At 44.9% G+C, this 555165-nt stretch overlaps 51 protein-coding genes across 103 annotated transcripts in view; 24 read left to right on the top strand and 27 right to left on the bottom strand.

Moving 5' to 3' along the window:
- si:dkey-160o24.3 (N-acetyllactosaminide beta-1,3-N-acetylglucosaminyltransferase 2) overlaps positions 1-1416 on the top strand; it is a 3577-nt gene extending 2161 nt beyond the window's left edge. Inside the window, exon 2 of the mRNA XM_047024483.1 lies at positions 27-1416. Within this exon, the coding sequence (XP_046880439.1) occupies positions 31-1416 (1386 nt within the window). The 5' untranslated portion in view covers positions 27-30. The remainder of the gene's footprint in view (positions 1-26) is intronic.
- On the bottom strand, positions 1268-3626 carry eif1ad (eukaryotic translation initiation factor 1A domain containing). Of its 3 annotated transcripts, XM_047048106.1 has the most exons (6): positions 3475-3625; positions 3034-3152; positions 2667-2775; positions 2401-2509; positions 2043-2290; positions 1268-1356 (listed from the first exon to the last, which is right to left on the bottom strand). In XM_047048106.1, exons 1-5 carry the CDS (start codon positions 3584-3586, stop codon positions 2050-2052), a joined length of 690 nt encoding a protein of 229 aa, XP_046904062.1. In that variant the 5' UTR covers positions 3587-3625; the 3' UTR covers positions 1268-1356; positions 2043-2049. The 3 variants fall into 3 exon arrangements, with proteins under 3 accessions (XP_046904062.1, XP_046904149.1, XP_046904235.1); XM_047048193.1 differs by lacking the exon at positions 1268-1356 and having other exon boundaries at positions 1904-2290; positions 3475-3626; XM_047048279.1 differs by lacking the exon at positions 1268-1356 and having other exon boundaries at positions 1904-2290; positions 3515-3625.
- A 100-nt stretch (positions 3627-3726) lies between these two features.
- On the bottom strand, positions 3727-9165 carry ctsf (cathepsin F). The gene is made up of 13 exons (XM_047047668.1): positions 8738-9165; positions 7952-8062; positions 7130-7211; positions 6720-6854; positions 6309-6422; positions 5943-6091; positions 5767-5863; positions 5569-5649; positions 5303-5422; positions 5085-5149; positions 4838-4928; positions 4672-4730; positions 3727-4540 (listed from the first exon to the last, which is right to left on the bottom strand). The coding sequence occupies exons 1-13, from the start codon at positions 8978-8980 to the stop codon at positions 4466-4468; spliced, it is 1422 nt and encodes a 473-aa protein (XP_046903624.1). The 5' UTR covers positions 8981-9165; the 3' UTR covers positions 3727-4465.
- Positions 9166-9227: 62 nt separating this feature from the next.
- LOC124485877 (seipin-like) lies at positions 9228-14643 on the top strand. Of its 7 annotated transcripts, none has more exons than XM_047047971.1 (10): positions 9228-9856; positions 10401-10719; positions 10898-10976; positions 11055-11198; positions 11467-11502; positions 11737-11871; positions 12725-12822; positions 13043-13172; positions 13460-13561; positions 13641-14643. In XM_047047971.1, the coding sequence occupies exons 2-9, from the start codon at positions 10442-10444 to the stop codon at positions 13514-13516; spliced, it is 957 nt and encodes a 318-aa protein (XP_046903927.1). In that variant the 5' UTR covers positions 9228-9856; positions 10401-10441; the 3' UTR covers positions 13517-13561; positions 13641-14643. The 7 variants fall into 7 exon arrangements, with proteins under 7 accessions (XP_046903927.1, XP_046903898.1, XP_046903889.1 ...); XM_047047942.1 differs by having other exon boundaries at positions 9237-9856; positions 10439-10719; positions 13456-13561; XM_047047933.1 differs by having other exon boundaries at positions 9237-9856; positions 10419-10719; positions 13456-13561.
- Positions 14643-19278, top strand: si:ch73-22a13.3 (inositol-trisphosphate 3-kinase A). 2 transcript variants are annotated; one of them, XM_047047462.1, is made up of 8 exons: positions 14643-14890; positions 15016-15832; positions 16364-16448; positions 16692-16905; positions 17340-17544; positions 17714-17815; positions 17971-18042; positions 18622-19278. In XM_047047462.1, the coding sequence occupies exons 2-8, from the start codon at positions 15194-15196 to the stop codon at positions 18946-18948; spliced, it is 1644 nt and encodes a 547-aa protein (XP_046903418.1). In that variant the 5' UTR covers positions 14643-14890; positions 15016-15193; the 3' UTR covers positions 18949-19278. The 2 variants fall into 2 exon arrangements, with proteins under 2 accessions (XP_046903418.1, XP_046903496.1); XM_047047540.1 differs by having other exon boundaries at positions 14643-15832.
- Positions 19279-20305: 1027 nt separating this feature from the next.
- On the top strand, positions 20306-29402 carry nxf1a (nuclear RNA export factor 1a). 2 transcript variants are annotated; one of them, XM_047047022.1, is made up of 22 exons: positions 20306-20677; positions 21274-21330; positions 21831-22038; positions 22476-22638; positions 22748-22831; positions 22926-23030; positions 23156-23236; positions 23348-23417; positions 23695-23783; positions 23920-24027; positions 24257-24366; positions 26684-26720; positions 27030-27098; positions 27221-27276; positions 27378-27485; positions 27588-27646; positions 27762-27877; positions 28003-28045; positions 28164-28236; positions 28532-28714; positions 28809-28869; positions 29013-29402. In XM_047047022.1, exons 1-22 carry the CDS (start codon positions 20620-20622, stop codon positions 29049-29051), a joined length of 1977 nt encoding a protein of 658 aa, XP_046902978.1. In that variant the 5' UTR covers positions 20306-20619; the 3' UTR covers positions 29052-29402. The 2 variants fall into 2 exon arrangements, with proteins under 2 accessions (XP_046902978.1, XP_046903059.1); XM_047047103.1 differs by lacking the exons at positions 20306-20677; positions 21274-21330 and adding an exon at positions 20721-21211.
- A 116-nt stretch (positions 29403-29518) lies between these two features.
- On the top strand, positions 29519-32062 carry LOC124485518 (autophagy-related protein 2 homolog A-like). The gene is made up of 6 exons (XM_047047227.1): positions 29519-30054; positions 30468-30630; positions 30938-31087; positions 31257-31359; positions 31608-31724; positions 32020-32062. Exons 1-6 carry the CDS (start codon positions 29884-29886, stop codon positions 32045-32047), a joined length of 732 nt encoding a protein of 243 aa, XP_046903183.1. The 5' UTR covers positions 29519-29883; the 3' UTR covers positions 32048-32062.
- A 5-nt stretch (positions 32063-32067) lies between these two features.
- Positions 32068-43268, top strand: atg2a (autophagy related 2A). The gene is made up of 37 exons (XM_047024471.1): positions 32068-32085; positions 32145-32237; positions 32442-32541; positions 32742-32915; positions 33108-33247; positions 33407-33485; positions 33623-33872; positions 34001-34142; positions 34315-34413; positions 34510-34665; positions 35034-35328; positions 35480-35552; positions 35762-35930; positions 36085-36227; positions 36369-36496; positions 36627-36781; positions 37029-37161; positions 37372-37556; positions 37662-37742; positions 37835-37941; positions 38062-38225; positions 38428-38504; positions 38741-38818; positions 38929-39055; positions 39197-39426; positions 39526-39755; positions 39908-40043; positions 40183-40395; positions 40753-40854; positions 41025-41109; positions 41294-41447; positions 41593-41662; positions 41740-41822; positions 41967-42088; positions 42232-42386; positions 42687-42845; positions 43032-43268. Exons 1-37 carry the CDS (start codon positions 32068-32070, stop codon positions 43266-43268), a joined length of 5142 nt encoding a protein of 1713 aa, XP_046880427.1.
- Positions 43269-45069: 1801 nt separating this feature from the next.
- trmt112 (tRNA methyltransferase activator subunit 11-2) lies at positions 45070-46553 on the top strand. Its single transcript, XM_047047344.1, has 4 exons — positions 45070-45321; positions 45454-45555; positions 45690-45782; positions 46077-46553. Exons 1-4 carry the CDS (start codon positions 45109-45111, stop codon positions 46176-46178), a joined length of 510 nt encoding a protein of 169 aa, XP_046903300.1. The 5' UTR covers positions 45070-45108; the 3' UTR covers positions 46179-46553.
- Positions 46554-48522: 1969 nt separating this feature from the next.
- Positions 48523-53138, top strand: tgfb5 (transforming growth factor, beta 5). The gene is made up of 7 exons (XM_047018944.1): positions 48523-49771; positions 50099-50262; positions 50595-50727; positions 51004-51114; positions 51450-51630; positions 51960-52113; positions 52562-53138. The coding sequence occupies exons 1-7, from the start codon at positions 49381-49383 to the stop codon at positions 52718-52720; spliced, it is 1293 nt and encodes a 430-aa protein (XP_046874900.1). The 5' UTR covers positions 48523-49380; the 3' UTR covers positions 52721-53138.
- Positions 53139-55617: 2479 nt separating this feature from the next.
- Positions 55618-60355, bottom strand: kcnk4a (potassium channel, subfamily K, member 4a). The gene is made up of 9 exons (XM_047024460.1): positions 60204-60355; positions 58937-59131; positions 58480-58754; positions 57971-58088; positions 57699-57859; positions 57388-57574; positions 57102-57235; positions 56428-56961; positions 55618-56208 (listed from the first exon to the last, which is right to left on the bottom strand). The coding sequence occupies exons 3-9, from the start codon at positions 58666-58668 to the stop codon at positions 55618-55620; spliced, it is 1914 nt and encodes a 637-aa protein (XP_046880416.1). The 5' UTR covers positions 58669-58754; positions 58937-59131; positions 60204-60355.
- A 531-nt stretch (positions 60356-60886) lies between these two features.
- On the bottom strand, positions 60887-65489 carry si:dkeyp-115e12.6 (centromere protein F). The gene is made up of 5 exons (XM_047022783.1): positions 64836-65489; positions 64389-64663; positions 63133-64190; positions 62489-62649; positions 60887-62341 (listed from the first exon to the last, which is right to left on the bottom strand). Exons 1-4 carry the CDS (start codon positions 65427-65429, stop codon positions 62513-62515), a joined length of 2064 nt encoding a protein of 687 aa, XP_046878739.1. The 5' UTR covers positions 65430-65489; the 3' UTR covers positions 60887-62341; positions 62489-62512.
- A 10507-nt stretch (positions 65490-75996) lies between these two features.
- zgc:162144 (RD3 domain-containing protein) lies at positions 75997-77320 on the top strand. The gene is made up of 3 exons (XM_047023885.1): positions 75997-76033; positions 76377-76678; positions 76954-77320. The coding sequence occupies exons 2-3, from the start codon at positions 76377-76379 to the stop codon at positions 77318-77320; spliced, it is 669 nt and encodes a 222-aa protein (XP_046879841.1). The 5' UTR covers positions 75997-76033.
- A 493-nt stretch (positions 77321-77813) lies between these two features.
- stx5a (syntaxin 5A) lies at positions 77814-82110 on the bottom strand. The gene is made up of 10 exons (XM_047018630.1): positions 82003-82110; positions 81202-81452; positions 80991-81061; positions 80767-80822; positions 80608-80678; positions 80275-80448; positions 80020-80101; positions 79654-79757; positions 79368-79489; positions 77814-79167 (listed from the first exon to the last, which is right to left on the bottom strand). Exons 2-10 carry the CDS (start codon positions 81262-81264, stop codon positions 79008-79010), a joined length of 903 nt encoding a protein of 300 aa, XP_046874586.1. The 5' UTR covers positions 81265-81452; positions 82003-82110; the 3' UTR covers positions 77814-79007.
- Positions 82111-85833: 3723 nt separating this feature from the next.
- On the bottom strand, positions 85834-93130 carry vegfba (vascular endothelial growth factor Ba). Of its 3 annotated transcripts, XM_047021724.1 has the most exons (8): positions 91592-93126; positions 90024-90069; positions 89577-89773; positions 89419-89492; positions 89281-89313; positions 88411-88482; positions 87315-87518; positions 85834-87220 (listed from the first exon to the last, which is right to left on the bottom strand). In XM_047021724.1, the coding sequence occupies exons 1-8, from the start codon at positions 91667-91669 to the stop codon at positions 87199-87201; spliced, it is 726 nt and encodes a 241-aa protein (XP_046877680.1). In that variant the 5' UTR covers positions 91670-93126; the 3' UTR covers positions 85834-87198. The 3 variants fall into 3 exon arrangements, with proteins under 3 accessions (XP_046877680.1, XP_046877688.1, XP_046877670.1); XM_047021732.1 differs by lacking the exon at positions 87315-87518; XM_047021714.1 differs by lacking the exon at positions 85834-87220 and having other exon boundaries at positions 87458-88482; positions 91592-93130.
- Positions 93131-93407: 277 nt separating this feature from the next.
- dnajc4 (DnaJ (Hsp40) homolog, subfamily C, member 4) lies at positions 93408-98415 on the bottom strand. 2 transcript variants are annotated; one of them, XM_047024150.1, is made up of 8 exons: positions 97984-98415; positions 97412-97485; positions 96580-96697; positions 96277-96367; positions 95789-95967; positions 95384-95545; positions 94740-94826; positions 93408-94441 (listed from the first exon to the last, which is right to left on the bottom strand). In XM_047024150.1, the coding sequence occupies exons 3-8, from the start codon at positions 96669-96671 to the stop codon at positions 94345-94347; spliced, it is 708 nt and encodes a 235-aa protein (XP_046880106.1). In that variant the 5' UTR covers positions 96672-96697; positions 97412-97485; positions 97984-98415; the 3' UTR covers positions 93408-94344. The 2 variants fall into 2 exon arrangements, with proteins under 2 accessions (XP_046880106.1, XP_046880112.1); XM_047024156.1 differs by lacking the exon at positions 97984-98415 and adding an exon at positions 97588-97950.
- Positions 98416-98639: 224 nt separating this feature from the next.
- On the top strand, positions 98640-101613 carry nudt22 (nudix (nucleoside diphosphate linked moiety X)-type motif 22). Of its 3 annotated transcripts, XM_047013800.1 has the most exons (7): positions 98640-99251; positions 99347-99531; positions 99766-100109; positions 100254-100436; positions 100582-100679; positions 100946-101039; positions 101232-101613. In XM_047013800.1, the coding sequence occupies exons 1-7, from the start codon at positions 99166-99168 to the stop codon at positions 101379-101381; spliced, it is 1140 nt and encodes a 379-aa protein (XP_046869756.1). In that variant the 5' UTR covers positions 98640-99165; the 3' UTR covers positions 101382-101613. The 3 variants fall into 3 exon arrangements, with proteins under 3 accessions (XP_046869756.1, XP_046908021.1, XP_046869673.1); XM_047052065.1 differs by having other exon boundaries at positions 99347-100109; XM_047013717.1 differs by having other exon boundaries at positions 98641-99251; positions 99347-100109; positions 100317-100436.
- zgc:153018 (Transmembrane protein 179-like) lies at positions 101543-104147 on the bottom strand. Its single transcript, XM_047013924.1, has 4 exons — positions 103635-104147; positions 103301-103438; positions 103101-103179; positions 101543-102881 (listed from the first exon to the last, which is right to left on the bottom strand). Exons 1-4 carry the CDS (start codon positions 103955-103957, stop codon positions 102687-102689), a joined length of 735 nt encoding a protein of 244 aa, XP_046869880.1. The 5' UTR covers positions 103958-104147; the 3' UTR covers positions 101543-102686.
- Positions 104148-105034: 887 nt separating this feature from the next.
- Positions 105035-106977, top strand: ttc9c (tetratricopeptide repeat domain 9C). Its single transcript, XM_047013966.1, has 4 exons — positions 105035-105166; positions 105538-105892; positions 106042-106224; positions 106358-106977. The coding sequence occupies exons 1-4, from the start codon at positions 105155-105157 to the stop codon at positions 106507-106509; spliced, it is 702 nt and encodes a 233-aa protein (XP_046869922.1). The 5' UTR covers positions 105035-105154; the 3' UTR covers positions 106510-106977.
- Positions 106978-107074: 97 nt separating this feature from the next.
- Positions 107075-114335, bottom strand: si:ch211-168f7.5 (proline-rich protein 36). Its single transcript, XM_047052006.1, has 4 exons — positions 113683-114335; positions 110722-110935; positions 110143-110388; positions 107075-109992 (listed from the first exon to the last, which is right to left on the bottom strand). The coding sequence occupies exons 1-4, from the start codon at positions 113926-113928 to the stop codon at positions 107417-107419; spliced, it is 3282 nt and encodes a 1093-aa protein (XP_046907962.1). The 5' UTR covers positions 113929-114335; the 3' UTR covers positions 107075-107416.
- Positions 114336-116365: 2030 nt separating this feature from the next.
- On the top strand, positions 116366-118079 carry map1lc3cl (microtubule-associated protein 1 light chain 3 gamma, like). The gene is made up of 4 exons (XM_047021109.1): positions 116366-116540; positions 116685-116740; positions 116885-116991; positions 117119-118079. Exons 1-4 carry the CDS (start codon positions 116483-116485, stop codon positions 117303-117305), a joined length of 408 nt encoding a protein of 135 aa, XP_046877065.1. The 5' UTR covers positions 116366-116482; the 3' UTR covers positions 117306-118079.
- Positions 118080-120117: 2038 nt separating this feature from the next.
- ehd1a (EH-domain containing 1a) lies at positions 120118-130607 on the bottom strand. The gene is made up of 6 exons (XM_047022180.1): positions 129904-130607; positions 125017-125114; positions 122596-122837; positions 122097-122267; positions 121621-121785; positions 120118-121035 (listed from the first exon to the last, which is right to left on the bottom strand). The coding sequence occupies exons 1-6, from the start codon at positions 130299-130301 to the stop codon at positions 120505-120507; spliced, it is 1605 nt and encodes a 534-aa protein (XP_046878136.1). The 5' UTR covers positions 130302-130607; the 3' UTR covers positions 120118-120504.
- A 2323-nt stretch (positions 130608-132930) lies between these two features.
- ubxn1 (UBX domain protein 1) lies at positions 132931-136652 on the top strand. The gene is made up of 10 exons (XM_047020907.1): positions 132931-133034; positions 133429-133491; positions 133582-133635; positions 133744-133865; positions 134057-134150; positions 134357-134548; positions 134646-134697; positions 134796-134915; positions 135083-135266; positions 135497-136652. Exons 1-10 carry the CDS (start codon positions 132934-132936, stop codon positions 135535-135537), a joined length of 1023 nt encoding a protein of 340 aa, XP_046876863.1. The 5' UTR covers positions 132931-132933; the 3' UTR covers positions 135538-136652.
- On the bottom strand, positions 136206-141898 carry si:ch211-114c17.1 (pre-mRNA-processing factor 39). Of its 2 annotated transcripts, none has more exons than XM_047020888.1 (14): positions 141827-141898; positions 141103-141347; positions 140700-140825; positions 140489-140622; positions 140110-140277; positions 139803-139998; positions 139558-139662; positions 139182-139424; positions 138896-139022; positions 138511-138782; positions 138005-138189; positions 137776-137847; positions 137460-137628; positions 136206-137331 (listed from the first exon to the last, which is right to left on the bottom strand). In XM_047020888.1, the coding sequence occupies exons 1-14, from the start codon at positions 141882-141884 to the stop codon at positions 137260-137262; spliced, it is 2172 nt and encodes a 723-aa protein (XP_046876844.1). In that variant the 5' UTR covers positions 141885-141898; the 3' UTR covers positions 136206-137259. The 2 variants fall into 2 exon arrangements, with proteins under 2 accessions (XP_046876844.1, XP_046876852.1); XM_047020896.1 differs by having other exon boundaries at positions 140489-140607.
- A 180-nt stretch (positions 141899-142078) lies between these two features.
- ganabb (glucosidase II alpha subunit b) lies at positions 142079-152119 on the bottom strand. Of its 3 annotated transcripts, XM_047024060.1 has the most exons (25): positions 152027-152118; positions 151855-151932; positions 150836-150937; positions 150626-150734; positions 150362-150489; positions 149923-150102; positions 148974-149037; positions 148719-148800; positions 148520-148616; positions 148170-148350; positions 147821-147974; positions 147418-147653; positions 147129-147255; positions 146927-147006; positions 146657-146797; positions 146115-146211; positions 145941-146042; positions 145554-145797; positions 145398-145462; positions 145184-145260; positions 144949-145023; positions 144734-144847; positions 144460-144569; positions 144168-144268; positions 142079-143574 (listed from the first exon to the last, which is right to left on the bottom strand). In XM_047024060.1, the coding sequence occupies exons 2-25, from the start codon at positions 151872-151874 to the stop codon at positions 143465-143467; spliced, it is 2796 nt and encodes a 931-aa protein (XP_046880016.1). In that variant the 5' UTR covers positions 151875-151932; positions 152027-152118; the 3' UTR covers positions 142079-143464. The 3 variants fall into 3 exon arrangements, with proteins under 3 accessions (XP_046880016.1, XP_046880005.1, XP_046880024.1); XM_047024049.1 differs by having other exon boundaries at positions 151855-152119; XM_047024068.1 differs by lacking the exons at positions 151855-151932; positions 152027-152118 and adding an exon at positions 151272-151357.
- A 287-nt stretch (positions 152120-152406) lies between these two features.
- Positions 152407-156128, bottom strand: ints5 (integrator complex subunit 5). The gene is made up of 2 exons (XM_047024037.1): positions 155889-156128; positions 152407-155660 (listed from the first exon to the last, which is right to left on the bottom strand). Exons 1-2 carry the CDS (start codon positions 155960-155962, stop codon positions 152702-152704), a joined length of 3033 nt encoding a protein of 1010 aa, XP_046879993.1. The 5' UTR covers positions 155963-156128; the 3' UTR covers positions 152407-152701.
- A 240-nt stretch (positions 156129-156368) lies between these two features.
- LOC124470295 (phospholipase A and acyltransferase 4-like) lies at positions 156369-158731 on the top strand. Its single transcript, XM_047024116.1, has 5 exons — positions 156369-156483; positions 157029-157098; positions 157234-157342; positions 157483-157751; positions 157962-158731. Exons 2-5 carry the CDS (start codon positions 157084-157086, stop codon positions 158082-158084), a joined length of 516 nt encoding a protein of 171 aa, XP_046880072.1. The 5' UTR covers positions 156369-156483; positions 157029-157083; the 3' UTR covers positions 158085-158731.
- Positions 158732-158958: 227 nt separating this feature from the next.
- LOC124470300 (phospholipase A and acyltransferase 4-like) lies at positions 158959-161203 on the top strand. 2 transcript variants are annotated; one of them, XM_047024136.1, is made up of 5 exons: positions 158959-159087; positions 159736-159785; positions 159899-160007; positions 160190-160458; positions 160685-161203. In XM_047024136.1, exons 2-5 carry the CDS (start codon positions 159771-159773, stop codon positions 160802-160804), a joined length of 513 nt encoding a protein of 170 aa, XP_046880092.1. In that variant the 5' UTR covers positions 158959-159087; positions 159736-159770; the 3' UTR covers positions 160805-161203. The 2 variants fall into 2 exon arrangements, with proteins under 2 accessions (XP_046880092.1, XP_046880083.1); XM_047024127.1 differs by having other exon boundaries at positions 158970-159087; positions 159724-159785.
- Positions 161204-161364: 161 nt separating this feature from the next.
- On the bottom strand, positions 161365-169377 carry scyl1 (SCY1-like, kinase-like 1). Of its 4 annotated transcripts, none has more exons than XM_047024079.1 (18): positions 169134-169377; positions 168225-168365; positions 167497-167619; positions 167147-167370; positions 166880-166970; positions 166507-166662; positions 166196-166354; positions 165722-165829; positions 165362-165475; positions 165029-165184; positions 164711-164899; positions 164464-164539; positions 164101-164304; positions 163641-163801; positions 163431-163523; positions 163008-163304; positions 162831-162912; positions 161365-162713 (listed from the first exon to the last, which is right to left on the bottom strand). In XM_047024079.1, the coding sequence occupies exons 1-18, from the start codon at positions 169239-169241 to the stop codon at positions 162589-162591; spliced, it is 2607 nt and encodes an 868-aa protein (XP_046880035.1). In that variant the 5' UTR covers positions 169242-169377; the 3' UTR covers positions 161365-162588. The 4 variants fall into 4 exon arrangements, with proteins under 4 accessions (XP_046880035.1, XP_046880043.1, XP_046880049.1 ...); XM_047024087.1 differs by having other exon boundaries at positions 162831-162909; XM_047024093.1 differs by having other exon boundaries at positions 163653-163801.
- A 16007-nt stretch (positions 169378-185384) lies between these two features.
- rom1b (retinal outer segment membrane protein 1b) lies at positions 185385-189652 on the top strand. The gene is made up of 7 exons (XM_047021816.1): positions 185385-185422; positions 185613-186060; positions 187324-187566; positions 187891-188078; positions 188315-188561; positions 189101-189265; positions 189534-189652. The coding sequence occupies exons 2-7, from the start codon at positions 185911-185913 to the stop codon at positions 189597-189599; spliced, it is 1059 nt and encodes a 352-aa protein (XP_046877772.1). The 5' UTR covers positions 185385-185422; positions 185613-185910; the 3' UTR covers positions 189600-189652.
- Positions 189653-191237: 1585 nt separating this feature from the next.
- Positions 191238-206621, top strand: ccdc88b (coiled-coil domain containing 88B). 4 transcript variants are annotated; one of them, XM_047020515.1, is made up of 29 exons: positions 191263-191338; positions 191447-191493; positions 192144-192295; positions 192432-192540; positions 193800-193869; positions 194209-194267; positions 194398-194481; positions 194653-194793; positions 194939-195084; positions 195877-195958; positions 196132-196290; positions 196986-197132; positions 197246-197450; positions 197565-197680; positions 197923-197994; positions 198100-198858; positions 199168-199347; positions 199636-199976; positions 200531-200690; positions 200778-201146; positions 201496-201657; positions 201852-202129; positions 202521-202664; positions 203211-203397; positions 203778-203923; positions 204114-204218; positions 204422-204570; positions 205041-205391; positions 205559-206621. In XM_047020515.1, exons 1-29 carry the CDS (start codon positions 191323-191325, stop codon positions 205591-205593), a joined length of 4971 nt encoding a protein of 1656 aa, XP_046876471.1. In that variant the 5' UTR covers positions 191263-191322; the 3' UTR covers positions 205594-206621. The 4 variants fall into 4 exon arrangements, with proteins under 4 accessions (XP_046876495.1, XP_046876479.1, XP_046876471.1 ...); XM_047020531.1 differs by having other exon boundaries at positions 191265-191338; positions 197246-197438; XM_047020539.1 differs by having other exon boundaries at positions 191238-191493; positions 197246-197438.
- A 3643-nt stretch (positions 206622-210264) lies between these two features.
- On the bottom strand, positions 210265-252698 carry macrod1 (mono-ADP ribosylhydrolase 1). Of its 2 annotated transcripts, XM_047045536.1 has the most exons (11): positions 251966-252698; positions 251596-251691; positions 250887-250997; positions 227195-227224; positions 221814-221930; positions 214107-214228; positions 213863-213893; positions 212990-213063; positions 211731-211812; positions 211484-211518; positions 210265-210652 (listed from the first exon to the last, which is right to left on the bottom strand). In XM_047045536.1, the coding sequence occupies exons 1-10, from the start codon at positions 252369-252371 to the stop codon at positions 211511-211513; spliced, it is 1077 nt and encodes a 358-aa protein (XP_046901492.1). In that variant the 5' UTR covers positions 252372-252698; the 3' UTR covers positions 210265-210652; positions 211484-211510. The 2 variants fall into 2 exon arrangements, with proteins under 2 accessions (XP_046901492.1, XP_046901412.1); XM_047045456.1 differs by lacking the exon at positions 211484-211518 and having other exon boundaries at positions 251966-252696.
- On the top strand, positions 229021-245166 carry flrt1b (fibronectin leucine rich transmembrane protein 1b). 5 transcript variants are annotated; one of them, XM_047044732.1, is made up of 3 exons: positions 229021-229152; positions 236614-237180; positions 240152-245166. In XM_047044732.1, the coding sequence occupies exon 3, from the start codon at positions 240156-240158 to the stop codon at positions 242310-242312; it is 2157 nt and encodes a 718-aa protein (XP_046900688.1). In that variant the 5' UTR covers positions 229021-229152; positions 236614-237180; positions 240152-240155; the 3' UTR covers positions 242313-245166. The 5 variants fall into 5 exon arrangements, with proteins under 5 accessions (XP_046900688.1, XP_046900532.1, XP_046900458.1 ...); XM_047044576.1 differs by having other exon boundaries at positions 229021-230446; XM_047044502.1 differs by having other exon boundaries at positions 229021-230680.
- A 684-nt stretch (positions 252699-253382) lies between the features above and the next one.
- Positions 253383-258983, top strand: fermt3b (FERM domain containing kindlin 3b). Its single transcript, XM_047044944.1, has 15 exons — positions 253383-253597; positions 254261-254382; positions 254532-254765; positions 254982-255098; positions 255430-255598; positions 255686-255788; positions 256103-256210; positions 256438-256569; positions 256863-256909; positions 257000-257124; positions 257356-257462; positions 257625-257840; positions 257922-258046; positions 258297-258438; positions 258568-258983. Exons 2-15 carry the CDS (start codon positions 254262-254264, stop codon positions 258745-258747), a joined length of 1926 nt encoding a protein of 641 aa, XP_046900900.1. The 5' UTR covers positions 253383-253597; position 254261; the 3' UTR covers positions 258748-258983.
- A 405-nt stretch (positions 258984-259388) lies between these two features.
- Positions 259389-261810, bottom strand: trpt1 (tRNA phosphotransferase 1). Its single transcript, XM_047046065.1, has 7 exons — positions 261577-261810; positions 261393-261474; positions 261030-261199; positions 260581-260746; positions 260208-260264; positions 259980-260090; positions 259389-259888 (listed from the first exon to the last, which is right to left on the bottom strand). Exons 1-7 carry the CDS (start codon positions 261637-261639, stop codon positions 259866-259868), a joined length of 672 nt encoding a protein of 223 aa, XP_046902021.1. The 5' UTR covers positions 261640-261810; the 3' UTR covers positions 259389-259865.
- Positions 261811-261813: 3 nt separating this feature from the next.
- On the top strand, positions 261814-266895 carry LOC124484403 (zinc finger protein ubi-d4-like). Its single transcript, XM_047045344.1, has 10 exons — positions 261814-261898; positions 262433-262593; positions 262695-262996; positions 263220-263312; positions 264114-264198; positions 264333-264467; positions 264603-264734; positions 265024-265136; positions 265282-265363; positions 265558-266895. Exons 1-10 carry the CDS (start codon positions 261867-261869, stop codon positions 265641-265643), a joined length of 1221 nt encoding a protein of 406 aa, XP_046901300.1. The 5' UTR covers positions 261814-261866; the 3' UTR covers positions 265644-266895.
- A 46-nt stretch (positions 266896-266941) lies between these two features.
- Positions 266942-274390, bottom strand: slc24a6a (solute carrier family 24 member 6a). The gene is made up of 17 exons (XM_047046335.1): positions 273745-274390; positions 273401-273493; positions 272563-272639; positions 272231-272305; positions 272025-272109; positions 271575-271678; positions 271395-271469; positions 271243-271268; positions 271110-271163; positions 270814-270953; positions 270313-270476; positions 269468-269729; positions 269081-269247; positions 268632-268746; positions 268362-268474; positions 268057-268122; positions 266942-267715 (listed from the first exon to the last, which is right to left on the bottom strand). The coding sequence occupies exons 1-17, from the start codon at positions 273851-273853 to the stop codon at positions 267605-267607; spliced, it is 1836 nt and encodes a 611-aa protein (XP_046902291.1). The 5' UTR covers positions 273854-274390; the 3' UTR covers positions 266942-267604.
- Positions 274391-274491: 101 nt separating this feature from the next.
- zdhhc24 (zinc finger DHHC-type containing 24) lies at positions 274492-276914 on the bottom strand. Of its 5 annotated transcripts, XM_047045813.1 has the most exons (5): positions 276328-276913; positions 275816-276093; positions 275305-275593; positions 275125-275180; positions 274808-274890 (listed from the first exon to the last, which is right to left on the bottom strand). In XM_047045813.1, exons 1-4 carry the CDS (start codon positions 276630-276632, stop codon positions 275147-275149), a joined length of 906 nt encoding a protein of 301 aa, XP_046901769.1. In that variant the 5' UTR covers positions 276633-276913; the 3' UTR covers positions 274808-274890; positions 275125-275146. The 5 variants fall into 5 exon arrangements, with proteins under 5 accessions (XP_046901609.1, XP_046901695.1, XP_046901842.1 ...); XM_047045653.1 differs by lacking the exon at positions 275125-275180 and having other exon boundaries at positions 274492-274890; positions 276328-276914; XM_047045739.1 differs by having other exon boundaries at positions 274492-275180.
- A 109-nt stretch (positions 276915-277023) lies between these two features.
- LOC124483745 (cyclic nucleotide-gated cation channel beta-1-like) lies at positions 277024-281578 on the top strand. 2 transcript variants are annotated; one of them, XM_047044320.1, is made up of 12 exons: positions 277024-277093; positions 277458-277559; positions 277982-278041; positions 278123-278279; positions 278499-278582; positions 278686-278770; positions 278895-279422; positions 279568-279721; positions 279871-280731; positions 280840-281043; positions 281131-281168; positions 281262-281578. In XM_047044320.1, the coding sequence occupies exons 2-12, from the start codon at positions 277483-277485 to the stop codon at positions 281378-281380; spliced, it is 2367 nt and encodes a 788-aa protein (XP_046900276.1). In that variant the 5' UTR covers positions 277024-277093; positions 277458-277482; the 3' UTR covers positions 281381-281578. The 2 variants fall into 2 exon arrangements, with proteins under 2 accessions (XP_046900276.1, XP_046900338.1); XM_047044382.1 differs by lacking the exons at positions 277024-277093; positions 277458-277559 and adding an exon at positions 277564-277651.
- Positions 281579-281634: 56 nt separating this feature from the next.
- On the top strand, positions 281635-283420 carry rnaseh2c (ribonuclease H2, subunit C). The gene is made up of 5 exons (XM_047046197.1): positions 281635-281744; positions 281940-282098; positions 282229-282341; positions 282636-282755; positions 283123-283420. The coding sequence occupies exons 2-5, from the start codon at positions 281945-281947 to the stop codon at positions 283144-283146; spliced, it is 411 nt and encodes a 136-aa protein (XP_046902153.1). The 5' UTR covers positions 281635-281744; positions 281940-281944; the 3' UTR covers positions 283147-283420.
- Positions 283421-283579: 159 nt separating this feature from the next.
- zbtb3 (zinc finger and BTB domain containing 3) lies at positions 283580-286518 on the bottom strand. Of its 3 annotated transcripts, none has more exons than XM_047045229.1 (3): positions 286432-286518; positions 285943-286110; positions 283580-285807 (listed from the first exon to the last, which is right to left on the bottom strand). In XM_047045229.1, exon 3 carries the CDS (start codon positions 285803-285805, stop codon positions 283973-283975), a length of 1833 nt encoding a protein of 610 aa, XP_046901185.1. In that variant the 5' UTR covers positions 285806-285807; positions 285943-286110; positions 286432-286518; the 3' UTR covers positions 283580-283972. The 3 variants fall into 3 exon arrangements, with proteins under 3 accessions (XP_046901185.1, XP_046901108.1, XP_046901028.1); XM_047045152.1 differs by having other exon boundaries at positions 285943-286226; positions 286432-286450; XM_047045072.1 differs by having other exon boundaries at positions 285943-286483.
- A 64-nt stretch (positions 286519-286582) lies between these two features.
- Positions 286583-291353, bottom strand: pola2 (polymerase (DNA directed), alpha 2). The gene is made up of 18 exons (XM_047019621.1): positions 290943-291353; positions 290714-290838; positions 290485-290573; positions 290316-290373; positions 290117-290226; positions 289788-289984; positions 289603-289691; positions 289277-289429; positions 289119-289181; positions 288973-289024; positions 288538-288662; positions 288356-288394; positions 288147-288220; positions 287920-288028; positions 287669-287775; positions 287475-287531; positions 287233-287359; positions 286583-286962 (listed from the first exon to the last, which is right to left on the bottom strand). Exons 1-18 carry the CDS (start codon positions 291025-291027, stop codon positions 286810-286812), a joined length of 1812 nt encoding a protein of 603 aa, XP_046875577.1. The 5' UTR covers positions 291028-291353; the 3' UTR covers positions 286583-286809.
- A 247-nt stretch (positions 291354-291600) lies between these two features.
- zgc:195212 (DUF4554 domain-containing protein) lies at positions 291601-296370 on the bottom strand. Of its 5 annotated transcripts, XM_047023260.1 has the most exons (18): positions 296331-296369; positions 295834-295933; positions 295613-295747; positions 295344-295434; positions 295081-295129; positions 294693-294822; positions 294550-294603; positions 294338-294450; positions 294043-294126; positions 293811-293866; positions 293652-293720; positions 293315-293510; positions 293007-293148; positions 292512-292664; positions 292286-292407; positions 292019-292129; positions 291834-291932; positions 291601-291736 (listed from the first exon to the last, which is right to left on the bottom strand). In XM_047023260.1, exons 5-18 carry the CDS (start codon positions 295102-295104, stop codon positions 291698-291700), a joined length of 1392 nt encoding a protein of 463 aa, XP_046879216.1. In that variant the 5' UTR covers positions 295105-295129; positions 295344-295434; positions 295613-295747; positions 295834-295933; positions 296331-296369; the 3' UTR covers positions 291601-291697. The 5 variants fall into 5 exon arrangements, with proteins under 5 accessions (XP_046879216.1, XP_046879233.1, XP_046879228.1 ...); XM_047023277.1 differs by having other exon boundaries at positions 291834-291884; positions 295081-295434; positions 296331-296370; XM_047023272.1 differs by lacking the exon at positions 295081-295129.
- A 22-nt stretch (positions 296371-296392) lies between these two features.
- tstd1 (thiosulfate sulfurtransferase like domain containing 1) lies at positions 296393-298775 on the bottom strand. The gene is made up of 5 exons (XM_047023296.1): positions 298688-298775; positions 298192-298276; positions 297332-297451; positions 296754-296916; positions 296393-296609 (listed from the first exon to the last, which is right to left on the bottom strand). The coding sequence occupies exons 2-5, from the start codon at positions 298202-298204 to the stop codon at positions 296555-296557; spliced, it is 351 nt and encodes a 116-aa protein (XP_046879252.1). The 5' UTR covers positions 298205-298276; positions 298688-298775; the 3' UTR covers positions 296393-296554.
- On the bottom strand, positions 298491-300646 carry si:ch1073-303k11.2 (LRRN4 C-terminal-like protein). Its single transcript, XM_047023285.1, has 2 exons — positions 300438-300646; positions 298491-299576 (listed from the first exon to the last, which is right to left on the bottom strand). The coding sequence occupies exon 2, from the start codon at positions 299574-299576 to the stop codon at positions 298797-298799; it is 780 nt and encodes a 259-aa protein (XP_046879241.1). The 5' UTR covers positions 300438-300646; the 3' UTR covers positions 298491-298796.
- A 2556-nt stretch (positions 300647-303202) lies between these two features.
- On the top strand, positions 303203-318633 carry slc16a2 (solute carrier family 16 member 2). Of its 4 annotated transcripts, none has more exons than XM_047020327.1 (8): positions 303203-304347; positions 304815-305336; positions 310901-311045; positions 311234-311720; positions 312832-312975; positions 313261-313489; positions 316546-316800; positions 316933-318633. In XM_047020327.1, the coding sequence occupies exons 2-7, from the start codon at positions 304919-304921 to the stop codon at positions 316782-316784; spliced, it is 1662 nt and encodes a 553-aa protein (XP_046876283.1). In that variant the 5' UTR covers positions 303203-304347; positions 304815-304918; the 3' UTR covers positions 316785-316800; positions 316933-318633. The 4 variants fall into 4 exon arrangements, with proteins under 4 accessions (XP_046876283.1, XP_046876275.1, XP_046876268.1 ...); XM_047020319.1 differs by having other exon boundaries at positions 303203-304538; XM_047020312.1 differs by having other exon boundaries at positions 303203-304574.
- Positions 318634-323133: 4500 nt separating this feature from the next.
- On the bottom strand, positions 323134-334893 carry f8 (coagulation factor VIII, procoagulant component). 2 transcript variants are annotated; one of them, XM_047018745.1, is made up of 26 exons: positions 334581-334893; positions 334317-334417; positions 334050-334172; positions 333503-333715; positions 332894-333076; positions 332561-332664; positions 331956-332076; positions 331425-331716; positions 330998-331163; positions 330775-330862; positions 330392-330609; positions 329962-330112; positions 329563-329772; positions 328258-329329; positions 327735-327900; positions 327236-327439; positions 326870-327098; positions 326433-326615; positions 326176-326292; positions 326004-326075; positions 325821-325906; positions 325520-325681; positions 325243-325387; positions 324887-325038; positions 323724-323906; positions 323134-323449 (listed from the first exon to the last, which is right to left on the bottom strand). In XM_047018745.1, exons 1-26 carry the CDS (start codon positions 334727-334729, stop codon positions 323294-323296), a joined length of 5046 nt encoding a protein of 1681 aa, XP_046874701.1. In that variant the 5' UTR covers positions 334730-334893; the 3' UTR covers positions 323134-323293. The 2 variants fall into 2 exon arrangements, with proteins under 2 accessions (XP_046874701.1, XP_046874710.1); XM_047018754.1 differs by lacking the exons at positions 334317-334417; positions 334581-334893 and having other exon boundaries at positions 333643-333715; positions 334050-334138.
- Positions 334894-334997: 104 nt separating this feature from the next.
- Positions 334998-343762, bottom strand: zgc:152774 (uncharacterized protein LOC553526 homolog). Of its 4 annotated transcripts, none has more exons than XM_047018776.1 (16): positions 343640-343762; positions 343422-343515; positions 342571-342703; positions 341458-341678; positions 340697-340844; positions 340403-340559; positions 339419-339547; positions 339072-339191; positions 338756-338859; positions 338463-338603; positions 338206-338322; positions 337935-338012; positions 336823-336862; positions 336468-336652; positions 335758-336327; positions 334998-335575 (listed from the first exon to the last, which is right to left on the bottom strand). In XM_047018776.1, the coding sequence occupies exons 1-16, from the start codon at positions 343676-343678 to the stop codon at positions 335419-335421; spliced, it is 2433 nt and encodes an 810-aa protein (XP_046874732.1). In that variant the 5' UTR covers positions 343679-343762; the 3' UTR covers positions 334998-335418. The 4 variants fall into 4 exon arrangements, with proteins under 4 accessions (XP_046874732.1, XP_046874723.1, XP_046874740.1 ...); XM_047018767.1 differs by having other exon boundaries at positions 335758-336330; positions 343640-343761; XM_047018784.1 differs by having other exon boundaries at positions 335758-336330; positions 343422-343494; positions 343640-343761.
- An 806-nt stretch (positions 343763-344568) lies between these two features.
- pmt (phosphoethanolamine methyltransferase) lies at positions 344569-349892 on the bottom strand. The gene is made up of 12 exons (XM_047020563.1): positions 349786-349892; positions 348920-349091; positions 348530-348685; positions 348029-348165; positions 347641-347798; positions 347257-347445; positions 346948-347037; positions 346694-346783; positions 346337-346459; positions 345939-346070; positions 345194-345310; positions 344569-345097 (listed from the first exon to the last, which is right to left on the bottom strand). The coding sequence occupies exons 1-12, from the start codon at positions 349793-349795 to the stop codon at positions 344987-344989; spliced, it is 1485 nt and encodes a 494-aa protein (XP_046876519.1). The 5' UTR covers positions 349796-349892; the 3' UTR covers positions 344569-344986.
- A 13277-nt stretch (positions 349893-363169) lies between these two features.
- Positions 363170-450800, bottom strand: mid2 (midline 2). 4 transcript variants are annotated; one of them, XM_047038978.1, is made up of 11 exons: positions 450482-450800; positions 407722-408533; positions 391520-391585; positions 390016-390111; positions 386145-386252; positions 382883-383031; positions 381758-381885; positions 381270-381413; positions 375672-375833; positions 367135-367342; positions 363170-366552 (listed from the first exon to the last, which is right to left on the bottom strand). In XM_047038978.1, exons 2-11 carry the CDS (start codon positions 408475-408477, stop codon positions 366150-366152), a joined length of 2220 nt encoding a protein of 739 aa, XP_046894934.1. In that variant the 5' UTR covers positions 408478-408533; positions 450482-450800; the 3' UTR covers positions 363170-366149. The 4 variants fall into 4 exon arrangements, with proteins under 4 accessions (XP_046894934.1, XP_046895005.1, XP_046894850.1 ...); XM_047039049.1 differs by lacking the exon at positions 450482-450800 and adding an exon at positions 426820-426930; XM_047038894.1 differs by lacking the exon at positions 450482-450800 and adding an exon at positions 422632-422918.
- Positions 450801-465642: 14842 nt separating this feature from the next.
- tsc22d3 (TSC22 domain family, member 3) lies at positions 465643-493563 on the top strand. 2 transcript variants are annotated; one of them, XM_047022249.1, is made up of 3 exons: positions 465643-466417; positions 491239-491290; positions 491869-493563. In XM_047022249.1, exons 1-3 carry the CDS (start codon positions 466110-466112, stop codon positions 492142-492144), a joined length of 636 nt encoding a protein of 211 aa, XP_046878205.1. In that variant the 5' UTR covers positions 465643-466109; the 3' UTR covers positions 492145-493563. The 2 variants fall into 2 exon arrangements, with proteins under 2 accessions (XP_046878205.1, XP_046878213.1); XM_047022257.1 differs by lacking the exon at positions 465643-466417 and adding an exon at positions 490343-490660.
- The last annotated feature ends 61602 nt before the right edge of the window (positions 493564-555165 follow it).

Raw genomic sequence — 555165 nt, 5'->3', positions numbered from 1 at the left:
AACTCTTCCTCTATCCCCTCCTCTAGCTGAATGGCATATTGCTATTACCGGTGGCGTCGGGTGCTCCTGTGCCTGTGTATGCCCTGCATCTTGCTGGCGTTGCTGATTATCTACATTGCTTTGATGGTGTGCTTCAACATGACCTCCACCACCAGCAGTATCTTAGGCGCATTGGACACCCACTTTATTGCCCCTGGTAGCTTTAGAAATGATGGTAATGCCCCTATACCCACCAATACTTTTTGGGCCCTCCAGCCAAACAAGGACGCTCTCTGGAACCAGCTCCAGCGGCTCATTGACCGCCAGTACAACCCTATCCTGAGGTCCCACTCCACTGTGGGAGCCAGGAAAAGCAGCGTTGTAAACGACACATCAGAGGGGTCCCACTTCTCATTGAGCAGAGTGTCCTCTCAAATGGCCGATTTTGAAAAGCTGCCGAACCACGTGAGAGATTTTGTGCGTTACATGCACCAGAGGGAGTACCCCGTCCTCAGAGAGCCTACCAGGAGCTGTGAAAAAGGGGGAAGGGCAGAGGGCAATCCGCAGACCCCTCTTCTCTTACTGGCCATAAAATCACAGGAAGAAAACTTTGCTAATCGCCAGGCCATCCGGCAGACGTGGGGCCAGACGGGCTGGGTGTTGGGGAAGCGGGGGAAGGGTGGGTTAGTCCAGCGGGTGTTTCTACTGGGGAAAAATCGGGCAAAGGCAGCATTAAATGTGTTGCCACTGTTAGAGCTGGAAAGCCAGCAGTACCAGGACATCCTCCAGTGGGGCTTCCACGACTCGTTCTTCAACCTCACTCTGAAAGATGTGCTTTTCTGGGACTGGTTCTCCCACTTTTGCCCCCACACCCAGTTTGTTTTCAAAGGGGACGATGACGTTTTGGTTCAAACTCCAGCCTTGCTGGACTACCTTCAGGAGCAAATGAGCCAGGCAAGAGGGATCAGGGGCCTGAGGAGCTTAATAGTGGGGGACGTCATTGGTGCAGCCAGCCCTATCAGGGATGAGTCTCTGAAGTACTTCATTCCAGGCAGCCTCTATAAGGGTTTGTACCCTGCATATGCCGGTGGGGGAGGTGTACTCTACTCTGGCTTGCTGGCCAGGCGTCTGAACCAGGTGTCCCGCAGAGTCCACCTCTTCCCAATAGATGACGTTTACGTGGGCATGTGCCTTCAGAGGCTTAACGTCAATCCCATCCATCACCCTGCATTCCTCACTTTTGACTTTTCCAAAAAGGAAGCGGAGCAACCATGCAGGTACCATTCCATCCTTGTTGTCCATAAGCGAAGCCCAGCCCAGATAACACAGATTTGGATGGATCTCATGGCGACAAAGTCTCAGTGCAGCAACGCCACACTGAGAGTGGAGGAGAGTGATGGGAAAGGGGTTACAACGAAATCTGCCATAAAATATTAAATTTTTCACATTTAGACATTCCATAATAATAAATGATCCATATATTTATGATGCTTAATATCACCACTATCATTATCTGCATTATGTGTTTAAGTATTTTCGTTCTCAGCACAGTATTTCAGCCTTTTTACCTCAACTCTTTATTTATATTGCTTTTTTACAATAGGTTTGGGTTTGTGGTCGTTCAGGCTATTAATTCTCGATTTACAGGCACGAGGACCAATATTTGATCATCCGAGAAAGTATATTCAAATAAACTATTTAAACTTTAATATCTACTTGCTCTTCATTAGAATCATGAACTGATTCATTATAAACACCAAGATAAAAATGTATACACTAGTCCTTAATGTGAACATCCTAGGAAAATAAACTACTAGAAAGGTTAACAGAAAGTAATGCTAGTGAGGTTGTGTTCGGTAACAGTATCATATCTCCACAATCATTGTGGTAGTCTCAACAGGAAAAATGTTATGACTAATTCAAAGACCATAAAAATTAATTTATTACACAGTATGTACACATAACAAACATCCTCAGTTACTCTATCAGGAATGTCTGAAACTGACTTTTTCCACAAAATGTACTTCTCGGTCAGAGTAGGGACAGTAATTCTTCTGTCTTACTTCTGTCTTAAATTCCCACTACGAGCTGTTCTGGTCTGTCCTCCTTCCCGTCCTCCTCATCCTCCGTCTCGTCCTCGCTCTCGCTGTACTGGTAAGTGCAGCGGTTGGTGTTGACAAACAGATCGCTCTCATCGTCATCAGACTCGCTGCCATGACCACTACCCTCCTCTTCTCCTGTACCCTCCTCCTTCCGCTGCTGTCCTCCTCTCCTCTCCTCTGTCAATGTCTCTACTGTGAACCCCTCCGGCCTACAAAATGGTACGATCCATGTCACCATAATGAGAGCGAGTAGAATACAGGGATAACAATTTGGTGTTCCTGTGGTGTGAATCTGAATGCCCTGGTGCGTGTTACTCACCACAGCTGCTGTTTCTGAAGATGCTGAATGTTGTCCCTGTAGAGTATGAAGCTGATCTCAGCCTTCACCTTCTCTCCCTCTTCTATGGGATCCACAATCACATAATCACCTGTGGAGAGCCAGATACAGATTGAGCAGCCATACAGAACTGGGCATGTCATCAATGTGCTTAAACATGTCAGATATTTTAATTGAGATTGTACTGGGGCGTTGGTTTTATTGTTGACCTGACTGTGCAACCATGTAGTAGAATTTAACGAGATTACCTCTCTTGATCCAGAGGTTTTTACGGAACTTGGTAGGCATGCTAACCAGAAAGTTCTCGCCTTGGGCTGTGACAGCCTCGTGCAGGTTGTTTCCACGGCTTCCCATAACCTGATGAAGAATGTTTCAGAATGCAAAAAGACTTGACTTACAAGACAAACTAGGACGGCAACTGAGAGCATGTGGGACTTGAAAAGTGGGTGGGTTTCTCAGTGAGGAAGGAATGATGTTAGTTTGTCTGATGCCCTGTCAAGTCACATTGTGTTCTAATGACGTACCGTGACTGTTTTGAAAGGTGAGGGGGACAAAAACAAAATTCGATGTGGGGAAATACTACACCCCACCCGAGAGTTTTGACTGCAGACTTACCTTTACAATCTGTTGGTTATCAGCTGGAGTGACAAAATCTCCTAGAACCTCTTTGACGACGTGTTTGCGTTTGGTAGCTTGAGACATAGCTGAGTGTTCGACTTGGTATGCTTCGCCAGCTGTGAAAAGAGTACAGTAACGTTGGAATAAGAGGCTAGCTATGTAGTTAGGGTACCTCTTCTACAGGGATGGGGGTTTAAAAAACTATTGTGCTAATGACTAGTTGGCGTTTGTGACGATCATGTTGGCCAATTAAAATAACCTACACGTATTCAATTATGTTGATATGACACGTATAAAGAGCATGTAGCATTAAGATTAACATGTTTGCTACGTCGTTAGCTAACATGCATTCTACTACGTACTGCTTAGCTAGCAGGCTAACACAGAACGTCACCACGCAAATTATTTGAATGGATGATAAAGCACTCCCAAAGATACCTTGAAAGTAAAGTAAGTAGTTTCTTTGACGGAGACTCACGCTTCTGTGGATTCTTAAATGAAGTCGAATTTCAAAAATCACGTTTGGATTATTTGTAAGCAAAAAAGGCATGTATGTTGCTGCTGTCTGACATTAATGACGTAATTTGGGCTTTATGGGAGGTGTAGTCCGTTTGGTGTTTTGTGTTACGTTCAAGAACTGCATTCTTAAAGGCAGCCTTGAAAAATGGCACTATACGGTGAATAAATAAGTCATTTAATTCCCAACTTTTATTTAATCGTATGCACTGCAATAACAATTCATACATGTTTCATACTTCATCAATTCCAATCCATGCAATCCTTTTTTACTATTTCATGTTTATCAGTTACCACAGGGGACGAATTTACACGGTATTGCACATAATATTAAGGGAAAGGGACAAGGAAATCTTGCACAGATGTATAAACATTAGTAATCCAGCTATTCCAGATTATTCCACAGCATCAGCATGAACTGCAGCAACAGCTAGGGACACTCATAACATAGGCAAGTAGACCCTATCTAAGCATAGAGTCTACCATCATGTGTAGGCTAATGCTTGATCAGTTTACATTAAAGGTAGATCATGGAAATGATCTGCCTAAAAGTTATGACCTTCTTCTTCAATACTATTAAATCAAATATATTTACAAACAAACCAAAATGTAATCTTAATTCATATTAAATATTAAAAAACTACATAATGAAGATTTTATGTTAAAGATTAGATGTGAGGTGAGTGGAACAAAATTCAGCCATTGTTGTTAAGACAGGATCAGAAGGACAGTTCCAGATTCATCCTGACTCTTAGTAGAGTACATAGCGGGGTGGGGAGGTGAAAAGGGTGACAAGCCGGAGGAGTTTTCTTGTTTTTTTATCTATTTTAAATTTGTGTATGAGAGTATTATCGATGGAAGCCCAAACATCATTTGGATGGCATGAATGTGTGTGGGTGTAAGTCATTTTGTTCTAGTTGACCACAGCAGAAGAGCACATCTTGTTGATACCACAGAGTTTGGATCCTTTGTACAGATAGTAGTAACCCTGCATAAACAACAAAACAGGATCTCAATACCAACATGTGTGACAACACTCATTTCCACACACTGTCACATGACATGACCCATCCTAAACATATTGAGGCAGACGTTTAGAAAATACAATCTTCCTATCACCTGTTCTCCATAGTCCTCTCCCCAGCTGTTCTTGATCGCCCAGAACGGAGTGCCATTACCTAAGGGAGCAGGAAAGCAATAAGCAATAAATAAAAATAAAAATAACGTTTTTTTAACAACTGAACAGAAGAGAGTGTGTCAAGCTTAAATGTACGGTTAGTCTTACGTTCTCCGTATCCCACTAGCAGCACTGCATGGTCGATCATCCAGGGGTTGCAGAATATCTTCAAAGGGTGAGACACACCCTTTCTGTAGAACTGGGATTGGAGGGATAGAGATTGGAGTCAGACAATATATTAGAAACTTCACAAGTACGTAAGCACATGTCAACACAGACACTGCTATTTGCATCATACACTTGAATGTCAACATGAGGACAGTGAAGCATACAGCAGTAGTGTTGAATCTGTTACCTGCATGGCGAAAGCGTTTAGGGCCACAGAGACAGGTCCATTTTCAGCCAGCCAAGCAGCAATTTCTAAATCGGAAAAGAGATGAAAATCAGGACCAATCCTTAAAAGTATACAACTCACATCAACCAACACATCCATGTTTCCATCCATGTTTCTATTCTTTCTTGACCCTTCTCTCCCCCCCCCCCCTCTCCAGCTCTCCATCTCCTCCCACTCACCATTCTCATCCTTGGAAAGTTCCACAGAGCTGTTGATGTAGGCGGCCACCTTGCCCGTGGTGAAGTCACAGCTCTGCTTCTTCCCTGTGTAGTTGTAGTCTGTCTCTGTTTCCAGGCCTCCTAGAGACAACAACAACCAGGGAAAACATACAATAATGACATTTTACAATATTGAATCGTTAGGAGTGATAGGTTATAAAATCATAGTATGAGTCAGGATGACATGCAAATCCCTTCCAGAGTGGTTCACCACCACCAGTCCTCACCCAGCTTCTCAATGGCCTCATAAGCATTTGATGGCAGCCCACCCCCGCACGCCTGGTCCAGCCTATCACAGTCCACCAGCTCTGTAAATGACAGATCATTCAACCAACAAATCAAATGTGTTTTACAAAAACCCAGCTACAAAAGGTTAGCGTTAAGGATGGCTGTGTAAATGTTGGATCTATGGGTGAATGTTTGACCTTGTTCAGAGAGTGACAGCAGACTTCCTCTCTTGATGAACCACTGACCCTCGATGTTACCAGTCACTGAGAATGCCCAGCAGGACCCACACATACCCTGAAACACACACATACTATTAGCTTCGTGTTCTCAGATTTTTCATGTGCTTCCCAGGACCATATGTGAGGCCACATACCTGATTCTTGACAGGATTGACAGCTCCATGCTCTCTCCAATCCCAGCTGGGAGGAGCGGGACCACGAGGGCGAGCTGCTGGCTTCATTGGTTTGTGGAGGGTCCACTGGCTCAAGAGGGGATTCAGGTACAGAGACCGAAACTCCTCCTCTGGATTTAGAAAGGGGGAGAGCAGGAAAGAGGGACAGTCATAGAGGGAGTTGATATGGAGACAGACAGGGAGTGAGAAGACAATGGGGTAGACAAAATGGGGCACAAATACAGGTGAGGAACAAAATGATTTTTCATATTTACAACATTAAAATTGATCAAATAGCAACTTCAAAAGATGAGATATTGTGTGTTTAGTCATGTTGTATACACATACCTGTGAGGTCGCTGAACTTGGTGACCCCATACTCTGCTGAGCCCTGGTCCAGAGACTGCAGCTTCTCTGCCATCTTGAGGTTTTGGTGGAAGATACGCAGGCGTCGATCAGCCTCTGTGGAGTCAACGGACACATTGAAAATGAATCATGACATCATCCCAGTGTCAGGGAGGCAATGACACATAAAACGAAGAATAATCAAAGAGCACATTGTAGATTCAAGTCAGCCTGTGTGAGAACGGACTCAGCCCTGAGCTTCTGATGAAATCAACTCACTATCACACACAACATTGTAAGACAGCATTGTTGCCAGAAGCAGTAGTCATAAAAGTAGTGCCTTCAATTTTTTCAAGTGATCATTAATTTAAATAATATCTATTGTAATGCATTTAGTCTTATTCTGTCTCTCACCCTCTTGGCTCCGGTAGGTGCGGTTGTATTTGACCACAAAGTCTTTGAACTGGCCCAAGAGCTCCACAGAGGCTTCTGCAGGCTTGCTGGTGGCCAGAGGTAGGAGGTCTACCTGGTTGGTCTCCTTGGACTCCACTAGACCAGACAAACATTGTAAGAAGCAATGTATATAATCATAATCGTAACAGTTATTTGACAGTACAGTAAAATAATATGTCAAAGTAAGACGGTAAATTTAAATCCCAAATTAATCCTACACTGGACCAAAAATGCTCTCAATGAAGTAACTTAACCTATGTCCAGTAAATACATGCCAGTCGTACACAATGCCATCTCCAAATGATAAATAAACCCTTTGACAGCATCACTGTGACCTTGTTTCCAGAGCTGGATGTCCAGATTCCACTGACCTGCTGGTTTGCATTTCTGTTTGAGCAGGGTGGAGGTGCTCTGCCATGGAATGTCCCAAACCTCAAACACACACACTTCCGTCTGACCGTAGGGACACAAGGCTCAACATTAGAGGACAATCTACGTTTATGTTTCTCATACAATCCTAATTGTTATTAGGTTACTAGTTATTGACAGTGCAGTAAAATATTATGAGAGTATGACGGATGCTGTAAAAAGATGCCGTTCTATGAGTAATTATGTGTAGGATTGTATATTCAATTATATATGTACACTGCACAAATGTATTTGTATACTGTACAAATACACAGAACGATCCATGGATAACAATATAAATTGTACAGCTGAGCTTCATCTAAAAAACAGTTCTCTAAACCTCAAGAGACAATACTAATCACATTTTGGCTGAGTCATGACATGACACAAAGAGTCCCTGGGACAAATAGTAGACAGCAAACAGTATGATAGCAGGTGAACAACAGAGAGGGTAACTGGGAGCCAAATCCAAGTCATGAGGCGGTAGTGATCATCACAAGGTCTTGGTCACATGACCAATTGTGGGTGTAGAAAAGGCAGCTGGTTTAATTATCAAAACACACACAAACATATGCACCTTGCACAAATACTGTAGGTCTTAGAAGGGTTGCTAAGCTTCTCTTTTTTGTATTAATTAATGTTGGCCAGTGTTCACATTTGCAGAGCTGTTGAACAATATTTATTAATATAGTCCAAGCACACAGTCCAAATTAAGTTCAAGTTTATGACATAGTTTACCAGCAGACTTATAAGTATTGGAGGTATAGGGTTCTGTGTAACTTCACCTTCAGTTTGTGAAGCTCAGGGTAGAAATCACAGGTCCTCAACACAGCAGACTTCTTACACTGGGTATTACTCAGCTCCACTGTGATGGTGTAACGAATTCCCTTCACCAACTGAAATATAGACACATTCAAAGTTAACACATAGTTATGTTCAGTCAGGTCATCTATATTTTATAAAGAACGTATGGTTGTTTTTACCGATAAGACCACTATCATAACACATACAAAAGGGTACAAGGGTACCAAGGAATGGACTCAATATCTTCATCTTGATATTATAACGAGGGCCAACAATTATTTCAAAACTCATCAGTTCACCTGGTAGTCTACAAAAGTTACAAAATGAATGTAGAATACCTTTATTAATATTATTATTGATTCTGTAATCTTACTATTATTTTCACCCTATTAATTAATATACCGTATGTTTACACAGTTGTACATGTATTTATTCATTGGTGTATTTATTTGTTTAATTATTCAGTTATTCACACCTTTATGCGTTAACAGATTGTTGTTGCTTGATCAACAGACTACACTGCACCGGTTTCAAGCAGGTTAGACGCACAGGACCATGTGACACAATTTGCCCATTTAAACGGAGCAGCCGCATAATACCCTGGGTTGTTTACAACACAAAATACGTAATCTACAAACCCAAAACGTACATTGTCGACAACCGTGCATTTATATAGCCTACCTAAATCCTCAAAATGCATTATTTTTGGCAAACGATGTGGTAGACATTTTTTATTACGTTGTCTATTTAAACAAAAATATTCTCACCTGTTTGCTGGCAGAGAGGATTTTACTAACTCTGCGAACGTGCATTGCATTAGACCCCATGTTATAACGCTCCTCGGCAAACTTGACAGCCTTTTTTAGACCTGGGTCCGAGTCCGATAAACGGACTGCAGACCCGGGCGCCCCGATTAATGGTTTGTCAAAATCCCAATCCGAGCCTAGAACCGAACCCATTAAGGCCAGTGTCAGGCAGATGACCGGACAACGTAGAAATCCAACGTCCATGGTGACCTGCCGATGGATACGAATAAAAACTGCGCACAATGGACGCTAAATTATAAAACAGGACGTTTGTCTCCCCTATTCGACTATGCAACGTTGTTACAACATTCGAAGCTTCCCAACCTGAAAGGATTACACAATGGATTCAATGTTGTCGTTTTCCAGAAACAACTAGGCCACAGCACTGTGCATGAGGTGGGAGGAGCTACGAATAATGTACTTGCGGGGGGTATGTTCAAGATACAGTGGTGCTGCTGGGTCTAACTATATAAATGTAGGGCGTTGTAGTTGTTAATATAGTATGTCTATAACATCTGTACATTCACAATGTACAAAATAGAATATGCTGAAAAGAAGAGAATACAGTATGGAATAATAAATGAGTATGGGGTGTGTGATTTCTCACAACAAAGAAAGCACACTGAAGGAGTTGTGTGCTGAAGTTGAAGTATTTCAACATCCACCCTATTTCCTAACACTGTCTAGATTCCAGTGAAATATGGATACTCCTCGTCTTGACTCCTCGTCGCAAGATCTTTCAAGGTTTATAGAATATAACAATCCAATTGATTTGTGTGAATAAATTAGCTCCACAAACCTTTCACTTTTGTCAATAATGTAATGTTTTAGAGTGGTCTGAAGCTGTTTTTCTGTATGCTTTATATGTGTGGGAAGGGCTAGGCTTCTATCCAAAACAGTGTTTCTCAAAAAAGCCAATTGGAAAGCTTGTTGGTAAGGTCACAGAAGAGTGTGTGAGATTGTATTGTCCACACTGTGATACAAACTGTGAAAGCGCAAGGGGACAGCGAGGGAAACACACCAAGGAAAGATTTTTGATACATGAAGTAAATTCCCTAGATCTGCCCTGAGGTCACTGAGGTGAGTGTGAAGGGGAGTTAGGGTGAGTTTGTATAAAGTAGTCCTATATGTTTGACATATTCAAGCAAGGATCTCTTTCTTTTTTTAACCTTTAATTTAATTTCATACCATCACACAAGGACAAAGCTAGATTGAAATGTGATTTTTGCAATATTGTTGTTGTGCCATTTTGTGCCTGATTTATTTGACTTTCATGACAAGTTATATAGCAACCACACCAGTAAGTTTTAACCTGCCTTGTTATTGTTGTTTAGGTACTTCTAACCAATTGTAAATTGTCAAATGGACAGTTGTAACAGTAGCATGATTGTCTGTCTGCATTGAGACAAGATTTTCCTCATCATCTGATGCAGTCTGTTCAGTGTTCACACTCGACTGAGATTGGTCTCAGTGGTTTCAAATGACTGGGCCATATCATTGCAGTTTCTGGGTTTCCAGCTAACCTTCCCATAATCCCTCAAAAGCTTAGATAAGTCACATATCCCCATCCAGATACTTTACAATGTGTGTGTTCATAGCAAACCTCATGTGATCCCGGGTACAGTTTCCAACTTGTGATCAGATCTCATCAAAACACTCCAGAAGATGGACCAGGAAGACAATCTCATGGATGGAGAAGGTCATCAGGAAACTGGCAACCCAGTCATAGGTGAAACAGAAGATCCGATTGGACTAGCACTCCTTTGGCTCCATGACCGGGTTGCCATGGCAATGCTGCAGACACGTCAGAGGGTGTTACAGGCGGGGGTGATGCTGATTTTCGTGACTCTGCTACTGTGGATCTCCAGTTTCCTCTACGGCACCTTTTACTATTCCTACATGCCTCTGGCCACCTACAGCACACCTGTGCACTACTTCCACAGGTGGGGGGGTGGCATTATTTTGATTTTTTTCGATCCATCTATTTTAATCTCTTACTTTGTTTCACACACATATACACACACCTCCAAAACTCAGTGTTACAGATGTTAACAATGACATACTGTTACCCAATACTTTTAAGCTAAACACTAATACCTAATAAGTGCTGACCCCATACAGGGTGGGCTGTGAATCCTCTACCTCCGTCTGCTCCTTCCCCATTGCCAACGTCTCTCTGCTGAGGCACGGCAAGCACCAGGTGACCACCCCTCCACACTTACACCCAACTGATCTCCATCCATCCAACCATCCATGACTCAAACCCTCCCCCTCATAGGTAATGACATATGGCCTGCCCTATCGGATTTGTCTTGAGCTGCAGATGCCAGAGTCACCAGCTAATCAGGAGCTAGGCATGTTTATGGTTTCCATGAACTGTTACTCCAGAGGCGGTCAGACTGTTAGCTCCTCGATTCGCTCAGTAAGTGGTCTAAACATGCCTCTCTCTCTCTCTTTCTCTGTCTCACACTATATTTATGTATTTCATTCTCTCTGTCTGTCCTATTCTGTCTCTCTCTCTATTTGTCTCTCTCACCCAAACACACAAGAAATATTAATGGACTGTCATTCCGAAGACACACACCACACACACACACACAGAGACACACAGTCACCTGTAACTAAGGTTTCACAGTCCTACAGTGGTAAGTGAAAGCACCCCTCAGGTGACTCTTGCCTCTCTGTCTCAGACCAGCCAGTCCCGCTCTGCCTCCAGCTCTCGCTTTGTGAGTATGCCTCTGCCACATGCTGACACCCCACGCAACCGAATATGCATGCTACGCCTTCACTGTTCTCTCCTAAGGCTAAAACAGTGTTACGTGATCCTTCAAGATATCACAAGATAGACCAGATGTCAGAATGCTATAAAACGCTATTGAACATAAACAGCAAGGAAATGACACGGCAGCTTTGCTGTCTTTCACCCACCACCATGCCTCGTCTTCCCGCAATCTGGCCAGACCATGCTGCATTACCGGTCGGGCCTGCTGAGGAGTCTGGGAACCCTGCTCTTCCTGCCAGCGTACCTCAGCGGAGCAGCGGAGCAGAGGCAGCTGGTGGAGGTGGAGCTGTACTCAGACTATGTCGATAACTCTGTGAGTACTGGGTGTGTTAGTGTGTTCTTTCATCCAACTGGTCACCTGAAGTACATGAGAGAAGGAGAAAGGGGTGTGTGACATATACTGTGGCTTCAGAAATTATTCACACCCCTTTACTTTTAGCACATTTTATTTTGTTGTATGGATCAAATGGACCATTTTCCCCTTTACTCTACACTCAATTACCTCTAATGACAAAGTAAAAAACACATTTTAAGACTTCAGCCTTAAAGGTTTTAGTCTGGACTTTAGTAAGACTCCAAGTAGACTGTCATAAACCTTTTACCCTAGAGTGGCTTCCATCAGCCTCTCCCTGAACCAAGGCCTTACTAAGTGTGGATAGACAGCGACATCTACGAAGAGTCGTGGTGGTTCCAGGAATGAACTTTATCATTTCACAATCCTTGAGTACACTGTGCTTCTGGGAAAGCTTTAGAAATGCTTTTCTACCTTTACCCTGATCTGTGCTTACCGCAGTTGTATCGCAGAGAGTTCCTAGAACTTAATTGCTTGGATCTTGTCCTGACATGTAGTTTGAATTCTGGGACCTGATAAATACAGGTGTGTGCCTTTGTTAACTTGTCCAACCAATTCAATTTGACTTCAAATGTGATTCAATTTGGTATTAGTTTTAGATCCTGAATTTGCAAAAAAACTAAACATTTTTTTTTATAATAATTTACTGGGTAATTCATTGTAGATTCCTGGGCAAAAGTGGCAATGGTATCTATCTTACTATTAAATCTACAACCCAATAAAAAGTGCTGAAAGTGATTGGGTGCAAATGGTTTTTGAAGACCCTGTATCTTATGTCCGGGCTCTTACAGTCATGTGCTTTCCCCCTGGGCAGTGCTTCCCTTCTATAGGGGCAGTCATTGAGATTCACTCCCACAGGGTGCAGATCTACTCAGCCCACCTCTACATACATGCCCACTACACGGGCATCAGGTTAGTGCCCCCACAGGCTCCTCCAAAGTAAATGTCACATCCAGATACAGTCATACATGTCATACATTTCATAGACATATAGTTGTTGATATACGCTGTGATATGAATTAAATCTGAAAACAACTCATGGAAATACAGCAGGCTTACAATATCATCCATGCAAGCTATTGTGATGATTTAGAACTGTGTTCAATTTAGTTGCTCATCCTTTCCTCTCCAGATACCTGTTATTCAACTTTCCACTGGTGTCAGCGTTTGTGGGTGTGGCCAGCAACTTTGCCTTCCTCAGTATCATCCTGTTGTCTGGTTACCTGCGCATGTTCTGGGGTCAGCTCTGGACACCCAAACAGGTGAGAGGGCAACGGGCCATTTAAACAGTAGAATGCCTTACAAGTAGGGTATCTTTCCTTTTTTCTGAAACACCTATTAGCTTGTTGACTTCTATTTACACGTCTTACATTTAGCAGACGCTCTTATCCAGAGCGACTTACAGTAAGGCAAGTAGGGTAAAGTGCCTTGCCAAAGGACACTACGTAATTTTGGCATAGAAATCAAACCGGCAACCTTCAGATTACTAGCCAAATTCCCTAACCGCTCAGCCACCTGACACATATCGGTGTGCTTCTGCATTAGGCAGGGTTTTGGGCTCACCTTCAACAGGGGTCTCCTGGACTCCAGTCACAAAGGAGACTAAGTGAAAAAACAGACCATTCAGAAGATGACCAGGATAACATTGCAGGTACACACATACCCACACACATACACCTTCCTCATGTTTTGTAAATCCTCAGTATTGACATCGATTTGCTTTCTGTCAGAAATCTCAGCGGATCCTCAGACCTATGAAGAACCACAGATTGAATCCAGTCTGAAACGAGAGGACCAGTCCAGTCTCCACACAGCTGGGGGAGGCATGGAGGTCAAACACAGAAGAATCCAGAGTGACACCCTGGTAGAGACCATTCTTGAAGGGGGGGCGATGAGTAGGGGAATGTCCACTGACTCAGACCTGGAGGGGGTTCCTGATAGCACTCCTGCCACACACATAGGATCCTGTGTGATCTCTTGAGGAGGGTCAGGCATGCCCAGTGAATGTTTGGGATGCCCACCCAAAATTGTTTCCAACTTCTGCAAATAATTATCAATGGTTCTTAATGTGGAAGGTGCACAGTGGCGTCAAGGCCAGCAGGGGGTGCCAAAGTATGTGATGAGACCCACCACGTTTGTTGATTTAAAACTAGAGAAGAATTGTTGTCTTGTATTGCCTATGCTTATCATGCACATGTACAATTTAGGTGAAGCAAAGTATGTTGCAATATTTTGAATCAAAAGAACTTACATTTCACAAGTAGAATAAGGGTCACTATCTGTCTATCTGTGTGTCTGTCTGTCAGCCTATCTATCTCCATATAACTGTCTATGTCTATCTGTATTTCTCCTCCCAATGTCCATATATTACTTGCATATCATGATCGTTCATGTATGTCTGCAAATTATCATTGCTAAGGCCTACTGTAAATTATGTTACATTTAAAAGTATATGTTGCCCTTCAATGTATGAAACATTGCCAAATGCCAATTACCTTACAGACCACTTAGTCATTTTATGACCTTCAGCAGACAACTCTACATTTAAAAAAAAAAGTTCATTCAAATGCAGATTATTTTCATTAAATGGAGATAACATAAATCAACATAGCAAAACTCGATTTGGACGGCATTAATACAGAAAATGCAAACATTTTTGAGATAGAGAGAGAGATAGAGAGAGAAAGAGATATAGAGGGAGAGAGAGAGAGAGAGAGAGAGAGAGAGAGAGAGAGAGAGAGAGAGAGAGAGAGAGAGAGAGAGAGAGAGAGAAGGAGAGAAGGAGAGAGAGAGAGAGCGACAGAAAATGTTCTTAATACAATCGAGCCTGCAGGTTCCTGGTCACACAAGGGTGTTTTGTAAACTTGCATGCAAAATATGTATAACACGGGAAGAGAGAGCAGCTAAAACAACCACTGGCAGTTAGACACGACAACACTTTTACATGAACCTGTCAAGGGGGTGTTGCCATGCTGAGAAGGTAGGATACATGTACATGTGGGATTTGTATCAATATTTTAGTTTTGGTCAAAAACTTGGTCTTGTGTTGGAAACTATGTGGAAAGTTCATGGATGTCTTTTCGCTGATCTCTTTTGATTCCATAGCTTTGGAGGAAGGGCTGAAGCAGGGGTCGGATCAGTATAATTCATACATGTGATGCCACACCAGACATATGTGATATCTTAAAGGATATATTACTCTCGGAATAGACTTACACTTATCTTTGAAAATAAACTGTCTAATTGCATGACGTTTATCTGTGTGAGATAATGTTTCACTAAAATGGAGACAAACTCCCCACTACTCCCTACCATGGAGGACAAGAGGGATGGAGAGAACGAATGCAAAGAATCAGCGGATGTTTCAATGGAAGGACACTTGTCTAATGGAGCTGTTGGAGAGGACTGTAAAGTTGGACCTATGAAGGACGTCAGCCAAGGTTTGACAATCAGAGGCAGTTTGTCTGGTGCCACGGGTAAGCTGAGGGAGAGATGTCGAGAGAAGAAGCGAGAGAAGTTGGGAGGGAGCATGGGGAACGAAAGAGAAGCAGGAGAGAGAAAATTTAGTAAAATGACAAGGAGCAAACTGGGCAAAAGGCTGGAGAGACAGAGGACGGGCGAAGAAATACTCGAAGAGGAGGAGAGAGAAAGAGACAAAGTTACAGATGGAGCAACGGAGGGGAGATGCACAACAGATTCAGGGATGGAGGTAGAGAGAGAAGGAGATGTAGGGATGGAGGGAGAACAGGACGAAAGGAGGAATCCCTGGAAGCCTTCACCCCATCCCATTCTCTCCAGGATGCTCTTGCACTCTTCCACTGCCTCATCCACCACTTCATCCTTCAATGCGTCCTCCGCAGAGAGTGACGAGGTGTTCAGCGAGGACGAGGACGTAGCAGCCAGGAGGAACACCATAAGGAAGGTGAGAACAGAGAAATGTTTTGTTATGATCTTTAACCAATTTCAGAATGTAAAAATATACTATAAGCTATAGTATCTGACTAAATTCTTGTTTACTGAATAGGTTGCCTTTCACGCCCCCCTCCCCCCCACAAACACCAAAAACATTTGTATTTTCATTCCCAACTCTTGTCTGTCCAACTCCAACTGAAAATTTGCATGTGTTGAAAGTAAGCCTTGACAGAAGTCACTTTGAATAGTATTTGCATAGGCTATCCACTGATGAACATGAGAGATAGTGGTATTCTCTGAACTCTCACACATTTTCTGTTAAGGTTTAAAGCAACGGTTTGTCCGCCAAGCAATTATATTAGGCTTCATGGTTTTTTTATATGATTTCTTCTCAGCTCCTCTAGAATTAACCACTTGGGTTGTGAAAAAGTGTGTTTGGTGGAACCTCTATTATTTACGTGGCCAGTTCTAAAGCCCTATATAAATAAGGGTCAGAGAACTTGTTCTGCTTGTTCAATGGCAGTTCTCTTTGTTGTTGTAGTGCCGCTCCTGGAGGACTTTCCTGACCATGATGCATTGGTCCATCCGTCGACAGAGCTCTTGGGTCCAGCTGGCTGGTCATCAAGGCATGTATCCTCAAAACCTACAACTTATTTATTCACTCTGAACCTGTACCCTACCTCTTTATCCATTATTGCACATTGCTGTGCTTAGCAATTTGTATGAGTGTGTGGGTGTATGTTTGCTTGTTCAGTCTCAACTCCCAAATACCACTGCTGCAAATAAAAACAAGTTGAACAAAGTTGTGAAAAGACCTGGTCAATTATTGATCATCACCCTTCCTTGCTGTTTCCATGTTGTGCTGCCAGGTAACTTTCAGCTGGGTGAGGGAGGTGAGGTGCTGAAGCTGTTTAGTGAAGTGGAGGCTACCTGTCTGCAGGCCCTGATGGCCGATCCCCTGCGCCTGTTTGTGCCACAGTACCACGGTGTGATCACCAGAGCGGGACTCAGGTATCTTCGCCTGGAGGATCTGCTGACTGGCCTCAAGAACCCTGTCATCATGGACTGCAAGATGGGTGTGAGGTAAAAGCTACTTCTGTTGTGTCCTCCACAGGAACTGCTCTTGAGAAAATGTCAATGTAATTGTGCCCCCCGAGGTTTATATCAGATTTTCAACCCTGGGACAGGGCTCTGCCCTTTCTAAACTAGCTAACAATTAGCTAACTGTGGGGATACGGAAGTCAGGTGGCTGAGCGGTTAGGGAATCGGGCTATTAATCAGAAGGTTACCGGTTAGATTCCCGGCCCTGTCAAATGACGTTGTGTCCTTGGGCAAGGCACTTCACCCTACTTGCCTCAGGGGGGAATGTCCCTGCACTGACTAAATGTAAATGTGATACTTGCTGATGGTCAATTCTGAAGAAGACTGGATAAAAAAAAAACGTTTAAATCAATAAAAGTTTCAATACAACAAAACAATCAAATATGTTAAACTATTAAAGTAAGTTTCTTCCTCAGGACTTACCAGGTAGAGGAGTTGCATAAAGCACGCACCATGCCTACTTTACGGACTGATATGTACCAGAAAATTGTGAAAGTAGACCCCACAGCACTCTCAGCGGAAGAACATGAGCAACAAGGTGTGACAAAGTGGCATTACTTGCAGTGGAGGGATGCTACCAGCTCCTCATCCACTCTAGGCTTCAGGATTGAGGGCATTATGGTAGGACCAATACATGTTCCCCCAAATTAAAAGAAAAAACGTACAATATGAAAATACATAAGATGACATGTTATACTATACATCAAGACTTCTTTAAAGCGGAACTCTCCAAGTCCCTCATTCTTGTCCTTTCTCTTAAAATCTCCTTTCTCCTTATCTTACTGGTCAGATGGAGAATGGCAAAGTACAGAGGGACTTCAGGAGGAAGATGTCATCTGCTCAGGTCACTGAGGCCCTCCTCTCTTTCACCAAGAGCCAGCAGGACATCCTGGTCAGATCAACTTCCTGATTCATGTCTAGCAGATTACTAATCTACTACATTCATACATAACTAGACTCATCACTACAGTGGGTTTTTGTTCTAAATCCCCCTCTCTCTACCCCCTGATGCTTCCCTCCTTTCTTTCCATCTTCGCTCCTCCTCAGAGAGCCTACTACTCCAGACTCCAGGCCCTGGCTGAAACCCTGAGGGAGTCGCCATTCTTCAAAACTCATGAGGTCAGTATTCATCCCTTGGCTCAGACCTTTTTCAAACAGGCTTCCTATTGACAGTTTTTCATTTAAGAAATAAGCCCCAAGAGGCCGTGGTTTACGCTGATTTTAGAACAGGTAAGGGGAGTTGTTAGGCACAACGCGAAGCGGAGTGCCGAAAACCCCCTTACCTGTTCTAAAATCTTCTAGTTCTTCTAAAACTGTTACTTCAAATATTTTATATGGTTTCATCAATAAAAACAATTAGAAACAAAATAGTTTCATAATAAACCGTCATTCTTCCGCTACTGCAAAGTATAGTTCCTACATAAATCGTTGCCACGCAACAGCCAGATGGACATCTTTGCCGTCTTTTTCAATTTGAAATTTTCGATGCGCAGTAATATGGAATGTTAAAGAATGTTATGAGGACAACCTGTGAGGTTATGCTGGATTTTACAACGGCATGGAACACAATATAGCCAATCACAATCAAGGATGGGAACAACCAGTTTTAGAAACAACTGTATCTTTCCTAGAGGTGTTAAGAGTCTGCAAGACAAACATATTTGGGAGCAAACCATTTTAATTTTGCCTTTCTCACAGGTCATTGGCAGTTCCCTCCTTTTTGTTCATGACAACAGTGGCAAGGCCAGTATCTGGATGATTGACTTTGGCAAAACCACCCCAGTGCCCAGTGGCCACCATCTCACACACAATGTCCCATGGGCCGAGGGGAACCGGGAGGACGGGTACCTTATCGGGCTAGCCACCCTCACATCCTCACTGGGCCAGGCCATCACCCAGGCCTGCCCTGAAGAGGTGGAGCATAGCAGTGGGGGGATGGATACATGCATTCATCTGCAGGAACACTCAGAGGAGCAGGAACACAGAGATGAGCACCTTTACATTCAGGAGCACAATCCCAATTAAATCTGCAACTGAGCAGAGTCCAAGCAGTGTTTGATACTTGACTGTTCAGAGTCCTTACATTGGATTTGCACTCAGACTGTGTAACTGGAGTTGATGGCTAATAATGTGAGAATTATGACGTTATCATTATAGTTTATTACTACCTCAATATTTTTTTATTGACATACTATGTTCTCAATTCATTTACAGTCAACATTCTTTTTCACTTCTATGATTGGGACCAAGGTCATAGCCATGGAATCAACATTGGGGGGACTAATATTTTTTTTAATGATAATTCCGAACAGCGTGCGTGGTTGCCTGTCGTAGCGTAGCACATTTATATTTCTATATTAAAATATTGGGGGGGACATTTTGACCAGATTTGAATATTGGGGGGGATGTGTCCCCTCCCAATATGTATTATGATTACGGCCTTGATTGGGACCCAACCCTGGATCTCCCATGGAGAAATTGGTTGCTTTCCTCATTAGGTGAATTATGAGAGTAATATGTAATATGTGCTTAATTAAACATTAAACTTTGAAAGTGGTACTTTGAAAGAGGTGGCAGCTTGAAATGAAAGACTTTGTAGTTGTTGTTTATTGCCCTGCCCATATATCTGCAGTCACTTCTTAAAGAAAGCACCCATTACACACTGTGGAATCTGTTTTTTACTGTTCTTGTTTGCAGATGTTGGTAAATATTCTTTCTTTTTAACTTCTTAGTCCTCAACTGAACCTGTGGGCCTAGATGTAAAATATTTTGTTACATTTTGTTCTTGATTTTGCTCACAAGGAAATCACACGCCATGTTCAGAAGGACAAAGAGTTTGACTAACTGGCTGTATGGTTTTTGAGTTGTTGCTGTGATGTCATTAATTATTTGAAGTGTCATCATCAAATCACTAATTCCTTACAAAGTTGAACAGTACTTTAGCAGTTTGTCAATATTTATCTTCAGATTCAGGATTCCACCCATGTTGTATTCATTTGAAAACTTTGACAAATGGCCTGGATGCTCATCAAGAAAGTAATTGTGTATGTGCCTGATTAATTAGTAAAAACCTAACCCTAATCAGAGACCTGCAATTTCGTTTCCTCAGGTTTCTTAAGGCGTATAACCAAATCAGCATGCCATATGTGTGACCTGGCTGGTGACTTGGCATTGGGCCTCGCATCTTCCTTTTCTAAGACAAATCATGTTTCCACTTGATCGAGTTACCAAAAGCAGACTTAACTATTTCAAAATGTTAAACTATTTCAAATATTTCACTTCGGAATTGTATGCTCCTAATATAATGTGTAGCTTGTCCAACACCTTTTTCAGCGACGGTGTTTAAAATGAGACTGTCCTACTCGTAACGCTCACTAGGGGGCACGCATTGCAATACCATACAAAGTTGAAGAAGCAACATTTTTCCAAAGGCAAGGACATTTTTTGTTTTGCAGGGACAAGCTATACAATTGCCGTCTAATTTAGTTTTAAGTTGCCTACTACTAAAATATATTAGCAATTAGCAGAGTCAAGCATTTTAGCTCAAATGCAGGCGTTGTAAATTGGAAGATGTCCACGTCCGCGCACACATTCTTCACACACGCTCTGCTCACCTTGCTAGCTAAAAGTTTGTTTCTTCAAATCAGTTATTAACGTTTTTTAATGTAATAGTAAATAACGCAGAGACGATACAAGATGACCCTCTATCGCGAATGGTACCCAAACTTGGCAGTGGTCGCACGTGTCTCCCAAGGTAAACACGGTCACCAGTGACTAACTAAAGTATGGTTCTGGTTTTAGCATGCAGTGTTAGCTTCTACAGTTCTTCACAGATGGCATTTATTTAAAGTTAGCTAGATTTTTCCAACATGTTGTTGAAATGCCCAAGAGCCACGCTATGGCAGAATGAATAATTGAGTGTAGAACTGGTATTATTTAATGTGAAACGTCACCGGTGGACATTCACTGACATCGTTGACTCGAGCTTAGAAGCCTCAATTTGAGAATTGCGCGTTCCCGGAAGGGAAGGTCTTGGATATTGTAGTTTTAACCAGTAAACAGCAGTGTTTTTATCCCTGTGCTCAAGCGTTGACCATACATCTGCGACAGTGCGACACTTATTGTGTCTTATAGCGCTATGTTGTGATAATGTTTTGAACGTCTATATGTAACAATATTTTGACTCGTTTGGAACTGCAGGCTCTTATGTATTGCAAGAGTCTAGGAATTGTATTTTCTAAGTGACACAGTACAGCGAATATGGCGGACGGTGGTCGCTATTACAGCGGTAAGTTGTCCTAGTGCTGGCTATTGTATGTATTTCACCCCAGTTTTTCCACCCTTCCATAGATGAAAAGGGTATTCTCGTGGACAGAGAGGTCATAAGCAATGGCATGCTACCAAGAGGTAAAATGTGCTTATTGTTTTTACACGGTTCCAATGTTACATTGGCGATGGCGACGGTCACTCAGTGTTTACATCGCAATAGATGGCTGTCCTGTTAAGTTGACCGCCCATTCTGAAGCCTATGCCACAAAACATGTTTATAAACTAAATTTCTGCAATACTAGTGAATAGTGAACATGTCTGATAATCGGTGAGCTAGAACTATATAAAAAACGCTGCATTTTAATCCTTTAATAGTCTCAATACACTGTGGTTGTGTTATCATAGAAAGCATAGTAAGACCTGGATGTGGAACATGTTGAAACCCTTAGTCTAATCAGGGATGTTTTAAAATAGTATTAAGGATGAAGACTGGTATAAACGTGTGAACTATAGGCTAAATGCCAGTATTGCGCTCCTCTGGATTATGGTGTGAGTATGGCGATGATAAATATTGCACATGTGACATAATATCTGGAACTTTCTAATGGAGTGTGTTTCTTTCCTCCCTTTTCCACCAGAGCATGATGACAGAATTGGTGCCCCCCAGTTCCGTAACCGCAGGGGCCGGGGATCCTACAGGGGGGGGCGGCCATACAGTGATGGACCCAGGCCACGTCATCGAGGAGGGTTTGGGGGCCCGGGGCCACGGGCACGCTTTGGAGATGACGATGGAGATGTTGCAATGAATGATGGGAACTCTCAGGATGGTGGCCCTCAGCGTAGATTGTGAGTGTGACTGACCTTTTATGTTACTGTTAAACTGTGTATGTTCACACTTGAAATTGAATTACGGATTTGTAATTCATGCATTTAAAGGTGCTAAATTCGTTTTTCATGTAAGTACAGACAGTTCTGTTAAGATCTTAGAAGTAAATATTTTTCATGTGGAATTTGTCTTTTGTTTCATGGATTACATTATATTATTCATTTAGCAGACACTCTTATCCAGAGCGACTTACAGTAAGTACAGGGACATTCCCCCAAGGCAAGTTGGGTGAAGTGCCTTGCCCAAGCACACAACATAATTTCGCACGGCCGGAATAGAACCGACAACCTTTTGATTACTAGCCCAATTCCCTAACCGCTCAGCCACCTGACTCCCTAGGATGAGAGTCAAGTATATTTTCATGCCGTATTTAATAACACAGCCTTTGTTTCCTCAGCAACCCATATGGACGGCCATATCGGAGAGGCGATGGGCGGTTTGACAGAGACAGAGGTGGAAGAGGAAGAGGAGGTGGAGGCGAGGGTTACAGAGGCTTTGGGAGAGGTGGAGGCGGAGGCGGGGGTGGAAGCGGAAGGAACAGAAGTTGGTTTAAAATTACGGTCAGTGCACAAATAGAAACATGAGTACAGTAAATGTACTGTACCCTGCCCATGTACACATATGAGATGATCTCTTTCAAAATGACATTTATAGTGCTCTCTCTACCAGGTGCCCCATGGCAAGAAATACGACAAGAAATGGCTGCTCACTGCCCTACAGAACCTGTGCTCCATACCCTTCTCTGCTGTACAGGTTGGGAACCTTCAAACACGTACACTGATCAAATACCATCTCATTCCCACTTTCTCATACCTTTTTATTATTTCTCTCTCCTCGCTCTCTTCAGTACCACACGGACGGCAACAAGGTGCAGTTCTATGTGGACGACTCAGCCACAGCTAAAGCTCTTCACGGGTGTTCACACAAGATCACAGACAATGACGGTTACAAGGTACACCTCCTGCCCATTAACAAGCATTTGCTACTTTTCTATCCATCCAAATTCGTCTTTGCTGTCGCTAACTGGAAGCAGTGCTACCATGACCTAGCAAGACTTTGTCTTCTTCCTCCCCAAAGGTGATATTGCATATAAACGCCTGCCCTCCTCCTTCTTTCGTTCTCACCGACCTAAAACCAGAAGACCTGGAACACCTGAAGGTGAGAGAGCCGGAGCAAGAAAGTGGGATGAAAGAGGGATAAAGGGCCACAATACCAAGATGGAGATAACTGTCGTTTGGGTGTCGTTGATCAGTTACTTTTCCCTCACAGCAATGCATGGCCAAGCGCTTTGATGGCTCCCAACAGGCACTGGACTTGAACAACATCCGAACCGATCCAGGTAACATCAGCCTTGGTGTTCTTCTTTGTTTACCAAGAAATCAGACTTTTATTCCTTCTCATCATCCCTATGACTCTTCTAGTCTGCTTATAGAAAATAAGGTACAGGTAGTTTGGAACAGAAAACAAGGATCTTTACCCTGATATCTGAGAGTATGGAACAGACAGAATGAATGCATACATGTAAGATTAGGAATCTTGAGAGTCCGCCATGTTGTTGGTGTTCCTAACACCAATACTGGACTATTTGTCTGAGAAATATATTTTCCCTGTTTCAGACCTGGTGTCTCAGAACATTGAGGTGATCCTCAATAGAAAGACCTGTATGGAGGCTGTGGTCAAGATCATCGAGGAAAACATCCCTGAGGTAATGTCATCTCACACACACACATGCAATGCTCTCCATCCATGAGTAGGGCAGCAGGCACGTTTATGTCTGTCTCAGAGATGACAAATGAAGTAACGTTCAGATTCATGTCACTCTCCGCCTTTGCTGTATTAAGCTGGTTTGTCTGAATCTGAGCAACAATCGTCTGCATAAACTGGATGAAGTGGCAGAGCTGGTCAGCAAGGCACCAAACCTGAAGACACTGAATCTGTCTCACAATGAGGTGGGTGTGAACCCTGGCCCCTGCGGTTTCAACACAAACTGCTCTTTCATTCAACAATTAACCACCAACTTCACTGCTTTTTTTATTTTATCTTCTATCTGTCAATCTCGTTTTACAAGCACACATGCTTCACTGTTGGTTATAGTTTCTCACATACTAATGGCTTTGATCTACCATACCTCTGTTTTGTATTTTGTCTTTGTCTCTCTTCTTATTTTTGTCTTTGTAGTTGAAGTCTGAGCGGGAACTAGACCGGTTGAAAGGGTTAAAGTTGGTGGAGCTGTGGTTGGACCGTAACCCCCTGTGTGACCTCTTCAAGGACCAGGCCTCCTACATCAGGTCAGTGTATGGTTGCAGGGGTTAGGTTGGAGCTTGTGCATAGTAGATGTAGCAAAACCAATGAACCTTGCTAATGGATCCCTAAATGGATGGAATATTTGTATGCACAATAGCGATACTGAACCCTGACAATGAAAAACCACCCCACTGACCTTCATAACTGGAAATACTGTGTTAGATATGCACATGAACAATCACTTTTACATAAAGGGATCTTTTCCTTGCCAAAGCCCATACGATGGGCATTTGGGAGACTAAGCTTAATAGAGTTGTGCTGACTTAAGATAAGAACATGATCGTCAATCATAAGATGATTGAGTTGTTGCACATAAGGCTGTGTCTGTCAGCTGTGTAGAGCTGTGTGTGTTTATGCATAATTTCCAGAAAGGGAGTTGGAAAACCATTAGTTAAAATGACTCATTTGACTTTCCTGTCCAGGTACAGCACTTTATTCTCTTCTTGTTCTCAGATGGACGTCCAGGTTGGGGCACTCCTGTCCTGACGGATCTCGCTCTCTCATTCCTACAAATGATCTTTTATTATGTCAGTGCCTTTGCTGGATATTATCCTTGTCCAGGCAGTGATATTGTTCTCACCTCCCCCCCTTCTCATAGCAACCAAGAGTCTTCCTTATGTCTGTACAAATTGGTCTATAAGCTTAACACATCTAACTACTTTGCATAATTGAGCTGTTAGGTACCGCTTGTGAGAAAATGAAAAACGAGGCAGTATTTTTAGGCTGACCATGTGAAAAACATTCACAATATAGTTGCTTGATGTTGGAGGTGATATAATCCTTTTCTCTGAAATTGACAAGAGTTTGGACCTAGCTCTTAAGAAGACAAATGATGGTCTTCCCCCTCACTTTACCATAATCCTCATCCAATAGGCATCCTGCATTTGGCCAGTAAGGAAGGCTGGTTAGCCAATGACGGGTAAGATCCCACCTTGAAGTTACCGGGACAACCTAAGGCAGGCACAGTCACGATTACTGGCCCAACTGCCAATGGCGAGAAAACAATGCACCACAGAAGACAGCAGAGAAAGCCATTGGTTTGAGTGGAAGAGGGGAAAGCGCCATTGACAAACCAGATCCTGAACAGACAAAAAAAAGATGTAAACGTCCCAAAAGGGCCTCCTGTCAAGTGGTCCTTCCTTGACTGTTATGAAGCCTGTGGCGGCTCTCTGGCTTAACACGAGAGAGCAGGATTTGTGGGCACTTCCCTCCGAGGATGGAAACATATCATTTAAAAATGGAAGACCGAAAGCATTCACTGTGAAATCAATGATCACAACTCAAAAGGGAAGACAGGAACATGCCTTTTCTCAGCATGATTGTGTAAAATTCCCATTGGTTAGGTGTTCAGAGGTGTGAAACCCATCTGTTCCTCTGCTGAGGATAGGCCAATCGACAAACAAAACAAGAACAGAGGTGACAACATAGAGAAAGGCAATCTTAGGTTTCTTAGGCCATCCCTGGTTTCTCTGTTTCCAGAGACTGGGATCCAAACTGAATCTACAGTTGTAGTCACATAGGAAGCTGACTGGCTACCACAGGATGGAGATTAGCCAATGGTTTGAGGACTCTCCTTGGAGATGATAAAGATTATGGCTAGCACCCAATTAGTCTACTCAGCTCATAGAGAGCCGGGAAACTGCTCTGGTGGTCTATAAGTGGGGTTGGTGAGTCCAACCTGCTGGTCTTTCTATCCACTTTCTTCCATTTCTTAGAACTTTTGCAGTGTACTTTGGAGGACGTTTTGAAACAAACTTTTTCCCCCCCTTGATAACATAAGACCTCTAAACCCATCTAAAACTAGGGGGCGGGCGTTCTGCAGGCGTGTGTGCGTGTGTGTGTGATTTGGGGAGGAAAGCTAAATGTGTGTTTTGCACACGTTGGTTAAAATGTCAGAAGGTCCCTGTGTGTGAATCTATATATTTCTGCAGGGGCTAGCTGGTGAGTATACTTAGCATGACAAGGTAAGTCCACTCTGAGCTGGGACAGGGCTTACTGAGAGAGGAGCAGCATGGAACTGTGGAATCGTGTTTGAGAAGCCCATTCAATGATGTGTTGCAATGCGCTTTTAGCACTATACTGGCACTACACAACAAAATAGTTTGCTAATTTATTGGATAATATTCTGGTATCATTTCAGTAGACTTGTTAGGTCAAAAAGGAGTCAGAAAACAGAGTTGTGATTACAAACACAGAAGTCTGAACTATTTAAACAGTGTAACAGTCAGTAATATTACAGTTTGTTTGTGTGTAGGGTTATTTGGTGGTGATTTGACCTTCTTGTTTTCTGTCTTGTACCAGTGCCATAAGAGAGAGATTCCCCAGACTGCTCAAACTGGTAAGAGTAGCTTTTCAAGTCTATTAACATTACAACACATCACTCATCTGTCTCTTATTTTGCGCTTTACTTATTACCTACTATCCATTTCACATTTTCAACCTGAGTCTTTTTTCATCTCTTAAATTTTTTGCCGGTAGTATTCTGACCAAATATTGTTCTCTAACTGCCTAAATACTGTTAGAACTATGCTGCTATTATACTTGATTATCTGCTATCAATGTTATTTTGGATGACTGTCTGCTAAATGAATTAAATGTAAATTAATTCAAATAAATTCTAAATATGTTTATCTTTGCTGCTCCATAGGATGGTAATGACCTTCCCCCGCCAATAGGCTTCGATGTAGAGACGGCCACCACAATCCCACCCTGCAAGGTGACCCCCCCCCCCCCCTCGCTGCATGAGCTGGTGACGTTGTCTCACCTTGTAGTCTGTTGTTTGGTTTTCTTCTCCTTAAGCAGTTCCATGACAAACACTTTGTCCTCTGAACAACCTAGGGCAGCTGGTTTGGTTCTGATGAAATCAAGGGCCTCATCTTGCGGTTCCTGCAACAGTGAGTGCATTTCTTTATCATGTCAACAAATTTAAAGGTACATTTGTTTGTTTTTAATCGAACGTTGATTGTGTCAAAGTTACTTGACCTCTCCATTTTAGATATTACAGCATCTATGACTCGGGGGACAGACAACCTCTCCTAGATGCCTACCACGATGGCGCCTCCTTCTCTCTGAGCACGCCCTATTCCAACCAGAACCCGTCCAGGTATACACACAGGCTTTCAGGGATCAGAGGTAACAGTACAGCACACACACTGGTCTCTGCATTCTTCTTATCTGCGCCATCTTTGGTTCTCTTGGTTTACAGGTGCAGTTTGGGAGAGTACCAAAAAGACAGTAGGAACCTCAAGAGACTGAAAGATCCCTGTGAGTATCCCAGACTTGATTCCAAGCTACTAACTCTGGAAAGGCTTCTATCAATAGTGGTATCCTCTTCTTTGCTGCATGCACCCTTTCAATGTGTCACTCTAAAACCCCTCAGCCATGCGGTTCCGCCTGCTGAAACACACGCGCCTTAACGTAGTGGCGTTTCTTAATGAGCTTCCGAAAACCCAGCATGACACTGCATCGTTCAACGTGGATGTGAACACGTACACGGTACCCCTTCATATTTGATCAAACGTATTTATGGAGAAGTTATGCATTCCCACACGTACAATGTTAGTTTGACCGCTTTATATAATTTAAAGGTTTAAAATCTTTTGTCTTTTCTTTATTTTCAGAGCATGTTGTTGTCGTTCACAGTTAGTGGTGTGTTCAAAGAAGGTGGGAAATGATTAGAACTACTACAAAAGTATACAGAGAGCAGCTACTAAGATACATTCATTTGATCACTTTGTGTTTGTTGTCAATAATGTCTTCTTTGTCTCACTTTCTCCTCTAGTTGATGGTAAATATCGAGACTCTGTCAGGGCCTTCTCTCGGGTCTTCATCACTGTGCCTGCCGGGAACTCTGGGTAAGGCTAATGAGTTCCCTAGTTCCTCTCCATGTCAAATACATGTCCCTAAAGGGTCTGTTTCTCTGTATGTACAAATAGTTGTTCCGCCTTCTGCTCTCATCAAGAGTCAACCATTTATATTATTATAAACTGTAAGTCTTTCTGCATATTCGAGCTGTCCAGATCCCCCTTGAGAAGCAGATATGATGAACAAAGCTTAAATAACAGTTTGCTGAGGGACATGACAAAACGTGTACCTAAACCATAAGGTTGGAACTGTTGTCATGTTTGTCTCCTGTGTCCTTCCATACAGCTTGTGCATAGTGAACGACGAGCTGTTTGTGCGCAACTCCACCACGGAGGAGATCCGGCGAGCATTTGTGGCCCCTGCTCCCACCCCCTCCAGTAGTCCCGTGCCCACCCTCACCGCCCCGCAGCAGGAGATGCTCTCTGCCTTCTCCCTCAAGTCTGGCATGAATCTGGAATGGTCCCAGAAGTAAGATGTGTGTGCACGCACAAGCATGTAAGGGAACATATAGACGTTTTTGTCATTTCTTAGTCGATGATTCCTTTTTGGTTGTTGTTTTCAGGTGTCTACAGGACAACGAGTGGGATTTCAACAGAGCTGCACAGATCTTTACAGAACTTAAGGTAACATTGGTCTACTCAGATTCTGTACTGTTTTGATTAATACTGGTTAATGTTGATATCAGCTGTAGTTGAATATCGCTGTCACATTTGTACACCATTTCAAGTCTTCAATTTGATCGAACAGTCTTCTTTCTTCTCCTCAGACTGATGGAAAGATCCCAGATGTCGCTTTCATAAAGTGAAGAGTTTAACACTACTTATTATGGAATAGTAATTTTAGATTTTCTGTGAAAAATTGTATTTATATTTTCTATGGACTTTTGTTTTGGTTTAACTGTTATTCTTTGTTTTTCTTTTTGCTAAAGTAGGATGGTATGCTATGACAAGTCACCAAATTCTTGTTTTAACACTGTCGCAGTTGACGAATTGAATACCTCAAAATCTTGTTTATTGTACTCTTAGTTTTAAGTAATTTTCTAGTGTTGTTCATGTTTTCATAGAAATAAAGCCAGTGACTGTGGGCTGTATTTGTGTTAGACTATTTGGTGGTTTAGGTTGTACAGATAAATATATATTTTTTTCTCTAAAAAGTTTACAGCTTGTATTATTGTAGTTTTATTATGAAACAGCAATCGTAGTTGACCTTCTGAACATGGCGTCTTTTTTAATCCAAGTTCCGGGAGCGATGACGCAATGACGTTGCGCCGTCCCTTCCATACCATCAGTTTGCGTATGAAAACAATAAACAACCCTAAAACGAGAGCAATGAGAAAGGAACGTCGCTCGGTTTCAAGACAAATGTAGCAAAATGATTTATTGAAACAGCCAAAGACCATAAGAATAACGTCTCCCGAAGTGATATTGGACCCTCATTGGTCCTGACACGAAGAATTTTCGAGTTATTGTGTCTAGGAGAGAAACCGTTTCGGTTTACCCTTTCCTTAGCTAGCTTTGTAGCTTGTCGTTCCTTACAGTACACTTTGTTTTGTTTGTTATGCAGTTGCCAGTGGACTGTTTTTGCACTAGTTCTCCTACATCACCTCTTCGCTCCCTCACCCCAAACTATCTGGCCTTATGTCTCGGTGGCTATTTCCCTGGTCAGGCTCAATCAAGAAGCGGGCCTGTCGGTACCTTTTACAACACTACCTCGGCCACTTCTTGCAAGAAAGACTGAGTTTGGAACAGCTGAGTCTGGACTTGTACAATGGCAGTGGTGTAATAAAAGAAATTAACCTCGATGTGTGGGTAAGTTCTTGCAAACGGCGTATCAAGGAGTAGTCCGTTTCTGTTGCCTCGTGCACGCTTAACTATTTCGCAATTTTGGATATGAGAATAACAACAAACCTTAACGTCATGTCCTACTTGCCAGACGGCTCACCACTAATTCGGGGAACAGCAGTTAGAAGAAAAACATGACACAATGTCTCTGAATAAACCACTTCAAGGGGGGTCACTTCAGGAAAAGGGTGACATGATTAAACGACATTGCAGCCGTGCATATTAAACGAACTCAATGCCCCCTGGTCCCTTAACTAGTACATTTCAGGAAGTTGTTGAACTAGGATACCTCCACTTACAGTAACTACCAAATCCTAAAACTGTCACACCCAGTTGTTTTTCTCATGATGTGTATATTGCCAATTTGCTTCACCCCCAAGGCGGTCAACGAGCTTTTGGAATCCATCGGGGCTCCGCTCGAGATTGTGGATGGATTTGTGAGCAGTATAGCAGTGACGATTCCCTGGGCAGCGCTGGTGACTGACCACTGCACCCTTGTCATTTCTGGCCTTCAGATAACATGTCGACCCAAGTACCGGACCAGTGAGTTCACTAGAAATAACAGCGTGTCAGAGAGACTGGGAACTGACACTTCCTTTGTTACTCAGTTCTTGTTTTCTCCATTGGTGTTTGTAGTAGGCAATACAACTATTGAAAATATTTACAATGGCTTTAGAGTTCTCTTTAGCTTAAGCTCAGCAATGATGAACTGAAGTTCCCAAGGAATAACATCCCAAATGGGTTTCACGTGATTGTGTTAAATTATATGAATTTGCAGTCAATTAGATTGTATGAGTCATTGATTTGACTTGTGTGAACCACATTAGACTAAACTGTTTACCATGTTTAGGTGGGGGTTGGGATTCCCAAGGCTGGTCTTCCTGCATGACGTCCAGCATGCAGCTGGCCCAGGAATGCCTGAAGGACCCCCCTGAGGCGTCCGAAGAGCCGCCTGCCCCATTAGAGGGGCTGGAGATGTTTGCACAAACCATCGAGACAGGTGGGTCGTAATAGATTGCCTTTTCTCTGTTTTTTTGTCAGCGTAGCATTGAAAATGCTGTCCTGCAAAACCATATCCTCATCTATACTTCTGCATTCGGTAATCTTTTGAGTCTCTTGCTCATGAAAAGCATTGTAATGTGGCCTGTTGTTGTTCATTATTTGGGCAGTCCTGCGTCGGATCAAAGTCACCTTTGTAGACACAATCGTCCGCATCGAGCACCAACCCTTGGATCTGGACACGGGCATCGCCTTAGAGATGCACATCAAACGGTAGGCCGCTAACCAAACACGGGCATCCCAGCAGCCCCCTCCTTCAACGCACACAGACAGTGGCCCCTCATCCATCTCTTGTGTCCTTAATCTAGGATCTCTCCTTTCACACTGTCAGCCTTTGATTGGGCCTCCTTGACTAACTCCGTACAGCTGCTAAGCAGTGCCTTTATTACAGCGTACACATCACACTGCTCCTAGATTAGGTTGTGAATAGAATGTGAGTGTAACTGTGCACACGGCCCCAGACTGGAGTACTGTGACGAGGCCGTGCGAGACCCCGGCAGCAGCCAGACGGTGCCTGTAGACATCCACCAGCCTCCGGCCTTCCTGCACAAGATCCTGCAGCTCAGTGCCGTGCAGCTCCTGTACGAGAGCACAGGCGGCCCTCAGGTAGATCACATGCGCACGCTTAGGGCTTTCGTCCACACGCTGACACGTCCACACCTCCAGAAGCACACCGTGTGGCACAAAACCAACACATCCGGTCGTGACTGCTCCAGTCTGTCAGGCTTTCCCTTCACTCACACCCTCCTGTGGAGACCAGACTGGATACGAGCCACGGTCCTGTCATATCTAAGCCGTGTGATTGGTGTTCACCTCAGGGCACTCAGGAAAGGGATACTCCATGCTCAGCCGCAGCCAGCGGGGGGGAAGAGGAAGAAGAGGAGGAGGTGGAGGAAAGTGATGAGGAGGAGGAGGAGGAAGATGAGGAGGATGAAGATGGTGTGGAGGAGGACATCCCCCCAGCTGCCTCGCCCTCCCCCTCCCCCTCGCCCCCCAAGGCCACCCAGCAGCCCCTGCTCATAGGCAGCTGCTCCGGCTTCATGGAGACCACCGTCAAGATCAAGCAGAACGACATGCTTCCCGGACCTAAGGTGTGTTTGTGCGGGTGTGAGAGACGCTGATCCTCATTGATCCTGAGTGAGCCACATGTTTCTCACCCCCCCCCTCTCTCTCTGTCTGTCTCTCTCTCTGTCTGTCTGTTTCTCTCTCTCTCTGTCTGTCTCTCTCTCTCTCTCTCTCTCTCTCTCTCTCTCTCTCTGTCTCTCTCTCTTTCCTGCACACTCTCAATCCTTCAGTTGGAGCTGGATGGGAAGGTGGGCTGTCTCCACCTGCTGCTCTCACCTGACCAGATCACACACCTGAAGGACCTTCTGTCCGCCCTTTGCATCGACACAGGTACGCTGCGACCACGCACACCAAATCCCCCCACCCCACACACACACACACAGAATCACCCATGCACACATTCACACACTCTGCCGACCCACTCACCAACACACACTCAAGGCCTCTTCAGTCAAACCCATCCTGGTGGACAGCATATACACCAACCACATGTCTGACCCGCCCACCTCCTCCTCCTCCTTGTGCTCCAGAACCAGAGGATAAGAGTGGCGTCCACAGCCGGCCCCTGGACTCAGACGACCTGCGTCTGATAGAGGACGACCTGAGCAAGCAGCTGGGCTCCAGCCCCAAGGACAGAGACCCGGACTGGGACTCGGAACCTGACCTGGACCCCTACCTCACCGGCATGGAAAACGGAGGTCCAGGTACGGGGGAAGTTTGTCTAGAGGTTCATGCGGAGATGTTTTATGATGGAATACTATAGGCTGTGTTTCAACGTGTTGGTCTATGCGTGTGTTTAACGCCACTGCACAATTCCTTTCTGGGACTGGGAGGGTTCTTAAGCGTGTCGTTGTGCATTTCCAGTGTGTGACTGTGTGTATGTTCTCATCTGGCAGAGATGTTCTACTCCATGGGTCCAGGGATGACCAGCAGTGTGATGTCAGCGCGTTCAGGCAGCGAGCTCTCCGACAGTGACATGGAGTCGTCCACACACAGCCAGTCCAGCCTCTCACAGGGACTACCACTGTCTGGACAGGTGTGTGTATGATAGAGAGAGATACAAAAGCAAAGGGAAAAAGAGAGAGAAAGTGATTTAGACTGACAATGCATGTCTGAGTCATCTGGTGTATTTGCCGTCTCGTAGTCGTACATCTGTTTCCTCTGACTGACATCCATGGTCCTCTGTGCTCCCCAGGGCCTTGCCAACTGTCCCAGGCGCTATCCTGGACCAGGATCCCTGTCCAGTCTTCCCCAGTGTAGCCGCAGAACCAGAGGTACAGTCATGGAACACACACACACGTGTATACTAGACATACACAGGAAACGTCAAATCATAGAGATGACACACGCACACAGGTGACAGCTGGCCTGTTTTTCCTGATCTTTATCCTGCAAACTCCTCCTCCTCTAGTGAGCTCCCACAGTAGCCAATCAGAGCCCCTGAAGCCTGACGCTTTGCTCCGCCTCACGCTGGGCGGGCTGACACTGACCCTCCTGGAACAGGACCCGCCCTCCGACCCCGATGGAGCACCTTCATTGGCCAATGTGTCTCAGGTGTTCTTTCGGGAGCTGGGTTTCTTCAAGGACAGCATGTTCAGCGAGAGAGACTTCCACCATCTGAGAGCCAACTTCACTAAAGCCTGCCCTCACTCCCACCTCAGGTACCTGTAGACACAAACACACACACACTGTCTCTCCTACTCCTTCCACCTCAGGTACCCACACTCCCACCGCAGTCCTGCCTCAATAGGCTCACCTCGACTCCTCCACAACTTCTCTCCCCTCGCAGACTGACAGGGGCGGCAGTGCAGGTGGCGTGCGAGATGCGTAGTGGCGGGCGCCATGCCCGGGCCGTGACCTCCGACCTCTCCTTCAGCCGCTTGGAGGTCCTGGAGTGTCTGTGGGAGCCGGATGCACCCACCTACACAGAGGTAGGGCGGGCAGGGGGCAGCACGCGCTTTCCTTTTGTCCTTCAGTCTCCTCTCTGTCTCTCTTTTCCCCCCTCTCTCTTCCTATCTCCTCGCTCTGTCTCTCTCTCAATTACCCCCCTCCTCTCCCCCTCCCTCTTTCATCTCATTCTTCTTCTCTTCCTTCCCTCTGTAGTTGCTCCAGTTCCAGAGGGCAGGTCTGTTTACAGTCGGAGCCACAGCCCGACCCTGCGCCCAGCTGCACTATGGCCTCACAGAGAAACACCTGCGCAAGGTAAACACGCACTGAAAGAGCTCGTATGCCTGTTATTGTCTCTGGGCTTTGGCTGTGTTTGCTGAGTTGCAGGCCGCTATTAACTGTGTGTTGCAGGGGAAGCAGCGCGTGGTGCGCAGGGACAGTGTGCTAAAGGTGGACCTGGGGGAGCTGAGCGCCGAGTTGGACCTGGACATCCTGAGCCGTCTGGGACACCTGAGCCGAGCTTTCAGCTTCTGTCCCACTGAGACAGGAGGGCCTTTACACACACAGGTAGAGTACACACACACACACACACACACAAGTACTCCAATTTTCGGTCTATAAGGCGCACCGTTATATAAGCGGCAGCAGCTAAATTGAGTGATGTGTACATATATAAGCCGCACTGGACTATAAGCCACAGGTGTTTTAATGTTTAATTACCATTTCGTGCACAGAGGGGATTGTCGGGAAAGAGATGGCTGCTTGAGGAAGCGCCCATTTATTAGCCGTTAGCTGTAAAAATCCATAGATTAGCCGCACCGTTATATAAGCCACAGGGTCGGAAAAAGGGACAAAAGGAGCGGCTTATAGTCCGAAAATTAAGGGACACACACGCGCACAGATTGGAGCCGTCAGCCTCTCGTGTCCTCCCTCAGACCCAGAGCAGCGAGCTGCGCTCCTCTCTCTCCGTCCTCTCGCCCCACGCCGTCCTCCGGCTCCGCTTCCCCGTCCCCGACCTGCGCCCGCCGTCGCTACGCCGCCCGCCCTCCCAGAGGGCCGTGCGGCAGGAGACCCTGGTGCTGGAGCTGTGCAACCTGGAGGTGAAGCACCGCGAGGGGCCCGACCTCCAGGCGGAGCCCCCCTCCTCCTCCCTCCATCAGCACCCTCCCGGAGCGGCCCCCTCCACCCCCCTCACACAGCTGCTGGAGGCCTCCTTCAGCGATTTACACGGTAAGAGAAACACACACACACAGCTGCTTAAGGTCCCTTGAAGTTGTCTGTGTAGTGAGGAATTGGAACACACATGCACGCACACACAGACAGACAGACAGACAGACAGAGGTACAGCCTCAGGTCATTGTTGTCCCCACACCCTCACCAGGGCTGTATGAAGGCTGGGAGGGCGGCTCCTTCCCCTGCATCAGAGTGCAGAAGAGCAAAGACTCCATGCCAAGGTAGGTGACTGAATAATCACCACCAGCACTGTTAGGATCACTCACAACAACTCAACAGTTTGGCGAGGCGTGTGACTGCCCCTCTAACATTTAGTTTTCCTTTCTCTTTCCTTTGTGACCGTTTTCTTTTTCTACTTTCTACTTGCCCTCCCTCGCCCCTCCCCGTCTTCGTTCTCCTCTCTGCCTCTCGATCACCTCTCCGGGCCCAGGTTGACTGTGCGGGTGAACGGGGGTGAGGGTCTGGGGTCCAGTCTCGGGGGCGTGGGGCTGGGTCTGATGAGGGACTTGGGCGCCATGTCGTTTGAGAACCCGTGTGAGCTCCGGGAGAAGACCAGCTCCCCCTTCTCTTCCAACCGCACCATGTTTGAGACGGAGGAGGTAACAACCTGTCTCTCTCTTCTCCCTCCCTCTTCTCTCTCTCTTCTCCCTCTCTCTCTAAACCTTTTTGTTACACATCATTGTTTCTCAAAACCAACTCAACTTCCTGAAACGGATTCTCCCACTCCTTTTCTCCCTTTGCCTCTCCATCCAGATGGTAATCCCTGCCGACCCAGAGGAGATGCAGCAGTTCCAGGCCCAGTGTGTGGCTCAGTGTCAGTGTGTGGTGGACATCTCTCTACCCCTGGCCTGCATCCTGCTGCCCAGCAAACAGGCCTTCCAGAGCCTCTACAACAGGTGTGTCCATGTGTCTCTGTGTACAGCATGTGTGTGTTGGTTTTCCTTACAGCCTTTTTAATTCATTGTGTTTGTCTCTTTTGAGGGAATCGAACCTCCAACCCATGCTCTCGCCCTCCACCTATCTCCTTGTCTCGGCAGGATCAACAATGACCTGTTGATGTGGGAGCCTCCTCCGCCCACCGCCTCCCCCAGCACCCACAGTCCCCAGCCCAACCGCCGCCATCACGACGACGAGTTCCAGCTCTGCAAGTCGGCCTTCAGGCTGGGTGAGACCGCAACCTCGTCTCTCTCTCTTTCTCTATCTCTCTCACTCACTCACACACACACACACACACACACACACACACACACACTTGTCTGAGTGTATAAGCATGATTGCCACACTCTCTCTCTCAGAGTCTGACTCGGAGGAAGACGAGCCTCAGTTTCACTCGGCCAAGGAGTCGGCCAGGAAGCGCCAGTCCGAGTCCCGCTCCAACCACTCCCTCAGCCTGCTCTCCCTTACCGTGGTCATTGGCAAGGGCCGCCTTCAAGCCATGACGGACAGCAAAGTGAGCCAACCGTCCCACCAATCACATTGTCTTTTTACAAGGGTAGAGATTTAAGTATGGCCAAGCACAACTTCTTAACAAAAGCCGTCTAGACAAAGGACACTTCTAAGGATTTTGATGAACTGGACAAATGCCAGCGTTTAGGCATCATGATCTTGCTTCTACATGAGTCCTCCTGTGGAGGTCCACACCTGTACAGATGGAAGAGTGGGTGTTTATGTTCTCTCACTTTCTCTTCGTCATTCAGGAGGACCAGAATCATGGGGAGATTCTCTTGGATCTGGAAGGGGGGAAGATTTTCAGTGTTGCGCAGCACCAGAACAACCCACACCTTAACTTCCTGTGCCTGGAAAGCAACAGGGTGGAGCTATACCACAGAGGTGGGCTTAGTCCGCTTTTTTTCTAAAATACATAATCATCCTTATCACTAATGTACCATCGCTCAGTTTGTTTCTACCTACACATACCGACAACTAGCTTATAACATAGCTAGTACAGTTCCAGAACCATCCTCCATCTTAGCTGATGAGGTCCTGTCTTGTAGTGCGGCCAAGATCCTAATCCATCATCCATTTCCATCCTGTTTGCAGCGGTAGTAAAAGACTCCCCCATCCCGAGCCGGTTGGAGATGCCCTGCTTCACTCCCCCAGTGCATCTGGACCCTACCATCTACCCTACTGAGGTGGGGGTGAGCAGTGTGAGTGGCAGGGAGGCCGAGGTCCAGATGCTGTCCACGGCCATCAAGGTCACCCTGGAGCCTCAGAGGAATGTCAAGGTGAGCCTTTTCACTCCACGTCTGCCTGTTCAAGACTGCTGGTTGCTGTTGTGGATGTTGTGTGGGTGGTGTCATACATAAAGTCTTTGCATGTGTGTGTTATAGGAGTTCTTAGTCGCCCTCCGTCTCCAAGGTGCTACCATGCGACATCACATGACCCAGACCAATCAGAGTTGGCACGAACAGGTATGAAGTAATGCACCTAGAGAACCCCTCCCTGGTCTGCTGTGTGGGATTCTGTCGGCTACTCATTTGAATTGTTGTTTTTGGCGCGGCAGCTGCTTGACTTCCTGGACGTCATCGATGACCCCATCCTCGGGTACTCACCTCCTGCTGTTATCACGGTCCTGCACACTCACCTGGGCACCTGTGCCGTGGATTACAGGTAACACACTCATACTCATGAACTTGTACAGGCAAAGGAGATTAAGCACATATTACTGAGTGTTAAAAGTCAATCAAATGACGTGTAGCCTTTGATCCTGTCTGTCCCTCCCCCCCCCAGGCCCCTCTATCTTCCTGTGCGGGCCTTGTTCACGGCCGAGTCCTTCTCTCTGTCCAGCAACATCATCGTGGACACAGCCACTTTCCACCTGCGCTTCATCCTGGACGACTCAGCCCTTTACCTCTCTGACAAGTGCGACAGCGACACGGTGGATCTCCGACGAGGTACAGCAAACAGACCTGTGTGTGTGTGTGTGTGTGTGTGTGTGTGTGTGTGTGTGTGTGTGTGTGTGTGTGTGTGTGTGTGTGTGTGTGTGTGTGTGTGTGTGTGTGTGTGTGTGTGTGTGTGTGTGTGTGTGTGTGTGTGTGTGTGTGTGTGAGAGAGAGAGAGAGTTATGACATCACACGTTTCCCTTCTGTCTTTCAGACTATGTTTGTGTCCTGGATATTGATCTACTAGAGTTGGCCATCACAACATGGAAGGGCAGTAACACAGGGAAACTGGTAAGGCTCTCACATACTTCCTGACTGTGTTTGTGGTCACAGCAGATGTCTGGACATGTAGGTGTGTGTGTGTTCTCAGACCAACTGATTTTAAATCATTATTTTGAAACCTCTCTCTCTCTCTCTCTCTCTCTCTCTCTCAGACCCAGCCCCTGTTTGAGCTGCGTTGTTCTAATAACGTGGTTCATCTTCACACTTGTGCCGACTCATGTGCTGCCCTCGTCAATCTGCTGCAGTACCTGGTCTCCCAGGGCGACTTGCACCCGCCCCCTCGCCACACGTCGCCCACTGAGATCGCCGGACAGAAACTTCCGGTAAGAGAATGAGTCAAAACTAGTGAGCTACTATCAATTGCTAGTTTATTTGGATACAGTTTATCATTTTGTGCGATGACCCAGTCATTGTGGATATGGGTGTGTTCTAGCTATCAGAAAGTCCCGCCTCCTTGCCACCCTGCCCTCCAGCTGAGACCGCCGAGATCAACCAATACGATCTGGCCGACGCTTTGATTGACACAGAAAGGAGCCATCGAGAAGAGGATATGGACTCCGGTAGGGCAGGCCTAAGTCACTAAGGGAATGACACAGCAATTCAAGCCCACAGTGGCTATATCCTTTCTGACTCGTTTCATTTCCCAAGGGAATATGTGTGGAATGTTGGTTCTATTCCTGACGGGATGTGTCTGTTCTCAGTGTCTCCCACGGTTCCCAGGGGCTCACCAGTCTCTGTCTACCTGTTCCCTGGGGAGGCGCGCAAACTCCTCCCCCCCTCTGTCCCGAAGGAGGGGGAGGAGTCTGAGCTGGACGGACTGGTGGCCACGGCCACAGAGGTCCAGGCGGACGCCGTGTCTGAGGAAGGCTCCGAGGGTTCCACCGACAACGATGACTTCTGTATCCTGGAGGCTCCTGGGATGGGCATACCTGTGAGTCTCCTCCTCCTCCTTTGTATCCTTGTCTGCTCTGACCCTGTTCCTCAATCTCTCTGCTCACCCATTACCCCCCCGCCCCTTCTCTCTCTCCAGCCCAGAGACGGGGAGCCCCTGGTCACGGTGCTGGCCCAGGGTCCTATCAGGGTGAAGGAGGGCCACTTCTCCAGGCCGCGGGGCAGCTCTGACCTGCTGCGCGCCCCCGGCCGCTTCCCTGTGCCCCAGAGCAGGGTGATCCTCCGGGAGGTGTCTGTCGTCTGGCACCTGTACGGGGGCAAAGACTTTGGCGGCAAGCCCCTGTCGGTGCACACCCCCCACGGAAGCAGGTGATTTAAACACACGTTCACTCAACCACGCCATGGCCAGCAGGTGTAAATACACACACACACAGACATACACACACACACACATACCAAAACAGCACACTTTTGTAATCTGTTGACCAAAGATATCTTACATGCTGCGTCTCTCTCCCCAGGGGTCGCTCTGCTCCCGCTGGCATCCGTGGTTCCCCCTCCCGTTCCGTGGCCCCCTCGCGGCCTCAGAACTCCTGGCGCTGGGCTGGAGGGAGCGGGCGGCAGCACACCATGCTCATGGAGATCCAGCTGAGCAAGGTCAGCGGCGTGGACCTACACACACACACACACACACTGGTGTGCTTCTGTCTGCATACGCTCTGGTCTCTCTTCACAATGCAAGAAAGCCACCGTTAAGCATATGCCCATCTCATTGGCTCAATCTCATTGGTTGCAGGTGAGCTTCCAGCATGAGACCTACGCGGCGGTGCTGCTCGGCCCGGGCCAGGACGTCGAGGGGGCGGGGCCTGGCGGGGAGCAGCCCCTCTCTCGGCAGGTGTTCATCGTCCAGGAGCTGGAGGTGCGAGACCGCCTGGCCTCCTCCCAGATCAACAAGTTCCTCTACCTGTACACCAGCGAGAGCATGCCCCGACGAGCCCACTCCAACATGGTGAGGGGGAGGGAGGGAGGGAGGGAGGGGGGGAGGGGGGGAGGGAGGGAGGGAGGGAGGGAGGGAGGGAGGGAGGGAGGGAGGGAGGGAGGGAGGGAGGGAGGGAGGGAAGGAAGGAAGGAGGGAAGGAGGGAAGGAGGGAAGGAGGGAAGGAGGGAAGGAGGGAAGGAGGGAGGCAAGAAGGAGATAGGGAGGTCAAAATGAGACAGGGGATGGAGGAGTGTAAGATGAAGGGAGGAGGATGTGGTGAGGAAGATTGAGAGTGGAGAAGGGGGCCTGTACTAACCAGCAGTAGAGAACACTCACTCCAGGACAGTGCATGGCCGTTCTTAACCCGGTCTTGTTTGTGTGTACCAGTTGACGGTGAAGGCTCTGCAGGTGTGTCCAGAGTCCGGCCTGGGTGGTCCAGAGTGTTGTCTCCGGATCAGTCTCCTTCCACTCCGCCTCAACATCGACCAGGTAGGCCCTTACTGCACACATTCAAGATCCAGTCTGCCACTATAGAAGCAGAGACCACAGTGACTGATACGTCCGTCTCATCAGTACGGTCGGCGTTCGTGGTCGTCAGGTGTCGACCCTTAAACCTCTTCTTCCTTTCTTCTCTTCTCCTTCTTGTTTCCCTCTTCCAGGACGCTCTGTTCTTCCTGAAGGACTTCTTCAGTAGCCTGGCTGCCGGAGTTAACCCCTACCTGCCCGTGGACCTCGCAGCTGAGGGTAACAACTACACTCTCACTGTCCTCACTGCAGGATTATGAAACTCACTGAAACCGCTTACATTTGTAGATTAGATATTCTGTATCGTTGTAGAACGGATGATTTTCTGTAACTAGGATCAACATTTACACAGGTCCCACAGCTTGATCCCTCCTCTTTAATGGGGCTCTTTTCCCATCTGTAGTGAGGCCAGACCCTTCCCAGAAGTCAGCTGAGGAGGCGGAGTCAGGCAGCACTCTAGGGCCTGACCTCACAGCTTCCGTGGAAACGACCTATAGCGAGCAGAGCGCCTCCTCGGCCGGCTCCTCCTCTTCCACCGACCAGCCAATCTACTTCCGGTGAGGAAGCATGAAAGAGTCAACTGTCAAAGATCCCAATGACAAAACACATTGTTACATAAACTGATACTTGATACTGACTGATATCTCTCTGTATCTCTCTCTCTCTCCTTCCCTCTTTCTCTCTCTTCATTTTATTCAATAGGGAATTCCGTTTCACCTCTGAAGTGCCCATCTGGCTGGACTATCAGGGCAAACATGTTGTCATAGAGCAGGTGAGACCATCACCTTCACCTCAGACCCAGTCTCTATGATGCAGGAATCACCTCTGACATGTGACCTGGTTTCCTAGGGAACGTTTGCTGGGATCCTGATTGGTCTGGCCCAGTTGAACTGCTCCGAGCTGAAGCTGAAGAGGCTCTGTTGCAGACACGGGTCTGACTTTATCCTTTCACTCTCCTTTCATATGCTCTCTTCCTCTCTCTTCCTCTCCTAGTCTCTCTTCCTCTCTATTTTCCTCTCTTTGTCTCTCAGTGTTGTGTTCTGGAGTTCACACTCTCACCACTCTGGTTTCCTTAGGCTCCTGGGAGTGGACAAGGTGATCCAGTACGCAGTCACCGAGTGGCTCACCGACATTAGGAAGAATCAGCTGCCAGGCATTCTGGGAGGTGTAGGCCCCATGCACTCTGTAGTTCAGCTGTGTAAGTAAAGTCTGCCATGATGCTTGTGTGGCTCAGTTCCCACTTTATAAAGCTTAAACCCCTCACCCTATCTTACCCCTTCCCTCTTTTGTCTTTCTGCCCCAATCCCATATACCTCTTTCTCTCCGATTCCCTCCCTCCAGTTCATGGGGTTAGGGACCTGTTCTGGATGCCCATAGAACAGTACCGGAGAGATGGGCGCATTATCCGGGGTCTCCAGCGGGGGGCAGCATCCTTTGGCACTTCCACTGCCTCTGCTGCCCTGGAGCTTAGCAACAGGCTGGTGCAGGCCATCCAGGTAACTCCCCTGGAGAAGAGACACTCTGTGTGTGTACCTGTCTGACACTTTGATACATACGAGACATAAATCTTAAAGTAAGAAACCACCGGAACGATATGTCATGTGTTCATTTAGGCTCTCTGGGAACATTGACTACTGTGTCTTTGGTGTTGACAGACTGGATATCGGGATCTCAATGTTCTACCAAGATTTTGGCCACCGTGTGGCGCTGTTCCTCACTGACCCACTCTGACTCTCTGTGCCCCCACACACACACACACACACACACACACGCTACTCCACACCTTATCGTCCTAGGCTACAGCGGAGACAGTCTACGACATCCTGTCCCCCACACCACCGCTCAACCGCTACGCCATCACCGAGGGCCGGCCCGCCTCCTCCCGCCCACGACGAGCCCCCCAGCCCGCCGACCTCCGAGAGGGCGTGGCCAAGGCCTATGACACCGTCAGAGAGGTAGGTGTCGGGTGGCTATAACCAGTCTGTCAATTCATCGATTCAGAGTTTCATGTGAAGTAATGTTTTAAGAAACTGTTACGCCTTACACTAAAAGAATAAGCCCCAGCACACACCTGAACTCTTTCCTTTACTTATGCACACACCACACACACAAACGCAAAGCTTTCTCTTCTTCTCTCCCAGGGGGTGATCGACACGGCTCAGACACTGTGCGACGTGGCGTCCCGCGGGCACGAGCAGAAGGGTCTGCCTGGAGCTGTGGGCGGAGTCCTGCGGCAGATCCCGCCCACCGTGGTCCGTCCCTTAATAGTGGCCTCTGAGGCCACGTCCAACCTGCTGGGGGGCATGCGGAACCAAATCAAGCCAGACGCGCGGAAGGAGGACTTCTTAAAATGGCGCACTGAAGATGGCCAGGAGTGATCCTCGGGGTGGACATGTATTTTAGGGGTGAAGCGATAAAAGGGAGTGAAAGTCGACGGGATGAACGAATGGATGATTGTGAGCGTGAAAGAGCGAGAGACCCAAGTGTGTTTTAATGCAAAAAAAACAAAAACAAAAACCTACAAAAATCTAACTACTGCAGAGCAATGGAGTATTTGAACCTAGCTCCAGATACCTGGAGATCTTCTCTTTCAATCTTTACCCAGTGCAATCAGTCTGCACCTGCCCCCCACATCTCTACCGTCTTAGTATGCAAACATATCACCATCATTCTTTGTTGACTGCATGGTTTGTTTAGTCATTACTGAACAAAGGCTCACTGTCAGGCAACAGAGCTGTTGTTGCATGATAGATGTTGAACATGTGTAACTAACTGCACATCTTCAATTGTGGAATGTCAAAAGGAGTTTGTCAACCACAGTCTGCAGTTTAAAGGGTCAAACTGTGACCCTTTCCAGACCCTGTGCTAACCCTACACATATATATCGAATCAGAGGTTTGGTGTAAGCATGGGCTCTTACACCAATCCTTTAGCCAGAAATCCTATAAAAGACAGTAGGTAAGTGGACACTTAAGGGAAAAAGATGCAGAGCTGATCTAGCGGGGACTGACTGGTGATGCAGAGCTAGAATGATGTGGCCTTTGCTGGGTTCCTTACAGAGGTTGACCTCTAACCCTAACCCTTACAGAGGTTGGGGTGTCATGTTTCTTTGACTTGGAGTGGCGAGACATCTTCCAGGCCCTCCCCTTCTCCTGGATGTGTTATTTGTGCCATAAAGCTTGATGGGTGCCCTCTTTTCCTGTTAGTCCACTAGCTTAGTTGTTTTGCCTTCTTCTGTCTTTAAACATGTTTGTATGCATATTCCTTCTTTATTTCTGGCTGATACAATCGACCAGTGGCATTGACCATGTGGTTCTACATGTACAGTTGTCTCTATGGAGACCATGTGGTTCTACATGTACAGTTGTCTCTATGGAGAGTGTTGATGTATGTGTATCAGTCAAATGGGGAAAACGAATGTAGTCTAAAAGGAAGAGGAATGGGAGTCTTCCTTCTCTCTCCACGTCATGTGTCTCTTCTTGGCATTACAGCTCAGTAGTGCTTGGACCCCCGATTTTTTTAGCTTTATTTTTGGAGTTAGTGAAGTAAGAGAACTTCCATACCTGCAATAGTCAGGCTCCTGTCAACAGAACTCGCTTGGCTGGTCTTAGTTGCCTTCCTGTTCTTTTTGTATTTGTTATTTTCTAATTATGTTAAACGCATTATAGTATTAATTATCATATTAATTTTTCAGTAACTTACTGTCAAGGTGTGAGGATTTGGAGGTAAAAAAAAAAAAAAGGAAGATGTTTTGTTGTTAAAAGTTTTACATTTTTATCTTTTGTTCATTAAGTTTAAGGGATGTGTGTTAAGGTATGTTTGTGAGCGAGAGTGTGAGCGTGAGGTTGTGTTATGCATGTTTGTGGGTCAGTGGTATTTTGAAAGTGACAGAAGTTTGTCACGCCTCTGTGTGTAATTACTATTTACTATATCGTAAGCTGTACGAATGATCTGTATAATACTAAGACAATGAGTACACAAAAATTAATACAAAAAATTAAACTTCATTATATAAACCTGAACATTTATATTCCTTATTACCTAATCATTTTCATTATTTATTAAATAACTTATAAAATATCTTCTGTCAACAATCTCAATGCAAGCATCTCAACCTGTCGCTGGAGTTCCTGAATGTATTTCATGCCGAGCCGGAACGTTGGTTGAGGTAGTGCGGGGAAACTATGAACTGGTGTACCATCAAAACTTCCGGTCCGCATGGTTTTTGCATCGATCTCGTTGAAAAAGACATCTGACATATTCTCAAATATTGGAAAGAATAATTTTCATCTGAAGTCTGAAACAAAAAGATCCTGGTTTTGCTTACTACATAAAATATACGTTGCCACTTTTAAAATGAAACTACTGACGCACAATATGTTGACATCGCACGTGAAGGGGGTAACCAAAGGATACCCCCTTCTCATCAAGGTAAACAATATATCCGGTGTAAAGCAGTACATCAGATGTTACTATATTTCTGTTAAATGTTGCATTTATAACATTACATATGATATTACAATCCGGTTTGTTGTTATGAGTGCTTGTTTTATCAACCTGTAGGCGACGGAGGTTAAAGTCAGCGAGGTGGAATTCAACCCTAATTTTGTGAGCCGTATGATCCCGAAACTGGAGTGGAGCGCTTTCATTCAGGCAGCTGAGGGGGTGAGCACGACCTGTTTGAACAGTTTTATGTCCATTTTCTGTCTACGAACTCAGATTTCTTTCTGACAACTTTTGGAGTATCATTTGGAACTAATTTCTAATCTAAATTGAAATGAATATCTGTGCCTCTGCAGCTTGGCCACCTGCAGGATCTACCCAATGAGCTGATAAATGACTTTGAGAAGAATGAAGAGTTCTTGAAAAAAGTTCACAGGGTTCTTTTGGAGGTACACCTAAGTAGCAAATACCACATGCTTGCCTCATGACTTTGCATTTATCTCATGTCCTGTGAATTGAAATACCTATTTTAAGGTTGAAACTAGATCATTCAGTGGTGCTATTAAAAGTACCCTACTATATATCTCTTGGCCACAACAGATGTTTCCCAGTCTCCCTGGCATTTAGTTGTCAAAGAAAGTAAAAGCAGAACTATTAGACTGGACTTTTTTTTACCAGGGTAATTCACTAATGCACTAGCACACAACCACAGTGGGCATGACCAGTCTGTTTTGTATTTCCAGGTGGAGGTGATCGAGGGCTGTCTGCAGTGTCCTGAGTCTGGTCGAGAGTTTCCAATCACCCGAGGTGTCCCCAACATGCTTCTGAATGAGGACGAATCATAGAGCGCTAAGGGGAAGGAGTGCCCCAGCCTTCCACCCTGAGCCCCCCAGTATAGATATGAGGAATACATCTTCTTGTAAAGTATGGTGACCCCCATCCCTGCCCTCTCAACTTAAGCCTAACCCTTTATGTGTATTAGAACCGGTTGGCATTGAGAATTAATCAAAGCTGGACTTGCTGGAGATTTGGGTGACAACGTACCACCATGGGCGGTGTTTTGATCAGTGAAGTACTTCAGAGGCTTTCAACAGGACTATGGTTCAGAAAAGTCCCTTGTATTCTTGCACAAGAGAGGTGATTCAGTTTTATTTATTTTTCTAAACGTTTGGGTTCATGTTTTTGCAATAAAAGTACAAATCTTTGGTTCCTTAGGTAAACCAGTCTATCTTTTTCCCTTTCTTTATATATTAGCATCAAGATATTGAGATGTATTAGACCTGAAGACATCTCCAAATATGGAATTTTTGGAAAAAAAAACTAAACTAACTTGATTTCTAAACATGGTTTGAAACAGAACTATCTTGAATGTGATCAATCTCTTAACTACACACCTTCAGCTCCTTATTCAGGGTTCCCATGGGGTGTTAAAAAGTCTACAATTCGGAACTTTCAATGGAAGGCCTTAAAACATCTTAAAAACTGACAGATTTTCATCTGAGGTCTGAAATGTCATTTAGTCAGGTCTAAAAAACGTTTTACCCTTGTTCATTTCTAGAAACGATGGCCGCAGAAAGTTATTACAAAGTAGCAAAAACCTATTGAGTTGAAGCCTACAAAGCGTAGCTCTAGAGTCCAGGGTTCTAATTACGGGGGGACTTAGTGGGGGTTTGACCCCTCTAATTAAGACTTGCACCTTCCTTAAAAGAGGTAAAAACAACAGGTCGGGGGGGCCCATACATTTATAGATCATTCTTACCTGTAATCGTAAATATTACTTCACGCCCTGTAGAAGCTGACAAGCTCACGTGACCATAATGTGACTTAAGTTCAAACATGATAATATTGTAAATTGATGTGAATCGCTAGAAGACTGAATCGCAATTCATGTGAATTGATTTTTCCCCCACCTCTAGTACTTAGTGTTGAATGAAATTAGGTTACTAATGTGATTGCTATATCTGTAAATTAAATTAATGCTTTTTCAATGACTGAATTCATAGAAAAACATTTTTAATTTTTTCAGAATTTCTTTGATTTCAATATTTTTGGGGGTAATGTGTCGTGTAGGTCTTACATTTCAATGTTTATGGTCTTAAAATGTCTTAAAAAGGTCTTATATTTGACTTAGTGAAACCTGCAGGAACCCTGCTTATAGTAGGGTTGAAAAACTCCTGAGTCAGAGTGGGCTGACGTGGCAGTGACGTGACTATATTTTACTTTGAGGAAAAAGCCAGCAGAAGGAAACGGGAAAAAGTTGTTATTGAGGATGTGTATTTTTTAGCCACATATTGTAATTCCACAACCAACCACCAGGGTTGCTTTGATCTGAACACAACAGGTCAGGCATTGGATGTCCAAACCACCAATCCACGTAGACGTTTTGCTTTTGAGCAGCTAGGGAGACAGGGTGGGAAGGAGAGAGAGAACTTCGAAGGGATGGATTGAGGGAAAGGAACAAATGTGTTTGTGTAGGGGGGGTTCACTGTCTGAGAAGCAATATTAACAGGCGTGCCAAAACAAGAGCCTGTTTGTTCCCAGGGGCAAAGGCATAGTAGCTTTATCATTTTTAGAAACGTTTGCCAGGGAAAAAAGAGAGAGGGAGAAAAAGAAACGGGCCAGACCACGAGCCTTTGGCTGCCTGTGCCTTGCCTCTCCCTCTGTTCTACCTTTCCCTTCCACTTACTGCAATTACCGCACTGCTGCACAGACTATAATAACGGCAATAATAGGATGGCAAGAAAGCAGCAATAAAAGCCCTCCCTGACAGATTCATGGTCTCAGAACTCCTGAGCTGTAATTAACAATGAGACGGGGAAAAAGAGAAGAAAGAGTGTGAAAGAAAGAGCATGAGAGAGGGACAAAGAAACTGTGGGGAGACTATCAGGGACATTTATATCATGGGAAATTGTTCATGTGAAAACACAAAGCCATTCTAGGTTGGAGGGGAAATGGTTGGGGGATTGGTAGGGCTGTAGCCCAAAAATTACAGCTTTTAGTTATCTCCCAACCAAAGCTTTGTGACATGTTGACAGATCACTGACAGATTCAGCGTTGCCAGTTATTCTGATATGTCCCAACAAGATATAAACTGCAGTTACCTGTGAAGAATACAAACATTTTTGTGGAGAGAAGAAAGTGACTCCAAATATTTCACAGATAGATCGGCGGGGGGTGTGTGTGCCTGCATGCTCTGATGAGAGGGAGATACCTACGTAATGACACCCATCACTTTGGTGGTGGCACCCCACCCGCATGTCTCAGATCCACTCATCTCTCTCTCTCTCTCCTACCCACCCACACCCTTTGCCTGATAGTTTGGAGTTGCAGACTTAAGTTACAGGTTGATTTTCGCATCCGAAGGAAAGGAATGACCACAGACTGAATTATTTTCCTCGATGTCTGCAACAGACGATACGGCATGCTACGTCTTCATCAGAAATTATTACACATCTAGGGGAGCTCTTTTTATTGTTTCATGTGTATTGGACATTAGTACTGCATTCGTAATGGATTTTTAGGATATTCGCATGGCTTTTTGGACCAATTTTAGCTCTTTTTTATTTCCTTTTTTATATCACTTAATGTATTGACCTATATGGTGTAAAAGTTCATCTTAAATTGGGTTTCACTTTTGCCCTATCTTACCAATAAATCACAGGGGAATGCACTTGAAAATATTTTTGCCTTCTGCCACGAAGATGGATATCCGAGACAAATCAGAGAACAAGTCTCTGCTTTGGCAATTTTACTTTTCTTTACCCTGAAATGGGTTACGAGATGGGCTGAGCATCCCAATTCAAGTGTTCTCTAAAGTTTTTATCTTATTTTTATGACATAATGTGTTTTGTGACATTTTAGAAGTTTGAAACATCTTAAACTTCACAGTTTAAATCGTCTTCAACTGTCAGAAAAAAAACGTTTTAAAACGGCCATAGAGTTTACACTGAGATTTGTTAGAAATTCCTCTGTGGCGAACTGGCAGTGCCACAAGGACGCTGCGCGCAGCGGACAGAACTACAAGAGTAGGCTACTCTCAAATTTCGCATGGAGCCGAGGGATACCTTTCTCCCTTTTCATCACTGGATGATGTGGCTCACACACCTCACGTTCGTTCTGCTCCGAATGGCCATATCCGCGGAGGGACTTTCCACGTGCCATTCCGTTAGCCTGGACGACCAGAAGTCCAAACGCATCGAAGCTGTCCGCGGCCAGATTCTGAGCAAGCTCCGCATCCGCACCCCACCGGAGCCCGTCGTGACCCCGCCGCCCGAGACCGTGCCAGCCGAGGTCATGTTACTCTATAACAGCACGCGAGAGCTGTTGAAGGAGCGTGCGCGCCAAGCCGAGTCCGCTTGCGACCGAGAGAGCAGTGAGGAGGATTATTACGCGAAAGAAGTTCAGCGTATAGATATGCTTCCGCCGCGCACGGACACTAGTGAGTGTTGACCAACATCCAATTCCATGATATACATATTATATATTTTTATTCATACTTCAAAATAATTTAAAAAAAATTGTTGGTCATCATGCCTAATGCTCTCAAAACGCTTTACCAGATTGATGTGCCTCCTATACCCCATGTTATTTATGCCAATATTTAATTCTAACTCTTGGGATTCTAGAAACAAGTCATATTCCTGATTATAGTGATTTAAATAGTAGTTACTCAGCCTGTCTCCATGTGCAGACGCTGTATTGTCTAACATGTGTTCTTATGTTTATTAGCAAACTGACCTTGTGTATTCCCCCCCCCCACCACAAGATGTTGTTGGCCCCGTGGCCTCCAGCCCTTACTACAGAGTGGTCGAGTTTGACGTGAGTGGGGTGGACATTAACTCGAGCACGCTGGTCAAAGCCGAGTTCAGGATCTATAGAGCTCCCAATCCTCAGGCACGCACAACGGAGCAGAGAGTGGAAATCTACCAGGTACCAGTATCACTTTTCCATCCTAGACAGATATCTACTCTATGTGCAAATAACACAGTGTCACCATTGTAACATAGTATCACAGTGTCAAACCATTTGGTCTGATTGGATTGTGAGGAACTTTCAAACGGTTTAAATCCTCTCTCTCTGTTTATCTCTCTCTCTCCCCCTCTCTCTCTCTCTCTCTCTCTCTCTCTCTCTCTCTCTCTCTCTCTCTCTCTCTCTCTCTCTCTCTCTCTCTCTCTCTCTCTCTCTCTCTCTCTCTCTCTCTCTCTCTCTCTCTGTCTCTCTGTCTCTCTTTCTCTCTTTCTCTCTTTTGTTCTCTCTCTAAGCTGTTGAAACCTGAAGAAGTGACCAGCCCAACGCAGCGCTACATCGACTCTCGAAACGTTCGTCCCCGGACCAAGGGGGCATGGCTGTCTGTCGATGTAACAGAGACTGTGAAGGACTGGTTGGCTGATACAGGTCAGGTGATGAGATATACTCTGGCTAGATTGATGTTCATGACACTCAACATTTAACCAATATCTACCTATGGTATATTATTTTTATGTAATAAAAATAAAGGGTCTCACCCACTTGATTTCCCCTCCCCCTACATAATGACACCCATCACTGCCATCACTCTCTCTCTCTCTCTCTCTCTCTCTTGCTCTCTCTTGCTCTCTCTTGCTCTCTCTCTCTCTCTTTATATATATATTTTTTTTCTTTCTTGTCCCTTTCATCTTTATTATCTCTCAGAAAGCAACCTGGGTTTGAAGCTGGGGGTCCACTGTCCTTGTTGCACCTTTGTTCCCTCCACCAACAACATCGTACCCAACAAGAGTGAGGAGCTGGAGGCTCGCTTTGCAGGTTAGGGGTCGCTCATCGCAACTTCTCATCCACCTATATTTTCCACCAAAATCACAGATTAAAACAAATAAAAAAGAAATGTTATAAAATTGTTTAGAGGTTTAATGTGCACCAGGGTCCCTGCAACATGTTATAACAGGCAATTAATCCAGCTGAAGCCTACAGTTGCGAAACAAGAAACCGTTTCAGTTAAGAAACCAGGATCAGTTTTAATCAGTCTGGGAACACGTAAGATCCATAATAACTGGTTCTTCATCTGTGTAAACACTAAACACAACAGCCCACACCTCGCTCTTTATCCCCCCTAAATCCCTCCCCTTTCCCCAACACACCAGGTGTTGATGACGAGCTGCTCCGTCAGGCAAAGAAGCCGGGGCTGGTGAAGGGCCAGGTGGAGTTTAGCACCAAGACACCTCACCTCATTGTCACCATGCTGCCCAGCGACAGGCTGGACAACCCGGGCAAGAAGACGCGCAAGAGGAGGGCGGCTGCCGCGGACACCGCCACCTGCTCCAGGTGGGCGGAGTCAGCTCGTTAGCATCACCTGAGTCAGCGTTGTTTACTGGCTTGATGAATGACAACACTTGGCATTTTTGTATAAGCATTTTGTACTGTATTTCATGTAGTGTAGCTCGCTTCTAGAACTTTCTGTAGGGTGTTTTCGAGTGCACTGATGTGTTTATCTCTCAATCATGGTCTGGGGATACAGAACTTTACTATTTCTTGTTGCTGTAGGACTTGCATGCTACATGCTACATAGAGATTGGTAGGCACACATTAGGGAATTGTTTGGGGTTTTACATCTGTGGTTGCACTCCATCACGTGTTTTGTCATGCGTTGACAGGAATTCAGACCCCGGCTGCTGCCTTCGTTCCCTCTATATCGACTTCCGACGCGACCTCAACTGGAAGTGGATTCATGAACCTAAGGGTTACCGTGCCAACTTTTGTTCCGGAAGCTGCCCTTACATCTGGAGCGCAGACAACCACTACAACATGGTGGGTTACTATCGGTTACACCCCGCTTCTTGTCTTTCCTTCTTCTTGAAGACACACATACGTCCTATTATATGTCCTACAAACAAATTGAATGCCTTGTTAACAGAGATGGCAAAAGTACACACATCCTTCACTCAAGAAAAAGTACAGATACCCCCCCGTATCTTTTTTCATACACACACACACACACACACATACATTGACATATCACTCACTCCTCTCCCCCTCAGATCCTGCCCATGTATAACAAGTTAAATATCTTCATTCAAACACCACACCACACCACAATCCCCCTACCTTCCCCTCACACACACCCACATCAACATTTAATAAATCCTCCCCCCCAAATCCTTCCCCCGTGTAGCAAGTTGAATATCTGTATTCATAAACCAGACCCTACCTCCACCCCCTCTACACACATTCATATATGATGCCCCCTCCCCCCTAGATCCTGCCCCTGTATAACAAGCTGAACCCGGAGGCCTCGGCCTCGCCCTGCTGCGTGCCCCAGGACCTGGAGCCCCTCACCATCGTCTACTTCATGGGCCGCACACCGCGCGTCGAACAGCTCTCCAACATGGTGGTCAAGTCTTGCAAGTGTCGCTGACACTCCAGACGAGAAGGAAGAGGAGGAAGAGGAGGAAGAGGAGGAAGAGGAGGAGGGAAACAGGCGGCTTGAGGGAGGGATTTGGACCCAAAGCGACAAAGAACCCATAGTTCTCCTGGAAAGAGGACAGACTGAACTTTCCTTTGTATATTCAGACTTCAGACCTTTTGTTGTATCGTTCTTTGTATACTTGCATAACTGTGTTAACAGTTCACACTCGGGTTAAGGATACAGTATATTCCACAATAACACAAGCATGACACACTTGAATCTCAGTTCTGACAGTTTTCTTCTCAATGTATTCGTAGAGATACCTACGCTGGAAAATAATATACCACAATAGAAAATGTAAATATCACACTTAACATAGCTGTCTAACGAAAGATCCCTTTTTCAAAATAAAAATCTAAAAAATGTCTGCTTGCAGTGACTTCTACCAAACTGCTGACATCTGTAATTCCATCTATGGCTTGCTCTTCTGAGGTTAAAGGTGTTTATTTACCAAGGCAATATGATATTTACCTTCACTTTAACAGAGAACTGTTGAGGCTGGTTCAGGCTGAAAGAGAGGGACGGATGGAAATGAGAGAAGGAGATAGAAAGATGGATGGCAGAATTGAGGGAAAGAGAGCAAGAGACTGTCCAGGCCAGAGCCTTGCCAGCACACTGTGGTCGAGGGCTGAAATCTGCTGGCGTAAACAGGATGTGAGAGATTTCCAGGCGTCGACCACTCACGAAACGCCAGATTTAAACGCCCCGGGGTTCTTGGTTTTGTGGCGGGAGGGGAGGGGAGCAAAAAAAGAGGTTTTGAAAAGAAACGTAGTATGATAGGGGATGGATTTGGAAGCCATTTGCTCCTGATGTAGTAAGTTTGCAGCCTTAGCAAATTTGTAATCTTGAATCTGGTCTGATGAGAAGCATTATTCACTTTTAGTCCCTTTCAATGGAATACGTGTGCTATAGTTGTTCTCATGTGATCTGTGGTAGGGGATAATGTTTCAGTAGATGGAACTTTTTCAGACTTTGATGTTGTTTACATAGCACATGAGTCAAATTGATCTTGTGCACACACACATTCCCACATCGACTAAATTTGATTGAATGTCTTAAAGCTCCAAATATACATCCCAAGGCATGCGTTAAATATAGTCCCTCTGGTATTTCAGTGGTTTGTGTGTGTGTGTTTGTGTGTGTGTGTGTGAGAGAGAGAGAGAGAGAGGGCGCAAGAGAGAGAGAGAGAGAGAGAGAGAGAGAGAGAGAGAGAGAGAGAGAGAGAGAGAGAGAGAGAGAGAGAGAGAAAGAGAGAGAGAGAGAGAGAGAGAGAGAGAGAGAGAGGAGAAAGAGAGGACGAGATAAAGCTCTATGTGTGTGTGTGTGAGTGTATGTTTGTAATGGATGTTGATCTTGGTGTTTATGTGGGCAACTGATCGCTGCCCAGGACAGGCACTCTCTGTCAGACACCAAGTCAGTGGACAAACCTAAACAACCAAGGTGATGAAAATGTGGGCCAAGCACTGGGTGAGTCATTCCAAGCCGCGTAGGCCCACTGTATATTTGCAAGGCCGAATCTCTCTAAACAGGTCTGGGAAGGAGGCCCGTGTTTAAGATGTGAGGCTACACAGTGAATGCTATAGTATAGTATGCTTTCCCCATAAACATGTATGAAAACAAACTGTCTGAAGGTAGACTGTGGTTACACCCCCCCCCCCCCCCAAAAAATATGGACTCACCCGCCAGACCCAGTAGCCTGTGTGTGTGTGTGTGTGGGGGGGGGGGTGCTAGTGTGTGTAGGGGCAGAGGCGAGGTCCCTTCCCGCTTTAAACCAGTTCCAGCATCTGTTAGTCTTTTCCACTTAACTACCCCTTGCTATATTCAACCTGTACTTATCCCACTCTTCAGAGTGTCTGAATGTGTGTTGCAGTGTCCTTGAGAGGGTGCAGAGTGTACACTACTACGTGTGTGCTTGCTTAAAAGTCCTCGCTGCCCCAACACACATAGTCACACAGTCCCTATAAAGGCTTCCATGTGCTTTTGGGTGTTAGTGTATTGGGCTGACAGTAGGCATGTGTGTCTCCCCATACACACTACCTCCCCACATACTTTTGTGTTTTGATGTTGGAGAGCGTGTATGCATGTGTGTATGTGTGTGTGTGAAATGTCCCCACAACTACTGCCTGTGCACGAATGACCAGAGTGCTTATGTAACCCACCCACCTGTGAACACCAATCCAGGATCCATAACCTATAATCCCAATCCCACACATTGTAGGTTTGGACAGGCCTCCTCTTTATTTAGACATTCACAGCCATGTTACTCAAAGTTGTATTCAGGGAAACAAAACAACATTAAGACATAAGTTATACAACCAGACAGGCACTAAAAGTCACATGGCCCCAGTGATTGAAGAACATTTGAATAAATACGAGATATGGATTTGTAAGGGGAAGAAGGTGACTGCAAACTGACTGGAAAATATGTTTCAGTCCATTGACCATAAATCAATCAAGATGGAATAAATTTAGCAAGGGTTTGAGAGATTGCCAGAGACTGACTGCTTGCAAAGAAAAACCAGACGAGGGCGCCATTTCTTCCTCAAAGAGGTCCTTCACACAGAATTCAATTGAGTATGGAAATTAGTAGTAGTGGGTTCTAATCTAAGCTTAATGCCAGTCCATACAACTAGGCTTCAGTCAGTAATACTGGTTCAGCCAAGGCCACAAAGTGTCAACATATTAATCGACAGGGACATCAATGCAGATAAATAACTTCAAAGCAACATTCGCCACTAAATTATATAAAAACACAGTGGCACCTTTGGTAAAAAGGTTTGATATCGTCCTCGTGCTACCCTCCCACCCCCAGCCCCCCCCCCCTTCCTCCCCTTCATATGTGTCTGTCAGCGTCCGAGGGAGGAGAGAGGAGGCGGGGTCGGGGGGTTGGAAGGGGGCTGCAGCTCGCTGCTCCTCCTCCAACTGTCCTCCAGGGGGCTCCTGTGAGGGAGTTGCCTCCTCATGCTCTGCCTCTGGGGCTTGTGAGGCTTTGCTCTCTTTCCACCATTGCTGCCACCATCGCTGGGCTGGAAGCGATCGCTGAGCGTGTCAGAGGACTCGTCGATGTACGCCAGGTTCTCCCCGAAGAAGTCCAGAAGGGGGCAGTTTGGCGGGGTGTTGGTGGGGGTGGAGAGTGAGGGAGGCAAGGAGTGGGGGAGAGGGGGTGGTACAACGTACGGGCTGTCGTCGTCCATAAACACGGGTATCTCTTCGTCCCAGTCCCCTCTGTGCTCTGACCAATCCCCCCTCCCCCCTCCCCAGCTCCCTCGATTCTTTCCCCAGCTCTCATGCTTTTCTCCTAAAATTCCTCTCTCTTTTCTCTGGTTCCCTCTCATCTCCACCATGGTTACCATGTCCACATCACAATTCCCTCTCTCTTCTCTCCCTCTGTCATCTTTCAGACTCCCTCTTTCATCTCGCCCTCTCTCCTCTCTCAGACTCCCCCTCTCCTCTCTCAGACTCCCTCTCTCCTCTCTCAGACTCCCTCTCTCCTCTCTCAGACTCCCTCTCTCCTCTCTCAGACTCCCCCTCTCCTCTCTCAGACTCCCCCTCTCCTCTCTCAGACTCCCCCTCTCCTCTCTCAGACTCCCTCGCTCACCTCTCCAGATTCCTGTTTCTTCTCTCCAGCTCCCTCTCTCCTCTCTCCTTCTCTGCACTTTCACACTCTGCCCTCCCTGCCCCCTCCGCCCCCCCTGACTCCTCCTCGCCACCTGGTAATCCTGGTAGGATTGGGAATCAGAAGAGGAGATGTCCGACCTCGAGTCGGACTCGACGGACTCGGAATCTCGTGACCTCCTGGGCTTTAGCTCTGACACGGACCTCGCCGCGGGCAGCGACATGGACCGGGCCAGCAACCTCGCCAGTGACCTCTCCTCTGGCTTCAGGAGGAGCCGCCTTGGAACAGGGCTGAGTCTGGGCCCCTCCAGGGGTTGCACCTCCAGCCGGCTCATGGAGCATGAGCGGCTGACCCAGCTTTTGGGCAGGTGGCCGTTCTCCAGGCATCCCCGGGCACGGTATCCCAGGGTGACCTGGGCGCAGCGGCGGACACGGCGACGCGTGCTGCGTTTCCAGCGGCGCCGCTGAAGCAGGAAGGGGTCATTAAGGTCCAGAGGGTTGGGGATCCTGAAGTCCATGGACATGTTCTGGATGTTCTGGGTCCAGTCTGTGGCGTGAGCCCTCAGTTCCTCCATCTGTAAAAGAAAAAGAAAAAAACAGGTTGAAAAGTTGAGATGGGGAAGAATAGATAGGAATGGAAGAGATGGAGTGAGATGCAACAGTGACAGAGACTTGGTGTGGTGTAAATACAGTGTCTGTTTTGTCTCTCATTCACCTCGGCGCGTGTTCTCTTGGACAACACGCGGAACCAGTTGGCTATCATGGTGAGGATGGACGCAAAGTAGGCTAGGCCGAACACTATCCAGAGCCACACCAGGGGCTTAAACAGGTCGCTGTTTTGACGATTGCCTACACACACACACACACAGCCTGAGTATATCTATCTTGTGTGGTGTGACAAGACAAGTGTGTTGTTTGAAATGAGGTGTGTGGTCAGTGTACATCATTTGTATAAAATAGTGTGTGCCTCTTTGTGGATATACAGTATGTTTCTGATTTACCAGCAACATAGTCTCCAAAGCCCACAGTAGTGAGGGTGATGACCACAAAGTAGAGTGACTCAAGGAAGGACCATCCTTCCACTTTATGAAACACTACTGTTGGCACAGCGAGGAATATCAGACAGCCAATCAGGATAGACAGAACAGCAGAGATGATACGCACAATGGTGGGACTGACCCGTCGTTTCTGAGAGAAGGGTTCAGATAAAAAGAGAAACGAGAAGGATGGAGAGAAAATGTTCACTGAGAGTATGGTCAATTCGTCCATCGACGCGTCCATGTTAGCTTAAAATTCATACGAGAGCTCTTACCAGGAAGAGGGTCTCGATGTTGGCCACAGCCTTCCTTAGGCCTGTGCCCATGTGATCACCCACGCCCGCCAGCAGGATGCCGAACATGGGGATGCCCACCAGGGCATAGCACAAGCAGAAAAGCTGCCCATGTCCTGTCTTAGGGGAAAGGTTCCCAAAACCTGGGGAGAGAGGGAAGGAGGAAGGGAGTGAGAGCAACAGAGAAGGGGAGAGAGGGATGTGAGGAGGGAGAGTGAGGGGGGACAATAAGGGAGGGAGCCAAGGATACCCACCTATGGTGGTAATGATGGTTCCACAGAAGAAGAAAGCACTGGACAAGTCCCATCTACTGGTGAAGTTGGGAGAAGTACTGGTCGCATCCAGCCCTGCGTCCACCGCCTCCACCACATTCTGTGGGAACAGGGCATGCATGCTGAACTGTGTGGCCTTATCTGTGTCAGTTCAGATACAGACACTATCTGAATCCATCAAAACCTCCACTGCTTAAAAAGCCCTTCTACAGGGACATGACACTGACTGAGGGTGTGTTTACATTTACATTTAGTCATTTAGCAGACACTCTTATCCAGAGCGACCTACAGTAAGTACAGGGACATTCTCCCCAAGGCAAGTAGGGTGAAGTGCCTTTCCCAAGGACACAATGTCATTTGCCAAATAACATTGGCCATGCCAAATGGCCATGAGCTATTAATCATGTCTGATTAATAGCTCGACTCCCTAACCGCTTAGCCTTCTGACATCATTGGTGTGTCCAATGTATTTGTGTGTGAGTTGGACCTACGTTAATGAGCTGTCCGAGGTCCTCCTCAGTGACACAGGTGTGATTGTGGAGGAAGGTTCTCCTGTTTCTTCTCAGGTTCTCGTAATCACTGCTCTCTTTGGGAGCCTCCAGCCAGCGGAACACCAGGGCGCCCATCACCAGGTACAGCATGACCCCCGCAAGGAGGGCCATGAGGGTGGGGCAACGCATCCTCCACTCTGCCCCCCCCCCCCCCCTACTGGGGTCAGGGGGTCAGGGTTCACGGGTCAATCGTCAGGATCCTCTAGGGGACGTCTCTGTTGGAACACATTGAAACACAGCTGTGAATCATCAGGTGTGTGTTTATGTTTGTGTGCCACATGCAGACGACAGAAAGCTGTTCAAATCGGGAACGCCATTGCCACTGACTGTGAAAGAAAGATGCAGAAACTCATGAACAGCGTGGTATAGTGTTTGATAAATAACAATAAGGTCATACCTTAAGACACATCACTTGTATCACATCAGCTTGTCCATTCCTCCTCCATCCCGGTAATCTGGTGACGATGAGGAATCTGTCCTTTCTCTCTTCCCTTCTTCAGTCTTTAGGACTGTAGAGTTCTACTATCCCCCTCTCTCCCTCTCTGCAGGAGACAGTTGTAGAAAGTCGCTCAGTCTTCAGGGGCCACGAGAGCTGTGTGGAGAAGGTGAGTGGGAGAATGGCACAGATGAGTGTTCACATCATGCCCCTGTCATAATAAAGCTGAGGCTCACGACACACACCAGACTCCAGCCCACGTCATCCCACCAAAGCATTCAAAACCATTAGCCTCTGCCAAACTACCAAACATACGTCTTGCAGTTAATCGAAAATATGTTTGGGTACTTATCCTTGTTAAATGGTTTGTTTTCTTTGAATGATGTTTACCCATGAGCTTGGACACTGATGTTATGTCATTAGAACTGAGCTTCAAAAGAATCCAATCAGAGAAGAGAACCAGAGCTCTGGTATAAACTTGGTACCGTCCCTTGTGTTCTAAAGGAACCTTGACAACGTTCTGATATTTCCCAGAGTTCTGTGTTAGCATTCTGATCTAATGGAACACACTGGTTTGCTATGGAAGCACCACCCCCATGCCCAGACGAAAAGGTAGTATTTGTTATCGTTGTCTAAACGTCTCCTGGCATATTTTTGTAAGATATGAGTGAGCACACCCCAAAACACCCAGGCATTTGATGTGTTGTGGTCAACCACGGCTAATCGGTCTGACACCAGGCTAAATACATCATCAAGTTTCAAGGAGATTATAGTTGGAAAAGGAGTCAGGGAAAGTGGCCAGTGTCAATTTTGTAACTAGATAACCAAGTTATCTGGCAGGTTCCTTCACTTTAAAATCTACTTCTAAGGTCATTGTTAGGATAACCTTAATGACATCTGTGACCAGAAAATCTGAGAAAAACAACAAGGTCTTGAAAAGGCTCCCATAATGTACATTATACAAAAAGTGTTCTTTGAAAAGATAAGTTTAGTCTAGTATAACTTGAATTCTTGTTTTTTGTCTTGCAAAACGGATGGATGATAGATCCATACAGTGAGTGTAGACACCCTCAAATTCATGGTAGAAAAATACATTTTAGGTTTATTTAACAGATGGAAATGGACATTGCTACATAACATCACCAAGCAAAGAAGAGGACTACAGATTAGAACAAAACAGGATCAACTGACAGCCTGCTGATTAAGGTGGTAAATGAGACTTTCCTACCTGGCTGTAGAGATAAAGGGATGTGCAGTGTGTGTGCATCTCAACACACAGGCTTCTCTCACCAGCCAATTCTCAGTCAGAAGACAAACTGTATGTGTGTTCCCAGCTGAAGAAACTGAAGGAGTGTGTGTGTGTGTGTGTGTTTGCCTCAAAAGGTGTTTCCCCACTCTCAGAGCCCTACATTACTCTGACGAGAGGGGTTCTGAGGAGGGAGGGGATGAAAAAGGAGGTGAGATTGAGGAGGGAGGGAGGAGGAAAGAGAGAGATCTGGACAAAGAACAGAACACCAGAGTGTTTCCTGAGGGTTTAGTATTCTAAATCCTTGGGCCTGACTGGGGAAGGTGCTAAACAGGGTCCTCAAAGTAAATGTAGCCATCAATTATCCAGAATGACAGTCATTGTCACAATCTTTGTTCTTTGTCTCCTTAAAATGACAGAAGAGTCCAGTCAAGTTTAGGTGACACCTGACATGAAAGGACAGATTCACAGACACAGATTTTTAAATTTCCTGTGTTTGACAAAGTTTTATCTTTATTCAACTGGTACATACAATTTGACATGCAGAGTGTATTAAGAGGAAACCGAATAAGAGGGAAAATAACTATGGTTTCATCTGACACAAATGTCAACTCTCTGGCCAGAGGTGGAAAAACAAACACTTAAAAAAGCAAGACACCAGAGACTGAGATAAACTATTTTAATGTGCAAGTATCAACACAGATACATTCACATAAAAGTGTCAAACAGAAGAAGAAACTCAGTGTTGCTCGAACTGAAAGCTCTTACCAAAATATGAACATTTCCCTGTCAATTTCAGAAAGTATTAAATATTAAATCAGAAGCAAAAGGACCTGTTCTAACACTGAAAACACGAATCCTTCCTTTCCATGTCCCTGGGTTTTAAGTTCCGATTTACCCTGGGGAGTCACCTGGGGATGGTAAAAGCAACATCTACAGGATATTTAAACAGACCCCAGTAACAGTCCAGAGTTCAAAGAAAGCAGATATTTACTTCAAAATGAAAGTGAATGAAATAAAAGTCACCGTTAAGGGATTTGTGTTTACATTTCAATCAACTTCCCCCCTAAACATTTACATGGACATTTCCTTGTCCAGGGTGTCAATTTGTTTGAAAAAGGAGTTATTCTACAAGTTTAAACAAAACATTCAAAACCGACTTCAAGTATGCTCAACTATGAATCACTAGTAGTAAAAAGAGTAGCTTTAAAATTAAACCAGCTAATCACATTGGTCAGAAAGTTATCTGTAAAACATAAAAACTAATGGAAAACTAGTCTATGAAATCAACTTAACATTTATTTATAGCACAAAAACATGCGCAACAAAAAACGAAGTTATAAAAATAGTTTCATCAATCAATAAATTAAATGCAATTTAATCTACAAAACAAAATAGGCACTAAACACACTAAATATCGGTACATTGCAGCAACAAAAAAAAGAAAATCCCACAAGAACTTGTGTTTTTCCTGTCATTTCAAAGCAGTTGAGTATTAAAGCATTATGTCAAGAGAGTGTGAGAGAGCAAAAAAGAGAGAGAGAGCGCTCACACTTAATGACCATACATGGAGCGGAAACAAACTCAGGTTAGGCTTAGTCATGGACACGTGCATGCGCACACACACATTAAGAAAACAGTGAGGACACACAACACATGCGCCGGCTCGCATTCGTACACATTGGATGTCAAATCTGACGCAAATGTACACATTCTCATACCCAGCTGTACAGACTTGGGCTTATAGAGTCATAGACAAACACATTCTCGTGTCAATAAATAAGGCAATGGCACAAACATTCAAGTTTTCAGGGACTTTAACGTCAAACCGCAACTAACACAAGATAAATCACTAAACCTAAGCAGGTGGATATTAAAATGGTGGGTGGGTGTGTGTGGAGAGGGGGCTGTCAAAGCACAATTCTAGCAGCTAGTGAAAAGTAGAGGCAGTCGTTTCACATGATACCATGTGAAGTATCGTCTATATTCATTCATTCTTTCTTCAATTCATCCATCCATCCACCATCCATCCATCCATCCATCCAACCATTTATCCTCACACTCCAGGCAGTGATGATGATCAGGAAACCAGAGTTTTTCTTCTGGAAATTTGTGTTGAGCTAAAGCACAAAAACCAACCATAAACAAATATGATGTTAATGAGAGCTCAGCTCCAATAAAAATGATTTACATCATAAAGTGAATAAAAAAACAACAACAGAAGATTCAGTGATTATATTGATGTTGAATACTTGTGCGAGTCTTACCTGTGCCTGTGTTGTGTGAGTGTGTTAAGGCTGCTTGGGCCTCCCCCTGCCCCCCTCTTTAGGCCCTGGCTCTTTTGGAGGGAGGGGCACTGCTGGTGTACCTAGAAGCCCCCTCCTCACAATGTAGGGACAGGCAGGCCCACTGGGGATGTCGGCAAACCCTGGAGAGCCGGACGGAGGAAGGGGAGAGGAGGGGGTAGAAGAAGAAAAAGATGAAGAGATGTAGGAATGTTGGGGGGGGGTTATATAACCGAGAGAGAGGATGAAAGGTAGGGGAGTGAGAGATGGGTAAATGTTTCATGCTTGTTGAGTCAGTGCTGTACAGTATGTAGATTCAATAGATGTGGCTTCATCGTGAAGTTGAATGGAATGTCCAAAATAGTTTGTCCCAAATCTAACAACTGGATAGGTGAGTGGGTACGTCTTTGTACAACTTATCAACTCATGTTTCATTTGTGATGAAACAATGTTTCCTTGTTGATTCTAAAGTGATTAACATTTTGACTTTGTCCCTTAAGCACAAGCCACTGTAACACAAATGTGGCTTAGTATATTTATGCATTGACATGTTTCAAATGTACTTAATAGATAAATATAAGGTACAATGAAAACTTGACATTCAACACCCCCCCCCACACACTGACCTTTCATGACGACCTCAGGCAGGCCGTAGGGTTCGTACTCTGTGTCGTCGTACGCCGCTGACATCTGGCTCCGGCTGCGGCGGATGCGTTCGGCCAGGCGGGCGGGGTCAGAGGGGATGGGGAAGGAACCAGAGAACAGCAGTCGGTCACAGCCTTCAGCCGGTGTGATGGGAGACAGAGGAGGGGAGTCCACCAGCTCTTCCTCATCCTCCTCTTCCTCGGTCTGTGTGGAGGTGTGGTGTAGTTCATGTGGGGTGGGGGTGGTGGCAGAGCCCTCCTCGGTCTGTGAGGAAGTGTGGTGTAGTTCATGTGGGGTGGGGGCAGAGCCCTCCTCGGTCTGTGAGGAAGTGTGGTGTAGTTCATGTGGGGTGGGGGTGGGGGCAGAGCCCTCCTCAGTCTGAATGGCAGTGCTTCTCACCTCCATTTGGCTTACTTTTTCTAAAGCATCTGACTTTTTGGCAGCCTTTGTGAACTTCGACCCCTGACCTCCCTCACCCTCTGCTGGATATTTCTCGCCAGACATTCCTGAGGGAAAAACTGAAGTAGAGATCTGGGGTGTGATCCCTCTGCTCAATTCAGAACTTTGACCCTCCAAATGCACCTGCTCCACTGTAGTTTGGCTTTCTAAGGTGGAGACCATGGTAGTTGTAGTTTGAAGGAGTTTGCCGTGACTTGAGGAGAGGTGGTTGACATCAACAACTAAATCGGACACTGATATTGTCTCCTGCTGCTTAGTGTTACATTGGTCAGGTGCAGTTTGGTTCTCCAGGGACAGTGATTGGGTTGAATGGGCCTCCATGTCACAAGCAGGGTGAGACACATTCTCTCTGGGTTCAACTTCTTTGGTCTGGCTTCTGGGTCTTGATTCATCTGTGTCTGCAAGCCCTAAAGCTTTAACCTGGTGGCCTGAGCTGGAGCGAGCTTCTTTGGGAACAGCCGTGGTGTGATTTGCTTCATCTTCATCAGGACTCTGATGCATTTGTCCCTGAGGTCCAGTGGAGCTCGTTCTGGGAGAGGACTGGAGGGGACTGTGTTCAGGGGAAGTGCAGTGCTGTATTCTGGAGGATGGATCAAGAGGAGGGGTGTCACTATACTGGGTAAGAATGCGTACCACATGGACTAAGGCCTTTCCGCACCGGCCTGGGTTTGATTCCTGCATGTCAACCCATCTCTTCCCCCCCTCCCTTTCCTGTCAATCTAAAACTGTCACTATAAAAAATGTGATATACGCCAAAGGTGTTGTCCCAGAGTATTACCTTGAGCCCAGGGTCCGCCCATACAGTCTGCTGGAAGTGCAGGAGAGGAGCAGCTCATCCTCTCTGATCACCGTCACAGAGCTGGGGGAGCCTCCCAGGAGCAGCTGACCCTCCTGGCCCAGACAGGGGGCCTGTTCCTGGGTCTGGTCCTGGCTCAGCCAGGGCATCTGTACCTGAGTCAGCTCATTGGTGGTCAGCCTCCACAGAGCCAGCTCCTCCGCCTGCTTCTGGTGCTCCTCAGAGAGGATCTGCAGATGGGCCTGCAGTGCCACCACCTGGAGAGGGGGAGATACAGGACTTGTTTCATAAACAAGATATGTAGTACATATGCAGCAACTACATAGTAACAAATTAGTATAATATCTAGTGTTGAAATGCATACACACTTCTAAGCTATTAAGTATACATTGTGCATTCTTAATACTACTTCAGTCAAAATAAGCCTACCTGTTGTTGTAGGCAGTTGATCTGAGGTCGAGTCATCATGTCTGAATGACTCTCTTCTTCAGACTCCGTCTCCCCCTGAATCTTCCTGTCCTCTCTCATCTCGTCCTTTGGTTTCTCTTCATCCTGCAGCGCAGACTTCAGGCTGGGAGTGATGTCACTGACTCCTTCGATGAGTCGTTCTCCCTTGAGTTCCATGGGATAGGAAGTGAGGTCATTTTCTGCCCTCTCCTCTACTGGTGTCCTGTCAGGATCTTCAATAGAGTCAGGCGGTGTTTTCTCGCTAACAGAACTCCTCGTTTCTCCATCCGAAGCTTCCAGAGCTTGAAGTCTCATTTTCAGTTGATGGTTCTCTTGTTTTAGAGTTAGTAGTTCTTTAGCAAAGGCTTCTTCTCCGCCATCTCGTCTCTGAGGGTCCTCAGTCCTGGTGAGACGCGCATTTCCCTTGGATACAGACTGTTCTTGTGTAGCAGTAGGGAGATCAGCAGACTTGATTGCATGTTCTTGTGTAGCAGTAGGGAGATCAGCAGACTTGATTGCATGTTTGTCAGGAGGGTTGGGTTGGAGGTGAATTATATTCTCATTGTCCAATTTCATATCTTGCTTCTGATTTTCAACTTCTCCACCCTCCTCCTCCTCCTCCTCCTCCTCCTCCTCCTCCTCCTCCTCCTCCTCCTCCTCCTCCCTCATCATCCTCCTTCTCCTCCTCTGGTGTCTCTGGGTTTTTCTCTCCCTCCTCTCGTTTCTTCGCGTCTTTCTCCTCCTGCTCCTTCTGTCTCGGTGTCGTGAGCGAGGCCAGCTCCTCCCTACAGCGCTGCAGTTCCCCTCCCTGGCTGAAGAGGGCGCCCTCCTTCAGCTGCAGCTCTGCTAGCAGGTCCACTATGTGTTGGCTCTGCTTGTCAAAGGCCAGGGTGAGCTGCTGGGTCTGGCAGGTCACCTGGGTCTGCAGGGCCTCCAGTTTAGCCTGCGTCTGCCTCGCTTGCGCCGCCTCTCTGGCATTCTCCCCACGCAGACGCTCCACCTCCTGCGCTAGCTCCGAAGCACATATCCCCTCCAATGGATCCTTGGTATTCTCCTCCAAGTCTGTGTTAGACTCCACTTGGGGCTCTACAGCAGTCTCTGCTAGGTCTGGCTGGTTGAAAGATTCTCCCCTCAGAGCTTCACAAGTGGTTTCTTCCAGGTTTGAAGTGGACAACCCCTTCTTGGCTACCAAAGTGGTTTGTGCCACAATCGTTGGTATTGAGAGTTCTGGAAGTTTGGTCAGATGTGCGTCTTCCTGGATGAGATCTGTGGCTGCTGTTGCCAGGGAGACAGCCATATTCTGTTGATTAGAGGACTCGCAGAAAAGGCGGTGCTGGTCCGGCGAAGGGAGAAGCTTAGTGTCGCTGATGATGTTGGAGTTGGAGTTGATGTCGCTCTGGAGCGTGAGATATGTCAGGGGACTGTTCCTCTCGTTACTGTTCTTCCCTTTGACACTTCCTCGATTTTTCAGTTCTTCCAACTCTGTGAGTTTGAGAGTCAGGTCCCCCGTTCCTTCCATCCCTTTCTTTTTCATCCTCTTCCTCTCCTCCTCCTTCTCCCTCTCCTCCCGTTCGTACGCGAGCAGCGTCTTCACCTCCGCCAATTGCTTCTTGAGCTGGATGTTCAGCTCGATGCACTCGCTCTCCCTGTCCTCGTGGTCCCTCTCCCTCTCCCGGTCCCTCTCCTTCCTCACCATCTCCTCCCTCTCCCTCTTGACCTTGGCCTCCAGGGCGACCACAGCCTGCTTCAAGCTCTCCTTCTCGGCCCTCTCCTCCTCCAGCTCCCTCTTCCTCTCCCTGTCCTGCTCCTCCCTCTCTCGCCCGTGCTCCGCCTGGGCGGCGTGTTTGCGGCTCAGCTGTTTGAGGCGGGTCCTGGTCTCGGCCTCCGCCCTGCGCTGGCTCTCCAGGTCCTCCAGCCGCTTGGCGAGCTCCTCCTTCACGTCCCGCAGCTCCGAGCGCAGCGCTGCGTTCTCCCGCCGCGGGTCGTCCAAGCCGGGGTGGCTGTCGGATGGGGAACGGGAGGGGCTCTCGGGGTCTGGGTGAGCCGTGTGGACACGATGAGGCGCGTCTTGGGCTTCTCTTCTGAGGGCATCCTCAACCAGTGTCTCTGGGCTTGGTTCTCCCCTCTGCCTCTCCTCCTGCCCCGCCCTCTCTCCCGCCCTCTCTCCCGCCCTCTCTCCCGCCCTCTCTCCCGCCCTCTCTCCCGCCCTCTCTCCCGCCCTCTCTCCCGCCCTCTCTCCCGCCCTCTCTCCCGCCCTCTCTCCTGCCCTCTCTCCTGCCCTCTCTCCTGCCCTCCTGGGTTCTTCGATGCCGGCCGAGCCGAAGGAGGAGATGTGCTCTGCGTCGATGCCCTCGCCCGGCTCTCTCTCTGAGGGGTAACTGGCTTCGGGGTAACTGGCTTTCCAGCTAGCGTCCCCCCTGTCCCCCAGATCCTCCTCGCCCTCCCTCCCTCGCTCCGCTCTGGCAAGTTTCTTGAGGGTGTGTGAGGATAATCGAGCGTGGTGCGGAGATGACAGGGGGGCAAAGCTTTGCCCTGAGGGGCTGAAGTGGACTGGGGTAACGGGGACGACCGAGGCAGTCTGCTGGTCTGGGGTTGGAAAAGGACAGATTCAATGTTCATTTGAGGTGAGTAGAGTGATCAAAACAATCAGAAATTAACTGATTGACTGACATTCGGCCAATTCAATTCAATTCAATACATTTTATCACACACAGTAATTATGGCACAGTGACATCTAACCAGTTCATAAAGTCAGTAAGTAGTGTCAGTAAACTGCCAGTAGGAGGCAGCAGTCCACAGCAAGACTGGACTCCTCAGGCGGAGCCACATCAACATCTACTCCTTCACTTTCTCTTCCTTCCATCCGTCCCCCATCCCCCCATCCATCCTTTACCACATCCTCCCTTCTTTATTCCCTCCTTCCTTTCCTCTGTCCTGCCATCCTCCTCACCCTGTAGTTCCTTCAGGAGCCTGAGGGCGTCGGCCAGGTCCTGGGTCAGCCTCTTCACCTCCTCCTCCAGGCCTTTCTCCTTCCTCCTGCTCTGCTCCAGAGTCACGCTCAGCCCCTCGGCCTCACGCTGCGCCTCCTACAGGACAGGGCAGGAAACGTAGGCGCATCACTTCCCATCACTGCTGTACCCAACCTGGCTGGACTACACCACCATGTAACAACTGTGGAAGCTACAGATGAACTAGAGATTTACTGTAAACTTGTCAAACCTGAACCTATGGCATATGTCATATGCAGAGACTTTTCAATAATTCAGCGACTGCTTAGCTAATGAATAATAGATTGACATGTCTAGACAGGGTAGTCCATTTATTTCATGTAGTTAATTTGACCTGTAGCCTATAGAGTGTTGTTTTTTTGCGGTGTGTATGTGTACCGTCAGTTTGGCCTGGGTCTGGGCCTCCATCTTCTTGCTGTCCTTCAGTTCTCCCTCTGTCCATCTGAGCTTCTCTTTCAGCCCCTCCACCTCTCTCTCCACCGCCTGCTTCTGGAGAGACAGCTGGAGCGAGGGAGGCCGAAGGCGGGCGTTATGACCAGTGTCAGATACAGGAGGCAGGGAGGTGAGAGAGGGTAATGGAAGACAAAGATGGAAGGTAGGAGGGAAACAGGTAGGGAGGGATGCAGAGATTAGCAAAAGGTAAAAACACTGCAGTGCTCACCGAATTTACTATAAGAAAATAAATAACAAGGCAAAGGTTCTGAGGGATAATCAAGAGAGGATCAAAGGAATAAAGTAGAGGGGCTAGGCTAGCCATACACTAGGGGAGGTACAACAGGTCAACTACCTAGATCTACCAACACTGCATTCTTCTCTTCAGAATCCTTCCACGTGAAAAGGCTCAACACACCACATGCCATGGATTAAAACATGCCATGGATTCTGATCATACAGATGGATGGAAATGACCAATTTGCAAAATACCACCACTTTATAGACACACAGGTAAAAAATCTAAATAAATTAATCATAATTGGTCACATTTAAACCACAGACCCGTTAGCATGTTACCAAGTGTTATCAGCAATATTTGCTTTGCCTGTGTAAACTAGCGTCAATTAGATTTTAAAAGATAGCAACGGTATGTGTAGTTGTGTTGAATGCGTACTTGTAGAAAAAAGATCTTATCAATCTTATTAGTGGTAACCTGAGAAGGCCCTGTATGCTCAGTGGTGCGAAGAGTGGCTGTGGAAACTGAACACTATATGGGAGGGCTCATTTGAACTGAGGGTCAATGGAGCTAGGTAGGTAGTAGGACTATCTGAACTGTGGGTTAGAAACAACACACACACACACACACACACACAACCTCCTATTTAGATGCACAGTAAAACCAAACAAAAGCATTATTTCATGCACTTTCTCCCTCTATCTATACATCCATCTTTTCTTCCTTTTCCGGTTCACACATCTTCTCCCTCCTCCCCCCTCCAGATCTACCTCTCTCCCTCATTCCTTCATCTCCCAGTTTACACTGGTAACCCCTCCCCCTCCTCCTCCTCCAAACTTTCATCCACCATCCTTCTCCCCTCCTTCCACCTAAACCCAAACAGCCAGCATGCCCCCAGGTCAACAAGTGACGAGAGTCCTGACTATCTAACATCTGGATTTACAGATAGAGGACAGCAACACGTTGAAGAGGACTCTGTGCATACACATTCACACACAAAATAGTTGCAGGAGTATTACCTTCCCAGTTCAACTTTCCACTGTGAGAAACCAAGGAGAGGGGGGGGGGGGGGTAAGAAAGCAAGAGTGAGACAGAGGAGGAAAAGAGAGAGGCTGAGGCAGAGGGAGAAGAAGCAACATTAATCAATAAACCTGAGCAGAAGAACTCCCTTGGGATAGACAGAAGGAAAGAGGAGAGGAGAAAGGAAACAAGGAGGCAGGAAACAGCCAGATAAGGCAAGACAAAGAATTGTATTTAACTCAGAAGATCAGTTGCTAACTATGTGTGTGTGTGCGTGTGCACCTTCTCAAACTGGGCCTGCAGGGCGTTGTGGAGCGTCCTAGCCTGCTGGATCTCCTGGTTGAGCTTGTTGACCTCCTGCTGATGCTGCTTCTCCAGGGACTGACGGTCTTTCTGCAGCTCCAACACGTCCTGGAACAATCACACACACGTCATCATAATGTTTCAACATGTGGGAGTTTCACATCAAACAAAAACGCAATTATTATAAATTATGCTTAATAAGTCTCCAGCACAAACCATTCGTTCTCTTTCGATCCATCTGGACATCCTTTGTCTCTAACATGCACATCCTGGGCACTGACACACACACACACACACACACACACACAGTCCCACTCCAGCCCCCCCCCTCACCCTCTGATGTTGTTTCTCCAGGTCCCGGGTGCGTTGCTGGGCGTGGACCCGGCTGGTCTCTGTGTTCTGTCTCTGACACTTCAGCTCTTCCTGCAGCTGCTTCTGCCTCTGCTCTGCTGAGGACACCTACACACACACACACACACACTTCACTGTCTGTGTCTTTAAATTATGAATGCTGAATGAATGTGAGGTGCAAGTGTGTGTGTGTGTGTGTGTGCACACGTGTTTACTGCTCACCCGGTCGCTCTCCTGCGAGATGCGTGTGTGTGCGAGGCTGAGTTCGTCGCGGGCCTTCTGCAGGCTGTGCTCTCTGGAGCCCAGGTCTCTCCTGGTCTGGGTCAGCTGGTCCTGGGTCTGCCTCAACCGCTCTGCCTCCGCACACAGCTCCGCTTCCAAAACACGCACTCGGCTCTGCAGCTCCGACACGCAACCTGACACACAGACAGACAGACAGTCAGTCAGAATAACTGACTCATAAACCAACAAAGGGTTGAAATAAATGAACGGATGACAAAATAGGATCTATACAAACTAACAGAGTAGAGAGTCGATAGGGTCACGGGGGTTCACAGAAGTAGGCCTAGATGTTGCCTTTTAACCCAGTTTAGGATCTCAAACTGTGGTGCGAGGACCTTTCTTTTGAAATAATCTTTGTTGCTTGTCTATTTTGGTTTGGATCAGTCTCATTTCTCTGTGAGAAGGGCCAGTAGAAACAGAGGCCACATTGCTGAGAGTGTGTGGAGCTAAATGAGATGACACAATACCGATTACACTAGCCAAGCTCACAATGGGGGGCATTCAGGAGGAACACACTGCACACTACAACACACACACACACACACAGTCTCTTGCCAACTCATACACCTAAAGCAAACAGCACTGCTCCTGCTTGTCAAAGGACCCTTGGTGGATATTCCTGGTATTACCAAGCACTTGCTGCTTTGACAAAACACACTCAGTAGCTGGACTCACAGCCTAAACAACTACATCCACTGCACTACCATGCAGTATAATATTGCAGTTCTATTCAGTAGAGTGAAATACAACAATATTTATTTTTTCCCCCAACTTTTGGAAAACCAACTGTTGTTGTTATGTACATGTTATCCGCTAAAATACTAAACAGGTATTCTAATCTAGATGTTGTATGGGGACGACGAGTAATGATGGTACTTGTGACACTCACTTTTGTCCAGTTTATCCTCTTTTCCATAATCCCCTGAGTCCTGGCCTCGTCTGATGACATCAGCAGAGGGTGCTGCGGGAGAGGAGGGAGCGGTGGACCTCCCCCTCTCAGCAGCCTGTTGGTCACCCCGTTCCCACGGAAACACAGAGGAGACAGCGGAGGAGTCCAAGTGGTGAGAGGGGTGCCGATGGGGCGTGCTCTTGGGCAGTTGTCGAGGGAACGAGGGCAAAGGTTTGGGACTGTCGGAGAATTGCAGCTGTTGCTAAAAGGACGGACAAAAAGGATTTTAAAGAGGATTAAAGCACAATAATCTCGCGTTTTTTGGGGCAGGACAAGAGTGAGTTAACGGCATTGTCAGCCATGTGTGACTCACTCGGACATGGAGAGCTTTGCTGTCCCCCTCTCCTCTGTGACCAGGCCTGTCCTCATGCTTCCCTTCTACAAACACACACACACAGAAGGCTAGGCTTGAACAGCTCATTAGCTATACAACATACACAGTTTTACAGCTGCAGTGACTTAAGTCATGAAGAGAGAATGTCCCAGGAGGAGATGTGGGGGAGGGAGAGAGAATGAAGGGGGGGGGGGGGGGGGGGGGGGGGGGGGGGGGGCAGTAAGCCATGGAGATGGGAAGAGGAGTGTACCATTATGGTCCCATGGGGAGTTCATGTTCCAGCACGGGGTAGAAAACAATATGGAGTCTCCAGAGCTGCTGCTGTTTTGAAGCTTCTCAAGCTCTGCCTCCAACCTGAGAGAGAGAGGAAGACAGAGACAGAGAGATGGACATAGAGAGACAGAGAAGAAATGAAAGAGAAGGAGAAACAGATTGTAAGAGAGATACCGGGAGAGACAGGTTGAGAGTGAGAAGGAATAACACAGAAGTAGATAGAGGCAAAAGTAAGGTGCTATTCCAAACTATAAAAAAGTAGTACACAGAGCATTTTCCCACAATGGTTTCAAATTCTCTGACAAATGTCTTTGTAAACACACATTCTGTCTACGACATAACCACATGACGACAAGAACCCAAGCACAGGTCCATACGCTGCAGGGGTGCTGACCTTTTGACTTCCTGCGCGAGGGTGTGTGCATGGGCGCGGGAGGAGTCCAGCTGGCCCTCCAGGGAGCACACCTGGGCCTGCTTCACCTGCAGCTCCTGAAGGAGACGCTCCCGCGTGCCTGCCCCGGCCTGCGCCTGCTCCCAGGCCACCTGGAGATCCCTCTGCACGCTCAGCAGCTCCCCGCGCACCTCCTCATGCTGCCAGGGGAGGGGCAGGACGTGAGAGGGATGACATGCTAGACTTGGACATTTTAAGCACTCAATGTCCCCCTTATCAGGTATTACTATATATAAAAAAAATTGTTTTAATCCAAACTAGAAGGAGGAGATGGGAGTCAGGCAGGTGGGGGGTTGAAGTGTGGCGGCGTGGACGGCCTACCATGACGGTCTGCTTGTGCAGGGCTGTCTGGGTGCTGTCCAGCTGCAGCTGCTTCTGCTGCTTCTCCCTCTGCAGCCTCTCCTGCTGCACCTGCAGCTCCTTCACCTTCCGCAGGGCCAGGCCCGACAGGCCCACCGTCCAGTCCTCCTCCGCCCAGCTCATCTCTCACAGGGCTGCAGGGTCACCAGAGGAGCAACCCAGAACACCGCCCCCCCCCCCCCCCCCCAAACCGGCCTATTAGGCCTGGGACGAGCGCTCTCTGAAGTGGGGCCAACTCACGGAGGGAGAATGACACTGCCAGACAGCTGACTGGAACAGGAAGGGAAAAGCTTTTGCTCAATGCGGTGTGCGGGTGTGTCAGTGTAAGAGAATGGATATCAGCCTGAACATGCTGAACTGTCTCATTAAGGCAGTCTGCCTTTTGAACTGTGTAACTAAGGTCGGATATCCAATGTGACTCGGGTAGATAACATTATGTGTGTATATGAGTGTCTGTTTATGGATGTGTCCGTGTAGTGTGTTTGTGTGAGTCACTGTTTTCCTTTGAGACATTTCACCAGTTTCCAAGTGCACATTAACAACTAAATACAGGCACAGAAATAGACAAGACATGCTAAAAGAAACAAGCAGATGCGGTTCCAGAGAAAAAGGTTGTGGACGACTCTTCCAACCTTATGCATTTGCCCTGGCACAACCAACACACAGAGGGTTAGTCAAGAGCAGAGGAATGAAGAAAATCCTGATTGAGTATCATGATCTAGCAGCTAGATTCTAGCTTACCAAACACTCCAATCCTCCTTATAAAGACATGTACTGACGACTCTCACTACCTCAGGCTTTATACAGATTGTCAGGACATCCAGAGCCCTTGTTATTTCCCGGTATCAAAGATAGTTGTTGCGTTTAAGAAGAGAGCAACTGGAATGCCATGTCGTAAAGTATGCCCAGTTTGACAAACGAGAATAGAATGACGACGGTTACCTGAGCACTGAACTGACAACGAAAATAATGGTAGTAGCTTATGGTGCGGTTTAAGGGACAGCTCTTTTGCATCACACATCCTTCAGATACAAATTAGATAGTCACGTTGACAACATCGCAAATTAGGCTTGGTGAGTTGACACTGATTGCTTCGATTTATTGCTAAACTTTTATAGTCTACAAAACAACGCCCGCCTTTAACCAGTCTTTTCGAACTACACAGTCCATGCCCATCCATGGAATTTATTGATGAGAAATGTTGTCACACGTCTAAGTATAGAAAAAACTTACAACCACGTTGCTTTCTGACTAGCAGAAATAGATAATTCAGAAAATAAAACTAGCAAACCATATACATAGATATATAAGCGGGTAGTCAGGTGGTAATTTACTACTTAACAATTCGCTTGTTAGCTGACCAAAGAGGACTGTGAATCAGTTTAGCTACTGTAGCTAGTCTAGCTAGCAAGTTAGCTAGATTGCTTTCTCGACTTACCATTCAGTGTTTGGGATGAAACTAAACCCCAAAGTTTCCAACAATACGCTTTGATTTATTGATCAACAAGTGGCAAATTATATTGGCTGGTTCTCTGTTCTATAACGTATTCAGTAGCCGGTGTAACTGTTTTTAAATACACTTTTTCTATCACAACAGTAATGCTAAACCCGCAAATCTCGTGCCGCCTGACAATCCAACAAAAAACATCGTATTGACATGAGGCGGGTTTAAGTGGGGCGGGGGTAAGTGACGTAGTGACATGAGAGGGGAGAAAAAGGTTTGGGGAATACTCAGGGGGAACCTCTTTATTGACACCTAGCGACGACAGGCCATTTACATTTATGTTCAGTTACAAATTGTGCACATTCCAAATGTGCTGTTTTTATACACCTTCACAGAAACTGTTCAATATCCACACATCATTGTCCCATTTTGGTCGCTTATACTTTGTTCCCAAATCTATTTAAGTAAGAAACAGATTATTTAAGACTAGCAAGGACACCACTATTGATTTGTGACCAAATCCCTATGTTCCAGACATTGGCCATGATGACATGTCAGTGACAACGCGATAAAATGGTAAAGCAGTAAACATCGATTGGTCGTTTGTAGCCTACGTCCTAAAATAAGAACAACAGAAATAGCAGATTTGAATTGGTCATCATAACAATTCCAGGTACGGTCTGGATTTGTGTATAATCTGAGATTATTAATAGAGCAAAGCCGCATTATTGCTGAGTGGTACGGAAACCTAGCGGCAAGGCCACCGCAGATATTTTCTGACGGACACATGCTGAATAATCCATAATCTCACCAATCCATGTACATTTTGTCCAAAAGTACACATATAATAATTAACACATTTACTCATAGATTATAGATATTTATAGACCCTTTAAAAAGTGAAAACACATTAGTCCACTGCTTGGTTTCTGTATGTAGCCTAAATGTAACCTATTTAAACAAGTAAAATATGAAATCAAAGTTTCCACACGAAACTGTCATATCATGTTAGTTGTGTTCAATTGTTCATGTCAATTGCCTTCAGCAGCACTATGGCCTATTTGAGTAGCCCATTGATCTTGGAGTTGTTCATACAATATCACTTGCTGGGAGGTCTATGAGACTCCAAGATAGCCCAGTAGGGGCTTCTCATAATCAAACGTGAAATCAAGCCATAACTCCACCAGTGTTGTTGTTTTGGTAGTTGCACTAGGCCTATATGATAATTGGAATATAAAAGAGTTTATGTAGGCCGACTATAAAGTCAGTGTTGATTCGCCAGTTCCAAACGGAGGAGGGGTGTTTATTATAACAGTGCAGTCCTGTAGGCTGTTACTCTATATTTGTTTAAAAAGCCCCAGGCCCCCTGCTGTGAGTATACTGTAGCCATTGAGACAAGGTCCACACAGAAAGACACATGGATGGATAAGACAAAACAGCTCCAGGTGTGCTTATGAGTAATACCTGTCACTCTCGATTAATACAGGATTACATTCATTCTCAATCACACACATACACTCACATACCGTCTACTGTGGACCTACATGGTAGCAAGGTAGTCAGGTAGTGGTGTATGTAAGAGGGAGCTTTATAAGACTTCTCTGGAATTTCAGTTTTGCCTATGGAAGTTTATTTCTCATATGTTCAGTGTTAATGATGCTGCATTCCCCTTCTTCTTAAAAGAAGACTTCTATTTGGCAAGATTATCCAAAGGTGTCAATCAGACTTTTTAAAGGTAAGCAATCAGTTTAGCTAACCTGTACATTTGGATCCACAGTTTGCATGCCATAAACTTTATCTTGCAAACATTTATGATATTTGCCATAACTGTGATCCATACTAAATGTTTTTATGAAATGAATTAGTTAGTTGTCAACACATGCATTGCATTTGTATCTGTGGAAATTACCTTGGAATAATCCTCCCAACATTTTCAAACGACATCAGCAAGACTATCCAACCTCTTTCTCCTCTGTCTCCCTTTTCCCCTACACCCACTTCTTTCTTTGACCAACCCTTATCATCTCCCTTTACCCCCTTCCTCACACCTCCCTCACCTCTACCCCTTTCTTCTTCAGATGTTCCCTTGGTCAGCAGTGTTCTCCCTGGAACCCAAGGTCCCCGGACAGCGAACAGCAGAGGAGCTGGTGACCAACACGCTGATGCTAGAGCTGGGGGCCATGGTGAAGCGCACTGAGCGCATCCGCCTGGAGAGGGCGACAGAGGGCCGGCGCCGCCGGAGCTCATCCTCTGCAGACTACAGCTGGCTGGCGGCCCCGCCTGCCATCCAGCCCTATGAGCTGACCCCCCGCGACCTGCTGGAGCTGCAGGACCTGTGTGCCAAGGTCCCCCCGCCGGAGTGTGGCCCTGTTATCGCCAGGTGAGAAGAGAACCGAAACAGCCGTCTAGTCTAGTGATCCTCTTAGGCCCCAGCTAAACACACTGCTCCCCTGCTTCCTAGCCACTGGCATCCCAAATGCTATTTCCAAAACCTATATCAAGTTTCATTGAAGGCTACAGGTGCAGCTGTTCATCCCACTTTACAACCATCATATTCAATCCAACATATCGACATAGAAATGTTTCTTTTTTCATTTCACAGAAAGATTTTATTCTTTAAATCACACTTTATCTTTGACCATTCGTTCCTGTCAGGTTCAGAAAGCTGGTGACTGAGATGGAGCCGGACGTCCATGAGGTTCCGCGCCTCTTCCGGACAGTTCTGCTGGACACTGTGGAGGGGACAGACACAGATGAGAACCTGAGGCTGCAGGCAGCACGCTTCGACAAGCAGCGCAGCAAGAGCCTCTCTTTCGTCTCCTTCCGCTCCAAGTTCCGCACCATCCCTTTCAGGGGCGGGGCCCTGGGCGGTTCCCGTGGAAACCTCCAGGAGGAGGCCTCTTGGTACGAGGAAGACGAGGTGGATGAGGAAGAAGAGGTCAATGCAGCGAGGGGAGCCAAGAGGGGCAGGAGTCGGAGCATGCCTGACATCACACCCATAGAACAGAGTGCACAAGGCTGAGGGAGGGAGAGGCTGCTTGGGTGAAAGGAAGAGACAGATAGAGAGGGGAGGGGTGGGGTGTAGATGGTAAGATCAGAGGGTAGATGGATGGACGTTTTTTATTTTGTTAATATTCTGAATGTCGTGTAAAAATAAATAATTATATATATATATAACAAATGAGAATGTGAATAAACCGTTGTTTTAAAAATGATAAGATATTCTTATATTTGGTGCCAACAACAACAAAGTAACTCATGTGCATGGAACCTACACTTGACCAATAAGCTTGGCCTGAGAACTAAAACTTATAACATCAACTAATGTGAGTCATATATTTAGCAGCCCCTTCATCCAGAGCGATGTAGAATACCAGGGATTTAAACCTGCAACCTCTTGATCTGCAGTTAAGTGTTCTAACCACTGAGCTTATAAACATCCCTATAATCTTTCATAAGCTTTTACTCAGGCACAATCTAAGGGAGAATAAAACAAGAGCCCCCTTAGACAATATTCCCATTATTCTTTTAATATGCACTTCTTTCATTACATTATCACTATTTGCACTTTATACACTGAAGTCAAGGCATTTGGCTAGAAAAAAAGGGAAAAATAGCTTTTTCTTAAAAAGTTCTGGTCATTAAATAACAGGCTGTACATAGACTGTCTGCCCTCAGAAAGAGAGAGCAATATAGAGATAGACCATCTTAAAGGTCCAAACTGACAGCTGTAGAGAAGATAAAGGAGATTTGTGGAGTGTCACTTCACCAGAGTATGCTTTCAAGTCTACATTGTCTGGTCATAATCAGCATGCTACATCTGGTCACACCACCTGCCCCAAGTTGCCAACCTGACAAATCAACACAACCCGTTGACATGGGAACCGGGCCAGCAGCAATGTGTTCCGTCAAGAGAAATCCGACTGTCCCCATTAATGACCAGGTGCACATTGTTATGACTAGAATTTGCAGGGAGAAAGCTCCCTTCAGTCAAACCCACATTGTACACTGTACCTTCACACGGCAAGCTGTTAAGACCATGACAGAAAATCACATTTCTTTATAGTACTCATTTGGCAAATGTAACACCCCCCACCCCCCCTTTCAAACTGTGATTGTGAACAATAGATGATAGTCTCTCCAATAAAAAGAGAATAACAAAGTAGAACATAAACCCTAAAGATTAGAATTTGAGAATGACATATGTGTGCCCCTTTTTTCACAGACAGGAAATGGAATAAGCACTTCCTGTTACAACCAACCAATCGTCTGTGACGAAGGGGGGAGGGGGGTAATCAAAACCAAATAAAAAAACTAGTTTGCAGAATCAAACCATTAAATAATATCAATTTTTGATTAAATGTTTATGGTCAGTTAGTCTAAGATAACATACAGAGCAGAGTGTATTCTGCTAATCCTATTCAAAGTGGGTTTAGATAATTTATCCAGTCATTAAGGTTATTACAGTCTCTTCAGGTAGAGAATAGGTCAGTCGAACCAAAGGTGTGAGAGAACCTCTCTCTTCACTCTCTTCACTTAGAGATGGCAGACTACTGGAATTTCTTCATTTGTGTCTTGGACCATCCATTACCTCTTCCTGTCAGTGCCTTATGTGGCTATGGTAACAACCCCTTCCTCTCAGCCATTGTTTGCACTCGCACCCCCCCTCCCCCTCCAATCGTCCTGGTCCATCAGTCGCCTGCCGCCTCTCAGGCGAAGAAGACCACAAAGACGATGAAGAACACAACGAGGACAAGGAAGATCTTGATCATGAGCCAGCGGTTGGAGGAGACCGACTGGAAGTATTTGAGGATTTCCGTGTGGGCCGCCTCCACATTTAACTGGGTGTCCTCCACATTGGCATCAATCCTGGATGGGGGGGACAAGGGGGTTAGATCTTATGCTACTGCTCTCAATTCAGATGAGTGACATGGTAGACTTGGGTTGGGTGATGATGAGTTTCAAAACATGGTCACCCCTCCCCTGTCTTAACTTTGTCATTATTTTCTCGCCCTCTTTCTCCGTCTCTCTTTTATCACCCCCTTGTCCACTTCTCCTCCTATCCTCACCTGGTGATGGTTTCCTCTTGCTCCTTCACCATGTGAGCCAGCTGTTGGAAGATTGAGCCCAGCTCCACGATGGTGCTCTCAATGTTCTGCATGGTGTCAGCCCGGCTCTGGATATACGAGTCCTGTGGCACACACACATACAAACGAGATCCCGATGAAACACACAAAGCGTGACACGTGAACGCACAAGCAGGAAAACACAAGCAGGCGTCGTGCACGGTGGAACAGGCTACCGTCACAGTAATACAGGATTGCCGTGAAAGAGTTCATCCAAGTGTGTGTGTACCTGCTCGTCGATGAGCTGGAGCTGCAGCGGGTTGGCCTGGGAGTCCATGTCGATGGCCACCTCGCCGTGACTCCGGGACTCATCCTGCATTAACACTGAGCTCTCTGAGAGGAGCACAGAACACGCAGTTCATTGCACAGCAAAAACATCTTACTTGATATAGGATCCATTTTAATTATAGCATGTAAAGCTCTCTTTTGGAAGTTGCTTTTGGATAAAATGCATACATTTAATAGTATGTTTAGAGCCAAGACATGCTTTCCAAGCAAGGACGTTACTAATAGACCTGGGTAATGGGAGATTTTTTACACTAAATGGTGAAAAGTGCAGAATTCCATGAGTGTGCTAGGAGGCGTGTTGACTTACTGAAGTTGTTGGCGAGGAGAGTAGATGAGGAGACGGGAGGCTGAGAGAACTGCTCTCTCCTGCTACGCTGCTGCTTTAGGTTCTGTAGGAAAGAAGAGCAAGCGAGGAGTGAAAGAAGGAATTTCTATGTGGTGGAACACTTAAGAGTTATATTCAATAAGATCTACCATAACCTGATAAAACATGAGTGCAGTTGCCTCAAAAAGTAGCTCAACGCATGCAGAAAATATCAAAAGTCTTTGGGAACAATCTTACCTCAGTTCGTACTTCTAGAACCGACTTGAAGTCGTTGGACATGCAGGCCAGTTTGGACTGCAGGGAGACCACGATGGTGTTGGAGTGGGTCTGGATGTGGCGCCCCCCCGGGGCCCCCCGCGACCGCACCAGGTCCTGCAGCTGGGCTATCTGCTTGTTCAGGCTGTTTATGTCCTGGGGGACACACACGGCGGGGTAAGGGAAGAGTGAAAACAGACCAAGACATGAGGAAAAGACCACAGGCCATAAACCGAGAGAAAAGTTGTATTTCATTGTTTAAGGAGCAATAATTATATTACTATATAGGTCCAGGGCTACACCATGATACTTTACCTGTTTGATGATGTAAGTTAACTCCTCAATCTCCACAGCCTTGTCGTCAAACAGAGATTTTCTTTTAGCCACTGAAATGTGAAGACAAATGTGTTCATGCTTTTCATATGGTTTGTAGATACATTCACAAATGCTGAAATGGCACGAGGAGAGGCTTACATATGGTGAGTTTCTCCAGTTTAGCAAATGTGTTACTCAAGTCTCTCCCAATTCTCCTGGAAGAGAGGAATGCAGGATGCCGCTTGAATAAATTAATAATGCCTACATTCTGTCTGTGTTGGTGGCATGTTGTAATGGTAGAAGTGGAAAATCGTATTTAAAAAGGTTACAATATTTTATTTATAAAGTTAATAATGTTAATCAGTAAGAGATTAGATACTCACTTGGCCATGACTGTGAAGTCACTACGCTGTTTGAGAGCACTGAGGGCCGGTTTACTGGGTTGAACACCATTCTATAGAGAGAGTATAGGTAAAAGAGAAACAGGGTTTATCAGCAAAATATAGTGGAGAAGCGGTAGTCTGTTTCCTAGGTGCATGCAATGCTTGCTCTCATCACCTGATAATCATATCAGCGTCACACTATTCCACGTACCTGTCTTCCTTGAAGGGATTTGCAGGCCGACTGAAATTCGATAGTCCTATCCCGGCACGTCATTCTGCCACTGCAGATGACTCACCAAAGCACTAGACTGGGACGGTTAGCTACTGTGGATGATGAACAACTGTGGTATATTGTACAGAGTGGTTGGTTATCCTCGTCAGTAGTCTCCGTTAGGCCACAGCGTTGGACTACTTTCAGATCTGAAGCAGAGACCCGTGGCGATTGACGCTCCGATACATGTTCTGTGGTAAAACAATGATAACAAAACAAATTGTTAGCTAGTCTAACTAGCGATCTGACACAATGTTTGGCAAGATTTTGAAAGAGTCTGACTGACGAGTTATCTAACGTTACATCGATCGTCTAAACCACATAAATAGTGCTAACAACAACGATGCAGCCAACTAGCTAGTAGCTAGAGAGCTAGCATCAATACACCGAACTAATGTCGACAGTCGAAACACAGCCTTTTCAGTTACATTTTCAGTCTTTGTTGTGGAATCAAGATAGCCAGCTAGTTTGCAGGGTTGATTGTCGTTGACATTGCCCGACAATAATCAAACTGTCATTCTGCCATGGAATGGGCCGAGCTAGTTAAAGAGTCAACCATCCTCCATCAGTCGCATTCACAGCTGATTATGTGCGGCGGAAAGCTAGATAGCTAACAGCTAATTGCTAAATCGGCCGTCGTTTGTCCATTTACAGGTGAAACTATTCGACCCAAATCAGGAATGAATATAATTCAACGACCGCATCTAACGCCAATTTCAAAATCTTATTGTTTTTACTTACTTTAACTGGTTATTCTTCAATACGACTTCATAAACCTCTAGATGTTTCCAACAAGCCGACTCCTAGTTAACTTGGAATCCGGGTTATTTCCGGATCGTGACGTCACTGCCACGTCCACCAGTCCTTCTTTTAGCTTGTTAAAACTAGCATTGTCCACGTGGTGTCGCTACAATGCATGTTATTAAAGACAGTTTCTGATTTTTGTCAATCGAATGATTAAAATTGACTGTTGATAGTTCACAAAACACGTAAGACCCTGATTAAGTTAGTGTTGGAGCATTTACATGTTACAATAAGAAGCCAAATGCAAACGTTCACCAAAGTAAAAAGGGGCATACACAGTTTTAGGGAGTAAGAATAAAAGGCTGTGAGAGACAGGCTCAGCTGGTGATACAGCTACAGAAAGAAAACAGACAGTGATAACATCCAGAGCTTGCTCTGATCTCTTACACCTGCTGGTACCCGTACCCTTACCCAAACATGAGCTAGCATGTAGAGACCACAACTATGCCCTTACCTATGTTCTACCCCTCTCACCTTTCTTCTCCTCCAGCTCACCTTATCTCCCAACCTTCACCCCTTTCTTTCATTCTTTACTGTTGTTCCGTTTTTTGTTGTCTAATTACCTCTCCCTGATTTAGCTAAGAACCGACTCAGGCTACAATGAACAATAAGAGGTATATAAAAAGATATTGGGCACAGGGAGGGTAGGCTTATTACAAGTCAGCCTATCTTCCTGTTGACTCAATTATTCATTAGCTCCGGTATCCTTCGGTTTACAAAGACTGATGAGTCAAAGCAGAACATGGGGATGCATGTTTCTGAAGCTGATAACAGTGTTTTTGTTTTTTTCATTTGTTCTCTGAAATCTGACAGGACTTTACACAACATTCACTTTCCCGTCAGATCAAGACTGGCCGCAGTCAACATACACAGAATACGCACACATTACACTTGTTTTCTCTCTCTCTCTCTCTCTCTCTCTCTCTTTCTCTCTCTCTCTCTCTCTCTCTCTCTCTCTCTCTCTCTCTCTCTCTCTCTCTCTCTCTCTCTCTGTCTCTCTCTATCTCTATCTCTATCTCTCTCTCTCACACACACTCACACACACACACACACACACACACACACACAGATACAATCTAAATACACACCAACTTACAGTCAGATACCGTCCAGTACCTGCTTCAACACAGCTGCTGCTACAAAAGCAAAGGAAAACATGCCTGGCGTTTTTATCATTACAAAAACATGACTCCACACACACACAGAGAAAGGTGGAAAAATACAGGAAACTGTGGTCACCAATGGTAGTGAAGAGAAAGAGGGAGAGCTAAAGAGAGAGACAAACACAGACAGGGCCACACTCCACATATCATGACATCTCTGCAGGGTCAGTGCCAAGATGGCAGTAGAGCTGTGTGTCTCCACCATTGTTTATCACCAACATCAGAGGCCTCTGGCAGAAATGTACCAATGTCTTTAGAAAGGTTTAGGAACAGAGATTTAGGGATGAAAAGGCATCTCGGTCTCCTGATGGATGAGTCACTCCCTCTCTCCCTCCCTCTGTCTCCCTAATCTGCAGGCTGCTATATTTAGTTACTGGCTGGCCGCCCTCTCTGACAGGTAGGCCTGCATCAGCCTTGAGCTCTCTCTCTCTTTTTCTTTTGCGCTTTCTCAGGGTAGGGAGGGCCCAAAACACCAGCCGCATCCATCACACTCTCCCTCATGCACGCATGCACACACATGGTATGTGGAGATGGGAATGGCAATATTCAAAGTGTATAATCAGACTCTGAGGCCATTCGTAACTAATCATTATATCCTGTTCTCTACAGCAATAATTCATTTGAGTAGACCGTTATAAAGTATAATCTTCAACAAAACCCAATACCAAATTCACAGGTTTGATCAACATAAATACCAATATCAGCTAAATAAACACAGACACAGACATACATAAGTGACTGGCCCCCTCCCGTCCTGATACACACACACATGCACACTCACAAACACACACACATAACGCACAGTCAGTAATTCTGTAGTCCCTGACTCAGCACAGTTCAGGTGGGGAGGAGGAGAGAGACAATATTATTTCTCATATCATCACGTCACTCAAACTCACACTCTGTCCCAAACTCCCAGGGTGCAACTGTAATCATCAGTCTGTTTATCTTTCATTACAGACAATAGCGATAAAAAAAGAGAGGTGGAGAGGAGGGAAGGAGAGAGGTGAATTGGAAAAGGGAAATTCAATCTAAAACATTAAAGGGAGGTATTGGATCCAAACAAGACATTGTTAGACTACCAGAGGAAGAAAATAATTCTACATTCTACAAAAAATAAGACATTTCCTTTAATAACTGCTGTAACATTGCATCATGAACGTTTCTAACATTTCCTGGTAGTATCAACATTTTTAACAGCACATCACACATGTTTACACGGACATTAAATGATGATTCATCAAAATACACTGTGACGCAACACAGCCTTGGTTTGTAGTACACATATGTACACACACATTCACTCACTCACACATCCAATAGGGCACAAATGGTGTAGCAGCAGTAATAGCAGTATAATCATCATCACAAATATTACAACTGTGGAATAGACTGTGGCACCTGAATGGTATGTATGACGGACAGAATGGATGCTATAGGTGGTACACAACATCACAGTGGATTATAAGACGTTATAAGATCATTAACATAGCTAGTTAAGTGATGATCTACTTGTCACAACAGTACTAAGACACTGGGTGCTAGGGCTACATGTCGAGTATACAGCACGTGTGTTGACAAGAACAGCGGCTACCACATTGATATTGGGTACTAATGAACAATATTGTTATTGACATGCCATTTGCTTTATATCATACTGCTGAATGAATATGAAAGGCTAGGTCCCCTATGGTTTTTCAGCACAGTGTCATGAGTCTCTTGTCATGGGTACATCATGCAGAGCAACAAGCTAACTAGAGCAACAAGTGGCTAGACAAGAGGTGCTGGCAGGAAACCTATAGTTACCCACAGAGTGTGCATTGGTGTTCAATAACCAATGTCAAACTATTACAAGACTGTCTGGGTTTGCAGTCCTGAGCACAAAGCTGTTCAATGGAACTCAAAAACCTGTGAATAGCCGGATGAACCATCCAGGAAATAGCTTAATATGTTGTGAGTGGATCCAACTGATGGACATTAAAGTACAATTCTGCTACATCTGGGCCAATGTTTCAGGTCACAGAGTTTGTGACCGTGTGGGGTAAATCTGGGTCATTGAACACAGGATAGACAGCAGGAGAGCAATAACAGATAACAAACAAGTAGGTAGAAAAGGATTTATGAGTCAGGATAGTGGGTTTCCATAGGTAGTAATACGAGGTAGTGAAAGGGGACTTGAGTGATTCTTTTAAGGGACAACATTAGTTCATTTAATGGCATGTCTAGAGTGCCTGCCTCTGTCTCTCAAAGGGCCCAACACTATTTCTTAGTGATGGTCTCTCTAAGACACACAGACCTGTGGCTGATTGACAGAGCCAATCTCTGGTAGCATCAGCCAGGGGAGGTGAGGCCATGTGATTCTACCAGATACATAAATATGTTCTGTTTCACATGACTAGCAATCTCATCCCGGCGACACACATCAACAAAAAACGAAAATACTGTTTTGCCAATGTTTCCATTGTACAGCACTGGGAACCAGTTTATGCTTGGATTCTGTGTGATTATTTGAGTTACACATTTTAATGTATCATGTCCAGTTTTTTAAGCCAATGCGAGCTTTCTGTTTAAATTCAACATGGCAGAACACATGTTTAGATGCCTCGTGTGTACATAGCCGGCCACCCGGTGGGACTCTTTATGTCGACGGATTAGGGACAAACACAAAAAAACACATTCCCACAATAAACGTCTACAACATCTTTCAAAATACATAAGAAAATATAACATAAAATACTGTATACAAATAGAATATGGTAGCAAAAACAACCCGAAATATATACATTTCTGAACATTTATTTTCCAAACAAGCTTATACTTACCTGCAGAAAACTGAAATTTTGAGCAAATCCATTAGTGGACACCATAGATGTGTATCTGTATGTTTGCAAAGTATATAGTGTATGCATGTATGTACAAACATACAGTATGTGTGTATGTGTGCACTTGTATCAACCTGTGGACGGCCGCCAGGCCTCATTATTGTCATTCCCCTCACTACCCTGCCTGAATGAAGAGCTCTTTCACTCAGGGAGGAGTGTGTGTGTGTGTGTGTGTGGGGGGGGGGGGTGGACACAAAAAGATAATCAAACAAATGGCAGAATAGGCCCTCAGTGATCCAGCCTGCGGTCATATGCTGAGGGTGAATGACAGAGTGGGACGAAGGCATGGTAACCCATCTGTGCCATTTACGGCGTGGACCACACAGGCTCAGCCTATCCAGCCATTCAACACACTTAGCTACACAACCACGAGGCTGCATGCTGACCCTTGTATGTAAATGACATACTGTATGGCCGCTGTCTGTGTTTGTGTGTTGGTTTGTGTGTGTTTACTACAAAGGGGCATTGCGGTCCTTCTTTCAAAAGTCCATCCATGTTGCCTTTTGCTTGACCCTGACTTCAAACTCCTGATGAAGTTTGTATTTACAAGTCAGTAGGGTTCCCCAAAAGAGCAGTTATATCAGGTACTCCATTGCCATCGCTGTAGCCTTGAACATTTCCTTGGTGAGTTCATCTGTTGCTTACAGGCAAAGACAACACAGGCCCACCGTCAAAACTGATCTGGGACCAGGCTTTGAAGTTCTGTTGTCACATGAGTCTGGGCATTGTGAGCCGTGAATGCTGGGAAGATGCGTCCCAGTTCGAGTGACCAATCCACATCTTAATTTTGCCAGAATAACATGTTACCTGTAAACCGTGTCCCCATCTGGCCCCTTCTCTTAGGGTGATATGGGTGGCACATGCAGATGACAGAGAAGCCGTTAAGTGCCCAGCTAGTCATTTGATGACAAGATACACAACAGATACACAAACACAGATATACTCTACTGCAAAAATGGTATGTGAACATTTACATTTGTGGATATTGGAGAGGGCCTGTTAGAGGTCATAAAAGAGAGAGATAGTAAGAGACAGAAAAAGATGGAGAGGAGGAGAGCAAGAAAGAAAGAGAGACAAAGATGAAGAAATCATCGCCTCCTGGCATCACATCTAAAAAGAAAAAGTGAAAAAGAGAATCAGATTCTGATAGTACATGATGTATTGAAGGGTTTTCCTTAAAGGTTGTGGTCATGTGACAGCTAACCTGCAGAGTTGTAGGTTGAGTCTCCTGCCTTTCTGAATGCAGTTCTCTGAAGTGACTGTACAATGGCACTGACATGATTGTAAGTCAACAACCCACTTCCTCCCCGGGCAGGGTGGGCATGGGGAGGCAGGGGTGGAGGGAGGAGAAGGGGGCGGAGGAGGGGTAGAGGGAGGATTAGGGCGAGGACCAGGAGTAAAAGGGGTTCTATGGATAAAATAAATTAAAATGTTTTGGTTGAACCATGGGTTGATGATACAAATTCTCTGCAATTCCCACAGTAGATTGAACGTCGAAAATAGCTATGAGAGTCAGAGAGTCTCTCTCTGTCTCTCTCTGTCTCTCTCTGTCTCTCTGTCTCTCTGTCTCTCTCTCTCTCTCTCTCTCTCTCTCTCTCTCTCTGTCTCTCTTTCTCTCTCTTGGTTCTATGGTTTTTGTCCATACCACCGACACCACTTGTCACCTACATATTTGACTCTGTATCGTTCTATTCTCTATGGTCCTTTTCACCCATATGAACGGCTCTGTGAGTCTCCCTCGGTCCCTCCTGTCTCCCAGGCTGCATCTTGAGAGACGCCTGTGGGTACCAGACTATCTGGGGCGGGGTTAACCGACCCTCGCCCTCGTCTGGGAGGCTTCACCAACTTCATATAGTGACTTTAATGAAATGGCAGAAGCCATCTTTGTTTGGGCCTGGGATGGCTTGCCCCAGAGAAAAGAAGAAATGGTTTGTGCCAGATTTATGCCAATTAGCCAGATTTCACACCTGCCATCGTATGAATGAAGCCAAAGCAGAGTGATGGATGGGCAGAGGAGACATAAAGTCCAGACGAGGTGACATTTGACCCTACTGGGCGGAAGTAACTGACAGGCTAACGGTAAAGGGAGCGAGATAAAAAAAGGAAAACAAAGGCTGAATTCGCTCCCTTTCAACCTTTGTGGATGAGGGTCTTGGTGGTTAAGTCCTACGTGCATGCAGGTACACATGTACATACATGCATTCAAGCATCCACACATGAACATGTGCACACACAGTGTCACACACACACAATAATTGTGCATGAGGTACATGCAGAGGTTAACATATGGAGGTTCAAACCTTCCAGTTTTCTTTCGTTTGGGTTTTCCTCTCTCCTTTTTCCGGCTTTTCCTGTTTGACCTGGGATCCTGTCTGTAGAAGACAACACACACATGTGACACACATAAGCAGACCACAGATACATCATAGTGCAAATACACAACACATTTTCAGCATTTCAACACCATTTGTGAACTTCCATATGGTCCCCTGGCCCAACTAGTCAAAAGAATGACTGCACCTCCATTTCCTGCTCTTAGCAACTCTCTCTCTTTCTCTCTCTCTTTCTCTCTCTCTCTCCCTTCACTCTACCCCCTCCCCCCAACCCCCTCTCTTCCATCCCCCCTTTCTCTCCAGGCAGCAGGCACTGACTACTGCCCAGCTTCAGAGGTCTGTGTCCTGCCAGAGAGTGACTTTCTCAGAGGGTCAGAGGTGGTAGGTAGGAATGGGGGGACCATGTGATGCAGCACAGACCCTTACTAGCACCCCATACTCCCCACCCGGCCTCCACCACATCACACCATACCCACCGGAAACTCACAGGCAACAACAAAACCCTATTTTCAATTTGCCACTTTGCACAGCTGACAATTACATTCTGTCCCAAATAAGCTTCAGATAACTCCATAATCGTGTAGTTACAAGGGCAATCTGTTAATTTTGGTTCAGGACAAAACAGACATTGTTTTTCAGCAATGCATGTTTCTTACTGAGTTTTATATGGGGGGGTGCATTAATTAATTATCAAATTAAGAGCACCTGGAGGTTGAGGTAATGCGTCTCTATGGAGACAGTGGGATGTGTCTTGTGGGTTATTGGAAGTCACACAGATGCCTACTCACCAAGGGGTACAGAGAGGTAAACACAAACACATTCACTGCAGTGTAGTACCTTTCAGGAGTTGAGTGGAGCTCCTCTTTCAATCTAAACAAAAAGAAAGCATTACGTGAAACCAATCACACACTGAGTGAAAACGTATATTTACATATATGTGTATGTGTGGGTGAGTGTGTGTGCATGTGGGCTCACCTGCACTCACACTGGCTATGCTCAATAAAGGGCAGCTGGATGAGTTCATGGTTGACAAAGGAGGTCTTCATGAGCTGCAGAGGTCAAACACACAAAGCTGGTTAAATGTGCAGAGTTTGCAAGTTTGTGTGTGTGTGTGTGTGTGTGTATGTGTTTACCTCCATTGTGACTGTGTGTGTGAGCGAGGGCACACACTCCAGGGCCTCGTCAGAGCAGCAGCCGCCACAGCGGCGCACCGACACACACGAGGGGACGAAGAGGCTGTGTGTCTCCCCTGGCAACTCCCGCCACACCTCTACCAGTGTGTCCCTGGGCTCACAACCACTCCGGGAGTAGACCTCCAACCACCTCCTCACTGATGGTGGTGGTGGGGAGTGTGTGTGTGTGGGTGGGTGGGGGGGGGGTGACATATATAGGGAGGAAGGGAGTGAGAAGATTTACACAAATTGAGAGAGAGAAAAACGGACCTTTCGCGTACCTACTGTATCGCAGGTCACACCCCACCACATACCGACTCACAACACTGTATAAATTGTATATACCTCTCATTCCAGCACACACACTTCATATGCGTGCCTGGTTGAAAGTAAGGGAAAGGCATGTACCTTCTCTGGATTTGGGGGAGTCTGCAGCTGGTCGCCAGTGAGCTAGCTGGGTGGGAGGGTTGAGAGAGAAAAAGACAAGGAGAGGAAGAGCGATAGGGAGAAAGAGACAGGGATGAGAAAAGCAAGGGAGAGAGAAAGCGACAGGGAGAGGTGAGAAATCCACTTGCACAGTTTACATCGCACTTGTTCTCATGACCTAATGTATGGGACTGCCCCTAGACCCATGACCCGTGGTCAAAGACCTGGGTAACACCACATACCTTGACAAGGAAACAAACACCCCCACAGAGGCTCACACACAGACAGCATGCCATTATTGAGCCTAGCGTGTAGACCAAGGCCACTGCTGAGAGAATGTAGACTTTGCCCAATTGCCCCCTTTTAACCGCCTTGTCCCCCCTACACCTCCCTCCCCCCTCCCCACACCCAGCGCTCTCTCTCCTAGTTGCTAGTTTGCCCCAGATTGATTACAAGTGTGTGGCCATTTTGTGTGCACTCACAGTTAAAAGTACAAGAAGAGTAATGCCTGAAAGCAAATTTTGAGTTTTGTAGTATGTGAGCAATGACACATACTGTACAGTCCGATTACATTACACTCTCCTGCCAATAAGGACAAAGGTTGGAAATGACACACCAAACACACACACACACTGCGTAATAACAGTGGCATGAAGCTCATGGTGCAGGGGCAGTCTGTCTGTCTCTCACACACTCACACAAGTCAGATGCTCCCTGGAGAACAGACTGAGATGGATAGAGGCATTGAGCTGTGGGGTCCACTGAGTGTGTGTGTGTGTGTGTGTGTGTGTGTGTGTGTGTGTGTGTGTGTAAGAGAGAGTGTGTGTGTGTGTGTGTGTGTGTGGACAGAGAGAGAGAAGGGAGCCCAACATCCATCTAACAGGATCCATCTGTCAAATTAGATACCATGCCATGCTAAATGTCTGTGTCCTAAATGTGCAAAATGAGTATTAACACCTGGTAAACTACTAAATGCTAATTTACATAAACAATCCATGAAGATGTGTATTTATTGACTTATTTCATGTAGCGTCTAGAACCCTCGACTGGGATCTTGACAGGATTAACATATCACAATGCCAGGAGCTGATCCCACGCAGCTTTGGGGCACAGCTTGTTCTTGATATAAAGACGCTAGACAAAAATACAACCGTCACTCTGACACATGAAGGGGTGCATGTCAGTGAGAAAGAAGAGTAAATCGACTAAACTGTCTTGGACTGATGTTTTTCATTGTCCAGTAACTCCAATAGGCCCATAGCTGCCTGGAGAAAGTATATGCTTTCTGCTGTCTGACATGCTGTCTGGCAATGATGGTAGGCCTATAGTGCCAAGGGGGGGCCACTTTACGGATATGTAGAAAACAAATTATAGACACAAAACTAACAAAAAAAACTACTTGAAACATAAAAAATGCATCCCAAAGACATTTCTAAGTTATTTTTTTCAATTACTTATTAATGCAAAGACATGGGCCTTAACTGAAAAACTATCCCTCCTCCGTTACCCCTCCCAATAGCCTACCACCCATGTGGCAAAACTATACATACCTTGGCATGGGACGAGGATATTCTGGTGAGCAGGAGGAATTGAAACATTCCTAGAATAACTTGAAGTATAATCCCCATTGTGCTGTTGCCTACTCCAAGAGGCACGCAATTTTTTTTAGGTCCAATCAAATTAGTTATTTTTTCCTTGTCCTTTCCTTCTCTTACCACTTGAATAAAAGCTTATATTCCACTTGTAGTTAACAGTCAAACATTGACAGCAGTGCCATCGCTGTCCCTTTGCACATGGAATAAAAATCCCAATCAAACTGATGAATATCTATATCTTCCAGTCTATAGATTACTTAGGAGGAGGATATATAGACTGATATGACTTGGACTACTAGAAAACACGTAAAGCCTATGCAATCTAATTCAATAGCCTTGTCTATTACGCGCAATAACGCACCAATATGAATTCAATAAGCACTATTAGAACAATTAAAGCGCTGCATTTGAGACAAATTTCTGTCTCATTAGATCAAATTTCACTTGATTCATAAGAACTTTGAATAATGTCCCTTAATACTCTACTTCCTCTGGAATGGGTAAGACAAAAGCCGGTAACGTAATTCCATTGGTCGGCTCCCATTGAAATGGCCCGGTAAGCGTCAGGGGTGGCGTGATTTACAGGTCCATTTTCAGTCCCGAAGAAAATGTTTGGTGCGAACGTATCCTTATCACGTGAAACTACCCAACAGCACATATATACATTACCCTTTTATAAACTGGCCTCACAATATATTAGGATATATTATTTCCGTTTATTCCTGCGGCAGCTTCAGTGTGCCTGTCTTCAATCATGTTGGCGACAGTGCCGCACACTTCCATGTCACACTGTTGGCAGAGTGAATCCACCGCTTTTTGGTAAAATGACGTTTCGTTCACAGCGCATCAAACCACGACTTGTCCTTCATCAAATCTTGTACAGAAGGTTGGAGTCTGAGGTGCACTATCGGTTTACAAACAGAGAGGGTCTGGAGAGTGAGTCTGCGTTTGTTATGATCGCTCTCCTCATATCCTTTGCCCTTCAGAGCATAATTTTAAGACGCACTCGGCGCAACTCTGGATTCCGCGTAACCGTTGCACTGCCAACTTTTTCCAAATGGGACGAACGCACCCGCGCACGGCAGACAGGTGAACCACCCCCTGTTATTCGTCATTCAGCCTGCAAATCATTTACCAGGGCACCACTTCACTATCAATACCTCCATAAATACCCATTAGAACAATTATAGAAGACAGGAGTGGAAAATGTCTTCTACTCCCATTTTAACTGTATTTTAACTGTGCTCTCATCCTCTCCCATACCCCTGCTCCACCAGCCTTTTTCTTTCAGTAACACTTACATGCTCCCTCTCACTGCCTAAAGCACAAAGGTTAATATATATACATTTTAATTAGAAATGAATCAATCCACTATTTTATAGAACTGAACTATTTCAGACCTTCACAACCTGGAGAGAGCAGCCTGATCATTTCTGTCTTCCCTCAGCCTGTCTCTCAGCCCACACTGGAGTCTCTGTCAGTGAGGGGTGTTTGGGTTATGAGGGGGCAATCACACGCCACATGAGGGAAGGCAGTATGCGGGGGTTCTTATCTAGGCTTCTGTGGTTTCAGAGAAGGGCCTGGAGAGTGCAAGGGAAAAAGCCCTTGCAGCCAAGACCATGGACTTCATGTTGTCTGTTTCGGATATCGGCAAGATCCTTCATCAGCCAAAATCAGAGCCTGATGAGACAGGCGAGGAAGAGACAAATTGGTCTACACTCTACTGGAACAATGAAAAAGAAAAAAGAATAAACAATGACTGTAGGTTGAGTCCATAAATTAAACATTTTAATCATCATTCCATAACAGAACAGCTAAAGAAATTGATGAGGCGGTCATTAAAATCACTCTGAATAAAAACATCTGTTACTATAAACAAAAAGGCATTGCAGTTAATGCAGTTGGCTGTCTTCCACTCTGAAATAATACATGATCCATATCTTACTTTTTTAGAGGATGAGTCTGACTCTCCAAAAGTACCTTTTAATCATGTCCATAACCATTTTTAATGATTCATTACTGTCATTCCGGTGTCAATATAACAAAAGTTATATTCCCTTTTTAAAGTCATCACCGGACTAAATATAACTGCTAAATTCGACTTCATTCCAGTAAGAAAAAGATTAATCGCAATAGAATCGTTTTTTTATTACTTGTTATGAGTTCCATAAGAGACACTTAACAGAGGTACAATAACTTCAACTCACTCTCTTGGTGGGGTGTTCACAGCCTAAAACCATTTGTAATAGTTCTAGACTGAATGTTTCACTTTTCTCTTGGCCTATCGACTATGCTTTTCTTGACACAAACCCTGTGCAACGAAACTGGGTCTTCTATATTTGGAAGAATGCCCTGTTTGCAGCCGTTCCCTTCACAGACGTATGAGAGTTCATTCTTTCTGCCTGTGAATGGGAGAGGGTGGCTGGGGGCATTAGCATGTCACTGTGACTTAATTAGCAACAGGCTCACAATGTTTACGGTTCAACCTCACAGAATCGTGTACCCACGTTTCAACTTAGTCCCATTTCACCCGTGTTCAATGTTTAAACTCATTCAGCTCGGTATCTGACCATCAGGCAAACAAGTGTGTTTATTCATAAAAAAGCTAACAATTTAAAAATTCTACGAAGGTTGAATACCTTCACCTTTCTCCTCCATTGTCCTGTAGTTCACTAATGCAAACTCAGGCAAACTGTTTGCTTGTTGTCCTACTTGTCATCTCTGTCACCACTGATCTTGTATTTCTCCAAAAACTCGGCGTGCTTCTGTCTGAGGATCTCCGTCTGCTTCTTAAAGCCATTCACTCTGCCAATCACAACGACGATGCGATGGATCAGGTGTACATATCAAACATACGGCATTAGAGACTTGGGTCATTTTGAAAACACTGTGAAATACATGAGTATGTTTGAATCACGTGTGTACTTGTCACAACATTTGCAATCAAAGAGCCAACTGTTATGAAAACAAACCTTAGTTACATAGAGTACCTTTACTTTTTCAAAGTAACTAACCCAACTCTCCTTTATTACAGAAAACACTCTAAAACAGATGTGTGTGTGAGCATAAGTGTCCATGTGTGTGTATCAGTCCTTTTACACACCTTGCCCGCTCTTTGGATTCGTTGTAGATCTCCAAGATCGCTCTGTCCTTTTCATCCATGAAGGTATTATGGACCTCTTCCAACTTCCTGTTGAACAGGAAGTGACAACATGACCCCAAACACACTCTCCAAACAGAGGAATATCATCACAGCAAATACAAATATTCATCCTGTGTCCATTTGTGATTTACTGTCCGTGCTTGTCACACAATAATAGTAATGTGCAGATCAGAGAGAGTGGCATCACTGAAAACAGGGGTTGTATTGCCAAGTCCATGTGTGAAAACACAGATTAGCAGAGGCATGATGGTATATTCTGGGTGGGAGCCAGGGGCACCTGTGTCCACACACACCCTGGCCCCATTCAGAAGCTCTTAAATGCAACAGAAAAATTCACACATTTAAGAAAAGGTTTTTGAGATACTTGACGTAACGTGTGTTTGCCTATCAGTTGGCTCATTGATAACCATGGGTACAGCCGGGTGAAACTAATCTAAATGCACAACTAAATTGGGGATAAGAATGTGTACACAGAATACAAAAATGAGTACTCATAAATCAAAAGCCTGTTGACTGTCCACCAGTGTTTATGTCGTAGGCCCAAATGTTTTTTTCTTTCTTCGATTCGTCCCCGTTGGTGGTACCTGAAGAAAAGAACATGTGCTCCAATGCTGACCACCATGGTGATGAGGCAGTAGCCCACCAGCCTGAAGTTTCTTTTCCTCTTCTTCTCCCACTGTTCTGCTTTGCTTTCCTGCGACGGGCGAAACTGCTCCCAGTAACGCATGCTCTCCTGGGCATCCGCTCTGGCAGACAAGGAGAAGGAGCGAGCATGAGACAAGAGACAGTACAACTGGTAGGTTTGCATGTCAGAGTCAACAAGTGATTCAGAGAGAGCAATGCATGCATCCTTCAAGGACAAAAAAATCAAGCAAGGGCGTGTAAGAGAGACATGGAAACGCGTGTGTGTCTCAACAAGAAAAAGAGACCAATGGTGTGTTTGGAAAAGCCCAAGTATGTGCGCCATTATGGAAGAGATGATTTCCTACCTGGGGTTATACGAGTAGCTGGAGGTGGATCTGAAAGCCTGACCTCCAGCGTAGGGCTGGCGGATACGTAGGTCATACTCCTTCCGGGTGAGATCTTTGCTCAGCACCCTGTAGGCCTCGTTCAGCTCCACAAACTGACTGTGGAGCCCTGGGTTAGACGGGTCACTGTCTGGGTGACACTGACAAACATACAGGACAGTTAACATTTGTAAAAATCTGGTTATGCAAGCACAAATACGCACAAATACACACACACACGTGCACAAGCATAGGGAAATTCCCTGACTACCCACACACAAAACAAATATATAGAGGCACATACACATCCTTGTTAACACGCTTATCGGTACATCGTCATAACAAACCGTCTTTCACATACATGCACATAGCACACCGTGGGAATGTTTTGATTAAAGGTTAGAATTTGGTATTTGGTGAAGGAGCACCCTCTTGTGGATGCACATCCACTGTAAATGAACCCTTCCTACCTTTTTGGATTTGTCAAAAAAAGCATTCTTTATTTCCTCAATGGAGGCATTAGACTTCACTCCCAGAAGTTCATAGTAGTTAACAGCCGTTCTGCAATGCCAGAAAAAAAGAAAATTTGCATGTGAGAGGGTGCATGTCATTTTGCATGTGAGCATGCTCATTTCTTGGCTTCACGCCTGCAGTGGAAATTCTCGTCAATTCCCTTTCATACGCCTTCAACACATTCTCTTTCTCACATGCACACCCACAGACAAAAGCACACGCACCTAGTATGTAAAGTGAGGGTAAGTGTGCGTGTTTACTTGTGTGCAGAGCTCTGGGACAGCATACGCAGGCCAGTTTTGCACCACCACAGGCAGCTGTGACACAGACGAAGCGGGGCTTCCAGCTGCATGATGGGAAACTGTGTCTGTTTTAGACCTGAGAAGGAGAAGATAAACAAACCAAAAGACTGAGGGTGTGAGCATTGACTTCCTCCACGGTCTCAAGACGCTCCTCTTCCAATTTCCCTTCAACTAATTTCTGGGTTCACTCGACCCAAGGGCACCGAAAGCAGCACTTAGCAAATCATCACTTCTTGTAATACCTGCAACTTTGTCCCTTCCCTGCACTTTGTATTTGTGATCCTGTTGTTACACTGTCTGACAAGCAAATGCAGCTGAGTAGTTGGTATTGCACTGGAGATATATTGTTGATTCTGCTGCACTGTAAAAGGCGCTTAAATATTAGGCACTACTGTATTCATTATGTAATTGTTAGACTGTAGTTCAGTAATTAAGATGTTATTATTGAACTGTAGTATTATACTTTTGGTGCACCATACATTAATCAGCTAGATACTCTAATCCATGTTATTGTTGCTATCAATTTAGTTCTTATTTTTGCACTGTGATGTGGTTACTTTGCATTGTGGCTAGTAAATATAGGGTTAAACACTATTCTTTAACCACCGAAATACTGTAGAAGTAAATCTATACACATCCGATCCTTGATCTTCTACTTTTCTTTCTATATGAACTTTTGTGTGTTGCTTTAGATAGAATTGTCTGCTAAATGAATTAAATATAGCCTAATGATTTAACTGAATAGGAAAACCATTCGTTTCCCCACTTGCTAGAGCTTTGCCCTACATACCGTTCAAAAAGATTCCATTGGAAAGTCAGGTCAGCAGATAAACAAAAGGGAATGTCCAAGGGCATGTGATGCCACTGTGAACACAAGAGGATGTCAAACATTGATGCGAAATATTGCAGGGACAACTGTTGTCATGTATTGTTATAATACAACATTTTATTATTAGGTTATATTACCATATATTAAGTCAAGCTGGCAGGGCCAAGTGGGAGAACTCAAAACTGATAACAAATAGTACACAATGTACTTTTTATACAGGACTAATAATCTGAGGGTACAGAGCTAGCTACACACTTCTTTTTGATCTGGAGCACGAATTTAACGACCTATTCTGGTGTGAAGATAGCTGATACCAAAAGCAGTATAAAAGCATATTGTATCAGTCCATGCTTAAAAATTACTGTAGAACTAGAACAAAGCTAAGTGCTTGGCTAACTAGGATGTTCTAGCTTCAACTGACCCAAAGATTATTGACTTTTCTGTTGATCTGTGCATGAGTTATCTACAAAGCACACCCGCAAGAATAAAACATTTAACAGAACTGACAATAAAACTTGAAAAGACAAACATACCAATCGTTACATTGCAGTTAGGCTAGCTAGAGCTAGCTAACATCCGTTTCATAACAAACATAGCTGCACTGCACTGAGGCTACTTGCGTAAGTCGTGTCTTCTTTCAAGGCAAGCACCGCTGTCAGTGAATGTCCTACATACACCAGTACACTATTATGTTCTGTTATCTAACCCTTTCGTGCATGGTGTGGATAGCATCCATAATGTTCCATAGAAACGTAGGCTACAATCTATTTATGCACATTTTAGACTACTGTTTAACCGCAAATAGGATCTTAAGGTACAATACAGGTAGGCTGAAAGACAGCTTTCAGCTAGAGGCTTTTAGTATGTAAAACATTGTGAAACAAACGAATTGGCGAGCTCGTGTTTATTTGTTATTTGTCTGGTGAGCAAGTTTACTAGCCTATACTAGGCGTACTGATTGTATCAACAAGAGTCCAGATTTTCAGTGGGCGGTAGCTACTTGCTCTACTAGTACTGTACAACTTCCTTTCTTTCTTTTAAACCAAGAGGAATAAATGATATAATGTTGTTTTATTTATTTTATTAAAATGAGTTCTGAATATTAAAATAAAATTTAATTCAGAAATATAATATAGGGCTTTTGAACATGTTGTCTTTTTGTCTTTTGAACATGTTGATGTTTAGGCTATTAAAACAACTTCCGTATTGTTCAAAAACTTTTGCCGCTGACATGGTGGTCGGGGATCTCTGTCGGGTCCCAATGTTCTTGAGTAGAAAGCTTGAGCTCAGGGTTAAGTAAGCAAACGGTATGATCCGTCATTTTCTTACATTAGAACTGGCAGTAGGTAGCAGACTAGAGACAGGTTTTAGGCTAACTAGCTAGTATGTAACTAGCTAGCTGATTGAGATTAAGCAAGCTAGTGCTAAAGCTATTAGTGCTCATGTTAAACCTCCTGCCACAGATTGCCAGTACAGTAATGTAGCTAGGCGAATGAATTCGGTTTACGTTAGCTGTTCCGTGCGTTGTGATTGACACATCCCTCGAATTTTTGCATACTTCTGTCATTTTCTCACATCAAAACACACAATGGTCAAGTTGCAGCTTGGTTGCTAAGTTCTGCTCAGATCACTCTTTTCCTGGTTGTCACGTGGTCTAAAATGAATCGAATACGATTTTAGTGGACTGAAGGCAAGGCAGGCAACCACTATACACAATGGATCCTGAGGTGTCCGTGCTGCTTCACTGCGCAGATTGGAGAGGACTTGTAAAGTCCCAGGTGCACGTGGAGCTCTCTGAAAGGTACGGTCAAAAGTAATTTATTTTTAGTGATGCCCATAGTCTGCCTGGGAGACTAACTATATTTACATGTCTCTATCCCGTTGCCTTCTAAATAGATTTAATCGTCAGACAGACCCAGTTCTAGAGCAACACATAGATGAGTTGTGGAAGGAGAGAATAATCAACGAACCATGGCTTTTCAACGGGGCCAAATTCCGACTGCACTCTTTTACCCTGACACCGCCTGCTTCTCTTTTACCCCAAGCAACGCCCCCCACTGCACCTCAAACTCTTTGCAAAGGTAGATGTGGAGACGCAGGTGGTGGAGATTCTCCAACTTGGATGAAAAAAGGCTGCTTGTGTGACAAAGACAGATGTTTGCCTGCAATTTCTGCTTTTGATGCCCAACTAAACTCAAACTGTGGTAGAGTAAGAGACCACATTGACCAGTCAGGACACAGAGACAGAGGTCCAAGCTGTGGGGTGAATGAAATAGAAGCACGAACCTCCACTCTAACCACAGATTTCAATGCAGGAGAACCAGGAGTATGCAACATGTTTGGGACTAAGCTCCAGCCCCAACTTCAACCCGGCCCAGAGAGAGACACATGCAGAAGGAACAAGGCTCTACTGACACTGAGGTTGGGGCTGACCTGCTACAAGGACTTCCTGGGCACCAACTGGTCTCAAGAGGCAGGGGAACTGCGCCGGCGTGGGGAGACCGAGTTTGGGGATCCGCTGGCTCTATTGGCTCAACCGCTGGGGGTGGGTGGAGTTTTGCGCACCCGTGACGGACAGGTGGTGCTGATCAGACGAAGCCAGAGAGTGGCAGAGGCAGGAGGGCTCCTGGACATTCCTGGGGGGCACCCCGAACCAAAGGTAAGAGAGAGGGAGGTGGACACGGAGCGAGTGAGGGCGGGAGGTAGAAGAAACAAAGCTGCTTTTGTATGATGCAAAATCATGGCTGACAAGACATGGCCTCAATTATTGAAACGGTGTTGTGTGTCATTCATTCATTGACAGGAATGTTTTGTAAGGTTGTGTAATGGTAAGTACCATCATCTTTCCCTGCTATTCATTGCCCAGGCAGTGTGTGAGGGTGTGTGTGTGCGAGAGGACAAGATCAGTGTGGAGCTGCTGCAGAAGAGAGAGGAGGCGGTGGTCACGGAGCTGTTTTCTTCCGTGTGCACAGAGATCAGAGATGAGGTGGGCCACACCACATGGATCGGGGCCATCATCTTTGTGGAATGGACAGATACAAATACACACTATTTCCAAGTTTAATCTTTGAAAACCTGTTTCTGTCTCATCTCCTTTTTTTTCCATTTCTCTTTTCCTCACCCCTGGGCAGGTGAATGTTCCCATGGGATCTTTAGGAGAACCAGTGCTCATGGGTGTGGCTCTGAACCATACTAGCTCTGGAAGACCCAGTGCAGAATTCTACATAAGGTATGGTAACACTTCAGCACAGGAAGAGATATCCTTAAATGCCAGAGGTCACCTTACTAGAAAACACATTGGATAAGAGTGCAAGTAAACATTGTAGCAACAGCCATTTAGAAGGGCTATCTACAACTGTAACTACTGCTTTTGAATGAAAAGACGTCAACAGCTACTGCCTATATGAGGACAAGCCCTTAGCGAGTGTGAATAAGATGTGGAAAGGTCAAAAACAATTGGGGTGGATTAGTTATGATATTCTGTGTTTCTTTTAGATGTTCACTAAGCTCAGCAGAGATCCGAGAGCTGTACTGGCAGGGAGGGGCTGAGGCCCATGAGTCTACAGACATTGTTTTCCTGAGCCAAATGGTAAGCAGCTACACTCACTCACCATTTACAGAACCACCAAGGGACTGGAAAAGTACTGGGACAGTAGTGTGTTTGGGGAATATGCTGACGAGATGTTTTAGAAGAAAATAATAACATGACTTACAATTGATACTACACGGCCAATGTTATATGATTTAGAGGTGTTTATCCTTTTTCGCTCTGATTTTGAAGGATCTTCTACAGTTGGACAAGAGCTCTCCCCTCTGGTCAGAGTTGTGTCCATCAGCCAAGGGTGCAGTGGTGCTCTATCAATTGGTGCTGCCTGACCATGAATCAGACAGCACTAAACCAACACAGAATCCATCTAGTTCAACAAGCTAGCAAGATGACTGAAAACAAATATTCCTTGCCAATTTATGGGGGTATACCAAAGCTTGTTTTTAAAAGGTGGTCATATGAAGACCGACCACTAATGTTTTAACCAAAGGGTAACATTGTTACAGTGAATATTTTTTTAATGTGTGGCAGATATTTATTCAAAAGACAATAAAACTATGTTTATTGGATAATACAAACGGGGTGCAAACAAATATGTCAATAAACAATATGAAACAAAATGGTTCGACAATCAACATTTCATCTCATCACTTCAGGTTCTTTGTTCCGCTTGATATGTGTTTCATTACAATTACTTGACTCAAGGTTCAGAGTTTGAAGCTCAGGATAACAATCACTTAGTAACATTTTCTTTTTGAGCTCTGTGAAGTGATAGATATCTATCCTTTTCCCCCCTGGCACTCATCCTTTAGATCACACATACAAACTTCAACTTTGATACCTCAAAGCCAAGTTGGCATTACATCTGCAGGATAACTTCAGTGCTACAGATTCCCTGCAAGCAGTTGCATCCACACAAACAGCATCATAAATAGAACCCTCATTAGAGGAAGAGAATTTTGTATCTGTTACAATAGCACATTCACATGCAGCTGCTCACACAGTGAGCCTGTTTTCAGATGGCTCCTTGCACATGGATGACATGCTTCCCAATGAAGGCCTTCTCAGTACATGTCAAAATCAACAAAGTAGTAAACAATGTTTTAACTCTTTACCTGTAAACAAACATGCATATTTATATGTGAGGTGTCCTATTATTGGACACAGCAGATTTGAATATGCGTAATGAACTTTAGCTTATCGGTTGCTGTTATGTTAAGAAAGTCATTTGTTTTGAAAGCCATAACACCGGGATGCTTTTTCAACATAGTGAAATAACTGTAATGAAATATAGATTAAAATAAATGTTTTGGGTATTCTTATATTAAGAAATCATATCATCTTATTAAAAAGCTCAATATTGCACACTTTATAACGGTGTTTTGCTTTCCTTTTTTGGTATAACTGGATCCTTTTACCTAATAGTCAAATAGGTGCCCTAAATTAATACACTACACTACAATTGGTAAAATGTTCACTGAGGATGATCATCCAAATGGTTAACAAGAGTTAGTCAGTCTTGGATTTCCATATTCTTTACATCTGTATAAGGTCAAATTGAGGTTTGGTTTGGTCTGATTTCACTTGTGCTTTTGAGAAGTTGGTAAAAGTGGTTAGATTAGGATTCTAATGGCGACAAGTATTAAACATGCAGCTGCAAGGTGGGGGGCACACAGTCAGACTTTGGGATCAGACGAAAATGGTGGGTGTCGCTGGGGGGTGTGGAGGTGTGGGGGAGCCGTCTGACGATGTGTATCCCAGGAGCAGCTCTTTCTCCCTGGGGAGACAGGGCCCAGTGATGTGCTGGCTGTGGGAATGATAGAGACGCATGAAGGAGAGGATGGAGTGTGTCAGCCACAAGGCCGTCACACACCACAGTGACACCTGGAGAGGAGGTGAGAAAGAAGAGAGCGTTCTTAGGTGAGACTGTTCTTAGGCTCTAACCTCTTGATTATCTGCTTTATAAGCACTATTGGTATGTGGCTTTTAAAAAAAGCTTCTGATAAATACATTTAAAAAAAAATGTATAGCCTATGGATCATGTAACAATATTGAAAGAATAATTTGATGAGTTCAGTAACTGGCATGGACTTTAGAGCTTACCTCTGCACAGGTCAGCTCTGTGTAGAAGGATGACGTCTGCACGTCCAAGTACATGGGCACCGACTGAGAATCAGCACAGCTACAAACACACACACACACATCAAAAACGTGGTAACAGTCCGATGATGAGCTACATTTCCCTGTACACACACAACGTTCTTGAAGACGTACCTCTACGCCCCATGAAGTTAGTAGCCTACCTGTAGGGTCGGGTGTTGTCATCTGTGACAGTGTCACACCAGGATGCGAAGCCTAGGGATAAAGTGACGCTGGCCCCCCCGGACAGGAACAACACACACAGGCTCAGCAGCAGCGTGAGGAAGGAAGAGAAGAGGGTGCTGCGTAAGGAAAAAAATCATCAATTCGCAATATGACTATATAGGCTACTCTGCTTGAAATGTTATATCCATGCATTTGCTTGGTCAAAAAAATCAACGTTATAATCATCAGTATTACAGAACTTTGGCATTTGTCAGCGTCATCATGATGTGCCAGAGGCCGATATATTTTGAGAAAAATAGAAAGTAAGCTCACTCGTCATGCCGCCCATGAAGATAAAATATACTTCGCCAGCCTTGCGCAGCACCGTACAGTACAGTAAAAACGCCGACGAAAGTGGCAAATTGGCATGCCGCCGGTGGACCCCATTGTTGAACCACTAAATGTGATATCTCGCCCTGTTCCCCGGTGATTTCGGTATGGTTTTCTGTCTTCCAGTAGCCAGTGGAAAAAAGCGCACAACGCCCTTTGAAAGCTGAGCCGTTGAGCGCAAGTGGGACAACCACCAAGAGGCCTGCCAGAACCGAGAGGGTGTGTGCGGTACAGTGAGCCAGCAACAGTCGCCTATCAAGCTCCATGTCGGAAGTTTAGACTAAAGGTAAACACTTCTCTAGCCTATCTCTCACACTCTTCGACTAGGTTGAACGAGCATAATCGTAGATCAGTTGCCCATATAAATCCGACACAGCACGGATATTGAGAACCCACCGATCCGTTATACAACAACACTGCCTTGACTTGATAGACAGTTACAAATATGCCAACAGTGACGTACACGCATTCGACACCACACATGACACCAGTGGAACAAATAGAAAATCATTTGCTGGTGAGGTTCCATGAAATTACAGAAACCCTATATCTGTTGTAGGCTATACACTATAATGTAGGCTAATGATGGGTGTACATGAGGGAAATGTTTTTAATCAATTCCACAATGTGGCTACTATGACAAAAAACGACAACGCACCTCTGATGCATTTCAGATGTCTACAGCCGACTTTCTATATGCACTATTTGTATGTCGCTTTTGTATAAAAGCGAATACAATTTTAAATGTTACATATTATGTAGAACGGGGTCGAAAGGGGCGTGGTATTGAGTTTTTAAATAGCGAAGTAATTGTGAAGTTACTTTCATAAGCAATATTCAACATTCGTCTCACATTGGGAAACGCTACTAGTTTGCAGCGTCACGTTAGGGACCGTGTTTTGAAACATTTGGAAATATATTATATTTTTATGAATATGAAACCTCAAACAGACACCAGAGTATTCTAACAATGACTGGTATACTTCTACAGCCTTTACTTTTTCAATTACGTTTCAAACAAAATGATAGAAAATCGCTATGAAAATAGTTTAATCCTCGCAAATCATAACAACTTTTTCAAACTTGTGTCAAAAATCTCAAATATACATCAGATTATTCTAATAAAGTCTGACTTACTTTGGCCTAATAATTGATAACAATTTTCTCATAACAAATGTAGGACAGTGAGAGAGAGAGAGATCAATATTGTTCCGTTAACATGCACAAAGCAGAGAATGTCTAATAAAGAAACATAATTAAACAGGCTCTGCACAAAGCTTCCATTTTTGACTAATTTCAGTGTAACGTTATTGTTTGCCAGTAGGTGGCAGTAAGAAAAAGCATACAGTAGCGTGTAAGACGCTTACCATAGAATAAGAAGGAAGTGCTGCAACTAATGAGGGGTTGCATATTGGTCGATTGTCCGGTTGAACTAATTGTCTGTGTTTTAAATTGACACATCAATGGATTGTAAGGTAGGTACCATACACACTACTTGTAAACATAAATTAAGGGGTCATTCTTTTGTCTTTCTGAAACGTATCTGCCCGGCTCTCGAGACAACACAGCTAGGCTAAACGTTAGCCTACAGTACATGCAGGTGGGGATTCAGTTGCTAAGGGGAACGGCGAAGAGCCTCAATTAAAATGCTTTAGGCTAGCTATGTCTAGCAATAGTCTTCAGTTCATAGCCAGACAATATTAGCAGTGCAGTGACCTATTTATTGGGTTTCAGGCAGAATAAGTTAAGCTTAACAACAACAAGTAGGCGTAGACAAAGCATTATAATCTGCCATTAGTTTTTTTCTCTCCATTTATTTCATGTTATTTTTCTGTTTTTCATTCAGCCATTGAGCTCTAAGGCCAGTGTGGAAGAGCCAGGACAGGACCGCTCAGAGCTCGAGACCAGGGCAGCATCCGCCAGCTGGTCGGGGTCATTCAAATCGGGTCCGCCTGGTGCCACAGTTGACTCCCAGCTCAAAGAGGCAGTGCGCTTAAAAACTGAAGGGAACACTTTCTACCGGGAAAAGAACTTTAGATCTGCTATAGGGCGATATCACCGCTCCCTACTTGTACTGCGGAGTTTAGATGCAAATGTGATGGCGGCGGTTAAAGGATTTGGTCCCGAAGCGCCAGTACTTACTGCAGAGCAAGAGGAAATACTGAGGAGCACCCAGGTTGACTGCTACAACAACCTAGCAGGTAACAGATGCTGTGCTCTCCCAAGCCTTGGTACCATGTACAGATGACAGATGTAATCTTTCTTGAATTTAGAATTGATAACTAGTGGACTCATTATTGTTAAGTTTCAGTAATCTTGCTTTCCCTATTTAACTCCATCTTTCTACCAGCCTGCCTGCTACAGAGACAGCGTGTGAACTACGCCCGCGTGCAGGAGTACAGTTTGCGTGTGCTGCAGTGGCGTCCTGCTGACATCAAAGCCTTGTACAGAGCGGGAGTTGCCACTCTCGAGCTGGGAGACGCACAGACCGCCCGCCTGTACCTCACTCAGGCCAGCAGAGGTCAGCCTAACGGTAAGGACTGACAAACTAGAAAGTATTTCAACAAGGCCAGATCATTTGTATCCTGAAGTCTATAAACAGAAGAAACGTCTTCAATGAAGATTTCAATAACTTTATTTGTTGTTGTTCCATCAATCCCTGCTAGATGCAAATGTGAAGAAGCACCTGCAGCGAGCAGAGGAGAGGCTGAGTAGCGAGTACCAGAAGGAGAAGGCCCTGTACCAAGGCATGTTCACCAGCCAGGGGGGCCAGAGGAATGGCTCTGGGGAAAGCACAGGCCAGGTCACCCCTAAGTAACTCTGACCTCAAAAAGGAGCCACACACACCTGAGGTGTGCACTTTCCCTGCTCCCCGATAGAGGATCATAGGCACAGCGTTGGTGTGAGCTTGGATCTGAAACCAATCAAAAGCCTTGAAATCTATGTCGAGGAGTGGATAGGTTTCACACATGTAGATGAGACTAGGGGGTGCTGGAAAAGGAAGATGAAGACAGGAAAGGAGTCATGCAGAATTAATGCGTTGCCTGGCAACAGGAGAGGGATATTTTGGGATTGAACAGAGAGGTCAAAAGTTTAATGATACAAAATTAAATTTTCTGAATCTGAACACTGTTGGAAAGTTCTGTTATGCCTTTCACATTGTGATTGTGTTTGATTTCACAATCAATTGTGCTTGTGTTTTTGTGTACGTGTTTTCATTCAGTTATATAAATATTTTTGCAAGTACAAAAATGTCCAAAGATTAAATAAATATTCAGAGGCCACATTTTATGTAATTATAAGACTTCTTTATTAATTATAAGCCATGTTACACAATTTGTAAATACTCTTGTATAATTCATTTATTGATATCTATTTTGAAATCCTGAGCACTATATCAATTTATAGAGTATTTGCTTGGTTTTGGTCAATATGATTGTACTTCAAAGGCAACAACAAATAGTAAAGGAAGCTCACATTCTTACAATGGCCATCACAGCGCATATAGATAGTCACAGTACGGCATGCAGAGAGCTAGGGTATTCATACACACAAACCGTCTTTCTCACACGCACACACACACAAACCCACTGGCTGAGAGTCAAGTTAAACAAAATCAAGTTTAGAATGGGGAATTCCCTTAAATACCAAAATACAATGAACTGTCACTAGAACTTTTGATTGTAAAACAGGAAGAAAACACTGTGTTCATCATCATACTTTTCTCATTTCTTTTGTGTCTTGTGTTTCAAACTGAGCGATCGCACCGAGCCAAACACTCTTCGGCCCAAGTCCCTCAGCGAGCGAGAGCGCGTGAGAGGCGCCCGCGGAGGAGGGGAAGGAGAGAACGAGGGGGAGGAGAGGGGAGGAGAGAGGGAATGGCAGCTTCCCTCCAGGCTTTGAGAGCGAGACAGGTGAAAGAGACTGGCGGTGGATGAGAGGCGTTTGTCCTCCCTCTTTCTCCCCCCTAACCCTCTTCCTCGTCCCCCTTCCACACTGTAATCCAGGCCCCCCATGGTCACGTCTAAAGAGGAGGCCCACTGTGCCCCCTGAAAGGACTCCTCTGGCTGGGATTGGGGCTCCAGCCTGCCCTGGGACTCACTGCGGAACAGGGCCCTTCTGGAGAGTCGCAGACTGGAGCTGCGCTTGTCCCAACCTCCTTTACCCTTTTTCTTGATCCAGGAGGTCTCCTTCGGTCTTGCCTTCACCTTTTGGTAGTCTTTCCTCCTGCTCCCTTCGCCATCTCTCCTCCAGACCCCCTCCTCCGTCATCTCCTCTTCTTCCTCCTTGCCCATGAAATATCCCTCAAAGCCCTTGCAGAATCTTGCTGTCCTTTTAGGCATCTGTACTGCCCCCTCATCGCTCCTCCCCCAGCTGCTGCCATAGCTCTCTTGCCGGGCAAAGCTGCTCACCGTCGATGCCCTCACCAGCTCCCGGGAGATGTGTTTTCCCTGATACAGTCCCTCCCCCTCCACTCTCCTCCATCCACCCCCAATCCCTCCTCCTCCTCCAGCCCCTCCTCCTCCAGCCTGCCGTAGAGAGCCTCCCCTGGGCCTGAGACCGCCCCCTACTGGCGAGTCGCCTGCAATGACACGTGGCAAGGAACACTGGAACGGCGCATCGCGACGGAACACGGACAGAGGGGTGGGGCCAAGCGGGGAGGGCTGAAGGGGGCGGGGCGGGGAGCGCACCCTGTTTTGACGGGAGGCAGGGGAGGAGGCAGTGGAGGAGGAAGGAGGGTCAGAGGGGGCGTGGTGTTGGTAGTGTGAGGAGAAAGAGTGGGGTGTGTGGTGCGTATGTGTTGGGGTGGACTGGTACGGGTGGTGAGGGCTGCTGGAGTGGGACTGGGGGGAGTGGGAGAGGGAACGTGGGGGGGTCAGGCTTGGGTGAGATTGGGGAGAGTGGGCGAGGGGGGGAGTGAGACCAGAATGAGACTGGGGGGAGTGGGATACACTGAGGGAGAGCTGGATAGGCCTGGGTGGGTTCAAGTCTGTATCACCACCAGTAGTGGCATGAAGGTGAAGGCTGGGATATTGAGAGGGTTCAGTCTGCCCCACTGACCGGGAGTAGGAGCCTGGGGCTTTGACCCCTGTGACCTCTAACCCTGGACCCTTCCTATCCGCATCGCTCTGGAAACAGTCCACGTCTAGCTCCACCCCCTGCTCCATCAGGCCAATCACAACAGCCCGAGGCAAACCTGAGAGTCGGGAGATCTCTGCTACCATGGCCGAGTCCTCGCACAGCTTGGTGCTGGGCTCTGAAGCCAGGCCGGGACTAGAACCCAAACCACAACTAGAACTGGGAACGGACATTGGTCGTGGTGACGCACTGCTCCAGTCCAGTGAGCGAGAGAAAGCCAGGGACCCCATCCCTGCTCCTGAACCCGTGACCTCCAAGGAGCTGCGATGGCTGAGGGACGAAGGGCAGGTGGAGATCCGAGGACGGGGTCTCATGGCTGGGGTGGGGGTAGAAGTGGAGAGGGAAGAGGAGGAGGAAGTGGGGGTAACAAAGTCGCCTTTCAAGGCCCCAACTGATCCAGACCCTTCCCTGGAGTGTTTTGGATCCATCCCTGGTTTGGTGTTGAGGGCTGGGTTGAGGTTGAGATTAAGGTTGAGGTGGAGGCTGATGTTCAGATCCTCTCCGGTCACGGAGGGCAGGTGCCCCAGGTTGATAGAGTTCCTGCTGGCTTTCCGTCCAATGTTGCTGAGGCTCACCCGCCCGGAGTTCCCTAGCAGGGACTTACAGGGTGTCATGCTGCCCCCTGGGTGGCTGGAGGGGGTACAGCGGTTCTCAAAGGCTGATAAGGACTGCGTGGAGCCGTGGCGCGGGGTCCTCGGGACCCGCTGGCCCCCAGGACCAGGAGTGGCAGAGGGGGTGAGGTTGCAGGCAACCCGGCTCTGGTACTGGTGGGCCAGTCTGGCGATGTACTGCTCCAGCTGGGTCAGGGAGGGGGACGGGGGGGGTTGGGGTGGCTCAAGGACCAGGGCAGGGTGAGAGGGTGATGGTTGTTCTCCAGGCTGGGTTCCATCGGAGCTGGGGGAGAGGCGGGGAGGTGGTAAGGGGTCCTGGCTGGAGGTGAAGAGGGGGCTCTGGAGGGCAACAGCGTGCAGAGGGCTGGGGTAGGGGTACACCTCCTTGGTCCGACGGGACACCAGGTCTGAGCAGAAACGGGTGTCCAGCTGGGGGCGGATGTAAGAGGAAGTGAGGTCAGAGAGGGGGAGGATGAGGGGGCCGGCCTGCGGGTCTCCCAGGCTGGAGCAGAGGTCTGTTAAGAACATCAGGCCATTAAGGTCCAGATCACCTGTGGAGAGACAATGAGAAAGAAGGACAGCATCAGACTCTTTGGCTCTATAGTTTCCCTATGAATCCATATAATATAATACAGTATGTGTTTGTGTGTATATATATATATATATATATATATATAGGTTTGTGTGTTTGTCATTCAGACCTGTGGACACAGGCCTCCTGTCAGCCACCCCTGAAGTTTCCTCTGTGCTATGAGCTGTTGGCTGCTTCTGTGCTGCTGCCTCCGGCCACTGGGTGTCACTGTGGTCTGCAGAGAGAGGACGCTGCTCCCACAGCCTGGAGCTCCCCCCAGACAGGGGAGCGAGCCTCCCCAGCCCCCCCTGGGCAGCCTCACTGGACACAGAGTAGCAGGAGTCAGACAGGGAGCTGCCACTGACCGAGTAAAAACCTGGAGAGAGACAGAGACAGGAGGGGGTAGGCATGTAGTGGAAAATGAATGGTGAGTAAACCAATCCAAAGTGAATGAGTTTTGGGAATGAGGGGTGAACGCGATAGGAAGGTTGAAAGAGGGACATACCAGGAGATGGGTAAATACAAGGAACGGAGAGAAGAAAAGGAGGTAGAGTTAATGTTTAATCAAGACTTAGTGGTTTGCCCCACACCCTACACACGGTCAGCTATTAAAGCTGGAAGGGCGAGAAATGTTGTTGACATTATAGGTCTGTCATATAGGTCACACATAGGACAGCCCATCACACACACACGATCCACAGTATAGTACCTGAGCTGGGCCTAGAGTCAAAGTCCAAATGGCCCCCACTATCTGGTTCTGGAGTTGGAGGAGAGAGCAGGTCTGAGGGGGTATCCCAAGACAGAGTGGACCATCGTGAGTTTCCCTCACTGCCTCTGGAATGGACCGGACCCTCTCCGGAGTTCCCTCCACTGTCCAACGTGGTACTCTGGGCGGGTGATACCACTTCTGAAGGAGAGGGAACCTAAGAGAAACAAACCGGGTTTTTCAAGATCCAACATGTTTGCTGGTTGATGATCACAGGCTTGTTTGACACAGGGTCTGACATCTGGGAGGTTCACATTCCTTTCCCCCACCCTGGTGATGATCTCACCAACCTTACTGGAAGTCTAACCTCAAAGCAACAGGCATGTCAAACCAACAACCAATTCATCCATCTGTTAGATTGATGTCAGAGTAGTGACCAATGAGAAGCCCCCTACATTAGAAAGATGGGGAAGGACAACAGGGTCTTTGTGTTGCTGGTCAGGCCTGATCAATCCAGTTCACTGAAGAGATCAGAAAAGACAATACAGGTGACTCACACAGCTAGAGAGAAGGGAGGAGAGGGGCTTAGAGGAGTTAAAGAGAAAGACAGATGACGTAACAAAGAACAGAGGAGCAGGAAGGAGAGGGGGAGTGTAAGGAGCAGGAGGGATAAGACGGGGGAGGAGGAGAAAAAGGGGTTTGAAACTTTGTCCCGTTTAAGCTGCTGCTTCTGCTTCTTATCAGCTTAATGGAGTCAAATATTTTGGCTTCCTGTTGTGTAACATTTTTGTTCTGGATTTCAAGAAACATTGGAGAAAAGGAGGCATGGATAGGGGGGGGAAAGAGAGAGGGCGGTAGTGAGGGAGAGGAAGGTTGCGGGGGAGGGGGTTGCCTGGTGAGAGAGAAGGGCATCTTTAAGGACCCCTCCTCACCCCTCTTTAACAAACCCCCCAATTCTATAATATCCTAGACACCACCTCTTCACCATAGTTACAGCTGCTCTTTCCTGCGCTCTCCACCCACACAACAAACCTAGCAGAATATTTAACTCATACTGAGCTGAGCAATGTAAAAACAAACAAATCAAATGCTATCTTTTTGTCAAGTTCTCTCACTCACCCAAAAACAATCTGACACACATAGACCTTGACCAACAACATTTTTAACAATGTTACCACCAGCTAATGTTACATTTAGATGAGTGTGATTGAATCATACAGAGAGCAGGCAGGTGGAAGTTAGCTCAATGACCAGGACTAAAAGCCCTGTAATATGATCTGCCTCAGTGTTAGACAGAGGCACAGCCATTTTACCTAAAGGAGCAAACTGTCCAGACTGCACACACTATAAGACTACCAAAACAACTTATAAAAGCACATTACCCTCATGTTATGTATTTCTATGCTAAAACATGTGAGTATGTATTTATGGTGCTTTCCAATCATGTAATCATTGGTTTTGTGTGTTGCATACAACATAATGTGTTGTGCATAATTTATGCATTATTCATGCATAATGTTTAACTAGAAAGCAGGGCAACTTCTGTCTTGTGTTTTGAGGCTAAATAACATCTAGCCTTAGTGACGTATTGATGTGGTTTGTCATGAAAAATGAACAAGAGAAGAGCAAACATGAATAAACAAATTCACAATTTGGTTCCAAAGGCTTAAAAAAATAACAAACAAAAAATCTACCAATGAGTCACTCTAACCTTATTCCTGTCTCCCCTCTCCCTAGCGGACGGCGTTAAAGAGGTGATACAGTCAGTCACGTTGGCAACCACAACTACACAACAACATCACCTACTCATTTCCAATCGTTGTCTATGCAAATGATGGGGGCGCTTGCGTCGGCGAGAGGGCAGCCGGCCAGCCCGGCAACAGCAAGGCGCCGGCTCCCATGCGAGATGACTAATGCTTGTTCGCCTCACCATAGCGTGCCTCAAAACCACAGGAATACAGGAGAGCCTATATTAGTGTTGCTGTGCGACCGAATGTATGTCATTACTCACTCACTGTGATAGGTTTCAAGGTCCTGCTCCATCTCTAAATCTCAGCCTTGTGGGTTTTCTCATACAACCTCCTCTTGTCAGTGTGTATGTGTATGAGAGTTGTCCTGCTGTTGTTCAGTTACTGGTGTTCAAAGCACTGTGGGCATTTAAGATATAAGGAATCCAGAAGCAGGAGTTTATAGGCTACCGTATAGTCCCTTTTGTGGATGTCAAAGGGGGTCACAGTCCTCTGAAACATGAATGAAGCAGTGTGGAAATGACACTCTCCCTTGGTTTCTCTCTCTTTCTTACTCTCTTTCCATATGCCCTCAGGCTCCAGTTCTACAAGGAGACCTGTTTAGGTAGGGTTGTGTGGGTGAGGGTTTGAGCTAGACGTAGTCCTAGTGTTTTGGTGTGTTGTGTTCTGTGGCATCAACTTGCACAATCTTACTCTGTGGATGAATTAAGGTCATTCATAAAGACAGATAGAAAGAAAATAACTGATACGTGTAGGAGGTGACTGTGTCTCAATTCAGGCTGTGTAGATCAATGACACAGATTCCATGTCATATTTCATGCCCTGTGGGAAAATGCCTTTGAAAAGATGAGAACATTGTGGACACCACCTGAATATAATTACTACTGCAAAAAAAGCTGATTTTGAAGAGAGTAATTTACAGTTAATATAACAAACATTTCCGTCTCATTAACCTTGACTTCATCTGACCGCTACACACAACTAGTTGTACAGGCATAATTTGGCATGCTGTCATTTCTATTTCGATAGGTCAAACACATTGTGTAATCCTTGGCTTGGTGATAGGATTGCATGTCCTTTCAAGCCATGTAAGAGGTAGGCTACTGGTGCAGCGCATCTAAATCAGGCTGCTGCTACAGAGAACGGCAGATTGGTGTATCATCATCGTTAGCATTCATTTTTCATAATTCCTCTTCTGTCCAACTGACTGACTGACCTGTTGCCGCCGGGATGTCGCAGAGCCGTCGGAGGCTGCGCTCTCGAGATGTGGCCCCTCTTGATCGATGCCAGTCCGGTTGTTGGTGTCTTTATCGACCAGAGCAGCATCGACCATCTCCAGATGTTTTCCCCTGAGAAGGTCTAGTTCGAAGATGCCCGCCAAGGTCGCTTTCAGACGCTCGCTGATTCGGACCCGCTCGGTACCAGACCAAAGCGAATTCACACAGCTCCGGCGCCCTGCCATATTTAAGGCAGAACCAACGCTTGAGCTTTTGCTTTTCGGCTACAATGACAATGGCTAGGCTAAGGTCCAGCACGAGCCAGTTCAACATATGTCCTCACGATCGACAATGGCAACATTGTATCCGATCAACTACGCTAGCCCAAATCCAATAATTGCCTCGTTTGCAAAATACCAAATAGTTGCCATAGGCTTGCATTCAGTTTTGCTGACTGGCAAGATGTAGCCTTAATTAATGCTCATGCATTGAAGAGATTATCAAACCATTTTCTATTTTAATCCGATCCTAATCATGTTAACAATTTTTTCGATTCAGGGATCCACCTTGTCCATCGTGCGCCTTATGTGCCAGTTATTGATACGGCCGAATGAAACAATGCGAGAAATAACGTTACATGTGGGATAGACAAAAAAAGTGTGTAGAGGGTGGAGCGTACGGATCTAAACTCGAACGTGATTGGCCAGAGAAGTTTCGAAAGGACGCCTTGAAAATCCCTAGAGTATACAATTTCCAGTTCACCTAAAATTAAAGATAGCCTTGGTAGGCCCAATAATCTTTCAGTCAAAAAAATGAAAAGTTCTCACTATAATCATGTTGTGTAAGCTAATGAGGCCATTTGAACGTTGTTTACCAACACAGACAGCTCAGTACCAGACCAAATGAATATTTCAGTTTTTTGGAGCACCACAACTTTCCAAACTATTGTTCCAGAAATCATATTCAAGCCAATCGCCTTTGGCAAGGAGGACTCATCCTTGTCTTGAGGAAGTTCAAACAGGGATTGAGGCTGTTTCTCATAATGTTTATAGATTTTTGAAGGTTTAGAACGAGTGTGCAACATTACTAGATTAGTTTGTTACACACTTATAACGTGTTTTTGTCAATTTGATATTTTTGGAAGGTATGTAGCCTACAATACTAGACTATATATGCAGGCCTATATCTAAACTTCAAACAACTTAGGCGAACATTTGCATCTATCTTACATGTGACAGATAATGCTAAAATGTATAGCTTAAAAAAGACTACATATAGCCTAATTATAGTATAATTTAATAGGCTTTTTGGAGTACCTATATTTAGATTCACCACTCGGAGTATGCGTAAACGACACGTCCACCTTGAAATCTCAAACATCTGCAATGTCAATCGTTAACCAGCAGAGAGCGACCTCTGCCTGTGAAAAGGGGGTTGACCTGCTCTAACAACAGACAGGCATGTTGGTAACGTCGTTACCCTGAGAAGATTGTTTTCATTTAATTCAATCAAAGAGCCGAGTTGGTCCACAGTTCCTTTTTACACAGGTTAGAATAGACCTGGAAATGTGAATGCTTTGCGAATAAGTAGACAGTTGGCTGAGTGTTCAGATCCAGTAGTGGCCTAAATTCGCACTCTCCCAAGACTTCAGGCCATCGCTTACACTAATTGTAGAAGTGGAGCAACTCAGCATTTTCCTGGACAGCATTCTCCCCCAATCTTACCCAACTAATTTCTTCCGGTGCTTAAAGTGCTGCAATAGCCAAATAACCAAACACGCGTTTAGAACCGTTGCATGGGCAATAGTCTGGTCAGCTGGATATTTACGGGTAAACATGTAAAGGTGTGTGCAAGTGTGTGTTTTCCTCTATTGTGTGGTGTGTGTGTGTGTGTGTGTGTGCGTGTGTGTGTGTGTGTGTGTGCAGTGGCAGTTGTAGACTAATTTTACTGGGGGGGCCAAGGGGGGCCAGTGTTTAATCAGAGGGGCACATTAAAAAACGGAAACAAATGATATATAAACATTAAATACTTAAATTTGCTTTACATTAAAATCATACAAAATGCTCTGGCTCTCCCTCTTCCAGCTTCTCAGCTCTCTCAATACCTTCATATGTTTCTCTAACTTCTTTATTTACTGGGGGGAAAAAAGCTGCAATGTCCCTTCCTCGGTTCATGATGACTACTAGAAGAAGAAAAACGTGTTAAAAAAAACGTTTTATTTTTATTTATTATTCACTCAGCTCAGGGGGGCCACAGGGGGGGCACTGCCCTCTGTAGGCCCCCGTGTAGAAATGCCCCTGTGTGTGTGTGTGTGTGTGTGTGGGGGGGGTCTCCTTAACATAGAAAGAGAAAGTGCATTTGAAAGGGCCATGTAAAAGCAAAAATATATCTACAAATAGAATTATAAGAATTATAAGAAACAAATACAGTAATGCCTTACTAAACTCTTCTTTAAAAGCGTGTGCATACAATGTCTGAGATAGGTGTCAGAGGCGCCTCTGAGATAACTTGTATGTGTGAAACAAATTTAAACCAATGATGAGAGCAGGCCTAATTCAAAACTGCTCATCAAGACGAGGAGCGTGGCTCTGTTTGTCCATGTAAGCATATTTACATAAGACAGTCACATTTCGACCCCTCCCAGACATTGACCCTATATAAGCCAACGGTGCGTGCTGCTTCAGTGTAGTTTGTACTGACTTCCACCCGAGGGGACTACCGTCAGCCCGGGAAAGACTGTCACCGGCGCAATCCGTTGCACCGCTACCATAGGTCTAAGTAAACTACCACAGAAGAATCATGCCTCCTTTTGAGAAATCTATGGAATTGATGCCTTTCAAGCAAAGGAAATGCCTTGGTGAGTTTTTATTGTGTTCTTATATTGTCACGTAGATGAAAAATATAATGTAGCATATACTGTGTAAAGCTGCATGATACTAATCTATCTTAAAATCTATCCTACTGTACAATGTATGATGAAACATTTGTTGTGCATTTCTAGCAACAAGACAAGATGAAGTGTGCAGTATCCGCTCTAAATTCCCAAATAAGTTGCCTGTGAGTTATTTTACTTTTTTGAACACTTTTTTGCCTGTTAGTTTCTTAAACTTTAAATACAATATGTAGCCAAATGGTAGGCTTCCTCCTTTACAAATGCAGGTGTTTTCATTAGTCATATGTTTGTGTGCTGTGGATGAGCAGGTAATCGTGGAGCGATACATCCGTGAAAAGACCCTTCCCCTTTTGGACAAAACCAAATTCTTAGTTCCCTTCGAGCTTACCCTGGGTCAGTTCCTCTGTCTTCTCAGGTGAGAACCCATGAGTGGAAGTGTTGAGAAAGAGACGTTTGTTATGGATAACCTGTGACTAACCATGAATGGTTTTAATGTGAATTCTCTTTGATCTCCCCTACTCCTTCCCTTCCCCCCTCCTTAGGAGTAAGATCGACCTGGAGGCCACCGAGGCTCTCTACCTGCTCGTGTCTGAGAGGAGCATGTCATGCATGTCCTCCAGCATGGGAGAGGTATATTCCCAGCACAGCGACCCCGATGGCTTCCTCTACATCACCTACGCCTCACAGGAGATGTTCGGAGGGGACCCGTCTACAGCTCCACCCTGCTGATCCCAACCCCCTGCCACCACGTCCCGGCCCCCTGGCCCGGGTCCCTGTATCTTGCAGCCCTAACTAGAACTACCTCAAGGCCCTCCACAAACCCTTGTGATTTGCTGTACCTTAAGCTGTAACAGCACTTGGTGTGTCTCCCAGGTGGTTTATCTACTTGAGCCTGACCAAGATTGGGCAGGGAAGACTCTTCCTGACACAGCTTAATGGATTGATTACATGATGAATTTTGATTGCTCAATTGATTGATTTAGTAGGCTTAGGGGATAGTTTGGGACAGGAAAAAAGAAAGACTAAGCCGGATTAAGTTGGTTGTATATCAGTAGAGATTTCTTGTCTTTAGATTGTATAGAGGGGATACCCTTTGGGTGCTTACTGAGCAGTGACTTCAATGAAATGACCCCCTGATAGGATGTTGTCACACTCCCAAGATGCACTGGGGCCCTGCATGTGTTTTGAGAACTCACAGGGTCCCTCCCAAAATATTACTTATCTATCTTCCTCCCCCCCTCCTCCTCCTCAAAGAACAGAATCGGGGAAAACAGGGTTGATTTGTCTGCTGGTAAACAGACTAGAATATTAAGCACTTAACTTCTTCCTAGTCATCTACCACCCTTCATCTTCTTCTCCCCCAATTTTCATTCCCAGAATATGTGAAATAGTTGAGACTAGGCACTCAGTGAAGACTTTGATATCAGTACTTGATCATGTTGTGCTGCTGTGCTCTGTTGTCAACTCTCTTTGAGATTTCACAATAAACCTCCTTTAAAAATATGCTAGTTTGATGTATGGTTGGATTTTACAGAAACATCAACAGAAATATTTGCATGCAATAGGGCTTATAACCTTCTGAGCACAGCTTTCATGATATAGAAACACTATTGTCGGTAAAATAACACAATCACTCCATGTTGACATTAAAATATGTTCACGTTATATCGTTAGATAGAAAATGACACACACTGTGACACACACTCACCAACACACACTGTGTACACAATAATAACAAACAATATGCTTAGACACACATAGCATACTATGACATGTGTACTGTGACTCAAAGTAACAACACACAAAGTACACTGTGACCACTGGGCTGCACAGAGAGCTCACATTTTTCTCATCTCTGTCTGAGAAGTGACATCTTTCCACACTTTTCTAGCTGTTATATAACCCTGCGCAGGCAGTTCCCCTGGAGTAGCATGTCAGTGAGGGGATGGGGTGGAAGTGGTGTTTAGATTGTTTTTAGGGATGACGAGAAGGACAGGGGCCCACAGACAGGTAGATGGGAGAGGTAAGACAGATGGAGGAACAGCTGGAGATGGGATGACGGGATGGGACACGACACCAGATGGGGAAATGGATCAGTCAGACACGCTGGGAACTTCAGAAGAGAGAGAAAGTGTATGTGAGGGACAGATGGGGGTGGGAGACGAGAGAGTGCGTTTGGGGGGAGTCAATGAACTGAGGAAAGGGAGACATATTTGCCTCCTCACTTCACACTTCTATGAGGATTCTAGCACCGCCAGCATAATGTGTTCTAGAACTGGAATCCACCGGCTTTGAAGACAAGGAGAAAGGTAGAGAATGACACAGGCTTCATAACAGTAGTGAAACACAACAGCTGAGTGGACATGAAGAGGCATACTGGATTATCCAATGGAGCTACACTATATGTATGTCGCTTTGGATGAAAGTGTCTGCTAAATTAGTCAAATGCAAATATAGTAAGTGTGGGTGATTATCAAGTCCACAATTCTTGTTACAACAGAGGTTAAAGCCAAGGTACAAGACACAGTGCAACAACATTAACTCAAACATCACAAAAAGGTAAATCTTGCAGATAGTATGTGCAATGTTAGGGTAGTAGAAAACAGGGTAGTAAAATGGCAGCACACAAGTTTATTTGCTTTTACCATACTATTTATCTGTAAATAGTTTATCCGAGCATTTGAAATAGTTTACTGCCTTTTACCCTCCATTACTGGATTATTATTGTACTTGCTCCTCTCCTTTAAAATAAAATGTGTTGACAAGAAACATCTCCAAAAGTAATCAATAAGTACAAATAAATAAATGCTGAAATACACAGCAGGACAGTGGATGAAAGCACACACACAAACATAAATACACTATCTACACTGAAGATTTATTTGGACATAATTCACATTCCTGGCCTTGTTCCATGTCCACTTTATGTACGTTGGGTGCCAAAAAGGGTTGAGTAAGGATGAGAGGCCTGCCGTGAATGACAGGAGAGGCGTGGACAGGCATCCTATGGATGGAAGGTATGTAAACCACCATACAATCAGTCAGTCACTTTGATAATGTGTTGAGTGAAATAGGAGAATCCTTCCTCCGGCCCTGCAGGGGAAAGCTGTGTACAGAAAAGGGCCAAGTGAAACTTGTCAGGTTAAGCTTGTTGTTAATGCAGCTTGGGGGGTTTCAGTTCCAGAAACGGGTTGACTTGTGCATGAATACATTTGTTGTCTTTCTAAGAGAACTCCCTCTGTCTGTATCCGATTTGTGCTTCTCTCTGTCTTTCTCTACATGAGGTCTTACAGCTGTTGATTGCTGTGTGTGTTGTTCCCTGAGTGTGCTCAAGTTGAGAGGTTATTTCACAATTTCTCTCATCAGAGTCTATGGAAGCTCTGATTATTGTAAAAGTTCCTTATAAATATTACTGATTCATAGAGCCGCAGACATTTTGATTGCTGTAGTTACCTTCTTGTGTCTTCAGGTGGCAGCCTGTGCAGAATTCAGTCACTTCAAAATAAAAGCTTTCTCATTATTAAGAGGAAAGAAACGTGGAGCATTTATAAGTATTTATTTAAAGTAATATATGGTCAACAGACAGGAAATACAAAAATATAGAAAACAACCATTCTAAAGTTAGATTTTTTTTTCTTCATTGAAAGGATCAACTATTTTATTTCTTTGTATCAACATGAACAGAATATTACTTAAAAATTTCTTTAGTTAGGTATTTGATTCTTTTACCACTCACATCATGCAGTAATAAACCCCATCTTAGGTGTGCTTTGTTCCATTAAGTCCTTTCCATACCTAGACACAACCCCACCCCCAAGTCTCTCTCTGGTGCTTTTGCTTTGAGGCTCCTTCCAGAAATGATTCCTTGTCTCAGGGGTTAGGGGTTACGTCTGGGCTGGGCCAAAGGAAAAAGTACCCAGCCGCCAAATCATTCCATCGGCAGGTTTCGCTTTGAAGGTGGAATCAGGTGTTCAGGCAGCTTCCCGGGTAGTTCGTGACCCTCCAGCTTCACCTTGATGAGGTGATTGGCAAGCGCAAACTCCTCGTCATCCAGGTAGCCGTCCTTGTCCACATCGGCCAGCTTCCAGATCTTTCCCAGTACCGTGTTGGGCAGCTTGGACTTCACCATCTCTTTCTTGACGGCGGCGCCCGACACCTTCCCATTGATGGGTGAAAGCGTGTAAAAGATCTCGTCGTACGATGGCTTGTCTCGGCCAACAACCCACTCCAGCTCGTCGATGCCCTCGCCCGCGCCCTCCCCGTACCCGTGGCCGAACGGGCCGCTCATGGTGCCCTCGAAGGCGCCGCCCTTCACCCGTTGGCTGGGCATGGACGCCTCCTCCTGGCGGACCAAGGTCATGAGGCGCGCGATGTCGTTGGCCAGCATGTCCTCCACATTCTCCAGCAGCTTGGGCTTGATGGCAGGGAACTTGGAGAAGTCATGACCATTCAGAAGGTCCTGAGAGCATGACGGGGAGATTAGAAGCATGGAGGGAGACAGACACAGGCTTGGCAGGAAAGAAACATGGCATTCACAATGTGTTATCTGAGATAACAGAATAGGCCCAGTAGCACAGACATTCTAGGGCAGCAGAGGAGACAGGAGTGTCAGGACACGTCATGACGTTCCAACATGAATGTGAGCTAGTTTATTGTGTGTCAGATGGCTGAGTGGTTAGGGAATCGGGCTATTAATCAGAAGGTTGCCGAATTGAATGCAGAAGGTTCAATTCCCGGCCGTGCGAAATGACTGTGTCCTTGGGCAAGGCACTTAACCCTACTTGCCTTGGGGGGAATGTCCCTGTACTTACTGTAAGTCGCTCTGGATAAGAGTGTGTGCTAAATGACTACATGTCATGTGTAAAGATGGCCAGAGAGAGAACTTCTCCTTATTATTTGCCCTAAGAAGAATCTTTGGGCAAAAATCTAGCAAAAAAAATCTAAATGTATTTCACCGATGCACATTGACTTGTATTTTGCGAGGGAGAACTTGTGGTGTGTGCATGTCTGTATGGAGTCTGTGTGAAGTGGCCTCCCATCTCACCTGCATCTTCTCCAGTTTGGGGAAGTCCCCAGGTGAAATCTGGTACTCTTTCTCAATCTTCAGGTAGGTGTCTTTCAGGTTAGCGATCAGCTCCTTCTTTTTGGCCTCCTTCCCAAACACGCTGGGCATGTCCTTCCTCAGAGAGCTGATGATATAGGCATGCACCTGGGGGAGGTTGTCAAATGGGTTGAGACAGTCACAGTCGTTAGATAGGCTTACTGCCAATATGATACATCTCAAATGGATCTATAAAGTTACCTATTCAAATATTAAAATGTTTGTTGACAGATGTTTCTCAGCCTGCGATGCAGAGCAATTACATGAACAAACATATTAAAGGAAGTTTACTGACAAGGAGCATTTGGATACAGACACAGAACTGCATATACAAACAACATCTTTGAGTGTGTGTCTGTGTGTGTGTGTGTGTGTATGTGGACTATATTCAAGACAACTTTATTCATATTGGTCCTCACCTTGGCGAGACGCGCCCGCTTGATGAGGTCGTTGAGCTTGCGCAGGGCGGCGTTGCGTGGCAACCCCTGGATGTCCTGGAACAGGTCCTGCTCCTCCGCCTCAAACAGCTTCCTGTTGTCTGCCACCAGGAGGGGCTGGGCCCAGAACGACCCAATGTAGACACGCACCACCTAGAACCACCACACAGTCATTGTATCAAGACAGAACGGAACGTTGCAATAGAATGTTGTCAGGGTACAACAACATAATGTGATGGAAGGACCATCTGTTGCAGAACATGGAGAGGGCAGACTTTCCAAACCACAAGGGGTTTTTTCCCTTTTTTTTTTTATTGCAGCGCAATATATTGCATGTGTCTGTTAAGCTACTTGAGGGAATTTGTGCCTTGCTATAGGGTACAGAAATAGTAGAGATTGTAGGAACCAGAAACATCAATGAGCGTGAAAGGTGTCAACCTCTGGGTGCACCCAAACCCAATAACTCTCCCCCCCAACCTACCTCAGGCGTGTTGATGATCTTGCCCAGCGACCACATGAGGGCGCCATACACCCTCATCAGCTGCTGGGTGCTGATCTGGTCGGCCTTGTTGAGGACCACACGCATCTTGTCCTCGTGGTTCTTGAGGGCGCGGATCACCTCCGAGAACTCGTCCGAGATGTCCAGCTTGTGTGCGTCAAACAGCAAGATGATGCGGTCCACACGCTCGGCGAACCACTCCAGTACCGCGGCAAAGTCATACCCTGGAGGAGGAGAGGGGAGCAGAGAGAGAGAGAGAGATAGGAAGAGAGGGAGGGACATAGTGTGTCAATTGTATACACGTACGGTGGGCTACATATACTTTAGCAACTGGTGGATGGAAATCGAATAGGTTCTGTTGAGGCAATGGCGGTGAACAAATGATAAAAAGATGATGATAATTGAGTTTTTGGCAGTCGGCAGCAATGGACACAAACTTGATCCACATATTCGACTGGTGCTCAAGGCAGATTAAACTCGAGGATCTCGCATGAATTTCTTTCCAAAATGTCCCTATTTGGACATAAAATGTTTTCATCTATTCTGTTCTGCTCTTATTCAGAGACACTGGGAGCCAGATGAGACTGAGGTTCATAGGGAACACAGAGGCTTCTACAGGAAAACTGGCCCAGATCATCTGGCAAGGGGAATCCTTTCTGTAATAAGAAGAGTAGGACAAGAGAGAAGGCCAAGAGAAGGAGAAAATGAGTTATGGTTTTGATTAGGGCCTGTGTCACTGGATGTGGGAAGAATGCGTCTGGTCTATGGCTTGGCTGCACGGCCACACAATCAGCGTTGTCAGATCTGCTGTGCAGGCATTCCAGCCTGGCTTTTGTGATTTTTTTTGTTGTTGCATGTGATGGACTGTGTGAGTGTGACTGAATGTGTGAGTAAGTGAGTGAGTGAGCACATTGAAATAGGGCGTTATTCAGACTGAGTGTCTGAGTGTGTTTGTGTGTCAGAAGTGGAAGGGAATGAAACGGAAAGAAGCAGAGGGAGAGAAAAAAAACCCCACACAGCATCACAGCAGAGTTTGTAAGATCAACGTAGAAACAGAGAGAGAGAAACACAAGAGAACAACAAAGTAGGGCAGAATTTTTTTTTTGAGAAAGATAGCGTGAAAACAACATGCAGAGAGGGAGAGATAGCGGGAGAACCGAGCCAGACAGAGCCAGACAGTATGTGAGAGAGCCGTGTGGGGCTAAAGGAGGACCTACAACTCAGAGGGACCCGTGGGATTTGGTGGAGGACATTCCCTCCATGTGGCTCATTAAAAAACACCTGTCTCCCAACGATGGCAACTGCACCCCTCTCCCTGGGCTGACCCTGGAGAGACCCTCCCTGGGCTGACCCTGGAGAGACCCTCCCTGGGCTGACCCTGGAGAGACCCTCCCTGGGCTGACCCTGGAGAGACCCTCCCTGGGCTGACCCTGGCGAGACCCTCCCTGGGCTGACCCTGGCGAGACCCACCCCGCTACTCCTAACCACAGCACGGACAACTGCTACAGCTTAATCCTCTACCACCACCCCGAGTCATGCTAGTCTATCTGTCGTCGTTTGACAAAACAATGCAGTCAGCCCTGTGTGTATGCGTGTGCCTGTACAGTACATATCTGCGGAATGAAGTCTGAGTGTGCCATGTGGTGAGCATAACACATGGGGGTCATGAATCATTAGTACCTTCACACAAACTCGTTCTTTCTGATGTTTCTCTAAGAGGCCATGGCCATTTGGTTGTCTCTTCACACTATTTCTCATTTACATGCCGAAACATAAGGAAACCCTAGTCAAATGAGCAGCCTAAAGCCAGAGGCTTTATATGGTCTGAGCTCCCTCACACAGGCTTCTCTGTCCTTCTCTGTTTGTCCCGTGTTATACAGTGTGAGAGGCTGGGTAGTATCAGTCTAGTGTGCAATGCTGGGTTTCTATGATGGTGTGTTTGTGTGTGTGTGCGCGCGTGTGTGTAGACAGGCACTTCTGTCACGTTTCTTTTCAATCAGCTTCCCTTTCACAAAATACCACATTTCGTATCACCCTGGGTTGCGTTATTCTTGGACACAAACACACTTCTCTTGAGAAACGGAGCGCGAGTCTCCACAGAGAGGGGATGAATGTGTGTGTGGAATGCTCTTAGCTTCAAAGTGTGCTTTATGTGACCTTAGTCTTCACGGCTGCTCCCTGAAGGGAGAAGGGGCTGACAGACAACTCTGTCACCAACTGATAAAACTATAGCAAATGGAGGGTTGTGTATGTGTGTGTGTGTGTGTGTGTGTGTGTGTGTGTGTGTGTGTGAATTTATGGTATTTGTGCACAGTATTTTGAGATGGAATATTTACAGTATGCGTAAGTAATGTAGTGTACTACAATGTAGTGTATTGTGTGTGTATCATTTGTGGGACTGACCTCTGCTGATTCTCTGTTTCTCTCCTGACAGGATTCCAGGGGTATCGATGATACTGATGCTCTCCAGAACGGGGTTGGGCATCTGAGCACACATGAACCTGCATGGAGAGGAGGAGAGAAAGACAGAGAGAGAGAGAGAGAGAGACACACAGAGAGAGAAAGAGAAACACACACACAGAGAGCGAGAGAGAGCGAAAGCGAGAGAGTGAGAGAGAGCATGACAGAGATAGCGGGTAAAGGTGAACGAAAAATAGAACGTAAAGAACCAGTTAAACAAGGTTGACAGTGATGAAAGACAACACTATCTGTCTAAACTGAATGTTTGCTTCTGACACATCTTACGGCTGAAATGAAAAAAGTTAATTGGCTGAAGTCTAGGACATGACTCATTAGAAACAAAGCAAGTTGTTTAAACAATGACAACTACAGACCCTTATGAAATTGTGTTAACACAAAAGACACCGTTTAGCAAATCTGCATGGGCGTATTATTGCCATCACCAAGCCATTTCACATTCAAGGACAATCACAAGGTGTTGTTTCCGGAGTGTACATGAAAAACTACACACAAGTCAGCTGTCTCCTACAAACACACACACACACAAAGGCTCCAATTGTTTAAAAGCCAACGCTTTGGAGTTCCCATTCTAGAAGCTTCTCTTCCTACCCCTACTACTCCCGTTCACTCACACAGAACTAATATTCAAAACATGGGCCCACGGGCACCGGGGTCACAAGACCTGCTAGCTGGGCTAAACCTTTAACATTCTTCGCCTCCACCCCGGCGTAGTAGTGGAGTTTACCCTCCATAGAGCCTCTATAGAGAAGACAGGAAAGGGGAAAAATTGAAGGCCAAACTAGAAGTCAAATTCATAGGGAAAATGAGCCCCGGGTGGTATCGTGTTACAATTGACTGGTGCGCCAAGCATAACAAAAACATTTTTTTCCTTTCCTTCTCTCCTTTGGCTCAGGCCTGATCACATATCATTCTTTCCATGCTTGCCCTTTTATCTAGCCTAACATTTTCCACTCAAAGCTCTCAAACCCATGATCGTCCCCACAATCCTCATAAATGTAACCCCAGACACACACACAACATACACACCATGGCCTCAACATCCCAGAATAAGAAAGGAAAACACTAGCTTCAACCCTGAGGATGTGGAGCGTGTGTGCTGCTGGAGGGCTTTCCGACACGTTCCCCCCTTTTCACAAAAAAGTGCTCTTCCTGTGAGCCCCCAGAGCAAAGTGCCGAGTCAGTGTCCTGGAATAACACACGGGCCAGGCCCCGAGCGGAGCGGAACTCCAGCTCTGCTGACTCTCACACTACCAGGCTGGCTAGCTCTCCAGTGGACACACACTCAGAGGCCCCCTTCTGACTGGCAGTCTAGATGGACAACATTTAGCTACAGGGCTGTATACAGTGCCCTCCAAAAGTATTGGAACAGTGAGGCCAATTCCTTTATTTTTGCTGTAGACTGAAAACATTTGGGCTTGACATCAAACGATGAATGTGAAACCAGAGATCAACGTTTCAGCTTTTATTTCCAGGTATTTACATCAGGATCTGATGCACAAATTAGAAAATATCACCTTTTTGTTCGAACCCACCCATTTGTCACGTGAGCAAAAGTATTGGAACATGTGACTGACAGGTGTGTTTTGTTGCCCAGGTGTGTCCTATTACATACATTATTCAATCAATAAATACCACTGAATGTCTACACTCAGGTTCAGATTGGGTAAGATAGGTTTTGTCTATGCAGACTGTATTCAGAGGTGAAAACAACATGAAAACCAGAGCGCTGTCTTTGGGTGAAAAACAAGCAATTGTGAGTCTTAGAGAAGATGGAAAATCAATCAGAGCCATTGCGGAAACATTGGCCATAGCCAGTACAACCATTTGGAATGTCCTGAAGAAGAAGAAAAACTACTGGTGTACTAAGTAACAGACGTCGAACAGGTAAACCAAGGAAAACATCAGCAGTTGATGACAGAAACATTGTAAGAGCTGTAAAGAAAGACCCTAAAACAACTGTTAGTGAGATCAGCAACAACCTCCAGATGGCAGGAGTGAAGGTATCACTATCTACTGTTCGCAAAAGACTTCATGAACAAAAGTACAAGGGCTACACCAGAAGATGCAAACCACTCATTAGCAAGAAGAATAGGAAGGCCAGGCTGGAATTTGCCAAAAAGTACAGAGATGAACCTCAAAAATTCTGGGACAAAGTTTTATGGACTGATGAGACAAAGATTAACTTTTACCAAAGTGATGGAAAGGCTAAAGTTTGGAGAAAGAAAGGAACTGCTCATGATCCCAAACACACAAGCTCATCTGTGAAACACGGTGGAGGTAATGTCATGGCTTGGGCTTGCATGGCTTCTTCTGGGACGGGCTCATTAATCTTCATTGAGGATGTAACACATGATGGCAGCAGCAAAATGAACTCGGAAGTCTACAGAAACATTTTGTCTGCCAATTTAAGGAAAGATGCAACCAAACTGATTGGCAGAGCCTTCATCATGCAGCAAGATAACGACCCAAAACACACTGCCAAAACAACAAAGGAGTTCATCAGGGGCAAGAAATGGAAGGTATTAGACTGGCCAAGTCAATCTCCAGACTTAAACCCTATAGAGCATGCATTTTACCTGCTTAAGAGGAGACTGAAGGGAGGAACCCCACAAAACAAACAACAACTGAAAGAGGCTGCAGTGAAAGCCTGGGAAAGCATCAAAAAGGAAGAATGCAAAAGTTTGGTGACGTCAATGGGTCACAGACTTGCTGCAGTTATTGAAAGCAAAGGATTTGCAACTAAATATTAAGTCTTATTCACTTAAATATGTTTTAAGTATATCTGTTCCAATACTTTTGCTCACATGACAAATGGGTGGATTCAAACAAAATGTGATATTTTCTTAGTTGTGCATCAGATCCTGATGTAAATACCTGGAAATAAAAGCTGAAACGTTGATCTCTGGTCTCACGTTCATTATTTGATGTCAAGCCCAAATGTTTTCAGTCTACAGCAAAAATAAAGGAATTCGCCTCACTGTTCCAATACTTTTGGAGGGCACTGTACGTAATAAAGCTAATAACTGGTTATAGAGGTCATCTCAAGTTGAAGACCAATGGTAAATGTTCTTTTTTTCCACACAATAATGTAATTAACTGCCCTTTAATATGACGTTAAAGCGGTCATAGTCTACAAAATCACATCAACAGCTATGTTCATGAGTGGTAGATTGAATCCCATTAACTGAACCACATTACTGCTCACTTCTCCACTGCGTGGTCATACTGTAACTGAAAGAGGAACTTTAAAGTGTCTCTTGACCTTACAGGTCATGTTTTTAAGTAAACCACAAAAGTTGAAAATGTCACAATGTTTTAGACCATAGCTTTAACAACAAGTAGCCAGGGAGTAGAACTACCACAGTAGAACGTTCTACAATCCCAGTAGCTAAGGAGGACAAGAGTTTGTAGTCCAGCCTCTGCTTTGTCCGTGTATCTTAATCCAGCATGTCTAGTTGTGAGGAAGCGGTGCTAATCTGAGGCGGTGCCAGATTGAGCTCCTGGTGACTGTGTCCACAAACCTGACCAGCACAAGTGTGTCCACAAGGCCAAGTTGATCTCACCATATGTTCAGCTTCTGCTCAGCTGCAGAGCAGGACTACATTACACAGGATGCTCAACCCTGCTAGGGAAGGCAGAACCTTTGAGGGTATTTTGAGAGTTCACATCGTTTTTTTCCACCACCACCTCACAAAATCGAACTAGTCCGAGATTATAGTAGAGTGGGGTCATAGATGTGACCCTCTTAAAAGGTCTGATAACTCAATCTTGTCAGCTATTGATGTCACAATCAAGCCCTGTTGACTCATCAAAGTCTACAATGCCATTATGCTGATGTCATAATACCAACTGGAAAACACCAGAAATCTGATGTCATAATGCCTTCAAACATTGAAAGATTATCAATTAGTACAAAGCAGCACTGATGTCAAAAGAAAATGTATAGCCTAATTCTGATTCACTTATACAATAATTCAGAACAAGGAAAATGATACAAAAAACTTGACTTGTGAATGACGCATGCATACAGACATGTCTTCATGTCCTGAATGTCATAATAAAGATGTCCCATTTTACAACAATGTCATAGTACCAATTAAGATACCAGTATCTGTAGATTAACTACAATTTCAAAATGCCTTGTCACAGACAGAAGTCTTGATAGAAGTTAGCAACAAACGTGGCAACTGAACTAAAGCCTTAGGTTTTAAACTGTGAACAGCTAAGGACATAATTACTCATTAGTATGTTGCTTAGAAACCTGGATAAAAATAATTTCAATTTTCCAGCTATCCAAGTGACATTATAGCCAAGCACATGGCTCGAGGCTAAACTAAAATTTCCCAGGTGCATGGAAATGTGTGCTACTTGTGTGTGTGTGTTTTTTTTTTTTATCCTTGTGTGAGGAATCTGTTGTAAAATGCCCCACTCACTTTTAAATATGTTTGGTGGAAGGTGCTGACACACTCATGGATTCTGATTATCATACTGAGGAAGAAGGGGGGGAGAGACGCTAGGCTAGATTTAATGATAGAAGACAATTGCAGTAGAGTGTTTTTATTCCCAACATGTTTAAGCTTGTTTGTTGATTAGAATGCTATTTTATCCACTGCCAACGAGAATAAGGGCTTGTCACTTGAACGTTGATCTCATTAGGCTAGATCGTTTACATTGAATTGGGTTGTGTGTGTCGTAGGACACAATTGTACAATGTGAATATTTTTTGCAGTCAAACTCATTAACGATGTACACATTTTTTACATTCTACAGAAGCTTTCTAAAAAGCCCAAAATTGGGCCACGAGATTACCTGTTAAGGAACGCGTTGCCAAATGCGTTGAGTTTACGGAAGGGTTTTTTGGGATCGACTACCAAGGCGTTCCCCGGTATTACACCATCCTGATCGCCGTGCATCACCGCGATGAAAGAATCTGTGGTTGGCTCGGGTCCGATTCTCATCCCTGGAAAGTCTTGCTCCATAAGATGTCTGATAAATGTGGTTTTTCCTGTTGAGTATTGACCGACCAGGAGAACCATTGGTTTGTTGTCGAAGTCGGCATCCTCAAGTGCAGGTGAGTGGAAGTCATGGAATCGATAAGCGTCCTCCAGGGGAAATAGTTTAGTCCGATAGAGTCGCCGCAAACCATCAGCAACATTCTGAAAAAGTTCGGGGTCTTTTTTCCCGTTTTTATTTGACCAGCTGAACATAGTGGCTAACGTTTGTGACACGAATGGTGTCGGTCGCCCTTACTGAAGTTGGCAACAGAAGAGCGGTAGTAAGTAGGTGAGGTCTTGAAATGTTAATTGTCCCAACCTCCAGAGCAAACTAGCGTACTTTCATTCAGGAGAGAAGACAAATCCGGATTGCTATGGGTGTAGCTACTAATTTATATGTTGTTTTAATATCCTTCAACCCCCTGTTTGATCAAGCGGTTTAGTTTCTGTGCATCTAAATCCTTCGCCGTCTGAGACTGGCTACTTCTGGGATTGAGGACTGTGACACGCAGAAAGCGGAAGTATACTCAACATTTCAGAAGAAAGGTCCTCACTGTTGTATGAAATGTTATAAACCTTGACGTGTAAAGTGGGGGCAGGGGTCATACGCTAACTGAAACAAATTTATGGCGACAATAACGGCGAAAAAAATACTGATTGCATGTGTGTGTTCTTCATTAAAGTTGATTCCTCTGAGTGGTATAGCTCAGCTGACTTGATTTATGTTCTTCGGTGGGTTTACGTCCCTTTAGTCAGTAATTGTCACAGAGCAATAATCCCTCGTTTAAATGACACAAATTATTCCGAGTTGAGTTTTTCTTTGTATGTCCCTTGTACCACAGTATTATTATTATTTATTATTTTTTGTTTTCATGCCACTGATGTTACATGTATAAATAACATGGGATTACTCACAATGTGAAATGCTGTACTTCATGTTCCAAAGATGAAAGCAATTCCAATTTAAAGGCACCAATTAAAACAGTACAGTAGGCTATTGTAGTTTATTGTTGTGTGTTTATTGTGAAATGAAAGGGCATACACAGTATTGAAGAGAAAATAGACCCACTTTAATTTGAGCACATACAGGTGTTATTGTTACAGAGGGTTACTGTTGTTTGAGACCTGTGAATTGTCTACAGAGATGATACAGGCGTGGAGAAGAGGTGTTTCTCTGCACATAACAGCAGCTCCACTGGAACCCTGAGCTATTCCATATGGAGATGCTGTTACAAACAGTGAGACCCACAACCACTAAATCCAGTGAGTTAGAGACAGTTATTTCTATGAAGAGTAGAGTAATAGTCAGGACTGGTTACACTTGAATAATGGACTCTTCCCAAACCTCGACTTGTGTGATGAATAATAAGTATGTAGTGGGGAAAAATATTTGAGCATATTTGAGCAAATGCAAATGTGTCTGCTCAGAAGGATCTACCATAGGCTTACACTGCTCCCTGTTGGTTATGATGAGTTATAACAATGCAATCTGTAAAGCTTTTGAAGATGTGTAGTACAGCCAATAACACGTAAAAGCTCATTTTGATTGTTACCCACTTACGATATAGAGCATATGCCATCAAATCATACCAAATGACCCACTGGAGGATTATGTATGCAATGGAGGGTCGATGATCAATGTCATTATAAGTATGAGTTTAACTGACAGAAGTTGAATTAGAAAGATATTTCTCAGTGTTTGACAATGTGTCATTAAAACTTTAGTAGAACAGCAGGTAGGGAACCCCAACATTATCCGATGACCTGTAGGCAGCTTGATCAAATCCAAACCATGATGTCATCTCAGACTCCAGATTTGAAATTGCAGTCCTTCCGAGAAATGATCTCGACTTTGACAGTGTGATCTTTAACCCCTAGCCCTCGCCATATATTCCCTGACTGAAAAACAAAACAATAAAACAATTCACCAGCTAGTAACTGACCTTGGCCCCCTGTTACCTCCTTCAACCTTACTCACCATTAATTCCAGTCTTACCTGTTCCATGTTCTTCTTGTTAATCAGAATAAGTCTAGATTTTGATATCCCCTCAATATTTAATTATATCTACCGGAAGTACTTTGTGACCAGGTAACGCAGTAGGTAACTGTAGAAACATTGCAATCCCCTTATTATAAAATAAATTGGCTAATGACAGCCATACAGCCAATGAGTAAGCAGTCTGCAACAAAAATCTACACATAACCTTACTTCTATCTATATTCAATTAAATTTAGTTTTACTTTACAACCAGTAATTTTTTTATGAATGGATACTCACCCCTTGGAAGCTCAGTTCATTGAGGCCATTCAGGCAACGTGCAGCAGAGAAGTAAGGGAGAGAGTAAATAGAGAGAAAGAAAAGAAAGATAGATAATGTAGATAGTGAGAGATAATTAAATGTTTGTTTGTAAGATTAGAAAGGTTAGAAATAAATGGATAGGAAGAGAATGAAGAGTGTGTTCAAGAGTTGGTTCTTGGCAAAGGGTTGATACAGACGGGAGTGAGCGCTTAAAAGGGTCGGATAAATTAATCATTATACTTACAGTAAATATGTAACAAACCCAGCCCATAACATCTACATCCTGTTAATACGCCCACAAAAGTATATAGTCATACAACACTTTCACAAACACACATAGAAATAGAGAGAGAGAGAAAGAGAGAGAGTGAGAGAGAGAGTGAGAGAAAGAGAGAGAGAGAGAGAGAGAGAGAGAGAGAGAGAGAGAGAGAGAGAGAGAGAGAGAGAGAGAGAGAGAGAGAGAGAGAGAGAGAGAGAGAGAGAGAGAGAGAGAGAGAGAGAGAGAGAGAGAATGACTTGACCGTGTCAGTACACTAGATGGCAGCAATGACAGTGAATGGGAATGTTTTGGAAATGCAGTCTCTTGTCCAAATCGACTTTCCGTACTTGCATGTGGAAGGGAAGCGGTTTCGACTGTTGACTTCGATGTGAGTAGCTGGTTATCAAAGGATGCTATTTAATATTAAATAACAACGCAGTAGAAGATTTAGCCAAAATGATTTGCATGATACAATGATAATCCACACTACACATGATCAATCTGTTCAATATACAGTATTCTGTAGACAGCCAGAGGCTAGCCACCTGAAATTAGCCATGTATTAGCTAGCCAGCTAGCTTGCTACAGTTAGCCGAGCCTGGCACAAACATATAAACAAAATATGAGCTGTGTTTGTTAACTTTGGATCGCCAATTGCTTTCTGTTTACTGAAACGTTTTCCGTTCTTATGCCCCCTGCTTCTAAGTAAATATGACATGTCATTAAACTGATTTAATTTCTCTGGGCAGCAATATAAGTACAAACTTTCATTTTCTTTTCAGCAAAATGGCAGAACAAACGACGCTTGACAGCCTTTTGGAAATGGGATTCGATAGGAATAGAGCGTAAGTACCAGTCAAAGTAACCAAATGATCATACTTACGTTTTATAACTTGGAATCAAATGTGAATTTGAGTATGTGTCTTTGCCTCCAGAGAAAAGGCGGTGGCACACACAGGCAATCAAGGGATTGAACGTGCTATGGACTGGTAAGTATAAGATACGTAAAGAGTCGGATCCTGTTGACATTTTCAGAATGACCAGACTTTTCCTTTTCATTGTCTGGTATTTTTTCCATGTCTCTGTGTATCCCACAGGCTGATGGAGCATGAGGGTGACCCAGACATTGACGAGCCATATGTACCTCCGGTGGGGAATGTTCTTGGAGGAACAGAAAGCCAGCCAAGCCCAGCCCAACCCTCAACTCAAACAGCTGAAGGTAGGTGGTCTTAAGGGCAATATTGCATTCATATTCCTTGTATGTCACACTCTAAACCACACCACTAAACATATTTCATGACAAATAGCCACCAAAAATATGGAGCTAAAAATAAAGATTCTAATTTAGTTTAATACATCTTCATCATTTATAACACGTTTCTCCTGTGTCAACCCTCCGGCCATTGACAGAGAGCGGAGAGACTGGAGACATGACTGACATGATTCAGGATGGGAGTACCAAACGGCCAATGACAGAAGAGGAGAAACGGGAGCAAGTAAAGAGGTCAGAGAGCTTCAGTGACTCCTCAAAGCTTTCTTATACTCACTTGGCTTTATTGAAATGATTGAAAATGGTGGTGGAGGTGTTGTAAGCACGGTGTTTCCCAGTAAATCAGAACCATCGGCAAAAAGGGTTCTTTCAGAACTCTGAGTTTTCTGTACCATCTCCATTCACTTGTGTGTGTGTGTGTGTGGCCCTGCCTGTCTCAGGTTAGAGGAGCTGATGCGAGTGAAACAGGAAGAGCGGAGAGAGAGGGAGCGAGCGGAGGAGGTGGAGAGGGAGAAGCAGAGGAGGAAGCAGGGCCAGGAGCTGCTGCATATCAAACAGAAGCTGCAGGACGATGAGATGAAGAAGCTGGCAGAGCTGCGCAGGAGAGAGAAGATGGAGGACAAAATGGCCAAGTATGATCCATTCTAATATGTTCTACTCTATACCCATTTCTAGTGTGCTGTGAATTCCACTGTTCATGGTCAATTCTGTTGTTGCCTCTCAATGCAGACAGAGGGTCAGAGATAAGATAGCACGCGACAGAGAGGAGAGAGCACAGAAGGTACTCATCTAATCTAGTACAATATTTGTCATGACTTCATCCATCTCTCCCAAAGTACTTATCTCCCTTAACGTCTATTTTGTTCTCCTTCTCCTCAGTTCGGAGGTGGTTCCTCCAGCACAACAGTCTCCTCCCCCACAGCTGACCCGACCCCCCCCTCACCCACCAGCCAGGGTCCGCCCCCTGCCAAGAAAGATTATGATGAGTGCAGGATACAGGTAAGAGCCATGTGGTGTGGTGACAGTGGGGCCCATGTGCCAGAGATACCGTTTTCTGGGTAAGGCGAGTGTAACCAATTAGAAAATAACATTTTTCGAGTCAGAAGATGGACACAACTAACCATTAAGACAGACTTTGGCACAAACACCTCATTCTGTGTCTGTAGGTGCGAATGCTGGATGGCTCAGCCATCACCGCCGTGTTCAAGGCCCAGGAGCCGCTGGCCGCCGTGAGAGTTTACATCCAGGTGAACGGCAACACAGCCGAGGGGCAGGACTTCACTTTGTTGTCGCCGTACCCCCGTCGAGTCTACACCGAGCTGGACATGGAGAAACCACTACGGGAGCTAGGTGAGAGAGAGCCACCACTGTCAACAGGCCTGTACTAGTACATGTTACAGCAAAGCTTCCAACTTTAAACAAATGCATTTATAACAAGCAATAATCAACAACAAAAAAATCCTGAAACCTGTTAAGCTTCTTATTAGACATTCTCTAGTTTGGCCACTTGTATCCCTCTCCCACAAATCTACGGTCATATTTTTGATGATTTCTGCACCTTCTTTCTTGTCTTGGTTCAGGTTTGGTGCCTTCGGCTGTGCTGGTCGTTGCCAAGAAGTGAGAAGTTGCTAGCTAGGAGAGTAGGCGCTATGAGAGCCTACCTCTTCCTCCACTCATCACAAATACAGAAGACACAGGACACTGTTCCAGCTAGCAGCTTTGCTATGTTAGCCAACCAACTTTGGCTAAACAAGATAAAACTTATCATTGACAGAATTTTTAAGAATTTTGGTGGCCTGAAGTGTCTTGTAGTCAATTACTATATCATTTTTTATCACTACAATGTTTTGTTAGCTGGCCAATCGGTCAATGCAGTTTTCTGGAACAGTCCTGATATAAACAACAAATCGATCTTCCTCAAACCGTGTTGAACTCAATCTGACTCTTATGTAGCAACTCATAAGAATTCATTGATTATATAGTAAGACCTCGAGTTAACATGGGTTCCATACAGCAACACATCACATGGAAATGGTTTGTAAATTTAAGAATTTAGTGGTGTACTGATCATTGACAAAATCACTATTTGCTTGAATAAAACTGACTTAGAGCACAACAATGTTGTTTTTTATAAAGTCAAACCTATAATTACCATTAAAATCAAGTACACAAGATACAGTCATGGTTTAGGTATATTTCTGGTCTAATAGGTGATTATGATCATTCTTCCACATGAACCACTAATATCATCTTTCCAACCCACCCCAACTCCAATTTAATGCCATCTCATTTGCTAACATTTTTATTGAACAATGTAAAAGTGGAGGCCCACACGTGAATTCAAATATGTAAAAAGATACTCAGTCACACAGGTGTTGTGACTGAATTCTACTGTGCATGCATTGGAGTAAAACAAAATGGAATGGCATTCATAAAGGTGAGGAGAGATGCAATGGCAGCGATCCTGTGGACAGCGAGTGTTTTTCTTAAAGAGCGCACAGACCACTACACTACTTCTATTAGTTTATGGCCAATCTATTGCATTAAGTACACTACACACACTGTACAGCGTGACATCACCCTTACATGGACTTCCTGTGACTGGAGCACCAAGACAGACACACAGTCGGATACGTGTTCACATTCACAAAATGGCTGGACCAACATCTTGTCTGCAGGACCTGAAGATTCAACTGAGCCAAGTCAGAGTGGAACACCATCATTCATAGGCTACATGTACAGAAAGACACAGCAGTTGCATGAGAGACTGAAGAGCTTGGACATCATAGCCACACTATAAAACACCCTTATATACATTAGAAAAAGAATAGCCTAAGTACGGAATGATGCAAGGTTTCAGTAACTGCGCAAAGTAGACAGAAACAAGCTTAAAATCAAAAGAGCAAGAGGGGTGGTGGGGGGGGGAGCCTTTTGGATGTTAAGAGAATACAAAAATAGTTATTGTAAAAACAATGTACAGTCGCACAACTTCAGAGATCAGACTGAGACTGGCTCACACTTCCGGTTCCTGACAAGCGAAGGGGTTTCCTGCAGAGATGGGATCGTCCAGTCATTCAGAGCTGTGTTCTGGGCTACAAACAGCCATCCATCCTTCCCTTCAACCCTCGAGGTTAAATCATTGTTCAACATATCTGGTTAGGTTAAGCCAGACTGTGGGCCATGGATATTTTAAATGGTGATTTCTGTAAGGGAGGGAGGGAAGGAGAGAGGAAGGCTGATTGTTGATGGGCTCAGGACTGGGCGGTGGAGACTCAATGCTGAAACGTCCTCAGGGGTCGACTTCCTGCTGTTCACTGGTGCGTTACAGTCTTTTTCTTCCCCTTTAGCTGGGAGGATAGTAGCCCTGATTGTAGTTCCATGGGTTCTGGTAACCGTAACCTCCATATTGTGGTTGCTAATAAAGAAAATGGATTAGAAGCTTTTTAGGAAGTATGTACAGTTCTATGCAAGTAAGAAAAGTATAAAGATTAGAGCAAATGCATTATGATATTACAAGAGACAGGCTGTAATCCTTTCAAGTACCTGGTACCAGCTGTTGTATGCTCCATAACCTCCCTGACCACTCATGTCCCCGCCCATCATGGGGGGAGGGGGCGTGGTTATGGGAACGTGAGGCATGGTGGGAGGGGCCTGGGCAGGGTCTGCAGAGCCGTCGTCTGATTTACTCATCTTCTCGGGTTCCTCCCCATCCCTGTGGACCGCCAGTAAACCAGCAGTTTGACTAATCAATCACATTTCTGACATACCCATAATGAACCAGGTAAATACAAATATTTCCTAATAATGATGAAACTTGTGTCATCCCCCCCCCCGGCCTCGGATGACCTCCCCTCCTCACCCGTTCTCCGCTCCTCTCTTCTTGCCCAGCTCCTTCAAGAGCTTCTGGTGCTCCTCATAGATACTCAGCACACTGGCGCAAAGGAAAGAGCAAAACATGGATGAATGACTGGATTCACATGACAAACCCCATTTTGGGTCACCCCCCTCTTGAGTTCACAGTCCACAGCTGAACAGAACTGACTCACCTCTGAACAGAACTGACTCACCTCTGAACAGAACTGACTCACCTCTGCACAGAGTTCCCATAGTCCTCAGCGTACTGCAAGCCTCTCTGGGAGAAGAGGATCTTGGTCCGGGGCGAGAGGGGGGCGGCCAGTGCCCGTGTCACACATTCCTGCACCCCCTCAGGCGAGCCACGGGGGTCCCCTGACACCTCTAGCTCCAGCAGGTTCAGGTGCAGCTTACTGTTATCCTGGAGGAGGGAAGATGGGATCAGCGTTAGCGTGAAGAGGACAGATGGGAGGAATGGACAGTTTACAGCCCCCTCTATCCCTCCATCTCACCCAGCTCCCTTTCCTCCACACCCCCCATCCTTTCCTGTAGTTCGTCTGCACCCCACGCTTAACCCCAAACCTTTCCTTTCCTCCTACTGGTTTTGAATGGTATACTTCATCCGTGTTTACTAAAGAAGTTTATGCCGCTTTCACAGTACAGCACCGGCAAGGCTTTTTGCTATTTTAGTGCCCAAAAATCAAAAGGCGTTGGGCAGCTACTCATCCCTCCCCTCCCTCACCGGGCTGATCTCCAGAGCCTCCTGCAGGACTCCACGGGCCTTGCCCGGGTTCTTCAGCAGCTTGAGCAGGTAGCGGGCCAGCTTGATGGAGTAGAAAGCATGGAGGGACGGCGTTTCTTTGGACTGGGCCACTGCATCCCTTAGCAGCGCCTCCGATTCATCGGTGCGGCCAGCTCGCCTCTCCAGCCCCACCCTACGCAGGCGGACCACGGCCAGGCCAGGCATGGCAGCCTCCAGAGCCACCAGCACTCTCCTGGCCTCCTCCAGGTTTCCTGAGGAGGGAAACGGAAGGAAGGATGAGGAACACATGAAGAAGCCCTGGGGTTTCCCTGCCACTGCACGATGGAGGTGACTGGGTGTAGGGGTGTGTGAGGTTTGTTCTCACCATGCCTCTCCTCAAACGTGGCCCACTGCAGGTGGATGGTGTGTTTGTGGGCCAGGTGGACCTCACATGCTCGTATGAACAAAGTCCTCGCTTCCTCCAAGCTCTGAGGCTCCAGGTACTTGACATACTAAAACAACACATGCATGCAGACACACATTAGAGCCAATGGAAAAACAAGCTACAAGCTGACAAGTCACAGGTGTGGTTGTCTGCCATTAGAACAGCGACCCCTGGTCAGACTTGATAGGTCACGGATTTCGGTACAACAACGGCAGTCTCCCTTCACCTTAGTCCAGAACTCTTCATAGAGGGCGCATGCGATGAGGCAGCGCTCGAAGAGGACGCGAACCCTTCGGTCGCCCCCGGCAACCACCCCGCTGTCCCTCAGGGCCTCCAGGAACTCGGGGTCCTCGGTCTCCGTCTCCCCCTGGCCCAGGTCCACCTGGGTCAGCTCCCAGTCCAGGTAGGAGTGCCAGGCCCGCAGCTGGGCCCGGTCCAGAGGCTTGACGTGGAAATAGGGACGCTTGATCTGCAGGTACAGTGAGGAGGGGGAGGAGGTCAGGGTTGAGCAACATAGTATGTGTTTTCGGGGAGAATCGTAAAAGGAAAGTCAGTAAGTGAGCACAAATATTTAGGTGTGTGTGTATCAGGGGGGACCTCACCGCATCTTCAAAGTTCCAGCGCTTCCTGACCTCCCCCTCCATCAGCTGGAAGACCTTCTCTCTGCGAGCCAAGGCCAGCTCTCGCAGCTTCTGCATCATCTCCTCCTTATCGAACAACAACAAGCATGGTCACACCTCAGACAAACAAAGCCACTTGCCTAAACAAACCCTTTCTTCACTGCCTCGATGAGAGATGGATTTGCCTGACGAGTGCTGACATTCCTAGGTGTGCCAGGCTAACTTACGGAGTCTTTGCCATCGAGGGATGCGGGCTCCTCCTCCTCCCCCGGGGGCCTCTCCTCCTCCTCCTCCTCCCCCCCCTCGGCCCGGGCGGCCGCCCTCTCGGCTTTCAGGGCCTGCCTGTACTCAACACACAGCTCCTCATACTCCCCTGGTGACAGCACCTCCTTGGGCTCGTTGGTGTTCAGGTGGACCTTGAATCTGAAGGGGCAGTGGCAGAGAAGAGGGGAGAATTGGATGGGAACCTAGATTCCAGTGATCAGCCAGCTATTCTACCTTATTGCTGTCTGACTGTATACTGTGTGGTCTTACTTCTCATAGTGGCTGCTGTAGAGCTGCGTAGGGGTCTTGAGCGCCCGGTCGTAGACCCCCGTGGCAGCCCTCATGTCCCCCTGCTCCTTCTCCCACTCCACATAGAGGTCCCACAGGCGATCTGAGTGGAAATCTAGCCCAGCGGCCACAAGCGCCTCCTCAAACGCACTGGTGGAAGACAGGGAGGAGACAGTCAGCCTTGCACAAGGATGATCGGGCTGCAACAACTCGTGGGAGTGTGTATGGTGTGCATTACGCGTGTGCCAGATTTATGTATGTGGATGAGCCTGTACAAACCTTAGTGTGTGCCGAGTTAGAAGTGTACGTGTTTGGATAAAGGCATCTGCTAGGTAAATACACTATCAGTTGTGAAGTGTACCTGCGGATACGCTTGGGGGACTCTGGCTGGTTCATATCCAGGGTGCCCAGGAGCAGGTTGATGTAGTGGATCCACAGATCTACACTCAGAGGGATGGCCTGCAATCCCTGCACACACACCTGGAACACCAGAGACTACACGGTTTAGGGATCACATCACATATTCTGAGCGGGGTCGTTCGTTTCGATCGACCAAGCCCCTCCTCCTTTACCTCCTCTGCTTTGGTGGTGTATCCAGCCCGGCGCTCCAGGTCAGCATACTTCTTCCAGTAACCATAGCATAGTGGATAGCGGGCCAGAAATGCTACAAGAGCTCGCCGAGAAGCAGTCATGTGACTCTGCAGACATAAGGGACGTAAGTGTTAGTCATTATTTGTCTTCAGTTAGTTAATTACTCAAAAACATTGAGATCATTTTGAGAACTGGTCATCTCTGTAGATGACCACAGTGGGGCTGTGGTCCTACTTCGACTGCATAAACATGGTTTACTAACACTTCTGTGACCAGTATTATCTTGTTTCTAACCTCATACTTGTTAAGTGACAATACATATCATTAATCTTCAAATTACGTATCATACACAATATCCAGCCTGATGCTGTACATTTCTCCAACCTCTTGCTCGCAGTACTGCAACAGGTCAGTCCAGCTTGAGAAATCCTGTGGATTGTCGTGGGCCGCTTTCCACAGGCGGTCAAAGTCCACTGGCAACTCCCCTTCATCATCCTCCTCGGCCGGAGGCATGGTGTATGCATTTGGATCTGGGGCTGGCGCCACCTCGGGTAGCTCACCGCCTGCGTTCTCCTCGGAATCAACAGCCATGTCTGTTGCAGACTCGAAAGTCTCCGAGACCTCCGGAGCTGTCAAATAAGAAGTTCGTTGATGAGCAAATGAGTTGAACTTAAAGCTATCAGTAACGTACGGTTCAGCGGTGTTCGTATACCACAAGATCCTTAGCCAACTGGCTAACTAGTAATAACATTTTTGTTTTACTTGATCACACAACATATACAACAATCATAGTGGACGGTAAGTTGCTATGAAACATATTAAAAGCTAACAATAACCAAGGTGTAAAGAAATGTTTGAGGGGGAGGCCACTATTTTTCATTCATTGGAGCCAAAAAACGTGTCAACTCGGTCATGGCTAATGCGCGGCTGGCTAGCTAGCTATGTAGCTAGGCTAGCTAACGGCGTTATCCGTCTGTGCATGTTTACGTTGCTCTGTTGGCGGATATTGTCACAATTAACTTATTTTCAGCAAACAACGAGGGTTAATATATTTGCATCGTTCCGCCATAAGTATTATATTACAGTTTAATCGATTATTGTTGCCAACCTGAAGGATCCCCGAGTTCCCCGTTGTTGCTGAAGTCTTCCGAACCTTCTGCCGCCATGACTGAAAGTGTTAGTTTACGTCACTAGAATGCGACAAAAGTCCTCAGCTTCCTATTCCTAAAATGTCCTTGTCCAACGTTTCGTATGCACTCGATACTATTAATAAAACAAAGAACAGCAAACTGAAATTATTTTGTTAATGTACATTTATTTTAATCAAATTCCACTTTTAATCATACAAAAAACAATACCCTTTAAGGTTTGGTCAAGTTTATTTCAATTGGTCTCAAGTCACTGCTATGTTTCCATCGCATTTTCACAACTCATCAGATTCTCCATAGTCACCGTTCAACAGGTTAGCTGCAACATTCTAACGATCTCAACATTTAGGAACAAATATTTTAAATGAATCTATGGCAGAAGGTCATACACCCCCAAAGTCCATTCCTCTGATCTCCACTAATCAGGTCCTTGTAGACATCTCTCTGCATCTCTGACAATGAATAAAGAGCTCTGGTTTAGATTTGAACAAAAAAAAGAAAGTTACAAAAGAACACCCTGAAAACCATAAACATAGGCCTGTACCAAAACCCCTAAATCTAAAATCCCCATCCCCTAAACCTGGTAAACAGTCATGTCTCCCCTCAAGTGCATTACAAAAAATAAGAATCAAGTTAATAAAACTGATAGACAAATCTGAACCAAAAGTTGAAAAACATTAGATGAAGCGTTTGCAATATCAGTGGTTCATTCCCCTGATCAGTTCCCAAAGTAACGTTTTATAAATGAGTTCAACTTTTCAGTAGTTGTTCACCATTTTTGCCTGTCTTCTACAACCCACACATTCAATAGCACAGAAATAATGAGGCTTACAACTTTGAGTCAAATTTAGGAGAAGAAAAAAAATGAAGGAAAAGGAATCTTGATAAAAGGAATTAACTGGCCTTAAATTACAGCTGAGAGGACTGTTACATCCCATTGCAATACAAAAGCACACACAGAACATTATGAAGCATCCACATAATTGGTCACAGCATTGTTAAGCGATGTTCCCTAAAAATCTAACAAATGAAATGTGGCACGTGTTGAGGTGAGCAGAAAGATAGATCCACTTTGTTGCATTATAAGTACTAAAAAGGTGTGGATGGAATGAATTAACTACAAACAAGAATTAACTACGTAATTAAAAAGGTGGCAGATAAGCCCAGTCTCATAAATGTGAACATGCGCCTTCATTTGAAAATCAAGTTATTCAATTGTCTTTGAGATCCGAGTCATACCAGCTGGCTAATTTAGTAGCGGAATATTTTTTTGTTTGTTGGGTTAAATCTCCAGTGCAGCCTCTACAATGATATCATAATCATTAATAATCATTTTGTCTTCCCTACAAAACTAAATGGACAAACAATAAAAAAGTATCTAGTAACGCTTCAGTAAGTTGACAAAACTCTACAGTTTGAGTTAATGCAAACCAGACATGGACGAGACGGCCAGAGTGCAGGAGGTGTATGGTATGGTGTAACGTGTGTGCATTTCTTGGTTAGTCAGATGTGCCACATCTTTTCAGACATCTTCTGTCAATCTCCTCAGTCCAGTTGTCATGCCTTGCCTATCTTCTCTACCCTCTTCGTTTCCATGGTTACTGGAGCATCACAACCCAGTCCTCCCCTGCGTTCATTCCCGGCTTGCGAAGGGATAAAACCGACATGGAGGCATCAAAGTCAAACTCCAGCTGTCTCTCCTTGCCATCTGGGAAAAAAAGGGGATTAGGCATCAAGTAGGCATTCCTAGAGTAGTAGATCAGTGTAACTTAAGAGTTATATGAAATGGAGAGAGAAAACACAGTCACTGCGTTTACATGATGGTATCAATTCGATATAATATATATATGGCAGTGAATGAACCGAATCTTTAGCCAAAAGCATGTCATATCCCAGTACGATACGTGGCGCTGTTTTCATTACAACTAGAGGTGAATCAGCCCTTTCCGCTTGACCTCTTCACCACTACCAACAACAACAACAACATCAACATTTCGAGAAAGACGGCGAACATGGAGTTGAAGCAACGTCCCTCATCATACATTTCGTGCATGATGACAATAGGAGTACTGCGAATGCAAACGGCCCCAAATAAGCCAGTAATTCAAATCCATGTAAACGCAGTGTGTGTTTACAACCACCTAGGTCTCTTATATACATCACTCACTCAAAAGCATGTCAAACTATGGTCAAGCATTTTTGGTTTTGTTTAGTTGTTTAAATGTCCACTTGGCAATCTCAAGTAGTGGAAATGTATTTCTCTGGTGGACTGAGTGCTCAAGGTTTGGGACAGACACCCACCGGCAGTCTTCAGGATGACCTTGCTGGGCTTACTGGCCCCCAAGATGAGGATGCGCTCCACCCAGGAGGGAGTGGAGAACAGGGCGTCTGGTGCAAGGTTGCTGCAGGAGCACATAAGGAAAATTAGGCCCTACATCCATACTGAAGATAATGCTGGCACTTCTACATGGTTGACAGTGCTGATCAATTCTGAACGTCCTCAAACTCTCAGGCGAGGACAGAGAGAAAGAGCATAGAGAGGGAGAGAAAGAGAAAAAGATACGGTAGCTAGAGACGTAAGAATTGTACACACCTGGACGAGAGCTTGTTATTGGCGAATGAGAGTCTCCTGTGGATGAACTCCTTCTTCTCAAAGTTGAAGGTGTGACCGTCATCTATGTAGAGCTCCCCCTGGGCGGTCCTCTGTAACACACGGCGTGTTCACACAACTCCCCCAAATACTCCCTCTACTCCTGCCATCCACTTTGCATGTCCTGAGTGTATGCCACTGGTGTGCACGGATGCATGCGTGAGAAAGAAAGAAGAGATGGAGAGATAAGTCATGAAAGAATGTGTGTGTGTGTCACCTGGGGACTGAGGGCCACATATAGGGTGTAAGGGTCATTCTCCATGCAGCTGGAGGACCTGCGTACGCGAACCTTCCTGGGAATGATGGAACCACCACGTTGGAACACCGGGATCTGGGAACCGCAGACCCCCACGATTAGAGGTGTGACCGTGTGTGTGTGTGTGTGTGTGTCAGCCAGCGGCGGTGTGTGTGTGTGTGGACGCTGTCTCTTACGGAGCTGATGGTGACGGGGATGTAGAGGTTTTGCTCTCCATTGTGCTTCTGGAATGTGTGGACGTCAAACCAAACCTGAGGGGATAGGTCCAAGTCCAGTTACATCGTACAACCTTCATATGATCTTCCTGAGTTTTTAGTCCCCAATACTAGCATGGCTTTGTCAGAGACACCCTTCTGTAAGAGGAACTACGTTGTTAATATTGTCATGATTGTCTTGTTTTAGGTTCCCCACCTCTCCTTTTCCGGGCAGGTAGGCTGTCACTCCCCTTGACCCCTCGTCCGTAACGGGATGCACCAGAAGGTCCCGCCCTGAAGCAAAGGGAAGCATGGGTAGAATGAGACCCATGGCAATGGCTTCACTGCTATATCCCAAGCAGTCAATCCGGCAGAGTTTGTCCGCATTACAAAACTGCATTGATTGATCTTATCATGCTTGACGAACTCACCGAGCAGAAACTGGTCGTCCATGGAGAACGTAGCTGTGTCCTGAGGATAATCTATCCACAGAGCTCTGGAACAGAAGAGGGGGAGGTAGATTAGGGCGAGCGTAGGTATACACAGACACACACACACACACGTCCCTGTCTTGTTGCTGAACCGACCTCATGACGGGCTCCCCGCTGCGGTGGGCGTGGTAGAACAGCTGGTACCAGTAGGGCAGCAGGGCGTAGCGCTCACGCACCGCCTCCCGGATCAGCGCCGTGTTCTCGGGCCCAAACAGCCAGGGCTCCCGCCTGGGCGTGTCCAGGTGGGCGTGGGCACGGAAGAACGGCTGGTACGCCCCCGTCTGGTACCAGCGAACCAGCAGCTCCGAGCTGGGCGCCTTAAAGAACCCGCCCACGTCGGCTAGGGGAGGACGAACGAAGCAGGATGTTGATGGAGGTCTGTGTTTTAACGTGCGCGTGTTTTCCAGCCCATCGCGAGGCACACAGGTAGAGAAGTGGAAGGAAGGTTGGAGAGGGGAACAGGGTCATCACAGGTCATCTTACCTCCGCACAGTGACACTCCCACCAGCCCCAGGCTCAGACACATGGGGATGGATATCTTCAAGTGGTCCCACTCAGCTGCATTGTCACCAGTCCATACGGCACCTACACACACACACACGTTAGAGTCCGACAGGTGTTAAGTCACAGCCTCCAGTCGTTTAGGGTGGGACTCACCGTAGCGCTGAGACCCTGCGAAAAAGGCTCTGGTCAGGACGAACGGGCGCTCCTCACCGCCCGAGCGCTGGATCAGACCCTCTGCCGTGGCCATGTGCTGAGAGGGGAAGACAAAGTCAGGTGACGACACGTCACCCGGCACCGTTTCAAAGCATGCATCCTTTGACATCATGGTCAAACTATGGTCTACCTGCATTAGCTCTGGTGACGTCTTAACAACTCAGTCATTAGGGGTGGGAATCGATTTGCATTTGAATTGCAACTTAGTCTTCTAGCAATTCATATTGATTCACAAACGTCAAACATCGTTCAATAAAATTTAAGCATATATTGAATCGAAATTTGATTACAAACTTTCAAAATTGTAAACATAAAAAATCAGGAATCGATTTTTTTGCTTCGAATCGTGACCCCAAAAATCGTTTTGAATCGAATCCTGAGGTACCAAAAGATTCCCACCCCTATCAGTCATCCATTAAAAGGTCCACATCTAAGGTGAAAAGGTATGGTTTTAGGCATGAAACGGACAGACAGACACACACCACATAGAGGCCGTAGAGGTTGTGGACGTCGCGGTGCTCCCAGGCTCCGTGCATGGCGTCCTTGTGCATGGTTACCTCCGGGCCGTTAAACACAGACGGCTCGTTCATGTCATTCCACGTGTATAGGTTCTCCATGGATCCCTGGGGAACCGGGAGAGGGGTGAGAAACTGAGACCTCCGAGGACTGAGAGCGAGGTTGTGGAGGGAATGTCAGTGTTAAAGATGGGAGCAAGTGTGTACGTGAGGGGCTGAGGAGGTAGAGTCTCTGACCTCGTATTGATCATAGGCAAACATGCTGGCCCACCAGTTTCTCATCTCTGGGTTTGTGAAGTCTGGATAGCCAGAATTACCTGGACAGGAAGGAGAGAGAGATTAAACACCTCTGTCCTATGCTCTATGACAGTAAAATGTATTCTGTCAAAAGCCTATTGTTTTGTGATGTAATTAAGGCTCAGTTTGTGGGGTGACGTACCAGGCCAACACCAGCCCTCGTAGTCTCCGCCATCTTTGTTCTTGATGTAAAACTCCCGGGAGCGGATCTCGTTGTGGATCTTATAGTTGCTGTCCACCTTTATGTGGGGGTCCACGATGGCCACCATCTATAGGAAGGGAGGGAAGGTAGAAAACATTAAGGATGAATACATGTGTTGAACGTAGAAGCAGTAAAGTATAGACACGTGACTCCATCACCAGGTCACTGCTCGGCTGCTGGGTCAGTGTGTTTGTGATGTGCATGCGTGTGCATGCTTGCGTGTGTGCACCTTGCGTTTCTTGTCCTGCAGGCCCTGCAGCATCTCCTTGGGCTGGGGGAACTTGTGGGGATCCCAGGTGAAGTAGCGCTTCCCGTCAGCGTGCTCGATGTCCAGCCAGATGAAGTCGTAGGGGATGTCATGATTGTCGAACCCTTGGTCTACTGCCCGCACGTCCTCCTGGTCGTTGTAGTTCCAGCGACACTGGTGGTAGGCCAGCCCCGAGAGGGGGGGGAAGGACTGGGTCCCTGAGGCGGGAAGGAGCAGACAGGGAAATATGAGTGGAGGTGTCCAATATTGACTGGGACTAATAATAATGCTCCATGTCAAACCGTTCCAGACTGGACTGTCAAACTAGACACGGATTACAAAAAGATTGGAATGATTGTGTGTGGCGAAGGGGGAGGAGTCTAACCTGTGAGCGAGGCGTACTGGGAGAAGACGTCGGAGGGGGTGGGGCCCAGCATGATGAAGACGTCGATGATGCCGCTCTCAGAGATCCAGCGCACGTCCGTCTGTGGCGTCTCGCTGGAACCCTGCACGTAGTCCAGCATCTGGCCAAACACGGTCTGTTTAAACACAACCCACAGACATCAGTGTGTGTCAGGGTCTGTGTGCGTGTGAGAGAGAGTCTTATTTGCCTGACATTGGTGTTTGTGGAAGTATAGTGTGTGTATGGGCGCCACATTACCAGGGACTGTAAGGGGCAAGAAAGTGTGAGGGCATTCATTATGTGACAAAAGAAAGGCCTTTTTAGGTCTCACCTTGCCCGCTGTGTTGGAGCTGATGTCCACCCATGTCTCAGCAGCATTGAGCCAGAAGATGGCGCTGGTGCGCTGGGTATTGTGGGCCAGCATGACTGGGATGGCGCCGTACAGAGACATGGGGTTAAACAGCTCGTACTGGAACACGTCCAGGTTATACAGGCGGTACGGATCTCCTCCACTGTAACACACAGAACAATTCTGTTTTCAACAAAAACACAAATGGAACAAACAATGACTGTCCCCAAGCCAAATCTAAAAGCCTTAGGCTGGACAACAACACTGGTCAGTTAACAAGTGTTGCTCCTGGTGCAATTACAAGCATGAATCTTAACGTTTTCATTGCTTACTCTGTGGTCTTTAGTTGGAGGCTATCGGCGTGTTCCGGAATGCCATACACATGCTCCACCCCCGGCAGAGAGAAGTCCAGACTGATGGAGGAGGGGCCTGTGGGGAGAGAGCGGAGCAGCCTTTAAATATTTAACAGGACATAGGTGTCTAGGCAGACACCCAAACGGAAATGAGAAGAAAGGAAGTGTATGCGAATACCATTAGGTTTGGCGTCTGTGTGAGATTTAAATGTCTCCTCCCACATCCCATCTTCCACTTTCTCCTCCTCTGCATTTGCTCCCTGGGATTGAAAGATGGAGCAAGCAATAGGGGGGGGGGGGGGGGGGGGGGGGGGGGGACCAACATTAAAGTGGGGGAAGAGGAAGAAAGGTGAACTACAAGGCTAAACGAAAGGAGAGAAAAAGCGAGGTGCAAGTAAGAACAGAGGGAGTTTGTTTTCTAAAGTTTCCTTACGTCCTCTGCTGGCGGGTTGGCAGGGTCTCCTTCCTCTTTCTTCTCGGCCTCAGGGTCTGCCTGTCTGCTCATGGGAAAAGGAGAACAAGAGCGAGGGGAGGAAAGGAGGAAGGAGAGAGGGACAGTGAGAGAGGGAGGTTAGTCAAACAGAGACCACTTTATATTGTTACCTGGAGCAATATCAGCTAAGTCTACTCATCTCAAATCAACTAGAGGGAGCACACAGGAAGCCTAACCATGTTGACGGGCTACGTTGCCTGTTTCTTTATGTAGGAGTGCTACTGTGAAAAACTAAGCTCTCTGGGATTTTGTTCTAATGACAAAAGGGGATTGAGAAGGGAGCGACTCCCTGGACGGGGGCTATTTGAGGTAAAACACACCCAGGGCACTACAGTCACAATCTGGCCTCGGCGGAGGCCGCTGCACAGACCAGACAGAAACGTACAGCATGGTTTGAGTACACTGCTGCTAGGGGAGCCAAGCCACTACATACAAGACTGCTCTTCTAGGGTCAGCAGAAGGGTGATTTGGAAGGGCAGTGGACACAGACATGGGAGAAAAAGCTTGAAAGAGATTATTCTGGGCATTACATGCCCAAATCACTACCGTTGTGACCCATAAGGACTACACTGTAATTCCCAATCTACAGTAATGAGTCATAGCCTTATAGTGTTGTCAAGCACAAACAGTTATTTACAAAACTTAAGGGATGAAGCCTACCTAGTGAATACCCACTTGATTTTATCCCACATGCTACCCAATGATTTAGTTATCTTATAGGAGAAACTTGAAGTTGAGGAAAAGAGCAGGAAAAGAGGACAAAAGAAAGACAAAATGAAATGGTGAAAACATGAGGACCATGCATCGTGTGACCACAAGAAAACATGGAGACATGGCACTAAGAAACGGCCGCTTGGGGAGTGAGGATGAGAGAGCGAGCGTGTCTTACGTGTCTTTGCGGATCCTCAGGTGCTCGAAGGCAAGCAGCCCACGCGAGTTGAGCGACATCAGCACCTCCCGCCCCTCCATGATGTCTAATCGGAACGGGTGGGCACTAACAATGACCCTCTGGGACTCTGTCCCCAGAGACAGAACCACCCCATTCTCATCCTGAGACAGGAGAGACATTCTGGCAGGAAGCAGGGGAGGAAGGAAACAGAGACACAGAATGATAAACCCAAAACAAACACATGCAAGGTGCACTCAAACACACGCAAGACTATAAAACTATACAGAATCTGCCAGACATTTTTATCCAGGCCCCTTTCTGTATTTTACAAAACCAAATTCCTGTCTCTTCTGTAGTTGTTCCCTGATCCCACAGCTGTTGTTCTACTCATGTGGAGCTTTTCTACCTCCAGCCCCCAGGGGGCAGTCAGGGGACTTACGGCTCAGTGGGAGGCTCCTGGATGAGCACGTCTGGGACCTCAAAGCGAGGCTTCAGGGGCTTCAGCTCATTAATCTTCACCCTTGTCATGTTGCCTTGGAGACGGTAGAGCTCCAGCAACAGACGCACCTGTGTGGTGAAGAAGATGAGGGTGAAGAGTGAGCTCCCTCCAGAGTACACGATGAGAAAACATACAACATGTATAGTATCACTCCATTAAACCATGAGTGAGATTGTATATTCAGTGTGTGTGTGTGTAACAGACCTTGTTGTTGTCATTGATAAGCTGAAGGGTGAGTCTGGTGTTGGTGAGCTCCATTGTCTCCAGCAAGGCCCTGTAGGGGGACTGTCCAGGCTTCAATGCTCGCTGACGCCTGGATACACACACATGCACATTAACTTTGGCCACATGACTGATGTGCTATGCAGGAAAAACAAACTCTTTTGCAAACCAAACCACATCAAGAGGACTTACTTGCAGAAGGCACTTTGATCACAGGTCTTGAAATTCCCACGATCCACAGCCCGTGTCCCACTTAGGCAGACACACAGCCCCAGAACCAAGAGATAACCCATCCTGAGAATAGAAACAAAAGAGATAGAGGGGAAGATAGTAATACCACAAGCTGTAGTCGACGCTGAAGATTCCTGTATAATGCATCAATGCACTTTGACCAGAAAATCTTGTATATGTGTCCGGGAATTCATAAATCGACTCAATAGCTGTCAATAGCTGATTGGCCGCTTCGTGTGTTTTGTTGTGGATGAGTGTCAGAGGAAGAACGAGAACTCCTTCGGACCACTCAATAAGCCCAGCTAGTTAACAAACAAAAACTAGAGTCATTTTATGATTTCGACATAATTCAATGAATGATCCTCTACAGAGTTGATTAAAGACACTTGAACAATACATTTAACGGTAGCCTGCTAAAATTGTCGTAGATCCAACCATGGTCTTCACACAAAACGTACTACTGCAACAGGAAATGGTTATTTAGCATCGTGTGCTTTTCTACAATCCGGCTTTAACATCCTGTCAAATCCCGTTAGTATGCTAGTTTAGGTTAGCTAACGCTAAATTAGCTGGTAGAATAATGACCATTAACGTCAGCAACTATTTAAAACTAAGCTATCCAGTCATGACAACTCACCAAGCACAACTAATGGCAAATATACCTCATAAATTAGTAGATATAAAGGCAGATGGTCATATGACTAGCTAGCTAATTAGATTGTGATCATTCTATTTCTAAGAGCTAGCTACGCTAGCCAGCGTAGCGCGTTACGCGCTGGCGACAATAAGCCGCTTGTAACTCAATTGAAGGGGGTTCACTTTGTCAGTGGCAATTAACCTGAATAAAGAAAACTTGGAAGTCTACTTAGAACTGCAGCAAGCATATAGACATATAAATCTAGCGCCAAAATAACATGGCCGCACAGCATATATGATAGTGACTAATTACACGATAAAGCCGCGGAACTGCATTGTCTTACCTTTCTATGAAGGCGGCCATCTTGATTATGCTTCAACCTTGGTCCAGCCCTGTTTCATGTCGCACCATCAAAGATTCGCTTGAAAAACAAGATTACGCAAAACCAACTTGAAAACGTTTTTATCATCGACGTTGAATACTCCTTAATATATGTTGTATATGTACATATTTACATTTCTTTGGGAAAAAACGCATGTGTCATTTCACAATCATGGATTAACGAAATACGTTTCAATATTTCATCAGTTGTCTAGGATTGGGCAAATATCTTGTTTCGTGTATATCTTTATCTTCTCTGGATCTGACACGTCAGCATGGGACGAACCGACAATCCCCCCCCCCCCCCCCCCCCCACCCACACACACACACACACACACACACACACACACACACACACACACACACACACACACACACACACACACTTAAAGAATACACATGGAAAGGTTAGGCCTTATATTGTAGTTGAATGCGTTGATTATCATACATGTTCAATTTGATGTGCATTTCAGTAAAATAAAAAAAATAAAAAGACAAAATAGGCCAATTTGTCATTGTGTGGTCATTTATTGTGACAGTAGCATTTTCACAGTAACAGCAAGTTAGAAAATACTTGTATGTTATAAAACAAAAAACAAAAATGAATAGACACATTAAGGTACAGAACTAGATGAGGCGAGAGGAACAACCAAATACTGAACATTGCAAAGCAACACCCCCACAATTCCCAGTCTTCTACAATCACAACCTTCCTCCTACTTGCATTCACTTACTATCCCTCCTTAACTCAGTTTTTTCCCTTGCCTACAGTTCAGTCCCACCCTCCATCTGTTCTTTCCATTTTTCTCTCAGAGTTGAAAGCGCCAGCACAGGTGGCCAAGACGGTCAATGTTTTTATGCAGGACACTATGGATAGGCGCCACATATCTGGCCACATCTCCATCCCGTGAGAAGTCTCTGCAAAACAGGCCCTTCTCTGAGCTGAACACAAACTTCTGGGGCATTGGACCATTGCCCCTCACATACTCCCACACAGCCAGCAGGAGCAGCCTGACCTCAAAGGGAGTCAAGTAAGGGAAAGCCTCATGGACATTGGCCAGTACAGGGGGCAACAGCTGGCCTTCACCCATGCAGGACACCAGCAGACAAGAGGCCTGGAGGTGCCAGGGAGAGTCCACGGCCGAAGCCTCCCGTGAAGCCTCCCAGTGGGCGAGGAGAGTGGCCAGCAGGCCTCGGAGCACCGCTGAACAGTAGCAGAGGGCTGGACGGCCAGCAGCCACAACGTGCAGCAGGGGGAAGAGCACGGGATGGGCCTCGAAACATCGTCGGATGTGGATGTCTCTCTCCACGGTGGTGCGAGCGTGCTCCTCCGGCGGCCATGACAGTTCTCCGTTGGCCACGTCTGGGCAGATGTTCTCCACCAGCGTCACGGCAACCACCTTGGCAGCCTCTGCACTGATGGGTGGCGGCTCCTCGGGGTCAGAGGCTGGGTGATGCCCTCCGTTGTTGAGGCTGCCGTTTCCCCCCGACACTCCAGGGGCACTGCAGCACTGAACGGTGACTGCCAGGAGAGTCTGAACATTCTGAATGACCCCGGCTGGGTCAGGATGGGGCTTGGCCGTGCGGACTTTCAGCCCTTTACCAATCACACCAGCATGGAACACTGACCACACGCTGCCGGAGAAGTTGACTGTGGTGCCAAACTTGCAATTGATGTCCAGCAGAGAGGCTCCCAGGTCTTGGGTCGGGGCCATGGAGACGGGGGTCTCCACACCCGTTTCCTCTGTCTGCCCTCCAAACAGGTCTGAATTGCCTTTGTGCAGGGCTCCCTCCACCAGCTGCTGCAGGACACATTTGAGGGTCAGCGAGGAGTAGGCCGCAAGCCGAGACAAGAGGCTCACCGAGCAGTTCACCGCCTCTCCCACCTGTCCTCCATCTCTCCCTTTCCCTCCTTCTCCTCTCCGCCGCAGGGCCAGGAAAAAGTGAGTGACGGTGGCCCTGCAGACCAGCAGCAGATGGGCGGGGGCAGCTGCGCGGGGGAGAGGGCTGCAGGACAGGAGCCGCACGGCAGCGTGGGATACCCCCGAGTCCCCGTGGAGGAGCAGTGGGCAGAAGTTGTGGAGGTGTCCTGAGACCGCCGCCCCCACCTGCACCGCCATGGAGGCCTGGGCGCCCCCAGCTCCAGCCCCTCTCCTCTCCTCCTCCTGGCTCTGCATGGCGGACGCCAGGTTGAGCAACAGCTGCCGGAGCTGCCGGGGCCCTAGGGTGTGGGTGTGGATCTGGGCCACACAGCGGGCCACTGCTGCCGGCAGGAGGCCGGGCAGGCAGGCAGAGAGCGGGCTGTGGAGCTGCCAGGCCAGGGCCAGCTCCTCTGGGTTGCGGGCCTGGGTGAGCAGCTGGCAGAGGGCCTCTGTGGCTACACTGGGGCCGCCGTACACGGACAGCAGACACAGCAGCTGGTGCAGCCAGAGATGCCGCTTCCTCTCCAGCCGTAGTGTCTCGGCACACAGCTCCCCCACGTGGGACTGCAGCTCCTCAAGGAAGGGGACCACGCGGCGGGTCTGGGCGGCGGACGAGTGGGGGTTGACCTCAGCCCCCTCAGGACGGTTGTAGACCAGCTTGTGGAGGTGCAGGAGGAGCATCTGGAGCAGGCGGTCGCAGGCCTCGCGGACCCCCTCGTTGGGGGAGGGCGTAGGGCCCGAGATGATGACGGAGGCAGGGGTGGCGGTGTCGGCCAGGAAGCGTAGGACGCGGGCACCACCGGCGGGGCTCTGGCTGATGAGGTGAACGGCCAGGCCCAGCATGTTGTCCAGCTCATCCCGGGGCAGGCCCTGGAGCGCCACCTGGAGCTGGAGGAGCACGGGCGGCCTCAGAGACTCCACCAGCTCTGCTGACACAGCACCAAGGAGAGACGGGGACAGCGCCGCCAGCTGGAGGAGGAATGGCACTGTGGCCCTGCGGAGTTGGGCGGAGCTCTCCCAGGAGGAGGAGCCTGAGCTGGACATAGGGGGCGGGCTCAAGCTGTCTTGGAACATCCTGAGCAGCTCTCGCCGGATGCTGTCCGAGTGTCGCGCCGCCAGATGGCCGAGGATGCCCACCACAGAGCCGATCTTCGGCACTCGGCTACCCTTATCTGCTCCCCCCTGACCGAGCTTGTCTCCCGGGTAACCGTGGGAGCAGAAGTCCTTGAGGCCACAGGCTAGCACTCGACTGATGATCGTGCCTGGGAAGGAGGAGCCAATGTGGGCCACCACCCAATCAAAGTACGGGGAGTGCTGGACTGACGTGTCCAGCAGAGCATCTACACAGGCGTCTGGGCACCAGGCCAACATGGCCGCCAGGCACTGGGAGTAGGCCTCCATAAGAGAGCGAGTAGCGGCACAGGACATCCACAGCTGCAGCAGCTCGTTGAGGCTGGAGGAGTGAGGGGCAGCCCGGCGGCCGGCATGCTTGCTGCTCAGCTGGCCCAGCAGGTCAACAGCCCAGGATGACACCAAAGGTGCCCAGGCTCGGGGGTTGAGGCGGATGAACTCTGACAGCACACCGTGGACCTCCATGATCACGTCCTCCAGGTTGGAGCTGTGGGCGGAGTTGCCGTCTCCCTCCATTTCCAGGTGGTGCAGGAAGGCGGAGACGTGTTCATCATATACGCCCCTCAGGTGCTCAAGCACAGCACCGCGACAGGCGGGGACGGAGCGCAACAGGCGCACGGCACAGCGGGCATGCTCACGAACGCTAAGTTTCCGACCCTGGTTTTGGTCTACTCCACTGATGAAGGACTTGATCTCCAGAGAAAGTTCCTGAGGGCTGAACATATACAAGATAGCAAATATGGTAGATATATATATATTAAAAACATTGCAAAAGAAAATATTGCAAAAGCTGAATACTAAGTTCAAATACATTTAGCCCAAGCTCTTGAAATATCATGATGACAGACTTCAACAACAGATGTAGTCAAGTCAAGATACATTATTGAAATGTTAACCATGTCATACTGATGTAGGACCGCTAGTGACTGGGCGATTTTCTCACCTGAATACATTTTGCGTCGTATGACTGTGAGTCTGCATGGCTTTCATAGTAGTACTACCAAAAACGGTAGACATCGTTTGATTGTTTCACTTTGAAAATTCACATAAACATCTATTCCCAGCTTACACACAAAAATGTTTCAATATTTTACATTAAATGTCGTGTAGTTTGATTATACTTCAGACAAAATCGCAAACGGTTGTCCAAAGACGGAAGTCCCGCTTCTTCGATGGTACACTTCTTCTTTTGTTATATTCGATGGTAAACGCAAACAGCGAAAGAACACGTCTGATTTAATTACTGCCATCTAGTGGGAACGAACAATTCCACAGTTTACCTCTGGGGGTCGAGGAAAAAAATACATATGAATTGTTTTGAGTTTTTCCACGATGTTATACTCGTAAATGAAAAAATAATATATATTTTTTTTATTTTCCTTCATAAAAAGATCACAGGCAAAGTAATTACGTCAACAACAGCAAATAATCGAAGGGAACGCCTATTGGTTTGTTGTTGACTTCAGAGCTGTCAGGCAGTCTTACTACAGTCAGAACAGAAGCTTGCGATAAACTGACGCCGTAAAACCGAGGCAACGGTAAGAGCAACTACAGATGAAAGTCAAAAGCTATACCAATCTCCGATTTATGATTTTGTTATGTGAAAAGATACACACGTTACCCAACCAATCTCCGATATATGATGTTGTCATTATGTGTTACGTTACCCAACTAGCACTTTCCAGGACGGAGGCTGATGTAAAACAGAATTGTATGTGCTATTGCACTGTAGCCATAGCTAGCTGACTGTCACGGGATTAGGCTTTTTTTTTTTTTTACATGTTGAGGTATTTTGAGTAGAAACTGGTTCCTATTCCAGTTACTCAATATATCCTCATGGGATAACCAGAGATTGTGTAAATGCTTGAAGATATTTGCCCAATCTCATGAGCAGTCTGACATCACTTTCATCAGAGCAGAGGGCATTTTAAATAATACTACTGGTGATCATGGTTACCATCAGTGCATATTAGTAGTGTGTTTCTACTGTTAAATTAATTTGTCAAAATGGCCTTACAGCTGTCTAAAATTTGCTTCGTTATCAAAAGAGGAGCTTTGATCTGAGCTAATCTCTTACTTACAGTCTGAACAATTTCGAAATCGAAACCACTGTAGACCAGGAAAACAGAGCAACACTCATGGCCCCAACTTTAGTAAGTTTATGATTTAATGTAAAAATAATCATGAAAAAACGATTTTTATGAATACATTTAATTATTTCAGTCTGATAAATTAGGATGTCTAAATATTTGGCTATTTTGTAACTTTTTTCCTTCATGTGGCCCTAGTATGATGAAAAGCCGGAGCCAGGAGATCTAATTGAGATTGACCGTGGGAACTACCAGCATTGGGCTGTGTACATTGGAGATGGCTTTGTGGTTCACTTGGCACCTCCCTGTAAGTAATCTCTTATCTGAGAGATGGACAAACTGGTCAAGATAAGAATAATCCATAAGCAGTACCTGAACAATTGAGGTAGACAATTTAATTATGAGTGATTCTACCCCTTCCCTCATATCTCTCCTCTCACCCTACAGCTGAAGTTCCGGGGGCGGGGGCTAGCAGCATGATGTCAGTGATGCACGACAAGGCCAAGGTGAAGAAGGAGGAGCTTTGGGATGTGGTGGGGACCGACAAGTGGTGCATCAACAATATCCTGGATGAGAAGTGTGACCCCAGGCCCGTCGACCTGATCCTGAAAGATGCGAAGGACATGGTGGGAGCAGAGCTTTCCTTCTGTGTCTTCAGGGGAAACTGCGAGCACTTTGCAACAGAGCTGAGATATGGGAAGGCAGAGTCTCGCCAGGTAAAGATGCTAAATGTACTTAAATAGGGTCGATACGAGACCTGGATCCTAGTAGATTAGGACAGGATGGAGTTCAGAGTGGTTCAGAGTGGTTCAAGACTCAAAGCCCTGACTGTTCATCACAGCACTGGTCCATGTCTACTTTACTCAGCAAATCACTTCAGAGAACAAAATCATAGTAGTTGCATTTTGTTTTTGTGTGTGTTCCAGGTGCGTAAGGCTGTGAATGCTGGTGTGGGGATTGGCGTGGCCACTGTGGTTGGCTTTGGGATTGTCGCCCTGGCAGGAGCCATCTTTGGAAGTGGAAAAAAAGAGAAGAAGGAATATCAGTAACAAGATTTACGATCCACAAGATATGGGAATGCTTTATAAGCAGCTATTCACCAGCAAGCCAAATTGATTAATTATTCAAACAGCACTTATACTATACTCCTCTGATTCAATTGATCAATAAATACCTGTTTTATTTTGTAGGGGTGGAAGTGGAAATGAATATAAACTGTTATTAATGAAAAAACACAAAGAATAGGCACTTGGAAAAAGATTGTATGACATATTCTTTTTTTGCCACGTATGAAGGTGCCATTGCCTTGAAGGTAGCGAGCATAAGCTAGGTTGTAGTTCTCGAATTACACGAATTACACAATATGTACCTTGTAAATTATAGGCTACATTAAGTTATAGATTGATTATATTGTTGGTCCCTTTAACAAACCTTTGTCAATGTTGGGTTTTTCTAACACTTCAATGTGCAATAACTGATAACTGAGTCATCTTCTTCTTCAAGATTACATTTTCAAATTGCATCCCTTTGATGCTGTTTGTAACTGTTAAACTGTTATTTGTCATAAAGTGATGTCAAGTTTTCCAACCCTTGTTCCAAAACACTTCAAATTGTAACAGATATGTTATCTATAGATAATGAAAGTGTGTTAACTGGCAGGGAATGCACATTAAATCTTTGGAATAACTGAACCAGATTGCTTTGGATTCTTCATCTTATTTGTAAACATTTGCAGTAATTCATAACGCATACTGCAAGTAATTTCATTTGTTACTCAATTTAGTATGACTACCATGACAGTCGATGAGAGTCTTCTGGACTCATTCTCGTGGCACATTTCGCTTGACAGGACTGTTCTCAATGACGAGATTGTAAGTGCTGTTCTAAGATCAGTCCCACTGTCCGTGTACAAACAAACGTTTATTTGTCAGAGGCAAGGTTCCACCTCCTCACCGTTACCTCACCCACCAGCCAGCTGACTGCAGCCCTCATTTGGCATTTGGCAGGTGATCTTTGACAGCTCGCTCTATGTGGACATTTCTATTGACTGCGGTAAGCGTGACTTAATGAAAGTCACAAAATATACTTATCTCGGATTTGTTGAGTAAATCTTGTGAAGTTGTGTTATTATGAAGGAGCTAACTTATGTTAACCAGCTATCTAAGATGGCTACGCACTGGAGTTCGAGGTGAATGTAAACAGACGGACCAACTAGGACTATTGATAACTAGCAGCCTGTTCTTTGCCACATACTGTAATGCAAAACTATAGAACAGTGCTTTTATGTGCAGTGTTTGACCGTCGCTTTGGATAAAAGCATCTGCGAAATGAGTACGGTAGCATAACTGAAAATGCGGTTTTGCAAATGAACCATAGATAGCTAGCTTTTGCGCCATGTCTAATGAAAGCTTTGAATAATAAAAAGGAAATTACAGTTCATATCAGTCAACCTGAAACTCTACTAGTACAAGCTAATGAACACTTAAAGCACATGAACTTTACAAAAAGAGACCTATTTAGTAAATTGAATGACATTGTCGGCCTACTGAATGTAATCCATAAACAAAACCGAAACAGTCAAATAAGACAGTAGAGTTTATAGTTTATTTTTGAGTTTATGGTTTATTTTTTAGGTCACTTTTCAGACCGTTTAGGAAAGAAACCTATGATAAAAAATCCTATGATAAGTTTCTCATATAGGAATCAGAGGACTAAAAGCAGACAGAGGAACATCAATGGCTCCAACATTAGTAAGTTTATAAACAATTTGTCAATGACTTGTGTAATGTTATTGAATGAACAATTTAACAACACTGTGCAATTGAGCAAAATGTTTGTTTATTTTTTTTCCATGTGGCCCTAGTATGATGAGAAGCCGGAGCCAGGAGACCTAATTGAGATTGACCGTGGGAACTTTCAGCATTGGGCTGTGTACATTGGAGATGGCTCCGTGGTTCACTTGGCACCTCCCTGTAAAAAATAAATAATAATCGCATCTCTTTTTTGGGCACTCAAATATAGACCAGAATTATCTTTACACAGTACCTGACTAAACTACTAGACAATTGGATTCTAAGTGATTTTCTACCCCCTTCTCTCTCCATCCTCGGTCCCCCGTTCATCTCCCTATTTCTCTCTTCTGCTGCCCATGCAGCTGAAGGCCCGGGGGCGGGGTCTAGCAGCATGATGTCAGTGATGAACGACAAGGCCAAGGTGAAGAAGGAGGAGCTCTGGGATGTGGTGGGGACCGACAAGTGGAGCATCAACAATATCCTGGATGAGAAGTGTGACCCCAGGCCCGTCCACCTGATCCTGAAAGAGGCGAAGGACATGGTGGGAGCAGAGCTTCCCTTCTGTGTCTTCAGGGGAAACTGCGAGCACTTTGCAACAGAGCTGAGATATGGGAAGTCAGAGTCTCGCCAGGTAAAGATGCTAAATGTACTTAAATAGGGTACTTAAATGGGTGTGCTTTACATGTACATTAGAGGGTTCTGTTATAAGCTTAGATCGTTCTAGTTTTGAAGGTAAGGCTTAGGTCAGGAAAGGTTTGTTATCACAGTACTGATCCAGGTCCACTATACTAATCTTGTCTTTGAACTTGTAGTATGTACAAGCTTTTGCGATTCGTTTTTTTGGGTGTATATTCCAGGTGCGGACGGCCGTGCAGGTTGGTGTGGGGCTTGGTGTGGCTGCTGTGGTTGGATTCGGCATTGCTGCTTTAGCTTCAGCCATCTTTAGTGGTGGGAAGAAGGAGAAGTCAAATAAATGACAGTGATATCAACCACAAATGATAATGTGCTTTTTTTCCTCATCTGCAAGCCTCAGCACCCATGTGGAGGTAGCAAGGTATAACCATCAAATGCCCCGTTCGAAAACTGTTCTATTAAGCATTATCCTTTTGAAGTGAACAAAAATGCTTCTCACTGCACTACTCATATTACATTACTGCTGGCCATCACTGTTTTACTCATCTGAGCGTAGTTTTCCAAACATTATTCCCAAACTCTTGAAATTGATTAATGCGTAATACATGGAGCACTTGATTTTGTATATTAGCTGGCAGGGATTGCAATGTAAATCTTTTGATTGAATGACTGAACATGATGGCAGTTGATTAAAATGAGTTGATTTAACCTTTTTAAATTTTCAAATAAATATTGTACCATGAGTCACTAGATGTTTTGTCATTTTGAAATGTGTTTTGGGTGAAAAACTCCATTGACCCTAAATTAGGTGGAATTGTATTAACTTGAACATGTTAAATTCTAACAATCAGAAACTGTGGGCAATAGTTTACTCCTCTATTTGCCTTTTTTTTAGTCACTTAAATTTAGTTGGCATAGTTTATTTTTCTTTTGGAGTTTACATTGTACATAAGTTTCCCCAACTTTACAAAATAATGCATCCGTTCCCCCACTGTCTATTTATTTTGTCACTGAACAAAACATCAAAATAAAACCTCTCAATGTGCAACATAAACATACAGCATACAGTTTATCACCTGGCCACTGGCACCCCTGAACAGTGCTGCCATCAAAGAAAGGCACAAATAAAGACCAATGGAAATAACTTGTCGTTACCCACCCCCGCATACAACCATCCTCACAAAGAATCACGGTGCTGAACTTGTATGACTGACAAGATTGTGACTTGAATCCATACAGGAAGGGATGTTCGTGTCTTCTTTGAAATGATGCATGATGATGAAGCATGATGTAACACCCCACTGCTTGTGAATGGGTCCAGGTGTGTAATTCTGTAGATCCATTCTAAAAACAGAGACCATCACTGACCCTCTTAGGGAGGTACAATAGTGAACTGATTGGTAGCTGAGTTCACACATACAGTTCCACGCATGCACAGACTTGTATTAGTCTTCATCTGTCATGTGTTGCTCTAAAACATTCATAACCCATTCTGTGTGTAGTATGTGAATGTAATGAATTGAACATTCAGCATCTACCCACTTATATTCCTATACTGGGATATATATATATATATATATAGATATAGATATGTATATATGTATATATATTCATCTTTAAAAACAAACTTTTGATTCTTGGTTGTTTTCAGACAAATGTGCATATGTACACTTTACAATGTCAACATTATGGTGGGTTTATCTAAAAACAGATGAGCAATGTGTGATCAATATTGAGAATAGTCCTCTTGATCTCGCCTCGTGGCACGTGTCGCCAGGTCAAACACAGGACTGCATTCACCGTGAGTCTAAGTGCTGTTCTGGGATCAGGCCTCCCTCCTATCTGTGTAATCTCATGACAAAGAACTGATCCCAGATATGCACTGCTACTCAAACTTTGTGAATACAGGGACACGATTCTGCCTCCTCTTTAAGCCAGGGTGCACTTAGTAGCACCATGTGGCAAGGTCCATATCGTTCCCATCCTCCTAACCCTCTCCCCATGTTTGTCCTGTCTACTCCCTTTCATGATGGAATGTAGCACCTTCCATACTTCCCCACTCCCTGAGGAAGAGTTAAAGGTCAAAGTCTTATCGCTCCATGTTCCTTCCTTTCTTGTCTCATAATCCTCAGTCAATTTTCCGCGCCCCCAGTTTGAGGGGACCTTTGACCGCCTTGCGCTCTGCACGCTTGGCTTCCAACTCTTTCCTTCGCTCCTCGCGTTTCTTCTTGGCCACCTCAGCTTTGCTTAGGCCTGTGGAGAGGATAACACAAAGACTCGTCATTTTCTTTGCCCCCCCTCCGAGTACATTTTAGAATAAGAAAAGATATCTAATCCTCATGAATCTAACTGGATCCCTGAGGGACTCACCCTGCGCCCCGTCCACCGACTCCCAGCTCTCCTCTGTGCCCCAGTCTCCTGAGGCATCTGCCCCCCAGCTACCCCCAGCCTGCTGGAGAACACAGCACACACATGGACACAGTTCATAAAAAAGTGGACAAATGGCGCTGGTATGCCTCCCAGGCCCACCCCTGCCCAGCTCCTCACCGTGGCTGTGGGCGCGGCTCTCTGTGACACGCTGGCGAAGGGGTCGCTGGGACCGGACCCTTTACTGCTGTCCCAGTCGTACTCGCTGGCTAGCCGCACCCCCTCTGGCAGGACGTTCTTGCTGCCTGGGGCGCCGGCCTCCTCCTCCCAGTCGTGGCCCCACCCCTCCTCGCCTGGCGAACTCTGACCCTGCCCGTCAGCCTCCTTCTCGTTGGACCAGCTGTCATCAGCATCCCAGCCAGAGCTGCTCCAATCTGCGCTGGGCTTTTTCATGGCGGAGGAGGAAACTCCAGCCACCTGGACGGCAAGGGAAGTACACAAAAAGTTGCGGTGAAATAGATGCATGACTAATCAATAAACAATTTGCATTCTGCTTCAAAGAATATAACCTATAGGGACCCAGGACAAAAGACAACAACATACTGCTCTCTCGTTGGCCTTCTTCTTGACTGTTGACACTCCCGACCAGTCAGAGGAATTCCAATCATCTGGGTCTGCCGGAACCTTTTCTGGTTCCTGTCAGTTTGAAAGAGAGAGACAAGAGGCCGGTGGAATCATCGCTTTAGAGGGACACGCCTCTGGAACCTGAATGTCACTTTCCAATGTTACTGAACTATCAGGATCAACCTGTACCTCAGTCCTCACCTCCAGACTGCCCCAGTCCTCCTCATCATCCCACCGGTCTCCGATTGGCTCCTCTTCTTTGACTGTTGCAGCAGGGGGGTCTGATTGGTTGCCACTGTTAAAGGCAGCATTTGGGGTCATGGAAGACTGTGGTGGTTTAGCCTCTGGCTCTATGAAAGGGAAACAGCAGATTTAGAATAGGGTCTCAATACTAGACAGACAGCACTACAGACCTGCACTTCAGTTCTGTACTACAGTAGTTAAACAGCAAAGTACTACAGCTTGTAAAAAATTTAAACATATATAGTACTGCCAAGTTAATCAGAAGGTAACAATAGAGCAAAGGTTCTGTAATGGTACAACAGGTCCTTATGTTGTAGCTAGTGCAAGAGGTCAAACTAAGTACCAGAGCTGTGCTACTCCAGAGAGACTGATATATGACAAGGCCTCTGGGTCCTAACTCCCTCACCTGCAGGTTGGGGGGCTGTGTCTGTGTTGGGGCTCCCGGTGCGAGGGGTGCTGGTGGGGCCACCATCTGTTACCGGGGCCCCTCCCTCTGTTCCCGGAGCGTTTCGGATCAGCTTGGAGGTCAGCGACGACACGCCGGTCACCGCCCATCCTGCCCAGCTGGTCGCCGCCCCTGTTGGCTGCGCCGATGACATCACATCCTTTTCTATAAAGGGGAGGGAGAGGTTGAAATTTGAAGATTAAAAGGACTGAGGATTGTATCTTGCATTGTAATACTAAAAAGGAAAGTATTGGGTGTGTGAATGTGTGACCAGGCTGTTTCCAAGCATGTGCGTGTGTGTGCGTGTGTGTGTGTAATACAGACCTATCTCTGCCAGTTTGGTTGGGTCTTCAGACACTGTCTCCAGCTTGGTCAGGAAGCTCCGAATGGCCTTAAATGCCTAGGGGAAGGTGGAATGCGAGAAAGCGAGAAAAAGAAGAAATGAAGGTGAGGTGAGCAGGAATGCATAGGGAAAAGGACAGTGATTGGTCTGACAGGTATTGAGCAGGAGGGTTGTGGGGGTGGCTAAGGGGTGAAGGTCAGGGTGGCAGTGTTGGACGGTCCTCCTCACCTGCTCCCTGACGCTCTTGTCAGGGTCAACAGTGAGGGTGCAGAGTGTGGGCAGGACGCGTGCCGCGCTCTCCATCACGCTGTAGAAGTTGTGCGTGGCGGCGAAGCCCAGCACGCCGGCCGCCCGAGACGCGGGGAAGGGGTCCTTGGTGGCCCGAGAGAAGGCCGAAATCAGCACGCGCTGCCGCGTCTACACAGCAGAGGACAGACGGATGAGAGGAATGAAAAGAGGAGTGGAAGGGTGGAGAAAATATGTGGAGAGAAAGAAAGGGATGGATTGACAGAGATATTAAATCTTTGTTGCAGCAGGTGTAGTTACCCCGGCGTTGAGGTAGGGGGCGATCTTGCCCAGGCATACAGTGGTGTTGCAGCGGATGGGGCCCTGCTCGTCTCTGGCCTGCAGTCGGGCAAAGTGCCTCATCAGTTCCTGGTTCAGGTTGGCCTCGTTCAGCTTAGGGGCCAACAGCAGCATGGACTGGAGAGAAAGATAACATCTCTATTAAAGCAGCTGGGAGTAGAGAACTCGTTGTTGGCCAGATGGTCTTGTATTGGTATTAGAAAGCAAGTAATGCTTAGATGTAGCTGTATACATAGATTATGATGTGTGAGTGCAGTGGTTTATCCTAACTAATGTACAGGAACGGATGTATACCTTGACTGTCTGTTCCCTGATGGCAGGGTTGGTGTCTGTGAAGCCATGAACAACATGAGGGAAGATCTGGGAGTTGACTGCCGCCTCATTCAGATACTGGATAAACTGTTCCATCTGAGAGTAGAGGGACAGAGGGGAAAAGACAGTCAATGGAGAGGGAGGCAGGAAGAGAGGAGATTGAGAGGAAAGAAATATAGAGAAAGAGAGAGAAAGACGCAAGCCGAAGGAGGGTCAGACAGAGTAAGAGATGACCAGGAAATGCAGGAGAGCATTCCTCCTACTTTAGCAGCCTGTCTCCATGCTCCTCGCTACACGGTCACTAGAGGGTCCGCCATAGTGCAGTGGCCCCAGGGACAGTACCTGCTGCAGCAGCCGAATCCTCATGGCCCGGTCCGTGGAGGAAAACATCTTCACAATGACAGGGATGATCTTCTGCTGGTACTCGTCCGCCGACAAGAACTTCCCCACCTGGGAGAGACAGAGGAGCGGGGAGGAGATGAAGTGGAGGAGCATGGGAGACCAGTCGACGGCGGTAATTGTTCGCTATTCCCAGGCCATCTATCTTATGCATATTTGTTGATAGTCTGTACGATTCCTAAACAAATTACTTAGCCATTATTCAAATGCCCTCCTCCTCAGAGTGCGAATTTTACAATGACAATCGGGGGGGTCAACTTCTTCTCCAGGGCCTGTATCGACCCTTCTGACCTGTTGTTTTTACCTTTTTTGGGGGAGGGGGGGTCCAAGTCTTAATTAGGGGGGTCAGTCTCCCCCCAAACCCCCCTGTAATTCGCAGGGAGTGGTAGTGTGTGGACGTGTGTGAGAAGGGCTTACCTTGAAGAGCGGGGTGAGGACCACAGAGCCGGCGTTGCCAAACTCGAAGGCGGTGAGCAGCTGTGGCAGCACCTTGTGTTTGCAGAAGTCCTCCGGGAACGAGTCCAGGTTTTCACTCAGGTCCTGGAAGAACTGCTGCTTCTCCGCTGGCTCTTTGATCTGGAAACACACACACAGTAAGCAAACATTCACATACACACGCAAGCAGCCTCTCGCAGACTATCTATATAAGGGCATGCCTGCATGGGATTTATGGTATGTATCCATGGGGAAGGGCTGCGGGGGTGGGGTTGTGGTCTTTCTTTCCATACCTGGATCTCCTCCAGAAAGAGGTTGCTCTCCACAAAGCTGTTGCTGAGGAAGCCACCGGGGGAGCGAGAGTTCTGCAGGAAGCGGGAGGGGTTGGGCCGGGCCCGGGGGTTAGCCCCCACCAGCTCACAGTAGTGGGGAACCAGAGACTTGGGGACCTGCACTCATGAGTGGGAACATCAGATGAGTATCTCACATGATCTCCCTTTCGCAGAATCTCATGAGCTCATTTCATGCTAGATCATGTTTGTGTGTTTCAGAGAGAAAGTGACAGAAGGAGACAATTCTCTGTTGAAATGAGCTGTACAGAATGAGGAGCTGTGTCTGGCGGTTGTTGAAAGGGGTTACTAGGGTTACTATGATAGGGTGTTGTACCTTTCCCAGGGAGCGCAGGGAGGAGGCTCTGGGCAGTGGCCCATTGAACACCTCCCAGATCAGGCAGCCCAGCCGCCAAACGTCCCCTGCCCTGGAAGACACATGGAGCAAAGGTCAAGCAGACTGAACTGTACCAGGATAATGCTCAATATAAATATGGTCCAAAATGAATGGTGTGACTCCAAGTTATTTGTAAATTGAGGAATAAACCTCTGTAGTAAATGACAGATTACCGACACTGTAGTATAAAACATCCCTCCCTCTCACCATTTTTCACCACCATTGTTGGGCGATTCAGGGGGGTCGTATTTCTCCATGTCGGGTTGAACTGTCTTCGGGTGTGGAAGTGCGGAGGAGCCGTCTCCCTGCTCCGGGGTCATGTGGTCCAGCCCGCCCAGCTTCCACTCGCCGGCCCGATCCACAAACACCGCCCACATCCCCAGGTTGTTGTGGAGCAGGTGGCAGTCGTTCACCAGGAAGCTCAGCGCTTTCTACGAGGGGAACGACAGTTTATCATTGTGGGTTAAAGAGAGAGTGGCGTGAGATGGTGAGAATGCAAGATGCATCAAGTAGCAAAAGATGGTTTAATTCTCCCCCCCACCCTCCTATTCACTGACCACAATCTGATGGAGCCCCCAGGACACCTCCAGCTCCCCAGAGCCTCCCCTCTCAGCCTGGGCCTTGAGGTGGGCTGCCAGGGGAGTCACCTGCTCCGTCACCAGGTAGAGGCTCTTCTCGGTCTGCAAGGTAATCGTAACACAGCATTAATGCTTTGTGTCACTGCATCACTGGCTTCCTCTCTCATTTGACCTCGCAGCTCCAGTATAATAAATACTGCTTTACCAAGATCAGACACTGTTAATACAGTTCAGTTTATGATTTGTTTCTGGGTTGTCCTCCTTTCATCCTTCACTATGTGAAAGATCAACACCCTTTTTGTAATTTGCACATGGAGGAGCAGAGAGGGGATATAGCCAAGAAGGAAACACAGGCGAGACAGCTGGAAAAGGAATTGAATTGTATTTGTGTGGGGATTATGAGATGGTATGACACAATCAGCCCGGTGGCTGACACCAAAGACACTACTGCATCCTCACTTGATGGTGGAGGACAGTAGGGATGGGGAGCTAGCTGTTGTAGTTTTTGACATACTCACCTCAATCTGCGCAAACAAATGCAGAAAGAAAGATACAGGGGAACACTGAGATGAAGGTGACAGAAACATACTTGGTCTGATTCCAATTTACTTTTGATTCATGCATGATCTTATATTTGCTGTATAGGTCATTAAACTCAGCGGTCTGATACTTGATGAGCTACCACCATAATACAGGTCCACACACACCTCAAGTCCATCCACATAGGCCAAGATGTTGGGGTGCCGGAGGGTCTTCATTCGTTTGAAGGCAGACTTGGCTAGCTGGGTTTGTTCCTCTGTACCCTGGGCAACTTCATAGACGAACACTGACACTGGCTCCCCACCGGTCTGGAGAAAGCGGAGGGGGGGTTCATTGTGTGTGTCAATTACATTTAGTGTCACCTGACAGCCCAAACTCTTAAATACACAGAAAATACACAGTGCACACTTCATGGTGACAATAACATTTCTTCTTCAAAGTACGAACACATGGTATGTTCAGAAAATGAGATACAGACACTGTTAAAACGGTGCTTCGTATTAAAATGTAGCCAAAGCTCCCTGCCCATATTAAGAGGGATGAATGCTCGGCTAGACATTTTGGTTGTTAATTAGCATCTACATAGAGATGGTCTAGCAGCTAGTCTACATGTATGCGTAACGCAAGTTACGACCTAGGAGATTGGATAAATTCCATGGTGGAGTCCATGGTTTAAAAGCTTGTCAAAAGCATTAGCTTTTAGCTATTAGTTAAGTCAATAAGTGGTGGCTAGCTAGTAGTGGCTACAACTGGTACATATTGACGTGGCGAGAAATACGTGGCTATCTTGCATGCAAGCTACAACAGCTTCCGTAATCAAATATCACTTTTTTAATGTTACAAACTAGCTTCATATATGTTATGAAGAGGCGGTTCACTAGGTAGTTTTACTTTTAACTTTTAACACAAATGTGTCTCAGAACGACCTGACTTGCACATATCGAAGAAGATGGTTAGCTAGCCTTGTTGGTAAATAGCTAGCTAGATTCATGCTAGCCGTTGTCATCATACTAACTAGACTGATAGAGCAAAGGCCTTGGTCGAAGCAGCGTATCTTCGTTCACTCCGGACCTCACCTTTCGCTTTCCCCGGTGGAGAGTCCATATCCCGGAGGATTCTTGTGTGTCGGGCAAAATTTCATAATTGAAGTCTTTGACAGGATCCCTAGCAAAAAAGGACCACATCTCTCCTTTCTTTCTGCCTCATGAAGCACACAGCTATTATCGCGAAATCTGTTAGGGATACTAGCTGCTGGCTAATGCGGCTAAGCAAGCTACTGTACTGTTACTGCAACAAACATCACCCAACTTGTTTCGCCTGTAGAGGGAGCCCAAATGTTTTCCTTCTGTAATCATTCTACGATACAGCTAGCCTAGTGTTCTTCTCATACTGGTGTTAATGCTGATAGTCACCCAATGGATGGCTTGTATGTTTATTTTGAAGTGTTGCGGATGTACCACGGTATCACCTACATAAACTGTAGAATTCCTAAGATTCAGTTATAGTTGAAACATGGTGTATTTCGATTTTTGTATCACCATCTTACTCAAAGGTGAACCATTTTGGAGGCCTTCCACAATAGATTTCGGTATGTGATGTATATTATATAACATTGGTATACTATACCAATAACCATAGAACATCAAACTTCGTTAAGTAAAGGCAAGATGTATAAAAGAAATGTAGCTTTGACACGTAACCATGGTTTGAAGGTAAGTTTTATTCACTCAAATGCATGTATTGGATCACCAAAAGTAACATCAGTTGTGCAACATAATCTTATGAGTTGTTCAAGATGTAATGGTCCATCAATTGTTGCATAATCATATAATATTTAACATACATGTACAAAATGCTTTCAACTTCACAAATGACCTTAACTCAAGGACAAATCATTTCACACATCAAGGTTGCACAATTATTTTTTATTGTCCATCTGATGCATTAATTACTTAATTGAAACGTCTCACTTAGCATGAACCCATGACAACTGACCTATAGGGATCTCAAACCAAGCAGTCCTCAGGTCTATTTGTTAGCTACATTTCCTTGAAATAGCTCAATAACCATGTCTGACAGCAGGATTAAAAGCAAAGACACCGCAGGGAATTGAACCCCATCCTGAGAAACCAGGAGTGCCACCACCGGAGTCTTTTGCTTTTTTTTTTGCCGTTTTAACAGGATAAAAAGCAAAACCTGGAGGAACATGACCCAAGAGTCTGTTCCCCCAGGAAAAGAAAAACCCTTAATCCCTGCTGCATTTCTACTTTCTTCCGAAGGACTCTGGCTTTTCTGCGAGCCTGTAACTAGAGGAAAAGACAACTGCAGTTTCCCCATCCCCAGCAAATCCCCAAAAAGACACTGCATTGTTGGACAATTACGCGTGAATTCCTGTAGCAATACAAGATGTTGCTGTAATCTTTCATAGATTCACTTATCAAATGAAATTCATCCATTGGGCTGGCGAAGTCGAGCCGCGTGTGGTTAACTTTTGCTGCTGGAATGAAAAGAGGGACAATTTATACCCCACCCCCTCCCCTGCATAACCCAACACGGAAAATAATTTCTGTATCCCTGCCAAGACTTCAGACAACATGGCTCTTCAGATCTTTGGTATAGTCGTCATTTACTGCGACAGAAAATCAGTACTAAACACCACCTGCAGTGCGCATAACTCCTCCAGAAGACAATCAAGGGCTTTACGCTAGGTAATGGACACACCAAGAACACACGACGCACATCCCACGCATCCCTGTAGCAGTTAGCTGGCGCAGTAGTGATTTTAAGTTGACTCAAGAGGCATCTGAAAGGAAGAGAGAAAGTGTTGCCCCACCCCGCAACCCTGACTACTGCAATCTGCCTTACAGGTTTAGCCATTTGGAAATGGACTAGGGAACACTGATGTGTACTTTATGATCATACGGTTATGCAGAGCTGATGTGCATGCAGAGTTAAGGAGTTGTTACACATAACCATGGTATGTTAACATCGAGGGAACCAAAATCACTTAACTTGGTGACCATGAAACTGAAGTGATGCTCAATTAGCAGCAAGACAAGCTTGTGACACGATCTGAAAGTGACTGGATTTCTCAGTTTCCCACCACGCAGTTGGAGAATCCCAGATGCCAATTCAAGACAATTTAGGTTGCGAAATTTGACCTGAGAAACCAAAAGGGAAAGGAAAAGAGGCACACAGACACACAGGAACTTCCGTGAAGGATCTCAGGGGAAGGGGGGGGGTCACTTAAGCTCAAGCGCACAGGAGTTGGTACTTCATTCAGGGGCCACACATTCATATGCTGACAGCTCCCAACGACGGATTTGCATTCAGGTGCAGGCGCAATCGGAGGTGACAGACGAGTGGATCTGAAACAAAGATTGACCTACAGAAAACACACTCCTCCCACCACACAGTACTCATCTCAGGTAGATGGCATTCTTCCTTTGGGTTTTTGCAATTCTGCAAGAGTAAAAAGCAAATACACCCTTTTGCCCACCCTCACAGCATCAAAATCCATTCCATTATAGTAGGGTTTACTTTCTGAAAGCTTCAGAGTGGTTACTGGTTTCCAGTTAAATCTTTGTCACAAGACTTAAGCTTTTTGAAAGAAAGCACAGCAATTTCCACATTCCATGAGTAGTGTGCAGCTGTTTCATTGCAAGTAGTAGCTTTACTGGTCAAGAGCAATGAGGGCAGTTGAGCCCAATTCGTTTGATGGTGTCACTGATTCAAAATAGCCTTCCTACTTTCGGATCAACATAAGCTGCATATGACTTATCTGCCTTCACTTTCCACCATGTAAGAGCTGCCATCCAGCCCAGGTCACATCCGTGCTCTAAAAGCTCCAAGCTTAAGTCATACCTGAAAAAGCACAAGAAAAGCCCACAGACAAGCCCCAATCCCCAAAAGAACAAATGCATACCAAAATGTATTTCAATCACAACAAGCTATGCATTTATTATCCAGTTATAAATCCTTTACAGATGGTCACTACAGTACAAAGGCATAATTAGGGCATATAGCCAGAAATGTGATGTTAAGTTAAGTGTAAAACATTGATAAGACACCTTACGTGACGTTTGAAGCGCAAGTAACCCTTTACATACAATGAGTTAGGAGTTCCTGACGGTCTTGAGTATTGGAAAGCGCACAGGACACAGCACACTGTAAAATGCAAAGAGGAAAAGAAGCCTTCCACCATCCCCCCCCTCAGACAATTCAACCACCCCACTGTCAATCCATCCCCCAAATTGCCAAAAAGCACTACCAATACAGTATGATCAATTAGATTGTACTAACAAGTCAAATATGAAACATTGAAAACCACATAAGGGACAACCAACCAATTGCCATAGGAAATATTTAAATACCACAGGCCTCTACGCGAAGGATTTTCTCCTTAGGGGTTGTTGACGTGGACTCTTGGACGCTTGCTTTGGGGGGTGGGTCATTTACAATAATCTGGAAAAGTCACAATTAAGCAGTCCCCCTGACCCCCGCAAACCCCATATTCAACTGAGATTCCAGGTAAGTATTGAAATGATATCCAATATAAAGTGACTTGTTACCACACTCCCTGGGAGTACACCTTGAGCCGAAAGCGATATGGCACACATCTGGCTACACCGGGTGACAATGGAGACCATTTAGTTGCTACACGGAGTGGCTACACCACAGGGCAAAACGTCCATCCAATTATGACAGGGAGCACCTGGTCGGTTCCTCCCCCAAAGCTCAATTCAGAAGCCATTAGGTGCTTTAAAACGCCATCTCTACACCAAGCTGTGAAGTCTAGGAAGAGATTTGGATTAACACCCCATAGCCCCCCCTCCCAGATTCCCCAACGCCATACACCCAATCACAGTACATTTGAACCAAGACTTAAATTGTATACAAGTACAGTCAGACGATCGACTTTGCTACATAAGAGCTGTACAAAATACCTTCCTAAAATCCTGAAACGCTGTGGTTTCCCTTGATCCCATCCTTAGAAAAATCGTTACCATGATGAGCTCGACTTGATTGGATTAAGGTGGGTTACTACAGAGAGGGACTCCCTCAGACGGCCAGCCTGAGTTGAGCCTGTGAAAAGAAAACTCCAGACACGTTTCTTCCCAACCCTCCCCCCAAATACCACCCCACTATTCAAAATTGATATGTTCGGGTTTCAATAACTACCTACGAGGTACGAATTATAATGATGAAACATCTTAAAAGTAGGGGGATCGGTTACGCCCAAAACTTTTCCTCATGCGCTTCACTCACTGCTCACTGTAACCAGCAGGTGTAGCTGCTCAGCACCAAAGGGATGGATGTGGTATTGAAGACGTACGGACGTCCTTCCGATTCTCAACTTCCACGAAGACCACTTCTGGGGGCAGACCTATTGATTTCAATGACAACTCTCCAGCTGGGGGGGACTTTATCTGAGCGCAGGGGAGATGAGAAGTCCAAAGGACGGTCTTCTCGCCAGCGCACTACCACGGCCCTCATCACAGCAGACACCACACTCAGCACAACAGGAAGGGTGACCACCAGTGGAATACAACTCTTTACACACCTTTCCTGAAAAAGGGAAAAACAGAGCTTTGCGAGCAATTGTGTTCTAAAGGGCTACATTTTTGGCTAATAGTTGACATTGCATTAGGCCAATCAAAAGGTTACACCAATACCTCTACCCAACATACAAACCAAACCGTTTCTGTGACTGGTGACGCTAGATGTTCCCACTCCCCCCCTCACAGCTGAAGGTACCCTCATCTCTGGCGCTCAAGGACAACTCTGGACCGACTGCTCCACTGGAGGCCAACACTGGACTGCTACCCTGCCCTCTGGCTCCCTCTGGTGTACACGTGGCCGCTTTGTGCTCCTGCTCCTTTGGATCCCCTCTGCTCCTCCCCTCGATTCCCTCTGGGGCCTGCCTCTGGTCCTCCCCGTTCCCCGTGGCCTCGCTTCTCTGGTCCTCCCTCTGATCGAGTCCTTCCTGGATTATATGGCTAACAACTAAGTCCTTGATTTTCCTTACGAAACACCACAGCTCAGTCCTTTGTTCCCATTGAGGGTAGAAAAAAAAATCTTCTGTCTTCGCTAGCTAAAGCAATTCTCATCCTTCCAAAAAAATCCTCTGTCTTACTTGACTGATTCACTAGAACGCGTGGCAGACCGCCATTTTGAAACAACATGATAAGCATAAAACTGCCAATTCGAAAGAAAAAAGCTGCCAAATTTTACTTAGCCGTTATAACATTCTTTAAAAATAAATGTTCAAATGAAAAGATGCGGGAAAAAGAATTCTGACGATGACGACAACTGTCGCCTATTCTCGCCGCCATTTTGAAGTGAGCCTTTATCACGTAGCTCCGCTCGGCATACTGCTCTGCTCATACACCAATAATGGTGACTTTCAACTCGCTACAGTAACTACTGCGTAGGTAGTTTATTTTTCTTTACCAGATTGCTAGTTTAGGGTAAGGTTCAGGTTCCTTACTAAGAGCAAAACAATCACGTAATGTTAACGGACAAATGCGTCACCCTACTTAACTCTGTCTTCATTTCTAATATGAATACTATTTTTCTGACAATTCTCATTTTCCTTAGCTCTTTACTACAGTACTTCAGTTGGTTCGTCTAACTACCTCTACTGTACTGGACCAAATAGTCAATTTTACGGATCTGCTAACTTCTATTGTTTGGTAAAAGAAAAACAACGTGTTACGTTTGCTAAACTTGATGTATGAAAGCAGTTCAAGAATTGAATTCCAATTAGATATGTCCTAAAATACTACCTTTCAAGGTTACCGAACTTTTATCAAGCCAAGACTCGCGCCCATTGAGGCTACAACTAGTTAACGGACAAACTGATACTATGAATGTAAGATTATAAACAACTAAATCAAATCCTACAAATCTTGACAACGGATTAGTTAATTTTCTGAACAAACTACAGAAACTAACTTTATCGAACTAGGATATTTGATATTTAAAACACAACGACCTTTACAGCGTAGAAGAACGACGCACCGGAATCAAAGCAGTCTGAGGGAGAGAGAATTTGACTCCGTATTTATACTATTTCTGTGAAGCGGTTAGCGTCACAAACAAGATTCTTCCGCCTAACATATTTCAAGAAATAGATCCTAAATTTTCCAATGAATACGGTCAACATTATCCTCGGAACTAGGTTACACATACATTTTTATTTCTAAACCTTGACCAAACAACCATAAATACCATAATCGTTAGGTGTTTGTATAATGTGTACCTAGTTAAATGAGATACCCGATTTTCACACACAATACATTTTTGGATAGTCTGCTATAGTGTTGTAACATCAAAATACATATAATATACATATTGGTAAGACGACAATGCTATACAATTACATAAGCTATGTATATTACTAGACTAAAAATAAGCGTTATTGTCCACATGAGTCATTCATTCCCATTGAAAACCGCAGTTGACGTCACCACAGCTGTTTTTCTGCGCGGATGGCTCTTGTGCTAACGGTAAACAGTCTCTCAAACCAGATCTATCCAGTACTTACTGGAATGGACCGGTACTACTTTTCCTTTACTGCATTGACGACAATTTTGAGATTGACGTCGAATAAAACAATACCAAATAGTAACAGTGTGTCATCAAAATGTTTATGCAAGCACTCATGTAACGGCGCATGGTATGGTGAAGTTATAATATAAAGCTAGGCGGGATAAAACGTCTGGAGGAATAGTTCAATTGGTATTTTTTCAAACAATGGGACTGTTTGTTACATACAAAACTTACCAAACGATCTGTTTATCACACTACTAGTTCTAGCTCAATGTTTAATATCTTATTGTAGGCTACTAGTACTGTAAGCCTATACTGTAACTTTGTATTTAGACGGTCCATCCCGTCTAAATGTGGAATGTTAATGTAATTACTCTGGAAACTAAAGCCAAGCTCATAAAACAAAACTAGCCTATTTGGTCATACTTCTACATTTAAAAGCAATCGCAAATGAAGCATATCTGAAAGGATTTTACAAAAGAGTAGATCCAACAAGAACATTCTCGACCTTCTCTAGTGGAAAAGTACCAAACAAAAACTAGGAAGGGGGACGCAGCTGCTTTTGTTAACCACCAGATGGAGTAAAAGGGCACTACATTCCCCACAATTTCTGCAAAGTCACCCCTTTGATTAATAAATCTTTGGTAATCTTACACAAAATATATCCTAGAAATATGTATATTTATTTAGTGTATTATTGTATGCACAATATAGACCCCATGTTCTGCCATTACACAAACAAAAACATGGAGGCTACTAATACATTTACATTTATGCATAATAGTTGTGGTATGGGATAGAAATGGAATGGCTTTGTTTCTCTAATATTAAGGAATAAAAATGTACTGTTACAATCTGTGTAACATGACAAGTTACCTAAACAACGGATGAATGGAGGTTCATATGCATGTTCCTAATTAACCAGCTTGTCAGATGGGCTTATATATCAGATAATAATAATGATCAAACGTTGATTATCTGATTACATTTTAAAATAACTATGGTTCTGAAATGAATGCTATCCTATATGAGATGTGTATTGGGTATTAGACAAGGCCAGCACAGGCAGCTCTTCCAGTCCCTTATGCAACTAATCTATCGATTAGCAAGGGAAGGGATTGTTCTCTGCATGTTGCAGGGTATTTCAGAACCTTCTGACCTTAACATTGATTGCAATCACAGTTGTCTGGTGGGAGTTTCAACCTTCATGCAAGAATAAACTCATGGTAGAATGGTCTCAACACCATAAAATGCTAAAACAAGGTAACAGGTAAAGTGACATTTTCAGTCATATGCTAAAATGAGATGACGGAAATTTCTGTGAAGCAATTGGTCATGTAAATGGAGGGTAACCAACCCATTAAGAAGATGCCTGGGTGTTTTTGGAATAACTGGTGAACTTCTCTGCTGCCAGTCTGTGAGTGATCCTCTTGGAACCTTGTCGTCTAAAATCTTATGACGCAATGATGACAATGGTTACCTTCTTCTGACAAGCAGCACTTTGACTCTGTGGAAAAGGTAGTATACTTATGGCCCTTTATGAGAAGCAGAGAACCACCCAGACACACACACACACACACGGTCCTTGTCAATAGGCTTAATGAACCGTACTAGTGTTCCTGTTCTAGCGGACGTTCGATGTTATCCTGTTCTCACGAGGACAGTTGTCTTACACTTTCAATCGGTTCGATGAGGCACTGTCACATCAGGAACAGTTGCAGCTCAGGGCACTGAGGCTAGCATTTTGCCCACTCTGTCACGCAGTTATTCTGATGTTGGACACTGAGAGAGACAGACACTCCAACTGAGGTCCAGAGGCTTCATTCATTTACTTTCATAGCAGGATACCTAATTGAAATAATTGCTGGAAAATTATTTTTTTACTTTGCATATTTTGGCTGGCTGTCCTTTAAGGGTGAAGTACAAGCCTTGTGGTTTTAGGTGCCCTTGTTGGACTCAACTTTGGGATCAATTTTTTATTTATTTTGACCAAATACATTTAGACTGTCAGATTTGAGACATGGTTGTCCAGAACAAACCTCAGTTTTCCCAGTGATGGCATCCAGGGCCGGCAGACAGGGAGCGGCAAGGCCCAAAAGAGGATCATCTGACGGACACCAGAAGCAGCGGGCCGAGGCAGATGGCCGTGACGGTGCCTACCACGCGTCGGGCAGACAGGAGGGCATTGAGGGATTCTCAGCTGGGAAGAGGCAGGTGATGGAGAAGTTCTTTACACCCGTTCAGGTTACGTCTCAGGATGAACTCAAACTGCGGAAGCATCGCCATCAACCCCCACAACACCAGCACCAAGACAGAGAGATGCACAGGTAGAAGGATTAGAACTACCATTACGTGAAGTTGGTTTTCCATTCAAGGCAAATCTGTACACGTTTTATACTTTTGCAAGCCATATTACAAAGCCTATCGCCATTGTAATATGGCGATAGGCTTTAATATTGTGTAAAAATAGGCTATTAAAGGATATATTTGTATACATAATTTGAACATTAAAAAACACCCTAACCCTATAACCCATAGTCAATAAAAAACTAAAATGATATTAACACAATTTAATCAGCATTATATGATATGTGGTTGTGCAATATTTTTAGCCTGTGTTTGCAGTGAATGGAGACTATTTGCTATTGTTTTATATTGCAATTCTTGACAAAATTGTTTTGTATGATACAGCAATTATAACTTGTCTCCACTCCATCCCAGTTATTCTATGTTAGATGAAGATGACAGAAGTACAGTTGAAAGCCATGGTCACCATCACCACCATCATAATAACCACCATCTTCATGACAACCACATGCACCATCCCCATCCAAACCAGTACCAGCACCACCATCATCACCACTCTCCTGAGCATCTCCATCGGGGGGAAGGCGACATGAACCACCACCACACGTCCGTCACCCTCTCAAGAGCCTCTTCCTCTTCCCTCTCCTCCACTTCCTCCTCTTCTTCTTCCTGGTCCACGGAAGCCAGCACCAATGACCCCTTCTCCCTAAAGCTTGCCAGCCGGCCCCAACATTCCCTGTCCTGCTCCAACATTATGGAAGCCAGGGGCAAGTTCTCAGAGGACGACATCAGCGAGCCTATTGTCTACGCCACCATAAAGCATGGCCGTCCGGAGAGGAGCAGCCTTGGGGGTCACGGGCAGACCCACTCCAGGCCTCAAGGCCAGTTGGACCGGGCCCTCAGCCGTAGTGAGGAGGGGCTGCTGTTGGAGAACCAGAGCAGCCAGCGAGGGAGGGGGTCGCAAAGACCCCCCCACTTGGAACACGGTACCCTTTACAAGACGGCTAGCCTTGGACGGAGCCTGGCTTTCAGCGAGGATGAGGGGCCCAAAAGGGCAGTGTCTTCCATGCAGCTACCCACCAAGGGCATCCTGAAAAATAGGGCGGCCCGACCAGACATCCGTAAGGCCAAGTCCATGGAGGTGCTCTCCCCGCGAGTACAGGGGGGAGGCACAGAGGAAGGTGGGGTGAAGGGGCCCCACCAGGTTGAGACAGCCAGGAAGAACTTTGTGCAGGGGAAGATGCAGTTCTCTGCCTTCCTGGATGAGATCACACGGCAGGTCATCAGCCCCTCACGCCTCAACACCCTGGGGGTAAACACCCTGAAGACCCCTGGGCAGCCCCAGGCTCAAGCCCCGGCCCCAGCCCAAGCTGCCACCAAGACCCAGCCTCAGCTTCCCCCGAAAACAAATCGAAGAGTGTCTTTGGAGGAGAAGCCTGTGTCAGCCAAACATCAAGGCGCATCGGGAAAACCAAACATGCGTTTACGAAAAGACTCTGTGACTGAAACACGTTTGCCCATTGGCAAGAACCACGCTCAACCGGCCAGCCCTCCACCTCAACCTCACCACACAGCCGGCCGCAAAGAGTGTCACTTTGTGACGGAAAGTCCTGTGGGAGAGCGACAGGGGCAATACGGCCCCCTCCTCACAGACTGCACCAGCACGGAGTCAACCCAGAACCGGCCCAAACAGAGACACCACAAACAGCACAGCCAACGGTCCTGCCACAGCCCACCCGCCCTGACTCGCCAATCAGGGAGACCCCCCTCCCCCTCGGGGCCGGGGCAAGAGTACGAGTCTCCCTCCAGCAAATCAGACTCTTCCAGGAACAGAGACACGGCATCCACAGTTAGCCCCAGCTCAGAGAAAAGTGACCGCCAACACCGAAGCACCCACAGAGGTGGCCCTAAGCAGCACAAGGTGAGTCACGTCACGTATTTTAAAACTATGAATGGAGAGTCACAGATTCATTCTGTAAACTGAGCCATACAACAGTAGAGTCATACAGGGTGAGTCCCAGTCAAGCTAAGGTGAGTCATTACTAAATCATGTGGGCTGGGTCCAACTGTGATGGAACAGTCAAAGTGAGTAGCCTGCAACAGGTAAGTAAACTATGCAGGAGTAACCTCTTTGCGCCCGTACACAGACATGGGCGTCATGCATCACTTATATAAGCAGGGTTGAGGCAGATGCCATCCACAGTATGATGCCTGCACGCAGAGAAGAATGTTAGATAAGACAGATGCCTGATGTTGTGGTGAAGCGCATGCACACACACACACACATTCACCCACCACACACACACTGGATGAATCCCTGCTGGGTTGGCTTTATTGAACTTACTGGGCCAATCAATAGCTTTTCCTGAAGCGTATAAACCAAAGTTCCATAAAGCAATACTTTTCCCCTGTTATTTCATGTTTGTATCTCTCTCCAACTGTCTTTCTCTCTCTCGCTATCTCTCTGTTCTATTAATTTGGTACTTGGCTGTTTCTGTTTCCTGTATACAAACATTCAAATCGATTTCATGAGCAAGAGAAAAGTTTGACTTTACATTGCCACAACTGTACAGCAATTAAATAATCTACAGTACAACAAACATTAAACATTCTTTCTTGTCTTTTCTGCTCTCTCTCACTCTCTTTCTAGGCCTCAGTGGGCGATATTGACCAAGTCCAGTAAGTGTATTTTACCCTCCCAGCTGTCACTCTATCACTGTCTATTGATGAACATTAAAGAACATCCTTTTTATAGTGACGGGTCAGAATCGATTGCCCTAATGGTCTCTCACTCTCTTGCTCAAATGTTGTTGACAAAGGTGGTTTCGATCATCCGTATTAGTTAACCACTGGATGCAGTGAAATATACGTAAAACAAAGTTTGGACATGTTGAACAACTTAACAGCTCCCATAATTCCTCTCTCTCAGGGCTCTACAAGAAGAAAACATGGACCTGCATCAGAACCTTCTGCAGACCGTAGTTTGCATCGAGAGTCTGGAGGCAGAGCTACAGAAGACCAGGGAGGAGCTTAGCCATGTCAAAGAGAAACACAAGAGGTCAGGGGCTGATTGGGAGCGATCATTCATAGGATTCATGTATATGCACGTGTATGTGCTTGTGTAATCCCCATGGCCCCTGCAGTGCTACAATCCATATCCTGTCATTATCCCACAGATCGAAACATCAGTCCATTGATCTGCTATCGCAGCTGCCATTCCATTCACTGATATCTACAACACACTCAAATCCTCCTCTCTGCTTTTTTTGGGAGTGACCTATTTTCTTCTGTCCATTAGAGTAGAGGAGTAATGGACAGAAGAAAATAGGCCACTCCAAAAACGTAGACTCTTTTAATACCCTAATGTGAGAGTTACACCTTGTATGACCTAGAATCTAATTATTTCTGTTGTGCAAGCAGATTACACATAAAAACACGATTTGTTTAACTGGAACGTTTTTTTATATATCTCTCTCTGTATATACTGACTCACGGACAAATTATAGATCTGAGTGTCACACACACACACAGCTCTTCCATTGATGATCAAAAGCCCTGGGCCTAAATCCTTCCCCCCTGTCCCTGTTCCAGGCTCCAGGACTCACTCACAGGCACACAGCACACCAACAATTTCCTGGGAGAGAAACTGAACACTGCGGTAAGAAACTGCAAAGGAGAACGAAAGAACGGGGGAAGGGGGAAGACCGAGAACAACACAAAAGAGGACTGAGCGAGAGGGGGGATGGGAGGAAGGAAAGGCAATGGAGCAGTGAAGGGGTGGGGGATGGGGGCCATGTCGTAGCCAGTTGTTTACAACTGACACTTTAGGATTTTAGTAGACCCTGATTCAGAGCAATTTACAATCAAGTGGGTGAATGCTGAGATCACAAGCATGACAACACAGTCACAAGCGAAATACACATAGCACAAACATGGTGTCTGTGTGAATGTTTAAAGAACTGCATTGGTAACTCATTAGCAAGCAGTAGTATAATTCAGAAACCACCCTCATCTGTGTGACGTACTCAGCATACCTTCAAGTCAATTGGGTTAACACCCATATGTCATAGTTTCTTCTGAAACAAGAGAGGAGGAGGGACAAAGGGAAAGAACAACACAAGGCCCAAGAAAGAGAAAAAGACACTGTTTCAAATCTTCTTCTTTTGTGTGTGTGTCCCCCCCACAATATCTAGCGGAGTAGCAGACCTTTAAACATATACATTTATATCAAGTGTATGAGGAGTACACTTATATATCCAACAACCAATTCTGAAAGCTAAACCATGCTTGTTTACATGTAACAAGAGACACTTCTCTTTGATAGTTTTGTTACCAAACCCATTTTCAGAGTGAGCCACAAAATATATATACTGTATACAGACATTTTGGAGTTGTATATTTACCAACTCAATTGTTGACTTAACACAATCAACACAAACCATAAATACTATGCTATATCCCTGTAGAATGAGAGTCTTAGCAGTGAGCGGAAGTACATGATTCAGCGAATCAGCCAGCTGAGTGAAGAACTGGAGAACGCCCACAAGACCATCACCTCCTTGGAAAACATCAATGTGAGCACAGTGCCACCTACTGACCAAAACACTTAACAATACTAGGGTTATGATGCCTGGTTTACAATATTTGTGTACAATAGAAACCTCTGTTGTATTGAACACTTTACTATAAATGTCTTTGGGTGTGTGGCAAACTGTTTTGTTGTTGTTGTTATTTGTACATAAGGACCAACACGCATTCCAGAATCTCTCCTACAATGTTCTCTTGCAGTAAAATACTTGCATAATGTAACTGACTTCAGTGAACTTTCATCATTCCCAGGTTCCCAGTCTGATCAAGGAGCTAATAGAGAAGCACCTTAAAGCTCCAGAGGCCGTACACAAGTTCCTGCAGGCTGCCACACCAACTAACCAATCCTCTCCTGCTCACAAACCGGACGTCCAGTCAGCACCTCTGAATGTGGAGGGGATGGCACACGATTGGTCAGGAGGAGGGCAAAGACAGTCAGAGGTGGTGCAGCAGAGGGTCACTGCCTTCCTGCCTTGGAAACAAGAAGGTAGTGGAGGCAAGGAGGGGGGTATTAGGGTTAACTCCCCCCCTAACTCTCACGAGTTGCCCTTTTCAGTGGCTGACATCAGCCTAGCCATCTATCGAAAGGTGGCCGCCAACCATGCAGAGCCCCGGCCTGTCTTACCCCAGACCTGTCACCCCTCCGTGGTCATGGACCACCACGGTGACTGCCCTCCCAACCTTTACCCTTTGGCAGGTGTCAAGGGGAGTGAGGTATTCGGGGCGAATGTCAGAGCAGCTGAGGTGGAGCAGGTTACCTTGGACATGTCCTACCTGTCAGCTCAGAGGATCCTAGATGATTTCATGCACCAGCTGACGATCCCGGAGGAGGAGGATGGCAGGAGGCTGGACTGTGATGGTGGGGACTGTAATCTGTAAACCCAGTGATTCAATAACCCAATCATATATTCCAAAATACTTTAAAATACTTTTGATGTGCTTAAAGGAGCTTGTTTCTAGTGGAGCAAGCCCAAAGTGCAAGGCCAGAACCCACACTTCAGGTTGTCTGATGCTAAGCGTGAACAGGGAAACCTCAGGGCCCTTATCTAAATTCAGTTCCAAGTGTTGGACAAATGTAAGATCATTATGTTATGATGATAGTTTATATAAAGATTTGCACCAAAGAGGTTTAATGAAAATCTATTACTCTAACCCAGATGTTCATGACGGTATATATCTAGTATGGAACTTTTAGAACGTTTAGAAAGGCTAACAGGGCCATGTAGCATCAATGAGAGTGACATCATTGTAGCTATTTATTCTACCATCTCCCCTATTGATATCTGTTTTTGTGTTCTGTGATAGAAGAAATTGTGTATTGACTTGCCATTGTGCATTAGTATGTTAAGTATGCTTATGTATGTATTGTTTCTCTTTTAGTCAAACAAATTGTTTTAGGCATTTTATGCATTATTTTGATAGTGACAGTTGTGAGACAAGAAAGACAGGGAGCGAGAGGGGATGACATGCAGGGAGAATGGGCCTGACTGGAATTGAATGGAAACTGGGCCTGTGCTGTTGTGCAGTAAGATCTCAGCATGTCGTAGCCTCTTTACAAGGTGAGCCTTTTTTCTTTCCAAATAGAGCAACATTTATACACAAATGGGAAAGAATAATGTGGTTGCTTGTACGTGTGTAAATGTTTATATAGCTCAACACCATCCATCCAGCAACTACTCCAAATGAAGTGTTTTAGTCCAAAACAACTTCTTATTCAATTAGATTATTTTCTCTCTACTAAAATGCATTCCTAAATGTTTTCATGATAAATACTGTTTCATCTTCAGGGAGAATGTTATTACCTTGGCTGTTGATCTATTGTAGCACATAAAAAGCAATACCGATTCCTTCCCCCCCAAAATTCTGACTGCTATTCTTTTTTAGTTTAGGCAAGTCATTTTTTATAATGTGGAAATAGCATTTTGGAATGAAACACTTTGTATGAGTTGTATGTGCGGTGATATTGGTAAATGATGCCAATCCACACACTTTGTAGGTGCATCTGTATAACAGCAACAACAGTACCCCCAAACACTGTTCATGTAGTAGATCTATAAAGGACCCAATAAAGGATTGAACAGACATTGTCAGAGTCCCAAAAGACCTTCTTCATCCCACACCTCACCCTCTCCCCCGCTATTTGTTTCTCCCCCTCCTCCTCTGCTACATCCTTCTACACACGTCTCCTGTAGAATCCTCCCCCCTCCTCGTCTTTGTCTTCACTTCCCTAGCACCCTTCATGGCCTTCATAAAGCCTCATAACAGTCATAAATCCCTCTATCGCCTTCCTCCTCTACCCTTTATCTCTCAACCCCCCATCTCCCCCTACAAGCCCAGTGCCTTCATAAATCCCAACAACCATCGTAAATTGCCTTTTTCTCTACCCCCTTTCCCCCCCAACCAAACTGCCCACCATCACCCCACCCCCAGTCTTCTCCCTGCCTGTCCTGCAGACTCATATCAGTCATAACAGTCCCCCCCTCCCCCCTCCCCCCTCCCCCCTCCCCCCTCCCCCCTCCCCCCTCCCCCCTCCCCCCTCCCCCCTCCCCCCTCCCCCCTCCCCCTTCCTGTCTGCTCTGCCATGAAGGCCCTCTGCTGCACAGGTTTGCTGATCAGACACTGGCCTGCTTTCCCATTGGCGCATCAGGCCTAATAGGATCCAAGGGATCTGGTATGGGGGGGGGGGGATTACCTGGCCAAACCATCGACATTGGCCAGTCTGTGTGTCCTCCAACCATGGGTGCAGCAGTTTAGGGGTGCACCGACACACACCCAGATCAGAGGAGTTCCTTATTTCCTTACACACACAGTGGGGTCGTCGCCGGAGGTCAAGTGAACTTTGAGGGTAGGCAGTTGTGGCCCGACATCTCTGAAGGGCTTGAAGATTGCGATTCATCCAGCGGAGGAAGCGGATAATGTAAAGTTTTTATGTTGTTCATTAATTCGATTATTTTCCTCTGATATTATTATTTTTTGTCTCTACATTTTGATTGGATTATCAAAAAGTTTTTGTGAATTTCTTCAATTCACTTGAAAGTGTTTTTTGGATTATCGTCTAAACCCTATCCTGCCCTTCAAAGGATCTTACTTCTTATCTCATCCTCCAGGAACAACTTAGAGGAGCTCAACCCCATAATAACCAACAGCGCATCACACCACAGCGCATCACACCTGTGACCTAAACTCCGACACAAAGCTACAAGACACCGTGAAGAATCACAGTTCACCTCAGAAACCCCCGGTCTCCATCCTCTCTCCTCCTCGACGATCTTCGTCCCCTCTCATCCACCCTTCCACCCCTTCCATCCCCACTACCTAGCCCTTTTCCCTCTTGTCTTCTTCACCCCTTGCCTCTCGTCCTCTACCGTGAGCAGGCTCTGCTGGCCGTGGTGTTGAGAGAGAGCCATGGTCCTGTTAAAAGTGCAGTTTCCCCTGCACCGGCGCGTGCGTCTGGCCCAGGGTCTGTGGCTGATTACCTGGGTGACTGTCCTGGCTGGGGCCTTTACCTTCAGCCTGGGCGTCTACCTAAAGACTGAACTTCTCCGCAGGGCTGAGGTATGAGGGGGCATGGGGGCAGGATCTAAACACATACACGCTAGGCTACACACACAGCACATAGACATACAAAGAGAAGTGTAACCCTACAACACACTTATAGAGGAAAGTGCTTACTCATCCATGGGGGGGATATTGAACATATTATAAGGTACATATTTCAAACGCTGCGACAAGCACAATATAAGGAAAAAAACAGGATCCATAAAAACTCAATACACAGACAAATACTTGCAAATCCATGTATGTACTCGTACACTCAAGTGATCACACTTTGTCTTGCACACTCACACTCACACTCACACACACACACACACACGCACACACGCACACACACACACGCACACACACACATGCACACACACATAGACACAGCTGTCTTTTCCACCTGTGTGTGTTGGGTCAATGCCAGAGAGTGGCTCTGACAGTAAATGTGCATACATGGGCTTGTTTGTGTTCTCTTAGTTGCTTGCGATCCCCAGGGAAAGTCATGCTTTGAAAATGATAGATTAATGTCATAACCTCCTTAGAAATTCAATGAAGAATTGATTACTGATAGCTTCAATAAGAGCCTCTTGGGGAAGATCAATGGTTTCCATGGAGCTACAGGAAATCCCATAATGAAAATAGCTTCTCACTGGGTGTGAATGATTTCCAATATGGAGGCTGGATTCTGACAAGTCCTGACACGGTTGTAGGGGCTGAAATTGAATCAATCCCAGGTTGAAATTAGAAATAATTGGTGTCTGATGAACTAAAACAACATTAAATACAATCTGGATCTCCTTTAGAGCCTTTCTCTTCAGGGAGGACCTTTATTCTGTGTCTATGTCATTGTGTATTCTGTGTCTATGTCTAAGCCACATATCATAATAATCAAGTTATTATATTAATAAGGCTACCAATAATATTTCGTTTGGATTTCTATGGTAAAAGGCTAAAGTGAGCACAAAAGAAATTGAAACCACTTGCGCTAACATTTACTCTATTTTTTCAGGCTACATGTTGCGCCACAAACTATACAGCACAAGAGAGTACAATCCATTATAAAGTCATTCAATACAATTTGCTCTGATTCAATGCAATACATTATAATACAATACAACAATGCACACCAAGATACATTGTAACATGACTATTTCTTTACATCATGTATGTTACTGCAACGTAAGTTACTGTACATTATAACTCAATAACCTAGACCAGAGCAGGAAGCTACTGTATGTGATCACATAAGCACATTGTTGCCCTCTGTCTTTTAAGGTGATGGACAACGCAGAGATCCATGTGGTCCCCAACATCCTGATGCTGGTGGGTCTGGCATCTATCGGAAACTATATGTTTGCCGGGCGCATCTGCCAGGACTCTCTGGATCCTTCCCGCTTCCCTCGCTGGAAGCCCTTCCTGCTGCCCTGGTTTGGCTTGTCCATGCTGCTGTGTGTCCACCTACTGTCTGCTGTGGTGCTCAGCTACGCCCTGCAGGGTAGCCTGGAGGAGTCACTCAAGGTGGGGTTTTGTATGGGGCTAGATCAATGAAGGTGATGATTTAGTGACCAAATACAAAGTGTGCCTTAAATTAATGCTCATTTGATAATGATCATGAAAATAGGCTTTGGCTGGGATTGTCTGTTCCAAAATAAAAAGTATTAAGATGACAAAAATGATCAACTTTACTGAACTTCAATACTGTTCAATACAACTCTCTCTCTCTCTCTCTCTCTCTCTCTCTCTCTCTCTCTCTCTCCTCTCTCTCTCTCTCTCTCTCTCTCTCTCTCTCTCTCTCTCTCTCCCCACCCTCTCCCCCCCACCCCCCTCTCTCTCTCTCTGCAGGTCGGTCTGAGGAATGGTATCCGGTTCTACCGGGACACGGATGTACCGGGCCGTTGCTTTCAGAAGGAGACCATTGATCGCCTACAGATGGACCTTAGGTGCTGTGGCAACACCAACTACAGAGACTGGTTTGAGGTCCAGTGGATCAGCAGCCGCTACCTGGACTTTACCTCCAAGGAAGTAAAGGAGTGAGTGAGAGGGGAAGGGAGGATTAGAGAGGGGATGAAGTGAGGGTATAGTTAAGTGAAGAAAGATGCAAGACTGCAAGTGAGAGTTTGGGGAAGAAGAGAACAAAAAGAGACAAGAAGGAGGGATGAAAAAGGAGACGAGGAGTTGATGAGCTATGTGGTTAACGGTCGTAGCTGACTTTCAACACAGTTACACTCTCTTTCTTTATTTCCTCTCCCTCCTTTCTCATCTCTAGTCGCGTGCGGAGTAATGTGGACGGTCGTTACCTTATGGACGGGGTCCCATTTAGCTGCTGTAACCCTTCTTCGCCACGTCCATGCCTGCAGGAACACCTAACCGATAACTCCGCCCACTTCAACTATGAGCACCAATCAGAGGAACTGAACCTATACAACCGAGGCTGCAGACAGGCTCTGGTGGATTACTACATGGGCCTAATGAACACCATCGGTCCTGGCATCCTGTCTGTTATCTCCGTGCAGGTAAACACATACATTATATACCAGCACATTCAAAGACACACAGGGTCGAACTCACACAGGCACAGTAACAAGTACACACACACACATCCACACACACACACACATAGAAAAGCTGGCAGTAGTACACAATCTTCATTAAAATTGATCTGAGATCGATTCAATTGATTACTGTTTTTAATTTATACCAATTACCAACCCTAGGGGCACATAGAATATGTTCCAAACAGAGGTTATGAGCCAGTGACCCAGTACATCATTCAGTGTGTCATTTCATCAACAACTCAACACATAACGTATGAGGTTGGATCAATACCCCCTAATGAGGCTGCAGTTCAATTCTCCTGGCCTTGCTCTGAAACTGCCCTTCATTTAGGCTCCCTCGTAAATGTCAGTGGAATAGAATGCGCCCAGAAGACAAATATTTGAGGAAAGCCATATATATTTTAGACGGGCCATAGCTAGAAGTACATTGTTTGGCTCGTTTTACTCCGTGTTATGAACTCTTGACCACTGACTCTCTGATGTCATGGTGAGCGCAGATCACGGTGATGGTGAGCCTGCGCTACCTGCAGACAGCAATGGAGGGCGCGGCCGAACTGGACAACCCAGAGGACGAGAGTGTGGGCTACATCCTTGAGAAGGGAGTCAAGGAAACCGTGTCTGAGTTCAAGGGCGCTTTCCTCAATCTGCTGCATCCTGGCCAGGTGAGTTAGACGAATGCCTGGGTTCACTTTCAATCATTTAGTACTCAGACTCGAATCCCTTTCAGTTTAGTATTATAGGGGAGTATTAGCAAAGCTAATGCACGTCACATCCCATTTTAGGCCCCATGAAGTCATCCATATATTCCCTTTTTCTTTCTTTCTTTCTTTCTTTCTTTCTTTCTTTTTTTTCTTTCTTTCTTTCTTTCTTTCTTTCTTTCTTTCTTTCTTTCTTTCTTTCTTTCTTTCTTTCTTTCTTTCTTTCTTTCAGGTGGAGGTGGCCCCTGAGGCTGCAGAGGTGGAAAATGTTGATAAGGCAACGTCCGCATCCAGCTAAACCAAAGACCAATTACAAAAAAGGGGCAGAGAAAGCTGGTATGGGTGGGAAGGTGCGGTTGGGGCGGGGGTGGATGGGGGGGTGGGGGGGGGGGGATGGTGGGGTAGGAGGTAGGGGGTGGGGGTGATGTGTGTCTGAGGCCTCTTTGTTCTCTGACCTCATGGTGTGTTGGACACATGGAAGCACCTGCTATTCATACTCCACTGATGAGACAGCCGCTCTGACACATGGTCAATGCAAACAGGCTCTGTTCCAATGACACTCAAGCACCCTCTGTGCAAGTGTTCTAGAACCCAAGAACGTTGTAGAACTCTTCGGGCTATGTGGTGGTCTGTCCAACGGGCGGAGTGTGAATACTGTGTAAAGCGGTTGATAAACTCACATGAGATCAAGAATAAACAAGGTCGAGACACAGATGTGACACGTTACCAAGATGCACCAATAAAGATATACACACGCTGATCCCCATAGACAATGTACTGTCCACACAAACAAACATTTACCAAACAACCATGTTATGCAAGCACTCACACATAGAAGACATGCATGCACACAAACATGCATGCATGCGTACATGCTCTTTGGAGCATGCATTTTGATTCAACTGATCTGAAATGGGACCAATTAAAAATTAAATTCACACTGGCAATGTAACTCTCACCCTTCATGTTTGGAAAATGTTCATTCATTCCTATTCACTACTAGGCATAGCATTTGTGATTGCAATGCTTTCTAACATATAAAGTTCGCAAAATGCATAAAAGGTATTAAAGTTAGACGTTTTTAACTGCTTTGTGGTGTTGTCTCCTTTTGTATTGAATGATTTGGGTCATTTCAGTTCAACCAGAGGAATAGGATTGGGTGTGCATGTGTGTGTGTGTGTGATTGTGTGTGAACTATGTAATTCAATATGACAACATGAAGCCGTGTGGCAGTACAATGTCATCTGGTACAATCTCATAATCCTAACATAACTAATCCTATAACTGCTGCACCAGCATGTCTACACCCAGTGGTGTGGGTAGAAACACTGGGCAGATACAAAGCAACACAACAACTGACTATTAAGGGACGGAGAAAGAAACCAGAACAAAAAGCATGACAGCATCCACCATCATCCCCACATTTTACAGTTTTACAAAATTATAAACATAGCAGGCCTAAGTGATCACTCAGCTAACCAAAGATTTTGTGTGGTATTTCCTAGATTAGTGGAACAAGTAGTATGCAGAGTGTGTTCTATAAATATGTTAATCAATGTATTTTTATTTTTTAACAAAATATTTATTTATTTTAAGAAGAAAAAAAAAGCACACTGAGAATCCACCAGATGTCACCGAGACGCAACTTATCAGACCTGCTGTACAGACCACAGTAGGACTGGTATTTGGGTACCACATTTCCCAACCCCTCATTCTGGAGGACTTGACTCACAACTCACAAGATCACTAGTGAGAAAACTTAAAAGTCCAAATGTGCATCACCTAGTTTCCGTTTTGTTGTCACCGTCTAGATAGAAAGCTGGGTGGTTTTGTGGAAACAAATGAACTGGTAAAGATGTCAGTCAGTAACTGTATCAGGAAGAAAACCCACACACTGCAACGTGCTCTTCTTCTCATTCCGGTGTGGTTTTGCAATGAGCTCACCAACAGTAACAAGCTCAAGTGAAATAGAGGAAGGGAGTGGAACATAAAATGTCAAACCACTACTGGCTTGACACAAGATGGGCTCTCTATTAAGTATGTCAATGGCCATACAACTTTGATGTTAGCTGTAATTTATTTACTCTTAATGTATACGTTGATATTCGTTTTTGTATTTCTATACGGCAACGATGGACTCTAAAGTAATGGACTTAATAGACGAATTTATGGAGAGTGCGTTGGTGCGTTGGGTAGGTGGATTTCAGTCAAATTACTTCCACTTAGACGTAAACCAAGATAAAAAAAATGTTATACTGTTGCTTTTCCTTTAAGGGACACATTGCCTTAAGAAGTGTTAATTGTTTAAACACAAACAAACACAAACAACTTGTATCATTCTCTTGCTTATTGTGTAGATTTCACCTATCCTGAGAACAGCAGCCTATATGTAGTTGTCCTGATTCCATCAAGAATCGGATGGTCATGACAATAATGTATTATTTTGTAAGTTATGAGGAGTGCAACATTAGAAAACATCAAACTTCTTCTTTTGATGCAATGGCTTCCTCTGTGTTCCATCAGTGACGTGCATGCCCCCACCCAGTATGGCTGTCACTTCCTACTCAAGTTAACACCATCTCTGGTTTCACTGCTCTAAACAAATAAACAACAACAGTTCTCTATGTTGCCTGAAATTGGATCTCTCCAAGGACTCTGATACTATGATTGACCCTCATTGTTTAAGCTTATAGATCCTGGTGTAGTTTCAAGGGAATATAGTTTTTTCTTCAAGGATCTTGTCTCAGAGCACCACTTCAGATTAGTTTCACACTCCCATTCTCTCTGGTATACTTCAACTAAAGTGTCTGTCTTTGAAGCCATTTCCCCCCTCCCCTCCCAGGTTCAGCTCTTTGAAAGTGTTGTCCCAAAGGAAGCCGATGGCATTCGTCTTTATAGTCAGTACATGGAGGTCAACTCCAACTCCCAGAATTCCCAGGACCACTACCTGAGACTGACCAATGGGATCTTTCTGAATGAGGTCATGAGGGTCATGTGAGTTCACACACCATGGATAATCCCGATCCCACTATTAATAAAATTGTGTTTATGCACATGGTTGATTTGTGAAAATGTTTTTTTCTTCTATATGAGGTCTAAAAATAGATTCATTATGATGTGTCTGTTCTAGTGACCCTAACCCCAAGATGGAACACCTGTACCACAGCCAGAACCACGACCAGATGCTCTGCGTCCAGAACTTCTCCATCCTCAACAGACATCTTAGAGCTTACTACCAGGTAATCTTGTTCTTTATCTTTCTCTGAACAAACCTCTAGGGGACTCCATTGATTCTTTGTTCTGTAAACAGGGTTGATTGACCCACCTCATTCTAGAAGTGTTGAAGGGTTGACATGACACAGCATCTTTCGTCAGACTTTAGATGTATTTGTTCATTTCAGTGGCGAGACAAATTACCAGATAAAAGGATACAAAAACACACACAAACAACCACTTGAATCAGGGAAGTGAAGGAAAGAAAACATCCATTATAATGATAAAAAATTGGGTGCAAAACAAATAACAAATTGTGGTATAAAGATAAAAAGGTTATTACAGAGAAAACAAGGAAAAATCGTAATCATTTTGTCAGTTAAGTCTTTGACGTGACTCATTCAGCCAACTCTTTCTTCAGAAATATTATAATAAGGAACTTAAGCAACTAATAATTTGTGTGAATTCACTCATGCTGAGCAGCTGAATATATATTTACTGTTTGTGCAAAGAAGCGGGTTCAACTGCCATTGCTGAGAGGGTGATTTTCTTTCTCACGTTTTTTTTCCCTGTGGTTCCACTTCCCCCTCTGCATTTCCTGGTCACACAGACCACCCAGCAAAAACCTTCAGCCTCTGACAGAGCAGTATGATCACAACAGCCGCGCTTCTAAAGTCTGTGGCCTGACAACCTCTACCAAACATGGAGGCAGCACTACTAACAGTAGATGCAGGCGGGGGCACACACGCACACGTTCTGTCAGATACGTAATTTGAACTGATGAATGCCCTCATGCCCAGCTAGAAGATACAGTAGATGGGATTGATTTTGGTTGTGTTTAAGATGCACGTATTTCCGGTTCATATCCGTCCAATCAATCACACATCTAGTCACTGCTCTTGTAACACACTGTATTGATTTCCTTTCTTCATTTTAGAAGAAAGAACACTTGCAACCCGATGTCCCAGTGAACCATTTTCAGGTCATATAAAACCCTACTGGGTGCAATTTGAAAACTGGTTTCTTCTTTTAGGGACAAATTAATCACCTTTCTTTCTGAGAGTCTAACCTGCAGACCATACTTGACCTGAAGACTGACAGGTCATGTTTATACCCTTAATTGTGCTGTCCGGTGGGAGAGATTGTGGAAAGTTTTGTAATATCACAAAGGCCAGCCATTGTATGCTGGAATCACATTAATCCCTTAGGCCAGCGATGAACAAAGAGAAAACAAGTTTGTTTCATTTTCTCTCTGTCTCTCTACCCCTCTCTTTATTTCCATCAGGAAGACTTACAGCAGTTGATTTTAATGCCTCTGCCAAATATCGCTATTTTGGGGCAGGACCCCCTAACTGGTAAGAAGCACCATTATACTGTCAATGGAGTTCCTCTGAAATTAATCTTAAATACCTTCAAACATATACCTTTAGTATAGTTTGACCACGTATTAAAGTTTTAAGATTCCTATATGTTTAATATATGCACCTTCCTGCCAAAATAAATTCCTTGTCTGTGCAAACTTTCATGGCAATCAAAACCCTTTCAGATTCTGATTCTTCTTAACATCTTCAAATGTCTTGTCAAAAAACCTCAGTATACTCAGCTTGAGTTCTCCTCTGTGTGTGTGTGTGTGTGTGTGTGTGTGTGTGTGTGTGTGTGTGTGTGTGTGTGTGTGTGTGTGTGTGTGAGGACAGAGGCAGCAGTAGAGGAGTTGAGGAGACTGCTGCTGCTGCTACTTGGCTGTGCTGTGCAGGTGACGTCACACACACACACACACACACACACACACACACACACACACACACACACACAAGAGAGTATGCGCACACGTACATATCCAATCATTGATATGACTCACAGAATACTTTGTATTTTCCACACAGTGTGAGAACAAAGAAACATTCATACAACAGATCCAGTCCCTGGATATTGAGACTCAAACAGCCATCGCCACCTGTATTCAAGAGGTCAGTCATTCCCTTGGCCTGTCTGTAAGGACCAAGGGAATACCTCAGACATCTCAACTCTATCAACGCTGTACATATATCTTTCTTCCTTCGTTCTCTATCTGCCATTTTGTGCCAGGTTCATTTTACACACAATGATTTCACCAAACATTGAATGTGTTCTTCCATCAGGTCACCCAGGACCCCCGGATGGTGCTGCCCCTGCAGTGGGAGGAGCTAGGAGGGCTGGATGGGGCGGAGCTACAGGTGCTGTTTGTCTCCATGGCCAGACAGATACAAGAGTTGCTGACGCAGAGAGACACTCACCTGGAGGTACACACACAATACACACGCACACAATACACACGCAATACACACACACACAGACCCACACACAAACGTGATTTAGAAACATAACATCTGTAACATTAGCCCTCCATCTGTCTTTTACTCTTGTTGCCTTCCACGCCCTTCTCAGAGGATAGCAGTGCTGTGTAGGGAGCGGGAAACGCCGGCGGGGACTGACACGGCGGCTCCAGGTGGTCACATAGAGGAAGTACCCCAGGGCCTGGCAGTCCAGCTGGCAGACAGCAGGGCTAAGCTACGCCGACTCAAACAAGAGCTGTAAGTGTGTATAAGTGTGTACAGTGTGTAAGTGTGTACAGTGTGTACAGTGTGTAAGTGTGTAAGTGTGTACAGTGTGTACAGTGTGTACAGTGTGTAAGTGTGTACAGTATGTACAGTGTGTAAGTGTGTAAGTGTGTACAGTGTGTACAGTGTGTACAGTGTGTAAGTGTGTACAGTATGTACAGTATGTACAGTGTGTAAGTGTGTAAGTGTGTACAGTGTGTACAGTGTGTACAGTGTGTAAGTGTGTACAGTATGTACAGTGTGTAAGTGTGTAAGTGTGTACAGTGTGTAAGTGTGTACAGTATGTACAGTGTGTAAGTGTGTAAGTGTGTACAGTGTGTAAGTGTGTACAGTGTGTACAGTGTGTAAGTGTGTAAGTGTGTACAGTGTGTAAGTGTGTAAGTGTGTACAGTGTGTAAGTGTGTACAGTGTGTACAGTGTGTACAGTGTGTAAGTGTGTACAGTGTGTACAGTGTGTAAGTGTGTAAGTGTGTACAGTGTGTAAGTGTGTAAGTGTGTACAGTGTGTAAGTGTGTACAGTGTGTACAGTGTGTACAGTGTGTACAGTGTGTAAGTGTGTACAGTGTGTACAGTGTGTACAGTGTGTAAGTGTGTACAGTGTGTACAGTGTGTAAGTGTGTAAGTGTGTACAGTGTGTAAGTGTGTAAGTGTGTACAGTGTGTACAGTGTGTACAGTGTGTACAGTGTGTAAGTGTGTACAGTGTGTACAGTGTGTACAGTGTGTGGAGATTTTTACAGCAATAACAACATGAGTAATGTTTCTAGGGAAGACAAAGGTGACCAACTAATGGATTACCAACAGGAGGTCCACGCTACGGAGGACCAGCTTAAGAAACTGCAGAAGGAGGTAATTCTTAGTGAGACATTTAACACGCGTTCCATTCAATTTCCTGAACTTCAAATATAGAAACAATTTCACTCATAAAATCAATCAGACTGTTCTGATCCACGTGTTACCTCACTCTCTGTTTATTGATGATTGTGTGTGTGTGTGTGTGCGTGCGTGCTTCGCCCCAACAGAACCGCTCCCTGAACAGCGAGGTTCGTGGCATGCGAGCGCTGCGTGACGAGCTGGACTGCCTCCGTGAGCGAGCGGGCCGAGCCGAACAGCTTCAGACGGAGCTTCAGAGCAGCAAACACAGGCTCCGGAGCCTGGACCTCACCCGCACGCAGCTCAAGGTACCGCAGCGCACCACCAGCATACAACCCTGTGTGCCGTCTACAACACAACAACCACACCAGAGACTGTGACCCACTTCTACACGAATAAAGACAGCCAAATCCACACACTCACTAGAAAAGTAATGACAGCAAAAGCATACGACCACTAACTGTCATACAGTATAAATATAAACGTACGTACCTTGAATGACACCTCAGTCAGTTTACTACTTATGGTTTCTAAAGTTTCCACTCTTCAGGGGTCATGTACATTTTCAAGTAAAAGGTCAATGTCAATTCACATCAATGTGTGATTTGAAAACCCCTCATGTCAACAAACGGCACATTGGAGCAGATTTGCTCTGTATACGAGGTTAGAACCCTAATTGAAGGACAACAATGAGAAAAGCTCCTCATCATGGTTCTGTAGTCCACAGATAAAGCAAAGCCTTCTCGTCTCCCCTGATGGTATGTGCAGAGGAAAATCCATAGTCAATTACGCCTCGTCTCTCACTGTCGTAATGATTCTGTTGGGTGTCTCAGGTGTAGCTAGCGTACGTGTGGAGCTGGCTTGTCTGGGATGAAAAAAAAAAAATATTCATAAATGAAAGAAACAAGAAATTCACTTGACGGAGTTTTCGAGAGCCTGTTTTCCCTGGTTAGTATTTGGGGTGTGTGTGTGAGAGTGTGTGTTTGTGTGTTGCCCCCTGCAGGAGCAACAGCAGCTGTGTGTGGCGCTGCAGGAGACTCGGGCCCTGCTGGAGGAGCAGCTATCGGACGCCCGCGCTCGCTGCTCCTGCCTACGGGAGCTGGAGAGGGACAATCTACTGCTGCGCCAGAGACTCATGGACATGGAAGGGGTAGGGATTTGAAAGTGTTTGCTTGGGTGTGTTTCATACATTATGGTTTGTGTTTGTGTGTGTGTGATGGCAGTAGCACAGGCTGAGGAGCAAACCATATTGTGTGTGTGTAGGAGCGGGATACAGAGAGGCAGAGAGTCGATGAACTGTTGGAGATGAACATGGGACTGGAGGCTGAGCTTCGCCACAATCACAACAACATCTGCAGCCAAGGACCAATGAGGCTCGCTCGACATTTCCACCAATCAGAGGATGTGGAATCTGACGAGGAGCCAAGCCAAATGAGTCAATCAGATGAAATGATCGGTCTGTCAGCCGGTTTGTTTATATTCAATTAAGAGTACATTTAATTGAGTTATCTGAATTTGAATGACAAACACATTTCTCTTCCTCCATCTTCATCCCCCCCCTTTTCCCCCCTCTGTCTTTCAGACTTGAAGCCGCTGAGTGTGGAAGTGGGGGAGGCCTCTTCGCTGAGGCTGCTGGGAGCCGAGAAGGAGAACGCAGAGCTGAGGAGGCGTCTGGAGAACCTACAGGCTGAGCAGGAGGTCAGGGGACGCGGGTGTCAGTCAAAGTCTGTCAAACTGATCTGCTTGGTTAACAGTCTGTAAGGTTAAAGGTTAAGACACGTGGTTGGATCGCCACTCAATTACAAGTGAATACATGCCGTTGGAATTTCGGGATGACAAACACTGGGGTTAAATTTGTGTTCCTCACTGTAACACTGAAAGTGTGAGCAAAGCGGAAGAAAAATCCAAACATTGAAAGAAACGTCCGTTATGCATTGTAGGAGGCTGATTCACTGGACGTGAAGGGAGAGCTGGCCAGTTTGGAGGCAGAGCATAGGAACACACTGAGGGAGGTGAGAGTATATGGTTCATGGAAGTCACATCAGAGTTGTACCCAAAAGCAGCATGTCAATAACACTATATTATATCTCTGTCTGTTCTCCTTGTTCTCCTCTTAGTTTCAGAATGTGAAAAACGAGAACGCAACCTTGAAACAACGTTTGGACCTTTTGACGAAAAAACAGCAACACCAAGAAGAGAAGGAAGAGCAAGTGGAGCAAGTGGCCGTGGTGGAGAAGGAAGAGAGGGAGGGAAAGATGAAGAGAGGAGTCCTCGGGTCCGAGTCTTCCAGGGGAGAGGGGGAGGGAACGGGGCAACGAGTGGAGGAGGACGAGAGAGGCGCAGACGTCATGACGACCCAGAGGGAAGCTGGCGTCGGGGAGGAGATTGGCCACGTGAAAAAGACAGAGGGTGAGGAAGAGGAGGAGGCGGTGAGGCCCCAAACACGAGGAGAAGCAGAGGGACAGAAGGAAAAAGAGAGAGCGTCAAAAGAGACAACGAACGCTCCGAGCGGGACTGAAGAAGACCTTGGGAAAGGAGACACCATGAGAGATCAGACACCTCCCACTAGTTCTACCTCCTCTACCCCCAAAATGGTGGAGACGAAGGAAGAGAAGAAAGAGAAGATAGAGGAACATCCTGACAGGCCTACATGTTCCCTTCCTGGTCCTGACGTGGAGCACCTGTCCTCCCAGCTCCACGACGCCCAGGAGGAGGCTGAGAGGCAGGCCACATTAGCCCAGGACCTGCGCACCAAACTGGGGGAGCAGAGCAGGAAAGCCTGGGAGGCCGAGCAGAGACTGGTGCTCCTGGAGGCCGAGGGGCAGAGGCTGAGGAAGGCCGCGGAGAACCTGGGGGAGGCCAGGAGACAAATAGAGGTATGAAGCAACGGGTGAATTAATGTTGGGTCCCTCACTAATGGACTAGTAAATTTATCCATCAAACAGGTTAACAAGTCAAACCATGCTTTACTCTGTCAGTATTAAGTCAACACTAGGTGCCGGTCAATCAGTCTGTCCCTTTTTGTCCATCCATCCATCCATCCACCAACCTCACTATCAATCCATCTATCAATCCACTCACCAAATCGTACTTCCACCTACACATCCATCATTCTTCTCTGTCATCCAGCTACCCTTCCATCAGTCCATTCTCCTGTCCGTCCATGTTGTGTGTGTGTGAGTCAGGTGCTGCAGTCGGAGGGTCTGCACATGGAGGAGGAGCTGTGTCGTCTGCGCAGCCAGACGGAGCTCCAGAGGATGCAGGCCAGCGTCATTGCCACGCTGGAGAGCGAGCGAGCCGCCCTGGAGAGAGAGAGGGAGACGCTCCGCGGCTCCATGGACACGCTGCGCGGCGCCCAGCGCAAGGTGACACACACACACATGCACCTACACACACACATGCACCTACACACACACACACACACACACCTACACACACACACACACACACTGTAATATTCAAGGACTGCACACACACTGCACCCTGCACTAAAACACAATACATACTGCAATTACATCATCTCCCTCAACTCTAATTTATAGGCACTGTATAAGATTCATCACAATGCACGAAACCTCCATTAACCTTTGGTGGTGCAGGAAATATTTAACATTTCTGAATAGCGTGTTCCTGAATGCATACCTACTTGATAGGGCGACCAACTGGAGCTGACTATCCAATCACTGAGGACGGAGCTGGAGCGCCAGGGGAGGAGCCTGGAAGCCTCACGGCGCCGGGAGGAGCAGCTGGAGGCGGAGCTACGAGAGTCTGCCTTGGAAGCAGAATCGCTGGGCCGGGGGCGGGACCAGGCGCTGTTGGAGGCCTCACGGTTGGAGCAGGAGAAGGAGGCATGTCAGAGCGATCTGGACAGCCAACGGAAAGAGCAGAGGCAGAGGGAGAGGGAGGCGGCCAGACTGAGACAACAACTACAGAGCACTGCCTCCGCCCTGGAGCATAGCAACCAGAGAGCCTGCAGCCTGGAGACTGAACACAGGTCAAACACACACACACACACACTCACACAAGGCTTGCACCACTTTCAGCTGAGAGATTATCAAAATGTCAGTGTTTCCTCTATGTTGATTTTGTCAAGGCGGCCCGCCACAGCTACATTTCTGCCACCACGGTATCAGAAATAGGCCTGTACAACATTTTAGGCCGTCTATCAGCAGTGATTGTTAGAGTGAATGTCGAAGAATAGCACGGACACACACTTCACACCGCAGGTTAGACAGACCTGCCCCCGCTGGTCAAAAAAATCCCAGAGGAAACACTGTATTTACATTTTACATTTAGCAGACGCTCTTATCCAGAGCGACTTACAGTAAGTACAGGGACATCCCCCCCGAGGCAAGTAGGGTGAAGTGCCTTTCCCAAGGACACAACGTCATTTTGCATGGCCGGGAATCGAACCAACAACCTTCTGATAAATAGTCTGACTCCCTAACCGCTCAGCCATCTGATCCCCCCAATATGTACACATATTGTGTCTAATTGCGACACTACTGAAATGTGTAAAGAGTGTGATTGATGTCTCTGCCTCTGTAGACGTGTGTGTCAAGAGCTGTCTCAGTCTAAGGAGATCTGTACTCAGCTGCAAGACCTGGAAAAGGAGCTTGGCTCTCGACTGAATAGCCTGGAAAAGGACAACATGGAGCTTAAGGAGCAAAACACAGAGGCTCAAGCAAAGATGAACACTCTGACTGAGGTTGGTGTGTGCTTGTGTGTGTCTTTCTCTTCTCCTGTCCGGTGATTCAAACAACATGATAATGAACTCTAACTTTTTGTCTCCTAGGAACAGGCCAATGAGAAGGCACACATGAAGGAATTGTCCAATGAAGTTGCAAGACTGAACCAGGAACTGGGAAGAATGGAGGGAGAATTAATAACAGCAACTGACGCTCTCCTCCGATCAGAAAAGAGAAAAGGAAGCTCAGAAGTCGATGCTATCCCCCTGGGCCAGACTTCTCAAGGCCTCTCTCTCACACACACACCGTCAGAACCACACGCACATCCTCACTCACTGCAAGCCGTCTCCAGTGAGCAGGCTGAGGAGGACCAGTCTGAACCCAGCCAGGGTTGCCACCTTTCAGCCCACTTGAATGCAGGAGCGGAGAAGGCGAACTGGCCTGTGAACGGACGACTCATAGACCTAGAAAGAGAGGTGTGTGCGTGGGAGGAGGAGGGGGGGTCAACTTATTTGACTCTTAAACTGTCAACACGCAGTGTGCGGTTTCCCGTAATGCCAGTTATTTTTCCTAGTTTAGTGGGTGTAAACAGATGACATGATCTTTCGTTCCGACTGCTGGAGGGCTTTTAGAGGTGTGAGCCCTCTGCCTCTCCTGACTTGATTTTCATAATCCCTTTATATCTGGGGATGCACTCATGTACTGCTTTCATCCTTCCTCGCAGTCTGTTGCCTGACTCACTCGCTCTCCACCCTGCTTGCTCCTCTCTTGCATGCGTGTGCGTGTGTTTTGTATGCGTGTGTGTGTGTGTTTGGTGCGTCTCAGAATGCAGCTGTGTGTGCTGAGCGCATGGTGCTGCTCTCCCAGCTGTCCCAGTCCCAGTCAGCGTCCAGTCATCTGAGGGAGCAGGTGGACAGCCTGCACAGACACTCAGTGAGCCTGCAAGACACCTGCACCCAGCTGCAGACAGTCAACACTCAGCTACAGGTACACACCACACCACACACTCAGGTACAGGTACACCACACCACACACTCAGGTACACTCCACAGCACGCACTCCACTTTTAATGCAGACGAAGAACTGTGAGTCTTAGTTTCGCCTATGTTCAGGTTTTTTCTGACTGAGCTAATTCGTTATTGTAAGAGAAATGCCTTTATTTCACTCACTCACTCACACAGGTGGAGCAGGCGTCTCTGAGCTCCCAGCATGCAGCGCTGTTGGCGAGGTGCAGCGAGAGCGAGGCCAGGTGTGCCACCTTGGAGGCGGAGGCAAAGGTGTGGTCCAGGGAGCGGGAGGAATCATTGGCCAGGATGGAGGGTACGAGGCGGGACCACGAGCGAATGACAGCTCTGCAGCAGAGGCAGGAGGCGGAGCTAGAGGAGCTGCTGGAGAAACAGCGGCTGCTGAAGACCAGCAACCGTAACCTGGAGACACAGCACAGAGATCTGGAGGGGAGGTACGGACAGGAAGTGGGCCTGGGGGAGAGAGAGTCCTAGTGAAGCTTGGGCCGGGGGTGGACAGCATCGTTTTATGAGCCTTCTCTGTGAGGAGAATGGGCCCGTTTTTAACTCTCCTTTCACTCATCCCACGCACATGGAGGGACACCAGAGCGCGGTACGCTCTTGCAAACTTAAATGTTTGCAAGCATGCACACCCACATGCACACAGGACATTGGGACGCATTCCCAATCACTTCCGATGAGCATAGAATAGTCTCTAGGATTAGTGGAGATTGGATATTGCACCGGCACACTCTAGCTAGGTGGACCAGATATAACATATACTTCTCTGTGTGTGTGTGTGTGTGTGTATATGTGTGTTTGTGTGTCTACTTTTGTGATCTTCAGGTATCAGGAGCTTCTTGAGGGAAAAGCCCAACTGGAGGAGAAAGAAAAAGAGATGATGATGGAGAGAGAGAAGATGGATGGAGAGATCCAGAAGCAAGCAGAGAGAGAAAGAGAACTAGGGAGACTGAAAGAAGAGAACGAGAGGTAACTGACTTCTGGGTTAAATTCCCGATGGCTTTACAGGGATGTCTATGGAACAAAATGTTTCAATACAGAGACGTTGGTTACCGCCTAACATAATTCTTAGACGAACATTTGCCTTAAAATAGTTATACATATCAGCATGTTTACATACATAAATCAACAATTTTTTGATATCTCATAAACAAATGCTTACAACTTTATATGTTCCATGGATTTATTTTCTCTGCTGCTGGAAAAGTAGATAAGTGAGTAAAGGCTTGCATTGTTTTCTGCTACCACACACATGAATGAGGCGAGGAAAGGGGCTGCTGGCGACACATCACGCCATTGTTATTCAAAGCTACAGCCACTAGAGGCTGTAGGTGTTGTGGCTGCAGGTTTGGCATTCATTTCGCACCGTGACATGTCGTCATGGCGATGTTACGTTAGGGTGGTGTTGTAAGACCCCCAGAGGATGTACTCGTGGCTGGAAGTGGCTACGGGACTGGCTGTAGGTTTGATGTTGTTTGGTGTTGTGACACATCCTGTGGTTGCGCTGCGCTCCAGGCTGCGGGGCCAGCAGAGGGAGGGGGCCCAGGCCCAGACAGAGCTGCTGGCCCAGGGCAGTGTCCTGCGAGGGGAGCTGAGTGCTGCCCAGCTGGAGAGGACCCGTCTGGAGGGAGAGATCAGCACCCTGAGGGAGAACAACCAGAGTCTGGATCTGTTTAACGTCCGCCTCAACAGCCAGTACCAGGTCAGAACACACCCACAGACACACAACACACGCAAACACTGACAAATACCCAGGTGATGAAATAGACATGCAAGCAGGAGAAACACACACAGGCACTAAAAGGCTGACAATAAGAGATTCAGAAGTCGTTTTTACACAGACCCTGACTGACCACCCTCTAAGGATTACAAAATTACATTCCCCTCCTAAAATTTTCTGAAAATTCCCCTCACTACAGTTATCTAGCAAGTGCTTCAAATTAGAAAACACCGTTACACACACTTGAATGTTTGCACAAACACAAACTGATTGACTTGATATTTCCCCAGACGGTGGTTACTTGAGATGAATTTGAAACCCTTAGGCTTTGTGTGTGTGCCTGTGTGTTGGGGTTTCCATAGTTACTGACTCAACTGAAGGGGAACATGGAAGAGGAGAACCGCCACCTGGTGGAGCAGAACCAGGTTCTGTCCAAGGACAACCGAGCTCTGCTGGAACAGAGTCTAGAGCGCCGAGACCAACACCACTCTCAGCAGAGAGAATGCGAGTCAGTACACACACACACACACACACACACACATGCACAGACATGCATAATGGTTGTTTTTATCTTCTCATCCCCTTCTTCTAATAAGGCAGGGATTTATGGACAGCCATGTAAAATTGAACACATTTTTCTTGCATTTCTCACCCCCATATTTTTCTCCCTTTCTCTATTCCTTCCCCTCTCTCCCCAGGGAGAAGCTGAGCGAGCTGCGGAGAGAGAAGCAGAAGCTGGTGGAGAAGATCATGGATCAGTATAGAGTTCTAGAGCCTGGTGTCCCTGTGCTCAGCAAGGCCAAGTAAACACACACAGACAGACACACCTAGTTAGGTTGAGCGCAAAAACATCCAGTGAAGAGAAACATCGACCTACTGCTTGAGTATTACTACCTTCCCTGCCCATCTCTCACTCTCTCCCCATTTGTTTTTATCTCCACCCCTCTAATGATCCCTTTTCTTCTTCTCCTGTACCCCTCTGGTACACCTCCTCCACTGCCTGCAGGAAGTCCAACTGGATAGCAGACAGGATGAAGAAGCTGATCAAGCCTAAAGGTGGAGGAGCAGGGAGGGAGGGCCGTGCTTTGTACTACGCTGCTGGGAGTGTGGAGAACCTGGCAGACAGTGTGGAAGACGCACACTCCGCTCAGCCTGGTGAGACGACTCATGACGTCTGTTTGTCCAGCTCCCTCACACCTAGTCTCTCGTCTCAGGCAAATACAGACTCACATACAGTACGCAAACAACACCACAAACGTACACACTCAGTATGTATATATATACGTGTATTGATATTGTTAAAATACACACAACACACACATATAATATATATATATTTATATATAAATATATCCCAAAACGAAATATCTGGTCTAGACCAGAAGTAATCCAAGGCTGCACGGAATTGATTCCAAAGTTTTTTTGTTTTAAATGTTTGATGAAAATATGCTACCTAAAGGAAGAATTTTTAATGGATTCCAGAATTTGTTGACTACATTTTGTCTATGACAAAGAGCACCAGTTTGCCTAATGAAAGTAGAGAAGGAAGACTCCAGTCTTGCATCAAATCTGTATCGAATCTGTCCAAATATGGAAGCCATTCCCCCTCTCCTCCCCCCCCCTAGACCCCCGCAGTGCACCAGGCTCCCCCTCCCCCCTCCGGAGGGTTCCCTCTCAACCTGAGTCTGACGCGGAAGCAGGAGGAGGTGACACCGGCACCAGGGTGCGTTCATCCATGGGACGCCGCAAACTGGGCTCCCGCCACGGGTGGGGGCTGGGCCTGGGGAGGGGGGCGGGGGGAGCGTCTCAGTCCTTCAGCGTCGGAGACCAGAAGACCCCGCCCCGCCTGCGCCTACGCTCCACCAACACCGGCTCCACTGTCATCTGGGAGGGAGACAACAGCCCGCTGGCCTCGTCCCCCAGGAAGGACACACCCAGCACCAGTCAGGAGAACCTGACAGAGGAGGGAGGGAAAGGTAACGAGAGGCGAGGAGGAGGACGAGGGAGATGTGGATTGGACGAAAAGCAGATGGAAGGACATGGGTTGGAGAAGGGAGGGAGATTTGCGGGACGGTAACTAGATTTAGTCAAATGACGGGCCAACAGTCGAGTTAAATATGCTTTTCTGTCTCTCCCTTTTCAGAAGTTAAGCCTAATGATGAAAAACCGACAGAGTGAGAGTGCAAACAACTGTTTGCATGATCTGCAGATACCGTGATTATTTCCACATATCACCTTCTCCAAACGCATGGGATCCACATACACACAGGGATTTGAAGAAACCATTCACATGTGGATGAACATTGCCTGACGCAGTATTTTGAATGCACTTGAAATAAACATTTTGTACTCTGTGATTACCGAGATCGTCCCCTCGTTTCAGAAATGGCAGTTATGTGAATAATGCTGCTCTTCTTAACAATGGGACTGCAAGCCGAGTTGGTACAGTATAGTAAACAAATGAAATATAAATCTAACAGTAGAATATTTTGCTACACCTTGGGTGATGTTCCTCCCCATCTTCCTTGTCCAACATACGTCAGTGTACATCTTCATATCCACACATACGCACACAACCATGTGCAGATTTCTCTCTCAAATGAAGTTCATTATGCATTGAGAATCCACTTTGACAAGATGACGTTGCATGTATCCAAGACAAAGGGCACGTCCCCCTTTCATGGTGAGATGACGAGATAAAGAGGGATGGATTGAAGAGGAGGAGTTGGAGTGACATGGAAGATAAAAGCGGAGAGAGCCTTATTTTGGCCCCCCATCGCTGGTGAATTATGATTCACAGATGACAAATGGAACGCTAATACAATTCATGAATTATGTAGTTGTCATGGTAACATTCATCAAAACTCGACCCATCTCCATACAAAGTGTTTGTGAAATTGAGATGCAGTGAATTTGGCTGTGCATGCGTGTGTTTCTGAGTAAAGGGGATGGAGGATATTGTTGCTGCCATTCAAAGTAGGCAGCAATCAGACACCTACATACAGAGTTCAAAATGATGTATGACTCTTGGGGGGCCTCCTAAAATGTTATCATCAAAACTTCAGAAAACTATTTGGGTATCCTGGAATTTGAACATTTTGAACAATCACATAAGATGACTATACTTGAGATTCCCTCCTGAAAATGTTGCCATATCAAGCCCTACTGACGTATAACAAATGAAAAACATCTGTTTTGTGAGATTATTATGGGAGGACCCTGTGGATTTATGTCAGACCCCCCCCCCCCCACACACACACACACACCTCACCTCATTTTGAACCCTGCCTCCAGACATAAGATAAGGTTGGAGAAAGTAAAAAGGGGGAAGATTGTAATAACAATAGGCCTCATTATTATTCATGTTTCATATAAGGAATGATAGAATGGGGTATGGAACCCACAGGTCGTCTCAATATCTCGGACTCTGTTGGTCCGTTTGGGTCGTTAATAATTGAGCAGAAGAGTGGGATGATTCCATCAGTGGGCAATCTCTTCTGGATAAATCTTTCTCTTCTTCTCCCTCCCTCCCTCCCTCCCTCCCTCCCTCCCTCCCTCCCTCCCTCCCTCCCTCCCTCCCTCCCTCCCTCCCTCCCTCCCTCCCTCCCTCCCTCCCTCCCTCCCTCCCTCAATATTGGGACCATTATCTCTCTGCTCACTTTTCCTCTCCCCTTCTTTCCTTCTCTCCATCCTCACTCTTATCTCTCACCTTCAGTCTCTGCCCCGTTCCCTCTCCACCCCTCTTCCCGCGCACTCCCTCCTTCTCTGGTGCTTGTCAGCCTTGCCTTACTATTAAAGTTTCATGTCTGGGCTTCTCCAGCTAAAGCCCCTCCAGACACCAGTCAGACCACTGTACCACCAGTCCTCACTGCAGTTTGACCTGAGGCTGCAAACAGCCACACAGTCTCTTTGATTTAGTTCTCTCAGCCTGCTGTGAAGGCAGGGTTGACACTGGAGCTCATTAGTGAGATCGTTCCATTGGTTACACTGCATGATCTTCAAGGTATAAATCAAAATCCAAAGACCTTGAAAGAGCTTTTTACCCCAGGTAAAGACAATTGTAACTATTTGTCTTGACTTTCCAGTACCGACCTGACTGGTTGACGTATTACCTTTCCATTGGTTACTTCACAATAGTTCAAATGAAGTCCAACTCAAATTGTTGACATTTCACTCCAGTGTGCTGCACAGGGGTCATTTGATTCGAGTCTTTTGTTTGTGACGGCTCATCTCCCCAGGGTCCTGTCTGTCTGCTGGACAGCAGGTAGGACGAGAGGCAGGGGACATCTAAACTTTGATCAAGTGGTGGACTGTAGTTTAATTAATTAAGAACATCCTCAGGCTACAGAGATGGGAGCCTCTGTACACTACCCACTGGACTTGACAATACAACAAGCAGGAGAATAATACGTGTGTTTGTGTGTGTACACTCTCTCCACCAGACCCTGCAACCTTACTTCCTCGCAAAACTGTCAAAATCGCAGGGCTTTCAAGGGGCTTTTACTCAATTAGGTTAGCCTGGAGGTACCACTGTCTATCTGTGCCCTCCCCCCCCCGTCACCTCACCCCCCCCTTTCCTCCTTCTCTTAGTCTTTGTCTCCACCCCTCCCTCTTTCTCTCTCTCTCTCCCACCCTCTCTCCCTCCCTCCCTCCCTCCCTCCCTCTCACCTAGTGTATTAAAGCCTTTGACGCTCTCAGTAAAAGCTGATTTATTCTCTGCTGGTATCGATCGGTCGCTGCATTAAAGATTATAATTCATTACCCTGGCCCTTTTAATACATTAAACACTCAAAATAAAAATAAAATAAACTCCAGAGGAAAAACACGGTGGAGAGACGTCCGCCCGTCGACCGCAGTCCTCCGTGCAACGAGAGTGTGTCTGTGTTTGTGTCTCTCACTCTCACTTACACACAGAAACCCAATCTCTCTTTCTCTCACTCACACACACATGGCATGCTTACAGTCTCACAAACACACCAAGATTTCAATGATGCCATAAATCTAGCAATACTATACTGTAGTCAATGAATTGAGTCATTAAAACAGTATAAACTATTAAAAAAATTACTTTGCTATTTGCAATTTGCTTAGCAAGAGCAAGACAAACTGAATATGACAAATGTACCCAGCTGGTGACTTAAGCGACAGTGAATGGAGACTTGGACAAATCTTTCTAGTTCAAGCCCATCCTTGAGGTAATCATGGACCTGACATGATTGCAATTGGCGAAAGTGAGCTGTCAACTTGATAGCTTTCAACAATCAACTCGGGTCAAATCCGTGATCTCTTCCCAGAAGTAGCCAGGCTCACTCTCTCCACATCCGTCTATCCCAGCTAAGGGACAATTGGAATTCTCCATTACTCTCTCTTCCTTCCATTTTAGGATCCCCCTTTTTTAATACAGAAAGCCCCTCCTTTCCTCTTTTTCTTTCCTCCCTCCCTCCCTCCCTCCCTCCCTCCCTCCCTCCCTCCCTCCCTCCCTCCCTCCCTCCCTCCCTCCTATTCCCCTCTCGTTCTCTTCATCTCTGACAGGCTTTCAGACAGTAAATCAGCAGCATTGATCCAGCGCAGCGCCCAAGTGTCTTGGATTCTGCTAAAGAGCCATTTTCATTTCACAAGCAGTTTACCTCCCCGCCCACTCCCCACCCATCCATAAACATCACCCTCCATCCTTCCATCCTCACTCCGCCACTCATCAGGACCACATCCACGGTCATTGGCTGGCTCCTGTCTAATCCCCATTCCCCCTTTCTTTCCTTCTCAAGTTTTTCTCTCTTGAGAGATAGAAACAATAGCTTGAGATTCCTTTTTGATGGTAGAATGCAACGCAATACTGTTAAATCATCCAGTCTGTGCAAAACCAGTAATTTATTGAGCCAACAGCATTATCAGTGTACTATGAAAGACTACATGACATTGAGCTCCAAGTTAGCAATACAGTTCGCATAAATAGCCTTCATTTGTCATTCTGTTGAAACAAACTACATTTGAGTGTGTGAGAAATACGAAAAAAGGGGAGAACAGACGGATAAAGGGAAAGAGAGCTCACTGATGGGACAGTGATGAAAATTGGTCGGTTGGGGGGATAATGAGTCTCTCTTTTCATCCTCTCCGTCGTTCACTACGCCTGTCTCTCCCTCTCTCATTATTCAGAGAGAGCGATTTGAGGCTGGCCGCACTGTCTGCAGCTTATTAAAAACGAAAGCCTTCACATAGGTTCCTCATGCTTTTTTCTCTCCTTTCCACCGTCACCATGATCCCTCTCTCTCTTACCTATCCTTCACCCCCAGCTCCATTACATCACACCTGCTTCCTGTCATCCCTCCATCCCCCCTGCTAGTCCTGTCATAGACCCCTCCCCCAACACTCCTCAGTGTTTTCCCTCCATTTACTCCTCACTCCTTCCACTCTCCCACCTGTGCTATTTTACACCTCCCACTATCAGATATCACACAGGTAGAGAAGTAGATGTACAAATATCAGGTTTAAAAAAAGATTTTTCTTTTTTCTTTCTCTCCTTTTCTCTCCTGCTCGGCCTTGTCTGCCGAGTAAGATTTGAAAATCAATAAATAAAGTTGTCAGAACATGAGAACGAAAGCACAGGGGTGGGCTGATAGACACTAACAGGGATTTCATTTCAAACAAATCACCGCCCGAGTTCTCGGACTGTGACAACACAATCAAAACCCCACACACAGCCATACATACTTACCGAATTGCTCTGTTTCTCACACACACCCACACAAAAAGAGAAGACACAAAAGAGAAGATTCTCAAAGTGGTCCCTCTTGATAAACTCAGTGTCTCGTGTCCAATCCCCCCAGAAAATATTTTTTCCAACACCTAAGCCTTTGTGATCAGCTTTAATGAGCTTCTTTTATGGAATCACTCTCAGTCTCTCTCTCACACACACGCACACACACAAACAAACACAAAAACACACACCGAACATTAAGCATTTCACATTGTGTTCTTACACACAAAAACAAGTCTTAAGGGGGATAGTTTTGTCAAAATCAATGCTTCACTCAATCAATTTAGTTACAGAATAATCATTGTCCAGATATCCATCAAAGGTGTCTCTTCACTCCTAATAACAGGAGGGGGAGCGATGGAGGAAGGGGGGGGGGGGGGGGTGGAGGTGGACGGGAAATCATCGCATGTGAAAAGCAATGGTGGGGATCAGTGTCCATAGCAACCCAAACGCCTCTTCATAGTTTACTCTTGACAGGGACATCTGGTAGGAGGAAGAGCAGAGACTATGTCAGGTGATGTCCTTCATGTACACCAATACTCCACCCTCCATAGTGATGATCCCACCAGATACTGTACATTACACACAGACTAGACTCTTATTCTGCGACTTGCTACCTGTCGTATAACATGAAATCAGTCTGAATCCTGTCAGTCCATGTGTTTATTTCACATACTGTGATGCAGTAACTGCGTGTGACTGCGTCTCCCAGCTGACATTAACAGCATAGCAGTGGGAATGTTCCAGTTTGAGAGTCATGTTCCTCCTAGGGCAAAGGTGTGGAGCTGAACCGAGCGGGTTAACACCGACATGTGTCACCCGCTCAACCTCAACCCCTTTGAATACCTTCATTCCACTAATCCAAGTACAAGGTACAAGGAATCCTCTCTCTCTATCTCTCTCTGTCTATACATTTACATTTACATACTGTATGTATACATTTAAACATGAAAGACATAGTAAAACAGCACACAGTGGCTCACAGGTACAGACACACAAGACATTTGGGTCCACAGACTGACTTGGACTGCAAGCCTGGAGCTTGCTACAGGCACAGTTAGAAGCTCAAAGTGCTGGGCAATAAACAGACCAGTAAAACGTTAGGGTTAAGGAACAGCGGAAGGGGTTAAGTTCATGGTGATATGTCTACCATGGTTTAGTTGGTTAGGAAAGGTTTGCGGTTAAGTCAGGGTTAAGGTACACGGGTCTCACAAAGAGTGGGGTATGAATCAACTAACAAACTACAAGGTGGCATTTCCAGTTACAGTTACCGCTAGAGACACACATATCTGTCCTTCACACCATGCTGGTTACCTGTGTTCAATAGGGCGCTTGGATTGGTCAGCAGGCTATGAGAAAGGGGCGGGTATAAAGATGAGGGGGAAAACAGAGATGATGGGCTAAGAGACCTGCTAGTTGTGGCTCTGGATTTGGACCCTTGTGTCACTGTGCTTGTTGGTGTGTGTGTCCGTGGAGGAGTGTGTGTACACATGCATGGGTTTACGTGATCACTACATTTGTGAGTATATACAGTAGGCTGTGTGCGTGTGTGTATACTTACCGCCAGGGAAGTAGTAAGGGAGGTTGTTCTTGTACAGCTCGTAATCACTCGGCAAAAAAACACAGAAGATGACTCTATCCAACTGAGACACAAACACACACACACACACCACTTCATGAAACGCGTGAAAATGTGAAAACACTACATAACAGGGCTTACATCAAAATCTACAATTCAATCAAGTCCTGCTCCCCCCATTGACAATCCACAAGGATTCCCATTGACAATGTGGTGATGGTTCAGTTTCTGCTACGCAATAAGACCGTTGTGCTTCTGTCTCTGTCCGTGCTGGTTTTTACACTTGAATTCATTATATTACTTGTTCTAGATTATTTTTCTTGACTAGGGAAGAAGCCAAACTAATTAGGATAATTGACTGTGCTCAGAAGGTTGGTAATGCTAATTTGACAGAAACTGTTCTTACAGTTTACCATACGGGAGACGGGTTGTTGATGTAAAAGCTCTGCTAAAAAGTCATACATAAACACAAATAAAGTGAAACTGTATGTAGAAGCATTTGCAACAATATGCAACATAATTGCATTTGTCCCTCCTATCAAATTTGTAAAGATTTTTGGCAACGTCATTTTGGGAACAGTCGTCTTGAGTTAATCTTGAGTTGTTAAAAAAAATAAGCTAATTAGCAGCATATAATAGAAGATCTTTGGACAGTCTCTGTCATTGAAAACGGTTCCACAAAGGACTTTAAGTTTCCAAACAAAACCCTTTACAGCTTCACGACAGCTTCACGTTTGAAACCCTTCATTCTTCAAATGCAACCTTAATTCAGAGGTTTCATCTGTGTTACAAATTGACAGATGAAGACCTTTTGTGTGTTAGAACTTAGAAAAGGTTGATAAAGTGAAGGTTGGAAAACAACAAGACTCAGAATCAGGGAAAAAAAGGAGACAGGATTGTTTAAAAAGTGAACACAATGTTCCGTTCCAGCTCAACTTCCTTTTGCTCATCTATTCCATCAAGCTGTCATTTCATTTCCCTTCTCTCAGGAGAAACTGTGTGTGAGCCAGTGTGTATATTTGTCTACTCATCCCGCAAGGAGCCAATTAAAACACAGACTTGGCCATGGACATTTTGGGTGTGTTTAGTGTGAGTGAGAGTGAATTTGTGCAAGTGTGTGTGTCTTCGTCTGCCCGCTCTTTGCTCTCTCCCGAAAACAAAAACAACAGCTGTGAGAGAGAAGAATACCAGGTGTTTCTTAAAGACAAAACAGAAGCACAAACCCACACGCAAACACTCACACAGTGATCATGATCATTCAGGTATTCTCTGACGGTTTTCAGCGCCACGTCCACAGCTTGTTCAGGTGGGTATCCTAGAGAGAGAGAGACACACACACACACGCCACATGCACACACACCAAAATATGTTAGAACTGTATCCATATCTCAGGGCAGCAACATAGGTAAATATCTGTTTTTATCTTGTTAAATATTTATGCCATACTTCTATTACTGTTTTTTCAAAAAATGTCTGTATTTGTTTGTCTATCTGTGTATGTATGTCTGTGTACACACATCTAAGTTCTATTAATAACCAGCAACACTGGCACTGTTTTTTTGAAAATATACCAATGTAGTTTTATAATTGCATAGGTGTAAATAAATCAATGTGGAATAGAAAAACTAGCACTGGGATTTCAATAGTGTGTGACTAGGCTAGGTATTAGATTATAACCAACTGTGTGTGTGTCTGCGACCTTCTCTACCAGCCCAGGGAACCCTGGGGAGTCTTGCTGAGAGCTGCAGATTGTCAAACTCCAGTGAGTGGGGGGATTACATGCCATCTGACACCATCTCCCTCCTAATCTCTGTTAATCTGCTCATCTAATCCGGCCCTTAATCTGGAGAACTCCACTCTCCCTTGCTGCAAGTGCGATATTGAAAAGTGTCACACTAAGTTAATTAAACTCTCCCGGCTTAACAGTGATGCTGGAAGACAAGTTGAAGGCATGCGGTCATGGATAGACAGACACAACCAGACAGACAGACAGACAAAACCAGACAGACAGACAGACACAACCAGACAGACAGACAAAACCAGACAGACATATACTAACATACAAAGAAAGACAGGCACAGACAGATATTGTAGACAGAAGCATGACAACTGACCGTAGACCCCAGTGGAGATACAGGGGAATGCCTGCAAAGTGGAGAGAGAAAGATAACAAGTGAGAGACATGGAAAGATAGTGAGAGAAGCATGCAGATAAAGAGAAAGAAAAGATGGAGATAAATAATTGTTAAAACTGTTCCAACATCTTTTCCAACCCTACCACCTCACACATACCTCCAGCTTCCTGCATCCCCCCCCACCCCTTCCACCCCCCCCCCCCCCCCCCCCCCAATTGTCTCACCACAGAGCGGAGACCTTCTGAGGTAGCACATTCCAGACTGTTCCAGTAGCAGTCCCTCAGTCGGCTCCTCTCCTCCTCCCCCACTGTCCCCATCACAATCGGCCCCACTGTGTGGATCACATCTGAGAGAGAGAGAAGGGGAGAGAGAGGAAGATAGATAGACAGAGAGAAGGGGAGAGAGAAGAAGATGGATAGACAGAGAAAAGGGGGGAGAGAAAGAAAGAGAGACAGAGGGAAGGGGCAAAAAGAAAATAAATCAAACTGGAAGGAAACCTAAATGTTTTTAAATGATGTTATACACTCAGAGCCAAAAGTATCGTTCATAATTTTGTGTTTCGCAAAGTTTGCTGCGTCATTTGTTGATTTATATTGTTTCTAGATTATTGTGCAGAGAGATCAGATGCATTTTAAATAAATGCTTCAATGGCCCAATTTCTTTTTTTTTTATCACAAAAACCCACAATTCACTGTTTTTGGGGCCAACATCATTTCACTAATCATATCATCAGCACATGGTAAAGTGTGAATGAGTCAGGTGAAATCCCTAGCATTTTTATTGGATTATAAGAGCAAATGGGTTGCTATAGAAGGAGGGACTCTTTGCATATATTTAAGGTTTTTGCCAATAAAAGCTTTTTAAACATATGAAATGCTTATCACTGTTTTCCAATATACCATAGAAACGTGGAAACAAATACTAAAGCAGCAAACCTTCTTTTGGCCATGACTCTACTGGCAAAACAAAATACTAAGAAAACTGCACTGAGATATAAACATATTTTACACAGTGCCAGGCTGGCTGACCCATTGCAAATGAGAAACCACAGGCAGGCCTGGCTACCTAAGAACAATTTTAAACCAATATGAAACTCTAGCAGCATTTGAAATGCACAACACTAAATAGAGAAAAACCCCACTGCTCAGTTAGTTAGAATGAGGAACATAATGTGTAAAAAAACAAACATTATATTTTATTTACATAAAGTATATATATATATTTTTTTTTATTGAATAAAAATTAGATGTTCTTTTCATGCTAATAAAGCATTCATGTTGATTTGAAAATGTAATTGACAGAGAAGGGCGAAGAGAAAAACAAAATGGATGAACAAGAGAGAGAAAGAGGCCATTTGAAGAAACCCATACACCCGGGGAGGGGTGGGGGTTGTCAGACCGGGGGTGGGGGGTCGTAATAATTCCTTCGTTAATAATTTGTTACACAGTTAATTTGTTAATAATTTGTTACATTAAATATTAATCCAAAATGATTCACACCTTCACAAATTAACAACAACTAACATATCATTTCTGCATTATGCATGTAGCAACGCTAGTGCTAAACAACTATTTAACTGGTCGGCTCCATGACGCCGGGTAAGTAGCTAGCTCTTGAGACTTCTCACCAAAAGAACGAAGGGGAAACTTTGAGTACTGTAAGTCGCTCTGGATAAGAGCGTCTGCTAAATGGGTAAATGTAAATGTGAGTAAGATACCTAGCGAAAAGTAGCCTCAACTTTCCTCGACTTTTAGCTACGGCACTAATGCTGAAGGCTCGCTGATATAGCTGTCGGTCTTACTAGAACGGCATAGGCTATGCATTGTTGCTAACATGTGCTGACGTTGTGACTGTGTGCATATGTGACAGTGCGTTCACACTGCAGCGACGCGAATCGCTTGCCATCGCTCACCTTCCCACAGTTCACCTCGCTCGGGGGCGTTTCAAACAGATTCATGTAGAATGTAGTTCTCTAAAGTCACTGTTGTAGTTGTAATGGCCAAGTGTGCAGACTTGGGTTTACGTACTCGCAACATCGATCAAAATACAACTTGTATACAAAATACAAAACTGTTTAAAGACATACACGTTGACATGTGTAAAAAACTTTTATTATATTACTCAAAGTCTCTGCTAATCTGTCGATATGATGGGGAGTTCCAGCCGGGCTAGCTAGCTTAGCTACAGTAGTTACTACAGAACGAAGATACGTAATGTCACTAGATTGAATTAGAAAGTACAAGCACCAACAACTTCGGCAACCTTGCGCCATGCATTGTTTTTTTTTTATGAACATCTCTGTACAAATACAGCTATGTATCGTACAGGACTGGGTAAGCAGCCACACAAACGATTAGTTTCTCCTCCACCTTGAAACCTAGAAAGCTAGAAATGTTTACCATGGTTGCTACGTTAGGAGAAACAAGAAAACACTCCGATTGGCAATCGCTAGCGAAAATCGCTCCTCATTTGCATAAAGTTGAGAAAAACTCTGTCGCGTCGCTACCCACAATGCACCACGCAAGCGATTCGCCTGGCTTCATAGAAAATGAATGGAAAACATGTTGTCGCTCGCATCGCGTCGCTGCAGTGTGAACGCACTGTGAGAAAGACGCATGAGTGACAGAGAGACGGAGGGAGAGCAGGGGAAAGGAAATGCAGCTGAACGAATACGCTGCGTGTTTTAACCTAAATAGCGATAAAAAAAAATGTTTTACGAAACGCAATGTGTGGCGGCCGGTGTTGATTCTGTGGCGCACCGCCACAAATTAGTCTATGTGTGGGAAACACTGCCATATGCTCTGCTGCTAACTGACTCCATATCAATCATGTCAATTCAACTAAAAACCAACACACACAAGGAGAGAATGAAGGTGAGCATGAAATACAGAGCAAAAGAGAGGGCTGCAGTACGTAGGGATTAGGGAACACACCAACATCCTGCCAACCAGCCACGAGGGGGACCCAGCGGGTGGTCCTGCCCTGCGTGACTCGTCCAGGTGGGGCCGTGATCAAGGCTAACCAACCAAGCAGCTGATACACTGCAAACTAACCGGCTACTTTCTATTCTAAACACGGTCTTGTCACACTCCAACATTGTACGCTGTGAAGAGGACAACCTATCCAATCAGATAGATAGTAATTGTACCCAAATTAGAATTATGTTTTTATTCCTGGTGGAAAGGTAGGATGTGTAGGATAGGATATCGAAGGGTAGGATGTGGGTATGTGCCTGGACTGGGTGTGCTAGTGTAGGGACAGCTGGCTTAGAGTGTGTGTGTTTGCTTGCTTATGTGGTAAGCTTGTGTGTGCCTTCTCTGGTAAAGGTCAAACTGGACGTCCTAGACAGTACTTCAGAGTCCAGCAGCCAGGTGCGGTTACGGGAAGTAGAATGTTCCAGAAGCCATTCGTCTACATGTTACTGCTAAATGTCACCACTACTCCAGTGTCTACAACGGCCGCCATCAAAAAGCCCCCCTCCACTAAATTCTCCCAGTATGCATTTTTCCATTATGGCTCCATCCTAATTGGACTTGTGTTTATTTTTCTTTCCCCACACCCTCACCCTCTCCTTCCACATCCTCTCCTTCCACACTCTCTCCCCCTTTTCATTCTGCTTCTCTCCATCTCTCCCACCTTTATCCATATTTTATTTCTCTCTGTGTGCTCCCATCCTCTCTCTCTCGCCCGTCCGTCTCTCTCTCTCCATCTCTCAGTCTTCCCCACTCCCATCTCTTTCACCCCCTCCATCTCCCTCTCTCCCTTTCCCTCCATCTTTTCCTTAATCTCTCTTCCTCTCTCCGTCACCTGGGGCAGACAGTACTGTCAGTGGGCTGTTATTTAGTGCCTCACTCCAGCGCTGTTTACATTATCGATCGGCTGTTTGTTTAGTTTTACCATACATCACCTGAGTCAGGCACATATTACCTCAACAGAGGCGGAGGGAGGGAGGTGGGCGTAAGAGGAGGAAAGAGAGAAAAGCAGTCAGTACTGGAGAACACTGGGATAAAGGAGTGCGTGACTGTGCGTGTGAGAGAAAGAGAGGCTGAGAGAAAGAGGGAGAGAAAGAAAAATGTGCAAAATGTGTGTGCGTGTTAGTTGCCGTGTGACAGAAGGAAACCAGGCATTTGGATCGCTACACCAGCGTGAACTTCAACTTGAAGCCCATCCATGCACAGACCACCCCCACCCTCATTTCCCATAGAAGTGTATTCCTCCTGCTATCCGGCCTATTGTCTGCAGGCCTTCTAGTTTTCCTCCCCTCTTCACCTCTTCTCTGCCTCCCCTCAGTTACTACCTGAGAGAGGGCACAAATGAGGACTCCTTTTCATATCAAAACTTGTGCCTCCCTTTCTCTTTCTTTCACTCTCCTACCATTCTCTCCTGTCACCATCTGTCTCTCGCTTTCCTTTGGTTTCGTTTTTGAACTTGGTTAACCGGAGCTGCAAAAGGCAGACCGGCCCTCTGGGCGTCAGTCCCACAGTTCATGCTCACTGAGGCAGAGAGCACGCTAAATCCAGTCCCAGGCTCCAGGGACAATGGAAGGCCAGGCCTGCTGTAAGCCTGCAGGGGCCCCGTGGAGAGAGGGAGGGACTGAGGGGGAGAGAGAAAGACAGAGTGAGGAAGAAAAAGAAAGTGGGTGGGTGAACTACTGTCTCGAAGCAGCCATCTCAAAGAAAATAGAAGAATACGGGGGAGAAAGGAGGAAAATCCAAATGATAGAAGAAAGAGGACAGAATTCATCTTATCATGAAAGGCTTTCTCTTCCCTCTTCTTCCACTTTCCATGCTCACTTTCTTTCCCTTGTCTCTTTCTTCCTGTGTGACTTTCAACCCCGCCCGGCCTACATGTCTGTTTTACTTTCTTTGGCAGAGCACAGCAACACCTTGCTCCATCTCCTCATTCTTTTGCCCCTGAAGCAACTGGATTAGTGAATGAATTAACACCGTTGTCAAACGCCGCGTTCCGGCGCCTTAGCAGCTCACTGCTGCTTTGTGTGTGTGTGTGTGTGTGCCTGTGAGAACCAAAAAAGAAAAGAACGTTTATGGAAAAAAAGGAAAAGACAATTAAAGAAAGATAGAGAAATGGGGGGGGGGGGGGAATACATATGTATTTGACCCATCAGAATATCTCCCTTTCACCGCCACATCTATTGTATTTCACACAGTATCTTTGGCCTGTAGCACCACTAATTATATCTGGTTACAAACCGCAAAGACAACAACAAGTCAAGATGTTGAAGCAAAGGATGGGGGAGGAGAAGGAGAAGAGAGACCCGTAGTTAGGGGAGAGGTGTAATGGATGGCGAGAAAGGAATGGTACTGTATCTGTGAAGAGAAGGAGATGGAGGTGAGGTCTTGGAGGAGAAGGAGAGAGATAGAGAGAGAGAGGTGTTTGTGAGGATTTTAATTAGTGCTAATTGGCCACTGAGGGAATGAAGCTTGGTGATGGAGGAGAGGAGGAGGGGGGGAATAACTGGTGGCTGCTATGGTCTGATATAACTCTCTCACTTTCTTTTTCATTTTCTCTGTCTCCTTCCCCCTCTTTCTGCAGTTCCACTCTTTCTTTCTTACACTGTCACTAACTTCTCAGGCTTTCTTCTCTTGCTGCCTCTCTCCGTCTCTCTTTCTCTATCCCTACCACGTTCTCTCTCTCTCTCACCCTCCCTCCCTCCCCCCAACCCAAACCCCCCTCTCCTGCTTGGGAGTGTTGCTGTGTTGTGTGGGTCTCAGTGGGCTGGAACAGGGAAACAGGTCAGTATTGGTACACAGGTGGGCCCTGGGGCTCCTTACTGGCTCCCCACTCTAACAACCACAAACACAGACACTCTAACTATCTCTTTCTCAAACACACACTCACAAGTAAGAACTCTCTCACTCTCACAGTCTCACAACGACAAACACACAAATACCCTGTAACTCCCTCTCACACACAGACACAAAGCTAGGATACACACTGTATGCACACTGACAACAAACACACCCACTGTACAACTCTCTCACAGATACAAATCAAGCATAACACATACTTACTCTAACAAGCACAAACACGCACACAGTATGTCTCTCCCACATGTGTGTACACACACACACAAATCAACCATACACACTGTGTGTGTGAGTACACACATTAGCACATCACAAACTCTTTCTCCTGACTCTCACGTCATTCTCCCTGTGCTCTCCCCCTTCCCCAGCTAGCTCTTAATCACAACTAGTTAGAGGTGTTTCCATCTCCTGACAGCAGTGCCTTTAACATCCAGCCGCTCTGAAACAGGCTCTGTTCCTGCCTGAGACGGACAGACACATCCAGGGCCGCCAACATGCCAACAAACCCCCGCGTCCCGTCGGTTCCATATAAGCGGCGGAGTTGGCGGTAGCGGGGAGAGCTGTTAGGAGCGGATGCTAGGACGGCCGCTCACATGGGCGTGCTGATCTGAGCCGTACTGCGCCGAGTCCCGTCAGTTGGTTTCACACTGTGCCTGTGAGACTACGTGTGCATGTGTTGGGTTAGACGGGCGTGTTTGTGAGAGGGCGTGTGAGAGAATGCGTACGTGTGTGAGAGATCAAGAAAAAATGTGAGTGTCTCTGAAGCCTCGATCACATTTCTCGAATCTGGACTGGTCTGGTATGCCACAGCATGGACCAAGAGGTGGGCCGGTGTGTGGGTGTTTGTGTGGGTGTGTGTACATGTGTGAAAAAAATGAATGTTTGAACGTGTGTGTGTGTGTGTGTGTGTGTACATGTGAGAAAGAAAGTCTGTGTGTTTGAGTTTAGTGTGTCTGTTAGTGTTTGTGTGGGTGTATGTACATGTGTGAAAAAAAAGAAAGTGTGAACGTGTGTGTGTGTGTGTGTAAAGCCTCCATTGCGTCTCCAATCTGTACTGGCCTGGCAAAGCCCAGCCCAGCAGTCAGACCAGACATGAAGTGTTCTCTGGCAGATCTGAGAGCAGTTTCATCTTTGGGGACGGGGAGGAGGGCGAGGGGCGGGGGGGGGGGGGGGGGTCTGACTGATCAGAGATGGTACTGATCTGTCTCACTGTTACCACTGGAGTGTATCAGGGGGGAGACCACTGCTGAGCTGTGTCACACACACTCCACCACCCGCACATGTATTCTCTCTCTCTCACACGCACACACACACACACACACACACACACACACACACACAGTCTCTAAATGAGTGTGAGAAGGAAGCCATGCTGACAATGTGAGAAGAGCTCATCTCATTCCAATTCTCTACTGTCATCAGCTCTCCCACCACCCTCCCTGTCTTCTCTCTCTCTCACTCACTCACTCCACCCTCCTGCCTCTCATTTGTTCTCATACTTTCTTCGCACACCCTTTTTATCAGTCTTTTCCTCTGCACCGCTTATTAGATCTAATGCTTTTTCACTTCCCTTTTGTTGTCCTATCCCTCTCTCTATCCCTCTCTTTCTCTCTCCTTATTCTGTCTTTCCCCACTGTGAAGTTAAACCCCCAGCACCATAAGCTGCTATCAGTCTTCTGCCACAATCAAATCAATCACATGCACACACGGATGGGCACACACACACACACACACATAGACTTCTCGGATTGGTGACAAATAGGAGAAGAGAGTACACATCTGCCAATAGGAGCAAAAAAAACATGCAGCTTGGAACTGTAAACATTGGTTAACCTCATCATTACTGCTATCTCACCCAGAGAAACAGGGGAAGGGAGGGATGGATGGAGTAGAGAACAAAGGCAAGAGGAAACTGTGAAGAAAAGGTGAGGGATGGCGGGAGAGGAACAAGAACGTATGGACTGTAGCAGGCTGGAACTCTCAATACAGGCAAGGTGTGTGTGTGACAGAATGAGTGAGTGAGTGAGTGTGAGAAAGTGAGTGAGTCAGTGAGTGTCGTTAGGAGCTGAGACAGGGAGTACTGAGAGGCAGGCTGGTACTCACATTTGGTGGGCAGGCCATAGCCCCCGGTGATCTTGGCCTGTCCCGTGTCACACCCGTCCAGCTCAGCACACTCGCACTTCAGGAGGGGGCCGGCCGTGCGGTGGATCGCTCCGTCCACTGGAAGGAAGAGGCCCAAATTCAGCACGGCATGACAAATTTCAAACAACTGACATTTACCTAACACTACTTGGGGTGGAGGTGATAGTGGGGATAGGAAGGGATGAATCAGTGAACACCTGGTTATCACCACCCTGGAGAGGACTGAGAAGCACACACACACACACACACACACAGCCTGTAAGTGGTGCCGTGGCTGGTATACCCTGCCTTTCCACATGTCAACATTTGCTCCTTCACATTCCAGTGTGTTTACAGGGACCATGGCTTCCATTGTATCAGCATCATGTGCTGTGGCTACCAGGGTGCTCGCCTGTGGCAGGTTATGCTAGCTTCCTAGTCTCTCCCCTTTAGTCTCTACCCACTGTTTAAACAGTACTAGTGCTAAGAGTCAAGAGTTTCTGTGTGTGAGAGTAAGACTGTGTGTGACTGATGAAGAGTGATTGTGTTTTGTGTGCGTGCGAGTGTGTGTAGAGAGCTGGAGGTGACACACACCCTGACACCCCTGACTCTGAAATAGAGAACAAGTGTGATAACAAGCTGGAGAGGGAGGGAGATGGAGTAAAAGACGGGGATAGAGGGAGGGTGGAAGGGAGGGAGGGAGAAGGGAGAGAGATTGACAGATGTAAAAATAGTCTGGAAGTGAAGAAAGATAAGAACACAACAATTCAGTTGGTGAGAAAAGGGAGTGTGGGGAGAAGAGTAAGACAGGGGAGGAAGGGACACTTCCCGTTTCCTTGTCTGTCATGACGACCCCGTGTCTGTGTGTGTGAGCAAATGTGTAAACAGACAACACAAAGTGTGTGCATGCGCGTTTGTCGAAAACCCTTTGTTTGAGAACTTGAGTGAGAAGGACCATCCATATAGACATAGTCATTGATAAGGCAAAGCACACATCATCTTTGATCCTACACTATATTGTTCTCTCTCTCACACACACACACACTCACTCAAGTCAATCGCAGACACACACAGAAAAGACATGGATACACAGGCAGACACACAAACACACGTACACGGTTGTCAATTTGCAAAGCAGGATAGTGTACCACACAGCGTACAAGCATTTCTGTCGTACAGAGAGCGTGTGGGTCCTGAGAGGGTAGTCCACCATCATTAGCCCAGTGCGGAGGAGAGAGCTGCTTGGGATGCAGCCCACCACATCAATGGAACAAGAGGGAGTGCATATCCCTTCATATTAATATCCTCTTTATACACTGGCTTATTGATCTTATGGAGGGGAGAGGAAGAGAGTGAGCATGTGTGTGTTAAAAAGAGAGAGAGAGTGAGTGTGTGTGTGGAGGAGGGGGGATCAAGGAAAAGTAGAAAGACTATGAAAAAGGGGAGGATATAAGATTGGAAATAGCCGGACATCGGACTGTTGAAGGGTAAGAGGCGGGAGAAGACAGGGGGGGGAGGGGGGGGGTGACAAATTAAAAGAGAGATGCAAGAAAACCTCTGGAGTTGAGGACTGCAGGAAATGGAGAGGAAGTGAGCTGGACAGCAGGTAGAGAGAGACCCGGTCTAGAGAGGGAAACATGGATGTGTCAAAAGAATGGAGGGGTTGGGGATTTGGGAGGGTAAGATGAGGAAAAGAGCAGGGGGAAGAAAAGAAGGGGTGGGAGACAGATGGAGGAGAAGAAGGGAAAGTAAGAAGAGATGGATGAACAGAAATTAGTGTCCGAGGGGAGATAGGAGAGGACGGACCTGAAGGGAGCAATGGGAAGGGGGGGGGGGGGGAAAGGACAGGGATGAGAGTAGGAAGAAGGCAGGAGACAGGAGGGTTGGCTTTGAGTTCCATCCATCCAGCCAGCCAGTCGGCCAGGACTGTGTTCCGGGGCAGGTGTTGGAGGTTTGAACTGAGCCAGAAGCCAGAGGAGGCGGGGGGGGGGGGGGGGGAGAGTAGGTGATAATTGGCTCTGTGCTTACCTGGCTGAGAGACTGCTTTCCTCAGCAATACCCCCGAGAGCTTCAAAAACACAAACACAAACAACCTCCCACAAACGCACGCAATCTTGCAATCGTAAAAACGTGTGCAGACTAAGATGCACTCACCCCTCTATGTCCCTTGACACACACAATCATCTACAGTGCCCTCCAAAAGTATTGGAACAGTGAGGCCAATTCCTTTATTTTTGCTGTAGACTGAAAACATTTGGGCTTGACATCAAACGATGAATGTGAAACCAGAGATCAACGTTTCAGCTTTTATTTCCAGGTATTTACATCAGGATCTGATGCACAAATTAGAAAATATCACCTTTTTGTTCGAACCCACCCATTTGTCACGTGAGCAAAAGTATTGGAACATGTGACTGACAGGTGTGTTTTGTTGCCCAGGTGTGTCCTATAACATACATTATTCAATCAATAAATACCACTGAATGTCTACACTCAGGTTCAGATTGGGTAAGATAGGTTTTGTCTATGCAGACTGTATTCAGAGGTGAAAACAACATGAAAACCAGAGCGCTGTCTTTGGGTGAAAAACAAGCAATTGTGAGTCTTAGAGAAGATGGAAAATCAATCAGAGCCATTGCAGAAACATTGGCCATAGCCAGTACAACCATTTGGAATGTCATGAAGAAGAAGAAAACTACTGGTGTACTAAGTAACAGACGTCGAACAGGTAGACCAAGGAAAACATCAGCAGTTGATGACAGAAACATTGTGAGAGCTGTAAAGAAAGACCCTAAAACAACTGTTAGTGAGATCAGCAACAACCTCCAGATGGCAGGAGTGAAGGTATCACTATCTACTGTTCGCAGAAGACTTCATGAACAAAAGTACAAGGGCTACACCAGAAGATGCAAACCACTCATTAGCAAGAAGAATAGGAAGGCCAGGCTGGAAATTGCCAAAAAGTACAGAGATGAACCTCAAAAATTCTGGGACAAAGTTTTATGGACTGATGAGACAAAGATTAACTTTTACCAAAGTGATGGAAAGGCTAAAGTTTGGAGAAAGAAAGGAACTGCTCATGATCCCAAACACACAAGCTCATCTGTGAAACACGGTGGAGGTAATGTCATGGCTTGGGATTGCATGGCTTCTTCTGGGACGGGCTCATTAATCTTCATTGAGGATGTAACACATGATGGCAGCAGCAAAATGACCTCGGAAGTCTACAGAAACATTTTGTCTGCCAATTTAAGGAAAGATGCAACCAAACTGATTGGCAGAGCCTTCATCATGCAGCAAGATAACGACCCAAAACACACTGCCAAAACAACAAAGGAGTTCATCAGGGGCAAGAAATGGAAGGTATTAGACTGGCCAAGTCAATCTCCAGACTTAAACCCTATAGAGCATGCATTTTACCTGCTTAAGAGGAGACTGAAGGGAGGAACCCCACAAAACAAACAACAACTGAAAGAGGCTGCAGTGAAAGCCTGGGAAAGCATCAAAAAGGAAGAATGCAAAAGTTTGGTGACGTCAATGGGTCACAGACTTGCTGCAGTTATTGAAAGCAAAGGATTTGCAACTAAATATTAAGTCTTATTCACTTAAATATGTTTTAAGTATATCTGTTCCAATACTTTTGCTCACATGACAAATGGGTGGATTCAAACAAAATGTGATATTTTCTTAGTTGTGCATCAGATCCTGATGTAAATACCTGGAAATAAAAGCTGAAACGTTGATCTCTGGTCTCACGTTCATTATTTGATGTCAAGCCCAAATGTTTTCAGTCTACAGCAAAAATAAAGGAATTCGCCTCACTGTTCCAATACTTTTGGAGGGCACTGTATATTTACCAAACCACCGTCCCTTTCCTCCCAAAGACACCCGCCCACACAGTCTCTCTCTCTCTCACACACACACTCATACACACACTCACACACAAACACACACACGTGTGCAAGCACATGCACATCTAGATTGATACGAAAGTAAAAGCAACACCCTCGTTCCACGCAAGGAATACTAATTTGATTTCCGTCGCCACGGACGCCCTTGCCAGCTGACCTCTGATAGGTCTGGCGCCTGTCTGTTAAACTAATGGGGCGGAACGTTGGCATATTGCTTTCCCAGAACCCCCCGGCCACTCAGTTATCGCAGACTCGTTACCGTGGCAACGTTTAGGATGGTCTGGTGGCGGGTACCTATGGCTCACACACAGACCGAGATTCGGTCAACAGCAATGACAACACACAAAAAAGTGGCCACTGCTACAAACGGATAACGCATGACACACACACACACACCACTTAACATAAATAAACACACGCCTGCCTACAGTACCTATCCCTACCTACTTACCGTCACACAAACTTTACTCAGGTTATATGCATCTATATCTTTTATGTACAAGAAACTGAACAGGCATTGAGTAAATGAGCCATCACTGTACTCTCTTCCAGCAGTGAAGACACTTTATTTTTCACTTTTACACCGGCAGCGGCTGCCCCGCCCCCTTCCTTAAAACAGCTAGTTATTTTGAATGCCACCCTGCTAAGTAGATAAATGGAACAGAAATGTGACTTATTGTTTCTGGAGAACCTCTGAACCACTGGTCTTGAGTCTTTGAGGAGTGTTGATGCGTACCTTTGTGACTCTGCAACACTACGGGTCATTCTTACAGAGTCAAGGACAGGACTAAGTATTTTCAGTCCCTCTTTCTCCCTCTTTATCTCAGTATTATCACCATCACCATCATCACCCCTACCATTGTCCTTTGAAACCTTCCTCCACTTGTTTGCTTGTGTGTGTGTATTGTCCTGGGAGCACGCAAAGAACCAAAAGTGCCAGCCTGTGAAGGGCATTCGGCCGCCTGAGACATCACCATGGAGACAGGGGAACCTTGGACAGACTGATACACAGACACACAACTAGCAGGTTCAAAATACACAACTGTGTGTTCTTCATGTCTCCCAAAACATTATCGTACTAACACACACCGAGACACAATCACCCACATCGCACCCCCCCCCCCACACACACACACACACACAATGTGCATTGTGGTGATTGGGCATTTGCTGTACAGATTTATGAGTTGTATCAATAAGCCTATTGACTCCTCACAAGCACGCACACACAAGCCCGCTCGCACACTCCTACACATCTACCAAAGAGCTGAATACCACACACACAGTCACTACATTCTACTGTTACAGATTCCTTCTCCTTATCACACAATATCAGTCTGAGACTTGCACGCCGACGCGACCACCCACGCAAACATCTACCTCGTCTCAAAGTATTTCGAAACAGGAAGCGACAGAGAGAAGTTGCCGATTGGAAGCTTGAGCACGACTCACCTCCTCCGCCTCCCAGCAAGGTCTTGTTGGCTGGAAAAGAAAAGAAGGAGGTAAAATGTCAATGACAGACGAGTGAAAACAAACATTCTGCTGAACACAAGCATCAAGGGCTCCAAGTGAATGCAATGAACAGAACCCCGCTCGGAATGGAAACACTTTTGTTGTGGCCAATTTCCAAAACGGCCGTGGACAACCTACGGCGTTAACTTCTGCTCTCCCCACCTTCCAGACGTGGGACTCCTCATGGGATGACATGGAATGGGAGCAGGTTTGAGGTCTGCACAGGTTAAAGCTCAGTTCATGTTTGTGTTTTTCTTCCATCCTTATTCAGTGAATGTAAGAGAGGGAGGGAGAGAGACCAAAAGGCAACATGAAGACGAAAGAGAAACTCAACACAGGGATGGAGAGAGACAGAGGGGACCAAGAGGCGGAGGAGAGACTGATATGATGGTGAGCAGAGCGAGACCAAAAGACCGAAAGGCAAAAACAACGCTGGGGACAGATAAATGAACAAGGCTCAGCCTCTCAAACTGCAGATCATATCAGAGAAGAATAAACCAGAGTCGAGCAGCGGGGCATCTATCCACCTATTGACATTGTATTCCTCTCCCTCATTCCTATCCTATCGTCCCCGACGATGACCGCCTTGGGAGCAGTAGCATCTGCTTGTCCGTTTTGGGAGACAAAGGCATCAAAGCAGAGCCTCGGGTATACGCCAGGCCTAAATGCTTGTGTGCATGCACAATCACGCACGCACACACACACACACGCACACACACACTCTTACGGATAGAGAGACGTGCATCGACACACGCACAGACGGACACATGCACGCACACGAGTGAACACAGACAGACGCTCGCACACACAAATACAGACTGACAAGATTAGATGTTGGGGTAACCATGGCAACTCCTAAGCCCAAAGGTTTGTTACCTTGTTAATTAGAAAGAGAGAAAGAGAGAGAGAGTAAAAAACTATGCGAGAGAGTGTGTGTGAGAGATTGAAAGATGGAGAGAAATATGTCGAGGGGTAACACTTTTCTTAGTTTTGTCCTTAATTTAAGACCAAAGTACTGGAACAGGATACCAGAATACAGAACAGAGGAGGGGGGGGGGAAGAGATAGAGAGAGAGAGAGAGAGAGAGATGGAATGGAGAGAGAAAAAATACAGTGAAAGAGAACAAGAGACAGAGGATAGTGAAAGAGATGGAGAGAAAGAGAGAGAGAGAAGTTAGGAGCTAATACCAAAGGGAGAGAGCTTTACCATCTGGTATTACACCAAAGTATCCCCTCTCCCTAACGATGATCAAAATGTTTGTACAAGCAAATTCAGTGTGTGTGTTTTTATTAGCACAAGTGTGTGTGTGGGTGTATGTGAGAGCATACATGTAAAGGTTTGTGTTCGCATACTTGTTTCTATATGCAGCATAGCAAGTGTGTCTAAATATGTGTGTGAAAGACATAGAAAGAAGAGTGTAAAATTCAAAATAACACATTGTGGACAGCATGTTTTGTGAGCGTACAAGATGTATGAATTAATATTTTCTGCAAATATGTAATATTTTTGGGATGGCATAATAAAGCATGGGAACCATCCGGGAAATAAATAAGATGTAATGTAAAATGTAATGTCTGGTGACGACAACCAGCCAATTGCTGGAAAGTGATGACAATGTAGCTGAAACTACTGAAAAACAGGAGTGAGGGAAAGGAGAAGAGGGCAAGAAAGGGCGGGAAGGTGAGAGCCTGGAGGGAGAGTTGGGAGCCAAGTGACTGAGGGAGGAGGGGTGGGTGGGGGGTAAAGGGCTGGGGTGCAAGAGAGGGAGGGAGGGCACGAGAGAGAGTGAAAGACTGAGAGTGAAAGAGAGACAAGAGTGGAGAAGGCACAAGGAGCACAACATTTGTGGGAACATAAAATTCAAGAGATGGAGGGTACTTTATCTTTCTCCTGAAGAGGTAAGTAATGAGACCTACCTGGGGGGAGAGACAGTAGGAGAGAGCGAGAGAAAGAAATAGTGAGAGAACAAAAGAGAACATGAGAACAGATTGGGTCTTTGGGCCTGGGTGATGAATGGACAGGTGAATGGATGGAATTGAGGGAAGAGTGGATGGATAGATGTTTGCCGTTGCAGTGGAGGAGTGTGTAAGGACAAACTGTAAATACAGCCGCTTCCCTCGTGTGGAGACCTTAATAGCCATCAGAGTCATGCATTAGTAGGAAATGATAATGATGATTATGATTATTAAGGTTGTACAAATTCAGCCTGCAATATATCAACCACCTCTCTATCTCCTCCTCCCTTCCTACTCTCCCCCTTCGCCCTTATTTGTCTTTCTCTGCACTCCTCTCCCCCTTAATCCCAGTGCCCCAATGCAACCTGTTTGTGTATTCTTCCCCTCTTCCCCCTCTCCCTCCCCTGTCCCAGCTGCCTGCTATCATCCACCTTTACATTGTTATTGTGGCATTAGGCTTGGCCTCGTTTATCTTCTTTATATTTGTAATAATATGAATTTGATATAATTGAGTTGCCTCCTGACATTAGAACGGTAATACACAAATCCATTATTTACAAATGATAGATTAGATAATAGCAACATGTGGGTTTAGCGTTACAGCCAGCTATGTCGAAGACTCACATACCGGATTTAAACTACAGTAGCCTACTTGTCCCAAGTTCACTGTAATCTACCTTTCGGTCGAGACCACAATCGGAATTACGCACAGCCCAGACAGTTAATTTGTGTGCGTAAAAACGGACTTCCGCGAGCTTCGTATGGCTGTCAATCAAATTATATATGGTATTTCGTCATTGGTTGAACATATCGACCTTCTGAACTATGTAAGGGAGCTTTTGAGCTTTGCGTGCTGGTGTAGCTGTCCCCGCGCGCCCTGTCTACACAAAGGCACGCACGAACAGAATCGATGCGTGAATCACGGCTAAAGCAAACACCTGGTCCGCTGGACGCCCTCTACGAAATGGATTAAAAATAAAGACACATTCGCGGTACAAATCGATGCGGTGGAGACATAGGTTAGTTGGTATAGACGCCAACTGTTAGTCTACATTGAGGTACGCGTACAATGCCCGTTTTCCCACCCAGCTCGCATGGACTGACAATCCATTTAACTTACGCTCAAAAGCAAGTTCACGGGGGCTGTGAGGCAGTTTAACATCACTGACACGGCCTCGGAGACACAGCGACGTAGGGAGCGATAGGAAAAACGGACCACGGCGTTTTATTTTAACAGGTTAGTGACTCGGTCTTTCACACGCGCACAGAGACATACGCACAAACGCACGCTCATCTACAGGGAGGTAGATTTAGCCTATTCGGAACTACACTCCCGCGGAGGTTTTCAGCGATAGGGCATTTGGAGGCTTTTATCCTCTGAATAAATGAAGATGGTAATCTGAAGCGGATCGTCTAGTGAGGCTTGCCGGGCAGCTGCTATCAAACTAGAGCCAGAACACAGACAATTAAGGTAGGGATACATTTCACAATTCTATTGTGTCCGATATGTTTCTAGGCTTGAATGTGCAATCGAAATTAAGTTGCTTATTCTACAGTTTAAATTGGTATAGTCCACATCTGTACACAACAGGTTCATTAGTGAACAAATACATACGAGTCAACTCGTTTAAAATCTCTATGAGCCTGCATGATAGTATTGATTCGTCGTGTGTATTTATGAATGATAAGTAGCTTGTTGCCTTCAATAGAGATAGAGACAATATTCGGGGATGGAAGGATAGAGAATGGAGGGAAAACAGGAATATAACGTTTGGACCGAAACAAAAAGACAGAGAGATAATTCAAAGGCTTGGCGACAGTGACAGGGAAAAACAGGAACATGAGATACGCCTTAAATGTTGTCTTTTTTTGTGTCCCTCCTCTCATCTCCTCTGGATGCTCTGGAGGACCTGACCTCCCACTGGTGGGAATACCCTAACCCCCAGGACACTGCGCTCCAAACACGCACACACTCAATAATATCACAACAGTCAAACCAACAAAATATTGCACCATCAAAACACACCACACTGCAGATACACAATACAATACCAACAGAAGTGCAACAGTGCTCAACATGACATGGAAAGGCCTTTCATTACACACGCTCTCTCTGTCTCAAACACTCAAGCACACACAACTCAAACACACAGTCAGGATTACCGTGGCGCAAACTGGGCCATATTGAAACGTCAGATTAAAACAGGATTCTCAAGGCCTAAACATTACAGAACACCCGATTAGACAAGGAGGGAAGAGAGACAAAGAGCAAGGACGAGAGATCAGGGCAAGACTAGGCAAAAATTGCATCATGGTAGAGAGAAAAAATGCCACATACTAAAATGAATATAGTTCAACAGCTACATTTTACATTAAGTCATGAATGCTTTCCCCACAACTCCTTTTCTATTCAAATTCACTTATCAAGAGATGAAATGCGATGAATGCAATACACCTCCCTCATGATTTAAACTGATAACATGTTTTGTTATTAATATAACATTTTGAGAGAACAGACAACACTTAAAACAATGTTTTCTTACACAAGTGGGTGGTTACTATGGAACAGAGCACCCCCTGGAAATATTTTTAGATTATAGATCAAAAATATTAACAGATATGCATTACACAAATGTAAAGGGTTTTGCATCCAACACCCACACACACAACAGTATCTCTCTCTCTCTCTCTCTCTCTCTCTCTCTCTCTCTCTCTCTCTCTCTCTCTCTCTCTCTCTCTCTCTCTCTCTCTCTCTCTCTCTCTCTCTCTCTCTCTCTCTCTCTCTCTCTCTCTCTCTCTCTCTCTCTCTCTCTCTCTCTCTCTCTCTCTCTCTCCTCTCTCTCTCTCTCTCTCTCTCTCTCTCTCTCTCTCTCTCTCTCTCCATCTCTATATTGCTTTCCTTCTCTTCCTTTCCTTCGCTCTTTCTATGTGTAGGCCATGTCTCTGTAGGAGTGGAAAGTATGACTCGTTCAGTAGGAGGGAATGGGATGTGTGCGTGTGTGTGTCAAAGTACCAATGTGCTTTAACGTGTGTGTCAACTTCAATGTGTGTAGTGAGTGTGTGACAGTGAATGTCAGTCTGTGTGTGTGTTTGCATGTGTGTGAGCAGTGAGGTGTCCAGCACTTAAATTGCCTGTTTACTCCCTGGTTCCTGCATCATTCAGAGATACAGAGGTGGGGGTGGGGGGAGACAGAGACAGAGTGAAATACAGAGAAAGAGGTAAGGAGGATGTAAATTATTTCAGCTGCAAAAACACTGCATCAGATTTAATGGGCTGCATTTATACAGCACACTGTCAAGATGCTAGGTGGGAGCCAGGGAAAGTATGGGTGTGTTTTCAACAATGTGTGTACTTTGTGCATACAGTGTATGCGTGTGCCCAAGAGTGAGAAAGCGTCTAGGATAATTATTACTTGTTCGTTTAAAAGGAACCTCAAGCTCTCATCGTACCCACAAGGTTTATGCAAAACACATTTACACTGAGTGTGTGTGCATGCATGTGTGTTCAGGAAGAGTGTGAATGTGTTTGATTGCCTGAGAGAGAGACAGTTTGTGTTTTAAATCCATTTGTGTGCATATTTTAAAAGCCTTTCATGTGTCGTCGAAGAGGGAAAAAATGGAGGTGCATTTTGAGTCTTCTTGTCTGCCTCTGACAGATACAGTATAACATCTTCCAGACGCTCCAGTCCCATCTCTCCTCTAAAAGGCTCCCTCACATCTCCCCTCCATTCCTCACCTCTTTCTCCAAAAGTGGGACTTTCTCTTGAATGCGTGTAAAGAGGCAAGGAGGAAAAGGAAGGTAGGAGCGGGAAAAGATAGGAAGGAAACGAGGAAAGAGCGCTGAAATCCAGCCCGTGCTTTTTTTCTGTGGTTCATTTATTTTCTCCATTCACTCTTTTCATCCATTTCACTCTGTAGGGATGAAAACCTCCAGGGTAAACTGACCTCGTCTCTGTCTGCCTTTATCTACGTCTCCCACTTTACTCCATGTCCCTCACCCCCCCCTTCCTCCTCCTCCCTCCCATGGCAGTTTTCAGGACTGCCTATTGAGGAGTTCCATCTAGATCTCTTCCTCCCCCCTCCCTCTTGTTATCTCTCTCCGTCACTCTCCCCCCCCCCCCCCCCCCTCTCTATTTGTCACTCTTTCCCCTTTTTCTCTCTCGTCCTCTTGGGTCGGAGAGTGCTGACACATAAGGAAGTCCATGAATGAAGGAGTAGAGGCTAAGGAAGGGTGGATGAGAGGATCCAAAACGGTAGAAGAAGAGAGTGAGATGAGAACTAACTTAAAACAGAGGAGTCATTTCCTGACGTGTCACTGTGCTTCCACCATTCCCTTCACCAAGCGCTCCGATTTCACACAGGCAATTACAAAGCCCGTATGGACTCTTCAGAAAACGTCAATTTGACGTACTTGGTAAATGATGCCATGTCGGGTGACTGTGCCTGCAGGTTTAAGTATGTCTGGCACGAAGCCGACGGCAGGAATGTATATCTTTTAAATTATATGGGAGGAATATTATAGCTATTTGATTCAAATTGTTAAATATTTTCCAAAATTTACTATTTGGCCTGCAGCTTGCAAGGTATTTGCTGTGTTGTGCTTGGTAAAACTACAATACCCTGGGGCATTCAAGAATGTATCAAGGCTGAAGAAATGCCTCCTGGCCTGTTTTGATTACATATGAAAGAGGACCTTGGGGGGGGAAAACGGAGGGGAGGGGGAGACAGGCAAAGAGAGTGTGTGTATAAAGTGTGTGTGGGAGAGAGAGTCCTTGCAAGAGAGTTTCTCTCCAGGTGTGAATTGCTTTGGAGAGCGAGTGAAGTGAGAGGGGTTTTGTTGTCACGCAGCACGCAGTGACATCATTATCGCCGCGTTAAGGAGTTGCTGTTTAAGCGGATCACACACTGTTCAACACAGCGGTGGGCAAACAGATAGGCTGTATTAATACCGTATGAGGGCTGTGTGTGTGTGTGTGTTTGTGTGTGTCTCTGTATGTAGACGCGCTTGGGAGAGTAAACAGAGGGAAAGAGAAAAAGGCAGGTTCAGAGGGTGAATAGGTGAAAATAAGAAAAGCCAGTATGGTGCCTTTCCTGTTCTGCTGCTGCCTGTCCATGCAGCCTCCCTGGCTCCTCCATCCTTCTGTCTACGGGTCGCTCTCTCCCCCTCGCCATACACACTAAATGGAGGCTGTGTGTCACTGTGTTAGAAAGCTAGTCACATCCCTTGCTCTCTTTCACCCCCTCATTCTCTTTTCCTTTCCTTATTTTCTCTCTCTCTTTTGCTCTCCATCTCCCCCCCCTCTCTTTCTCTCTCTCTCTCTTTCTCTCTTTCTTCTTCCCTTTCACCCTCCCTCTTTCGTTCTCTTTCTGCTCTCGAAGCGGACACCCTTGGCAGATTCTGCTGGTGTCATGGCCTCGGAAGCCTGACTAGAATATATGTTGTGCCTGTGCCTGTGTGTGTGTGTGTGTGTGTGTGGTGTGTGTGTGTGAGTGAGTGAGTGTGTGTGTGAGTGTGTGAGTGTGAGTGTGTGAGTGTGTGTAATCCTATACAGTACAAGAGCTGTTAAATGTAGGATTATGTCTGGATGTGTAGTAGTGATGGTCAGGCATAAAATAAAGTACAAATACTACGCATGCGCTCACACGCACACGCACTGATAGAACTCAATATGCATAACAAACCATGTTCTATGGTATTATACACCCCATCATATACTATAGGGCACCAACTAGCCCTATAAAACATGGCTGCAAGACTGTACACACACACACACACCCTCAGTCACACTGTCAGTGGATGTGGATTCAGGCTTCAGTGAGTTTAAACCTTGCTCAGGCTGACAGTAATTTCTGCCTCCAAATTACATTCCAATGGGTTCATAAATCTGCCTCCTCCCTCCGCCTCACCCTCCCTCAGCCTCTCTCTCTCAGTCTATCTGTCTCTCTCTCCTCTCCCCTATCACCCTCTCTCCTTCTCTCCCAAGCGCTCTGGGTAAATGAGAAACAGGGAGGGAGAAACCAGGGAGGTTACGTGTGTTGGGTGGTTAAACAGTCTGAGACACACACAAGCGCCTGCACAAAACATGCTGTGAAATTCACACTTGCGCTGAAGGGCAAAGGCAAACATTTGCGTTCAGTATAACGCGTAAGCATATACAGCTCTCCCCCCACCACCGACACCACACACATGCACACACACACACATCCACAAGCGTGCATTCCGTTTTTTAATGAGCATTCATTTCCCCTGACTGTAGCGGCAGGTAAGCGTTATTGACTCTGTAGTGGGTTCCACTGTGGAGGTAATAGTGTAGAAGGGCTCTCTGGCGTCTCGTCTCCACCGCATGTGAAGTTACTCAGAACCCCCCCCCCCCCCCCCCCGTCCTGAACTATTGTTTCGGTGCGGCCCTGTAAACCCGCGGCTCGGGCAGGGGGAACAATAGAGAACGCTGCCATAGTCGTAGTCCAGAGTCCCACTGGGATACTTGTATATTAATATTCAAAAGTCTTTGCTTATCTGTATTGGTGTTGTTAACAAAGGGGAATGGTGTGTGTGTGTGTGTGTGCGCATGTGTGAAGCACTGAGCAACATTAGAGCCAGAACAGATGTGTAGCCCTCCATTTCTGTACTCTCTCAAGCACTTGACCAAGTCTGACTGGAATACACTCACTGCAGTTTAGCACCGGTTCAATTTTCCTCTGGGCCTATCACAGAGCATGCTGGAGCCATTACAAAAACCTCTAATACCTTTTACACTAAATAAACACTAAAGGCTAGAAGTTTAGACGCTAGGGACTAGGGATGAAATTAGGAGGCTTCAGGGGTTGTGCCAGTTCCAGGAGTACATTCTTATTGTCCAGCAGTGCTATGGCTAATCTGGCTGCCCAATACAACTACAATACCCGTATTTTCTACTACATTTCTATTCCCCTCAAGTCTCGTACTAGCCAGATAAACCAGTTGACTAGACCACATTGAATGGGTATAAACCTAACAAATAATGCAAAAAATGAAAACCTAAAAACTACCCACATTCCCTAATTAACACACTCACAAATACACACTTTTAAATATTGCTTTATATTTCTTGCCACAAACACACACGCAAAAGTCTAAGTCACCAAGGTTACCTCAGTTGGTGTATATGTAGCACTACGCGTATGTGCACGTGTGGGTGTATTCTTGTCGCAAGATGCAAAGAGCATGGCTTTGTTTGTGTTTAAGCAAATGAATGAGGTGCCAGCCTGCTTCAGTTGCTTTGGATGAGGCATTGCTCTTCGCAAGGAAAATGGTGAATCTGGGTACTATATAATAGTGTTGTATTTTCATAAAGAACTAGCATAACCTCCCTGTATTCTAAGTTTGTCATGTCTTGCTAACTGCCGTCTCTATTCCCTTCACAGGGGGTTGCTGTTTCCAACCAGCCAGGCTTCAGACTTACTAAGTACCAGTGAAGAAAACGACGCGCCGGCCATTGGCAAGCCAAAGAACTAAGACACAGGGTGATCTGCGTGCTATCAAACTTGGGACTGCACACTGAGCCCCACAAAAGCTCAGCCCGAACCCAGCCTAACATCCAGCCCCTGTTAGGGACCCAGGCCCATATCTGGTCCAGACCCCCGATCTGGCCCCTGCTGACAGGCTCCAGACCAGACAGATGGTGCTGATGAGGGGAAGGCCTTAGGAGGGGGAGTCATGCTGGCCCATGAGTCGTCTGGCCCCTGGAGACTAAGCTCTCAACACCACCATCATCATCACCATCATCATCTCCGTCTTCTGAGCTCAACAATGCTGCGGGAAATACGCTGGTCCAGAGGGAGACGCCTGAACTTCTAAACTACACAAGTGAACTGGAACTACCAGTGCTCAAATACAGCCTTCCACAAACACACACTTACACAGCGTTGTAAACTAACGGAATAAACTAATCGAAGAGGAAGACGTGAAGAGAGAGACGATTTACTGAGCGGGTAAGCGATCCTCCTAACACCCACACACTCACAGGGGTCCTGACGCGTCAGATTGTCAAGCTCTAATCATTTCTCAGCCCCTCACAAAGTACCATCCCACTTTACTGTATTCATGTTTCACTAAAAAAGCTGCCGGTTTAGCGAGACTCTGAAAATGCAGAAAGATAATAAAACAATACAAAAAATGCAGTCTAAGGTTCAGGGAAGAAAAAAAGTGAGGAGTAAATTAAGGAGTAAATCCAAGTATGAGACAGAGAGAGGGAAAGTAAGAGAGCAGGGAACCAGGAAGGAAATTCAAATGAAAGAGAAACAGGTGCGAAGTTGGTAGGGAGGGGCGGAGCGAGGAATGAGAGGAGGGGAGAGGCTGGAGTCTGATTGATCCAATCTCTTTGCAGAAGGATGGAGTGAGGGATGGAGTGATGGAGAGAATAAACAAAAGGATGAACAACAGAACAAAAAATATGGGATGAGAGAAGAGGGGGTATGGCAGAAATGACACTGCGGCCAGTTATATAAACACATTCGGGAGTGAGGAGGAGTGGAGAGAAATATGGATAGGAGAGAGACAGAGGGCACTTGAGGAAAAAGTCAAAGCAAAGAATTTCAAAATCCTCTTGCGGAAATGTGGACAAGAGGATATGCACGCACACGCACGTGCACACACACACACGCGCACACACACACACACGCACACGCACACACATACACACACACACACGGTGTGCCTCGAGTCTCTGCCAAAGGGATCATTATGAAAGGGAGCAGAAAAGAGGAGGCACTCTCGTTGATATTCATAGAGGATGCTTTCCAATATGTTTTTTATCTTCCACCTTGACAATCTCCCTCATGTGTTTCTCACTCATTCTCTCTCCCACACACACACACACACACACACACAATCACCATCTCTCTCCCCCATACACACACACACAATCACCATCTCTCCTTCTCACTGTTGCACTGGCAATGCATCGAAACGTCTGCTTGGTTCTAAAAATAACCCGGCGTGTGAAGCCCATCCAGCACCAGAGCCATGGTGGCACCACCAGCCACACATACCAGCTATTACACTCATTCAGCTATTACACTTATCCAGCCACACATACCAGCTATTACACTTATCCAGCCACACATACCAGCTATTACACTCATTCAGTCACACATACCAGCTATTACACTCATCCAGCCACACATACCAGCTATTACACTTATCCGAACATACATAGCAGCTATTACACTCATCCAGCCGCACATACCAGCTATTACACTCATCCAGCCGCACATACCAGCTTTGACACTTATCCAGCCACACATACCAGCTATTACACTTATCCAAACATACATACCAGCTATTACACTTATCCAGCCACACATACCAGCTATTACACTTATCCAGACAAATCTGCTACAACACAACAATGTGCAGTGGACACGGAGATACTATTTTTCATGTTAAGACCCAGCCCGACACCATCAACACTTATTCTATGCTGCTTAGGACCAATTTCAGTCATTGTTGGCTGTTCGCTCACATACAAATGCTGCCAGGGACTAGTCTTATCTCTCCCTGACTGACTGTCCTCTCATCCATCTGTCTCTCTCCATCCCCCTCAATCCCTTCCTCCCTCTTTACCCACTGTTGTCGTCTCTCGTTTGCTTTGCATGAATTTTGACTGGAGCCAAGGGGCAGTTTTGCATAAAGTATTAAGCCTGGAAAACACAGGCACACGCACGAGCGCTAACGCATGCACGTTTAAGTGTGTGTGGAAGGGGGTGGGCGTGTGTGTGTGCCGGCCACACACACACAACATACCCTTACGCCCGCCCCCACCCCCCCCCCCACACACACACACATAGACACTTCGAAAAAAAAATTGCCTTTTGAGGTTTTGTTTGTCAAATGAACTGTCAAATCACGTCAAGCCTTTCAGGGGGACACAAATTGGAATCCTGAGGCAAAGTAAAAAAACACCACATAGGATATATAGTACACTGGTAAACAATACACACTGTATAGACAGCAATCTGATGATAAATAACATTGTGTAATAGCGGGCATTTATCAACAGAGAATCAGCATTGTAAAAGACAGAATAATTTAACAAATATATATATATATATTTTTTTTTTATGTTTTCTGTCAAAAACCCATGAGACGAGATGAGCAATTCAATGCCAAAGCGTGTAGCGCTTAAACGATGGAAGAAAAAAAAAGTAAAACAGGGATACAAATAACAGTCTAAAACATTTCTTGGGAATTCAGGAGCGCGCGGTTGAATAATTTATACACATTTTGGGAGAACAATAACAAGCGCAAGAGGCAGCATGCATAAAACATGGTCGCTTGTAGCGCTCGTCTGTCTGTTGGCTGTTGATCTAAATCCCTAACTCTGGCGCGATGTTGCCACAAACTGTGAACTCTTCCAAACCTCTGCTTGAGTCGATACTTAAATCATTCTAATACATGGGAAGAGTGTGCCGATTTCATTCAGGAGGTGACAGGAAGGGCAGTTTAGATCCAGTTCATTATTATTATTGTAACAATCGTAAAAAATAAATTGGGGCTCACTCTCGCTCTCAAAGTACTTCACATTCTGTCTCTCTTTGAACTTAATCTCTGTGAATTACTTCTCTTTCTCTCACTCTCCCAACTGTCCAATTTGTCTTGAATTCTCTTAATCTCTCTCCTACTCCCTCAATCATCTCTCTCTCTTTCCCTCTCCCTGTCCATTTCTCATCCAGTTGGAAAATCTGACCCATATCATCTTGACAGCTAGGCTAAAGACAACTCAATCTCTTCTCAACCCTGGGTACCAGGCACTAAATTCTGTAGAAAACAAAAGCCTTCAACAACATTTAGATATAAATGATGTAGAGTGTTGCTGAGCTTCATGGCTCACTTCACAATCTCTTAGAGGTAAGATATCGAAGTATAAGCTTCTTTCTCTTTTTCTCTCTCTCTCTGTGACAGAAACATGGCGGCCGAGAGTCTCGCCGAGCTCCGTGATTGGCTCTTCCTGCTCCTCCTGTGCCTCACACTGGTGGCCGAGATGCTAGAGCTGGCTGCGGCCGCCGCCGTGGCCATGGAAGGCGGGGAGGAGGAGCTCCCCTGCCCGTCCGTGTGCCGCTGCGACGAGGGATACATCTACTGCAACGACCGCGGCCTCAGCGCCATCCCGCCTCTCCCTCTGACGGCCACCATCCTCTACCTGCAGAGCAACCGTCTGACCAACGGCGGCCTCCCTCCGTCCCTGGAACGCAGCTCTAGCATGCGGGTGGTTTATCTCTACGCCAACCAATTAGACGAGTTTCCGATCCACCTGCCGCCCTCGCTACGCGAGCTGCACCTGCAGGACAACAACATACGAACGTTGCCGCGGGCGACGCTGGCACGGTACCCGTTGCTGGAGCGTCTGCACCTGGACGACAACTCCATCTCCACGGTGAGTATCCAGGAGAGGGCGTTCTCAGGCACGCCCAGGCTCCGCCTCCTCTTCCTGTCCCGTAACCACCTGTCCAGCATCCCCGCCGGCCTCCCGGCCTCGCTGGAGGAGCTAAGGCTGGACGACAACAGGATCACGACCATCCCCACGCACGCCTTCCGCGGCCTGGCCTCCCTGCGCCGCCTGGTCCTGGACGGCAACCTGCTGGCCAACACGCGCATCGCCGACGACACCTTTTCCCGCCTCTCCAACCTCTCGGAGCTCTCGCTGGTGCGCAACGCCCTGCAGGCCCCGCCTCTCAACCTGCCTGCCGCCCACCTGCTGCGCCTGCAGCTGCAGGACAACGGGATGACCCACGTCCCCCGGGGCTCGCTGGACGGCATGCGGCGCCTGCAGAGGCTGGACCTGTCGGGGAACAACCTGACGTCTCTGCCCCGCGGCCTGCTGAAGGACGCCGAGGGCCTGGAGCTGCTGCTGGTGCGGGGGAACCCCTGGTACTGCGGCTGCAACCTGCGCTGGCTCCACGCCTGGCTGCACGCCCGCGGGGCCGCAGTCACCGTGCGTGGGCTGGTGTGCCACGGGCCCGAGGCGGTGCGGGGCCAGGCGCTCCGGGACCTGTCGGGGCTGATGGAACAGTGCGAGGGGGGGCCGTCGGGGGGAGGGGTGAACGTAGCATCTGCGGCAGGGGGGCGTAGTAGGGCTGACGGGGCCGACGTTCCAGCGGGGAATCCTTTCCCCAGTGGCACCACCCCCCCCCAGACCCCCCTGGGCCCCACCCAGGGCTCCCTCTACACCCTCCGTGCCAAGTGGCCCGGCCTGGTGATGCCTCTGCCTCCAGCAGAGGGGGGCCAGACAGCCGCCCATGCCCTGGAACTAGTGGTCAAGTCCATTTCGGGTGACAGCGTGCTGGTGACCTGGCTGTGCCCGCGCCCGCCCCCCTCCTTCCGCCTCTCCTGGCTGCGTCTGGGCAACACGGCGGCGCTGGGCTCCATCACAGAGACCCTGGTGCCCGGGGAGAGGCAGCAGTACCTCCTCACCCAACTGACCCCTCGCTCACACTACCTCATATGCCTGCTGCCCCTCCACACGGCCGGCCCTGCCGGCACACAGCGAGGACTCTCAGATGTGGACATGCCCCCCTCCTGCGCTCAGATAGAGACAGGCGATGCTCCGCCTTCCGCCGAAGGGGAAGGCCGGGACCCTGAGATGACAGCCCTCCCATTGGCCGGCATCATCGGCGGTGCCACGGCATTGGTCTCCTTGCTGCTCATCTTTGGGATCTTCTGCTGGTACAGCCAGCGGGTCGCGTACGCCTCGGAGGACTCCGCCCCTTATGGGCGGGCCCAGCGCGGGGTGGGGAAGCACTACGACGACTACGTGGAGTCCGGCACTAAGAAGGACAACTCCATCCTGGAGATCAGGGCCCCGGGCTTCCAGATGACACCGATGGCAGCCCATCATCCCCTGCAGGCCAAGCTGGAGGACGTGACGTACGTCCACACCATCTTTCCCTCGCACGTCAACGGGACCTTCCGCAGTAGCAGCGGCGGCGGAGGAGGAGGGCACGTTCCCGTCCTCAGCAGCCTCAACGGCACCCTGGTCTCCCAGTCGGGTCACAATCCTGGTTACGGCACCAACCGGGGCTACCGGGAGGGCGGGATCCCCGACATAGACTACGCCTACACGTGATGCCGCCGCCGCCGGCTCCCCCCCGGGGCCGCCTTCCACATCAGCTGTCCGCCATTTGAAGAGGATGTCTGGCAGCGTGGAGGTGGCGTTTCCTGCCCTCGGTTTCCAAAGTGTGCCTCTGTGCCTCTGCTGTTTGCGTTGGGAAAGACCCCGTATATGTGTGTACCTTAGCTTGCAAACTGACGCTAGGCTGTGCAACATGCCCTATAGGTCACATGTAACATACGACACGTGTAGTCAAGACGAGAGACGGGAAGTTATGGGTCTCCCGTGGCGACGTCTCAAAAGCTACTCTGTTATACTGTATGTTCTTATTTCCAGCTGTTATCTTCTCTTATATCTGCATCTTTCAGACATGCTGTTCTGTGCTTGTGATAATGCCATGTACGGTGACTTGGTTTGCGGTGAGTTCTAGGCTTAGAGAGGTGATTTAGGGACAGCATATAGACTAAGCAAGGAGGGGCCACTTGTGTATAGAGATAGCCTAGCTACAGCACTACCTACTGTAGGGGGCTGCATATAGTGTAGACACAGGTGGTGGGGGGAGGGGGGGGTTGACGGTAGACATTCACCCAGGGATGAAGACACATCATGACTGACAAATAAAATAGATGATGTGTTCTCAGACTCCCTACTTTTCTTTCCCCCCACCCCCCGTTTCTTTCCCTTCTTTATTTTCTCCTCTCAATGTCTTTTGTGCCGCGGAGAAGACTTTGTTCTTGCCAGGGGAGCTGACAGCCCTGATAAGCGCTCTGACAGAGACAGGAGGCCCTTACTGCAGCAAGGGCCTGGCCCTAATGAGAAAAGAGAGGGAGGGAGGGAGACAGAGGGGAAGGAAACAGGGACTAGGGACGGGAGAGGAAAAGAGAGAGAGGGAGACGGGGCAGAGGATCGAAAGGGTTTGAAGGAAGGAGGGGGGGGGGAATTGGTGAGAGGTGGATAGCAAATGAAGACTGGGGGAGGGGGCATGTGGTTGAGAAGTCAGAGACTGAGGTAGGTGGGGGATGGAGGGAGTGAGAAGGTAGAGATATGGAAAGCATAGTCAACACCCTTTCACATCCTTATTAACATTAATAGTGTTTTGTTTGGAATATATGATGTTTCTCTGATTCACACAGTAAGGTTTAGAGTGTAGAACAAGGGTGTTTTTATTTGATAAGAGTCAAAGTGTATCTGTGAAGGTTGATTTAAGGTTACGGAACACAAAAAAAAAAGTTTTTGTTCCATTTTGCCTCACATTCAACCTCATTATCAGGCAATGACAAGCATGTCAAGACAATCAACGACAAATCAGTTATCCAATCAAAAGGAAACAACCCAAAGTAACCAAAAAAGGCAGAATCTAGGCACATTCGTGTGGTTAGACCCAGTGTGCCAGGCTGGGGTATCAGCATGTATCTAGCTCTCTATCCCTCTGTCAGGGGCTCCTGTGTGGTGGTCAGGTCTGGTTATTGTGGAAGCAGACTCAGGTCCTGCAGTGCAGGCCAGGCAGGGACGGAGCACGGCGTGCCCTTCAGACATGAACCCACCCACAGCACTGTGCAACACACACTTACACATGCATATTTACCACAAACAACCCAGAACAAGGCAGTGACTACATACTAACACACACAGTTTTGGCCAAGCTGAACAATAAAGAAATGGCAAAAAAACGACAGGAGAGAGAGAGGTAATGAAAAATAAGAGGTTTTGGGAGGGTTTAGAAACACAGGCAGACTGTAGGTTTGCAGTCTTATTATCCTTCACTGGTTTAATTTCTAATTTCCAATTTGTTGACCAGCGGGGGAGCAATGGGGAGTCTTTAATCTTTAGAGCCTTCTTTTCTAAGAATCTTCCTTCACATAGCTCTCTCTAAAATACACACTCTGTATAAAACTGAAATGGTGTGAATTCTATTTGTTTTTTTCTACACGAAATAAAGAGGTCTTGTCAAAAGTAAAACGCTTTTATGTGTGTTTCTGAGGACCGTGTACAAACTGAGAATGAAAACTTGAAACAGCACAAGGTTCTCATCTGTTCTCAACTTCTGCTGATCAAAAAGATCTTGAATGAATGATTCATCATTAGATTTGACTGGTGATGTTCCTAATCCTGTATTTATAGGCTTAGCCATACAGTATGTAGTGTGTTAATGTGTGCGTGTGTGCACAGTATAGTGTGCTTTAATGTGTGTGTGTGTGTGTGTGTGTGCACAGTATGGTGTGTGTTAATGTGTGTGTGTGCACAGTCTGTACTTCTGTGTCTGAGTGTGGACATGCCTTCCATTCTAAGTGAGTGCTAATGCTTGTGTAAGCACAGATCAATATAACGAACAGGGGGAGTGTATAAGTGTCCATCTTAAACAAACTGTTTGAGAATGTGTGTGTGTGTTCCTCCTGTGTGTCAGGCGTTGGCCTTACACTTTGAAAGCTTCTGTTATTCATCCCATGCTGAAAGTGCACTTGTTAATGATCCATACAGAGGAAACAGTCTACAAAGCGCTACAACAAGACACAATCTGAGTTAGAACTAGACTTCCCATAAGATACTGCCTTAGTACCAACACAAGCATCATCTCTCACTGTCTGCGCGTGCACAGACATGCACACACACGCACACACCTGTCTTCCACCTCCAGGGTAACAGACAATCACACATCATCAGGCACAGATGCCATAACAACACCCTACACACAGCAACAGCAGGGAGTCACCAGAGGAGTTGTTCACACGAGTCTACTACGAGTCTACCCACGAGGGCGGCAGCTGTCCTGTTGAATGTTGTCTCCCTTTGAATTGATTAGAAACTGCAAGTGGCAGCTCGGATCTAAGACGGATTCGAGAGACCGCAGATAGAGTGCGGCTAGTTCATATTTTATGTAAAGCACTTAGAGCTGCAATTCTTGTATGAAAAGTGCTATATAAATAAAGTCTTACTTACTTATTTGAATTATATCCATCCAGACTCTTCCCTGCCCTCCCCCCCCCCTGCCAGGTCGATCACATGGTACACACTGGTCTGGACCCACACCCAAATCCCAGACTCTTATTTTGGAAGGCAAGTGGTGAAAAAACTACATTTGCAGCTGGCTGTTAATTGGAAGGGTCGTGAGGGACGGGAGAAAATGACTTTAACACAGCGACTTCTCCCTGACCAGGTGTGTGCATTGTTCTGAAGTGAACAGAAGTGACTTGTGCTATCTCCAGAGGCTTCAATCATCCCATCTTGGGTCTAAACGCTCAGGGCGTGACCACCATTGCTCCCGCTCTTGTCTAACACAGCTGTCAAATGGGGAATGTTCCAGGTATTCCATTTTTTCATGCAATCCAAGGTGTGTTTGCACAGATTCCACGAGTTTGCCACGGAGAAGGCGTCGCAAAAATGGCTTATTAGAGCAACGTTGTGGACTTACATCTCAGCCTCGTGAATTTAGGGTGTCTTAATCCCTGCATAGTTACTCCTTTTCACACAGACCCATTTTGTACCGTCAGCGTACCAGGCCACTTACTCAATTATTCCATCCAAATGAATGGAGCTGGTGTCACTACTTCCAGATTAACTAACTGCACAAGATACCAATTATTTTTCATTTTGCGAGTGTTATTCAATAGAAAACACTCTTTTAAACACAAAAGAGTTTGATGGTGCCAAAAACTGTCCTAGCTGATGTCACAACACCATTCAGATGTAGGGACGCGTCCGTTGCTATGCCAACCTTAAATTCCTGAGATAGCTACGTATGCCGTCCTGGTTGCTAGGTAGGAAGTTTTGTATTCAGGCATATTTAAACCCATTTAGCCTACTCTACGATTTGAAGTTTTCACTCGTTCGACATTCCTGAGACGGCAACGCGCGCAGGTAGAATACTATACTTACGGACAGTTTTGGGCATTACTGCACCCCGTTGTACACCTGGTACCATTGTGTTTTCAACCTCAATGTGTAGAGATACACAACAGAAAGGCATCAACGTGCTCTCTCTTCTGTGTACCTCACTCCATCAATGGATTCCCTATCAGCACCACTGTAGATGACCAAAAACACAGACAACATGGTGATTACCATACAGTAGCAGCTGCGTTTGCCACTCTAACCGCCTTGAATAATAATGATATTAGTGATGTATAGTGGATAAATAGGCCCTTTGAATAGAATGTCATTATTTCTGTAGGACTAATGTGTGGTCTAGGGTAGCAGTGATTGAGGTGGAAAAACACTGACAAAGATGGATAGATAAGAATAGAAGAAGACAGACAGACAGAGGAGGGAAGGCCAATATGGCAAAGCAGAATAGAGGTGCAAAATAAAAATAATAATACATAAAAAATGAGTGAGTGAGTGAGAGAAACAGAGAACCTTTTGGGATTGGGTAGCAAAACCTGATTCCAAATGTTATTGCAAATGCGATGTACAGTATCTTGGTCTTTTAAAAGTAAATCTGGTTTGACACATAACCCCTAAATACTGGTCCCATGGGAGGTGTTCTGCATAAAACACGGAGCCCTCTAAACTGGGGTGGTTTTGCTCCACTGGGAGTTTTTATTTTAATTGATGAAAATGGGACAAGACCAGGCTGAATCTGAAGATAATGTGGCCTTTTAGAGGTCAAATCAGGGCCTGTGCCTCGTTTACCTTCCATTGAAGATGTCGCTTCGCTCACAACAACCTATGTGAGCATCCAACTAGCAAACACAACTCTCGGGAAATACCGTGGCCCCACTGAACGCAGGTACAGAGGCGAGCAAGTGGCCAGCGTTGATGAACGCAGCTCTGATGAGCAGAGTGCTGATGAGAAGCCTGACTCCTCGTCTCCATCTTCCTCATTGGGCCAATCAGACTAATGAGCCTCTCACTTCCTCCGTCCCAGCTAAAGAGGCGATTGATTAGAGGGGGGAAGGGTGGCAAGGCTTTTAACGAGAGGAGGAAATAATTACTATGAAGGGGAATTTCTGCAAACTCATTCAGTTTCTCTAACCCCCATTCTGCGACTACTTTTTGTTTGTTAGTTTACAAAAGTGCCGGTCATTAGGGACTGACTCAGGCCATGTTAACTCGTTAACATAAAACACAGAGCAGATGCATCTGGGTTGTTCATTCTGGGTAACGGTCTATAACAGCGTGAGAGGGCTTCAGCACTGCAAAGACCTGACGGTGTGACGGCAGCAGCGCTTCTGGAATGTCCCCAGGCAGAGTTGAGCAAAGTACAGTTCAATACAACACTGTACAAGCGGACATATCCTCACTAAAGACATAAGAGTAGAGGACTGCTGAGTTAAGTAGACTGCAGCAGAGTGAGCAACGTTGACCAGCTAGCAGAGCTGAGTCGAGAGCCACTGTGATATAGAGGAGCAGCGCTCCACAGCACAAACTCTAACGTCCGCTAATGAGATCAGACAGGCCCGAGCCTCAGGAGCTGGAGCCGTGCCTCGGTCAGGATGAAGACGGCAGCCCTTCAGCACGGGCAGGAAGGCAGGGAGGAGGGCCTCAGAGCCTGGAACACTGCCCCCACGGGGACCCGTGTCTCACTGTCTCAGTGACAGCGGCAGGCGACCAGAGGATCTACCAGAGAGATCCCGTCACCGCAAGGAGACAAGCCAGAACTGGAGTTCACACAGTCGACAGCGGATACACCTTCCAGCTGAGATAATGTACACGCTAGTCTACACCGTAGCTATTGAGAGAGAAGCCCCCCCCTCCCTCCGCAAAAAGATTGGTGTGTGATTTGGAGTGGAGACAGCTGTCGTGCTGCAGATAGAGCAAGTGGTGCGCCCGGAGACTGAGTACAGTAGATAGAGCTGGTGGAGTAATTACAGGAGATAGATATACTGTAACTACAGTGGAGATAGGAAGGACAGGCTAGCTCGCTCGAGGGCCCGAGCTAGAAATGCCTGTACTTCCCTGTCACTATGGAGAGATTGGGAACAGCTAGCCTGCATTAGGCTAAAATACTCCAATAACACACAGTATTAGGGATGGTACAGTGGAATACAGTTCAATATACCCTACTTTCAATACAGCCCTGGTTTACTTCTGCTGTCTATTCATTTATCCATCCAGTCCTTTTTCCATCACCCACCCCTCCTTTATTTCTTTCCATCTATTCGTATTCCGTACATACATCATTCCACCCATTCATCTATCATCAATTCCATCCATCATTAATCCCCACCATCCATCCATCCATCCATGTTCCTCCCGAGGCAGCTATGTTATCTGAAAAGGAGTTCAAACACTTCAGCAGCTCTGCCACTGTTGAATGTGATTGGTCCTTATCTTGTATCTCAGGTACCCCCACGGCAACCACAAGTGTTATCACTGACCTGGCAGAAGAAGGCATGGCTTTCTTATCACAGAGAGGTAAGACACCAGACACTTATACACATAGCTACACACAGGCACACACCTGGTTATTGCTACACCAGCAAGAACACTAGTATATCATCTTTATCATTTGAACATTAGAAACTGAGAATTCCTTTGCTTCATAAGAACATGGAAAACGTCCACTGATGCGTTTTTTAGAGGCCTTTGAAAATCTGAGTCATGATGTGAGGTCACATTGGTTGGAAAGTTTAGAATAAAAAATTGCGGTTCACTTATTAGAAATGAGCACTTTTGTAGAAGCAAAGACACACACACCATTTCAAAGACAATTCATTGCAATCCATCTTAATCAGCCAACCCATCAGAGCTGATCCATCTCTCTATCTGGGATGAGAGTGGATGGAGTGATTGAGGGGTGTAAAGAGAAGGATGTTTTACCCCCCCCCCCCCCCAGCCCTTCTCCTACCATCTCGAGGACAGCTCCTAAGTGCTTGTGGAGTTTTATGTTTGCTGTGTTTTATAGGGGGGGATGCAGGAGCCAGGACCAGTAAAACTGGGGAGGGTACGCAGCAGGGGAGGGGCAGTGTTACTGTAAATCCAATCTTTATTGAGAACGACACAAACGACATAAACAGTCTCTCCCACCCCCCTCCCACAATACACCTGATTGATCGATGATGTCTGAGTGAAGGGGGGGTGATGTGATTTTGGAGAGATAGGCAAGGGGGAAGAAGAGAGAACAAGAGAGAATGAGTGTATGTGTGTGTGTGTGCATGTGCTTGAGAAAGAACCCTCAAACCATTAAGTGGTCTATGTTGGTTTCAATTGAATGTTTGTAGGTCTATATGACTCTTAGGGGCCATTACTGCCAGATTGGGGAAATAACTTGAGATAACTCACAGTCTGTAAATAAAACTAGAAATCCCATCTCTTCCCAGACACCCTGCCTCCCTCACCCCCAAAATGTGCAGGCACCTCTTATCTTTTGACTAACCTGAATAGAAAATTACTCAAAGCCACAACGTTTGACAGCCTCTTCTTTCTCTGCTCGGCTACACCTCACGGTTGCCATAGTGACAGTCGGTATGACAAAATCACTGGGGCTGAGGGCCACTCTCTCTTTCTGTCTCTTTCTCTCCATCGGTCTTCGCCCCTTGTCTCCTTCAGTCCCCCCCCCCCCCCTTCCCCTCCTCACCTTGGGTCTGAGCACCCTGCTGTCCTCTATGAGGCTTTACAGCAGTTTGGTCATGTTTCCCAGTGCCACTTTGCATAGCGGGACTCTATAAAAGCGCTTGTTAAAATGTAAACACACAGGCAGCAGGAGCCGGCTGCTAACGAGAGATATGCAGTTCTCGTTTCAGTGGCACTTTTACTACGATGAACACTAAACAAGCAAATGAAGAAAAACCATCAGTTTTGCAACAAACTATGATACAATTTCCATCAAGCATTATTGCTAATGTGTGTAGGCTCATTGACTCTGATCCCCACTCACTGGCAAGCTGCCAATTACATTTTGTAACTATGGAATTCAGATGGGATTCACTTGTCTCAGCTGCCACCTAGTGGTCAAATATTTACACAAAGCACTTTAACTAGCCAATGAACTGTAGGTTGATTCTACAGGTACACAATAGGTAATTACTGGAAAGTAGGCTGGCCATAGTTCAGATCTGATTTTCATATTGCAATTCTTGCATTATTTTTAAGCCCAATCCTTCTTCTTTTTTTGGTTCAATAAAAACTAAATATTTTGGTAAGACATGGAAAGTAGTAATATAAATCCTTAAAGAGACTTGCATCATTTAAACTCCCAATTAGTGTCTGACTTTGCTGTCTGGCTTCATGGGCTATTTATAACCCTCAAATCAAATGCCATGTATAAGATATGGCACAATGCCTGGTGGAACTGTGGAGCTCCAGAGATCAGTTAGGCAGTCTCTGGGTGAAACTGGAGAAGATGCATGCAAGCACATGCACATACACCATCTGTGGAGATGGGTATAGATAAGTGGTAGAGCGTTTAACGGTATATCAAGAAGACACAGGTTTGAATACACCCTTGTACATCGATATGGATTAAAAGCAACTGATGAATAAATACATTACATTTACACCATAATCACACACGTACCTCCAGAGTACAGTCTTCTCAAAAGTTTACACATATAAAGTTGTCCTTGTTATTAATAGTGGCCGTTTGCAACACTGTGGGCTATCCATAGTAGCCCTGTATCACAATATTCTGTTTGCTTGTAAGATGGTTACCTGCATTCACAATCCCATCCACCTCCAGTTTGGTGATGTCACCGCTGAACAGAGAGATCTTATTGTCCAGCGCCTCGTTCCTGGGGAAGTGAGGCTTGACAGCTGCAGCACCTGATAAAGAGGTCCAGGCGAGGAACAGATAAATGCTATCCTGTCGTTGAATTTACAAAAAATAAATAATATAGGACTATGCAAGTAGAATGAGAATAGGACGTAAATACAAATTGTGTCACAGGTGTTGGGGCAAATTTCAAACTCAGTGTGTGATTCAAAACCACTCAAGACTCAAGCTTGGACAGAAGGGAACATTACATTTAGTCATTTACATTTTACATTTAGTCAAGCATCAAAAGTAGTCAAGCAGGTTGCTAACTATATCATATAGGCCATATCAACCACCTGCAGGGATCTAAGGGAGTAAGGCCATACTACTTACTGCAATCTTACAGTAACTGGTTACTCATGGTTGTATTTAAACCTGGCACAATAAATTGTCTTTTGCAACGCAAGCCAGATGCTGTCTGGTAAGGGAGGGTTTAGCCTTCAGAGGCCAGATTGTAATGCCTGAAGCTACTATAAACAGTATTCATATTGTGTCTGGGGTCTTGAAGGGTCCCCAAGGTACAGAGGTCTTCAACCTCTTGTGATGTACAGTAGGTACATCTGGATAGGAGGCTTGTTTACACAGAGCTGTGACTGTATAGTCTACCTCGTTCCTGGTTCCACACTGGTATATCCTTCAGCGCCAGGAAAGAGCTCCTGTAGTGTTTACGCCTATCCTCCAGACCCATGGATAGCAAGGTTTCTGGAGAGAAGTAAAGGGAGAGAGAGCGAGCAATAAGGCTACTTTTCATTGATAAATGTAGATGTTACCATTAGATTCCCATGTTTGTGATAGGATATGTCTGTGGCCACGAGATATTTCGACAAGTAGGCCTATAGTGGTGTGTTGTATGATATAACCCTGCAGAGCTTTCGGGTAAGGCTAAACTGTTTTGGGTTACACGGAAATACGTCGTGCAGTTTCGTGACCATCCTTATTGACTGATTCGTCCACTCGTGGAAACTTTTAAACTCACCCTTCACCTTATTCCAGTTGCTTTTAACTGAGTCAAGATTCAAGTGCGCTTCCGCCATAGCGACCTGTGCACTTGCGTGCAGACAAGCAACCGCAGTTGTCACTCCAAATGCGCCGATGGCAATTCGGTAAACAGTACCACTCTTGTCTCGGCAGGCGCGACCGTAGTTCTGTCCCTTGAACGACTTTGAAACTGTTGTTGTTGAAAAGTTGTCCACGCGTTCTGCAATTCCAGTGCGAAATAGAGAATGCACCTGACGTTTCGGCTGAGTAGCACTGAAAATATTTCTTAGTTTGACGCTGAACCCAACTGAGTCACTACTAAAGTCACCACGGCTTCGGGAAAGTGGACCACCTGAGGTTATAAGTCTGATGCGTGCAGAAAGAGTTGACATTAGAAATGCCATGCTGTGACACTCAAGTTATTTGATACGGGTTTTCTCCAGTGTCAGCGTTTGATATGTCTCGGTTCAATGGCTTGTCGGTTCAGTTTCGTTTTTAGAACAGCGCACTTTGAATTGTTTGCAATTATAGATAGGCTGCAGATTCATCTGGCATGTGCCATTTTTGTTTTGACCAATGACGCATGGAATGTACCATACTTGTGGGGACCTGGTTTGTAGGCGATTGCAAAACAAACTACTTTAACCAAGTGTATCTGTTAATCTTTGTTGAATGTACTTCTATATAGTTGCCATTTATCATTGAGCAATGGCCCATGAATAATTAATATTCCCAAACCCATGCCTCCCATTCCTGTTTATCAGATTGCCTTCCCTGCACATCGGTGGGGTTGTGCCGTGCGCAGTTTATCAAATGAGGAAGTAGCTATGTTTCACCCCCTAGCGTTCAATAGAACGACCTACAACATCTACAGAGCCTCTAATTCATGTACAGACTTAGAGACCTAAATTGTCTGAGGTGAGAGCGTGTCTTACTCTTTGTGTTATTTACATTTATTCAACTACAGTCTTACAATAACGTCTCAATTATCTTAGGTCTCAATGTCAAAGTTTGAAATGAAAGCAAGAAACAACTATGCCTTCCTCTCTTTGTTTCACACACAGGTTTGTTTTTCTATCATAGTGTGGACTGACAATTCACTCCCATTGAAAATGGTGTTATGCCCAATCCCCAACCCCTTACTGTACTTCTAACTATGTCACAAATTCTTACCCCAAACCCCTTAAACCCCCATGGAAACAGCACTTGAAGTTGTGGGGGGTCCTGGAAAATGTCCTGACAAGGTAAATGTTTTCTTAGTTAACGATCCTTGATTAAACTAGACCATACAAACACACACAAGACACCCTGTTATCACAGTACGATTGACACACATAGAATAAGAAACCCACTCAGTCACTGCCACTGTCACTCACACTTCCGTTGGCCGGAAACTGACGAAAAAAGAGGAACACCCTTTCTTGTAAGCATAGAAATAAAGTTTGGTAACCACATCTCCAGACTCAACACGAAAGAGAGAGAGAGAGCACACAGGGGAAGGAGAGAAGGGAAGTGCAACAGGCCTGTTTCACTAAATCAATCCAAAAGTTTGGTTCACAGATCAAGCGAGAGAAGGAAACCATATTTGCTGAGAGTTGCTGAATCCTCTGGATATTGGACGGTGGAGAGGGTAAGGGTGGCAAAAATGTATGTGTGTGTGTGTGTGTGACAGAGAAAGAGAGAGACATAGACAGAAAGACATTTTGTTGTATAAGACCGCATCTCAAACAGACACGGAGAAAAAGAACATGGCCTCTGATGGAGATTGAGAGGGGGATGACTATGATGACGGGGGGGGGGGGGGGTAGATGGAGTGGGTTCACAGTTCTGCTATTCTCAGGTTCCCTTGCAAAGGGGGCTACAATGCTTGTCCTTTTCTTTCACATTTGTACTTGTGGTCAATGTTTGTTGTTGGTGTATTTGATGCCACACCCAACCAGTGGCTTTGTTCAGGTTCAGTTCAGCTGTGAAGTTATACCATGTGAGTTTGACACAGCCCCCCATCCAGTCAGTCAGTTGTGGGTAGATTTGTCACACATACATACGCCAGCCTGGATGAACAGTTTATCCAGGGGAGGCTTAGAAAACGGAAGTATGTGTCCATGGCAGATTGCTCAGAAACAGGAAGGGCTTGTCACACTGGGCTATGATAATACGTTGGTCATTTAGGGTGTGTGTCGGTAGTGGGGGTGGTGATGTACAGTATGTGTCAATTTATCATGAGACAGTAGAAACTGTTTCAGCTGACCCTTCTCTCTTCTGTATTTCTGTATCCCTACTTCCCTCTGTTCAGTATGGCGGCATGGGACCTTTCAGTCGTAGTGGAGGAACTGGGCGATGACAAGCCCATCTCGATAAGCGTGACATCTGAACTACATATAGGTGGGGTCATCCTCAAACTGGTGGAGAAAACACGTAAGTCACATACACACACACACACCCTTTGTAAAGTCACAGATCCCTGTGAAGAAAGTACGTGTTCATGTCCTGGATCCCAGAGTAGTGACCATGCACAGTGGCGGCCATTTTGTGTCTGATTCATTCCGTTTCCTTCCCTCATGCAGAGGTAAAGCGTGACTGGTCGGACCATGCACTGTGGTGGGATCAGAAGCAGCAGTGGCTGCTACGTACATCTTGGACCCTGGAGAAGTGTGGCGTGCATGCCGACGCACGGCTGGTGTTCATGCCCCAGCACAAGCCCCTTCTCTTGGGCCTGCCTAACGGGACGGTGCTAAAGCTCCGAGCCTCCTTCTCCGGGCCTGTCTTCCGCACCGTGTTAGGAATCTGTAGGATGCTGAGTAAGTCCCTGACACAAAGGATGGTCTATGTCTGCAGAAAGGCAGGAAGTGTTGCGCGTTGTTGTGAACTAAAAGGATTTTGATGCTTCATCAGTTTAGCAGTATACTCAGGGCTGTTTGTTTTTCTTCTCATCATCAAACCATACATTAGTCTCCATCCATTCCTCCATCATCCCTCTCTTCCTTCTCCTTTGCCATTCCTTGGTCCTCCCTCAGACATCCGTCGGCCTGAGGAGCTATCCCTCCTGCGTCCGGCGGAGGAAAAGAAGAAGAAGAAAGACAAAGACTCGACCGAGGAAGTGTACGACCTCACAGAAATCCCTCTCACCTCAGGTACACTTTGTTAAATCAGTTCCTCGAGGTACACATTTGTTGACCAATCAGAGCATGTGTGAAAATGAGGAAATGTACCGATACATTAAACAAGCCTTTTACAATACTTCTCCATCCCATATCTGTGGATTAGACTTACAGTTTCAAAAGATGATTAGTTTTAAAGCCTGTAATGCTATGCTATGCTAGTGCTGTATACCTTAGCCTTGATGCGATCTGCAGTCTCTTCACTAGGCTCAAACATACTTTTTTTAAGGAATCACTCCAATACATAATGACCACGGTATGGTGTGAACTTCTGGTGACCCTGTCCTGACTTCCTGTTCCCTAGTGTCACGCCCCTGCTTGTACAATGGAATGCCCGCCCATTTCGCAGACTCTCCTAAAACAGAGGCGGTCTACAAAATGCTGTCGACTGCCCAGGCCCCTCCTGCCCCCGAAGCCATTGCCAAGCTATACCGACCTGCCAGTGTAGTGGACAAGGCCCATATTCACAGCAGGTGAATACACACACACACACAAACACACACAACACATACACACACTTTCCACTTTTATCTCCTCTCCTCTCTTTCTCTCTGTCTCAGGTGGTTAGACTCCTCTCGTTCACTCATGCAGCAGGGAATCCGAGAGAACGACAAACTTTGGCTACGCTTTAAATACTATAACTTCCATGACCTGGAGCCAAAGGTGTGTGTGAACAATAGGACACAGGACTTTTTAGTTCACTGTGCCTGGTAGCCATAACATGCTTACTTTGCGATGTGGATGGGAAATACAGATCGTTCCTTGTCTCTGACCAGTGAATTACAGTGGAACTATGCGCTTCGGATCCTTGATCTTCTGTTGTACTTTCCATATTGCACTAGTTGTACATCTCTTTAGATAAAAGCGTCTGCTCAGTGAATAAAAAAATCAATGTATAAGTGTGAATAAGTGTGTGAAAAATAACTTTCTGGTTGATTTGTTATTTCAAATCTGTGTCTCCCCTTCCTTCCCCTCAGTATGATGTGGTGCGTTTGACCCAGCTCTATGAGCAGGCTCGCTGGGCTATCCTGCTGGAGGACATAGACTGCACCGAGGAGGAGATGATGCTATTTGGAGCACTGCAGGTACACTGGGCCTACAGGTGTACATGGGTTCAAATCCCAACTGGACACGAGTGCATGTGAATCAGGATACGTTACCGTGCCGATATGACTACTGCAATGCCACTTCCCTCATTTGTGTTTCCTTATCTTTAATCCTCACCACACACCACATACACATGAACACACACTCATACACACATGCACATATACATGTATACGCACACACACACACACACACACACCCACAGTACCACATCAACAAGCTGTCTCTGTCGGAACCCCAAGGGCAAACGTCTAGCCCGGCCATGGATGACCTGGACTCAGCTCTGCAGTGTCTGGAGGTCAAGATGGATGGAGACAGCAGTGCCAGTGACATGCTGGTCAGCCATATTTGATCTGCATTTCAGTGAATGAAAATGTACAGTGGTGTAGTTAACATACCATAGAGGTTTACCCACCTGCTTCTGTATATTTTGATCCTACTTGTCTTTTCTCACTAAAAAAATATAAAAAGTTTATCGTCGACAAGATCACACACGTCATCACTATTATGCACCACTGTTAATATGTACTCAATGAGTCAATATATTGACTGTGGGTTTAAAGAAGGTAACAGTTAATAATAGGATGTAATTATGAAGTGTTACGATTGTAAGAACTTTCTGCAACACAGGATGACATGACTGCACCAGAGCTAAACGAGTATTTGAAGATATTCCGGTAAGAGACCCCAAAAAATTAACACGCATGCTTTTTCTCTCACACACAGTCGCGTCTCACAGCATAAGAATGTTGTTACTTCATTTTCAGGCCGAAGAGGCTGACGCTGAAGGGATACAAGCAGTACTGGTTCAAGTTTAGGAACTGCTCAATCTCCTACTACAAGAGTAAGGAGGAGAGCTTTGGAGAACCTATTCAACAGATTAACCTAAAAGGTATAGAAAGGCATCTCTTAATTTAATATTTTGTAACTCTTGACAGCTTCCTCTCTCCTCAACTCTGTCACACATTCTGTTCTGCTTTCATTTTCACCCACATAGACACACTATAAATAACTGAACCCAACATGACCAACTGTGACTTTAGCATATATGATATGATGATAAAATGGTGATGATATTACATTATTACATGATTTAGTTATGGTTTTAACCTCAACTTTCCAGGCTGTGAGGTGGCCCCTGATGTGAACGTGGCTGGCCAGAAGTTCTGCATTAGACTCCTCATTCCAGCCCCAGAGGGTATGAATGAGGTATACCTACGCTGTGAGAATGTAAGTTAAACAACACACACACATGGATGCACGCACGCACACACACAGAAGTATAACACCTTTGATACCTGAAAGGTCTTCCGGCAATCCCTTGAGGCCTCTCTTTCAATATCTTTCTCTCCAAATCTTCTCTCCAAATCTTCTCTCCACTGTGTCCATCAGGAAGAGCAGTATTCCAAATGGATGGCGGCCTGCCGTCTGGCCTCTAAAGGGACGAGTCTGGCAGACAGCTCCTACCAGAGTGAGATGCAGAGCATCCGCACCTTCCTGGCCATGCAACAGACCAACCCCAATGGCAACAATACGCAAGCTGACGAGAGCATCAACACCCACAGCCTGGTGTCCCCACGATACCACAAGAAGTACAAGGTCAAACAGGTAAGGTGTCAAGCAGATATGACTACACATTGAGTTAGTTAGCAGTGTCACCCATACTGACCCTTTTCTGGCCCTGCCCAGTTGACCCCACGTATCTTGGAGGCCTATCAGAACGTGGCCCAGCTCTCGCTGACCGACGGCATCATTCGCTTCCTGCAGATCTGGCAGTCCCTGCCTGACTTTGGTATCTCCTTCTTTGTTGTCAGGTAAGAAATAATCTGGCAACTCCAAAACACTGAAGACGTGGTACTATTTTAATTATTCAGAAACGCATAGCTAACTATAGAAATATATTACATACGTTATCATTCATGTCGTGTTGTTTAGGTCAAGAAAATAAGGTTTCAGGAAGGTCCCTAAAGTCAGCGGCAGTCTAACTGCTGGTCAGGGGATGTGTAACTGTGTGTCTCCTTTTCAAATTGTGTTAAATTGCTGGAGTGTTGTGCATCTATCCAGGTTCAAGGGCAGTCGTAAGGATGAGGTCCTGGGCATCACCCCAAACCGCCTGATCCGTATTGACCTGGGGGTAGGGGATGTGGTGAAGACCTGGCGCTACAACAACATGAGACAGTGGAACGTCAACTGGGACATCCGACAGGTTCATTTAATCAATTATGAGAGTTTAAGTAGATTAATCTTACTTGAATTAAACCTCTTAGCCTAAAGCAACCTTCTGATTTTCAACTAAATTACCAATATTATCGTGTGTGTGCATTCCTCCACTCAGGTGGCCATTGAGTTTGATGGGAACGTCAACATAGCCTTTAGCTGCGTGACGGCTGACTGCAAGATTGTCCATGAGTTCATCGGCGGCTATATCTTCATGTCGACGCGCAGTCGCGAAAAGAGTGACACGCTCAACGAGGAGCTCTTCCACAAGCTCACAGGGGGGCACGAGGCCCTGTGATCCCCCACCTTCACACATGTAGTCCTACCCAGGGCCATTTCAAAATATTTTGTATATTCTGCTATTTTTTGTGTGTCACATGGCAATTCATATCACCACATTTCTTCTTACACACGAGGGATTCCATTGATGACCTGCTCTTGAGAGGAAGATGGTAAAGAGTGTCAGTATGTTAAGAGATGGACAAGAAACTCTATGAATTGCCAATCCAAATAAAGATGGTACAAAAAAAATTACTTAAAGGCACATTGTTTACTTGACCAAAGTTGGTCCTTGCAATTCACCTGTTAATCCTGGTGAATAGTATATTATCTTTTCTTCAAAATCATTGTCATGAACATGTGTAAATTACTTTCATGTGGCTTATATACTAATCATACAAATAACTACAAATAGCTTATAACTAAGCTTTGTAACTACAACCATACAACAGTATTGGCTTGTAATAAACATGCTTAATGACATCCTTTGAGCAGTTGGCAGGTGTTCTCTTAACCTTCTGGTGTGAAACATTGTGTCTTATTTTCGAGAACGGCCAGGTGGCAAAGCAGACATCCCTCTATTATTATTTACTGAATATTGTTCTTGATTATATATATGATTGTATATGTTGTTTATATTGCAAGTATGCCTAGTTGAAATAGGATTATAATTTATTTATTCATCAGATTTTAAAAGACAATTGAGGTGCAATAATTCCAATATACTTCTATTTGTTACACATGGCAAATACTTGTTATAAATGGCTGAAACTTGAACACGGTTTCATGCAAAAGGCAGAAACAGCTTAGGAAACCACAGATAATGTATCACAAACAACATTCACACTGTGTGTGTGCTCTCTCTAAGGAACAGTGAAGACTATCCGTTAACCACAGCCGGTCCTGATACTTCAACCGTTCCTTCTGTATCCTGCTCAGTGCTCAGTCATGTAAATGTTACGACTGTAACAGAAACATCATTCAGTGTTGTTGGTGTTATTGCTGAGGGCTTTCACAGTCTCTCAACAATATCAAGTGCTCTTTCCAAACAGTATACTTTTCCATAGAAACAGCCTCCCTAATGCTTTCTCACTGTGTGGTGACTTGTCCCCCCAATTCTCAGAGCAATATCTTCAACTACTCCAATGGCAGAATACTCCCTGCAACATAAAGTACATACCAATAGATTAGTTACCGTTCCTTTTCCAACCTTTTATTTTTGATTACAATATCCAGCAGGGGGGTCCTTACTTGTGGGCTTCAGTCTCAGAGCTTTGCTGAAGTACCTCAATGGTAGCTTCCCCTCAGTATCTCCAGGGGTAAGCAGGACACCATTTTCAGACAAAAAGAACTGGATACCATCTGCCCAAGAGCCACACACATAGATGTTGACACATTCTTACAACTTGATCTGAAATGCTTTTCAGAAATGTTGCATTTTGGACCCTTATTGTAATTGATCCTGTTTGCTCTTCTTACCAGCCAGGGCCTTAGGGACATTGATGTATATGGCCAGGTCACAGACATCCCTCTTACCTAAAGCACAGAAACCCTGACAACTCAAAAACAATCTAACAGTAACAGTAATTATGTTATCAGTAAAAGCCTGACTAAAGATTTTTTATTATTCTCTCTGTATTCCTTTTCTTTGTCATGCTCTCTCTTCTCACCTCATCACTTAGCATGAACAGTTGCTAGCTGTTTGGGTTCATACCCCTCTGTTTGATTATCCTCTCTCCTTTCATCTCTCTCTTTCTTCCGATTCATCCTCCCTCTTTCTTTCTCCTCATCTCCCTCCTCCCCATGTCTTTCTTTCTCCCCCAGCTTTCTCCCCCAGCTCTCCCTCTCTCACCACTGTCTTCCTCCCCTGGTAGACACAGGTGGATGTGTGTTCTGTTCATCCTACTGAGCCCCTGGGTTCTGATGGAGGTCCAGTGACAGAGGTAGGACCTGTGAACACCCTCCACAGGGCAGTCAGAGGAACCGGCCTGCACCGGTCTTAGCTCCAGATCAGGCACCTGTTCAGGGAAAAGACCCATGTGCACACGGTAGTCGAGCAAGGATTTGCAGACAGTGGAAGGTCCCCAGAGGCGATGTGCATGTATGCGTAAAACCCACCACTTGCCTTTAGCTCACCATGTGTATTTGTGATCTTTCACATGGGAGATTGGGGTTCTTATCTCCCTTCTTAAATTCACACCCCCAACATGCAATACTGTTTGGCACTTTCTTATGGACAACCATCCTGCAACACTGTGATGCTGCAACTTCCTGTAAGGCACCTATCAGCTATGCATATACCTGCAGAGAGTGGCCCTGATTGGCTCGTATCTGCAACCGTCCATCTTCTGGGTGACGGCAGAGCTTGTATCGCTTCTTGTCATTGGTAGCCACCACTCTTTCCACATCCTCCAATGAGTAGGAGCGGAACTGTGGGTGAGCTAGAAGGTCTTCAACGAATAAGAAGCCATCTGGGTTGGGGGAGAATACAGCATGGTCCCAACTGTGTAATAAAATCCCTTTCAGAGCATGCGCACTTGTCCACTTCCCTAAATAGATTCTGAGTTAAGTGTAGTGACATGAGGCTTTTCAGATTGTAGAAGCGAATAAATAACTATGTTGTCTGTTGATGCCTAAATCCTAACCTAAAATATATAAACTCACCAGGATTCAGGTGCAGTCCCAACTTGTTGGCTCCGTGTCGCAGGGCAAATGACATAGACTTGGACAGACGGACATCCTTGTCCTGAAAAGGAAAGTAGTATAATAGTGTCCAACTGTCGTCTGTTAAGAGTCAAAGTTTTGTGTTATCGTGAGAACATTATTGTATGAGTCACTTCTCTCTCACCTCACCGCACCTTCCTCTTTCTCCTCTCCTTCCTCCTCTTCCTCCTCGTCCCTGACTTTCCATTTTCAGAAAATGTAATTAGTCGGTCTACGTGGATAACTTTTGTTTGCAACACATGAGGTTTGCAAGCAGTAGTTAGATACGGTCCCTGCAACACGTAAACATTCAGACTAAGTAGACTAGTCCAAAGTAAGTAGCCTATGCTTTTACTCTGAAATTGTGAAAACGGAACTTGACTGCAGCTGCATGCACATGCGCATTTGCAGTTTTAACAACTGCACCAAGCAATCATGGCGGCGGCCGTCGATAGTGTTGTGAAAGTGTAAGTTTTCATCAATTTTCAGAAAGGCTACGACCTTAAATTGCCTGTAGAAATGCATGTCATCACTAACGAGTGTGCATGGTATAAGAAACCATGTGTAAAAGAGAAATACACGTCTGCTATTTATTTTCATACACACCCATTGTCTAACGCAGCTAAGCAACCTAGCCACCCACGGCTATTTGTACTGCTGTATTGTCTTCCAAAATCTCATTTAGCTCGTGAACGAGTCAAAGATGATGTACTATTACATTAAATCCCACATTAAAATGTCTTATTTACGTTCGAAAATTGATTTGGGACCTGTCTGTAATGTAACAAGCAGTTGAACCATATAAGGTTTCAAATTGCCCATTTTGACCAGAAACAAAGATGGAGGGTTGGAGCTGAGAGTCACTGCACATCAAATTGCATAATTTCGCAGTATGACTTAATGCGCTAACTAGTTTTGAACGGATACATAGCAAAATATAACATATTAATTCCTAGTTAGGTCAAATAACCATATTACTCACTTCATCACTTTTGTTCCAGGCTCGGTGAGCAGTACTATAAGGACGCTATGGAGCAGTGCCATAGCTACAACGCCCGTCTATGCGCAGAGAGAAGCATCCTAATGCCCTTCCTGGACTCGCAGACCGGTGTTGCCCAAAGCAACTGCTACATCTGGATGGAGAAGAGGCATCGGAGTGCAGGTCTGTATGCTAAAAACAACACAGTTGGAATTAACCTACAGGAATATAACATGTTCACACTATGCTGATTTGATAAATTCTTTGTCTGTCTGTTTAAACAGGTGTGGCTCCGGGGCAGCTGTACACCTACCCAGCTCGCCGCTGGAGGAAGAAGCGACGGGCCCACCCCCCGGAGGACCCCCGCCTGGCCTTCCCCCCCCTGAAGTCGGCGGAGCTGGAGCTGGGGCTGAAGCGAGACGCCCTGGGGGCGATGGATGGCAGCAGCCTGGAGGCCCTGCTTAAGGGGGAGCCCCTGGAGAGGAGGGGCCAGTCGGATTCCCGCACCGTAGAGGATGATGTGGCCACGCCCGAACCGGTGGCCGCCACCGCCTCCAGCCACACCTCCTCTGGACGCATCCGCAAAGTAAGTGATAGAAGAGAACACCAGCACTGAAGACTGGTGACATTCTTGGCCTATGAGCTAAAAAAATATTTTAAACTCATTTGACGGGTCCTACGTTAACACCTTTTAAATGTTAAGGTAAATGTATATATTTAGGTAAATATCCTGGTTCTTTACAGACTTCCTAGTGAGTATAGTATCCCAACCTGAACCTGTGTCTGACTTGAACCTCTTGTGTCCCCAGAGAGTACTGGACCATGACGACTACCTGGATGATTTGGACGATGAAGACTTTGAGGACGAGACGCCCAAGAGACGAGGAAAGGGCAAGTCCAAGGTAATGATGTTTCTTGCTCTTCAAAAAGAAAAAAACGCCTTTGCCACCCACAGTACCCAGTAGTACTACATGAATTGTTGGCAATGCATCAGAGGTCAGACAGGGTTGTGGTTGGATCAGAACGTCCCTTAAACAGCTTTATGTTCCACGTCACCTAAACCAGGAGGTCACACCAGGGCCTGGGCTTGTTCTGGCTGTTAATGTCAGAGTGTTTGTCCTGGTTTGGCAGGGTCGTGGAGTGGGGAACAGGGGTAATGTGAGTGTTTGTCCTGGTTTGGCAGGGTCGTGGAGTGGGGAACAGGGGTAATGTGAGTGTTTGTCCTGGTTTGGCAGGGTCGTGGAGTGGGGAACAGGGGTAATGTGAGTGTTTGTCCTGGTTTGGCAGGGTCGTGGAGTGGGGAACAGGGGTAATGTGAGTGTTTGTCCTGGTTTGGCAGGGTCGTGGAGTGGGGAACAGGGGTAATGTGAGTGTTTGTCCTGGTTTGGCAGGGTCGTGGAGTGGGGAACAGGGGTAATGTGAGTGTTTGTCCTGGTTTGGCAGGGTCGTGGAGTGGGGAACAGGGGTAATGTGAGTGTTTGTCCTGGTTTGGCAGGGTCGTGGAGTGGGGAACAGGGGTAATGTGAGTGTTTGTCCTGGTTTGGCAGGGTCGTGGAGTGGGGAACAGGGGTAATGTGAGTGTTTGTCCTGGTTTGGCAGGGTCATGGAGTGGGGAACAGGGGTAATGTGAGTGTTTGTCCTGGTTTGGCAGGGTCGTGGAGTGGGGAACAGGGGTAATGTGAGTGTTTGTCCTGGTTTGGCAGGGTCGTGGAGTGGGGAACGGTAAGAAGAAGATGGAAGCGGCAGCAGCGGCAATGGAGGAGCGGGACAAACCTTACGCCTGCGACAGTGAGTCACACTTAGTTTTTTGCCAAAGGGTGGGCGGTCGGATGGAATGTCTTAAGCTGGTGGTGCGTGTGAGAGAGAGACTGCTCCCTGTTACGTTTATGTGATCTCATGTATGTGTGTGTTTTCATTTCCAGTCTGTGGGAAGCGCTACAAGAACCGCCCTGGCCTGAGCTACCACTACACACACTCCCACCTGGCGGAGGAGGAGGGCGAAGACCGCGAAGAGATCGAAGCTCCGCCCACTCCCCGTCAGCCAGAGGAACATAAGAGTGAGTCACAGACCAACACATCTATGTGCCAATAGACTCTTAGTGTTTGTATAGGTGCCTGCTGCCTATGTGCTACAAACACATTTCCCCAAAATGTTGACACCAGATTTGTTTTCTCTCTGCCCTTCCTCCCAGCCCCTAAGAAAGGACCCAACGGTCTGGCCCTGCCAAACGACTACTGCGACTTCTGCCTGGGTGACTCCACTCTCAACCAGAAGACCGGCCAGTCTGAGGAGCTCGTGTCCTGCTCCGACTGCGGACGCTCCGGTACCTAGCTGGCAGATCGTCTGTCTCATCTGGATCAACTCATGGCTGTTTAGTTGGAACGCTTCCATCATTGTTCGGAGCTCCCATAGCTCTAGGATCCAGACAATTGACTTGAAATACATATGTAATATATATATGAATGTAATCAGAGATTCCACATTGAAAAGGATTTTCAAATCTAGACCAAATGCTCTTAATCTGTTGTGGGTTAACTTGACCCTGTAGTGACTTGCTTGTTTCCTACTTGTCTCTAATGTGACCCTGTTTGTCCTGACTCCCCCTCTCCCAGGTCACCCCACCTGTCTGCAGTTCACGGCGGTGATGATGGCCGCCGTCAAGACCTACCGCTGGCAGTGCATCGAGTGCAAGTGCTGCAACGTGTGCGGGACGTCCGAGAACGACGTGAGTGCCTCTCCTGTTCTAGATCCCTCTCTTCCTCTGCCACATGCTATCTTCTACTCCCCACCCCCCCTCCCCAACCCATCTGTCAGACTGCATTATGAAGAGTCTGACCCCCCCCCCCCCCCCATGTGTCAATGTGTTTCAGGACCAGCTGCTGTTCTGTGATGACTGTGATCGAGGATACCACATGTACTGCCTCAGTCCCCCCATGACCGAACCCCCTGAAGGTAAGGCCCCGCCCATGTCAGTCTACTGAGCTTTGTTCAAAATACCTTCAAATCAACAGGACAAGTTTAACCTTCCATTTCTTGGATTGGATGTCTGTTGGGCCTCTCAGTATAGTGTACATGACATCAAAGCAGCGTTGCTGTGACATGGTGCATTGATCAAGTCCCGCCCTCGTGTGTGTTTGTGTTTACAGGAAGTTGGAGTTGTCACCTCTGCCTGGCTCTTCTGAAGGACAAGGCGTCCATATACCAGCAGAGCCAGAGCTCTACCTCCGAGTGACCATTGCTAGGAGACAAGCCTTGCCCTCAACCATCGCCCCACCTCACTCTCCTCTCACATACCACCAACCTCACCGCAGAACCCCCAACAGTCGCCAACGAGCCTGGGGAGTGAGTGGGGTGACCAACACCTCAGAGGGGTCCAGACCACAGAAGGGATCAGCTCTTACCGTCCCTTCCCTAACCCCCAATTCCGCTCCCTGGGGAAGGGTACCCAACAGTGACTGATGTATGAACAGAGTCCAGCATCATTCACTAACACTTGACCTCCCCACTCTTCTCTTAGCTAGCCCACCTGGACTAGTACACACCACAGTAACCATAGTAACCACTGTCTCCATGGAGTTCACGTTAGCAAATGGATTAGCATAGCAGCTAATTATTTTCCATTCCCTACACTCATACACACACCCATATATATAACACATGTATGGTGTGGACTGCTAAGACAGGCAATGTGTTTGATTTGTTGCCAAATTATCTATTTTTAATTTGTCAGAAGAAAAAAAATCCATGCCTTTGGGTTTCGATATATATATATGATCCAAGTCGTGGAGGGATTGGTTATGTTTAGTGGACTTTTTGTAGTGACGTTTGTCTGTGTACTTCTCTCTCTCTGATATTTTAGAACCTTTTTTTCTTTTTTTCCTCTTGTGAGGTTTCCTTCAAGAGCCTTTCTGGTGCCAAGGTCCATAGACATAGAAGACAACGCTATTGTGACTGAACCCTCCTCCCAAAATTTAAACCTGGTCCAATTTTTTTACTGTATCAGTTTCTAGCTGTCACCTCCATGGAAACCCGTAGGTGTCTTCATGTCTGTGCCACAACGTGGCATTACTGCATGCTAATTGCACCTTGTACTTGAGTACAAATGCACACAGACACACATGATTCTTTGAACTTTTTTTTTTTTTTTTTTTTTTTTTTTTTACATTTTGTATCCAGTACATCACTTGATATTCCATTCGGGTTTGGGATTTTTTGTAGTTGGATTTTGTAAAATATATAGTTAACATCACGGGGAAAACAAAAGCATAGCTACTAACAATGTCTGTACTGTTTTTTTTTTCTTCTATTTGTTTCAGCATCTATGCTTTTATTTTGTGATATGTTCAAATGTTAATGATTTCCATAATATTGCTATTTGTTATGGTAAAATAATGTAATTGTGTATTTTTTGTTGTTGTTTGTTTTTTTTTACGTTTCTTTGGTATTGAACATGCTTTTGCTCTAATAAAAAGTCCATGTATTCACCGTGTGTGCTTTTCTTCACACACGCCTCATTGCACTAAACTTGGTGTTTATTGCACTTAACATCCACTCCAATTACAAAATAAATTCAACAAAGCATTTCCACAGCAAGGTGTTGAGATGGGACAGATGTGGCCATGCAAAGTAAGAACAAATACACACAGGGGAGTGAAGGATTGACGTAACGTAAGATCATTGTGGTAATACTGTTGGTGTTAGACACTTTTTGGGGAACTTCCACCTATAGAAAATAATGTAGTCCTTGTAACTTGCCATACATTAAGACTGTTGATAAGATACAAATTCAGTTGTTTATAAATTCATTGTGCGAAGTGCATTGCCATCACAGAGTAATTTGACAGGCTTTGTATAAAACTATGCAGAAGAACTCAACATTTATTAAAGCTAGAAGGTGAGGCTTCCTGTCAGTCGATGTAACATTATCACTGACATTAGGAGATATCGTTCTCCTTTGAAAATCCATGTACCCATACACACACACATACTGTACATGCATACAACATAGGTCAAGAAACAGCAGTTGTCAATACAGACTCACTTTGATAGTATCAGAATCACACAATATGCAAATAGTTGTGATTATAAAATCACAGAAAATACTTAAGTATTAACATCCGTATGTACATGGGTGTGTGTTTACCTTTCCCTTGGTGTATGTGTGTGTTTACGTGTGTGTGTGTCTGTGACCTGTTACAGTTGCTGAAAGCCGACGGAACAGAGGAGGAAGATGGCGTAGAGCAGCAGGAGACAGAGACCAAGCCTGCGGTCCAACCGCCAGTGGTTCAAGTGAACACTCAGGACCTGAGGGAGAGAGCCAAAAAAGGGAAGAGGGAGTAAAAACAGGAAATGGGGTGTTGACTTAGAAAGTGATCCCGTTTCCACACACTACTAGGAGACAGTGACATGGGTATCATGTATAACATACAAACAGTATAGTACACAATGTCATTTCAAAATTGTAAATATAACTATCAAAATACTGCATGTAGGGTTTATGAGGGTAATATGGTCATATTTGTGTAATATGGACAGTTCACGGTCTGAACTTCCGTCAGTGTTGTTGCTATTGTTGTAGTGAGGGCATTCTAGATTTGATCTTTCTGATGGTGGTATGTGAATAAGGATGGTCCAGAGATACTCACAGTCAGAATGACAGAGGCCAGCAGCAGAATCACTGAGTACACTAGCCCCTTACTGTTGATGCAAACCTGGCAACCGCAAACATAAACCCAAAAATAATTTGCAAACATGGCAACCACAGAAGAAATGTACTCTGAAAAGACACAAATACTTGGAAAACACATGATTTTGGATGGGTAGCTGTGTTCATATAAGATCTGAGTATCTTGCTAATGAATATCTTGCTACCCAGATTGACGAAAAACACACACAGAAGAACATGAACATGAACTCAAACAACACTGAGAGAGAGTGAGGTGGATCTTACCACAGAGCCATAGTCAACCACCAGAGTGCGCAGCACCCAGGGAAAACCCAGGCCCAGGAGCACATCAAAGATGTTACTGCCTATAGAATTAGAGACAGCCATGTCCCCCATACCTGCAACACACACACACAGAGATTAGGTATAGCCCCCATGTCAATGACACTGAAGCTGTCACTAGTACACACAAAAACAGAGTTACACACCCTCATAACTACCACATACAACACACCCTGAGACAGACACAGACACACACAGCGTGAACGCTGGCACCTTGGCGGGCAACGATGAGGCTGGCCATACAGTCTGGGACACTGGTGCCCGCGGCCAGGAAGGTGATGCCCATGATGACTTCTGGGATGCCCAGGGTGAAACTGATGATGGTGACCTGGAATGGGGGACACATGAGAGGGGGTGGGGGGGTTCAAAAACATATTCAGTGCGGTGTGTACAAGCCCACAGTATAGCAATGACAGCGACTGTATGTGATTGTGCACCATCTAGTGGACAGTATAAATAACAGGCAGATCACTTAGCATTGGCAAGTTAGTTAGTACGGTAATGTGCAGGAGGAGACAGTAAAATCTAAATGTCGGATGTCAGTCAGTTATAATCTTCAAGCTAAACGTTGAGAATATTACAAGTGCATGTCTACCTAGTTACATAGGTTTATTTCATGTGTCCATGTGTGTGTGTGTGTGTGTGTGTGTTGCGGCTCATACCATCCAGACCATGAGGTAGGAGAGGAGGGCAATCCAGAGGGTAGATGATAGGAAGGTGGGCAGGTACCAGTGGTGCCAGCGAGGGAGTGTACAGTTGGGCACCGTGAAGTACAGCAACATATTAATAGGCCACGCCAGCAGCCACTTGACACGCCGGCCCCAGCCCTCTGAACAACACACACAACATGTAAACACAACTTGTTTAAACAATACATTTTTTGACACGCAAAAACGTTCTTTTTATTTTTAATTTGGGATATAGAAAATGTTCATCCATACTCCATGTGGTTGCAATGTAATTGAGTGGCTCCTACTGTTCCTAGAAGCTACTAGAAGCAACATCTTGGGGAGGTATGTGTTTTTGTGGGTGTGTCAGTTCCCACTCACCTGGCACAGCAAAGGGTGTAAACGGTTCCTCCTTTTCCCCCTCTTCCTGCTCCTCCTCATCCTCCTCTTTGGCCAGCGCCCCTACCGAGTCACCGATGCACCCCGTTTCTGCACCCCCCTTGCCCTCCTCTCCCTCCCCAAGGGGCTGTCTCTCGCCGTCCACACCACCACCATTCTCCAACCCCCAGGGACCCCCCTCTCCCCCCTCCTCCCCCACCGCCTCCCCCTCCTCCAGGCTCTTCGCCTGGATCAGTCGCTGCCTCTGTGTGTGTGTGTGTGTGTGTGTGTGTGTGTGTGTGTGTGAGATTGAGAGAAAGAAAAAGATCAAGTGTGTGAGAAAGGAGAGGAAGTGTGTGTTTGCATGTGACAGAGAAGGCAGAAAAACAGAATAGTGACAGAGAGAGGGAAACAGGGGAAAGAGATCTAGAGATTAGATCTTCTTCACTGGGGTACTGTTCAGGGATACTGTTCTGTGTTCTGGAGGTGCTTTGACAGAGCAATGACATATTTCACACTGAAGGTAGGACGGGTTTAGGCATAGCAAAGCATAGCATCGCATGCAGCACAGTTTAAGCATACATTTCCAGCAAATCCTTTTTAGATGCATGTCTGTGTATAGCTGCTTTGTATGTGTTTGTTCTTTGTCAATGACCATGCATCTTTACATGCAGGGATGTGTGTATGTTTGTATGTTGGCACGGGATCTATTTTATGTATGTTTACTGTAGTTATGTATGCATGTGTGTATCGTTTCTGAGTTTTCGTTGGTCCTTGCATTTCTGTCCGTGCGAGCGCGAGGTGCTTGTGAGCATGCATCTTTTTCTGCATCCCACCGCGCGGTGTACCTCGTTGATGACCATGCGTCCGGCCATGCGGAGGCGGGTGTAGGGGGGGAAGTGCGGGGTGATGAGAAGACGGAGGCTTGCCTCAGAGAAGGAGAGCTGGTGGGGCTGTAGGCTGAGCAACTCGTCCACCATCACCACTGCTGGGTCCTGCCCTGAGCACGAGTCTGGGAGGGGTGCAGGAAGGGTAGAGAAGAAGAAGGGAGAAGGTGGGGAGGGATTGAGGGGGGGGAGAATGAAGAAGAGGAGCAGGTGGGTATGGGAGAGAGGGAGGGAGTTGGAAAGTGGAGTGAAGGAAGAAAAAAGAGAGGAGAGATGAGATGGGAGTCGACACAGAAAAGGAAAAGGAAAGAGAGATAGAGTAAGAGAGGACTGTGGAAAATAGCAGCTTAATTGAGGGAACTGTCTATTTCAGGCTGATGAAACCCAAAGGGAACGTGACGCATTTCACTGATTGGGTATCACAGCAGCTGGTACACCAGAAACACACACACTCATACCGACCTCTCTTCAGTGGAACCAAGTCGGTATCACAGTCGATCCCTCCATGCCCGACTGCGGTGGTCCTTCGCAGGCTGCTCATGCAGGGCAGACCTCCTCGGCCCAAATGCATCTCCACCCAACCCCACAGAGGCCTATTAAACCTACACACACACACACACACACACACAATTAGATTTATTTTAGTGCTTAACCAATACGTGTTTCACAAATACCAATGCCATGATTTCCCTTGTGTTTGCACCGATGTTTAAGACACAGGTGGCAGGCTCATTCCAGTGACACACCGAAACACTCACCTCATGATGAGAATGTAGACTCCATACATCAAGATCAATACAATGGCTTCCCACCTACAACATATCCGCACAACATTAGGGAGAGAATGCTTTTTAAAAATTCAACCAGAGCTGTCTTAATTGTTTGCCTTACCAAACGACTTTCTCATCATAAATCACCTGCCCAAAAAAACACAAGAAACAACTCAATTATCTTTGAGTTCATTCCTTAAATCAAGTTTTCCTGAATAGTGACCATTTTAGATCATCAGAATAGTGTTTTGTTTTTGTGTGTATGGTTCTCACCAGAATCAGCAACAAGATGGACAGAATATAGAAAATGGAGTCCCTGAATAGGGGCCACCAGCTCAGAGAGATGGGCTGAGGACACAGAAGACATCCACTCATTTACAGAAGATCGCCAACTGGTGCCTGGTGTTAATTTGATCTTGTGTGTGTGTGTGTGTGTCTGAGGGGAGGGGGTACCTGCCCGGCGAAGATCCCACAGATTCCGATGATGACGAGGATGTTGAAGACGGCTGAGCCCACAATGGTGCCCACTCCCAGGTCACCCTTTGTGATGAACACACCTGAGAGATGTGACACAAGCCAGCCAGCATGACCACAAGTATCTGACTTTAGACAAATGAAATCCATACAGTTCATTGTCAGAGCACCACCAATACATCTAGGCGACGACTACGTTTTTGTAAGTCATTTGGACTGGACAGAGGAACAAATTTATCAGGAAAAATACATTTCCGAAGATCCAGGATACTCTGGACCTTTGGAATGGTCTAAAATCCACAAGGTAAAAACAGATTCATTATTTTGATACCAGAAATATGATCATGTTATTATCCTTGTATCATTTTAATGCTGTTCTTGTGAGAACTGGGAAAATGATGCGATAGGGGAGGAAGAAGTGACACTGACCAATCAGAGAGGTAAAGAGCTCGGGGGCGGAGCTTCCGGCAGCCATGAAGGTTGCCCCGGCAACATCCTCACTAAGTTGAAGGTTCTGTGTGGTGGAGGGGAGAGAGACAGAGACTATCACCAAAACAGGCTCTTTGATTAAAAGCAGAAATGAATCAAAGAGACAGTTACCATATATTGACAATATTCTCTTGTTTGGCCCTTACCTCAGATATCTTCCCCAGAGATGGCACAAAGTACATGTCACAGACGATCGCCAGGGCATAGAACACATAGATTGCCTAGCAGTTGGGGAGAGGGGAACGACACCTCATCAGCTGACAGTAAGAACGAGGGGTCTTTGACACAAGTGCAAGTCAAGTACAGTGAATGTTTGAGTTCCGCTAAAACAGGGTTGAAGCCTTTTTTCAGCTATGGAGCAAAGGATGGATTGAATATAGGGAGAATTTTCAGGTAAAAGCGTAGACCCCATAGAACCCAAAGAACAGCGTTAGAACTCTGGCAGGGTTCTGGGAGGCAAGTGGGTCTGTATACTCACACAGAGAACATGGAGGAGAACTGCCCCTTGTCTCCTCTGCTCCAGGGAGAAAATGTCCTCCGGAAACTCATGTATGGCTTAAAATGGAGAGCCGGAGTGAAATAAAGAGAGAGAGAGAGAGAGAGAGAGAGAGAGAGAGAGAGAGAAAGAGAGAGAGAGAGAGAGGGGGGGGGGGGTTAGAAACAAATTGCTTTCCATTAAAGTAGAAAATAAAATATTTTAAGATACAAGCACAGGGTTAGTGGGGACATGTTGTCCAAAAACTTCCATTGAACTGCTCAGACAACTGAGTCCAGTTAATCTCTTAGCAACAGGGTAGATGGATCAGAGACCACTATCAACATCATCAACATGGTCAGGGTAAACGGATCCCACCTGAACCTTGGCAGATGTGCAAACACGCACATACGTGGAGATGACACAATTGATTTAAATATATCAAATACGTCTAGGGTGTCCCATCTATATGTCGGCTCTTCTGAAAGCATTGATACACTGTGCTCCTAGTCTGAAATTTAGCATTCAGTTTCCTAGCAACAGGGGCCTCAAAGGGGCTTAACTGCGTGTTTAAGCATCTGTCTGCCCTCTTTAAAGACATGTTGTGAGGGAGCAGAGAGAAAAATAGATTGAGATGGAGAGATTGACAGGTTCAAGAGACATAGATGAGTGGATGGATGTGAAACAAACCAACTATCATCAATCTGAGAAAATCGAAGACATACAGCGACAGATAACTGACATCCAATCAGACAAAATACAATCTGCCAGCCAGAGAAGAGTCTGAATAATTAAGAAACAGAGCCAAAAAAGGACAGGGACACAACAATAAGTATCTTACCAGCTCTGGGAGGGTCATAGGTCTGGTTCTGGTCTATATCCAGTGCCAGTTCTCTCTTGGACCAGAGAAATGTTCCATCCACACTGGAGGAGTCTGGCTCCAAGAGTAAGACAGATGCATCTGGTATTAGTTTAGGTTGCTTATTGCTCACACATTATTGAGATGAACATGGTATTGATTGAACAGTGATACAGTTACTTCGGATTCATGTTCTGCTAGGCCAGATAATGAAATTGGACAGATATATTGTCAATAACCTTTCCATTGAGATGATCACAGTTTTAATGTGCTTCATATTAATACTGAGCAGACAAACATTAGTTAGACATAGAAACGTACCGCACCTGTTACATGTAGGAAGTGCATGAGCCAGGTGGCGCTTATTAGACCGAGTCCACAGACGCAGAGCCGCTGGAAAATCCGCGTTCGGTTGGGTCTTACAGCCGCTTTCATCGCCGCCCACTACCGCTCGTTCCGCTCAGAACGTAACGGTCGCCATAATGGCACACCGGTCCTCCGGTTTCTTTATCTCAGATCAGATGAGGTATTTTCACTTCACCCTCTAGGTATGCTGGTCCTCTGCGTGCATCCATGAAGATTCAGATTCGGCATTCCCGGCTTCCATCCATCTGTCTCATTCATCAGACTCAGAGCATCATTTGTACTACGAGCATCCTTGTCCGCTGTAACGAAGACGCAATATGAATTTTGCGAACAATTATGGCTTCAAAGTAGCCTATAAATCAACCAGTAAACGTCGGTCGTCATCACACATCCTCATCACTCCCAGTCTTCTGCGCTCCCATACCACATAGTTCCCGTCTTTACAATGCTCCGTCACAAGGGGTGTTTTCTGGCGCTCTTCGTGCCACCATTAGTGAACGCGCCAAAAGGGTGGGGCGCACGACAAGTAGCGTTCACGGATTTTGACGCTGTTTAACGAATGTAGAATGAAAACTACACACGTCATTGGTATTTTAATAGGCTGTTGGTGTTTACTCTTGCACTCAATGAATTCAATTCTGCTAAATAACAACAAAACAGAATGAATCCACAAACAATATACAGGCCATGTATAACAAAACATAGCATTCCGATGGCTAATATAATCCTTTATTACCCTTTTAAAACAAACAAAATAATACAGTATTTTCAGAAAATGTCAGCAAAATACTACTGATAATCAACATAATTTTCCACGTTGAAATGACCAACAGGGAAAATGACACATCTGTTTTGGCTGCAATCAAGGAGTACATACAAAAAGGCAAAGACAAACGTTGGGGGAAAAACACATTAAAAACAACCGTAATCAAAATTGGCACTGTAAATGAGACCAGAGCATAATGAAAGTGTCATCATCAAACACCCACACATACTGTATATAAGAACAGATTATTAAAAACAGCAGGACTGACAACAACTCCTGTATGGTCACCGGATGATCTATAGATGGCGTGGTTGAGTCAGAACTTATTTTCACAGGAGACCTTGAAAAAGATTGAATCAATTGATCATCAATCAAAACCTTATTGTTTTCAGTGTCAAATTCCAATTCTACTTTAAAGCTCCAAGGCTCTGTAAACACTGCAGATTCCACAGTTTACCTTCCCTGGCTTGTATAATCAGTATGAGGCTGATTATACAAGCTTAGGAAAGTAAACAGTATATTATATCATATTATTAGAGCTGCTTCCGACACTTGGTCAAAATACCAGATTTACCATGAACACTGCTGCCTATGATTTAGAGCTGCCTTCTCAGCATACAGGGCAGGGAGCTGGGTAAAGGCAGGGCAACACTTCAGCACCTCAAACAGGTATAAATTACCCCACCCACATGCTGATGCAAACAGTACAGTGCTTTCCTAGATCATTCATAATGAACTGACAGCAGGGGTTTACCGGGCAGGTTCCAGCGACCCAGTGACCTGGAAGTAGATACCGTCCCCGGGCAGGGGGGAGGGGATGAGGGGGCAGAGCCAACAGAGGTACCAGCGGAGGCCAAGATAGTGGCGCAGGTTGCCCACCACGCCCAGGTTATAAGGCCTGCGTTTGGAGTACCACTCACGGGTCGTCTGCCCTCGCAGGAGCAGGAAAATGTGGAAGAAGAGGAAGGAGGCCACCAGCAGAAAGCCCACCACACAGGTGTCAGCGATGAAGGCAAAGGCAAACGCCCGTGCCGACACTTGGCCTGAAGAAGGGACGGGAGGTTAGAGTATGATAGGGAAAAACGTTAACTGACACTGAATGAAAATTCGACACCACCTCCCTCTCTCATTTCCACCAAGACTCTCGACGATCACGACGGACAAGCCCTCTTTCAGAATAATAAACATACATCTTTTCTCTCTCTTGTTCTCTTGCACACACAAACACGAGACTTCTTCAAGCACACATGCGCACACACACTGACCGGAGACCAGCATGATCCAGGGCATGACCAGCAGCAGGACACTGTGCAGGCTGACCCCCTCCTTCAGGATGACGATGAACACCTCAGCGTTCATCACCACCGCATAAAGAAGCCCCGCCCACATGAACAGCAGGCAGCTCAGGAAGTAGCGGTAGTTCCGGAAGCCAACGCACTGGCCGAAGAACACACAGTGGTGGTCTCGCCGCAGAACACACACTTTGCAATCATAGCAGTGGGAGCAGCGCGGGGGAGTGTGCGTCTCACACGTGTAGCAGTACCTGGCAGTTATGGAGAAATGTGTCATGAGATCAAGAACTCAGATATACATTTATTGTTGCAAAATTATAATACGCATTCACACAGCATTAGCCTTTGGATGAGGATATTGGAACTAGCATAGTAAAAGTATTTCTTAAAGACAGGGTTAGGGTTAACCCTTACCCCCCTGGTTTCAGACAAATTACACACCCAGGAATTAGCCTATGACATTAGTAAGACTTATTAAGACTTACCTCCAGCCTTGTCCCACTGCCTCTCCACCAAGGAACACTCCCCGAATGCTAGGACTAGTCTTGAGGAAGAGTGAGGCATTCCAAGTAATGTTTCCAAGCATAAAGTATTGTGCAAGCAGGTGTAGTGACTTCCACACGGTAGACCACTGGGTCTTTTTCTGTTCCGCTTCCAGGGGCGCTCCTACCAGAACCAAATAGCTCACTTCTGCAGTGATGGAAAAGACCAGTACGGTGTTCAGGACAATGGGCAGATGGCGACATACCCTTTCAACACGACAGTACACTCCACTCGCAAAACTGGTCATATTGTGCGCGTTGTTCCTTTGACAGTTCCACTGATTCAGTCTGACGTCAAATAGGGGATGATTTTCATGGACGGACAAGCAACATGTTTGTAATCCAAACGTTGGGAGCCTTTTATTTTCTAATCATACACAATACAAAAAGGTTTTACAAAAAGGTACAAATTATCTTGTAAACATCGAGGTATTGACCATGATAATCAATTCTGGTAAACCGGTGCTTGTTTTCTGATAATACAAGCGAAACCAAAGAGTGTACATTATTTGGCGAAAGACTAGGTTGATTCCTGTGTTACATAGTTTGTTGTCCCCAAAACATTTTCAGTTCCGCAACAAATTGCTGGTGTTTCTGATTGGCTGGTAGGTGGCATTTAACTCATGTGTAACTTGAGACAGCGCTCAACTCAGCAGAACATTTACCTCCGCATGCCTGCGTCTGGCAAGAAGATATCGTGAAGATATGCGTGAGAAATAGTTAAAATGCGTTATTCTCACGGCAAATGTGTGAGACTTGAGAGCCTTGAAACTATTAAATAGATTGTGAAGAATATATGTTAGAGGTTGGCAGGTGGCACATGCTTAGAAAAATACCAATATGAAGATAGAAGGCAAACGCAGACAGGGTCAATTTAAGAATAGGATACGATATTAAACATATTCCCTACTGTCCTATGTCAAATGTAGATTTGTAGAATGTCAGATATTAGATTTAGTATTTGTTGCAATGACAGTGACGTCTAACCCCCCACTAAACAAATAATCCTCACCCAACCTCTAATCCATGTTAATCTTTTGCCGTCGCATGGCTGTATTTTTTTTGGTCTAAAGCTCACGCTCAGACAGTGAAAGAGAAATGATGCCCGTCTGGAATGAAAGCGAAAAGGTCCGCAATAGTTTAAGAGAACAAGGACAGCAAAACCTGATTAACAGGTGAGACAATTGCCGTCATAGGATAATTTCTCAGAATTTTGCGAGACGTCCCGGGTGTTACCTACAGTTTACAAGTTTTGTCCCAAAATGAGGTCATGTGGTCACTTGTTTTGTGACATCCGTATGCTAATATATTTTTGTGCAATTTAACAAAATGTATGATTTAGCTCTTTATAACAGTTACATTACAATCCTGTATGAATAGAACAGTATACCTAATTCCACCATTAGGGTTCACTCTTTTCTTCTAAATAGAGCTAGCTCAGAAAGCCAGAGCCTAAACGATTGGAGGAATTTACGTTTGTATATTCCTTAAAGCTCTTTGCTCATCCAAATATGCCTTGGCTCTGCCCAGACGGGGGATCAATTTTCAACAGTGACTGAGCATGCTTGACTGTCCTGCCTGTCTTTGTTGTTCCTAGTGAGCGCAGGAGGATCGAACTGCAGAGTGACCTACTGACCTTTCAGAGAGACCAACGTCTGTGAGTAAAATAGACGAAAAACAGGCATCTGTATTTGTGTCCGGAATTTACTCACTAATGTGTGTGTGTGTGTGTGTGCAGTAGCAGGGCAGTGCGGCTGCAGTGGCGATGGCAGGAACTGAGTGAGCGAGAACGACGAGCTCAGCAGCAGAATAAACAGCTGCTGCAGGAGTTTGAGAGAGCCCAGGACACACTGAGAGACATGGTCGCCCGCACAGCAGCCATGAACACTATACGAGTAAGCACACACACACACACTGTCTAGAGACAGGCATGATCCAGTGTATAAGCAGTAACAAGACATTGTGCTGGTGGACCCCACCCACCACACGCACACAAACACGTATGCATGCTCTCCTTGTGCCACACACACACAGGGGTGAGGAACACTCATATTTATTGTACACACCCACACAAACTCTCAATAAAAATACTCTGTGCTTTTTCAATACTCTAGGTAGAGTATGAGAAGTATCTGGATGATAATTACCCCAGATGGCAGCAGGAGCTCAAAGAGAAAACCTTGTCTGCCCAGAGAAAGGTATACATTGTTAATCTTTTCCAGGTTTTATTTATAAATATATGATTATGCATGGCTTGCGTTGTGTATCTGTAGTCTCTCAAAGCGTCCTTCAACTCCACAGCAACACTTGAAGGAGAGCATAAGGAGGATGGAGGAGAAGACAGGGACAGGGTCCCCTATCAGTGCTAAAGCTCCGCTTTCCCAAGGTAAAAAAAAACATACTTCACACATACTGTACAAATATATACATATAATGCCATTTATACATTTAGTTACACACGTCCTGTCCAATTTTTTATCAACCCTCTGGTATTTATCTCCATTCCTCAGCTCAAGTTCCTCAGACTCAGAATGGCCAACTGGACTGCAGCTCCCACTCATTTCAGTCTTCCTGGTTGACACATGCTCGCTACCAATTGGCCAGTCCACATACCATGCTGTCCTTTAACCCCAAGAGTACCCAATTCTCCCATCACACCCTTGAATCCCTCCCCCCTCCTCCCCATTTCCACCCCTTCCACCCACCTCAGCCTCAGCCATTCCAATACCCTCACCCTTCCTCCATTCCAATTCAGCCCCAAACTGTAACCCAGCAGAGCTCTACAATGTGGGCTCCCCAGGGAGAGTACCCCCTGGACTGGGCTGGCAGGGTGGCTGTTTTCCCTTCCAGGACTCAATTTGGCTACCAGAGCTCCATGGCTGGTCCATCAATATCAGACCCCCAGGGGTGGGCAGTGGTTGAAGGTGTTGGATTGGAGGTCAAGGAGGGTAGCCCAGTGGCCAGAATTGAGGGAGAGAGCAGTGATGGTCACAGACCGAGAGGCAATGACCAGTCCCATGAACTGGACATCAAACCAGGTAAGAGCTAGGCTAATGCATCAATTAACAAATATAACAGGAAACAATTAAGTTCTCGATCTCATTTTCCATCTGTAATCCATTAATACACATTATCTTGGGCCTCACTACTCCTGGCCTTGTTTGTTTGTGTGTGCGGGCAAAGTGCGTCTGTCAAGTGGCCACGGAGAAAGCAGTGAGTGTAGCAGGGCCTCCGGTCGGGCCAGTGGGGAAAGCGATAGTAGGACGAGACGGACGAAGAAGGAGCAGAAGGAAGGAAGAGTGAAACAGAGCTCTGTAGACAGTGAGGAGACCGGTCTGTAAGTAATTGTTTCATATTTACTATATTTGACATGTCATGCATGTGATGTGACTCCATCAGGGGAGAATTATTCCACACACGCACACACTTCTCTCATCATGAGCCACAACATTGTGTTACATTGTGCTTCTGCTCCTGCTCTGTCAGGTCCTCAGGAAGGTCTGTGGTGGGCCCAGATGTGGAGGCCTCAGCATCTGGGGCGCACAGCTCCCAAGGTGACGATGCAACACCAGGGGGAGGAAGCACGAGGAGCAGGCGGAGTGCAGGGCTGTCTGTAAAACAGCCAAAGAAGAGAAGAGAGAAGGCCAAAAGCAAGGGAGAAGACACAGGGAGTCCTGTGGAGGACCCAGGGAGTCAGTTAAAGGAGAGTCCGAGTCCTGTGCAGGAATCAGAGAGGCCTAGGGAGGAGTCAGAAAGCTTGGGGGGGGAGTCAGGAAGTGTCAGTGTGAAGTTAAAAGGATGTGAAGAAGAGTATGAGGAAACAGAAGGAGAACAGGAGAGTTTGGGTGTAGAAGGGGGGACAACGGAAGAAAAGGAGGTAATGGAAGAACAGAATGGCGATGACGAGGAGAATAGCGAGAGAGTCAAAGAAGAGGGCGAGGAAGGAGAGATGGATGAGGAATCCCCTCGGGATGAAGAAGAAGAAGAAGGAAGGGCAGAGGAAGAAGGGAGAGAGGAACTTGATGAAGAGGGACAGGAAGGGGAGGAGGAAGTAGAAGAGATGCACGGGGAGACGACTGATGAGAGGGAAGATTTGTCTGATGGAGAGAAGGAAGAGGAGGCAGGTGAGGGAGCTGAGGATGAAAAGGAAGAGGAGGCAGGTGAGGGAGCTGAGGATGAAAAGGAAGAGGATGAGGAGGCATCAGCAAGGGAGGAACCTGTAAAGGAAGAGGAGTCTGTAGAGAAAGAGGAGCAATCTTGTCAGGAAGCAGAGGAACTGTCAAAAGAAGTAGATCATGAAGAGGAGAGAGAGTCAGATGACAGTATCATCTTACCTAAAGAGAATAGGTACAACAGTACACTAATTAATTAATATATTTAGAAATTAATTTGATCTGATGGTGATGCATGATTAGGATAAAGTGAAACTATAAAGACACTGATATTTGTCATTAGCAGGCCTGCAGAAAACAGGCCCATCTTGGCAGAGGAGGAGGAAGCAATGATTGGTGATGATCATCAGGGTGATGATGATCATGGTGAAGATGCCAGACTTGAGAAGGGTTATTCCTGGTCTAGAGATCCTACCCATGCATTTCAAGATGAACACGATGATATTGAAAGTCTTCTCGCCCCACAAGTGGAGACACAGAAGAAACGGTGAGTTATTTACACAGGCAAATGATGCAGCCTGGAATTGTATGTCGATTTTGAGTTCCCCTTCTTAATTTCTTTTCAACCTTTCAGGGAGACTGAGAAGATAGCACCTAACAGTAAATCCAAAGGTATGCAAAATTGCAATCATTGTGGTAGAAATATAAATATATATAAATAATACTAATGCTAATAATCACATATACTTGTCATGTGTTTTTCAGCCATAGCTGGAGACCTGAATAGTTCCTCTGAGGAGGAGGACCTGAAGAAAAAGACAGCGCCCAGTCCAGTCGCCCGGAACACTGAGTCCGATGATGAGTTTGATGACTTCTATGATTGAATGGAACATACTGCACACTATGCACACTGTCGCTTAAACCCATTGCAGTTTATTATAAACATATCGCTTCATCCCTCTCTTTATCATACAGAATACAAAACGTTGCCGTCTAAGAGCATTGTCCAAAGTAAGAACATTACTTTGGCTCATTCTTAAGGAATAAATATTTAAATAATATTCAGGAATCTTTGCCTGTTTGTTTTGATTACCGTAAATCCATGTTACGACATCCAACCCTGTAGAGGGCGCAAGTTCTGAGCAAGAGACTCAGCCCGCTAAAACGTCTTTTAGTTTAGAAGTGGAAGCTTGTATCCAATCACGTTCGACTATGCTTTCCCGCATGGACGTTGGAAAACATTGAAAAGTGGGTAACTACTGAGAATCCATCAAATTATAAATAAATTAGTTATTTCTAAAATCGTTCGCTGACTTGATATTAGTCAGTAGGACCATAATAAAAGTATGACGAGACCTTATAGGCGAAGCAAATGGTATTCAGCGAATTATAGTTTTTGTGGTGATACTGTGAAACTAACGGCTCCGTTTGTTCTATTCCAAGATACAATGTCTTCCAACCTAAGCGTAACCACTGTTCAGTTAAGCTCCGTTCACCGGGCAGAGCGCGCCCCCGTGCATCTTCTACCGTGCGAGGTTGAACACGACGGACCAGCGGAAGTGTCACAGTACTTCAACTCTGCGATCAAAGACCGCAAACATGGTAGCATTAGTTCAGTTCTATACATAGTACGAGTAGCTCACTTAGCTATTCCTACTGAATTCATGGATACACTAAGATACTATAAGGTGTAAAGCTTACTGTAACTGTTTTAACTTCCCATCTCTTGCAGAGAAGACAGTGTCCTTCAGGGGCAGAGGGTTGAAAGGTCAGGAGGTCAGCTGTCCGCAAGGATATACAGGCGTGGTCCTTCGAGAAACTAACAAACCTGGCTCAGACCAAGAGGTAAACAAAGTAAAACTAGAATTTGACACAGACACACATCAATACGAGGTGTATCACTGCAGGCAGACCACTCTATCCCAAGTCTTTGGAATCCATCCTGGGGAGTTTTTACTGTACAAACTTTAGGCAGAGGGCTTGGGAATCAGGACAATGAAATGTTATTTTATGGGCCATACACACAACTATCAGAAGTGTTACAGTTAGGTAGTGATGGTTGTGAGAGAAACAATAAAGTTTGTAGTGATGGTATCATAATTGTCATAACATACATCAGTAATCTGTTTGTTTTCTCAGGACAGGACTGTGAAGGTGACCTCAGTGTTCCATAACTTCACCTACTGGAACTTGGAGACTCCCCCAAACTCTGATGATGGTGTGGTCACATCGATGGTCTGGCCAGAGCTGGCGGAAGCAGTGAGTTTAGAATATACCAGTGGCACAAAATCCACAATTACTTGTATACAGTGACCATAAATCCATGTGTGTTTTTGTGACTTTAAGCAGGGCTCACAACTAACCTTTGTCCTCACTGTCCCAGTACCGCCCCGAAGTGCAAAATGAACTGTAGCAAACATAACTTGACCTGTTCCCAAATGTCAAATCTTGTGTTGACATTCGGACATGGGTCTAGGTTTGACACTATTTAAGTGATCCATACAATCGTGGGGCTCAAATCAATGTCTGAATTTTCAATGTGAATACATACACAATAGAACGCCGTTAATTTTGAGCCCTTCCATTTATACTGCCAAGTGTGAAAGGTCTAATGCTGGTGTTCCAGATCCATGGGTCGGTGGATGACTGAGATGGATGACAACTCATCAACATGAAGATCTACTCAGTTCCCTTTCTCCCATTCTGCTTCCGTCCTGCTGGATTACAACTAGCTTCTATACCTGCAATGTCCACTCCTGGACTAGCTGACTAGTCAATTCTGGAAGAATGTTTGCGTCAAAATGTTAGCCACTGCAATGCCTTGTTTGTGAAAGTGACTGATTACTCTAAAGGTGGTTGACTGATACTTGTAGCATGTTTAGATGTTAGATGTTTCAGCTCATTAAAATTAACTTTTGTATTGATGTTATTTTCACTTGTATTTCATTACATGTATATTTGAACACATAAAACAAAGGCTGATGGTATTAAAGATTTATAATACACAGAAGTCTAAAAGATATTCTGGGTTATTTCACAACCATAATGTAGTGGCATGACATCTATGTGATTTAAAACATTAGCCAATGGTTACAGGGCTAAAGAGACTACACTCAGTACAGGTATTAGACTGGAGTTCAACACTGGTGCATAGTTAGTGTTTGGTACACTGACAATATAATTCACATTTACATTTCATACAAGTCTGACTGGCACTGACATATGTAAGACAATGTGAGGAAAATGTCAAACAAAATACAAAGTCTGATTTAAAAAAGGTCATTTGAAAGGTTAAGATTGAATTGGATCCTTGCTTTCTAATTGTCTTTCATTGGCCTCCACATTTTCCTCATCACAGAGATGGTACGCTGGTAGAGAAAATAAAAAAAGACCAGCCACCAATTAAGTTAGCTACAATGAACTATAAGACACAAGGTGTGGGCAATGTCTTCTGGACACAGCTGTATGAATGTGTGTTAGCTGAGAGGAGGGGGAGGGGGCTCCAAATCCCCCTCCCCACAACTGCGTTTGGCTGGCTGGCTGTTTTCATGGGCCTTGCGGATGTGACGGTACAGGTCCCCTGACTGCGTGTAGCTACGGTAACAGTAGCGGCACTCGTAGGGGCGCTCGCGCGTGTGCACGATGGCGTGCCGCCTCAACGTGTAGGCGCAGGAGAAGGTCTTCCCACACACGCTGCAGGTGGGGACGTCCTCCACGTAGTTTCCCATCGAGTCCTGGAACTCCTGGAAGTATGCCACCTGATCGACGTGGAGCGGAGCCCCCGAGGGGAAGAGGGAGCCGGGGAAGGAGGGGGCGTCCTGAGAGGAGCCAGGGGCGGAGGAGGGGGACAGCGGGAAGGTGAGGGACTCCGGGGGGTGGTGGTTGATTTGGAGTAGGGAGTGGGCATGTGTACCGGGCAGGTAGAGGTGGTTACCGCTGTCCTCCCCTGGTTGGTCGTCCTCATTGTCCGTGATCTCGTCTTCGTCCCCCACTATCATCATCATCCTTGCCCCCTCGCCTCGCCCCTGGACCAGTAAGATGTTCTTTTCCTCTGCCCTCTCGGCTTCTTCAAACTCCTCATCGGAGATGACGATGGCTTCGACCTTCACCTTCACCCCGTCTTCCTCCTTTTCTTCTTCTTTCGTTACTCCTATCCCCACTGGAAGGTCAGCCCCCGGAGTCTCAAGGTTGGATTGTTCTCCAGAACCAACCCCCTCCCTCTGCACCCACACCGACAGTCCTCCAGAGCCTTCTGTGGTTTGGGGCTGGGGAACTGCCTGGTTAGGAGCCGAGGGCTGAAGTGTGACAGGATTCTGGATTTTGATCTGTGGGTATGTATGCTGCGCTGCAGTCTGTGTGAGTGTGTTCTTCTGGTTTTGTGCATTGAGCAGGAGCTGCTGATGTGTCCTCTGCGTTATGACCGAGTTCTGTTCAGGGCTGGGGGAACCGATGGGGGAACCTGACTGAGTCAAAACGACCACAGCAGAGGTGCTACTCTGGGTCACCTGGACCAGTGAGGCTGATGAGGACAACGATGACGAGGACGGCCTCTGTTTGGTGCGGTTGTACGTTTCTGTGGAGCTACAGGGGCTGGAAAGAGAAGACGTCCCCGGACCCCCTAGGCGGGACGGAGCTCCAGAAGAGGGGCCAGGCCTGGAGAGGAGCCCCAGCTCTCCTGTGGGAGGAGGAGGCAGGATGCCCATACCTGGCTGGGTGGTATCTGCTACGTCCGGGCTCAGAGGTGTGTGCACCCGCACAGACTCCACTGCCCTCTGGCTACGCTGCGTCACGGATACGGGCACGGTGACCGTAATCACGTCAGGTTCCCCCCCGGCTGCCACTCCAACCCCGGCCTCAGCACTCCTCCTACCCCCCGCTACTCCGACGCCACTCTCCTCTGGGCGCGTGCTGTCCGCCTCTGTTTCAGCCAGCGGCCGTCGAAGCAGGCGCCTCTTGCACACTCGCACCACCTCGTTCATGTGCAGGAAGCTCGCCGCCGCCAGCACGTCCTCCACAGGGGGCGGGGCTTCCAGCCGCAACACGCCTTCGTACATGAAGTCCAGCAGGAGGCCGAATGCCGTCGCCGTCACGATGTCGCTGTCCAGCGTGACCGAGTCGCGTCTGCCGCTGGAGACCCCTGTGGCCTCGGAATAGAACATGTGGAAGAACGGCGAGCAGGAGGCCAGAACAGCCCGGTGAGCCAGGAATCGGGAGGAGCCGACAAGGACGGTGCAGTCACATAGGAAGCCCCGCTGACGCTGAGAGCGCAGCCCTGACAGGAGCTGGTGGGAATGCTGGGGGAACTCCATAGCTGAGAGACAGAGAGATATGGGGGGGAGGTGTGTATGGAACAAATGGGTATGCTTTGAGAAAACAGAATAGAAAACTGCTTGAGTGACTTGAAGGTGTTGTGGTGAGTTGTGTGTCTGGCGTCAACAACACCTACCCAAGTTTATAGCACTGATCCTCTCTAGTTGAGTTGGACACTATTCTGATGTGTTCTGATGTGTTGCACCGCCCGACCCACTGAATCTCGTTAACACATCAGGTGTCTTCTCAATCTCTATACGTAACCATGGCGATGGTCTGGGATCCTCATCTCATGACCCAACTCCTTGCACGATAAGTAATTGAAAGAGAGGGCAAACTTCAATACCACAAAGACCGGGTCGCTCTTGTCTTCGCCATTGTATTGATGAGAACTTTAAGGTCCGTTATCACATATCCAACCTAGCAGGAATACAATGATCTTGCTTACCGTACCTAAAGAGATACGAGGTTTGAGGCAACGCTAACGCTATCTATCTAGCGCTAGCAAGCTAACTAAAATTTAACGATAGCGTCACCTCTCGAACAGCTTAACCCGTAGCCATGTGAAATTAATACATTTCGAAATAAATGTATCCTGGTTACTGAAGGAAAATAATGGAACAACCTGGCTGCAGGGAATCTTTCGGCACAGCAGATCACCTTCCCGGAAGAAAACATCCGGGTAAACGTTAGACTTCTTCTGTGGTTTTACATGGTGTGAGCTGCAAGCCATTATTACTGGCCCCTTGTGGACAAAAAGGCAACATGTACGGGTCTAGAAAAAAACGAATTGTTTATTTTCGTTACACATTACAGATAGGATTTTGTTTTTTTAGAAGGGACTGAAGAAAAATATACAAAAATAAGCAGGGAGAGAAAGAATGACTTCAAAGTTTTTTGTAAAGTATCAGATAATCTTCACACCACATATGAAAAGACTGCACAAGTAAGAACAAAATGGATGAGCGTACACAATTTAGATACAGGAGCATGTCAGTTCCCATCAGATCTTCACCACCTGACTGGCCAAACACGGGCTCTCTCGCTTCCCGTCAGCCAATGGGGTGCTACGTTGGATGAGCAGTCTTCCGTAAGTCCCGCCTACCTGGCCCTTGGTGAGACGGCCGGGGTTGACACAGACACAACCCATCACATCCTGTGGTCAGAGACACAAAGAGTGATTTAGTCAATGTTAAGCACAGTGGTTCTCAATCCTGGCCCTTGGGACCCCCTGCCCTGCATGTTTTAGATATTTCCCTGCTCCAACACACCCGATTCAAATAGATGGGCCTGATAACGACCCATTCATTTGAACCAAGTGTGTTTGAGGAGGGAAACGTCTAAAACATGCAGGGCAGGGGGTCCCGAGGACCAGGATTGAGAACCACTGGTTTAGCGTGTGAGTGAGTAAGAAATGTGCACAAACCTTGATGAAGTAGCGAAGCTCGGAGGGAACTATGAGTACATCGGGACAGACGGGCATCTGGCCGTAGAACCGGAACTTCTCATAGTCCAGGTTCACCTCCTCCACTGGGGGATACAGGGGGTAGTAGCTGTGTACACAGACATACACAAGGAATAATAGAACCATGTTCCCATACAAACATGCATACCTACCTACAATGTTAATGACAGAATACAACACAGATTTCCTTGTGTGTGTCCCACCTTCTCTGGCAGATCATGTGTTTGAGGATACGGGAGAAGCGGTCTGAGCCGGCAGCACTGAAACAAAGGGACGTCACTTTAACCACCAGATCCCACCACTGACAACTTCTTCATGCTAACGTGCAGCTTAGACAGCCAGTACTGAAAACTGTCTCCCACATCAAGTCTTGATGTGTACTAGGTCACACACACACCAGCTGATCTCCTCGGCGCCCATGTGAAACAGGATATCCGTCGACGTCAGGCCAAGGGTCACGCCCTCGATGAGCAGAGTGCAGGGGTCAGGCACCAGAGTCACGCGCTAAACACAAGCAGGTTAACCAACAAAGCACTAAGGTTACTTTATTCTAGTAATCTATTACACTCTACAGTATATTCTTACTGCTGTGCTTGTTGCTTAGAAGCAAATAATTTGGGAGCCTTTGTACGTGTTTGACGGTCTCACCTCCGCATCCTCCTTTTTAAGGTCAGGCAGGCTGAACGGGGGTTGTGGGTAGATGAAGTGATGGTGGACGTCTCTCTGGGAGGGCACGAACACCAACCGGCACCCGACACTGGACGACGCAAAGCAGCCATTCAGTTTCCAACCACTACAGCTACACAACAGCTTTACCTAGCAGGGTTGGTCTGTGCATTCAGGCAAAATGTGTGCAAAAAGAGATCAAAACGTACCTTCTAGTGCCTTCCAATATGCTCTGCACACACCTGGAGAAAATGGCTTCAAACGTCTCTGTCACCTGGCCCTTCTGATATTAAAACAAAAGCCCGTAGTCAAATGTCTATACTCGATGAAATGGTTTAGTAGGACCAGTAATAACAGGTGCGAGTCAAGTGTCAAGATATGATGGAGTATTGTTAAGAGAGTCGGTGCTAAAAGGTACCTCAATCTGCTCATGCTTGGCATCCACAAAGGGGCCCAGCTGTGGGTAGGAGAGGAAAAAAAACGAGTTTACAGAAATACACACAAATCATTAGGCATCAGCTTGTGTGTTTTAGTGAATGAGACTGTGTGCATCTATGAGGAGAGAGAGTGTGTGTGTGTTAGGGGGTGAACAGTGCTAACCAGGAGGCAGACGTCAGGGCGGTCCCTAACGATGACATTGATGAGATCCAGCAGAGGGTCAAAGGTGAGGCTGTCAGAGGGGGTGTAGGGACCGCAGGCCAACATCACCATCACCTGCTCTGGGACTGGGAGAGGAACGAGTGAGATACAGGGAGTCAGGTGGCTGAGCGGTTAGGGAATCCGGCTAGTAAGCTGAAGGTCGCCAGTTTGATTCACGGCTACACCAAATGACGATGTGTCCTTGGGCAAGGCACTTCACACACTTCACTTGCCTCGGGGGAATGTCCCTGTACTTACTGTAAGTCACTCTGGATAAGAGCGTCTGCTAAATGACTAAAAATGTTTTAAAAAATGTACGGAGAAATGGGAGGAGAAAGAAAAGAGGCAGAAATGAGAGAAGGAGGAGGGTAGAAAGAAATGGCTCCCCTCACTTACCTTCATCCATTTCTTGCTTGATCTCATTGGAGTAGAATGGAAGGGGGACACCCTGGAAACAGAGGCAGGGAGAAGATTCAGATAACGGAGAAATGGACTGAAGGGCAAAAGACAAACTTGTCAAATGCCACAGCTGGTTCACTGACCTCGTACAGTTTAGACGCCACCAGCTTCCTCCCGGAGGTGTTCATCCCCTCCATAACCACCACCTGGAAGGAAAGGAGGGGTGAAGATTAGAGGTACGTAATTCACTTAATGTTCTCATGGAGACAACAACTGCCGAATGTTTCAACTGGTCTTTTACCTGGCCTGGGAAGAGAGAGTACTCCCTGAGTTCTGATAGGTCCACTGGCACCTGCTGTCCCCCTTGGTCAGGCCCCGCCTCCAAGAGCACCGAATGGGCATTGAGCTTCCCGTTGCTGTCACAGCACACCTGTCCCAGCACAGTGACTTTGTCCTAGAGAGGGAGGGAGAGACGTATAGCATGGGGGTGACAGCTAGAGAAGGAGAAACAGAGGGAGAGGCTGGAAGGGGAGTGAGAAAGAGGTGAGCCTTCAGCAGCCGCGGAAGACCCCGAGCGAGGGGGGGGGGGGGCGGGGAGAGTGGGTGGCAGGCGACACGTTCACATACCTGAGCAGGTAGGGACGCGGGGGAGAACTCCTCGATGCTGAAATGAGTCCTGAGCTCCTCTCCCAGCTCCTCAATCTTTTCCGTCAACACTGCACATCACAGAAAGAGGACAGATATGTCTTTTTCCGTCCATCTACATGAGCAAAGGAAGGATGCGCACTAGGGTTTCTTGGTCGTGTTCTTACCATTGCGGACATCCCGGAGCCTCTGGAACATGTACTTGTAGCTGGCAAGCAGGGTCTCCTCTCCCTCCAGGAGCTCCAGACGTACCCCTCTTGTTTGGCCCTTTCGACCCGTCCAGAAGGTCCCCTGGACGGACCCCAAGTTGACAACCACCTCCCCTTTGGCCCCACGCTGGCTGTATTTCTGAGAGGGTGTTGCACTGAAGAAAGGTGGTGGAAATAATGAAGACGGGGAAATATGAGTGTTTCTGCAGCTAGACTACACTGCATTGATTGTCCAAATACAGTCTGTGTATTTTATCTGTTTCTGTATGCATGTCGAGTCAGTGTACCAGGGGGAGAAGCTGGCGGGAGACAACAGTAGACCAGGGCTGGTTATCAGAGAAGCACTCCTCTTAGACTTGGGGTGCTCAGGAGTGGTGAGAGCGCGCTTCTGAGAACCCTGCAAGCACACACAAAACATTTTGAGATTCTGGTCCATGTCAATTCATCCCATTTATATAACCTATTACACATGGACAGTGTAGTAACCTTGGCAGGGGTGGAGTAGCAGTCTAGAAGATTCTCCTCGTCTTCCTCAGCTTTGATTCTGAACAGGCAGTTATGGAATACTATTGGTAGAGCACGTTTCCCTGCTAACAACACTATTGTTTCTAATGCCAGTACATATTAAGAGGGCAGTTGTGTGTGTTTGGGATACAGGTCTTGCAGTGAGTTGATATCCCTTGTTCCTTTGAAAAAATCCTCTCTCTTCGACAACTGTTTGGACTTTTTTCTCTTATTAAGAACCTGCAGGTGACACAAGCAGCCAAACAACAACAGCTTTAGTATCCAGCCAAACTCCAAACTCACCAGTAGTCCATGTATCATTTTCTCTAATCTAACAATCACAAGTAACTTATGAAGCAAGGCCGTTGTCCGTCTTTCACCTCATGCTCAAATTGGTCTAGGGCGTCCAGAGTGAGCTTCAATTGTCCTTTGGTGGCGCCATACGCCACCCACTCCGCCACGATATCTTCCCCCTGTAACCTGTGACATATGCATTGCTCCAACACTGCCATGGAAAAGTCAGAAGAAAATGTGTGACAAAGGTTAGGCTGCCATCATAGTAATTGCATAATCTTAAAAAGCAAGAATATAACTGTCGATTTCACTTACACTTGTCCAAAACCGAGTCATCCTCCCAAGTACAGTCAAACATATCGAGGTCCGATTTTATACTTTCTGTACTGACAGTTGCCATTGCCAAGTATGCGATAGACAAATGTATATCTATAAAAACTATAAGTGTCCAGTCCAGTCGAAAGAGAACGATGAGCAACTGCCTTGCGACGGCGAAGTCCGACGTTGTAATAGCCTGTAGCCTGTCTGGCTATTTTGACAGCTCAACGATAGCTTGGTGGTTAGCTTTCAACACATTCCAACGTCATATAGCAGATGTTATTTACTAGATACACGAAGTGCATCGCTACTGGCTTAATTAAACTATTCCGAAAGTATACAATAACACCAGAAGCGCGTTTCCTTGCTGTTACTTCAACATTTCATTTTGCCGCGAAAACTTTCTTGACAAACGGAACTACGTCATTATAATTTACGCCATACAAAGGAAGTTATTTTTCATGCTTATATACATTCCGCCATCTACCGTGACAAGTGAGTATGTGCATGAATGCGTCTGAACGTTATCCATGACCTCTAACTTGATTAATAAAAATCGATATTTTATATGTTTAGTAATAATATAAATGTTATCGCTACTCATGTCTATATGAAATACAAAAACGCTTGTAATCAATATCTGATTGTACTTAATATAACTTAGATTTTATTCATATAAAGCAACATGTACATTTGTTTCACAACACTCATCTCCATTTACAGTAATTCAATAAAACGAAAATGGCAGGTCATCAGATTTCATTCTCAGACACTCCGTTGTTGGCACCAGTCTATAAAAGAATACAGCAGAGATGGTATTGTAAACTGTGTTTGTATGATCAGGTGGTAATACCATCATGATATTAATACAATAGACTGCACCATCACCTGTACTGAGTAGCACTTGCTACTAGGCAGGCATCTCCCTGCAGTCACTCTCTTTAGGGTTTGGTGGAGAGAGGCAGACAACTCATAAGTGTTTTGCACCTGCATCGCGCACACACACACCCACACACACCATTACACAGTGGCTGTTTTCATCTTATTTATGTATTATGCAATGTAGTGTGTACCTTCATCCTGTCCAGACAGGTGGTCCTAAACTCTAAGTTGCTGGAGCTGTTCACCACAGAGCTCACAGAACTCAACATGACTCTCAGAGCAGACGACATCTTCTCATTGACCTGGTGGTGTAAAGGGTGGAGAGAGATACACGCGCACAAACACACATATGTTATGTTAAAATTCAAGTTGAGTATATTTGTAAGAGGACTGAATACTATATTCACTGACTGAATACTGTTGTGTGTGTGTGTGTGTGTGTGTAATGGACTGCTTGCTTTTTGTCTTTGCTGCTGGTCCTTCAGTGTACTCTGCAAAGCTGTGTTCATCACAGCTGTGACTTCTTTGCTGTTGAACCTCAGAACCTCCTCTAGGTGGTGCTCCAGTAGCTCTTCACTAGCTGCAGAGGAGGCCCAAGACCTCAGGTCATCACCTCACATAAATACAACTACGCAACACACGTACTGGCACCCATAGAGTTGTGGAATCCTTTTTTGATCTCACCAACAAAGTCAGAGAGCTGGGAGTGGAAGGGATCTCTGTGTTGGAGGAAAAGGAAGACAGACAGAGTCTGTTCCACATCAGGCCAGCGCTCTGCCTCAGTCTTCTGATGGGGTTCACCGTTTTCGGTGTTCACGGTGATACAGCCATTATGCTCTGCAAAGGTGACAAGACAGGCAAGAGGGAAAGGAGTAACAACGGTAGATTGAAAAGAGGAAGCAATTTTGTTTTTGCAAAACAACCCGTTGGGACGGAGGAAGTCTACTCAGAAAGAATGTTAACTATTTTGAATGTAGGTCACGCTGCTGTGAAGTAGGTATAATGCGTGCGTCACTAAAGTTAATAAACACCTGATTTAAAAGTGTAGCTGAGCATGTAAGCATTGTTGCTTACAACCAACTGTCATCTTTTACATTCATGGGATACAATGGAGAAAGCCTCAAAGCTTTCAGTACACTGTACTGATTCTGATTCCACATGACTCGGTAATGGCAGTACCTGGTGTGGTGGTTTGTGAGGGAGAGGGTGTGAAGGAGAGCCCAGGCAGGCCCAGCTCCAGGCAGGCCAGATGGGCAGGCAGCTGCTGGAGGAAGGCTGAGAGGCCCTGCACAGGCAGGTTACTAGGGCTGTACAACAACACCCACCAGGGAGTTAAGGGGCGTACTCATTACTGTGAGATGAGACCATGTGTGCAGCACACATCCTGAAAATCTATGCATCACATTTATCAATACAGGTGAATGATATAGCTTAGTGAGTGAGATAACGTGTGTGTGTGTGTTTATGCTGAGTCGAGTTAAGGATACTTGTATTTGAGTTAGACGGGTGACTATATTGGGGTATTGCTGGACGCAGGGGGTGAGGATGGTGATGGGGAGTAGGCTGAGCTCCCCATACAGGCCCTGCTCCATAGCCTCAGGCGGGGTGCGTAGTGGCAGCCTCGCCCCCCGGACAGGATGCCCTCGCTGACACCAGGGCCCTCTCCCCACAAACACAGGAGGCCTGAAGGACACAACACCCCACAAGGTGTCATTACACAAGGTTCTAACATGGTTACAAAGTAACACAACCATGTCACCTGCAGATCAAATGCTCAACCTGAGCAGACAAATGACATCACACACACACACAAGTACCACTGACTGAGTGTGACAGGCAACATCCATGATGACTGCCTGGTCCTCAAGTATGACTTTGCTCTCTGTTTTCCCACTAGAGTAAAAAAGATCACACATGGTAGCCATTTGTCATTGTGCATAAGAACTATGATGAAAAAATACACCCCTAAACATTTGTATATACCTGATTATTCTCTGGTATATCTCACCATCCAGTTTCAATCTAAGGTGGATTTTCACCTGCGTGGTAAAGAAAAGTAGAAGCAAAGGCATTCGCAATTAAAGACTGATCTCAAAATAATTGTTATTGATTTAATGAAGGTTGTGACTGCTTTACCTGAGACTTTCGGATGTGTGGATGCAGTTGATGTGTTGAGTGTGTGTGATGTTCCGTCCATTATACATGTCTACCTTACCCTTGCGTTGGTCAGGCTCAGTCTGTGAAGAAACACCTCTGTTTGAGCACGCTCCTCACACCTGACCAGTCTACCCTCTCTCACCTAGGGTGGGGAAGGATACATGAAGGATGGGTGAATGAAGGGTTGATTTGCCATGCACGCAAAACGCAAACACAATATGTTAAGAACACATTCACAACCAAGGATAAAGGAATGAACACAAGCATTTACCACATGCAGGCACACAAGCACACACTTGTACTGTTCTTGTGAGAATTTATGTCTAGTGTAATGGGTAGTGTATTTTACACACCTGGAATGACAGAAGGAAGTGGAGGGGGCCATGGACCTCGGTGAACTCACATAGTTCCTCTGGGTCAGGGGCAGGGCATGGGCTTGCAGACGCAGCCTGTTTCTGCCAAAACTCTGGACGCAATCCATCAGTGACACACAACATATTTGAGCTTCTAAGACACATATTTACAGCATACTATGCTAACAACTCTCTGTCCACTTATAACCAACCATGATGGATTTCCTCCACTCTGACACCAAAACACCAGGGCCCTGCTGCTGCAACTGACATAAGTTTATTGCGTGGGTGACCTCATCCCTCATATGTGAATGTTGCATGATGAGAATCAGGTATATAATATCAAGCTAGTTACCTGTACAGTTGAGTTGGCCATTTTGTGGGTTATCTGGCACTACCCAGAGCAGGACCAGCAGCCCCCCTCTTCCCTCTGTATTTTTCCTTTGAAGCGTCCTCCACTGCCGCAGCATCAGTAAGCGTAAAGCCTAAGCCACAAGTTCCAATCAATTAATTTAGCTATACTTTTGCGACAAAAGTGCAGGTTTTTAAAATAAATCTGTGACTTGCCTGGTTACATTTTCCAGCAGCATTAACGCTAGGCTATTCGGCTTGTCAATTATTCAGTAGGCCTACTGTCCAATGCTAGTTACTAGTAGCTATGTCTAGCTAACGTAGTTGGAAACACAGTGACAATAACTCACTTTACATTAGTTGTTTATATAATTTTTTATGAAAGGTTTTACCTGCTGTATATTACTCAGAATCATTATCTCTTGCCTTGAAAAATAAAGCCTGCGTGGAAAAGTTAAATGTAAAGCTTAAATTCAGGTGTGCGTCAGCTGTACAAGTTCGCGCCATAGACACGTGCGTATTTACGCACGAGCACTGCCAAATATATTTGCCTTTTAAACTCATTGTTCCTCATATGACACTGGTACACACCAACCCGTCTTTTCTCATTCATTTATTCATCTCAGTAAAACAACAGCAAAACAAGTCAGCCTACGCAAGGCAGTTGTTTCATGGTTTTCCCCGCTGTGAAAACTTAATCAAGCGTGCTCAACTCTTTGGAGATCCTCAAGGGTAACGTACACCACCTAGGACATTAACCAACAGAACAAAGCAAGAAGAAACACAATTACTAACTTTCAATAAGGCTATTCCAACGTTCCTTTAAAAAAGAAGAAAGCATAACAAGGTAAGAACATAAGTAAACCACAGCCACAATTTAATACGTATCGGGCCAAGGCCTATCATTTATGTTATGTGGCTAACCTGTTTATGGCAGGGGTCAGGGTAATCACGGATGTCTTCTGGAAATGCATTGCGTATAAGCTGTTTCACTTCTGCTGAGTAAACATAGGTGGGCTGCACAGTGTCCTCCTCCTTCATCCCAACCTTGTGATAAAACTTAAATAAAATATATAGTTATAAGCTAACTGGAAACTACTCATAATTGCATGCACCCTCTATCTCAATTAACAATCGATATTCACCAGATTGCGTTGAATAAGTTTGTAGGCCTTCTTACGCCGGGTTTTGTCACTTTTCAAGCGCGAGGCACAGTAGAGCAGTGGAGCAACCCATGAAGGTACCCTGTATGAGGATTGGGCAGATTACAAACAGCTAAACCTGTTGGATATGAGTAGGTAGCTTTCGATTTAAGTCCTATAATCTGTTAAAGCAGATAATCACTGTCAATGCGCCATATTTTGGGTGTGAAAGACTAGAAATGAAAAGTTTTACCCGTAAGCAATGCACTGATTAATAAAGATGTCCATGGGAGGCTGCAACACTCAAGTGTGGTTTTCATTTGTTTCTAAATATAAACCGCCAAGCTGACGTAGCTCATTTAAATGAAATCTACTGCTGAACGAATTTGACAATGGCCGCGTTTCCCAGATTCTTAACGCGGCCAATATCATTATCCCTGATAAAAACCAATAAGCCATCTTCGTTATAGCATAATATTCAAATGTTTAGGCCTACCTACATTTATCAAGTGTTTTAGGTCTCATAGTCACACATTGAAAGGATTTCAAAGAACACACTGCATAGCATTCAATGATTTTATTTTAAAACAAAATATTAGAGACACATGACAAATATAAATCCAAATAGGCTATAAATACACATTTCTTGTACGTTTGTGTTTGTCCGTTAGTGAGGCTTGTGCCAAATTTCCCTTAAGGTACTTTTCCACGAATCTTTATCTTTTCATTTTCCTTCTTCATCAGACCACTCCTTGTATCCCCCAGCATAGTTACAAGCCCTGAAATTAAAGAGAGAGTTTTAAGGGTTGATAGTGGTCAAACAGTAAAAAGCTGCAATCTTAAATAGGAGGATAATATAGCAGAATATACATTTTCAATTTGTTAAAACATAAGGGTTGTTGCTAATAAGTCAGCTCATATACTTCTGGAATCCCATGCTTTGCGCCTTCTGCGTTGCCATGGCCCCTCGACGCCCCATCTGACAGTGGAAGACAAACTGGGGGGCATCCAGGGGGGGTTTGGACACCCCGTACTTGGCCTTGAACTCTGCAGGGTCAAGTGACAGTGCACTTTCCACCGAATCAACTACAAATGGACAAACAGAAACACCTTCATATCATCTCCGCAGTGTCTAATCTGCATAAATGATCACAGTTCTTTAACCAGTGATTTCACTGACATTTTATATCAATGCCTTATCATGATACTAAATCTCAAAACTGACTAATCTGTGGCCGGCAGTATGAGAATTTAGCGTGCCATATCGTGGCACCTGGACTATTGTAGCATAGTGAAAAGCAAGTGCCAGCAGTGGTTGTGTACAGACTCATTAATCAAAAAATGTGGGTCATAAGAGTATTTGGTTTTGTAGACCCTCTCAAACTGGAGTAATATCCTTTGGTCCAAATGCATGGCATCTTCTGTGACCAAGGAGTGTCAGGTTATCCATTAGGCCTACTGGTACAGGTAGGGGCAGTTTAAGCTTTGACTATAGGCTCACCTGGAATGTGAATGGATCCTGGAATGTGGCCTTTATCCACTTCCTCTTTGGTGCGGACATCTACCAGTAGTAGACTCTCGCTCTTCCCCAGGAGGGCCTTCAGTTCGGCATATGAGATATCTGTTTGACAGGAGTAGAAGTCAGATAGGGACCCGCACATAGCCTATTGCTGTACAGGTAGGCCTATGTAATAGGATACTCGTGAAACCTGTAAAAATTATTTATAATAATAATCCAAAAAATCCAGACACTGACATTTTAGTCGCATCAGTGATAGAAGAGCTGGGATAGTGAAAGTAGCCTATTTATAACGTGAATTGAGAAATGCATAAAACATACAGGTGTGCACATTTGTAGTCATGGCAGCCAAATTATTAGGTACGTTCGACTTCATGCAGCGCCGGCGTCGCCTGCAGCCCGGCTGACTTGAAGCAGCCAATGGCATTCTCAGCTTGAAGTCATCCGGCTGCAGCCTGCTGTCGGCGCCGCCGGTGCTGCATGAAGTCGAACACACCTTTTAATCCCACTTCGCTGTCATTCTTCCCCAGGTAAAATCAGGTGTAACTTCCGCAACGAAGACCATTTTCATTTAATACTGCTGAGTCACGATGAGTTATCATACTGCTGCTTTCAAGTTGTGCCAAGTGATGATAAATGAATAGGCTGTGTAGCGTTACAGCCTACATACATTAATAAAACTTTCCCTTTTAAATGTTTTTATTATAAGATATCATGTCACGTTGTAGGTTTAAAATTCCTTACTCAACAGCTGGCTAACAACTCGAAATTACCTACGCAGAAATGGTAACGCTGACTAATTTTCAATTAAATGAATTACATTTTGATTAAAGCTTGCTTACCTGAGTTTGCCATTTTTGGTGTGGGGTAAAGTAGTGCAACCGTCACAGTAAATAATTTTGGCTATCTCCTTTTGTTTGGGGGTAACTATTGGTTGAGAAGAGAAGAGAAGGAGGGTGTTTAGATGACGCCGAAGCTGTAGCAAATCACATCTCTTTTCCGTCTTAAACATGAATTTCAAAGTAAAAGCTGTAACGCTTTAAAACGCTTTAAAGGCGTTTGATAGTTTAAGCAAATGTTTTCTGGCACTTATTAGTCTACGTTGCATGTATGTTTGAATTCATTCCAGAAAATAAATAAATTAGCAGACAAATTGTACCTTTTTTAATTAAAAACAGAACGCATCAGTCAGTTTTTCTACTTTACACATAAGCTATGTACCCTGTTATCCTCTACACAAGTTAATTTGCCAGCAAACAACCTGCAGTGTTCTTGTTGGCATTTGTTATCTCAATGCTCTGACACAAAGTCAAAAGTTCATAATGGAATTATTAATACCATATTTGGAGGTCCTGTCTAGTCTCAGTCACCCTCTCCATATAGACACTTGTCAGAGGCCTGTCTGTGAGGGCCGGAGTGCTCCGGGTGTGGGTGGTCCAATGCTGGATCAGAAAGTTCCCTCAGTGCTATAGGAGGGGTTTCCCAGACCCTCAGTGGAGTTCCTCCCTGCTTTCCTACAAGACTGCCGCCTCCAGCAGATCACAGCAGACAGGGAGAGGAGCAGCAGCAGACCCAGCCCTCCACCAATGACCCCAGCCCTCAGGGCCAGATTTGTGGCTTCTGGGGGATCATAGGTCTGGCAGGACTGCTCCACTGGCATACTGGTCCCTGCTTCGTTCTCAGCCACCACACAAACTCTCGCCCCCACCTGCAATTCTCCTACCAGTCCACTGCGCAACTTTTCACCAAAATTCAGGGGCTGCCCCTCATGCCCCTCCACCACCACCTGGTACTTAGACACCACCGACTCAGGGGCGCACCACCACACCTCTACTGCCTTTGCCTCGCCATCTGCAGGCACCAATTTTTTAAGGAGTGGGGGGTGGGGTATCTTGTCAGGCCCACTGAGTCCAGGGCAGAGGCAGCCATCTTGGGCTGAGAGCTGGTTGCAGGGCACTTGCTGGGCTATGCAGGGGTCGTAGTCACATAGGTTGAGCTCAGGGCCTTCATTGACCGTAGGGGAGATTTTAGAAGGGGAGGAAGAGTGGTCACCATAGTCGTTATAGTCATCACCGCCTACATCTGTTACGTAGAGGATGCGGTGGGGCGTGACCGAAGAATGGGTAGGGATGGCTTGTGCGAGGAGCGATGAAGAGAGGAAGTGTAAAAGGTCAGGGGTCAGGAGGAGGAGCACCATGGCCAAGTTCCAGCACGGTGACTTCATCATCTGTGGGGGAAGTAGAATAAATATAGAAATAAATGTCAGTCTTGCCAAATAATCGGTGTCATCTGTGTTCTACAACTGAGACTAAGATACCATACAACATAAGTGTCATAATTAGATAATTACATGATACAATGACAGAAATACAGGCTTGCTTAAGGAGATGAAGAATACATTACATTTACATTACATTTAGTAATTTAGCAGACACTCTTATCCAGAGAGACTTACAGTTAGTACAGGGACATTCCCCCCAAGGCAAGTAGGGTGAAGTCGAACCAGCAACCTTCTGGTTACTAGCCTGATTCCCTAACCGCTCAGCCACCTGACACCTAACTCCTAAGATTGACTTGAGAATGCATGATCCATAAATTATTCAGTTAATTAATTAATCTATTGATATAAATTGTTAATTAGGCACGTGAAGAATACTAAATTAGGCAGAAAAAATGTACTTTGCCTTGGACCTGGCTTACTTTTTGATGTGTAGTCTAGGTAAAGAGCCACAGTGTTAATTTGGACAGAGGTATTCAGTGGCTAACTGGGAGCAGATGGGGAGCAGTGACCCTGTCAGAGCTCTTGTCCCAGCTGGCTTGTTGCCAGGGTAATGTGTGGGAACCCAAGACGAACCCAGGAAAAAGGTCTTCCTTTTAAGGAGGATTGTCTCACATTCCTTAATCCTCAGGAACAAGTATTTCATTTAGACCAGTCTCCATCAGAGTTATTGCCATTGTAGAATTGGAAATTATGTGTAATTTACTTTTAAAGGAACCATCCACCTAATCTACTTGTAGTGTCAGACTGATTACCTTAGCAACCAAATATCTTATATAACAAAACAGTTCACGCAGTGCTGCGGCCTACCTGAATTTAAAAGTATTTGTTCTGTCACTTTTCTTCTTTCTTTGGTCTCCTTTCTCTCTGAAGTACTTGTTCTTTCTCCAAACCGTCCTTCTGAGTTCCCACCAAACATTCACCTCCTTTTTAACACCCCCCGATTTACTCTCTTTCTCTCTCTCTCTCTCTCTCTCTCTCTCTCTCTCTCTCTCTCTCTCTCTCTCTCTCTCTCTCTCTCTCTCTCTCTCTCTCTGTCTCTCTCTCTTTCTCACACACACACACACTGCTTGCTCTTTTTTCTCCCTTCCTCTGTCTCTCTCTGTTTCTCTCCCTCTTATACACACACTCCCCCTTCCTCAGGGGTGGCCTTCTTTGTCATTCTCTCAGGAGGAGGGGGCAGTCTAATGTCTGTCTGTGTTCCTCCCTGCATACCAATTTTCTCAGTAGCAAGAAACAAGCTAAAGCTTGCTTCTAACTTTGAGTAGGTAGTGTCAGTGCCAGTGGAAGTTTATTGCACAAAACTGTGCTAAAGCCCTCTAGAGTGAATTTGTCTGATCATTTCAATCATCTGACTCACAGAATTACATTCCATTGTGTATGTGGGAGTGAGACCCCCCTTCCACATACAAGCTGTGTGTGTGTGTGTGTGTTTGTGTGTGTGAGACCCCTTCTCCCACATACAAGCTGTGTGTGTTTGTGTGGGTGTGGGGGAGTGAGAGTGCATATGTGTTTGTGTCCCCCCCTCTGTGAGCCTGTGTGTGTGTTAAGAGTGCTTGTTTATTATCCTTCCCCGTTGCAGTCTTCGGGGGGAAAGGCAACCAGCTCTGTCTCCGTTCCTTCCTTTTACGGGGGAAAGCTGGCGAGGTGGACAAGCTACTACATGAGATGAGTACCAGCATCCCAGAGAAGAAGATACCCAGGACGGAAATCATCTACTGCAGCTTCGGCCCTTTCCCCCTCACGGTACAAAACTACACTAGTCAAAACATCAACACCACCACAGCACACAATGCATGCTTTACACAAATTCTTATATCTGACAGTAAACATGACCACTGTGCTACAACTTAGACTCGTACATTATGAGTTATCCAAAACTGTATAACTGTATTTAGACTCACATTTTTGTGGTGAGTTGTTAGAAGTGTTGTTGTCGACGTAACTTCTCTAACAGAGTTAGAAGAGAAATAGAGAAGTTAACAGAGTTGGGGTGGGAGTCAGAGACACTGTTTGTTAGGAACATGACAAAGTGATTGCCACACCTATCATACAGACGTGTCACATCACTTACAATAATTATCACTACAACACGTACAATTGATCAGTCCCTTTTTCATTTAAATAATCCTGCTGTAGCAATTATTCAATGCATATCCTGAACATAAGGACACATTCGATATGTTAAATGTACATTTAACATATCATATATTTTCATTTTCCAACAGAGCTAAACTGCTTGAGCCATCTTGGTTGTATTACACACCACAAGAGTTACACAATCCTATGCCATGAAAGACAACCATTGAAGGCTGTTTTCCTTGCCAGTAAATAGAATTCTGTAGGGTCATAGAAAGGTTGGTCATTGTTGGCTCAGTTTCTCTCAACATGTACTGAAGTGCCTCCACACAAAGCACCATCAGATGACACAAAGCTAACCTGTGTCACCAGGAATTGTTTAGTCTAGAAATATTTGTTATCCTATCGTATAAAGATGATTTTCAGATAGAGGGATCTTATCTGTAATTCAGAATAGTAGGGACGTCACAAGAGTTAGGTTAACTGTGCATATTATATTAATCAATATTCTAAATAGATCTTAACAGATATATCTATGGCAGAGAATTGTACACTGAAAAGAATGGTTAAGAATGGTCCTGGTCTGTCCTATGGATAAAATAACTGTATGCATCTGTTTCTACCAGATCAATAGGCTTTAGACTCTTGGTCGACTCAAGTAATGTCCTGAATAGAAATCCAGACTAAAACAAAACATATGTTCCCAAGACCAATAGGAAATAGAACGTTAAAAAGTGAGTCATAGATACTGGCATCTTACAAACACCCCCACCACTGCAGGTAACAGCATGTCATACACAACCCACGTTTTTCAACAACATTTGTTTTGTCTCATGGAACACCACAGGTGAAAGGGGAATTTGATTGTATGAGTACCACTGCGATACTTGTGAAGTAAAATAAAATCCATCCACTAACTCACTCAGCACGCACTAAATCAAATATACTCAATCTTGCCCAGAGACTATATGTGTCAGGCACAGACAGTGTGGTTGTATCTGACTTGTTTAAAGGTTGGTCCAGACATCCCTTATGTCTTTTACATAATAGTATAATAAGTCCAACCCCACTTATCTGTGGAATAGACAAATCCCACTACAAACAGGAAATAATTGACCCTCTCTGAAACCTCTTTACCTTTGACCTTAACAGACTTTATGATAGAAACAATGGAAAGTTTCATAAAGTTTCATTTGCAGCTAATACAATGGCAAAATTGAGTTGGTCATTGAGCAGATTACACTTTACAACAAGGGATCAATCATAAACATGGATTAATGCATAAATTATGCATTTGTTGACGTTTATAGGTGTAAGATTACTCAATCTAAATTAATAAACATTTTCAAATTCATTGCACCTTTGGCTTTAATTGTCATCAATAACCTTTTGAGTACTGCAAGCATATTACACTACTATTATAATGCATTTTTAAATGCATTTATGAACAGTTTATATTTACAAATTAGGATCAATAACTATTTAATAGCCTACTACCCATTCACTTGTGATATATTGACTGGTCAGAATACAGCTCTTATATACCATTTGAATGCATTATAAAATCAGTTACAAACATTTTAATGGCTATTTGGCTTGTGGGAAGCTATATTGACTAGAAGTCTTTAACTTAATTTCCCTCCAAAAATGCAGTTCAGGCATCTCCCCCACCGCTCAGACTTCAGACACATGATCTGGCATTGTGTCCTATAAAACAAACCGAGGCTGTAACGTCAATCTTTTGCATACGGTATTTTCCCTCGAAATTGGGTGGACAAGTTGAAACGGGAAAGTCTATACCTTCTTTAGTTATTCCTCTCAATTTCTCAAAAGACACGCTTCATTATGGTGCAGCTAAATGTAGTATAACAGTGCCACCAAGTGGTATATGTTCGAGATCGCGCTAAGCGCGTGTAGACAGGCCTATAAATATTATGTTTGGGTTTTAGAGAGGTTTAGAGGCTGTTTTTTCATTTTTCAAATTTTAGTTGATCTGCATATTTGTTGTCTTGGTCTATTCTCCTTTCCACTATCGTATATCTAGTTATTGCTATAAGCTACCTCCTTAAGCTTGTAGTCCTCTCATGTTCCCCTCTACCATGAGACAGTCAAGGGCACTGCAAATCATATGGTACTCAAATTCCCTACTGCCTCGTCCCCAGCTCATGTTATTTGCAATACATCCGCATTGAACCTACAGAACTTTACGTAAACTCAACGTCAGTCGTAGGCTTAAGCACTGCTCGTGTCCCACACGGTTAATACCACTTGATTTTACAAGCACGTCCGCTTAACTTCGTGTACAACGTCGAATACAGTCTCTCGTGTAAGCAACTGCATCGTTGTGCTTGGGAGATAGAGCAACATCGACGCTATTGATACATTTGCACCTCTGTGCAACAACGTAGCAATATTATGAAGAAATCGCTAGTTAATATTCGAAATGTTTTCCACTCCAGCATCAGTGTATTGATTTGCAACTGTGTCTTCCAATGGAAATTGAGCAATTGGAGTAGAGGGTGCAGAAGGGGTGGGGCTATTGGAGTTTTCGTTTATCCCTTGAAGGTATGGTAGATCCATCCCACAACGCGGCCATTGGTGGCGGAAGTCAGCGGAGGCGGGGGCAATCTGTTGAATGAAGGTTTTTTTGTGTTGACACGCCGTGGTTCAGACAGAACCTCCACAGATTTAATGTAACCATCTTTCGACAGCGTCTATAAACATTTAACAAATGAAAGAGGCGGAGCCTACAGGGATCTGTTTACTTATTGAAGGATGTGATGTGGACCGCGGCTGGACGGCAACGCAGTGCATGGACAAGATTGAAACGAGGTTGAGCCATATTTTACACAGAGCAGGGCAGCAATGGTAAAATGTTTTGGGAGTCGTGCATTTTGTTGAAAAATACTGGACTATAGCCTATAGAGAGGACGTATCTATATGAGGGAACGCGATAACAGTGTTAGACTCAGACGTCTGTCTGTATATTGCAAACGGGTAAACAATTTTACATCTGTACTTTGAGGTCTTGAAGTTGATGCTGTGACTTTTGCTACGATTCCATTACTACCTACCGGTTTTAAAGCATTGACATCTTCCACTTTTCAGCCTTGATCAAGACACCCGTTGGTGCAGTAGGTTCCATGCCGGTGTCTGGTGCATGAGGGTGGCGCACGGAGACCAACAATAACCCCTTTACTGGCCAAGAGACGATGGGGGTCAACGGGATAGACAATCAGACCGACACAGCAAGCGACGAGACTCCAACCGAACAGATTGCAGATTCAGGAATGGAGGAAAAAGGTATCTCCCAAGATCAAGCGAATCCACAAGCACCGAATGGTCAAGGGGACAGCGAGTGTAAAATCGCACACGATGACAGTACCATCCAGCTCATTGAAGCGGGACTTAAGCCTGCCTTTTCACCGAGTTCCGAGGCACAGTCCCCGCCAGTCCCAATATCTAGACACGGTGCGGGGTTCGAGCCACCGGAGGGCGGATTTGGATGGTTAGTCGTATTCGCTGCTACATGGTGTAATGGATCGATCTTCGGAATCCAGAACTCCTTCGGTATTCTCCACATGATGTTGGCGAGAGACCATGCCGACCAGACGTCGCAGTTCAGAGTAGGTGAGTGACTTGTGGGGCACCTGATGAAGTTAAAAATTGGTGGATGGTAGAGGAGGAATCGAAACTCACATTGCATTGCATCAATTCAGGTATATCAGGTTATATGCCATTACCTAATATTTATCTTTTAAAGTCCTTAAAATGTTGTTCATTGTCATATAATAATTAGATTTTATCATCATTAACATTTGCTCAATTGAAGAACACATTTCAACTACCTTGTCATCATTGAATAGATAAATGTATGACCACTTCAAAACGTTAACTTGTAGCCATAAAGCCTACTGCCAACTATAACTGATCATTGATCACCTGGAGACCTTGTAGACCTTCTCCACAGACATTACACCTATCCAGATAAGCTGTACCTGCAACCTCTGTCAGCTTTTTGACCTGCCTTTTATTACACCGACTGGGCCATGGCACATTCTTCCTGCCTTTTACATGGTTAGTTGACTGTAAACTTGGTATGACATGCTGTGATCTTGTGTAGTCAGCTTCAGTTCAAGTCTACCCAGTTTTATTATGTCCTCAATCTTCAGACAATCTGTTGTGGATTATAACAGACTGGCTTTTAATACCAGACTTTAGCTCTCACGCATCCCTTGCTTGTCTGCATCATCTGCCAGTCATCTGTTGCATGGCCTTTTATATATTTGGACATGGAAGAGAATGGTAGATTAGGGGGGGGGGTGGGGGGGGGGGGGGGTGGCCTGCTTTAGATTAGGATTTAAGGAGGGAAAGCTGAACTTTGGCAATTTAAACCTGGGGCCAGGGCGGAACCAGAGTTAAGGAGGCATAGTTTGCCTGCGAAACTTGAGGAGAAAGTAGTAGCATCAGTAGCGTCAGTTTAGTGAAAGATCTAGTTGCAGGTATGAGGTATTTAACATGCCTACTCTCTGTGTCTACTTTTCTTTAGATACAGTACCAGTCAAAAGTTTGGACACATTTTGGGGACACAATGGGAAAATGTATCCAAACCTTTGACTGGTACTGAATCTTTTTGGGCCATTGCGGTCATTCATTAGCCTAGGTAGTGTGCATTCTAACAGGTGAGCCACCAGGATGCCCAACATTGTGACATCTGATGTCACCTGATGGGTCTTCATAGTTTTTAGTCCTAAATATTTCTTATATAGCCCCCATCCCCTTTCTTTAGTTATCATATTATCTTTTGCATTGAAGTTAGAAGGTGTAACCTCTTTTACTACATGAAAGTTTCAGGACATCTGAAAAATATTTTCTGCCTTTTCCAGTAATATCATTGTAAACCTGTTCCATTCCCTCTAAGGTTTTGAGTCCAGGTTGATGTTTTTTAATCCTGGAAAATTCTTCCACTCTTCTCATATCACAAGGGATTAGATTAGACACCCAACATCTAATTGGAACTCCAGGGAACTATGCGTTGCAGAAGAGTAGTACCAAGTTCTTGGTACTGAAGACCAGCCAGCCCACACTGTTTGTAGTCACTCTTGATGCACATTCATCCTTTCCTGAGACCAAGACCCAGTGACTGTCCATACTGTCCAGGTCACGTTTTAGTCATGTACTGTACACATAGAATGTGTGTCCTGTGATACAGGCTGACAAATGTAAGCCATCAACTTGATCATAAAATCTAATGGGGCATTTGTCAAATAAGAAAAGTGGATCGAAGTTTGTCACATGGCAAGTGGAGGAGCAAAGGATAGGAGTCTGGCCGAGAAAAATGTAAAACACGATGAAATAGAGAGATTCTATGACAGGAAGGTAGATTTTTTTTGTCAAGGTGCAAATGGCTCGACAGACAAGGCTGCAACCTTTCGATAACCTACCGTTAATGGAAGGTGTTTTATGTGTGGTATGTGCAGAATCGATGCGGCAGCCACCAAATCCTTCAATGCTACAGCACATCTGCTGATGTGCATTGAGCATTGCAAGATAGAAAGTTAAAATAGCCTGTGTGCATACTGTTTGCTAATCTAATCATTGTGTTGTTACTAATAGTTCAGCATTATCAAACATATTGTAAGAAGTTGTCAACTACAAAAGGTGGGTTTATCGATGGTGCCTACATTTTATATTGTACCCCTCTCTTGTAATGGCAACAAGTACATAGAATATCTTTATTGGATTATATTTTTCCTTCAAATACTTCAAAATAACAATGTTGAGAGTAATAAGCTTTGGCTCAAGGTGCTTTAAATAACACTTCAAGAATCAGGTCTCTGTTTGAGCACAAGTGAAAAACATTACCCATGGGGAAAAAAGAGATTAGGTTTCACCTGAAATTGTAGTCGTGAATTTATAGCTGTTATGGGAGATGGTACTGTCATGATACTTACAGTATGGAAAACAATATATATAATTACATGGTCAGTGTTATTCAATCTTTTCTTGTGTCAGTTGCACATCCTTACTGGAAGCTCAAGGAATAAAATGGCATGTTTGGCATTCCATGGGACATACGGCCAATCGGATCAGGGGGCTTTGTCCACAAACCCTCTGTCTACTCCTTTCTCTTTTTCACTCTCTTTTTCTCTTTCTTTCTTTCTTTTTTTCTCTCTGTCTGTGTGTCTGTCTGTCTGTCTGTCTGTCTCTCTCTCTCTCTCTCTCTCTCTCTCTCTCTCTCTCTCTCTCTCTCTCTCTCTCTCTCTCTCTCTCTCTCTCCTGCCACTCACAGGGGGGGGGGGACGACGACACAAAGGATAAGTAGAGAATCAAAGAAAGGCTTGGCATGTTGCTTTGGCATTCTTTTCCCCCAGGCAACAGACTTCCGAGCATCTTTACAACACTTTTGCAAATAAGTCAGATTTGTCAATTTGTGGCCTTGCCCCCCACCCTCGGTGAGGAAGGAGAGATGAAGCAAAAAACATTCATACATAAAGGGATGGGTTGCTGTCCCTTTAAATAGTGCACAGATTTTCCCTGGCATAGGCGGCTCTAGCCATCCAGTCTGTGGGCTCTGGGGGGAAGGGGGGGATGAGGGTTTGCCAGCCAGCCAGTCAGCCGGCTTGTCGTTATACATCTGTCATCCACAATGCATCTTGCCCCCCCCCTCTTTTCTCCCCTCAGTCCCTCCATTGCTCTCTCTATTGTTTCTAAGCAGGTCAGACCTAATTCCCTGCTAATGAGTGCAGTGCTCTCCAGTTGCTCAAGGGTGCCTGGACAGAGGGGTGGGTTGAGAAAAAGAGGAAATGCATGGAAGGGTGGAAAATGTAATGGCTTAAAAGTTTTGAAGTCTGAGAAGTTAGTCAAGAGTTCAGGCCTGTGATCTGTCATTGATTTAGCTGCGAGCCTGTTCTCGACCCTTCCCAACTGTCGCTACATCAGTCCTCCCTACATCCCAATCAATAGACTGTCCACTCTACTGGCGGGCTATAAAACACAGATGGTAGAATTCAGCGAAAGGGGAGCACTCTGCTGACAAAGTATGTAATCAAACCCAAAAGGGTAAGGCTCTCTTCTCCTGATCCTACACAGAAGAATGGAGACAAGCACAAATACACATTTCAAGCCCTCTGTTCATATAAACACACACCACATGCACTCACATACAACACAAACAATGTTAGCCTAGAAGCAGTTCAGCTTTCTTCAAAAAGGTCCCATAGTTCTTACGGAACAACTTACACGGAACAAAGTTTCTGTTTGTGCGGATCCTGGCTTTGGGCAGTTCCCTGTTTTGATAAATGGATCTATGCATCACTGGGAATACCATGAAAGACCTTTAGGCTCCTAACAATGAGCAAACATTTTAGGGAGTTAACATGCTGCAGACCTATGTGGGTGTGCAGGCAGATGTCTTGCAGTCAGACCCTATAAATCCACAGACAAATCCAATGCAAGTAACTAATTGTAACCATATGACTGAGTGTTTAGTATTTTTTGGAAGGGGTATTTTACATTGAGATTAGAATATTAGTGACTTTGACTGGAGCAGTGTTGATTGAGGTATTTTCAGAAAATCCTGTCTTTGCAGTTGTCTGTTTAAGTGGCTGTTATTGTATGGAAAATTATTTCCAGGCAGCAGCTGCTTGGCTAAAAGTGGAAACTTAAGTTTGTTAAAAGTTCAAGTGTCAAGGGATACACAACACGTTACAGTTCACTAGTACCTACAGCAACACAGGAACCAACTTTTAGAACGAGTCGTACAAAATACACATTAGAAAATTCCTTCAAAAACTTTCCAAAAGAACTCTGCTGCTGTAACTGTTCAGCTGCCATGGAATGTAAGAAGCAGATGTATAGGTGTGTGCATTTGAACCCCACGCCACCAAGCCATGCTCCATCTCAAAGTCACACAAGAACATCTACTGTTCCGTACACGTTGTTAACACGCATTTACTGCGTGTTTGCTTGCTGCTTTGGTTGTTGGGGTAGACGAAGGAGGAGAAACTGTAAAAGGCTGCCAAGAGCTACACAAGGATGACTGCTGAGTACTCCCACCAACACACACACACATACTCACACACACACGCACACAGTTTCTCTCAAACACACACATATACACACACACACACCCCAACACACTGCCAATTTTGTAACCAGTGAGCCTGTTAATCGACCCGGTCTGTTTTGTATCTGGAGCAGACAGCAGATCACACATTAAAGTTACCTTTGCCCCTCGACCGCCAGAAGCATGTGTGGGTTGTGGGTTCAGACTGTCTGTTTCTTGCTGCCCTCGCAGACGGATAGAGACATTATGCTTTATAAAGGTTGACTTTGTTTAACACCTGTATTTATCTTTGACATACTCACAAAATACCGTTAGATGAGCATGCATCTAAGAGAGAGTGTAGTGTGTGCATAAAAGAAGACAGACTTCCACAGTGTGTTTCTATAGGTGGTCGACTGCCAGATTACTAACTATGTAGAGTGTCCCTGTACAAGTCGTCCCCCCCCCATCCCCCCAGTTATAGAGGGTAAAAGCAGATTCAGCCATTTCATTTTTGTCCTTGCTGAACATTGAATACGAGGTTCATATGTTCATTTACAGACAGCAGGTGAATAGAAATTCAGTCTGCATTTAAATGGGCCTGCCTCACTGTCTTTGAAAACATGTGTCTCTCAACATGCATAAGGAAAGACACCAGGAAGGAATCCATTTAAGACATTAACTGTGGAGTCACAATGTCCTCAAAATGAGAGAGCAACAGCATGGTTTCATGTTAATTGGTGTCTGTTTCTAATTCTCTATGCTTTAAACATTTTCTAGTTTACATTCAAATCCATGAGGGAGAAATCTCAATGTTAAGTGGTGTGTGGGTTGCCCTCTGGTTTCAGAAAGGTTGAACTGTATAGCACACTGTGGTGATATAAGGATTATGTAGTCGATTACAATGCCTTTGTCATGGCAACGGTACACTAATAATAATGGAGCACAAATCAATGGAACTGTACTGCTTCTATTTTGGTGGAAATGTTGATAAGCTGTCCATTGTTGGTATAAATAACATTGGTGGGTAACCTTGTAAACTAAACAATTTCACTGCTACTCTCTCCCTTCCCTCTTTCCTCTGCCCTTTACATACTCTTTCTCCTTCTCTTCCCACATCCCTCTCTCCTTCTTTTTCTCTCCCCAGCTTGGGTGGGGGCCCTAGCCATGGGCATGATCTTCTTTTGCTCTCCAGTGGTCAGCATGTTCACTGACCACTTTGGCTGCAGGAAGACTGCTATTGGTGGAGCCCTTGTGGCCTTCATAGGACTTCTCAGTAGCGCCTTTGCAACGTAAGAAAATCAATACTATACATACAGTAAGTTTGCTAACCATAGCACTGTGTGAACATGGCAAAGATAGGTATTACTTGTTTACTTCTGCTCTTCACCCCATCCCTCTGCTTGTCATCCCTTCTCCCTGTTTCCACCCCTTCCTATCTTCCCTTTTTACATTTACTCTCTCTCCATACCTCCCCCAGCTCCCTCAGTCTGCGGTATTTCACCTACGGTATCCTGTTCGGCTGCGGTTCCTCCTTCGCCTTCCAGCCCTCCCTGGTCATTCTGGGGCACTACTTCCGCCGTCGACTGGGCCTTGCCAACGGGGTGGTGACAGCAGGCAGTAGCCTCTTCTCCATGGGCCTCCCAGTGCTTCTCAAGAAGGTGGTGGAGCCCCTGGGCCTTAAGCACACTTTCCAGATCCTCAGCATCTTCATGTTGGTCCAGGCCTTTCTGGCCTTCACCTTCAAGCCCCTTCTCCCTCACGGAGCTCCAGGCCCGGGACCCCCAGTTCCCACTGAGCCCTCGGCCCATCTGGCTGCCACCGCCGGGGGTAGCTGGTTGAGCCGAGGCCTGGTGCAGGTGCGGAAGTACTTTAACCTGCGAGTGTTCCACATTGTCACCTACAGGGTGTGGGCATTTGGGGTAGCGACTGCAGTGCTAGGGTACTTTGTACCCTACATCCACCTGGTAAGGAATTCTATGTAATGTAATGCCATTTTTATTGTGTCTACCTCTAAGTATGTTATACAGTGATGAACTGTTGCTAATGTATGGTTTCAGGTTCTGTAGTAACACCCTGTACAACCCAGTAGAGGTGTTGTCTTCAATGTTGATGTGAACCACAGGGGATATGGGAAAAGAAAGAAAGACAGGACCGGAGAGAGGGTGGTAACCTATGGTGTGGGAGACAATTAGCAAGGGGGCAGGGGAGGTAGGAGAACAGAGGTAGAACATTAGTCTGGGGAGGCAGAAAGAAATAGTGAGGGAGATAGGGAGGGAAAATGAAAGATAGAGGGTGTGACGTTGGGAAGTTTTCCCAACAGATGTCTGGTGTTTTGGGCCTCCCTCTGCCAGGGCCTGTTGTTTCAGGCTTGTGGGTCAGAAGTAAACAAGACCCCGGTCTTTGTTGTGGAGGAACGCGAAGCCAAGCAACTTCAGGAAACCTGTCCTTTAAGTCCTGCCTAAACATGCTAGTGCAGTATCCAATGGTCATTGATGTTCCTTTGCCATGTGGAGGCCTTCAAAGCAGCGCCACTATTTCACACGCGCTCCCCAACTTCTGGTCAGGAAAGGCCTTAGAACACTCTGTTTTGGAGTGGAGTCGTTTAGATGGGAGGGGGTTGAAAAATGGGAAGTTTGTCACCTATACCTCGGCCCTTTCCTGTCCTGCTGTTCCAAAGTTTTGTGGAAAAGAGGGAGGATGGACACATTTGTTGTTGTTAAAGAAAATAGTGGCTATATATATATATATAAGGAAATATTTATTTGACTTTTGTTCCCACCCACTCTAACAAGGTCCCATTGAATTAAATATCCTGATATATGGGTGTTGAACATGGGAGTAACATCCATGAAAACAAATGATAAGCCTGTTGAATGTGTGTATTGTTACAATGTACAGTACTTGTGTGTCCAAAACCCTCTGAAATGATCAAAGCAATTCAAAGTTTGAAGCCAGCACATCTTGGCCATATAAAGAGATCAAATAGGTGGTTATCCATTCTGTTGACTTGAAGTGGACTATAAAGTCTACACGTGTGCCAAATTTCCTGTATGCACTTTTTCCCACCCTCCCCAGATCAACTTTGTGAAGGAGCAGTTCAAGGAGACAGAGAAAGAGTGGGTCCTTCTGGTGTGCATCGGAGCCTCATCTGGCGTGGGGCGCCTCGTCTTTGGGAAGGTTGGAGATCTCATCCCAGGGGTGAAGAAGATCTACATGCAGGTGAGAAACTAGAGAAGAGGTACACTTCAATCTCAACCTTACTACTAAACACCTCCTACAAAGGTGGGGGCGGGGGTTAGATGGCTGAACGGTTAGGGAATCGGGCTAATAATCAGAAGGTTGCCAGTTTGATTCCCAGCCCTGCAAAATGATGTTGTGTCCTTGGGCAAGGCACTTCACCCTACTTGCCTTGGGGAGAATGTCCCTGTACTTGCTGTAAGTCGCTCTGGATAAGAGCGTCTGCTAAATGACTAAATGTAAAGGTGAACTCTTCTTCTACCCCAGGTGGCATCCTTTATGGTGCTGGGCCTCATGTCCATGATGATCCCCCAGTGCACAATGTTCGAGGGCTTGGTGGTGGTGTGTGTGTTCCTGGGCCTGTGTGACGGATGCTTCATCACCATCATGGCCCCCATCGCCTTCGAGCTGGTGGGCCCCATGCAGGCCTCGCAGGCCATTGGCTACCTGTTGGGCCTCATGGCACTACCCATGACCGCTGGACCTCCTATTGCTGGTGGGTAGCCTAACCTTCATGTATCTTTTTATATTTAGGTATTAGATCAGATATATTTAAGAAGTATCAGTAAGTATGTGTGCTGATCCTGGATTATTTAGCAGCGTGTCCTTATAATAGTTAGTTTGGAGTCCCAGCGTTTTTTTCATGACCTAGGATCAAATCCCAGTCTGTCTGCCTTTTGCCAACAGCAGTGCTATTTAACAGACACTTTGCAGCAATAAGCATAGTTTTATGGTATAATATGAATAATGTTGACCACTGCCACAAGTGTGGGAGGAAATATTTATAAAAAGAGCCAGGGAGAGATCTTTTGAGTTCAGTTCCAGCATTAGAGAGTGATATATTTAGTCAGGGATTGGGTAGTGAGTATGATAAACAGACTCATAGTTTAGTGATGGGTTGTTGACTGCAGTCCAGGCATGGCTTACCCTCCTCTCACTTCTGGATCTTTTCTGTCTTCCTCTATCTCGCCCCCCGCCCCGGTTCTTTCAGTGCCCCTCCCCCCTCCTCCTCTATTTTGTGCCGTCTCTCAGTCTCCCTGAGAGGCATCCTGGCCATTGGTCAAAGCAGTGGGGAGTTAGACCAATGACATCCCAACTGGACATAAATCTGGGGGAAATATAAGACAATGTTACTCCCTCTCACTCTTCTTCTTGCACGTTCTACTGATTTCTCATTTCCGCAGGCTCTATTCCATTCCAGAAAGTACTTTGCCTCCCGTCCATCTCTTTAACCAGAGGCACATTCATGTGTCACATGCCTGTAGTTCGATATGTTTGTAACCGACAAACAGAACATAAGTAGAAGCAAACATATATATAGTTCGATATGTGTGTAACCGACAAACAGAACATAAGTAGAAGCAAACATATATATAGTTCGATATGTGTGTAACCGACAAACAGAACATAAGTAGAAGCAAACATACAGTGCCCTCCAAAAGTATTGGAACAGTGAGGCCAATTCCTTTATTTTTGCTGTAGACTGAAAACATTTGGGCTTGACATCAAACGATGAATGTGAAACCAGAGATCAACGTTTCAGCTTTTATTTCCAGGTATTTACATCAGGATCTGATGCACAAATTAGAAAATATCACATTTTTGTTCGAACCCACCCATTTGTCACGTGAGCAAAAGTATTGGAACATATGACTGACAGGTGTGTTTTGTTGCCCAGGTGTGTCCTATTACATACATTATTCAATCAATAAATACCACTGAATGTCTACACTCAGGTTCAGATTGGGTAAGATAGGTTTTGTCTATGCAGACTGTATTCAGAGGTGAAAACAACATGAAAACTGGAGCGCTGTCTTTGGGTGAAAAACAAGCAATTGTGAGTCTTAGAGAAGATGGAAAATCAATCAGAGCCATTGCAGAAACATTGGCCATAGCCAGTACAACCATTTGGAATGTCCTGAAGAAGAAGAAAACTACTGGTGTACTAAGTAACAGACGTCGAACAGGTAGACCAAGGAAAACATCAGCAGTTGATGACAGAAACATTGTGAGAGCTGTAAAGAAAGACCCTAAAACAACTGTTAGTGAGATCAGCAACAACCTCCAGATGGCAGGAGTGAAGGTATCACTATCTACTGTTCGCAGAAGACTTCATGAACAAAAGTACAAGGGCTACACCAGAAGATGCAAACCACTCATTAGCAAGAAGAATAGGAAGGCCAGGCTGGAATTTGCCAAAAAGTACAGAGATGAACCTCAAAAATTCTGGGACAAAGTTTTATGGACTGATGAGACAAAGATTAACTTTTACCAAAGTGATGGAAAGGCTAAAGTTTGGAGAAAGAAAGGAACTGCTCATGATCCCAAACACACAAGCTCATCTGTGAAACACGGTGGAGGTAATGTCATGGCTTGGGCTTGCATGGCTTCTTCTAGGACGGGCTCATTAATCTTCATTGAGGATGTAACACATGATGGCAGCAGCAAAATGAACTCGGAAGTCTACAGAAACATTTTGTCTGCCAATTTAAGGAAAGATGCAACCAAACTGATTGGCAGAGCCTTCATCATGCAGCAAGATAACGACCCAAAACACACTGCCAAAACAACAAAGGAGTTCATCAGGGGCAAGAAATGGAAGGTATTAGACTGGCCAAGTCAATCTCCAGACTTAAACCCTATAGAGCATGCATTTTACCTGCTTAAGAGGAGACTGAAGGGAGGAACCCCACAAAACAAACAAAACAACTGAAAGAGGCTGCAGTGAAAGCCTGGGAAAGCATCAAAAAGGAAGAATGCAAAAGTTTGGTGACGTCAATGGGTCACAGACTTGCTGCAGTTATTGAAAGCAAAGGATTTGCAACTAAATATTAAGTCTTATTCACTTAAATATGTTTTAAGTATATCTGTTCCAATACTTTTGCTCACATGACAAATGGGTGGATTCAAACAAAATGTGATATTTTCTTAGTTGTGCATCAGATCCTGATGTAAATACCTGGAAATAAAAGCTGAAACGTTGATCTCTGGTCTCACGTTCATTATTTGATGTCAAGCCCAAATGTTTTCAGTCTACAGCAAAAATAAAGGAATTCGCCTCACTGTTCCAATACTTTTGGAGGGCACTGTATATATAGTACTTTTGACTGGTACATACAGTACCAGTCAAAAGTTTGGGAAAATGTGTCCAAACCTTTGACTGGTACTGTATATATATAGGGCAGGGTGATTACACAACTGACAACAGCTTGGTGAACGAGAGACTGGAGATACAGCCAAGAGAAAAAGACCATGACTCATCCAGTATACAGCCTTTAGAAAATGATGAAGAGTTATACACTACGGCCAGGCCGAGGAAGAAATATTAGAAATTCTTTCAAATTGTTCTGCTGGACTGATGGAGCTTGGCTGACCTATTGTAACAAAGTGGATAATTGTGATGCATCTTACATTCTTGTTACTTTACTGTACTCTCCTCTTCTCCCTTCTCTTACACCTTTCTTTTTTAAATTCCCACTCTCCTCTTCCCATTTCTCCTCCATGTCCGCCTCCATCGCTTTTTTTCTATTCCCACCTTTCTCCCCCCAAAAGGTCTCCTGCACGACTACTTTGGTAACTACCAGGTGGCGTTCTACCTGGCGGGGGTGCCCCCCATGGTGGGGGGCATGGTGCTATTCTTTGTGCCACTGGTGCACCGCCGCGCTCAGCAAGGCCAGCAGGGCGCGCCACAGGACCCCAGCGCCGACCACATGCTGCCCCCAGCCATGGCGAAGAGCTGCCCCAACGGGGACATGTTGCCCGGCTACACTGATGTGGAGACGCACATTTGAGTGACACGACATTAAGGTGACAGGCACCCAAACACAGACACAAACACGCATGTACAGTGCACACACACACACACACACACACAGCCAAATACACACTTTGACTGCCACGCCTTGTTTTGTGACACAGTGATTCATTTCTGTCCGGCAGGGATTCTGTCCACCAGCACAGTCACTTGGCCGTCCAACTCTATGGCGCCTGTAACCCCCTTCTCTCCCCCGCCTGACCGCTCACCCTGGTCTGCCTGCTGGAGGACCTTTCAACCACTAACCTCCACTAAGTAGCAGCACCACTTGACTCTGACAAAGTAAAACCACCTGCCAAATGACCTGACCTTCTCCTGCCCTCCAAGTCTGTTTGCCGATTGGCTTCTCCGTGTTCTGAGGACTTTGGTTTGGCAGGAGAGGAGGATCATGGGAATCTTTACCCATAGAAAACTTTCAATAGATGAAGGAGAAGTACATCCATACTGGGTGAGAGGAGAGGGAAGAAGAAAAGAAAGAGCGGCAGAGAAGAAGGATGCATCAACGTAGGAACACGAGCGGAACACAATCAAAAACGTTTTTTTTCTCACTGTGGCTTCAGGCTTCTTTAATCGTCCCTGCGTCCAAATCTTGATTGTGTACACATCACTCATATGACATAGGGCCTTTTTGGGAAAAATACCTAATTTTTTAATCTAGATTTCAGACAAATACAAGCATTTACCTTTGTGTCTATTATTTTTGGAAAGTATAAATCATTTAATGTGCTTCTATTGGTTTTTAAAGACAGATAACAAGTTGAGATTGCAGTATTCAGTGCATAGAATATGAAATAGGGAGACCTTAATACTCATGGTTGTCTAATGTTGTTACATTTCATCTCACCCTTTTATGTGTATCATGTGATTGAATTGTTTTACGTGTTTAAATAGGACAATGTTTAGTTTTAACAAACACTTTTAAACAGTTTTGGCAGTGATAACATTTGACTGTTACATCCCAATTGCATAATGTTTTGTTGTTAGATAACATATCGTATGAAGTTTAACATTGTGGGTCTTCAAAGTCAATTTCTCTACTATGGGAGACAAAAACACAAAATCACCTCAACCTTTCTACTTCTGACCTGGGTCATATACTATTTACAAATACAATCAACTGCTTGGGGTATGCCAGATTTACCTAATAACATCTAAGGAATCCAATAGGACAGTCCCAAATGTTAATAAACGTAGGTAAATCTAGCTCACTTCATACTATTTGATCTGTATTTCACCCAGGGCTGCTACACTACAGATACTTAAATATGCAACATGTGCCATGGTGAAGCACTTGGCTGCACCTAACATGACACGAGTCTCAGCTGAGCCTTAAATTCCTTTTAAAGAATAGTAACATTTTAGCTTTTTTGGGTGCAATCTTTTTATTTGACTTTTTTGTACATTTTGGGATTTAGAATAGTTTGTTTTGTCTAACCTATATCCTTACATTTCTGTCTTCTTGAAAAACTTTGTGGAATTGAGTTGGGAAATCTGTTCTTTAGCTTTAGTTTAAATCAGATAGTAATACTATGGAGCAATTCTTTTGTATGTTTGTCTGCATACGTATCTGTGTGTGTGTGTTGTTTTATTGACACACTTCTGGTTACCAGAAAAGTTTGTATCGATGTGTTGTGGACATATTCAGTCCAAGTTACAAACAAACCCTTTACGCCCCTCTGATGAGTGATTGATGTGTGAACTATAGTCTACATTAGCTAGATCCCTCATCAAACCGACTTTCTACAGGCCGATCTGAACCTTGATTATTTGCTGCTGTTGTATATTCCATAATCCTTGGGCTGGTCAAATTACAGGAATCACCTTAACCACACTGCCTCATAGTTGTCATTCAGGAGGAGAAATGGCAGTTGCTGTTGTAAAAAGGGTTCCGACCACTAACAGTAGGCTACATCCTGAGATTACACATTCTGTGGGCGTTAGGCAAGAGATTAATGGCTTTGTGGACAATAGAGGACAGAAATAAAGTGAGATTATCGAAGATTAGTTGCTTAAGGGAGGAAGGATAGGCATAGGAACCAGGGAGAGAGGCCTTGGGCCTACCTCAATAATCAAGTGAAAATAATCTTGGCATTCTTTGATTCATGTGCTTCATATATATTTCCTTGTGAACTCTGAAGGGCTGCAGTAACAGCTGAGCAGATGCTGAGTCACACGTATGTGTTTCCTACCAAAACTGTCAACCTCCATATCCAATAGTACCTCGTTAGTGTCGCATTCCCAACAACAACAAAATGTCATAGTGTAATGTTGGAGTAGCCCATGGGGGGGTGGGGGAGCTGGCTTTTAGGAGATTTATCTCGGTCTCACACTGTATTCCCCCTTACACATGCCACCCTTCATCCAACCCTCTTCCTCTCCACATCTCTTTCACTATGTAAACCACTCCCTGAGTTTACCCTATCCTCTGTTTCCTCCATACCTCTCGCCATTTCTGTCTTTGACAAACTACCCATGATTTGTCCTCGAGCCTCATTAGGACGGTCGTAGGTTATGCGGAGCATCTCTGTGCTGTTCAAATACTTCACCTCAAATACTTAGCTCCTCTTCCAATCTCTGGGCTGCTCAACTTCAAACTGAGCCTGAAAGCGGCCTGCATCCGCCCTCGGCACGATTAGTGATACCTAAAGCAAAACAAGTGCTGTGTTCTTTGATGAAGCCTGTCAGAGGAACACAATTCTCTGAAAGGATCCTTTTTATGGCACTTAAATTTGTATGCCTTTTTTGGGGGGGAGATTATGTTAGTATTTGGTTCTGTTGACATATTTCATAACAGGATTGACAAAGATAGCGATTAAGCAGATGTAATGGTTTAAACGTTAATAATTAAGAGACGTTCTCTGGGAGGCAGATGAGCTGTGTTTGAGGTTAGTAGGTTTGTTTAACTAGCCAAAGTCCTGTTCTCTATGCAGTGGTCCCAGTGACCCTTCACATACCCCATAAAGGGGCCAAACACTTAACCGTAAACACATTATTGTGCTTCAGTTAATTTAGCAGATTTTTTTGTGATTAAGGATTCAATCCTATGATGGAGCCTGTTCAAAACAGAAACTCCTTGGGTGCCCTGGGTGCCATTACATGACAGCCTATTGCTGCCTGCACATTGAATTCAGTCTAAACTGAAAATATACAAAGTTTATATTTAGGGGTTTAAGATTAAGATTGCAGTCATATAGCATGGAAACCAAGTAACAACTGAAGATGTTTTCAGTTGTGTTCTTTCTGTTGTTGTGCTGTAAGTAAATGTATGAGTGAGGAGGTTAGATTGAGGGCCCGGGGAGAGATGATGCAAAAATGTCTACAATCAGATACTTTATGCAAGTCCAAACCATGTCTATTTGCTGGAACAGAAAATGAATCAGAAATCAACATTTACAGTAGCAAAATGCTCATAGTGCTTTTGATTGAATCCTTATTTATAACGTGTGTGTGTTGTCCCTCCAATTTAACTTATTCTACCCAAAAGTCTCATTGCAAGTCTCATCCATGGTTCCAAATGACTTGATAAATGATTCTACTACATTCAGATTACGTATTGTCTCAAGATTAGAGTCATCCCTATGTTCTTTTAGTTTTTTGACATTCCCCTCTTTGTACCTCTTATCCACAATATAATTAATATTTCTACTGTCATTTCGCCATTCTCCTGTCTTCACCCACTACAACTGTCAACCTCTCTTTCTCAGAACCTTATTATTAAGTAGTATTTTAGTGAAAAAGCAATTAGTGAAATTCACAAGACTTTAAATGAAGAGCTATGCTGCTAGATATGTCCTTTTGTGTTTTAGTTTGGTGATTTCAAGAAAATTGTAACAAAACAATAACATTGGACTTGTTTTTCATAATTAAACCTATTAGCCTATGTATGAAAATATGTTACACAACTCTGTCTGAAATGTGTTTTATACTTCATGAAGAGTGCTAGTTTCACAGCTCTGAGTGAACACCATGTGCTTTAGCCTGGCTGTTACAGTCAGTGGAAATTAGACAGAGAATCTCTGTTTTAACATGATCATGTTAGTCACGTCATATACAGAACACTCTGTTTATCTTAGCCTCAAGAAACACACTCACACACGTACCCACACACAGAACAGTAACAGAACAGTATGTCTTTATGCCTCCCATGTGACTCTCATCGCCATAGGAACCATATGAAGGTGCATCAGAGCAAGACTGCACTCTCTCTCCCTCTCCTCAATTGACCCACATCATTAGCCAATGGAACACCAGCGAGTGAGCATGCTCTCTACAATGCTGTAGAAAAGCCATAAAGTCATGTTAGCATTTAAAATTCCAGTCATTACACTACCATAGCCTACTGGTGCTCTCCCCCGTCCGTTTTTTGGGAATGCAGGTGGATGAAGGAGCCATGGGATGAGTAGAAGGGTATGTGGGTGTGCAAAAGCATGGGCAAGAAACAAGGAGGGATTTATATGGAAAGATAAATCCAAGGATGAAAGGTTAAATGGAGAATGCATGTGGTTTGAAGATCCGTCCATAGACCTGGTGTAATAACATTGGCTTACCAGCAGAGTGTGCTATCTCATAACATAGTTGGACGCCAATTCTTCATGTGTTGGCAATGGCGGAGCCAGGGGGTGGCCGGGGGTGGCCACGGCCACCCCCCGTAGAATCTCGGCCACCCCATTGGCCACCCCAAGCACCACATCAGAGCGGTTAAAAGTTTTGACGGCTGTGGAAAAATGCGAACCTTTCTCGCACCGCTAGTACACTGTCGGACCCTTTAGCCACGCGCAGCGCGCACACATCCTGTATTTGAATTAAACGGCTCAAGCATGGCCTGAGAATGCCTGTTACCACCTGACGCTTCGACCGGCACCTGCGGCTAAGTGAAGAAACCCAAAACAGAAAGGTAAAATAGAGTACCTTACTGTCATTGCATATCTCTACAACCATTGTTCGACTCAGTCGTACAATACAAAAAAAAACACAAATAGCAATCAGTAAATCAACACAGTTTAAAACCAAGTATGAATACATAATAAGTGTATTCTTTTTTTTCACCTGAATTCCGAATAATGTTGAGATGTTTCCTATATGTGTCTTAAATAGCTCTGCATCGCCTGGTGAGACACATGCTTGCCACCCAAAAATTATCACTGGCCCCATCCTGGCCACCCCAATGGAAATTCCCTGGCTCCGCCACTGTGTGTTGGTAGACTCAGGGGCGTTTCTAGGATTCAAAGAAAGGGGGGCTTAGCCCCAAGTGGCATGTTTGCGCAAGTAGCTTGCGGCAAAAAAATGTGGGACTTATTTGGGGCTGCAGATATCCATTATTTCAGACAGTTCATAGATTGGTTCAGAGAGTATTATTTTGATTCTTTGACAAGTTTAAACAGAACTATAAAGGTGAGTCAAGGGCGTTGTTAATCCTTCAATGGCTAAATCGAACTTGACCAGCCAAGTGTCTACCTGTGATTCTCTTCTTGCGCTGATAAGTTGTTTTGACTTTTGAAATGCCAGATAAAGTGTTACATGTTACGACATTATCCTGTCTCTACTAACGCTTGTTCAGCTCAGTCTGTCCCCCCCCCCCACACACACACACGCACAGACAGACAGGCACTGCTGTGTGAAAAGCTCCTCTTTTGCAGCCTGATAACAAACAGCTTCTTTATACAACAACAGAGCGAGATTTACCCCACCCCGTACCCTCTTCATTCTGTGCCCAAACACACATACTTCATGTCCTCTTTTGCACAAACGATCTTTTCTTACAAACACTCACCTTTTCCACTCCTAGACAAAAACAACATACGCACGTTCTGTGCTTTGCTTGGCCTTCTCTTCCATCCTACCCAACTTTCCCCCTTAGTTAATCTTCTGCAGATAGCTACATTTGAAGCACGTATCTCATTCATATCGTAACACGGTATTTTTACTTAAATTGAAACAATGGAAGAATTCATGACCCGTTCTGCTGCTGCGACTGGCAGTGGGGGATAAGCAACAATCCAGAAGAAGGTCCAGGGTGCTACCCAGCCAGTGTTCCCTATCAGAGAACAACAGGAGCAAAGAACAACATGGCATCACTGCCAGTATCCCCTCTCGCCTGGAGAAACGGAGGAAGCCATAAACCAAGAGAGGTCTGCGTTCTGTCCATTGCCAGTCAGCACGATTAAGAACATGACAGGAAGTCTGTATGCCTGAGTGTGTGGTCAAGTACACAATAAATCTGGCACATTTACCACACCAGAAATATTCGGATAATATTCTAAGATTCTTAGGTTTGTATTTAAGGTTAGGAATATATGAGGTGTTTTAGCCCAAAAAAGAGAAAAATAAAGACTATGACTGTTTGACTTTAATAATAAAATATTGCCATAATGCCCTGACAACAGAAACAACCATTACAATAAAGTGTTGGGCCACAGCGCGGAGCAGCACTTCCAGCCCCTTGCAGCTCCGTGACAGGGGCCTCTGCTTGTTTCTTTGCTGTGTTTCTCAGAGGCGCTGCTGGGTGTCACAGCCTAGGAACTCCAGACGGAGGGCGATATGGTTGACCCAGCCACGGGGGAGGATGCGAATGTAGCGGCCGAACAGTGGAGGGACAAACATGGTCAGCACCTCCTCGTCAGGCTCACTGTTACCACTGAAGACCTGGAAAGGTCAGGGGTCATGGTCAAAGACAATCAATTTCAACCCCTATTTTACACCTTGTAGCTACAGTTTTTTTTCTTATAGACACTTTTTTGTGTATATTAAATCAATGTGAATAAGGTAGAGAATAAGTATATGATGTGAGTATTGTGTATGGAATTTCATTATGTGTATGTTAACACTGAAGTACACCATCCCTGAAGATGTATAAAGAGGAGCTTTAATGCAATGATCTCCCCTTCTGTTTCTATTGGCCTGATAGTGTGAGCTTTACCTTTTCTCTCTGGGAGTTGTCATCCAACACACTGGACCAGGTGTGGCCGTTGTCGCTCATCGACACTGAGAACTCCGTCACCATCATCTGGGTGAGCAAAGACTTTGCCCCCTGGGTCACGACTCCGGTGAGACGTTTGACCTTCAGGAAGTCCACTTGCAGCCACTCATGCGGGTTGTCGTTCTGGAGAGGAAGAGAGGGAGGGAAAGGGAAGGAGATAAGGAGGGAGAGGCAAGAGGAGGTGGAGGAATGAAGAGGTGGAGAGAGATAGAGGGAGAGAGAGAGGAATAAAGAGGCAAAGGGAGGGAAGGATAAGAGGAATTAAAGGACAAAATAGGAGGAGGGAGTGTTGGTCAGAGGGTGGAAGGGAGATTGTGATGCAAGGAGAGGTATTGAAGATAATGCAGGGTTTAGGATGAGAAAATGTGATAAAATGGATTGAAGAATTGAAAGAAAGAGAGCAAAGTTGGAAGACAATTAAAAAACAAGTAAAAGTCACTGGCACAAAATCAAGTACAATTCTCAGTTTCTTACACAATAATTTTAATGATCCAAACTGCATTTCTAAAGGTCCTGTGGCTGTTTATCTCTTACTGGCAATCACAAGAGTTTCCTAGCATTCTGACCTTTAAAGTCGACACCCGTAAGCAGTTTAGTGATGAGGCCTCACACCTCCTTCAAAACAGCTCAAACAGGAAGGTGGCAAGGGTGATAAGGAGGGGAACAATGGTGTTAGTGTGCGTCAGTGTGTATGTGAAGGTTTGTGAGAGAGACAGAGAGAGAGAGAGACCACAAGATGGAAAACTAGCAGTGTGAGAGACGAGGAGATGGCAAGGGGTTTGAGTCCTCAGATATGCACACTGTGTGTTATTTTTGTGCTGGTGTAACGGTTTGTGTGTCACAGTGTGTGTACAGAAAAGAGTCGATAAGAGTACAGAACGTGGAGTGCTCAACTGGAAGAAAATCTTTAACCTGCAAATGTAAAAATACACTGCATATGTGTGGGGTGATGTTAAGCGTATGGTATGTCTACACTGTAAGATGCACAATATATGTGTGAGTTTGTTCATTGATCAATTCATATAGGTGATGTTGGAGAGGGCTTGTTAGAGTGCGTAGTGAGTGTGTCCTGAGTGTGTGTGTCTATGTGTGTATGTGTGTACCTTGGGTCTCCAGGCGTTGGCGCTGCCCTCCTGGTGCAGGCGGGCTAGGGCAGGAGGCCAGGAGTGCCTCCAGGTGTTTCGGAAGGAAGAGGCGCTAAAGCTGCTGTCTGGAACCAGCAGCCCTCTCTGCAGACCCAGTGGGAAAGAACAGCCTGGGATGGACGGAGACACACACAAACACACACACATACACACACACATACACACACACATACACACACACAATGTTCTGTCAAGGAAATGCAACAAACCTCACAACACAGTCTACTGTTTGATAATTCTATAGTTAAGTTAACTTGATAATTGGTGTGCTATTTAGAGTGAGTCCTATCAAGGCTTGAATCCCAGTGATTTACTGTTGACATCACAGCCGAGCAGCTCCAGCCTGAGGGCAGGGTTTCTCTGGATTGTGATTGGTTGTATGCGGATGTAGCGTCCCACAATTGGAGGACTGAGACGGTTCTCCTTAACTTTGGAGCCATCAATGTTCCCGTTGAAGATCTGAAAACCAAAAGTTGCCATGTATTGATGGTGGCTCTGTAAAGTTTAACGACACATGCCGCCCTGGGAGAAGCCCCACATTTCTACTGGGGTTCATCTGTTCTTCGATCTCATCGAAGATGAAGGACATACATATCTGTGTGTGCTGCTGTTCCCTCTATAGGTGGTCCAGGTCTCCAGATCCAGACTGTAGGAGATGATGAAGTGCATGATGAAGTAGTCTTTCAGGCCCAGAGAGGTTCTGGCTCCCTGGGTCTGCAGCCCGTGGACCAAGGTGGGTTTCTGGAGGTCCACCTGGTGAAGGAGGACACAAGGTGGTGGGGGTGGAGTAAGACCCTTTTTTTTATGTGGTCTTGCAAATTGTCACGTGATTTAATGAGAAAAATTCATAGAAGGCCGAGTATAAAAGAAAAAAAAAGATTTTCAAAGCTACCTGTATCCAGGAATTCTTATTTCTGCCCATCCAAGCGTTCACTCTTCCTGACAGCTCCAGTCTGGCCAGTCCCGGCTCCCAGTTATCTGCATAGTACACCCTCGATCAATCCATGCACCGTGTACAATATGGATCTATGATCACATCCACAGATATATAAATAGGTGGGTGGATTAGTTTTACCTATGGAATCTGATGCTGTTATGTGATGATCCTCGATTCTTCCCGACCTTAACCCCAGGGGTTGGGCACATTCTGCAAGACATCGTTTCCATTCCCTCAGTTCAAGCACTCCTAACATGGTCAGTATTGACTACATTTTCTTCCAGGGGAGTTGGTTCTAAAGGGTACCTACCTGGGTCGTAGACCAGAAGCTTTGCTCTCATGCCAGCCAGCTGGTGGTCCCCCACAGTACACTCCACCAGCCAGGTGCCCACAGTGCCCGGCCTCATCTCTACTGTGCCAAACACGCCTGTGGAGAAGAGTCATTTTTGGAGAAAGAAATGGCGTACTGTATGACTGTATTTTTGTTTTAAAGAACACAAGATTGCAACTTGAGAGGAATTGTCTGCTAATTAAGACAGAAAATATGTGTGTGTTTCTAATGTTTACCGGGATGAAGATTGTAGATGCCCCTGCGGTGTTCCTTCTTCTTGTGCAGGCTGAAGGGTAGGCCATGGAACTGCACGGCGTGGTACTCCCCATCACCCCCAACATTCAGCAGGTGCCACCTGGCTGGCTGGTGCTGGGCAACCAGCAAACCAGGAAGTGTCTCCGCCACATAGCCATTAATCGCTGTGGCCAAAGATAATAAGCAAATTGACACTAAACAGCACTCATCCAAAGTTCCACAGTAAGTGGTGGTACCAGTTAAAGCAATTAAATATTAGCAAATCAAGCAAGGTCTACATAAAATAAGACAAACTCATAACTTGGCTAAATCACTGATAAAAGCAGAGAAAACTATTTTTGTGGCATGGTTGACAAAATACTGATCCTCATGTCTTAGCAGATCCAAACTTGGTATTGTTTATCTCAGCAGTCTCTACCTGCAAACTTGTTGCTGCTCTGGTACCAGGTATCATCAGGCCGGGCGTGGCAGGGCGGGGTGCAGTACTGCTGCAGGTTCTCCTCCTTGTACCAGCTCTGGGTCTCGTCAAAGGTGTGGAAGAGCAGGGAATACTCCTGGAGGCCAGGCTGCAGTCTGAGGAGAGTGTCCAGGGTATCAGGCTTACAGACAACCAGAGGACCTACCAGACCTGAGTGGAGATCTTTCTCCTGGGAGGAATGACAAACTGTATGTTAGAAGGATATAAACAAACACACGTTCACATTCCACACACATAGCCACATTCCACACACAATATCTAGCTGAGCAAAAAAAAGTATTTAAAACAGAGTTTAGTCTGACTTGCCTTGTCAACTGTGGAGTAGTAGGCCCCTGCCTTGCAGTCAAATTCGGAGGTGGTGGGGCCCTGGGTCCTAGAGACCCTCCAGGTGTACACGCGCACCTCCCCCGGCGGAACAGGTTCCCCCGCCAGACTGCCCTCCTGGCTCCGGTCATAAACCCCGTGGAGATGCAGAGAGTAGGGCCTGGATGCCATGTTCTTGAATGTCACCTATTTCAGCACAAGGGTAGTTCATGCAGTGAATGGAATGTTGTAAGAGGTTACAACAAAACAACATCAATGAAGCAATTCCATTTTCAGAAATGAGATCTGCATAGCATTTATAGGAATAAAGAACTGGCCACCAAATGAGAGTTTACACTTCATTTGTTGATTTTGAGAAGTAGTCTTAACAAGAAGACCAGCAGGCATTTTCTCCAATTCAGTCACAGTTTTCTGATGTCCACTTCCTACCAACATTCCTGTAAAACGTCTTGTCTGGTGATATGATTGGATGCTGACTCACGGTCAGGAGGTCGTTGACCTCTACTCGGATCAAGGGTCCCAGGATACCCAGGTGTTCCTGAAGCTCTCCGCGGGTCACCTGGTGCTGGAAGTCCTTGTCTCTGTAACCTCGAAACACCACCTTCTTATACTGTGGCAGAAACTTCCTCATCCCTCGACGTATCTCTCTGAGGAAACACGTGGAAGAAGAAGGAAGATGAGAGGACGTTACGTTGTTACTTTCAAAGTTGCTGTCTGGAGACAAAGCCCAGTTACTTTATTCAAATTCAGTATATAACTCTTACTGTACAATAGGTACATATGTAAGCATGTCTGTTTCTATGTCTGTTTTACTATGATGTAAGGTTCAAGCTGTAATCTAAATAATAACTATAATAACTATAGTGTACTGAAATCTTAATTCATGCCTGCATCTTCATGGTGTTCAGGGGAGGAGTATTAGACAGGAAATACAAATGAATGTTATTCTTTTCATTCTTAAATGCACTATATATTAGGGACATAGTCACATGACTAAAGCCTACTCTGGTGTGATGAGCTGAGGAGGGGTTCTGATCCCATAGTCCCAGGTGACCTCCTGAGCTGCAATATAGTAGCTTGGGTAACGCCCCCCTGAGGATCGGACATCTGGCTGTTCTGAATTCCATCCCTCTGATGTGGCGTTCACCGTGTCGTGGTAGTCATCGTACTCCAAGGACAGCTCCAGCCCAGACGCAGCTGTGTCATTAGCCGAGATGTTGGCGTGATCGAGGTCAAGCCAGTCTAGGAGCGTTTGTTCTGGTCTAGACTGAATATGGTTTGGGGTTTCCAGGTACTGGTCGAAACCTTCATCACTCCATCCTTCTGTGAGTTGATTTAATGGATCTGTGGGATCTAGTGGATCGCAGTCTTCCAGGATATTATTGCTCTCCTGAGTCTCGGCCCTATCAGTCTGCCATATGATTGTTTTGTCTCCCAGCCCCCCATCAATATGTCCTACCCCTTCGGTCTCAGTCCCAAATTCACCCCCCCTTTCCTCTGCCTCAGGAACTACCTTTCCCCCTGCCTCTACCTCAAGCTTTCCTCCCTCCACTCCACCCTCACCTCCTTCTGCTACACCCTCTCCTTCTCTCTCAGCAGCCTGGCGCCTCAGTCTCCTGTTCCCTGGACCTGAGTCTCTGCCCTGCGGTACCAGGGCTGGTGTCCTCCCACCGTCTCTCTCCAATTCTGCCAAGACTTCCAGAGGAATCTGGTTTGCCTCCTCTTCCTCTGATGGAGGCATAATCACATACTTGACCTCACACTCCAACTTTTCCTCACTTGTCTCCCTAGTGATATCGTTGGCAGCATCGCCAGTGGTGTTTCCTGTCTGGGAAGATGTGGAGTTTTGGGCAGGGGTGGGTTTCTTGCAAACCCTGACTGCCACAGTGCGGTTGCGAGGTTGGCTTTGTAGCCCCCTGGGTAATAGTGTGTCCAGGTAGTCAGCAAAGCCATCGTAGTCGTCTGTTTCCTCATTCTCTGCCAATGGGATGTCTCCCTGGCAGGACCGCACCGTGTACCGCACGGCCATGCCACGACCCTTTAGGCTGCTATCAAAGGCACTGATTTCCCACTCACCTGAGGAGGAAAAAACACTGAACTGTCACCATACAGGAAAATGACCATCTAGTCCTTCTTGCAAATCTTATGTGAAAACTTGGGGTGCACTTGATTACGGTTACAGACTAAAAAATCCATGGTAAACTGTCTTTTAAAAACAATGTAATAGAGCTAACTGAGGTAAAACCAACACACCAAAAATGAAATCAAATACTTGATAGTTTTGTTTAATAGTATGCCTCAGATCTTACCACTTAACTCTGACTCAACAGGAACCATTTCCCCTGACATGGGGAACAGCGTAAGGACGGACTCATACACCTGATCTCGCTGGAAGAGGTTTCCTGTGAAGTAGACAGACAAGAAGCGGCTCTGCGTCCCCACGTTGGCCACATGCCAGTAGGTCACGTCACTCTTGCACATCAGGAACTGGCGCCCGCTGAACATGATGCCATTTACACCTAGAACGTACCACATATGCACACACACACACACACACACACACACACACACACAGCTACTGAAACTGATGACACATCACGTCTCCAAAAAGCCAATTATGAGGCAAGCATCCATGAAGTCATTGCTGAATTCCCCAGAAGGCCAGTCTACCCTTTCTTCCTGTAACTGTAAGCCCTCACTGTACGTACTGTAAATGACGTTGGCGTTGTAGGAGTCTGGGTCTGAGGGGTTGACCATGTTAGGGGCCTGACTGTACTTTTGAATGTTCTCATTTGCGTACCAGCTTCTGTTCTCATCAAACACTGCAAACATCAGACTCTCATCTCTGTCTGGGCCCACCTAAAGAGAAACAGATTCATCCTGGATGCATTAGAACTGTTTCAGAATGCATTCATGAATAATGAATGATTTAGATGAAGTGAAATAATTGAAATAATCTAATAATTACAAATGTGTTGAAAATGATCAAGTACTACCATATGTAAACAATGAATAAGGTCACGGTATTAGTCATTCTACAATTTTACTTGTATTATACTTTTTCTATATGAGGACTACAGTTTCTGGTTTGATTCAACTAATTTAGCCACTTTTGAATTTAGGCCCAGAGTTTCTCACCAGTTTTCCATTACGGTTGATGGCCTGGTGTTTGCAGATGAGGAGGGGCCCAACCAGGCCGGAGGCCAGGTCCCTTTCGGGGTCCACGGTGCTCTGGTACAGCCTGGTAAGACACTGAGGGTCCCCCTCCAGGGGGCCGTCCTCAGAGGTCAGCCTCCACAGGTAGCCAAATGTACCATTGGGGGGCACCTGCATGGAGCGCAGGTCTTTCTCAGCCACTGCATACAGAGGAAGACACACAGCCAACATAGAGATAAGCAGCCAGGAACACACACGTTTACCAGAGGCTAAGACATCAGAATATCATTCAAAAACAGCCAACATTTCATTTGATATACAGGCAGGGTTGGGGTGAAGAAGGAGGAGTGATGATGACATTTTACCATTATCTGTCCTTCTCAGTGGATAGATCCTGGTGAGGCCATTTGGGTACATGTTAAAAGGCCGACTTGCCAGGTTTTTGAAAATAATCTATAAACGTAATCAGAACGGGATTTAGAACATGTCTGTCAAATTTGTACATTACCCAACAACAGAACATAAATAAATGCAATGAAATATAATATATGACTCCAAATTTCAATTAGACGTTGTTATTCACTTAACCTGGAACTGGTCGTTAATCTCTCCTTTGAGGAGAGGTCCCAGCAGCCTCTGAGACGAGGTCTTCTTCGTCGTGAACCTGATGTCTGTGTACTCCACGTATACCACCTTCTTATACTGGTAGCTCCGGCGCTGGGGATGACTTGGGAAGAACTCCGAGGACAGCAACCTGAGACAAGATGGAAGACACTGTTAGGGCACCATGATTATATTATCTCAAACCGATCTGGAATCTCTTGGTTGGCTTGAATCTGATTGAACTTTCCAGCAGTTCTCCCACTGAAATTCTTGACTTTCTTTCTCTATTGCTCTTTCTCTTTCATCACATTTTTCATTCACTCTTTGTTCCTCTTCCCTGCCTCCCTCTGTATCTCCATCCCTCCCTATTTCCCTCCCTCTCTATCTCCCTCCCTCTCTCCCTTTCTCCTACTTGTCTCCGGGGCGTAGGTGAGGGGCATAGTCCCAGTTGACCTCCTCAGCAGCAATGTAGTGGACCCAGGTCTTGGACCGCCCCCCTTTGCTGGAGCGTCCCTCTGCTGTAACCTTCACCGGCTTCAGGACCAGCGTGGAGAAGAGCTCCTCCCCATTACCGTAATCCCCCCCGCCATAGTAGTCAATGTAATCCTTGTCGTCATTGTTGGGATTGACCTGGCGCCGGTCAGGGGGTCGAATGGTCACAGGCTCAGGGCAGTCCTCCACTGTGAACAGGGCGTTCATGCCCTCTGAGAGAAAGACACAAAACACACACAGAAACCAGACACCAACACAAGTCAGACTACCTTCCTTTTCAAATATCAAAACTGCATCCAAGTCCACATTCTGATCTGCCTTGAACACAAGCGTGCACCATGTAATACCATGCAGAACCATGTCTTAATAACACACACACCAAACCCCACCTTTCCCCTTCGATCTTCACTGTACATTTGCTCTTGTCCTCAGCGATAGTGGTTGATCTTACCGTGGCGGTGGGCATTGATCTGACAGCTTATGAGGAAACGTCCTGCGGTGCTGGGCTTCATCTCTGCCGTGGTGAAGGTCATGGGGCTCATCTCCAAGGAGACCTTGCGATGGGACATTACCTGGATACCAAAGAATGCAACATCTTACTGCATCCGCAACTTAAGGAAGCTTGCGGATAAACCGATCGTGGGTTTTACATTAAACTACAGTAACTCTTATTGAGTGACTTGTTGCTCTTGTAGGTTAGTTATAACGAAGTTAACTCTTATACTCGCTGTGAAATATTTTACTGTTGATTGTTCTTCCACAGGTACAGTCTTGCACTTTTTGTGGTTCATGTTGTTTTAATTTTTAACTTGTATAACTGCATGCTCTTATGGGTCTTCCCTTTGGCACTTGTTTAGTTTTTTCACAATGTATGCTTCATGTTTTGGCTGCTTGCAATGTTTGGGACTACCTCGTTGTTATGATCAGTGACCTATGCTCTTTTGTAAAGCTCTCTCTTGGAAGTCGCTTTGGATAAAAGCGTCTGCTAAATGCATAAATGTAAATGTAAACTAATGGGAGATAGGCTTGTGGTTGTTCACACTAGATCTGGTGTACCTGCAGGGTGTGATCCTGGAACTGGATTGAGTGGATCTCTGGAGCGGTGCCCATTCCAATCAGATGCCAGAAAACGTAATCACGACTCTGGCACATGGTCAGACCTACATAGACAAATTGTTTGCAAAACAATTTGGGGGTTTTATATTGCGTATCAAACCACTTGGATCCTTGGACAGATGCCTGTGATATCAATAGTGTCAACCCTTATGATTTCATAAAAGTACAATTGAGAAGATAAATGACTTCTTACAAAAAACTACTTACACATTAATTTAATTTTAATGGATATATATATTTAAATTTGACTATAAATAACCTCTAACCCCTGACCTGGAAGAGTTGAGTTGATGTATCCGTTGATGGTGTGGTATTGTTTCCTGCTGCTGGACTTCTTGAATTTCTCTCTAAATCTCCTCTCTCCGATCTCTCCATACCAGCTCTTGGTCTCGTCAAAAACTGCGAAGATCAGGATGAACTCTCTGCTCCTCCTGACTCCGTCTTTGGTGAAGGCACCTAGAGAATGAAAAGTAGCACACGGATATGTTATCAAAGTAATGCTTGTGATACTGCTGTGTAATTGCCAAATGTATTTTCCCCAGATATTTGGTGTATAAAGTGGGAATCTCTGGTACGGTCATTTACATCTACATGTTCATCATGTTGAGTGCGTAGATTCACTTGATGGGAATAGATCCCTCTGTCTGCATAAAAGACTTTCCATGGTGTAAACTCTGATGAGTTCCTGACTAATAGCCTAAACAGGTCCACAATTCTGGTATCTCAGAAGGGTCTCAGTATTTCCTCTATACCAGAAGTAATGTGTCACTGTCAGTCGGGGTGTGGACGTGTGGTTTAAGTATGTGATGTGAAATGTGTGTGTATCATTGTGTGCGTTAGGCCTGCGCGTATATCACAACAGCGAGAAGCCAGGACTCTAACTTGATTTGCAGACAAGCAGAGCTCCGATGAGCCCTGAGTTGAAGTCTCGGACTGAGTCCACCTGGGAAGAGTAGGAGTAGGTCAGGCAGTCTGGGTCGCTGCTGGTCGGCCCGTCTCGGGGACTGATGTCCCACACGTACTGGTAGTAGCCTCCGGGAGGGACAGCGTCATCCTGCTTCTCCTGGCCCGCCGTGGAGTCCTCGTACCCCGCTCCTGGAGAAGCACCACGGCAACGTGTTAACTCACTCACTTCCACACACACACACTTCCACACACACTCCCCCCCCCCCCCACACACACACACACACACACACTGTTTCTAGTAAAAAGGATTTATTAGGTGCTTGGGTCTTCCAGTAAGTGTAAGTCTATCTTAATACTTTAAGACTGGCCAGCATCTCCACACATACTGCACGATACCCTCCAGGCTGTTCCAGTTTGTGGGCTTTACTACAGTAATAGTAGTCTCAAGTGACCACCCTGGGGTGTTGTGAGAGTATATTGTTGATATAATCCAGACTGGAAGATTGAAGTTGTTGTACTTTACCTTCTGACTGCTTCCAATATGTGACCCCCACTGGGCTGATACTGTAGGGTTGGGATGCCAGGTTTTTAAAGTGGATCACCACCCTGTCACTAGCCTGGGCATGAATCACTGGACCCTGAATACCTGGAACACATACTCTGACACTTTAATTGTACTTATCTGTTTGGGAAAGTGAGTGTGTGTTTGAGTGGGTTAGGAGTGGGTTAATCGAAAAATAAAACAAATGTAAATTCAAGATTCAAGGAAATGTCGTTTACACAAACACACCTGCCCATGTCGGCCTGGATTTAGGGACAGAGTAAGTGGCATCGGTGTATTCTCTATACACAGCTTTAATATATTTCTGTGGCGCATCCTTCGACCTTATCCTTCAAAACAAAACCAATAAAGTTATACAGTCAACGTCTATATTGCGACATTGTGACTTTAAAGTGTTACATTTAAAACGTATGTGGTAGGACATAAGTCGTACCGTTCAAAAAATATATTGAACAATGCATATATAGAAAATACATAACACATTGAAGTCACCTTTCGCCTGACGCTGTATCAACTACGTCCAGATGAACGTAGTCCCATCCAATTTCAACGGCTGCTATGTGAAACTCGCGAATCACCGGTGATGATTCCCCTGCTCCGCAGAGGAAGAAGAGTAGCAACAAAAGCGCGAAACGTCTCATCGCATGCGCACCTGTCCGATCGCACGTTAATCAAGAGGTTGGTCCGACGACAAAACACTCACTACCGCTATTCAAGGGGGAGGGATATTTAAGGGGAAAGAGAGTACGGGCGTGGGAGGATGTGTACTTGTATGACTGATATTATGTGTGTGAATAAACCAATGTGTGTGTGAGAGAGTAGGCTAATTATGTGTGTGTGTGTGTGCGTGCGCGTGCGTGTGTGTGTGAAAGAGTGAGACACAATAATTTAACTCTTTGTCAAGCTGAATCATGTTATAACGGTTTTACTTTTGAGCACATTCTATCTACATCATATTTATTTCTTCTTAGTGGAATATTAAGCAAAATCTGATATTGCAAAATTGAGTTATTTGCCACATGCCATACCTACCTCAATTTATGCAATATAAGCCAGGGGACAATGCGCCGTCTTGTGGTGCAAGAGGTTATAGCAAGTATTCATTGGATTAGGGCGGAAACTAGAAACACTCATGGCAACCAGTACCAGATCTAAATTGTACGTCAAGTTATGAACAACATTTGCTACGCTGTTGCTTATTTATCAGGTTTGGGAACTGAACTCAGAAAATTTAACATTTCACCTATATCATCGAATTTTCAGTTGGCAGTTTTCGGAAGGAGACAAACAAAAAACAACAACAATAATGGAGAAACACTTTGCTGTGCCCTCAGGTGTGTAGCGAGTTGGCGTCGATGATCTGTTGGAGAACGCCATCCACATCTCCTCGCTCCAGGCTGATCCCCTGGAGGTCCACGTGGGGCAAGATGGCCGACAGGAGCCCCACAATGTTGCGACGGAGCTTCATCAGATCCTCTTGCAGAGCACTGGGAGAGAGGGGAGGGAGAAGACAATGAGGCACCTATAAAAACTGTGGGGGGGGGGGGGGGGGGGGGGGGGGGGGGGGGGGGGGGGGGGGGGGGGGAGTTCCGGGCAAGCCTAGAACAATGAGAGGAGAAAGTGATGTTTGTGTCTGTGTGTTTTTGCGCAAATCTCCAGTATCAAACACCTGGCCTCCTTGTGACTGCATCCTCCATTGTCGGCCTGTCTCTGCGTCCTTGTCTCTGCATCCTCTATGTCCTGGACATCCTCCTTCCCCAGCCCTGGGGCCTCACCAGGCTCCTTTGGCCTGCTTGGAGGTTTCTCCCCGGTGGGACTTGTTGTTGGCGTGGCTTCAGGTTCTGGCATGGATGCCAAGCCCAGAGCTTGACGCAGCCTCTGGGACTCCTTCTCCAGTGCAGCCAGCCGCTTGACCATACCCTCCTTGTCCCCCCCCTCCAATGATGTTGATCTGCTCCACGGCCCCTCTGGGCGACTCAGGGGAGATACCACCACAGTTTGAGCTGGGGGGAGTGAGTGTATCCAGGCTTGGCTGGAGGTGGTTTGGGCAGTGCCAACTCTGGTGGCATGGGCTTTCTCGCCCTTGGGCTTTCCCACCTCTGCCAGTGTCTGGTTATCACTAGCATCCTTTCCAGGATGCAATTCTTCACCAGTTGATTCAGAGACCTGCTGGGACTCTGCCCTCGAGCATGACCTTTTGTCTTGGTCGCTAGGTGGCCATGTTACTTTTCTCTTGTTGCTGCTGGAGAGAAAGAGAGAGAGAGATTGAGAATGTGTGTGTATGGCACCTCTGATCATGTGGATCTCTCTCTTTATGCACATACATAGTCTATGCACCTCTTACATGGTGTGTAAATGTGTCGTAGAGCGTGACGGTACCTGGGATGTCCCGCTGGGTCCTCTTCACCTTCAATCTTATTCTCCTCCTCTTCCTTCGCGTCCTTTGAGACAGTTTCTGTGTGCTGGTCTGTGTTTTTGGGTGTTTGGTGGTCTGGTTGGGTCAGTGGGGTCGTTATAGGTTCTGACAAACCACGGGACAGAAGGTGCCGTTTGCTCTCTCTTGTCTAAAGAAAACACGCACAAGAATGAGAATGGTGTACACTGCCTAAAAAGTCATATTATATTTCAATAGGTTTTTACCATCCACTGCTTCGTAATGGCAATGGACAATTGGACAGAATGCTGTGTTTCTAGTATTCAGTATGCACACTAATAGGCTGTGTATCCTACACACCTCCAGTGACCTCCCTCTCTTTCTGCTGTGGGACTCATCCCTGTGTCAGAGAGACAGAGGGAGGGAGAGCAAGACATAGGGAGAGAAAGTTCAAGAGTTATATTCAGAGAGAAGCAGATTGAGACACACATATCTGGTATGTATACTATTTATGTGCATGATGTATGTACATCATATTTACCTACATATATACTTTCAGTACAAAGTAATATTATTACTTATTATATTACTTTTACTATTACTTTTAGTAGAGAGTTGTGAAAATGGGTCGCCATCTCTCTTATGGTTTAAAGTGGATTTTTTTTTATTACTCACTGTCAAAAAGTAACGCGTTCTATTACTTAATTACTCACTTAAGTAATAATATTACGTGACCCCCAACACTGCATATATGTATGTACAGTATGTTTGTGAGGTTTTTTCATCAACATCTATCTGTAGTTCCACTGTTGCTTTGGCAATATGACCATACTTTAAGAATTGAAATAGACAGAAAGACAGAGAATTACGGAGAGAAAGAAACTGAGAGAAAGAAACTGTCAATTTAAATACAAACAGATACATAGGCCTCTTTCAAAGTATAAAAATACCACACACAGTATACCAGGAACTTCAGACTGAAATGTTCAGCATTTAGAGAGAGCAGAGAGCCCTGTATGTAGAAAGACAGATCTGAACCCTAACTGTGGTCAAAACCACAATGCCTCAAAGAAACTGAGAGAAAGAAACTGTCAATTTAAATACAAACAGATACATAGGCCTCTTTCAAAGTATAAAAATACCACACACAGTATACCAGGAACTTCAGACTGAAATGTTCAGCATTTAGAGAGAGCAGAGAGCCCTGTATGTAGAAAGACAGATCTGAACCCTAACTGTGGTCAAAACCACAATGCCTCTCTCGTTCTCTCTCTCTCACACACACACACACACACAAACACACACACACGCACACACACACGCACACACACACACAGTAATGTGAAGCTCACAAGTGCGAAACCTCTAACAGATGCATCACAACATACACACTCACATGTATACACACACACATAAAATGGCTATGCTGAGGGAGTTTTACACAGAGCGATATGTTGAAGATAGGACTTTACGCTTTTTTCTGATGTTTGTGGTATTTGGGTATTAAATCCTCCTCGCTTTCCTCCACTTCCTCTGGCCAGATACAACTCCTGAAGTAAAAGGCAAAGGTTGAAGACGCTTTGACACAGAACCACAGACAGGCCCATAGGCACACAGGAATGCACGGACATACCGTTTGTACTTGTAAAGCAAACACACACACATTGGCATGTTGTAAATAGGAACCACGTACCCACACAGGAATGCAGACTCATTTATTGTCACGTAAACACAAACACACACCTGTGGCGAGGGTTGGGGTTCAGACTGCAGTTCCAGTGTTCAGGAGCCGAAGTGTAATGATGTTTGGGTACACGTCTCCATTTTAGACATTCCTCACATTGCAGAAATGCTGGACTTCTGCATTCACACAATACACAGAACGCACAGTTGAGTTGTTTAATGCACAAGTAATAGACAACAGACTCGAAGTAGACTTGCAGCAGAAGTATCGTCTTGTTATCTGTGCGTGTATTCACGAGACAACCATCTCCACTCACTCTTCTTTCTCCACCTCTTCCTCTGTGTCACTGGCTGTACACTTCCTCTGTAAAGCCTTAAATTCTCGTTCCCTCGCTTTTTTCTCTGTCATTTCCTTCCAGTAATCGTTGAGTTTCAGCCCCAGGGCAAGCAGGGTCAGTCTGGAATTGGAACCAACCAAACAATCTCACTTCCATATTGCATGTGTGGGTTTAAGGGTGTAAATGTGTTTGTCTTAGGTTTAGGGTGTACACCCGCTTGTGTCTGATAGAATGTTCGTTTTTGGACGCAACAACGTGTGTGTTTTTGTTACCTGTACTCCTTGGTGTATTCGAAATCTTGCTTGTTGTGTGCCGGCTTCAGGAAGTTGCATTCAATGACCCCAATGACGCCCACACCTGCTCTCTGACCGGACAACTAAGTGGAGAGGGAGTGAAAGAGAGCGGGTTAGGACAGAGGGAGGGACAGAAAGGTGATGATGGAAGGAGAGTGAAAGAAACAAAAATATAGATAGTAGGATTTCAAGGTTTGATGATGTGACGTGTGATACATACTATCTGCTATATCATACAGACATGTACAGTGTTATATATGCCTGTTGTCGACTGGTAAACCATCGTTTCATGTACCTTGATCTGGAAGCCCACTTTCTCGTAAGACTTGATGAGACGGTTCTTGTGATACATCATGATTCCATAGTGATCCTTGTTTTGGCGGTTGAACCCGAATGAGACTTTCACCCTCTCTTTCTATAGTAGAAGCAGGTCAAGGTCAGCAACATCGGGCCAGGTTAGATCAAAGGTATCTAGCACAAATGCATTTACAATGTCAACCATTACGATTTCTGAAGGCTTCAAAACATATGAATATAGCAATACATACGATATATTTCTTATTATTTATCAATGTACTGTGCAAGTATATTAATTATTTAGAACCAAAATCGAGGAAAAGCAGGCATGTCAGATAAGGATACGTTGAACTGGGGCTTGTAAACGTCGTTCTCGATGTGAGACAGGCTTTTGGCAACCAGTTTGGTGGGGACCTTTTTCTGTCTCAGGATGATCTGCGTGCGAGGTTTTAGGTAAAGAATGCTAAGATAAGCCTGGGGAGGGAGGATGGGGTGAGGAAGGAGGGAAGTAGGAGAGTAGAGGGAGATAGGACAGAGGGAGAGGGGTGAAGAGATAAAGGGGTAGAGAGAACAAATAAGAGAGATCATTCGGTGACCACATGCACATTTCTCATCTCGGTCCTTAATTGCAGTTGATAGTTAGAGGATAGGCTCCAGTCAACTTCCTTTAGTCTGCTCTTCAATCACTCATTCTATCTGTCTCTCTAGTTCTCTAGTAGAGATGCAGCTGTGCATCTGAATTCATCTGACAGCGTCTCACTTTAACATATTTATCTTTCACATGTTCGTCTTTCCACTGCTTGCTCTCACGGCACAACTCAGCAAATCTCTATCCTTCTAACATCCCTGGTCTGCTTCCGTGGGTCTCTATACCTCCAACTCCATCTCCATCCCCCTAACTCGTCCTCCGTATTTATCCCTGCATCTATATCCCTCCAAATCTATCCCTTAATCGCTCTCCCGTTACCTCCATCTCCATCCCTTTGACGCCATCCCTTCATCTCTCTCCCTCTAACTCCATCTCCCCATCTCTCTCCCTTAAACTTCATCTCTCTCCCTCTAACTCCATCCCCCCATCTCTCTCCCTCTAACTTCATCTCCCCATCTCTCTCCCTCAAACTTCATCTCTCTCCCTCTAACTCCATCCCCCCATCTCTCTCCCTCAAACTTCATCTCTCTCCCTCTAACTCCATCCCCCCATCTCTCTCCCTCTAACTTCATCTCTCTCCCTCTAATTCCATCCCCCCATCTCTCTCCCTCTAACTTCATCTCTCTCCCTCTAACTTCATCTCTTTCCCTCTAACTCCATCCCTCCATCCAGGGCCTCACTCTGAGGGAGTAGTCCATCTCTGGGATATTCTGATCACTCCTCTGTGGACCAGGGAAGTTCCTCTTGCCCTTCTTCAAGTCTTCAGGTTGGATGTCCGGCATACGGATGTCAAACTCATCCATCTCAAAGTCCAGCTCTGGCTTCCCATCCTTGTTCCTTGAAGCAAAAGAAGAGGACTCCATTGTTATGGCATTACATTTCCTTTAGGTTTTCCCAGACCACATCTTACAGTATGTTTACAGAAATATAACAATAACGGTCTGATTAGTGGGTGTGTACATGTGTGTCCTTACCTGCGTATGTTCCAGATAAGTATTTTGGTTCCCTTCTTGCCAGGGATGGTGTCAAAGTGGTGGAGAAGCTGCTCCTGGGAGGAGAACAGAGAATACTCCAGGATGGCCTTCAGACTGGCTTCCGAATCCTCGGTCACCACCAGGGACTGTGGGCCAGTGTTAAGGAAAACAGGCAGGACACTCGTACACAAAAACACAACACACAACACAACAAGACTTACAGTATATGCTGTAAAATCTAACAGGATGCACGGCTGCGACTCATTCCCCAAGCAGTACCCTCTTCTACAAAAACGGAGGGCTCAGAATGGGGGGACGCTGTGAGAGAGGAAGACTCCTTCAGAGAAAGAGAGACCCAGTCGATGGCATGAACTTCACTGGCCGATCAAGTGTGAGTTGTGCACCCTTTGTACAGGCCAGAGTGGCCGACCCGGTTGGAGCGAGGCTCCCCGAAGAGAAGCTCTGACAAGAGTACTTTAGTCTTTATGTGGAAACACTGTTCCTTTTGTCAATTAAATGCACGTCAGTGCAAATTCTACGCACTCCACTGACCTCCTAATACGTTTCTCAGCCCTCTGCCTTTTTGGGGTTATCACAATGCATAGATACCACACACACATGTGCACAAACACCACAACCATAAACCACCACTCCTAACCACAAAATATATACATATACGAATGAGCAAACTGACAAAGGAAGCACAGCTCTTCCTGCCCTCAAAACTCTGCCTCTCTGTCATCTCTGGTGTAGGAGGATATTGGTCTGCTGGTTGAAGGGGACCATGGGGACGATGACTGCCTGTGCCCGGATGGCCTGCAGGTAGCTCTGGGACAGCATGCCTACCGTCTGGCAGCCTCCATTCCTGGTGAAGATCAGGGCGTCGCGGCCCAGGCGCATGGAGCCCGACTTGAACCCGTTGCCATAGACACCGATAGCCTGGTGGCTACCCTTCCCCGAGCCCTTCTCAGTGAACCCAAAACTAGACCAGTTAGAGAGAGAGACAGAGAGAGAGAGAAGAAGAACGCTAGGTGTTTATTTTTGGTTACTGGAAAGAAGTCAATGTAAGTTTATATATGATAGAGGAAGAAGAGACAGTGCTTCAAGAATATGCGCGGTGTATGTGTCTGTATGAGGTGAGCGTGAGAGAGAGAGTTTGAGTTGTTTATGATGAGTGGGAGGTGTTAGGGGATTAAAGTAAGAGAAAATGTGAGAAATGTGTGTTATTTTGTTGTCTGTTTGACTGTGCAGACTGCAACACACGACAGCATGTCAGTCACAGAACAAGCCTAACCTACTGTATGAAAATGGAAGAAAGGAAGACCTGCACTTTGTGATGGAAGTTTGATATTTTGCTTGAATTTATCTGTAAATTCTGTCTTTAATAAGATTTATATTGTAAATGTAAACTGTTTCTTAACTGTGTTGATATTTTGCCTTCTATAATGCAGTCTCCTTGTGCTCCATCTCTAGATTAAGTAAGATTTTATTTAAACTGATGTGCAAGTCTAAAATGTAGAAACGATCTGCACATACACAGTATCTTTACAGATGATGCAACCACTGTTACGTTTGAGATTAGTAGTAGAGACCCTTAGGAGAGACAATTATGGGCATAGTTTGGGTGAAGAACTCCTTGTTTGCAAACAATACACAAGTATTGTATAGCCTTTTAAGCCTTCATTTTCTCAGCTGTGGTTCAAATGGAATAGAAGTATGTGTGCAGGAGTTTAATTTCCACAACAACTTAAAATGTTTTTTTTTTACAAGTTTCTTCCTTGGTGCAGGTCTTTAAAATGTGATTTTTTCAGCATACCCAACCAAGAGTGTGGCCAGCCACAGAGCATGCATGCTGCTCAGTGTGGGTCTCTAACCTGAGCATCTTGTGCAGCTTGTTGGGGGTCATGCCGCTGCCATTATCAGTGAAGGTTAGACACAGGTGTCCTTCCACCTCCACTACGTCAATCCATATCTGCTTTGCTGTTACCCCTGGGTCTGAAGCATTATCTATCCATCGAGATACAGAGATGGTGAGAAAGATTGAGGGAAAAGAGATATGTCAATGACATAGTGTCCTCTATGAGCTCTGACATGTAAATTTACTTCGTAGAAAGAATCAACAATCAATGATGTGAACTTTCAACAATATACACAACCCGGGTTATTACAACTTGCCAAAATAGGCTAAGCTAAAGTGTTTGAATACAGTTTAAATCCCTTCAAACTTCCCCTTCCTCCAACCAACACTCCAATTTATAATTTTGTAGGCCTGAAACATGTTTCAAGTCTGAATCGAGTCTAAATCGAGTCTGAATCTAAATCCAGACAGGTGGAAAATAAAATCTTAGACTTCACCAGGGGTAGACATGAAATCGTCGCGTATGAATTTTGCTCCTGTCTAAATGAGTTAAAAGTTGGCTATAACGATAATTATATAATTGGAGTGTATTTTTTTTGCCTACTATTTAAGAAAGTAAAACTTTAGCCTCAGTAATTGCTTCTGTTAATGTATTTCCCGCCATCTAATAGTTTACATTTCCTTGTGTAGATATGGGCGATAGCGTGTGGATTTATTGCGACTACACAATATTTAATTGAATATCTAAGCTATATTCAACGATATGGTTAATACGTTGTCACTGCTATTTCACTGAAATGTGCAGTTTCAAAACTAAAAGTCTACACGCAAAAGACCACACTGGGGAAATGCTCGTATTATTATTACCTATCAATTCTGCAACTGCGCTGAAAGGCCACGTATGACTTGTCGAATTACTATTCAGGAAGGACGGACTCATCTGCAAAAGATCAAGCAGCAACTACCGTAGTGTTATTCTTACACTTAAAATATTTATGATATTTACAAATATGATATATAATATGCAATAATATAGGCTACTTTAACTCTAGTAGGCATACTACAATAGTTAAAACAATACATACGGAACTCAGACGAATCCCATGTTCGCTTAGTCTCGCCATGATTTGCAAATAAAGTCACTTGCTTTGCTCACGTAAAACGTCATGAGTTTAATGTGACAACTGCACCCCACGTAGGACTACCGTTGTACACAGTAGCCTAACTCCTTTCTGAGGGGGCGGGATTATTTTTTTTAAATAGGAATGGTACGTTGTTGGCTGTTGCGCGCTGTTGCACCTGCATTTGCTTAGGTGATGTTCTCTCAGATGCACCCCACCCCTCCCCCTGAGAAGCACCCCTGCGCGCGCACAAACCTCTCGAATCAAAAAGAGAAAGATTTCGTCTTGATATCGCAACCAAACGAGACGCAACTAAACGGAAGACAGCTGTCTCACGTTTACATTTTTTGTTAAGAGAATAGAAAAGAAGTAAGAACGTCAGTTATTTGTGTAAATAACTGATGTTCTTCTCAACACGAAAACAACAGCCTTCTATGAGGGGCCGTCTAGGACATAACTATTGAGACACTTACACTCACTACTGAGACCCTCTCACACTCACTACTGAAACACTCACACATACATACATACTCTGGAAACCTATGCATGCTCATATATAAAACATTATACCTACTTGTCTGAAACACTTACACATACATATAAGAAACACACACGCATACATACCTCTGTGTCATATACACATAAATATGAAATGCTTACATGCATACAAGTGAAACATTTAAACATATCTATCTGAAACACTCATGCATGCACATATAAAAATGCATATATATATATATATATATATATATATATATATATATATATATATATATATATATATACACACAACGCTTGTATATATATACAACTTGGCTATGACAGATAGAGGTTTTGAAAATAAATGATCATGAACTGTAGGAAAGTACCCCTTTTAAAAAATCATACAGAAGCAAGAGTCTTCTAAATTTATTTTGAAAAGCGTTACCAAACCACAACACATATTCGAGCAGGACATGTGCCTTCAATAACAAGACAAACAAGCCTTGCCGACTGCACAACATCGAATGCAATCAATAGGAATAAAAATGATCTGATTTCTATTCGGAATGAATTATTGGTATAATTTCTCAAACTAGGTTAGAATGCTAGAACTTTTTATTATTAGGAAACAACTGGCCATGACTTAGCTCACTTCAAAATAAAAGTTAATGTCACTACTAAACTTACATAAAACAACCCACACAGGTCTTACTGTATATTTCATCTGTTGCAGATTATCTGACAGAAGCTCAACTAAGAGACAGACAGAGGACTGGTCCACTAGTTAAGGGATACAGTATAACGTTTTCCTTCTCTTTCCTCTTTTTTTCATTTTTTGGTGGCGTGGAACAGCCCCCAGCGTTGGTCCCCAGAATTGCAGCGCTGCAGTTTTTCCCTCCACCCGTTCACAATCGCGAGGAAGTCCTCCTCAGAGAACTCCTGGGAAACATGACACAGGAATGAGTACATGCTCGTGTGTGTTTGTGTGGTCATGTATGTGATTGCATGTGTTGGTAACTGTATGGTATAGTATACCTCTATAAATTTATCCTTAAGGGTCGCTGCTCTCTCCAGTTCCATTTTAATCACATGAATGAACTGAGCTGTTCGGTCCTCAGCCCGCAAACTGGAAAAACCTGCTTGCTCGATGAACTATACACATACCCACACACACACACCCACCCCCCCCCCCCCCCCCCCCCCCCCCCCCACACACACACACACACACACACACACACACACACACACACACACACACACACAGTACAATACCGGTAAACAAGTCAATACAAGCCTACAAAAAAACAGACACAGATAGTTTGCTTGTAAATATCGCAAAAGACCACCTCTCATAAACACAGCTTTAGCTGGCTACTGTATGCCACTAAAAAGCTAGATATTCAATGGTATTTATACTTAGGAATGATTTGAACAACTTTCACTCAGCTCTACTCTGCCACTATTCAATACTACACACCACAGTGCCCCCAGCTGGCCGAGCAGAACCCAACTGTTTATCTGGAGTCAGTCAGTCCATGGTTTGATCATGGGTCCTCTGACTCGTAACTGACCAACCACCTTTTGTAAACACCACCACTTCAACTCGACCCACCTTGCTAAGTTGAGACAATGTTTACAAAGACAGAGGAAGAATAGTTGAAGGCCTACCTTATCATTTTAAGACAGTGTTTATAAACGTGAAACAATAATAGTTATAGACTTATCTTACCATATTAAGACAATGTTTTTAAATATGGAAGAAGAGTAGTTCTAGACCCACCTTTTCATACTGAGGTGGTGTGTAGAGGATGTAGCCTCTCTGCTTGACATACTGCTCAAACTGAGGAGTCCAGGGCTTCTCTCCACAGCAGTAGTCACTGATCAACAGTTGACCACCTGGCTTCAGCCATGACTAAGGAACAACACAAAAACAATCCTTCATTTAGAACAGTAATAATGTACAGTCGTACTTAGACATGTTCAAGCAAGCAGTATATGATCTTTAAGTTAAATACAAGCCCAGAGAATGACTTTAAAACATTTCAAATATACGTAAAATTGTAGGCTAATCATCCAAATACTGGAGCTACATACTGTACACAGAATTTGATGTGAGTTGTAGGGTGTTTGTTGTAGAGTGTGTGTTCGACACAATATTACAACATAAAGAATACTAACGTGAAAGCGCTTGAAGAGGGCCAGTTTGTCATCAATGTGCAGAATGGTGTCTCGACTATAGACCACGTCAAAAGAACCCTCTGGAAACGACCTCTTTGTGGCGTCTGCTACTTCAAAATCAACCTGTCCCAAACATCATAGTCTTAATTAGGACCACATCTGAAAACTCAGTAATATGCATGTATTCAAGTGTGACTTACACAAGCATCTGAAAGTCCTAAAACCTTTGATAGAACACAATTAAGGTTTTAACAATAGCTTGGTATAATCAATAAAACAATAAGATTACTAATGAAAAAATATTATATTTGGAACAATCTTTAATCAATAAAAAATAATACAAAATGTTACACTCACAGATGATATTTTTTCTGCAGCTGCTCTCTCCACAGCGATATCCACCATATTGGTAGACAGGTCTATGCCCAAGACTTCCACTTCAAAGTTCTGAGGAAAACCACCCGCATCATCATCATCATCATCATCATCATCCCCATCATCATCATGGGGATTTAACAAGGTTATTTATGTGTACTCTATGCAGAGTAAAGCATCCCCATGAACACTGGTCAACCCTTCCTCTCATTTCATGAGATTTCATTGGCTCTCACCTTTGCCATGTAGAAGTTCCCACCTCCAATACCGCAACCTATGTCCAGAACCTTCTGTCCAGGCTTCAAGTTCAGGAGATCCACAAACTCCTACATTGAGCATACAAGGAACGTTGCTCTCCGTGTTTTAGCTCAATGTTTTATACCGTGAAATGATTATATACAGAAATAATTTTGAAAGGAATAATTTCACAAACTAACAGTCTTAGATCTTTGACCTTTCGGGTACTGAAAGTCTGTCATCATTGTGACATAGATTGCTTTGAATCTAACCTACATCCTAGTCTGTGTCTTCAGGTCCAAACCCACCTTGGTGGTGCTGGGTCCACCCGTGCTGACGTAACCGGCTCCGAACATCTTCTCATAGCGCAGGATGCCACGGCGAGTGTACTGCTGGTTGTCCAGGAACTGCTGGAAAGTGGTGAAGTTCCCGTGGACGGCTGCCTGGCGGCCAACCTTCTCCAGCAGCCAGCACACCTGATTCTGGTTGTTCTTCATCTGGGGGGGAGTTGGATAGGGAGTGGCGGGAATTGGACACAGAAGTGGGAGAAAGATAAGAGAAAGGTGAGAGAAGAAAAATCCCGGGGAGATTTTTTTGGGGGGGGTAGGGGGGTAATGGGTGAGTGGGGGTTTTCATTGTAGTATAGCCTCTTTTATAGCACCAACACAACAATAGACATATAGACTAGGTACCTTAATGTAGGTCTGGACTTTTTTGTTGACCACAATGTCAAAACCATACACCTGTTTCTCTGTGCCATCTGACCCCTCCCACTGTGCTGATGTCATCAAGTGGCTGTAGAGTGTGGGGGTACGGTAGTGGGTGGGGTTAAAGTCCCTCTTACAATCTCCTAAACAAAGATACACATTAAGCACTGACTCAACATATGAATGAAGCTGTGTACTTTTATGATGACATAACCTCAAGTGTTTACAAAGACAGAGATGATCCAATTTGTGCATTTGTGCTTTTTATGTATAATTACAAAAAGGTGAATCCCTATTCGTTAACTATGACTGAATTGCAACTGCCTCTTGGCCTGATACTTTGACTCTAGAAAGAGAATATTTAAACTCTCACCTGATTGGTGGAAACAGGACTCCCTAAAAAACAGGTGGCCACCGGGTGCCAACCATCCCAGCATCCTCTCTGTCAGAGCGCTGAGCTCCTCGTCATTCAAGTACATTAGCAACCAGTTCGAGAAGATCAGGTCAAAACTGAGACAGAAAGACACATGAGACTTTTCATCTAAATCTATATGCAACTTAACCTTTAGAACGAGCTCAATACTGTATCTACTCTAAACTTGAATCCAAAAAAACAAACAAATATCAATGGTAGCAACTGATTAAATGATGTGTGTGTAGGTGTGTCTGGTGTGTGTGTATGCTAAATGTTCCTGTGTTATAATTGGGTGTGAGAATGAGTAACTGATAGTATTGTTTGCTTGTAAGTGTTCTGTTAGATTTCTACCTGAAAGTGTTGTGATAAGATTTCCCTGACAACCTCAGCATATTCAGCACTTTTCATTCATTAAAATAAGTGAGTTCCGATGGATAAAAGTACCCCCAAACATTGTACCTATTTTTAGGAAAATCCAACTTGGTCACATCAGCTTGGATGAAAACGCCATTGCTATGGTGGCGGTTGTTTTGCTTGTTCTTCTTCACAAAGCTCTCCATAAAGTCCACGGCGGTCACATGGTCAGCCATAGTCAGGAGATGGCTGGTGAATCTCCTTTTGGGAACAAAGACAGAGAGATATGCAACATATATTGTCTACATGTCACACACTCACACAGACACACACTCCCACAAACAGATATTCAGACACACTGATATATACAGGGAAAACATAGGTACAAACAGACCTACTCATTCGTCACACACAACCTTCTACCTCTCCACACACACACACACACACACACACACACACACACAGCCAACTCCAGTCACGTGGTGGGCTACTGACCCGATGCCAGCGCCCAGCTCCAGAATGCGTTGACTGGCTAGAGAAGGCAGCAGGGAAAGGATCTCTGGCAGCTCCTGCTGGGTCAGCTCCTGGGCATGAGAGTCCAGCATCATCTCCTCCACCGTGGCCTGTCTGGAGTGCATCTTCCAGAATTCTGTCATCGTTTTGCGCTCTGGATAACAAACGGATAATGACATCCTTACACCACATGATACAGAGGTGAATGTTTTTCTCTCTCTTTATGCATTCCTTATTTATTTATTTGTAGTTTGGGTTATTGATTGTCTTGGATTATTGTCTGTTTATGAGTAATGTGACTGGGATTAAACATTTAACTTCACAGACCTTTCCAAGAGACAATCATTTGCAATGTATGCCTCAACAGCAATGTCCATTTGTTGAACCCATGAAAACTTTCATGGGTTTGTTATTGTTACACACTACACGCAAACTACACTTTGGGCAATTGTAATCTAAAAACAGACTTACAATAATACAATGATGCAATTGTACTATCATACTACCAATACTATGCAGACCCACTTCCTCAGCAGTTTATGGGTGGTATGACTCTTATATGATTATTTGAGATAAAAAGCCCAATGCTCTTCAACCGTAATTTGTGTAGTCGACCAACTCACAATCTAAATAATCCTCTACTTTGCTAAGTTTATGATTGTTTTTACAGTGTGGGTTACTTCCAAGAAGTACATACATAATTGGCTTGACAGAACGCGGTTGGCAGATAATAAATATTAAATAGGCTACTGTATATATACTTATTTACTTATATAGGCTTAATTCTCAGTAAAACGTAATAAGTAGTAATTCACAATAAAATCACATAATTGATTGTTCCCTCTTACCTCTGTCCATGTTTAACTTCAGTCAGAAAAAAATTGAAATCAAAGTAACTATCAAATTATTTTATACAAATATTCATTAATGGGAAACGCTGTTGCGCTGGACACTAGGAAATATTTTGCAATTGGTTGTGTTTAAATACGGACGATAGACGCGCATTGACTCTTTAGTCGTCAGGTAAAGAATTGACCATTGGGATGCAAGGAAACTGTAGGGGAGGAGAAAGAACGAGCTACGCATGTTTGACATCAGACGTTCTCGATGATCTGAAGCATTATCACAACCTTGTATCTGATGGACACCGTTGGAAGGGGGTTTCCCTTACCTTCTGTAAAAGAGACACCATCACTGTTAGAAAGTCTTCTATGAAGGGCTGTCATCCATCCAGGTGAAGAAATAAACCATATCAGACGGCCGTTCCGTGTGGATGGGAGGGGGTATACAAGTTAAAAGTTAGTAATCTGTTATCATTTGTATTTGTAACGACGATTGTGCCGTTTTTACAATAGCCGGTGTCTGGACACACAGATGCGCATTTAGCCTACGTCCTCCCTTCCCCCAGGGGTTCCAGCTTGCCTTTTCGTCTCGAATGTGCTGACACGTAGGCTATGAAACAGGCCATGCGGCATGCGATGATTGCGCAATATTGCCTCATGCTGATTTCAAAGCGAGTTCTTTAAAGGCAGTTTAAAGAGCCCATTCGATTTTGCTGGAACAATTTCGCAGAAAAAAAGAGACAAAAACTATAAATAAATGGATCAATGATACAAGACAAATATAAACAAACAACAGTAATAGCATCTATAACCCATCTGCTTATAAACGTGCGTATTTACAGTTCTTACTTTCCCTTTTGATAATCATTAATGTATTCATGCATGTAATGTCTCGTCTCGTATTGTCATACACAGTAACTGTTCTGTTGCTAACTAAATTTAATGTTGATCTGTTAGGCTACTACTCATTAGAATGTCATAAATAGCCTACACAGAAACACAATTACGATAAATATCAAAGAGAGAAGGAGAGAGAGAAAGAGAGAAAGAGAGAGAGCGATATGTCCTTGGTGTTACCATAGCAACGTTAATATGTAACCTGTCATTTGTTGACAGTTTTGCATTTGACATTTAACATGGTTCCAACACGCCACTTCCAAAGTTCAAACCATGTTAGACTCTGATGATGCGCGCATGCAGGTTTCATCACCTCCTCAGAAACCCCTGATGACAGAAGTGGAACACTGGTTGTCATCTGAGGACACGTACAATAAATGTGCGTGATCCTCAATTTAAAATCCTTGTTTTATCTAGACACTGTAAATGTGTATCTTTAGTATTTATACTGTACATTTGACCAAGATTAGTAGATAATTTGCTTGAATGTTTTTTATGATCAAGTTCAAATTAGTCTGTAGATGGTGACAGTGACAAATTCGTTTTATTTTCCTACATATTACACTAAGATTTAGCTGTACATTTCATCTGCAAAATTTCATATACAATCCTTTTAGGCTTTAGGATTTGAGGGTTCCACTTGTTTGAACATTTGGTTTAAAGGCATTTACAGGTATGTTCTCCTCTATACAATAAGATCTTATCTTTTTTCTGCTTCAGTAGTTTGACATTTATTTATGGTGTACAGTACTTTCAGAATAAAAGGTTTCTCGAATTCTGGGAAGTTTGGGGATTCTTTGTTAGGTTAGAGTTTTCACACAACCATTTCTTTGCATTTAAATTAGACGTTCTTACTCACAGTTTGTTTCTGTTTCAGAATCAGAATCGCATGTATTAAGCATGATTAAAAAAAATAAGTTTGAAACCAACTCATTTAATGAATACGTGAATTCCTTATTGACGTGAGATTGAACTGTGTTGCTTAAACGAATCAAATTGTGCTCCAGCAAAGGGGTTTGTGGCTTCTGAATGTTTTCGATGATGGGCACAAATACTGCAGTTTTGCTCACAAAACACTAGATGACACTATAGTTTCACTAAGGCATCTCACTTTGAGTAAGATTGCTATTAAGCCTTATGTACAATAGAGCTCAATAAGAATCGTGTTAAATGGACTGAAATGTAATAAGCCGTAAGATACTACACCTTACAGGTAGTAAAATAAGTCTCCTACAGATTCAAATACAAATGTTCAGTTCAATCAGTTCCAGCCTACGGGACATAATCTCTAACTGCCTATCATAAAACATTTCAACCGCATTTCAGACCGCACTTTGAGTCCATGGCTCCTTTACAAACCCACTAGGTGGCAGCACACTGCCAGATATGTTGCCAGTATTAATGGTATGACTGTGAAGCTCATGTGGGTCATGGTTTTCATGACCTGGAATACTGACAAGTCTGTTCAACATCAGCCAAATAGGCAGCTAAATATAAAACTCGTATTTGGTTTGACTCACTTAGGAGTGATTCACAATAGTGATAAAGCACCACAGGTGTGATATGCTAGTATCTTGATCCATGTTTAAAATTTGTGAACAAAGAATGGTTCAGGATCAGTGGGAGGCGTGAGTTAAATGGCATCTTTCCAAACAGTCCCTACCTCACCCACCCACCCTGGTGCCACTGTGTCCTTGCCAGGCAGCCCAGGAGGCCCTCACAGGCAGCACGAGGGCAGCAGCACTCAGGTGGTCCAGTGAGGCTTAGCGACTTGCCAGGTGACCTTGGTACAAAAACTCCCCTACAACACCCCTAGGAAGGTGTTGACGCAAACATAGAGGAAACTTTGCTCTTTGTTGTTTTATTAGATCCTTATAAACATAAACAAATAATAATAATTATAGCAATGTCAGTTATAGTATTTGAGCTCTTTGAGAAGTTAGGCATCATCTCATGAATACAATATTATCAGACAGTTAGTCTTCAGAGTTTGTTTGCCTGATGAGTGATCCATCTCTCCACACATTGTTTGCTGTTCAATGAGTACTTCAAGTGGTTTTGATAGTACAATGTAATTACCTGGCCTAAATATTCATAGATTCTTTCATCTTCAGATACATTTTACGTTGTTGTGTTGCTGCTGAGATTTGAGATCTTCCCTGTGGGACAGAATAATTTGTCAGTCCATCTCAGAAGTGAGATCCCAAGAGGTAAGAGAGTGGGAGAGACAGTCAGACAAAGAGAGAGCGAGAGAGCGAGAGAGTGAAAGGAGCAAGAGCGAGCGAGCGAGAAAGCTAAAGCGAGAATCTGAACGCCGGCCGAGTCAGAGTGTTTGTGTCAACAAGCCGAGAGAAATAAATAGATGTATATTGGCCTCGCGAGTCCCTCGGAGCAACTAAAGAAATTGCACTTCAATTGAACTGGAGCTGGGGTGGGTCATCGCTGGAGGCAGAAAAATAACTTTTGTCATGAAAAATTGAGCAGGAATCCTACGAAACCCATTTTGTGTTCTATCCAGGTTACAGACTCTCATGGGGGCAGGGCGTGGGGGGAGTGTTGAGGTTCTGGCAAAAGACATTAACCCTGGGCGTGCACAGACATGGCCCCTTTACAAAATCTCTGTAAGCCAGATATGGCTTGTGTTTTTAGATTTCTTAATTTATTTACTTGTAAGAGGATTTGAGTAAGTGATGAGGAGATTCTGGAGTGTACAGCAAGCTAGTGAGTCCTCCCCCGTCATCACACATACACATGCACACATTCAGGCAGATAAATCTCGAAATGAGTCACTACTGTATGCAGTGACTCTTTTAATCATAGTCACTGACAGCGTATAGTCACCATAAACCATGCTCCCCACTCACCCACACACACACTTCTAAACACACAAGCGCACACCTTCTATGCCTCTTCATTTCCAACACAGGGCGATCTTCACCATCCAATTAAAGATAAAGTTGGAACTAATATAGACTTCAAGAGATCTTTAATTGAGTGTTAAAAATACAGTATGCCATTAATTGCCAATAACCTTACAGTACACACAGGAGAACCTTTCAACCACCATATGAAAGAGAAGCAGCATATGAATGTTTGTAGGCTTCTGTCACACAAGCCTTATTCCTTGCGATTCCTGGATGATGGGATATTCTCAAATGGAAGGAGGAAGGAGGAAAGGGCAGGCAAATTCAATTCAAAAATAGATAAACGTATTATACAGCCACTTCACACGTCATCATTTATTAGACAGAGTTGTGTATTTGAATGTGTGAAGCCCAACCGATGTTCCGATCAATCAGATCAAGACCTTCAAATCAGCCCTTGTGCCTCCATTTTGCGTTTGGGAAATGAGTAGGAGGAGATATTGACATAATCCACAACAGGTGGACTCTTGCCTCAAAATGAAACACAAGCTGTGTAATTATAATTAACTGGGACATGTCTGGTAAGCCTATTCAGTATAAAGAAGAAATACAGAGTTGAAGTGTGTGGAATGTGAACACACTAAAGTACATATTTTCCCCCCTTTATACTCACAGTAAATGAAGGCCACAAGCTCTTACGACCTAGTAGAGATGTATAAACTACACTCACGTCAAATCCAATCTCGGTCCTACTCTTGCTACCGTCCTCACAAGAGGCAAAACTAGTTTTTTCCTCATTTTTCAGATCATACAAACGGTCAATGGCACCTCTATACAGACTCAATTAGATGTGTCTTCTTTGTGTTGGCGAACTGAAATATTAATGCTGAACATGAGTGGGCTAGGAAGATGCAGCAAGTTCGGTCAGAGGCAATGAGTGTTTGGAAGGTGATGTGGAAGATGCTGACAGGAGATTGCACTTGCACCCGTGCTGGCTCTGTCCCACTGGGAGAATGCACAGGTCACCCTCCAGCCAATCACACACAGAAAAAAGCAACAAGTTTGCCTTTCAAGGAAAACACCCGACTTGTGGGTACCTAACGCAATGCTACACTGCATCCAACCAAATGCTAAAACCTGGAACTGTTGCCACAAATGTCAGTTTAGTTGAACTAAGGATGGTTTCATCTGACATAAAAATGGAGATCTGTTGTTCGGTAAAAAAAACAACATGACACAGCATTCACGGTAGGCCTGTAGCTAAATGTGCTACTGGTTGTTTTGTTTAGTTGTTTTTTGAATGAAAGTAGTTGCGATGTTCATGAACTAAGCAATCTATTGCTTCACACGAAGCCATGCTTCAGTGGGAGTGTGACCAAGACATATAGCCCAGCAAGGTGCAGCACACTGGTTCACACGCCCCTCTCATAGCTCTCAAACTCAGCCCAGGGTCGGTAGGAGGTCAGAAGTAATCACACAATCAGTACTGGTGTCATCATTCAGACATTTATGGTTGCTGTTTTTCAATTGACGGGAGACCTTGAGGTGTACAGTACAGTAGGGCCTGTACACTCCTGCCCCACTGCTCACTGAGCGTGTGTGAGAGTGTGTGACAATTGGGAAGGCAATTGGAATCATCGTTATGGGCCACTCTCATCGATCCCACATGCCCTTGCAAATGATCGGTCAACAGCACTGCAGTAAATGGAGGCACTAAAATAGACAGGTGTGTGTGTATGTGTGCATGTGTGCCAGCAGTTTGGAGTCTGAACTGACAGAGCAAAGTACAACAACTATATTCTGGGACTGCACCTCCACAAACAATCAGTGTTTTATGTCAAGCGATTTTTATGTAAGTGATGTCTTGATGGACAATGTTCTCACTTTTGAAATGAATGAGCATTGTGTTACATACAGATCACAAAGTCTCCCAGTCCAACATTAAACACGACACTAAAAACATTTAGATGTATCCAGTCACGTAAGCTCTGTGTGTATGGAGTACATAAAGGCATAGGCCTTCTTCCATTTCATAGAAACATAATATACTTTGCCACTTATCTACATAAAATCACATTTTGTGACTCGAGTATAATATACATGGTCAACTCCACTCCACCAACTAAAACAGAAAGGTTGTAAACCAACAGATTTACATACAGCATCTGGGCATCTGGGAAGAAGTAATCCTATTGAGGCAACGTGCCAGTTCTGCGCTTTTCTTCTGAGGCACCATGAACTCTATGGTATTTGTAAGTAACCTTTTTGATTCACTCGGAATTCACTGTGACTCTCCGGTACAGGAGTCTTGACATTTGAAAGCTGTTGTGGAGCACCGAGGGCCGTTGAGGCAGCAGTGTTGCTCGCCTGGGCACTCAATCGCCTCATCCTTCACCCAACACGTCATCCTACCTGCAGGGTGGGCCCATGGTGGAACACAAATCACAGAAACAGAAGGCATAAAGCAAAAAGTGTCCCAGTTCAGTGTTGGCATGAAATCGTATATCAGGTTTCAATGTGATTATTTCCCTCAGATTTGAGGGATCAGGAAGTGTTATCCAGAGTGAAACAACTGAAGGTCAGTTGAAATAGCAGACGCTTGTGTAAATCACAATAATATAGTGGGGTCACTGGGGGGCAGAAAATAAAAAAGAGAAAATAACTGAACAAATCAGGAGTCTTAAACCCCCCACCAACAACCTTGAGATCAAATCCTTCTCCAGCAGTGCCGGGCTATGGTCAATAACTTGGTGGGGCTTAGAAGGGATTGGAGCCAAAGCTGTTTACATTTAAACACCTGAATACCTTTACGGATGCCTGTTGCTCTGCTGATGCAGGAATCCTTGTCTCCACAGACACTCTGGCGGGCTCAGGTACAGGTCCAGGCCCAGAGATCTGGGCAGAGGATAAAGAGATAGAAAGGAATAGAAAATAAATAGTTCCATCTGGAATGTTCCTGGCTGACTGGAGTTGATCTCCAAAGGGTGGCTTTTCAGGCGGGTTAAGATAGACTTGACTAGTTGAAAGGGATTTTGCTACGGTACTGTGTCTCAGACTTCTAGGGGTTGCTCCTTGATATAACCGTACACTGTGTTTGTCAAGGGGATGATAACTTAACAAGGGATGTACATAGGAACTACGTACAGAACAGCATCGAAACATACACCAAACTGACTTCCAACTTTAATCCCATCAGCTTTGGGGCTGAAAATTGACTTGTATCTGAGTAAGCTGTCCTGTAAATTGAGTTGAATTTCTTGGCAGTTTTGCAGCAATAATTTTAGGTTATTGTGTTCACGGTTTTATAGAACAATAAAATTATATCTGACTGTTAGACACTCTTTAAGGAACGACAAAGTCACTACTGGTAATCAAATAAATGATGATGACAAAAACCTTGTATGGGATGAACTTCCTTTGAGGCCAGACGGTTCTAGCTATGACCACAGGTAGAGGGGAAAGTGGACATTCATAACAGCTAACCTTTAATGCTGTCATCTTTCCTTATGTCAGCTCCCATTGTTGAACTGTGGATATGAAATCATTAGCCTGTACTGAAGTTTTTTCCTTAAGTGTGTGAATGGGACGACAGTGTTACAGTCAGGTAGGGGTCAAGGAGACAACATGGATGTTTTTGAGTATATACGAACTAAATACAAGAGCGTATGTATTTGGGCTATTGCTTCTAGGGCTTTTGAGAGCTTTTTGAAGACCCAGCTAATTGTTTATGCTGGATGTGATGTCATCTCAGCGGTGTTGCGTGTGTTTGTATGTGTCAACAGAAGAGGGCTGTGAAGGGGCAGGGCTGCAGACATGACGTGGTCTAAGCTAGAGGGAATAGAGGACCAGGGCATGAGAGCTCAGGGTCACACACTTATCACACATTGTCGGCCATAGAGCCCCTGTGGTTTACTTTGTGTTGTGGTGCTGTGTTTGAAAGCTGGAAACTTGGGGAAAACCAAACTTTTGAGTCATGAATTCAAGGACACACCAGTGTTGTACGATAATCTGTATAGTCTGTATGGATAAAACTATTTTAGATTGTATTATTCATAATTTAATATTATGTTTTTTTGATATAGTATATAAAATACCTGTTCATCCCACAACATGTGTTTCTGTATTAATAGTCTGAGTACAGAGAAGTGTGTATGGATGTGCAGCTTATAGGACATGTATATCACAAAAGATAATAGATGAAGACAATCCTATATATCACCAAACAGCAGAAGGAGAACACAAAAAAGGGTTCTGACGAATTTCAATAAATCATGTGGGGTTTTTGGATGGTAAGATAAATAACTTGGGCTGGGTGTAATGTTGCATGGCGCTTCTGTTTGCCAAACCCATTAGTCACTTTCATTCAACAGGGTCAAGGGCAAAGATGGGAACTGTTTTGTCAACATCTTTTTGCATGAGTGGTGTACAGTTGCACACCTATAACAAACCTAATGGGGTAGGGACTGGATTCATATGGTACAATGTGCACGTTAATTGAAGTTCATTTGAGCCCCAGTTGGGATGCATTAGTGAATATATGCATCGAGAATGCATCCTGAGGACTCTGTGGATGGAATGGACTGTTACTTGCTCAGGTATTGTTTAACTTATAAAACACTTTGATTCTTATACTTGATTTTTTTGTTTCTATTGCTTTTATCACTTGTATTATAGTTTTTATTGATTTTATGTAAAGCACATTGAGCTGCAATTCTTGTATGATATGTGCTATATAAATAAACTCTATTATTATTATTATTACTATGTTTTCCTTATTCTCCTAATGCTCTTCATTCAAACACACACAAGTCATATTTTCTTTGGTTTAGGAGGATGTAATTTTTTCCTTGTTATCATTTGATCCTTGGGAAATATGAAAAATTAATGAGTTTATGCGAGTCTGGCCGACTCCTGGGAAATACTGTCAAATGGTGCAATTCACACAAAACCACGGATGCCCAACCGCAGTGGCACATGCGCACACAGACTATCCTGCAGAATACTGGGGGATGATGGACTGTAATACACATGCATGCCTCTCCACATGTCTTAATATGGGATTATTATGCTCAGGTCACTGAACACGGGAGCCATATATAGGTGTCCTCTCCTTGGAATACCTTCAAACAGAACACAACAGCCAGAAGGATCAAGTTAGCAAACACAAAACGCATGTCAAAAAACACACACAGGTTGCATTGCATTTCAACCCTGAGAGAGACTGTTCGTGTGTAGTATGTACAGTACAGCCCATAACAAGGACTTTATGGCCTAGTCACCACCGTAGCATTGTACGTTAAGCTGCAGAATGACACCACATACATTATTAATTATATTCTGTATCAATATATTGACAACTGAATTAGCTAGAGATGGTCTCTTCAGTGCTTAGCTCCTGTCGCTATCCTGAGATAAAGCAGAAACCAAATGCAGGGACACAGCTGTAGACCCACACTGCAAGTCCATTCAAAACACATTGTGGCACACCACTCCATCTTATTTCCTCCTGTTCTGCATTTACATTTAGCTGGAAATGATAACAGGCTCCAAAATATTCAATCCACGTAGGCAGCAGATGTATCAATTTACAGAACAATCAATGAATCCCCAGGGGAGAAGTGTAACAGGAGTCACACAGTCAAAAGGCCACTGAGCTCACACCCCCTTTCTCTGGGTGTGAGTGACATGCGACATGAGAGGCTGTGATCTCATTTGGGAGGCTCTGTGCTGTCATGGGAGGGCGTTATGGATACCATGAAGATGACACAGATGTTGCTATGAGCAGCATTTTAAAGTCAGCTCCAATTAAACGTTAAATCATAGCCGAGTGTCGTCCTCCCTGACTGTGACTTTTAAGGAGTGAGGGATGGATGAATGAGGCTTTGCCAACTACAGTATTTACAATTGAAAATGAAAAGATGGAAAGGTAAGGGGAGGGGAGTGGCAGGGAGGGAGATGGGTTTGGTTCGTTTTGATGGAAAAGCGGACCGCCAAGTATCGGTCGGTCATCCGTGACAGCATTATCATAATTGCATTACTAAGTGAAACGGGTGACGGAAAATTGATTTACAAAATGGCAGTCGAAGGTGTTTTAAGGTCACAAACCCATGCAGGCAAAGGTGTTAAAGCTTTAGGCGGTAAAGTAGTGAAAAAATAATCTACATAAGCCATGACCTCATAAAAACAATCAACATCAAAGCATGGATATTTCAGAGTATATTTAATAGCATTCAGCATTCACCAAATACAGTATGACTTTCTCTACACAGTGCAGCAGGGAGTAGAAAAACTCTTGTTCATTGCACAAGACAGCTTTTCAAACCAGACTTCATTAGGATGAAAATAAAAAGCTGTGTGTATATTTAGGACTTCAAACGTAGAGGAACGTATTGACATAATACGGCGCAGCACATCGATACCCTGCAGAGGAAGGATGGATCTTCAAGCCGACATCCTGCGGTACCTGCCTTGTTGTCACAGGAAATACCAACGTCTCACAGGAAGTACCATCGCCATGTACCGCTGTGCCGAGGTGTTGCTTCTCCTCTCCACCTCATACACCCCACCACCCCTGCTGGTTGTGATCAATGATTTACTTCTACAGCTTCTAACTTCTCTGACTGTCAAGACTCAGAACGAGACTCAAAAGCAGAGCACAGAGACGGTGATGCAGCTGGGAGCTTCACTGAGAACAGCAAATCAGGCAGGGGTCCAAGGGGCAGTTAATCGGTGGATCAAAAATGGAGCAGGGTCGATAACAGGCAGACTGGGCAAGGATACGCAAGGCTGGAATCAACTAGCAAACTGCAGAAACGAACTGGCAGAGAGTCCAAGACAGAACACAAGCACAAGACTAATGAGCGATGCAGGACAGGTGTGAAGCCAGATAGAGGAATGGAGCAGCAAGGTCACAGAGGGGTGAAACCTGGACTGGAACACATCCGGAAACAAGCAAGAACAAGTGACAGGCAACAGAGAAACGGAGTAGCAGAGGTCAAGAGGAGGTACCGGCTGAATCCATGACACTGACTTCAAATATGATCAGAAAAAACTAAAGTAAACATTGAGACTCCCAGGTATCTCCATTTGCCTCAGTCTGAGTAGTTATCTACAGTACATGCAAGCTTGTCTCATGTTGCTGAAGGACAGGGAAGGCTATTCATAAGCCAGGCAGGATCCGATGAAACAAACATTGCTGACCAGGATAGCACAGGTGATAATCTGACTCTATCTATAGGGCAGGATGATCTGATTAGACATCAAAGGTTTAGTCAGACAATAGGGTGAGTTGAATGAAGGCCACTCGCGTTGTTCTTTCATCGGTTTGTTTTGGGCAACTATTGATGAGATCACAGCGCCCACACAGAGATCAAAAAAGCCAGGGGAGTGTTATGTAAAGACGGAATGAACAGAGCAACAATTAATCCTCAAAAATTGCAGAATATAAAAATAGTTTTTTTATTTTTTATGAGTTATGAATGTGTTTGTGTTGCAAATGCTCTTGTGTGTTTATTAACAGGCCTGTGCATGGTATGTGTATTTGATGTTACAAAAATAACAATCTACTACTTTCATTTACAAGAGTTGAAACGTTCTATTGGAGTACGGCATAAATCACAGTGTCGACAATCTCCCCACTGTGAGACCCCCCCCTAGCCCCCATCTAACATCATCAGACAGAAAGCACATATTAAACCTAGAACTACATCAGTCACTGGAAGACCTACTGTACTATTCTGATTCATGTTGCTGTCCCATTTCCCTGCCAACTAAAGAGATAGGAGAAAGCCAGAGAGAGAGAGAGAGAACAAAAGAAAGAGAGAGAGGGAATAGAGATTCCGCTGAGGTCGATCTAAAACCTCAGAGTCATACTTCTCTGTCAGAAGGGCCCATGAAGACCCGGTTTGTGCTTGTGTGTGTGTGTGCTTGTGTGTGTGTGCTTGTGTGTGTGTGCTTGTGTGTGTGTGTGCTTGTGTGTGTCTCTGTGTAAGGACAGCTGTGGTGGTCCACAGTGATAGATCCCTACCCCTGGGATTCATGTAGACAACCGTCCTCCGGGTTCCCTGAGATCTACTGCCTGTTTGGGTGCTGATGTCCTGGGGCCCTGTCTCTGAGCCAGACACCAGCCTCCTCCTAGTCTTACTCTTCAGGTCTGTTATGGATGTTCTCAGGCCTCCACTGGCTGCTGCCCATTATTGAACAGGTCTAATGCAGGTCTACCGAGGAAGTCTACAAAAACCTTCCTCACTGCTTCACTGATCTGTAAACTTTTGAGTCTTATGGTTGTGACCAAAAAAATTTATAACCTTTGGGCATGCACATTTTGAACCGGCAGAAACATGCAAATACAGCTTTTGTAAACCGGGCCAGTGAATCTGTTAGGAAAGGGGATACTTGTTTTTTTTCTAAGAACAAGAGCGTTGATATGGTTTGAGGGTACTGTTGTAAGATTGATTAATTCACAATACAGATCAGTCATCCTGCAACATTCAATAGGTCCCTCTTTCCCCAATATGTACAATGTGTAAAACAATATGTTTTTACTCAATCCAATTAGTTTGTTGTTTTACACTGCATCGGGGGCTGCAGTGACAAACGATTTAACAAGCCAACAAGTCTGCATTTACTTGATTTAACTAAATGATTTTTTTATGGAATGCTTGGAAATAGCATTGGAATCAATTGGCAATTTCAAAATGATTGGGTTCATAGAGTGAGAGAGACAGAGAGAGAGAGAGAGAGAGAGAGCAGTGTCGATTTTGTGTTGACATCTGTTCTCAACTGTTGTTGCAAAAAAAAGTTTAAAAACATCTTCCCGATTTTTGTAACTTTTCCTACAAAACCCATAAGAAGCCTCTTCCCCTACACCATCTTTCTGGTGTGGGGGCAAGAAGCCATGCCTTCAGGGTACTTTTGTACTGTGCCACAGAACAACAGGGGTACACTAGCTAGGGCTCAGCCCAGTGCCAAGAACAGCAGATGATTAACATGCGGGCATCACCCTACCAACCTGACCCTGGGCCCTGGATGACCTGCCAGTCCGAGGACGCTCTGCCAGTCGCAGGCACAGCCGTCACCTGGGCCGCGTGCCAGCGTTTCCAGGGCCGGACTCTGACTCTCATACTGGTACCCACAGGGTATGATTACAACAGAGTTGACCTGTCTTCGTAGTCCTACATGTTTAGGACTACCACTGTCTTTACTTTCCCTTTACTGTGCGATCCCTGATGCTATCTCACCCACGGGGTTCAGGAAATTTAATTTGCACTTTTGTTGATTGTAATGAACGTCCAGGCTCTTTCAGCCCCCAGTGTTGTCCTCGCTATTTGGGAGGACAGGAATTAAATACTAACTCTGATTTGGTCAATAGAGATCTGTAGGGCTTTGTGGTTGACAAAATTGGGTGATATTGAGGATGTTGGTATTTCAAGTGAATACAGAACAAACTATAAAAGATTGTTCCCTATGATGCTCAAATGACCTGCTGCACCTGTTAAAACATTTAGCCAGATGATGGTTGAACATCTACAGTATAGATCTTTAAAGGGACCTTCTAAATGATTGTGTTAAATAAGAGATCAAAGTTACCTCTCCAAATAAATTACTGGAATGAGAAGACACAAAACATGTTTGGGATCAGACTTTTAATTGGACTTGAGTTCACATAAATAACAATAGTTCATATAATTTTTGTATATTATACATTATATAATATATACTGTATTTCATACTATGATTTACAATCCTTTTTCACTAAAGGCTAGTATACCTATTGAAACTGAAGTGTCATGTTGATGAACACAACTCTTTCGATCCTCTTTTTGTGTCGATTGAAATACTGAAAGGAGGGGAGCGAGCTCAGTTCAATTTGTTGACATTTTCTAAAAATAAGCTTGAGGAACACAGAAACTAAATGAGTTTCTACAGCATACAGAACTACTGAGGGTAAACTGTAAATCAATATATATATATATATTTATTCATCAATTGATAAAGAATAAATGCACAGCAAACTATCTGATATGCACGAGAAGTCTAAATTCTGGCGACTCTGGTGGATGTGTTCTGATGAATATGTATAGCAATATTTGAACCCATCCCCAGGGATGAAGGATAAACTTCTCAGGAGTCACATTGACATGCAGCAACCCAGCCAGGAGTACCCCTACTGATGAACTGAACCTCAGTTGGTTAGTCAGTCCCAGTTAAGACAATGTACACAAGGATCTGACCCATGACTGGTCATCGCAGTGGGCTTTTGGAGAACATGACATTCATAAATCTACTGAAATGTTAAAATAAATAAGAAGAAGCAAAGAACCAGACACCACTTGTAACCTGCAGTAGTGACTGTACATCACTTTGCATGTCAATGCAGTTTTGTAAAGAAACCTTTTTGGGGCGAGAAGCCATATTTTACAGTTCTCATGGAACGGACATGCTCACACATGAAACACAAGACTCTTCAAGTAGAAACTCTACTCTTTCTACTTTCAGGAAGTGGAGAAAGGGCCAACCTCTGATCCTCTGATGTGGACTTCCTCCTCTGGTTTCTCTGTGGACCAATCAAACCTGACAGAGTGTCGTTTTTTGTGCTTTCAAAAAAAAAGAATTCAAAACAGAACAAAAACATTTAAATCAGGATGAGGTGGGAACACTCAGTTATGAGAAAATAAAACTCACTGATATGTGGACAGAGTGGAGAGTAGTGGGATCAGTAGTACGTGAGCCAGTTCCTAAATCTGTACAGGTGTAATGAGAACTCAATTTTGACAGTATACCAAGTAGTACATGCTTATTGCCATGCCTTCACTGTCAACACAGAAATATTTGTTTTATATTTGCCTACACGTGTAAATACATTACTGATTGTCGATCCGATCATCATTAGCCCTGAAAACTAACTTTAAGGATTTCATAATACACAAAAACCTTGGTAGCAGGTTTCCAAATAAATAACTATGTTCCAGGTTGCATTTTTATTTATTTTTCGAGCGCACTGTAGAGCTTATGGTTGTCTCTTTGTGATGCCTGTTCTCCAAACATACCATTGCTCACATTTATGGAAAATATATAATGCTTGGCCTTGCTTGCAGTCTGCACACACTTTAACCAAGAGTAGAGTTGTTTTGCACACAACATGAAGATGTCTACTTCTGGTTAAACAGCTACTTATATTTATAGACAAAACCTTATATACATTGTAAACTTCAAATGAATGCTGAAATTAATTAATTAGATTGAGTGAAGAGGTTTTTTTTTTTTTACTTTTGATTTAGTGGAAAGTGTAATTTAGTTTGTCAAGTGAAACCCTGGCATGCTTTGCAGGAATCATCAAGTTAACAAGCATTATGTGGTTTCCATGACTGTGGAATTTTAATTAATTGTGACCACACTTCAGTTTTCGAAATGAATCGCTGGTTGGACCATATGTTTTAATATCGCATTCAACTGGGGATGAGGTCTACTTGGAAGTAGAAGTAATTTCACTTGTGATTGGACAAGGGGGACTGGGTTGGACTTTGAGAGATACTACAGGTGAAATCGGATGTTGTGGCAAACTGGATTTCCTGTATGTAGAAAAAAATACATGACCACAGGGGGATCTGTGAGTGGAATCCTACAATGTTACATGCACCATCACGACCAAACCAAACCATAAAAACATGGAGTGTGGATACATGTTTTTGTGTGTGAACAAATCCCAGAGTGAACACCTTAGCATGCCATGACACCCAGAAGCACAGCACAGCACCTGTTCACCCTCTCCTCCCTCAATATTATTCAACACTGTCATCATCTTGTCAGGTTTATCCTGATTCATGTGATAGAAACCGCATAAACATCGTTATCATATTCCTTTCACTATACAAGATAAATTTACTATGCTATCTAAAAAATACAACCCGGCCCAATTCAGTTCTATTTTATACACACTGAGAAAATGGTCAATCTTAAAAGTGCATTATGAGAATACAATGAGATTGACAAAAAAAGCAAACCAACTTAGTATTCATAAATAATCAACATTTTCTTCTATTAAATCGTAATCAATACATTTCTTATGATACAACGCTAGTAGTCACATAACGCAAATAAACCTCTGGTGATCTGGAATATCAGAAACAAAACCAGCCTTAAACACAAGTCGGTGTCGGCAACCATCACCTACCAATGAAAAACCTAACCAAGAGGATGATGGTAAAATAAATGAAGAAGAAGACCCCTCTGGTTGAGAAAACCAATCTGGTTTTCTGGCATCTGGCACTGTCCACTGACCAAAGTCCTGGCCAACCAATGGCCAATCTTCTGCAGAACTCTGAATCTTTTACATAATATTTTTCTTCCCCAAGAGTGCACTCTCTTCCCCGTTAAACAGGAATTTAAAACTTTCGTTTGGATTCCAGAAACAAGATGGAATCTCTACGTACACCAACCCAAGGCTTTCAAATGGAGAGAGAGAAACGGCACACTTTGCAAAGAGGATCCTATACCCCACCCTCTCCCACCATAGCGTATTGTAGGTCTCGATGTCTGGAGCTCAACCCTGGTTCTCAAGACACTCAAATGTGAAACCCAGAGACATGAGACTCCAAGTCCCAGGATGCCTTAGTGGCAGGACTTCATCCCGGAGCCGTAGGGAGACTCCTGCTGGCGACAGAGGTCCTGCTGCTGCTCACTACAGTCCACAAAGTCAGGCACGGGCAGGCCTGACAGGATCATGACTGACTTGTTCCAGATCATGAAGGTGGGCGCCACAGGCAGCACGAAGGCCACGTCGAAGGTGTGCAGGTGCTGAGAGTTCATGGCGTCGTAGAAGGACAGCGAGTTGTTGTCGTAGTCCAGCAGCACGCCCAGGCGCCGCAGCTGGGGGCTGGCCTCCACCTGCATCTCCTTCCCGTTGTGACGCACCATGAAGTTGTTGTTGCAGCGAGACAGCACCCAGGAGGACGAGTTCTTGCCACTCCACTCGTTCTTGGGCGCGGACTTGTAGGCCACGCCCACTGCGTACCTGTAGAGGGGGAGGGGGTTGAGAAACGATACCTCACAAAATAATGCCTGGTGGGATTTACAGAAAAGATGGCCGGCCTAGGTGAGGTGTGGAGGTGAGGTGTGGAGGTGAGGTGTGGAGGTGAGGTGTGGAGGTGAGGTGTGGAGGTGAGGTGAGGAGGTGAGGTGTGGAGGTGAGGTGTGGAGGTGAGGTGTGTAGGTGAGGGGTGTAGGTGAGGTGTGGAGGTGAGGTGAGGAGGTGAGGTGTGGAGGTGAGGTGTGGAGGTGAGGTGTGTAGGTGAGGGGTGTAGGTGAGGTGTGGAGGTGAGGTGTGGAGGTGAGGTGTGGAGGTGAGGTGAGGTGAGGAGGTGAGGTGTGGAGGTGAGGTGTGTAGGTGAGGGGTGTAGGTGAGGTGTGGAGGTGAGGTGTGTAGGTGAGGTGTGGAGGTGAGGTGTGGAGGTGAGGTGTGGAGTTGAGGTGAGGAGGTGAGGTGTGTAGGTGAGGTGTGGAGGTGAGGTGTGGAAGTGAGGTGAGGAGGTGAGGTGTGTAGGTGAGGAGTGTAGGTGAGGTGTGGAGGTAAGGTTTGGCCCTCATGGTGTCCTACCAGGTGGAGGCCCCCAGCAGCACCTCCCAGTAGTGGCAGCCGCTGTCCATGAAGACGTTCCCCGCGGCGCCGTAAGAGCCCGTGCCGCTGAAGCGCTCGGGAGTGTGGCTCTTCTTCAGCGAGCTCTCGTCCTTCTCCATGGTCAGGCAGTCGTTGGACAGACGCAGCTTCTTGTGGGCCGTCTTGGGGTCCAGTTTAAATGGCTGACCTGGGTGGAGGAGAGCGAGAGAAAGATCCGAGTAGGAAAGAGAAGCGATGGGAGAATGGAGTGGGGGAGGAAAGGGTAAGAGCGGGAGGGGTGGGGGAAGGAAGAGAAAAAAGCCATGATGAACATTGCGAGCAACATATATCAACAACAGAAATGAGGACTTTTCCAACGCCTGTTGTTACTCAGCTCCTTCCCAACCCTGCTGAGGCTCTCATACGTGGGCGAGCGAGCATGGAGATGTGACCAGGAGTAAAAGAGAGAGGGGAAACAGGGATGACTGGAGAGGATAGAACAGAACAGAGCAACCCTGTGTATGTGTGTGTGTGTGTCTGTGACAGGTACACGGAGGTCACCCCTCTAGGACCTGTAGGACATGACATTTAACTCCCCTGCCTCAAGGCTTAATGAGCGACAAAGGAGCTGCCCCCCCCCCCCCCCCCCCAAACCCTTCCCGCCCAATAATCTGACCACTGTGGGCTGAGATTGTGTGTGTGTCTGCGCGTGGATATGAGAGGGCTGCTGCTGCTGCTGCTGCTTGAAGCCAATTACATTAATACGCTTCCTTCTTTGAACTGCTTATCGCCGCGAGCGCAGCCATTTTCAAACACCATGGTTCTGTCATGTGCTTCCAGTGGGTGACTCCTGAGAGGAGGGTGTGAAGGAGGGGAGGGGCCATGTGACCAAAGGCAGAGGACAAACACACATGCAAACAGTCACTAATGTGTGCATACACACGCACACGAGCACTGCCCTCATTGTCATCAGCAGTGAAACAGGCATGAGAGACGTGTGGCACCACACTGTGAACACACACACACAGACACGTGCATACATAAACACACGCACACACACACACAACCGCACACACATTCTCTATTTTAATTTCCAGAAGTATCAAAGCAGGCGATGTGTCATTCAAAGTGTCACCTCGTTAGGAGCATCGCTCAGCCTCCCAGGTGGCACACTCACACACACACACACATTCCAAATGAAGGCCCCCACAAAGATAACAGAGCATCCCACATCAGTGGGTCTTAAATGTGGGTTTAACAGTTTTCACCCTGAATAAAATGATAGTAATAAAAGACTTCCAACTCACTGAGACAATGCGAGAGAGACCTGCTCCACATGTACCAACATGGAGAACAAGAATACTCATCTCCAGTCTGGGTCTTCGAGAGGAAACATAATTTCACAGTGTCAATCTCTGTCATTCTGTGTGCTTAGCAGCCGGAGTTATACAGTATAATATACTGTATATTACAGTATACAGTTTATTTCTATATGTATATATATGTATTTACATGTATGTATATGTAAATATCTATATATATAGTTAGGTGAACTTTGGCTGAACCATTCATTCGCAATTCCAAGGATGGCAGATGAACGGACTTGAAGCGTGAATTGCCTTTACACTCCGAAGGTCACGTCCAGCCCTCGAGACAACATGCTTCCTTTACCTCACAGGAATGAGACGCATGGCTAGGCAGAGCACCATCTCTGATGTCTTTATCTGTGTGCGTGCAACACATACAAGCCTGCCCAGGTAGGGGCCAGGGGGGTCGGGGGCCTGGCATCAGTAGGGTTGGCGGGGGCAGGGGTCATGGTGGAGGGCTCCAGTACATACATCATTTAAAGATGACCTTTTCTGCTTCACCCTCCACTGGACTCTGCTCAGGGCACAACCCTGGGAGCATTTACTGTGCTACCCTCGAACACGCGTGTCATTCCACGTTTACCGTCCATCTATGATGCCTGAGAGCACATACAGGGACAGACACATACGTGACGTTCTGTGTGATGTATGATACATCCTGGCAAGCAAGGACAAAAGTTGTACATGAACATATACCGTACGTGTTTCCTGATCTATTTTTGTTCACCGTGCCTGTTACCTGAAATGTGGTTACTTTGTGATGAGGCAAGTAAATACAGACTGTTCCTTGACTCTGAAATACTGTAGCGCTACGCACGTCTGATCCTTGATCTTCTGCTCTTCCTTTAATATACAGTATTTGTGTGTGGCCTTGGATTAAAGAATCTGCTAAATGAATAAAATGGGGATGAAAATGTATCTTGGTATACCCACTACTCAGAAAGGTCCCAAAAGGTTAACAAACACACAAAATCATTTTTAATCACTGTAACGGATGACCTCAGAGAACAAGGCCAGTCCAGTACCTAGACATGAACACACACACACTTGTTTCCACGTATTCTACATATCCTGGCGTACACACGGCCAAAATATAAAGCAACATGTACAGAACACGCATGACACACATACACCACAGGAACACAAGTACAAACTGTACACACAGAGGGTGAGAGAGGAGAAGACAGTGTTACCTCTCTGACTAGGAGACTTTGCAGAGAGCAGATTGTGCTAGGCAGCCCTGACTGCTGCCATAACCCTCTGTAGGCTCCTCAGGGAGCCCAGCGACAACTTGAGGCACGTCACGGGCAGAGCAGCCTGGGTAAATATTATCCCAGGTCCTTTAACAGGAAGTAAACAGCGAAGCCCTCTGGGAGTTGTTGTCACTTGATATTTCTCAGCTCTAGTTTAATCTTCAGTGGAGGCGGCCTCACGGTCTACGCACGGCTTTGTTTATCACACGCCTCTCAAATACAAACAATATGGCCGACAATCCCAATTCACACACTGTCTGACTTGGTCTCGGCTAGGAAGGGAAGAAAGCAAAAAAAAAGAACAAAAAAAAGAAATAAACAGCCCAGAGTGTCAGCTCTGTTCGATTGCTACCGTGTGTTAGTTCGATGCTTGGGAAGGGAGGAGAGCTCCCAGCACATCTTTTATTGATGCAACACAAACATGAGACCTCAAACAGACCCCAGTAAGGTCCTTAGGAAAACTCTCCTCAGGAACAAGCTGTCAGATGGTGGTGGAGGGACAGGCATTCTATAGACTAACTGACGCCTCGGAGCAGGTTGAGATGTAAAAACACAACATGCCGTCAGATAACACCCAGGGACACCCGATGAGCTGCTGGTGAGGTCATGACAGCGCCTCAACGACAGAAAAGGAGGGGGAAGCGAGGACTTTGCCAATCATCAAATGTCTGACGCACATAGATGCTAGGATAAAAAGTCTTGAAATGGCTCGAAACATCTCTGAGAACAAGCTATAACCTAAGCATGATCAAAAGGTCACCACAGTGATGTGTTGAACTGTATTTAGTGCATCAATGGGCTTTTACATTGATTGTGTGTGTGTGTGTTGTACTATATTGGTATCTGATGTTGATTGATGGTTCAGACATGGACGGATGGCTGTAATGAATTAAGTCTCCTCTCTAACTCTATTAAACCAACACAAACCTACTCAGTACAGACTTTAGTTAGATTTCATGCTTCCTGTGCACAAATGTCAGTCTCAATGGACCAGCTGTTTGCAACAGACATTCCATAAGAAGAATCAGTACGGTCCCACTTGACATCATCACATGAAATGACCAAATGTTACGTAATTTAATAAAGAAATGACCTTCCACTTCTGTGATGCAGTGAACTGATGGGTGGCACTCCCAGATAATGTCAGTCCATAGATATTTGATGTGCACCCGTCTCCAGCGGATGCACTCCAACCAAATGCATCCATATAAGACTGCTGCCAAAAAAGTATTTTTAGATTCTTTAATAATATATACAGAGGCACACTCCCCCCCCCCCCCCCCCCCCCCCCCCCCCCACCATCAATGTCTTCATGCTACGGTATGTGCCTAGTGACATGCTAAATCACCAGCTTGCATCATTGTCGCTTTCCTTGCATTTAGCCCCTCACATCCTGAACACGCTATTCCATCACCATGACAAACACAGACTGCATTTAACATGCAGGTTGAAGCTGAGAGGCAAAGAGCCATTTGATGTCCCTTTCAGCACTCCCTATCTCCTCTCTGTTCCTTTTCTGTTCCCCCTCTCTGCTCTTAGATACGTGGTGACACGTGTGCTAAGGAACTGGTGGCACTTGGTGAGGATGTGAATAAGAGAGAGATGGTGGCAGGAGGTGTAGAGGTCACATGCTATGAACGCACAAGTGCACAAACTCTCTCTTGTTCCATTCCCTCGCAAACACACACACAAACACATTATGCACTCACACATACTTTACACAAACACACACTCTCCACACACACACTATGTTCCTTGTCTTCATCAGGTCTTCATCTAGTGCCATCATTAATTCAATTGTGTTTTCCTCAGGTGGACAATCACACCCCACTCCTGCTACATTTCCATCACCCCTAACCACAGTCTGTGATGTCATATCCTGGGTGGCTTTAAAAAAATATATATATACAGTGTGTTAGCTGGGTTGGTTGTGTGGCTTAACAGTCCTCAGATGTGGTTCTGTTTGAATTCCTGTATCAGTGCCACTGGGAATTATGCAACGTGTTTGAAGGGCGGGTGTGCTACACATGCACACACATTCCTGAGTGGGTGTGTTTGGGATTACACGCTGGAGTAAACTTGTCAAGACAGCGTAGATGACACTCTCCCCCCCATTGCCTAGGAGTGAGAGAGAGAGAAAGAGCGAGAGAGAGAGTAAGAGAGAGAGAGAAAGAGCGAGAGAGAGAGTAAGAGAGAGAGAGAAAGAGCGAGAGAGAGAGTAAGAGCGCGTGCACGAGAGAGAGAGAGAGAGAGAGAGAGAGAGAGAGAGAGAGAGAGAGAGAGAGAGAGAGAGAGAGAGAAGAAAGAGCGAGAGAGAGTAAGAGCGCGCGCACGAGAGAGAGAGAGAGAGAGAGAGAGAGAGAGAGAGAGAGAGAGAGAGATGGCATAGATGACAGCACTGGCCTGGGGACGGAGACACAGATGGCAGGACAGAATGGGGGGAGGAGGGAGAAAAAAGAGAAAGAGGGCGTAAGAGGAAGTGAGAAGATGAAGTGCCACAGTTGTGGGTGAGCCAGAGGAGGGCGATGACAGAGAGAGAGGTCAGAGAGACACAGAGAAAGGTCAGAGAACGACACAGAGAGAGGTCAGAGACCGAAACAGAGAGAGAGAGGTCAGAGAACGACACAGAGAGAGGTCAGAGAGACACAGAGAGAGGTCAGAGAGACACAGAGAGACACAGAGAGAGAGGTCAGAAAGACAAAGAGAGAGACACAGAGAGAGAGGTCAGAGAACGACACAGAGAGAAAAGGATTGAATGATAGAAGGGAGACCGAGGGCCTCAATGAAAGAGGTGAGAGGGTAAGAACAGAGAGAGATAGGAGAGGAAAACAGTGAGCCCCTTAAGACTTGCAGGCAAACATCTCCTTTCCATCATCTCAAACAACAGCATTTGAAAGAGGAAACCTATTGTAATGTGGATCACATGTAAGATGGAGCACAGGGTGTTTGGTAACAGTATGTTCTATCAGAACTCTATGCATGTGATGCACTGTATACTGTCGACATCACTGGCTTCTGTGTTAGACAATCTCAACTGCTCGGCCCGTGCAAAACCCTTTGCTGCTGAGCTACACTTTTTTCCTCGAGATATAGAAGAAGGTGAATAGAAAGAAAAGGCGTCTCTACTTAGCTTCTCGATGGGTTAGAGGGACGGGTCTAGTGTACGCGCCACGTCTCGTTCTGTGAAAATGTTTGGCGAGTGGCGCAGGAATGTGACAGGCGTGGAGCTTAAAGAATAAAGGGCCTTCAAGCCTCTCGCTTGGGACCTTGCTAAGGATACAACAATCAAAACCCAAATATGGAAGCCGGCTGACTCGAGGTAAAATAAAAACGCGTCCCTCGACTTAAGATGCCTCTCCTTGGGTGTCTGTGGGTGCCAACGCTCTCACTTGGGGAAAGCCCTGCAACGGTCTGTCACATCAAAAGGTAAATCTAGTTGAGTTGTGACCCATTTTTCTGCCACAAAACTACCTTTCTGTGAAGAGCTGACTGATGTGGTTTATTTGTGTGTGTCTGCGTCCACATACACACGTGGGCGTGTGCTTGAGTGTGTTAAGTATGTGGATGTGTGTGCCTGTGTATATGTGCCTGTGTGTGCCTGTGTGCATATGCATGAGTAAAATTGTGTGCGCGTGTGCCAATGCTACGGAGACGGAAACAAACATGGCTGTCAGGAGAACAACATCTCCTTAGCGCCGACTGTTTTGTTATTGCGTTGAGCCGTATGCTGGTTCCCGTGGAGAGGGTAAATACCACATGCCAATCCAGGCAGCTAATCTGCGGCCAACCTGAGAGTGGGTGGACACGCAGTGTCACGGCACCATTGTGACTAAATGTTGCCGTGGCGCTCCAGGGGGAAGCAGGGGGAGGACAGGGGGCTGGATGAGTGACAAGGAGTGGGAGTGGTGGCTGGGTGTGGGGAGCTAGGTGGGGGGGGGGGGGCAAGAGAGACAGACAGAATGGGGAGAGGTAGACAGAAGGCGAGAGATGCGACGGAGAGAGAAATGGAGAGAGACAAGGAGAGAGAGAAGGAGAGAGAGAAGGAGAGAGAGATAGGAGGGAGAGATGGAAAGAGAGAAGGAGAGAGAGAGTGGAGAGAGAGTAGAGAGAGAAGGAGAGAGAGTGGAGAGAGAGAGGAGAGAGAGAAGGAGAGACAGAGTGGAGAAAGAGAAGGAGAGAGAGAGTGGAGAGAGAGAGAAGGAGAGAGAGGGAGAGAGAGAGGAGAGAGAGAAGGAGAGACAGAGTGGAGAAAGAGAAGGAGAGAGAGGGAGAAGCCCAGGGCACCCAGCACAGTGACATGGTAGAGTGACAGCGAGTGACGCTCAGTCGCTGGGTGCTGCGATAAACCACTGCCAGCCCACGGTGCTACCACCGGAGGGAAAGAGAGAGGGAAAGAGAGAGGGAGAGAGAGAGAAGGAGAGAGAGAGGGAGAGAGAGAGGGAGAGAGAGAGAAAGAGAGAGGGAGAGAGAGGGAGAGAGAGAAAGAGAGAGGGAGAGAGAGAGAAGGAGAGAGAGAGAAAGAGAGAGGGAGAGAGAGGGAGAAAGAGAGAGGGAGAGAGAGAGGGGAAAAAGAGATACAAACAGATAGAGAGAAACGGAGGGAGAGAAATTATGGAAGAAGGGAGGAAGGATGGGGGCTGGGCTTGTTAGCTGCTAGCTGCAGATACCCTGTGTTTCACCTCCAAACCTCCCCTCGGGTGACTTTGCAAAGCCTCTGATGCAATAATCCCTCTTAATGCGGCCAGCCAGCCAGCCACCACAGCCCATCCCAGCCACGCAAAGCTAGACCCCTTTAGTCCGCCGTCACACTCCAGGCGTGAGAATGCAGGAGCTCTGGGTGACGCACCTGCAAGGTAAATGGCAACCCTGTGTTTGCTATCACACCCAGGAGGGTGATGGAGCCAGAGAGAGAGAGACAGAGAGAGAGAGAGACAGAGAGAGAGAGAGAGAGAGACAGAGAGAGACAGAGAGAGAGAGAGACAGAGAGACAGAGAGAGAGAGAGAGAGAGACAGAGAGAGAGACAGAGAGTCTAGAGAGAGAAAGAGAGAGAGTCTAGAGAGAGAAAGAGAGAGCGAGAGAGAGTCTAGAGAGAGAAAGAGAGAGAGAGAGAGAGAGAGAGAGAGAGAGAGAGAGAGAGAGAGAGAGAGAGAGAGAGAGAGAGAGAGAGAGAGAGAAGAGATCAAGGGGGCAGAAATAAACTGAGACAGAGAAAAGGGTGAGAGAAACTGAGAAAGACAGAAAAAGAGATGGCGAGGAAGTTAGACGCTCAGCCCTGAGTTTGCTATTGTGCCGTTGGGGAAGATGGAGTGGGAGAGAGAAAAAGAGAGGGGGTATAAAAGAGAGAAACAGAGAAAGCAAGAAAGAGAGATGAGAAAGAGAGAGGAGGGTAAGCCATCTAATGGTGTCATGATCAAGCCTGGCTTGGCACTAGTACATGGTATGGTTCTAAAGCATGTCTCTCTATCCCAGATATGGATGGACTCATTGATTCATTCACTGCCTGTAGTGATAGTCAACCAAGGCCATGGACCCAAGACACCAGGCCCAAGATGCTGTCGAGTGGATGCTAGTGGACCTGCCCAGAGCTGAGGCCTCAAAGCTGGGGTGTGCCCAGAGACAGGGTGAGGGAGCCTGCATGGTGGAGCACCCCATTGTTGGACTTGTTCAACAAAGTGACCAAGATCTATTTAGGTCAATATCAATGTTCAGTTCCGACAAGAAAACGACAAGTGTGTTGTGTGAGTGTGAGCGACAGGGAGGATTCCGGACGTGAGTCCCATGGTCATCGCTCCACACGGATGGCACCTAACCAATGCTTCCAGTCCAAGACTAGAACACACTTTATGAGAAGGGGGGCCGTGGAGGCGGGAGGACTGAGGAGGGTTTAAGGGGCCGTCACAGCAGCGCATCACTCACTGTTGGTCTTGAGGCGGGCCGGCTCGCTGTTGCGGCTGCCCGCCTGGTTGATGGCCTTGACGAAGAAGATGTAGCGCGTGCCACTCTGCAGGCCGTGGACCGTGTAGTGGTTCTGCTTGATGTTGGGAACGATCATCCAGCTGTCCACCGAGTTATACAGACCTGGAAGGGGGAGAGGGAGGGAGGAGGGGAGAGAGACAGCAGGGGATGGTCAACAATATGTGCTTGGGCATACCTACATTTCGTTTAGCTTTTTATATATATATCTAGAGAGGGAGAGAGAGAGAGGGAGAGAGATATAATGAATAAGAGAGAGAGAATGGGTGGGAGAGACCAGACAGACGAGGGTGAGAGCGCATGTGTGTGTGTACACTGCTGAGATTTAAGCTGCCTTATCAGCTAATCATAGCGGTGGATTTAAATTACCATCTTACCATCTTAAAAACGCCTGAACTCCCCCCCCTCCACTACAGGAGAAAGAGTAGAAACTTAGACCTTCATGAAAAAAATATTTCTCCAGCGTAAAAATAAAAGAGGAAGAAAAGGCATCAAATCATCCTTGCTGTCTATCAGAACTCCTGCTTCAAGTCTACCGGAGTTCTTTCATCTGTGTTCCCATGTCATTTTAATGAGCTCACTGCAGACACGGTTATCCCACCCATCAAGCATCCTGGTCTATCATGGCGTCTTTGGCCCCGGGGCAAGAATGAAATCAACCAATCCCAGACGATGGAGTGTGAGGACGTTTAGAGATGCGGTGAAAGCATACAGGAAGTAGACTCACAGAGCAGGAGTGGTGGTAGGATATTCTTCATTTGGTAAACAACAGGACACGCACAATCGTCATCTACTGCACACAAGGGAACATGCGACTGCATGTCCAATCAGTATGTAAACATACAGAACCCATGACACACTGCGTGTGCGTTGCAGACATACAGTGCTGCCGACACAGAATCCTAATAGTCACAAATCTCATTAGCAATGCTGTGCTTATGTTGCCCCTCGTTAAATATGGATACATTTCCATTCCCACCTACATTAAAGCAGGGGCGCGAGGAAGTCACTGTCATTCTACGTTGTATTTTTGTTTGGTCAAACACAATTCTTTGAAGATAACAGAAGCCCAAGGCGGTTTCCTCTTCCTCACAGTGGTTATTGTACTTAAGAGAGAAAGAAAGAAATGAAAGAAAGGGCACTTTTCAAGTACGGAGTTGTCCCTTTAAGTTGGGACACTCGATGAATTATTAAGTGAGATTGGCAACAGCATGTATAAGTAATAACATTCGCATCTGCTTGTAAACATAAATACTTTAACGTGACGTAAAATAAGCTCCGTTAAAAGTCAGGGGCCTTTTAAGAATGAATGAGGAAATTTCAAAGTAAAAGCCCCCCCCCCCCCATGACCCCTCACTCGTCCACACAGACTCTCTTTCAGACTCGCCCCTCTATTATTTGAATGAAGCAGCTGTCCCTTCACACCGGGAGGGGGGAGAACGCAGGCATATTAGAGAATGAGTTCCTGTTGCACGTTTCAAAAATGCTGTTGATCTCGTCCTTTGATGGCCGGAATTGGAATGGAAAACTACAGCGCACTGCTTTGTGCTGTCGGCGTAGGTTTACCCCCGACACTGGCCCACTGCCTCCTGACTCGCCCAGCGACTTCAAAGCAGAGCAGGAGATGAGAGCGAGCGAATGTGTCATTTCAGAGAGAAGAAAGGGAGAGATAGAGGGGTTGGTGGGAAGGGAAGGGGGGGGGGGGGGGGGGGGGAGGGAGGGGTTGGTGAGCGGGGCCCTGACAAGCATTCCCAGACTAATGTGATTGTGTGAGTATTCTGACTGTTTCTATAACTATGACTGTTCTTATCTGTGTGTGTGTGTGTGTGTGTGTGTATGCGAGGATTTAGGAGTGTGTCTATAACTGAGAGTCTGAGTTGAAGGTTGTGTGTGGATGTGAGTGTGTTTGTGAGTATGTGTGAGTGTGTGAGTGTCTGTCTGTCCGTCTGTCTGTCTAAGCCTTTGTCTGTGGGCAGATGAAAGGATGAGTGAAACACAAGGCATCATGGGAGAGAGGCAGGACTGCTTGCGGCCCTGCCTGAGACTCCAGACCAGTCTTTGATGCTGCAATAGACAGGTTCCGGTGTGTGTGTGTGTGTGTGTGTGTGGGTGTGTGTGTGTGTTTTGGGTGTGTGTGCGCGTGTTTGGGTGTGTGGAGGAGACAACAACAGAGAAATTGTGTGTTACCCCCGTCTCTGGATGCAGTTCACCAGGCCGGACGCTGGTTCTTTTGCTGTCAAAACGCATATGATGGTTTGAGAAGGGCTCCACATTGGCCCTCAAATTGCGTCGGTGGAAAAGGGGCCGCAGTGCGTGAGAATGTGTGTGGAGCAGTCAGAGCCTGTTAGTGTGTCTCAACAACAGAGAACATGTCTGCACAGGTTCCTCTTAAAGGATGTAAAAAGTAGGTAAGTATGAAGTACAGTTGAAGTGTACCTTTTTGGTCTTTTTGAATGCCTCTCTATGTCGTTTTGGGTGCATTTGTTGTTGTGTGCCTGGGCGCATGAAATGAGGAGAGGCTTTACGCGGATCAAGCAAACATCACAACTGAGATACAGCCGTGGCATTCATATTCAACACAATAGGCTGTACTGATGGCCCCGATATAATCTGTGTCTTCTATCTAAGGCAATAGATCTTAATCCCTCACAGACCACAGAGAAAACATCAAGAGCATAAAGTGTGTGTGTGTGTGTCTGATTGTTAGAGCTAAACGACCAAGCCTAGCAGGGGACCCAATTTAGTCAGACTGAGGGAATGGTAGATAAAGTAGGTATGTAAGTGTATGCAAGACTAAATACAGCTCAACCAATACTTTTATTTTGAAAGAAATAGACCACACACACAGAGAGATATCCCACAGATATCCGTTTGATAGTCTCACTGTCCGTATCATCAAATCATTGACACAAATAAGCACAATTTAGGTTTCAGTAAAAGGAATGAATGGAGCCTAAAACACAGCGATGGATCTATCTATCTCCACCATCGAAAACATTACAATTAAGTCTTAATGAAGTGTCACCACTACTGTATCTCCTGGCAGTGTGTAGCTATTGACTGGGATATTGACAGAACAATGGCGGGATGAAAGGGTTGATGAATGAGCTGGTGTAGTAGAGTGTACACCTACTCCATACAGAAACACAGCTGGCCTGTGTAACCGTCATGGTTGATATTGGGGGGCTGCAGCGAGTGGTCCACCCACCCACACGAGCCAGAGCCATGTCTGCCCTTGCTTGCTGATACGTACAGGAGCCACCATGACGTGCATGCAGGGACACATGCCATATACTGTGCCGTGTACACGTCATGTATGTGTGTATATTGAATCCGTCCATCTCAACTTCTCTGCGTCCTTTTCTCCCCTGGGTCTTCCTTTTCTAGTTCTCTCACCCTCCCCCCTTTTCTCCCTCCGCCTTTTTCCGGCGTTCTCTCTCGATCTAAATCGCTCCATCTTTCTCAAATCCCCTGCTCATCTGCTGGCAGCGAAGAAAGGAAATGAAAGAACAATCTAACCACTGCCTGTTAGTTGCCTGAGGACAGAAAGCTCATATTGCTGTTATCTGCAATCTGGGAGCAGCATCAGCAGCATGGGGGCTGGCTGCTAGGTGTGTGTTGTGTGTGTGTGTGTGCGTGGGTAGGACATCATGTCGCCTGTGATCAGAGAGGATGTTGGGAGATGTAGTCGACCTGAGCTGATGATGAATCGAGCCCACGGGTGGCTGGGTCATGAGTTCTCAGGGCTAATTAGCTAGATAGTAACTAGATAGTTAACTAGATAGAGTCTTACTTACAGAGTGCTCGGGCAGGGAGACTTGGTATAGTTTGTGCATGAATCTGTGTGTGTGCATGGGTGAATGTATATATACGTTAGATTTTATCGTGTGTGTGTACACTGAACCTTTCAATAGCATGTTAGAGAACAGTTGTCAGTCCCAGACACTCTTAATTACAAAGATTAAATAAAAACATTCAATATTAAAAGATCCTTCCTGAAGGGAATCAATACTTGTATTTCAAAACACACCATGGTATTTTGTTTTAGCTTCTGCTCTGTTTCTCAATTCTTCCGGTGTGTGTGCGTGTGTATGTTGTGTGTGCCACGTCAGGTCACCTCCTTCAGGGAGGTATGGAGGTTAGGGCGTGGGGAGGGGTACAGGCATGGAGCTGATGACATTGGAGTGGGAGCGTTTAAGCACTCAGCGAGCGCCGAGGGACGAGAGCAATGCTAGAAACTCGGCCGTCTGAGATAAATGCATTTCTCTCTCTCGATTTCAGCTCTGTCCTCGGGGGTGGGGGGGCGGGAGGGTGGCTGAGTGGGTGTGTGTGTGTGTGGGGACCCTGGACAGAGTTCTATCACGCCTGAAATGGAGACCACTTCACCACAACTCTCCAGCTGGCTGTCAGAGCAGGCTGGGGCACACAGCGAGCAGAGGAGAGAGATTAGAAAAGGATGAAGAGAGGAGCGAGATGGGAGAGGGAGAGGAGAATGAAGGTCGGAGAGGAGAGAGCACGGAGGGGGGCGTGGAGAGCCAAGACAGGGATTGGAAGAGTTGAAGAGGAGAAAGGAGAAGAGGGAGGGGGGGGCAGAGCTGACAAGAGCAGAAGAGCACGGCTGAAGAGAGAACAGGGTAGGAGATGAGAGGAGGGGAGTGTGAGAGAGGAGAGGATAGAGAACTGAATAAGTGAGAGTGAAGATTAAAAGGAGTGCCGAAGCAGGGAGAGCTGGAGCTGTAAGAGATAGCTACAGTGTGTGGTACGTGCATGAGTGTGTGTGTGTGTGTGTGGGAGAGAGAGAGTGAGTGACGGTGTTTGCGTGCATGCATGGGTGTGTGTCTGTGTGTCTGTGTCTGTGTGTGTGTCTGTGTGTGTCGGAAGCTAACCAGCTCCGCTGGGAGAGTATCTGCTGGCCGCAGCTGTTCCTCGGGCCTGCCAGGTCTGTCAGTCATCCCTCTCTCCATCCCTCTATCCCTCTCCATCTCTCCTCAGTTACCCTTGCTAGCCTGCTATCTCTACACCACCGCGTCAATCACTCCTCCAAATCTCCACATTCACACTCTGCTTTTCTATTCCTGAGTCTGTTACCCCCGATACCCAGATACGTTGTTTTTACACCCACAGCCACACACAGACAAAGAAGGGTCATGAGCTGAGGTGGCTCGGTGTGACTGAACCAGAAAAAAAAAAAAGCTTTTGAGGAGAAAAAACGGGCAGTTGCACAACGGAGTGCTGTACCCACTGTGGGAGTGCGGCCTTATGTAAGGCCTTCCGGAAAACGCTCCTGAAAAGCAGAGAAGCTACTGCATGTGTTGGTTTTGCAACCCCCCCCCCCCCCCCCCCCCCCCCCCCCCCCCCCCCCCCCCCCCCCCAACACTGAGTGATATCTACTGTAGGGTCTGTGTGTGTGTGGGGGTGGGTGGGTGGGTGGGTGTGTGAGGGTGTGGGTTAGAGGATGTGTAAAGCATATGTATGTGGTGGGAGGGAGGTGGAGAGAGTGAGAGACAGAGCGTGTGTGTGTGTGTGTGCTGCCTCACTCACTGATGAAGTTGGTCTGTCCGGTGTAGATGGTGTACTGCAGCTCGTAGGAGGTGACGCTGAACTCGTCCTCGGAGCTCCAGTGGACGGTGATGGTGTCGTGGGAGGCAGTGCACAGCTCGTCACGGATGGACGGAGGGTTGGGCGCTGCAGCACCAGGCCAAACACACGCAAACAGAGACCCGCTTTATAGGAACAGTGGGCTCACTTTGCTCATGCATTTTATATGCACAGTAGCACAACTCCATACTCTGCAAGCTGGCAGTGCTGGAATAAACTGATAATAACATTGGTTTCCCAGCGTTACAGTCATCTCTCTCTGGTACTTTTTAATTGTATTTATACTTACAGTATATTTGATATATGTGTATACTGACACTTTCTGACACTATACTACCCTGTATTCTTTCAGTCCTTGCTTTCCTTCTCTCTCTCTTCCTACCCCTCTCGATCCCCCGTCCCCCCGTCCCCCCCTCCCTCCCTCCCAGTACCTGTGAGGTAATCCAGGCATTCCAAGATCTTCTTCTCTCGGGAGAAGTCAAGGGCAAAGTTGTCGAAGGCCTCGTTCAGGTTCACATCCGGAATCAGCACCTGGGATGAGGCTGTGGCCATGGCAACCCTGTAAAGTAGGGAGGGAGGGAGAGGTGAGGTGAGGTTGAGTAGGTTGATAACAGGGTGAAAGATTGATGGTAGTGTGGGTGTGTGTGTGTGGGGGGGGGGGTGGCTGGTTTGCGGTGGAGGTGAGGGAAGGTAAGTCCAGGTCACCACAAACAGAGAGGCGAGGCGAGGGAAAAAGAGACACAGGAAGCAGAATACTGATGAAGATTTCGGTGCCGCAGCAGGGAGGGCAGGGAGGCTTGACAGAGCTGTACGGCCAGCAGGGCACACTGTTTGTCTGGGCACAGCGGGTGTAGACAAGCCCCACGGCCCCCGTGGAGCCGTGTCCACCACCCCATACACACACCCTCCCATCCCTCTCTTTCTGTCTGTCTGCCTGTCTGTCTGTCCGCAGTCCAGCCAGTCAACTAGTCTGCACAGTATCAGCCTGCCAGCCAACCAGCCAGCAAGCCAGCCAGCAGTGGATTAGCCAGCCAGTAAACTAGCCAGCACTGCCAGCCAGCCAGCCCAGCCAGTGTAGTCCAGCCAGAAAGGCACTGAATGAGGCTCTTGTTGGTAACTATGGAGGCTCCATCAATGACAGGGTTGGAAACAGCAAGGGAAGAGCCAAACTACAAACTGCTCACACAGTGTTCTTCCAACTGGCTTATTCTGTCTCCTGACTCCCTACCAAGACAGGGGAGAGGAGGGAAGGGGAGAAGTCAGAGAGAAAGAGAGAGGGGTAGGGGAGGGAGGAGCGAGGGGGAGAAGGAGAGATGGTAGAGGTGAAGGGAGAAGGGAAAGGAGAGAGATAAGAAGCGAGGGGTGAGAGAGGGGTGAAAGAGGATTGGGGGAAGAAAGGATGTCGAGAGGTTCAGGGGTGAGCAAGGACAGCAAGGAGGAAAAGGGGTTGATGCAAGGAAGGAAGGTTAGGGTTAGGGCTAGAAAATAAGCAAGGAAGCTAGGGAGGGTAGGAGGAAGGGAAGGGAGGCAGGAGAGTGTGTGTGTGTGTGTGTCACCTTTCAGCCACGTTCCTAGCGGTCTGGAGGAAGCGCGCGTGGTCGTTCTCCTTCAGGCTGTGCTCGGCCTGAGTGATGAGGGCGCTGGAGCGCTCCAGACACTGGCGGCAGTTGGCAATCTGCTGGGCCAGCTTCCGCAGCTTCATCACCTGCAAATGCACACGCATGGGGGGCGCGCAGACACAAGACAGACACACACAGGCAGGCAGGACACATACAGGACACACACACACAGGGCCGGACATACGCATGCCAGGACAAACACAAAGGAAACCCACATACACAAGAGGGAGAGAAAAAAAGAACCAATCTCAGGTTATCAGGGCCTGGGTGGGGTATCACTGACCACCTGACACGCCCCATTCTCTCAGCCGCAGACGGGTCACATATCGGCTTTGTCTAAGACACACGTATATCTGTCCGTTCGTCTGATAACCCGGAGATTTGGAGGACTGAAGTCACACGGTCAGTATATGTGTGCGGGGTTTTGAAACAATGGATTCGTGGAAACCTGTTGCCATCGTGACAACAGAGGGTAGTGTTCTGCCAACACCATGTCGGGCTCCCATAGAAAACAGACGTGGGAAACATCCTGAGGTTCACATTATTCACAAGAGAATTCAGTGTTAGCTTCTGTCCTCCTATCAAAACACCACTGGTGGAGTCCCAGGACTCAGACTGTAGAAAGTATCTAGGCTACAGGAGTCACACACAGACCCATACACAGACAAGAGACAACAACTGTGCCAGAGTGTTTAATCAAAGTATAGAACTTCTAGAATTTCCCCCCTCAGCAATATAGACTGAATAATGTTCTCATTCCAATTAAGCTATTTATTGCCATTCCAGGTCCGTAAACAGTTTATTTTAAATACCCCATCAGAAAGCAGACCTATACGTTCCCGTCGTATCTCAGAAAAGAGGATTGGAGGAATTAAAGTTGCGTTGCGATACGACAGCCTTCTTGGTAAAGGATATCAACTGCAACACGGCTCCGAAATGTCAAGATAAATCCCATTAGACTCGCTGTTTGTAAACATAGCCATGTTTTTGCATTTGAATTGTTTTTGTATCTTAAAAAACAAAAGTGAAAATGAACAAGAAAACCAAACAGCTTTTGAGACCTTTCTCAATGCCAATGTGTTTTTCAGGACATTGTAATGTCTAGAGGAAATGTCAATGCATAACTAACACAAGGGCTGAACTAAGTCAGCTGGTGTCACACTCAGTACAGTACATCTGTCTGAACTTGGATGACACTGTAAAGGTTAGGGTTATAAGCTGTTGATTTGGGAGTTTTTTGGGGATGGCTGGCATTTGCGCTAAGCACTTGGTTCACCCACACCAATAATCTGTTGTCATACAGTGCTGATATGTCAAGGGAGCGCTGTTATATTGAGTGGGTATTGCCGGAATATTCTAATGGACCACTGGGTGGGGATTAGGAAATCTGACTGCAGCACTTTGAGCACAAATATTATCCTCCAAAAACTCTGGACAATTCAGCCTGTCGACTCTGTGTATGTCGGTATCAGACTGTTTTGATGTGTGTCTGTGTGTGTGTGTGTCCTTACTCTCTATCATACTCTCTCTTTCACCACCTTCACCACCAAGAGGGGGGTGGAAGTAAGGGTTACAAGGTACAGTCTTAACATGGAGGTCATTCAGACTGGGTTGTATGGAAGAATCAGGTAGGGAGGGAATGTTGTGTTTTCAGAGCCTGCAGGCTTTGCTGAGACTGTAGACACGCATGCGCATGCACACACTTACACACACACACACACACACACACACAAACTGTATAGAGGCAGCAGGAAGGAGAGATGAGAGGCAGAGAAATTAGAGGTTGAGAGAGGGAAAAAGAGAGATCTATTGAGAGAGAGAGAGAGAGAGAGAGAGAGAGAGAGAGAGAGAGAGAGAGAGAGAGAGAGAGAGAGAGAGAGAAAGAAAGAGACAGATTGCATAGAAAAAGAAAAGGAGGCAGTTGAGAATACATAATAACATCGACAATAAGCCGATGTTTGTTTATGTGCATGGAAGAGGAGGATCAAGCATGACCGAGTCTTCTGAAAGAGAGAGAGAGAGACAGAGAGAGAGAGAATGTGCTACTTAAAAGGAGAAATGTGGCTGCCTCCCCCCCTCCCTCTATCCCTCTGTGTATGTAAGACCCCCCTTCTCTCCCTGCCTTCTCTCTCTCTCTACCAGCCCCCCTCCCCCTGACTGCCTGTCTACCTTACTGTACTGTAGCAGCAGCCCCTGCGCTGCACGGCCCTACCCAGCGGCCCTACCCATATAATCCTGTCGGTTCTGCTGCAGAGTCACCTCTCCTCCATTCTCTGCTCTCTCTCCACGTCTCCACTCCCTCCTGTCTGCTCCTCCCTCCTAATGCCTCCCCCCCCTGCACCGCAATCCTGCCCAGACAAGCCCTGGGGGTCTCCTCTAACACTTAACAACCCCGACCCCCCCCCCCCCCTCAACCAACCCCACTCCTCCCTCCCTCTCCCTCTCTCTCTCTCTCTCTCTCTCTCTGTGTATCTCTCTCTCTCTCCACTTCCCTTCTCTTCTCTCTCAGTCTCTTATGGTTCAGACACACTCAGGAGTGGAAACAGCAAGCTGCTCCATGTTCTTCTCTCTCTAGACGCACATACACCTCCTGTTATTGATCTGTTGACTGCCTAGGCCGCTCACTGCGTCAGATCGTCTCACCCAGCAACTGGAAACTTCTACTAACACTAAACAAAAAATCTTGGCATTCTGTTCTTCTTCTCACCTCCTTTCCCTCATCCCTTCTTTCGGATGCTACCTATGAAGTTTCGTGACAGGTTTTGTATGGGTGTGTGTGTGTATGACTGTCTCCCTGTTTCTGTCACAGTGGTGGGTTCTGAACCGTTTTGCCTGCTACATTAGATATGGCTACACAACCACACACACACAGACACACACACACATCCCTGTCACACGTCTTGCTGAGCATTGGTGCGTTTATGGAAGAGTGTGGGAGAAGCCGATTATTACAGCTCTTACAGTGGCAAGACATACACACACAACATGCCGACCATGACGAATTGCACCAAAATTGTGCATCTTTGGTGCAACAAACGTGCAGCTTGGGAAAGACAGCCAGTAGCCTTGTAGGCCTGTGCAAAAAATAGAAACATGAAGTACATTGGATATGGAAAGAGTGGGTCTGAGCCTGTTCTGAGGAGGGCAGACTCCTGGCTCCAGCACAGAGGTGTGTCTGGGGGTCACTGCCCTGCAGTACCTTGGACTCCTTGATCTTGACGGCGATGATCTGTTTCCTCTGGCGTATGATCTCCACGAGCTCGTCACACTCCTCCACCAGCTTGGCTTCGTGCATGGCTGTGTTCACCTGGGGGAAACACAAACACACACACACACACACACTCAGTCACACACTGGGCTTACGCAGTACTCAGTGTGCTGAGATGTAGAAAAACGCACTGACTGAACGCACTCTTAAACCTGCTCTATTCACCCTCCCACACACAGGGATTGTTTGCAAGGAGTGAAAGATGAGCATCACTGTCTAACCATGTCTTACCCTAAATACTCAGCTCGTATAGGGTCATGATTGGTTGGGAAATAAGAAATGGGTGAGTATTTGACAATAAGGAGAAATTCAAATTCAGATCTGGTGTCGCTCAGATCTGCCAGGTCAATGAGCTATTATCCACACTGAGTTTTAGATGAGTACATTTATCCTTGGCAATTAGTAATCTTTGCTAATAAGACGGCCCGTTGCGGAATTAATGGTGTGAGAGTGTTCATCTGAGTTGGTGTGTGAAAAACCATGTGTATGTTTGTGTGTGTGTGTGATGTGATTAATGAGGCTTAAGTGGCTCTAACTGCTTTAATGAGCTTTGTGGAGTGATCAGTCTCGATGGGTGGCAGAGGGGTGAACAGTTTGATACTCGGTTTCTGAATATAACGTCACCACCTTGGATCAAACATGGAAGTGGGGCAACGAATCTGAGGGGTTTCAACTCTGGAGTCTCACATGACATGGCTCAGTGCCTAAACACAACACACATGGACCTCCGCAGCAACTAAGCTACAAAGTGTGCATGGCATGAGTTACATTTTGTTCTGGATATTATCGGTAATATTTCTTCAACTTTGTGCTATGACCTTTGGCGACCTTGGTCCCTTGTCACTTTCCAGTCACCATCTTCCCTACGGACTTGTCCCTCTGAGGTGTCTAGGAGAGACCGCCTGCTGAGTTGAGAATTAGCTGCTGTAGATTAGCGTAGCATAGCCAAGTCTAGCATAGCATGCTAACAAGGCAAGGTTGTCTCATGTTTTATTAATGAACTCCCTCATTAAAACACAGGCGAGCGTGTCTCATTTGAGCATTGACATCTCCTTCTGGGAGGGTAAACCAGTTACCCTCAGTTGGAGAAAAGCTGGAGAAGAAGAGATGAAAAATGAAAAGAAAAATGAACCAGTGAAGATAGCATTGCGCCCCAGGAGTTTGCAGCAACAATCCTTAACTTTTATTAACAGTCGGAAAACTGCTTTATTGTTCTTCAGCAGTGGATTTCTTCAATCAGACTTACTGCAGTAGTTTAAACAGAATTTGAAAATAGTCACCGGCTAATATACCTCGACTCACATTCAATATTTACCAGGGAGTGGTGGGTGGGTGCCTTAGGCTACAAAGGAAAGAAGACAGGTTGTCTCTTTGACAGGGTGAAGGTGTTCAGGGGCCCATGTCCCGTAGGTGGGAGGCTGGCCGTGTGGAGCACAGCCTCTCCTGGGGCTACAACCGGCCTCCATCCCAGCTCGCGAGGCCAGGTTTGGAGACAGGATCAGAGAAGCTGAGATCAGGATCCCTGTAAGGGGGGGGGGGGGTTCTTCTTCTTCTCTTCCTTTGCTTCTTGTCTTCCCTACAAGTTCTCCATTCAGGGCCCTTGATCAAAAATGGATGACGGTGTGCATATGTTCCAACAGTGCAGACCGGTTCACTTGCAGCACCGTCTCGTTCACACTGTCAACATAACTGAGCTGGGCACGCACGCCACTACATAACACAGCTCTTTTAAAAGTTTCAGGAGAACAAATTCAGATATTGGAAAAAATGAGTTGTCTCGAGAGGGCGGGGGGGGGGGGGGGGGGGGGGGGGGTCGGGAATCACTAGACCAGAAATGAAGGCATCTTTAAGTCTCCACAGGAGACAGACTGATTCCCCACTGGAAGTTCCGGGGGAATGTGGAGGTGTTATCTATGCAAACACTCTCGAACTTACCTGCAGAATCTTTATGATCCAATACTCAAGCTGTTGCAAAGGTACAGAGTGCAACAATGAGAAGAAAAGTCACTCAGCTCACAAAACCCTGAATACAGCTGCAGCTCTCCTCAGTCTTGTGTGCACGTGGCATACACTGGCATAAACTGGCATACACTGCACACATGGCATGTGTCTCACTGTAAAGATGTAAAGGAAAGTTTTCTGTCTGCTCCTAGCATCAAGGGTTTCTGGGAAGGGAAGCGGCCGGCTGACCTCTCTGCTTCCATCCCCGCTCACACCAGGCCTTCCTAAGGTCTCACTCCCTGCATTTTATAATTACCCGGCATTTCGACAGAAACATTTCAGAGGATAATAGCTTGAAGCAAGAGAGAGACCGAAATTAGTTTCTCCGTGTTTGTTGTTGTTGAATAATTTGTGGAACAAGGTGCAGAGTGCCACCATAGTTGTTCCGACAAGCCGGAGATGGGAGGAAAAGTTTTCCTCTGTGTAAACACGGAGGAGACCTGGGTGGCTGGCTCCTCTCCAGTAAAGCACGTAGTCACGTGTGTACATGGATTTGATTGCCTGGGTGGTGTTCCACCTCTCACCCCTTGCCCCCCGGATTCGGAGTAGGTTAACAGCCTGAAAGGAACTGATTTGTGAAGAGCTATGGGGGCCGTCATTAGGTGGTTTTCATCACTACGTGCCCATTAGTCCCCGGGCGGAGGGAAATTGTGCTTTGTGGGTCTCTCATGAGTCGATGACACATTCAGGACATCATTGTGTACAGTGCACTCGTAGTATGCAAAGTGAACAAAACAATTAAACCCAAACAAAGAGGGAGATACCCACACACCCTTGTAAAAAGAGAACAAAACATGCAACATGTCCTTTACTCCCCAGCAGCTGGAACACAGCAATCTAGAGTGTGACATCACAAAGGTATAGAAGCGAACACACCTATCATTACCAGCTCTTGACCTGAAATGCCCTTTTTGGGTAGTGTTTATTTTGGTTCAAAGATGACATAAGAGGACAGAGGCTGCAGTACAAGTGTTTGGTGCGGTGTGTTTGTGTGGATCGTGTTTTGGTCTTGAATCGTGATGAGTCACGGTTTCTGGGCTTTGGAGAGGCGAGGTGCAAGGCAGAGCATGTTGAGAACAAATGTAGTCCTGACAAAAATAACACTATCAATCCGAAGATTCGGAAGCACAGGGGTTTAGGATTCTGGGATGTGTCCATAACGGGTCATAACACTGAACAAATCCATCCCACAGCAATGAATCTCAATAGGGTGATCACTCACTATCCCTAGTCACTACAAGTACAGTGATCAATAGGTATTAAATAGCCGACAAGCACGATTGATTGGCGGGCGTCGATCAGACCATTTAAATGCAGCCTCACTTTTATGTGGAAGAGAAAGATGCAGTGATTGCAAACAAAGTGCCTGGTGCGAGGGGGCAGATTCAAAGCTTTTGAATAGAACCAAAATGTGCAAAAGTGTGTTTGTGTGTGGTGTGCTGGTACCCATCGGGACTGTATGAGATCAATAGTGTTGTACCGGGATGTTAATGACTTGAGCTGCATCTAAGTGGGGGTGGGGGTCTGCCTGTAACTCAGAGTTGATGAGCTTCGCACGCATCGATGGTGCTTTGCAGAGAATGATTGGAAACGAAATGAAACTCAGAAACACTGAATACATTCATGCTTTATGATTGAAAAACTCATCTGTGTTTGGCTGGGATTAAATGGGAATGTCAGCATGTATGGAAAGATGGATAAAGCCATGCATTACTAACCACACACACACGCATGCAACCATACACACACGTACACACACACACACACACACCCACACACACACTGCAGAGTGTGTACTGACCTCCACCTGCTGGCAGATCTGGATAAGCTTGGCCATCTGGTTTTCCAGTTCGCTGTTTCTCTTCACCAGATTGGTCAGGTTGTTCTCCAGGGTTTGCTGTCAGAAGGGAAGGAGGAACGTTGAGATAGTCTTCTTTAAGAACGAGGACCAGAAAATGGAAGAACATAGGGAGGCAAGGCTTGGCTTGAGATCTGGGGTGTGAATAAGTACACTGATGTCAATAAATTAGATGTGGTCTTGAGGCAAGCACTTTTTTTGGTTGCCTTATACGAGTTTGGATTTATGTTAGATTAGCATGGAATGTTGCCATGCTTTTTAGAGGCATGATTAGATTTTCTACAGATGCTTAAATGATCACCGGAACTCTGAGATGCAACAACCACATAGAGTTAGAGGCAGATGTATTGAATGTTAGTTGACAGTGTGCTGGACATCTTGATATCTTCCATAGGTGACCCTGGGCTTGTCTCCATGTCTACCACATAATACAACAGTGGGAGGGTATTCCTAGCCCGGCTCTCACAGCAGTGCAGACAGACGCTCAGTGTCACACAGACTGAGGCTGATGTTGTGTTGTGAGGGGCTGAGCAGCAAGCAGCGAGCAGCGACACACTAGACCATATCACACAAGCTGAAGTGAAAGTGTGTACACAAAGGTCGAACCTGAACCGCAGCCTCACCCTCTCAACAACTCATTTAGCCTACCTGCTCTCTGAATGTACTTTATCCTTCATATCATCTGCCCAAACTCATTCAAATACCTGAGTAATACCACAAGGACAACCTTGAAGCAGAGTTGGACTCTCAGAGCTATTCTGTTTGTCTTGGCAATGAATTATGTGAAACTATCAATCGGCGGGTGCCCCCAAAAAACTAGATATCCTATATCGGCTTAAAACCCTAACTCACAAACTATCTAGTTTTCCAATTTGCAGCCATATCAGATTATCGAGTAACAGATGGGTGATCTGAGCTGTGCCCAAGTGCTGTTTACTGCTTTACAAATCAGCTTGACAGCATGAAGTCCACCATTATTCACTTGGATGCCATCACAAAAAAATAAACGAAGATACTATCTGAATCTCCGGATAATAAATGTATGGCCGTCCACCTACAGCTCCAGCTGCTTTCATTCATTTTATAGTTACAGAACAAGTATGACTTCCAAACGTGTAGCGAGACAACACACACATCAATAAAGCCCGTGAATAAAGCAGCAGTTGAAAGAGAGAGAGAGAGAGAGTGAGAGAGAGGGAGGAAAAAAAGAAGAGAAACAGAAGAAGAAGCAAAATAACGAGCTAAATAAACCAAAGCAGAAGACGAGCGTTGGTGTTTACAGCTGGCTACTCAAGAATGTGAAGTGAAAAATATGTTTGGGTGTCGACACTATCTCTGTTGGCTCTGTCTGTCTTTATTTGTCATGTCAACATGTCTGTCTGTCAGTGTCTGTCCACCCCAGCCCCAGGTCAGGTACACGTTTTTGTAAAAGGCAGCCAGGACTCACCGCAGCGCTTGTCTTTGAAGCCTCCATTACCGCGTCAGATACTCTGCCAGGGCTCACTTGAAAAGCCTACAAACACACACACTGTTGTCAGCATCTGAACACACAAAGCTCGAGAGTTTGTCCTCCTTTCTCTCCCTCCCTCCCTCCCTCCCTTCCTGTCTGACTGTTCCCCTACTGACCCCCGCCGCCACTGTCAGTCCGGCCCTCTGCTTTGTCTTCACAGGTGACTGGCCTCTTCTCGGACTCGGGTGCAAGTCGGTGTGTGCGAGCATACGTGTGCCCTACTTCTCTGCTACATCTGAGTGGAAGTCCCGTTCAGATTTCGTCAGCTCAACCACGGGATTTGGGCAAGTGTGTGTCTTGAGTGTGTGTGCTCGGTTTGAAGATGAACATCAGTTGGAGAGGACAGATGGGTCATTAATTAAGGAGTATGAAAGAGGGGTTGATTTATACATCAAAAACAGCTTGCTCCCAAGTGGCCATGGAGAAGTGCTACTGGGGAGATCCCGGTGTAGGCGGGGGGGGGGGGGGGGGGGGGGGGGGGGGATGTGTGTGTGTTTGTGGGTGCAATAGTTAACGATAGAGGGTGAGCAAGTGTATGTGAGTCTGCCACACGAGAGTGTGTGTGGGTGTTCTCTACGGAGTGTACTGGAGTGGGGTGGCATGACCTGAGCCAGCAGGTGTGCAATGAGAGAGAGAGGTTTGGAATACTCATTAAAGCAAGCGCTAGACATCAAAGACAAGCAGGCCAGCAATGGCGAGAGAGGAAGAGAGAGAAAGACAGAGAGACGTAAATAAAGAGAAAGGATGAATTGATTGGAATAAGAGAAGTAACAGTGCTTGCCGCGTGTTATTATTGGCGAATCAGAATGGGAGGGCCTTTCTGTCCCTGGCTGAATAGTGAGGCCATGAGGAAACACATGTCTGTGATGAGAATGGATAGAGGCGTCTGTCACATGTCTGCAGCGAGCTGCCCGACTGACCAACCGCTAGGGTCAGGGACAAGGCTTGGGTGGAGCCTGTCATCTCCATGATAACGGTCACCGTGACGCTGACAGACCATCATGTAGCATTATGTCATCCCACTGGTGATCTCATCACGTTGGACGCCCCAGGGTAGTATCCTTTTAGCTGCTTTGAAAACAGCATACAAGGTCAGAGTTCCCACTGACATTAAAGAGAGCGGGGGGGGGGGGGGCAACGACTGTAGGGTCCTAGTCACCATTGAGTCATCATACTCAGGGTCAGATGGCTGAGCGGTTAGGGAATCGGGCTACCAATCAGAAGGTTGTCGGTTCAATTCCCAGCCATGCAATTGACGTTGTGTCCTTGGGCAAGGCACTTCACCCTACTTGCCTCAGGGGAATGTCCCTGTACTTACTGTAAGTCGCTCTGGATAAGAGCGTGTGCTAAATGACTAAATGTAAATGTACTCTACCGGCCGAGGACTCTGAGAAACACGGCTGTCTAAACATCGGGTACAGTTCATGGCAGCAAGAAAAAGAGCGTGGGGAACAAACATAATATTGTGAAATTCAATACTTGAAAATCACACAACAAAAGAATGTGGTTTCTGAATATAAAGCCATGTTTATTTTAAAGAAAGAAACAACTAGCTGTTGTACTGCACTGCAGTCCCTGCTTAATAGGCTCACAATGTCCACTGCCTTTTTGGGACAAAACAGCAATAGCAGCAGAACAACAACAACAAACAGCTAACAATAAAGGTCCCGTGGCTAGAAGAATTATACTTCAAAGCAAAGGGTTATTTTGGGGATCGTTCTTGTTTTGGAGAAAGCCACAAAGCTGAAGATGTTTCACTATGAAGCAGTTGTCTAAAAGAGCCTTTTGAGTCAGTGGACGTGTCCGTAACCAGAGCCTTCTGGGAAATGTGGTTTTAACTGGGGATAATGTTCCATAGGACACATCTCCTGAGACCTGTAACAGTGCAGTCTGGGTAATGAACCAAGCACCATCCCTGTTTCAGACCAAACCAGGGACAAATTAATGAGAGCTTTGGGAACAATTTGGTCCATCTATACTGGCCTGGTTTGCACCTGGTCTGGGCTCAGCTACAGTGAGAGGGATTTCTTGTCAGGTACTTCTAACTCTAGAACCATTCTGTGACTGCTTCAAGTACAGTCCTGGTAGTGCATCATGGTTCTCCACTACCTCTTTCTTCCGGAGGTTTATGTACAAATGACACTTGATTGAGCGATACCGCATTCATATCCGCATATTACAATACTCACGATATTCCTTTGAATCATTTGCAGTGTATGACCTCTATATAACCTGTGAGCATGCATAACGATACATTCTGTTCACAGCATTGTGGACCTAGAGAAACCCCCCAGCAGACACCCGGTTCCTGGAGGTAGAGAGAGCAAGCGAGAGAGAGAGAGAGAGAGAGAGAGAGAGAGAGAGAGAGAGAGAGAGAGAGAGGTCGGAAGGAGTAAAGGACAAACGTCTGCTACGGCACTCACGCTCTCTAGAGACAACTTAATCCCGCCGGGTTGTTTGACATGTATGCAAAGGGTTAGGGTTAGGGTATGATGTCATCTGAAACGGCTCGCAATCCAATCATTCCCATACCAGCTACAGTAGAAGGATTAGAAGTGAGGAATTTCTCAATACATTTGAGGAATTAATCATTTATCGTCACGGCTACTGCACAGCAGTAAGGCCGTCCGGAAGATTTGACATTTGGTTCATTTTAAAAGGGTCAGTCTTATAGGCACCGGGCATGCTGCTGTTACCCTCTCATGTATTGGTTGGGGTCCTAAAGTGTTTTACAGTGTGTCTACATTTTAGATTAAAAAGGCAGGAGGCACTGAATGTTTTCCCATCTTCTTTTTCAGTCTCTACGTAACAATCTCACATCAGATTTCCACATCCTGGGTAAATGGGATTGTATGGGCAGTATCAAATCAAATCAAATGTATTTGTATAGCCCTTTTTACACGCATGTCACAGAGGGCTTCACATACGCCCATACAACTGCCCCTCAACCAACCTAAACCCTCAAGGGTATGTATGTTACCCAAAGACATTCACAATAAGATCAACATGGTCAAAGAGATAAACAGTCATCAGACCTCTATTGTCCATAGATCAAGACTTATCCTGGATGTTGCGGAACAGAGATGAGATCTGCATCCATACAGAAGGCTTATCCAGCATCCACCCTAATCAATCTTACGATTGGCTGACAAAGGATCGGCCTTATGGAGTGTTACCAGTCGATTCATCACCAGCCTTAACCTCTGCAGAACATCGTGTGTAGTTACAGGTCTTATGGTTGTTTTTATCCCAGTGGGAATGCACCAAACTGCAGCCTTATTGATCCCATCCCTCTTCAAGGAGGATCATATTGGATAGCTGTGGGACTGGTTTCCATGACTCCCCATTTTGAAATGCTACCATTATGTGCTAGGTGGCTCACGGGAAAACCAGTGTTATAGCAAGACAACAGGCTCTGTATGGGATTTAATCCTGATGAATATCCCATGCAGTACCATCAACACAATGGATTATGTCAAAGGTTAAAGTCATTTTTATGAGATTGCATGGAATCGAAATCCCTCAATTTCACATGGAGGCTGTCGGCGACATAATAGAATTTCGAATACCGGCTGTTTGTCACTGGGTTTGGAAAGCAGCTTGTGGTGCCAGGCAAAAGTTGTTTGTATCTCGGCTTTCCGGTTTATACCCTGCCTTCACAAAACACAACATCGTCTTGTCATTTGAGAAGGCTTCAGGTTGACTAGCTGAAGACAGTCAGTGTCTGGCTCTTCTAGACTCTTCATGACAGCTGCAACATGAGCTTTCTCAACTGTCATTCCTGCAGCAATCTGTCACTCTGGTAGGGTTGTCATTTTAAACGTGTGTGACTTTTTCCCTTCTTTGTCTCTGCCAATCTCCCCAATCATCCTTTTAAGATCAGAACGCCCCCCCCCCCCCCCCCCCAGGGGCGTTTTATTTTTGAAAATAAATGGTCAAATATCTCGCTCAGGTGCGTGACTAAATAGTTGGTTTACCTAATCTCTAAAATTATATATATATATACACATATATTTTTAAGCATAACAGCAAGGTGAATCACCCTTCTAAATAGCCCCAAATGAACGTGAGGTGAACTCGTCCTCAGTGAGGGAGAGGAGTAAGACTTAAACGTCTTCCATCACGTTAATCCACGCCATCCAGTAATCAGCTTCCGTCACAATCGCTTTATACAGAAACTCATTTGATGGAAATGGTTCCCAAGCTACCTCCAAACAAACGAGTTAAATGGCATCCATTTTGACAAGCATGGAAAATCTCAGAAAAACGCTGGCTGAATCGATTGAGACCAGACGCCGTGAGGAAGGAGGGGGGGGCAATTTGTGTAATACAATTACCCAGAGAAGCCTTCTGCGAATACCACTCAGACTACACCAATGTTCAGCTCAGCATAAGTATTTTTGTTTCCTAAAAAGCCTAGTTTGTTAAAGGCTGTTTCAGCCTTGTGAATAATCCTGACTGGAAAAGGCCAAAGGCTGATGTCCTGCTTTAACTGTTCACCAAACTGACTCATTTCATCCATGAAAGCCCTCATCTGAATTGAAAGCCATCATCATTCATTACCAACTCACAAATAGGTTTCATTCAGCTGGATTGATACATTGTTACACTCTGTCACTTGTACTAACTCTAATGAATTTCAATGCCATAGTTTCCATGTGAGGCTATAGAACTGATAGTTACAGTGCCCTCCAAAAGTATTGGAACAGTGAGGCCAATTCCTTTATTTTTGCTGTAGACTGAAAACATTTGGGCTTGACATCAAATAATGAACGTGAGACCAGAGATCAACGTTTCAGCTTTTATTTCCAGGTATTTACATCAGGATCTGATGCACAACTAAGAAAATATCACATTTTGTTTGAATCCACCCATTTGTCATGTGAGCAAAAGTATTGGAACAGATATACTTAAAACATATTTAAGTGAATAAGACTTAATATTTAGTTGCAAATCCTTTGCTTTCAATAACTGCAGCAAGTCTGTGACCCATTGACGTCACCAAACTTTTGCATTCTTCCTTTTTGATGCTTTCCCAGGCTTTCACTGCAGCCTCTTTCAGTTGTTGTTTGTTTTGTGGGGTTCCTCCCTTCAGTATCCTCTTAAGCAGGTAAAATGCATGCTCTATAGGGTTTAAGTCTGGAGATTGACTTGGCCAGTCTAATACCTTCCATTTCTTGCCCCTGATGAACTCCTTTGTTGTTTTGGCAGTGTGTTTTGGGTCGTTATCTTGCTGCATGATGAAGGCTCTGCCAATCAGTTTGGTTGCATCTTTCCTTAAATTGGCAGACAAAATGTTTCTGTGGACTTCCGAGGTCATTTTGCTGCTGCCATCATGTGTTACATCCTCAATGAAGATTAATGAGCCCGTCCCAGAAGAAGCCATGCAAGCCCAAGCCATGACATTACCTCCACCGTGTTTCACAGATGAGCTTGTGTGTTTGGGATCATGAGCAGTTCCTTTCTTTCTCCAAACTTTAGCCTTTCCATCACTTTGGTAAAAGTTAATCTTTGTCTCATCAGTCCATAAAACTTTGTCCCAGAATTTTTGAGGTTCATCTCTGTACTTTTTGGCAATTTCCAGCCTGGCCTTCCTATTCTTCTTGCTAATGAGTGGTTTGCATCTTCTGGTGTAGCCCTTGTACTTTTGTTCATGAAGTCTTCTGCGAACAGTAGATAGTGATACCTTCACTCCTGCCATCTGGAGGTTGTTGCTGATCTCACTAACAGTTGTTTTAGGGTCTTTCTTTACAGCTCTCACAATGTTTCTGACATCAACTGCTGATGTTTTCCTTGGTCTACCTGTTCGACGTCTGTTACTTAGTACACCAGTAGTTTTCTTCTTCTTCTTCAGGACATTCCAAATGGTTGTACTGGCTATGGCCAATGTTTCTGCAATGGCTCTGATTGATTTTCCATCTTCTCTAAGACTCACAATTGCTTGTTTTTCACCCAAAGACAGCGCTCTGGTTTTCATGTTGTTTTCACCTCTGAATACAGTCTGCATAGACAAAACCTATCTTACCCAATCTGAACCTGAGTGTAGACATTCAGTGGTATTTATTGATTGAATAATGTATGTAATAGGACACACCTGGGCAACAAAACACACCTGTCAGTCACATGTTCCAATACTTTTGCTCACGTGACAAATGGGTGGGTTCGAACAAAAAGGTGATATTTTCTAATTTGTGCATCAGATCCTGATGTAAATACCTGGAAATAAAAGCTGAAACGTTGATCTCTGGTTTCACATTCATCGTTTGATGTCAAGCCCAAATGTTTTCAGTCTACAGCAAAAATAAAGGAATTGGCCTCACTGTTCCAATACTTTTGGAGGGCACTGTATTTCAGGTATTTGTTATTGCCCCACTGACACACCCAGACTGCCTTGTGTCCCACATACTGTAGGTGTAGTGTAACACAACAAGCCAGGCTCTTAGGTGACACGCTGATGTCATCACCTAAGAATGCAGCTGTGGCAGTGTTATCATTACTTTTTGTAGGTTTGACAAATCTACTTTGAACTCAATGAAGGGAATGGAAGAAGGGAGAGAGGGAAAGAATGAAAGAAGGAGAGAGATGATGGTGAGAAACAAAGGGATGTAGGTGAGGGATAAAAAAGGAGATGCTCACAGTTGCTCTATTTATAATTGTGCTTGCATGAAAACAGAACCGAAGCACAAGATTATAGCTTCTAACTTCATCAGTCCTGTCCTATGTAAGACTTACTGCTGTATATTTATACAAGAGAATGAATAAATTAGACATCAGTTGAATGTTTTATTTAAAAATGCTGCGGTTTGAAAGCACTGAAACTGTGTTTCTCAGACTTTTATCTTGGTAAGGCATATGTGCCAAAAACACTTACTTCCAATACATAAGACACGTAACCTCATAGAATATGCATGTGCACTCCACAAACATTAGAAATATATAGGCTCTGTGTTCTGTTACATTCAACACTGCTTGTGGCCCTTTTCTCTCTGATAGTTTAAGTTAATTTGCGACTTGTATGGTTTGACAGACAGACAAATGGAGAGAGAGAGAGAGAGTTGGTGTGAGAGGCTTGGAAGTGATACCATCTGTTTCCATGTAGAGAACTCACCCAGCACCAGTTTTAGGGAGTCATGTTGTGGCTATTGAGCCAACTACCACCACTTATTCTTCCTAACTTCCTATCCCACATTCTGCAAGCGTCATTACCTCACTGCTAAAATCGAAAATCCTCATAAATGTTACTTAACCATTTTACAAGTTGAGATAAGCACTAAATAAGTGACTGGACTACCGAGGAGGTATTTGGGGGGGTGTCACAGTGTGGTGAGAATAAGGGGAGCCACTGTAAAGGGGATGTGGGTAGGTGTGTCTGGGGGCTTGCCATTTAAAAACAGCACGGTGATGGATATTTCCTGCCAAATCACTCCCCTCTCACCTTCCTCTCCTTCCTCCTCTCTCTCCTCCCTGCTATATTCCAATACCCAAAGTCTAGCCAGACTTCTTTTTTGTCACTTTGTTCCCCGATTTCCTTCCACCATCCTTCTCTCTTCCTACACTCTCCTTCCATGGCTACGCGTGATAACGTTTAAGAATGAGAGTTGGGATTTTTTTTACAGGGGGGTGAGTGAGGTGAAAAAGTAGTGCCCCACTTACGAGCGCACAGAAAACTGGCACAGCCACAATGGCTTCACACCTGGGAGGTGTGGGGAGGCACACAAACACACACGGAACCATGCTGGGCACCTCTGGGATGTGTCACGGACACAGCACACAGCTCTCCCAGACTACAGAACGTGCAAATCCAGTTTTTGACCCAAATCCCCTCCACTTTAACATTGATTAATCATTTATGTGAGAGCAAAGTTACACGCCATCAACTCAAATATGGATTCAGGTGTGGTGGGTTTGTAACTAGTCTCAGTATCATTCCTGGGATCACAAAGTGAAAACACGAATGGATGTGCTTGTCAACTCCGATACTTTTGCTATATAGCTCGGCTTAATATCGTCCCAGTTTGACCCTGGCTTTTATTGATGTTGCTACGGGAGAGCGTGAGTTCAGAAGTCAGCAGGAAGAACTGAGGAGAAACGTTTTCTCCTCAGTCTCTTTCACCTGGGTGCTCTTCAGCGACACTCAGAGCCCTGAAGCCTTCAGCTGCTGCTGCTGAGCTCAAGTGACCCCCACCTGCACCAACCCTGTACACACACACACACACACACACACTACACACACACACACACACTACACACAGACAGGCACACACACGCCCGGGCAGCGTGGAAGCTTTCAGGTCCAGGGCAGTCGCTTGGATGACAAAGTATCTCTATTAGCTCACAAAGCTGCTGTGTTCCAATCAAACACTGCCGCCTTCTATGGAGGGATTAGTCTATGTGATGTGCCCTGGCCAGGCTGCCATGTGGGAGCATGAGAGGGGAGCATGAGAGGGGAGCTTAGCAGGGCCCCGGGTGGGGTGAGGTTGGTTGTGGGGGTGGTTCGAAGGTCAGGCCCCAGGGGCACCTGTGACTGGATTAAATGGTGATGCAATGTTGAAAGACCTCAGTTTTCCACACTGTGTAATGACATTTTGGTGTCATGGCCATGTGTGAATATATATCATCCTGTAACAACGTGAATGACAATTCGTTTGAGAGATCATACCTGGATCCCACATTTTAAATAACTTGACTTTAACATGACTCTGGATCTGGACCAACGGGCTGTCACTCGAAAACGCCAATCCCAATCCAGTCACTGGCTACACCAGTCAGACTTGAGCAATCTCAGAAATATTTTAATGGGTTTCAAAATGTGTTTGGACTCTGGCATATACTCACTATATTACTGCACAGCTGTAATGTTTGTGTCAATAGTTAACTTAAACTAGAATGAAAACCAATTTGCTGGAACTCTTTATTCAGCTTTTTCTCTCGCAAAAAGTGTCGGAGCTGTCTGCGAAAATGTGGGTCTGGGCTGTTCATGTGTGCAACACCCTCTGTTCTAGCTCTGGCATCCGTGTGCATCCTGATCTCTTCAGACAGCCTGACAGACTCAACATGCTCTTTGGTATGTGAAAAAGTTTGTTAGATACCTAGCTAACTGTACCCTCAAAATCACATATCCTCAGGCAGTTCCCGCTTATATGCTCTTTTGATTCAACGAGACTTAGCAGGCACATACAGACACAGGGACAAACACACACACACATCACAGGAAAGACTTCTGGACGCTGTCTCTCAACGCTTTAGTTACAGTACAGTGCCAGGAATAGTCACACACATTCCTTTCATTCCAGTCACTTAATGTCACTGCTCATTGTGGTACATGTCTGCCTCTGTGCAGACATTCCTTCTAAAACGATGCTCTCTAACCTCGCTGCAAGGAAGAAAACTAGATGACGGTGACAAGAGTTCAGCAATGCCCAACGACAATGACGCGTTTTGTTAATGGGTCTGAAAAAACAAAAAGTCTAGTCAGCTTGTGTCTGTGGTCGCCGCTCAACATGAGGGAGTGCGGCGCGAGGAAGGACTCTGGAATGAGAAATGTGTTATTACATTACGCTGACAGCCAAAGCGTTTTTATGACCACAGACAGTTACAAGCCTTCCATTGGGGGTCATTGACAGATAGAGGCCACGGATGGGAGGCTGGCTGTCTGGCGTCGGTCCAAGTTCAACAAGCCTGGGTATCATTAAAACCGCATGGGCCTCCCCTTAACAACTCTGCCAGTCTCACAGCCCTCTGCAGTCTTCACCTCCTCACCGCAGAGCCCCTCGCCCGCTTCGCTTTACCCATCCCTTCTCCTCCTGCTCCCCCCCCCCCCCCAAGCCTCCTCCTATCTGTGCCCTGGCATCCCCTCCATCACCTCGGCTCATGAGGGCCTTGCCAGCCTCTCAGCCCACTCCAGCCCCACCCCCGTCCTCCCTCCAGCCTCCATCAGGCCTGCAGGGTGAAAGAGCTCAGCCTGTGGCAGACAGCCTGCTGTGTCATGGCCTCCTCCAACAGCTAATAGGTGACACCGCCATTTAATGCGTTCCTTAAAGGAACCTTTCTCTCTCTCTCTTTCTCTTCCCTGTTCTCTGTGCTATAAAGTATGCATGAGCAGCTGGCCTATTCCTCCTACTGCGTTCTCAAAAGGGACAACAACCTACAGACGACCTGAACTCCGTCACTCTCTATTCAGAGTCTAAAAGAGCAAGCCAGACGCTGGAACTTTAGTTTGGCAAATGCCAAACCATGGCCCGTGTCTGCATTCCTGTTACAGTGTGGTTTCTGGCAATATCCAGATTCTCGATTTTCCATCGCTTCAGTTTCTCTCCGTCCAGATGATAGTCCGACCCACTGTCTACCAGGGTGATGCTTTAGTGACAGTGTGTGAGATATAGCAGGGGTTTGGGGAAATGGGAGATTCACAACGGGGGAATGTTGCAGTACATCCATCCAGAACAGCTGTGAGTTTTGGAATGCCTACAGGTCTGGGAGCAGAAAATGTAAAAAACGAAATGGAAACAAACTATTCTAAACTTGAACACGAACAAAGATTGAATAACCAGCTCAGGCGTTCCGCTCTCTGGAGAATGTGAAACTTGGGATGAAGGCGCATCCGTTTCTAGAAATTCGAGCTCAGTGAGTGTGTTGATGTGTGTGTGTTTGTGTGTCAGAGTGCAGACGTGCAGATCCTCTCACACTCGGGTGAGCGGGTCAGCTGTCTCTCCCAGGGGAGACGGTGTTCCTGGCGGCCAGACAACAGGACGCTGCATCCGTCAACCTCCCTCAGACAGGACTGTGTGTGTGTGTGTGTACAGTGTGTGTGTACAGTGTGTGTGTCTGCCCAAATGGGTCAAGGTATTCAGAATTGGGGACAGTCAGTGACATTCCAGCCCTGGTATAAGAATGCAGGGTGTTTGCTTGTTATTTTTTTAAAGCAACAAACGATATCTGACCACAGCCACCTGGAGATGGGAATAATCTCATTTTGTTAGATATTGTAGAGCCAAGAATAGAAATGACAAGATTGAAAGTCGTTGGGTTTCATCAAGCCCCCGTCCATGTTTAATCCCTTGGGAATGCTGAAATGTAATTCCCAGAGAACCACTTGCAAGACTGTGGAGATTGCATATGTCATCAATTCCGCGACACCAACATTATCTGTTCGTCTGATGAGTTTCAGATGAATATTGGATTTGAGAAAGGTTTCAGAGAATTGCATACACAACAATTATGAAGGCAGGTGACTTGCATCGCAATAAGGCCAGAAAAAAACACTCAAGAAACACGCAAACCCTCTTTTAAAAGAAATGATTGATGGTAAGGTGATCAAAGACATGTCCAGAAGTCTGTGTGTAAACCTTAACCAGGTGCATGTTGAGGGCTGTGGACACAGCTGGAGATTCACCCATCTTGTTTCTCTGGGAAGATAGACCCGCACTGTAATGTTTATGTGCCATCTATGGCCTTTTACAGATTCAAGTCTAAGGCAGAGTTTAAGCCACACACACTATAATTCTAAGGTGAGATGCACGTGTGTACTTTCTCCTCCTTGATAACTTCAGACAGCAGATAACTGCCAAGCTCTTAAAAGCCTCTCCAGCTCCTTCATGCATGAATTGTGTATGGGGGAACACAGGAGCCTGGGAGGGATTTGATGACGAGCCCCCTCTATGATAACCTGTCACGACATCTTCTTGGACTCCATGCATCATAGATTATGTGCACACACAGGCACGATTTTACACCGCACTCTCCTCACACACACCGCTTGTAGCCTGGATGGGGCTGGGGGCAGGACTAAATGGGCTCTCCAGGAGGGGTTTTATGTACCTACCCCCAGCCCCCCCCCCCCCCCCCCCCCCCCCCGTGGCATGGGATGGGATGGATATGAAAAAAAATCACTTTTCACACATCAGCTTCGATTCTATCTCCTTAACACATGCTTGCCAGTACAGTACACTGGCTGGTGTATCCCCTTCGCTGCCTACGGTGCAGTAAGCTGTTCCACAGATTGCAGTGAGTGCATGCAGTGGCTTTAACTACAACAAGTTGGTCTGGCTGTGGGCCGAGGAAGAGAGAGAGAGAGCAAGAGAGAGAGAGAAGCGAGAAAGAGAGAGAGAGAGAGAGAGAGAGAGAGAGAGAGCGAGCGAGAGAGACAGAGAGAAGCGAGAGCGAGGAGGGATGAAGAGAAAAGGGAGGACGGCAGAGAGAAGCAGAGAGAAGGAAAGAGGGGGAGACAAATCAGAGCCTATTAACTTTTTGACACCGCAACCTTGCAGTTTCCTCTTGAAATTGCAGGAATAATTGTGGTGTTTAGGAAACATTCCGGAGCGTCCTAGAATTACGCTGTAAACACAGCAGCAAGGAACCGAGGAGTCAGCACTATGGGATGTCATATCACAGAGAGCATATAGATGGCTTACTTAAGGAGCTTAGAGTAAGTGGGGGAGAGTAGGGGAGAGAGAGGGAGAGATATGGGGGGGAGAGTAGGGGAGAGAGAGGGAGAGATATGGGGGGAGAGTAGGGGAGAGAGAGGGAGAGATATGGGGGGAGAGTAGGGGAGAGAGAGGGAGACATAAGGGGGGGGAGTAAGGGAGAGAGAGGGAGAGATATGTGGGGGAGAGTAGGGGAGAGAGAGGGAGAGATATGGGGGGGAGAGTAGGGGAGAGAGAGGGAGAGATATGGGGGGAGAGTAGGGGAGAGAGAGGGAGAGATATGGGGGGAGAGTAGGGGAGAGAGAGGGAGAGATATGGGGGGGAGAGTAGGGGAGAGAGAGGGAGAGATATGGGGGGAGAGTAGGGGAGAGAGAGGGAGAGATATGGGGGGAGAGTAGGGGAGAGAGAGGGAGACATAAGGGGGGGGAGTAAGGGAGAGAGAGGGAGAGATATGTGGGGGAGAGTAGGGGAGAGAGAGGGAGACATAAGGGGGGGGAGTAGGGGAGAGAGAGGGAGACATAAGGGGGGGAGGCAGCATCCAGTACAGGATCCAAAGTGAAGGAAAGCTCAAATGTGAAAGGGAAGATAAACCGTGAGAGGGGAGGGGGGGGGTGGGATGGTTAAAAATGATGGAAAGAAGAGGAAGTTGGGCAGAGTGGTGAAGAACAAATTCAAAAGAGAGAGTGCCAACGGGAAAGGGAGACAGCGATGGAAATTAAGGGGAGTATGTGTCATCAGCACAAAGTGCTGTGACTAGCATCCTCCAAAGAAGCAACTAATCCCTAAATCACTCCCTTTTTTTTCATATGTATATCCCTGACTCCCTGTTGTAAACACAGTACATAATCTGACATGTGCCACAGGAAATGATGACAGTGAAACACACAAACACACACACAAACACACACTACCCCATTGGTCACATCTGACCGAGTCAGTCACAGGATCAATAGCGGAGAAAGAGAGCAAGCACATTGGTGGCCATGTGACCCAACTCCACCACAACATCTGATTCATCCATGGGTCTTTGTTTGTAGTGGCACTTTGAAGCTGAGCGTGTTTGCAAAGAAGCGGTCCAGAAGATGAGGGCTTTACAAAGACGGCTGCTCATTATTGTTTGATGAAAGATAATGCAGATGAACCCAGGCTTTGCAAGTCACTGCCCCTCAATCAATTAGCCGAGTGCTAACATGTGGCCATCTGCCACTGTGAGACAGAAAGCACCATAGATCAGTCTGGGGCTAGTGTCTCAAACTGTGGCAAGGTCCTGTTAAATAGTGGTAAGATTTTAGTTAGATTTTAGTTAGTTAGATTTTTGTCTAAACTACAGTATCTGTGATAACTGTACCCAGTTATAACTATCAGTGGTCATTATTGTTAGGTTTAACAAAATGGCAAAATGTATGGGGGATTTCAGCTGGGGATATTCATATTTCAATTCTTATTTTCATCAAGGAGAGCTGCAAGCTCAATTCTGTAATCTATTTTGCCTACTAAGCCTCCAAGGAAAGGTTGTAGGGGGGTCAAACTCGTCATCTCAGTGAATTAGTGAGCATTAGCATTGTTTGAAATGGCCGTAGGTCTTCCAAAACAACAGTAGATCCTTCTCCAAAATAACACACCAGTTATTTTCCATCGGTGCCAGAAGGAAGATAAAAAGTTTGCGATGCTGAAAGAGAAACAGTGGCAAACCGTGGCGCCGGGCGCCGAGGGGCTTGGCCACGGCGTTGGGTTCTCTCCCCAGGTTGGGGGACTGGGAGTTCAAAGTCATCAGTGTTCAAAGCCTCGGCCAGGGACACATTCAAATGAGCTCTGGCCACACTCGCTCGCTCCACTTCCAGAGAGAGACCAAGAGAGTTGTGAAAGAGATTTGTGTGTACAAATGACGATACAATGCCTGTACCAGTTCATCCAAGTGGAGACACTAAAAGAAACAGCGTGTGTAATAAGCGTGTTCCTATGGCCCTACAGTTGTTATATTCAGCATGCAGACAAACTTATCATCATGAAGTTGGTGTGTCGTCCGATTTTGTCCAGATATACTTTAAAGATGCTTCTCCAAAACCTTAAAATGTCACTAAAGAGCCAAATGCATAAACGGAATAGGATTACAAGTAGGCTGTTTAAATCGTGGTGGCTATGCATTTGGTTGTGTCTCTGGAGGACCTTATTGTGATTCCAGTATCGTCATATGGGATAGAGCCCTGGGACCCATGAGGTGGAACTTTCTCAGGTATCGACTTCCCTCTCTCTCTGTCTATGACACACAATACCATTCATTTAACACACAATTGAGCGGGGTTCAGGCTGCTGGCATTAGGCACAAAGGCCAGGGAGGACTACGTGGGGGTGGCGGGGTGGGGTGACACACACAAACACACACACACAAACACACACACACAAACACAAACACACAAACACACACAATCAGCGGAATGTCCTTGATGTGGGAATTTCTGAACAATAGGGTTATGGAACCTAAGCGATCACAAACACACTATTAAAAGGCAACAATCTGACACTATGACATTCAGGCCCCACTTTTCTGAGTACGCATTGAGCCTCTGAACTTTGAAGCTATGTCAATGAGAAGCCCCGAACCCTTCATGCCACCTGTGCCTTCAACCTGACTCGTCATTGAAACCTGACCTGACATGATTTTTTCCAAATAATAGACATGTAACCTCTCCGAAACTATGAGCCCATCCCAGAAACAAGATAGCTACAACTCAAAGTCCAGGCTCTATCTATCACTATTGAATGATCAAACTATAGAAAAAAGTACCCTCCAATAGAATTCTGCTCTCACTCTTTACAATAACACATGCAAGCCCTGGGACAGGCTGTGACTACTATAACACCAGTGAAAAAGGGCATCGGCTCGGGCTGGACAACAACTTTGGTCTTTAGCGATTGTAAGAGCATGTGTGTGCTAGCATTAGCAAGACCCCCCCAAAACACCCTGAATCAGCGGTCCATGTTTTTGTAACGGGTCAGCACAGCACTGCCTCCATTCTGGTTCCACACTGAACGGCTTTAAAGAATGCAGACTCATCTAGTATTATAATGACTCTCTCTATCACTCCTCCTGTTGAAAGAGACAGCTGGGCTGAGGGTAGGAGACAGGAGGAGGCTGTTGTGTTGACAGGTATGACATAATAACCTGACAACTATAATGGAAGAAAAGAAAAAAAGCTTTGTATATGAAAATGGAGTGGTTTGAAATGATCTAAATGGGTTGTGCCATGCAGACGTACAGACAGCGATAGAGAGAGAGAGAGAGAGAGAGAGAGAGAGAGAGAGAGAGAGAGAGAGAGAGAGAGAGAGAGAGAGAGAGAGAGGCCTTATCTCAGACGTTAATGATGTCATCATTTATCTGCCCTTTCATCTGCCCTATCTAGGAAACACCCTTCAATCCGTTGTAGCTTTCAAGACTTAAATGCATTTGGATATCAAGAAGCTTTGTTTTTACCACCCTGTGGCGAACTCTGGCTTACCTGGCCGCCCATCGGATTTAGCTGCAAATCAAAGAGGATATTTCTTGAACTGGGTTGTTTGTGTGCGACAGTGATTCAAAGTCTAAAAAGATGAAAGAGAGGGAGAGAGAGAGAGCAAGGGGGACCATTTCTAAAGCCCGATCGTGCCGCGTCCATCCCTCTCATGTCTACGGTAAAGGTATCCCTTCCCGTTTCCCCGGGGGCCCAGGCGAGGTCTCACCTTGAGCTTGTCGAAGCGCTCGCTCAGCGACGACACCTGGTGGTCCCGGTGGCGGCCCACCAGCTTGCACAGGGCGCAGATCAGCTGGTCGTCCACCATGCAGTACATGTTGACCTTCTCGTTCTCGTGCTCCAGGCAGGTGAGCCCGCGCAGGTGGGCGTCCGCCACCGGCTCCACCAGCCGGTGGCTGGTGAAGGGCTTCTTGTTGGGGTGCGTGGCGCGCAGGCAGCGGTCGCAGTATGACACCTCGCACGTCACGCACGTCTTCACCGCCTCGCGCGGCGGGTCCTGCTCGCAGAACTGGCAGCTGATGCGGTCCAGCGACATGGCGGAGGCCGGGCTGCTGCGGGCGCTGCCGCTACCGCTGGTGGTGGAAATCCCGCCGGTGGTGATGGTGTTGTTGCCGATCCCAAGGCCGGTGCCGTGCGTGCCGTAGGGGCGCGGGTGGAGGCGGCGGCTCTCGGTGGGCGAGTTGGGGCCGCTGAGCGAGGCCTTCTGGAAGCGGTCGATGATGTTCTGCAGGGTCACATTGCGCTTGAGGCCCTCCAGGCCGCGGTGGTTCAGCGTGATGACGTAGCGACAGGTGGGGCACTGGAAGGCGGAGATGGACTCGAGGGGTTTGCTGGTAGAGCAGTGGGACACCAGGATGCGATGGGCGCAGTTGAAACACAGGCTATGGGCGCAGGGCAAGAGCAGTGGGTCTTCGAACAACTCCAGGCAGATTGGGCAGGTCAGCTCAGACTCCAGTGTTTCCATCTTCAGTTGAACCCGTCCAGAGATGACATCAAATCCCACGAGAGCTGGTCAGTCACCTGACAGGGGGGAGGGGGAACAGACGACAGGAAGAGGAGTTAGCAAGGGGTGGAATAAGGGCACAGACTTAACAGAGTCGAGATGTGACGACTGGCAATGTTCTCGTGAGACATGAATAAATGTATTTTCGTTTTGAGTCAACACTCAAAAATGCTGGTTGATAATAAGTTGACTATGTAAACAAACCCTCTGAAGTGATTGCCAATCAAGTTTCAACAGAGTTGTGTGGCCGATTGTGAGATAACATGGCGCTATTCCAAAAAATGGAGCCCGATGGGTAAAATCACCCCAAATCCAGAGAGACAGGAATCTGTGCCCTGAGATGTGGGCTGAGTCGGATCAGGGCAGTGTTTCTGCTCAGCATCTCTGCTCAGCGCCCGGCACAGTCATGGCAGCGTTATGCCTGGCACTCTGCCAGTCATGCCAGCCCCAACTAGCCCCGACCAGCCCCCCTATCCGCCGGTCCTCGCACTGTTGCCTGACGGACCATAACAAATCCCATCCCTTGAGTTCCCTTTAACTCGGGTAGAGTGAGGGGAGACAGAGAGAAGCAGAAAGTCAGAGACAAATACAAGCTGAGAGAGACTAAGCATGAGCGAGAGAGGAAAAGAGGCCTGAGGTGAGAGAGAGCGAGAGAGAGAGAAAGAGAGAGAGAGAGAGGGAGGATTCAGCGCAGGACGAAGAGAGACCAGAAAAGGAAAGAAGAAAGATCACAGGTAAAAAAAGGGTTGTTTCATCTTCCAAAACTCTTCACATAAATCTTTTACCTCTCATTAATATTTTACCACTCAATAGCTACCACAGTCCCTGATTTGATACACTGCTGGCCAGGTGGTAACACGTCTTCATTGATGGATCTCACTGGCTTCTCAATGTGATGGGCACCAATCACCTCAATCTGGCTATCTCTGATAAGCTCAGGTCTCCCTTTTCCTTTTCAAAACTCCGCTCCCCCTCTCAGGGACCACATCGTCATCTCCACCCCCCTACCAACCAGCTCTGGGCGACCTTCCACTGACCTGCCGTCCAAACAGCCTGGTGGTTTACAACCGTTTAACAACACGGTCCCTCAGGTGGCCTCCGACCAACAGAAATTGAGACGCACTCCATAAAACCCAGACATGGGTTATGAAGCCTGATTGATAGTCTCACTGCCCCGCTCCAAATCTAAACAATGCGAGCAGCATGACTAGAGCACATTAAGACTGATGACCCCCGATAATGCAATTGCATTACTAGGTTCTCATTGTACCATGGAGAGATCTCATCTCCCATCTCGCGTGCCCCGCGTGACCTTTCTACTGATCGGACCGAGGCGCTCTCGTCTCCAGTTTAAAGATTTTCTTGGCTTTGAAGTCGTCCGCTGGAAAACGGTTCATCTGTGTTAAGTCCTGTGAAACGTGTTGGAATAACGTCGAAAGGACTTATCCCACGGTGTGTGGGTCTGGTGGTTTTCAAAACACACAAAACACTGTTACTATTTCGATTGTAGTTTATGCTTTTGATTGCAATTGATTAGACTCTCTGTCCAGAGTGATATTCCCTGTTGAGACCACCTGGCCATCTTGTGCTAAACATGTCAGTAAATGTAGCAGCCTTCAGTGAGATCATTTAGGTGTAGGCTAACTGCTTGGGATGGAAGTGAAAAATTAATGTATGAACGATGGATGAAAAACACATTTTATATAAAGTATATTTTATATACAGTATGTATATATCCCAAAGTTGGAGCCAATCATGCAGATATTATGTTGATAAGTCAGGGTAACATTTTGCATTTCACCTCAACAATTGACCCCTCCTTCACTTGAAACTCTCTGACCAGGCTTATTTCACTGTCATTTGGCTCTTGCTGAAATAAGTTGTTTTCTTACATTAGCCCATAGCTAATGTGTTCAGTGACTAATTTGGCAGAAATCTTTTCTCACGATGGCTCAACAGTACTGGTGATGTGTTGAGATCATGGTCCACAGCAACAGCCTCATTATGCTTTCACCATGTCACTGAAGGGAATAACTAAGCACAGCTCCACTTAGTGGCAAATCAACTTTATGAAACAGCCTTGACACATGGTCAAAATACATGATATGAGGACACACACACACACACACACATGACGCATGCACACAAGAGAGAGCAGGCGCACTCTTATGCAAAGCTGAACACCCACACACAGGCAAACCTGCGCACACTTGCAAGAACGCGCCCTTAATCTGAAGTTCTTCTTAAGGTGAAGTGGTCGACATAGCAGACAAACAGCATCTGCAAGAGCAAGCCAGTCATCTGATGGAAGCGAGCACTCAGCTCCAAGGAGCCACTCGCTTTCATCTTTTCTTATGTTGATTACAGCGGGACTTATCCATTTGTAGTCGCGCCTCTCGGAAAAATCTGATGAAGAAAATAAATGAATATTATGGATGAGTCATCAGTTTGTTTTTTGGAGCAAGCGAGGGCTCACTTCAACCGTGTGTCCTAATCCTTTTAGAGGCTGTGGCATGCTTTCTTTTTTCTTTCTCTTCAGGGGTTTTCAGTACAGCAAACATGGACGCTTGTTTATATGGGACCGCTTTGAAACAGCTGTCAAGTAGTCTAGACGAGACTTGAAAAAGGCACTCGACATGACATGTATTGGCCTGGACGTTAATGAATTCTATTCCCAGTACAGGATTGCCAACAAGATGTGAGGCTTAAAAATAGATACATGTTGAGGCTTATTCTATGTCTTTTGTTTTCACACAGTATCTCTCTTTGTTTCTTTATTCAAACAGGGAGAAAGTTTCCCTCTGGGGACTTGTGTACTCATGGTGCCAGTGTGGGGGTTTAGACGAAGCATGCGTCACAACAGAATATGGCATTCTGGGAACAATGATAATTAGCCTTGTCTAAACAATGGGGACAATTCAGTAGTAAAAAGTAAAGCCCCTCCTTGAGTACTATTTATAGGGTTGAACGTCAGCAATTAGCACTTGAAGGATACTTCAATGACGTTTCAAGTTTCAAGAACAAGTTACATTTAACCGCAGCATCGAAAGTTGACTTCTGAATAAGTTTTGGGTTGAGTAATCCAATATTCTCAAAAACATACAAAGTTGTGCTGCTTCAAGAATGAATCTTTGACAAATCTAGGTCTATTCAGCTACTTTTCTGCATTCCTAAAATAGTCTTCACTTAGAACTATCAGGACTATCAGTAATTCATTTTTCCCCACCTACATATCAGCAAAGTGATATTATGTCTTAAGCCCACTTCAGACACAGTGGACTGTATGGGAGGACACAGGCCTTAAAAGCCCTTGCACTCGTACTGAACACAGTAACCATTCAATTATTCCCTGGCGTGAGAGAGTGGGCTGTGCTGGTGCTGTCAAGTACTAGTGTGTGTGTGAATATGTGTGTGAAGGTATGAGTGTGTGTGTGTGTGTGTGTGTGTGGAGTGCAGATGCGTGGATTGCAGATACACATTAGCCCATGTGCCTGTGTGTGAGTAAGAGAGAGAGAGAGAGTGTAGTGAGTGTGTGAGAGTGCAGATGCATTAGTGAGTGTGTGTAAGAAGACCATACAAGTGAGTGTGTCTCAGTGTGTGAGTGTGTGTGTGTGTGTGTGTGTGTGTGTGTGTGTGTGTGTGTGTGGGGGTGAGGTTACTGACGTCTGGCCCAAATGGTGGGTGGGATCTACAGGTCATGGACACAACACTCCCGATACGCATCGCACTGTGGCCATTCATCTCCTCTCAGGGGGAGTGCAGCTGTCGGGGCGGCCTGTCCCTGGACCTGAGAGCCGTTACACCCCCTCCAAATGGGGAAGAAGCACCCTGGGACAGAGGGCAAGCTTCCAGCTAGTGCAAGACACCTGGGTGCCACTTGAGGGGCGGAAAGGTTGTGCCTTTCATTATGTGAGAGACTATGGTTGGATAAAACCAGAAGCTGTAGGACAGGTGCAAAACATGTTTCATTTATGAGAGAGATTTTTCACCATTGGAGTAGATTCTTCATGGTGTCCAATGACACGTTTTTTTTACGTGAGTTATGCCTTATGAGTTATGCAAATTGTTAGAATTTTTCTTTTTTCGTCACACACGGACAGGTTGATAAATTGTTATGGATAACAGGCAACTCCACGTGCTGTGTGCAGTGGGTGAAATGATTAGCTGGCGCCTTTTACTTATCCACATTTCGTCCTCCTGTAGTGGAAGGCTTTGTTTACTTATTATCACGAATGAGCTAGTGAGACTGGGCTGATTCTTTCAAGGACTCTGCTGAACCAGAACTGCTGCCACGGCGTCAGGTGGGAGACGGATATATCCTTCCACAGTGTGACTGACAGCTTTCCTGACACCTGGGCTCCCTCCGGGGTCGAATCATGTGTGCGACGCCCATCACAGGCATGTCGCAGGAGGGGGCTTGGGGAACCCGGAGCATAGCACAGCACCTCAGTGGGGGGGGGGGGGGGGGAGGGGGGGGGGGGGGGTCTCCCTCCTCAGGAGCATCCACCTACACACCCAGCTTCCTCTGGACTTGTGGAACATCTACCACTGGGACGGGAACTTGAGTCATAATAATGAGACCCACTGTTGATCCACGTCCCCTGTTTGCCAGGCCAGAACATGTTACAACCAGAGGAAGTCTTTAAGGTGATCATGGAAGTTTAAAGTACTATTGGAACTATCACATGACAAGTACCTTTCTTCACCTATTTCAATATCCAGTTTGGAAAAAGTGGCTGAACAGGTACTTGATTTGATAGATTTCAACTCCATCCAATGTGGCTGAATATCTCAATGGCTCACTTCTTGTTTAACACTTATAGACAGTACGTCGGTGCCAAGCCAAAACTGTTGTGAACTGGTGAGAACAAAAGGTTGCGGACATTAATTACCAATTACTGGATTGTGCTTCTACCCATCACATGCGGAACAACAACACAATACTAATTAAATAAACGTCTGAAGGCAAATAGAGCTGGTTTAATTGAGGCCTGTTCTGTTGGGTTAATGGGCTGCAATGAGGTTCAGGATAGCAGCTTAATTTTTCCATCCCTAAGGAATCATCATGGCTTTGCTGAAAAAAACGGTGCTCATTCATTGATGCACAGCATTCACAGTTAGCTAATGTACAGGACATTAGAATTGTATCAATCTCCAGGGGTAAACTTTATTGTTATAGGAACAGAGGTTCCTATACAGAGATTAACAAAAAAATATCCAACATTCTGAATTCATTGTGCAATTTTAATCTACATTATTGATTTAACGTAGCTCCTTGACATGCCTAGTAAGTGCAAACATGAGTAAGGGTGCAAAACAGTAGTTTGAGCCATTGGAAGTAACACTGGATGGTCCATAACCGCTTGTTGGTTGGGTAGTAACCAGCAGTACCACAAACATGGTCTTGTTTTGCTAATGGCCACTGGAGGGTCTACACAGAAAACTAGAAAAGATACATTGTCGAAATTCCAGAGGTGAGGTTTTGATCACATAAGGGCACGTGAAAGGGGTGCATTCTTAAAGGGAATAGTAATTTCAATGTGCAGGGAGCCAATCCCCACAGACATAAGAGATGTGTCTGTACCATGTAGTGTGGAGTTTAGCCAGACACCTCTGGGTTTTATTCTGTGGTTGCAGTAAAGGAAGTGTTGGCCCTCAAAATGAGTGCCAATCAACCGGCAAAGCAGCACAACCATGGGCTACTTCCAATTATATAGGACGAGACCTGGTTGCTCATGGAACCTGTCGTGTTCCATTTCCTGCCCTCACCAGGAAATGACCAAGAATCCGTTAGCAGTTGTTTGAGAACAGAAAAAAAAACAACAACCTCGTAAAAACACACAGGATTTCTGGCTTCGGTTTCTTTTTCCAGCCCCCACCCCTATTTCCTCTCTCAACCCTTCTCTGTTCTGCGCTGGCTGGTTTAATCAAACATGAGATTTCTATTCATAGAATGTAAACAGTAATGTGGCCAGGCGTTTCCATTTCACATGGAGTGCCATTTCCAGAGCAGCAGGCCAGCCTCTTCCAGAGGGCCTTAACCCGTTCACATCCTAATCCATCCTAAAACAAGTCGGTTGCATAACGTAGCTTTGGATGTGTGTTAAGACACCCTCACCCCCTACAAAAACAAGTAAATAATCTCGTCATCATCCCATGGTGACTGACTCAGGACCAGGATCTAAAGGCAGCTTCCTGTCACTGGTAGGTGGAGGTCCACCGTACTCTCTCTGCTCAGGCGTCTTACTTCGGAGTAAAGCAGTTCTTATCCAATAACACACTGTTACTGCTGAAGCCAACGGTGTTCGCACTCCGATGCTAATACCGTCAAACGGTGTTGTCGGTCCCCTCTAATGCTCTTAGTGTGTAAGTATGTAAGTGTCTTATCGCTCCTCAACACCCTGTGTGTGTCCCCTGTAACCTACCCCCCCCCCCCCCAGCCTCAACCAACACTGCCTCTATTATGAATGTGCATTTGCTTAGGTGAGAACCAAACCCCCTGGATAGACATTCAGCGCAGAAGCTCATGAGATATTTAGCTGAGCTTGTGGAGGAGCGTGTTGAAGGGGGGAGAGTGAAGGAGAGGCCCAGGTTCTAAGCTGCTTAGTGTGGAACCACGTTGGCCCTGATGCAGACTCTTGACCCAGGATGTGCTTTTCCATCACTCCAGCCTCCATGGGGAAGTCTCTGATTGGATGTACTGTAGGGCACCAGAAACAGTGCATTTTACAGGGCCACAATGCTTGTAAATGGACCTGTATATTCTCTGAGATCTGAAGATATCCAAACCCTCAACAGCACACCAATTTAGGCGTTGTTTTTAGTTAAATCTGCAAATGGTTAGCTTACTAAGTATTTAAAAATGCATTATATGATAGAGAAGACGGTAACATGCTCTCAGTGGGATGGACCAGTTCCACACGTTGTAGTGACAGCCGTCCTCAAAAAGGTCCAGTCTGACAGTATGTGACAGCTTTCTAGTTGAGCCTCGCTGCATTCGTGGATGTAGTTAACATAATTTGATTGAGCAGCTTTCATTTTCTTGGCATAAGAATCTGTTCTTAAATGGAGAGACGATTTGACAAGTGCCACTGATTTTAAAAGCGAACCGTTTCTACTGCTGGATAACCTTGACAGTTGACAGAGGAGAATGAGATTGCCTTCCGATAAAAGTATTCAAACTCTGTTATGATCTGAAAATCATAACAGTACCAGATTTGTAATTAAACCTGAAATACCATGCAACAACTGGATTGTGGATTAAAAACAAATTGCATAGGCAGGAGGAACTAATTTTTGGTGGTTGTGGTTTATATTATAGTTCACCTTTAGCTGGAATTCCTATAAATATGCTAATTTTGTGCAGGTCCCTTTGAAAAATCTATGCGCTTAATAAACTCAAGGATGATTGTCTATATTGGGGATCTTTTAGTGGGAATCTGTACTTGCAAAGTGGCCAAGAAAACAATCTGCTGCCCATTGTGAGCAAGTGACAAAACAATCATTTAGAAAGCTTGAAGGATTAAATAAACACAAGTGAATGCAAAACATTTATACGCCACTGTGTCAAATGAAAGTGCCGTAAAAAATATTTAATTAAAAATAAACTTCCATCTCAACAGTACGAGCAAGGTTTCTGCCAAAAGGTTGTTTTTGTGTGTGTGTGCATCTGTGAAGAATGATTCAATCTCCTAGAAACCTGCCAACTAGCAAAAATATGTTATCTGCTCGACATAAAAAGCTATTAGGGATGAAAGAGATGTCAGATGTTTGATGCTGAATCATCCACATCTTTACCCCATCAAAGAAGATGACTTCATTTTGGTAAACAGCTCTCAATATATTTCGTTTTCTTTAGAAAGTGGAAGATGACAAAGAAAAAGGTTGATGCAGATTTTAAAGCAGGAACGACTTTTGATTCCCACTTGTGCTATTGCAGGGGTGTGCTAGACAGGTCAGGCAACATGGGACAGGATCATGCATTGTCTGACAAGCAGGACTGGGGTGAACAGTTGACGGCCTCAGAGTGTGCTCACATGTGAGGGAACGCTGAACATGGCAGCTTCCCAGTGCTTGGTGAGGATGAGTCCGAGCTAGCCACTGCCCGCTAGGGACACACGGTCAGGAGAACAACTTCTGAGGCGACTCGGTGGCCTTGTGAATAAACTAACAGCTGTTTGTGGTGTTACAAGCTAAACGGAGGGAGACATTGTCTTTGAACTCTTGGGCAGTGGTTTCAGTCCACTCACCGTCTCACACTCTAGAAAGTCATGCGTCTCTATTTATAAACCTGTGTAATGTTTGGCATTTCCTGTGGATGGGGAAACCATTGTTTTCCTTGGCAGGTCTTTGATTTCCTAAGCTGTTTCTATTGCTGAAATGTCAGGCATTTGCTGCTTTCACGTGTCAAATTCCATTTGTTCCTCACGCACAGGACCTATGATATTTGTACGTTTGCTCTTTTAAGAGGTGCAAAAAGATTGTTGTCAGCACTTAAGGACGCTCAGGTCTAAGGAGCATGAGCTTAGAGTAAGTGGTTTAGGAAAGATCCATTTGAACAGGGTGTTGATGCTTCTCATCCTCAATGAATTATAGATGAGAAACTTTCACTGCATCTCTGACCGCTCCAAGATTCTTGAATATTCCCTTCAAAGCTCTGTTATCCATAAAATAAAAGGCAGTTTAGCTGGGACACACTCTGACAACAAGCTTTTAGGTTATGTCTCACCTCGCTAGTTATGTAAACACTAGTCGTCAATATCTCCATAGGGAGACTACCAATATGACTTTTGTGAAGATGTATAATACCTTTTGTTTTGATATTGAATGTTCACTTTGAAACTGAAAAAGGGCTGTCCAAATGTATTGCAGTCTAAGGCACGTTCACAATTAATCTGCGCCTCATGTCATGGTCAATTAGGATGATTTAAGTGTGTGTTTTCACAAAGCCACCGGAGGTTGACGACAGAATAACACTCTAATTATATTTCGTTAAGTGAAAACAAACAGGCCAATGCGTGACTGATAGGAATTTCTGTCAATATCACCAGAGGGTGATTGAGAGAAAATGGTAAATGATGAGTTTTTAGCGTTGTTTGAAGCCCATCTATCTTATTCAGACTGTTTATTTTCTTCTGACAGCTGAAGAGAGGAATTGGCTTGATGGAGTAGGTCTCTTGCGTGCCCAGATGGTGGTATTAAATGGTTTATGAGTGTTTTACATGAGTCATTAAGATCCTAAAATCCCTCCACTCCTGCACTCTTTCCCGCCCTCAACCCTCATTTTTCCATCCACTGCTCTCCCCTACTAATCCTATCACACTCTCTCCTCCGCTATTCTCCCTCCACCCTACAACCCGTAATCTGTCCCTCTAGCATCCACCTTTCACTTCCTCCCTCCTTCTACCAAACCTCCTAACTGTTCTTTCTTGCCCCATTACCGGAGAAACCGCTCCCGCTAGACACCTCCTCCCCATCTGGCCAGGATTATGTTCATCTACACAGCCCAAAGTGGAATCATTCATTACCGAAATCAAGTGTTCACTGTTAAATGTCGCCCTGGGTCTTAGTGGGTGTGATCTACTGTTTAACGAGTGTGCATGTGTATGTGTGCTGGGGTATGTTTACAATTGAGAGCAGTACAAGTGGTGTCTTAGTAGTCACATTTCATATGCTTGTGTTTAGGCTAGAGAGTTGAAGCCCGGTGGATTGTTCCCTACTCTCCCTCCATGACTGAGGAGGTGAGGCCTTCCAGAGCTCTCAGCCAGTCCAGGCAAGCAGGCGGTGTTTGAGTCCCTGGGGACAAGCCCAGAGGTGGGCTGGATGACGGCAGGGCTGGGCCTGATCTCTGTGCCCTGCTGCCCCCATGCCAGGTGAGATCATGGGAAACACACGGGGCTCTTCAGGCGAGGACACACAGCCGCAGCTGGTGCTTAACTACCACAGTGGGAGTCTGCCTCTGTCTCAGCTGCTGGAAACTCCCAGCCTCGCCCCTGCACGGCTCCATAGCTCTTCAACTCCTGCTGATTGTCCGTCTATGGAGCTTCTGTGTCTGGCTTGCCAATCACACTGAGATCAGTTCCCACTTGCCACCTTCCTCTGCAACTTCCCGTCCAATCAGCCGACACCCCTCAGTGGCCAGCCAGTCAGGCTTTAAAGCAACAGAGCCAATCCGAATCCTTCCTTCAATAACTCCTTGTCTAAATCTGCCTCCCGTAACTGCATTTCCCTGGCCAACCAGCCCCCTCCCATCCCCTTGATCAGCCCCGCCTCCTGTAAGATTTCAAACACTGAGAAATGTCTCAAACATATGGTGTGTGACAGTGTTTACAGGGACGGAATAAAATTACATGTATTTTTTGTATATAAATGACAGTGGCCTATTCATCTCTATTTTAAGAGAGAGAGTGTGTGTCAGAGAATGTGCTTGGCTGTCCTAATTTGTTCCAGTTCTGATTTGTTCCAGAGAAGTGCAGTGACTCCCAGGTGGGAGGAGGCTTGACCAGACCAGCTGGGGTCAGACAGAGGATCAGGGACATGTAAGCCTGGGCATGGGACCTCGCCTGCCACCCCAACAAATTATGACTTACCCTCTATGCTTGATCGAGCCTAGCTAAGCTAGCTGTATTGGGCACAGGGACAACAATAATGAACACTTTTGACATAAGCGATTTGTAAAGAATGTCAAAGTGGCTGTAATTATCACCTTGGCAACAATTCCACAGTTTCCCCACAACAAAGCAGCTGGGCTGTATGTAGATGTATGGCAGCCTGTTAACTCTCTCTGTGTGTGTGTTCGTGTGGGTGCATGCAGCACCATTCTTGCCAGTAAACGTGGAGCAATCAGATAACTCCTCTCTGGTCACCCTGCTGGTTCTCAAAGCATTTCAATCAAAATCAGAAGGGGTCACAAAATCCAATTACATTAGGGCCTCCTGTAGGCCAGTGGAGCGAACACTTAACTATGTTAAGACCTCGGAACAATTTGTTACTCTACACTTCTGACTTACATAGCTCCCTAGACACACAGCTAGCTCTGAAGGGCTGCACCCTAGGGCCTCAAAACATGTCTAGTACCTCTAGTAAGCTAGATCGCACACACACTGAATGAATGAGAGTGGGTATGGGAGACCAGGCTAGGTCTGACTCTCAGGCCCATTGGCAGCTTAGGTCTCGAGAAGATTCATGGCTGTAGCACTTCAGTATGAACACACACAGCCATCCATTCATGATCCATGTGACTTAATTCAGGCTCAAACCAGAGGTAGGTAGCTGGTTGGACAAGAATGACGTAACTGAAAACTGGATTATTTGCTGCGTGAAGGTTCAGCATATGTTCTTTATTTAAACGTACGATTCTGTAGAAATCCATTCCTGTTCAAGATTCATGATTGTGTGAATTGGATTGCAATGGCCCAGTTCCCATCCAGGTGGAGGGATGACTTGTCAGAGCCTGCCTCATTACCAGGCCTGTGGTCAAACATGGTGTGCAGATATCTGACTATATCAGATCAGCATCTGTCATTTAGTCCTTGGCTGCTGTCACTGTGGTACGAACACATTTCAAACTGATTACTTCTGAGTTGACAGGAGAAAGACAAGAGGCTGAGCTTTGTGAGGGTGTGAGTGCTGTGTGTGTTGGGGGCAGGAGGATAATGGACTTTCTCCTGTTTGTGTAGAGGAAATGAACGAGTAACCCATGGAAAAGGGATATCTCAATCATAATGCATAACAATTACTTTATTGTGAGACTTCCCGGTCCGAGTGTTTCCCTCTTGATGAACCAGGAGGATGTCTCGACCGCCCCACACTGACTTTAGTTCCCCTCTCAAACCGACAGTATGATGAGTAATGGAGCTGAACCTGTGCTGCTCCTACGTTGACTCAGCTTTTGATGGAAGCAGAGGGGACTTTCCCCCCCTCATTGACCGTTCCCGTGTGCAGCCCAATACAGACGGACGCAAGAACATCCTGTCTTCGTTAAGAAGAACGGAGGAACTAGTGCCAAAGTGATTTATTTGGACGGTTATAACTTGAGGAATTAGCAGAATGGCTGGGGTTCAGGTCTGGAGCCAGCGGTGGCCGGCTCACTGTGACTAATACAACCGCTGTCTTAAGCAATGGAAAGGGATCTTAAAATGTCATAGAAGTGAGAGTTATGCCTCCGCTTAGGGAGAGCACCTGCTGCACTGCCTTGACCCCAACACTGAACTGTACAGAGCAGAGACATGCTGGGTTGGGGGAGGGGGGGGGGAGGAGGGAGGGCCATCGCTCCCTCCCTGGCCTTGTCCCACTGTGACCAACAGAAGATCCAGATCCTTGATTAAGCCTAATAAGAATACAGACTGTATACAGGGTACAGGTACAACGCTGTTATGTGTCTCCATGGTCAGAACAAGCACAATTTTAAACTAAATAGTCCAACATGTAAGTCCCTCTCAAGACCTGTTCCACTGTCTTTGGCTCATAGACAGTTTTCTCTGAGTAAGGCTGAACTAAATAGGTTAATCGCAGTCAAACAGAGACTAAAGACTGTGCACTGTGCCTATGCCTGACAGACAAAGCAGTCAACATCAGCCATTCCTTACTGAATGGAGAAGATAGAGAGGCTAACGGAGAGTCAAAAACAGAGAGAGAGAGACAGAGAGAGAGAGAGAGAGAGAGAGAGAGAGAGAGAGAGAGAGCTCATATGCCAATGGCACAATGCCTTCGCTTTGTTTTTTGCCCTATTTTGTCTGGGATCTTGAACATCCGATTTGGCTGAAGTGCAATCGAGCTGATGAGGTTTGTAGTATAGCGTTTAGATGTCAGAGGGACTAGTCGCATTCAAAGCAGGGATCAAACCAGGAGAGACTACTTTTATTGAACATTCAGCCTGGCCTGATTAGGTTGGACTTCAGTTTGGGTCTGTTCTAGGTCTAGGAAAAAAATAATGATGTTGTCAGTCGGCAAAAACATAACCTGTTTGTCTACAGTAAACAGCAATCGATCTGAACAGCCTTTAAGAACTGACATGAGGGATGACGGCACCGTGGAAAAGCAAGGACAGAAGACCTACCATTGACTGTATTAGATAGCACACGATAGTGTTAACAAATTGAAGTGATGAAAGTATCTTGAACAGTCATCGAACCAATCACCTTAAAGCATGGGCGAAGTTCCGTGACATTTTTTATGACTTTCGTTATAAATCTTTAAATTTTCAACCTTTCAATCTGAAACATGCATGGTCAAAATCGTCAGTTTAAGCACTCCTTTTAAATCAAGTAATAGTTGCTTTCGCATGACATTATTCCACGATGAAAGTTTGTGAGATATAACATGGGCCCACCAAGCAGAGCAGATTAACTCAAAGAGAACATATTTGAAAATCACGAATTTACAATGACATTTGAGTTTTTATCCTCAAACTAATTGAAAGCAGGATTGATGATCTATTGATAGCCTAACGCATAACCATATTTTCAGTATGGCATTCAGTGTTTTTAGACGCGCCGGATTTAAGACAATGTAACGCAAAATAATTTCTGCACCAGCAAAAAATCCTCTCATAGGAAAATCACAACATCAATGCAAAACACAAGTCACAACTAATTATACCAACAGTAAACGTCAAGTAATCACAAACACTGGCCATTTGCAAATTCTATTATAATCACAGGAAAACATAATCATCGCGTTAATACTCGTGTTTGTCCAAAACAAAGAAAATCTGAACGAACTGTCCGCGTGCCCAAAGACTCAAAACATCACACACGTGCATTGTCTACTTGTATAATTGGAAGCCTGGCACCGCATCGCCAACAATTCATACCATCTTGCCATTGGAAACTGTGTTTGCTGTTCCTGAGCATCCCCATAACACCAATGGGCTTTTACATGTATTTAAATTTAACGACATTCTAATAAAACATCAGTACCTCAGACATGTTAACACGCACTTGATGCAGTTCCATTCAGAGTGCGTACGACAATTCAGAAACAGGCTACAGTTAATCCCAATATAAAAAGTATGGTCTCCTGATTCAATTCCGACAGTTTCAACTCGTGTTACCCTGCAACCTGAGAAAAACATATATACACTAGTTCACTAGGGGAGGGGTTTCAGTCACCTACCAGCTTTATATGCCAAACAGTCTTTTCTTCTGTCATCTTGAAAACGGCAAGCAAAAGAACTTAAGAAACACTTCAATAAAAGAGACGGACGTTAGACGAGGATCAAGCGTTTCACTGGGTCGCGACGCGCAACCCGCCCCGGCGCACCGTGGAAAGCTCGGGCTAGAATATTTAACTTTGGAAAAATGAGGCAGCGGGCAAGCGAGCAAGAGAGAGCAAGAGAGAGAAAGAGAGAGAGAGAGAGCAGGCACACAATCACAGGAAGGCGACTCCTCCTACCATACAATGCCAGCAGCAAAAATGGACAGATATACGAGCGCAGCCTGCCCTATACTGGGCGGATGATGGGAGTCTGGAACCTAGTCCGACCTCCTCTTTCGTTAAGTGTAAATGTCAACTAGATGTACGTGATGGGATCCTTGCTCACAAAAAAAGTCCCTTCTGTTACAATGACCGCCGTAATAACCGCAATACATCTGCTTTCCCGGCTGAGTAGACACTGTATGATGAAATAGACTGTAATAACGCCGTAATCTTTGTCCTGAAATGTATTAACTCATTTATCTGCGTTTTAAAACCAGAATTGCCTTTCAGTCACATACAGTCCCATTCGGATCATGTGGACAGCACACATTTCTGCCTTTTGTTTTATATCAGTAATAAGACAGACATATATATGAAATACCTGTAAATGTCTATTTCATAAGAGGACATTAATTATAATATCAAAGAGATTGCCCACAGAGAAAAAGGAGATTATTGTACACTAGCATATTAGATGTTGCACAGTTAAATCCTGTTACCAAATCACAGGGACCAGAAATGGGTTCGAGGCCATCCACTATCTAAATGCTGAGTGGAAACACGGAGGGATAAGGTCGTTGTTTTCCAGCAAAGTACTTTGTAGTGTGGCTATCCCTCTTACACAGCCCCCTTGACTCCCCAACCCCCTGTTGTCTGTGGCCTGCGCCTGCTTCTGTTCAGTCTGGGTATATAAAGCTTGCAACTACTCTAAATAGATGAACTAGCATCTGCTTTCTTCTAGTCATATAGAGCTTTAGGATGAGCTTTTTTACTGTTCAGACAAAGTCAACCTAAACACAATATAGTACTTCAGCATCATTATCTTAGGAACAACTCTGATTATTCAAATACACAAAACTATAAAAAGTAATTATTGAAATCAGTCCAGTTGCCCTTACTGTGGCAGGTAGGTTAAAGGCTGTCATAACTTATGCAGCCAAGTATGATTTAGAGGTTCATGGACTTGGTGGCAGCCATAAGCATAGAGCACGCAGGTGCAGCCAACTTTTGTCAACAAAGTCCTCTGTGTGCTTTGGACCTCTCTGACATTGATTAGATGGCCTCACCACTAACAAGCACACACCTGGGGCACTCTGTCTGGGACACAACCCTCAGTGTCTATACTTAGGTGCTGAATTGTACTACATGAGGCAGGTATGTGGGGTATGGGGTCATTAGCACTACCATGTGAAAGATGTGTCACCTTGTTAGAAGCCTCAAGTGCCAGCTTGGAAGATAAACCGTCTTTGGACTTTACCCCCCACTTTTGGCCAATCAGAAGTGAGACAACCGGACTAGGGAGGAAATTCAGGTGAGATAAGGTTTAGGCCGGCTGCAGTACAGTATGTGGTATTTCCTGAAATCCAGGTGGCTGTATTTAGTCCTGTTCCACAATCCACCACAAGTCCCTGAAAGAAAAGCCTCCACAGAACCTCCACAACCAGACCCATAGAAAATGAATGTCAATGGATGGACTTTGTTTTAAAGGAGACACAACGTTAATGGCTGCAGATGGACATTGTGGGAGAGACAAAGGAAGGCAGACAGAAGGAGGGTAGCTGGTATCATAGCAGACATGGAGCACACAGAAGTCATGGGAGTCGTGGTTCTATTCGCCCGGTGAGGAAGAAGTGTGAGAAAACAACAAACCCACGGTGGTCACGGGGGAGATTGTCTTGGTTATGTAACGAAGCCCTGCAACGAACAATCTGGGTGTATAGGGATCTGGAGGAAATGCATCATAACGGCAAGCTCTTCCTCACTCAGTTCTCAGCCCACACCATTGGAGAGTCTGGGACCACAGACAGGCTTGTGGTACTGCATGACATGTTGAGCAAAGCATCTGATAAACCACAAAGTATACACAAAGCGTTCGATCTCACTGAGGAATGTGCAGCTGATACCCAGTGGAGCCTTGAGGGGGTTGTGCGGCCTGAAATCCAGATTGATACCAAGGTCGTTCAAAACAACTCTATCCTTTAGAGTTATTACCTTCTGCATCATTTGTTCCCTCCATATTTGTTAGCTAGGGGTTCTAACATGACACAAAACTGTGATCCAGTATAAATGTCAATGTGACTGGTTGTATTAACCACATTTTGTAAATGTGATGAAGGGATTCCTATTATTTCTGGAGAATGAGCATTGCTTCAGCCAGGCTCTGACGTCACCCGCACGATAAAGGCCTTCTGTTATGCTATAGACCAGACAGACGGCTTTTGGAAGAGTTAAAATGTCAGGGACTCCCTGCCCCCTGTCTTGGCTCATCTGCAGGAATGCCCTGATTGTCTAATCAGATCACATAGCAGTCTGCCCCCCCTGCCTCCGGACTGTCAATGCGCCAGAAAACTAGACAATTGTAAGCAGTAGGGTAGCCAGAATGTTATCTATCTAATCTATATAAAAATGATAATTATATTAACACATCCTTAACAATTCCTTAATTTTGTATTGTAAACAGTCCAAAATGGGAGGGGGGGGGGCATGGCTACACTACTGGTTGTAAGATTATATGAAAAAACATTCTGTGCAAACAAGAGGAAGGCGATAAAAAAAAGTGACAAATAGCGGAAAAATTCATCTAGCGTGAAGGAGGAACATGATGCCTGTAAATCTGTTGATTCTAATTGAATTGTGCATAATTTGCTTCTCTCTCTCAAAATGGTGTGACTAATGACATTTTGGTGTGATCACTGTCCATGTAATGATCTGGACTGGGGGCTGTTACACCTGCATGACAGAAGAGAGACTCAGATGAGGTTAAACCTGTCAAAGTATCTGAAGATGCCAAATTTATGAGGATGAGTTCCAGTGTGAAATTATGGAAATTATGGGTTCTAAAACATTTGTTGAAATGAATAGTGTCGGATACACACTTGCAAATATTTAACTTGAGCATTCATGGGAGAAAATTATTTATAGTCATATAAAGAAGAACAGCGACCAAAAAAGCTGCTCAGGACTTCAAAAATATGTGAAGAGTAAATAACATTGCAGGAACAAATGTGACTCACTTAACCAAGTGGAAATGATAAATTGAGGCAGAGCCTCGAATCACTTCAAATCTATTTTGATCAATGTACTTATACAATGTGCTAATCACGACGTTGACAATTGACAAGCCAAACTGCTATGCAACAATGACCCAAAACTGATATTACAACATGGGCCAAGATCAAACTTTTTTTTCAAGTAGTGTTTCCCCCTGTGTCGCATCCAGTTGTTCCACATGAACGACTGGCCCGCTGTGAACGCCCAGCCTGTAGTCAACTGTCAGACAGAATAGAATCACAAGTATTTTTTAATGGTGCAACAAGTCATGTTTTGGTGCCTCGATGGGCAAAGAATGGATAGCATTACTGCCGTGTTTGTTTTTTTTGCTGTTGTTATAAGAAACAGGAAGGCTTTGGTGCTATAGTTCACCCATCCACCCCCCAGATACAAAATAACATTAATTCATGATGCTAGGGGTCTCAGACAACACTAGTTTGTCAGAGGAACCTATGTGACTTGTTGCAGTAGATGGAAAAACTTACAATACCCGTTTCAAAAGCAAAGAAACTCAAGTTTTTAACTTTGAGTTCCACTAGGATATTACCATGGCAAGATGAGACTCAGAACTCAAGCATAGTTTACTGTCAACATAGTAAGGGTTTGTAAGAGAGTTTGTTCTGGCTATATAGGGAATGGAAAAATCCCTAGCCTTAAACAGTGATAAGCTGCTGTTGTGTGACTTGGGAATTTACACATCCATTTGGAATACTTTATCTAAACCACAATTAAACGAGTGTCAATTTGGTCACATCGAAGAGCTTTATATTCTCTGGGGAATGGCTGGTGGCACAGTCATTTAGGATTAAAGCTGTTTTAAATTAGTTAACTCACCTTATCTCACCAAGACGGGATCAATAGCTGCCTCCTCCTAAGCACTGCTAATTTCATTTCAGCCCAAGTAAAAACCCCATGTCACTTGTAGAGTCAGCCTACAGCCCATACACACACCGGTAACAAAGGTGGTGGTTTGCCCCTTCAGGAAGCCATGGGCTGATTGAGTTGTTGCTGAGTGCCACTGTGTGTGTGACGTACCTTCTGCCTACATGGGATGGATACAACTCCACTGGGTGAAGGGCTGTTTCCATGACAGATGATTCATTGCTGAACCTTCAAACGGGTCATTAGTCAGAAGGAAGGCACGCGCGCAGACACAGACTGAGACAACACAGCTCACATTGGCCCGGATGGTGTATCTATGAGAGTGAAGCCTCGTGGTGTGGCACGTTGCACAACACAATAATTGCGGCGCGAATGACAAGTGCAACATAAACACAAACTAGTTCGGTTTACGGCTGCAGCCTTAGTAGGAGACAATAACCCAGACACAGCTGATTGGGGAGGAGGAGGAGGGGGCGGGGGTGAGGCAGATTGTATGGTTTGGGTATTGCTAAATGAGGTCTGGCCATTCACAGAGTGACTGAGTGTCTATTCATCTTGCCTCTCTTCAGTCAAGGAGGAAGAGAGGGGAAGCGAAGGCTGAGCTCACAGATGTGAATGCGGAGAGTGTAAACACGTTCCAGACTAATCTCATTACCAGTGGTCCTCCCAGGGCCCTCCGATCAGACAGCTGATTAGAGGAGATGGTAGATAAACACAGGAGAGAAGAGGAGGAGGGCCGTGGGTCTCAGCTGCAAGACAATACGAGGTAGACAGGGAAGGCTTAGCGCACAATGAGGTCTGTGTGTGCGTGTGCGTCATGGGTGTCTGCAGGTTGTGTGAGCGTGCATCGGGTATGCCTCGAGGCCGTGCAACAACCAGGCACGGAAGTAAGTAAGACGGTCGAAGAACATCTAAGAACTGTATCTAAGGCCTCTGCCTTCTGAAAAGCTGTACAGAACAATGCTTTAGCAGCATTGCCATAATAAACAAACATCTACTAACCCGGTCAATCAGTACATTAAACAGTGGTGAGGATGGGTATGTGAGAAGAAGGGAAAACAACACAGTTTTGAAAATAAAGGTTGACCTTTACTGAAGCATGTACAGAAGAGTGAAAAACAAGCCAAACTTTTTGTATGTGTTCAACTGGAAACTTTTAAAGAGTTAATCTCCTGTGTTCAAGGAACCAAGAAAATGTGAAGTGGACAAAAGAGGAGAAAGAATAAGGGACAGAGAGAGAAAGTGTATATTGTAGAGTATAGTCATGCTTTTGAAATGCCTTTTAGAAAGATGGCCTTGGGAATCAGACAACTGAAGAACATCTGCTATCCTTCTTCAATCTATAATTTACAGTCAGAACTGCTAATGCTGCATGTCTTCATTAGCTTGCCAAATTGCATAATGTTCTTACTTCACAAGGAAATGACCTCATTATGTTTTAAACAGTGGGAGACAGATCCGGTTTAGGTGGTGTTTCAGAGGCTGGTGTTTGCGGGGGCTCATCTTCTTCCTCGTGGACGAACAGAGTGTGTAAGAGAGAGAGCGAGATAGAGATAGAGAGAGAAAGAGAGAGAGAGAGCACTCTTTACAAACTTAGATTGACATATGTAACGTCCGAGATGCTCAACAATTTAATGAGGTGTTTTATACTTTCTGTAGGCTGTGGTGAGTAAGACTCTTGCCCTGTGTGTCAACGTTTGTTTGTAACATCACAGTTACTGAGTTGTTAACACACTGCCCACTCAATCCTCAATCAATCCTCAAGCAGCAACAAGGACTATGCAATATCACATAATAACACACACTCTTCTGGTACCAAGCTACAAATATAAGAGTAATATCAAAGAAACGACTTCAGTCCAAAGTCCAAAGATGCTACTCTGTGCTCTTCTGTGAAAATTTGGCCTACAGTACAGTGTAACACACAGTGGGCCCCATCAGTTCAGCTCACCGCAACCTACCCTCCTCTCCTCATTCCCTCTACCCTCCTCTTCTCATTCCCCCTACCCTCCTCTCCTCATTTCCTCTACCCTCCTCTTCTCATTCCCCCTACCCTCCTCTCCTCATTTCCTCTACCCTCCTCTTCTCATTCCCCCTACCCTCCTCTCCTCATTCCCTCTACCCTCCTCTTCTCATTCCCCCTACCCTCCTCTCCTCATTCCCTCTACCCTCCTCTTCTCATTCCCCCTACCCTCCTCTCCTCATTCCCCCTACCCTCCTCTCCTCATTTCCTCTACCCTCCTCTCCTCATTTCCTCTACCCTCCTCTCCTCATTCCCTCTACCCTCCTCTTCTCATTCCCCCTACCCTCCTCTTCTCATTCCCCCTACCCTCCTCTCCTCATTTCCTCTACCCTCCTCTTCTCATTCCCCCTACCCTCCTCTCCTCATTTCCTCTACCCTCCTCTCCTCATTTCCTCTACCCTCCTCTCCTCATTCCCTCTACCCTCCTCTTCTCATTCCCTCTACCCTCCTCTCCTCATTCCCTCGCCCTCTACCCTCCTCTTCTCATTCCCTCTACCCTCCTCTCCTCATTCCCTCTATCCTTCTTCTCCCCCGCGCCGTTCATCTCACTGATGCCAGACATCTGCCGGGCCACTACGTTCGACTTAGGCTGATTGATCACAGGCCCACCTGAGTGTAATGGCTGCCACATGGGTGTTTTACTGTCGGGACTGCCCTGCCTCTAATATTCACTCCCTCCCTTTACCAGTCTACAGCCCTCTGGAGGAGGTAAATCAAACGTCACAACTCTACAGCGCCATCATCTAGCTCGTCAACCAAGGTCGAGATTTATACACCTGCTACCGAGGAACCTGGGTGACTCCTTCCCCTGCTAAAAGCTCACGGCCGGGGGACTTTTCAAAGATGGTTCTTTTAAAGTTAGAGATGACTACTTGTTTTAAAATTCAGATGGCTTACTCTGTCTATGGCTCCTGTCATATCTTTACTCACGCCTTGGCAGTTTTCAATCCAATCCGAGGTGATCTTGCATGAAATGTAAATAAATGTGTTTTCAGTAGTTTTTTTTTTTTTACCAACTATTGAATCTGAGCTCGAAATTGCTCTGGACACAAAGCATTATAGATTAGGTTGACTGAGTGAAGTCAGTGAAACACATGCCTTTGAATATGTCTTGTTGTATATACTGTATCATGGCACTGTGGCTAACGTGCATGAAGGCTGAAAGCTTGTCGGAGATGATTCCAGGCGCTCTATTCTGCTTTCAGACTCTCCTGTCTCTGTCAAAGCACCTGACACCATCAAACAGGATGCGGAGACGCATCACTTCCCCCGGCAGCTCTAACCTGCCCGCGCGTACTCTTTGATCAGTGGTGAAGGTTGAGGGTTCTAGACTTTAGGTTTGGAGAAGCGCTCCCTATTTCTTCATCTTCTATCGAGCTCTTTTCTATCTTTCTGTATCTCTTCACTCTTTGTCTCCCTCTCCGAGTTTCAGAGATTTTCCTTTTTTTTCCTTCCTTTCTTCCTCTTGTTCATTCTCTGCATTTGTTCTCCTTCTCCCCCCCCTCTCTCTCTCTCTCTCTTTCTCTCTCAGCCCATCACAGACAGCAGCGGGCCGTGAGGAGGGCTGGGACGGTGGCAGCAGAAGGCCCTTTTGAAGGAGTCCGTCTTCTGCCGCTCCCTCTTTCATCTCTCTCTCTGCCCAGACGAGCAGCAGGTCCCCCTCCTCTGTATGTCTGAAGTGAACACATCCTGGAGGAGTGGAAGGGAGCAGTGAAATGGAAGGGATCCGTCTAGTGACGGCGGGGGGAGCGGCAGTTACTCAAGCCCTATTGTGGCAGAACGCGAGGAGGCCCCTATTTTCAAAGCTCCTGTGGAATTGTACCGGTAGGCAGTCCAGTTTCAAATGGGCTATCATCTATCATCTTACAGAGTCAGTAAGCCTCAGCTCACTCTGTCTGACATGCAAATGGTGTCTTAAGCATAGAAATTGGTACCTTTACTGTATGCGAAGTATCATCCACTTTCAAACAAAACAGAAACAACGTGATGCCCAATGCTATGTAATGCTCTGTGTCAGTGTGTGTTGTCGCTGTTTGGACTTCCGCCATCTTTAACATGCATCTAGAGATAGCATATCCATTAAACTCACTGAACAAACAAGAGAATCAGGTAAATTCACCCTTAAATTGGATAGCAGTAAGCTAAGTGAGTGGATACCATACATTTCCACAGTCATATCCACTGATAAATGCCTTTTACTGCATGTTTTATTCATCTTGAAGGCACCACTTCAGCCAATGATATAACATATCAGTTAGACTCGCCTGTATAAACAGGCAAATACATAAATTAAAATACTTATAAAAAGATTGACATTCATCTGAGAACCAAAACAAACATTATAAAACAGGCTGTTCTACAGGCAGTAAGCCCTGTGTGCACTGCACCTTTAAGCCCATTACACAAACTGGTGGTATTTAGAGTTTCTGGGCAGGTAGGCCCGCACAATGTGTGTGTGATGTGTCTAGACAGGAACAAAACAGGATTTGGGTGGAGGGGGGTGCGAGGCAAGATGGGTGACTGGAATTCTGAGACAACAGGAAATACTTTTTGCACATGGCCCCAACCCTCTCCTGTCCCCCCTAAAAGATTGGGTAGAGATTTGTGATTAATCAAAGTTCACCTGGTGAGGTGACAGCCTATCACTTAAAGATGAGGTTGGAATGTTAAAAAACGGATTGTGAGGTGCAGATAGGCAACGTGTGGTTCTGCTTGAGGTAAAAGTGCTGCTGAAGAATTCAGACGGCAGGATATTCAGACTCTTCTGAAGGTATGGGGAATAAAGCTCTTTGAATCACTAATAATTAGCCAACAAAAAAGTCAGGCCTGAACAACTTCTCAGTGAGTCTCTTTCATTTGACAATAAAGATGACCATGGTACAGTTTATTTGAGACGTAAACCCCATATATAGGAATGGAAACCCATAGTGTGTGGTACATAAAATGTCAAGGACTCAAATCCGAAAACAAGGGTTTATGAGTTCAAGGGAGCAACAGCAGAGACAGCGAAAGCTGCTGTCTCATTGCAGTCATAAAAACCTGACAGGCGATTAGGCTAGGAACCGTCGGAGGTAGACAGCGTTTGAAAAGATTTCAAGCATGCTCTGCCACAGGTCTGGACTTATGATATAATGAAGTGTGAGGTTGCCTTTTCCGGAGCACCACTGGGACTGGAACACCAGGGGAGGGGGAGATGGGCTAAGACCCTGTCAGGGAGGCCTTGCACTTGAACAACAACAAAGAGAAGTGATCACCACACACACACACACACACAGACACACACTTAGGTCTTATCTCCAGCTCTCTGGGAGTTCCGACCGCCTGCCAACCAGCACATAGACCCCAGAAGCCAATGGAAGCAGGCAGGCAAAGCCCTCCTGGTGAAGAGGTGACTAAACCTCCCCTATACTACAACCTGGAGGATTCAGGGGAATCTCAGGGTATGGTCCTCACCTCAGCTGGAGAGAGACATAGAGACGAGGGGGAGCCAGGGAGAGGGGACAGTAATGAGGACAGATGGGGAGGTAACCTGAGAAAAAGACAGTGGATAAGAGCGAACGAGCCAGAGAGAACACGAGAGAGAGAGAGAGCCTCTGCATTGGGAGGGAGAAAATCACGGAGCAGGAAGGAAGGATCCTGCTGTGCGACTGAGTGAAGATATAAATAGAGGCCTGCATGAAGAGAGGAGAGGAAGAGAGGAGGAGAGGAATAGAGGAGGAGAGGAAGATAGGAGGAGAGGGACGTACCTGTGGGCTCCAGGCAGCCTACTTAGCACTGATCAGCACAGCCGTGGACGAGCAGTAAGGAGGGCTAAAAAGAGGCAGAGAGAGAGAGAGAGAGAGAGAGAGAGAGAGAGAGAGGGTACAGATTAGGAGAGGGGGAGGAAAAACGTAAGAATCGGATGAGGATAAGGAAACAGCGTCGGAGAGAGAGGGGAGATAGCCGTAAAGAAAGGTCGAAAGAGAGGAGGAGACAAGGAAGGTGAAACGGAAGAAGAGAGGGGGGGAGGCAAATGATTTCCATTTGCATCAAGTTTACGCTGCATCAAAAACAGTCAATCCCCTCCAGGCTGCTGGGAGACAACGAATAGTTGCTGACACACCTGCTGTTGAGAGGCCACCCCCCAGCCCTCTTTCCCATCACCCCTCAACACTCCACACACCATAGGCCTAATTAATGAGGTTTGAACTACCTTTACACTTTAACACTTTACACCACACAGAACAGCCCAGGGGTTCTCCTCAGATAAACTCATCAAATAGTCTTCTGAAATCCAGGTCGTAGCCTACAATCTGGCTCAGAGCCCTGTGTTGTGGATGTACAGTATAATCTCTGTAATTACTCAGAGCGTGACATAGAGTTTACATCCTGCAAAAGGCAGGCCTTTATCGGGAGGCTGTGTTTCCTATTGTGTTTGAGGTATGGAAAAGTGGAACGTTACTGCTTTGCTGAGGAGGAATGTATCCAAGATGAGCAAAACAAAACTGTTTTTCAGTTGCTAATAAACAGGCGTTGCCAGCAAGGTCAGGAGGGACATTTTTCAAGCTGATTCATCCACAAAATGTTTTCACAGTGAGACAATCCTTGGCAAGACACACAAGAAGTTGGCCAGCTGCAGCTATTAGGAGACCATTAGTAAACCGTGTTGTTGGAGCGCTCGTCTTGAGGCAGCAAATACAAAAAAGAACAATCTTATCCAAGGGGTTCCCAGAGCATGTTTTGAAACTCAACTGAGTGAGGTCAAGAATGAGGGTTGGGACTTACTCAGGGCACAGACCAGTCGCAGACGTAAGAGAGTCAAGACTCAACCATTAACAGTTTTCCTTGGCAGGTGGGGTGTGAAGTATTTTCTTTCGGTTAGATCAAGAAGGTCTACTTACTTACATCATTAAAATCTGGCTTACTTCAACTTTCCCTTACAGACACGTTTTATCTTTATTTTAAAGTAGCAATGTGATCCTCATCCTTAAGACCACATAAAGAAAAGTTTTGTGTGACTCCCCCTCTGTCAATTTGTTTAGTGTGTACACCACTATGCTGGCAAGAATAGTAAGAAAAAAAGGAAGGAAATAAAACATTGAAAAAGACAGCTGATTAATGACAACTTTTGAGGATTTGGAAGTGGTGTACATAATCTGAGGCATTATGGTATGTTCCATGCTTCGTCTGCCTTTGCCTCATGCTTCTCAAAAAAATAGATTTGAAATGCTTTGACGGGTGTGCCTGCACCTTTGATTGATGTGCGACAACTCCCTGTCACCATTGTTGTACCCTCACCAGCTACTGACCACCACCACTGTGCTCTTGAGAAAGGCACTTCAACCCTACATCAGCCTTGCTGCCACGTTGGGTGGTGTTGCTCCCAGTTACTATGTCTCACTGCCTGCAAGCCTGGAAGGCACAACGACCCAATCCAACTGAAGAACGGCCTAATAAAGTTGCATTGAATTGTCTTGAGCATTTATAGGCTACTCAATTATGCTGCTTGCACAGGCTCGGTGTTAATGTACAACATGAAAGTGTTTTCAGCTCATTGCTGTTCAGCCCATCAATCAGGCTTTTCATTAATCAAACAAGGGCTAATTAAGAGTTAGCTAATTAAGGTGATCTAACGATACCTTCATTATCACTTCCTCCACCTCCCCCTGGTCGGCAGTATGTTTACAGATGCAGAACAATGCTTAGTGATGCAGCACAACGATCAGGTAATCAGCTTCCCTCAGAGAAGCGATTGGCCTCGTCACTGGATTGTAATGCATTCTAACAAGCCCACGCCTTCCCTGAACACATTAATTTATTGTTTTATTTATCACCTGGCTTAGAGAGCTAGGTTGATGGTTTTCAAGAAAACATCTGAAAAGGCCTTTTGATGGAAACGGAACATGGACTGCATAGTAAATTCTGTTCATATCGATGTTGGAGAAAATGGGGTCTGGTGTTTAGAGGCTCTCGCATGCTGTGTGTCATTCCTCACTTTTCCCACTGTCAGGTTGAGATTCTTGTGATACTAAGCTAAATGAGTCAAAAATAGTTTTCCTGTTTACCCATTTTCTTTTATACTACCTTGAGACTGAGGATGAGTTCAAGTTCAAGTCTTTTATTTGTCAGGTCCACAGAACAACACAAGGTTAGACTGGGCACTGACATTCTTAAGATGGATGAGGGCCTCCTTTTTATGGCAAAATTCTCTAAATTTTAATGTAGACAGACATTAATGCATTATTTTTCAAAGCTGTAATTTACCAATTAACCACACCAAAGTAAATATACAGTAATTGTTGCTGTGTGAATTATGCCACCAGTCACATCCTGACTGTGTCAGAGTTTTATGATTCAGGAAATTGCTCCTCTTTAATCTTGAATGAAAACTGGAGGGCCTATGAATAGAATCAGGTGTGTCGGAAAACCTGAGGGTCGGCACATTTGGACATCCGTGACGCCAGAAAGAGAGATATCGCTCGTGACAAGGAAGCAGAGCATGGCGCTCTGTATGGGCCTGTCAGCAACCTGCATGGACACCTTCCTCTCATCTCTCTCCACCCTTTTCTGTTTCCCCTGCTCCTATTTATTTCAATCGCTCCTTCTTTCACTCTTTCCTCTGCTCTATGACAGTTACCCAAAACATCACAGGACACGGCCACATCGCCCACTTCCTGTGGGGAGACGAGAGGAAGTGGATATGGAACACTGAGTGAAAATTACAACCTCAGATTCATAAATATAATTAATTCTGTCACATTAATAGCTCACAGAGGCATAAATACGATAGAGCACATTAATAAAAGTGCCATCTGAATAGAGGATGATGAAAGCAAAGTAGAGGCGAGGAGAGTAGTTCTTGCTTTGCTCACTACAACTGAAATGTATTCTTTTTTTAAATGTGGTTTGTCAAAGTTGCTTGTTGTCTATAAAGCTACTAACTAAATGCATTCACAAAGTAGATTAGTCTATTTGTTGTGTCTTTGGTTGGGCTCGAGCTTTGGAAGCAACTTTCAACAGTTTCCTTTTGGAGAAAGAATGAGGTCATCCTACCACAAACTTCTAACACTTAATGGGTATCAGATTGCTCTCATCTCAAATGTGTTAGCATCGACACCGAAAGTGTTACGATTCTGATGCAAAAGGGGTACTTTGCTTGTGTCAATATTTCACATTGATCTGAAGAGCCGTGCCTGAAGGGGTGTGCGACAAGCCACATTAGACTTGCATCTTTGACTAACGGCTTTCACAAGCCTGTCAACCATGCAGTCATACTCCATGTGGCTTTTAGCCTGGACTGGTCTGAACGTTAACCACGTCTATCGGCTACATGAGATTGAATCCTGACCCATCCAACAGAAAACTAAACAAAAAGCCTCAAGAAAAGCTATCAGAGCCTTCAACCCACCACAATCTGTCACAAAGGCAAAATAAATATTGGTGGCAAGGTAATGAGTTTTGAACATTGCTGACACGGACAGACTAGGGGAGAGCGAGGAAGCGCAGTGCTGATGAACACCCCACTGTAAGTGATTACGCCGGCTCGTCTTATTTTATTGTTGTCCTCACTCAACAGAGCTGCTTCTGGGCATCTTGGGCATCATGACCACACAGCAAACAAAACTAACTGTCAGAACATTCAAGTGGTGGATAGATTAAATGTTGCCTGTAATAATCATCAAGTGGTGCCTGGCTCTTTGGAGATGGGGTTTCTACTAGTCTTTTTTTCTACATCCATGATACCACACAGTGCATGTGTTGGTGTCTTTACCAGTATAAAATTTTTACAAGGCAGTTTTTTTGTATTTTGTTTTGTTTTTCCTCCTCTTTTTTCCCTCCTTTCTGATTTTGATTTCAGTACATCCACAGACCATGTGGATTTTACCAAAAGTGTAAATATTATTTTGCCACACTAATTGGTTTAAACACAGAATGATGTATGTTTCTGTTTGTGAGGGTCAGGGGAGTCTGCATTTTTTAAAGGGCGTTGCTTCTAAATCCAGGATTAGCTCACACAATACAACAACCATGCTCATTATCAGCTGACCCCAACACCAGCCAGTCTCTCGGCCTAGTGCTAAAAAGTCTCACACATTCTAGCCACCATTTCCTGCAATGACCTCACTCGCAACAAATAGGAGCACTGTAGTGGCAGTGAGCAGCATTTTCACAGCACTACTGTAAGACCTCTTTGTATCCTCAGCATGTATTTGGAGGCTTGTAAAACCGGGCTAGCTCACATTGTTTATAGACTAGGTTGCATGAACAGAGTTGTTTAGCCAACAATGGATTTTACATTAGTAAACATCAATCACCAAAAGGTATCATCCATAGCAGTAAAACTGCAATATAAATGGCTTACGCTTCTCTAATAGTAGGCTTTTAGAGCTCCTACCTAAATGCAGACTTTTTTTGCAGTCTCTAGCACTTTACATGATCAGCTTGGAGGCCTCTGTGGTATGCCCAAAGGACTGGGCTTTGCTTTGATCAAGGATTCTCAACATCCACTTGGCCAGCTTGTGAGCAGTAGCTTCAGAATATGACTAGCTCAGTAAATCACAACAGCCAATTGTCATCTCATTAAACTTTCAAAACTTTGTCTCAAAGCTGTTCAAAACATCGTCAGGACAGGATATTCCTCCTACTCTACTAGAAGTATTTTCCAGAGATTGTCCTGTAAACTAAACAGAGATAATTACACAGATGATAAGACAGAGCTCAAAAGGGACTGATTCATCGCTTGGTCCAGGGGCTTCAGGGCTAGGCTGAGAAATGCTAAGCATAATTAAGCACCAACAATGAAATGCAGTGTGTTCACTGTGGTCCCAGAAAATAGCGTGTCTATTTCTGGGGTGCCCAAGCAATAAGTCACAACAAAGATATCAACTGCTCTTCACCCATGCTAAACACTCCTGAAGAGATATTCTTAATGTTGTGCACGTTTGAAAGCAATCCTGTCTTTGAATAATGTATATTGGGAAAATCGTGTAAATCTGCAATTACGTAAGAAAGATTTGCCTAAAATGAAGTTAGTATCCTGTAGTGTATTTTAATGTTGGTGTTTAGCCATATCATCTGATTGCTTAGAAAACATGTTTATTGTTATTGGTCACACTGAAAGATTTAACAGACTGTAATTAATTTGACAAAGTATTGGTTTCAATAGTTTTCTATTATTGAGAATGCAATTCCAAGGCATGTAATATTAATTAAAGATAAAAGCTTTGCCAGAACGAAACTCTCAAACATTTCCTCAATATTTTTACATTATTAAAAGGTTTATTATTTAGAAGTGAAAATGTAACAGGCTCATATTTCTTTTATATGCAAAAGAGTCTTGTTTTGAAACTAAGTGCTTATGAGGCGTCCTAAGAAAGAGAAAACATACTGTGCAATCACAACAAACTAAAACTGAAAATTACAATAATCAAGGCAGCATGAGACATCTTATCTTTGTCAAACGATGAACAGAAATATAATAGTAAGCCTCCTGTAAAGGTGAAGACAGAGGACAGAGTGTTTACCTACTTAACATAAACAACAATACAAAGAGAAAAACGTGTTGGAGACATGCATGGGCACAGGTATCTTTGTCTCTTCTTACCTCTGAGGTCTCTCTCTGTCACCTCCCCCGGCTGTTCTTCCCGCTCTGACACTCACCACAGCTGAATATTTCATGTCCTAACGAAGGTTTGGGAGGTGTGCACACACTGTCTTTCCTTTGATATTCCTGTAATTGATTTGTTTCTACAAATGAACGAGATGGGTGTTGGCCATTTTATCCGCAAACCAAGAAGTGGGCTAACAGAAGAACTGAATGAATATTTGATGCACTGTTGTCTTGTTTGAAGCTTCTGTTTGAACAATACTGAGATAAATTGTTGGTTCCTTGTTGTTCCAGACTCTGAAGCATTTATTTTGCAAGTGGAAAGATTAAGAGCAATGGCACAATAGATACAGATATGACATATAATAATACAAAAATGCTTTTCTAAGCATTGGTATTTATAGATAGAAGTAGGCCTAGTTTTTCACAAGCACTAGGAACTCCATACTCTTTGTGTAACAGCCAACTATTTGCTGAGGCAGAAGAGAGGAACTATTTTATAAAATCATATCAGGCTTTTGCACGACCAAAACCCACTGTCATTCTGCCTTTGAAGTTAAAACGGCTCTACTACATGGTTGGAAAGAAAAAAGGCAATCCAAAAACGAGAGGTTATGTTTCCGCCATAATCTTGTGGATAAGCATTCTGGCATTCATATGAATACATGCAATGTCCTTGAAATGCTAAACTGTACATCCTGTGCACTGCAGAAAAAGGTTTGTAACCAGGCAGGTACTGTATATTTCCTGAAAAAACTATTTTCTCAAACCACCATTCTGGTATTCCAGCAAAGAACAATGAAACACTTAGGCCATGTAAAAATGATGGAAGTGTGCATTTGAAAAGTAAGAAAATGGAAAGATAAACCCATTCTTAGGATACTTAAAAAGCAATTTGTACCTTTATCCTTGAGAGTTTCCTTGGTCTCTGAACTGGGAAGAAAAGAGCCAAAGCCAGTAGATAGGTGACGTGTAACACAGTGGATCCAGAGGAGACAAGAGGACATGATGAGAGGTTATAGAGACGAGTGCAATAAGGAGATCTGTGCAATAAGGGGAAAGCCTGAAGGCTTGGTTAGCTTACATTAGCTATACATTTTTAAGGCACACAACACCCAACTACAGTAATGAAGAACCGCAGGAAAATATTTTATGTCAAGTCTTACTAGAGTAATATCAGAAAATATGAATTCAGAACGCTTCTAGAATATAGTCATTCTCTTGGGAGTTGCTTACCTTTAGCTGTAGCGCACATGCCAAATACCCAGAGAGAGCTGTCTCCACAATCCCAATGAGAGAAAAAAAACTGAGCTGGAATTTTCGAGATGCAGTAAGTGGATTTAAAATTAAGTTGCAAACGCAATTTCAACATAAAAGAAGATGCAAAAATTTAGGGGCATTTATTTTTTACTTAACACTGTCCTATCTCTTTAAAAGCTGTAAATGACAGTTAGGCTACAGTGGACCTGGAGTGGAGACAGCCCTGCAGAGTTTATGCCTCATAAGTGAGAGTGCTAGCGTTTTGTCTATGTTTGTACAAATTATTTGGGTTCCTCAGCTATGACCCATTAACAAGCTCAGCCAAAACAGGTTCATACTTCCTAGCAACCAAAACCAGACAAACCAAGGCCAAAATAGAGCCCAGGGCAAGACCAGCATCAATATCACCAACCTGACTGCATTTTAAACATCGATTGTCTTTTGAAAAAAAGAGCAGCACATGAAAGACGAGGTGAGATACTGTTGGCGTGTAGCATTGTGCTAGTGGGTATTCCACTGCTCTGGCTGAGGATGTCTCACTGACTCATGACAGAATCTTCTCTTTGTTTCAGGTACTCAGAAAGATGGTCGGGTAGGAAGTGGGGGTGGAGACCAGACAAGCTCTGACAGAAATATTTGACATGAATAACGACTGTCCAATCAGCAAGGAATCATGCTGCAGAGCCGAGTCACGGGAAGTAATGGGCCCTTATCAAAGGGCTATTTAATATGCAGAGGAACTTGACCTTGACTGGTTACTGTATCACTGCATAAGTGTCTCTCCGTTCCTTCCCCCATCTCCCTCTTACTCATACTCCCCTTCTTCTTTAGCCATCAACCAAATGTCATCCAGCTAAAGAAAGTCTAAAGACTTCCACTGCTACATGAGTAAAGTCTTTCGAAATGGGGAAATATCAGATAAATATTTGATTGAAATCCTGTTGCTTTTCTGAAATGGTATCCATCCAGATGGTGAATGAACATAACGAGTCTACCCATTTCAACCTAAATGGCTGAAGTGGATATTAATAAGAACATAGCTTTTTATTATTCAGAGCCACAAATGACCCTCCTTTAGTAGAAGCAGACTACCCTGACATTCTAATTTCATATACTGGTATGTTTCAAACGAACGATTGGTCCCATCCCATTATTAATGTGGTTCCAGTCTGACCTTCCATTGTACGTTGCCTGCTATGAGCAGCTAAACTACGCTATGTCACGCTCCTTTCCAATCTCTTCCTTCCTTCCTAAGAGTCGGGTGTTACAGTGGAAAGCAATTACCGGAACGCTCATGGATATTCCTAAAACCATTCTCAGGGGTCAGATGGCTGAGCGGTTAGGGAGTCGGGCTATTAATCAGAAGGTTGTTGGTTCGATTCCCAGCTGTGCCAAACGACGTGTCCTTGGGCAAGGCACTTCACCCTACTTGCCTTGGGGAGAATGTCCCTGTACTTACTGTAAGTCACTCTGGATAAGAGTGTCTGCTAAATGTAAATGTAAATAATGGTATAGGCATATTCAGGGTTAGGATGTACATCTTGTGGTTTTTGTAATCAAACAAAGCTTGAAACACTACCAACAAGGTAGCTGTTAACCTAGGTAACCTGTACTGTATACTTCATTCTACTGCCATCCCATATATGGGAATGGTGTTTAGTCCCTCATATACAGTAGATAACTATCATGTTACAGCTTCTAACATTCATTTTGGTACTTCGTCCTAAAGTCCTGTTTTTCCCACTTCAGCAGTTTACCCATATGGGACCATGGATCTGATGTCCGGTAGCTGATAAGTGGTTACTTTGCATTGAGCTGACTAATCATCCTTGAGCTAGCAATGTTTGCAGTGGCTCCATGAGTAGGCAAACAGAACACCATAATTCACCCTTACCAGAGAGCTAGCCGCCTCTCTGTAAATATGGAGTGGTCTAATTAGAGAAATTAAACACTTCAGATAGCGCTGCACTCATTTATAAAATAATAAAGCCCGATCTGTGATTTGATCAATTAAGAGTTTGTGTTTGTAACAAGGACAAAGGTAAAGCCTGTGTGAAAACGACAGCATCTGACAGAGATAGCCAGTATTATTTATCCCACACTGCACCGGTAAAGAACGGTCAATAGAGTTGCTGTGCACTGAGGCTTTTCCAATGACTGCAATGAGCTTTGCAACAGTCACTGAACCATATTGAGGTGCAAAATGCTTTTGGCTCTGCTTCTAGCTCTGATTTCATTGATTATTCGTGAGAGAGAAACAGTATGGCAGAGGAGGAGTGTGTGTTAGTGTGAGTTGTGTGTATGTTTGTGCTGTGTGTGTGTGTGTGGGGGGGGGGGGTGGTGGGTGGGTGGAGAATGGAGGGCACATTAACTAGTTTTTCCCAGGCAGCACATTTGAAGGAGACAATTTTTTCTAAACAGAAATCACACATACGGTAGAGTGGCACAATCAACACCAGCACCCATAAACAGGCATAAACACAGTGGCCTATCAGATGGGAAGGTATTCGAACTCCTTTTTTTCATTTTACATTGATAAGATATTTCAGCACATTCTGAAAACAGGATGCTCTGATTTGGGAGTAGGAGCTAAGTCTTCAAAGGATTTTAATTTATATTTTGCTTAGTTGATTTAGTAGGGATGTCACTTCTTCTAAAATGTCCTTGCTGTCTTTTAAATAACAAATCAGTTTATTGGTTAATTGTTAAGTTTAGATAAGAATCCTAGCACAGCAAAACAAGCAACTATTGCTCCATTAAATGAAACAACCATTAGAAAGATTGTTGTCTATGACACAATAGTACTGTCAGTTGGAATTGCAGGCAATTACAGAATTGCCTCCAAATTCTGTAATTGATTAATTGTTAGTTAATAAGCTGAATTCATCCACTTAAAAACAAAGGCAATTCATCTATCACTGATTATACTATCACTGATTAATCGCCTATCATCAATAATTCTTTGACACCTCTAGTTTGTAATCAAAACAATATGAAGGGTAAACTAAACGACAGTCCTTAGGCAGAGCACACCTGTCAAGTCTAGTCCATGACTATGCAGAGTTCTGCCCACAGAAGGGGTCTTACTGCTGTTGCCAAGGAAACTAAATTGGCAAGAGGGGGTCAAAAAAAAGACCTTACAAGACTGGCCTAATCAGCCAATCATTCAAACCCACATACTACAGATTAGCACAATGTGAAAAGACACAGATAACCAACACTGGCTTCCTTTTGATATTTCATGTGAGGCTGGTGTAAAATGGTGGTCAAGATTACATTCCAACTATGCGGATTGACCACAGCACATGTATTCCCTAAAAGGTACACGGATATAGAAGATGGGTCACAAAGAATCACCATTACTGTTTCCAGGATAGTAGCATTATATGAATTGAGCATCATTACTTATAAGAGAAGGGAGTGTTTGTGTGAGTGCCAATGTGTTGCTGGCCAGACAAGGCTGCCAAAAGCAGGGCTCACACATCTACAGTGCCATCTAGTGACTCCTGGGAAACACTTGCTGTCACAATTGAGATGGATGTTTTAAAATGCACAGGACATTCTAGAACATGTCTAATATGTTCTACAATAATCTGATTAAGTGAGATAAAAGAGACAATCAGTAAGTAGACACTAACATTCCTGTCTGACTATTAACACTTGTTAATTCAAATGAAATATTGTGGTAATAAATTCATAGCAATGCCATGTCAAATCATTGGATAATGATATTTTCCAATGTCAAGGCGACTCAGAGAAGCAGAAGAGCACTAATGTTGAAGAGATTGAGTGTGCTACATGTCAGAATAAAAGATTTTAAATAAATGTTACCAATCTGGGAGATCTCCTCATCTGCCCTACATTTCAGATCCTTGTACAGAAATAGAATATAGCAATCACTCAGGCCTCAATTTTGTACAGAAAACAAATAGTTGATCAAATGATCTGACCAACCAATAGCCATGACAGGGACTAAAGATAAGTTCTATCCACTGCAGATAACCTGATGAGACAAACCAGTGATGCGGTTGGGGTGATATATTACTGTACTATTCCTCAGCTCGTCAGCAGTGATGTAGGATGCAATAGTTGTTGCTGTTGCTGTGGCTGAAATTTGATACAGTGGGCCTAGGGACCATAGCCTTGTGAAATCCATGATGAACTGGACGAACCTGAGGTAACAAGGACTACCAGTAGGGAGGGAAACATGTTGTGTGTGTGTTGTGAGATCGGCAGAAGGAAGAGATGGAAGGGAAGACTGGGTCCTAGGCCAGGAGGGGAACCCACTGGGCAGCAATGTGGAAGAGCCACCTGTCTCATCCTGGACCACCATCCCCCTCTCCTCTCCTCCATTTCCCTTCCCTGGTCTTTCACCATGTGAACCTGCTTCTGCAGGTCTACATCCTGCCGGCCTCCTCCTTTTCCTCTTTGGTTTCTTCCTCCATGCCAACCAATAGTGCTTTGAGTACAATGCTGCAACCTGCTCCTTATTTGGCTCATGCAATAGAACTATCTGAAACCCTGTGGGGCTGTACAGATGACTGGCAGGAGTGCAGATTGGGTTCTATCTATCCATCCACTTCAGGCTATCTGCTGTCAGTGAGATGCCAGGTATGTTTCCTTTGTAAGCCAATGATTTCTCTTTGTCTAAATGACCTTTAGAGGTAAACTGCTTTGTAATGAGCTGCAGGTACTTTGGAGTAACGAAAGTGAATTGGTCTAGGCCAACAGGAGATTTTTTCCCATAAAAATGTCCGTTCATTAGAGGTTGATGGCGACAGCATGACTGATGGATTGACAATAACAGTGCTGCTGGTGCAGGTTTTCTCCATCGCAGGCACAGCCGGCTGCGGATTGGGATACCGTGCGGAACCCAAGGGCGAGCGACAGATGCGATCATCAGTGCCTGTCTGTCTACTAAGGGGAATTACATTGCAACATAATACCCAGCTAATGACCATGCTAGCTCATAAACAATTCACTGCTGATGGACTGAACTCTGGAGGTTGAGCTAGCTGCATATATTACGTGGAGCGGGTAAAGAATCTTCTGTTGACAAAATGTGACACACGTGTACGGCTACGCCGGTCTGATTACCCTGCTGATGCTTGCTGGGATTCCTCTGTCCTACATAAATGCACAGCAGCATCCACCAGAGGTGATCATGATTTGCTTGTCAATTTTAAGACTGTGATTAGCCTTCCGATCCGACTTAATGAAAAAGAATCAACCGCAGCCATGGGCAAACTCCCACGATGGCTGCTTCTTTCCCATCTCTCTTGTTTGTAATTGCCAGTTGTTGTGGAGATGAGTATCAAAGTCTGGCAGGGTGTTAGAGTGGGAGGTATCCAAAGCCAATCTATCTGTGGGAATGTGTGGTTAGTGGTGTTCACTCTGGGGGCTGAGAGCGAACATGCCATGCCGCAGTTTACATGTATGGCAGGGTCTAATTACAAGGCAGGCCAGATACAGGGGTCTATTTGGAGCTGTTGTGAGGTGCAGTACTGCTCTCAAGGGAAAGCTTATAGGATCCCAACTTTTGCAATTCTGAGGGACTATTTGAAACACAGTACAATGCACCGACTGCAGTCCATCAACAGTCTCCAGAAAAACGTTTGTACATCATAACAAAGGACATTTCCCATAAACAAAAGTTAAATGAAGGTTACTCAGCCATCCCATCATCATGTGGAGACTTGGAAGTATAGGCCCAACTCCCATATGGAAAAGTGAAGAATACAAATGCATAAATACCAGTGAATATATCAGGAAGCAAAAAATAACCCGGTCCCAGATTACAAGGCTGAAAGTCAAAAGGAATGAGTAATGGTGAGATAATGTAGTCACAGACGCAGTGTGATAAGATCAAGTGACTGAAAGCATAGAGGCCTACTTCATTATCTCCAACCGGTCCCATGGAGACATAATTATAGTCTCCATAGTTTCAAAGTTCTTAACAAAAAATAGAAGAAGGCTAAAAACCAGCCATGTATAGAACCCAACTGGTCTTTCCACGTAAACAAACAAACAAAGTCGCAACCTCATTGAATGCCAGTGTTTTATCTGAGATTGCACAGCCTTCTGAGCACAGCTGGCCTACTGGGCGGACCACAACTTTCCCAGGATCCTTTGCCTGCATGGTATGAAGGTTTGCTTTTGTTAGCAGCTCTGAGGATAGATTTCCTCTGCAGAGAGGGAGGAATCTGACGGCCTGCTGGACCCGGGGTGGGAAGTAACAATAAACGTCTTTATTTGTCTGTAAAAAAAAGAGGCAGGCAGCTGAACGCCTCCCACAGCCTCACTGAACAGAGCAGGAGGAAAGAGGCTGTGGTCCACCAGGCATTGAGACACTAGCCTTCTGACCTAGCCTTGGGGAGTGGGAGAGAAGGCTAGTTGGGGCTTACAGTAAGAGTGGAGAGAAAATAACAATGTTCACCAAGCATGGAGACCCTCCACCAGGTCTCGGAGGGGGATCAGAGGGAGTAGAAAACAATATGGCATCTCTTCAAAAGTACCTATGTCATGGGTAGTAAGGAGAGGTTTCTTTTGCTAAATTACATAGACATATGGAGAATTATGCTTCATTAGGAGGATGGTAATCCTTCATTATGGGAAGTGACCGACATCCCAATATGGTTGTTAAGAACCAAAAGCATGGTACAGGGGCAAGAGAAGGAAATGGGTAGTGCTTCAAGGTTGGATCCATTACAATTCCCACACGTCCTTCAATGTATATCCATAATGCTTAACTTGTTCAGAGAGTCTTAAATAATTTGTTTTGCTGACACTTGGTAATTTTAAGAGAATCAATTCTGTATTACTTTTCCCACGATGCCGAGCAATACATCATCCATTTTGAGAGAAAGTTGAGTTTACGAGACACACAGATTACGAGATGGTAATTCATGGGAGTGGATGGAAGAGTAATGAGCAATTCTACTCAACACGACACTCCCATTGGCTGGGTGATAGGGTTCACAAAGAGGAGAAAGCAATTAGCGCTGGATGATACTTGAGAAGGGAAGCTTCCACAATGAGAGCGCTGACCGGGTACGGCACGCCATATTGCTTGTGACAAACTGTTTACTCGCAGCGTAATTAACATTCCCATCAACACGGGGAAACCACACGTGATGGATAATCTCACTGGAAACTGACAGGGTGTTTAGTCCAGCAATACAACTGGAACCAGCCTTGGTGCTGGATGATCAAAAGTTGGAGTTAAGCTTTACTCATCTGAGCCAGGACTGGCCACATTAATAGCTCCCCGTCGAACCGAGCTACCCTGTTGGAAGCTTGAGGTCAATCACACAGACCAAGGTTGAGAGTAATCTAGCATTTAGTAGGTTCAAAACCCCCCATGTAGCTTTCTCTCCCGCTGGTCTTTGAAAGTTGATGTGACAAAGGACATTTAGAGGTTGCAGTGGTACTTGATCAAGATTCTTCAGAAGAAAATCCTTGATTGAAATGAAGAGTAACAGTCCTCTGAACAACAGCCAGCCCTATGAAAACCTCCCATACTGCTGCTCGTCTTGTGCTCCTGGGCTTGTCGCAGACACAACTACATGTTAACACTACTGCACATTGTTTTCAGCTCTCCTAATTGAGTAGATTGTGAAATCCCTTGACAGTTTTCATTAGATCAGAGTACTGTATGATCCCTTTTTCATGACGAGAGATTTATTTTGATGATCTCTGCCTCTTATGATATAGCAGCTGTGTTGCTATAATCTAAACTGTTAACAAGGTAGTGGCGAAATGACTCAAATTCATAGACATTTCTGTAATTATGTGGTGTTCATTTATCAAATGCTTTTTGATGAGGCATCAAGAGTAGATATTTAAAGAAGCGTAAATATGCATACATTGCCAACAACAATCTGACAAAGGGCTATGATCATTACATCACGAGTCAATTTCGTCACTATCAACCATGCTGTTCAGTGATCCATGACTTTCAGAAAGCTGTGTGTCATGTCTGCCAGATTGTCCCTTAAGGGAACTGGGGATGGGGTTTGGTTGTGGGTGGAGGTTGAGTGACAAGTCCATGGGAATTTGCAATAGGCCCATCCTGTGGCCTGGCCTGACCTTGTCCCTTTGTTCATTCCCCCTACTTGAAACCTTCAGGGAAAATATGTGGGGTCGAGCGTGGAGCAGGGTGGAGGGGCGAGGAGAGGTGGGAGTTGTACTGGAGGCTGTCCTCCTGGGTGATGAGACTGTACTCCAGACTTCATCTTGACATTTATCTAAGATACAATTTACCCTAGAATTCAACCAAGCAGGACTGGAAATTTGACCACGGAGGAACCATCTGACTCTATTGAAGCCACATTCTACTAAAAAGTATTATCTTCCTGTCTGGAAGAGACCAAAGGTTCATTTTACTTAAATTCTCATAGGATGAATGTGCACTTCTTCGAACTGCCTAGGCTAGGTTAGACAGGTGTCAAATGATCCCAGTGAGTGAATCGTACACGTTTCCTATATAGCTACCCAGTTTCGATTTAGTTAAGGCTACCTTTCAGATGCAGAATAGTCTTTATGAGATTCAATGTTATGTCACACTCCATTTACAACTCGGCAGCATACAAAGGCAAATGTGCATCCACAGAGAGCTCCCAGTCATTTATCAGGGTGGGTATTCCATCCAGCCCGGCGAGAACCAAGGAAGCTCTAATTGAATATCTGACCCCTGACGGGCAGCAAACAACATTAATGGACCCCAGCCAGCCTATATGTTGGCAGATTGTTGGCATTGTAGTTGCACAACATACACATACAGCTCTTCCCATAAATGCCCCCCCGCATTGCCCCTCTGCCTATGACGACTTCAGTCCACAAGTTAATAATAGTAACCACACGTGGTGAGTCCGACATAAGTTTGACATAGCAGGTGACCCAGAGAAATTGTATTTGGCTCCCTCAACATAAAAAAAACTGCCTTTAAGGACAACAAGAAGAGGGGAAGAGGCTTTTCTGGGAATCTTGGATGCTTTTAAACATCTTGGCATGTAGAAGAGAAGCCTATTACAATTATTTCGAATTTGCACTGTATGTCAGGATAGGCTAATTTGAGGTGGGATACAGCATCCACCCTCCATCAATTCAATTAAATGTCCCCTCCAAGCATATAAGTTCTGACCAGGAAGTTGATATCACCCAGCATCAACAGTGGCAAAGCTGAAACAACATTGTGGACCCCATGCTGTTTTAACAGGGTCCTATCTTGAGTGCAGCCGAGGGGTCGACTTTTCTAAATAAGTGCCACGCTTGTTCCTGAATGGGCTTGAGTCAGCTGTTGACAGAAGCAGACAACATCCTTGTGATGGGTTTCCTCTCAGACAAAGTCAGACATATGAGAAGTCGGTTGCTCATTAAAATGCAAGCTGGGCCTCCCTGGCCAAACAAAAGATGGGGCAAATGGCTCTAAAGATAGGGACCTAACTAATTGTTCTGAGGGCTAATCTGGGCGGGGTTAAAATGAACACAGTGCACAATTTAAATGGTGCATAGGATAATCCACACACAAATATGACTAAATGACTGATAACAATATTTCCCAAATAACACAAGCAGTAATGAATGGAAAATATGCCGCAATTTGCACTAGTCCACCATTGACATTTACAAATGTCACTCTGCTTCAGTATTGACTCTGAAAATACAGTCCCCACACCCCTATTGTCATCCACCACCATTAGCATGGCTTAATAATAATAACCATCTCGACAGAGACAGAGCAGGCACTACCCAGTAGACTCGTGATAAAGGACTCTGTCAGCTGTGTTCAACCAGCAAACAGCAGAAACTCTGTGACAGCCCGCAGAAAGCTGTCTCATTGGGCACGAATGACATCTTAACCAGCGAGCTGACTAGGAATGCTTTTCAAGAGACAGTGCATGGTCCTTGAGGACCACCATCTCCAAAACACACATAATCGCTCAAAATGTCTGTAACCTTCATATAGCTCCCTGTATAAATCAGGTCCATATCAAGATTTAAATGTCCTTCCCAATGAATCTCAATTACTGTCCTATTGTGTGACTGACACAAGACTTGACAACACAATATAGAGGAGCAAGTAAAACCAGCCAAATGATCCCATAAATGCATCTACAGTGCAGTGGTACACTAAAGGCAACCAGGGCAGGCAATGACAGACTGTCTACATTATTGTACTGACACCAGGTTACTTTGGCAGAGCTCAAGTTGAGTATTCGGAGTCTACATTATTGATGAGGTGCTGAAATGATATACTACAGTTTGGTTGTCCTATGCCTACAATAGTGCCTACAGCCTGGTGAAATTGCCTTGGCATGCCCCTACTAAGGTTTGACTGCATAGGTGTGCCAAGAACTTGAAAATCTGTATTTAAGGAAATGGAGAGAGGGGTAAGGGGGCATTTTTTGAACAATAACATGCTTGTGAGGACGCTCTCAGTAGAATACACTACCCTCATAAGCATGAAGTTAAGTTTATAATGCTGACGCACCACACTGTGCTGGAGATTTGCGAAGGCACCTTTTCTCTGTTGCTTTACCTATAGGACAGTTACATGTTCATCAATTTGATTACGGTATGTAGGTAATTGTTATCAATACTAACATTGTCTCCTCATTCATGGCTTCGATGGTCGCGTTAATTTGTCAGGAAGCATGCGCGTTCAGAATGCTTGTTCCATTCCCAAAATATCTCACACTTTGTTTTCATGTCAACACTTGTCAAAAGATATAAACAACGCCTACCTTTATTTGCTGTGACAACCCGTTGGTTACTGTCTTGTTTTGGTGGAAACAACGTTACACTTGCAGAAATGGTATCGCAGTTGATGATCTCAGAAGTTTAATACTATGCCTGAGTGCGCGCTCAATAATTTATTTAGTCTTTACAGTCTGTGACGACGGTAAAAAAATAAAAAATATCGTTTCAGGTGGAAGCAGCTGGCGTTACTAAGGGTATTAGCTATAACTACAACTACTCTGAGGTAACGGACCTCTCTTCTACGATGTGTCCCAAAACTAAACAGGGCTCCCCGAGGACACGTGACTAACCCAAGGGAATCGCTTTCATCCCTCCCGGCAGCTGGGATCTATTACACCGCCTCTGACTCGGTGGAACATGCCTCCATAGCGCGCGCTCATCACTCCACAATCTTTGCCGTTATAATCATGCGAGCCATCTTGTCTCTTTTACAACAATAATAATGGCAGGGCTGCCTCTGAAATCTTTAGCTCTCATTGTAAAACACGGTCACAATGTCAAGAGAGGGCTAATGCCTTTCGCAAAGGACCTCATTCCCTCGAAATAACGCACGTGTGCCGGCGTGAGTTGATCAATTGAAAATGGGGCACTAATACATGCCGGAATCTCCAGAAAATGTTAACTAGGCTGCCATGTTATACATACGCAGCTCACGTGCTATCAAGTATAAACTCCTCACTGGAAACTGTCCAAAATAAATTATCTCGAGGAGCATCATATTCCCTTGAGATTTACTGTGTACAGTCCCAGTAAGACCAATCATGTAAAATACCACGATGGAAAATATAAATGGAAAATAGGGCATGAGAAAAAGTAGAAATGTCCATGTCCACCAGCCTTCTGGGAATGGAAATATAGATTACATGGCAATGGGTCAGAGCAGGACATTAATTAGGTGTGTGGCCTATAATGTGTGTCATCATGGCTCTGCAAAAATGTGGGTTTCGCTACCTCAAATTAAATATGCCTGTCTTTTCTCACTCAAACCTCAGCATTGACCAAGCATTAAAGACCTTCAAAATTACTCCAGTTGAAATGAAGCTTTTCTGCTTGCCATTATTTACTAAAGCAGACTGACAAAGGACAAAATACTAGTACGAAGAGAGGGAGAGAGAAAGTATTCAACATCGGATCATTGCTAATCAGTAACCACTCTCACATGGCCAGTATTGATTATTAATTCAGTTGAGTGAACGTGTGTGGCTGCATGTGTGGCCATCCACGTATTGAACTCGTATTGGTTGCCCACACGCCATCCTAGAGTGTGATCCCAATGTCATCCCAGTGTTTGATTCCTCCATCTACTTTATAAACACTCCAAAAGTCCAACTGTGCAGGGAGTCCTCACATGAACTTGAAAAATAACATGGGAGAAAAAAAACTGAGACCCATGCCTGTGAAGTGGCACAGAGCAGGACAACACTGAAATGAGGCTGAGGAAGGAAGCTGCTATCTGCTCTTTAGCCAAAATACTATAATGCTAGGCAAAAGGACTGTGAAATGTGCCCGCTCTGGGAGGTGGGGAGAGGGGGACAGAGTGAGGGTGGGGGACATGAGGAATTCATTCCCAATGCTCACATGCATGTTTATGCAGGGAGCTGGTAAATCAGGTCCCAGGGGCTGAGCCAGAATGTGGTACTGAATATCAGAGGTGGCAGCAGGCGCCTCCTATACCATAGTGTAGTGAATGCTAAACAGGTAGCCATCCGTTCCCTAGAGTCACAGCGAGCTAAGGCGCTATGCTTACGGCCCTTTGTCCACTGTCAGTCAGAGCCACTTCAATACCAATGATTCAACATTGATATCCGACACAAAGTCTGCCTACCAGCCATTGGTTGTTTTGATAAGATTGTGTGTATTGTGGATGAAACATTCAACTCCTTGACTGTGGGACTGCACCGTGTATTAAACCCACACGGGGAGATTCATGCTGGTGTTTGTATGCATGCTGTGGTTGTCTTCACTTGATTTGGAAGGGAAGGCCCATTTGGGCCAAGAACCAGGAATTGCCTCCACTCAGCACACTTGTTGGTGCTTTGTTAATTGTAACTGAGTTCAAAGGGCTTAGAAACTAAATGTAAGTGTGAATTTGGCCGAGTTACGTCACAAATTAGGAATGAGAGGGTGCTGTAGGGGCCATGCTAGAGACAGAACCACAGTACATTCTGAATATTCTGTAATGTCACCATAAGCCTCTAGCCTAACTGAAGGATTCAGTCCTCATATCATGAACAATTTGAATCCTGTTCTGAGTAAGATTATGTGGTTGGCAATGGATTATCACACATTTTCTGTCTTCATAGTCAATGAGATGTAATAATCTCTCACATGATTTGGTGGCTTTAGATGTAATACCAGTAGTTGTAGGTACCTTATTGATCCCTTAGGGGACATTGTGGATTACTTGTAGAATTCATCTTTGAAACGTTATTGACAAAGAGATAAAAGAGAGGAACATATCTTCCAAAACCTCATTCAGACTGTAAACCCAGGCATGGGCAGCTTTTGAACATATCAGGAGTAATATTGAAATATTTAAAGAACCTACGATGCAATAGCAATTTTTTATCCCTTTCCAAGAGAGTCTTCTCAGTCAAAATGCCCAATAAAAATGTATGTGATTACATTCATTTTATGAATATTTTTTTTTTTTTCAAAGCAGTGTTTGGTGTCAGGGGAAATGGAATTATTCACGCTATCTCACCTTTTCTCTCAATTCTACAAAGCTATTTGGGAGTGTTCCTTTTGCCATTACTGACCCAGCCTCCCACCCCACAGCCACAATATCCACAGCATGATACCCTGCTCTGTAGCTGTTTAAGTGAAGAGCCTGTCACGCTAGATTATCTCTGATGAATCGTCCTAATTTACATAAAGATTAGGACATATTGTTAATCATTTAAGTTTTCATAAATAGTTAATTACAGAGGGCTAACTGAGGCTGGGACAGAGTAATAATTGATGAAGCTGACTACAGATGGGACATGGTGCCTAATTAAATTCTAGTAGCGATAAGACCTTTTTGAAGGTAATTTAGGGTATGAGCCTGTAGAAAGTTAATTCAATTACATAAGTCAGATCATGTTCTTAGAACAATTGCTGCATTCAAAATGCAATTTTTGAAACAATTATTGGTCAGTTACTTCTACTATATTCATTGAATACTCTCAAAAATGTTAAAAGTGCTGTGACATTTCTAAAAAGCTTTATATTGGTTTACAACACAAAATACATCTTGCTGTGGTGGATTGACCACACTTATGTGGTCCTCAAGTAGCTCACTGAAGCAAAGAGGCATTCCTAATCACTTATTTTATGAATGTGGAAGCTAAGAATGTAACATTACATACAGTCACGGCTTTAGATACACATAATAAATCTTTACACATTACTTAATTATCTCAGAGGCTTTGCAACTCCTTCTTTTCATCAAGAAGATATGTTTAAGTACTGAAACTGTTAGACAGTCTAGTTTTGTAAGCTGATTTAAGGATTTAGGGGAGTTTTTGTCTCTCTATGTCTGGGGGGCTTACAGTGTATTGTCATGATGCAAGTTTATGCCAGATGCTCTTTTGCTACTTACCAGCCAATCAGCATATCATCAGGACTGCATTGAGTCCATCACACAGTTTAATAAACGGATTGAAAGGAAAAACATTTTAGCAGGTCTTGGACCGAGCCACAAGTGTTGTCAGAACCAGGATTGTGTGTGTTAAACACTTACTTTGATCCTGGTGTTTAAGCCTTGGCTAATATATCTTACTTCACACAAAGGAAAAGTATTATAGCTTGTTATAAACGTTGCGCTAACTTGATCCAGAAAAGTTGATCAAAAAGTGTTTTGATACAACTGAACTCACACTCACTCTACTTCTTATTAAATGAACATCTAACAAAATGTCAACCATTGTAAAATATAATGAGAATTGATTTAGATGTATTTGAAATTGCATTTAGAACCCCAATTCAACAGACATGCAGGCAAGATTAATACAATGACAATTGTGTTACAAAATGAAATGGGTACAGTAGGCCAAATGAACTGATTTAAATCGGTCTCAAATTTCCCGCCTGAAAAAAATCCTAATTTTTCTTGTGTGACTCTGACTCCAAGGGGGCTACATTGGGGCTACATTTCAGTAGTATGGTTTGATAGAATATGGTTTGATAATACTGTATGCCTGAGGGTACATACAAGGACATTCTTTATCAGAGTCTGTGCTTCTGTATTCACCATTATTTCTTCAGCCCGCTGAAAGTTTGTGTATGTATGGAGGTGTGTGTGTGGAGCGCAATGATGTCAACTGACAGACGATAGTGGAGGGAATTAAAGCCATGAGCCGAAGCCAAGGGCTGCCTACTGAGGTGGATAAGGCAGGAGCATTGCAGGTGGCGTGGATTCGCAAAGCCCTTCTGCCATCTAACGACACGCTTGGCGTGGCTTCAGAGGACAGCCTGCCTGTTCTTAACAGTAGGGGACAAACACAGGACAGATAACTGCCATCTCTGTGAGGGAACCCACATGAGGGCTTTACCAACCTGATTGCTCTTTGTAGAGCATAGGCTGTGATTAATTTTGCCTAAACATTTTGACCCAAGAACTATTGTATAGAGGTATAACTTTGTTTATCACCAGTAAAGAATGTAGAGATACTTAAAAAGAGATAGCAGAGCACTGCTAACATGCGACTCTCAGTAGGTGTTATGGCAAGTTAATAATTGAGTATCTCAGTATACCAGTTCCTCATCTCAGAGGCTTGTCAAGACTTTAAAGACAGTCCACTGTTTTGCATAAAAGAGACCTGGTGATAGAAGAAAACATTAAACAGCTGTCCAGACCCATTGAGCTCTCTGGTATTGTACCGTGGTTGACAGAACCACCAAGCAACTGCTCTTGTCTCCATGAGGGCTTGGCCAGATTAGAAAACCCCAGAAAGGTCACTGATTAACTGGGACCTGTCTGAAATTGAGGTCCTGGCAGACATGGGGCCTGCAAGGCAGTGTCACATGTCTGAAATTGAATTTGGAAGGGTTCTAATGGTGTGGCTAGGCTTGGGAGAGATGGAATCGTTTTTTAAATGCTTGGTGGCAAGGTAAGGCAAGGTATACGGGGGTGTTGAACACGGTGAAAAGGCAGACAGATGGTGGCGGGTGATTTCACTGATGTGGTTTAGTACTCCAAGGTCATTCGGCCCATGGTTTGAAGTTGGGATTTCATTTGATCCTATCCTTTGTGTAAAAGGTAGAAAGGGCCTAAAGGTGAAATGCATCAACTATACAAAACTGTTACTAAAACAACTGAGCATTAGCATCAACAAGCTTCTGTAAAACCTTTTGGATACCATCTGTATGATTCAGTCATAGTTTGTTAGACTTTTTGTTCACTGACTCCCAACAAAGTCACTATGAGTGGACAAAATGCAGTGGATTTGAATCGCTGCTATGGGACTGCTGATTGTACAGTTGTATTGTATTGTTTTAAAATAAAACATGTTATTTTATGCACAAATTAATGACTCGTGTTTTGGTTGTTGCATGGTGTCACTTGTGCTTTGTTTCCGCAGGGTGTTCTTAATTCTTCAGAGCCAAATTTAATCACAGTGCTTCATGAATAATTGCCATCCTCGAATAAACCGGCATTTCTCTGATTTGAAACCGTTCTGAGTCACAGAAATGAATAGTTTCAGACTTAAATCCAGACCCATGCCTTGGAGCGCATGGGAACATGATTGATGGCTAACTTTTTAAATGATGACACATGTACAATGTACCTCTTGAAGAACAAGAACGAAACATTGTCTTTGCATTTGGAGGTAAAGAAATCTGTGCCTTTGAAATTTACTGTGTGGGTCTCTATGGGAGATGCTGTGTGGGTGGATGGTTGGAAGCACATCCAGACTGAGCAGCTACAGTATGAGGATGATATGGTGTATTTCCTCTGATCTTCTGAATACATCAGCATGGGAAAAACAGTTTGATGAAAACATGTACTGTCATCCAGGGCTTTGAAAATTTGAATGTAACTGTAATGCTGGCATCAATAGGATTTCTGATGTGAACTGTTGACACATACATGCTGAGCGCTCTTTAGGCAAAAGCTTAGCACCACCAGCGTTGGAAAGATAAACAGCCACTCATGACCAACAAAGCACAGCTCACAGGAGCAAGCTCACATCAAGTCTATTTCAGATTTCGAGAAGTGTGCCTTTGAGGAGAGAAATCTACAAAGCAACCGCATGATATGTATCTGGAACTGTGCAGACGTCATCCCATTTAGGCTTTTATGGCTTTTTGCAACTGTTGTGGGGTTCACCTTGGGACTCAAATGAACCCTTTTCTCACATGGAGCGAGGAACAATGACCCAGATGTCATTTGTTCATGTGGGGACTTTAATGTGTCCCAAAGAGCCGTCAAGCCAGACCTATAAATAGAAGGAAGGAGGTAAGCAACGAGGACCAATGGTTACGATATTCTTGTACTATCGTTTTTGCACAAAGAGAAGTTAATGCATCTAGATGGTAAAGCCAGCAATACAGGACTTGCCAAGAGATGGATTTGTGTGCTGAAGGCTTTGTTGGAGGGGCCAACGCTCGACGTGGGAATGGCCAGTAGCTTTTAGTGACCAAGCTGTAGGCACTTAAAGTGGCAGGTACAAAGTGGTACGTCTGTGTGAACTGTGTCCTGGCCTGGTCCGCTCTCATCTGCCCATACCAGACCCATCTGTCGCCAACCCAGGGGAGGTCCATGACACCTTCCAGAATAGAAACCTGGCCCTTCCCAAACAAAGGGATTCACCAAAGTGTGTGGCAACAGAGACAAAAGAAAAGCTATGCTGTCAGTCTGACCTGAGTGGTTGTCTATATTCTTCTGGTGAGGAAGCCGGCCAGATGGTACTGGAAGCCGGAAATGGAGACTGGGCTGGAACAAACAAAAACATTTTCCCCATGTGTAGGAGTAAGAATAGCAGAGATTAGCCTGAGTCACATCATGCAAAGGCATAATACTTAGTAGATGGATTTATTGAGATGAGAAGATTTGATTAGCAAACAATGGATTGATATTAACTTGAAGGTCAACGTTCAGTAAGAAAACTTGTTTAGGTCTTGTGGGTGTTCACATGTATTTCTGTCATGGACGTAATCATGGATGGGTTATGAGTGAATGAAGTAAAATTCCAGTGCTGAGAGGAAAGGAACAGATATTCCCCATTGAAAACAACAGATGTTCATCTCGGAGAGTGCTCAACTCAGTTTATATGTTCAGGGAATAAACTAAAGATATCTTTCTGGTGTCCAGAAAACATCAGATGGAAAAGAGGAACATCAGAGGAAAACGGTGGAAACATCTTACCAGTTGGGGGAATGCAAGATTTCTGTAAAAACGCAAAAATACGCTCCCATAACATTGACAAATGACATAGTGCTATTCATTAGGCCATACATTTAAGACACCTCTCACAATGAAAATGTAATATAATAAATGTCTTCACATGCACAATACACCACACCAGGTGGGTGAACAGTGACCTGGGATTCTCTCACCACCACCTCTCCAACACTTTTAAAGTAAACCCCCCACCCCCACCCCTACCCCCACCACACACACACACACACACACCTCCCAGTAGGGGGTGTAAAAGGCTGTCTTGACCTGGACCCCCAGCTCCCAGTCACAGCAGCATCTCCTTTCGACCCATAAGGAAACACTCTGCCCTGAACCTGCCACTGAAGTATTGTTTCTTGTTAAGAGAGTACTGTATTCACAGCTGTAGTCCAGAGCAGGATCTCATAAGGTTTTGATATACTTGACTGGAGGCACACTCTATGAAAGCTGGCTAAGAATAAAGACAGCTTTATAGGAGTGGTTGTTTGAATAAAAGTCACGTTACTTGATGGTTGTGTGAGGATTCTTTTGTACCTCGGTCCCTATTGATGGCTGTGTTCCAGGATGGGCAACCAATGTTTGGTGTCCCTGAGAAATCCCCAAATGCAGCACCAAAACATATTACGAAAAAAGACGTCCCTGTTGTGTCAAGTACACAAAATATGCATGCTTCCACTGTATCTCCATGGAGAGCAATTTCCCTTTTCTCTATGATAACAGATTGTAGAGCTCTGTTGCATTCTAGGAGGAGAGTAATTCAGCGCGACGAATCGCCAGAGAGGCCCCTCCAGCTGAAAGAGGGAACGCTAGGTTCTTATGAAGACATCCAGGGGAGAACTGCACAGAACTACAAGTCCTCTTCGTTGTTCATTTTCACACAGTGCTGTAGACTGTTGCTAACATAGCAACATGTGTACTGTATGTAAAAATAAAACAGGACTGGATTGGTACTCACTCATTTAACTCATGGTTAACAAAAGATAATCTAACCCTGAAGTGAACTACCTTCTGGGACAACAAATTGAGTTCATTTATCCACAAGGGCGCAAAAAAAACACACACATCACTACGCTGTTCCCCCCAATTTCCGTTGAAACAACGCAAAGAGCAATATGCAAATGGAATGTCCCAATTAAAACCAAACCTATTTTCCCTAGCACACAGTGACCTGAGTATTAAAGTGAAAAGAAATATGCTTGAGTGCCAACAAGAACCAGTGCCACAGCACCTGCTGTTGCTAACTGCAGCTCTAATGGTGTCTGACAAAAACAAAACAGCGTCATCAACGGAGCCAGCAATGGGAACTCATTAGGTAGAGTAGAGTCATGGAGGCTACACCGCAGCACAGCTTGCCATTTCTGCCACACAACAAGTACAGTGGGATTAGTTCAATGACTAGGCTTCTGCTATTAGTGAACCTGAATTTGTTCAGAACCAGAGGTGCTCTATTAATTCCAAGAGCTAAAGACTATAACTGTAGGTCTACCATCGTCAGCAAACCATAGTTTCAATGTGAACAGGAGCACAACACAATTCTCTCCCTACACACCCGGAATGCACGGCCATTAGTATGTGTACACCACAAAATCAGTATCTGTATCAGTAAACAGACACCTGATTGTTGGACCGCTCATTTCAAAATGATGGGCATCGAAATGGAGTTGGTTCCTACTTTGTTTTCTATAACTGCCTTCACTTTCCAATAGATCTTGGAACAATGTGGCCAACACTAAATCCATGTCCATGATTTTGGAATTGGTTGTCCAACAAACTCATACAGGTGTGATGGTAAGGTGTCCACATTTTGTTGGCCATAGAGTGTATGTAAAGTAAAAACAATCAACTATAGGGATTTGCAAAGCAAAGTCAATCAACCAACTAATTGCCACAACAAAGAATCTTTTCTTGATTCTTTGTTGATGAAAGACAACCCATTAACCTTGTGCAGACTGGATTGTACATGAATGTATTTACCTCCCAATTCACTCAACACTGACATTTAAAACAACTGAAAGGAAAGGACAACAGAACAGCGACCATTGTGATGAAACAGCAAGTCCATGCCTACCGAGGGATATAGTTAGCTACAATTAACTCTGGCCTTAAGAGCTAGACGGACGGGCAGTCAATTCTCATCATTTCAAAGAACAACATGAGAGGTTTCCTCTTGAACTAACTTGAGTAATCCCTAAATACAACAAGCAGCAAACTGGGAAAAAGTATTTCCAACAATCACCAGTGTGACTTGGGATACAATGGGGGAGCGAAACTTACAGGTAGGCTATACTTTGAGACAGTTGTGGGGGAAGATGATTGGGCATAACTGTAATTTTGAAAAATGATATGCCATGCTGGATCTCATTCTCTGAATATTTTCAGTTTATTGGCTTTCTCTGGTTGCATGTCATAGAGTACTCTAAAAAAGAGCAAGACAAGTTTACTAAAAGCTTTTGGCTGCAGGCGCTTTCACTGTTTTCACCCCCCATTAAAGATAATCAATAGTTCATGGAACATTACAATCATTTTACTCTCATCTGTTCGCTTTGAGACTATGAATCTGGTGAAAATTGTATCTGGATCACACCCTGGTCGGCATTTTCAGCCAACTTATTTTTTTGTTTCATGATGTTTTGTGGCAAAACTTACTGTAAACAAGATGAATGCCTATAGACGCCGTTGGCTGCCTTAAAGTCAGTTAATCAGTGTTGCGATTAAAGGATTCTATTTGAGGATGTTACACAAACTAATTGCATAGGTAATGCTTACAAACTGACAATATTTCATAAAAGAAACACATAATGATGAACGCTCAGACAAAATGAATGGAGACTCACAGAGAGTACAGTAGGGGCTCAGAGGCCTCCTCACAGCCTAAGAGCTCAACTGAGCTGTGTTGCTTGGCAAGGTCTGGAGGAATATCCTTGCTCCAAGATATGTTGCAAGTTGAGGAATGCTAAGCCTGTTTCCTGCTTGAGGAAAACAAACATTGGAATTTGGACTGTGTGACCGTAGCAAAAGGTATGCCAACATTGAAAAAGAGTTAGATTCACCGTCAATGCATTCCCCTAATACATTAAACAAAGACATTCAGTGAAAGGGATCATATTTTTTTAATTGTTGATTGTCCTCGTTTAGGATATCTTTGACTGTGAGTTTAAGACGGTCAAACAGGACTCCACTGAGTATCAGCTGCTTGCTAGTGAAAAGATGGAACAAAAGATTCAAGGACTCAAGCATTTGAGTAAATCAGGACATTTAAATGTTTGCCTACTTTAACAGTTACTGCTATGTAACAATTAGTTTGACATATGCTCTAGTCTCTGGTCATAATATTTATGCCCCAAATTAACTTTCAGTTTGTTTGTGTTTGCCAATTGCATCGTTACGGGTCACTAATATTTTTTGTTGGAGACACTTCTTTCTTCCCGAATGTTCATGAATGTGTCTCATCCCTCCATCATGAAAAAAAGCTAAATATAGATTATATTTAGACTGAACTGCAGGGCAACCTCACTGACAGGCACATGCTGACTTCTCAATACAGCCCTAGAACTGTCATTGACAAAGCTAGCTCTCCTCTTTCACTAGTCAGGAATTGGGATGTCACACAGAATATATCAAATCCAGTATTCTTCTTGACACTTTGTGAGAAATATAGGTTCTACTAAACCTTTCTCCATACATTTTAGGAATGACACTCACACCACTGTTTCTCTCTCCTCATCACCAAATAAGTTAAAAATATCTCTTCTGCAGAACTCCCTATTCCATCAAAGCAGTGGACTCAACGGCAGACTGCCAAAGTAGCATCCTAAGGGGTTTCAGACTGAACAAAGCTATGTAAGGCATTGGCATGTTGAGAGACAGGATCGATAGCTGCCTCCTGTTAAAGTGACATTGAAGGTACTGGACGGAAAGGTGGACAGGATTGTGTGTGTGGAGATATATTTTTTCAGGACAAGATAGAGAAACTTGGAAAGAATGAGAGAGATAGTAAATGTGTTTAAGAGATCAATTGATTGTAAGATGAAAAGGAGAGAGAGCACAATTGTAAGAGAGAGAGAGAGAAAGAGAGAGAGAAAGAGAGAGCGTAATGGGGGGCCTTCACAGGGATTCAAGATTCAGTTCCTAGACCACTGTAATTACTTCTACAGCTTAACTTATGGGGCTGAATTTCCTCAAGTATCTACCACAACTCTAATATCTCCTTTTGAGAAAGGAGAATGCAATAACCACATTGCCAGTAAAGAATTAGTACTCCACTCCAAGGCCAAGTGATAGGCACACATGTAGAGGATGAGAGCAACTTCACTTTCCCATCAGAGTTAAGCTTCATGGTGGGGATGAGCTCAGGGTGAACTGTCATATCTTACAGGCCAACAGGAAGATAAGTAGCAGCCCAGTCCAGTCTGCCCAATCGCAGCCTGAAGGGAAAGGATCAAACATATTTATAGTGTAGTGTGACTTGCTTGAGGTAAAAAATGCTTGATGTGAAGGACTATTACAGGAATCATAGCAAACCAACGGAGTCATTTCTTAGTACTGATTTTCAATTAGTACAGGTGCACACAAACTACAAAATTTGCATATGTATTATGTATGTGTATAGCTCTGATCCTACACATAAAGTTCCCACGTCATGAGGAAAAGATACTATAACTTGGTACAAATAATGTTTCAGAGAACATGTAGCTATACAGTAAGAAATCTGTGTGTCTGTCTTGATTATATCGAGAAATGGGCATCGTATGAAGTTAAAATTCTGCAAAGACCCATAGAAACTAACTACACAAAGAACAGATCTCACTAGAAACAAACTGGGCAAGTCTTCACTTCAACAGACTACACTTCGTCACTGAACATTTCGTTTCTAACATTATCATGAAATGAGGGCAACATGGGGGCCAAAGAGTCAATGATAGGTGTCTTGTTGTATGAAGATGCCATCAAAAGAGAGAGCACGTATTGGCTTTATATCAAAACCACATAACATTAGCTACCTAGTTATACAGTACAGTCAGGCTTCCAGCAGAAAACGTTAGCTAGCAAGCTACCACCCACATAACTAACAAGTTGTTAGTAGCGACTAACTGACAAGGGCCGGGTTTCCCAGATTCGTTAAGAAGTTCTTGGCGTTAAGAGCTTCTTAAAGAATCTGGGAAACCCGGCCAAGGTTATTCAGCTAATTCAAATTGTGAAGTAAGGAAATATACAAGAGAAATTGCATTCTTTCCCATTTATCACAAAGAAATATCAACCAGTAATAGTCTGAAATAAGAACCTTTTTTTTGTATTAAAATAGCTGACGATTGGCTGAGCAATGGAGCCATTGATGACTCAAACGAACACAAGCTTCCCCATGGTCAATTTTGTGGATTTTCTGCTAACTTTGAGTGCCCTCTAGTGGTCTGTTGGAAGATGGGTCTTCATGTTTGCAATGAGAAACGTCTGTACAATATAAAATAAAACCAGAATAAAATGCCAATGTGTACTGCGAAGGGTGATATATTTAATGCATTTATTTCTGAACAAACCTGTGTTGCAGTGAGATGATAGTAGAACCGATTGTTCAATGTACTGTCATGGTCAAATTTGCTGAACTTTACCTAAATGTTTTTACAGTGACCGATTGAAAAGAACTGTAGAGCATTTATGGAAAGTTGCAGCAAAAGCCTGACTATCACAGTTAGCTCAATCAGGAGCAGCAAAAACATCTTTGCACAGCCCTGACCTGCTCAATGAGGTCAGTCAAGATAAAAATGTAATCATTGAACCAACAACAAATCAAAGGCCAATATACATTCACATATATTCACTGATCTACTCTTTGGAACCTCAGGAGAACATTACTGTGTATATCTAGGTTACATTGAAGGTGATGAAGGGCTGCAGGTAATAGACTACAATGAATGCATAAAGAGAGTGGTCTGTTGTCTGGACACTGGGAGGTATCAGAGCACTATGGCTGGACCAGGACATATCGAGGTCACAACTGCAGTGAGCTGGGTTGTTGTCTTTGCATGTGGGCTAAGTTCTCCCCTCATCGCTGTTGTGTGGAAGAACAGTGACCCAGGCTGACCTTCGGTCTGGACAGTACACAGGAGGCCAGATGACCCAGATACAGGTGAGCCAACATGGACACACACACACACACACACACTCAGAATGCACAGACTACCACACACTTGTATACATGCACACACAAACGCCAGTTCTGTTTCCGGCAGACAGTTTAGTACAGGGACATGTCAAGCCATCAGTCCGGTATGATTAGGTAACCAGTCAGTGAGGTGATTTATCATGAAGCATCCACAGAAAGAGATATGTCTGTATGGGTGTTCTGCCAACACTACCAGACTCTGTGCATACACTCTCTTATTACATGGTGTAGAGGACTTAGTGTAGGATACTGTTTACCTTGCTATCTAACTAATCAGACTGGTGATAGAAGATGATACCCTGTTCATTATTGCATGTAAGTTAAGGTAGATCGTAACGGTGGAAAGTAACAATCAGTTTAGTCATGAATGAAGGGTTTGGTCATAGCTTCAGTTCAGAAGGTTGTTTATTGCTATCTGTATATTCAGGAAGAATTCAGGCACTTATCTAAGCTCAGCATAGATGTACATTTGTTCCGTGTACTTATATGTTATGTTATGTCAGGTGCTTGCGTTGTCTTGTCTTAAGAATTTCAGTGCCCAGTCTAACCTTGTGTTGTTCTGTGCATCTGACAAATAAAAGACTTGACTTGACTTGACTTATCAGTCCTGGATTCACATCCCATCCTCATTGCAACAGCTGGGTGAAAGCATTTCTTCACATAGTTTCAGGCTTTCAAACCCATCAAATGAAACATATCAAAATCAGATACATTTCATTGGAAAATATTCAAGTGTTTACGTATAAACCTCAATATCCATTTGTATCGGTGATTTGAGCATGCTCATGCCTGTCATGATTTTATTACTTTACACCAAGAGAGGGCAGTGTTTTCAACGCAACGCATTGTTTTCAATGCAAAACTATTGTCATTAGTCATTTCTTTCCTTGCTTAACCACTCCTAACCTCTCACAATGCGGTGACTGTATTATTGCAGCAGGCCTTACTAAAGACAAATGTGAACATCTGCTAATGTCCTGTGAGGTCAGCGACATACCAGACAAATTGTGCAAATGTGAATGCATTCTTTTAAAAGACTTATGAAACCTTTGGTAAAAAAAACTAGAACAGGCATTGCTCAACCAAAATACTAGCCCTGATTGTGCTGGTACATAGCTCAACAAAATAAATAAATAACAGATAAGATAACAGTATTGATGTTTACCACGAACACACATTCCTTTTTACCACCAATTATTGAAATCCCAAGGTTATGTTCAGAAATTCAAAGGAGAGACACAGATAATTGAATATGTACAAGACAAACAGAAAGGTATGGACAGTATATCATTTATTTACTTGAACAGGCAACTGCCACAGTTGTATGTAGGTGTGTGTGTGTGTTTATTTTCAGCACACCCTTGCTGCTGCCAGTGCTGCAGAGTATAGCATAGCACATACAGTATGCATGCCATAGCCTCTCCCTCCCTCCCTCTCCTGACTGGGCTGCGGAGGTTGGGAAAGACGGAGGACGAGGAAAAAGAGGAGGACCCGCAGTGTGAAACTGGGCAGTGCTACTTACCAATCACAGGGGTTTCCCCACCTCCTGCCTCTCTCCCTCCACCCCTCTCCACCCCCAACCCCTCCCTTCTGTCTCTATGCACACACAGCGAAGAGAAAGTGTAATGGAGGGAAGAAAAAAAAGTGATAAGCGGCTTCTGGGCTTTTCTTTCAAACGCATAACCCGCTGAATTAGTGTGTGTGCGCGTGGGCTCTGCTGTCACAGGAGGAGCAAGGACGCCCAAACAAGAAAGAAATAGAGCGAGGAAGAGGAGAAGACCTAGCAACGTGACTGTCTGGGACACTTGACTATCCAAATAAAATCACCTGGGCTGTAGCAGTCCTAGCCGCGTCGCAGAGGAACACACCCTGCTCTCTCTTTCTCTGCACCTCTCTCACAGAGACTCACCACAAGCCAGCGGGAGCCACAGGAGAAGACAAGTGGACACAAGAGCTTTCTTATTTTTGCCAGTCTTTCTATTCAGCTTTCCTGATCTCACTTTCTCGCTGAGAGGTTCCACACCTGTCCTCCTCCTCCTTTCCTCCAAAGGTGCTCTCCTCCACCGTCATGTCAGATGAGGAGTGCCGCTCCCCCATTGGTCTGGACTGCTGCAGCTGCTGTTTGGACCTGGCCAGTGGGTGCGACACTATGCAGAACCGGGCCGGCCACGGACACCCTGGAAGCCCCACTGTCAGCCACTTCCGCCAGCTCCGGGACCAGCTGGTCTTCCAGAACCTGAACACTGACAAGCTCAACAATATCATGAGGCAGGACTCCCTGGAGTCAGTGGTGAGGGACCCCTGCTTCCTGCTCAACGAAGGCATCTGCAACAGCAACGACCAGACCATGTTGTCCATCCTGCTCTACTTCCACAGGTAAGAGGCCAAAACGAACAGTCAGTCAGCTGTCATACACACCTCCACTCTGTAGTTTCCGTGCTTTTGTTGCTTTTAATTCTTCTTTCGTCTTCCACCTCACTTGCACCTCACCTGCTCTCCTCATCCTCTTCTTCTTCCTCCCGATTCGGCCTTAGTCTGCGCTTCCTCCTCTTCCTCACTCTCCCCCTATTTTCACTGCCCTCACACTAACCTCATATCTTTTCTAGAATCATGACCCGCATTTACCTTGTCCATTAAAATACTTTGTAGACTTAACACTCTCCCTTTCGGTATCACTATACACCAGTTTCACTGTATACAGTTTCACCATAACTGTTGATTGTTTTGATTTTGATTGATTCTGTGAAGGGTGTTTGTGTGATATTTGATGTTAACACCGGTAATAATTAATTAAAATCGAACATGACAACAAACCAACCTGGTTTGCCAAGAAAGACAGGATTTGTCTCTCCCCCAAGGCTTGAAAGAATTCAATTGAGCCACAAATGTGTCATTCACAATTTAAAGATACATTTTCCAACCCCTAAAACTAAAGGATATTTCAACTGTATCATAGTAAAGTTGAATTGGAGTTAGGCATTATTTAAAAACTCACACTTCATGTTTAAATTTAATTTGACACATGTAAACAGTCCTTATGAAAGATGGTTCCTATAGGACTGATTCCTTCATTACTTTAATCTGACTGTCGACCAATGAGTGTAGTTTGAAATTTACCAGACTTAATCCTGTTGTCTGGATAACTGGATAACAAAATGTTGTTTATAAACTACCGGTCTGCGGAAAGACGCTGAGCAGTCTTTGTCAGGATTAACATGTCATACTGAAGAGTATTGCCAGTTGGCAGACTCTCATTGGTAGCTTTAACTCATCCAAGACTTTAACTATTACTTCCCCTACAACTTCCTTCACGTAAAGGTAGCAAATTACCATTTAACTAACCACATTTTCTACTCTGAGTTTTATTTCTGAAAGGGAGCATACACTTAAGATAATTTGGAGGTACTGTTCAAATTCACTTTACACATTTTATTCTGGGTTTCTGAGCTCTGAACTATGAAGTTCAGTGATAAATAATGACATTATGAGGGCCTGTTATCAAAGACCCACCTTTGAGTTCTGTATTATTACTTTAAGTGAGCTGTGTTTCTGTCAGTAAAACAAAGATATGGGGAGGATGTTCATGGCCTAAGTGATAAACAGCCATCTGTGGTTGCTGATTATTGCAATAAATGGACATTTTCTAGTCATAAGTACGATGACATCATATGGCAGTTACCCTTTGCCCATGTTACCCTAAGCCTCACCTGAACTGTTTAAATTCCATTTACCTTGAAGTCGGTGTGCACTGAAGATACCCAGGGGTCATCTTATTCCAAAACAGTGAATCCCAGTGGAAAACTGTTTGTTTGTTTTCTGTTCCTCCATGAAATTGTGTGTATTCTTATTTTGGACGTTAGAAAAGTGCATGCTGATGCAGGGATGTGCTGATGTTAGTCATTGTTCCTGAAATACTTCAGGACAGGTCTCCAAATGTTCTGGCTTAAGAAGTGAAAAAGAAGCCAACAAATACAGAACGTTCATACTGCTTGGCAAAGTTGATTTAGTATTTGGGGTACGATTGTATTACCCTAATCAAGGCAGGGCTGCCTCTCAATAGTCTATAAATATCATTTATTTTTAAAATAAACTAAATATGAGATAGTTCACTGGAAAAAAAAAACGTGTTATCTGGTTATTTATTTACAGAACCTAATGACAGTTGTGATTCTCCTGGCCGCTTTTGATGATATTGGTAGGAGTAAGATGGTGTGGTGTATTTGTCCATAGTTTAAGATTTTTCTATGTTGATATAACAATCATCATCATTTTTGTGCATTTTTCATTCGCAGATAGAAGTGGAATATCATTATTATTTTTACTCAGACAATATTGACTAGGGCTTCCAGCCATGCTATTTGTAAAGGGAACACTCTGTCCTTGATTATTTATAATAGGGTGGGTGTACCAGTTTGATACACTGTTGAACAGAGGGTCAAAAACCTTCAGGCCGTGCACTGCAGCAATGTTCATTCCTGCAAAGCTGCAAACCTCACCAATGAACTAGAGAAATAAGATTATGCTTGCTACCCTTGCCCGGCCTCAGCATAAACAAAACAAAACCTTAATTACGTGAAATTACAGTAATGTAAAATAATGTAAAATGTTTTTTTTTTTTTTATCATTATTTTTTATCGTGAACGTCAATGTTGCAGGGTCCCCTTGTGTTTTAACTTGCGATGACGATGTTGATAAATAGCATCTTGTATATATTTCCAGACACTTTACTTGTTCAAGTATGATTGGCAGGTCTCTCCATCTGTTTAATATGCCACATTATACCAGCACACTCAGAAAACAAAAACAGGATTGAGTAAAGTGACAAGGTCAGGGGTCAATTGGGCTTTGATTTTAACTAATTTAAATTGGTTGCAAAAACATATACTCAAGTTCAGATGTGCTCATTTGAACGCTTGTGTTGAGAATTAAAACTGATTTTGAGCCAAACTCCACAGGAGATGAGAGAAAGCAGAATGTAAGGGTAGGGCTGCCTGTAGGGTAGTAGACACAACTCTGACACTTCCCAGGAAGTGTACGCACTGTAGAGCACTTCCTGATTTGACTACAATGAAATTAAGTTGACCCCAATGGAAATGAGGATACAGGGAGGGAGCATTGTGGGTGAGCCACCATGCAGATGTTAATTACCTGAAATACTCAGTTTTGAGTGTGTGCGCGTGTGTATGTGTGCTTGCGTGAGTGTGTGTATGTGCAACCATGCCTTGCCTATTCTTGCCCAACTTGTACCTTCAAGTACAGGCATGGAATGTATGGAAACTATCATATTTTTCTTTCTCACACACACACAGACACACACACAAACACACACTATTTACTGTTTCTCTTTCTGAGAATCATTTGCTATCCCTGTCTCTCTTTATCCATGTCTCTGTCACTCTTTCTCTACACACTCACTCGCATACTTACAGACACACACTGCTCCAGTCAAACCAACACAAAGCAAAACAAAGCATGACTATGTCAAACAAAACAGAGAACTGTGCCTTACTAACTAAAATGTACTGCATATCTTCATACATTTCTCCAATGTTATGACCAGGAGGACACTGCATCGATCTTCAGTATCTGAGACTGAAGACTGGACTTTTGTTACATAAACAGCACAAACGTCATGAATGGTTACCAAGGCCTTCCTCTAAAAAAGGAGGTCTTTTTCATGAAAACTGATTTGTGATTCGATGGGGAAAGTGGGAAGGAAATGGTTGGTTTTGAGGAGCTTAGTTTTAGGCTGCTGCAAATTGGAAGAACCCTTACCTCAGCCTCCCAGTGCCCACTCGAACTGTCAGAATAACAGTCACCTCAGCACAGGGTCAAGTGCATGGTTAGCCTGGACATCATCTGTCAGCACTAGACTGTAGCCTAGAGACGTATAACGCAGCTGAGTCAATAGTCGATGGGAATTTAGGGACTTTTATTTTGGAGGGGAGAGTGCTCTTCTATATCGTGAACTAAGACTGTTGAGACAATCCAGAAAACCAGACACTGACCCAGTTTTGAAAATAGATAAAAAATGGTTAAAGGAAACTACTTTCAGGTTGTTTTGTATTCAACAATTGAATACTTTATTTATACAAGGAACGTATGTGAGCCAAGGCATAGACACAAAATCAATTACATGTACTATATTGTTAGCATAGAATAACAGAAATAACAGAATATAAAGTGGTCAGGCATGTCAGGTAAATGAACAAGGAGATAAGTAGTAGAGAGACAGCTGAATGAAGGGATTACAAATGAAAAACATCAAACTTCCAATTTACTCTCATTACATTAGACATACTAGCCTGAGGTAACCACACACATTTGGCCCACATTGAGTGGGCACCGCACCTCACACTATTTACCCATACAGATTACTGTAACATGTAAAGGGCTGTAAAGGGCAATATCATGTATTTTGTGACATCTAAATTCACGCTAATGGTGTTTAGAAGGGAGTGTTAGCACATGCATTGTAAGGCTTTACATGATACTAAGATGCTGAATAATTAGCATGTAGCGTACTAACAGCACAAACTGGAGGTGCAGAATGTTCATGCTGAATAGACACATACTTTCATTTAATTACATCATGTATTGTACACTGTGGTTCATTTGAAACTGAAAAGAACATTACAAAAGGACCCAGCAGGTTGAATAGAGAACCAAACACAACTCCAATGACGTAAGTTTGACACAATAACACCCGATAATTCAATTGTACAGTGTACAGTGTAGTTATTATTTACAAAAGACGTGGCTATTTACTTGGGTTCTCAGATGGCAGATGAAGGGATGTAAACAAAATAGAGATTAGAGGAGAAAACAGGAGGAAGGAAGTTGGGAAAAAGACCCAACTTGCAAGTAAGGAAGTTGAGGAAACAAACAAAAGTGAGAGGATGTTAATGATAGTCTAAACAATGGGATGGAAATTAAAGGGAGATTAAAAAAGGAATGACTGACGGCAAACAAGTCACATTTAGAATATTGTGTAATAAAGACAAAATAGAGACAATCATCTTAAAAATAAGTTAGTATCGGAGGTGTTCTGCGATAAGGGGAAATTTCAAGGTACTGTAAAACTCTTCAGAAGTTCTTATGTCAACATGTGGGATGAAAAAGAATATATACATATTTACACCATGTTCCATGTACATTTTCTACTACATATTGTTGCCAACTGCAGTATGTCACATTTGTCTTTTTCTTGTAAAATTATTGATTTAATAGATTTTTTCAGTTGGACAGGAAACTATACAGAAAAGTAAAGCGATGTCTTTATAATGGACTCCTTGAATTACACAGTTGTTGTGACTGGGTGAATGGGTTTTGGTCCTAAGCCAGTAGGTCTGTCTGGTATCAGAGTCCCTGCTAAATGGTGTGTTTATGTGTGTGTGTGTTTGTAGAGTATTTGTGTGTGTACTGGGTGTAAGGTGATACTTTTCTGGGTACCTCAAGGCATTACTGTAGACACCCACACACAGATTAGAGCATACTGTGGAGACGCATTCGATTACTGTTTTGCTGATTATTGTCCTTCTCAGATAAACATAATAATCTATAATCTAATAATCTAGTCCTGTACTTTTAAAGCTCCAAGGGTCAGATGAATCAGGTTGCTGTAAATACCAAGACACAGCACACTGTGACCCCTAGACCACAGGCTCTAAATTGCTGACATCTTGTCAACTTTGTCTAAAAGAAGCCTAACAAGGTTTATCAAATGCTAATTGCCATATATTTTAGAACATAATTGCAAGTCTGACATTACATACTCAGCAAGTTTGATACATACTATTTAAGAGTAAGTAATGTGAGTTGTTCAAGATACACACCAAAGATTGTTTTACTCTTTGGTAAACCACAATTTGATAGTGAACTTTTGGTGAATATTTTTTCAATATGAGAATTGCTTCCTTTTGTAAGAATTGCAATAGTGGTAAAGTATGTAACATTTTCAAAACTACACATCAGTTAAGAATGTGCTTAGTGTGTAATGTCTAATAAGTAGATTTTGCCGTTTCAATTGCTGCGATATGTGCAGAGTATTATAATATGGAGGACATCCATTAACAACCCTCTGTGTTGCCAAGAATGCAACTTAAACGGGTAAACATTCAACTTTGGCCCACTTTTACCACCCAACAGTACAATGACTTAAGGAAAGAGCAAAAGATAGATTTTTTGAACATTTCCCGTCAAGGGAACACATTGAATACCAATCACTGTTGGCACAGCAAACAAGACAAATTAAACTGACTGATGTTATATCAAAAGGCTCTCAAACAACTATTAATCAAAGATTTCACAGAAAAGAAAAGCACCACCCATCCATTAGCAAGTTTTCTTGTCGTTAAGTTATCCCATTTGTGAAACTCGATTCATCGAGAGTGTTCCAGCTGGCACTAGTGGTTCTTATATAAGTTTAGAGGGGTGTTGAGTGCCAATGTCTACTGCACACAGACTTATCTGGTTGGACACAAGCGATGGCGCCCATTTTGATAACAACACCAGACGGTCAACCCTGCCCATCCCACTTCACCTCAGATGAGATGGAGCTAATGCTGGAGCTAGCAGAAAAAGCCACTTATGCCATATTGTGATATTTCAGTGCCAACACATTATTGATCACTATTTACTGAAATCTTCCAGTGAGAAGTTCACGCCAAAGTCTCAAGTTTATTAAGAATGAATGTCATTTGACAGTTGCATCTAGATAAAGCCATTAGAGACCATTGTGTTGCCAGTCTTGAGAGGGTTTTGATTATACAGGTTATTCTTCCTTGGTGAGGCTGTGTTTCTCTCTCTCAGTGGCCAAACAATGCATCCAGACAGTCCCTTTGTGGAGCAGGTCTGAGCTGGCTCAACACTGGCCTATCAGAGTCTTCCTGGGCAGCATGGCGGGAACACACTGTCCCTTGTACGATCTCTTAGGGAACATATCCCGCCCCCCCCGGCACAAATTTATTGGTATGCGCACACACACACTGAAATGGACACACACACACACAGGCAGACTAGTAGACACACCTGGATTATGTTTACGGTTTTCCCACAGGGCACAGGTTTTGCCACAGGGCAGGGTCCATGGCACATAGACACTATGCCTGCTATAAGGATGTCAGATGTTACCATCCATTACAAGGAACAGCTCCTATCACAACTTCTCTAATCTGCATATTGTAGTCATGCTTTCCTGTGACAGAAACGATTATATTCAAGTGTGGTGATTAGCACAATTGCTTGTACCAACAAACTCTATGACATGGCTTTTTTTTTTTTTTTTTTTTTTACTATTTGTCCCCTTAAGGTTCTATAAAAGTAATACTTTCTTTAACATTGTTAGCCTGATTAATGTGTTCAAATGACACTTAGATTGATGAAAGTCTTGTAAAAACACAACTCACGAGGCACTGCATGACAAACATTTTATAAGATGGTCCGTTTTTCATCCTTTATGGTTTATCATTTGTCTGTAAAAAAGCCAAACCTTAGACAGATGCAGCGATACAATTACAATAATGTGCTTTGGTACTTATTTACGTATTCACGGTGTTTGCCCAGTTTGGCTTGCGACAGTGGCTAATTTAATCTAGCTGACATAAATGGCACATTAACTTGACTGTACAAAAGTCTACAATAATAACTATGTCCTAATGAAGAGTCACCTCAGTTGAACTTCCAGGGTTTGAATCTTTTTCAACCTTACTTCTCAAGTCTTTTCCCATCACTCAGTACAGAGATTAAGCATGTCAACACTGTGCCACAGGGTGGACAACAGTTGGGTAATGCTGCCTGCACAATCTTTTCATCAGACCATATCCAAGTATTCGTCTACTCATTGAACTCACAGCTCTAAAGACATGCCATCTTGCATGAAATGGGCAGGGCTCAAACAAACCTTGCTGTGGCACAGATGCAAAAGTAGAGAAATTGAGATTAAAAACAGGTTGATACAACTGAACGATTCACAACAAAGAAAAAACCCAGTCAAACAAGGTCAATGATTCACAGACTTAACTGTAACCACCACCATCCAAAACTATTGTAATGAACACAATTTCCTGTTTGCCCTCAGTGCTTCAAACTTTCCAAAACCCTCATTTACTCTGTTGGAAGACTTACTTTGGGCAAGAAGCTTTTCTGTGGACCCGGGTAATCACTTCTCTGGAAAGTTTACTCTATTGTTTACAGGAAACTGTATGTACTTTCCTCTCTGTCCAGTGACACAGTGCCAACAAGGTTATTGCAGCTGTCACACACAGGGGAAGAAATTCATGGATAACCTCTTCACCTCCACACATGCACGATTGTACACACACCCCACCCTCTCTTCATTTTTGACTGGTGAGATGCTGGGCAGGACACAATCAGAGCTGGAACAGGGTACAGTTAGGGTCTCAGGCAGGGGTTATGACTGGGACAGGGGCTGGAACAAGGCACGGTCAGGGCTGGGGTAGGGCACTTGAAGAACTTGTGAAGGACAGTAGTCGGCAGGGGTGTATCTTGGACTTAGTCATGGCCAAGGCATAATGAGGCAGGGGCTGAGGCTGAGTCCGAGGCTGCATAGGGCGTTGTTAGGGCAGGGCTGGGACTGATGGTGGGATGGCATAGGGCATGGTGAGGGAGAGAGCTGAGCTTGTGACTGGGACTGAGGCTGGCACTGGGGCTGGGGGCTGGTTATCATGCAGCCTTGAGGCAGGGCTGGAACCGAGGCTACGGCTCCACTCTGGCCCATTGGCCGGCAGAATAAAAAGATGTATTTGTCCTGCCAACCTCCTCTGTGCTAACTCGAGGCAGTTCTGTACAGACCGGAGAGTGCTGGGAGAGTTTGTGTGCCAAGTCGTCTACTGAGCCACTGATTGTTTCTGGCCATTCCCCAATAAGGGGAGGGAAAGAGCTGGCAGGCCGAGATGAGCAAAATATAACAAGATGCATCCTGTCTGAGACCTCACTTCACTGCTTTGTTTACAACACAAGGCCGTACCATGAGTATGTGGGGATCTCGGGGTATCTATGTCGCGTTTTCACGCCTTGTAGCGATCTCTGCCTCCCTCCTGTCTCTCTCTTTCCTGTCTCTGTGGATGCCATCTCACAGTCACTGTGAATGACTAATCACCCATGGCATGAAATGACCCCTGACTGGATTCTTTCCATGGGGATGTCAGAGCCATAGTTGTGATGATTGTTTGTTAACATGCTAGGGAGTTTTAAACAGAAGACTGAGTAAACAGACATAGGTCTGATTGGGACATGGACAGAAGCAGAGAGAGAGAGAGAGGGAGGGAGACATAGAGAAAGAGAGAGAGGCTAAAGCAGCTTAGCTCAGGGAGGCAGGGAGTTCAGTCTGCCAGGAAAGCCAAGACACTGAGGCAAGAATGTAAAACATGCTGCTGCTGCTACTTTCTGTCTCTAGTTTTGTCTCCTCTTTCTCTCACACATGCTCATACAATTGCAGTTTTAAAATACGTGAACAAATGCATGCACCAAGACATGAACATGCAAGCATATGCAAACGCACATGCATACCCATGCAAACAAGCGCATACACATGTACACTCTCAGTCTCAGACAATTCCCAAAGCAGTCTGCTTTGAATGTATCTGTTCAATGTCTGATATATAAAAGGTGTCCTATAAGGGAAGTATCTGGTATAGGACTGGCACTGTGAGTTGGTCTGGAATATGTGATCATACTCTGGTTACTCAACTTCTCTCTCCTGTGGTTTAACGGTACACTTGAGGTTGGAGGTCATACCAGGGCAGAGGGGTTTAAACAGTATGTGTTGATAAGAAAAAGTAGTACGTTATTTGGTTCAGCGGTACAGCCACTTTAATGGATGATCTCTCTCACCTGCATACTTACAGCTTGAACTCGTCGGTCGTAATTTACTTCTCCTTGACTTTTTTTGGTGTTTAATTTCAGGGGTTGTGTGAGTTTCCATCACTAACCGGCATGACGCAGCGTTTTGCGTGGATTGGGAACATTTGTTTATTCAGATATGGAAATAAAGTGACCTCTTGCCTAATATCGTTGTTGTTTCTTTGTTAACTGTGGCATGGCCCATTTACTGAACACAAAAAGTTTTGCCTCATAACCTGTTCTTGCATTTAATTGTAAAAGTGTTTGGCGTTGGGCCCTGTCATGGAGTTACGTTTAAGGACAACCAATCAAACTATTCTAGCTACACCTGGCTAGCAAAACATTATCAAGTATGTGTGTAAATGTCAAGAAAACTGAGATAACTGTAGCCTATGGATTTTTTTATTCAAACTGGTACAACTGCCATTTCCTTAAATTATCATACGGATGTAAGTGAATGCAGTGTAAAATAATCCCTTTGGAACGTGGGACAGTAAAAAACAAGACCCTGCATGCAAGGCATCGGGCCACCTGGGTGAACCTTGTCGACAGGTGAAAGTAACATTGTGACCGCTCAACTGTAAGCGATTTGTGTTATCTTAACAGATGGTTGACCGTTGCCCTGTAAACGCGGACCGTCTCGGTTTCTCTCTGTGTTACCTAACAAACAAGAAGGTGTCAATAGGTTTGTCTGGAAATATTGTCAATAACGACACACACAGACACAAAATGGAGTAGTTGAGCTTTAGTCTTGGGATAATATGGAACAACCATCATGGAACAATTCTGTTTGGCGTATCTGCTGTTGTTCAATAAATATTGTCAGCCACTGAACAGGGTGACTTTGTAGTGTTGTTTAAATACATAAAAGAATCACGGCCTAAATTAGAACGCCTGCATTGAAATTGTCCCCATCCATCTAGAATGGGCTACCTGTCTCAAGAGGATTTTTTTAACATTCAAAAATCTGAGTTGCTAAGGGAACAAGAAGTGTAATAATTCCCGAAGAGGGCATCCCTTTGGCAATATCTGAGATGGAACTATGCATTGTTATTTGAAATCACATGACCTTTTCAGGTTTACATGTGTCACCGTGGAAACGTCCATGAGAGATGGAAGCGGAGAGAAAAGGGCTCTTAAGAATGTTTTTTTCCTGCTACATTAGCATTCTAGACTGTGGAGGAGGTTTTTTGCACCTCTCCTTCAAAGTCTAGGTCAGCACGTAGGCTCCAGATGCACACACACACGCACACACACACACACCCACACCCTGGGACACAAAGATTACAGCAATAAATACTCCCTTATAAGCCGATTTAATGATAAGAAGCTAATCAATTTAGCCTGTGTCAGCATTGTCACTCATACAGTCCACAACAATCTACAATATGGTACATGGAGGACTCATGGGTGGTGGTTTACTCATAACACTCTTTAAAATTATGTTTTGGGGAAACAAACTATCTAAATGGCTTGCAGGAAATGGGTGAAAATCATTGGGTTCCTTTCCTGTCACAGTAGCCTAATAATTGACTACATTTTGCAGTATATTCATTTGAGTAATGAACTGCGTGCAACACATGCACAGACAAACACCAACAACACGTCTTTCAAAATGTTACAAATCTCCTGAACCTGTAGCCTACTGTCTATTTCAGTCTTGTTGAGACTTCGCTGCGGGTGTGTAGCACCTTGCTTCTCCTTCCCTCGTAAAGGGAAATGCGTCTTAAGGTAATTGTGTTTTTTTTTAAAGTTTACCTAAAGAACTGGGAGTACAGCCAAGACTTCATATCAGAGAAAAGCAGCAACAACAGCTGTGAAAGCCCTCCCCCCCTCCCTCCGTTCGCTCTTCTTTCTCTTCCTACTTTTTTTCATTTCCCTATTTTGGTGTTTGATAGCGGTCTTGCGAGACTTGGATAGGGTACAGGGCAGGGCAGGGCTCCCCTTGCAGAGTGAGCACACAGCACATATCACATGATACTGTGAAGTCGTGAAATGCTTTCTTTTGTAGTGTAATACATTTGTGTCGGGGCAAAAGATAGCCCTAGCGGTGATGTTTTGAAGTCTGGTGAAGGGGGCTTGATGCAAACTAGTTCGACACATTTATACCACAGATTGCTTGATAATTAAAATATTTTACAATAAAATTGAAGATAATATCAATATCTGCTCAGACATGTATGTAGGCTACACACTGTCTCTCACATACACACACCCACAAAAACAGAAAAACTAAATATTGTTGCCCATATTGTGTGTGTGGGATATCTTTAGAATGCCACTTCCAGGCATGACTCATGGCCTTTTCTAAATATAGAGAGTTTGTGTGTGGTAGCAGGTCATGTGTATCAACTTTCACCTTGTCCTCAAGTAGGAGTCACATCAAGTGTTATCTTGTGTTTTTGTCACCAACCAATCTGCTCGTGGTCTTCTCAGAGAGAGGGAATAAACTGTTGCGCACACTCTTAGAAGTACTGTAAGTTAATGTGTGCACGGTGGGTGCATATCCGATTAGCGGTTGTGTGTGCGTGTGTCTACGCGTAGGCGTGTTTTAAGGGTCAGCGGTAAAAATGAGTGTAGGCTACTGTAAGAAACTTGAACATCTCTGCTCTCCTGTTTGTATGTACTTTACAGACAGTGTTTTTGAGGACAAGCCTATATGTTCGAAGGACGCATGAGTGAGCTGCATTAATGTGTCCCTCTTTTTGGATTCAGAGAGCAAAAGGAAAATACACTCTTCCTCGACAGGGTAAACAAACGGTATCAAGCAACATTCTGGAGCCCCGCGTGACGTCATCTAAACCGCCGCCAAGCAACTTTGCTGTAAATGGAATTTGCGCGCCGGCCTCACCTAGCCTACACCATGAATTTCCACTGACAAAATGCATACAGACATGTCTGAGACATAATAATTACCTCAGACACTTAGTCTGCCAGATGATCAGGCTATGGTAGGCTTGTGCTAACAGACATGTGTACAGAGATAAGTAGGGCCAATTATAATAGGAGGGAGGACCAATGTTGGTATGGTCTACCAGGTACACCCCTGACTAAATTCAACGGTAAATATTTTGGCTAGAGTTATTTGAGAGAACACGGTTCACTATGTTCTTAAGTGGTGTTTTTTTCGTCTCAGAGGAGGTCCTGTTTGTCCCCCTCATAGACTCCGTTTTATGAGGCATCTTGCTGTGCTCCTTCCTGTGTGGTGGAGCCATAATTACAGTCTTGACAGGGAGATTAGCAATCTCACTAGAACACTGTTCACACAACACTGTTTCCAGAGATGAGTTGCGTAATAATGAAGAGCCGGCAGTTTGACACCCTCGTGTTGACAAACATCTTTGTTAAAACATACCCCTTTGATTTGACCTGACTTGTACCCTGCATAATACATCGTGCAAAGGGCGTGCATGTTTCAAGGTTGATGGCGCAAAATATTTGTAGGAGCTTTAATATTTATTTTATTTCAACAAAACACACCAGTGTTTCTACAGTACATTATACTGTAGGTCATTCATTTCATACATTTATGATCTATCAAACTCACAGAGTATACTCAGCACACAGGAATTAACATTAGGCTGGTTGTGCAGCTGTGCTCAGAAACGGGATCAAAATAGATAGGTTACTGTGTCCCTACCACCATCAATACCTCCTCTCAGAACTGGGTAAATTACTTTGTGTTATCTTAATTTATCTCACCTAGTGCAATGCAATCAACATTCCAGTTCCTAAGGGGAACAACTTTGAAACAAATCAATCACGACTCATATTTTCGAGATGGAGGGAGAACGAGGAGATGAACCCATCAGATAACACATCAGATAAGACACTGTTTAACTAGACCTCCTTTAAGGCATTTCTCCAATTCTTATGCAACTATATTTACATTTATTCATTTAGCAGACGCTTTTATCCAAAGCGACTTCCAAGAGAGAACTTTACAAAGTGCATAAGTCACTGATAATAACAACAAGATAGCCCCAAAGCATTGCGAGTAACCAAAACAAGAAGCACACATTGTGAACTACCAAAAAAACAAAGGTGCACCCGTGTCCTTTCCACAGCCTCTTGTCCTGATGACAGTAGAAACAATCATGAGGCTCTTCTCAGGCCCTCTTGCTGGGCGTGCATCCACTAACCTGCACACTCAAACTCTAGAAACTCACCACTTCCTCACCAATGAGGGAATACATTTCCATATATAATTCATTGTTCTGTAACAACACAGTCTGGTTTGATTGACGCTGAGCGCTCGCTTGAGTTTATTGTTCACTAGACTTTATGCTTCTCCAGGGTTGAAGTAAGGACACGCTCTCTACGCAACAGTGCAAGAATGCAACTTTACCTAATTTGCCTTTTCAAACTTTCACCCCACTCCCACCCTCCCTCCTTCTCTTTCTCTTTCTCTTTCTCCCTCTCTCTCTCTCTGTCTCTCTCTCTCTCTCTCTCTCTCTCTCTCTCTCTCTCTCTCTCTCTCTCTCTCTCTCTCTCTCTCTCTCTCTCTCTCTCTCTCTCTCTCTCTCTCTCTCTCTCTCACTGGGCATGGTGCCAAGCTGTCACTATGTTTTGGAAACCTCCTCTGAGCCTGGGTGAAACGTGCGATGGAGAACACTGATAAGTTGGCTCCTACACGTTCTCTGTCTTGTGTACGTGGGCAAAATCTTAGTTCAATCTTCAGATCATCCATCTCTCTCTTGTCTTTCTTCAGCGCACGTAGCCACGTTGACGTCACCACCACCACCACCACCTGTGTGCCCACAAAACTCTTGTGGCCATTACGTTTAGATCATTCTTTATTCCCTCATCCAGCCCTTTAAACAACTGGTGTGTGACAGGCGTATACAAATGGTTAAGAAATAATGCCTCTCTTTCTAAGATTCCTCTTCCCACTCTCTTTCCACTCTGGTTTAATCCACTGTTTTTTCAAATTTCACATCTCTTGCAAATATATAATCCAATTGAAAGGAGAGCCGAGTCTCAGGTGTTTGGTGAGTTCCCTCTATCTGCTGAACGGGGTCAGGAATGTGCAGGAATCAGCTGCCAGCTTAAGCAACGCTTGAGAAATGGCTGACGCTTGAGAAATGGCTCTGAGGTATAAATGAAACTGTCCGTTTAATGACGCGCAATGAGACTTATTCAATTTTGTGTGTGTTTCTGTGTGAGCGGGTATATGTTTATGACACGTGTGTTTTGATCAACTTTGTGTTAAAAAGACCATTTGACAGAAATGTTTTAATTTTACTTACGTAAAATAATCACGTAAAGGAATGACTTGCAGTGGTTGCTTGCATTAGCTGTGTCCTCAAGTAATCCCTTGTAACTCATGGAAAGAGGAATTGAGAGACATTGAAGCGTGTAAGATCTTGTGATCATTGTTGATAAGTTGCTACAGTTTCATTCTGTATGGTGTGTGAGTCTGTGTCTGACGACATTCTAAAAAGGCTAGATCTACTGTAAAGTAGATCTAGCTTGTGTCTGGTAGGGCACATCATGGGAGAAAGACAGATCTATCTGACACAGGCTAGACTGTATGCAGCCGCACCAGGACACTTATTAATACCGTATCGGTTTTTCCAGTTTTTCCACAGTCAGTTAGTCGCTCGCTCCTGGTGTACTTATACACGTACATGTGCACTAGCTGGCTCTGAGGACAGAACCCCTGGTCTCAGTGAGTGTGTGTGTGTGTATTGGGGGGGGTTGAGTGTGTGTGTGTGGGGGGGGGGGGGTGTTTGTGTGTGTGTGTGGGGGGGGGGATGTGGGGGTTGGATGTGGGGTGGGGGTGGGGCTTTGAACTCCAGAAAGGCAGGTTTCCTGTAAACTTCCCACCGCCGACTCACACCAGGCCTGCTTGGATCAGCAGCTTCCCCTGCCAAGCTTTCATCCAAAACATTGTCATAACATTGACTCATAATATACGATAAATCCTATTGAATAAAATTGGATACACCCTGCGCAGCCATTCTAAAATATGACAATCGCTCTCAAAAAATTGAAGTTAGAACTCTTACAAACCACAGAAATACAAACTCATGCATGAAATGAACAGCATGTAAGCCTGGTTGCGATATCACGCATGGTACGATGCGTGAGCGTGTCATGGGTTTCCGGTCCGTGAGAGTGTTCAGCATTGATCCTTCCTGCGAGAACACAGGCCTTTGATAGAGATCCTGCAGCTGCACACTGCACAGCTGATAGAGATACGAGCTGACGGCAAGATGAAAAGTAAGTGTATTTGATACACAAATACATGTGTGTATGTTTGTGTGTGTGTGTGTGTGTGAGAGTGACAGTATATAAAGAGAAGAAAAGTTTGAGGGTGTGTGTGTGTGTGTGTGTCAAAAAGATGCGTGTATGTGCTTGGTTATGTAACAACCATGCATGTTCAATGGGGCCTTGTGAAAGTGTAGCATAGACAGACAGGACAGATTGCATGAAAAGTGTTCATAAGAGTTGACCCCCAAAAAAGGAGGAAAGTTTTAGGGTTACGGTTAGTCTTACTGTAAATACTTAAAGTAAAAATATCCTTCACAATTCAGATAAAAACGTTTCAGGTCATCAGTCTCAGCCCCAGTCGGGGGGCTTTCACATCTATAGCTCCCCATCTTCAGTTCACTGCTCCCCAGCATGGGGTTGCTCAACACACATGCAGACTGGTTTCATTCTGTTTTCTCATAAGTCGTCCCCATTATCGGGCCAGACACTGTACCCTTGTGGCCGTCCAGGCCTTCCAGAAGATAACACAATCACACTGAGAAAGTTAGGACTCTCAGTTCTACTGCACGTCAGAAGCTGTACTTGCTGTGAGGTGACAACTGCAAGACTAATCAAGTACAATTTTTTGCCCCTAAAAATCAAGGGCAGCCAAGTCAATAATTGTGGTTTGGAAAGAACATTCCTCAAATGGCATTTGTTCAATTCAAGAACATCTGATTTGTAAATTACGTTTAGATTAAAGTTAGACTAAATGAAAAACTGCAACTCAACATTATGATATTCTGCCGTTGTGTACTCTACTAGTAGGATAATTAGTTATTAAGGAAAACATAGCCCTAACCCTAATGCTTGTTATTCAATTTGAGTACTGCAGTCATAGCAATTTTATTGTATGTATGTGTGTAATTAATGGGATTTATAAAGTTTTACTGGAATGTCTGCAGCGTCACAAGTTGTCAGGCAAATACAAATGCAAAATGTGTTTAAAAAGTATAGAGACAGCGCCATGATATTTTGATGTCCTTTGGCGCAGTTTCTACAGTGGATTAGTCATGACCAGGCCAGAACAGTACAGCTCAGTCTCATCTGGATCAACAGAATGAGCGACAAGCTGTGTTTGTCACCAGCGCAGCGAGATAGTGGACAAAGAGTGTCATCATGTGCAGGTGTGGGGGAAGCAGCAGACAGCAGGGAGTCAGTCAGGACTGTTCAGTTGACATCTCCACATGTCAGCCACTTAATCCACATTTTGCTGACACAGAGAATGGGCCAGATTGTCTGGTCCTGCTTAGGCCTGTCCCTAGTCCCCTCCTGGTCCTGCTGACTCGAGGTCACACAGCTGCACTGGATGACACAGGCACAGGGAGTGGGGGAGAAGAAAGATGGGAGGGGAGGAAGGAGATAGAAAAGAGGGATTGAGGAAGGAGCATGAGAAGGACTAAAGTTTAGGGGATGAGAAGTGGGAGCCACCGTAAGTCAAAAGTTTTGAGTGGCAGATCAATGGTTAACAGAAGAGTATTTCAAACTCTAAAGTAAAAAACAAGAAACAACATCTCAACGTTGTCAAGGTAAAGGGTTCGAAAAAAAATGTCAAGGAGTATTCTCGGGGGTTTCTTGGCTATTGCAGTTGGATATCTTATTTTCTTTCAACAACTCATCGCTTACAGTTTGGCCGTGGTCTGAATAGTCTTGTGAGTGTTCAGCACACTTTGTACCTCACTGTCCATGTCAGCTCCCCTCCCTCTGGAGACTCCTACTGATCAGACACAGCTGAGAAAGAGAGGGTGGGGGAGGCAAAGTTACTTTGACCTCCTCAACCTTTTGTTTCAAAATACTCGACCGTATGAACATGCTCCTTGTTTCGCTCACTTTGTATTCCACTACAAGTCTTCTTCTGGATTCAGCAATATAGAACTCAGACACCGTGTCCACCTTTGAAACTCCTGCGAAACATTCTAGACTCCCCCAGTCATCAGAAGCACAGTGAAACCTCTTTCAGAATACTTGCTCTACTTTCAAGCTATTATTGGACAGAATTGCAACATATTTTAATTGTCTGATATTTTGTTTCAGAACAGCAAGCTGTTATAAACAAAATGTCTGTTGTAAAACGAGTAGCCCCATGAGAGCTGGAGAGACTCAACTGTGAGTAACTACAAATAACCCACAGTTCATCGCTGTCCAATGCAGCATGGTCAATTGAGCCTAGCAACACCCTTTTGACCTTTGTGAAGTCAACCGCTGTTCTATAACTGGAGACCTCTCGCAGTGTGCCATAAAACTTCAGTGAGTGGGCTACCCTTCTCCAAACAACCGAGGTTTGCATTGATGTGTGTCTCTGAGACTCTGCCAACAGTTCAAGATGTTCAAAAACACACAGCTCTACCTTTGGGAGGAACAGAACTCCTGTCGGACACAACACCCAACCTTAAAGGTTTCTCCTCACAAACTAGGAATGAAACACACACACAAACACAGGCCCCCCAAGGAATATATACAGGTTGAAGGAGAATGATTTGGCAAATGGGGGCAGGAGCTGGCCGGGACATGATCGAGGGTTCCTAAGAGAGAACGTATTAACAACAGCGCCACTCCTTTATAACATAGAGTTGGAATTCATGTTCAAAATGTCAACAGAGTCATGATAGGCCCCCCCTTTGTCGTTGACTGTGTGAGTCATGATGGAACCTATGGGCTACTGTGCATTTGTGTATCTGAGCAGTGGATACCACTGGGTCATCTGATATAGCCCTTGGGGGCGCCGGGTGTGCGTGTGTGTGTGTGTTTCCTTCCTAGTTTGTGAGGAGAAACCTTTAAGGTTGGGTGTTGTGTTAAAACAGATGGTACACCTGTGAGGTTCACCGACAGGGCATTCTCCATGATTTACTCTGGAACACACACACACATGCACACACATTCACACACACTAATGTCCGCTGGTTTTGTAACTATTCAAATACAGAGTTACATAAGCATGGCTCGTGTGTCATCAGATATCACGGGCTAACGCCAATAGCGTGCGAGACATCGTAATTACAAAGGTGCTGCATAATTCCATGGATGTAAGAGAACCCTGCGTGGGTGTGGAAACAGAATAGCTGCTGTTTGCCTCATTTTCCTCATAGCTCCAAAACAATGTCATTAGTAACACATACAGTATCATAGAACATGTGAAGAATGGTGTGTGTTCTCCATGGTCATCTCACCATGGTAACTGTGGTTGACCATTTTCTCTCTGGATTTGTCCTCCACTATAAGATGTCATGGAGTGCTATCCATTGAGAAGTAAACTATCCACTATTGAGAAGTGCTATCCACTTCCTGTAAAACACGGCAGGATCACTGACGGGGTTGGGGTAGAAATCACCCATATATAAATGTATATATATATTTATTTATTTATTTTCATTGCTTTTATTTGACTCCTCTTCTGGGATGCCCTTGAGCTGGCTGTGAAGTGTGATCCAGCTGTGAGCTTTCATCGATCTGTCCCCCTGCTGTCAGGGATGTCTGGTTGATTCGATGATATTCGATTAACAAGGGACAATGCAGAGTGATCATTTACTCAAGGTTGCATGGTTCGTGGGTCACTTTGGAAGGTTAGGCAGGATTCTCACCATGCAGGGAGAAGGACTGATTCTGTCATAATTCACCACAGAAGCCACACAAACAGATATTTCTGATATCCACAAAGCTTTTTGTATCCAGATCTAGTTTTGTAGCACATAGTAGATGTATTCTAAAAGCACTAAGAAGAGCCCTTATATTTTTTTTACTTATTTTGGAAAGCCGACAGTACACAGACAACATGCTAGGTGCTATTCTGTACATATTACATTGATAGTCAATGGTCTTTGTAGTAATGTATGACTACTTTAAATGTATATTGCATACTGTTTGCTAAGAGCATGTGAGACTAATGGTAAGACAGGTTCTTGTTTGTCTCCCTAATTAATCCGTCCATTACAAACAAAGACATGCCAGCCATCAAACTAAAGATTACTTTGTGGTCATGCCTGCACTTATAACCCTTTAATTGGTCTTTCTGAGGGGTTTTGTGTAGAAAAGGCGTTGTTTGTCTGACATAACTCTTACAGTAAGTATCAAGGATTGAAATACACACTCAGCAGGAACCCTTTTTAAAGTTAATAATTGTCTTGTCAAAACTTGTTTTCATATTAGTGTCATTTTCCCACAGATATTGAAGGGACATTATTCAACATGCAAATACTAAAGGTCAACATGAAAAAGTTTTAATAGATTAGACTATGATGTCTTGAGAAAGACTAGACGTTTAGAAGGCACATGTCGGTATCAAGATAAGACGAGTTATAACTCATTTCATGTCAAAGAACAAAGCACTATTGTACTTTTATGACGTCTAACAAAAACAACTTTTTATGAACTACAGAGATGGGTATGATGATAACAGCATATTCCTCTGAAAAGTTTAACAGATAAGACACTGTCAGTTTTAGAAGGATTCCATGACGTCATTGAAAGATGTTACCTTTTGCGGTATCAAGAAAATATTGACCATTAACTTATTTTTCTTTCTGTGTGGGTCAGATTCACATGAAGTGCTCTGTTCTTGCATGGGTTTGTTGTATTATGGGGTATGTTGTCGTATTATATCACTGTGGATTCCCTGTAATAGGCTGAGACATCTCTAACCACACAATTACCATTGTGTGCGCAGCCTCTGGCCAAGGTCCAGAAGTACTGTGCCTGCCCTGTCACCTCCTTTGTGCATTGAAAGAAAAACACACACAAACAACAACAATAGAGAAACTGTGAAAGCATCTCCCTTCTTACAAACGCTCCCCCATTTGTCTGTTGGTATGGGGCAGTTGAAGTCGCGTCCCCATGTCCCCGCAACTAGTCAGGCAAAATCTGCCTCAAGACCACCCTGTGCGGGGTGCTCCTATCGCTTTTCTGCCTCGGTGCCTCGGTCACAACATCTCCTGGGCCCTGAGAGAGCCGTGCACTGCCCGCCCCCCTACTCACCCAGTCTGTTCAACAGGAGGGGTCGCCGGTAAGTGCAGTGGTGGTGTGTATGCTTTTAACCCCTTTCATAGATTCAAAATCTTAGGATTGGCACCATGGTAGAATTTGATGTTCACTGTTCTGCGTCGGAATCTATGAAGAGTAGAGACAGTGTGTGTATTTGTGTGTGTGTGTTTGTGTGTGTGTAGGAGGGGATTTCCCTCACCGGTATAGGTGATGCGACGTGATGCAGCAGTTCCAGATCTAAGTGATTTTTTCTGAGAGAGTTTGAAGATGGAGTGGGATTTTCAGTTTTGACATTTAAAATGACGTTCCTAGGAGTAAAGGATTGTTGAACACGTTTTAACTCAGTTTAATGCCTTTCGGCAACTCTGAGTGGATGGCTTCTGATAAAAAAAATTGTTGTGTTTTGTTCATGACGTGTACATTTCAAGTAGATAAACTTGAGAGATCAAAAATGCAAAATTCTATTAACCGCTGTTGTGATACAGGACAACTACAGTCATTCGCCTCATGCTTAGGCAGGTCTGGAACCAGTGTATATTCAAGGCATATTAGTCTGTAATGAAGATGATAATAATTGTGAGCAGTTGTTTTCTTGATCCCATGGTCTGCGCTGCATTGTGTACTTCGAAACCACATAGTTCCCCTAAGGGCACCCAAAAGAAAAATCAAAGCTTGAGAATTCAACTTTGTAGAACAGGCACACTCCCACAACAGTAGGAGCCTTGGCTTTACAAAGAATCATGGGAATAGGGATGCAGAACTTTTATGTAATTCTATTGGCTCTCTGTCTGGGGACATCTGATGGAAAAAATGGTTCAACGCCTGGCTACAGTGACTCACCGGGAGTCGGCACTCAGAGGCTCTGGAAGGGCCTGGGGACAGATCTGACTCAGAAGCACCAGTCCAAAACAGATGAACTAACTGAGGTCTTTGTTAACACTTACGTTTTACAGTCACTCAATTTCCTACGTGAGATGTAAATTGGGATCTCTCTTCTTGGTTTTACATTAAGGGGAATTAGACATGCATCTCTGTATCACGCACATACATTCTTGCATTCCCCCCTTCCACTTCTCTCTCTCTTTCTCTCTCTCTCTCTCTCTCTCTCTCTCTCTCTCTCTCTCTCTCTCTCTCTCTCTCTCTCTCTCTCTCTCTCCCTCTCTCTCTCTCTCTCTCTCTCTCTCTCTCTCTCTCTCTCTCTCTCTCTTTCTCTCTCAGCGTAGTGTATCTCTCAGCTGGGCAGCATCTTACACCAGACAGAGATGGTAGTACAAGCCACAGTGTGAAAGAAGAGATCCTTAACCGTCTCAGAACGGCAGGCTAGCCTGCTGGATGACAGTTCACAGCAGGTACCGAATAGACCGGGTCCTGGCTGCCGTCTTGCTCAACTTTTCATTGGCTTCCCTTACCCAGCAGAATCCTCCCTGAACTGAACCATAGATAATTAGCTTGACTGGAACTCTGTAGGTGTTCATGCCCCTGGCGCACTGCAGTCCTCTCCACAGTACAGTCGACAGATGAGCCAGGCAGTAGCACATTGCCGCATGAAACTTCAACCGACAGGTTTAAATAGATGGCACATCCACAGTTAATGGGGTTTTGGTTCAATCTTGTTAAGGTGTAGTTTGACACAGTCTCGCCTCACTAATGATTAAGCGGATCATGTACATATCATTTAGTTCTGAGTTTGGAGAATATTGTACATTTCTTTGAGGTATTACACTAGGTGTGGCAGCAGCATAAGTGTTATTTATCACATCATTGTACATTTTACATTACTAATTAACTAGGAAAAGCTATTCTATTTCACCAACAAAAATCACTAAGCCTGTTAGAGTCACTTAGCGGCAAAACATTACACACAGAAAGATAATCTAACAATTCAAACCAACAATCTGCTACTTTTCCCATGTGCACTAAAATGTGTTATTGGCCTAAGACGTGCGCTAACAATAAGGTCACACACAGGACAAAAAAACAGTTGTCCATGACTAATGCCACATGTTTTTATGTAATATGTTATTACATTTTTTATCCTGCACAAACAAGATTGTACAAAAAGGTGGAGCTATAGTAGACCTATAATTAACAGTGTTTGCCCCATAGCAACAAGGCAGTTATTTTGGTGTGGCCACAAGTTGGAAAGTTGTCCTTTTATGAAATTGATATTTCAAACCTCTTTATCTTTAATGTCATGGTGTACTCAGGCAGGGAAGCATAGACATTCTAAATGACCTAAATGGTGCTGCACACTGAAACTCTGTAACTCTCCAATTGAATATAAATGAAGATGCATCCCATGCATACTTTTCTATGGATTTTCTGCATCCACTGTGTCTGAATCACTGGATCACTGGATGACTCTAACAGGCACACAAAGTGCTCCACGTCTTCATGTTTTTGTGTGGATGTCTTAGTTTTTCAAACAACAACGTTGCTGTCAACAGAGGAGTGAAAAATTCCAACTGAATATTTGTGTCCTTGACTTGATTGAGTCTGGTCATAAATATAAGCCAGTTACCTGTATTCTACTGTTTGACCACTAGAGGCCAATATAGTTCTGAACTTGGTGCTTTTGTGGAAATTTACTGGGGAGTGGAAAAGTACCTACTACCAAAGGATCCCCCCCTCCCCAAATATAAGCTGAGGTGTCGCAATAATGTCCTGCTGTTGCGTATTTTAATGATATATATAATGTTAATGCAACCAAAAGCTAAACTAAAAATATGTTGCAACATAATCTATTGTAGTTACTTAGAAAGATATCTGTTCAATGGGCCTACATAAAATAATGTGAGCTTGCAGTTATATAGTACTTACAAATAAATTAAAGTGTGATACAATTAAAATGCTTACCATAGAGGATACGTTGATATAGTTAACTTGCTGGAAATAACTAAGAGATAGCCTTAAGCTTTATACAATGGTTATTTATTGTTGGTTATTTTGATAATGGAATGTTGAAAATATCACTGTTTCTAACTTACAGTCACCTACACTTCAGTTCATATAGACTAACATACTGTTCCTGACGCCCATAATTTGTTTTGCAGCGTAAATGCACCTGGCTGTTTGTAACTGCTTATTTATTTGGTATAATAAGTCAGAACTTGGTCGGCGGGTCAACTGCAAACTTGTTGTGCTGGAGTGAGTTCAGAAAAGGGGCAGTCCCGCGTCAAATGACGTCAGGATGCGGTCCTCTTATATAGAAGCCGGCGGCAGAAATAGTATCATTCACTGAAACTAACGTAGCTTACACCACAACAACTGCACAGCACTCAAAGAAGTCGAGTCGTGCATCGTGATTGTAGCTGAATCAAGAAACAAACCGGATTAATATCTAGTGTATCAACCGATCGCAAAAGTGGCGAGAAGTATTATTCAAACGAGTCTGGTACTCAACATGAGCACGGAGATGTTCGCCAAATCACCAATGGAGGTTGCGGTCTACGAGCTGCATAACTTCTCTATCTCCTTCTTTTCCTCGTTATTGGGGGGAGACGTCGTATCAGTCAAACTTGACAACAGGTAATAAAAACGGACTTTCATAGTGAGTTCATTCATGCAGCAGTAATTTTCTTGCAGATTACTAATCAATATTTTACATTTTAGGTTATCTCTAAAACTAGAAGTTTTCGAAATCTAAAAGTTCAATTTTTGTTTAATAAACACATGACGTTGTTGTTGGATACCATCAAATGTAACGTAAACGTATGAGCTTAGCTACTAATAATTTTGAAGATTAATAAAACGTCTGCTTGTCGCATGTTGAACCATGTCAACTTAATCAGCAATAAAGTAGCCAATGTGATGCGTCTCCGCGCTAAAGGACATGAAAGTACACTAATATAGAGTACACTGAAACCTGTGACGACCGGTGAAATTAAGACTGGGAGGGTGTGAAGTCCAAAAAAACAACAGCAGAGAAATTATTCTCTGCTGTTTTAAATCTTTTGAACTTCCCACTCATAGTAGGTCTAGCTGAAGGTTAATAAAAACAGTGTTCAGTGAAATCTGGACCACTAAAGCTATTTTTTGTGTTGACAAAACTGATCTTATGTAATGGGATGGATGATGATAGTTATTATCCTTTTCTGTTTCCTCAGTGCCTCTGGTGCTAGCGTTGTGGCCATTGACAACAAGATCGAACAGGCAATGGTAAGTTAATGCAAGACTGCACATTTGTAAAGTTTTTGTTTGAGTAAGCCCACCTGTGTAATAAGTAATCTGGATATAGCAGTAACCTAGTAACCAACAAGCGAAGCCACAGTAGCCTCGGCCAATGCCCAGTTCGTGAGAGGAACATTTGCAGGGTTTGAGGGATGTGCTTAGGTTTGGCTGCACGCCTCATTGCACGTGACAAGCATGTGGTAGTGTACTTACTGACACAGAGGGAAGAGTACGCAGGAAGGCCGCAGAGGGTGTCTGTGTGACTGTAGAATTACCACACTATCTAAAGTGAAAGATTCTCCTAAAAAATTACTGCTGCATGTCAATCTAGTCTTTTAGTGAGTCTGTAAAATACTCTAATACAGTATGGGATAAATTTACATTCTGACAAGCCATTTGCAGTTAAACGGATTTCTAAATGGGTTCAGTCGAAAAAACAGGAATCAACCAGAATCAGGAATCAATAACTTAAGTTAAAGAGGAGAGATATGCTTTTTGTCTATGTCTTAAGTTGTGCCTAATCATGAAAGTGACGTTCTCCCTCTATACTTCTCTTATCTTCTCAGGATCTGGTCAAGAACCACCTTATGTATGCCGTGCGTGAGGAGGTAGAGATCCTCAAGGAGCAGATCAAGGAACTGGCAGAGAAGAACAACCAGCTGGAGAGGGAGAACAGCCTGCTGAAGAACCTGGCCAGCCCCGAGCAGATGGAAAAGTTCCAGTCCCGCGTTCCCTCCGACAGCCTGCTAGCCCTCGACAACCAGCCAGTGGTGGGTGGAGGAGGAGTGGGCTCACTGGGCCATGAGCAGCCATGCACCATCAGTGCCGGCTCGGCTGTGTAAATGGCTCTGGACTTAGGGCGTTGGAGCCTCCGCTCAAACCTGAAAAAGGACCTCCCTAAGTTGTAAACGTCGCCGATGGCCGCATTTCTGATGAAAGCCCGGCTGCCTGTTAAAGGTCGATGAGACATCCACCAATGTAATTGAAACAAAAGCACAAACTGACGCTCTGAGTGGGCTGCGCCGAGGCCAGCCCGCCAGTCTTGCGACATCAGACTTTGTCTATCGTTTTTTTTAAGACAAAAGCGCTATGAGAGAGGGCTTACCCAGCCGGAGAGCGCTTGCTTTGGGACAGAGCGGTGTCCTTTCCTCCCTTACCTGCACCAGGAGGGGTCCAGCCTCTCCCTTTAACACCCCCCTCCCGCTGTAGAGGGGGCAGAGGGCAGAGTGATGGAGCTGGCCCCAGGAAGAGGGGAGGGGAGGGACCCAAGCTGACAAGAAGGGTGTCTGATATGCACTTTCTCAGCCTCTCCATCGTCACAGGTCAAGCCGAGGACAAAGGAACTTCTTTGAGACGTCCCTCCAGTCTCACCAAGAGCCCCACGTGGATGTTTGTTGTCCATATCTCTATACAAGCTCAGTGGAGTCACTAAACTGTTCATCTTTATATGACTGTACCCATATCTACACTTAGTGTGTTCACATGTCCATTATTCCTTTAGCAAAAGAGTCAAGGGGACAACTTCCACTCCTTTGGGGTGGAGGTGTTAGAGTTGACTGTTGTAAGAGAGGTTGTCAATGCTCTCAGCCTGGCTGCCTAGCTGCTGATTGCCACAGTGATTCAGTCATAAGCATTGCTTATATTCTCTGCAGTTGGGGTTTGCTGCTTATGGGGGAAGAAAGTCCTGCTATTTTCTTTGTTTATGTTTTGTGATTCTGGCAAAATCAAAACTTATCATTAATAGGAGCAATGTATACTGTCAGGTAACAGATGATTACTATAGGGGCGTGGACATATCCGGCCCCTTTGCCTAGTTTTGTAAATGACTATGTGTATAAAGTTGAAGCGTTCAAGAGTAGCAGCAATTACAGGAGATGAGTGGTGGCTGGCGTGTGTTAGTTGAATCTCGCCCCACACACACTCCTGACTTTTGCAGATGTATTGGTTCTATTATGTTTGGATGCCAACTTGAAACAACGGCATGACAACAGTGCCTACTGTCTCCTGATTTCAAAGGAACACACACTTCCCCAAACTAACTTGTTTTCTACCTACCAAAGACTTGCCTCGTCATACTCACAAACCAAGTGTCCCAGGACCATGTGTACAAGCTCACAGGAAGAAACAGGTATCGTTAGAGGTTCATTTTTTTGTAACAATTTGTAACGTGGGGTTTTGTTGCCGTATTGTGTCCATGGAACTGCTATTCACAATGTATGGATACAAAATGCACATTGCAATAAACCTTATGTTTACAATGACATTCTTGTTGTCTTTCATAGCTTGGAAAATGGAGTGCAAATGATAAATGTTACAAATCATACACTAGCCATTATTACACAATGTACTGTATGATAACTTTGCTTATGACAATGTAGCTACCACACATAGGCTACTGGTCACAGTTCATATGAACTAGGCTATGGCTAGTTTGACTTTTTCACAGACGTTTATTCAATGCTAGGAACTACAACTGGGGATTCTTTAGGTGGACCAGTCATTTGCACATCAATCTGCACTTCTTTTATTTGACATTGTCTTGGTTTAAAATGTAATGGCAGTTTATTGAATTGGAGGGAAAAGTGACCATAAGTTTAAAGACATGGTCTCCGTGGAAAAACCTACATTATAAAATTAGACCCTACTGTTGAGAACAAGTCAGTAAACAAGACAAAAATCATGTTATAATAGCATGTCTATTAAGCAGAATCTGCTAACTGCGTTCTGAAGATTCTACATATCACCCTACAACTTATAACATATAACATATTTACCCATTAACCTTTTCCACTTGTGGAATTGACAAAGTTCCAATTCATTCCTTGTTTGAGTGTCTGTTCTATAACACCACTCAACATAAAATGTTGCCACAGGTTTTATACAACTAGAAAACAATAAATTCCAGTTGGGTTTTCTGTCAGGCACATTGGCAGCCAGTGTGCAAGTGAAGCTGGTGTGCATTGCTAGTGTTTGTAAACCTGCTCCTTCCCAGAGTCAGTGCTGCCCTGCTCTGGTGCATGTTGCAGGAGGTAACGGCTCTAAAAGCAGGAGAAAACAAACTACTCCTGCTTTGTTTTTCACGTCAGACTAAACTCATGAGAACAAGACTTCTTCCATTGCTGTTTTGAAGGAGCTATCATTTGTCAGCTCAGTCACAACTAATTTGACTTTAGTTCATGCTGTTGTCTACTTTCAAAATACTATATTGAATTGATAGCAGTGTCAGGATTTGACAATGAGAAGGCGTTTGTTGCTGTGGTCCCTTTTTTGGAGTAAGAGTAATGAAACTGGCTAATTTTTCTGCAATGACTAAACAGAATAATGGCCAACTTATCTAAAGATCTATGAACGTTTAGACATGTTATTTGTTCAAGTGACCTTTTGGTTTAACAGCCTTGGACATTACACTGCCAGTGTTATGTAATATGCCCTAAACAAAATGAAAATATGATCAATCTACGTTCAGTTGACCAAGGACTGATGACATTCTAATATGGGAATTCAGTATTTGGTCCAGAAGCAATGTGACCAGGTCTCACTAAAGCACCAGTATGACCTATGACCTTCATTCTCGAATTAATATAGTTAAATATTAAAGACCGGGAACGACCTGTGGCCCAGAATGGTACATTTTGTTTGGATTGACTGGGCACTTCTCATAGGCAGCAAAGAAAGCTAACTGCTCGAGTGATGCTTGTTATGCAACTAGAAAACATCTGTTTCAGATGGAAATATGGTGGGTGTGTTTGGAGGCTGCAGACCCAGCCTTTGTGTGGTTAAGCTTGCATGCAAGGAGACCATTTGGCGCACTGTGTCCTTGCAGACATATACAACTTGTTTGTCCCTTCATTATGTCAACAACCTCTCCACCCCGCAATAGTATATAAATGGAACAAAATGTATTTAACTTTGCTGCTGAGGGAATCCATTGCATACATATCTATAATCTTCTACTCGTGGCTTTTTAATGCCCCTAGTCTGTTTTAGTTGTACATTTTGCATTTAAATGGATTAGGCTACATGTCCTTGCTTGCAATGACTTGCTTAGATGTCCCATTAGAAAGAAAAATACTACCTGTTCTTCACAACAGTTACCAAAGGCAATGCTTTCCAATATTAACAAATGCTCCTTTTTCTTAGCTCTTTCACTCAAGAATAATTTATCTTCACACAGATTTAGAGGATTTCATGAACTTGCCATAAATCTTGGAGCAGGGGGAGGAGGGAGGATGGGGGCTGATGGGGAAGACAAAAACATAGGAGGAGTTTGGACACGGCCTATCAGATCAGTCAGACTGCCTTTGTGCTCTACTAACCGCATCCAACAGTGGCTTTGTCCCCCCACCACACAAACACACCAAAAACAAGTCAAAGAAAACCCGCAAACAATTGTTACACAACTCTTTACCTGTAACTGTATAACAAAACAGGCCCCAACATGTTTATTTGGATTGCATTTCTATCAAAACCACAGCAAATCACGTTCTAGTCATAGACCAGAGCAACAGACATTGTGTAACAGTGCATTTCAGAGGCGTGCTCTGGGAATCTAATTTTGGCTGTTTCCTCAGTGGTGTACGCTGGCACAGAGGATCCTGAAAGGTTTCTAGCAGTTTCTGCAACCAATCAATTTTTTAACAACACAAAGATAATTTTTAAGCCCAGTAGCAAAACCTGGTTGATATGTGTAGGTGCTGTAGCAAAAAACACACTGGCCTGCAAATGGAAATACACTAGGTGCTTGGGATGCAGAATGAATTGGTTGTGACCATCAAATGACTGAAGACATTTGAAGTTGGTTCAGCATCTAAAGGGCCGACTGAGTGATTCAGAAAAGTGAAGAAATAAAAAAAATGAAGTAACACATAAAGAATGGCATGTCAAACACTGCATGAGAAAAACAATATGTAACAGACAATGTTTGTTGTTAAAAATAAAAAAGGCCAGAAACATGACCTTCTTAATTTTCAGTAAACAAGCAGTGTCTCACAAAGCCAGACACACTTACACACACATACACACACCCCTCTCATGATGTCATCTGTAGATCCAAAAGATACACAACAAGCCGGACAACAAAACATAGTGTGGTGACATAGTGTGTCTACTGGATTGTCAAGATGCATCATTGGAAGAAGGAATGTAGAGTTTAGAAAAACATGTTTGTGCTACCAGTCCCCCAGCAGATTTTCCTAAATCTCTTCAAAGAAGACGAATCTCCTGAACATTTGACCTCTGAACTGAGGCATTAACCTTGAGTTCCTCCAAGGGCACTTGCTGTAGGTAGTCTTGATGTTATTCTGTCATGCTGCTGGAATCTGGATGGAGTTTTCACTGTGTCTTGTGGAGAGTGTGGATTGCCCCATATTCCTTCTAAATCCATGCAAGAACTAAACTTTAGTCTGGCTAGATTCTTGATATTTCTTGTTGAAAAAGTAGATATGAACAGCAACTCCTCTTTAGTAATCTACAAATAAAGAAAACAAATACAAATTAATATTGTTAGATGACTAATATCATAGCAAACTTGTTAAATGTATCAGGAAAATGAGGCTTGTGCCAGTAATTGGCAAGTGACTCTGGTATGATCAGCATGCCTTATGTAGGCCATGAGTGAACAGGGTCCTTGAAAGTCATCAATTTGCATTTGTGATCTGAAGGGAGTTGGGGGGTGGTCATTGCTGATTGGTCGGGAAGTGGTCATTGCTGATTGGTCGAGGAACACGTTAGGAATGTGGCCATCCTCAGTCAGAACATCTTATTCAAAACAAAAAGAGGTTAGCCACCTTTGGTTTCGGATTTAAAGGTAATACCCTCAGTTCATGGTACCATGGCGGGACGTCCACAGCAGGGACGCACACACACACACACACACACACACACACACACACACACACACACACACACACACACACACACACACACCATATCATAGAGTACTGGAGCTTTGTGCTCTGACGTCAGAGTGGGGGCTGGGGGCTGGGTGTGTGTATAGAGTGGTGGTGGTGGTAGTAATTGGGCCAAATACTCCTCCTTTTACATCATCACCCCCCCCTTGTGAAAAAGCTCAGTCTTCTTAGTTTGTGAATCTGAAAAAAAGAGTATCCACATCTTTTACAGTATGATGGCTTTCTCTTTCAGCAATACCTGGCCCATGTTGGAAGATAATTATACTTTGAATGCATTTTGAGTGGTACAGTGTTTTTCAATTACTGCTCCAGAGTACACCCTGCGTTACACCCCTGTGACCCTCAGATTCCCCAAAGCTTCTTGTCTTACATGTAGTGTGCAGCGCTGGAAAAAAACTAAAACAAACAACAAATAGCTAAAGCAATGTCAGAGCCAAACAAAACGCTACCTGTCTAAATTAGTCTTTGTTACTGCTGACTGACGTTCTTTCCAAAGGCAAAGTTCCGAAAGTGAGGCCTTTTGTGTGTTTGGCTAATCTGTTTGAGCTTCCCTGTGAAAGGAATCGTCAAGCACAGCCTTTCTTTGCATGTTAGGCCTTGACAGTGCAACTAGCTGACAGGAAACAGCATGAGGAGAGGGCACCACTAAACTCCAATTCCACCAAAGGAATCTTTATTAGTTTAGCAACAAGGTCACACAGGGCTGTAAGCTCCCACTGTTACCTCATTAGGTGGGCAAGATGAAATACATTACTCTGTTAAGTTTCCCAGATGTATGACTCGTTCTCTTAACAGGAAATAATTGAATAGTACTGTACCAAGGGTTGGATAGAAAAAAGAAAAGGGACACTTTCATCTTGTCTGAGATGCCATTTTTTTAAACCAGGAAAAAGAACAATGACAAAGGAAGTAAGTAAGAGTTCTTCAACGTAATGGTGTGTAAAGTACTGAAAGTATACCTGGTGCTAAATGTTTGGCCAGTTTTGCCACAATTTATGGTCACAATTTGCAAATATAAAAACACAACAAATAAGTCCCAACAGTTTTTTTCTGCACAGTATTCATAGCCCCAGTTAAAAACAACAATCAAGCTCCCAAGTTTGTCGATAGTAAAAAGGCCGCTTGCGATTACGCAAGTGTTTCTATTCCATTGTGGTTGTTTGCCTCTTTGTGCCCGTTGGTTTCAGGATGTTTGTAAACATCTCTGAGCCAGTCCTTACCCCTGGTTCAGGACTGTCAGTGGCTTTCAGGAAGTTGGGGGACGTCAACAGAGCAGGAAAAGTTCAAGGCCGCGCTGGGAATAGACTGCATTTTTGTTTTGTGGAAAAAGAAGGTTACTCTCCTCTTCCCTGTACTTGTGACTCCATAATATTGGTGTCCAGTACCTATTGTTACCAGTACCTATTGTTTACATTCCTATTCATATAGACAGTGTGTTTTGTATATAAAATCAATTGTGCTCTTTGACAATTGTCTCCTCTGACAGAGATTTGCAGCACTGCTCATACTCACTACTACTTTGATCACTGGCAAAACAATACCTGGGGATACATGGTTAGTTTGTAATGGATTGTCAATAAATAAAAAAGATTGTCAATTCAAAAGTGTGGACTTAAGTGATATGGCTAGTGTTATGTAGACCCCATTGAGTTCTGTCTTAAATCAAAGCCCTAGATTCGATTGTTTGGATTTGTGTTGCTGGGTGGAGAAGACTGGCTGGATATGTCGTCAAGCCAAGTTTCCTTCAAGTTTATTTTCCCAGCAGTTACCGGTGAAAAGAGGAACTTAGTAGGCAACTATTTATGACAAATAAACTATAAATAGTCGTCAGTGACTGATATGTTCCCTTTCCTGGCCTGAGCAATAGAGTAATGAAGGTATACTTAATGCATAGTCTAGAGGACGTCTAAGGAGGTTTAGTACACAATAGTGATAAATGGATGAACAAAACATCTTTAATTGTGAACTCACTGTTGTCTATCCTTGAAGTGCAGAACATAGTAAACTAGAAGAGTAACTGAGCGAGAGAAAGAGAGAGAGAGAGAGAAAGAGAGATAGAGAAGGGAGAAAGGGGAGAGAAACATGCTTTCCATTCTGTCTTCTCTTTCCACACCAATGTACACCTCTCAGAAATCATGTACTATGTGTGTAGCGACAATAAATCTCTAAAGGAGTTATCCCACAGGCTGTTTGTTACAAAACTCTTGTGTGTGATTTTACATGGGGGAAACATTTGTTGTGTCCCAACGTATTTCTCAGAATTTCGATTGGGTAATTCTTGCAAGAGAAATTGTTATTGCATTAATACCCAGCATTTTCTCACGTGTGAACCACTCATGCCACCAACCAGCTAGCTTGTTTTTAATTCAATGGGCATGTTGTACACAACAATAGACTGTTTGCTGTAGAATGTGCAAAATTATTGCATTATTCAAAATATTTCTAATACATTTAATTTCATAGTACCATTAATTGTTATTAAACATAGTATGTACATGCAAATACACAAATGCAAATAAAGTACATACTTAATATAGTAACTAAATATCTGTCAAAGGTGTGGATTGTTAAAATGTCAGCAATTTAACAAGTTGGCTCTGGTAACTGGCTGATCGGAGGGATTTGCTCTCTGGGCAGACACAGACTTCTTAAGCCATGTTGGCAGGAACTTGTATGTACGTCAAACAATTAGAAGATGTCAGACTGATACATAACCCATTCAGCCAATAGGGCAGGGCTCAAACATAAAGGTGAGAAAGACACTTATGCCCTGAGGGCTGTGTTGGCCTGCGTTGACTGTTTTCACCGTTGCTTCCTCCCACAAAACCCACAGCTGGTTTCTACAGATTCTTTTTTCTATGTACATGACTACAGGTATGAAATGAAGGAAGGCTCAAGTTGTAGGCCAGGCTTGGCAAGAAAAGGGACTACAACAAGGCTGTTGTGGTGGGGGGAACACTACAGACTAGACATGAATTGCTACAAGTGCGTGACAGTTAATAATGACCCAAAAAACACACAGTGTGACACGTCTGCCTTAACAAGCCTTGCCAAACATGTCAAAGCTCCAATAGACACATCTAATAAATCAACACCTGTTTATGACCTCTCTGGTGATAGAGTATAATTGCACACTGGTGGGCAGACTGAGGGAGTTTTGCACAGAGAACAGTGCCTGCTGAATAGTTCTGAGCGAAGGATTGGTTGGAGGGGGAGGAGAACAAGTGTTTAGGCATCCCATAATTCGCTGTTGCCATCATTATCTCACACCTGTCTTCATCCGCTCCCTTGTTTGCAGACTTATAGTCTCTTTGGAAACTGGTGTGGAAGCTGGAACGCCGTGTACTCAAGGATATTTATTGCCTTCCTGTGGTGTCCCTGGGTTAGGAACTTCACAGCGCTATGCTACAGGTGGGAAGCTACCCCCGCCCCCAGCCCGTAGGCTCCCATACGTGTTAAGTAATGCTGCTTGGCAGCTAATAAGCCTCCTAGCAGACAGCTACTTCAGAGGAGTGCAGCCTATGTTGCACAGCCACACTAGTTTGTTCACTCTTTTGTGACTGAATTCCATCCTTTATTAATTTCAGGTGTGACTGGAGGACTTTAGTTAGCCTAAAGTAAATCACTGCGAGGTCCACATACACGTTTCTAGAAAATATTATATTCTTAGAATAGTATTTTCATGAATTCATTGCAAAAGAACAGTAGTAACAGACAAAAAATTATGTAAATGTTACATGCATTTCTTCTTGTGACACCTGCTAATTAGTTTAGTCTTAACAAGTATTTCATATCTTGTTGTACCAGTGTCTGTTAGTATATGGATGTGACCCTAATGGGACAGCAAAAAAGGTCTGATGGATTGTTGGACTATTTATGTCTACATAAAATTGCTTCAAAATACAGAATGCTTCAAAATAATAATATAAACATTATGCTAGCTATTTCATCAGTGTTTCTGTCTTTTTATTTATTATCATTTATTACAGGCAGTTTATGTGTAACACTTTATAAACCTTAATTCCCTGGAATGATAAAGATCAAAACTGCTGACGATCTTCGATCAGAGAGATTGATATGTCAACAATTGAGAGAGAGATAAAGAGAGAGAGAGATTTTAACAAACAACACTCCCAGCTGTTCCTCCAAGGCTGTGAGATGCAGATGCCCCGGGTGCACATGCCACTGGCCCCACTCCCCTGGGGAGAGAATCCATCACTCTCTCCTACAGTACAGATGTACCCAAGTCCTGCTGAGATGGGCTCTCCAGTTGACAGAACACATATTGTACATTGTCTGCATAAGTGCGTGATCGGCAAAGGTACATTTTGACGTTGGAGTGCCACGGTTGACAATCCATGATGGTAGATGATCCTTAGGGGATTGATTTTAACTAGCAAATGGGTTCATCTGTATTCACATGCCAAATAGGAGGATGTAGATTTACCATCTAGTCGTTGTTTTTGACTTCTCATTATTTCTGATGTCTTACTTGGCCTTTATTTAGACTCACCATGCGGCTCAGTAAAAACATCTCTCTGTAGGTAAGGGTGCCAGAACCCATCTCCTGGCTCCTATTACAATATTGTCAAAATATAAATACTTTGACGGTATTGTTTGAAATGCTGGGCATTTCTGTGTTCACGTTTTCTTCTCTTTTTGGCTATCATCCCACCACACAGAGATTCTGAACATTGCGTCCTAATTATGCCAGGCAACTAGGCAGTGGCAATGCCATGGTGCCAACTGATAAGATTAGAGCGTAAACATGCCCTTCCCATGCCCCTGTGTTACCATGAATGTGAACTGGACTTTTGCAGACATTATGGCTGCGTTGTGAAGAGAAAGGCTGGCACACAAAACTTGTTGGCACAGTGAGAGGCCTTTATGTAATGGTAGTGCTTTGAAGCCCAGCAGAGAAGCCGGGGCTGGGGCCAGGGGTTGAAGCTGGAACCTGGGGTACTGAGGCTTGAACAGGGGGTGGGTTGAGACCAGGGCTAGAACTGAGATCTGAGTGCTGGGAGCTTATATCTAGGAGGTGGCAGCTAACAGATTGGAGCTGGGAGCTGGGATCGAGGAGCTTAGTGCTGGGAGTTGTTTGGGAGTTGGGAGTTTATCTGGGCCTGGAGGACTGGTGCTTGAACTTGATATAGTTCACTCCAGTGGAGTGGGAGCTAGAGCTGGCACTTGAATTATGAAAGGGGAGCCGCAGAGAGCGTGCGAGGAAAGCCAGATCAGAGCGGGATGCCGGTTTCCATGGCAATGGGGGATGGGGGGGTGGCGCTCCACCATTCATACAGGAGTCCCTGGAGCAACGAGCTTCACATTCTCCTGGAACCTGTGAGCACAATGTGTCTTTACTCAAGCCCACAGACTATATACACACACATGCAAATGGCAGGATGGACATATATTAACATGCTCATGCACCTGACTCTCTGGCATGCACTTAATGACCTAAACACTGCACTGACATGCAGACACCCCTTACACTTGCGTGAGACTACTTTATGTGTGTCAAATGTAACTTAGTATGTATTCTCATAACATGGCAGGCACGACATGCTTAACAGACATTCCCATACCTGTGTTTCCAAACATTTTACAGTCAGATGTGACTTCGCCAAGAACGTTAAACACAGGATCAGCCAGGGGTGTCATTTCTGGCGTGGTTTGAGTCAGTTGAAACACCCTGGAGCTAAAGATCTGGATGTTCATACAGTTTTAGTTTGCCTCCCATAGCCCCCTAAGCAAATTCTTGAGAATGTCTATCTAATTGCTTGTCACTGAGATGTAGCAAAATGTGCAGTGTAATGTAACCCTCGTTTTTCCCTCTGCAAAAATATGTCAGATAAACCCTTTGAGTACAGTCGCGCCCAGATCATACCGTGTAAGTACTTACATACAGGTAGCAAGCTGTTTAGGTGTGTGTGCACTCGAGGCTGTAAGGAAACCTCTTGCATAACAGCCTGTGTGGTAATGAAGGCCTTAGTGCACCTAACCCAGATTGAGACAGCCCTTTAAGTGAACTGTCTTCCATTTTGCACCCCTACTCCTTCCCAGATTACTGTTTTCGTGAAAAATCTCAACAGCCCTCCCCTTTAAATTGATCCTCTAAGTGGCCTCGTTTGGTACATTCTGTACCATAAGTTTGGTCCATGCACAGTACAGTAGATGCACCTGACCCCAATTCACTGTTGTTATCGGTGGGTGAATGAACAGAACAGATTGCTAGTGGTGGGTTTGTACAGCCTGCCCAGATTTTAAGCCAGTGTCCCCCTGCTGTAAAGAAAGGGGCTATTCAGGACATGCAGCACATGACTCGTTAACACATGACCCAACTAAGTTACATAGGCACAGGCGTGCACACACACACACACACACACTCACACACACACACATACACAGCAAAGGATTACTTAGCTGTTAGCTGCCCTTTGAAATGCATATTTTGCACACTCATACTGTCTCTCCTGTTTTACACCCTTTTTCAATCCTTTCGGCTGACTAACAGACAGACAGACACACCCCCACACACACTCATACTCACATGCTTGAGGGACAATTCATTTCTGAAACTCAGGTATGCCCAAAAACGTTTTTTTGGTTCATCTGTGGATTCCCCCAGGGGCCCGATCCACAACGAAAGTGCAGCATGTGTACAGTAGCCATGCATGCAAACGAGAATTTATGACGACACCATCCCGCGCATGTGGTACATTCTGTCCTACTTGGACAGATGCAGTCTTTGTGTGGAGTAAGACCTGGCTTCACACTGTTGCCTATCCTCATGATCCCCACCAACTACTCCAAGAGCTGCCTGTTAAACCTTGCTCAGTGTTTGCAAACACTCCATGCTTCAGAAGGATCATCCTCACTTCATCCTTTCCTTCATGGGAACTTTGAAAAGTTCTGAAAAGCAGCAAACTGTCTGTGCCACAAGTGATGACCGAGGGGATCACTTTCTCAAAGACAGTTGGCCTGTCTGTTTGGCTACAGAAGGGTGTTTATTTAGATTGGTTGTTTGCACGCACTTAGGCGAGGGACTACAGAAATACGTGAGGCTTGGCGTGTTGTGGTTGACACAAGAACAGAAGGTTTGGCAGCCTAACCATCTCCTGCCATGTCCTGGGCACGCTGATGAATGGTTGAATGGGAGAGGAGGGCTTAAAGATGAAAGAGAGAAACAGAATCCGTCCGTGTCATATCAGACATACGCGAGCACGCATGCACATGCAAACCTCTGGGTCAGGTCTTGCCTTCGCCTTGACTCCTCTGCTCTCTATACAATGACACCACTGAAGTTACAGTACAGTAGCTTCTTCTTTGTGCAGATCAATTACATTGCGTTGAAGTTTGAACAGAAAAGGTTCAACATTTTTTTTTCTATTGCAGACATCTTAGGTGGTCCGTATTGCTTATGAGACGCTGCACCATTGATTATGTTTTATTCTTGAAGTAACAAAGTCTCCATGCTTCTGGCTTCAACTTTACACTTCCATCCATATTTGGGCTTCTCAGATGAAAAAGCTGTTCTCTTTCACCATCCAAGATTCTTGCAGACATATCTGGAATTTAGATTCTTCCATAACAGCAATTTCATTATGAAGACAAATGATCATGCAGAAGAAGTAGTCTGCCCTACATAATAAGACTTCTAAACCCTCAAACTGAAACCAAAAACTTTTCAAATTGGTTTTTATTTGTTGACTTGGGCTCGCCTCTGACTCTTTTTAATCAATGTTCTTCTGAAAACCCATCATCTTTGGACAACATGTTCTGTGCCGGGTTGGCTTTTGACTCCTCTAGACTGATGTATCCTGCCCTTACTGAACCAAGAGAAACAGCGAGAGAGAGTTGTATCACTGAGACCAGCACTGGGGCACCACACTGACAAGCAGCCATTCAACAAATGCCTGCACACCACTCCTTTCCTTCTGTGTCCTTGTTGGGCAGGGTATTTTCCCCGTGTCCCACTGCTGTGGACCAATCAGAGCTAGAGCACGGTATGTGGTCGAGCCAGTGTGTTGTGTAATCGCCTCAGACAGCCATGAGAGCAGTAGAGTGTCTGAGACTGCATACTGTTACTCCATTGGCCCCTCACCCAGCTTTCAAAGCTGCCTTAAAGGTGCAATCAACTAATTCACACCAGACTTCTAGGTCAACAATAGAAACATAAATGATGGAAAGTAAACCTTCTGTTTGTTTTTGCAAAATAGCACTTTTTTTCTGGTTTAATTACTTACAAGTAAAGAAAATTTGACAACTGATATCACTTTTGTCGAGGGTTAACTCAGTCTCCAATGCCCAAGTCCTCAACTTTACTTGTGACCAGAGTGCATTTTCATGGCATGGAATGTACTTTGTCAGATTTTCTTCTAAATGCTGGTGCCACGTACAGAGAGAGGGAATCGCACAAGTCTATTTTGGATACTGTGTTATGCATTCCTTTCCCATAGAGTAGCATGCATGCTGAAGCTATATGTAGAAATAGAATGTCAAGGTCAGTTTGTTTGTGATAAGTGAGAAACAGAGGAAGTCTGCCGTCTGCCTTTACAACAGTGAATGAGGTCAATACATTGGCTGGTCCAATTCTCCATGGGGGCTTTGTGTTCCGGGTAGCCATTCGGTAAACAAGGTCACATAACTGCTAATGACCAAACCATCTGTTGAATAGATGGAATCACTTATGACTAACAATTGTTTGTTTACTTTAAGTAGATATTTGCTGTATCAAGAAATGAAAATAGAAGGAATCAAACCTCAGCAGCTGGAAACATCTAGACTGAGTCAGTTGTATTGACCACTCGGCCAAATGTTGGCAACATTTGTAGGAAAGATAACATTAACTTTTACAGAAAAGAGGAGCTATACATTAGCTAAGGAGGTACTGCAATTGTGATAGCCCTGGCCTCAATCCCCTTTATTAATTCATCATATCATTTTATGATAGAATTATTGTAAATGACACTCCAAATCCTGTTCAGTTCTCACAGATTTAGTTTTGCTTTCTCAGCTGTGGAGTGGAGAAAGAAAAAAAACTCCTCTGTCTGACTGTGCATTTTCAAACACTTTTTTCCGTCAGGGAACACAATCTGGCCTTGTGACAAGACAAACATGCTCTCTGCAGCCATACGGCCTGTGTGCATGTCTGCCCAACAGGAAAGGTCGTCACTCTACTTCCAGAATCAATTTCCTGTCATCTGTCATGGCTCTCCTCAGTTCTGAAAATTCAGTTGACTCAAAGTTAAACTGACTGGTCCTGGTGTTTATGTGTTTCAGGTTGAATTTTAATGTTAATGTGTTCCCAACTCAACCCTAAAAAATAAATCATTGAATTTGAAAGTACAACTTATTGCAGTTGGACCTTTGTATTGCTTTTATCCTGTGCTTGTTTGTAGTGTACTATGATAACACATTGTGCAACATCAAATAGTTGACACTGCTTATTTAGGGACAGGTCTATCAACAAGTCTTACCTTATCCTTACTAATTGATTCTTTCTTTTAAAATGCTCAAACATCTCCTAAAATGTCCCCTTCACTCTGAGACTGACTCTTAAGTCTCATGAGCCGCCCTAGGCCCCCCACTCACCATTCAAACCCACATCTAAAGTTCTCATATGACCTATTAGCTGAAAATACTGACCCAGTTTATATACACCAAGCATGTACGTATGTGTCATGTGCTAAATAATGTAGACATCAAGCAAATAGTTTTGGACTAGTGGGGTTCCTTTGGAGTACCATTCCATGAAAACACAACAAGAACAACTTGATTTGTGGTCGGGATGACTTTCTGTCTTCTCCTCCATGAATCTACATTCTGTTTGTCATACTGGTCTCTGTTCAGTACATACTGTAAGGTTGAATAAACGTTCCTTGGAAAAGCTCCTTCAGGTCACATGAGGCCAGTTTTGTTCTTGTTTTTCTGGTGAAAAATATAAACCAAACAGAGAGCGGAACAGGGCCCAGTTGGCTTCTTCAGGTAATTTGCTCCGATATGAACTTATCATTTGAGACCAAGTTGATTTGTAAATAACTGGGACATTTTCTCAGGACTCCCTTTGACCAATAAAAACATTTCATCACTCATATGACCAAGATGTTATGTAATGACTCAGTGAAGTTGTGTTGTTGTAAGGGCAATGAGGTATGGAAGCATGCCAAGAGTAGTCACACACTGGATAGTGAGAGTGTGTGATGTCTGCATTCATACTATTTTATCAAAGCACTGATCAATGTCGAGCATGGTCAAGCAACATTCCTCATGTTCATGCATGTCTAAAACACCTGTATTTAGTGTGACCCAAAACTCAGTCAGTCAACAAACACTCCTCAAAACATAAATGTCTTTGTACATTCCTAAAATGCATGAAGTTAAATGTGACAGTTCCCTGTAAAACGTTTGTTTCTGGGAAAGGTCAAGTGTTGGCTGCGTGCTCTAAAACTGTCAAAATGAATCGACTCATTGTTTACCCATAAATACTGCTTCAAAGTGGGCAACACAGGTTTACTTCGTGTTTAAAAAAAAGCGTAGAGAATTTTATATCTCTGTTTCAATAATTTTACTGGTTTCAGTGATTAACATCCAACAGATGTTATTTGACTAAAAAGACTGATTACGGAATGCTTTTGGGGATAATTAGAAAATCTCAATGTTGTTAAGTTCTGAAATCACTGACGTGCAAAACATTTATGTACCAATAAAGCTAGTGAACGAAAACAACTGCTGAATTGTTGAAAGAACATTTTAAGGAGATTGACTTGTGCACCAACTGCAGTAATCTTTCTCCAGTACAAGTATAGTCTATTTCAAGATATAGGCCCAGTGAAAGTAAAATTTCACCTCAACTTAACAGCTTCTTTTATTATTCACCATATACTTAATCTTAAATGCAAATGTTATATTTAAACACACATACAAGAGTTAACAGGTTTGCCAATAAAACACTTCTGTTGTAGATCAAAGATCATCTGCTGACTACAGTACTGACACCAAAATATAAGTTGCTGCATGCAACTTTATATGCATCAATGGGCACTGAATTATCCTTTTTCTGAGGTGACTCTGGTTGTGGTGGACTCTACAAGTATACGTGTGCAGCATGGCAGTGGACTACTTAGTTGGCAAAACAATTGCGTTGTTGCAAGAGCCTGATAGCATTTGATGATAACACTGCTAAATCATTACATGAGCATACAATGACTGCTGCAGATAACCACATTATAACCCAGCTGCAGATCGGTGATCCCCAAAGATTGGTATGTCTTTTTTTTCATGGGTAATACAAAAGTATTATATTTTCTAGACTTTTTCATTTTTTCAGACTGCTTCATTTTCTTCTGTTCATATTAGGGCTTGCTTGCTGCTGCGGCTCAATCAGAGAAGAGCAATCCCACACTTTACCTGAAATCCCAAGGATGAAAACCCTGTAAACCGTCAAATTAGGTTACAGTACATTCCTTATCATTGCATAACCTGTTCTACTTCTGTTCCAGAATCATCATGGATTCCGCATTAAGGAATTTACATACAGTAGCTTTCCATATTGATGGAATGCTTACCAGTGGCTGGTAGTTTAAGGGTTCACAATAAGCCTTGGTGATTGCTGACCTAGGCCAATAAATGGTTCTTAAAGGTTTAGTCTCTCAGATGTCTAAACCTGTTACCTAAAGGTACAGTATAGTTTTACTTTGGAATTGAGTTAACAGTTCTCAAGGTACAAAGGTTAAGTGTATGGTATTGTATGTTAAAGATCTGTATCTGTGCCTAGCTATGCTTTCCAACACACCCATTGAAATAATCCTATGATGTTCTCCAAACAGACTTCAGAAAACACTCAACACTGTCTGTTTAAGCAAAGTATTTCAAATACCATTTGAACAAAATCTATCATAACAAACTCATTCTGACAGTTGGGGACAGCATTAATATCCAAACCTAAAGAAGGTAAGAGGACACCCAAGCATTTTGTCTTTGTTGGTCTTTCCACATGTGCAACACCATGTGGTGTTACTGTTGTTAGTCTGTCTTTCCAAAGCAACATCTTATCCAAACAGCTCATTTTGACACAGACACACACCCACACACACACGAACACTGCAGTGATGACGTAACAGGTGTTGGTCTAGATTGCTCCAATGGGTACCAATTGATGGATAACCTCTCAACCCTAATCTGCTGATGTAATAACCTCGGGACCAGGGGCTTGGTACAAGGAGCAATCCCATAATTCTGTTCAAAGGTGAAGTTCCAGGATGTCCAACTCCTCTTCTATGAAACGTTGCCTTCATTAAATCTGGATGCACAGAAGGCGACCACAAACTCACATGCACACAAAAAACACAGACTCGCAAACACACACACGCACGCATGGACACCAGGGAGAGTAAAATCTTCACCCGCCTGGAGATGCAGCAGTGCACAGTGGGAAACAATGGACTCCTGTAGCTCCAGGGCCCCAGAGCCTGTTTACACAGCTGTATATCGGACTGGCCTAAACCCTCACCACTGAGTCTGTATAAGATTCAGTAGATCAACCACACCTTGTGTAACCCACATCTGTACAGTGGTCTGTTGCTAGATCCATTAGACATGGGTTTATCATTGTGTGTTGCCAAAGAAGGGATAATCCTCCAGGTTGTCTTGGTATGGGTATGCAGTGTGGGACTGTGCAGAGTGCCGATAGCAGGAGTGTTTCATAACACCTCAGGGCACGTCCCAGGTGTGGTGCTGGTGAGATCCCAGGCTCAGTGGCATGGCAGGGCCTGTGCCAGATCTCTTGTTGAAACACATTTGCGCTGAGCAGCATTTCCATGGGTGACCAAGGCTTGAACCGGGCTCTCTGAATATTCTTCCAAGTGGACAAGGAGCTGACTGGCGGAACTAGGCACCTAGAGTCATCAACTTTTTCGGATTACAGGCACTGTATCCACAATTCCAATCCCCACAATAGCTGTTTTGGGACGCTCTGGGTTCCTGATACTGTGGCTGCTACCGAGAAGGCTGAGTCAGAGGCAGTCAGGATGCCAAACTTCTCTCAGATGTCCCAGCTCCGACTAAGAGTGTCTGGTGGGTGTGGTGTCATCCAAAAAGGGAATGCTGCCTAATCCAGACACACGCGTGCGTAAGCAGACCTCAGTACGCACTCAAACATACACGAGCATGTGCACACAGACACTAATACATGCCCACACGCTCGCACTAATGCTCCCAGCAGAAGCTGCGTTTGGGAACAGTAGGTACTTGTAAGGCAGTGCAACACTAGTGAGGTGAGTCAAGGACACCCACTTCAATGGAATAGCAGTGATTCACAATGTATGATAACCCAATAACTCACCAACATTAGCAAATAATGCTTATCAATAACTTATTTCATGTCTTCATGTCTTTCAAATGACCTAAGACCTATACACCATAATAAACTATAGCTTAATAGTAAACAAACTGAACATCAGTGGCTGATATATGAAAAACGTGACATCTGGAGTTAACTGTTTGCACGTGTCTGGAGTACACAGTGTAGGGTGATTGTTCAGTAAACATTGAAAACACACACAGATTTTCAGTCACAGAATACAGACAGACAGAGACACAAACAACAAACTGACTGCCCAACAGACACACACGCACACAATGATGAAATAAAATGGCTGGCAATCGAGCCTGGCTCATAGCATTGGTAAATAACCACAATTAAATTTGCAGTGATGGGAAGCATCAAACTGCAATGTCTCTAATAGAAATCATCAAATCAAGTGATTACTGCATCCAATTCCCTTATTTGAGCATGTATCAGCAAACTAATGCCGTCATGAGGTAAAATGCCATGTTTATCCATAGCCAATCACAGAGCCAATTCAACTGTGATGACACAAATGACAAATGAAAACGATACTCTAGTTGAGTGTGCGATAAGAAGCTGAGATATTTTGCTTGACATCCACACACCACAGACACACTGTGTTGCTTCTATAATACAGTTAAGTCTGTTGTTTACCAACACCAGTGCTCAAAAACAAACCCACAATGTTCGACTACAACCCTACATCAAAGACTAGCTCAGTAGCCTATTTACCACACACAGTTAATTATAGAGTTGGACTGATTAGCTGTACCCTCACGTGGACACAGTACAGACAGGAGACAGAATCAACTGACACACAAGCCTCCACTCTACACGGCCTCTAGAACTTCAGGGTGCAGTAACTAGACAGTATGACTACAGGCTGTCACACGTTAACACTGGACATACACTGTTGTAGGCTCTCTGGTTTTCTAACACGTGTAATATATAAACAGTACTCTTGTACCCCGGGATACAGCCGTTCCAATCCCATTTCCAGACATTTATAAAACATCCTCCCCCTTTATGATGATAAACTGGGAAAAGGGACGGCAGAGAAAAAAAAGAGAAAAATAAGGATATATTTTGTGTCGGCCAAAGTCCCACATGAGGCATCGTGCTGTAGACATCATGCCTGATAAGCATTTGACTGTGACATACATTGCCATAGTGGGACCCAGCCCTGCTTTACATAGCCTTACACATTAACCCAGGCAACTAGACACACAGCCCTCAGACTTTATTCAGGTTCACTGAGGCAGAAAGCCACTCTTTCAGTCAATGGATTACACTTTCACCCAGTACACCAGTCATCGAGCCAGATAAGGATACGTAGCTCTGTAGGCACTGCGGGGCTTACATACCTTCAGTTATGTAACAGACAGTTGACTGAGCTATTAGGCTTCTAAAGTTTCTGTCAGACGTCAGCCAAGAGGAAAGGTAAATAGAGATGGATTATCACCTGTACTGCTCAAACATAAAACGAGTACATTTGCCATGAAGGCAAATGAGCAGTTACAGTTGGATAAAGTGTCATTAAAATCGAGCCGGGCGCTTAATAAGTGTTTAGAATTACGTGCATCGATCCAGATGCAAATACAGTGCAACATACTCAACCACCCACATTTAGATGATGTGTAAAGTAACTATAGACACACACACACACACACACATTTGCAGGAACAAATGTACCCCAGTGCCATCCCAGCCAAAGCTCCTTTGGTTTCCCTCCAGGTTTCTAATAGGCTTCATTTCCTTCCAACCTCAGGCTAACAGCATCTGACAGAGGATCTGGAGCCCTGTAGATTCTGTCCTCAGAGAGCAGTCAGTAATTGAACCAATATCATAAGGTAAGCTAGGCCAGCATATGGGCTTGTATTACAATGTAATCTTCTGTCGCACAGTGGCCAGAGTTGAAACGAGTCGCTTGCTCTGTCAGAGCAGCCTCCTTGGGGGGTTCCAACATACCTGGGGTTGACCGGGAAAGGAAAGAACATATGTGGAGTTCCCTGTGCAGACTCAGTGCAGCCGCCCTAACAGTGTGTGTTGCATTAACGTGACTGTTAAGCAGGCCATTAACATGTCACGTCTCATTCGGTTTGAAGCTGCCCACCGGAGCAGCTGTGTCTGAGCCACTGACACGCACACACAACACACAGAGTACACACACAATACACACAGTACACACACAATACACACAGTACACACAAGCATACACAAATACAAAACGCTCACATAGACAAATAACAAAGGTGGCCACACAGTGCAAACACTTTATGGGCTGCCTTGCTGTCAGGATGTCTGGGACAAATGTTTTTATGTTGACTGTTTGCTTTGTTAGGAAACCTGATGTTACGTAAGGAGTAGTTGCAAATGTAGCTGTACAGTAAAACCTGTGATACTGCCAGGGCCTTGTGCCTCCAGCTATTTTTGTTCATTAGCTCCTTCACTGACAGAGCTGTTTGGACACTTGTTTTAACAGCAAATTGTTGAGGATGAAATCCAGGTGCTACAGTTACAGTAGTATCAGATATCATATCACCATCACGTGGTTCTGTGCATTCAGTCTTTCTACAGTGAGATTCTCTTTCATTACGTAAGGACTAGGATTGTAGACACGCTTGTTTCTGGCCGAGTTACTGCATTGTATGCAAATATTGACATTTTATAAAAGAGAACTTAAATATGTATTTAAACATTCTGATATTTTACTTTATAAAACTTAAAACTTTTATGTAAAATATGATCCTTTTTGTGTTGGCCATCTTGTTCTTGTTTATCTAGGAAACTCCCTCGTGCAACACTTCCTGTAAGTCAGTACAGTTGTTCCAGAATAACTTGACTGAGTCAGCTTGCTTGGTGTCTACATAGAAGACAGTGACCAAGGCCAGCTCCATCTCTCCGTTTGAGTCACACTGCTGCATAGAGCAGGAAGGTGTTTTATCTCAGGGCCATGCCTGACAACCAAGAAACAACAACACTAGCAACCCTACCATGGCAACAGTGTGTGGTCAGGGTGCCATTTTGAAATGCATGATGTACGACCAAATGTTCATCCTTCAGTCATAGGGGAAAAAAGGGGACTACAGTTCTATATTTCAACACGTGATGGTGGACATTTTCAGTAGGCTGCATTGTATCCTGTAGTTCACTCTTACAGTTTAGCTTTGAAGGATTTGGAGAGAGGGTCACATCCATTCTCTGTGTCCTCTTTTCTGTCCAGAAGACAGACAATTGAGAAGGTCGGAGATGTAGGCCTGTCTGATGTAGGCCCTGTCTCTCTTTCCTCTCCATCTCTCTCCCTCTCTCTCAATCTATTCTCCCCCTCTCTCGCCCTCTGTAACCTATGGCACACTTCATCCTACATTTCGCCAAAGCCCCATGCTTAATCCTAACTACCTGCCAGAGCCATAAATACACTGGGAGGCTTCCCGTCAGGATGGCTGCAGGACTCACAGTACAGCTCCATGCTAAGATCAGGGATCTCAGCTGTCCCTGCTGTTAGAGAGGTGGGCGTCGGATCTAGGTCATTTCTTCACATCCGAGAAGGTCGAATACCACATTTTGCCCATTTACTTAATGCTAGGTACACAGCACCCTCCCTCTTCCTTTCATCCTTGTGTGTGCCCTTGAGATTCAGTTGAGAGTTCAGTCAGGAGAATTAAAGGGCCTTAGAGAGTTTATGTCTACTTATGTGGCTTGGGCATAAGGAAGGGTTTGTTGAATGGTGTGTGTGTTTTTGGGTGAGATCTATTTCGAGGTTGACACCTTGATAAGGGTCGAGAGGGAATTCACACACACATAGACAGTACACACACAACAACAATAACAACACACACACTATACACATGTCTTGAGGCCATGCAAGAAGCAACCCTGAAACGTAAGAAAAGCTGATGATGTCAACCATAATGAGTTCATGTTATTCTTGTGCCCTTACCCCTGCCCCAATCAATGCTTGTCAGCAGGAGGGGATAGGGAAACACCTTGCTTTCTGTTTTACCAGAAGAGAACTGGGCGGAGCCTGGGAAGGAACAACTTTAACTGACAACACCAGAATGTTGTCACCAAGCCTTATACGGTCAACCACCAGTGGGTCTGAGGATGGAAGGGAGGTATAAAGGAAAGGAGGGTTTTGCTCTGTTTGTGAAAAACATGGATCTGTCCTCCAGATTTGGAAGAAGGGAGGTAGCTCGAGGATCTGAGAGAGAAAGACATTGGGGTTTGGGATGGAAAAGAGGTGCAGAAAAAAGAAGAAAAAGGGGTGCAGGGAAGATTTGAGGCAACATGGACGACTGGGGAAAGCCCCCTGAGTCAACTAGGAGGAGTCCCAGACCCAGACAGAATAACAAGACCCCCTCCTCCTCATCATCATCTCCCTCTCCCTTTCAACTTCTACCGAGGGCTTTTTGCTCTATAAAAAACTCAAGTACAAACAAACCCTGTCTTTGTGTTTTACAGACACTACTACCTTAACAGAGTATAGACAACACAGAATATGAATGGAAGGGCTGTTTCACTTTCTTTTAAATCGGTCTGGCGTTGCTTTGGATTTCCCCTCTTGAGCTCTGAAGGGACAACAGTCTTTTTTTACGTTTTTTTGACGTTGTTGGGACACGGTGTCCATGGAGACAGAGTAAGCAACTGTGTAAACAATGATTGTACCACAGAAAGAGGAAGCTTAGACAGAATGTTAGTATTGTATTGAGTTGTCGTTCTCTGTAGCACTTCTGTTGGCCTTAACAACCAGGAGGACAATACTGGTTACGCAATAACAAGATCCAAAACAACAACAAAAACAAGACAAACTGTCGTACATTTCCTGTGTCTAAAATACATACCTCAGAATTCAGAGGTTGCCTTAAAACAACCTAGAAAAGCAATTTCCAAATACATAATTTTTACATGAGTTACTTAGTAACAAAGTGTGCATGTTTCACAGGAAACACTGCTTAGAAATCCTACGATAACCCCACCCCAACCCTTTGCAATAATGAGGTAACTACCAAAATTCAACCCCTCCCCAAAGTTTGTGTCTGAACACGTCAGGCAGAAAAAAAGTATTTTTCACAAATGATTGGCCGTGGAAGATGTCATGCCACCCTGCCCCCACACCAGAGCTTACTGTGACGTGTAGCATGTCTATATTTGGCGCTGCAGTCACACCACTGTGAGTGATGTTGTATGAGGGCAGAGAGGTGAAAGAACGTTATTCAGCTCTATCCACCCCTCCAACACCCACCCAGTCAGAATGACTTGATTCATACTCACTCTAGTTGGGGGCCTAGACGTTACGGTAAATTCTTCTGTAACTGTAAATTTAATTTCCATACAATACATGCAGTTTTTTTATATATTAATAATTATCATGAGAAACAAATACAGAACTGGACTTGAACACAATTGCAGTGGTAAACAAAACCTTTTGTGGTACAAATTCAATTAGACAGTTCTTGTCATTTAGTAAGTCCACTGATGTTGTGTCCACTGACAATCCCATTAGGTGTCAGGTGTTTTCCACTTTGTGAGTAAGCTTCCCATCAGGTAAACATATTAAATGTTTGTTTTCATAAAGGGAGGAGGGGAGGAGCCCATTATTAGTGCCAGAAAGGGGCCCCATAATTCCTTTTTCCAGCGATGACATCACTTCAACAACCTAGTAGTTGGCTCCTTCTCCTTTCAGTTCCAGAAATCCTGAGTCAGCCCATTCATTCTATTCTCGTCTACCGTTTCCATCATTCTAGCAGTATAGATACATTATATCCATGCTTTTACTGTGGAGAGGAAAAATACTTAAGTACTAGATGTACGTACATCACTATATCAAACGTTGATAGTTTGGCAGCTTGATGCTTTACATAAATTAGGTTACAGATTTATGTCAGGTACCTAAAGTGGGTCAATGTGCCTTTCGTATTTGCAACAGATGGGTGTTAGAAGTCACACTGGGTCACCACTCTGGACACGAGTCAACTACCTCTTGGGCACTGAAAAGGCCACTGCATGTCTGGCTAGGTCAAAGCCAATGTCTCAGACATATATAACACTTCCCTATTTAGAAAAAAGACTGTGGCAAATAATTATTTATTTTGTGCAGATGCATGTGAACATTACACACTAATGTAAAGGATTTTGTAACACCAACTGAAAAAATTGAAGCCATTGTCTGACGTGTGCCATTCTCCAGGCTCTGAAGTAGGGCAATCAGACAGGCTGTAAGGATTACAGGGGTAATTGAAAGGTTGTACAGTTTCTAAAGGCAGACATTGACCTCTATGTCTTCATTTAATTAACAAGATGTCTGGCCTGCTTTAATCTCATGCACATCTAGGTTGAAACAGAAACCTGGGACAGTCAAGTCAACTGACCAGTGCTTGTCCGTAACCTGACCCATGACAAAACCAGACCTAGTCCTTAATCTGTTGCAGTTCTCCAGTAGGAAAATTAAATGTATAAATTGCACTCTATTCCCAGCTAAGGTGGGAATGTTCCTATTCACATAAACACATAAACTCACATCCTGTTCCTCTGGTCCGTGGGGAAACACACCCTTCTCCCCCTGTGTAAATGAACCAGGTTTTTTTCCACTCCCAAACAGGGTTCAGAGAAACACAACATGGCATTTGGGGTAAATTAATGCTCTGAATCCAAACCTGGTGGGGTTTACAGTAGTTAGTTGGGTCTAGAAAAGATCATCTGGTTGCCAGGTGACATTAGATAAGGGACAGGAGCCCTTTTTATTCCACTGGTGATATAACTTTAACTAGAATTACAGTAAATCGAATCAGTCAATTGTGTTCCGTGATTTTAGACATGGAGTCCACACACTTTATGGGCTGTACCACTTTAGCAAACTGAATTCAATCTACTACTCAACTATCACTTTGGACTGTGCGTCAAGCATGAATTCCGTCTTGTTGCGTAAAGAGTTCTGTTAGATCTGTTATTCAACTGAGCTTTGAGTCCATAATGTCCATGCTTGTGTGTTTTCACTGGTTGAATTTCAGTGGAACTGGCTGGTTTTGAAGGAATATTATCTTAAAGATACTGTATACAGGGGGATAAAGTGAAAAACATTTTTTTTGCATAGTGTGAAACTGGTACACGCCTACATCCCTCGGTTATTATACTGCAACACATAATAATATTGCGATTTTATACCAGTGTATTTCTGTAGTAGTTGGGATCTTTAGGTCAATGTACAGACTGGCAGGATTATAATAACCGAATGACTGAAAAAAAAAAAATTATTTGTAAAAGTATCCAACTCTAAAGTGTGCTTGAATTGTACCTTTTTCAAGTGCAGAAGGCAGCTGTATCTGGCTACCTACCACATCCCTGAGCACTTTCCATAACATGACGTGCAGAATTGGCAGTGAGTAAGATGCAAGAAAGTGTGGAGAAAAAATAAATCTGGAGCGCATTAACACCAGTTCTTTTTTGGAAAACGGAGGGCTAATATTAGCTCTGACAGTCCTGGGCAGAAACAACATGTGAATGGATGACCGCATCAACAAAAAATCACAACTGTTCTATAAATAAAGCGGCCTTTAAATTCACTCCGAAAACTAGACTTCTATTTCAGCAGGACTTCTCCTTTATAACTTCTGAAGGCATTTATAACAATTTTTTTTACAGTTTAATTAGAAAACAACGTTGCATTGAGCTGAATATGCTGGGTTCTAAATCTCAGATGACCTGTGAAATCACATCCTGTTTTCCAGTGAACCAGTAACAGCTCTGAGCATGTTAATCAGTAATGAAGGCTCGTTTTGGGCGGGTTTATTCGAGCTAGCTTAGAATATGTAATGTTTGAATATAGAAAACCACTAGTACGAAAGTGAACCAGAAGGTTTATCATGCATAATAGATGTGGGTTTCCAAACAATCCAAAAAACAACCATGGTTCAGAATTGTGAAGAACCCCGACATCAACCAAAAAAATTATTTCAAAAGAAGTGATCAAAGTGTGGCAAAATCAGTCATTCCTTCCTGTGAGTAAGTCCCATCAAGATGTACCAGGAGATACATATTCGGCTGGTTGTGTCGGGAGGGGGGCGGGAGGGGGGGGGGGTTCACAGTCCTCGGTCACAGTTAAAAAGATTGAGAGAAAGAGGTATAAGGAGAGATGCAGAAAGAAAAGAGACAGAAACATGTTAAGAGAAAGAGGAAGGAAGGGAGGGCCACTGATCGTGAGAGTCTGAGACATAGGAAGAGTGATACACTTCTATAGGGAAATATCAAAGAGTGAGAGGGAGAAGAAGAGCCCCACTCCAGCTATCTTTGGCTGGGCTCAGACTCCAGCTGTTGGTTCAAAGTACGGTCATTGGCACGTGCCCAGACACAAGGCGGAGAAAAACACTTTCTGAGCCACTTCCTGTGCAGAGCAAGGAGAAGACGGAATGTCTTTGGAACAAGTGTGCCTTTAGACTGGCGTCTCTGGCACAGAGCATTGTAATGACAGGTCTCGAAAAATGCTTGCTAAATCTCCAATCGATTAAATTCAAACATGCGCCTGAGAGATATCCCACGAGCACACACACTTACCCCAATGAAACAATCTGCTATCAGTCACACAGTGCACCCAAACACGTCTCTCTAACACCATTCTCCTAAAAGTCACTCTTAATTTGAGGTGGCCAGCATGTTGACTCAGAGCTCAGAGTTGGAATCCTCTTGCTAATGCAAAAATTGCTTAGCGTAAGCGAACCGATTATGTGGGTATTTGTCCCCTTGCTGCAGTCACGTCACCAGATGATGCCTGGTGGTAATTCCTGATGTAAAATGGCATAAGAGTGCTTCTCGTGTTTTTGTCTGAAAATAGAATTAGGCTGCTGCTGTTACATCATATGTCTTGAGTGGATAACGAAGAATATAATTCACTTACAGGGCTCTTTACACTCAGTCACAGGACTATGGTACACCCAGTTCCCCCTCTCCTTTGAATGTCCTGTTCCACTCTTTCTGGATCTTATCTTTCTTACGTATTCAGGGTTTCCCTCTCCCTCTCTTATCTCACTTTCTGTCACTGTCTTATCCCTGTCTCTCTATTTCAATTCCCACGGAGTCTCTCTCTGTCTTTCTGTTCCCACACGTCTCGATCTCTGTGTGTGAGCGTGATGGGCTGAACAGTCTCCCTCACCAGGTTGTCATCTCCTGCCCTCACCTCCCTTCACAGGATGTAGTTTTCCTGACACTTCAGCACGGCTGAGAGAGAAACAGAGGCACACAGGAAAGGACACCTACTGCAGGCTATTCAGGGGCCTACGGCGCCAAAATGGAGATGGAGACACTGAGCAAGTACTTCAGATTAATATCTCTGCCCGATGATTAGATGGAATTTGGTGCATCTGTGGCAGAGGTGGTTTTAGATGAGCTGAATCTGCCTGAGACTGACTGTTTGTTTCCCCTCAGATGCTAATAGATTGGTCTCATGGTGTGTTTTATCCAGCTGGAAGAGAGAGAACCTGGGTTTATTATTTTTACCATATTAGTGAGAAAAATGTAAACACTTTCACACACTCTAACCCAGCCAGGTGTAAATTGGTGGTTTGTTACGTAAATTGTTCTGTTTGTTTAGTTTTAAAATGCCAAAAAGGAAACATTGGGTGAGGAACAAAAATATGAACAGATTTAGTGACCCATTGACATTATGGATATGGCTTACACACGTACATGATAGGAAGGGGGGAGAGAGAGAGAGAGAGAGAGACAGAAAGAGAGAGACAGAAAGAGAGAGAGAGAGAGAGAGAGAGAGAGAGAGAGAGAGAGAGAGAGAGAGAGAGAGAGAGAGAGAGAATTGAGAGAGAGAGAGAGAGAGAGAGAGAAAGAAGAGAGAGAGAGAGAGAGAGAGAGAGAGAGAGAGAGAGAGAGAGAGAGAGAGAGAGAGAGAGAGAGAGAGAGAGAGAGAAAATGGAGAGAAAGGGGAGAGACATGCTGATGAGAGAGAGAGTTACTGGCCAACAGTGTTGTCATGACAGAGGAAAGAATATGCTAGGCCATGAGAACATAATTAGATTACTAGTTGGTAAACCGATTGAAACTAATGGTTTATAGAACAGTTGGTAGTAGAGCCATAAAAGAGCATTGGGAGACCCAACACACAAGCCTGTCAAAGTTAATAAGAACTTGTAGTGTCTTATTAAAGAGCACACGGAGGTTCCCTTTGGAGAGCAATGTGGTTAGCCAGGAAGGTTATACAAGTCCATTTATAACCCTGCTATCTTCTTTATAGGTCAACTTTAAGAAAGAAAACTTGTAGTTATTCCAAAATGTAACAAAGTATACAGTATGTATTTTCAGCAACCAACAACAAAAAAGTATGCTTACCAAAAAGTAACTTTTATAATTCCCGGAAATAAGTATTGCAATGTACCATCTGGTGTCTAGTCAGTCAAGTTTGCCATAGTTTTTCCCCCACAGTTCAAAGGTCAACTCAGCGTGAAGTGTATTTGTTGCATTGTCCCATGGCTTGTGTTCCTTGATCCAGAGCCAAAGCACCTAAGCAACTCTGTCAATTCAAACATAAAGTACAGTCGGGGTCTGCAGGAGTCTCGTGCTTTTTAGTCCTGCAAGTGAGCGGCCGGTCATGCGCCCGCTCAGCTCTCTCTCACGGACCACTGGGTCAACCGGTGTGTTGAGGTAAGCACACGCTGCAAACACCAAGAAATATCTCCTTCTATGGGATCCAGAGTCCAAACGTGACTGGGGAACGCTGCCACGCTGACAGAACTATTGTTTTGGACACCTGACATGATTGGGTCAACACCGATGGAGCGGGTTTTATGTTTTGGCAAGATGGCTGACCTGGAACTTGAGATGTTGTCGCTGTGTAGTGCCAAACCTGTCAGCAGATTGTGCCTAGTGTATGTGAATAGGACCATATGGAAGGTACTTATGCCTCACAAGGAAGTGACATTTCCTGCAGTGATTTGGTTATTTTTATCCAAGTATCACTCAGTGCCTCATTTCATGTGTAGGAGAGTGGAGCATTGGAACACATTCAACAACATGACCCGTAAAGTGACGTGAAAACTAGGGGTGGGTAATGTGAGTAATGTTCTGTATTTTAAAAGGGAATTGCCTATTATAGTATTTTTGGAATGTTACTGTAATAATTTGCTCTCATGCCAGGCTTTAAAAAAAAAGTAAATGATAAGGATAAACTTTAGCCCAATCTTAATTTCCTGATAACTGTGATAAGCTATCCCACTAGCTTTAAAGCTCCACTTTAAGTGAATGCCTCTGTTCTTGGTCTTGTGCCAGAGTTTCAGAGAACTATTTACTTTAATAACAGGTAATAAAGCTTAATCTCTTTGCCTCCTTTAGCTACTCTTATATAACATCCAGGTTTATCATCAAATGTACTATTTCATAATCTGGTTTGTCAATTTAGAACATTTTAAATTGGAGACAGGTAATATTTATCTCTGGCTTGTGAGATATTCAACAAGTGGGTGTTAAGTTGACAGACTTTGTGTAACTTGCAAGTCGGCTCAGGGTTGTATCCTCACTAGTCACAGATGGTGGACTTGAGCTTTCACTTCTTCTGGACATGAGCCACCTGCAGAGAAGACCAAACGGACATGTTGGAGCACTACTGGTGGTGAGATATGGGAACTACAAGACGACTTCACAAACACTGTTGATGAAAACGTGTTTCACATATACCTTTACCACATCAGGGCTTTCAAGTCTCACCCATTAGCCAAGAGACTCATTTCGCATTTTGGCCATTTCTCATGCTCTCATGCAACACCTTGTATTTCTCATGCTGAGAAGTAAGGGATCACTTGTCCTGCTATATACAATGAATGGACAAGGCGCAGGTCTAGGGTGGGAAGTTTTCTGCCGAATTGTTAATTGTCTCGAGTTATACGGAGTTAAATGCCACCTACCAGCCAATCAGACACATCACCAGCTCAGCACCCTGCCAGCATCCTATGTCACAAAATGAAACCAGCCCTCTGGTGTACAATACACTTATGATATTATGCAACATACTCAATTAAGCCACAAAGTAACACGGAAAAAAACAATCTAACCCACCTTGTTCTTTCTCACAGGAAACCCTAGCTGACACCCAGCCCTTCCACTTCCTGCCACTCAGCTAGGCTTATGTTGATAGGCCAGCAGTTATCAGGCCATCCACTGACGTTCCAAGGAGGAGGCCTTAGACATTTCTATCAAACAAAATACACGTATTACTGTATTAATATATTACACAAATTGTCTTGATTTACACACACATACACACTCACATATGCAAACACACTAACAATAGGAAAATAATTGGCATTTTAAATGTTTTGATGGAAGATAATTGTGTCTGAGAGGAGCTTTATGTAATGGAAAAGAGGTAGGGATCAGTGTGTGCCTATGTCAGTATGCATGCATGTATTAGCCTATGTTTGTCTGTGTGTGTTTGAGTGTGTTTGTATGCATTTCTATGAGTTTGTGTTTGTCAGGAAGGAGCCGTTTCCAATCTGTTGGCCAGGGCCTTTTCCCGCTGATGTCTGGGCCATTGGTAGAATCAGGCAGGGTCTGACTTCCTGTCTTTTGGGATTGAAGATCAGATAACAGGAAGGCACAGCATGGAGAACCCCCACTGGGAGAGTTGCCGGTAGACCCCCGGGTGTTACTGGTAAACCAGGCCCCAACATAAGGAAAGCTGGAATTGGAGAACACTTCTCTGTGGGGTGCAATACAGAAACAAATGCACTGATGTGTGTGTGTGTGTGATGTGCTTGTGAATGGGCGGAAGACATTTCACTCTCAAGCTATCCCCAGACCTAATCGTTAGACCTCCTTCAATTACTTTACCTCTTCCAAACGCTCCCAAGCAGTGCTTGAGTGTGTACCAAACTTTACCTGTTTGTCCATGGTGCCCCCAGAGAATTCTTACCACAGGAAGAGAACTGAGAAAGACTTGCCTCCTGGGGTTAACCTTTATTAACCCCCCCCCCCCTTTCCAGCACCACCACACACACCCCTCCACTCGGGATTAGAGTCCGAAAGGACACAGTTTAGCCCCTGTGTCTGGAACAAAACCAGTCATCCGTAAGCAATGCTTAGTGACTGGGTAGTTCTCCAAGTACACCCCCCACTGTCCCCATGCCCCCGTCCCCTACTATCCTGCTGAGGTACATTTACCAAACAAGCGCTTAGCCAAGGTGGGCATAGCACTGAGCAGGGTGTGGGGTGAGGGGAGTGAGGGGCAGCACATGGGGACACCGTGTGCTGAGGGGGTCGTGTGAGGAGAGTTTTTGTGTCTGGTGGGAGTGAAGGGGGGGTCACGTGTAGAGAAGCATGGGCCGGTAGGGAGGGGGGGTGGGCAACAAGGGGGTGGGTTTTGTAGGTGAACTTGACACAATCACAGATCTTAGGATGTATATTATATGCACATGGAGTTCAGTTGAACATATACATATATATATATATTAAAACGACAAAGAATAATTCCATTCACTCTGTTAGTCACATATTCAGCTTTCTCCATGGTGAATGCAGGTGCTCCTATATAACATAAACATGATCTGACCCTTTCCCTCCTCCAACAGAATGATCAGACAAAACCCCCAAACGTACCCCAGGACAGCACCAGGAATATCTTCACTGCTCTCTGGGCAATCCTGCAGACCCAGACAATCTGATTGTCTAATTGCAGGGCTTTTTGTGAGGAGTATGACCTACTTCAGATGAATCAGGCCTGGGAGATGAACAATATGAGGCTGTGAGGAAACTTAGCTGTTGCAATTGAAACATTCTCACATTATATTAGAGTGCATGGGAAGAAGCTGAAGGGAAAAGTGCTGAGTATGCAAACACATTAAACATGGCTGTAACTATGTGTGTTATGAAGGCAGGCAGATCTGAATGCCAATGGGTGGTTCTCGTCTAGACACAAAAAAAATGTCTCCAGGTGTTACATGCTGATTGGTGTTTCCTTATTATTAATTTGTTTCTATTAATTAGATTATACAAAAGTATGTTCATTGCGTGAAGTATAACAGCCTAAAATACTTTTTGTCCTTATGATGTGAAAACATGAACGTGTGTTGCATAACACCTCAGTCAGGTGAGAAAACAAATGCCCCATTAAAAGTCTGCACCCTGGAGGAGAAACAGCATTGGTAACCACTAAGAACAGTATACAGGTGAAAGCAAGGAGACACCCAGGTTACTGTGGCCTAGAGGGTGAAACTGGGTTGATGAGACAAACCTCTCCAGGGCTAAACTAAGGGCGATGAGACACACACACAAAAATGCACACACCCATGCACAAGCACACACACACACACACACACACACACACACACACACACACACACATATGCACATACCTCCCACCACATCCCTACTGGCATGGAGGGAACATTAAGTCATAGGAAACAACAGTCTCTGAGTTTAGAACCGCTGGGTGTTGTTTGTAAGCATGTATGCACCCAGAGAGGGGCATTCGTCACACACTGGGTCCATTTCTGAATGCAACATTATCAAGTCCATTTGTGCTCGTGAATATTAGTACACTGCACTGTTCTGTTGCGCATCCAAGGTTTGATATAGCGTGATTCCAGAGCGGTTCTGGGAACAGTATACTGTACAGTATGTATAAACAATACTTGTTAAATAAATATAATGGCCATATGTTCCCTTGAATTTTAGGTGCTGAGGGTGTCTCTTTAGCTACTTGGGTTTTTACATGCAATGGAGCACCAAAATAGCGGGACATGAACCCTGTGTTTTGAAGTGCTAACTCTTTTGAAAATTATACCCTTTCTTTTTATGCTTTCTTTACTAGTCTAGCGTGTAAATATAATTTAGGAATAGTTGAGTATTTTTCTGTGATGAGTTAAACCATGAAGCACTAGCAAATAAGAGAACATGGTCATTCTGATGCAAACTTCCACTTCTGGGAGTAAAAGAGACAAACGTTTTTTCAGGGTTTATCTTTTGCAGCCACATCCTTCTTCAGAGTCAAGAGGTTATATGCATGTTTTTATCCACAAGGTCAAGGAACATTGTGTCCTCATTCTGATGTAAATACAGAGAAAAATCCACACACATGCACACACAAACCCTACTCTGGTGGCCTTGTTTTCTCTCCAAACATGAAAAGGTACACATGTTGTTACTTTTGACATCCCTAATTCAATGACAAAACAATTTATACAATCACTTAACATCTTTGCTGTTCATCATTTACCATTTTCGCCAACTACTAAATATTGGAATCTATTACTCAATGAAGTGAAAGTGACTTGGAAATAGACAGACTAAGATTGATATGAACATTAATGAATTGATAGGCTTACAATAACATAGACAATAGATCAGTACAGTAGATAAATGTCACCATTCAGAGCCAAACTCAAGCTCAAACCCCTCGTACTACTAGTGTGATGGATGATTGATAGAAACGTTTGCACTGGTGTAATAATAACTCCTCAGCTTTTATACTTGGGCAAAATGTAGAAGTTAGTCATGTGACCCTCCTTTCAAGTTGGGTTTCCCATGGCCACCCTGCGCTCGAAACACGTTGATGCAACTCCCTGCACCGCAACTTCCTCTATCGCAGAGGGCAAACAAGAACACTGGTGAAATCCTCTCACCCCAACCAAAGGGCGATGCCGTTTCCTGTGTCTTGAAGCATTTGTAAAAACAAATCTCATCCTTCTCAGGAGGGGAGAGAGCTGTTAGAAAGGCAAGCTGGGTTGGACCCCACCAAGAGATATCTCAAGACGCATGTGAACTCTGTCTGGAGAAGTGAAACTCTATTGTAACCGTAAACAGGTGTTGCTAATGTGGTGTTTCCAATACATAAATTCATATCTCTAATCAAGGCTATAGCAATTATTAAAGAAACAGTGATAAAGCAAACCCGATTTAAATGATTTTAGGTCCAGGTTAGCAGTGTGAAAGCAATAAACAACAGATTAAACTCTTTCGACGTAAAGGGACAAAATCCACTTTACCCTTTGACTGTTATCTTAATCTTACTGGTGAGTGGGAAAAGATGTTTCTCAGTATCACGAACTGTATGAGTTTCCTTGCTTTTCCCAGAAACACATCTTATCCCTCTATCCTCGGACAATAGAAACACAGCAATCACTCATGCTAAGTCTGTTAAGTGGTAACAGTTATTGCTTGTAATGCCAGCTGATCATGTCATAAGGTTACAACCAGTAAATGAAGTGAAATCCTGGAGACTCCCAAGGTCTTTGACTGTACTATGCACTTGGCCCAAGCTGGGAGATTAACCGTGTTTACCAATTTAGGTTGTTTCCTTGAAGCAAGCTGGCATCTATCAGGGCCAAACAAGAGTCCTCCCTGCCAATGAGAAGAACCTCTTTAGAGAACTCTAAATGCCAAAACAAATTAAAAGATTTAGCCGATTACGGTCCAAAAACCAGCATGGCCTCAGCGAGAACTGAAAAAAAAAAACTGCAATTGTTTGTGTGTAAAGGTAAAAAGCTTTTGGCAGCTTTGATGCTCAGTGAGTAGTTGATGTGAGGGATTGCCAGACATTACTTGAGCTGTAGAATTTCCCCCAATCAGTCACTCACTCACACACACTTGAATTGGGCCAGCAGTTATAATGACAAACACAGAGGGTAGTCTGTGGGCAGACCGGTGTCCACCTGTTCAGATGTTAGAAACCAGTCACAGTCAGCCACCTTGAGGCTGTGCCTGGATACTGCAGCGGGGCACCCTGAGGTGAATCCAGGCCGTCTCGACACCAGAGCAGAAGTACATTCCATGGCAACAAATGTGTGCTATGTGGAACAAGATTGTGAACTCTTTTTTTATTTTTTTTGGTGTACTATTTGTACTACAAACCCCACCCTTTCTCTCTGCTGGGTGGGAGGAACCGGCTGGAGCTCACCCGCCCTTGCACACGGTGTCACCCAGCCTGTGACTGGCATGGTGCCCAGGCAGCTTGCGTGCCACCGTTGCTAGCCTGATTTGCATCTCTGGTGCTGGAACACAGACCTTGTACAAATGTACGGGCACACAGGCCGTTTGAGATTGTGTCCTTTGTCTGTTTGGCTTTCTGTCTGGCTGTCTGAGTGGCATCACGACACACAATACCGTGTCTGTATCATCGTGCGTCTGCGTTCGTGTCTCGCTGGCAGGCACCCACTGCAGTATGCAGACGAGGACACGAATGAAGCGCACACACATGGGATGGTCTGAGGAAACATTATAACTGGAAACAGCCAATTAGGGTCACTTTGTAGTAGATCACCTTGTCCACATGAAGGACTTGGACATCATGGAGTGGGAGTCTCCAGGAAGGATGCATGTCTGGGTGTGTGTGAGGGAAACATTATTTTCAGGGAAGGTGGTTTGGATAGAGAGACATTACGCAAGTCCATTTATGGGATATAAAGGGTTTCCATGAAAACTTTCCGTTGCCCAATAGGGATGCAACTCAAATTGAGATTACGTTTATCTGTGTTTTCCTCTAAATGGCACTAAATTCTTGGTAAACACGATACTTTGCACCTAACCAATACGTTTCGAGGTGAAACTGGTTCCAAATGTGCCTAAATATGTCGTTTCTCCTACGTCACATGATTTAGTTGTTTTCTTTTTCTGTTTTCAGGTTTGTTGACTCAGCAACAACAACAAGGACATCTCTATCGTGTTGGATCTCGTTGTTGGTCATGCATGTTGTTGATGTTCTACACACACACACACTTTGTAACATTCACAGTGACATTACACAACACTCCCACACTTGCTTTTTGTCTCCCACGCTCTCACACTCTTTCTCTCTGCAGGAAAAATCTCTGACCTTATGCTTTAAGGTCACGCAGTAGAGTATCAGAGTGTTATAGACAATCTGATACTGTAACCGTAATAAGATACAAATGACTTGGGAAACCTGAGGACTACCTGTTCTTGTTTACTGCCTTGAGGTTGTTAATTGTAGCACATCCGAATCAGTTGAAGGAAAAACTCATAACCAAGTCCAGAACCTCTCTACCAGGACAGGATTATGTTGGGAGGACATCGTTGTCACACAGCCAAGAGTTATTTTGTCAGACTTTGTACTTAGTAGAGTGTGAGCTTGGTGTCTGTGCAAACAGTCTCTGCAAACACGCTCCAAAGGTACACTCACACACACACACTCACTCACTCACACACACACACTCACACTCACACACACACACTTCCCCTTTACTTGGAACACCATGTCTTTTGATATAGGGATCAACTGCTGTTTTTTTCCCCTCAATGGCACAAATGATGCACTGAAATTCATGATGGACTTCTTATAACATTTACAGGACGGATGCATAACATGACCTGCATGTCGAGTGTTGCTCATCCACTTAAGAAGTTGTTGAAGGTGAAGTTGTACCACCTGACTTTAATACAAGGCCACCCACTTCATAATCTGTGACCATTTGTTTTTACTTTGATTCCTCCTGGAAATTACAGATCTATTTAGGATAACAGTTGGGAAAACGTCCTGCCTTTGGTGTACACCTTTGCTAGTCTCTGGTCCAGAGCTGTAGGACTTATGTTTTCTCTAAGGTTCTTTCAGTGTCAGAACATCATACCCTTAGTAGATACTGGAGAGATCATAGCCTTTTTTTGCAGCTCCCCAGAACTCCCCTGTGGCTATTGTGTCTGAGAAGACCAGGAACAGTTGAGAGGCAGAAACTCTCTCTCTCTTTCTCTCTCTCTGGCAGGGGTTCTCTGAAGTGAGGCTGAGCCACGTGTCGTTCCAATGTACCAAAGCAAGTATTTTGTGCATTTACTATTGAGGTATTGGAAGTTCCAGTCAAAAGCCATTTTAGAGGACGTTTCAAATGTTCTCTTTTACACAAGGACAGGATTTCAAACAGGACTCATGTGATTGCACTTCCCCTGATATGCACATGATTTTGGTCCTCAATGTCGCTGTCATAGTGGGGGATTAGGAAAGACTCGGAACACAACAGTATTGGTAGTCCACATCACACATGACTTTAGACTTGGGAATTGTTTTGACATTTTAACTTGACCAAACAATGTTCCTCACTCAAGTAACTTACAGCCAAGCATTTTACTGCTGTCTTTTCTGGTCTAACCTTCCCATTCTGGTCTGTACTACCTACTCTTACATTGTTCAGTACTATGACCCATCGATATTGACCATTAATTAAATAGTTACGCATTGTGAGCCTCTGCTCTGCCAAAAGAGGAAAGAAAAAGAAGCTATGGAATGTTCTTGTTGGAAACTTTATGGCCACTCTTTGGAGCATCTTATCAGCAAAACTGGTTGTAAATGCAGGAACTGTTTGACTAACTGGACAGTTGCTCGTTTAAAAGTTCCATAATGGCGTTCATCCAAATTTGTGTCACTCATCAGGTTATCAACAATTTGCGTGACGCTGATTCGTTCACTAGTTCGAGGTGGTGAATTCAGTGTGCGTGTGTGTGTGTGCGTGCGTAGGCGAGAATGAGAGACACTTCTCTGAGATGAAACCTGAGTGAGGACAGTGTGTACTGAACGTGACTGCTTTCGCTTTGAAACGCTGCACGCAACAACGAAGCAAGCAAGGCGGAATATGAAATATGGCTTCCTGCTGAAAGCGAGCACAGAGGGCTGTCCATCCAGATGCCCTGTATGGCTTGAACACGATGTTTATATAAGACTATTGAATTGTGGTTCATTCTTCTCAGAAGTCCACACAAACACACACACACAAAAACACACTCTAAAGTACATACATGCACACACAGCCTTGTCTATAGACACAATCTCAAATTCTCAAAATGTCTTTTACTTGTTGCATTTTAAGCTCGTTGAGTATCACATGAACACGACACAGCTCAGTACCCCCCTCCTCCAACAAAACAGTATTGGACAGATTACACACACGAACGGAACAAAAAGGTTTGAGGTTCTTGAGGTGAGCAGCAACAGTCTTTCATGGGTTTAGTGGGGCCTGAGTAGCGCTGTACATTGTGTTCACCAAGCAGGGATGCAATGTGACTATAGACTGCTTGCTGGAGATCCTGCAGCTGAATCAAGCCCTTGTTGACGTTGCAAGCGATGTCTGATGGAACCGTTGCATCAGAGCATCTCTTTACACAGGTACATGCCTGTGTGATTTGGCATCTCTGTTCTCTCGTGAGAGCGATGACGTCACGCCGATCTAGTTGTTGTGTGTGGTGGTAGCCGATTTAAAGTTTTTACACAACTATAATCCTCTTGTCATTAACTTTCTGTAACATGTGTGTCTGTGTTTGTGTGCGGACGGTTGTACAATGTCTCAAGAACACAGTTAACGATAGAAAGTGTGTGTACTGTACAATCTGTTTCCAAATCAACCTCTACCACCCCCCCTGCGTCTCAAAGCAGCGGTCTGTCCACAGATGTTCTCTTCTCTCCGACTGTGTCTCGCACGTAGCATACTGTCACACGAGCTCTCCCTGTCACACACACAAAAACAGAAAGACAAACACACAAACATTCATGTGTGCACACGTGCTTCCAGACTTTGTAACTTGATCTCTCACACTCACAGTTCAATGCTCCTTGAAACAACATACAGTTTATTGTTTTGCAGAAAACACAAATCCTTTAAGGCATGAACACAATTGATAATGGTTTAATTCTGTAATAGCTCAAAGTAGCTCTGAGATGCATGAGTTGACAGAAGCACACACTGATCAAGTTCCGGCCAGACCACACTGTATGATTGGTGTACCAGTATAGGTAGCAAAAAGTGAGAATTGTATTGCATTAAAATGCACAATATGCAGCAGATGTATGATGACACAATGTTTTTCGCAACTTCAATGTGTGAACATCTTTTCACTGGTCTGATTGACCGTAAATAAGCCCTGGAATCGTCGATGTCAACATCAAGAAGAAAACTTTTCTCACACAGTCATAATGCCAGCAAAAAAAAACGTTAAAAAAAAGTCAGACAAGTCGCCTGAGTGCTTAGTTTCAGACCTACTTTTATGGTCTGACCTCATGTGAGGGAGCACAGACTAGAACAAAATGTTCCAGACTAAAACTAGGTCAAAGAGTTTATAGTCAAGTTGTCTGCCTCCCCCTATTGGTCACTGTTTGTATTGCACACACGTAGCAATAATGTGCCCCAGAGCCCAAGTCTATTTAACAAGCTACGTGCAGTGCATCTACACTTAACAAATGAACCTAAACAGTGTAGATACTTATTCTAAATTGTAAATTGCTTTGTTTTAAGGGCTTTTTATGCATACACACCGAATTGCAAAGTGTGTTTAAGAAAACTGAAATTCCTCACATGAAGTGACACACCACTGACAGCTAAAACAATCACACTATGTATTTCATAAATTTTGTTTTGTTCACATTCACTCTCAGATGGCAATTCTCTTATCCATAGGCAGCACATGGCTGTGTTTATTTTTCGCATCGCCACAGGATGGCGATCAAAAACAGTGTTTCTGTTAAGTCTCCATCACTGAATCTAAAGCCAAGCACTCAAGCCATATTGAGTTGTGTGTTAGAAGAGCATTGATGGATAAATGGGACTGCAAGGTGCACGATAATTAGAATTCCACATAGTCCTTTAAACAGCACTCCCTGCATCTAACTTCATTCAAGGGCACTGGGGGAGTTGGAAATAACAAATGGTCACAAAAAATAGATTCACCATAATATTGTTTTGTACTTCATGTTCAATGGTCAACATTTGTATGGACTCGCAGTTTGAAGGCTGTGAGGTGTGTTGACACATCTCAAAAGCTGGTCTTTTTACTCCACTCTGCAGTTAAGGACAGTCACTCATTTCAAACAACTCAAATATGCAGCCAAAATACTTGATTGAAAAATAGAAGATTTGTCCTCTTGACAAGCAATGTTTGTTCAAGGCATTTATCAAAAGGAAACTGAGCAACATGTTTCCAGACTGTCTTTCAATATTCATTGACAGTTCCTTTTTTCTTGACACATTTTTCCTCTAGTTTCTGACGGGAATTGGTTCGAAAAAGTATTTTCTATCTTTGTGCTGTAATACAATCCATAGCAATTGATCGATGTCTAATTCTCAAACAAGCTGCCAAGGAGAAGAGGGACTCAAAAGCACTAATTCAACCTCTGCCTGGGCTATTTGTACCCTTAAGGGGTGTTCAAAAAGATCTATGGTGACCACACGAATCCCAAAAACTTGATTAATTTCTCCTCAAAGGAATAGAGGGGGAGGGATAAAGCACTCAGGATCAATAACAACTTTATTGATAGGTTTGGCCAAATAAAGATGACATTTACCTGCTTAGCACATTATCCAATACATCACTGTAAGTAAAAATATAACTCAGGCGGCTATTCCATAGCACATAACCGCTTTCTAAAAGGTCAATGGGTGGACAAAGGGTACACGAAAATGACAATGACAGCCGTCGGCATGGTAATAGGTGGCCTGCCTCTTCCCTCTGTTGAGTCCTCTCTGTTTCCTTTACAACCAAAAAAGAACCAATACTTTGGGTTTGGAGATAAAGGCTCAACAAGACCTCCCTTTGAGGCTGGGGTGTCTCACAGGGAACGTTGAGCCAACATATTGGGCAAGCAGTGACAGTGTTGGTGAAGCACAAGGCGGACGCTGGATGCGGTGGCCTGAGTCTAACAGCCCAGGGTAAAAAGGAAGGCTGAGAGAAGGGGAAGAGTGAGCCTGGGTGGGAGTGTTGGAGAGGCTTTGGGCTTTTAGCGGCTTAGAGTGGAGGCCTTATGTAACTATAGGGAGCAGGGAGGGGGGCTATTCTCCACCTGTTTCCGCCAGTAAACAATTTACCGTTCATACGACAGATAATGCCCCTTTTCCCTTTTCCAAACCTTCCAATGCACATTCCCCTCAACACCCCCCCCAGCCTCCAACCACCACCACCGGCTCCCATCAAATGCTTTGTGCTTGCCGGGGCCCCAGAGTGGGCCCTTAGAACACTAACACGCTGTGATTTGAACGACTCACCATGCAGGGACGGTGTTGTGCAGGAGCAGATCAATAGGCAGGATTCCTTGCACAAAGCTGGGGTGACAGGCGAGACTGTGAGAAAGGAGAGCGTGACCTTTGAGAATACAATTTTAAACATCCTCCAACTCGACCCAAGTTAACTCTGACACCCTGCTGTGGCTGCACTTGTGGATCATTTATTTTCTTGGACAGTACCAATTGAGAGGTGGGCAGGAGGAGGGTGTTTACCTACAGTCGATCAGAGCAAACAAAGTAAGGTACACCAATTCCACCATTCCGTATGTTGTGCCAACATATTTACTTGTTGAACCTTTTTTTCCACCTCTTCCTTTTTTCCACCTCTTCCTTTTTTTCTTTCTTTCTCTCTGTCCTTCGTCTGTTTCCATCAGTGGTCCACCGAAGGTCATTTAAGAGAAAAAGAAAGTGAAGTATAGCCTGAGCTTCCATTTTCTGGGTAGCTTTGAGATTCTCATTTACATCCTATAACCCAGAGATGGCCTAAGCCTATACAATTACAATGAAGCACCGACAGAAAATCTATATTTGTCTGCTGGAATGATTTAGTTGCCGCTGTCTCTCTCCTTCTCTTTCACTCTCTCTCTCTCTTTCCCCGCATATGAACTCTAGATTTGGTTCTCTGGTGGACCACTGCCAAATATTTTAACGGGGCTGAGGCCTCAGTGGTTGAAGGGGAAATAATGTTTACATATCAAGCTTAACACCACCCATTCTCTATTCACATGCTGTCACATGTCTGATAAAATCAATCGATGGACAGATTTCACGTTACGGCAGTTGTATTTTTCTTATGCCTTGAGTGTCATCCTATATGTATGTATTCATGCAGTGTTTCATGAATAAGTTGGTGTCCTAGCTCAGTGAGGAGAGAGGTGTTTCTGCACTCAGACTCATTTTGCTGCTATTTTCGTTTCAGCCTCCGGGGGGCAGTGTGGCCTGAGCTATCTGCTTCGGAGACACTATTCATCCCCCAAACTGGTGCAGTCTTCTTGTTTCAAGAGTCAAAAGACAGGGTGAGAAAAAACTACTGCATTGCACAATTGTGTTGCGACGGGAGGATGAGAGGAGGCAGTGGATTGGATTGGTCTCTACTCCTCCCCCTTCCTAACGTTCTACAGCTCAATTGTGTTTGGACAACCGTCTGTACATGTGTAATTATCTCCGACACTTACTTCTATTTTTCCACACTGAAGTTCAGGCCGTGGAGGATGATTAGTATTCCCCGTGTCTGGGGGCACTCGTAAATACAAACCTAGAGAGGACCCAGAAAGAGTTAGCCATATATTTGTTTAGGATCTTTTTTTCTGTCCCCATTAATATCAGCTGGCTGTTAATAGCCCTCAAGGACGAAGGAGAAAAAGTATGCAAGCTCTATATTTTAAACTTAGACTGGAGAACATATCATTAGAGAATAATTTCAGGGATTTACAACTAGCTTTGCCTAGTTGGTGCATTTGGAATAAAAATGATCACATCACCACAACAAATCATTAGATACTCTTCTTCGGTTTGGTAATAATACATTTGTTTAAAAAATATAGAGATTTTCAAGGGTGTCTGCTCCTGGTGAGTTCCTGGTGAAGTTTCCATTCCTTTCACAGGGAAATTAACATTCATAACCACGGTTAGATTAAATCAATTTCTCTGTCTCCGTCACAGGGTATTATGGGCCATAAGATAGTCAAATGACTGTGAGTGCCACATCGTTATTGGTCTTGAGGCAGTCTAACACAGAACATAATGCACCATAATGTGATCTATGTGATAACAACCCACAAAATATGTTTTGACATCAATATTCATATTTGCTAAACTCACAGAACAGTTGGTAGGCACACATACTAATGAGAGTAATGTTTCTGTCTAACAATGAAATGAAAAATACCTCCTGATCCATATGCATCACTAGGACTATTTTCACTGGGTTAATTTCCAGTGATTTTTCTTGGTACACAAGGTGACTACTTTACCCCCTCTGGTGCCAGTGGGGCACTAGTGAAGGCCCGTGTCACTGAAGTCCTTTGGTGCCCGGTGAGGATCGATATTGTGTGAACCATACCAGCCTCCAGACTTTCAAATGAGACCATTTGCGCACTGAATGAGTCAGGCCTTGGAGTTTTCACCTATCCTGCAGAGGATATCACTAAGTCACCAAGGCGACAGCAGCGAAAACAGACATCCAACTTGCCTGGGAGATATCGCATGAATTTCTGCCTTTGGCTCTATTAGGGCTCTTTAGAAAAGAACCTTTCTATTTGATGTCCCCCCGCAAGAAGTAAAGAGAAAAGAAAAGAAAAAGTAGACACAATTAGCCCCAGATTTCTCATGTCAATTAAATTACTTGTTTCCATGGAACCTGAAAGGACTCAAAGACGTATTCCCCAGTGCTGCTTCAGTGCCAGATGTAGTGTGTGGTGGTCTGGAGGGGCGGGGGAGGAGCTGAGGTTGCCAGCATTAACATTTGATAAGGGGAGTCGTTTACATCTCCCCAGCAGCTTGCCACATCCAGACAGTGACCTTTCAAACAACGGTAAATTTCCAGCCCACTTAAAACGCGAGCGTGCTGTTCTGACTCTCTGCGGAGACTTCAGAGTTCCTCCTGTTTTGACCGTGAAATGCTTTTATTTCCTCATCTTTGTCTTCTGCATGAACTTTGTAATGAAATCCCTCTGTACATAAAAAAAAAAAAAAAACAATTCTGTGATGATAAATCATTGACGTGATGGCTATTAGGTTATCTTTTAAAGGTGATCTTTGTTTTTGCTGGGCGCATTCGCTCACAAAGAATATTTCCTGTCCTACAGGCAGTCGGTATGGGCCGCTCCGCCATTCTCAAGAGGGGAATTAGGGACATTATTGCAGTGATTGATCTCTATAACAGGTCAGTTGTTTATCACTTTCTGGCAAATCCTCTAATCTGATTTGGGAATATGCAGTGTAAAATGCGGTGGCAGGAGACTGCATGATGGAGAACAACTGTAGGCCTTGAGAAGCTGAGTACAGTTCAGTTCAGTACAACCGTCTAAAGGAAATGTCTGAATAACACATGAATATTGAACTCTCCTGCCAGAGTCATACAAAGCTCCAATACAAATGCATTGTGCTGGGCTAGCTTTGAGATTGATTATGAAAAGGACCAAATATGTGCGGATATCACAAAAATATAGAGAAAATATTGTATAGCATGGTATGAATGTAGCCATTTTTATTGAAGTCTTGTTTTTCCCAATGGCAGCATCATGTTTCCATGGTTTACTGTCTTGGTTTTTTCTTCATAACAAAACCCTTACATACGCGGTCTCTGCCTTGGGAGATAAAGACAGATTCACTAAAGCCAACCTCACATACTGTACCTCTCTTCATTTTTTTCCCCATCTGGTCTGGTAGATGACAACAATTAAACTCTTTAGCTGTTTCTTAAAATCTTAAATCCTTAACCCTTTCCAGCCCAACCCAAATCACCCCCATCAACCCAACCCCTCTTACCCCCTCCATCTCTGCACACACACACAAACACATGCACACGTGTAATGGTTTTTGAGTTCTTTCGATCAGCCAAGATCACGGTCAATGGTCTCCAAGCAGTGGTCCTTCAAACGCGCACAACCCTCAAAAATAAATGACCTCAGTGCTGCAGCAGCATTGCAGGGTCTGAATGATGCTGAGCACCAACTAGCTTTCAAGACTACATGTTGATGCTCAGCTTCAATGATACATCAGGGATTTTTTTTCGAGAGATTGCTGAAAGAAATGGACAGGGTTTCAAAGAGGAAACAGGGAGTGCAGGTGGGTAAAAGTTGAGCTTAGAAAAGATCGAGTTGATTGCACAACCCCCTGGCTATTTCTCACTTTCTCCTAAGTCTGCGAAAGAAACACCTCAGACAACACCTCTAATGTGTCCAAATGGAACGAAGAGAAACATAATAACTGAACAAGCCTGAGCGAGTGAGTCACACTTCCACACGAAGATGCATGGGGAAAGCTTGAGGACAGTGACGAGAGCCGCGCGCCACATTCAGCTTGATAAGTGGGATGTAGAGGGGATTTGGAAAAGGATTTGGATAGATGCTGAGACTAGGTAATCTCTGATGAAGTCGTTATTCCTGTAAGCCACAACTGATGAGACCTGGGCTTGCACTCAATCACAAGCACAGTCTCTCTGTCTGTCTGGGTGATAAACTCTTATCCCAAACCGTCTCTTTTCCCTTCACCTGGAAAGCAAACAGGCAGGCACGCACACAGCCACACATGGAAACGTGCACGTGTAGGCAAACACACAAGGACACACACACGGGGCTTTGCATACACACACAGTCACACACACAGTCACACACACACACTCAAACAGTGCCATGCAAACCAACAGCTGGGTCATCAGTTTGCATCAGGTGTTGTAAAAACAGCAAATAGCCTGCCTCCCTTTCCCCAAAGCACGCACTCATCCCCATCCTGTGGCACACTCTCCCATCCATAAAGTTTGTGTGATGCTCGTGTGTGGTGCTGAACCCTGAATGTTCAGGCAAAAGCAGAGGAGCATTCTGCGCCAAAGAAGCCTACGAGATTCTGTGGACACAGCTGAACTACCTACCACATCACTGCACAGAGATTGCCAATGTATTATAACAAGGAATGACTGGGAAATCCAGGCTGGGATTTGAATGGGGAATCATCAATTTCAGGAATAGGCCTGAGTTTCTCTCTCTTTTTTAGGTTATGGAGGGACTTGGGTGGGTTGAATGCTGTTCAGAACAGGTGAGAGCAAGATAGAAGAACAATTAAGTAAAGGGTTAGTCAGCTGTGAATCACATTTAACATTCCCCCCCAAAAATTGGGAGATAATCGCTCTGCCACAGTTTACTGCATTGATATGGTGAGCCGAGCGCACGAGGAAATGGTTCACTCCATTTTGCATTCATCCCTCATACACCTTCTCCGAACAAAATCTGTTCCCCGATATGTTTCTAATTAACTAATCTAATCTGCTCCTGTTTGGGCTGATTGTGTGAGCAAATCCCATCTCAACTGCCACTACCACGTACTGTAGACAAGCTACACGCTACTTATTAGCAACTTTTAACTGTAACATACAGTATGTTCTGTGTGAGATTACCTCCATTTGAGATACAATACATACTATACTATATGCGACTGTATGTTACAGTATATACTCTGAATTTACAGTATATTTGCTGTGTGTGTTTGTAATACTTTAATAAGCCATGTATATATTAGCATTAGCATGCAATGCATACATTTGCAGTACTGGAGCAGTGGCTGTAGGCTTGACCAAAAACACAAGGGTCGGTATTTTCTTGTTACTGTAATGATAAGATCCCATTTTACCTGCATGGATGGGCTGGCACTCTGTGTGTGTGTATGTGTGTGTGAAATATCCCTGGACTGAAGACAGGCTCCTGGACTACATCTCCCAGGGCAACACGGAAGCAGAGGAGGCTCGACAACTCCCACACACACGCACACACACACACACACACACACAGACATGCCCACACGCATAAAGCGATACACTACCGCCCCCACTACCTCCAGCCACAGCCAGGCCAATTAGAGAACCCTCCTGAATGAGGAGCAATTATTCGTTTGCACGACATACATGGCTCCTGGCTCGGTTCCATTATGATATCTCTGGTTTCACCCTGTGAGGTGCCCGGCTGAGAGTTCATGCATCTGCACTCATCTTCATCCTCCACAACCTCCAAAACCACACTGCAGTTCGAAGCTTGAGTTCCAGGGCAGAATGGTAAAATTAGGACATGAAATAATGGGGGAGATTATTAGGAGATTCCTATGGAGAGACAGTGCTTTTGATTCTTCCCCCCCGCCGTCCCCCCCTCTCCTCTCTCCGTCTGTCATGACCGGTTCTGCTCGGTCCATGCAAATGAAGAAGCCGGCTCATGGGTTCTAATGCTAATCAATACTGGACTAACATTCATTTAAGTAGACAGCAATGTGGATGGGGACCTGGCCTGTTTGAAATGCAAGGTTTTTATAGCGTGAGTTTAGAGAGCATGAACACACAGGTTTCGAAAGGCCTTGTAAATCAGCCAGGGGACAAAGAAAGAGAGGAAGAAAAGAATGAGAGAAGCTTGGATAAAGAGAAGGAGGCAACAAAAAGTGAGAAAAAAGGGATCTCTTAAACAATCCCCGAGACACTGTGGTGGAGAGTTATGGCCCAGTGCTCTGGAATAACCAATATACCTGTATAAATAACGAAGGCTCCTCTCAGTCATAATGAATGGAGCCTGTGAATAATAGGCCAAAGCCACCCCGGCCAGTCAAAAAGAGGGAAGAAGCATGTGAAGATGCCAAAGGCCCCAACGAGGCTCCCTGTTGCCTCACTCATCTGCCCTCATCCGTACAGCCACAGCAGTAGACACCTAAAGGGCTGGGTGAAGTTCCCTGCTGTGAAAAGTGGTGTTGAGGGAGATGTAAAACAGACTTTTAATACAACTTCAATCTGGAGAAATCAATCATGGGCATGATATTTCCAAAAGGGTGAGATCATGTCGGACTGCTAAATGCGATGACATTAAATAATTAGATTTGATGTCTCGAATGAGATGGATTTCCAAACCTTTTTTTGTTCAATTACACTTGCTCCTTTAAATGGGTCCCTTGGTCCTGGCTACATATCAACCCAAAATACCTCTCTGAGACTAAATAAACTAGAAATTAATTGAACCTATTAAAAACATTGTACTGTTTTCATTCAAGTCTTGTGAAGGCCCAAAAACCTGAAAAGCAGTTTTGTCAGAGTTAAACAATTTAAGGAATGACCAATGACAGTTAATTATTTTACGGCGGAAATCACATTACTGCAGTAATGTTCAACCAGAGAAGAGATAACCAGTCGTGCATTAACAAGCAAAGGGGAAATTATTTTACAACGTAGACTGTAAAAGGACAACCTCATAAAATGAAAATTTGTATTTGGTTACACAATTCCTTTACTGAACTCATAAACAATTTGGCAGTCCAATGATTCAAAGAAATGTGTTCGGAATGCATCGGCACATTCACTCATCTTACCTGCTGATTCCTACCTAGCTATCCTGACTTTAATGAGTTGAATTTAATAGACTACCAAACTGGTTATTTAGACATGCTAAGAACGGCAGGTCAATGTCTGCAGGTGCTAAATTGACAAAAGCATCATACCGTATTCATCCAAAACCAAACTTCAGTGCTCGACCGCCTCAGGATGTGCCAATTACTGTAACTTGCCTGCCACAGAGGACAGAGGGCGGCTTGTATGCCAGCCAAGGGATGTCCCATCAGACGCAAAAAAAAAACACTGTAGTCTAAAACTGGCTAGAGAACAATGTGAAGACATCTGTTTGAAACATGAAATATATCTTGGTAAAGCAAACTTAAATGACCTCATTTTATAAAGGACACTACCACAGCTGGACGCTTCCCGCGAGCCACATATTACAGATAACAATCATACTTACAGTTGTGAATGCTTAGAGTGAACCTATGAAAAACATACTGATACACTTCCTTTAGAAAGACGGTCGTTGGGAAAGGTCAAAAGGTACATTTTCCAAAGTGATGCTGAAGAGTTAATGGCTGTAGTAACTGGCTATAACTTGCCAGTGTGGGTGTGAGAAGCATGTAACATTTTAATATGTAACATTCTGAAACAAAGACAGAATCAACCATGTCCTGTAGTGGTAATTGCTGCGTTCACTGTCCTTTTACTTACCAAGGTGTATCTAAGGTTTCCCACACACCATACAAGGTGAACCTTTCGCTCTCAACTGTTCTGTGGCACAGAGAGAGAGAGAGAGAGAGAGAGAGAGAAGTTTTATGACTGAGCGACTTTTCAACTGACAAATCTGTCAATTTCAGCTTTGTCCTCTACAGACTCTCATTTGGCCGATTCACCGTCCCAGAGAGGCATCACTGGACTGTCTTCCTACTGTGTGGATGCACACCCATGCACACGCTCACACACAAAGACTAACACGTTAGCACACATTCACACACACACACACTTGCACGCCTCTCTGACCTATCTGAGACGGCACTCTATTGAGGAGCTTTTCCTCTAAAGTGGAGCGTTGTGTCCACTGCCGTTGACCCTGAAATAGAATCTTTGAAAACAAAATAACAACCCAGCATTCCCCACGCTGTCATTTACAATGGCCACAGCTTGGCAGGACCTTGTTTTACAGCCCTGTCGTAATAATCGATATGTGACTTGCCAGTACCTCAGCTCTGGTGGAAGCACTTTTCTACTCTTTCTCCCTCCCTCTCCTCACTCTTTTCTCAATCTAGTTCCCAATCTCTCTTTCCCTTTTTCTCTCTCCCCTCCCACTTTCTCACTCTCTCAGCCGCTCCCTCACACTCTCTCTCTCTCTCTCTCCCCTCTCTCAAGGGAGAGCTTTCTCAAATAAATTGATTTGACGGTATTGCTGTAGTTGGATAACACGAAACCCCCTGTTGGAATCTGCCGACGAGAAAACTCCCATCAATCAATGTGCTCTGACAGTACTTAGCGGAGTTAGCGCCATCCCCCAGTTGCCGGCTGCCAACCTCAGAACTACTTAGATAATTGTTTATTATTGAGACTAATTTAGTTCAACAGGCCTTGGTATGCAGCAATACAGAGTAGTCATCGTTGCCAAAAGACGTGAAGATGGTTATAGGAAAATCCAAGAGTGATGTCCCACAAGGCCCTGGTTGCAGTCACCTGTGGTAGCAGGTACAAATAGAGTTGCCACAGTCAGAGCTGTCGCCTTCCAGCTTAAATAAATGGACGCCTCTTGCCCTGTCCAGTGGACCTGCTAATTGTATTTTCTTTCACTTGCACAGTTTTGTCAGGCTCCATCAGTCTTCTGTGACATGTACAAAAATGACAGTCCACCCTAGTTGACAATGGGGCGATCGTTTGGGTCAGGGTTCCTCGTCCACGGGCTAAAAAGGCTGTTCAAACACTTTGCATCGGTACATTAATTCTCGCAAAAAAGAAAAGTAAGAAGAAGTTTATGGCCATGTGCCATATACTTTGCAAATGCGAGGACAAAGCAAAAGTTTACTCTCACAGCACTCAATCAAGGTTTAAAGGTGAGTGCTAAAACAACAATAATATATTTTCTAACGATAAAAGAAGGATGCCATACTTCAGAAGATGTGTATGTATGGTTGTCAAAATCTGTGGCACATCTGTGAGAGGGTCTTGAGATGACATCATGCCGTGTGTCAACTATCATTAGGTTGGTAATACCTGGATGTCATATTTGATCTGATTTATGATACTCTAATTATGCCAGTTGTAGTGATGAGAGAGATAATGGTTAGAAGTGTGGAAAGTGCATGCAGGTTACTACAAGTACAGTACACATGTGCGTTGACAAGTTAGTTCTAGTTCGAATGAGACCAGTGACAGCTGTTTAGTAATTTTCATTTACAGTATTGGCATGTTTACAAGTAATACAGAATGGAACTGCAAATCACTCGACTGTCTCGTTCCTCTCTCAAATGTCAAGGTGCCACTGTGTGGAAATAAATGCTGACATAATGTGTTGTGGACAAGGAATTTGTGTTTTCGGGGAAAGTTGTAAAATCGCAGCTCTAATGTGTTGAGTCTCAGTGGCTTAGAGAGTGGCTAAATTGGAATGGGAGTTGGGAAAAAGAGTAATGGAGAGAAGGAGAGGGGGAGAGCGGGACCGAGTGGGTGAGAGAGATATACCTTACAGGAGCAAGGAGAGAGGGAGAGCGAAACAGAGAGAGAGAGATAGATAGAGAGAGAGAGAGAGAGAGAGAGAGAGAGAGAGAGAGAGAGAGAGAGAGGAATTATACAGGAAGAAAAATTACCATTGTCGTGTATTGAGACAGTGGTAAATGGTGCGTCACTTTGTAGTAATTTACAAATCGCAGAGTGGAAACAAAATTAGATTAAGCGGGTGCGTTGAAATGGACCTGCTAAACATCACTATTAATTACCCTGTTGTCAAGGACAAAGATTATTTATTTCTGTGGCAGAGAGTGAAATAATGGAATAGGTGACTGCTATCGTTGTTTTTAGGGTCATTTTTCTTGCACGCACCTATGCAATACTTAAAACGGGCTAATGTCTACATTATTCCTCAGGCAGTAAGTCCGTTGACATGAATAACACATGCAACAAATATTGCAAAAGCCATTGCTGACTTGTAATTCATGAGTCATTTTCCATTCAAATGAGAATCAAACTCTAATGAAACACACGATTAACTGTTAAACTCAGCCAAGAGTGTCTCTGCAGATCAGAGCGGAAGTTTGATCGCTTCCAGAGACTTTAGAAAATGTGTAAAGGTGTGACCTCAGTCAATAGAGTTTAACTTCAATTAAAATTATACTCACTCTGATTATTTTGTGATGGTCTGGGCCAAAATGATTGGTAATGGAATTTTAGACACTGCAGCTCTTTGGATGTCTCATCATTTTCAGCTCCTGTTCTTCCTCTTGCCCCAGCCCTCCTGACCCCTGCCCCAGTTCCAGCCCCTACCCATATTCTTACCCCTGCCATGGCCCTGGTTTTGGCCTCCCCTTTAGTGTTTAGCTTTACCCCCAGCCCCAGCTAGCGCCAACCCCTGCTCCTGCTGATAAGGTAAGCTCCACTCCAATCTCTTTCAGCCTGGCAGGCTGTCCCACACCCATTAGGCTCCTGTCTAGGTATTCCTTTGGGAGGGAGAGAGAAGGGGGACAGGGCCGGTCTGGTTCCACCGACAGTAGCCTCCTGAAGGGGCATCTGGCCGCGGTGCACCCCAGGTCAGCCTGTGTGAGGAGGGAGCGCATCACCGGCCACTTCATGGATGGCTCACTGTCTCTCACTGGCAGCCCGTCATCTATCACCACTGAGCAGCGCCGTCAGGTGTGAGCGTGATTAATTTCACTTTACCATTTTCAGAAATAAGCCCTATAAATCATCTTAAGCTCGGCGCGTGCTCGCCGTTTCTGCCGCGGCAGCGTGACAGATGTACGCCGGCGCGCCCTGCCTCTCGCCTTGCTGGGGACGGCAGAGGAGGCACTGCCGAGGGGGCTTAGGAGACGAGGCCCGCCACGGTCTTTACACACGTGCACACACACACACACACACACACATGCAGGGAGACTGACATTTCATAAATACCTCCCTGGATTAATAACCCTCCACGTTTAAAAGGTAGAGACATTCACAGTGGGGAAGAGAGAGGGTGCTGATGTGTATATGTCATTTGCAAACAAATGCGCCTCGCACTCTTCTCATCCCTCTTTTTCTCGATCTCTCGCCTGCGTCTCTGCGTCAGTCCATCTTTCGCGTAAGAGGGAGAGAAAGGGTGGGGATGGATATCGGATTGAACATGCTGATGATGTGGACGTGTCAGTGGAATCTGCGGGCGAGCTCCAGTTTGTGAGGAGTGCCAGGGAACGCATCACAGCTCATATGTCAAAGGTAATGAGGGCACTTTAGCAGTGGGTGGCAGACTGCCAACATATCAGCCTCGTTATCAAAGGTTTCCTATTAATTTTACAGATGTGCCACTGGACTGTGAGTGATTTAATCTCCTCATTTCCACTGCTTCAATCTTTCACACATGTGCACACGCGCTCACACGCTAAAGGTTAAAGTTGATGTAGGATTCAGTGTTTTTGACACCTGCGTCCCTGCTGAAATTACTCATCCTTTTACCTCCTCTCTCTCGAGACTTTTTCGCTCTCCCGATGCTAATCTACTTAATTAAGTAATGACTTTCAAATGAATCTGGGATCATGTGCGAGAGGAGACACTTATCCTTAAAAGTATCATGGAGTTGATGGATTAACTCAAGTGAAAAGTATACTGCCTTCCTCGGCTGCGTTCCCTCCTTGCAGATTGGCAGTGGTGAATCATTCCACATGGACTGATGAAACAGATACTGTAGTGAAGATAATTGATGGCCACCATGAGTGGAATTATGTGATTCTATACAGCTGGTTGAGTATGTCCAAACTATTAGACAGAACCGCAAAAATGTGTGCAGGTTCCAGCAAAATGTACATCATCATTGCAGTTCAAGTCACATCAGATGCAATAGTCACGACCAAACCTGAATGTACTTAAATGATCAGGTGACAAAGTTGGAATGGGCCAAGTCTCAATGTGTACTCCACCAACACAACTCTGTGACTCCCCATTCCCATTCTATGTGGAACTGGAGACCCTTCCAATGGTGCCAAAATCCATATTCGCTCAAGCAGTACAGTTTGTCAGTCCCCCGGTGAGCCTAACAAATGCCACACAATCATTTCTCCACAAGCTCGAGGGTAAGGCCTAAAATACTTAGCCTCTGCAGACACCAGTGAGGCCAATCGATTAGCCCACTGTGGTAGTACAGTCTGTCAAACGGAAATTCAGTCACCCCCCCCCCCCCTCCAAAAATATATAAAAAAATAAAAGGAAATCACACTGTATGAAAAAAGGGGAACTTAGAAATCACATTTACGCCCAGGAGCAGAAGAAAAGAACAAGTGACGAAGTGGAGAAATAAAAGATTCCTCTGCTCACAAAAGATCTTAGCATTTCCTCTCTTCCTGCCTTTCCCGTTTCTTTCCACTGCTCTTGCACTGAGCCTCGACTGTAGAGCCTCGACTGTAGAGCGACCAGATTGCATGCCTAAATACTCATGTAGGCTTTCTATTTGATATTTATATTCTCATTGAAGTGTTCTTGTTCCTGAAGTTTTAATTGGCAGCAATAAATAAATAATTCCTTGCTCTTCCTCAGCAGATGTGCGAGCAAGCGCTCCGTCGCATAATTTCGGGCTGTGCAGGTGTGTACTCCCGTGTCAGCTCCAACGCGAGAGGAAGGAGTTGTACCCACGCTCTCACCATCTTGTTCACCGTAGTGCAAGTGAAACAATTGCACGACAACCCGTCGTGTTTGTCACTGTGACCTGTTTTAATGCGGAGGAGACGCAGCTAACTTCCATTAAGATGTACTTTTAATGTAGCTAATGTGGGGTAGGCAATAGATCTCCTGCATCTAGGAGTAGTTAAATCGCGGTCCTTCACATTCAGTGGTGTCACTTGGTGGAGCTGATAGCGATGGCCATCCCATGGGGCTAGCATCTTTCGGTTCACCCATCGATGAGAGAGGTGGTTGACACAAGGTCACTGGTTAGTAGAGGTGCTATCCTCTGTTCGAGAAAAACTGGTTTAAATATTACATCGCCTCGGTCACACAGAACACACGCATTACTCTCAGCAAACTCCAGGAAGCTATACGTGGATGTTCCCATTTAACTCCTACACGTTGGAAACTGCTAATGAGGTAGTCTGGATGTACACTTACTTTAACTTAATTCCACTGCTTTATCTTTGAAGTCATGCACGAACAAGTTACATCGTATTGCATGAGCCAACAGTAGTAGGCCTACTTGCAAGATAGGTGAAACGCAGTGTCACATCACAGCAGTAACATGATTATCCTACAAAAGACAATTCTAGATCTTGGCAGGTGTCAGACCAAGAATTCCAAGATTCCAATTACATATTATTTCATGTAATTACATAGCATTTCACACATGCAGTGCAGCAAATATTAGCCCTTGTATTTTACACAACTGCATGCAGTCAGTGCCCGTTGGCAGCAAAAGCATTTTTATTTTTACTCTAGCAAGATCAATGGCTCCATGCTTAGTGTAGCTCAACATGTTGGTTGCTGGCATTGCTGACATGGCCCAGCTCACAAGATAATCGAACCACAGACACAGATATTCCTGCCTTTATAGTTGGATGCAAAACAGTAGGGAGAGCAGGATGCCCATGGAAACAGTTCTGATTAGAATACCTTGTGTGTGTGTGTTTGTGTGTGTGTACAAGTGTGTGTATATCGTGCATGTGGGTGTGTGTGTGTTTGCATTCATGTGTGCACACACTTGCATGTGTGTGCGTAGGTGTACAGTATAGGGTGGCAGGAGGTATAGCATGGTCCGTGGGTGGGCAGGGGACAAATGGCACCTGGATGGGCTGAGGTCAGCCGCTTTATTTATATGCATGCCCACATGCTGTTTAAACTGAGGTATCATCAAGCCCTCTGACTGCCCACCTACATACATCTGAAACAATTGAAGCGTTCTGGTGGCTTGGAAGGGTGGGCAGCGAGATATGAACGACAGAGGCAGACCGCCTGGCCTTATGTGTCTGCTTCCAATTTTCTTCTCTCTGAATTGAAAGAGAAGGCTGGGTCTCTGTAGTAGATTACAGCTTCCTCAGCTAGTCTCTGTCTTTTAGTGTGCTGCGCTTCAATATTAGCCCATACACTTGCTTGCCTTGCAATGACGTGATTCCCTTGTCTATTTACAGTCTGTTTGTCAGGACTGGACCTGGTCCACAAACACCAGGCAGGATACATTTTATGTTGTATTTTTATGTTTTGACGTGACTGGACATACTTTCTTAGATAGGAAGGCAATTAGACGGAAGTACTTCAGCCTTGTGAGGTACATTAGAAGAGTGATTCAGATCCTCAGCCTGTGACCATCCACCTCCTCCTTTTCAGCTCTCTCTCTCTCTCTCTCTCTCTCTCTCTCTCTCTCTCTCTCTCTCTCTCTCTCTCTCTCTCTCTCTCTCTCGGTCAGCGGTCCGTCTGCTTATTAATTTAGAATCACTTGCGGCTCCTCGGGGGAGAGATAAATGCCAGGTGCAGAGACAGGACAGTGGTAAACTCATAAAAATCATAACAAGGAGCTCTTCATCAAGCTCTACCTCCCCCCCACTTCCCCATCCCCACTAGGCCCTGATTAGAACCGCCGACCGCGGGCAAGTTGCTAAGGCCCCGCTGTGGATTCACACCTCAACACTGCCCGGCCTGCCTTCTCCACCTGCCTTCCAGCCCCTGCTAAGTATTAGGGACGCTGTCATTAGGATGACTAATGACGCGGTTTCCTAGATACAGCGCGCTCAGCGTTACGCAAATGTGCATCTAAAATACCCTGCAAGTGTTTTTTTTATCATCTTGGTCGTAAGACAACAAGGTTAAGGATAAATATTTGAACTTGATTGACCCAGTCAAGCAACACACAAATCTTTCCTACTGGAAGGCACGACAAACAAACTCAGCATTGAACCAATCCCATTCTGTTCAGACAAAGACACTTTTGGAATAAACATCCACAGTCATAAGTTTGGAAATGATTTATGTGCTTCACACTGAAAAAAAAATCAACATCTTTGTGTGGATCTCTGTTACAACACAGTTGCCCTAGATAGCACTATAGAAAGAAAAGCAACGGAATCACAAAAGCAGCACACGTGTTGGAGCAGAGCTGGCCCTCACTCCAGTCTCCCTGTGGTCCAGGATTATCAACTGGGGAGCCTGTTGGGCAGAGGGCCGCTTCAACACTCCCACACATTCCTAATTCATCAGAAAGGACTCACATTCTGTCTCCTCTCTCCAGCCCCTGATTCTCTGTATTGAATATGGCCTCCTAGCACAACAAAACCAATGTTTGTCATCTATTTTGAGGCACAAACAGAGCCCCACACAGCAAGGCTGGAACACTGACTGTAGAGTGAAGAAATACCAGAACACTTCATTATGAATCAAATCCATGGACAGTTAACTTTGAAATTAGAAGGAGTGTGTCGGTGGAAATTGAGGGACCCCGAAACACTGAAATCCTATTACTGTTTTGTAAGGGAGAAGCTGACATTTTGTGGTCTAATTAGAAATACCCCTCATTGAATTGTAGAATGGTTGACAATAATTAACAATCATATTGGGATGGTTAGATGGGGCCACAGCTGCACTGCCCGCCTAGCCGGCATGCTTTGTGTTCCGGTGATTTCCTGACCAGCCGGATCACGAACTAGGAGGAGGAACAAACCTCTTTCATCCATTGTTATTCTTAATATTGCTATGGTTACATTTGTACATTTGTTTCACTGAACTTTAATTATTTAAATTGTAAAAAATGTCTTAGCATGCTGCGAATAAATTAGATTAATGCATCCATTAAATTATCAGTTGCTATCATAATCAGCCATTTAACCACGCTCCACATTGTGGCCATTATGGCACTGCTGTGTTTGTATAATTGTTTGTACATGCAACCACTCTCTTTTTTTGTTGCTTAATTTGCATTTCCTCCAGTATCATCAGATGCAGAAGGGAACAGGAGGGGCTCAAATATTAACACCCGCCCTCCCTTCTTCCCTCCTCCACTCCAGACGCTCTTATCCATCCTCTTCGCAGCCTCTCACCATCGTCTGCTGTCAAGAAACATCCTTAGCAACTGCTAGTATGTCACCCATGCATCTCTTGGTCAGCCCCTGTAATCCTTCTCCAAAGACACAAGGAGGGCAGACACTCTTTTAATCATCTTTTTTTTCTTACACTTTTTTCTTGCACCCCCCCCCCCCCCACCCCCACCACTCTTTTCAGGGGTTGAAGGAGGAGGGTGGGGTGGGGGTTAGCGACGGGGGGTGGGGGTTATGGGGTGTCAAAATAACACAAGCTGTCACATGAACTCTTGTCGTTTCCCCGTGATCATAACCGATAATTACCCCTCTCCCTGGATGGCTGTAGAGACCGCTGGTCCCAGAAGCACTATCTCACGGTGAATCCTCTGCACTTGTGAAATGGCTCTGTGTGAGTAACGAGCCCGGGGTGGCAGTGATTCTGTCCCTCCTGTCAGTGATATTCCCCTGTAATGGCAACCAAAGGTAAGTCAAACTTCAACTTGCAGCACAAAAAAGAGTCCTCTCCTGAAGAAGATGTATAAATCAATGGAAAGCCGAGGGGAGGTCTGGGGGGGGGGGGGGGGGTAGCTGGAGGGTACGGGGTTACAGAAATGGTTCAAGGTAATCATTTTTTTCAAGTGCAGAAAGGTAGAGCAAGGTCATCTGACCAGTAGGTGGCAGTGTTGCTGTTTTGATGCACATGGCTGCATGACGCAGTGAGTGAATGAAGGGTAGGGGGAGATAAGGGGCTCAATGAGTGACGGGGGGGAAGCTACAGTGATCAACATTGATCCCCTTGCCCAGACCCATAGCTGGACTGCTGTCACCCCAATCCCCACATTACTCTTACCTCAGCAAACATTACATGCATGATTACATCTGTGGTCTGTCTATCACAGTACACTGCAGAGGTGTTCACACGTTACACACGTATTTCAGAGTATGGTACAGGTGTTCCTATAAGTAGTCTCACAAGGTGTTTGTTGTGTGTTGTCTTTTTGGAACCATTTGCCTGTCAGAGCTTGGTCTGCTGATCATACGATGCGTGTGTACGTTGACCCTTTCTGTAAAAGTTAATGTCTGTTCAAGCTGTATAAGTTGTTAAACACAGATGAGCAAAAAACAGTTGCACATCAATGCTTATTTTACTACAGCCCTGATCCTTCAATTGGAGGACATTTTTAGACAACGAATTCAACAAATACATGGCATTATGGTCCATCCTCTTCTCCCAACATCTTTTCGTCTCCCACCTCTGTTCCCAAACCCCTTTTACTTTGAGGGGCAATCACATTGCAGAGAGGCCCTGCATTGAAACTATAGCCAGAGGAAAGCAATTCACCTCTCACCATGCTTAGGCTTCCAGAGTGGGGAAGACCTGAAATACTGTAGTCATCTATAAAACACCCTCCCTTCGATACATACCCACAATGCCCCACGATTTTGGATCAGTGAAGGGCCCAAATTGATGACAACGTTACTTCCTGCAATTGCGAGAGGCCACTTTTCTCTCAACCCTACACTCATCTGGAGAAGAGAAGAAGGAAAGAGGAAAGCGGATTTTAAAACACACACACACACAAAACACATTTCAAGCAAAATCTATAATCAAGATCCCTGGTTCAACCCCCTCCAGTGCAGCCAATTGGTATTCTGCAGGATCTCCTGGCCCCCTATGGCGTTCCCAATCTCCTACCAGGAAGGAGAGAAAAGAGCCCACTAAGCCCCCAGGATGGAGAATGCCTCGCTGTGGATTAATAGCCAGGAGAACAAATGAAGTCCAGGAGAGGGTTTATATATATCAATACAGAGTAGCAGATTAGAGGAGCCAAGATGGTTGCATCTCTATTTTCATTTGTCAAACTGTTTGGTCACATTACCCATCGATAGAATCAACACAACTTGTAGAAAATTAGAATAGGATCAATGGTCGGAAAGCCATGTTGTGAATGTGCAAACAGGATGAGTTGCTTTTCATTGAATGGCTCTTTGGCTGTAGGTGAATCTGGTACAGCAAGGGTTCATCCTCGCAATGTGCCTTTACTCAACCTGGTCTCCCACTTCCACCATGCTGTGTTTCGTACGAAGCCGAGACCTTGTTTGAATGAGTACATTCATTTCTAAAGACCCATTCAAATGATTATTTTTTATATCATTAATAACCTGCTCTGAGATAGTCTTATGAGCCAAGGTATTTCTAAATGAAGATACAATTAATGACAAGCGAGCTAAAAATTACATTTTGGTTCCTTCTTAACCAGAAGAAGGAGTGAATAGGCCTGCCCAAAGTCTACATAACTATCCAGTTGTGAAATACAATACTGGATTTACAGATCTGATGATTCCATTACATTTTTGTTCATGTGAACTTTAAGTTGTCATGTGGTGCTCTAACCTTTGTTACCATCTTTGATTACATCTGTCCCGTACGTGTAATGAATGTAGCTGGCGGCAATAACCCAGCAATCAATAGCCGTCCACAGTGTCATTGACAACAAGTCACGGTACAGTTTGACCACGTAGGTAGTCAAAGGACACAAAATGAACCCAACAGATGCTATTCATTAGAGCAGACGAGCGGGCACAGACTGAATCTGACCTCAGTCTGTGCCCACAATCAATGAGAAAATAAAATCAATTCATTTGTCAATTGTTAACAAATCTGACGCCAAAGTCCATCGCCCACTTTCTCTAGCTTTCGCATTCAACGACTTCTTTGAATTACTCTCAACGGCCAAGGCAATCGTCAATCTTCAAAGTAGGACAGAAGAAAAGCATAGGTCACCTGTGTTACAACAGAATACAGGCACATTGATCTACCAAGCTGCTTCATGATGTGTGAATGCAAGAGTTTCCCTCAAAGCCCGATTGTGACACCCAGGTCCAAACAGAACCTAGGTGACCCTCCTTGCTCTCATCCTGTTATGGGTCATGGGCACTTCTTCCATCTGAAATGACTGTAGAAACAGATTGCCAATGGCATTGCTGTAGACAATGTTCTTTGCTTACCCAGGAGATCTGTGCTTTCACATGTTCTGTAGGGATCGGTTGCTGTGGAGTACAAGGCAGGGGGAGGTTAATATGTTCCAGTTTGGAGTCAAGTTGCACCATATGTGGCTCAAAGGTTTTAAATCATGACCTCTCAACGTTATTTAGCTTTCCGATGAGGATTTCTCCATGTTTTTTTTGTGCAGATCTTGCTTGTTTTATCATTCCAGAAGAACTACATTGTGTTTGCATAAACCCAGTATATAGAATAAAACATTGGTACTCAAGTAGACAACATAACTCAAAGTGTTTCTTAAGATGCAGTAAAAGTAGCCACCTTACAAAAGTCCTAGGTTACCATTGAGATTCATTCATGAAATAATTGCTTCACTACAAAACTCTGCTACATACATATGAAAATTTAAATTGCGTGACCCAATAAGGTCTCAAGAACCAAGATAATTGAAATGTGAATTTTGATTAATGCTCTTGAGTCTTGGCTCTAATATGTAGGCTTGACACACAACATGAGTCTATTGACATTTTGACCCCAAGGTCATTTGCTGCAAATGATGTGTTCTTCCTTAACAACCCCATCACATCCAGGTTGTACATGTCTTCATGTTTTCACTATACATACCCCCTGAGAGACCCGAGACAATAGAAACCAAAGTTCCCCTCGTAATTTGTATGTGTCGAGGTGCTCGTTGTAGCAAACAGCAATTTTATATCCTTTAAGGTCAACACTTCCTCACTCACTTTCTCCTCTTAAAATAAAATGACACTGAGGGCAAACTGAGAGAACTCTAACCACGGCTTTAATCCGTTGTAGAAGTTTAAGATCACGGAGTACCACCACTCGTTTGACAATCTCTCGTTCTCTCTGTCTCTCTCTTTCTCTCTGTTTCTATCCGTCTTTCTCTCTGTCTCTGTCGGTCTCTCTCTTAGTCTCCATCCATCTCTATCCTTCTCTCTCTGTATCTCTCTGGCAGGCTAGAGAGAAATCAGCAGATGGCTCGGAAGGCTCCTCTCCCAGAGGATCCCTATTCCTCGCCTCCCTTCCGCCCACCCCTTCCAGCCATGAGGTCACGGAGGTGGCCTGAAGAGTAATTGACAACAGGCTGTGAGAGCGACCACGGACGCTAGCTGGGGTGGTATTAATTGACAATTGTAAATAACAAATGGAACTGATGACTCAAATTACCTGTTGACAAGCTTCTTTCTCATAATTGCCTTGTGAAACGTGACACAACATGACAAACAGTTTGACGAGGAGGCTGGAGCTTAGAGTTGATGTGTGACGAGAGAGAAGGACAGAGAGAGAGAGAGAGAGAGAGAGAGAGAGAGAGAGAGAGAGAGAGAGAGAGAGAGAGAGAGAGAGAGAGAGAGAGAGAGAGAGGACAGATAGAAAGAGAAAAAGAGAGAAGACGTGAAGGAGCAGATTGTTAATATCAGGCGTTTCATCTGGCAGATTGTGAAATAAACGGCAATGGGGCTTGCAGTAACATGGCGGGACACGCTGCCGAGCGTAATGGGACGAGAAGGCCTCGCCGGCGGGGGCCTAATGGAGTGCAACATCGTTTTTCACCACCGACCACGACAATGTCAAGGTGTCGCAACACACCATTTGTGAAACCTGAATGGACAGATGGGTTGCAGGTGGTCTGGACATCACCCGGTTATCAGAGCAACAAAACCAGACCCATGTCTACCCCTCTTTTCTCCATAAACGAAACTAACACCAACCTGACGCAACGTTCAGTGGGTTTCACAGGTCAATCCTCAAATCAAACTTGTGCTGCCCCATGAATCAAGCGTACAGCTATCACATGTTTTCTGTGTTGGATGGACACACTGTCATGGGTGGGCAGATATACAGCAGCCAGGACGCCATCTCTTCATAGATGGTGCACTGAGACATGGGAATTTTTATTATAGGTCTGCGGGCAGTCATAGAACCCAGCCGTGTGTTAAGGGAGAGGGTGATTTTGACTGATGATGGGATAGGGGGTGGGAGTTGGGGGTGATGGTGGGAGGTACGGTGAGAGCTGCAACGCTGCGGTGCCGGTGCCTTGTGATTTACTGGCCCTCTCGGCTCTATAATGAGGAGTAATTCTGCTTTGACACCGCCACATGCGCACCCCCTATTCCCCCACCCCCTCCCTAGCAGCGGCAGCCCCCCTACTCCCCCACCCCCCGGTTGTTGGAGTAGTTGTGTCAGAAAATCAGGCCCCCTCTCATTCCCAGAGACTAGGCTAGTTCAGAGTGCTTCAGCACTAAATCTTCCCTCCGGGAAAGAAAAACCTGACACTTGTCTTATTAACCAAAGGGATTTCTACATGTATCTTCATTACTGGCTCATTACAAAAGAGACATAGAAAATATGAGCGAAACTGACCTCCACCGCCCAATATCCGAATAAAA

The sequence above is a fragment of the Hypomesus transpacificus genome, chromosome 1 (genome assembly GCF_021917145.1).
Source record: "Hypomesus transpacificus isolate Combined female chromosome 1, fHypTra1, whole genome shotgun sequence".
Taxonomy (NCBI): Eukaryota; Metazoa; Chordata; class Actinopteri; order Osmeriformes; family Osmeridae; genus Hypomesus; species Hypomesus transpacificus.
This window is presented reverse-complemented; position numbering and strand designations above follow the sequence as displayed.

Bases quoted from the DNA above. Each gene is read 5' to 3' on its own strand.
- eif1ad (XM_047048193.1), bottom strand. From the start codon at position 3,586: ATGCCTTTTTTGCTTACAAATAATCCAAACGTGATTTTTGAAATTCGA. The intron at 2,776-3,033 runs GTAAGTCTGCAG...ATTCTTCATCAG, and splicing joins ATAACCAACAGATTGTAAAG to GTTATGGGAAGCCGTGGAAA. The intron at 2,291-2,400 runs GTGAGTAACACG...ACCATTTTGTAG, and splicing joins CTTCAGAAACAGCAGCTGTG to GCCGGAGGGGTTCACAGTAG.
- ctsf (XM_047047668.1), bottom strand. From the start codon at position 8,980: ATGGACGTTGGATTTCTACGTTGTCCGGTCATCTGCCTGACACTGGCC. The intron at 8,063-8,737 runs GTGAGAATATTT...TCTATATTTCAG, and splicing joins TCCTCTCTGCCAGCAAACAG to TTGGTGAAGGGAATTCGTTA. The intron at 6,092-6,308 runs GTATGTGTATAC...TTCTAAATCCAG, and splicing joins CAAGTTCAGCGACCTCACAG to AGGAGGAGTTTCGGTCTCTG.
- LOC124485877 (XM_047047942.1), top strand. From the start codon at position 10,442: ATGGACCAGGAAGACAATCTCATGGATGGAGAAGGTCATCAGGAAACT. The intron at 10,720-10,897 runs GTGGGGGGGTGG...GACCCCATACAG, and splicing joins CCTGTGCACTACTTCCACAG to GGTGGGCTGTGAATCCTCTA. The intron at 11,872-12,724 runs GTGAGTACTGGG...CCCCCTGGGCAG, and splicing joins CAGACTATGTCGATAACTCT to TGCTTCCCTTCTATAGGGGC.
- si:ch73-22a13.3 (XM_047047462.1), top strand. From the start codon at position 15,194: ATGGAGACAAACTCCCCACTACTCCCTACCATGGAGGACAAGAGGGAT. The intron at 16,906-17,339 runs GTAAAAGCTACT...TTTCTTCCTCAG, and splicing joins GACTGCAAGATGGGTGTGAG to GACTTACCAGGTAGAGGAGT. The intron at 17,545-17,713 runs GTAGGACCAATA...CTTACTGGTCAG, and splicing joins TCAGGATTGAGGGCATTATG to ATGGAGAATGGCAAAGTACA.
- nxf1a (XM_047047022.1), top strand. From the start codon at position 20,620: ATGACCCTCTATCGCGAATGGTACCCAAACTTGGCAGTGGTCGCACGT. The intron at 24,367-26,683 runs GTCAGTGTATGG...GTCTTGTACCAG, and splicing joins GACCAGGCCTCCTACATCAG to TGCCATAAGAGAGAGATTCC. The intron at 27,647-27,761 runs GTGAGTATCCCA...AAAACCCCTCAG, and splicing joins CAAGAGACTGAAAGATCCCT to CCATGCGGTTCCGCCTGCTG.
- LOC124485518 (XM_047047227.1), top strand. From the start codon at position 29,884: ATGTCTCGGTGGCTATTTCCCTGGTCAGGCTCAATCAAGAAGCGGGCC. The intron at 30,055-30,467 runs GTAAGTTCTTGC...TTCACCCCCAAG, and splicing joins AAATTAACCTCGATGTGTGG to GCGGTCAACGAGCTTTTGGA. The intron at 31,360-31,607 runs GTAGGCCGCTAA...ACACGGCCCCAG, and splicing joins TTAGAGATGCACATCAAACG to ACTGGAGTACTGTGACGAGG.
- atg2a (XM_047024471.1), top strand. The intron at 36,228-36,368 runs GTGTGTCCATGT...TTGTCTCGGCAG, and splicing joins TTCCAGAGCCTCTACAACAG to GATCAACAATGACCTGTTGA. The intron at 42,089-42,231 runs GTAAGTAAAGTC...CCCTCCCTCCAG, and splicing joins GCACTCTGTAGTTCAGCTGT to TTCATGGGGTTAGGGACCTG.
- trmt112 (XM_047047344.1), top strand. From the start codon at position 45,109: ATGGTTTTTGCATCGATCTCGTTGAAAAAGACATCTGACATATTCTCA. The intron at 45,322-45,453 runs GTAAACAATATA...ATCAACCTGTAG, and splicing joins GATACCCCCTTCTCATCAAG to GCGACGGAGGTTAAAGTCAG. The intron at 45,556-45,689 runs GTGAGCACGACC...GTGCCTCTGCAG, and splicing joins TCATTCAGGCAGCTGAGGGG to CTTGGCCACCTGCAGGATCT.
- tgfb5 (XM_047018944.1), top strand. From the start codon at position 49,381: ATGGAGCCGAGGGATACCTTTCTCCCTTTTCATCACTGGATGATGTGG. The intron at 50,728-51,003 runs GTCAGGTGATGA...ATTATCTCTCAG, and splicing joins GGACTGGTTGGCTGATACAG to AAAGCAACCTGGGTTTGAAG. The intron at 51,631-51,959 runs GTGGGCGGAGTC...ATGCGTTGACAG, and splicing joins GACACCGCCACCTGCTCCAG to GAATTCAGACCCCGGCTGCT.
- kcnk4a (XM_047024460.1), bottom strand. From the start codon at position 58,668: ATGCGTTGCCCCACCCTCATGGCCCTCCTTGCGGGGGTCATGCTGTAC. The intron at 57,860-57,970 runs GTGGGTATCCTT...CTCTCTCCCCAG, and splicing joins AACCATCATTACCACCATAG to GTTTTGGGAACCTTTCCCCT. The intron at 56,209-56,427 runs GTGCAGAGAAGG...GAGAGGGGGAGT, and splicing joins AGGGAGGGCAGAGTGTGAAA to CTGAGAGAGGAGAGAGGGCG.
- si:dkeyp-115e12.6 (XM_047022783.1), bottom strand. From the start codon at position 65,429: ATGAAATTGGACAATGAGAATATAATTCACCTCCAACCCAACCCTCCT. The intron at 64,191-64,388 runs GTAATACTCTGG...TCCATCCTCCAG, and splicing joins GGGCGGACCCTGGGCTCAAG to AATACAGCACTGCACTTCCC. The intron at 62,650-63,132 runs GTCAGTGTGTGG...CCGGCTCTCCAG, and splicing joins GCCTGAGGTCGTCATGAAAG to GGTTTGCCGACATCCCCAGT.
- zgc:162144 (XM_047023885.1), top strand. From the start codon at position 76,377: ATGTTCCCTTGGTCAGCAGTGTTCTCCCTGGAACCCAAGGTCCCCGGA. The intron at 76,679-76,953 runs GTGAGAAGAGAA...CGTTCCTGTCAG, and splicing joins TGTGGCCCTGTTATCGCCAG to GTTCAGAAAGCTGGTGACTG.
- stx5a (XM_047018630.1), bottom strand. From the start codon at position 81,264: ATGACGTGCCGGGATAGGACTATCGAATTTCAGTCGGCCTGCAAATCC. The intron at 80,449-80,607 runs GTAAAGTATCAT...TGTGTCCCCCAG, and splicing joins TAACTTACATCATCAAACAG to GACATAAACAGCCTGAACAA. The intron at 79,758-80,019 runs GTAAGTCAACAC...TGCTCCTCTCAG, and splicing joins TCTCCTCGCCAACAACTTCA to AGAGCTCAGTGTTAATGCAG.
- vegfba (XM_047021714.1), bottom strand. From the start codon at position 91,669: ATGGGGATTATACTTCAAGTTATTCTAGGAATGTTTCAATTCCTCCTG. The intron at 90,070-91,591 runs GTATGTATAGTT...CCTCCCACCCAG, and splicing joins TATCCTCGTCCCATGCCAAG to CTAGCTCACTGGCGACCAGC. The intron at 89,314-89,418 runs GTGAGCCCACAT...CTTTTTGTTTAG, and splicing joins CATAGCCAGTGTGAGTGCAG to ATTGAAAGAGGAGCTCCACT.
- dnajc4 (XM_047024150.1), bottom strand. From the start codon at position 96,671: ATGCAGCTGGAAGCCCCGCTTCGTCTGTGTCACAGCTGCCTGTGGTGG. The intron at 94,827-95,383 runs GTACCACCAACG...CCTGTTCAACAG, and splicing joins GCACATGTTCTTTTCTTCAG to GAAGTTGGAAGAGGTCCATA. The intron at 94,442-94,739 runs GTGTGTAAAAGG...TGTGATTGGCAG, and splicing joins GAATCCAAAGAGCGGGCAAG to AGTGAATGGCTTTAAGAAGC.
- nudt22 (XM_047052065.1), top strand. From the start codon at position 99,166: ATGGATCCTGAGGTGTCCGTGCTGCTTCACTGCGCAGATTGGAGAGGA. The intron at 100,680-100,945 runs GTATGGTAACAC...TGTTTCTTTTAG, and splicing joins AGTGCAGAATTCTACATAAG to ATGTTCACTAAGCTCAGCAG. The intron at 101,040-101,231 runs GTAAGCAGCTAC...CTGATTTTGAAG, and splicing joins TTGTTTTCCTGAGCCAAATG to GATCTTCTACAGTTGGACAA.
- zgc:153018 (XM_047013924.1), bottom strand. From the start codon at position 103,957: ATGGAGCTTGATAGGCGACTGTTGCTGGCTCACTGTACCGCACACACC. The intron at 103,439-103,634 runs GTGAGCTTACTT...TTCCTTACGCAG, and splicing joins CTTCATGGGCGGCATGACGA to CACCCTCTTCTCTTCCTTCC. The intron at 103,180-103,300 runs GTAGGCTACTAA...GTGTGTTTGTAG, and splicing joins GACAACACCCGACCCTACAG to CTGTGCTGATTCTCAGTCGG.
- ttc9c (XM_047013966.1), top strand. The intron at 105,893-106,041 runs GTAACAGATGCT...TCTTTCTACCAG, and splicing joins CTGCTACAACAACCTAGCAG to CCTGCCTGCTACAGAGACAG. The intron at 106,225-106,357 runs GTAAGGACTGAC...AATCCCTGCTAG, and splicing joins CAGCAGAGGTCAGCCTAACG to ATGCAAATGTGAAGAAGCAC.
- si:ch211-168f7.5 (XM_047052006.1), bottom strand. From the start codon at position 113,928: ATGGCAGGGCGCCGGAGCTGTGTGAATTCGCTTTGGTCTGGTACCGAG. The intron at 110,936-113,682 runs GTCAGTCAGTCA...TGTTTCTCTTAG, and splicing joins CGACATCCCGGCGGCAACAG to GTTCCCTCTCCTTCAGAAGT. The intron at 109,993-110,142 runs GTCTGAATGACA...GTCTCTCCACAG, and splicing joins CAGGAGGCCTGTGTCCACAG to GTGATCTGGACCTTAATGGC.
- map1lc3cl (XM_047021109.1), top strand. From the start codon at position 116,483: ATGCCTCCTTTTGAGAAATCTATGGAATTGATGCCTTTCAAGCAAAGG. The intron at 116,741-116,884 runs GTGAGTTATTTT...GTGGATGAGCAG, and splicing joins AATTCCCAAATAAGTTGCCT to GTAATCGTGGAGCGATACAT. The intron at 116,992-117,118 runs GTGAGAACCCAT...CCCCCTCCTTAG, and splicing joins CAGTTCCTCTGTCTTCTCAG to GAGTAAGATCGACCTGGAGG.
- ehd1a (XM_047022180.1), bottom strand. From the start codon at position 130,301: ATGTTCAGCTGGTCAAATAAAAACGGGAAAAAAGACCCCGAACTTTTT. The intron at 121,786-122,096 runs GTGAGGACCAAT...AACCTCCCCCAG, and splicing joins AGCGGGCGCGTCTCGCCAAG to GTGCATGCCTATATCATCAG. The intron at 121,036-121,620 runs GTGAGATGGGAG...TCATGCTCTCAG, and splicing joins CCAAACTGGAGAAGATGCAG to GACCTTCTGAATGGTCATGA.
- ubxn1 (XM_047020907.1), top strand. From the start codon at position 132,934: ATGACAGTGAATGGGAATGTTTTGGAAATGCAGTCTCTTGTCCAAATC. The intron at 133,035-133,428 runs GTGAGTAGCTGG...TTTTCTTTTCAG, and splicing joins TTTCGACTGTTGACTTCGAT to CAAAATGGCAGAACAAACGA. The intron at 134,698-134,795 runs GTACTCATCTAA...CCTTCTCCTCAG, and splicing joins GAGAGGAGAGAGCACAGAAG to TTCGGAGGTGGTTCCTCCAG.
- si:ch211-114c17.1 (XM_047020888.1), bottom strand. From the start codon at position 141,884: ATGGCGGCAGAAGGTTCGGAAGACTTCAGCAACAACGGGGAACTCGGG. The intron at 140,623-140,699 runs GTAAAGGAGGAG...TAAACCGTGTAG, and splicing joins ACACCACCAAAGCAGAGGAG to TCTCTGGTGTTCCAGGTGTG. The intron at 140,278-140,488 runs GTACACTTCACA...GTCTTCCACCAG, and splicing joins TCCCCCAAGCGTATCCGCAG to TGCGTTTGAGGAGGCGCTTG.
- ganabb (XM_047024049.1), bottom strand. From the start codon at position 151,874: ATGGCCGCCTTCATAGAAAG. The intron at 150,735-150,835 runs GTAAGTCCTCTT...GTGTGTATCCAG, and splicing joins GATCAAAGTGCCTTCTGCAA to GCGTCAGCGAGCATTGAAGC. The intron at 148,617-148,718 runs GTATTCGCATAC...CTCTCCCCACAG, and splicing joins CACAGACGCCAAACCTAATG to GCCCCTCCTCCATCAGTCTG.
- ints5 (XM_047024037.1), bottom strand. From the start codon at position 155,962: ATGTCTACCGTTTTTGGTAGTACTACTATGAAAGCCATGCAGACTCAC. The intron at 155,661-155,888 runs GTGAGAAAATCG...GTATATGTTCAG, and splicing joins ACGACGCAAAATGTATTCAG to CCCTCAGGAACTTTCTCTGG.
- LOC124470295 (XM_047024116.1), top strand. The intron at 157,343-157,482 runs GTAAGTAATCTC...CTCACCCTACAG, and splicing joins GGTTCACTTGGCACCTCCCT to CTGAAGTTCCGGGGGCGGGG. The intron at 157,752-157,961 runs GTAAAGATGCTA...TGTGTGTTCCAG, and splicing joins GGAAGGCAGAGTCTCGCCAG to GTGCGTAAGGCTGTGAATGC.
- LOC124470300 (XM_047024136.1), top strand. The intron at 160,008-160,189 runs GTAAAAAATAAA...CTGCCCATGCAG, and splicing joins GGTTCACTTGGCACCTCCCT to CTGAAGGCCCGGGGGCGGGG. The intron at 160,459-160,684 runs GTAAAGATGCTA...TGTATATTCCAG, and splicing joins GGAAGTCAGAGTCTCGCCAG to GTGCGGACGGCCGTGCAGGT.
- scyl1 (XM_047024079.1), bottom strand. From the start codon at position 169,241: ATGTGGTCCTTTTTTGCTAGGGATCCTGTCAAAGACTTCAATTATGAA. The intron at 166,971-167,146 runs GTGAGAGGGAGG...TGTGTCTTCCAG, and splicing joins AACAATGGTGGTGAAAAATG to GGCAGGGGACGTTTGGCGGC. The intron at 166,355-166,506 runs GTATGGAAAGAA...GTGTGTTTCCAG, and splicing joins TCTTTCTGGAGGAGATCCAG to ATCAAAGAGCCAGCGGAGAA.
- rom1b (XM_047021816.1), top strand. From the start codon at position 185,911: ATGGTCCTGTTAAAAGTGCAGTTTCCCCTGCACCGGCGCGTGCGTCTG. The intron at 186,061-187,323 runs GTATGAGGGGGC...CTGTCTTTTAAG, and splicing joins AACTTCTCCGCAGGGCTGAG to GTGATGGACAACGCAGAGAT. The intron at 188,079-188,314 runs GTGAGTGAGAGG...TCTCATCTCTAG, and splicing joins ACCTCCAAGGAAGTAAAGGA to TCGCGTGCGGAGTAATGTGG.
- ccdc88b (XM_047020515.1), top strand. The intron at 192,541-193,799 runs GTAATCTTGTTC...TATTTCCATCAG, and splicing joins ATCTTAGAGCTTACTACCAG to GAAGACTTACAGCAGTTGAT. The intron at 204,571-205,040 runs GTGAGACGACTC...CCCCCCCCCTAG, and splicing joins CGCACACTCCGCTCAGCCTG to ACCCCCGCAGTGCACCAGGC.
- flrt1b (XM_047044732.1), top strand. From the start codon at position 240,156: ATGGCGGCCGAGAGTCTCGCCGAGCTCCGTGATTGGCTCTTCCTGCTC.
- macrod1 (XM_047045456.1), bottom strand. From the start codon at position 252,371: ATGGCATTTCTAATGTCAACTCTTTCTGCACGCATCAGACTTATAACC. The intron at 221,931-227,194 runs GTGAGTCGTGCT...TCTTCCTTCCAG, and splicing joins CTTGCTGGGAGGCGGAGGAG to TGGACGGAGCGATCCACCGC. The intron at 211,813-212,989 runs GTGAGTGTTTGC...TTTGTGTCTCAG, and splicing joins TGAATGATCATGATCACTGT to TTGGATAGAGTCATCTTCTG.
- fermt3b (XM_047044944.1), top strand. From the start codon at position 254,262: ATGGCGGCATGGGACCTTTCAGTCGTAGTGGAGGAACTGGGCGATGAC. The intron at 256,570-256,862 runs GTCAGCCATATT...TCTGCAACACAG, and splicing joins GCAGTGCCAGTGACATGCTG to GATGACATGACTGCACCAGA. The intron at 258,439-258,567 runs GTTCATTTAATC...TCCTCCACTCAG, and splicing joins TCAACTGGGACATCCGACAG to GTGGCCATTGAGTTTGATGG.
- trpt1 (XM_047046065.1), bottom strand. From the start codon at position 261,639: ATGGAAAGTCAGGGACGAGGAGGAAGAGGAGGAAGGAGAGGAGAAAGA. The intron at 261,475-261,576 runs GTGAGAGAGAAG...TTTCCTTTTCAG, and splicing joins AAAGAGGAAGGTGCGGTGAG to GACAAGGATGTCCGTCTGTC. The intron at 260,265-260,580 runs GTGAGAGAGGGA...TCTGTGCTTTAG, and splicing joins ACCAGGGGAGGAAGACAGTG to GTAAGAGGGATGTCTGTGAC.
- LOC124484403 (XM_047045344.1), top strand. From the start codon at position 261,867: ATGGCGGCGGCCGTCGATAGTGTTGTGAAAGT. The intron at 262,997-263,219 runs GTAAGTGATAGA...TTGTGTCCCCAG, and splicing joins CCTCTGGACGCATCCGCAAA to AGAGTACTGGACCATGACGA. The intron at 264,735-265,023 runs GTACCTAGCTGG...CCCCTCTCCCAG, and splicing joins CTCCGACTGCGGACGCTCCG to GTCACCCCACCTGTCTGCAG.
- slc24a6a (XM_047046335.1), bottom strand. From the start codon at position 273,853: ATGAAAGCGGCTGTAAGACCCAACCGAACGCGGATTTTCCAGCGGCTC. The intron at 270,477-270,813 runs GTCGGTATGAGT...CACCCCTCCCAG, and splicing joins CTTGGTTCCACTGAAGAGAG to ACTCGTGCTCAGGGCAGGAC. The intron at 268,747-269,080 runs GTATGAGCCGCA...CCCCCATTCCAG, and splicing joins CCTACCTCATGGTCTGGATG to GTCACCATCATCAGTTTCAC.
- zdhhc24 (XM_047045653.1), bottom strand. From the start codon at position 276,632: ATGACCAGTTTTGCGAGTGGAGTGTACTGTCGTGTTGAAAGGGTATGT. The intron at 276,094-276,327 runs GTAAGTCTTAAT...CATAACTGCCAG, and splicing joins GCAGTGGGACAAGGCTGGAG to GTACTGCTACACGTGTGAGA. The intron at 274,891-275,304 runs GTAAACCCCTGC...ATCTTTTTCAAG, and splicing joins GGGTCGCTGGAACCTGCCCG to GTCTCCTGTGAAAATAAGTT.
- LOC124483745 (XM_047044320.1), top strand. From the start codon at position 277,483: ATGATGCCCGTCTGGAATGAAAGCGAAAAGGTCCGCAATAGTTTAAGA. The intron at 278,771-278,894 runs GTAAAAAAAAAC...TCCATTCCTCAG, and splicing joins TAAAGCTCCGCTTTCCCAAG to CTCAAGTTCCTCAGACTCAG. The intron at 279,722-279,870 runs GTAAGTAATTGT...CTGCTCTGTCAG, and splicing joins GACAGTGAGGAGACCGGTCT to GTCCTCAGGAAGGTCTGTGG.
- rnaseh2c (XM_047046197.1), top strand. From the start codon at position 281,945: ATGTCTTCCAACCTAAGCGTAACCACTGTTCAGTTAAGCTCCGTTCAC. The intron at 282,099-282,228 runs GTAGCATTAGTT...CATCTCTTGCAG, and splicing joins GATCAAAGACCGCAAACATG to AGAAGACAGTGTCCTTCAGG. The intron at 282,756-283,122 runs GTGAGTTTAGAA...CTGGTGTTCCAG, and splicing joins GGCCAGAGCTGGCGGAAGCA to ATCCATGGGTCGGTGGATGA.
- zbtb3 (XM_047045229.1), bottom strand. From the start codon at position 285,805: ATGGAGTTCCCCCAGCATTCCCACCAGCTCCTGTCAGGGCTGCGCTCT.
- pola2 (XM_047019621.1), bottom strand. From the start codon at position 291,027: ATGGCAACTGTCAGTACAGAAAGTATAAAATCGGACCTCGATATGTTT. The intron at 288,663-288,972 runs GTAAGTGAGGGG...TTCCTCTCCCAG, and splicing joins CAAGCAAGAAATGGATGAAG to TCCCAGAGCAGGTGATGGTG. The intron at 288,221-288,355 runs GTACCTTTTAGC...TTTTAATATCAG, and splicing joins CCAAGCATGAGCAGATTGAG to AAGGGCCAGGTGACAGAGAC.
- zgc:195212 (XM_047023260.1), bottom strand. From the start codon at position 295,104: ATGATTCTGAGTAATATACAGCAG. The intron at 292,665-293,006 runs GTACTGCCATTA...TCACCTTTGCAG, and splicing joins CTCACAAACCACCACACCAG to AGCATAATGGCTGTATCACC. The intron at 291,737-291,833 runs GTGATGGTGCAG...ATTCTTTTATAG, and splicing joins GCAAGTGCTACTCAGTACAG to ACTGGTGCCAACAACGGAGT.
- tstd1 (XM_047023296.1), bottom strand. The intron at 296,917-297,331 runs GTGAGCCTATAG...GTCCATTTGTAG, and splicing joins AGGATCCATTCACATTCCAG to TTGATTCGGTGGAAAGTGCA. The intron at 296,610-296,753 runs GTATATGAGCTG...CTTTAATTTCAG, and splicing joins CAAAGCATGGGATTCCAGAA to GGCTTGTAACTATGCTGGGG.
- si:ch1073-303k11.2 (XM_047023285.1), bottom strand. From the start codon at position 299,576: ATGATGAAGTCACCGTGCTGGAACTTGGCCATGGTGCTCCTCCTCCTG.
- slc16a2 (XM_047020327.1), top strand. From the start codon at position 304,919: ATGGGGGTCAACGGGATAGACAATCAGACCGACACAGCAAGCGACGAG. The intron at 311,046-311,233 runs GTAAGAAAATCA...TACCTCCCCCAG, and splicing joins CTCAGTAGCGCCTTTGCAAC to CTCCCTCAGTCTGCGGTATT. The intron at 311,721-312,831 runs GTAAGGAATTCT...CACCCTCCCCAG, and splicing joins TTGTACCCTACATCCACCTG to ATCAACTTTGTGAAGGAGCA.
- f8 (XM_047018745.1), bottom strand. From the start codon at position 334,729: ATGAGACGTTTCGCGCTTTTGTTGCTACTCTTCTTCCTCTGCGGAGCA. The intron at 329,773-329,961 runs GTACGTACAGTG...GGTACGTTCTAG, and splicing joins CAACGCCAACGTCATTTACA to GTGTAAATGGCATCATGTTC. The intron at 323,450-323,723 runs GTAAAGCTCACA...TGACCTTTCCAG, and splicing joins ACAACTCCCAGAGAGAAAAG to GTCTTCAGTGGTAACAGTGA.
- zgc:152774 (XM_047018767.1), bottom strand. From the start codon at position 343,678: ATGGCGAGACTAAGCGAACATGGGATTCGTCTGAGTTCC. The intron at 340,845-341,457 runs ATATCCTCCTAC...ACACTGGCCCAC, and splicing joins CCCCTTCAACCAGCAGACCA to AGTCCCTGGTGGTGACCGAG. The intron at 338,860-339,071 runs GTACATGAAACG...CTCTCCACTTAG, and splicing joins AAGTGGGCTTCCAGATCAAG to TTGTCCGGTCAGAGAGCAGG.
- pmt (XM_047020563.1), bottom strand. The intron at 348,686-348,919 runs GTCAGTAGCCCA...TGTTCCCAAAAG, and splicing joins GAGCTGGGCGCTGGCATCGG to GAGATTCACCAGCCATCTCC. The intron at 348,166-348,529 runs GTACAATGTTTG...TTTCTGTCTCAG, and splicing joins TTGGATTTTCCTAAAAATAG to TTTTGACCTGATCTTCTCGA.
- mid2 (XM_047038978.1), bottom strand. From the start codon at position 408,477: ATGGAAACACTGGAGTCTGAGCTGACCTGCCCAATCTGCCTGGAGTTG. The intron at 367,343-375,671 runs GTGAGTGATGCG...TCCTCCACCCAG, and splicing joins GGCCCGCCTCAAGACCAACA to GTCAGCCATTTAAACTGGAC. The intron at 366,553-367,134 runs GTAGGACACCAT...CCCCCTCTACAG, and splicing joins CTGCTGGGGGCCTCCACCTG to GTACGCAGTGGGCGTGGCCT.
- tsc22d3 (XM_047022249.1), top strand. From the start codon at position 466,110: ATGTCAGATGAGGAGTGCCGCTCCCCCATTGGTCTGGACTGCTGCAGC. The intron at 466,418-491,238 runs GTAAGAGGCCAA...CTGTTTCCTCAG, and splicing joins ATCCTGCTCTACTTCCACAG to TGCCTCTGGTGCTAGCGTTG. The intron at 491,291-491,868 runs GTAAGTTAATGC...TTATCTTCTCAG, and splicing joins ACAAGATCGAACAGGCAATG to GATCTGGTCAAGAACCACCT.